The sequence below is a fragment of the Echeneis naucrates genome, chromosome 24 (genome assembly GCF_900963305.1).
Source record: "Echeneis naucrates chromosome 24, fEcheNa1.1, whole genome shotgun sequence".
In the NCBI taxonomy this organism is placed as follows: Eukaryota; Metazoa; Chordata; class Actinopteri; order Carangiformes; family Echeneidae; genus Echeneis; species Echeneis naucrates.
In genome coordinates, this window is record NC_042534.1 from 13,355,848 (window position 1) to 13,872,528 (window position 516,681).

At 41.8% G+C, this 516,681-nt stretch overlaps 5 protein-coding genes across 9 annotated transcripts in view; 2 read left to right on the top strand and 3 right to left on the bottom strand.

Annotated features, from left to right (window-relative positions):
• Positions 1-116,821: 116,821 nt before the first annotated feature.
• nrxn3b (neurexin 3b) lies at positions 116,822-381,651 on the top strand. Its single transcript, XM_029495823.1, has 20 exons — positions 116,822-116,929; positions 120,596-121,754; positions 179,399-179,700; positions 181,187-181,231; positions 182,831-182,992; positions 195,503-195,941; positions 198,777-199,160; positions 219,428-219,631; positions 222,962-223,081; positions 223,622-223,734; positions 224,034-224,302; positions 224,630-224,820; positions 225,733-225,906; positions 228,716-228,835; positions 311,878-312,059; positions 339,245-339,416; positions 349,761-349,850; positions 351,635-351,945; positions 369,788-369,866; positions 380,125-381,651. The coding sequence occupies exons 2-20, from the start codon at positions 121,058-121,060 to the stop codon at positions 381,105-381,107; spliced, it is 5,037 nt and encodes a 1,678-aa protein (XP_029351683.1). The 5' UTR covers positions 116,822-116,929; positions 120,596-121,057; the 3' UTR covers positions 381,108-381,651.
• A 13,859-nt stretch (positions 381,652-395,510) lies between these two features.
• Positions 395,511-429,661, bottom strand: cep128 (centrosomal protein 128). 5 transcript variants are annotated; one of them, XM_029496879.1, is made up of 27 exons: positions 429,352-429,661; positions 428,949-429,142; positions 428,700-428,786; positions 428,050-428,182; positions 427,668-427,786; positions 427,253-427,344; positions 426,084-426,156; positions 425,530-425,652; positions 422,323-422,409; positions 421,747-421,821; positions 421,418-421,565; positions 420,363-420,502; positions 419,025-419,096; positions 418,560-418,745; positions 416,033-416,221; positions 415,079-415,540; positions 412,739-412,903; positions 411,864-412,019; positions 406,498-406,557; positions 405,037-405,229; positions 402,093-402,142; positions 400,838-400,861; positions 398,830-398,907; positions 398,673-398,750; positions 398,309-398,422; positions 396,914-397,022; positions 395,511-396,242 (listed from the first exon to the last, which is right to left on the bottom strand). In XM_029496879.1, exons 2-27 carry the CDS (start codon positions 429,126-429,128, stop codon positions 396,169-396,171), a joined length of 3,267 nt encoding a protein of 1,088 aa, XP_029352739.1. In that variant the 5' UTR covers positions 429,129-429,142; positions 429,352-429,661; the 3' UTR covers positions 395,511-396,168. The 5 variants fall into 5 exon arrangements, 3 of the variants coding, with proteins under 3 accessions (XP_029352739.1, XP_029352740.1, XP_029352741.1); XM_029496880.1 differs by lacking the exon at positions 398,673-398,750; XR_003840486.1 differs by lacking the exons at positions 395,511-396,242; positions 396,914-397,022; positions 398,309-398,422; positions 398,673-398,750; positions 398,830-398,907 and having other exon boundaries at positions 399,088-400,861; positions 402,093-402,156.
• Positions 429,662-430,612: 951 nt separating this feature from the next.
• On the top strand, positions 430,613-446,888 carry tshr (thyroid stimulating hormone receptor). Its single transcript, XM_029495762.1, has 10 exons — positions 430,613-430,782; positions 436,111-436,182; positions 437,228-437,302; positions 439,460-439,534; positions 440,098-440,172; positions 440,804-440,881; positions 441,379-441,447; positions 442,789-442,866; positions 444,561-444,749; positions 445,211-446,888. Exons 1-10 carry the CDS (start codon positions 430,613-430,615, stop codon positions 446,613-446,615), a joined length of 2,286 nt encoding a protein of 761 aa, XP_029351622.1. The 3' UTR covers positions 446,616-446,888.
• Positions 446,889-453,443: 6,555 nt separating this feature from the next.
• On the bottom strand, positions 453,444-460,758 carry gtf2a1 (general transcription factor IIA, 1). The gene is made up of 10 exons (XM_029496409.1): positions 460,545-460,758; positions 458,664-458,765; positions 458,079-458,283; positions 457,764-457,828; positions 456,659-456,734; positions 456,338-456,459; positions 455,667-455,765; positions 455,006-455,308; positions 454,592-454,681; positions 453,444-453,559 (listed from the first exon to the last, which is right to left on the bottom strand). The coding sequence occupies exons 1-10, from the start codon at positions 460,572-460,574 to the stop codon at positions 453,452-453,454; spliced, it is 1,200 nt and encodes a 399-aa protein (XP_029352269.1). The 5' UTR covers positions 460,575-460,758; the 3' UTR covers positions 453,444-453,451.
• A 3,742-nt stretch (positions 460,759-464,500) lies between these two features.
• Positions 464,501-516,681, bottom strand: part of ches1 (checkpoint suppressor 1) — a 54,474-nt gene continuing 2,293 nt past the window's right edge. The window contains exons 2-6 of the mRNA XM_029496993.1: positions 494,939-495,538; positions 483,501-483,652; positions 476,775-476,833; positions 469,507-469,615; positions 464,501-468,413 (exon numbers count right to left, since the gene is read on the bottom strand). Of these exons, the coding sequence (XP_029352853.1) occupies positions 467,858-468,413; positions 469,507-469,615; positions 476,775-476,833; positions 483,501-483,652; positions 494,939-495,520 (1,458 nt within the window). The 5' untranslated portion in view covers positions 495,521-495,538 and the 3' untranslated portion in view covers positions 464,501-467,857. The remainder of the gene's footprint in view (positions 468,414-469,506; positions 469,616-476,774; positions 476,834-483,500; positions 483,653-494,938; positions 495,539-516,681) is intronic.

Genomic DNA, 516,681 nt, shown 5'->3' on the forward strand with positions numbered 1-516,681 from the left:
TGAAAATGATCATCCATCATTGTCCATACCACTCAGGGTAGAGGGGCGTGGGGGCTCAATGAACATGGCAAAACCTTGGACGGGCCTGCACTCTGTTACTAATAACCTAACTAATAATTTGCCAACCATCTAGAGTCGCCAATGAATCTCTATGGACTGTGGAAAGAAGCTGGAGTCCCTGAAGGTAAACTACATAAGCACAGGGAGAACAAGATTTGAACTTAGAACCCATGGCAGTGTTAATAACCGCTCTCCTGTTGTGTCACCCCATTCAAATGTTCAGTGCCTCTGAATGCGTTTTGACTTGATTGTTGCCACTATCTGTGTCTCCCAATCTTCAAAAAAAAAAAAAAGTGACAGATGTGAAAACAAATGTACTGTCTTTTCCCAATACATACAACCGCTCATCCTCTTAGTAAAGACCCTACCCACCAAAGGCATTCAATTTGTTCTACTAAAATCAGTCAAAAGGTAAACATGGAGATATCGGGAGCACATCTAAATTCATCAGTTTCCTGAGCTGTGGGGATCAAAAGAAACTTTCTCTTCCTCTCTCTTGTAGCTGCTGAGCTCTTCCCTGTCAGAAGTGATTCATGTCACAATTATTACCTGGTAAATACTGGGAGCAGAATGGGACGAAGAAGAAGAAGAAGAAAAAAATATATAGAGAGAAGTGAAAGAAAGCTAGAGCCTTGTGGCTGCTCATCGTGAGTGAATGAAAAATGAAAATAACTCAAAGTGGGTCAGCAGCCTGCCAGTTCCCAGTCTGGTGAATACACGACGCACTGAAACACACATCCACACACACTGCTTGTATGCATGCATAATGTGCATGCACGCACACGAGAGGACGTTTACTGCAGGAGGCACAGGACATTTGACAAAATGAAACAATGCTTTAGTGGTATTTTTCTTATTCACTGAGGTCCTACAGATGTGGTCCTACAACAATCCCATATAGCTTGTTTGCCATGCGTCATCTTAGATTATGGATGGCAGGAAGATGGTCTTAGATTAGTTTTAGTCTATTTCCACTCACTCTTTACCTGTCAAATGTGGTTACACAGTGAATTTTGTTGCAGTTACCTTCTGCAGCTGCTCAGATGAAGGGAATCCATTTGAATTACATGGATGTGTGTTCCTAGATATTGAGCCAAATATCATCTGTAAATCCAGGAGACAGGCATGGAGAGCTACTTTATGTGCTGGCTGGTTATCCCTGACTGGACATTAATGTATTGTATTCACACACCGTCTCTCTCAGCTGGCTGTGAATTTCGTGAATATATTGCTGCTGTAATTTTTTTTACATTTGTGGTAAAAAATACATTATACTGTGAAACAAGAGGTAGAACACAGGGCGAGAGCAAAGACAAAGAGACACTACAGAATAAGTAACAGAGGTAGGAGCAGACTGAAAGGAATTGTAAGTTGTTTTAATGGCTGCTTAACCTCTAACACTGACCTTAGCTCAGTGTTGTTGAGGCTATAGGCAATGCTATCTCGCCTTTCCAGATTGCAGTTGCTCCCGCTCAGTGCTCCTCTTTGCTAGCACCAGGATGGAGTCCAGAGAGAGACAGGGCCAAACAAGGTCAGCAGAGGGCTTGCTCAGCTTATGAGGGTTAAACAAACTGCAGGCACTGCCAGTGGAGCCTTTAATCTAAAGGAAAGGGAACAGCTATGGGAGCCCCAAGGAGGAAGAGGATGGGGTTGGCATGACACACAGTTCGGTAAAAATGTATCCACAACATTTTTTTTTCACCCTGAAGTCATTCATTCATTCAGGATATGCCTGCATTTCTTTCATAGAAATAAATAATAAGGTCATGGGAATGAAAGTTTAAATTTAAAGCTGAATGTGATGCACTCAGCATAAAGACATTGAAACATTTTTGTTGCCTGAAAAAAAATTGAACAATGTTATACCAATTTGAACATAATGTAAAAGTAGTCCATGTGCGTTGTAATATAGGAGTAAACCCATAATTACACGATTGTGTGATTAACATATGCCCCTTTTTTCACACATTAAAGAACGAGACCATGATATAGTGATATCTTCATTTTCCCATCAACTTAGTATATGATGAATAGCCCATGCCATATGTATATCATAGGCACTGTGCACCTCAATTCCTATATCCACCACTAGATGGCAGCACCACTTAAAGCTGGCTTGTCAGGCTTACACACACACACAAACACACACTCTTTCACAAGTGACAACAAAGATGCCTGCAGGTGTTTCCACGACGCTGAGCTCTACTACACTGCATCTGTTTTGCATGAGAAAAGATGCAGAGATTGAAATGGAGCGATGATGCCGTATCTTTGCAGGTTCTTTTCTATGCGAGTGTGCTCATGCACAGTTCTGCGTGAGTGCCAGGGAAAGCATTAGCAGAAAACCAGAGTGAGGGAGCCAGCAGCAGCCAGTCAGGGCCTCTTTACATCAGCAAGATACCGTTCCCCCTTCTGTATTTGGACTTCCTCCAACTTGCGCAGTCAACATCCCATTTAGGGTGGTTTGAGGGAAGTGGGTGCCCATCACCACCAGCAGTCCCATCATTGGCCTCCCAATTTGGAGAGGAAGTCATTAATTTCCTAATCGAGGCAGAATTGCTTTGTCATTCAGATAGAGCTTGTTGTTGGGAGGGTGAACGGGAGCTAATTAAAATGCTCTCAGCACACATCGGCAGCTTTTCTACACAATTACTCAGCCTGCTGCGTGTGTTCAAATAAACAAGTAAGCAGAGTTGCTCTCTGATAAACCCCCATTTCATGCTGCATTCATGCCTTCACACACGTGGCGCTCGTGTACGCCGCCAACGATGACCTTGAGAAGGGGAAGGAGAGATACACAGAGCGCTAGCAGGAGCAGCGGCACATGGGGATAATCTCCAGAGCATGTCGCTCGATGAAGGGTGCTGATAGTAACAGCCGCATCTCTCCAGCAGTGGAAGATATGTATCGCTCCAGATTTGAGACAGGATTTGAAAGGCAAGTTTAAGCAGCTGGCAGTTCAGCTTCATTTTCTGCTCCGTTTAATGTTCAGCAAAGGTAACACAATTCAGTTCAAGGGGAAGGAACGGAAAAGTCAGGTGATATTCCATATTGGGTTCATGGAGCAGGAAAGGAACTTGTAATGCATTTGTAGAAAATGCATCACTTGGAACATCCCTGTTACAACATGACAGAAAAAACAGAACGGCGTATCTGCCATCGGTGGTTTGAGAAGAACTAAAGTAAAGACAGAATTTAGTTTCTGACTCTTACTTCATTACGAGGGCCCCCTTCATTTTTAACAACTTCAACTCCCCATGTCTTTTCCTTGGGTGTTCAAGGACATCTTGAGAATCAAGTGAGTGTGCTGGAGTGAATGATTCGTCTATGTATGTCAGTGGGCATAATTGCACACAGATCTGCTCAAAGATACACACACAGCTGTATATGGGACTCATTCCTGTCACAGTTGTGGAACAGCCAGGCCAGCTGCACCCTCTAACCACTGTCTGATTGATTTGTTGGATCAACGTGGGCCCCTGTGCTTTCATCTTTATGCATGGAAATTCCCTGAAGCAGTCTACCTACCCCACCCCCCCGCCAATTTTCTGCACTTGCCTTCCATCTCTGTTTCCTCTGTGGATTCCCTCCACCACGCCCCCTCAACTCTAACCTTAACTACCCCAGCGCAGACTACCAGTGTAGAAACAGACCTTATTATCATAATAAGTGCCCACGAAGTTCACCCAAGGACAGCTGTGTTCTAGTCAGCAACCAGACATGTTTCGGTAGTGCATGTTGCAGTGGGTCCACTCCACCCTAACTGCTTTCGACAGGTGAAATAGACGGGAGGTATGATGTGCAGCTGTGCTCCACACATACCTGGTAACAGATCAGCTGGCATCGCGTCCCAAGGAAGGAGGGACACAGCTGCAGTATTCAGGGTTTGTTCCACCTTGTAAAGCTGGTATTTAACAATATAATGTTGACACATACAGCTTGAACCCTCACGACACCGAAACTGTTAAGCGATTACTTAAAGAAATAAAAACCTAAAGCAAAAAATTCAGCATTTTTGATGTGATTTTTTTTTTCCCATTTCTTTCTTCTCCAAAAAGAAAATGAATTCAAGAAATTGTACAGATTTTTCAATCAAAATGATGAAGTCGTTCACAGGATTAATGGCAAAGCTCAAGCGGCTTATCAGCGTGATTGGGGTGTTATGTCTCTAAGTGCTGAGTTTTTAGACACCATACACACACACCGGTCTTTCTTCATCTCCCTCTGCTTAATGGCACGCTGCATGAAAGCGCATCTGCCAGCTGCTGTAGCGGGTGTGCAATTACACTTTGTTTTGGTGCGGCAATGAAAAAGCTAAGACATTAGCTTCAGCCTGATCCCCAGGGTCACAAGCACCCCCTGTGGCATGTCACTGAGCCCTTACCAAAATGCGCAATATCCACCCACCAGCACTTGTAGAAGTCTAAAAATGAACAGTGGGGCAATAACACATTAATTAGTGGCACTTTACGCTATTTTAATTAAGATATTGCTCCACCAAAGCCAAGACAGCCGAAATGTGTAACATTCCCACAAGCTGTAAACAGCCAAGCACCTTGAGCCTGACACATAATATATGCTGACCTTTCCTATTACTATCATACTGTCTTCCGTAATATGTGCGCTATTTTATTATTGGCAGAAGTTGCAGCTTTTTACTTAGCGTTGTAATCATTGCACTGTTTCCTTTGTCTTTTTTTTGTTGCCTTTTTGCTCACCGAGGATCTAAATTTTGCCGTTTCTTATTCACGTTGAATGCTGTTTTGTCATGTTTCAGCAGAGTTTGATGGGTTAACTGTTACACATTAGTTTTGATGCAAGAGCTGGAGTTAGAGGGAGGAACTTATGCTCCATGACAACAGCAGGACTAACTTAGGTTTATGTATGGTATTAGGTAGAAAAACAAGAGCTGAGTGCTGTGTGAAGTGAACAGGCCTAATATAGCTGCGGGCATCTCTCTAAAATATAAGCAGGATTCTAAAAGGTATTTAGTTTGTCAATCAGTAATGTGTTATGATGATTACAGCTTTCAAGGAAATTGCACAAAACTTGTAATTAACATGTTTTATTTGCTTAAGCTGAGCTAACCGGCTGCTGGCCACACCACATGTTTACAACACAGCCATGACGGCAGTAATTATCTTTTCATCTAACTCCAGGATAGAAATTGAATAAAAGTGTTTCCCAGAAATGTCAAACAAAGAGTTGTTTTTTTTTTAAATAAGCTTTTGTTTTTATAACTTTATTACACAGTTTTTCTTGAACATGTTTTTCTGCCGACAAGTGCATTCTGTCAAAGGTGTTGAATTACAAAGAGTGTAAGGCCAGAGGAGGCACATTGGACAGTGGGGGTGAATAGTCATTTGCATCTCAGAACCAGTCAAGGGTAGCAAACCCAATAGAGCTGCCACTACTGTCTCTCCCTTGGTTTTATCAGGCTCTCTGAATTAGCGCTGTATACAAGTGGAAGGCCTCCCCACATAAAGATAGTTTGGGCTGCATCACTGGAGGCCCAGTGATGGGGGAATGTGGAAGATCACAGGACCTGCATTTCATCGTGCCAGCCTGAACTGTGAATTAGCCGTGCATGACGGAAAAATACAAGGCATGAAATTAGCTACAGCTCCCTTCCTCTGTGAGCTGCCTCCCTAGACATCAGTTGCTCCCTGCCGTATTTTCTGCTATACTTTCCATTACAAATGAACTAGCAGCAAAATGCAGATTAGATTTATTATTAGGGGTCAGCACTGCGGAGTGGTGTGGAAAGTCACATCCGATGCATAATTTGCTACTTGCCTGCAATGAAAAATTGACTAATGCGTTATGCATTTTGAATGATTACACACTGTATTTTGAAACTCTTGTAGCGGAGTGGTGCTTTTGAATTATTTAAAGACAAGGCTGCTTCAACTCTAAAATTGTTTATGTGTGGAGGGAAATGGTGCAATGATACCTTGAAAAACCTTAATTTCAGGGTGCCCATGTGGCTTACCTGATAGGGCCCATCCTACAAATGCTTTGTCCTAGCTGCAACACTGGGTTTTGAATCCAAACCTCCAGCCCTTTGCTGCATGTCATCCTGTTTGTCCAACAACGGAAAGTTTCAAGTCTAAACTGTACCAGTGGACTTCAAAAGAAAGAGGATGAAACAAGAGGACAAAGTCTACATCTTTTGACTCACACTGTGCTGACTTCTTTTGCAGTGTCTCTTAGTTAGTGGGCGAGAGGCTTAAACAGCACAGTACATGCAGCGATCATCTTTATGGACATTTTCAAGGACTTGGACCCTGGGTGATAATTCTCTGGGCATTTCTTTTGTTTGATGTTTTATTCCTTTAGTTGTTTTCTGAGGAGGCAGATAGCTACACCCATGTTCCTATGTAATATACCTATACCTGTCGTTGTAACATTCACTGGCAACGTAGAAAAAAAAAAAAGGAAACATGTCTAATGTGGTGCCTTTGGGAGAAAGGAGTCACTTGACATTGACTCAGTTGACCCTGCGCTCTCCCTGGATTGAAGTGTTTTTGGCTGAGTGAACAGTGTTTCAAGGTTATGGAGAGAGATGCAGTCAAACGTAATGGCAGCCTATAATGAGTGTTTTCCTGTGGGATAGACGATGACTTTGTGGATGGCAGGTGATTCAAGGCCTGAGGGAAAAAGGATTAGGGACTCTCCTTTGACATTATACTCATTTAAACTGATAAAAGATATCACACCTATCATCATTATTATTGGTATCCTTTTTTCTAATTCTCACCCCGTTGCATTTTCAGCCCAATTGCTTTGTTTAGCTAAAATCTCTCTCGTTCATTTTCTTCGTGTTGCCTGTCTGCCACTATTTCAATCGGACTTGTCCAGACTTGTGTCTGATTCCACCTGTCTTCTTGTTTCCTTTCCACTTTCATCCACCATCTTTCATTGAGACACTCATTGAGACACTCAATGCCTCCACAAAAACAACAACCGTGATATCTCTTGTATCCTTTCACTGATTTTACGCTCATTTATAAAGGCGAGCATCCACATGACTACTAATTCAGTGATTTAATGCACGGATGAAGCTCTTTTTGCTGTGTATGAAGGGACTCACTGACATTAAGCTCTGAAGGAAAACCCTGAAGTCACATTAAGTTGGCCAGCAATATGAGAAAATCATAAATAAAGACCAACTCAACTGGACTGTATACACATGCCTATTGCCCACAAGCACATACAGATACACAGGATAGAAATGTGTCTTTGGACTTGAAAGTGCATGTGAATAAGTTTCTTCCCTTGTCAATATATCCCTTATAACCGTGTTATACAATTACATACGTTACTTTTGTTCAACAGAACATTCAAGTGGTTGAGCTTTACAATGTTTCATTCCACACTCACAATGAGTCTGCATTGATAGAAATGACATGCGTGAGCCGTAAGCTACATCTTGGTAGTAAATCGGCCTAAGCATTGTGGCAGAAATAAGTGATAAATCATGGTGTAGTGTGATGCTGACACTTCATCAGGGCTGTGCGTTTGCTGAATACGCCTGCTATAATGCTGAAGCGAACAGTGCCATCATTTGCTCTTCATTGTAATTAATGTCAGGACAGAAAAAGCAGAGTGCGGGAGAACTATAGAAAGGGAAAAGAGAAAAGAATAGGAAGTGCTGGAAATGAGCAGCTACCAGGCCCGAGAGGAAGATGTAATTTAGGGTTGGACCAGGTGCCGTGACTATGCGACGCTGGTGATAGTACAAGGGGCCGTCTGCTTGAGACCTAAAGAGAAAATTCCTGTGATTTTGGGTTGCTTCAGACTGTGAAGATTTGCATCGTGGTTAAAAAAAAAAGAAAAAGAAAAAGAAAAAAGGTTTGGACTGCAGATATGCCAGTTCAGCAACCGTACTCTTCTCTTCCGAAGCCATGCTGTTGCATTAGGTGCGGTATACTGTTTAGCATTGGCTCGCTGAGATATGCAAGGCATTCTTTATGTTGTTCTAAGAGTTGTTTATACCTTTCAGCAGTTATGGAGCCTCTCCGTATATGCGATCTGCCTATGGCATAGGCATGATAGAGCATTAACCTGCATGTGTGGATGTAACGACAAACCAAAATGGATTTCTGGAAGTGTTCCTGAGCCCATGCAGTGATTTTCACTACAGAATTCTTTTTAATGCAGTGCTGCCTGAGGGCCTGAAGATCGCAGGCAGCCAGTATTGATTATTGGCCTTGTACCTGGTGCACAGAGATTTCTTTAGATTCTCAGAATCTTTTGATGATATTATGACTTTTAGATGATGATTTAGATGATTCTAAATCCTAAAGATATTCGATAGTGGAATATTATTCTAAAATTGTTCCACTATTTGAAATGACAGTTTTTCACAGATGGTGGACCTTTGCCCATCTTTACTTCTGAGAGACTCGGCTTCTCTAAGATGTTCATTTTCTATGTCCAATTATTCATCCAATTAAACTCATTAGTTGCAAAATGTTCCTCCAGCCTTTTCTTGGCCCGTCCCAACTTCTTTGAAACATCTTGCTGCCATCAAATTCAAAATGAGCTGATATAGTTCAAGAAATAATAAAATGTCTCAGTTTAAACATGTTTACACTTCATCATGCACACTTCTTCCCAGTGAACTTATTTACCGTTCCCTTTCAGTTCACCCCATTGATGTACTCCCCCTGTTTCCATTGTCTTATGAGATTATCTTTGTTGTACTTTATGTGAACATCATTTTCAAACACCCTTGTGTTAGTTCCTGTGGTTTTGGGGCTTGTATTATTCATTGGATTTTATTTTTGCCTTCTCCCTGCCTGTTGTTATTTTGGATTGACTACCTATGTATGACTTTGAGTTTTTTGAGTCGTGACTGTGCCCTTTTTTAAACTAGTCATTCTTTCTTGACTTCTTCTCAACCTTTGTCAGCCCTAACATTCTTACAGTAAGCCCAGGGTTAGGGTTAGCCCCCAATCGTTCCTTTCATCTGTTCTGTATTGTTGTTTGTATTCCCTACCAAGGAGTTGTGAGCAGCTCCGGCTTCTCCAGCTTCCTGTTGAAGCGTCCGCTTTTACATTTTTCACACGCTTTCACCTATCTGATCGTTTTACTCCATTGGTCCAGATTTCTTGAAAAAAAAAAAAAAAAAAAAAAAAATTATATAATTTTGTCACAATTACATTTTACTAAAGCCCATTTTGAAATCGAAATGACAAAGATAATTCGTCTTAAATGAAAGGTGCGAGACCGTGACAAGGAGAATGGAAAGGCTAATCGGTTAAACAGAGTGTGCATAGTCCAAAGCAGAGCCTTAGTCAGACAGTGAGAACACTATTGTGGCTGTGTGAAGGGCCCTTTGTCAAGTTTTTCTATTGATGCCACTTACTTACAACTTACTTACAATAGGTTTTACATACCGATTATACTGATTATGTTAATGTACATTATTGGATGTACATTATTGGATCTAAAAAGTACTAGTCAAGGTTTATTGATGCTTCAGCAAGGAACTTATTTTATGACCTGTAACATGGTTAAGTATGGTGGGTATATTATACTTTTACTATCTCCTAAATTGTATCACATTGTGTTGGCGGCAATGAAGTTGTACAGCATTAAATGGTAATGAAGTTCTACTCCATAATATTGGACAGAGTAACTTTCTGTGTTGCAATCTGCAAGTAAAATGTACAACTTCATGGTATTTTGCTCTCGTTGCTCTTTCGGAATGTTTGATACGGTCAGCCTTGGAATCGGAGAGGAAGAATAATCTGCTACAGGGCTCCAGAAGAAAGAGGTGGACTAATTGGAAAGAGATGGGAAGCAGTGCAAGACCAAGGTTTAACTCATTTTGGTGCACCACTAAAATCCAGTCACCCTACCCATGCTGCCTCATAACCACACAGTCAACAGATAGCTATTATCACGGATCAGTCTGCTGAGCAGTTATCCACATAGCTACTGGTTTACAGTGGTGGTACATTAACAGTCAATTTTAATATTAATACTCATGCCTTGATACTCTCTCTCCTTTTTTGAGAGATTTTAACCATTGTTTAAAAAATAACTAATGGTTTTCCTTTTATTAGCTGCTAAAATCTTATAACATCTCTGACATCTTGTGTGCTGTTAATGATTCAAATAAAGATTTTATTTCCCCTCTGAACTCCTCATATGGTTTCATTGTAATTAATGATCATAAATGAAAGAAAATCCAAAAGGTGAAAAGAAATTTTAAGACAGATTTATCCCATATGAAACATGCATGTGCATAAAGTAGTTTATATTTTAATAATATCACAGCCAATGGGGCCAAAACTGTACTTTTACTTTAACTCATTGCTTTTCATCTTTGACCCTTTGACCCAAAATGCTTGTGTACCATCCGGTTCGCTTACATTTGAATTCAGTGGAATTTTAAAATTTTTAGTCTTAGATGTCCGATAAGAGGTTACAGGGCTTAAGAAACCTCACTCAGGTCATCTTGTAATTTTCAGGGCTGACCAAATAAAACAATAAACCCAATAAAACATTTTTGGACCTCTCTTTTCAATGGTTGCCTTGAACCAGCTGATTGATTAAGACGGCCATTCAAAGAGATTAAGAGCCAAAGTCGTTGTTTTGAGATAGTATACAGTAGAGTCAAGTCCTTGTGTGTGATTTCGCTCAGCCAAGTTGTTATATGGCCTTTAGAGTAACCCTAACGCTGACAAGTTTAGATGCTACTGTTATTAAATTTATATTAATTATTTTAATCATATTAGGATGATATATATAATGTTGTAATTTTTTAATCTCATGTCTCTCTATGTTTGGCTTTGACCAAATATGGAATAATACCAAATATATACAAAAAACTGTATGATGCTTTTACAAATATATTTTCAAGTTTGAAAAAGCCCTTTGTCTTAAATAATTTCCTGGACTGATAAACTGATATATTTTGGCCCATTTGTTCAAAATTCCCAATGGCTGGTCTTCCATTTACATTCTAATGCTTCGATCTGCTGCTGCAGCCACTGAAGCATCATTATCAGACATTATTGCTTTCATTTCATCCTTCTCTTTGGTCTGTTTTGTCCTTGTTCACCTGAAGGCTTCAATCTTTTCATTATTAAATAATTTGAGCAAATAATAATTGAAGCAGCCCTGGCTGATCCAATTTAGCGTGTGCTGCCAGGCAGTCTTGGGCTGACTGATGCACAAATGCAATACAATCATGTATTTATCTACTCAGATTGAACTTCTAATGAATGTGGAAGTAATGGCTTTGTTATACAAATTACATGTTCTACTTAGGTAACTGATAACTGTTTTCCTGTGTTTTTACTGCATGACATTTCCATTGTAAGAGACGTTGTCTTTGACATCAATGTTCTGTAGCTTGATTTGTCATGTCAGCACAAATGCATCGTTGAATGAGTCAGTTGATTCAGGTTGGAAAGAAATGAAACACGCATGCTCTATTAGGAATGAAATATCAGAAGTGATTATTTAATGATCGCATCTCATCATTGCTAGCGGGCAGAGACATGGGGGGCCCGAAGTGTGCGTCCACAGGTCAAAGCTATCATGTTGATCTGCAGTGCCTGTGCATCTAAATCACCCACAAAGCATAAAAGAAAAACAAGACGCGTGTTGGCGCTCAAACAGGCTTACCGATGCAATATTGTTTTGTTTGAAAAACACCTGGAGCAATTTCTTCACCGAGCGCCCCAAAGCACAGCGGTAGTTAGAATCCAACACACCTTTGATCGACACGCACAATGCATTTTCGCACCTCCTCTAAACCGATAGCAACAATGCATACCTAAAAACCTCGGGGAAAGGGTACAAATTAAAGACTGAGCTGGGGAGAGAAACTCACGTGCCCACACACACATTCAATTCCAGTATTACTGTCATGCCACCCTCCCTCACTGCCTTTCTGAGTTTTTGTTTGTTTTAAACTGCAATTTTCCCCCAGTCCCTCACACAGCTCTGCACTGTAGCAAGGCCTGTTGATCAATGCCACCTTAATTTGAGAGCATGGATTATAATAGAGGCATTAGCGTGCATTGATTACAGCTCAGAGGGCCAGTTGCAGTATAAATGGAGAGTCGATAGAAGCATTGCCTGCAATGACAAAGACCTCCAGAGCCCCTCCAAGCCACATGGGAATTTAAATGTCAAGAACAAGCTTGATGTGAGGGGTATTTGATTGGACTTTATCGTTAATTTGTTTTTGTTAAAAACAATGAAAGACAAAAACCAGAATTGGCATTTGATATTTATATTTCTGGAGATATTTTAGTATGGTCATGCAATATGATTAACACTTGTGTCCAATAAATGAATGAATGAATCTTCAAGACATGCAGCTCTTTACATTAATTTTAAGGGTTCTGTAAATGAGATTTTAAACATTGATTGTAGCATTAGACAACTATTTTCTATTTAAATATATAGTTGAGTAATGACACTGTGAGCAGAGAAGAAGGTTACACCCTGTCTGTGTTTTAATCTGAGACTGCCACAAGCCTTTTTTTTTTTTTTTAGCCACGAGGAGTTCCTAATTGAGTGAAATGACCTGGAAGTATCTATATGGCAGCCTTGATAAGAACTGGTCGAATTCTCCAAATAATGAGGAAATGGGCTTCGATGCTTCCTATCTTATCTCCCTTAGCATAGGATACAGTTTACCTTGCTTCTGCAAAAAGGAATGGAGATAATACTGTCGCACAATTTCCTCCTGCAGAAACATTTAGGGCAATGCACCGTTTGCAGTTTTGCCATGGTAGACCTGTATAAATGTAACAACAGAGCATCTAATTTAAGCTTGAGACATGATTCAACACTTCTGGAAATACTTCCATGATGGCCTCAGCTCCGAATCCATATATATAGATCTTTTCTCCGTCAAACACGAGGAGTCAGGAGTCATTTTGAACAAGACCTTGCTCGTAAAAATGATCTTTTCAACTTAAATACATAAAAAAGTCAATAGTGCGAATGCCATGAAACTCTATGTACTGAAGTCTGATTATAGATTTTTCCTGACTGCTTGCTCAGTTGAAGGTCTGTTGGATTTAAAGGCTCAATTACTCATTCTCTAACATTTGAATGTAATTCTGATCATTTATTGTCAATATGTCCTGTGCCAATAAAATTGGTCATAAAAAAAGCAAATGATCTTTAAGGATGCTCCTTCAAACCAATCCTTGGCCTTATGACATTTTCAAATCAATTTCATGACACGTTGTTAGATAAGAAGATAATTCTTTTTTAGTAAGACTTTTCAGGCCTGCATGTCACTGTTCTTTGTTTTGCTTAATCACTCTTGTTGAAATCTTGACCCTGTCCACCTTTAAATCTCCAGACCGCCTACATTGGAGAGGTCTCACAGCTCAGGACAAATCCACCTACCAGGAGTTCCTCCACTGAAGAAAACTGTTCCCTTTAAAAATGGCCTCCCATGCAGACAGGACATGGGCATGAACTGGTTGACTGACTACAGGCTCAAACCCCTTAGAACAGCCATGAAATTTTTATCCCTTCCATCAGTGTCATTCCGTTTGGCAGGCCCAGCAGATTATCCCGAAGATTAGCCTGAAAAATGTTTCCATCTACCGTCCATTCACACTGCAAGTATCCCTCAGCCGTGACGACAGCTAACAAACTATTAGTGAAAGTGTGGGGCAAACTTATTGTGACCATGCTGTGGATTGTTTTCATCAGCAAAGCAGGATTATTTTTCATTGAGTCGATTGTGTGCGTTGAGTCGCCGCTTTGGGTGTTCAGTGATTGAGAGGTAAAGATGTGAAAATGCGTACAGATGTTTATGGGAAGTAAGAAAATTATATTCACAGACTGGCAGTCATCCAAAATCACATATGGATGATGTTGTTATTATTGTGGGCTCAGTCTAGACAGCTGTCTACTGTTTACTATATCTTGTTTATGGCTAGTCTGAACAAAAATGAACATCTTTTAAAGATTCCCCACTCTTGTTTTGTCCTTGTAATTGTTTTGCTTTTATTTATAAAAATCCTTTTCTTTTTTTGCACACAAATTTCCAACAAACGGATGGGCAGGCGTTGTCCCATCAAGATAGCATGGAACTTTTCCTTGTAATGTGCTTTATCTGAACAGAGATAACTGACTCTTTGGCCAGTAATCAGATTAATGAAACAATCAGCAATCATTAACTCCCTGAGCCTGAAAACACATTTTTAGGGGAAAAAAAGAGTGTGAAAACAACAATAACAAGAGCCAATCGTCTTTATCGGCGAGTACCACATTGCTCATCCACACCCTCAGCAGCAAGTCATCCGAACCCTAATTAACTCTGTGGAAATGGCTGTTTTATTGTTTGTTTCTTTTTTCATTCTTTTTGTTTTTTTTCCCCTCAATGTTCCTCCTCAGTATTCACAGTGCAGGAGATTATCTTTATGGTTTCTGGGCCTGGTCATGATAATCTGGGTGTACTGTAGGGGCTGGGAAAAGCATGCCTGGGGCATTTCTACTCTGCTACTTCTGCTTGCACTTGTATTGACTGTGCTTTGGCTGACAGCACCTGGCTGACAGTCAGAGAGAGCATGCTCTTTTGCTGCTCCCAGGGAAAAAAAAAAGAAAAAAAAGATCAGCTTCTGTCAAATGAAATCTACTTCTTAAATTACTTGGGATAAATTACTGAAGGATGCCCAGGATGCTTTGGAGTTTCTAACGAAGAAAGACATGACTACCGAGAAATGTGCTGCTATTCTCTTCCTATGCCCTTAAGCTCTGTTGATCTACAGCATTGTTGTCGTTTCCATTTCTTTAAAGGCACTAGCTCACTTTTTTTCCCCTCCCTCTTCATTCTCCTCATGTAAAGCCTGGAGTAATGGTTGTGCTGTGAAACTGCTACACTGGCTCTTTCATCCCCCTGTGGAGCATCTGGTCAGTTTGAGCAATGTAGCTGTGAAAACACACAACCCGGGCCCCAGTGTGAAACCTCACCACTAGCGCATGGTGATGGTCTCGTCCAACAGTGAATTTCCATTTTTCCACAGCTTATGCTAAATAGGGCTCTCTCATGCAGCTGGAAGTAGATGCTGGAGATAAAGGAGCGTGAGACAGAGCGATGGGAGCGGAGCATTGCAAAAGGTGATGCAGGGACACGCCGGGCTTATGGGAATAAGGAGAAGATGGGGAGCAGAGGCTCGGACAGGTGAAGAAGTGAACTGTATTGTCATGTACCGGATAAGCTTGAGGGATAAAGTCTAATTTGACGCCCAGAGGGGAAGGGAGGGAGAGGAAATGCGTGACATTAACGTGGAATGAAATGGAGGGGGAGCAAAGTGAATACATTCACTCAGTCAGGTTCACTCATTCAGTTTATTCCCACTGAGGACTAATGTACAAGAGAGTGGGACCGAGCGTGTGGGAAAATAAGGAAGAGTGGAAAGAAGAAGAGAAATAGGGGCTTAGGGCGTGAGTAGGAGTGTTACATTATGGAATTTTAAAAGATGGGCCAGGTGGGAGTTTCTCTCCTCCAGGACTGATTTTAAAGTCCTTACTGCCGTTACAGTCTACAAAAACCTTTGGCTGCTAAGTCAGAGAGCTTATTATCCCACAGTCCCTCACTGGCATCCCTAGGTCAAGGCCTAGGCAACAGCCCGTGCCTCCGAACTGACAGGACAAAGCTCTGCACCACAGGGGATTCTGCTGCTGCTCTCCCCCCCGCTGGCGCAACAAATTATTCACTCAGACAGGGGCCCCACAAACTATAGGCGCTTAAAAAAGAACTCTTAAGCTGTTCTTTTTTAAGCCTGACTTTTGTATGTCTACCAGGATGTTAACTGCCATGTCTTGGCTTTACTAGCTTTTTTTTTTGCTTCACGTGTTTCAAAATGGCAACACAGCAATACAAGTTAGAAACAGAAGTTATTGCAAGTGAAAGCATCCCAAATCCCATTTAAATCTGCGCATGCTGATTTTCGTGGCCACTTGAGGGCAGGAGAAACAACTTCAGAAGCCAAAAATATGGCTAATTTGTTGGAAAGCAGTTGCATGTCTATACACCATAGTTATGGACTAACATTGGCATTCACTTGGAGTTGATGGCTACATGATGAATGGAAACCTGATATTCGCACTCCTAACTTTTCCTTCTGCCAACTCCCAAAGGCTTGGCTTCTTGTTTCTCCGCTATGCTGATCAGCAATTTACCATATTTGTCTGCACACGTGGTGCTGAACGGGAGCAGAGGCAGCATTCAAAAAGCATGCAACAGGAAGAGTCAGCTAAAGCAGTAAACAATGAGCTAAATCTTGATATAACACTGTATTAAGCCGAGGGCAGATACAAATTTGCTCCATCCCGCACTGTCATCCGACTCAAGGTTTAAATGCTGGTATGGAAGCAATGCTCGGAAAACGTACATGAAGCATCAAAGGCACAAGTGCTTAGCCTGCAGTAAAATGTCTGGATTATTAATGCACCATTGTGTAAGCAGCATAGAAAACATCATAGTGCCTGACAGCAAGACGAAGACCCTGTTTATTCATTGTTTGACTGAACAACATGAGAAAGTAATAATAATAATAAAAAAATAAAACGGGGAAAGGGAGTTTAAGGGCAGTTTGGAATGTAGAGAGCACCACTGAGTAACCAAGGGACTAATTTGTCCGACACACAGCCACCTTCTATGACCCAGTCAGTAAGGACTTGCATGAGCAGAGCAGTTTTCCGACCTTTGACTGGATGTGTTGAGCATTCTGGGTGATGGCTCCTTTTGGCGAGGGTCCCTCCTGCTGTAGCAGCAGCTTGTCTCATCAGCTTTTCGTCCATCCACTGTCTTCTGTGCGTTCTTCCCTGTCCCACTTAGGCCGTCATGTCTCCTTCTGTGTTGCCTCCCTTCATCTTTATTTGTAGACCTGATCCCACTTTCCAGCCCCAGCATGGTTTCTCGCAGGTGATTGGTTCAAAACAATATCTGTCCAGTACATGACTTCAGCCAGGTGCTTGCATTTCATTTTAGCATGAGTTGTGTTTGTTTTTGATGTAGCTGATGTTCACTCACTTGACAGTCAGTGTGAGTATAAAACATTTGCTGCCAAGGCTTCCATGTCCTCCGTCCTGTACTGTGAGCTCACTCATAACTATGGCTGAGCGCCACCCTTTGTGTTTCATAGTGCTCTGCAAAGCCTATACACACTTCTCACTCACCCAAACGTGTTGTTCCGAATGTAAAATGTCAGGACTGCTCTAATGTGAATGTTGGTGTCATCTTTGCCTCGTTCACAAAGCTGCGACTGTGACACAGCATCACATTTAGGAATCAAATATATGCTTCTGTCTTTTAGCAGCAGTCTTTCGACACACATAAAATGAATGAAATATCAATAGTAATGAGTTTAGGCGAATAGGGATCGCTAGAACAGCACCTTTAGTGAGATAACAGTTCTTATTTCTCTCTGTTTTGTTGAGGATCATGGACTTGAGAGTACTATCAAAACAAGGGCCTTCATGTTGCCAGGAGAGAGAAAAGAAATTGAAAGGACATAAAATATAACCTACCAGGACATTACATCTTTTACAAGAAAGTCCTGAACTAAACGGTTTTTCCAAGTCTCCTGACGTACTATAGCATTAGCACCCATATGTAAACGATGAGCTGCCAGAAGGAGGTGATTAAATAAATTGTCTCCCCTTTAGGAAACATAACCATAAAAGAGATCTGAGCTTCAAAATAAAAAAAGGCACCACATGTCAGGTGTGTCAGCAAAAACATTAAAAACACAACAACCTTCCAATAATAAGCGGCAGACACAAAGGACAAAATGTAAGGAAACAACTAAATCTGATACTTCTGCCATGTGGCACAATCGCTTCATTAAAACAGGACTGGGGATGTGGGGTACAGTACACACATCATGGCATACATAAGACCCATTACCATAAATGCTATCTAAACACTAAAAACAAGAGCACATCCTGTGAAGACTTGCCACCACTGTAGCTCTGGTAATTACATCATTTGTTTTGACTATATCCACAAACCTCACTTGTCCGAAGTAATTGCTCCAGCTCTGGAGTTCTAATCTCTGCTGTCTACAAACTGTTTTAATTACATGTCTGAACTTGCCACAGCCCATGGATCCTGTTGTTTTGTTGAACTGCAACCTTTACCCTGCTATTGTTGCGAAGCTCATGGGGAACAGTCCAGGGCGGTTGTTTGAGTGTTGTTACACATGTAAGTGCCATTTTAAATTAGATTCTTTCACTTTGCTTCCAATAAAGGCGTCTGTGAAATACATATAGTGGAACTGCGCAAGGAAGAATCACTGTAGATACGATACATTACAAAACTATTTGTTTGCTATAAATTAAAGTACATGTACTTGGTTGTATTGAAACGTTGGGGTTTGTAGGATGTAAATGCTTTATGAATATTATATACATTTTTATTTACTTTTAATGAATGAATGTCACCTGCTTATTGACTGACAATTCAAGATTTTTTTTCTCTTTGACTGTTGGAGGGCCGCTCACATTCTGCCTGGTGCCAGAACCACAAAGTCAAGTAAAATAGTTTATTCACATCAGTGCAGACAAAAGGTCACTGTGATCCTGCCCCCTTCTTTGTCTCTGTTCAGCTTCGTCTCTCGCTCCTTCCCTCCGTCTGTCTTCATCCCCTTTCCCTCCCTTCGTTTGTCTGTCTGTTCCGTTTCTCAGGAGAGCTCATTCTTCCAAGCTTATTTCCCATGAGCCTCTGCTGATTGTGTGATTGCAATCATCCCACGCAGCTGCCATAGTGACAGGTAGAGTGTACTTTTGCTCTGAGCGCAAATTTAACACCACATTTGATGACATAAGCAGAATGTGGTGTGTTGAGATGTTTTTCGCGCACACACGAACACGCTGAGCGCACACAGTGAGTGTCAGTGTGCGAGTGCCTAATTTATCTAACTGACTTTAACTCATCACAAGAGGCCTTTGAATGTCAGAGGCAGAGTGTTATCTCTGCTGTCTGCCTGTGTGTACTGTATGAGGGTTGTTGCGTCAGAAAATGAGAAATACTGACAGATACTGTAAAATTATGTGTCAATTTGTCAACATCCTTTCCATTGGGGCATTGGGATTGTGGGTGAATGGAGGTTTATGAGCGCTGTCTGTCTTTGCGTCTGCACGCCTTCTACTGAACCTCTCTGTGGAGTGGAGGATGCCCTTGCTTGTGTCAAAGCGGTGTGTCAGAGCAATCTGTTTTGACAGGCTCAGAGAGATGTTTGATAGTGAGGTGTCTTTCCCCGTCAAAGGAGGAAATTGGATGGCATTTTTGCTCTCTGTCATACATGCCCGACTAACCGGTAGAGTCATTGTAACCACGCGCACACACAAGAAAACAAACAAAAAAACTAACCAAAAAACAAAACAGATATTCTCAAGTATATTTTGGCATACTCTGCTGAATATTCCCAATTATGAGACTGGCAGCTGGTTTGCAGTGTGTGACAGCCTTTGAGTAAATTATGGTGAATACAGTGGGAAATAACACCTGAAAAACCCAATTTCACACCACATAAAACTGTACATCAAGCGGCTAATTGCTATTCTGAGTATCTTCTCTCGCATTCGTCGTTGGAGGCAGTCAAGCCGAGGCAATATCACTGACACCTTTACACAAGCCTAACCTCTGTTGTCACCCAGTCAATGTCGAGCTGCTCTGCCCAGGCCGAGCCTCTGCTGAGATCTACAGTGAGCAGCTTTTAGTGAACCTGTCCACACACCACTGACTGTGAACTCAAGCTGCTAATGCAGGCCGCCTTGTGTCTCCATTCCACTTTATCTGTCTCTTTCAGTCTTTACACATCTCCCAGCCTGCATCGCTCAGTGATGTTTCCCTCTTTTACATTCACACTCCATCTCCCTTTTGCTTTCACCACACTGTTTTAATTTCCTTCCTTCTTCATCTTCCTCCCCTTTTTCTTGCTTGATGATGCTTTCACTCTTTGGGTTCATACTTCATCTCCTCCTTTCTTTCATTCCATCCTGCTTTAATTTCCTTCTTTTTCTCCTCCCGTCGTCTAACCGACCTTGTTCCTTTTTTTTCTTTTTCTTTCTGTATCTCATACCACTCTAGATCGCATCATGGAGCATAGTTTCAGTCAGCCAGTGCAGTGAAATGTGCAAATATCCTTCATGATGTGAAAAATTTACTCATTCCCAACCAGTTGAAAAACAGGATATCAAACAATTATTCAGAAAATGGCTTTAAATGCTTGATGTGACTGTTTTAATTTCCGATGACAACATGCATTGTTATAAAATGTCCTTACACTTAAAAACTGACTATTCACTGCTAGAGTGACTTCCATCACTCTCTGCACTTTGGAACTAACCAATGTGAAGTGTGCAGGAGAGAAAACCATTAAACTTGGTCGGAGATTAGGCTGACAGGATAAGCAGTGCTAAAATATGCATCCTTCTGGTTCATTTCTCAATTGGATTGCTGCATTGTCATATTGTGAGTGGTGAAAAACAGAGAGTTGTCTGTAAAAAAAAACAAAAAACAGTTGAACTCAGCTGAACTTTTGTTGCACAGCCACACAGCAGTCCTGTAGCGAGGCACCGTCGTGGCCAATCGTGATTGTGTAAAAATAACTAAATTAGTATATGAATGAGTCCAAAGGCCACCTGTGTAAGTAGTTAATTATGATCTGTCATGGCGTTTTATTGTTAGATGACCTCTTGGTAACTCTAATAATGATAGGAGCACCCTGCTAGACCCTAACCAAGAAATTATGTCTATGTCTTACTGAATCATGACTTCCCCACAACCTTAATTGTGGGTTGTTGCGTTACAGTGACAGTGAAGGTCTGGTATCTGCACAGCTGGTTTACTGTATTACTGAATATGTTTGTATGTTTTTAACTTTTTTTCCAGTTTTTGTGCCTTTATTATCTAACAGAACACTGTGGAGTGACAGGAAATGGAGCTAGAGAGGCCAAGCCCAAAGAATCAAGCGTCGGGCTTTGTACCATAGCGACAAATTTTCTTCCTCAGAATCACACATTATCCTGTTATTTATTCCTAAAACAACATACCAGCTGCTTGTGACATTTCAACACTGTAAATGGTTTTCGGTTTGAATCCCTGGCCTTCTCTGATTTAATCCCTGCATTAGACCACTACGCTCTAATCAGTAAAGCAGTGCGTGCATCCAACTAAAAGGTATGACTCTAGATCATTGGACAAAGGCCTGACAGTCACTGATTTTGATGGCTACACCTCTGAATGGAAAGACGGAGTATTTAGCACTGGAAGCATCACTTAGTTTGTAGATTTTGTCTACATCAGTCATCAATGACTCTCCTTGGACAAGACTGTTGTCTTGTGGTTAGCGCTGTTGCCCCACAATAAGATGATCACAGGTTTGGTTCCCAGGTCTGGGGCCTTTCTGTTTAGGTTGATTGGTGAATATAAATTGTCCGTAGGTCTGATTGTGAATGGTTGTCTCTGTGTGTTGGCCAAGCGATGGGCTGGCGACCTGTCCAGGGTAACCCCGCCCTCACCCAATGTGTGGTTCCGATTGGCTCCAGCAGCCCCCGCGGCCTGGAAACAGATAAGAGGTAAAAGATAAACATTTCTGGTCCAGTAAAGTAAAAGAAGAGACACTTTTGGAACTGAAATAAAATAAAGTGCTGCTTGGCAAAAAGTGGCATAGAACAAGCTACTTGTTAGCATTCTGAGATCGATAATTTCATTCAAAAAGTAGAAAACTCTGTGCAATTTGTTCGCTGCCAGTGGAGACTTGCCCAAACTCTAACGAATTTTTTGGATGACCTTACCTAACCTCATCGTCAAGTCCGTAGGAAGTTTACAAAGTTGAAGATAACATCTTTTTTTTTTTTTTTTTCATTTTCAAAGGTTTGGGCCACACAATATTTCCAAAATTGGAAGGAAATCTCTGTGCTAACACAGACAGCAAAGACTGTGAGATAAAGCGGCGGAGTCACCAAAGGAGTGATCTGCGATATGAACTGCTTCACATAAAGTCAAGCTGTGAGGACACTGGACATCCCATTGGCCTTTCTGAGCCACATTTATACCCATAGGCTAAATCCACCAGTCTGCTTTACTTAACTGTTACATTTGGTACACTTCCTGCATGTGCTCCCTCCAGGTCGTAGGTGTAATTTAATAACAGCGTTTTAGTTTTCTCAATCCTTAGTCCTGTGGGAGCAATTTTCTCCTAAGTCAACCAAAACAGGAAGCCCACATCACATATTACACTGAGCAAGAGGTGGTGGCTGGTAATGACCTTTTTAACCATGTTGAAAACTCATAGCACCTGCAGGATCTGGGAACTTTATTTATTAGTGAATACATAGCGATACCACGTTGGTTAATAGCCTGGTGTGTCAAACTCCTCTATTCTGCTACGCCTCATGAAATCTAAACGACTCAATAGAGGCTTTAAATGTCAAATGTGCCATTTTTTTTTTCTTTTGCCATTTGGTCCTTCTCTTCACTCTCAAAAGCCCCTTCTTCTGATTGTTCTCCATCCTTTCCCTCATGTGTTCCCTCTCCTATCCTGCTTTTCTCTCTTTTCTAATTGTGCCCGTAGCTGGGGGCATGGAGGCAGACGGGGACGCAATTATACAGAAGTTGTTGTTATGTAATTCATTATCCCACTTCATCTTGATTGGCTCACTTGGATTGAGTGGGGGGAGGAGAGAGGTGTTTTGGGGCAGAGGAGGAATGAAAAAAAAAAAAAAAACACTTCATGTACGGTACACAGAGTAAAAGGATGGCCACGGAGTGTGGTGAATTGCACTGTACACTTACATGGGTCATTGCTTTCAATATATATGTATAAAAAGAGAGACAAAGATGGGAGGCGGTCGCATCTGTCTTGGCACACTCGAGCCAATGGCCCTCTTTTCCTCATATTTAAAACTTACTAGTCTTTGGTTGTAAAGGTCACATATTTGTCACTGCCTAAATGCAGAAAGTGTTTGCCCAAATTTCCTTGCACTCAGACATGCACACACACGAACCAGAACAGTGTTTATTATGAGTATTATTAGGACTCGAAAAGTTAACACAATATCACATTAAGGCATTCATTAAATAATGCCTACAATTAACTTATCAAGTCAATACAGTTTTTTTTTTTTTAATCTTTTTGAAAGTCCAATGCTCACTGCGGCTGAACACACATAAAGCCAAACCATGGGTCACAGGAGAGGTGGGATGTTGATCACTGTTGGCTTGGGATGGGCAGCTCAAGCAATGGGAGCATATGAGGCGGGCCTAAGACTGATGGAGCGCTCGCGTGAACCTGACAGAAAAGAAGTGGTGGGGACTGAATGATGGAAAAAGGTACCAAACTCTTAGATATTTTCTTCCATTATTGAACTTTGCATATAACAATGCGATTGATTACAGAAGATCATGCGTTTAATGCAACTTAACATTTCAATAGTTACCCAGCAGTACTTCTAATGAATAAGTCTTGTTGACATGCAATTCACATGTGTCTAGTTGTCAGGGGTTCTTCTTCTGGTCCATTACTTTAATCATGCAGGAGACAAATGGAATAAAGGAAAATAATTAATTGCAAGGTTGTCCATTTATTTATTTAATTATTTATTTATTCCAAGTTGTGTTGAATTAAAGGAGTTAGTGGGGGAACGAGTTTTAAATTGGCTGTCTAGCACCCTCAGTACTGCTGATGTGATGCGACACATAATGAAAGTGTGCCTGTTCAAAATTTGGAAAAATTTGCAAAGTTAAACTGGTAGATACCACGTGATGCATTTAAAGAGATGCTATCTGCAGGAAATGGGGGAAGCAGGGCAGGGGAACGGACGGAGAAGAAAGGATGAGGGGAGATGGAGTGTGGGAGGACGAGCATATGAGAAACAGACACAAAGAGGGTTACAAAGAGTTGCAGAGAGAGGCAGCTTATAGCAGGGCCATTGTCCCCAGTCCTGTTTGTCATCATCTCCCTGATTCACCGTGGTGTTTCATAATTCAGGCAGAAAGCAGAAGGCCTCTTTAATATAATAAGCACACGTTGCAGGAAACCCATCTCAGCGTGATTTTGTCTTGTTTTCAGACTTTTGTAGGGTTTGAGACAAAGTCATAATATAATACGGTCATGTGTTAACGTGCAATGCATTGAACACCCGTCTCCACAGCACCGAAACGACAGCGCAGCCATGGTCAGGTTCTGACTGCCAGCCCCATCTGTTGTTGAAGCCTCAGCCGAGGTGCATTGTTGTGCTAAACTCCTTTGTTCCCCAAGTGTGGTCAAGGTGTAACTGCTGCTGCTCCGTGGCCCTCGTTAACTGAAAGTATTTCCTCATACAGGCTTCATTTATGTGTCGTCAGGTTTTAGTTGGATATTCCAGGCTAAATGGGTACCTGCACTGGTTAATGAGATTTTAGCTTCACTATAAGACTCGTGGGACATAAGTGAAAGGTTTCTTTTCCAGGGAAACTGAATGAGAATGAACTAGTGGGCTTTGCCAAATTTAGTCTCCTGACACTGTATGTTTATCTCTTTCAGTGAATAACATCTTGTTACAGAAGATAATCAAATTTTGAATGGGAAGTGGTGATTAGGCAAAGTACATCTACATTATTCATTTTTATGCACAGCAGCACACACAAATGCAAACATTCATTCTTGACCTTCTGAACCGCACTATTATCACAACAGTGGTTCATATCCATCTTGTCCAGTGTTTTCTCTAAACAGCCATATTTAAATCTAATGAGCTTCCCTCAGACTGAGCTCCTGGCTCCACTGAGGTTGCACAAGATGTGTAGAACCTAATCCTCTCTCACACAGATCACTGACTTGCAGCGATCAGCTAATAACTCTGCCAACTCTCTCATTAACCACTCTCAGTTACTCTGGTCTGGCGCCCATGAACTCACAGTGCAGACCTGGAACCTGCACACACACACACACACACACACACACACGCACACACACGGGCACACAAGCAGCAAGTGCTTGTGCTATACGGCTGCAGTGAGTTGTCCTTCAGAAATACAAGCATGCATGCACAAACCAAGCACTCAGATTTTATTGCTACACATGCGAAACCCTCGACAGACAGGATGCATGACCAAACCTCTAATTTTAATCCTCAACATTTTACATTGAGCTAGGGTTAGGGTGAGTGTGACTTCATTCTTAGTTTAAAACTTAAATTTTAACATCATAAATCCAAGTTGATGTTATTGTTTAATAAAATAAAAATATTGATAATGTTTGACATTTAAGGCATTTGTTTTCAGCATTAAGATGTGTTTTGGACTATAAGTTAACATCAGAATGACATCTAACTCCCAATGACAGGATTAAAACGATAATGCTCGAAGGGCTGTGGCCCTTCGTGTGGTCCTCCATAGAGGACTTAAGGTGATAACCTTGACAATACCTAAGATAATGACGCACAATGAATGTTTTGGTAGGTTGGACCACGGTTGATTCACCAGTGAAACCATTTTCACAGGCAAATTATCCTTCAAAATGGAACAGCCTGGTTCCACAAAATTGATTTCTTGTACAAGCTAATGCTGTATATACACACAAATGCAAATCTTGCACATGGAGTCTGAAGATAGCTTGTTGAACTAGAAGACTAACGGCTGAAGAAAGTGTGCTTGAGAGCTTGTGGAAAGAAGCAGATGAGTGGCAGGCATGTCCTTGAGAATCTCTTCCAGGTACTTTTAACCAGTCCTTTACCCAGTTTCTGCTTAATAATGCGCTGAACATCATTGATTTATCACACCTTCTTTAGAAACTGGGAATCTTTTTTTCCGTGGCGGGATATGCAGAACTGCTCGGAGGATTAGTCATTCTTATGGTGTTGATGTCCTGTTGAACCTTTGCAAACCTCTACATTATACAGTGAGTCAGGGTGAAGCAAACAAACAAGCAAACTGCTTGAACTATAAAAATGCAAATGAGTTTTACTCAGATCGGCATGGTGGTGCAGTGGTAAGCACTCACACTTAACTGCAAGGCATTTCTGAACCTTAGTTTTCCTGAGTTCCCTCTGGGTGCTCTGTCCTCCCCCTGCAGCCCAAACACATGTTTGTTAGGTTCATTGGACACTAATAGCAACGGAGTATATGTTCTTACACAATTACTGCACAGTGGATGTCTAATTGGAATGGAAATCATACAAGATTTGACAAATTTGTTTTGTATTTAAATTAGGACAAATCTGAACCTGAACTGGAAGTCAGTGGTACATTCATTTCTGTGGTTGTGAGCCCAGAAAACATGACCTTGTTAATACCCTAATGATATCATATCTGAGCATAACGAACTAATGTGTCAAGCAGATGTCTCTCCTATCTGCCAATCTCCTTTCATCAGCCTAAGTGTTTGGTAGGTGGGCATGTTGGTAATCTTTATAGTAATTTTAATAGCTTCCATTATTCCCCCGTTCCACTGCTTTTCACAGTGATTCAAAACCTGCTGACAGCAGCAGCCGGCTGCCAGGCAGCAACTGGCGTACTCATTATTTCACAATCAGGAGTCTTTTATTTACCTCCATCACCGCTCACAGTCTCTATGGGAGCTAATGGAGACGTTTTTCTTATTCAAATGAGACAAGGGTTGTACGAGCTGAAGTACCTGAGCTCCTCACGGTTTTGTACCCATTGGCGAGCATATGCAGATTATTGTCCTGGAGTGGTTGCATTATAAATGTTGACAGCTATGTCCCACCGTGGTCAAAATTCATATCAGTTAAACGTGCTAAAAAAAAAAAAAAAGGATGAATTTTATCTTTCGCTCACTGGACAGCATTAAAGACAATCTTTAGTGTTTGCATTCTGGGTGAAATTCAAACACAACTCTTTTTATTGTGGTTATTGCCAGCAACTCCATCAAAAGGATCACCTTCTCACAAATAGACACTATTTCGGCAGTATCTGAAGGGTGTTATGCGCTGGTGGGAATACTGGAAACTGAAAGGGTATTGGGAAGGTCTTGGCCGAAGGTCAGTTCTGGTTCTTGGTCCTTGCAGTTTTGCTCTACTCCATGTTCACTTCAGTAATCAGTACGGGAGTTAACAGTTTGAAAATGCAATTGTGTAAAATTCATTATATATTTTTGGCTCATTTTATAGGCAAATTGTGGCAGCTAGTGGCTTCTTGTTTTATCTCTTGTCATCATCAGGACTATTACCTAATCTAAAGTCAGTATTTTAAGTTTTATTCTACGATTAGAGCAAATTTCACATTAGCATGACAGCATTCATTTTTGTTTTTTAAGAAGCCAGATAATCCTGGTGGCAACTGGCACTGGTTTTTAACTTTTAATCTCATTTACTTCCCATTGGCTCACATTTAGTCCTGCATGCCTGTATGCATTAGTCTTAAATAGTAATAGGAATCTATAACTATAATTTATTATTGTATAAATTATAGCTACTATAACAGTTACTTCCTTAACTCTGTAGCGCTGCTCTGGTGAAAATCACACTTCCCAGCATACAAATCTTCAGAGCTGTTTCGACTTGAAAGAAAGTCAATACACAATACACTGGGAAAAAAAAAATCACTATTATCACGCTATCTGCTTGCTAAAGCCATAGAAAATCTATATCCTACAAGGCTAAAGATAGATGAAATATAAATAATACACATTGTACACTGACTTTCACTGAACTAACACTGCATTACATATTAAAATGCTCTCTTTGGTTTCAGAGTGTCCAGATGAAGGATTTGGCGTAGTGGAGCTATGCTACTCCTCACTTTTTTTTGTATATAAAATGCAGTCTCCGTTCCACAAACCAGTCCTCAGAGAATAGAAGATGCTATCTTTGCTAAATTATGCACAGTCTAAAAAAAAAAAAAAAAAATCCATACAATCATGGCAAGAAAAGTGGGTCCTTGAAACACTTAATTATTAGAAATTGTTGAGTAGAAAAGTTTTGCAACAATAGCCCTTCAGAGAAATAAATAAGCATTTATTCTGTGAGGGAGAAGGCCTGTGGTTGTTTGATTAGTAATTAAGGACGCTACATGGCTCTCTCCTCCTCCTCTCTTCCTTTCCTCTTGTCGGCAGCAGTGCTCAGTTTAATCTCTGGCCCTAATAAACACATGCTCACATGCAGATGCATGCGTGCGCATCCTCCCTGACACACACACACATATATATTCTCTGTGAAATCCCTTTAGCTGGAATAGCATGCTGTCTTAGCGTTGCAGGCCTTCACCACGCGCTGCAGCGGCTATATATAGAAGTCATCATAGTCGGCTTTCAGGCCCTCTCATCTATTTTCCCTCTCTTCTTCTTTTCTGTATTAACCGCACCAGTGGTTTTCTTTTCCTAAAGTGCTTTCTAGCCGGACAGCCCATCCTCACTGCTGTCCTTGAAAAGGTTATGCACATGTTTCATTCTTCTCCATTTTCTTCTGACTCCTGCAGAGGGAGAGCGGCAGAGAAATAGTGAAAGACATGGAAGGGAGAGAGGAAGAGAGAGACAGTCCCTCCTGATTGAGAATGATTAAAAGCAGCGGGTTGTCACACCCTGCTGGTACTGATGACACGACAAAATTACAGCGTGTTCAAGACAGTAGGAGGAGGAAAGGAGCAGGAGGGACAAAACACAGGGAAAGAAATTGCAATCCAAACGTGTTTTGACAAATTGATGTTGAGTGGAGCCTGAAATCCCTCGTGTCTGCTGCCCCCCCCCCCCCCACCACCACATCACTTGCCTCATTATACGCCAGATGACCTCATTATTTCCTGCCGAAACAGGCGTTTCCCTGTATGACCCCGAGCCTTGATGTGTAGTGCCCCTAGGATCCCATTAAAACAATGCTCTGCACTAAGACCACTCAGAGACCAACACTGCTCCACTTGATTCATGGTTGTTAATGTACCAACTGGTGTTGTGCCGTTGCTCTTGGGTGCTTGTGGTGGTGGTGTTAAAGTTAATGTTTTATTATGGGGTCTCTGATTTGCCATCTGGACTGTATGGTAGTGCAGAAATTTGTATGGTTTCAGCAGTGCCACTTTCTATGCCTCTCAACGGCTCTGGCAGTAGAAGATAATTTGAAGCTTCTATTTTCTTCTTGTTTCGTCTTAACAGGTGAGAAATGATCTTAGACTATTTAAATCACTTTCCTATTGAGATAACAAGGCAGAACATTATTCACTGCTAAGGTTTTAGAGTTGAAAACACAGAAAGAGGAAACAAATTATAACAGCTTCCGATGTGTTTGAGATGCAAACGAGGAGTTCCTTAAAATAGCTGCTCAAAATGGCTCAGTAAGAGACCCGACTAATGCTTTGTGTCTCATAAAGATAAAGAAATCTACAATAACAATTGTGTTCCATTTAGTTTGTCTAACAAGTCTTTAAAATGAAACCACAAAAATCAACAGTTGTAATTGGCCAGCAGCAGCAGCGGCAGCAGCCTGTTGTATTCACTGATCAAAAGTTTGACTGCTATTTAGCTATCGTAGCAGGAGTTTGGCTGGTACCTGATACCGGCTTTATCTGTCTTCGTCGAAGGTAGAAGTTGATTTAATATATCAAGGTGTCCTCACAGTTATCAGCTCCAGTCTATTTGAACAGGAGTCTGTCTGGCGAACAAAAAAGTGCCACCTGCTTCGGAATAAATCTTCAAACCATTCAAGTCATGTGGCTCCAATCTTATAATTTCCTTAAGAGAAGCGACTCATGCTTCAAAGCCTACTGGATACTTGCAACAAAGAGGAGTTGTGAAGAGGAAGGACCAGTCTAAGGTGGAGCTTCATTTCGTGACGAACAAAAACAACAGTTCAGTCAGGGTAGAAGCACTGGTGACTTTCTGAATAATCTCTGTAAACAACAACAACTTAATTCCGGGGACTTAATGTTTGATAGTCATGAGCACTGCTGCTCCCCAACTGAGAAGCATGTTCATTACCAAGGGTAAATATTCGGTGCCATTATAATATTATTGTCACGCAGGAAGGCTTAGCAGACTTTTTTCTTTGACTAAGCAAAAAAAATGAAAATGAGTTTGGAGCTTTTGCACACCTGAGTAACATGCATGTCTTTGTCCTCCTCTGTTTTCAGTGAGAGAGATTATAGGAACTGTGATGCTGTCTATGTCTACTTACTGACTGACTCATCACAAAGAAAATGAATCCATCCATAAAATATTGTACCAAAAGCAGAATCATTGGTTACACTCGTCGGCCCAGAGTTGACTTTGGGTATCAATAAAATCATAATCGCAATTACATGCTGCATGTTCATATCAAGCTTGGCAGACAGGGCGTACGATAGTTGTGTTTTGCTTTCAACAGTTTGAAAATTGAGTATTTGGGGTGAGAGAGGAAAACCTGAACTGAAATAAATGGCCCACAAAATGTGGAGTGTTTACTTTGAATATGATTACTTGGTTTACAATAGGTTTCAACTTAGAGTCTACCAATTTGGATTTTTTCCAACCAGCACTGATTTATAAGTCATTTAGGAGACCAATAACAAACATTTAGACTGGATGTTTTGCTGGCAAAATACTACAATTTTCTTTATCCGTCTCACATCAGGGTTTAGAGAAAAAGAATTTGATTCATGCACTTTAATGTCGCTATATAAATCACGTGGACCTGTGGACCGTGCTGCTCATCTCTTTATTAAATGCCAATCTGTTTACCATTTATAAGAGCGAAGGCAGGCTAGATATATAACCTCCTAAATGGTCATGCAATTAAATGAACAAACTGTTTTATAACACTCATATAGGAGGTTATCGTATAATATTACATGATAACCTTCATAAAGGGTGATTTATTGTCCTTAGATGTTCTTAAAAAACTGCCCACTGAGTGTATATTTGATATTATTAGTTGGATACACAGGCTGGGGCAAGTGCCTGACTGGAATTAAGTGCTTTGTTACTATGTTGTTCTCATTTAGGAGCCTTTCAATGCATTGAAATGCTGCTGTATAGCTACATAATAGCCTATAGGCGTCCTCTAATAGTTTTAGCAACGTTTTCCCCCTTCCCTCTTTTGAATAGTGTCCATTTAAACCTTTCTCAGGGCACGTTTTAACTGACCTTGGTTCAGTTTTTGCAAACTTTCTTTCTATCTTGGTGAAAACTTCCTCTCAGTTAGTGGAGCTTCTCTTACTGGTAGCATGAATAACTGCTCAGTTTGTAAGAACAATTCCCCATCGTTTCCTCCGTCATAGTCACTTACTGCCTGCTGTACTTTCAAACTTGCACCTGTTCTGCCCAATTCAGTGCTGAATTTTGAGATGATAATCAAGCTACAGGACATAATTTTATTGTGACTGAAAACCTTGACTTATGACTTCACGATTATTCTCAGGATACAAATGAATAATTATCATATTTCTGGTTTTCTCTACTGTGGCTGCTTGTGCTGCTACCTGTGCCCATTTCCTCGCTCTGGTGGTGTACGTTTGATTATAGCAATCCTTGGATCTGTTTGGCCCGGGTCTGGCTGGTCTTCGATCCACGTTTGACCACGGTGTCTCTCTCTTTAGAAAAAAACTAAACAACATAAAATGTGTTCATGTCAGGTTTGGGTTTGCCATGAGTTTGTGGAAGCACATCACTGGGCTTCTGTGTCGGTGCTCTCAGCTGCTTTTCTCTACAGTATACTGGACTGTCTTTTAGCTGCAAGTCATTTCCCAATTCCCCATCCCAGTGTTTCCTCTCTTCACTGTCAAATTCAATATCGGCGCTAAAATGCCCCAAAAAAATTAAAAGGGGAAAAAAAAAAAAAAAAAAAAAAAAAATCTATTTGCAAAAACTTGCCACTATTCAGGTGAAGTAGCAGTTCCTATTTGTTTCTGGAATGTTTTTTGGGAGTTAGGTGGATAATTTTCATTTTAGTGATTAAGTGGTTTTAAAAAATGTGTGAGAAACGCAGCACTATGAAATCAGTTCACTCATGCCTTTATGCCTTCCTTTGAAACGTCTGATGCAATCCGTTCACTAAAATTACAGTTACACCTCCTCAACCTTCAAACTAATCTTATGTTTGAACTTACACGCAGCGGCCAAGCGACATATGCCATATGGTTAGACAATAAAGATGACAGAGGTTCGAGAAAATCCATACACAGAGTTTGGCGGAATACTTGGCCACACAGATTTATTTGATAATGTGAATGGGCAGTATACATATTCCTTCCAGCATTACTCTCCTTTATGACTCTCTATAAGTCTCTTGAGACTTTTAGAGTGGAGAGAAGGTTCAGTAAAAAGAAAAAAAACTTTAAGCTGTCAGACTACAGTCTATATTTTCATGTTATAGGGCATTTATAATATAATAAACAGGGTTACATATATAATACAGCATTGTGGAGCAGAAGTTCACATGATAATGAAATGAGGACTTCCTGTATTTGTTGTTGTAGGAATCATTTCAGGGAGTGTAAAAATCATTCTGTCGTCACTTTAATAATTGTATGGTACATCTGTAGGGTGATATATGGCAGTTTATGTTTTTTAACCTAACCCTAACCATCTGACCAAAAAATTATAATAATCCACAAGTGCACATTTTATGTGTGGGCTATATCTAGTGTAGTTCAGAGTGGAAAGAAAATCTGGAGGTCTGATTTTCTGGGCATGTTCATTTTACAGTCAATAGCACCGAGGAACATCTGTTCACTGAAATTCCATTCAGCTCATTTTTATTCCAGCAAAACCATTTCTCCATCACCAGCACGGAACTGCGCATTAAAGGACTAGTGTATAGTATTTATGTGGGCCTGCTACCATACCACTATGTACCACTATGTTTTCATCACTACAACTGTGTTTATGAGTTTAGTGTCCACATCTAGATAGAGAGCTGCTCCTCTTCTTTTTGCCATGTTACACTGCCATCTTTGTGCAGGAGCCCAGATTGGACGAACCAAATAGTGGCACTAGAGATGGCCTTTTTCCCCTAAAGGAGTGAGAGGCGAGGCATTCAGGTTGTTGCTGTGTACATCCTCACCACCAGAGGTCACTAAATCCCACAAACATCCGTTGCTTCAATTGCAAACTGTGGGGTCTTTTCTGCCAACTGAGTCTGAGTGAAATCTGACTTTGCTGTTTTGAACAATGTGCCATATACTGTCACTTTTAGAACTTGAGACCAGTCAGGAAAAGCTAACACTAACACTTTGCCTCTCAATAACTTTATTTTCAATATATCATTTCAGCATTATAAACTTGAGGCACCACTGGCACATATGTTTCTGTGCCTCTGTGTCAGGGGCAGCCAAATTTGACCTAAAGGTCAATGTAATCACACAAAACCTTTTAAACATATCTCAGACTTTACACAGTAATTATGTACAAAATTTTTATATGATTCTGAATAAATACAGATTTAACCAGGCAAAAAAAAAAAAAAAAAAAAAAGTAGTCCAACATTTCATTGCTCTGAAAATTCTGTCTTTTCAAGTTTGTTTTTCTTGTTTGTTTTTTAAGTTTTTTTTAAAAGCACATTATCATTCTGTTGTTGTTTCAGCTTTCATAGTCATAATCAACAAAAGCACACTCCTTTTCTTGTTCTCAGAACAAGCCTCTGAGCTACACAGGGGGATCTTTTTTTTTTTAAGTCTCTACCCTTTTTCATCGTGACAATAATTTTCCCAGATGGAAAATTCTCCAAATCCAAATCTATATTAGCGGCAATTCCTTTCCCAATACATAGCTGTATCCTTTTATAACCCCCCTTGGAGAGAATGGTTCCTTCTTTGTAAGAGATGACATGTCTACTTTTGCATCCTGTGAGTGCTACCCGTTCCATGTTAACATTTAAATTGCCACCTTGCTGCGGGCCCAGAGATGAGAAGAAATGTCACAGTGTGATGACAAACAAACAATGCCTCTACCCTGTCTTGATTTCTCTCTTTATTGGACAAAAATCGCAAAAGGTCCATTTGCATTTTAGAGAAGTGGGCTAGCAAAACCCTGGGCGCACACAGAGAGCTTGCCGGTGTGATGCTTGGAAATGTGACACTGTGCCACAAATAAAAGTCAATCCCTCAAAGGCTACATGCTTTTGCTGTTGCTCTCTGTGAACAGTCTTCTGCACGCACACACACACACTCAAGCCCAGCGGCCATTCGTTGTTTGAGCAGCATGTACCCATTAAATCCTACCTCCCATCCCATCCCTGCAACCGCTCTCTCAGAGTGTATATAACAGTGCTGACAGACAGCGCTGGGGCCAAATCACTCCCTCAGCTGTGGAGGTCTCCTCCAGTGACTGATACTGATCTGTGTGCCATCAGACATCGTCGGCTTCCCTTTCACGCTGTTCATAGAAAGCAGCTTCAAATGCCGAGAAACAATTTATTCTTCACCATTTGTAACACCAAAGGAAGCACATTATTAAGCCGGCTGACCCAATGGTACGCATCTCTGAAACACTTTCATAGAACACCCCAAGAGTTCTTTTCGGCAAACACCGACGCTGCAGTGGGTCAGTGACTTAGCTTGAATTGCCTTCCTGAAGCCTCTTGGCTATCTGTTGACAAATCAAGCAGACTCACCATTGCAGAGAAGTAATGTAAACAGCGTCTCATATAACTTCATTTGCGGTAACTACCATTTTAAGGCTGTAATACCTGCAAGCCCGTAAATCTGTGATTCGATTTGTTCCACAGAGCAATAGCAATCAGAAGTGTGACTGCAAGGCATATGGAGGAAAGCTAATCCAGGCATGTTTATTAGTTTAGCAATTCTGCCTTTATGAGCTTTCAGCACCACACATAACTAAACTCTTGCAGCCACTGTGTTCCGCCCCGGACTCATCCTAAATAAATGCTGTCTGAATCGCAAGCAATTCATTTGGCGCGTGGGGGAGGAAGATAATGTTTAATCTGTAAAAGAAAAGATGTTAATCTGTTATTTATGTTGATGACTGGCAGTCCCAGCTGGATCTGCTTTGCTATTCATAGAGTTGAGACCCACTCTTCTCGCCTCAGCCTGTTCCACGGGCCGTTAAGGGCGTGATTTACATGCACAAACCGGTGCCGCGCTCAGACATAGTGTGTGCGTTTGTATGTCATCTATAGTTGGCTATTAAATGCAAGAATGATGCAATCTTTTTCATTTGTTACCTAGGAATTGTCTTCCCACTGGGCCATGATGGAAGATTTCCAAACACTTCACTAGTTGCTGAGCCACAATGTTTCCACAATGTCTAACATAGAAATAGCCTTTACAGGGTAAGTTGTACAGAAACTGTGAGATAGGAACTTATGCATCCCTGCAGAGATGTTAACTGGGAATAGATTCCAACCTGATTCTAGCTGATCTTTCAACATGACAAGAAGAACAGTACTGTACGTGTAAGGGAGAAAAAGAATTTTATTTTTTTTATTTATCCCCACAGGCAAGCCCTGGAACAAAACAATCAATGCACACATCATTTTCACGTTTTCACACATTACGACTCAAAAGTTTGTCGGAGTCGCTTGGTATTCATCTTTTTAGAAACAAATCAGCAATCGTTTTCTGAACAGAAAGTCTGTGCAGGCCTAGATCTGTCAAAAATATAAATTGTTAAAAAGAACTAGAAAACCTAAAAGTCTTCCACTCCTTTGGTAATTTAGTGCCTCTTTCACGAGTTCATTTCATTCTTGCATTTTCCCGTTTCTGTAAGTCTTAGAGTGTTCTTCGTTTATCTATTTAAAAGTTCCTATTCTTTGCTGCGTCTCTTTGTGCACATTTGACAATGAAATTTCTGCCAGAAGCATTTGATAAAGACAAGAAACATACAGTACATATAGGATACTATAAGACAATGTTTCAAGACAGAGGCATGTCTAACTTATTAAATACAATAAATATGTATGAAATGATGCGTTAAGAGTTTGCAACAGTTTATGGATTATCACATTAAGTAAAGCATTGCATTCTTATAGAGAAATGTAGCTTCGGCAAGGTGGCTAAAGGCAAGGTACCAGTGATTCAGCTGAGTTAACGAGCCACATGCTGTTCTTGAAATTGAAAGAAAATAAGGTGGTTCAAGGGGAAAATAGAGAAATGACTAATGTGTGCTAAAACAAATGAAAAAAAAAAAAAACATCATAAGATAAAAGTTACAAAAGAAATAATTCAATTTATTACCCTGGAATGGGTTGAAAATTATATAATTCAATACAGGACAGCATGATGGCATAGAGGTTAGTACTCTCCCCTCACAGCAAGAAGGTCATGGGTTTGATTCCCTGGCCTGGAGCCTTTCTGTGCAGTTACTTACTTTATTCATTTTGTAATTAAATCAGTTGTTTGTATAGCGCAGAAATCACAACAGAAATTATCTCAAGGCATTTTTCAAATAGCGTGGAGCTAGACCATGACCTTTATGATACCATTTAGAGAAAATTCAGCTAACACTTCAGCTCTGGGGGGCAGCACAGCAGAATAGTGGTTAGCACCGTTGCCCCACGACAAGAAGGTCGCAGGTTTGGTTGCCGGCCTGGGGCCTTTCTGTTCAGAGTTTGCATGTTCTCCCTGTGCCTGCGTGGGTTTCCTCCCACCGTCCAAAGACATCACGTTTGGGTTGGTGACTCTAAATTGTCCGTAGGTGTGAGTGTGAGTGGTTGTCTGTCTCTGTGTGTTGAAGGGACTGGTGACCTGTCCAGGGTGACTCCGCCCTCATCCAGTGGGAGCTGGGATTGCAACCCGCAAAATGGATAAGAAGTAGAAGAGTTAAGTTTTTGACTTGTTTAACTTTTACTGCATTTATCATTTTTGGGGATCCACATAAATGAAACCAACTCCACTAACTGAAATGAATGTGGCATCTCAGTGCACTTATGTGCAATGTTCTGTCACGTTCTCATTACCTTAACACTTGTGAGAGCACTAATCTGAGCGTGGAAAAAAGTATCCCTCCTTGTTACAGTAAGTTCAATAGACACAGGGTATGTTGATTAACCACCTTAAATTACTGCGCTACAACTGTAAATTGAACCGCACAGTCACAGAGAAGTACACGCACGCACATCCATGAAGCGATGTGTCAGATATCCAGCTGTGAAATCAATTTCTGAATATGAAGTGCTTCTGTTTGGGAGAGGAGGAATCCATTGATCGCCGTCTCCTGACATAAGAGGGTATTGATGCCATACACCACAAGGATTGGTGTTAGACACACAGGCGGAGAGATATTGTGCACTGTGGGGGAATCTGGCCATGCTGACCCCTTCCTCCCACACTGTTTTTCCACCAATCAGAGAGCGCTGATCTCTCTTGTGTCAATCTTCACAGCACAAAGGCCGCTCTGGGAAGCCTGTCACTCACTTCTGTGCTGAAGCCCACGGCTGACAAGGGGTATATGTTACAGTAAATACGTATTCAACACGGATAAAGCTTTCACCATACATCACATTATTTTACCAATATTCCTGACAATCCACATAACCGTCACCACCCCTCCCATCTTTCCCTCTGCTTCCTCAGTCCTCTTGGTCTTTCTCTTTCTGCTGAGACACAACACCAAGAAACATGAACTGAATGAACCAAGTTGGTGATAATGAGCAGTATGACAATAGCCATGCAAGACTCTGACCCTGAGCTCCTCATTCGAACTCAGTGTGAAGACAGGATTGAATTTCTGCTTGCAGCGGTCGCTGGAAATAAATGAATACCTGCAGTCATTAACACAGACTGATCTGTGGAGGACCCATAAGGAAAATGACCTATTTGATTTAGAAGAAATGTTTTTATAGAAACTGGGGTATTGATCTATTATCATCTTGTAAATTCAAAATAATTTGGAAGCTTAGAAGAAGAATCTAAAAATAAATCTTGCCTTAACTGGTGAACCCAAGTCAATACTTAACACACCTGTTAACACGCTGTGAGCCTGTATGAACTGAATTTATGAGTGTGGTGTCAGGAAAAAAAAGACTTGCTAAATATTGTGCCCACAAGCAAAAGGATGTGACTCAGTCTTCATGTTACGCGTCCCTGGTGAGCATTGGCTTATAAAGTGCTCCTACATAAAATGTCTGCTGCTATGCCGTTCTGGCAGCCTCCAGGCAAAAGGTGTAGAGGTAGTCTGATCTCCTCAGACATTTAATTTTTTCCTTGTGTAAGGACAAAAAAAGTCCCTCTAAATGTGCAGTTACATTTGGCCAATCATCATGAATGACCTGTATTATCACTTGTTTGTGTCATAGTGTGCTGGTTTCTTTTTTTTTTTTAAATGGGCCTGCATTAAATCTGCGAGGGATAGTTTGTCTGTCCAGTGTTGAGTTTCCACCAGAGCAGCCTCACACTTTCAAGTAGTTAGTCTGACTGTCATTCCTTCGTCTCCTCATTCATTTGCAACAGTGCACTGTATTCTGACAATTGGCAACATGCAAGCATCTGCAGCAAACAGTTGTGTGTCCCATGAAGTGGGTGTTTGATTGCTGTCTTTCTGTCTGCCTGCTTATGTGAACACACATCAAAGCCCCCTGTCAGAAACTTCTGCTGTGGTTGGAACAATGACATATTTCAGAACTATAATCAGTCAGAATATGACAGAGAAATTACCACCTTCCCTCAAGAGCAATCAGTCAATTCCAGTGCCAATCAGCTCATCTGACGTTAACACAAATAGACATAAAAAAAAAAAAAAAAACTTCCATAATGCTCAAGTTTACTGGTGTTTGGAGGAAAAACTGAGGAAGATTTTAGACTCCTGAGAATTTAGGTCCTTCGACAAAACATCTTGTCTCAGTTCACATGATCACCAGTCGGCTCTTTTCATCTCTCCAACTTGGATCAATACGATTTGCGGCATAACTTTAAATGCACATAGGTGATTGCCGCTCGGTCTTCGACAGTTTATCTCGCTGTGCGCAGCAGGCCAGCTCGTTAAGTCAGTGTTAAATGATCACGTTCCACTCTGATGGTCAAAATTGGTTCTGCCATGCAACCAAGTTGCCTGCAGTGACAAGGCTCCATTTGAGCAGAAAGATAAGACAGCCTCCTACTGGTCTGCCTTCAGTCAGGCAGCGCAGCAGGGATGAGGGAGGTTGAGGTTGGAGGTGTAGAGGATGTGGTGCTGCTGGGGGAGAAGGGGGGGGGGTGTTTTCTGTTGCTTCCTCTGTAATCTGGCCAAAGCAAGAAGAGGGGGTGGAGGGTGAGGTGAGGTGAGCAGCTGTAAAGCGAATGTGCCACAGTGGCAGGCCCCTGGGAAGACCCTGTAAACACTGCTCAGTCACAGCTCTGATTACAGAGGCAGAGGGAGGGGAGGGATGGAAACAAGGGGTCGGGGTGGGGGGGGTCGGGGTGGGGGGGGTAACAATAAGGAGGACGGAGGCAAAGGTGAAAACATGAGGCTAGAAAAGGACACGGAAACGAGAAGAGGGTGAACAAGATGCTAAGTGCACGGGGCATGATGCAGACGTGGCTGTTGTAAGAGCACAGAAAGGATGAGGAAATACACTCACAAACAAGAAGTGGTGTTGGGGGGGGGGGGCAGCTTGATAGAGTGAAAAAAGTGAAACCTGGCTGAGATCTATTTTTGTTTAGCCAAAGAAATTTTCCCCTCACATTGAGGTTGTTGCTTTTATAGAAAATCATCAAGTCAGCAAGCCTTTCACAGCAGTGTTTAACTCAATCAGAGTCAAAATATGGATTTGCCTTCCGGAGTCAATACCGCATTTACACTGAAATCAGTTGCACCGTGTAGCATCAGACCATGAGCTCCCCTCTGTGCTGCTGATCCATGTAGCCATTTTAACATGATTACTATGAATGGCGGAAGAGAAACCTTTTAATTTAATTTCCATTTATGCTTGACACCTAATCATATGGTGTGAGCAGGAACACTGACGGAGAGGAAGGAAATTAGTCCTGCTTCCTGGACTAGTACTAATTATTATGTATGACATTGATTACTAAAGTCACAGCGAAGCACAAATAATCAACCAATAAAGGGGAAAGAGAGAAACTGAACCAATCAGACAGCCAGACACATCCAGCATGTTGGAGTAAAGTCAAAGAGACACAGCGAGAGATGCAGGCTGGGTAATGAGAGTCAGTGTTCGTCTGTCTTTGGGCTCAAGGTTGTTTCTGGTCCTGATAGCCATCTGCATTTGGCGACGTGGGCCAGATGGATTAGTCTAATATTGAATTAGAGTTGTCTTTTTAGAATGCCTCTCCATGCTCACAGTTAGCCGGTATAATGTCTCATGTCATTCATCTGAAGCGGGCTTCTCCCAAAAAAAAAAAAAAAAAATCTAAGGAGAGAGGAAAGGAATGTGGTATCTCTTAATACTGTAATACAATAGATTATGGAAGCCTACTGTAACCAATAGTGAAATGAAATAATTCATTTGCATCAGCGTAAAATGAACTTGCGAAAAAGACTTTAAAATGATTTCTTTCAAGGCTGATGTGGTGGCTGAAACAGAAATGCAGGCTCATGGTGACTCTAAATTGCCCGTAGGCCTGAACGAGCATGCGAGTTGTTTTTTTTTTTTTTTTTTTTGTCCTTATATGTTGGCCCTGTGATGGACTGCCGACCTGTCCGGGGTGAACCCCGCCCTCGCTCAGAATGTCAGCTGGGACTGGCTCCAGCACCCCTGCGACTTTGACGGATAAGCGGATAAGCGACAGATAATGAAAGATGAATGAATGAATAGCGATGTTAACGTGAGACAGCACTTGAATAGAAAAGTAAAATTGGAAATTACACAGAAATTCTAAATGACGTTGCCATTTTAAATATTGCCATTTTATTTTTGCCTGCCCTCTGACAGAAACACGTCTCTGTATTTCTCACATAATTAACACAAGTAACCAGTTGCATAGCTGCATCTACTGTTAACATTGGTCACACATCCGCTTTGGCAATTCACCCCCCTAACCCCCCAAAATGTCATGTCATGGACAGAGTGTGAAAACACTACCAGAATTTCAAATTGGCTGTGGTTTTTCATCAGAAGCAAATTGGCCGCAACACATCTGTCAAACAGAAGAACAAGCGAATAGTATGAAAATAGAGTGTGTAAAAATAAAACTGAGGCTTGATAGAGTGAGAGAAGGCACCAGCGCGGGCATCAACACTGTCCACAACACCCTGCGTAAACACTGTCGCTTAGATTTAACTTCAAACTTTTTTAACCGCCGTGCAGCATTGCCAATGCAAGTGGATATTATGCTCAAAGAATAGCTAAAACCCCATTTAAAAAAAAAAACAAAAAACCTTGTTGAACAGTAGTCACTGCTATTGTAGCCAGGCAGTGACTGAGCTGCGCTGCATATTAAAGTATCTGATCGAGAGGCAGAGCGATCTGGTCTACACATATGAATCAGCCGCTGAAAAAAAAACATTCAGAAGACAGCTGTCTGAGAAGAACACTAAGAAATTTATTACATCAAAATATTGGACTCTTCCCATAGCGTCAGGCATAACCCTTCATACAGTCATCACACTTCAACCCCAACGCCACACACACACACACACACACACACTCACACCTTTTCCATTTCCTGTATTCCCACGGCCTTGAACTTACTCCAGCAGAATGACAGGGTGGATGATTTCTGCTGTCAGGCTGCCTTAAGTGGGCACTGTCACACTGTATCTCTCCTCACTGCAGCATGCCCTCTGTCTGATCTTGTCTTCACCTCCTCTGTGGGCTGTTCTCCCCCCCAAAACTTTTCCTTTGCCTCAACCATCCACCCATCCGTCCATCCTGGAGGCTCATTTGATGCCCAGTCACTGCCTGACTTCTTCCTTACCTGCTTCTCCTCTCCATGTGGGCAGAGAAGATGGAAGTGGGAGAACAGTAATTGGCTTTCAGGGGAAGCTCACGCTCCAGTGGATGATCTTCGGGGATAGCTTTTGAGTATGTGCTGATTTTTCGCAGAGTCAGCAAGTGGCCCGGGTGTATTGGTGGGCCGAAGTTAATCTGACAATCAAAGGGGTTTAATAGTTTAAGCATTAATAATGACTCATAGAGAAACAGCAGTGTAGTGCCTGCCTGACTCACATCTCTATAGAGATGAAATTCATAATTTAGGTTTACGCTCCCCAGATATATCAGAGAGGAGCCTGGGAATAACTGAAACGGACCAATAAATGGTAACTAAGATGGCACCAAAATTTACAAGTGAATTCATTTTTAATATTAGTTGCCTTCAATACAGTCAGTTTTTTTTTTCCTGGGGTTAATCATCTCTTGGGTCCGTAGTGGAACTGTGCTCATTGGTTTAATTCATCATATAACTATTGCTGTAGCCCCTGGTATGTGCTAATGATGTGAGGGCATTTTCAGATATGTGGGATCTCATATCAAGGTTTCATTTTCAGCCTTAAAACTTTTATTTCACTTTTCAAAATGCAGGCATCATCCGAAAACCTGGAAGTAGTATTAACTCTGTATGTAATCTCCAAGTGACATTTTTGCAAATGCGTAGACGTGACAGATTTCTTTAATACCAATACTCTGGTTAGCCTGAAAGAAATCAGGGTTTTTCAGTCTTGACAATCTCTTTTTTTTTCCTTCAAACCCTGTTGCTGTACGTTGAGTTCATGAATAAGGATGAACTCATCTCTGTGATCAGTTCTATCAAAGTGTGACTTTCGATCTCTGGTGTACATCTTATCATTTTATGTATCACTTATCCATACCGGGATGTAGGGAGGCTGGACAGCCCCCCCCCCCCCTCACAGGGCTGACATCGAGAAACATGCTCTCTTTCAATTCTCACTAGGGCCCAGATCTGAGTCCAGAGTGAGAAGGTTTGGCACCGTGATGCTAACTACTGAACTGTTTTACTCTTCATCCTAGACATAGAGGAAGCATATTGTATTTATGCTCTTAACCACAAACTGATTAAAACCTCTAAGCGTTTCACCCTTTTAAGACCAGATGAGAAACGTATGTATGTAATAACATGTAAAGGCTACGCTGACCACTTTACCGTAATTGATTAGATTTATGTTCTCTATTTCTTACTCCACTAATGAAGCATTAGCAATGCAGGACATTTTTCAACACGTATTTTTCCCTGGGACAGAATCGACAACAGTGGCGCAGCACAGCAAACACTTTGAAAACTACTCGTTTAATTGCTCACTTGGAAGCAGGTGAGAAAAGCCGATGTTGTCCAATAAGAGACTGCATGATGGACAGATAAATTAGAACAAGGGAAAAGCCGGAGGAGGAAAAGAGAAAAGAGAGGACAGGGCAAATTGGCTGGTAACAGCAGAGACGCCTGCAATCATAATGGGGAAGACAGACAGTCAGATAGATGTGTGTGGGAAAAACCACAGCGAGCACTCTAACAGGATTCTGATCCCTTACTGGAAATCTTTGTGAAGCGTTAGTGGCAGCCCCGTCCAGGAGTGGTACTGTTTTTTTGTTTTTTTTCTAATCTCCAAAGCTAAGAACACAAATATAGAAACCGACAAAGACTTATGAATCCATAAAGTCAAGAAGAATGATGACCCCCCTGCAGCTCAGTTTTTCACTTGTTTTATGAGAAAGTGGCACCATGAAACTAAACAACTTTTCAGATCTTTTATCTACGATTCAAAGTCGGGCCAGGGTTACAAAGCGTTACAGCACTCTATGGCTTTAATATCCACTTTCAGTTCACTTGTACAGAGAAGAGAAAAAGTAGATCTATGGCTATTCATCCTTATCACTGCTGTTTTTGTCAATTTGTCATATTATCGATCAGACAGGGAACTTGAAGCTCTGCAGCATTTGAGCAGAGGTGAAAGAGGAAGAGACGGCACCACTGGAGTTTGACTGCCACAATTGCTAACTCTAACAGTCAGTGTGTGTGTGTGTGTGCGCACATCTGATATGTATGGATGAGGACTTCTGTGGTTACGCCCCTAATGAACACACTGAATGAGGAGAGCTGGGTGAGGCACAACAGTAGCAATATACCCTCTGACCCCAACGCTAATGGATCAGCCTTCGTTCGCTTGGGATTTGTGCACGTGCACACGTGAATGCATGAGAACACATACGCACGAGTGCAAGTATCAATACAGTTTTAGAAATATAAATGTTTTTCTTATGTGATGTTCAAGTTTATAATGGAAAAGTCATGTGAAGTGGGAGTGTGTGCGTGTGTTCAAATACGCTTGAGTGCCACTCACACGAAAATTTGCTGTCAAGCTGGTTTTCCCTTTGTACTTGAACACCAGAGCCATTTTTCACGTCTTCTCTCTGTTTCACAGCACCTTGAGACGTACGCCATGCTGTTTGCACGACCTAGAGTTGTTGGCTCAGTGCCTGTCTTAGACTCATTTGTGTGTTTGTATTTACAGGAACTCGCAGACTGTGTTTGCCATTATAAAATATTAAAAGTGGGAGTGTTTGCTCTGTTTGATAGACCAGCCACTGCTAATGGCACTGTGCGAGTGCGCTTGCGTGTTAGTCACGAGACGACATGTGTTATGGCAGCAGCAGCTTCTCAACTTCTGTACGGAGGGAACGTATTGCTCAGTGTATTTCAGCGAGGGTGGCTTACCTCTAAATTATCTCCGCCGTGCCTTGGCGTGTGGGCCGTCTCGGCTCCTCAACCATCTGTCTTTTTGCTCAGGTATCTCTTTAGATTCATCGCCTGCACTGAAGAATCTTTGGAGGGATTTCTGAATACATTCCCTGTGGATTTGGGGAGAAGTGATTGAATATGAATTTCACTCTGGACTATGATATTTGTATGCACGGTCCTGCCTTTGCTCATATTCAGCTGTGATTGATGAAGAACAAAATACACAAAAGTGATTTCTCACAGGATGAGTAACCGATAGTTTAAAGTCAGTTTGAACCTTTTTGTTTTTTGTTTTTTTTCACTTGACTGACAGACCTTCCATATATTTAATTCTGCGATAATCAATATTTTTATATTTACACTGGACCAACAGACTGTGTGTAACATGAAGGATATTTCTTGGGTTAGGGTTATTCTCTGATAATCAGCCCGCTCTGCAGTTCCCCAATTGCATTTTAATGGCTTTCAACACATTGTTTTGGTTTCACAACCTTTAATATTTCAGTTGACTCCAACTGCTACATTCATCCACCATGTAGAACAAGAAGCAATCTTCAACAACGGAGCAGAGAGAGGCCCATTGTGTATTAACTATCCCATTCATTGAACTTCACCATGAATAGCTAGAAAGCCAGATATTTCTCACAGTGGTTGGTTGTACAAAACAGAGCTAAAAAGAGAGTTGATTACCTGATGCATTTTCACAGGTTCCACGACACTCTGGATAAAAGCAGCCAAAACCATTCACTTCTTGCTTCTTGTTCTGTTGTCTTGCTCGAAGGTCAAGGAAGATGGCAGGCAGGAAGACTGAGCAGACATAAAATTTTCAGATGTGAACATTATATTGACAGTGCTGTCCATTTCATGTGAAAACTTGTCAAGTGAAAAAAAAAAAAAAAAAAAAATCTAAAAAAGACACACAAAGCCAACTCACAACTCAACAAAACAAACAAATGGCATCTGGTTTTGGTAGCACAGCCTCACCACTACACCTCCACCCCTCAGGGACCCCAAATTTCGACTGCTTATATAGACTGTTCAGTTCACACCTAATTCACTTCAGCCTGAACCACCTTGAGGCAGGTTGCCCTACACAGTAATTTTAGTACAAAGAAATCAACTATCATTCTTGACCCTTGTACAAGCTCATTTACATTTCATACTGGCTCTAAAAAGATGTGAAATCCTAACATCTTTCTTTTGGATATATAAAACCAACAAAAGAAACCTTCCCATTCAACTGAAAAAAACCCCACACTTGGTTTGCCCCAGTGATGTCAGCCATGACATCACTACTACTATAAAAGCCAGGAAATGGTGTGCGGCCCTGACTAATAGAACCCTCTATGGTGGGTCATAACAAAGGACCATGCAATGGTAGGTAGGAACAAACAATTGAGTAACAAACAAACTAATGGCTTTGTTTTACTTTAATCTACTTGTGCACTTTGGAGTAAAGTGTAACATATTGCCACCCCACAAACAGACCTTGGATGATAAATGATGCAATGGTAAATCATGATAAAATGGACATGTCCAAAATAATATGATATATCGTGTAAGTGGGAAGTGGAGGATAGTAAACTTTAAACACTTTTTGTTCAGATTTTGTCAAATATTTCCTCACCTCACTTCATGATTCCAGTGAAATGAAATGTAAGCTGGCTAATTTATCACTTCCACCTGGCCCAGTATAACAAAAGGCACATGGTACAACTACTTTGTTAGTGCTTCCTAATTTTTCAACGTGCAGCTCTCACAGGGGGAGCCCTCCCATCGATCACATCCAGCTTGTGCCTCAGGGTTTAACTATCATGCACTCATCTTCCTTTTATTTAAAAAAAAAAAAAAAAAAAAAAAGAGGTGGTGGGGGGAGACAAAAACTAGGCCTTTATTTTAAAGACATTCCTGGTGGCAGATTAATTCATCCATTCAGCCCTGGATATGATTCTAAAGGACATGCAGGAGACAAATAAGACAAAGTCACAGAGTCCACTTCATCTTAATAAATGTTTTCCCCAGGCTCAGGTGGCCCCGCACACATGTACTCAAAGCTGGGAACAAACGCCAGCCCAGCAGACACCTGCATCCATTCTGTGCTGTGGACATTACTGAAGAGAAAATATATGTGGAACTTTACTGCAAGAGCCACAGCTAAGGAAGACACTACTTGTGCTGTGTGGCGAATTGAGCAGAGTTAAGACTTAGATCATAAAGCCTGATTGGTTTCGATGTGCTCCATAACATTGGAACTTAGTAATGCTCATACAGCGGGCGTCCAAAGTCTGAGACAGTTTTTCCATTCACTTCAATATGTTTACTTCCTTTCCATCTCATGTGCTAATATACTGCTGTATTTTCTTGCTGCCCTTTGTCCTGTTCACAGATGCCTTCCTTTTTCAATCGATGTCCCACTCCATCTGCATCAGTCTGTCTCACACATCACCACCTGGGGTAAGGTAAGAAAGATTTATTTGGAATTAAATCATAATCCTTGCACAGGGGCAAGGCAGTCATCTAAAAATGTAAATAATTGTTTCAATAAGAATGTCTCGTCAGAGGTGGGGGCAGTGAGGAGCTGGTGTGCACATGCAAATATTGATATATACAGACCCCGAGAAGTGCATGATGCTCTGACACAATGTCAGAGCATTGCATTCATCTGGAGGGAGGTTTTTATCAAACAACATGGAGGAGTTCGCAGATAGGACTGCTCATGCTCAACAAGGGACAGACAAGGGGGACAATCCAGTGGTGACATTTAGCTGAGGAGCACTGCCCTTTAACAAAAGTCAATTTAGCAGGAACACACAAAGGTCAGTGTGTTTAGGCAGGCCTTCGCGATGCGCTAAAAATTGCTGCACATTGGTGACGCGCTGACAACATTAAATTGTACATAATTTGCTCTCTCCCCCACATAAGTCACTGAATATAGTTGTCTGCTCCATGTAGGCACAGTATCTGTAAATATTTAGTGCATGATAACTGCTAAAATATTAGCCGTACTATTTTCTACTTGTGGAAATTGGCTTTATTAAAAAAAAAAAAAAAAAAAAAAATTGACTGCACAAATCTTTTCACAGCAGATTTGTGCAACAGCCTCACTTTCCTTTCTTTGTCGTCATTTCTCTGCAGTCAGTCTGTACATTATGCTGTGGCAAAATATCCTGTTCCATAGGGAAATGGTAAAAATTTTAGGACCAAAGCCATCAAAAAGCCATTCCCATTTTAGCCTTCTTTAGCATGGGTGCTCAGACTTGGGGACTCCTATCTCGTTGCAGCTTGTGGCATCTGGTGGATGATGGATCACTATCTTGCCGCAGTAGCTGAAAGACTATGGTTATGGATCACTATCTTGTAGGAAGCCAAAAGCGCCCAGGTTTTTAGTTCAGCCTTTGTTTGGGGTTTGTGCCTGTAGGAGACAATTCCCCAAGTTATCTGAACTTTGACACACAAAAAAGGGAAAAGACAACACGTAAATATGGATGCACACATTAAAAAACATATTCCATGCAAGATTCAATTATTTTCCTTTTCAAAATGTCACTGTTTGACCTGCATTTAAACAATGCTCATTGATAGACCGACAATTTTTTCTGTGCTTGCGTATAAATCTAAGACAATGTTTCATTTTCAACATCTGCAATGTAAAAAAAAAAGAAATGGGGGGAAAAAAAAAGCAAACATCTTCGTCTTCTACCTGAGGAGTGATGGGCAAACTCGAGGCAGTTAAACCACAGTGAATCTGGAGAATAGACTTCAAAGATAAGCTGATTTATACACAACTTTTCACCTCAGGAATGCTGATACGGGGATGTCGGCGTTTGGCGAGACAGGAATGTTGAAGTCGGCCCCGCTGCCTATGATGTACTGCACAGAGGGGCCGTGTATTATTTTGTCTGCCTCCAAGTGCTCCATCTTCTCTCACTATGTTGTTTTCAGAGGATGGATATTACGTTCTATTCAGAGCGTTTTAGAAATGCAGATAAACGTGATTTGCATTAGCATACATCACACAAGAAATAGAGAGAGTAGGAAAATCTTATCTGCTCAGTAATTGACCTTTGCGGCTTTAATTGACAGTGTTATACATTCAGACTGAACACTTTTCATTAATCTTTCTCACAAATTATTCAAGAATTTCTTTTATTTGCAGAATTGTTTGGCAAATATCTGCAATTCATAAACGGTACATAAAGGATTTGTGTCTTAGATATCCACCAGCTCTTTCAATTATCAGACTTTGAAAACAACAATAGGCTATAGCACTATCCTATGGCTGAGCTCGCACAGAAATCAAATTAAAACGGTTCAGCCATATCGGGAAGAGCTAATCACATGTTTCGAGAAATGCTGAATGAAAGTTATCACTTAATGAAAAGTGTTCTTCCACTGAGAGGTCGTGCAACGTTGTACTACAGGAAAACAAAATGTATCAGAAATTATTCAAGGATAGCCGTCTCACCTCTGGAGGGTCAAAGAAGTTTCTGAAATGTGCCGGCAGCAGAAGAGCAGATTACTCTCCCCTTGGGTTTGTGGAAGCAATCCCTGCGCTTTGAGCAGAGCTTTTCGTATTTACTCCTGCAGACCTGGATGCACCATCTCCTCTGCGGATCTCGAAAGTTTGACTCAGTCGTTCTGTTTTCTGAGCCCCTTCTTGCCTCTATTGTCCAACTCTCATTCTGCCTCCTTCCCCTCTGCCCCACCTCTCTCTTGTCTTCCTTTTCTCTCTTCCTCTTCTGCCATTCTTTGCTGGTGATGAGAAGCATTATTTCTCAAAGCTTTTACACCCGGGGGGCTACTGCCTGCCTCTTGGCAGACGTTGATAAGGGATGATGCTGTGGTTGCCAAGCCATACAAATTATTTCAGGAATAAAGAGATCAATAGCATCTTTTAGCAAACCCCCCCCCCACCGTTCACCCTGACTTTATTCTTTATTTTCACTGGAAGAATAAAAGTTTGTGGAAACATCTGACAGCGGCATGTTTTCACATGTGCTGTATATCAGAGGTCTCTGGGAAAAAAATGAAAAGAAAATCTCATCCTCTTTGTTTGCTGCTGTTGACATTCTGAGGGCCAAACCTGCACTTACACTATACAATACAACCACTTGTTATCAGCCTTGACCAGCAGAGCCACCAAGGATGAAAGCGTTACAAATACAAAGCGTTACCGACCTGGTCATCTTTGTTAGCAACTGTTGCGCCGTTAACTTCCGCATTTTAACACTACATAGGTCTTTGCTGTTCCTTACTTGCAGTAGTTTCTGCAACTAATTAGCTGCAGAGTACAGAATCCACTTGCTGTTTATGCGCATGATCAGTGTATGTGGATGGTGCTGTGAGGGGAAATCATTTCTGACATGAAGATGAAACGGCTGTCTGAATGACAATGCATTTTGTGATGCATTAGTGAGTTGCCAGGCTTGGCACCATTATACCTGCACCTATGCACAAAATATATGGCCACGCCCACTGTAGTGTCAATGTCACAAAACTGCTGGGAAGTTGGATGATTCGCTTTTTGATTATTTCTTCACACTGTTGCCAAGCAAGGACGACTGCATCATTCTGAGGTTACATGCAGAGACATTTTCAAATTATCCGATGACAGAGTGCGTGGAGAAAGGAGCTGGTGAAAAAATATGAGGGTGCAATAGAGCTAAGTGAGGAATAGGTGTGGAAGTAGGTGGGGATATTTCCCCTAATTGGACATCCAAAACAGGCGAATAGGTGGATCTGTAAAGAGGAGGGAAGTCCCAGAACATGTGGTAGGCAGGCTGTGTGGTCAATGACAAGAGGGCAATAAATACGGTTGAGACAGAAATCATGAACAGCATCGCTCTTCTCATCTCCCTTGAGGAAAGAATGGAAATAAGAAATTGTCTCGAGAGAGCACTCGTTCAGGCAATCTGCCTTTTTTCACGAGAGACACCGGCTTGTCATAACAGTAAAATCTCAAGTGCAGCTGATGAGCTACATTGCCTCTTCCATCAGTCGTGGGGTTTTTTGAATGTCTCACCACATGAGACACTTCAATGGACCCTAAAGGAGGACTTAATGTTATTAAAGCCACCTTCAGAGCAAAGACAGTAAGAATGTCTTGTATGTGACAGGAATGATACTGGTGTCTGGATACAAACTTTATTGTCATTCATAATATCCATCTTGCCGTGCACATTAGAATGAAATTATATTTCATACACATATTACTGCAAATATACTTTATAACACAAGGTGACTTATTATATTGCGTTAGGCTCACGCACTCTAACTCTTTATGGAAATGTTGTCTGTTGGAAAGAGAAAATTTACAACCACTTACTAATATAATGGGCCTTCGCAACGAGGGAGGCACAAGTACATTTTTCAGGCATTTTGTTGCGAAGACAGATTGATACTGCAGCAGATTTCTGATACAGAGACAACACAAGATGTTTAAAAAGAAGCTTTCATGGTGTTATTGCTGATTTTTCAATTTTTTTTTTTTCATTCATTAGCTAAACCGCTCACCCTTTTCAGATTTTTCAAAGAGAAACTTTTCTCGTTATCACAACGTACTAACTTATTCCATTATAGAACAAAGTGTTTTTGATGCGGGGGGGGGGGGGGTCTGAGCGCAAAAGGAAGACCTTGTGGGTCTCTAGTCAATAGAATATGAGATTTGGATTTGCCCATTCATTTGTTACTATTGATGTTTTTTTTTTTTTTTTTTTTCTCTTTTTCAAAATTCAATCCAATAAGCAAAAAATGTTTTTTGGGGGGCCTTGATGGGAAGCATATTAGAATCTAACTTTATTTGCTTCCATTTCCCTTTAGTGGTTTTCCTGATCCCCATTTTTCTTCTTTCTTTCTGTGTGTCTGTGTATGGATGTAGCTGGCTGTGGCTATCCAGTTCTCTTCACTCAAATGTTCAGTCTACCGGTGCGGTACAAACTGGTGTGGTTCCACGTTGTCTATTAATTTGCCTCATCTGCTCCACCCGCCATCTGCTGCATCCACCTCTGTATTCGTCCCCTGTCCCAGTTTCGACCCAGTTATGGAGTTCCTGATCTGCCTAGCCATTGGTCACCAACACCTGCTCAGCATTTGCTCCCACCCCACCCCAACCAATTTGCAATTCATCTACCTTTCAACTATTACTTTGCTCTCCAGTTTGTTTTGCAATTATTGTCCAAAATGACTTAAAGGATAAAGCACATCAAAGTTAACTGAAAGAAGACGGTTAAACTTTTTTAGATCCAGTTGAGTGGGTTACATAATATGTCCAACAGAGAGATTCCATACAATAATTTCTGTACTGTATAATGGCAGTCTCATTCTGAGCATATACTGGATGCAAAAGTTTCTTATTAAAATGACTTATCTTGTTAGAGCAGGGGAGATGTTTTATAAAAAGCAGAGATAATATCATGAGAAAGGATTTTTGGTTTTGATTTAAAGGGCTGGCATGCCGGTATAACAAATAATAATAATAATAATAATAATAATAATAAAAAAATATATATATATATGAAACCATAATTTTTTTTTTAGAAACCCACACCTGAAGATTAATCTCGATCTTCTGTATGGCTTGTTAGAGGTCACTGTACTGTCATTGTCCCGCGTCTGGCTAGCGGCACCGTCTCTACATATACCCTGCTTATACTCCGTGCATAATGATCTACAGAATGTGTCGGTGATCTTTCTGTGCAAATGAAAGAAATGGCTGGACATAATGGAGTTTCCAGCAGCCTAAACGACACATGGCTATGAATGATGGGGCATTACGATGGTAGTCTTTGTCATTTTCAGCCGCGTTGCAGCTTCCCATCAATGTGCTGAATGGCCCATTACTCATCATTGGAAATCAGTGTGTGCGTATGTGTATGCGTGTTTGGAGATAGAAAGGTGGTGAGACAAAGAAGGATAATGGCCAGTCTTCTGCATCTCTGAGATCTGTGTGAAGGCAACCTTTTGTAAGCAAATACTGTACATGAATTCATCACATCGCCCACACCAGTTTTTTTTTTTTTTTTTTTTTTTACTGTTATTTTGCTTGCTGTCATAATATCATTACAGAAGAAACGTCAGAAAATAGGACAGCTCTTAGATGGAACCCAAGACACAACACAATAGCCAGATGGAAAAGCAAAGGCTCTTTACTTAAAAAAAACCCCAACAAAGCAGGTAGTAAGTAAAGAAGGTCCTGACAGAGTGCTGGACTGCTAAGGCAGGGGGAACACAGACCAACGGAAACAGCTGAGTTTGAAATGTGAATGGGGTTTTATGTGACGCTCAAGGTGTCAGCATTCATGTTAATCCTATGGCAGCTCCATTAGTTCATGTATTTTATTTATTTTTCTTTTAAACTGGTAATACATACTGAACAAATGGAAGAGCCTGACCAGCTCAGGGCTATCTTAATCAGACTAGCACAGGGTGCCGACCAGCTGCATACCTGATGCAGACATCTTCACTGAGAAGACTGACGTAGTGGAATGATATTATCCCAGTCTAAAAAAAAAGAGTCCTTATATTGAGTGTACATTATTCTTGACTGATTACAATTTGTGACTTTCATGAGGCATTTTACAGTTTAAAGTAAAACGTTGTATGTTTAGTTCATTTTATTTTGTCATTTCTCACTCTTGCTTGTTCAAATCCCTTCTCCTTTTCATTTCAATCTTTTGTCACAAAGCGCTTTTATGCACGTCTGCTGGGTAATGTTGCTGATTTCTAAGTGATTAGCATTAGTATGTCAAAATCTGACACCAGTGGAGCCTAAAAGAGCAGCTTTTTGCCACATTGTCCTTGAAAATGGCAATTAACCCCTAACTGCTTCAGTGGAGCTGCTCAGTGGCTGGGGCGGGTGAGACTGCTCGACAGCTGCACAAAGCTGTAGGTGTAAAGTGTTAGTGAAAAAGATTAAGTTGGACCTTGGAAGCCTGGAGGTTGGGGAATGGCCCGCTGACTGAAAGGTGGCCACTTTTGGTTGTGAAATGAAAAGGGCCCGCTGCTCCCTTAGCAACCACACCGGAGCTGCCCTTCTGCTGGGAAGAAACCCCGAACTGCTGGATTTACTCAGCAGCTAATGGCGGGATATTGGTGATTGCGATGGGCAGGTCCCAGATGGCGATGTGTACAACGGTGCATGTGAGGGACAATAAATGTGAGCAGAAATTTCCGCAGCACATTTGGCAGCTTTTGCAGCTTTGCTCATTTTCTAATTAAATCAGTTGTTTGCATAGTGCAGAAGTAACAACAGAAGTTATCTCAAGGCACTTTTCAAATCGAGTGGGGCTACACTGTGACCTTTATGACACAATTTAGAGACCCAACAATTCCGACACAGAGCAAAAAAAGTCATGTAACACTTCAGCTTTCTGTGTGGAGTTTATATGTTCTCCCTGTATGGGTTTCCTCCGGGTACTCCGGTTTCCTCCCACCATGCAAACACATCATGTTTGGGTGAACTGGTGACTCTAAACTGTCCGTAGGTCTGAGTGAGTGTGAGTGGTTGTTGGTCTTAGTCTGTCTCTGTGTGTTGGCCCTGTGATGGACTGGCAAGCTGTCCAGGGTGTACCCCACCCTCACCCAAGCTCCAGCACCCACCGCAACCCAGAAAAGGATACACGGAAGAGGATGAACGAATGAATGAACTTCAGGTCTAGTATGAAAGGGGATTAATATAGCAGCAAGGCTAACTTGCGGCTAGCTGCTGTTTAGAACCACTGGATATTTTTTTCAGGGATGGGAAAGCGCTGTATGAATACATCTGACTGGGTGAGTGAGGCTTCGTAAGATTAGAAAAGAGCCAAAGATGTGCACTCCATTTAAAAATGATAACGAGCACCTGCTTGTTTTGAAAACCATAGAAAATGTTGAATCCTTTATAAAAGAGCAAACTGAAAATAAAACTGAGGTCTTAATGGGATTGTTTTGCATTCCGGATGGGTAAATATAAAAATAAGCTACAGCCTCCAAAAATTTGGGTTAAGATTCTTAATAACTATTTGTGTACTCTATAGAACTGTGTAAACGCCGCTTAATGCTAAGCTGCTGGTCTCGCCTATTGGTTGGATCTTCACCAAATAGGCACATACTGTAGGCCAACATGTTCAAAATTTGAGAAGAGGTCGAATTATAGAAAAATCACAGATTTTTTTTTTTTCTTCCCCCAATAACATCGGGTATGCATACCCAAAGAGGGCGCGTTTCACTGTGTATTGTGAGACTCTGAGACATTGCTCACAGCAGAGCAAAGCAGTTTCTTTTTTGGTTGTTTTTTTTTTTTTTTCTTTTTGTGCCCTTTTCCTGGATTAAACCCAGCATTTGATGTGTAAAGCCTCCATGTCAGAGTAGGCATACCTATGAGTTTTTGTATGATTGAAAGCATCTGCTATATGCTACAACATATTATTTGATGTCCTCGCCTCAATCGGTACAATCAGCCATGCATTAAATGTCTACTTTAAAGCTATTCTGAATGTCATTCAGAAAGGGAGGGTGTTTGGCTTTGAGTGAGCAAAGCTGCCAGACACCCCTCATCTCTGTCACACCAGTTCTGCGCAATGTCTCAGCACAAGCAGAAAGATGAAATCCTTAGACAAAAGCACTTTTTTGCCCACGTTCTTGATTTACTATTCCGTCGAATCATTGCTCCGAGTTTTCACCCAGCGTCATCCAGTGTCTTCATGGAGATGATAAAGTATTTTATATAAGTTGTAAAAGGAGTGGAATCCACTTCAAAGGTTTATTAGATGAAGGTTATCTCTTTTTCACCTATTGTATAGTGTCATTGCCAACATTTTTTTCTTTCTTTTTTTTTTTATTGTCCCACTGTCATACCAAATTAAGTTTCATATAGCCCGTGATCACATTTTTGGTTTTTCCAAGAGGTTCGCCATAGTCACATGAGGAAACAACAAATGAATATGAAAACCTTTTGACCTTAAAATCCAAATGTAGACTGACAAAGAAATCCAAATGCCAGCCTGCCGTACTAAAAATGCATTTAAAACACAGCAATTAAGCCTTCTTCATCAAGGTCATTGCGGGAAAAAGTAATCGTCTCTGCTCACAGCCAAAAAGAACATGATGAATGATGATCATGCCCCGCAGATCAGATCAAAAACAGCCCAGTGGAGACATGTGAACCACTTTATATGTATAGAAAAGCATTTTCAACTCACATTTCATATTCCTAGGAAGGCTGCAAAAAGCAGACAGGATAAGCTTTTTTTCTGCATAGCTCTGACACTCCTCTAATCTGACTCTTTGATGTGAAGTGTGCAGCAGGTATATCGGACACCATGATAGTTTTGGACATGTGGCGCATGCTCAACATTGTTAATTCTAACATAGCCTCAACATGGCTATAATCTATATTGTTGTACTTAAAACGGTTCAAATGACAAAGTGAAATGTGAAAGGTGTAAACCAGCCAAATGCTTTGGGCCACTGAGGGGAAGATGGGCTTCATGATGGCAATTCATATTATGCAACGACAAGTATAAACCTCCCATAAAGACACAACAGCAGTGCACTATAGTGCACTATAGTGCACTGCTGTTGACCAAATCTCCCTTAAGCAAGGCCTCTGTGTGTGGTAGCTAGTGCCTATGGGACAACTGTAGATCCTACCAACAAAGTCAGTGACTAACTCTGACAGGTAATTTTCATTTTCGACTAAAAGAAGTAGAAATTAGAAAACACTTAGTAAAGTTAGAGATTTTTTGTTTTGCGTATATTATGTCAGATTTTCCTGTTGTACAGGCTACATGTGAATACAATCCCAGGTCGAGGTCTGCTGTATTTTATTTATTTATTTATTTTAAAGCACATCTGAAGTCAGTCCTCACCAGAAGAAGCTTATCCTGAAACATTCAACCCCATAAGTGATAAAACTGAGAGACTAGCTCTGTAGCTGCTGCAGACCTGCCCCAAACATTCCTAAATTTCTTTTTAGATTTGGAAAAATATGAATTTACAGTCACGGATTTGTTTTGATTTTTGCCAGTTATCTAAGCTTCTTTTGCCATGATCTCAACATTCTATCAAATATGTGACTCATCCCGGTAATATTTTATGTTGTGAACTTTTCCACTGCAGCTTTTGCAAATCCGAACAAAGAGATCTGCTGTTGGTTCTTCGTTTATTTATACCAACAGACTAACACCTATACTTTGTGTCCATCTGGCACACTACAATAGTTATTATTCTTTCTTCACAGCTAGACAATGTTAAGTAGAATCATCATGTTAAGGACACAGCTGTTGCTGGGCAAAATGAGCTAAATGCCTGTAGTGGTCCAGGATCAAACCTCGTATTAAAACAAATGTGGGCAGAGAGTGGGTGGTTCCACTGATCGCTTCTTCACCCACTGAAACCGTTATTATAACAATGGCTGACACCATTGTTCTCCTTTCAAACTTGGCTTCGTGGCCACAAGTGCTTGCGGCAGTGAATTATGAGGATGATGAGCAATCAGACTCACAGTGACTGACATTTGACACACGAGTTCACACTTACTCCTCTTTAAGTTTTTTTTTTTTTTTTTTCCCTTCAGTGTAGTGACATCTGCGGTGTTCACTTTGCGTCTTTAGAGAGTTTATTGACAGATTTCCAGATGAGGAAATCTGAGAGGGAGTGTATGTACGAGACAGACAGGCAGAAGGAGAAGAAGCTACAGTAAGACACAAAAATGTGAAGAAAGATGAGGAGGAGAATGCAGAGGGGTGTGAAGTCTAATTTAGTTTGAGCAGCAGCAGAGTCTTTCAGCTTCAGTGGTCGGTGTTGATAGAGGAACAGGAACAGCCGGGCTCCCCCACGGAGAAAGGGACCAGCACAGCAAGATGAAATGACTTTTTCAAAACACCCTGATCACGCATTACAGCAAATTACTTCCCATCAGACACACACACACACAAAAAAAAAACAAATAATAAATAAAAGAAATCAGTGTGCATTTTCAGTGAACCGTGGTACTCCACTCTGCGAGGCTTCAGCATGCATGCTCCCAGCATGCATGTTGAATGATGATTTGTGTTATACAAATGAGATACAGGAAATGTGGGTAATTACAAAGTGTAAGTGCATATGGATAAGTTTAAAGATGGAGATTTGAAATAAAAGTTGTATTTAATAGACGCATCCTGTATTTTTGCATCTCGGGATACACTTCATGCATTCATTAGACCATGATCCATATTGCTAATTAAATTCCCCCGTGTGAGTCTTAGCTCAAATTGCCTGTGAATTTCACAGATGTTCAAGAGGCATCTTTAAAAACCCTAGGCCTTGTAACGGAGACCCTGTTAAGAAATATTTCTTGCCTCAGGGAATATATCTTTTTTTCTTTACATCATTCGGTGACTTGAAAGAAAAGTTGGATGTCTCCATATGTGGCAAGTCAGGAGATTTAAAATGGAGGAGGCATATATGTCTCAGCAAGATAAACCATTACTACATATATATATATATATATATATATATACACTCTCCAGATGCTCAAAGCATGATTTGTTATATGAAGCGTTGCGAAAGTTCACACTTATCTCGTTGTTCATGCCACAAGCACCTTCTCCTGTTATCTCTAAGTTCCTCAAGCTCTCCAATCACTTGACACGGTGGCCATCAGCGAGGTGTCCAACTTCAGACGTCCCCTCTCGGTCGTCATACAGCTGCCATTAAATCACAATGAATATTTATCCCACATCCTGTTGGGCTCTAAGCACAAAAGCTCACCTTTACTTTAACTGCCTCATCCACTTAATAGTCTTTCCTGATTTAAATACAGTTCCTTAAGGAGTTTATCTGAATATAGATGTTACCCAGAACTTACGGCCATTTTTGTTTAGTTTTGAAAACCATCATGTACAGCAACTTATAGATCCTCTCAGGATTTTGAGTAGATTGAGTAATAAAAAAATGTATAGTCAGTTAAAAAAAAAAAAAAAAAAAACACAACCCACTGCTGCGTTCATTTTGGCTGCCAAATTCTAGTTTCACTAAAACACTCTTAAAACCAGATGTAATGGATGAAAATGTCATTGAAGCGCCAAAACAAGTTACTTCATTGTTACAAAAAATAGATAACAAGAAAAGAACGTGACAAAACCAACCATAATTTGAGAAATGGAAGACCACAAAAGAAATAGAGCATGGTAATAATATCTCGCATGAAGCCACATCTGGGTTTCCAAATCGAGTCAGCCATGTCATCTGTTTCCACTGTGGATTGGTTCCTGTATTGAAGTAGCATTTTGTCTTTTTCATGTCACCACTGTTTGGAGAGTTTTCATTTCACCAAAGCATACAAAGATACACAAACCTGTGTGCAACCACGCAACACACCCGACTCACATTTGTTATTAATCATTTCCCTTGACAAATCATCTAATTCATCTATTGTAGGCATTTGTTGGTTCATTATCTCATTAGTATGTAACCTGACTCACAATCAACAGAGCCTGGTTCCAGATCACCGGCCATAGCACTGCATTCATAATTAAGACATCAGCAGAGCCAAGCTTGATATTAGTAAGTCCATCAGCCAACAATGACAACTGCCAACCATAACTGCTAAATCTTAAATAAACATCCTGGTAATAATATGAAGACTGATAATTGTGTGTGTGTGTGTATTTATTTTAATCAGTAGTTTAAAACACAACCACACACATGATCACACACAAAATACCTGCATACAAACATACATATGACCTAAAATCAGTGTCAGTGGAGGTTTATCCTTCTGCGCTGTGAGATTAAAAGTACAGTGTTGTGTTGTACTATAACCAGAGGCAAGCTTGGATCTGTGACTGAAGTTGGAAGACCTTGACTTCTGCTCTTTTTATTGCTTTTGCTGCTAGTTTCTCCGATTTCTCTTAAATCTCTTTTCATCCATTACAGATATTTTGAGGAGTGGGGGGGGGGGAAGTTGAAGCCAAGTCGGTGGTGAATCTGGAAGCAATGTGTAACGCACAACCGTCAACTTGCGTGTGGAGATACTGTTGTTTATTTGAGTCTAAACGTCGTCGTTAGGCTGTTATCAGATATCTTTTTCCAACATACAGTCTGAGATTGTGCCAAGAGACAAGAAATAATAATGAAAAAAAAAAAAGAAAGACAAAACACAAGAGGGAAATGGTAGGCAGGGGTGGAATGAAAAAGGGACTGGAACAAAACAACCCGGACAAACTCTGTGTCGAACTTCCCTCCTCTTTCCAAAATCCTGACTTGCACAACTCAACTTCATACCCCTAACTGCCTCTGAGATGGAGCTCTAACATGGACCGACACATACACACACACACACACACACAAACTGCTCTCCAATTATAACTAATTAAGATTAAGTGAACCCAAAGCTGTAATTACACTAATGAAAACTTGACTACGTGTCAGGCTTGTTAAACTCGGCGACTTGTCAGTCTATATCAGAACAACTTTCGAAGGTTTGGGATTGTTCTGCGCTGAATCTATAACTTTTTGTTTGCAAATACGCAATAAACCTAATCAAAAGAACAGGCGATTATAGACAAATCCACTGAGTGGGTCCGACATGTTCAGTAAACCTGGCTTTATGCAAGTCTCTGTGATAAAAGGAGCCTTATTTGAAAGCATTGTGCCTTATGAAATGTCAGCGTTAAGTACAACAAAGAATGATTTTTATTCCAGTGATCCTTGATGCTCTGATAAAAGCACACACTTTGGAGAGTTTCCACTGATGGAGAAATAACTTTAGTGGCAGTGAAGGAGGCATTTTTCTTTTCGGGAACTATATTTTCAGCTTCATACTGTGCCTATTAATTAACACCATAAATAGTCCAAATGTATTAATATGCATGTAGAGATTTTAATACAATGATAATCACTTTCTTTGTCATTTTTCATGCACCACTTTTATATTTGGTCCATATTTCTGCAAATCCGATTTTTATGGGTGAATTATGCTAAAAGGGGAGTCAAAATGACACTCTCATGCTGGTAAATGTAATTTGGTCCCTCTGCAAACAAACAATTGATGTTACAGCATTGACATATGACCTTTTCCCAATGCAAAACATTAATCAAACTTAAATTAGGCCTCACCAAATCATTAATCTGACCGTGACTGGATTGTCATAAGAGTTTAGCTGGACTTTGCTTTGCAAATCTCTTCAGTCAGTGCAAGTTCCACTGCCCCAATGAACTGTGGGAGATTTTACCTCAAGGCTCTGCAAACTTTGATGTAAAAGCATTTCATGGTACAGAGCTTCTTTTAAGGTGTGCGTTCCTGTTGGAATGAGGCTGTTTTAAACAAGCAAGGCGAAACAGATGGCTGCAACAGATTTCAGCCAACAGCTGGGCATCACATGCCATTAGCTTTAAGCTGCCCTCTATTGCCACAGCGCTGATCATATTGTGTCACCCCATCTTGTACATGCAGATGTCTCCCTACTTTACTCCGACGTTCGAGAAACTGGACTCTCACACCCTCTGCATGTGTGTGTATGAGAGCAGTGATTGATGCTATTAACACAGATTGCTCGCCCGTGTGTTTGTCTGTGCGTGTGTGCAACGAGTACCCACTTGGCTTGAAGAAAAATATGCCCAGGCCGCAGTTTAGACTCAACCAGCATGTTTTAGACTCAGTTTTATGCCCACACACTCCTGCCTCCTTGTCCGGCCCCAAAGTATTACCTCTGGAGTGCTCGGTCCCTAAAAGGCAGAGAGAAGTATTACAAAAAGATCTAAAACAAAAGTTTCTCTGATTGAGACCCTGGATACAAAGTGCAAGCACAGAGATAGCCTGTGCCACGTTTTTTTTTTTTTTTTTTTTAACTGCCTATATACTTCAACTCTGACACATCCTGATCTTTAACTGGCAGATGCCTAGCGGCCACACAAGCTAGCATTGGCTAGGATGTTGTCTGTACACACCACATTGTAGACAGTTCTTACACTCTAAACTCCAAATTTTTAGAAAAAAAAACATCAAAAATCCTCCCCCAACAGTCATCAGAAGTTTTTGGCATTCTCCAGGAAAATATGTCTCTTATTCCTCCAATTTACATTTGCACACAGAGCAGTGGGAAAGCTGTCTTTTATGACTCCAGGACCGCTTCACTGTGCTGCATAATAAAAACTTATAAATGCATTATTAGGGAAATTCTACCACTTTTTCCCTAACCCAGCCATTTTTTTTTATTTGCTGGAGAGAAAAAAAATAATTGGGCACATGTATTACGATTTGGGGATGCGAGTTATTCTCGAGGAATAGTGTGTTCTGATGTGGGATTTGGGGTAACATAATTGGAGCTGGGACAAACATTGGCTCTGGAAGAGGTGGAATTCATCAAAAGCAGGACCTCATGGATGGATGACCTGGGAAGATATGGTCCCACCGGCGTGGATACAAATGCATTCTGCCAAATTCAATCTGCTTGTCCGACAATATGTTTTAGAAAGAGAGATGAGAAAGTGGGGGGGGGGGAGATACTTGACAGCATACACATTGAAAAGAATGGTCCTTGTTTTCATCAGGGACTCCGCAGTGACCAAGAGGTAGCAGGTTAACCGTTTCGGAAAAAAGATAACAGAAAAATATTTCAGCAACTTGTGTCAAATTTTCACAGCTTGACTTGAACACAACTCTTTTTTCGTTTTTCTTGCAATGCAGTATGGGAAAGTTATGGAAACCCATTTATGCCAAGAAAAAAAAAAAAAAACATGCAACGTTAAGAATGGAGGGAAAAAAAGTCTACATCAAGTTGAATCCTAAAAATTTAAGATAAAAGTTACTAAATTCCAATTATGAGATAATGAGAGAAGGATGCAGATAGAAGGAAAGGAAAGTCTATGATGAATAACTATAGCTAACTATAGATATTGTAAACCAGGATTGTGACGTGTAAAGTTTTACTCCTAGATCATACCTCCTACAGTACGTATTTGACTGCCATGAGCATTTTTCATATAATTTTTTCTTTTCTATTTTCTATCCTCTGATACCGAAGATGATGAATGCAGTGAATATTTTAGGTTCCTCTGTCTATACGAATCTTCACAGCAGCCGTATCTGCTGAACACCTACATAGGCCAGTGGTGTATGAGCCTATTGTCACTTTATTACTTTAAGTACCCTTGTGATGTTTGTGGGTACTTGAGCTTCAGATGGAAAATTGGTGAAGCTGTTCTCTGCATAACCTGAGTAGAAGTACACTTGATGTGATTCTGATCATTTAGCTCATGTATCTTTGAACAGGGTCTGTTTCCAGGCACTTTTTTCATGCATCGTGCAACAGAGAGTGAATCAATTTGCCCGTCTGGTGTCCTTTGACAGGGCCCCTCTATTTGAAATGTGCCACCTTTGAAATAGATTGGTTATGCTTTGTAGTAATACAGCCTGCAGCCCAAATTTTTTACTTTTGCATATTTAAAAATCCCATCAGTTCTCATTTAACATCCCCTGAATATTTCATTGCATTTTGATGTGTTCTTTGAATGAGATGGAGTCCAATGCAAATGTTTTGCTAGTACTCAATGAGACCTACTTTAAAAGAGGCTTTTGTTAAACTAGTATTAAAACTTCTTTTATTTTCTCTTCCATTGTTGTCAGATATTATATCAATAACAGACAAGCTTACTTTTTATTCAGGGTTTATAAATATGTGAACAAGGAAGTTGTCTTTTTTTGTCAAACTATTATTTAAGCTTCTTTTTTATGTCATAATCATAGTATACCATTTTTACTCATAATTGGTCATGTCGAGATGATTAAAGTGAAGAGTTACACTGGTATTGTCTAGCACTGGACTAGAGCTAGTTTACAGCTGATTACAGTCAAGCCAGGGCTGTGGTGTGAGTGCTTTGTGGCAGCCCGGAGGAAGGAAGTATAGGAGAGAGAGGCAAGGCCTCGCCATCGATTGATCTGTCGGTGTTTGCTATCAGGACCGCTGCAGGGACATGAAGAGTCTCAGATAGTGCAGATCTAGGATCCCAGTAGGACACGCAGTGAGCTCCCCCCACATTTGCTGTTTCAGACCATCAGGACGGGATCAGGCAGGCCCCTCGGCCTTCTCTCTCACCCTCCCCCCTCCCTATGATCCATCAGTAAAGCACCCTGCCTCTGGGTCCCTGCTGGCTCTCTGATGCCTCTGATCAGGTTAGCAATCGCACTCAGACTCCAGGGGTGAAGGCATTTCAAGCCCTCACTGTTTAAAAACTCTTTTTTTCCACATGGCAATTTTGCCCAACAGATTTATTTATTTATTTTTTTTTCATGCATAAAACAATTTAATCTGTAACATATGAACAGAGATGACAACTGCACTCATAGACATAAACCTAATGAGTGGAGCTGAGCATTTCCCCTAACAAGATTTGCAGTCGTTATCTTGTCCAGCAAGAGTAACTGAGGTTACAAGTTGCATAAGAAAAATGTGATAATGTCCCCTGTGTAGCCAACTTGCAATCATTTCAAGGAGATGACTTTTGCCAAACTTTGTCGCAAATAAAAAGGCGGCTTTGACCTTCACGATGGAACAGCAACTGAAAACAAACAAACTGAGCAAGAGTAACTAAGGTGGTCTGAACTCTTCCTCAGACCACCTGAACATTTCCAGCTTAGATTTGGAGTAATTGGCTTCACTTTGTGTGTAGATTACTCTGGAGCTGCAGCAATGAGGTTCAGGAGACAATTAAAGTACAAGAACTCAATGTTCCACTTGACTGAGGACGAACAGACACTGCAACCAAACGCCATGCAAATGAGTCCAATTAACTCCAATATCACTGCACAGGGTCTGCCTCTCAAGCAATCAAGTAAGCAGAGTGGTTAATGGATTTCAGTTGAGCTGCAGAATATACTCAGAGCTCTTATGAAAGTGGTACAAAATACTTGCACAGCAATTTACATGTTTGGAAAAACCCCTTTTGAGTCTTTGGGCAGTGAGTATTTATTTATTTATTTATTGATCATGCCACCACGGTCATGGGAAATGTAGTCCTTTACCTGTAATAGTTCTCAGCATTACTCTTTCTCTGCAGCTCCCTCTCTGCTTTGTTTATCAGCACCAGCCCACTTGACGGCACGAGCTAAGCCTCGAGCTGTATCCCTCTTCTTCGGCAAGAGGGGAGGAGAGGTAGACAATAGGTGAAGCAGAGGGGAGGATTGGAGGGGAAAGGTGGTGAGGTGCAGGGAGGCAAAGACCAAGCTGAGGGAGGTTATGCAAGTGAGAAAGAAAGAAAGGTAAGAGAAGGAACGAATGGAGATAAGAAATGAAGGGAAGCTGGTGAGGTGCAAAAGGAGTTCTTAAAGGGCGAGGGGAGAATGCAGACAGAGCCGTGTATCCCTGTGGCTTTTGAAGTGGGTTATGAAAGCAGGCCTAGAATCATGAGCAGCGTGTTTGTTACACAACCGGGCTGAACAATAAGGGAGCTCAAAACCTCTCCTGCCGGGGAACACACAGTCTGTGGTGCCTCAGAACATCATCAACTACAACATAAACACTTGGTGTGTGTCTGTTTGCCTTTGTCAGTATACACTTGGGTGTGTATTTGACCACTTAAATCAGCGTTTATCACCTCTGCCTTGGACTTGTTTGTATGTATGTGTGTTTTAGTGCGTATTCAAAAGCGTGTGTGTGCTGGAGATTGTGTCTGCTTGCAAGCCCATGTTACAAAAAAAGTAGAGGTAAAACCTTGTACTTATGGAACAGGTTTCTAACTAACTACAACTTTTGGTTTGTATTTTCAGTCCACATGGGAATACGTTTCCATACGTGTCAGCATTTGTAACTGAGTCTCCTGCCAACCAATAGAGATCTGTAATTATCCCAAACCTCAGTTGTGCAAAGTGTCTAAATGTTGTTTGCCAAAAGCCCATTGGATCACACCGCTAGTCTGGCTGAACTACATAATCACACCAAATTAAACTATGTTTAGCTGGGGAGCTTTCCAAGTAACTCTCCTACCACCTCACTGTTCCACACACCTGTTTTCTCTTTTTTTCCTCACTTTTGTTCATTTCCCTTCCCCCCCCCCGCTCTTTTTCTCTTGCCCTTGTCTTTTTTTCCATCTCTCCCATTTATATTCAAATTCCTGATATCTTTCTGCTTCTATTTCAGTTCCGCACTCTCCCCATCCTTTGTGTGCACATGTGTGTGTCTGTGCATGTATCTTGTTCCTTTTTTATTCCTTAATTATACTCCCTTACTTTCTGCTATTCTTTGGTTTCTTCCCACGGGCGGTTAAGATAAAGAATTTTTTATTGTTCACAATTTTTTTTTTATTATGATTATTATTATATTCAAGTTTTATCAGAGAAGAGAAGCTTTAGGAGTCTTTTTGAATGGTGCATGGATTAACTGTTGAACACAAAATAGATTTTTCTCACTTCAACTGCTGTGAAGTTTTGGGTTTGCGTTTCAGTAGCCGGACTCAGTATATTCCTCATCCCACACAGTTTGAAGTACAAATTATTTACTTGCTTTGAATGAAACTGACATTGCAACACATTTAGTTCCTTGTGCATAACTTATTTACAATAACTCAACACGCAGCAGTTCTGTGGCAGTGCCACATGTGGCTTAGCTCATAATCAACACAGTCCTCTGAAGAGTCTTCTTGTGAGACTTTTTCAGTTTGATCACTGAGAACTGGGGCTTTGATTTACGGCATCATCATCATCAAGCTGGCAGCAGAGGCCTCATCAAAACACCAGCGAAAGAGGGTGCCCACCTGACGACAACCCGCCCGTCCCATCCCACTCAATCAGACCTGCCGCCATCACAGCATTGGGACTGATCAACACCACTTCCATCTCAGGTTTCCAAATAAGGTTTTTTTTTTTTTTTTTTTTTCACCTAGTCCTAAAACACAACATTATTATTTGCTCACTATGTCATTGGTTGCAGTGCATGCGGACCAAAAGCAAAACGTTTTACTCAATCCCGACACATTCCTCTGAGGGTTGCCCAGTGGTTCCGTGATTAGCACTGATGCCTCGCAGTTTTCTGTGTGGAGTTTGCATTTTCTCCTTCTGCCTGAGTGCGACCTCCGCTTTCCTCCCACAGTCTGAACACATGACAGTTTAGGTTAAATTAGTGACTATGAATTTCTCATAGACATCAGTGGGGTTGTGAATGGCTGTCTCTCTGTATTGTCAGCCTTGGGATGGACAGGGTGTCCAGGTCGTATCCCGCCCTCATCCAAGGTCAGCTGGGATTACCTCCAGCACCCCTGTGCCTTGAATGTGATAAGCAATTATAGATAATGGATGGATGGAAATTCCTGCGAGTCGCATTACAATGACATTTAAGTCCATTTGAATCAAGAGTTCAATCAACCTAAAACTGTAGCAAGCTTTGATAAAGGATGAAAAAAAAAAAATACCAGTAAATATTACAAGCCTTTATTTCTCACGTTTGTTGTAAGTGAAATATGAGAGCTGAGGAGAAAAATACTGTCTGCTGCTGTTGTGTCCGGATGTGGGAGCTCCTAACCTGACTCTTGAGCAGGCGGCTGCTGGAAGTCAGACCTAAACCCTGCGTTTCTACAATATCCCTGATTTAATGAGAACACAATGCAGTACTTGGCTGGTGAAGACACGCCTGTGGCAGAACACAGTTAGCATCTTAACTTCTCGACTCTTATACAGCGCTGTTGGAGATGTAAATGCACTTGAGTTCGAGCTTTCAGCTGGTACTGTGTGATGTCACAGGGGACTTTTGTTTCATATTTGTTGATGGCAGCGCTGTAGCGACACGTCCGAGAGCTGTTCTAAACCGCTGGTGGAGGTTTCATTTCCTGGCAATAAAACAGATATCCGAGAAAAACAAAGTTTGATCTCGATATTTGTTTGTGAAGATTAGAAGTTTGTAGCAAGCGCTTTACTGTTTCACTGCTCTTTTTATTACAGACTATCAAACATTTAAGTGAGTAACAAATTGTGATTTTAAAATTGTAACCAATCACAATGAGGAAATTGTTGCAGGTCGATAAATCTACAAACCTTTTTTAAATTGTGACAAATGAAATGTGGGATGTTAGTATGCAAAGGACACCGCTTTTTCTTTCCTTTTTTTTTTATTTATTCTTTTTTTTTTTAATAACAGCAGACGTTTCGACTTGTCATAGGAGGAAGGTCACGGGTGTTACTGATAACATTGAGAACGCCCCTTAATGTTGCCGAAGGTGACATTTGCTGCCAAAAATTTCAGAACACACCAGCGGCAGATATCACAGTAATTAGAGTTTATACAAGCCAACAAACCAACGTCTCTTGAGTCTAGAGGCATTGTATTGGACTTTTGTTTCTACCTCACCTTTCGTGGCTGTTTGCTCGCTTGATAGCCGAGCGGAGGGATCATTGACTGTGCACCATCCATGCCAAGAGAACGCAGCAGAAGGCTGACTCAGTTTGTATACAAATGAACCCAGCCCCACTTTCCCAGCCTGTGGCAACGATGGGTGTTTGGAGGGGGGTGGGGGTGGTTGAGAATATAATTATTTACATTTTCTGATGTGTAGCGACAGATTGTTTTCCCTCTCTCAGGAAGATTCAGGGGTAGGGAAAATCATGCTCAGCCATAGGCCCTGGAAGCCTGATGTGGACCACGCATACACTGTACACTCCAGATAGCCTACCAGCAAAAAAAAAAAAAATGGGACGCAAAGAAGTCCAGTTGGAGAAACAGATCTCTCCAACAACCTTTACAACTAATAACATTATTTTAAAACTGTGGGAAGTTATCTCACATCATTTATTACACCTTTTTATTATAACAAATACTTTGTTTCAAATTAGCAAACAGCAATTAGCTGTTGAGTGTAATTGATTGAACTACTTGTGCCTGATGATTATGCCATCTTTTTCTGTGTTGGCACCCCAGCTGCATCTCCCGACTGGCTTCGTTCAGATGGCAGTAAATTTTCATTAAGAGTTATCGCTAATGCCCATCAGTAACACTTCTATTTGCCTGCAAATTGCTTGTGTTATCACAAACAACTAATGCTTACAGCACCCACACATATTTTGAACGAGGCCGGACTATTAACTAAAATTCCCAGTTTCATTCATTTAAATGAAGTACGTGCTACTGTACTGTATACTGTATTGTCATGAAATTTAATCCCATTCTTCACACCGGTCTTCACTGTCTGCTGCCATGTTCATCGCAAAAATCATTATAAAATCGGCTGTTTACCTCTGGTAGTCAATTTTGGAGTGACGAGGTAACAGTTTGTTCAATGTGCCTATTTATCTGTGTCCTCAGCTGCAGAGGTCTCCTTGTTTATCCCTTCCCAGGAGGCCATCTTACACAGCGTAGCTCTGAGGGACTTTCATTTGGGTAGTTGCAAATTGGAAAAAATAATCTAAAATAAAAACCGATAAAATAAAAGCATGCACCCGCATTAAATGATATATTACAGCTCATCCTTAAATCACCTGCTATTACAGCCTCTTTCTTTTGCTCCTTGAGAAGAAATATTCTATAGCATTCTATAGCTGTCCCTTTGTTGTTGTGTGTATATATATATACACATAATGAAACCACTTTACAGGTAATTGCCCCCTAGCTGTACTGATTTGTCCGGTGTAGTAATGATGGTGCTCTGCATGGTGTGGTAAACCAGAGGGACACAGAGAGATTCATATTGTGATTTAGGTTAAGGGGAAAGCAGCTCCCTGGGGTGCATTTCAACAGCTGAGCTCCACCTGAGAGCCGATCACAGCCACTGCAGACAGTTTGTGAAGAAAAGCTCAATCTTACACCCCATCAGCCTATCAACAGTGAAGTCACAGGTAGCATACAGAGTCCCGACAGCTCAAATCAGCAGCTAAGCAAAATATGTTAAACAAAGGAGTCTGCTTTTAAACATCTTTTAGTGCTGTGCAAGAAGAATAATAGCTTTATTCTAGATTTTATCTGATTGTGGTCTGAACCTTATCAAAAGCTTTGATATCCCTGCCACTTGTCATTAACCGACCATTCCTCTAGTCACAGCTCGATGTTTGCTGTCAGCTCCATGTTTGACAGGAGTTTCATTTGACTTTTTTTCTATTGCTAATTTACTGCTGTAATGCGTGCACGCTCACACATTTTATCATATTAATACTGCACACGTATGTCAGCAATGAGCGTAAATAGCTTCGTGAGTCATGTCATCAAGGATAAATCACTGTGGTTGGGTTACATCTGTTGGTGAGGCGAAGCCTTTTTCGCACATTTATTTGTGTGTGTGTGTGGGGATGGGGAGTCGTCGTATGGTGGTGTATTTGCACCACTGTTTTGTTTTACTTGTCTTATCAGTGTCAGTGCAGCCATCCGCCCCCACCCACACTATCCACCACCACCATGGCAACTGAGCTAAATAGTTACCACCGCCCCCCAAAATTGTCGCCACACATCCTCCCCGTCCTCTGTGCTCACATGGCGTTTACCGCCACACTCCCTCACCAAAACCTCCTAAATTAGCTCTGACCTTCTCCACTGAAAAGAGGAAACAGCAATGTGGCTTATTATGGTGGTGGTGCAGTTGTGTGCCTGTGAAATAGCGTGCTTTTATTTACCAGCCCCCCAGTGGCAATTATGGGCCGCACCCTGGAAGGCTTTCCACTGCTACCCCAGCTACCAGGTGGTCCTTTTAGATACAATGGACACAAATGACAATGAAGCAAACAACTGCTATTCAGCTGTTCTTGCAATGATGTAAATGGCACAGGCACAGCACAGAATGATAAAAACAACAACAAAAACACACAAAAAGGTGGGTGGAGACTGGGGAATAATGGGAACAGACATAGGACTCTAAGATTTATATACATCTGAATGTCCACTGAAGCTTTCACTCTATTGAAGAAATGAAATAATCCAATAGTATGAATACTCCAACATGTGAAACAAATAATTTGTATCGTGTTTTTATCCCCCTTCTTATACTCACACGGATATGTGTGGATGGAAACATAAATCTATTCCCATGAAATTTGTTAAAAGTCAAATTTGCACTGGCTCGGGTCCAACGCCGCCTCAACAACTTTTCCGGATCTTCCTTTTCACTCTGTTGTTTGGAAGGCGTAGAACTATTCCCGACCCTCATTGAAATGCTGCTGCATCACCTTTAAAACAGAAAATAATCAGTAATTTTTGTTTTTGTTCGTTTGTTTGCTGTGGGCTTCTTAATCAAAGCTCTGTGTGAATTCAGCCTGAATGAATTTGAGGAACACAAATGCAGACAACTGCCTGTTTATTGTCCTTGTGATAGATTTCATGATTTTTATTGTCTCAGTTAATTAGCGCAGGGTGTTTAAAATCACCTTCCCGTTAACGCGGCCTTGCATTAGCGTGGTTTATTTTCACTCCACTTAAATCTATACAGTAATGGAGCCATTGTTGTGAACTGACTTCTTGCTCTTTCCCAGCCTCGGTGCCCTTTTTCTACTCCAATATACTTAACTGCTCTTCCAGGGAATTCTCAGAGGCCTTTTTGACAAGCACTTCCAATGCTTCTCACGTGCCTCTGGTCAATACTGGGGAGAGTTTTGATCATTTTAATTGCCCTTTTGGCTGCTCTTGATGATAGTCTTCCTTTGAAAAAAGAAACTCAGCCCTTTGAAAACACCCCTCAAGCTCAACTTGTTCAGTAGTCTCTTAGCTCTTATTTTATTTAGGGATTTGGGACGATTTGATTTTGACATGATGTATTGGTGAATGTGATGATTTGAATATTCCGAGAGCGCTAAACTGTTCCTAAGCTGTTCGACTCAACAACAAACAAAGCCAACTTTTTGGATCTCTCTGCAGCTGTCGGCAGCACTGACCTTACATGCCGGACATGAAAGGTCTCTAGTAACTACTGCACATGGCTTACTGCAGACTCCTGAGGCATTGTTGTATTTTTACATTCTCTGGCTCTGACATATTATCCATCAGCGTCGTATTTTTGCCCTATGAAATGTGCAATTCAAAGTTCACCGCTGAATATTGTAGCTTTAGTGGCTCAAGCTAATACCCAGTTTACCTCGGGTTGAATTTCCCATAAATGAAAAAAACTAAGCATAAATTAAAACATCTCCAAGGTTGGCTTTTTTTATTGGCGTAGAAGAAGAAGGAGGATGCTGTACTTCTCCCTTCTATCCTTTTCTTCCTCTATGACTGAATGAGCAGGAGGCACAGTTGATATTTGTTCCCATTATCTACTTGATTGATCCAACAGCAAACGAAATAATGCATCTGACCTGAGTTTGTCATACGGAATTACTCTCTCATTGACTTCCTTCTGCAAAATTATCACAGTCAACCATCTTTTTTTTTTTTTTTTTTTTTCACTTGCCAGAAGCTAAAGTATTTCTTTGAAAACTTGTCACCCACCATGTGAGCTGTCTTTTTCCCCCACTAGTTCCAGTCATCCGGGTCGCATAAATATTTACCTCCATGTCCAAAATATATGCCCATCCATTTCCAGTTAAAGTGCCATAATGCTTCTTTGGTTGCTTTCTTTGATTGGTTACCTGTTATTGACCTCTACCAGCCTCATAGAAAACTTTGTTTATCCATCAGTTATTTGAGTGATGTTTATAAGGTCAGCTCCTTGTTTTTTCTTGTTAGAAAAAAATGTAATACTTCTGTGAGAAATGAAACTCTGGATGACATTTGTCATTGAACTATTTTATCTTTCTTAATGTTTCTCATTCAGTTCATTTGGATTTTCCTGCGGTTTTTGTTTATTGAATGTGTGAAAAGCACAAATTATAATTATAATCTCCCAAAAAACAGCAATGTCATGAAAATTAGTCTGAGCAGTGTTGTGAAACTAAAAGCTTTGTCTCTTAAATTTCATGACAGATTTTATTTAATTTTCCATGAGACAAAAAGTAAAAGGCTTTTCTCCTTTTCGCACTCTTGCACATGGGAAAAAAAAGAAAATGTCAGTGCTTTTTTTTCCACTTTGGAGACTGAAGTACTTTGTTCATGCAGAGGAAATATTAAAGCAGAAATTGTGGAGACAGAAGCTTTTAAATGAATCTCAGTTGACAAATACATCCCTGTAGTATAGATTAAATGTAATTATTGAATTCTTTTTCCCTAATAAGTGGACTCCAGAAGTACCTGCAATGCAAAGCCCGAATAAAGGAAGTCAAGACATTGTCTATTACTGTATCCACTTTGAGCCCATCCCTCCAGCAATATCCATCTCTATCAAAAGCAATAATGTCCATGTGAATTGCTTCCGAACAGTTACACGGGAGTGCATGAGGGAAAGTGTCCTCACTGCTCAACTTTATGGAGGTTATATAGACATTTCAGAGAATGTAATGCCACACCAACACCATGACTATGACCTCTCAACCTGCACCTCAGGGATTTTTTTTTTTTTTTTTAATATTCGTAATGTCCAAGTCCCTCTCCCAGGGTTGGGAGAGAAACCTTCCTGACCCAGCAGATAATGGCTGCCCCTGCAGTGAGTGAGCAAATACGCCCGAGAGAAAACAGAATGAGCCCATTTCACCCAAACCATGTCTCTCTTTTCCGATCGCTCTTATCTCTAATTTAGATCACCTGCTAGCAGAAAATACTGGGGTGTATTCTGACATTTAGGGTCACGCTATAACGCAGTGAGGAACTTCAACAAACTGCTGACATGCCAGGCTGTAGAGTGGTAACATCAATATAAATGGAAAGACTGACCGCACAGGCACAGGAAGTGAAAAGGTTGTGTTGATAAGAATGAGATAAAAAAAAAAAATAAAAAATCTATTGCAAAGCCATATATAATTCCCACCAGACACAGGAAGACTTAAATGATCCTAAAAACAGACTAGAACAGATTCCCCTAAAACATTTACTTGGACCATTTCTTCTGCCAGGTGGCTCTCAGTTAAAGCAACAACAAAAGATGGTGTTTGATGATCTCATGATTAGGATCACGGGAGTTTACAAAATTACGAATTTAGCTCCCAATGTACTGGGAACTGAATTATCTGCAGAGGTCTCCTCTGATCCAAACCAAAAGAGCCAATAAATCACAACTGGTAAAGATGCTGAATAAAGCAGATTAATGTTAAAAGTCAGCGTTAGACTAACACTGTTTGGTAGACGGAGGACTTCAGGGACGGGCTGGGAGCAGAGCTGCTGCTAATGTTTGCTTGGCTTGTTTCTCTGTTGGCCTAAGAGCCAGATGTTTGGGAGGTTCTTTACTAGTAGCCAGTTTATCCCGAGAGGTGCCTTTCTCCACAACAAATGGACCAGGGGAGAAAAGAATCTGTGAAACACTGATTGAAGCAGTTTTGCGTTGAAAATGAATGATTCAGCAAAGCTGCTCAGACGATAAGGACTTCACGCTGGGGCCAGATGCTGAGCTGCCACAAACGTTTGTTTAGCCTGATTCTCCAATGAATGAAAAAATCCGTCCATCGTACATACACAATCCAGCCTGGACTCAAGATTAGCAAGCACATGTTTCTAAAAACTACTGGATTTAACTAGTCTACATAGACCGATAACTTCTTTATTTACTTAACTTGACTTGATCATCTGAAACAGCTGTATGTGTTGCATTCTTCAGTTAAACCTTTTTCCATGTCATCTTTGAGATTTTTTTGTTTGTTTGTTTTTTGGACCGATACATAAGATCCAGAGGTCAAGCATTGAACTATTGACTGAAATATATATACGTGAAAAAACATTTGAAACTGAGCAAATGAATAGGCAGAGGAAAAGACTAAGAAGGAAAAAAGTGGATAGAAGTGTTGATGCTGGCACATTCTGTTTCTGAAAGGATCCCAGGCACTGACACACATGTGTAGACCTGTGGTCTTATCCAGAAACCAGCCCATTAAAATTCATTTGCATTTCTCTCCTTCATTTAGTTCTGATGTAGTGATTGCTTGTAGGATTGCTTACTGTAGTTTGAGCGCTAATCGCTGACATGCAAGCTATTTGGAAATATGCTCATCAGTCAATATCCTCCTCTCTGAACTGTGTTGTAATTACACCACCCGGCATTTTGTTCTCTGAATTGTACACCACCTCATTAAACTGGGGTGGGGGTGGGGCGGCTGGGAAAAAAAAGAAAATGCTGTCATTAATGGGAGAATTCGTTCCACCGTTTTCCATGTCATAACGATCTCAGTAGTAATGGAGGATTAAAAACTGTGGATTTGCAACAAAGCTAATAACCTATGACAGCTTCCTCCATTTTAGATGTCCCCATCCTGGCCTAAGAGGCCAACCAAATGATTGCCTGCTGTGGTCAACAGCACAAATTAGCATTCACCATAGTAGGCAGTTTCACAAACTAGTTTTCACCTAGTTCCACTAAAACCTCTTTTCAAAGCCTGTCATATTAATGCAAAAATCATCAGTGATATTAAAAGTTAAACTATACTCGAAGTTTTGAAGTTGTCTTTGAAAAAAAAAAAAAACATCATTGAAAAATCATTCTGTAAAATATTAAAAGATTCCACAGGCTGCCACTACATTTGCATTTAGATAATAAGTGATAAGGCACATTTCTGACTTTGATCTAAGTCTGACTTGAGGTTAATTAGCGTCCAATAGTGTATGATCACCACAGAGTCATTTATTATTTCCAACTGGTCTACTGGAGCACTTAGCCGGATGCTAGCAGCAACATCCATCTGCCTGTCCGCTTGTTTTTAATCACCTCAGGCAGTGAGAGACAGCCAAAAGAAGTGACAGCTCTCGCAGCATGGCGGTTCAGCCTCAAACACTAGGAGAGAGAGAGTGGAAGGAGCACCCATCAATCCCAGAATCCATCTGCCATGACATCTGCAGTCAATGTCAGAATGCAATTCATGAAAACGGAGGCTGCAGATTGTAATTGTGTGAAAACAACAAAAAATAAAGCTTATCCTTTAATTTGTCAATCATTGATTATAAAATAGAATCTTTAACACTGATAATATTAGTTTCCCTTCTATTTCCCAGAACGTCTGCTTTTCACTAATTTGCACTGCAGCAGCCATAGCATGCCCTGAGTCGGAAATGTGAGTGAAATGTATGCGATGTTACAGCAGCTGCCTATAGCCTGCTGTCCAGCACTCTTGACACATCGCTGCCAAATTGACAGGTGAGCTCTTCTCACAGAATGGGGCTAACAATGATTCGGCAGTAGTACACGGCACACACCAGCGGCCGCTCGGATTTGACTCATGTGGTTGGGGCTAATCTTTCAGTATCTTACTCTCTGTGGAGCCCCTGGCAGTCCTCTTGGTCAGCTGCCTGCATGGAGAATTCTGGTTGACTTCTTTTATTTCATGTCAGACTCGGTACCAAGTTACTCACCCAGGCCAGTTGCTCGGGCTCTCACATTACCCTGAAATTCTAATTGAGTCCCATTTTAAACTGGACCATAAGGCAGGATGACTTGGCCAACAAATAAAATCTTGATCATTTTAAGCTTGAAATTCGGGGATCATTTTAATGCACCTTGCCCACAGTGAGCGGTCATGAGTTAAATAGAGCCGACGCTTCATTTTGATGGCTGGTTTTAGCACCTCCAGAGCAGAAGTGTACACACTCATTTATCTGCTCATGCTATTTATCCTTTATTTATTTATTTATTTAAACAACAGGATATTAGCCTAATACCAGCAGACAGCCAGCATTAACTATCAGGCCAATCGGGATACATTCAGGCTCGGTCGACTCCCATGGCAGTTTTTTTGGCTTGTAATTGGAGATGCTGCATCAAGAAACACAAGTGGAGAGCTCAGATCAGTGTGCACAGTCTTTCATCAGCCTGTTCCTCTTATAGATGCGCCTGTTACATTTGCCAGGACATGGCCCATGGCAGCTGCAGTCATGATTATTCACTAGTCACATCCCAGTTTACAGAACAGTCGTGACTCAAGGCAACTATTTTAACAAGCTGTCGGCTAACTAATTACTTTATGGCTTATTTAATTGTATTGTGTGGATTGTAAGGAAGAACTAATTGTTCACTCTACAGGGATTGAGAGCACCAAACCACGTGGACCTCTGTGAAAACCTTGGGAGCTACTGGCTTTAGCTAACTACTAGTCTGTGGGTTTTGTGCTGTGTGTGTGGAGGATGTGTAAGAAAGTATGTGACTCAGCCATTAAGTGAACTTTATCATCTGAGACCACATTCACACATACCCCACATGCACATGCTTGCATAATGTCGGTGTAGTGCACTCAGCATTCATTTGTTCTAAAGACTATGCAGCAACGCAAAGCCAAATCTATGCAAAATACACTTCAGCCTTATTTTACTGTAATCGCAGTTTATATTTGCACGCAGAAAAACCACAAGTCAAATGTGTGTGACCACACACATTGGCTCAATTATAAAAATGTGCACACACAACTCTAGCAACATAGTCCGCCCCTCTCTAACACGCACGTTTGCACGGACACACACACACACACACAATCACATCTAATTAAAAATATGTACCGCAGTAAAACACTGGGGTTGAGCTAATCAAACGGTAATGATTTTCCCTACCAAAACTAATTATAAATTCTTCAACTCCAGTCATTCAATAACGTATCCATTAAATCATAATAGCACAGGCAGTGAGTCCTATTGATATTTTCCCCACACAAAGAGAAGTATGTTCTCATGTAAGGAGTGAAGCTTTGAAGCCTTTCTTTGAAGATAAACTTCAAAGAAAGGATGGGGGCTAAATGATGGTGTTGGGTGAAGGAGAGCGCTCCAACCGAGATGGAAACACTGAGACACCCAAAGAAACATGCATGCAAACATAAAAATGGTCATGTACCATAAAAAAATTTTGCGCACTCAGAGAGAGACAAAGAATGAACCCCGTATTTTCACTTAGCAGTTAATCATAAGCTTTCATCAGGCTGCTCTGTCAATAACTGTACGTTAGTAATATAAATGAAATCACGGCTGACAGTTCATCTGAACACAAATAAAAATGGACAAATCACCTAAAAACTAATATACCGCTATCTGTAGGTGCTGCCGATACCATTGAAATTCCGCTGTTCCCGAAAACCAAATTTGATGGCTAAGAAAAGAAAAAAAAGAAGAGAGCAGAAGAGGTTGCTGCCGACACAGTGCCAACACACACACACACCTCCATATAGTGCTTAAACAGTAGTTTAAAATGACATTCCATGAAAATATTTTGCTTTGAAAAAAGTAATTGTTACATTTAACAGACGACTGTGGGCCGCTAATGATGTGAGCACCCAGCTTGACTGTATGAGCCGTCACTACCTGAACTGGCTAATGTTAGTCATGGTGGCTGCTGCGTGGGGAGTATTGTGTAAAAAAAAACAAAACAAAAAAAAAAACAAACAAGCCAGCTGTCACAGCTGCCCACAAACAGGAACATTTCAGGACATGAAATGATGACATGTTGTGACGATAACGACTGAAACTCGCTCTCTAACAGATGTTAGGTGTTTCATCCAGTGGCAACATTTCTGTCCTGGGTTTTCACTGTCTATGGATTTTCACCCAATGATCAAAAAAAAAAAAAGAAAACGTCTTCATTCACAAGCCATTCCGTATTTTCTTCCACAAGATTTGTTTCACCTGTTGATGTGCTCATGTGTTGTGTGTTGTGCTTTACTGTGCTTGCCTTCTTCTTGTCTCTGAGTTAGATGTCAGACTAGAAATTTAGATTACGGTCCTGCTCTTGTCAGTCCTGGAAGAATCACGTAATGCTTACAGCACCCACAGATGGGGAGAAAAAAAATCGGGAACATTTTTGGTAACTATTTGGAAATGTCCACTGTCATGACATCCATCGAAAGGCTATATTTTTTAATTCACTTTCACCCACTGAGCTCAAGAAAATGCGGTGATTGTTAATATGTGAAACAATAATCTGCAGGCCAAAGGTCTTTTTTGATTTAGTCCATTCATGGTTTATCTACTGAACCACAGTTGGCGATTTGAAGGCATTTTGCCTTCGTTTCACTCGGTTTTGCTCACTGACGTGTGATCCCGGCCTGGTAAACTTTCCTGATTTATTTCGATAAAAGTTAGGCAGCCATGTGAGCATCACAGCAATCGGGGTAGGAACTCAAGTAAAGTCACATGGAAAGGACTTTCACATACAGTCCTGTATGTGGTTAGATTCTGTGAATATCTGTGTAATAATAAGTAATACTAGTAATTAAAATTTTCCTCTCTGCCATAGCAGACAGAATCAACACTCCTGAGAAGCCTTGTTTCAGATTTTTTTTTTTTTTTTTTTGGCTCTCTGTTTCCTATCTTGACAAATTGCACACCATGTTCCCTGGCGTTGACCTATGCAGTGGACTCTCTTTCACACAAAAGTGTAAATATGATGAAGCGAAACATTATGTTAATGTGACCTTCATTTTCATTTCAGTGAACCCAAGAGTCTAAAATGAACATGAAGAGGACAGAAGTTATTTTCACTGCAGAGTGATAATGAATGTTACCGGGTTCACCTTTTTTCCTTTTTGTGTAAACTTTGTTTTCATATGTTGGCATTAATTGTTGATGCATTAAAGGGAAACCTGGACGGTCATCACAGCTCATGCTGCTTTCCATGTCTCCGCTCTATTGTGCCACGATGGCGTGTGACACATTTTCTGTAATTTCCGTAATTTCCGCACAGGAATATAAACGGCACCCCTAAATTTAAAGAGAAAAACTGTTTTGTAAATATACAGGCCACACTTGTTTATACGCCGCAGGTATCGGAAATGTGGGTGGAAATGGCATATGGCAGGAATTATGGTGCAAAATAAAGGACTGATCTGAAGAATTTAGTGTAGGTTCTTTTAATTCGAACAATTTCATTGGTCCACTGTGACGCTTAATGTATTGGTGGCATGAAGCTCGTTACCCGTAAAGATCCATAAATTAGTCGCATTGTTGTAGTAACGGCTTAAAATCCGGAAATTACGGTAGCTGCTAGTTATAGCTTGCTTGTGAGTGTGACTATAGTTCAAGTTCAAACATCCAAATGACATTGAAGTTCATCTCCAGACAAACTCTATGCTGACATGGTCTTCCCATGTGAAAAATCTGTTTGCTCCTCACGCACCATTGTAGCTGGTGAATGGAGATCCACCTGCACGCCTCAGTCAGACCCAAACATGGATGAAGAGTCTGCTGTGCACAAATATCAGTGACCACAAAATGTATCCAAATGTTTGCACAGTTTGTTTTTTTTTTTTTTTTTTTGTACAACTTATTTGTTAGCTTGCAATTGGCAGTGACTGACACACTGCTTGTGGTTGTGCTAATTTAAACTCTTTCTATTTAAAAGCTTTGTGCACTGACAAGATTTCAAGTTATTTCTCAGGCCTGCGGTAGAAATGCTCAGTCACTGCTTCTTCTCCTCATTGCATGTCTTATTTTAGCTAAAAAAAAAAAAAAAAACAACTCCATACGAGTATGTTCAGAAAGTTGAAAACCTGATCTTCATCAGGGCGAGCCTTTAAACATGATATGGAATTCAGCTTTAATTTAAGGGATGCTGTTAATCTCTTTAGGGGGAATTCATCCTTTTTGTATTTGTATTTGAAATATTTAGAAGCGATGAGAGCAACCGCACTGGAGATATCTGCCAAGCTATTTTGATCATAGTAGGCACAGAGAAGTGAAGAGCTCACTTCCTGTTTTTTAGAAGAAGAGATTAGCCTAGTTAAGAAAAAAACTTGACTTCCTAAAAGCAAGTACGGCAGCTTTTATCAAATGGAATATGTAACAATCATCTCTTTTTATCCATCACCTATTTCCTGCTGTTGTAGGGAGGTTCCAAGCTGTTTTGCCCGCCCCCCCCCCCCCCGTCCCCTGAATGAAGAAATCAATGCAGATACAGGCCTCCATAATGGTCTCAAAACCATTTAAATTGGACTCGAGCAGTTAGAGATGGTAAAACATGTGTTTCTTGGGGGTTTCCATCTGCGTTTTTCCTTTTTTTTTTTTTTCACTTTTATTGGCTTCTGCTACCTTCCTCTCTTCTCACTACCATCCATGTGTTTGTGTGTGTGTGTGTGTGTATGCGCATTTGCACTCACAACTCGCATTAATTTATTATATCCAAGTATTTGCAGTGAATTTTACACATGAAAACTTGATTCCAACTTTATGTATATGGCAGTTATTTGTGATTTCACAGTCGCTGCTCTCCGGGGCCTTGTTTGCACCTAACGCTCTCAAGGCTTCTTGCCACTCACCTATTATTCACACATTTTTGTTTGTGAACCTCTTAATTGTCGGTGTAACTGGTGTGTAATGGTGCCTCTATCAACTGCCAAAAACAGCACAGAAGCGAGAGAAAGCTGGAATAAATACTCTATAGGGTTTTCCTCGGTATCAACATTTTAGCTTTGACATATAGTAGCCAGACTTACAGAGGACTGTTCAATCAATAGCAAAACTATTTAAAAAAAAAAATCTATTTTGTTCTCCACCAGCAGAGTGCTAATTGCAAAAATACACGATTGGAAGTCGAGGCTCCTGAGCCATCTGTACTGCAGCGCACTAAGAAAATAATCTGTTTAATTTCCCTGGTGACCCCAGGTGCTATCATTTATCTCATCCAGAGAGACTTCTTAAGGAGATAAATGCACTTCTTAGAGTGAATAAATCTACCTTACCATATGTGCCCCTCCGTGCTGGCTTATAGGAGAAAAAAGGGGATTCCTTCTCTGTTTTCTTTGTTATTCAATACCCAGATGCCAGTTTGCCCAGTTGAATTTCACTTCACTTATCATTTTCCTCAGGAGACTGTTGCATGCGGGCATTTGATGCAAATTTCAAGGCCTTTTTCTTTACACTGAGCAGCAGTTGAACTGTGGCTTGTTTGAAAGAACATCCCATCCTGTTAAATTTATATGGCTGCCTCTGTTCTCTAGGGGTAATAACTGAATATTTAGTCTATCTACAGGATGCAAATGTAGCACTCTACAGCTAATGCAGTTTGACAACTTCCCCATATCGGTGCCCGCGCATATATGTTTGCATGTCCATGTGTGATTCAGCGGCAGAGAGAGAGCCACGATCAGGCCCTGCGTTGCGTGCACGCCCCCTGATGTTTCTCCTGAACAGAGTTGACATTTTAATTCATGCTTGCGTGACCATACTAAGGACTCTCTGTCTGTTACGTTCCCGTCGTGATTTGGTTTTTTCAGTCTTCATCTCCTCCTATTTTCCCCCACTTTGCTGAGTTGTTCTTCCTCGTTCAGTACTGTCAACAATCCTCTCACAGATATCCTCTTTCCCACTCCTCCCAGAGGAGTCCCATCACGCCAGTGGCGAGCATCTATTGGTATTATCTACCTTGGCTTGAACCTTGGTGACCTCTCACCCCTGGGGACTTGGACATGGTGTACAACCAATCAAGAGCCTCATTGGTCACGGGTTGCCTCAGATGCTCATGACAGTTCCAGCCTATATGCTCGAGCCGAATAAGAGCCAATACATAATTCATTGAGGCAAGTCATCTGGCCTTGAGCGATGCTGCTGAGAAAGTTAAGTGTAGAAAGCAGCCAACCAGGAGGAAGTCTGTGTGCAGCTGCCAGTGCAACAGTTTGCTTGTTGTAAGATTTGATCTCGGCGCTAATTGAACTTGACATGAGGTGAAAGTGCACCATGGTGCACACTGCAAAAGTTGTGGGATCGCAGTTTCACTGCTTTTTAAAAATGGCTGCACTAAGGGATGTTTAATAGGGCTCCAGCTAGTGTGCATAAGTGTCGGAAGGCGCAGCTGTCCCACACATATAAAAGTCTCCCACGTAGTATTCTTTTTTTTTTTAATTCGCTTTGGTATTAGGTTACATTTGTCCTTTAGCTCGTATGACACATTTTCCAACCCACGGTCCAGCACACACCTACAACTGCACTCTATGCAAAATCAACACAGTGTGAAACTAAAAAAAAAAAAAAAAATTAACAGAAGAAAGAAACGCAAGATGTGGAAACGAAGCTCAACGGGGAATCAGAAGTGGACAGAGAGCCCTAGTGAGGCTACCGAGCTTTTGTACGTCTCCCAAACCAACGGGCAGGCAGAATGGGGTGCAAAAGGGATAGAAATTATTAAAATGTGCCACGGCCACAAAGTGCTCTTGGAGTAATTAAGTCGACAGCAGTTTGGCTCCAGCAGCTCCATACTGAGTGTGTAATATATTTCAATAATGACAGTGCACAGCGGCAAACTGGCTTGTTGTCACGCTCTCCCTCCCAGCTAATCCTGTTACTGCTGACCAATCTGATGGGGCATGAGTCCAGCCCTTCTGCCTGCCTGCCACTTTTGTGGGGAGGGAAGGATGAGCAAGAGGAAGGATGCAGAGAGAATGACAGAGGAGAGCCTGTTTGTTTTCCTGTGTAGCTTCTCGCTTGTTTGCTTTTTTTGCTTGCATACCCACTAGCGTACACGCAGTGGTGATTGTCATTTTGTGTACGTGCGCGAGATTTCAAGTGTGTACCTGTCTGGTTATGAGCCATCGTGGGCATTGGTACATATCAACCTCAAATGTTTATTCAGTCCACAGTGAACACACTCCAACGCCACCCTGTTTACAGATGGGGTTTTCAGTATCATCTCGGGCTCTGAGCCCATCCACTCTCATCCAGCCACAATGGCTAATCCTGACACAGACAGCAGCAGTGAGCAATCAGCACTTGCAGCCCAGAACATAATGAAAACCTGCCTGGTGGCCTGTCTGGCTGGATGTCTGTGTGGATGGAGCGGCGGACCTGCTCTTCATCTGGATGTTTGCCTTTTGTGCTTCAGTGGCCGTTTCGATGGCTGGGCAGACAGTGTGTTCGACTGCTTACTTTGACTGTGTGCTCGTCGTCTTTCCGTCTATAAAGTAGTTAATCATACCCAGAAACTGAGGTCAGCTGCTGATCGTGGATACTCAGGGGAAAAAAAAAAAAACGAAAAGGTGATGAATCTGGGTCTTTCTTAAGACGCCTGAAATGTCATCTAACGAGTTTTTTTTTTTTTTTTTAAAGCATGTTTTTCTGTTTGGCTGGCTGCTTACTGTGTCCGCTGGGCTGAAGTGCTTATCCAAGAAAACCGGTCAGTTATTCCTAGTTCAGCATCTCTCAGAGATAATTCATGTTTATATTCCAGTATGGTCAGGTGGAAAAGCCTTGTGGTGACAGATCATTAAAGCACAGCTTGGTTTTATCTCCTTACTGTAGCAGGGGCTTTTTGCTAGTTTTAATGTTTTCATCTACCAGAATGGTCCAGAGTAGTCCAATTTTGTGTCTCCCATGTATTAGCATACATTTGGATATTTCAATTCATATTTGGTGTTCAAAAAATTAGGAAGGATGTTTGACACTCACTGTTGCGTCTTCCAGATTCCCCAAAGACTAGTGTGACCATCTGGATGGAGAAAAAAAAAAAAAAAAACTAAAAATGTTTCACTTGCTGAATGATGAAAAAAACAAACCAAAAAAAATTAAAAATAAACAAAACACAATTTCCAAGCAAATTTGTGCTTCTTTTTCTGAACTGAAGCATAACTGGAAGCCTGCCAGTCACATGGAAAGGAAACACAACTGCATCTGGAAACAGCCTTTTTCTTTTGAAATGTACGTAATAAATTTCCATCTAGAAAAACCAGGAAAATCTTGAAAATCTTGAAAAAATACTTGAGTTAAACATTTTGACAACTGAGTGAACTGCAGCTGGGATTGGCTCCAGCAGCCCCGCGACCCGGATACGGATAAAAGCGGATGAAGATGAGTGAGTGAGTGAACTGCCATGACATTTTGAGCAAGCATTCAATGAACTGTAGCATTTTTAGTTGATGATTATAAATATTTCTCTGTGAGCATTTCAGCACGTGTTGCTGTTAGCACAGCTGTAGCATTCACAGCTTACCTTCTCTGGCAGAAATATTTCAGCATCAAAGCTCACTAACTTTGAGCCATCTCTAGCTAGCTCCAGTTGGCATGCTGGGTCAGTCTGTGTCTTCATATTCTGAGAGAGAGTGACCTTCAGTGTGCACAAAGATGCAGTTCTGCTCAGAGAATGTGTTCTGACTTCTTACCTTGTAAAAAAAAAAGTTGGTGTGAAGTACAATCACCACCAACCTCCTCGCAAGAAACCTTGTTCAGCAAAATAGAAATTTACAAAGAGCCCTTCAAGGCGTGAGCATGCTTCAACTCAAATTTTGTCTCTGCTGGCAGAGCAGTATCTTAAACACTCTTCACCCACATTTTTCTGAGATGAAACTCCATCTATGTGTTTTGCTAACTCTGTGCTGAATCTGAGCTGCACACCTGTTTCATGGAGCAACTGGCCAGGTGTGTGAAGGCGAAAAAGGAAAATGTCTCTTTCCACATAAATGCAAACACCTTGCAGGAAACTCTGCCAATCAGAGTGCAGCACTATCACCCTATATTGCTCGAAGGACCATCTCATCTGGCTCCCGGAGAACATTATATCCCCATTACAATATCTATGTCGCATGTTAAGCTGGACTGCCTCTTATCATGGAAGACACCTTTACGGCATTGGAAAAGTACATGTATAAATAGCAAAGTTAGTGAATTACAATTAGCAGCTTCACTTCTTTGCATTGAGCATGCTGGTTTACTGTCTTGGCTTACAGGGATAGATTATAGAACAACCCCCTAAATGTTTTTAGTAACTTAAGGAGTGAGTCCCAGCTGACAATGGGTGAGGGCAGGATATAACTTGGACAGGTCAACAGTCTGTCTGAGGGCGGACAGAGAAATCATCCTAATTCATACTTAGTCAGGGCGTACAGGAAACTTAGTCTCCGATTCAGAACATGAAAATTCACAGAAGACCTCCTGACTTTCTTGCTGTGAGGCAAAAGTGTTTGCCACTGTTCCACCATGCCACCCTGAACAATGGCCAACTGAGCATGGTCTCTTTGTGGATAACTTCTGAAAAAGACAAAATGTAGGAGGTTTATCAATTGTAATTAAGGACCTGGCTGCTGTTAGAACGACACTTTACTTTTTTTTTTTTTTAAATAGATAGTTCTCTGTCCGAGAGGCACATCCTTCACAGTCAGTTTGTGGCCAAGCAATTTTACCAGTTCAAGAATCTGAATGTGAAATTGAATCAGCCAGAAACAAAACTCATCGTGACTTTCAATGGTGAGACAAAATATTTCCAGGATCACAGAGCTGCCGGGATCATCTTCAATGAGGCAATTAAATGGAAAGAACCAAAGAGATAAATGAAATACAGAAGACCAGTAAGCTGTCAGAAGATGTAAAAATGGAAAATGAACTGAGCTGAATAAGAATAAAGACCTCAAACTGGAAAAGAGGACAGATATGAGAACACGGGTTATCAATAAATACGGAAGAAGTAATTTGGAAATGGAGGGGTTTAAAAAGTTTCAGTTGGAAATACTGAATGATGCTTTTGGAAAGATTATATCTGTCAGCTCATAATCTACTTGCGTGTATAAAATGAATGCTATAATTAGAACTAAATGTCCATTTGTGTATTGCATAAAGGCCAACATGTGTCATATCAAAAGGCATTTATTATAATTAAAAATGATGAAGGACAGGTAGGGCAACATGCAACAGTTTTTTTACTATCGATACTTGAGAAAGAATACACAACTACAAATTTAAGATTTATGCCTGACAACAGCTTCAGAGGCAAGTGGAATAAGATAAGACTAGCTCACTGACGATTTGTTTATGGGCTGGAGGTACAGTATGCATTGAAATGCAGCTGTGAACTGTAATTGTGTTGTTCCAGTTGTTTGTGCAGACACAAATCCCAGACAAATGACACATGAGCTGCTAAAGTCTTAAAGTTGCAGAGTTTATCAGACATTGGACTACTTTGGCTATAAGTTTCTTTGAAGCATCTTAAGCTGATATTAATAGGATATTGTTACAGACCCCTGATTTCACAGCTGCTATTGAGACAAATATAGTGACACGTATCATGGGAGTGGTACAAGACAAAAAAGATTTTCTGGTACTTAAAAATAGATCGGGAATCTTTTCACTTTCAGATGAAAATAAAACTGAACTCCCGAGCAAGTCCTCAGCTCGTAAACTATCACAGGTTATTAATAATGTGCAGTAGCTTCTTGCATTGAGCACATTTTTATAAACACACCAGAGTTTTCACCCAAAAGAAACAAGTTGAAGTTCATTTCTGAATTTCAATAAGGCCAAATGTGCAGAGGAGGTTTTATAAGATGCTGATCGGTCAAAGATGAAAGGAAAAAAAAAATCCAGAAGAAGAAATTTACGTCTGCAATAGATTTTTAAAGAAGACTGATTATGCCACATTATTGATCTTCTACATAGGCTTGATTACCAACCCGGGCAAATCGGGATCCTGCCCCACCAACCCAACAGCCCTTGGGCCACAGTGTGTCTGCTGGTTTGTGGTCTTTTATTAAAGTACAGATTGACTAAATGCACCACTAAAGCCCAAACTACTCCATTATGGTTTTGGTTTGAGTAACTAAAAAGTCTTAGTTTTCCCTGTCATCGTCTGGTTCTTATTTAACTTTTCCGCAAATGAACAGACTTTACCTCTTTTCTACTGAATATTTTGGGTCTGCCTGAGTTCCCCCATTAATAGAAACCATCATCCCTTTTTCCATTGCCAGCCAAATCTTTCTCTATGTTTTTTCCTGATGTTTCTGAGGAAGAGCAAAATGACCTCTGCATGTTTTTTTTTAACCCTAACCCTGACTGCCGACTAAAGCCGTCTCTGTTGGTGACAAAATCACAATGTTGGCGTTTTTTTTTTTTTTTTTAACCACTGTGAGGAAAGAGGCTTTATAAAATTTAATTGGGGATAACATGGTGGCCCTATGATGGAGAAGCCGTGGAGAAGATGGTCACTCTGAAACCTTAGTTTCCTCAGCAGGTAAAAACCTGCTGATTGAATACAAACACACAGTTGACAGCCTTACAACTTAGATCTGCCCACTGGTTCATACAGGTCTCATGCAGCAACTGGTTTCCATTGAAGCCGCTGGTTGGCTGTGGCTCAGTTTGTGGACCAGTTTGTGTGCTGGGAAAGAATTTTTCTTCTTAGTAATATTGTATTTATTGCTTGTTTTTGTTCAGTTGTTTGTTCGTTTTGGTTATGTGAAATGTGCTTCCGGCTGTGAGACGCAGCTCTTTCACTCAGAAAGACTGCGTTCAGCTCAGAGTGCTGTTTGTGCGATATTCCTGTAAATACTCTGTTCATGAAGATTTGGGCACTTGTGTGATGGTGAGAGAAAATGTAGAAAAAAAAATCGCTCTCTTTATGACGAGAGATGGTGTAATCTTATTTTCCCGTTGTTTTACGAGGGACCTCACGCAGCAATAAACATCTGAGTCCACCTCAGAAATTCATTCAGTCCTCGTTTGTAGCTTTTTCTCATTAGATGTGATAACTTTTGCTTTACTTCATTCTGTCATCATCCACCATCGTTCCTGTATCTCTTCCTCCCTGCTTTGCTCATTTCCTCTCATTTTTTTTTTTTTTTTTTTTTCATGCAGCCTAAATCTTGACTCCAATCAACGTATTGAAGTTCCTTCAATACAAGGAGGTAAAATTTCTGGGATTGACTTTCTCAGGCCAGTGACTTTTCCACACTGTATCATTCACTGAGGACGTTCAGGACGGACACTCAAAACGTGCTTTTAGCGTCGTCATCTGTTTTTATTTGACATGTTTAGGTTTGGATTTCTTTGCACATGAATGATTATAAGCCAGTATTTTTACACTTTTGAGAGATGCAGAGCAGATTTGAAATGATTTCAAAGTCTGGAATATAAAATTACTCAGCAGTAAAGATCCAGACAGGAGTCCAATACACTGAAGTGAATCAGAGCCCTGTTCCTGTTTGATGGGTTTTAATGTTCAGACACTATTGCAATATGTTTGACTTATTAATTTTTGTTTGTTTGGATGAGCAGTGATGGACTTCCAGATATAAAGTTATATCAGTTCAAGCAATGTGTACATAGTTTTTTTTATATAGCAGCCTGTGAGGCATTTGAACAAACCTAAGAGGTTAATAAACCTGATGCATTTCTCGACAGAAAATCTGTGTTGATTCAGCTGAGTCTGCAGGAACTTGACTCAGGTGAACTGATGTGAGAAATGTTCCGATGTGGAATCTGTTTATTGTTTCTGTCAGTAAGGAAGCTGCACACATGAACACTTATTTACCTGACTTATCAGCTAAGTAAACATTTTCCTAAGGAGTTTACGGTCTCAAAACTTCAATACAACATGATGTTCATTATTTAAATGATGGAAGAAACAACAAAATCAAAACACAATTGTTTTTTTTTTTGTTGTCGTTGTTGTTGTTGTTGTTTGTTTTCTTATTTTATTTGATATAAAGAGTTATAGGAACCAGAGCACCCAGAGAAAACCCAAACAGCCAGAATGGAAGTCCAAGCGGGATTGTTGTTGTGATGTTGTCTTTAATATTAAGAGTTGGGGAAACCGGAGCACCCGGAGAAAACCCAAAGCCCACACAGCAATGACCCCGGCTGGGCCAGGCCTATTCTCCGTGTGTGTCCGGCCGGCGGAGGCCATCATCCGCTGGGCTTTCTTCATGTAATTGGGCCATCGTCATGCTTTCTTTACTCCAATTTACAGCGATAACATACAGTAAAATATAAAATCAACAGTCTACAAATTGGTCTCATAACACTAGATGCGTATACACATAAGTAAATGTATATTACACGTGTAGAGATTAATTACTACTACAGTGGTGCTCCTATCCGAATTATCCTTAATGTGCGAGTTTCATGGGCTGCATTTGTCTCTGAGTGACATTAAGATTGATTCAGTTTTATTTGTGTTTGTGTAATTTAAATAGTGTAATTTGTTTCTTTGTAGGCTGTTTTTTAATTTAATTTTTTATTTTTTGCTGTGGGGGGTCCTATGCAGTCCATGTATATTTGGTAGTATTAGTTCTCCGTGATGACTACTGCGGATGTGCTCAGTAGTCTTGCCACCATTTAAACTGTGCAGCTGCTGCTCTGCTAAAGCTAATGTGGGTCTTTTCATACAAACAAACCTCTTGAACCCAGATGCATTGTGTGACCCTGTACCCGGCCTCCCATTAGTTGTTTTACTTCAACTTGAAGCGCCAGTAAATGTTCCATTAACGTCTTGTGTTTTAGTCGAAAACTCTGCAGCACATTTTACCAGAAAGTTGAGCTGTATTACAGCAGATTTTTTTTTCCTGCTTTACCTTTCCAATGTTGGATCACAGCAAATAGCCTTTAATGGGAGGGAAACAGGTTTGTTCCTGGTGCTTGTGCTTGTTGTGTGGAGGCACCATCGCAGGCCTCCCTATCTTTCTGTCCTATTCATTCCCTTACTTTCCCCCTCCTCTTTTCTGTCTACCTATTATGATGCTGTTTGATGCTCACACTGCACTACAGTTTGTAAGCATGCACCATTGTGTGCACGAAAGCTTTACCATAATGAGGCCGCAGGTTTTCAGAGGGAGCGAAGAAATGGGAAGATGTGAGATATTGTGGAAGACGTGGATGTTAAGCAAGAGGGGCTGATAAGTTAAGGCAGAAAGAGCTATGTGTGCAGGGAATAGTAGATTTGCTGCATGTCCAAGGTCTGCTGTCATGGCTCCACCTCAGACTAAGGCAGTACCAAATGTGTTAACACAAACTTTCAAAGATCGTGAACGCAGTTTACTTTTTCCAGCCAGAATGGGACATAAGCTGCTAACGTGCACCGCACACACACACTTGTGCATCACGTGCACTCAACATCCACTTCTGCAGGGAACAAAGATGGTGCAATTTCAGATTTAAGGACGCAAAACAAGTCGGCACAGGGACCATTGCAAAATTTTATTTTATTTTATTTTTTTCACCAGAGCCAGAAAGATAACGCCCCGTCAGGCTAAAAATGTCTATTCCTGTCTTTCCCTCACTCAAAGGTGTGTGAAAAGACACTTTGCATAATCCAGCCGCATCCATATGCAGCAAGCTTCAGAGAGATAGAGCAGCAGTAAACAGCACTCCCTTCGGTCGCTGCTTTCACCTGCCCGAGGTGCATTGTGAAACGGAGGCCAGGTTCACATGGCGAAAAGAGCTTTTCATGTGAGGGTCCAGTTTTCAGCTGAGAAATGTACATGGTGATGAATTAAATATGACTTGATGAATACCATATGACTGTTTGTGCTAAGGCTGCAAAATATTCATGAGGGGGAAAATTGCGATCATCACACTTTTTGGTGAATTTTCAAATTTTAAATCAGTTGAACTCAACATAGATATAGCCACTTTTGATTCCTCTCGTGCGAAGCAGTTTTTTGTGAGTATTTTAAATGCAAATGGAGTTTCATGGCTTGCATTTACTGTTTGTTACTTAGTCTTTGTTAGCTTATTATTTTTGAAACTACTTTGTGACCACTTTATCTTTGCTTTAGTTATCAGTACACCTCCGAGCCATGGCTCATCTGTTCTTCCAAATATGTCTAATATATTTATTTGGTTATACATGCGCAGCTATAACAATGACTGATATTTGCTGTTTTTTCTCCAACTTCCTTTTATTTATTTACACAAAGCCAAGCCCTTTTTTTGGCTCCAGATGACCACCTTTCATATACCAGTCTCAGCTAACAGGCTATCAAAAGCACCCGAGGGTTTCAACATGCAATATTGAGGCTTTCCATTAGTGCTGAATTGTTTGGAGGAGCCGTGAGGAGTGTTTGTGCATCAGACATGAACCATCTTTGTCACTGAAAAGACAGATGAGGAGCCAAGAGGAAAAGGTGGGGTTGGGGTAGGAGGGTTAAAGGAAACAAAGAGGAAAGAGATGAAAATTGAATGAAACAGAATTCGATATAATGGTACATGAGAATGTCAGCATGTGCAGCTCTCGCCTCATATTTCCTGTCTTGTCTAAAGTGCGACAACTCCCCTTGAGAATGTCAACTAGGGGAATCTCAGCACAGCAGGAACCTGACTCATCTTCTGTCTGTTTGACGGGCACACAAAGAAACAAGCACTTTTTCTTCTGTCTCTCCCTCCCCCCAGACTCCCTAACAAGGTTGGTGCAGCTAACCGCTTGGTGTATTTTTCTGTTATTGGTTATTATGTTAACTGCTTAATACCACATTTATTTAATCAGCTTTAAATTACAACGGCTTTTAAAGATTTGTTTTTGAACTTTTAGGACTCAGTGCACTTTAACAGTTTCTTTTACAGATCGACAATTTAACTGTTGCGAAGATTCACGCTCATTTGCAGTTTCCTTTATGCCTTCACACATCAGATTACCTACTTTTACAGATTGCTGCACAGATAAAGTTGGAGTTATTTCCCCATAATCTCGCTGCGATAAGACCAACATGCAGAGGCAATCATTGTGATTAGAAGTGGAAGTTAACTACAATTGATCAGTTTGTACAGTAAGACAAATTGTGACCTGTGGGAAGTTTCAGGGTTTCAGAGTTATAGGATTACATGTAAGTTCAACGTCCAAAGTGAATTTTTGTATTGTCATTAGCCACCTCTGATGAAGAGCATAAAGTTGGTTTGGTTCTGGGTCCTAATCTAGACTCCAACTGTACCCATAAAGGAATTCACTGTAAACCAACTTCGACTGTGACACTTCAAAGCCTTTGGACGCAGTTATCTAACAAAATCAGCAATTAACTGCAAAGAAGCAGAGACAATTCAGTGAGCAAGGCAACCTAATTAACTTTCACCATGTGAATGTTTTTCGGGCAAAACACTTCTGATAGTATAACAGACACAGTTGGGCTGTTTGTGCGCGTGTTGTTATGCAGAGGTATGAGTGTGGGTGTGCCATGCTGCATGTTTATTTGTGTGTTTGCTAGTTTTCTGTTTTCATTAGACACATAAGGACTTACTGCTGTCCTCTGCCCAGCTGTGAAAGTAACAGCCTCCAGGTACATCGATGCACTGTTAATTCTGTCTTAATGCTTTTTCTCTGCACGTATACACACATAACCGTAAGTGCAGTGTCTCTATTCAGATGCGAGCCTTATGAGCTCCTGAAAGGGGCTTTCCATCACTTCTGTCTCCGGTGAAGTGGAGCCCTGTGCTGCTGTTCGTGGTTTCACCTCTTGTTTGTCTGTATCCATGTGTCGTCACATATCTTTTTAATTCTGAAAAGTAATCGGGTGATGACATTTAAAAAAAAAAAAAAAATGTTTAGGGTCACATCTGCACTTTTCTTTGAACAGAGCAAGCAACGCTGTCAGGCTCGTTAGTATTCATACTTTTAACTGTGTCCCTGGAAGAGGAGAGCCATGACAGCTATCACTCCAACCTCAGGGTCAATAGCAAGAGAGAAGACAACCCCTTTCATCTTTACCTCTGACTTTGACACAATCTCCGTCTTCTGTGCTCTCTCACGCCTTCCTTCTTTTAACTGCATCTTGTCTGCAGAATTCTCAGGGCACCCACCTCACAAATCTTCCAGCCACCCCCCTGTCTTCTATTGCCTGCCCTTTTTCTGCTCTCACTGCTCATGCACACAGATAGTAATGAACATTCTGTGATGCACTTAAAGCTGAAGGGGGACAGTCAACAGCAGAGCATGGATTTAGGCCCCGGCAAGAACAGGTTTTTGGCACCTAACCCTCTGAAACAAATGTCAAGACAATTCTCCAGTGATGCAAATTCTCTGCCTGCGAATTACTTGTTCAAAGCTTTGGTCGTAGATACAAGCAATCACGCAAATCCACTTTCAGCTGGGGCTCAGGAGGAATCTATTTATGGTTGGCTGAATTGGAGAATAATTCTTACTGTTTACTGTCACAAACTACAACAGCTAAATTAATATTTGGAAACACAAGTTTTTCTAAAAGCCAGAGCTAAACAGAACACGATTTGGGCCTTTTAAAAATATTTATCTAACATAGCTATCGTTTATTTTCAGTATTGGACACAGGTAGATCAGGTTTTTGACCTGGCAAAAGGAACAATTAGCATGCCACCATCTGCATGTCTACGTGATCCCCATCTCTCTCCGGTCCTCTTTCCTTACATCCGGACAGAATCAGCATTGGGAGTATTTTCTTCCTGTCTCCGGGCCCCGGGGGAACATACTCATTTCTGCCTTCCTCCAGATCACCTCATCATCATCCATCTGGGAGGCAGGATAAGTACTGCACGGGACATTAGGCCCATTACCCAATCACAACAGGCTCCCAGCCCCAGCCCACCGACTCTCCCCTTGTTCTCAAACGGCGCTCCAATTTACTGGGAAAGGACATTGTGCTTAACGCAATTTATTAGGGACTGTTGTGGTTACATCTGTATCTGATCTCAAATCTCTGAGTAATGTTGGAAATGTTTCTCCAAGTCAGATGTCCTTCATTTTTTTTTTTTTTTTCAAACCCTGCTCCTCCAAATATGGACAAGTAACTAATAGAAACTGAAACTCGTCTACATAAATGCCTCCAGTATAGACATGCCTTTTAGTGATACTGCATTAGAGCGACACTGAAGTGAGCAGCCAGCTAATGATGGTGTAGGCCTGAATTATTTCTTCACACCTACACACCTATTGGATGTTCCTCTCAGCCCTATATATATTTTTTTTTTTCTTTTTTTTTTTTTTAGCAATGCTTCGGACATTTTATCCTCTACTTAAATAGGACATGGATAGGAAATGGAACATAGATGAAGCTGTGATTCTCGATAGCTGCTCTACCGCTACTGCTATTGTCAGCCATTATTTTATTGTATGTTTTCAAATTGGGTTGCACACTAGAAAGATGGATGGGACACAACTCATCTAGCTTCAATTCTAGTCTTGTAAACTCTAGTCTCCTAGCATTGGCTCTGTGTAGTCACCTAGTTAGCCAGACAGACTAATGTTTGTAGTTCTTGCTATAGCTCCTTAGTCCTTTGTTCCCGTATTTTGGAAAGCAAATCAGTCATTAATGCACCACAGTTTTTTTGTATTTAACATTTATGCAATTTTTCCACTCAACAACTGGGAATTAAATTTCCCAAAAGCATGCTTCATCCCTTACCAAACTCTTCACTGTAGAATAGTTCACATAACATCCGGTTACTCTCTAATGTTGTTTCAGAGTGAACCACTACTTCAAAACTGGTTTCATTACTAAGCACCTGTAATTTGCCCGGCGCAGTTTTTCCACCATTCAAACCACTTTAATGTTTCCCGAAGGCACATACAGTACAGTGCTTATTCAGGGTGATACCAGGACACTCACAGAGGAAAAGCGTCAGGTGAAGAGATGAGGATGAATACTCACCGCAGGTCAGCTTACCTTTAGTGCCTATATGAGGTTAACCAACAGACTGTACAGACGTAGCAGTAAAGACACTGAGGGTAAGAGACCAATATTTGCCTGAGAAATCCCATTTTAATTCCCATTCTAATTTGATTCTTAAATCATGGAAAGCATGTCAGATGAAAAGCTAACAGCTCGTGGTCCCAGCTTGGAGAAAAAAAAAAAAAGAAAAAAAGAAAAGCGTTTTAAAGTGCAGAGGGAACGGGATTGTTTTCTATCCTCAATGGTAACTATGAAAGAAATCAAGTTTTGCCTGTAATAGAAACAGTTGACTCATTCTTCTTTGGAATAATTAGAATTAATAGCTGAGTGTCTGTACAACACAATGCAGTGTGTGTGTTTATGGACGGAGTGTCTGAGAGTGAGTTTGTGTGTGGTGTTGGGGGGCAGAGAGTCTGAGTGTTGCTCTCTGACAGTGCAGCTCGGATCCAGCAGGGATTTAGAGGTTGTGATCGAGTGTGGTAACCATCAGGCACGCAGACAGGACAGAGGGTGTAACCAGCCTCAAACCCCCAACTAATCTACTCATGGAGTTATCTCCTCCTAAAGGAGCTTACAGGGTCCCTGTCCACCCCGGGGGGCTCCCCAGATGCACAGCAAATTCCCTACAACGGCACACTGCTGTCTCTTGTTCTTATGGTTATAGTTTCAGATATCTATGAATTCTCCAAACAAATAAACAGCCTTGCGTGTATGAAATTAAAAACTTCCATAATCACGCAAACAGAGCGAAAAGCCTTTTAGTATTATCAGGAGAAAATCTGATCTTTTTTCTTGCCTCTGGCTAGAACAACACGCAGCAAGGGGTACCAAGGGAAATCTACAGAACTTCAGCTTATCCCCTCATAAATGCATTATCTCATGGTGATGTTGTAAACTTATTCCAACTGTTACAATGCGTACGCCTCCGCTATCCCTACACATGCACGCCTCTCCCCCGTGCTGGATATTTAATATATAGTAGAGTTGTAGACAGATGATCCCCAAATAAATGTACTGTCCCATTTCACATAATGGCAGGGTGGTAATGCAATAAGCCTGTGTAAGCAGAGGGCACACCGACTGACTACTGATCCCCATTCTGCTCGTCCAGTATGGTAACAGGATTGGCTGAAAATCACACACTCCGAAAAGGATTGAAATAAATCTAAGCAGAAGAATTTCAAACTTTTTTTTTTTTATTTATTTTTTTTTTCTCCACGTCACAGATATCAAACCCCCGAATCAGTCAGTGGAACAATTCACTGGTATGGGAAAGGCGCTTATTCGCTGTCTTATGGTGGCCCTGAGAGCTCGACGAAATACACAAAACACAAGCACATTCAGAAAGTCTCCCTCAATTTCAGAGCATGTAAATAAGGCAGCCAAACATAAAAATGCTCTGATTGTTGTCTGTGCTATTTTCAGCAGGTTTCTGGATTTGCATGCCTTTTTTTTTTTTTTCCTGTTTGGATTTTCTGATATTGCAGTGCATTGACTTCTCATATCTGTCTACAAAGAAGCTACATCCAGCAGCCAATTAGCTCAGCTTTCACACACAAAGTGGAATCAAGGGAGACATCAAGCCTGGTTCTCAGAAAAAAGAGAAAAAAGAAAAGAAAAACAGTATGGCTGCCAGCCCCAAACAATTTTCTGGCTGGAAGTGGTGACTTCCAATCCCAGATGGGCAATTCCTCCTGCTTTCTGTCTGTGCGTTGATGTTAAGATAACCAAGCACTGACTAAAGCATCACATTCCATATGCTCATCAAACTTAAGGAAACAAATAAGGATATTTTTCAAACTGTCAGATTTGTTTTTGATGTCTGTGTCTTCTTCAGAAGGTGCAGGATTCAGCCGCTGAACCACCTTTGTTGTTCGAACATTATATGCCCACTAACACTAGTGTGGGCATTCACGGAGGCATCCACTGTTTCAGATTTTGAGCAAAAGCTCACCCATCCTTCTCCCTTTCATCCATCAGTACTTGAGCAAAAAAAAAAAAAAAAAAAAAATCCATCCCAGTCTACACTGGTTTTAAAGCTTACTAACCAAAATGTCTCTACTCTAAACTCTAAAGTCCGAATCACCCTTTCATAAAGTTTCATCAATGTGGATTGCGTGAGGCAAGTCCACTGTGCGTTCAATCTAACGGGCGTTCTCCTCCTCAGGGATCCAACCCATGGGCCTGGGTATTGATGAGCCTGAGCCACATATGGAAACGTGACAAAATGAGAGGAGGCTTCTGGGCTCTTCACGGGTGTTTTCCGACCGTTTTTTGCTGACTCCGCACTCCCACTCTTTGGAAGCGAGAGCCAATGGGCGAGGGAGAGAGCAAGCCGTGCAGGCACGAAGCTCTTACATAACGTCTGCCCTTTTCTGCATGACACATTTGGTCACACTGAGAATCACTGCACGCCAGTCCATCATTTAAAGGTGTGCGAGTAGGCGGGTGTGTGCATAAGATGGAGAGCTGGTGTTGGGAAGGTGGTCTTCAGTCCTGCCCATGTGTTAATGTGGGGATTGTTATTGATTGAGCAGCTGTCGCTTTTAATTATGTCTCTATCAAATCAATGCAAAAGGCAGCAGGAGCCAAAGGGACATTTCTCCACTCTGATTACTTGTGTCTCCTTTGTGGTTCGACTGTCCTTTATTTTCACATGGTGCCATGCCACAACCATCTGCATTCATTCCGTGTCAGATGTTTTACCTTGTGTGAACATATGGTTTCATTCATTTGGGGGGGACGCAAAATGGCACAAGTGACAGAAGCCCAGAGGATGTTCATATACTCCTGCCAATATGTTCAGATTACAAAGGTTAGCCGATAAAAGACGTGCCGTTAGATTCATGTTCTGCAGCGATAGCGTTAGCGGCTGGCTTGTTCGACTGCATTCAAGGCTTAGATTTACGTGAAACGTGGTGAATCATCGGCACTGAAGATGAGTAATTGTGTTAGAAAATATCTTTTTGTTGTCAAAGGTGTCAGAAATTCAACCCAGTGGGTACAATAGAGGGAAGTATCTTGTGCTCTACGGTGAAAAGTCTATTTTTAACCTTGAGAACAGCAGGCGGAAGCTTAAGGTTAGGCAGTGCAGAAACCGAAAATGTATGCTTCCATCAGCCCACGTTCTCTTTCAGGATCAATTTCCTTCTAAATGACTTCCTGTTCGCTATAAACAAAGATTTTGACACTCAATCATAATATTCAGAGACGTTAACCTCACAAAACTGATGGAAAGCCTAAAAAGAGTTGAAGTCATTCAAACTGATGGTGATACATAAAGCTTCAGCATCAGTAAATGGATTGTGGAGACTCGTATCCAGCAAAGCGCATTTGATTTGTTACTGCGATCGAGGAGGAGCTCATTTTATGTTCCAATCAAATCCAAGAGCCTAGGGTTAAATAGATGCATATGAAACGTTTGTGTTTGTAGTGGACGGCACCTCAGTTGTCCTCGCAGTCCTCAGGCCTGTTGCGGTCCCTACCTTTCACTGCCTGCTTTGCAGAGAGCCCACCATGTGTGTTGACATCGATTTGTGCGTGCGTAAACGGCATCAAAGTGATTTCTCCTGAGGAGAAACAGCACTTAGTTTGTGTATGCAGATCCTGTGTACTTTCAGTGGCAAAATGAAACGTACCCCTGCAACCTAAAACAAATTTAACGAAGGAGGTGTCACAGTGGCAGCATCTTTGTAATTGTGACTTTCAGTGTTTACCCTATTAATACCGAACGCTGCGCGGAATCAAATGTTCCTGTGAATAACAAAGCCCAGGAGTGATGAAGTGGGCACTGCTGAATTAAACAGGCTGTAATTGAGGTGGTGGTGGGCCTGAGCTAACATTGGAAACAGTACAATACACTTCAGCCCATCTAGATTAATGGCATCTCCTGATTAATTCCAGGTCAAAGAATAGTATGAGTAATGCTCTGCATGAACAAAGCAAACAAACAAAACAAAATTTTTTTTAATTCATGTTCATCTTTCATCTCTCTCTTTCTATTTCCCTCCACCTCTCCCGTAATCCCTTTTCTTTCCTTCTGTTCTCTGAATGATTGAGGTGTAGCGGCAGCTGAGTCTGAAAGACATAATTGGATCCTTGAATTCCTTATGTTAATATTCCCCTCTGACTTTGTGTTTTCACACTACCTCTGAAGGACGCTAAAAGCTTTTACTGCATGCCCACGCTTTTTTAATTTCCACGATGTTCAAATCACATTACAGTGGTTGACCCCCCCCGCCCAGTTTTTCTTCATTCATGTTTTGACAATATGCATTCGCAGTCAAATTTATCTCCCAAAGTAATGAGCAATTAGCTGAAATAGGCCTCTCTGCCTACCTTTCAAAATGGCATAAACACCTGTCCAGAATGTCCCAGACCCCTGTCCCATCGTGCCAGCTAATGAGCCACCATAATCCAGTTATAGACAATGAAAGGTTGGATGGGGAGGACTGGAAGATAGAAAAATAAAACCGTCAGCCATACAATCTGAGCCCTTCAGTGAAATCAAGTGTGAGTTTCGAAGGCTTCAACTGCTGGGGAAAAAGAAAAACTCCATTCTCTGAGGAGAACGTAATTTCTCGCCTCTCAGCCATTTTGCTGTTTGGGATCACACCAGGACAATCTTGGCTTACTGACCCTCATCTGTTTCCATGGGGATGAAAAAAGCCATTTTCGCCATTACTGAGATTAGAGTCTTATCTACTTTTGTTGCGTTTTGGAATAGCTGATGTAGACTATCGGGAAGCACAGTGGTGCTATTCTAGCTATTATCTCAGCCACAAAATCTACCGCTGATATCATTACCTACAGTACTCCAGTGCAGAACCTTCACATCTCCTCTGCTTCACCTTTTCTGAAAGCATGAAAGCAAGGCCACAACGGTCGAGTTCTAGCTGCAACAGGACACATCCATTAAAACTGCACAGGACAACTTCAGGATATGGGGGGGCATTAAATATAATATACAAAATAATATTTAAATATTAAAATATATATGTATATGCACATACAGTACAGGCCATCTTCTCATTCAAATGAATAGGAAGGTGTGCTGTACTGTATATTATAAAATACCAAATCTAAAAAGCTTTTTGTCAACAGAAAGGTGCTTCTGCTGTTTGGGGAGATTCTGCGTTTAAATTTTTCACTTTTGGTGGGTGGAGAACTGACCAGAAATACATTTCTGTAAATAGTCTGAATCCACACTCCTGCTGAAACCAACACCACAAATCCCTTTTCAACCCAATTTTCCACATCAGTATGTCTGGCCATTGCATTCCTTGACAACAGGCCAGCGTCTATGTTCTTCTAATTTAAAGCCATGACCAATAGAATATGAAATGTCTCAACTTTAGGTCCCATGGCAGTGTTGTGTTTTACATCATGGTGCAAAGATGACTCACCCTTTCTGCCGACGACAGGCAAAAAACAAACTTAATGTACTAAAAAGCAGTGAAATACATCTGTCACCATACAAATGGAGGACTGAGGCTACTATTCCAGAGCAGTCAGCCATTTAGATCGATTAGCTGAACAGCCCTCCCTTATGTATTTCACATAGCTCAGCCGTCAGCAGCGGCAAGCGAGCTCGACTTTGTGGAACTTGAACTTGTGAATGTGATGTGTAAGGCTGTATTTTGAACAGCTTGGCCAAGCCATGGCACAAAGATGCACACTTTCTAAAGCATAAAAACATCCGTGTGGCTACATATGGGTAGAAAATTGATGGAAATAGTATAAACTGCCCTATATTATGTCTTTTTCTGCTGTTTACTGAAAACCCCTCTATTTATATGCATTGCATTCAGGGCCCAGTAGAACATAGAGAAAACATCAAATCTAACTCTGTACAATAATCAATCAAATAGTAAAACCTGACATGAATCTAAATCTAAAGATTCGCACAGAGGGAAAATATACGGCTGAAATGCATTTCTCCTCTGAAACAAAATGTGACACAAAGTTGGTTTATTGCACATCTTACTGCAGTAATATAGCTGTGTGAACCATTAACCCTTCGCACATCCAGCACAGAATCATTTTGGTCGCCAGTCAGGTTTCAGGTTTGCATCAAGTGCTAATCAGACTTTTTTCAGGAGCTAACCAATACATAAGAAACAGCTGTGACTCCTTGTGTGATCCCAACTGTTGCCATTTGGTCCCCGTGTATATGAGCTCCAAGCAGCTGAATTCTGTTGAACACCATTTATTTCTCTTGTAACCGACGACTAAATCAACACTAACCTCTAATAGCAATGACACGGACTGTTTGATTGAGAGTGTGTTGTGGATGGAGTCGATATAAAAGTCTGTGTGAATCTCAGATAAAATATACTTTCTATAAAATCTAAAAATCATCTGTCAATAATCTGATTACTGTGTGCCATTACAGTAACAACATGCAGCCTGGTGTTGGCTTTCACTTCCTCAACAGTAAGTGCGTGGAGGTGGTGCTGAAATGTCTCATCGCTGCCCTCCATTATGTGACGATGGAAGCCAAACTAAATGCTTCAGTCACAGAAAAGGGCATGCTGCTCAAGCCGCTCTGACAGCTTATGATCACCACATCACATCTGGAAATTTGACATATGGGTAAACAGTGCCTGTAATTGTAATTAGAATCCTACGTCGGATGTGGTCGCTGGTTACACAGGCTGCCCTAATCTGAACAGCCTTCCCTTCAAATAAAGCAGTTCCTAATGACCTCCTCTTCACTCCGGCTCCTCTCTCCTTCCCTTGCTGTGAAGACTGAGCTCTCAAAATCGCCCAGGGGACCTCGCAGAGAGCCAGCGTGCTCCATGTGATGATCAGTGAGTCTTAGAAAGATCTTGACAGCCTATCATCTGTCTTGTGGTGGCATCCTGCTTGACTTCACATTTCAGGAGGGTGCCATTTCTTATATTCCTGCCCGGAGAGCTGTTTCACGTTCGGAATGAACTGGTAGTTTTTCTTTGCCCTGACACGCTGTATAAAGTGACTCTTGGATATCTTTGGTGTATTTATTAGGGGAAAATCCGCAGTACTTTGTTTCCAGCCATCTACGTGCACTTAAGTGTATGGAAATTTTCACCTCACTTCAAAAATCAGCATAGATTAGTTGCACAAGAAACATTTTCATTTTCGTGTGCTTTCCCGTCTCCTCTTCCTCCAGCCACAGTGTAAAGAGAAAAGTTTCCCATTAAAAATGTTCCCAGACCCAGCTCTGTTAGAGTGGAGAAAATACATTTGGGGAGTTAATGTGATTTTGGCTGAGCAGATTAGAAATGTCTTTCATGGTCACATTCCAATATTAGTCCAGAGCTAAGCCTCAATATGTGTTTCTTTTGTGCTTAACCTCATAATGTCAAGAGACCCATAGTCACTTCTGGCATGAAGTGCTTCTCCATTCCATTCGTCTAAAGTCATGTGGAAAAGGAGGGGTTGGGGGAATAACATGTGGCAAGGAAGAACATGAGTGCAAAAATGCACATTTGATACATATTTTGAGCTACAACCGCTTGGAACAACAGCAGAAATGTTCCCTGCTCCCACTCAGACACTCTCCAGACTACTCAAACACTTCCTGCAAAAACTGACGCATGGTTGTCGTTAGCAAGCCAGCGTGGGCACAAACAAACAGACCCGAGTGAGTCGATGGCCTCGCTGATGATCTGTCCTAACAGACTGAGAGCCCTAGCTGTCAGTGGGAGCCAAATCCTCCGAGTAAACACGAGCAGTGACTGATCCACATTCAATTTAAATGACCTCCGTGCTGCCACCGAGGCTCACCGTGGGAATTCAAATGCCTCAATCATGCTGCGCTCTCTCCCTAACTCAGTCCAAGAGGGATTAAGCAGCCAAATCAATTAGAAGCTGTAGCTAAGAAGCAGAAGTCTCCAGCTATCACTTTCTCCCTCTCACTTATTTCCTGTTTCTGTGTGCAGCCAAAAAACAAAAGGTGCTTAAGCGCATTACATATAGCGGCAGTTATTCCTGGGTTGTAATTATGATTAATAACACTTGGAGAATTGGAGCCGCATTGCTGCTATACACCGAACCTCTTCCTACATGGTGGTACGGGGCACATGTGGATAAGAAGCAGAGGTTTGTTTAATTCTGTTAAAGGAAACAAATTTCAACCACTACTTAGACATTGTGGCAAAGATTCAACAGTGGCTGTTCAAATCTCTTTTTGTGTGTAATCCCTAACTTTTCTGCCCTTTCTCGAACTCCTCCTGGTCATTGTCTTTGTGACTAAAACCCTACGCGCATGCAGAACCTGTTAATGCCTCTCTTCGCACCTTTCTCTCGTCCTTGCACAACCCCCCCCCCCCTCCCCTCACTGATCGCCTCATCACTCTGCTCCTGGGAAGAATACAGAAGTTTTAAGGGAAACAAGTGTGCGCCGATGGCAGGGTGAGAGGACCACGACTATTGCTGAGCGAATCCTCAATTTCGCTCTAAGATAGTCGCTCCCTCTTTCGTTCTCACTCTGTCTCTCCCTGTCTGTCTCCTCCCAGTCAGAGAATCAAAGAAACTCCCTTAGAGCCCTGTCTTAGAAGGGTTTGACTACAGAGGAAGGAGAATAAGGAAGTTGGATGGAGGGAGGGAGGGGGGGGCATACTGATACATCTGATAGAAGTAACTCAGAGGGCAACACAGAGAAAACTGAATGAATGTGATGGGCATTTATTTTGCCATTTGTAATAATTTAGTTGTATAAAAAAAGTTCAGATTAGAAAAATAACCAAAATCCAACAGTCTTTAGCTCCTCATTAAAACTGATATCTGGATATCTTAAATACAATAACACTAAGTGTCCATATTTTTTGTACTTGTGATCTGCCAAATGGAAATATTCTAAATGTTTCATGCATTCAGGTTGGTTTAGGTGGAATCTTTGAAGCATTGCCATCTCCACTCTTTTTTCTTTGGATTTGAGCAAAGTTTGAGAGCAGAACTGAAGTTTGTGCTCACTGATCTGCTAGTGGGGTGACAGGGATAACACTGCCACTCCTGCACTAAAGTTTCTGAGAGGATGGCATTCATGCTTTGAGCTAACGTGCTAAAATGCCCCCAAAGACAATGCTAACATTTAGTTTTATTGTTTACTATGTTCAATATTTTATTTGGCATATTTATTATTATTTCAAACTAACACTACAACTGCCAGTTTTCATATCCACCAACATTGGCACTGGTGGTTCTGGAAGAAGTGTGGAACAATGAAGGCTGAAAGCATCTTTTTTTTCTTTTCTCCTGTTGGGTTTTATCATAGGGCTGTAAGTAGACCCAGCAACACAATGAAGACACTGAAAAAAGTAACCTTTCGGTCTGGTAAATGGTTGAATGTACTCTACAATACATTGAGGAATGATGAATTATTTTTGCGGTTCAATGTTTAGACTAAAAGAGTCAAACGCTTTTCATGAAATATGGATTGAATCAAAAATGTAGAATTGATTTGGCTTTGTCCATTCCTTTGTGTAATCACAAACACTGACTGTCTGGTGCTGGTCCGTCTGCCTTTGCCTGCAGTTGACGCTGCATTTGTTTGTATTACTCGCTCTGTCACAGCTTCTGTGTCCATCTGTCTGTCCATCTGTCTGAATGAATAATCAATACTCTCTTCATTAGACAAATGGAAGAAGATATGAGGAAGCTACACCAGTAAGCCAATCAGATAGCATAAGTAGGAGGGAAGGACATTTCAGATCCAAATCAGCTGCAATGAATCTCAAGGGCACGGCTGATTCATAGAGCATGGCTTGATTTAGGGCTGGATGGGCGCGATTCAACAGCAAACTGGCTGCACTAAATTGCACCTCAGTTTTAAAATGAGGCATGTTTGTGCTTTTGACATTTAGCAGCGGCTTTAACCTTAAGTGTTATTTATGCATAGATGTTTTATTCCATATAGGCCCACGCATGTGCACGTTTAAAGGGATACTGCGTCGCTGTTGAACTGCTGAAATAGACCAGAAGTTGCTCTTAAAAACGGAACGCTGAACAGTGAATCCAGAATAAATTAAATGCATTATTGCTCCGATTAGTTCTTTTATCATTGGTTCCCCATCCCCAACCTGCTCATTGTTCTCGCTCAGCTCCAGCTATAGGGCACTCCCCAACATTGCAGACTAGGCAAGCTGTTTCTCTTCCTCTCCAGGCATTATGCTATGCTAAGCTAAATGACTGCTAGCTGTAGCTTCATATAGAGATATCATAGAGCAAGAGTGGTACCAGTCTTCTAATACTCAGCACAAAGGTAAAGTACACAGTCCTGTCTATTGACCAATAACTGTAGCATCTGCTATTCCATCCATTCATTTCTGCATTTCTTTTGGTCCTCTTCGCTGTTGCCCAAAACCTTAGCAGATTTAACACTAGGGGCTTTTCTACCTCAGTCATTTCAGTACTTGTTCTGGAATGACCAAGTAGTAATTTTCCTGGAGATAGTTAAACTAGCCAGCATATATTTATCTGTCAGTTTGGAAAGTTTGTTGCAGTCTGGTGTCCTCGCTGTAAAGTAGTTCAGATTTTTTGATTACGACTTATTGGAATACCAATATGCCTTACAAACATGGAAAGTGTTAGCAATCTCCCCTCGCTCCTTGAAGCAGTTCCTTTGTAGATCAGCTACACTGTAGGAAGTTGGGGACAAATCCACTGTCTATGTTCTGCACTAAAGTGCAGTAAAAAGTTGAGCAGAGTGAGTAGATTTGTTAGCCTTGGCAGATGTGTATAAGTTAGATGCTAACGTTGCAGTCGAGGAAGCCATATTGTGCAAACAAAGACTTGGTTCTAACACATCATAAGTAAATATGATGTGGCTGAAGCTCCTGAATCAAGAATGCACTTTTGCAAACATCACAAGCTATATTTCATCTCAGTTTACAATATTGTTGTATTTGGAGGGGGCCACTTTTTGGATAGTGTGTGTGTGTATATATACATACATACAAACAAAATGAATGCCTAGAGTTTGGTTTTTGTCTTTTTTCTTCCCCTACTTTCTGCTTTTTTTTCGCTGTTTCAGGGGGCCCCAGTGACTCAGGTCCATGACTTGCATGATTCATTTGCCCACAGGTTTTACACCCGATGCTCCTCCTGCAGCCACCCTCCCCATTTATCCAGGCTTGGGACCGGCATAAGCCTACTACTGGTTTGCCTTATGGCTGGGGTTTGAACCTGGGGCCTCTGCATGCAAAGCATGCACTCTACCATTGAGCTCATCCCCAGGCAAGCTGAATGCTTATAGCAGTGTCTGATATCTGTGTAATGTATAAAATGAGAGTAGGAAACAAGAATATAAGAATATTCTTGTTCACAGATTGTGGAATGAATTCCACCCTTGGACCCCCTCACTTTCTGTGTCCTCTTCATTTAAATGCTGGGAGGTCAGCAAATGTTACAGAGGAAGAGGGATCACAGCACATAAAATACCAAAGGAGGTGAACCCGAGCCCTGGTTGGGGAATTTATACACGGACTATGAAAAATGGTTGCCTTGCAGCAGACATCACTTGTTCCCACTGCAGTCTCTGTGGCTTACTGAAGCGCTTCATCCCGAACTGTTCCATTTTCAAAGTCCCTCCCTGGTTCCATATTCATAACCATTCCTGTATGAATGTCCAATTCTATTTCAGCCATAGACAAATCACCTGCTTAGACCCAGAATGCTAACCCCGTTCTCTGTGCATTGATTGATCTGTCTCCTATCTCCCCTCAGCAGCTTTATTTCAAATCTGAAAGCAAACATTAGCAGCCTGAACATTACCCTTCTCCCTTTTATTCTATCTCTTTCTCTCTCTACATTATGTCTCCTTCTCCCCCTCTCTCTCTCTGTCTCTCTCTCTCTCTCTCTCTCTCTCTCTCTCTCTCTCTCTCTCTCTCTCTCTCTCTTGCTATCGCATACAGGAATCATCCGTCAAAGCAATGAGGGAATAATAGGAGCTCTCTCTCGCTAGGTCGAAGTGACTGCTGTACCTTCCATTACGATTGAGACATGAGTGATTGCCTTACAGATGGAGGGTAGGGAATATAAATGAACTGATCTTGGTGAGACATCGAGAAGGTGGTGCTGGTGTTACCGGTAACTGCACCTTACCTCAGACTGGGAGTGGTGGGATTTCTTCACTCTGGTGGCTACGCCTGCAACAAACCTGAGAGAGTTGGTGGCGGCAGTTAAAAGATGGCATTCTCTGCACTCTTCTTCACTGTATATTGCCTTTTTCTTTTGTGGAGGGGCAGCGCAACTTCAGCAAGATGTGCTCTCTCCCCCCCTTGGATGTCATCAAAGCTGTTTTCCAAGGGCCCCTTGAAAAACAAATGGCCTCCCTCTTGAAAGCATATAGCAGCAAAACGTTTGTGATCGAAAATATAGAAATGTCCACATGATTTATGTGCCATATGATTTTCAGTACAATTGCGTCAAGAGCAAAAGAAAAGAACGGCTCGCTCTTCAGCATTGTATTGTGTCGTTGCTTTGATAAGCAGCAGTTCTCTTCGCAAATTAAAGAAATGTCATCTTTTTTTGAAATTCTCCAAGCTTTCATAGCTTTGTTTGTCCCCCTGTGCCTGTTGTTTCACCCTCAAGTTGTTTTTAGGGGCAGAGGGCTTGATTGTATCATTCAGTGTATCTTGTTCGCTCTCCTTTTCTCTCTTTGTCATTTTACTTATTCAAAATCCAAAAGCCCAGCTTTTGTCTCCGTGCCTAAGAAAAAGAAAGTTCAAGTAACCAGGCTCAGTTATCTATCCTTTTCTAAGTTTGTTTAGATGTCACAAGGTGGACGACAGAAGCAGTCATGTTAGTTTGGTTCACATGTGCTCCAACTTTTTGTAGGCCTCAACCTTTGCCCAGTACTATCGGTCACATTCAAGACACGCTTTCTCAGAATTTATTTTTTCAGTCATTTTCATTATATACCATAAAGTTCAAGGTGACGCAAAGGCGAATTTGCTAAGCAACATTTGATATCAGAAATGAGAGCCTTTTCGCCTCCCCATGGCTAGAACACACGCTCCAGACCTCAGCAGTGTCCGTTTCATTGCATGTGTTTAAGGCTGCAGATCTGCAGTGCATCTGGCTCACATTAATAATTTGTGTGAGGCAACTGTATTCCAAACTGTATGTGTCTGTGAGTACGCGTATGTCTGTGTGTGTTATCTCACTTCACGCGACCATCTGGCTGGAGTCTGAAACACTTAGATATCACACAGTCGGCCCTGGCAGGTGTCACGGTGTTAGGGCGTACAGGTGGTGGGGGCATCTTGCCAAGACCTTTGCCCGTCTGGAACTGTGGTGTCAAGCTCTTAAAGCGATATTTCACTTTGATAATAAGATTTATATTTTCTTTTGCATTAACCTTGATGTGACTAAATGAACAGCTGACCTTTGGCATGAGCAAGATGTGCAAGTGTTTTCTTTCAAATTAATGAGTTTGCATGTGCAAAATCGCACACGGCACAATGTCCTACTATATACTCCATATTTGATATGAAGGCTTCGCACATCTATATATTACCATCTGTTTTTTGCTTTTTCTTTTTGTCCTACTGAAGCAGCAGATGTATAGCTTTGTCATTGTACCTGCACCTAGAAAGGCTTCAAGACAGCTGATGCCTTTACACAAGCTTGGAGCCTTACAGCACATGGCCCTGTGTCATAACCTTCTCAGTCATCAGCACACCCTGATCCGATCTATCTTTCTTTTATCGGTGCAACTAAAATCCATGGTGGAGATGATGAAATATCAGTCGCCCACAGTGGAAGTCTCAGGAGTCTCTATCTGAATGCAATGATTTCCTGTCAGCAAGCCAGCGGGAATTAATCCTTAAGTTGAGGATCAATTCCACTTTTATGACAGGAAAAAAAAAAAAAAACATGGGATACATAATATTGTTCCATCTGAGTATAAAAGACCATAGGCAGAAAATGCATGTGTATATTACCACATGGACTTGTTGGTGAAGTCGACTGTACTGTCTGTCTGGGTTAAATTTTTCTGCTCCCTTTACAGACAGCGGTTTATTAGATGAAACATGGCACAGAAAGCTCTAGTGGGATTTGGTCAGAGGTTAATGGGGTTGCGTGTGCTTTCACAGATGGGGATCTGAGATGATAGGCCGAGGGAATGGCTGCGACGGAGGAAAGAAACATCCAAAGTGAGAAAGATCTGTGGCGCGCAGTGGGTGGACTCGAACATAACAGTTGCTATTCACAGTCTAATGCGCACTGGGATCATCCATGCTTCAAAAATACTACTGAAAATACTATAAATAAACTCATGTCCTGTTGAAGGGCTTTTGGGAAAACAAACAAACAAACAAAAAAAAAAAAAACACCCACCACAGACGACATAGTGGACGTTATATATGTGTTCTTCAAGTGGCATATTTTAAAACTACAGTCCTGTGAAAGTGGTGGATCTTATCTCAGAGCTGCAGTTTCTCATGGTGAGGCCGGTGACTGATGCAGTATTACAGTGGCAGCACCTCTGTGGCTATTGTCTATTCAAGCTCTGAGGTATGTGGTTAAAAAAATCATGCAGGTATCCTGCAGTGCAGTGAGTGTGCTCTATCTGTTTGTCACTCTCGCTCTCTCTCCCTTAAGATGTATGTAGGTGTTAGGGCTACAGTCCGTGTGTCAAGATAACCAAGACTGACAGGTGCTTCTCCTCATTATTCAAATAGATTTTCACCGGCAGCAATAGAAGCCCAATGCCCCAAGCTTTATATGTTGCTATGTACACACTATATAGCCTTATATAGTGTTTATGCACAGTTCCCCACCCTGGGCATTGATGATTATAGTACACTGACATTTACAATGAAATATCACCCTCTTATTATCAGTATACCATCGCATTTTTCCCTATAAGCCGGACTTATTGATCTAAATATCACATCCATCCTGCTTAGCACCAAAGCTGCGGACCTCACACGCAACAGCTCCCAAACAACAGGAGATAAATGAATGTCCATTAAGGAGGTTAGCTGGGCCTGTTTGAGGACCCAACCTGGTCAAATTGGACTCTAATAGATGTCCTTGATAGTGTAATCACTTTGACCTGCTAACAGCCTCTTTGGTGACTGGCCAGTCACATGTGCAGACATTCAGGCAGCTGGGATCTGAGGTAAAATATGTACAATTAGGATCAATCAGGATCGCAGCCTGTACGCGTACCATCTATTTTGTTTGTGAGAGAGAAAACACATGTGACCTTCAGTCTGGAGGTGGTAAACCATGATACAGCATTATTATTATTAGGTCCACTCATGGATTATTGAAGGCAGCATAGCAGGTGGTGGCCGCTGGCAGCAGGCTTGTTGAAATGTATTGTTCAGGGTTACAGTAGGGAATATGATACAGATCCAGACACGCATCATTCTAATGATATTAGCATCCACACCTTTAGGTGGGAGTTTAGCCTGTAGGAGACATAAAATATTCAAGATTTTTTTTCTTACAGTGGGAATTAAGAGAATTATTTGACATAATTCTTGCTTTCTTGTCGAGACTAAAATTACAATTTCAATATTGATCTAATCGGTCGGGAAACCGTGAAGCTGCATCCAAGACCTGCAGTCCTACATCCACTAATGCTGCTCCACTTGTGACCCGGGCTTATGTGCTGCTGCTTTTTACCCATTTTACTTGGTGTAATTTAGAGCTTTAGTGCCATTTTTAATGGCTGCGTATTTGACTTTCAAGCAATTACAGTCTGTATGGAGAATCGTCAGCTTGTTCACTCCCACAGAGAGATGCTGCTCCACTCCACTGTGCTGGATTCAGGCCTGCCCCAAGCTGTGAACATTCAGTCCGAATGATGCGGAAAAGATTTTGTCGTGGGAGGCTAAGACACTGCCTCAGACAACAGAGAAGCAGACCACCGCTGCCCTCCACAATGCTGTGTAACATGAGGTCACTCTGAAGAAAAACTTAGGGCCTCCGCATCAGCACCACAGCGTGTTTTCCATCTGGTGAATCAAGTGTCATGGTGTTCGCAGGAACCTGGCTCCACACGCACATTCCCGTCTCCACATGCATATTCCCGGCTCCCTGTTTGGGGTTAACGGTTTCTTTTTCATCCGTGCAGACAGAAATTATTTGTTGGCCGAAGGCAGGCGTTGAGGTGTCTATGTGTTTGCCAGTAACAACTTATGCAAAAAAAAAAAAAAAAAAAATACAAATCCACAGTTAGAAGAACTGCCTGTAACCCTGATGTTGAACCTCCTCATCTAAGTGTGAAACAGTTTTACCTCCTGAGGGAGTTTGGGAACATTTTTATCCTTGCTGTCTATGGGCCACAGAGCAGCAATTGCATCCCACATAGTAAATTGTGTGAACTGTGAGCTACAGTGGCCCCCTTGGGTCTCTGTTTTTTTGTTTTGTTTTTTTCTGGGTGACCTTCACCACTGCAAACCCAAAGCTATCCCTCCTTTCTGGTTTTGCTCAAGTTTAAGTTTAAAAAAACAGACAAAAGGATCTTAAACAAATAGTATAGTAATGCCAAAAAATGCTTGTACTGCTAAACCCAAACAGCCTAAAACTCGGGTTGAAAGATGCGATGCCGGCAATAAGGATACTTCATTGCCTGGAATAGTTTTCATGACACAAATGAATGAGGTTGCTGAGTCAGGAGCCAGTTACGTAAGCTTTTGTATGGAAAGAAAAGAGAAGCCCTCAGAAAATGTGACCAGGTGCAGCTGAAAACAGTACAAAGGGAACTCATTATTTGTCAAGGAATGCCAGTCGGCAGTGTGAGGACATGATGGAACAAAATTTCACTGCAAGGAAATTCATAATGGCTGTTGATCTTTGAAAAGTACAAATGTACATGCAGACATTTAAATGATCAGGTGACACAGCTATCTTTAGTTTACTGTATGAACATAACGCAGGCTCCTCTACTGATAGAGAGCTTTATAGTGTTGGGGACAATTGCCTTGTAATTATCCGCACTAATACTCCCATTAATCAGCTTTGGTCCAATAGGTATCCCGGTGTCCATATTGATCATTTGCTTACCTTGGATGTCTGCGTTGACAGCCTATGCTTTATGCTGCAACAGAGACTCTTTGAGGAGGCACAGAGTGTATGTGGTCGACCAAAACCTTCATATTTATCTTCTACCTGGCAGTCTTGGAGAACCTTAATCGGTTATGGGACACAGGTTGGTTAAGGTGACATCGCAGTACAGACAAATCTAGCCTCGTCCATTCTGTCAAGCCAGTCCTGAGAGCTTTATTGAAGAGAAATGTGTGTGTGGTATAGCGAATGCTAATCCATCCACTCAATATAATTGAATGTATGTACATACTTGTGTGTGTTTAACCTCTCAGACCTGCATAGTAGATGCATAGAATGACGTTTGTGAAGTTCAGTGACATTAGCCCAAGGAAATTTCCCTCAGGGGACAATAAAATCTACCCCATCATAGGGTTAGGGCTAATGAATGCAGGAGGAGCTCTCTCCAAATTTGAAACCGCAATAACCTCACAACTTGTCATTTTTAGACTCTGGTGCATAAATCTAACTAAATAAAGAGGTATAATGTGTTAATTAGTAGTCTTTAGAAGTGCTGGAAGGCAGATTTTGTTACCTTTAGACGGAGCCAGGGTAGCTGTTTCCTCCTGCCTACAGACTTGTTGCAAAAATCTCAGTAATCTTCTCCTGGCTGCAACTTCATCATTCAGACGCAACATGATATTCCAAGTATGCTTTTTACACCGAGCATATCTCACTTTGATTTACAGGCATAGCGCTCTCCCATTCACATTACAGTACATTCTGCTATGGGCTCATCATCATTAGCACAAAAGATGTTTTTGTATTTACAAAGCCATATTGGATAAACTCCACTAAGTATTTACAGTAATATCTCTTATCTGATTTGATGGCTGCTCCTGCAAGTACTGGGGATTTTCTTAGAATACCAGCAAACAAACAAACAAACAAACAAGCAACATCTTTTTTCTTATCCTGCAGCCTTGTCATGCAAAATCTTTAAAACAATCTTCAGTTTATTGAACTTCCCTGTGAGAACATGTTCAAAGGATGTTACTGTAAAGAACAGATGCTTCTCCTGATCTGTTGCTTGCATTCTGTTTCTGCTGGGTTTTCTGCTATGATGTGACACACAGATACCCACACATAAAGGGAACACGCATGCACGGCACCTTTCATAGAAGTATGATAGCTCATAAATGCAGTGTCGCTTTGATTTAATGAGTTGTAATGCAATCGGAACAATCAGAGGAGATAATGAATATTTACGCTGTGCATACAGTGAGCATACACACATCATTCAGACTGCGGTGGCAGAGTCACGTGTCTTTGGTTTAAATATAAGCCTTGTTCAAACTCAAGTCTAATAGCCAAGTAGCTGCTTTATCTGCAGCAAGTGGAAGCTAAGGGAGGCAGGGATGCACTTAATATCACGTAGAGCGGAGTCAACTATGGATCAAACTCTTCCCTAAAACGCCCACTATTGGGGCAGATACTGGGGCCAGAAGGCCACCGATATCGAGTGCTTGACAGTGAAGGCCTTGCGTGTGCTCATGCTTGCTTTAGACAGGAGCACAAGCTTGTTTGTGTGTTTGGAGGGTATAAAATAAACCAGAGTGAAAATACAGACAGAGAGGTGGCCCGGTCAACCTGCCACATTGTTGATTTTGCATCCTGCTCGCATGTCACTGCAATGTATCGCCCAGCTTCCTATGAATGATGACTAAGCATAACCACAATGTGTGCTGTAGGAATATGATTCGTCCATGATTAATACATCAGTTGCATCACAGCATTGTAAATATTACAGCAGGTGTTGTGGCAGCTGGAAATTTATTTCATGATTACTGAACAAGTAGCTTAGGTGTTATTAAAGCAAACCAGAAGCTTGTGCTGAATTCAGTTTGAAGGCATTATCAAAGGGTTATAAATCATTTACTATGCCTTTTAGTACCAAGGAAAGGAGGGCAGAAAAATCTTGTGTGAGAAACCCAGTGTGCTTGAGGCAATGTTGTCTTTGATTTTAACAATATATTTGTGGAGGGAACTCTTTTGTTTGTCATTGTGTGCATGTATTTTGTCTAGGTTGTGAAAGTATCGCTTAGTGGCGAATGAATATTTGTGTTTAACGTGCTTTTTTTTTTTTTTTTTTTCTCTTCCTGGAAATCAAGCGCTGTCTTACTCCACCTATTTGCTGTCTGTCTCTCTCTCTCTTCACTCTCATCACTGCTCTATTTTAATTAGCCCCTAAGAGCCAGTTAATATGCCACTGGATTAGCTTTATTATTGAATGCATATATGGTCCAGGTAACGTACTAGCAAATCAGAGTGATTTTTCATGCTGTCACATGTGTGTTTAATATGGAAAATAAAAGTGTGAGCAGCCTTTAAAACATTTCTTAGAATCACTTTATATTTATGCCTTCATGAAATTTTAAGGATTCACTTTCAAGGTTTACTGTCTACAGTCACCATGACACTGGGAGTACTGTGCTGAAATGTTATAAAACAGACATGGTGCTTTATTTTAACCTTATCATTATCAATCACATATTTTTTTGATGAAGTTGTGGGTAAAAGTATTTTACCTCTTCCTGTGTTGGCAGAGGTCATGTCCTTGATGTTTAGCTGTGCTCTGTTGCTGATCTTAGAAGTGAAAATGTGATAAATACTATCAGGGAGACATGAATCTATCATTTCTCTAACCCCTCGTCCATTTACCTTTACGTTTTTTCTTCATTTTATCCAGGTCAGGGTTGCAGCGGCAACAAGGCAACCAGAGCGGCCCAGTTCACGTTTTAGCCTTTCAGCCCTATTCAAAGTAATAAATGGCCTCAATTTTACGGCTGATGCAGGGGATTGTTTTATTTCAGTCCCGTTAGACCAAAGTGACTCATTTAACATGGTGCATCATACAGTTGTAATTCAGTTTCTCCAGCAGTGGGTTAACATCTGTGGATGTTCACTGTCTTGGCTCAGGTCCTCTATTGGAAGAAGAATAGATTTTGTGACTATAACCAACTCCTCACAGTTGTAAACTGACATCACCCTTGGAGTTTTCCATAGCCACCTTTACGACCTAATCCTTCTTTCTGCCTCCATCCTTTCTACTTTTAAAATATGATTAACAAGCACATGCATGTCATTAGATAATGAGTTCATGTAAATGCATGTAATAAAGGTTAAGATAGAACTCCAAGTTGCCCTGCCCGTAGTAAATTTAAATTAACACGTGAGCAAAGGAATAGTATGTTAAGCATGTTCTGATAATAATCATCAGTGAAACCACCCGAGAATACATTTGACAGTATATGGCCTTCAGAAATTCCTTTTTATGAAGCATTTTTTCTGTACAATGTCCAGAATAGGGAAAAGTAATGGTTCTTTTCCTCTCATCTTCTTCTTGTTGTTCCTCAGTTGGAAGTCATTTGTACGCCTGAAGCAGTTTTTCACTCCATTGGCTAGGATTTGACTCTGAATAGAGAGTCTGTGTTAGATTTAGCATTGGTTTGAAATGTTTGGGCTGATGCCATGGTATATGGAGATGTCTTGGGATGCTGTAAATCGAAAATCAGAGCTAACCCTCAGGTATAACAGTAATCACTGACCTCTATATCTAGGCATACTACTAAAGGCCCTTCATCATACTTTCAAGAGCCTTCAATTCAGAATTGTGAAGTTAGTAAACTTGTCTATGGATTTGCATTTGAGAAAGATTTTTTTAATCCAGCCAATTTCCAAATCTTTCCATTTCTGTGCTGTTCTCGTCCTGCCAATTATGTACTTGTACATCACAAATGTGTGGATTTGTTCCTTTCATTATATTTTCTTATCAGTTTAATCTTCTCAGCATGCATTTGCATTTTCTTTTTCTTTTTCTTTTTTAAATTTGCTCCTGTAGCTCTATGTAGACTTTATTTAGATTAGTTTTATAGAACCGCATGACCTTACATCGCATAAACTTACATTGCAGCTGAAGGTTACATAAAGGAAAAGGAAAAAAAAAACAAAAAACAAAAAAAAAAAAAACCAAACAAACAAACCCAAAACTTTGCCACAAAAACGAGGCTGGCTAATGGTTAATCTAAACGGATGTACAATAACAAAGTGTAACAAACTTAATTACTAATACAAACATGAATAGCAGGTATAATGAGTGGCATCAGATTCTTTGTAATAAATGCGCGAGAACATTTTCAGGTGCAGTTCTAAAAAGTCAGTATGTGGTTTTCCCTCTCCTCTCTACGTCACCCACCTGGTCTCTTTTCCGCTTGACAAGAGTTCAGAACCGCGGACATCTCCCTGCATTTCTGCATCCAAGGGGTGCTGTCCAAGGTGCTAAAGTCCTGACGCTGGTGTTAACAAGTCGCACTTTCACCTTGTATCGTCTTCGCAATTAAAACCAGATACAGTACGAGTTCAGCAAAACACACCGATTGTCAGTGATTACCCTTTAGCACCTTTAGGTTGTAGAGCCAGTCTGTCAGGCACCCAGCCATCTTAGGAGACAACCACTCCAAAGACACCTTTCTGGTTGTGTGTGAAGTAAAAAAAAAATAATAATAATAAAATTAAAAAAAAAAAAAATCAATGCCACACAGTGGGTACTCAATGTACACTTGCTGGAGACGCCCTGTGCAAGGTGCCTTGTTATTAATCCCAACACACACATAGACAATTTTACCGCAACCAGCACAAAAAAGCCTATCTAGGAAGAAAGAATAAAGAGATCTTATTATTGTTTTTTTGTCCTGAGGGGCTTTTTTTCCCTATTTTCTCGACAAAATGGAATGATCCCCCCCCCCCTTACACACCCCTCTCCCACATCACCACCACTATACGGAGTACCGTGTAGAAGGCGGGTCAGAGCGTCAGTGTGGGAGAAATCCAGGGGCCCATCATCAGTTGCGCTGAGTGAGCCGAGCTGAGAGATACGCGTTCACTGAGCCGGGGGAAGGAGGACCGCTGCCCTTTCCTCCACCGCTCCTTACTCATAATAATCTCACAGTCACCAGCATCACCATCTCAGCACCCCGGGCAGAATATAATTAAAAATATCCCGGTTTATGGATTGAATTCTGCTTTGGATTATTAGAATTTGCTGTAGCCTAATTATAAATAGGCTTTATCCGCACGGAATCGTCTGCAAGAAAAAGGTAGGAGCAGATTAAAAACCTGACTATTTCTGTTTTTATTTCATCCCGTCCCCCATTGCATTAGGTCAATGTTCTGAAGGTATTAATGTTGTAAGGTCATGATTTCTTTTTTCCGTGACACCGATGTGGAACTGGTGAGTTTGGACTGAGATGGGAATTTAAGCGCAATTGGATGGTTTGGAAGATTAGTTTGAAAGCACTCGTCCACAATTTAAGCATAGGGGGCAGAGTGATGGGTGATGTGGGGGCAAGAAAAGGAAAAACTTCAGTGAAAGCTGAATTTGTGACGGATATGTCTGCGGTGAATGAGTGATGCGCGTCGAGACGGAAAGTTTCAGCAACGCTGACTCGCGTCTCAGTTGTCAGGGAGGCGGATCGGGAGAGATCGGTGGTTTAAAAAAAAAAAAGAAAGAAAGAAACTGCTCACGATTTAAAAATGATTTCTTATTCATAGGCTACAAAGCCCGATTGCAGTTGAAAATCTTACGGTTTATTATCATTATTATGGAAGGACAGTAAACCTTTGAGCAACAGTCAGACTGCCACCGTGCGAGAGGCAGAGGGAGAGCCGGAGCTGGGGCTGAGCGCGCTCCAAACAGGGGAAAAAAAACATGGTGTCCCCTGTTTTATTCAGTGGTGCAGGCTCGGATTTCCAATCAGTTTGAAACGTTTAACTGTCAGCAGAAGATCATCATATCAAGCAGGCTATTCCATTAAACGGATCAAAATTACTGTCGTGATCCACAGGAGCGCTGTTTATTGGGCTCGTTTTGTGGGAGCGTGTCTGTGTTGGACTGATAAATCCAACGGGACTCGCAACAGAGATTCTCACATCACTATAAATATTCCTGTCGGAACTTGTGTCTCTTTGATTTCAGGCGCACCCAGAACAGTTTTTTTTCCCCCTTCAGGAAATGTCGGCCATTATAATAATATTAGATGCAACCCTGCAGACTGTAGATTTAGTCTCACACCATTCTGCTCTTAAACTTCCAGTTGTTTTTCTAATCTTGATCCGTGACTATAGATTTTTAATAATAACATCTGGATTTTAACACACATGGGTGACACACACGGAGATTTAAGGGTGTGTTTGTTCTTCATATGGCACTAAAGACCAGGTTGTGCAGGTAAAAAAAAAATCGTCAATTTTTGGACTCCCTTTCAAAGTGAAAAGATCAAAAATAATATAAAGTTCCAATTGTGCCTAATGCTTCAGACACGAAGTGAAGCGTGTTCGATAGGTCATGTTCTCATTCTGAAATGATCAAGCGTTGGAACTGCGGACCCCTTCTGCTTGTAACTGGACCCCATTTTGTCTCACCAGCGGACTAGCAGGTCCATCCCGGTGTAAGGTCCCCCGGTCTGCTGTGACTGATGTCGGATTGAATCGTTCCTCCGGGCGGAGGGGTTGTGATAGACGGGGAGCACAGGTCTCCGGTGCGTGCGGAGGAGAGGCAGGCCGGATTACAAAACATGTCAATAAATCTGCTGCACCCAAGCTGTACGCATCAATGCATCATTTATGTGCAGTCACTGGCGGTAACCCGTGCAGGTCATCTCATATCCCGAACTCTTTAATAATTCAACCTGTATATATATCCCGGAAAATATGTTCACTGTAGCTCAGTACTAACTCTGTCAAACTGCGGCTAGCTACAGTCGTTTTAGCGCAGGCGGACTCCAGTTAGCTTCACTTTTCTGGACACGGACAACATGAGTCTTATGTTTTTGTTTTAGTTACTATCCAAACTTAAAGCAAACAAACAGCATATTGTGTTATGTCCCCCTCCAATGTAGTCACTGCGAAGTATGCTATGAACAGGGATGGGATTAGCTCGAGGGCATCTTTAATAACAAGCTTGGTGTGAAATTTAACTTGTCGCCATATTAGCCAATTTTAGCTTAGCCTGCGAGCTGACTAGCGGGCGCCCGGCTTTGACGTAAACCAAGTTGTTGGCCTTCTTTTGTTTGTTTGTTTGTACAAATTGCGTATTTCAGCTTTGATATGAGTGACAGTGCAATTAGAGTGGATTTCTCATTGCGGAGTAAATAAAGCTCCATTTGTGCGCTTAGCGAACTAAAGCGAACATGTTAGCATTGTTAGCATTCACTGGTCACAGCGGGCCTAACAGGAACACCTGATGCCTCCGTTAGGCCTCTCACACAACAGGCCGTGTAAACCGAATACAGGCCCAGAGGAGTTTACAGAGGAGACCCGGCTCAGCTTTCATGGGCACATCAAACTTGGCTTATTGAAGGGTCACAACATGTGTGCGTTAGGTGGGGCTGTATAGTACTGACAGTGCTGTGCTCATGGCTTTTTGTTGTTTTTTCTCTCACCACACAGAAGCCTTTAACTCTCTCTGCTGCCTAATTCGGCCATTCCCAAGACAGAGACAAAGTCTGAAGCAGGCAACGCAGTGTTACTAGAAAGACACACACACACACACCTGCTTAACTCCAGCACAGGGGAAAGACATGCGTGCGCGCACATTGCATCAGCAAAGGTATCACTTACTAGAATTCAATAGCTCGCCTGCTGCAGCAAGATTAACTATTCAGAGCAGGTGGTTAAAGGGCCTATTGTGTTGCATGGCTGTGTGCTACTGTCATGATGGGACAATGCGTTTGTCTGGTGGGCAGCCCACTGCCAAAACAATCGCAAGGCCAAAGGGCTGGAAGAGTACACACACGTATAAGGTTTCCCCATGTGAATCATTTCAAGCTCTGCAGAGCAAATTTAAACAGAAGCTGAATAAGTGCAGGTGTAGCAATTGAGGGTTGGCGAGCTGGTTAATATTCCACTGCAGCGTCAGCCGGCTTTGGATGATGGCAATAATTCGAATATAGTCGCTGAAGGAAATGTTGAAGAAGTGGCAAAAGTGGAGGGATTCAAATGTGGAGCAGTATCATTTTGAATAGCTGTTTATGATTGTAATCCTCCAAAGGCATGCAAATGAGCCAAAGAGTGGCGGTGTATAATTAATCATATTTATCAGGATCCCAGCAGACCCCTTAGAGATAGCAGGCTAATGTTTGAGGCAAAACACATGTTCTGGCATACCTCAATGGATTTTTTTTTACCTCATCATTACCTCAAAACATTTGTGTGGTTCTATTGCTGTTGGGGAACTTAATTCTCAAATTAAGGCTTTAAAACTGAATGATTATTTGTGTTGATCTTCAAATAAAATGGGTAATTGGTAGAAATGGAACCCAGCATAAAATGCTCATAAACCTTTAATGGATGTTATTAGTAGTTATTTAGTGTTATTTAATGGCCACATGGTGAGTCAAATCTGCATGGAATACTGCTCCCAATATCCTCTGTCAATTAGAAACAAACATACAGCTATGATTTTGATAATCTGCAAAGCACTTTTGTATATTTTAAGTTGTCAAAAACAGCTTGTTCTTATATTCTGCATGCTCGGAAGAGCATTTTTAATTGGACTCTGAACTTCTTTCCAATAATAAATTGTTATTTGAAAAACAATCATCACAACATTCAGCCCAAAACGACCTCATAGTCAATTAACATTTAACATTTTAACCTTAACAAATGATATTTTCTTGCATAACTATATTTAATCAGAATTATTATATTTCTTTTCCAATTTTATTGCTTAATGAAATATTTTTTTTCCTCTTTTATTTCTGCAGTTCTATCAGAGGTGGAGCAGCTGGAACGGCTGGACCTCAAACCATGGGGCACGCAACTGGACCCGCGATAAAATACATGTGTTTCAATCCAGGAAGTCGCCTCAAAGAAAATAGGCAGGATGCAGCTCTGAATCACTGACCCAACACCATCATTCTAGCACTTTTAAACAGTTCCACTTAGTGTGGAAACTTGATATTTTTTTACATGTATCTCTGCAAAGACTTGGCTGAGAAGATAAGATTCTGTTCATTATCAACATTAGATCTGCCTCAAAAATAAAAAAAATAAAAAAAACAAGGAAAAAAACGGATATTGCATTCTCCACTTGACTGCAAAATTATCTATGTGGAATATAACATTCAGCAGATAAATCCTGGAACACAGCCGTAATCAGATGTTATCACTTTGAGGATCTATCCCCAGTTCTAACCCTCTCCTGGTACACCGTGTTACTCTCTACGATGAATCCCAACAGCCTGCCTGGGCATGTCCTCTTGCTGCTAAGTACTGTTATGGGCCTGAGTGCAGGCTTGGAGTTTACTGGCTCTGAGGGTCAGTGGGCTCGCTACCTGCGCTGGGACGCCAGCTCCCGAAGTGACCTGACATTTCAATTCAAGACTTCAGAATCGGAAGGCTTGATGCTCTACTTTGATGATGGCGGATACTGCGACTTCCTGCTCCTCACAGTATCTGGGGGTAAGCTGCAGCTTCGCGTCAGCATCGACTGCGCCGAGACCACCATCACATCTGATAAAATGGTCAACGACAGCCGCTGGCACTTTGCGGCCATCAACAGGCACAATTTGCGGACTGGCTTGGCTGTGGATGGCCAGACCAAGACGGAAGATGTGCGGCCACAGCGTCAGTTCATGAAGATCGTCAGTGACCTCTTCCTTGGAGGGCTGCCAGGGGATATCCGCGCATCTGCCATCACCTTGCCCTCTGTCCGTGAGCTACCACCATTCAAGGGAATTATTACCGACCTCAGTTATGGGAGTAAGCTGCCCACGCTCATCAATAGTCAGAAAGTGCGCTTGGAGATGATGGGCCTTTGCACAGAGAACCCCTGTGAGAATGGTGGGATCTGCTCTCTGGCAGATGGAGAGACCTACTGTGACTGCTCCAAAACTGGATATGTAGGTCGATACTGCACTGAAGGTAAGAGGACTGGCTCCAAAACTTTCTGTGCCAGGCCCTAAATATTGATTGAAACTTCTGCATAAATTGAAAGCGATTGCTTATAATTTTAGAATTGACCTGACAGCAGCTTTATCGCCTGCCAACAGGTATGGAGCAAAAAGTGGAAAATACTTCATTAGCTCTTCATGTTTATTTTTACATAAGACAGTTACATCAAAGCACGCGTGGCCTAAAACTCAATGTATTTTGCACCATAAATTTCAGTACAGACTCCTGAAATAATATTTCACTCCAGCTACACCTAAAGTGATCTCTGCCACCCCAAACTTCATTTATAAAATGTCTTGAACAATGTGCATTGATTGTAGCATTTTACACAATGGTGTGGTTTATAAGAAGCATGGGGCAGTATGCTCCTATGCGTTTGAAATATTTAAATGCAATTCACACATAGTAGGTTTTTGCTCTTGAATCTTCTTATAGAAAGTCTTCGTATTTCATGTGGGAATTAAATTGAAGGTGATGTGCTCAGCATTTCCTCTGCTGTCACAGTTATTGCTTTTGATGAGAAAGCAGTGGATATGGTATTAGCTGATATGACTAAAATTACAGCACTCAATTCTCTTTTCTCCGTTAAATGTATTCAGCTCTTACAAGGTGGTGCAGGGACCTGAAGGTACACTCAATGTTTGGATGAGAAACAACTTCATCTATTTTCCCTCTGTTTCTATGCCAAGGCCATCTTTTTTTGGGGGGGAGGGTGTAATGAGATGCAACACTTTGACAATATACTACTCTGTTCCATCTCCTAGCCTTTGAAGATAAAGACATACATTGCTTTTTTTCCCTGCTAATATAGTTCTGTATACCCTCAAATGGACCAGTGACAGTGATATAATGCAGGACCCACTGTTAAAACTGGCCCTTTCCTCCCACTCCAGGAAATGATTTAAAAAAAAAAAAAATTCCCTTGTACTGTACACTGTAATTTTTTCTTTACTGCTGCTTGAAGACTTACATCTTTCAAAACACACCACTTCTTGCAGCCTTGAGATCAATACCTGCTGATGCTAATAATAACTTGCTTAATTTCTGTCTTTTTTGGTCCTCAAGAAAATATGTTTCTCACATGTAGCTCAGTAAATACACAATTTCACTATAATCTTACATTTAACTCTGTTCTTCGTGTGTATGGATTGTAAAGGATAACTTTGAATTGACCCATGTCAAATATCCTCCACTGCTGACCCACTTCCTTGCTGCCTAAATCACACTGACAGGGCTGAGGGATGACTCCATTTGGCCAAAAGTCAGGGGAATGCTCACTGAATGTAATGGGACTGATTGCACGCTATCTTAAACTAAACTGTAATGCAGCTAAGATGTGATTATTTGCCAGCATTTCAGCAGGCATCTCAAGTATGCGTTTCCAAATATCCGTGCAGCGGTTATGCTGCATTTGGTTTTTGCGTCTGATCATTTGCTGCTCAAACGAAGCTGTTTGGAGCTTAAATCCCAAGCGCTAGCCTGTGGCATTGTTCAGGACAGCACGCGATGTGCTGGTTGCAGAGCAGTCAAGCGGATGGACTGGACTTGTCCCCTTTTTGCTTCATCCCACTTGCTCATTGGCTGTGTCGAACAGTCGATGGAGGAGAAGGAGAAAGTGTGTGTGGGGGGGCATTTGTCTGAGAGCTGACAGTGGAACTATGACATCCCTGTCTTAAAACAACCAAGGTTTCAGGAGTGCGCCCATGACTCTGCTGGACAGCTCGGACAGTGAAAGATGGTCATATCTCAACTGCAGGGCAGAGCAAGTATGTCGTGTGAATTCACCACAGGCATGTTGTACCCCAATTTGTCCCAGGAGGTCAGCTACTGGACACGAACCACACCATGCTCACTTCCTCTCTGTCTGTCTTCATCCCACATACACACATGCACCTATTCTCCATTTTCCCCCACACTGAGGCAACATGAGAGCAAGGCGGGAAGGGCAGTCATGTTCGCTTCCCAGCTGATCTTCCCACTAACTGATGTGGTTGATTGTTGATTATGCCACTGAGACTCTGAAGCAAAATTAGGAGGATAATGAGAATGTGGATGGCTAATTTGCCTGGAAAATGCTTACACAAACACCACCATCAAATTCAAGGTTGGCAAGCAAAGACAGTATTTTTCTTATTGTTGAGAAGCCCACTTGTCCACATGAGTGGTAACATACTTGAAGCGGTCCTGGGGCAAAGGACTATGGTAGCAGATACTTAGTGATCAAAGCTTCATCAGCTGGCTACAGCTAGATGTGAACAACTGCTTTGCACACCTGCCTTTGTCGGCATACTGTTGATGATGCTGCACATTAATGAGCAATGAAAGCAATCTGTCAAACCTGTGAATATTTATATGTAACATTATCAGCCTGCATGGTCTCAGCCTTGCATGCATGCACTCAGATTCATTTGCATTTGCAATCGTGCACACTGAAACACACACAACTGCAGACAGAGCAGCAAGGCCCCGGAGCTGCTCGTTAAAACGGCAGATGGCTGACTGACTGAGTGGACTGGGCCTTGGAAGCGTTTTGCCAGCCGTATTCCTAATGGTAGCCTGCTAGCCCACTGGCCTAGAAGGGAAACACGAGAAGAGAAGTGGGCAGAATTAGCATGTGAGATGAGAAAGGAGAAGATGGCACGAGTCGGGAAGAGCCTTGCCTGTGCCACGTGTGCACTGAAAAAAAAAACCATCCACTTCCACTACATTTGCATTTGTGGGAGCGCGTTCCTTGCATCGTGGGATAGCCGGGTTAGCACACTGCCAAAGCATTATTATTACATGATCATTATGAGACAGTCCCGTCTCTGCCTGAGCACATGCAGCTCTTCCGAAACTGCACGGCTTGGCGACAAACAGCCGGCCATAAAACACATGTTCCGGCTCTCCTCCCATGTGGATCAGGATGTATCACTGTGACTAACTGTGTCAGGGCAATGAGCTGAAATAAGACACCACTCACAACTCGCTCTGCACATGTGTTGACTTTGGCAGGCGTGTGTGCTGCTGCAGCTTCAGACTTTTGCCTTAACCACGTTGAGAAGCCTTGAACTGCGCCTTCTTCCTGTGGAGTCATCTTTAATACTAACTTGATTCTGCTCTCATTATTAGCTGAGCAAATATCAGAATCTTTTATGGTAATGATCGGGATATTGTCCCTCCATCTGTTCAATTAAATTAATGGGGATGACATTATGAAGTCCCTTGAATACCTCAGGGTTTTTTCAGTTAAAATGAAATGTGCATAAGGTCAAGGTTATTAAGGGCCACACTGAATTGTTAAATGAATGTAAATGTAAAATTATCATTTGTTTGCTCTGTTGGAATCCTACACCGTGCATTTGTAATCAACACTCTAAGGCCCATTTTGCCTAAAAAATATTCACTGGCTTCACGGAAGGCTAGTAATTGAATGCTAGGGCAAGCAAACTGTTAAGCAAGTGCTGAAATGGTGCCTTCAGGCTTAGCTTTGGGGATTAATAAACATACATGGAAAAAATGACAGTTACAATAATCTTACTATAAAAAGTAGGTCAGGGGGAAAAAAAGGGAAAAACGGTTCAGGGACTTGCCTGATTCCAGTGCAGAGGGCATTTGTGTCTAGTGCCCAAGCTGAAAATTATGTTTGGATTTGAGTGGTGAAGCTGCTGGTAAAATAGAGCAGGGGATTATACTCGGACCACATGTCCTCCACAGCACATTGGCTTGTTCTGGATGCTGTAACATCAAGAGAAAGAGTTTTTTTTTTTTTAATCTATATGGGAGACTGAGTATTTAACTCACAAACTCATACGCACTGTATCTGTGCACTTATTGAGCACAAACAGAGAAAACAAAAGTTGTGCCACTCAGTCAGGGAGGTACATTCAGGAGTCCCCCCGTCCCCCCAGTTCTGGAGAGATCGAGCTGCGCCGCTGTCCGTAAACTGGCCATTATCGCCCTTCCCCCCGCTTTGCCCTTCCCTTTCCTCTGCCAATGTCATCCTTTTCTCGTGTGGGAGGAGAAGGAGTAGCCATTTTGGGTTCCCTAAAGGAGAGAGGAGAAGGTTTCACGTCATCCTCACCAAAAAGCTTCTACAGTTTCTCTCCCTGCGCCTCCCTTCGAATTATATTTCTGGCTTTTGTTGAATGAAACGTTTTAGAAGGACTTAATGGTTCCAGGGGTAAAACATGAAATAAGGCATGAAAATTCCAACTTATATTCAGTGGTGGAAATGGACCAGGCCTCCTTGCATCCTGGGCAGAGATCATCGCAGTCAAATCAGCATCTGGTATTTGTGCCTTACACCCAACAATTAATCAGTCCGCAATCCTCTTTGGAGAGGAAGTTTGAGATTTTGAGCCACTCTCCCTAAAAAAAAAAAAAAAAAAAAAAAAAAAAAGACAAAAAACAAAACAAACCACTGGCTCATAGTCCAACATGCAACCACATTTACAACTGAGAGTCTTGGTCTCATGTGCCCTAAATCAGAGTGGCATGCTTGTTAGCCACAAGGTGTCATCCACTGGTGAGGTTGTTCGCTGCAAGGGGTGCAACTTAATGTGTGGCTTCTCTTTTATTCATTTATTTGTCATATCGTGCTGTGAACCACAGCAATCCAGCAGTGAGCATTCCCCTCAGAAAGCACGAGGGGTGTGTTGAAATTGGGTCAGCAGTGAAGAAATGGGTGGGCTACCGGGGCAAAAAGGGGGCAAGTGGAGGAAGAAGATATGGGTCTAAAAATGAGTGTGCTGAGATCCACAAACCTCACAACACCATAAATCCTCAATGTGGGTGTGGATTTATGTCTCCCCTCTATGTGTGTGAGGCATTCTGTGTGATACAAGCTGCAGAATATTATGTTACTGTAACAATATTCGAAATGTGAAAGAGTTGATTGACAAAGGTGTCATGCTAATCTGGTTCCCTGAGAGGATGGGACAGATGAAACTTGTTTTTCTCTCCACAGGGATTTATAGTGAAGTCGTTATTTTGATCAGACATGTCAAGGGGTAGCTCTGTGCTCCTTACATGGTATCACTATGCTTTACAAGTGTGGTATATTTTGCATGTTAGAACCACATGCAAAAGCATTTGTAGTGTGTCACTAATGCAGGACTTCTCTTTGCTTTCTCTCTTCTTACAACTCCAAAGCAGTCCAGAGAAAACCAGGTGAGTCTCCAGAATTGTAAAGATCAACTTTAATAGCAGCTCATTTCATATGTAATCTATTTATTAAGAATTAAGTTTCAAACCTCAAGCAAATAAGTTCCAGTAATCTTGTGATTAGTGACATTTATTTAGTAAACAACCAACAAAGCTGCTGTATATTCACATACTCTGATCTCTTTATTAGTCATTTGTACGTTTCAACAGAAAGCTTCCAAATGCACTTGGGAAAGCTTTGCTTTTAGTGTAATAGGCATGGTTTGCCATCATGCAAAGCATGCATAATGACAATACAAGTGTAGTATTGGTGTGCCGTTGTTCCTCAAATTCTCTCTGTGTTCCTGTCTCTTTCATTTTTCTCTTCAAGGGCTCGCACACCTGAAGGCAGAGCAAGGTACTCTTTTCTTTTTCTTTGTAAATCTCTATTGTTTTTTTTTTTTTTTTTCCCCCCTCTCTCCATTCACCGCCTGGCTTGGTTTTGGGGCACAATTTTTGTGCTGTGTGCCTTCACTGCCTGTCCATGTGCATTTGTGTGTTGCTGTGCTCCCATTGTTGCTGCAGAGAAGTGGGAGGATTTGTGTGCGTTTGTGTGTTGCAGGGGAAGGGTGCATGGCAGTATGGCATGCTCCTCATCTCACCTTGATCTCTCGCTCTCTCTCTATCTCTTTCTCTCGTTCCCTCGCTCTCCTTTTGCCATAGTGTCTTCTCACCCTTGTTTCAATCAGGTTTCTGTGTATTACATAATGGTGGACTGTTTTCATTTCCACAGCTAGCATGCAGTGACACACTCCACTGTTTCTACTCGACCTCTGCAGTGACAGGGTAGTGGAGGCGTGAGGGGGGAGGGAGGATGAAAAGCAGGGGAGCAGGAGGGTGGATAAGGAAATCATTGGAATCCAGTAAGACAGCTCAATGGGAGAAGAGAAAAATTATTTATGGGAGATGAAGAGTGCAATAGAGGAGGAAAAATTGTCATGGCTAGAGTACTAGTTGTGTTGCCTAACCCCAATGATATCATTTTTTTTGCCATAACCATAAAAAAATCATATTTTAATTAGAATAAGCAGAGATTTAAAGTTATTTTAAAGCAAATTTTTGTACAAGGAGATTACTGTAATTTTGAAGCCCCATCTAGGATCAATGCTTTAATCTGTCAGATTTCCTGCTGCGCCTTCCTGTATTGTCCAACTCTGAACTAGCCAACCAATTGCGAGCCATCTTGACAGTGCTGACCTTTAAGGTGACAAGAGTCCAAAACTGAGAAAGTGATTTTATTTGCTCCGCTACAAAGCTTTTCATCATAGTCCTTTCTATCCTCCGCTAAATAACAGGGGTGTCAATAGAACGATCCTCTTCATTCCCATTTTACCACAAACAACTGGCTGCAACGGATGGTAGCCTTAAGTTACAAAGCTTCCAGCACGATTTATTCTCACAAGGCATGTGGATGATTTCTGATCATTGCCTCTTTCTGGTGTGACCTCAATGTAGAGTAATAATTTAGCAGAAGACAAAGAAAAAAAATAAAATAAACGCACACAATGACAAAATTGTCAGTTGTTTGCTGCCCATGTTTACTTCTCATTTCCCCAACATTTGCATGATTGTGAACATTTTGCATGAAATTGTCAGTTGGCAGTGTACAGGCTTATGGTAGACTAACAATCGCTTATCCTCACTTTTTGCTGTCTTCCTCTGGTGCTCTGCGCGGGACGACACTGTTCCCTTTTTTATCTCCACGGACCCTTTCTCCTCTCCAAAAACTGTAGGTAGAAACAAAGGTACAGCTATCCATTTTCCTTACCGTGTTCTTATCTGTGCTGTAATAGCTGTGTGTGTGTCTGTTCATATAAGTGTGCGTGTGTGCTGAATTTTTACTTGGGCTGCCACTGGTTAATCATTCATTATGTGTGTTCATTAAAAGTGTGCACGTGCTCATCTGCGAGTTTGAGGCAAAAGGGGGAAAATCAGAGGAGTCAGTGCGTTCCAGCTAACAAGTCCCAGTATTTACTGTTGCATAAAAGATAAGTGAGTGAGTCGAGATGAAGAGTAATATGGTGTCAGTACTACAGACTGGAGATTGCCACTGTATTATCGCTGTTAAATTAAAAATCTGTCATAGTTTGAATTATTCAGTGTACTTGCAAACAGTTATCACAGACGGTGTCATGTATGAATGTGGTATTCTGTTCTTTTGTTAACGGGAAGTGTATGTACTTTTTTGCTACCAATGAGGTTTGACAGCTGGTAACAAGGTTTTACATCTAATGCCCCATAGGATGAGTGTAATGCACCGAAAAATCTGCTAGTCAACCACTTGAAGGCACCCGAAGAACTGTGATTCAACAGTAGAGTAATTTATTTAGTTAGAATAGCAATAATGAAGTAGTAGTAGTAGATGCTCTACTGCGAAAGAGAAGTTCAGAGCATCTCATAAAAAAAGAAAAGAAACTAACATGTATTTTAAATTTAGATTCATATTTTCAAACCCCCAATCTTGACTTTAACTTGTCTGAGCTGAACTTGTTCTTGTGAGATGTTAACATGCACAACACTTACCAGACGAAGCGAACGAAGGTTTTGTGTGTGTAAGCGGTTAATTGGATGCGACAGTTCTGTGTCTGTTGAAAAGGGGCTGATTGGTCAATTTCATCTGACATTTGGCTTCATTTGAATGAGGTCATGGCAGTGGCCTGTGTGTGCTGCCATCATGCAGAGTCTATCCTCATTATTCATTTATCAAAGACACATGATACACTGTAGTTGTGTTTGGTCATGCATGCTGTGTGTGTACATATGCCTGTGGATTATCGGTTTAAGGAATGCAGTGAATCTCCTGTCTTTTGCCTGAAATGTGGTTAAAATAAGACTGACTGCAATGACAATTCTGAAAGAGTGAATGCGTTCAAAGCCTGTTCCTCTTGGTTACTGCTGCAATGCCTGTCAGGCTTGTTCTTTACAATGTTAAGAGGAGGCCGCTTCATCACTCTAAATTGTTTGTCATTTTTTGAACAATGGATTCAGAATTGCAGACAGGCAGACAAAAGCAGTTTTTTTTGGTTTAACTGCAGGTGTGGATTTTACTTGCAACTGTCCCTGGTAGATTTTACAGCTTGAAGCTGCAAAAAATTGCTTGCAGTTACCAAAAGTTCCCCCAATGTAACTGCCAAAGTGAAATGTTTTTTTTTTTTTTAAAGACTTGTGTAAAAACTTCAATGTCTTCAATAGACATGAGCTGAATAACTACATACATGTCTTGTTAATCGAGCATTAAACTGAGGATTGTCCCTGGCAAAATGTCAGTGTTCTCACAGGCTGATGATGCTATATGCGGGCCGAGTATATTCATATTTTCAAAAAGTCTTTTTTTTTTTTTTTTTTTTTCTCTCACTTTGAACATTTCAAGAGAAAAGGCTTTTGGGTAAGATGAGATAAACCTTTATTGATCCCCCATAGAGGAAAGTGAAGTTTGACACAGCTGAACAAAGGAGAAGCAGTGCAGAGAGAATGTAATAAGACATAAAGCAACGATAGAAACAGAAACTACAATAAATACTGTGTTGCTTGGGTTGTTGAAAAGTAAACTTCCAAAATCCACATATCAAAATGGCATGTAGATTATAAGACCAAAGTTACAGTATGATTATTTATCTTGATTGATTTGAAGTACAAGAAAGTTATTTATGCTCTGCCTGTGGATGGACTAATCCAAAACAGAATCCGCTTACGTACAGCTTCAGCACATCGGAACACAGTGGGCCAATGAATGTGTAGTGAAAGGCCCCATAGTGGTTTAGTTGTTAGTACATTTCAACAAGATGGAGCCAGTGTTGATGAGTAGCTCTGGCCCTTAATATGTGGTGTCTGTCGGCCTTTCCTCTGGGTCTTCCACTTTCCTACAACGTCAGATGTACCGGGGACTTGAAATTACCCATATGTCTAAATGTGAATCAGCGCTGCTATATCTTCATTAACCCAGAAGTGATCCCTGCGTAGGCTCCAGAGTTTTGTGTGGATAGGAATAACTAATCTTAAGAAAAACGAATAATGCGGATGGATGAAGTAAAAAAAAAAAAAAAATTCCAGTGAGATAAAATCTGAGATGATTGTAAAGCAAACAGACAAACAGTCAAACTGGTTTTCATTTAACGTAACTCATTATATGCCTTGAAATACTGAGCTCATGATGTGGAAACTGAGGAAGTGCCTCACAGCAGGTCCCTGTGCTGTTAGATTCATGTCTCTGGAGTTGTGTATATGTACTGTAAGTGGCACAGTGGTCAGAGGGCACAATAAGAGGGAGGCTAGGGAAAACATACTAGAGAATAGATCCGAGGGGAGAATCTAGAGAGACGGGGAAAGGGGCTGAAGGTGAAAGGAGAGAACAAGAGAAGGGAAAAGGATGGGAGCCGTAGATGAAAGGACCAGGGGAAGCATGTCAGCGTTGTGAGGCCACATATTTCCGATGAAAAATATGGAGCACCTTGTCATTGCTGTACCCATATCTGGGGCTGATGCTGCATGCAACTTGATCCATGCATCCAGAAAGTTTTAGTCCCTCATAGTTTGAGAGTCCCCAATTGTTCTTGGCTCAGAGATGCATTTTTTTTTTAAAGTTTTTTTTTTATGCACAGCTATACTTACCATGTAGCAAACTTTTGAGAAGCCATGGCAGTCAACCAGAAACTGTGCTCCAGTTAGCAACACTGCTCTAGTTAGCAATATACCGCATTTAAACCTCCACATATATATATATATATACATGTACCGTTTGCCAGTATGTATATAATATCTACATTTTATGATGCTAGTGGGTGAACTGTGATTTAAATAAAACAGCCTGGCAGAAGAATAAGATTGAAGTCTTTACACTAGCCTGAATATTAATCAAAGACCCAATTTACAGCTGGTGTTCTGAATCTCATCTTGTCTAACTATGTCATGTGGGTAATGATTTGATGACAAGAGCTTGCATTGAAGCTGTTTTACAAATGTTGCCAAAAAGTCTTGGCACCCTTACAAATCATCGGAAGAATGCCCCGTTCCTCTCAGAGCGTGTTCAGTTAGGGTTTAGGGATCAATTAAAATAGTCTTAAAATATTACAAGCAACATATTGTCCTCAGAATTAACAGGTGTCTTCAGTTTTATAATTTGTGAATTGTGCAGTTTTGTAGGGTTAACATGGTCAAGAGAAAGAGATTTGAAATAAGCAAGAAGGTGAATGCCATGTGTGCTCAAAGTAAAGGCTGTAAAGCAGTTAAGTGTTCCTGTGACCACAGTTGTTCATATTATGAAGAAGTTGACTATAGGGCAAGACTCTAACCTCTCTGTGTGTGATTTCAAAGAAAATTGACCCCAGATTGAACAAAAGGATCAGTATGAATGGTGGAAAAGAACTTAGAAATTGATGCACGATGACCTCCAAGAGCAAGGCAAAGCAATATCTGGTTACACAATACTTAATTTTTTGAATTGATAAAGAGAGGAATGAATGCTCAGAAGCCATAAGCTTCTCTGAGAAGCATTAGATGAAATAAAATTAAAGGCCTGAGTAACATCAGCTGGCTTTTCACTCGGGACTGGGACCAGCCCAAATCCAGGCAGACACATGGAGGAAGCTCAGCATGTTTTGGTTTGCTCTGCAGTATCTCGGACAGAATCAAATCCAAATCAAATCAGAAGACAGAAGGCTGCTGTGAAAACATATAACCATACTAGCCAGTATCAGAGTGCTCTCTGTCAGCCTTGGGCCACGGCTTCTACATGATGATAATGATTTAAAACCTACTTTTCAAAGCAGCCATGAATGAAACATTGGACTGCTCTGGAGCAGCCTGCTGTGAATCCTGGTCTCAATCCAGCTACACATCTATAAAAAAAGGCGAAAAGTCACAGTTGGGAGAAGGTACCTATCAAAACTGAGAGAAGTGGAGCAATTTGTTCAGGGGGAGTTGAGCCAAACTGCCAGCTGGAAAGTGTAGATGTCCCATTAAGAGCTACAGAAAGTGTGTGATTGCAGTCATTGCCTCAAAGGATGTCAAAATATGAGCTTTAGGGACACAGTGTGTCTGTTAATGCTATTTTGATGTGTTGGAGTATTCACAATTATACAACTTTACTGTTCGATTACCTAATGAACTGTCTTTTTAAGAAGAACACTACAGGTAGTTTTGGCCACATCTGTATGTTCATTTGTTATTTGGATGCAGCAGTTTATAAGCTTCCCGCTGAATATCACAAACCACTTAGATCCGCTGCTTTCAGCTGCTTTCAGCTGCTTTCACATCGAAAATAACTTCCTTAGTATCATTTGTGCTAACACAGCACATGCAAGAAAAACAAAAAAAAAAAGCTAACAGCTGTCATGTAGTTAAGATCCATTTTGCACTGACTTGTGATAATTAGTTAATTAGTGGATGCAACACACACAATGAAAATCTTGGTTTTATCCAAGCATGAGTGTAATGATTAAATAAGCTAAACCTGATGATGATAATAAGGTGTCGGCCATTATTGCCGGGTAATATCAACAACACCATTGTGCCGGTTGTTTTCTATAACTCTACTTGCTCCCTGTGCTGTAGATGCTACAGGAATGGTGACTATCTCACTCTGTAATGAAACAGTTTGGTCTCCAGGGGTGGCCAGAGAGAGAGCGCTGCAATAGTTGCTTCTGACATAACTTGGCAAATGGGGCGAGTCCACTTTAGAGAGCAGTGAGAGTGCTTGGAGGAAGCGAGGGCGGGAGGGAGGGGAGGAGTGAGGAGTTCAGCTCGAGCCTAATCTCCCTGCATGAAGGCTTAGGACTGAGAACTTATTCTCTACTTCTGGAGTCACTCTCCCTAATTATCCCCTCAAAGTCCTGCCGCAAAGTTCACACAGACAAGATTTTTGCTTTCTGCCTCTGTCACACGCTCTGTTGCTGTCTCTCTTCCTCCCCTCCCTCTTCCTCTGTATTCTCTCCCTGCCTGTCACCTCTCCTCTTACTCTGACTCCATCTTTCTCACTCTCCCTCCCTGCTTTTGTCTCACCCTATTCATCTCTGTCGGCCTCTGTATTCTAGTTAGCCTTTCTCACTTTCTTACTCCTACTTTTTTTTGTGTTTCTCCACTTCAAAATACTGGAGAAACATTCATGAGCCTCACATCACAGCCAGACTCAAGATGTGAGTACCCTGCTGGTGCCTACCGCCTGTCCACAGCCGCTCCCAGGCTTCAGCGGGATTTAAAAAACTGCTCTGCCCATTCGCTTAAAAGCTTCTTTTACTGGTTAGTTCCCTGGACTTTGTCACTTCACAAGCAGAGATATCTATGACTTTTTAGCAGTTTACAATGCCTTCTTTGCTGTCTCACAGTGCACCCAGTACAGTCGTCGAATATACTCTCTAAAATGGTAATCTCATATAGTGAGAAACCAACAGAAAGGTTCTGTTTTGGTGCACAGAGTTACATTAGTTATACATTAGATATGCCGTAATGGGAAGCAAGTTTAATAAGCTGCTGCTGTCTCTTCCCTGTATCCTCGTGTTGCTCCACAGCACTGTGGGAAAATCTACATTTAATGCCACAAATTGTGTTGAGTTCAGTTAGATGTCAGCAGGTGAGCTCTCTGTTCTACTAAGGTGCTGAAAGATGCAAAAGCTATTAGTCCTTAGTATAACAAAAGAAGCACAAACAAATTCCTACTGAATCGGTCTGCTGCTGACTTGGTGCTCAAAAGAATAAAATAAGGGGGAAACATTTGCTTAGCAACCCTCTAACCCCTGGCTGCAGTATTAAACCTACTGACACATGATTGCATGTTGGAAAATTAGGCATTTTTGCTTTCATGTCCTTTGTAATGTATGAAATAGAGATTGGCACTTTGTCACCAGTGGTTTGGTTTGTTTGCATCCCTGCAGTGTCGCAGATGCAATGAAAATGGGTTTTCCTGTAATGGCTCAGACGTTGGGATTCAGAGCACCAGCTGGCACTTATTGGCCCTGGCGCACATCGGCCATGCTGTTGATAAATGGCTATTAATGTCCAGACGCTCACCCTGAAATTGAGAGTAACTTTGCCTCTTCTCATTACTCAGTCTGAAACTACACCAAAATCCTTGAGGTGGATTTGGAAGTTGCTAAAAAATTGAGGGCATTGGTCAAATGGATTTCAGAGCTGACCGGCTGCTTCTCAAGTGGTCAGAAAATATGAGCCGTAAACACCGACCTCCTCCTCTACACGTGTGGGTTCCCTCCTTTCATATAACTGAAATCAGAACTTGAATTGTGCCTGAAAAGTGGAGGCAATATGCGCAATTCTTTTTGTGCCTCACCACAGGATAGAGCAGATTCTGCACTGGTTTCATTATTTTTGTCACTAGAATCTGAGAGAGGTATTGATTGTCTCTGTCTCTTATTCTCTAATTTCCTTAACATGTTTTCTCTTTTCTCTGCATCTATGCTGTTTCTCTGTGCTGTCTCCCCCAACTCTTTTTCCTCTCTGTTATTTGCCTTTTTGTTTTCCATTTATTTTCCATTACTCTCTCCCATGTAATGTTCTGCTTCATCTTGTCCCCTTTGTCTGAGCCATTTCCTGTGTCTCCAGTTCCCTTAAACATTATCAGCCACATTGCACAAGTCTTACCCAGACACCAGCCGATTGGTTGTCTCTCCCTCCTTCTGTTGCACTCTCTTCACTCCTCTCCCCTCTGTTTTCTCTCTCTTTCTCTCTTGCTCTGTCTCTGTTGCTGACCTCTGGGATCAACCGAGCAAAACTGATTCCCGCTTTTTCACGGATCATGAGTGCGTCAGCGGTTACGCAACAGTGAGAGAGAGGGAGCGTGCAAATATATGTAACTGACATTTTTATTCATCTTTATTTTCATTGCTACTTAGCGCCAAAAAGAAATATTACTCTTGTTTAAGTAACATTCCCAACAAAATATTTAATATGACCGCATGAAATATTTGAGACATCATTGTTGACTTTGCTGCTGGGCGAACATAAAATATACACCGATCACACAGAGTGAATAGATAATCTGTTGCCTTGTTACATAAACATATTTCTGCATTGTTAAAGATGCAAGTTATAGCAGTCTTAAGCTTTCAAGGTCAATTCATCGTAATGACTACATAGTGTTGCAATTACAAACATGTTTTAATGACTCACTGGTCAGACATGTGTGCCAAACACAGCCTCGTTACCAGTAAAAAATGGGAAATGAGGCGAGTTTTTCATGATGTAGTAGTAGTACACTGAGTAGATCACATTTGGTGAAAACTCAGAGATGCTGTGTATTGTTTGTGAAGTGCCTGAGAACTTATGAGTAGGATGTATACGGAGAACTGGGTTAAGATGTAGCTTGAAGGTCTGTATTGTGAGAGTCTTATGTATGAGTGCAGAGAGGCCGAGGAATATGTGAAGGCGCGTGTGTTTTGTGTCGAGTGTTTGTGTGATTGTGCAGAGAGGTGACATGTGTAGATGTGATGGCTGCAGCCATGCATAGATGTTCACACCAGGGAGAAAGTAAACAAACATGGCAGCAGAGTGGTAAGAAATGCTGCAGCCACTGTCAGAGCACGTAGTCTCGCTCCCTATGCTTCTTGTTTCTCTCTCTGTTTCATCTTTATTCAATCCATCCAATTACCCACTGTTTGCCACCTTGAAAAAGCATGTGACGATTTCAGTGCTGTTTGCTAGAGTGAAACTAAATAAAGGATTTTTATAACATTTGGTAGAAAGAGCGTTCCTTGGAAATGTTGCCTTTAAGATTCTTTCTTTTTTTTTTTTTTAACCACAAAGCACAGAAACAAATTTCCTCCATGGAGTCATAAATTTGTTTATTTGGTCCATCGTGTCTGTATCTGGGGACAGGCACGGCAGCATAATGGTTAGCACTGTTGCCTCACCACAAGAAGTTTGCGGGTTCCATATCCGGGCCTGGGGCCTTTCTGTGCAGAGTATACATGTTGTATGGTGAATACATTCATATGTTAGACTCTTACGTTAAATATATATAAATGAATTCTAGTCTGCTCACACAAAAGGCCAGTAGGTCCTCACCTGTTTCACAGTGAACTGATTGTTCGATTAAAAAAAAAAAACAAAAAAAAAAAAAAAACACCTGGATCAACTCCACACAGAAAAGTACCCGGTTCGGAAATCAAACCAGTGACCTTCTTGTTGTAGGGCAGCACCGCTTACCACTATGTCGCCACGCCCCCATTGAGCCTTTTATGAAGCAAACTTTCCACCGTTGATTTGTAAAGAGTAGAATGCTTAAATAGAAAATAAAAAAAATTAAATAAAAAAATTACACAATTAATATTAATTGAGCAAACATCCATGCCCACATGTTCAAATTTTCATTTGCAGGAGAAAGGCTTCTATTGGATATATCAACGAGGAAACTCCAGCGATTGTGCACAAAAGAACAAAATTCCCTTTTTTTTTTTCTCAAACCACACCTTCAATTGACTGGACGGTGGAGATTTCTAAGGCAGTCGGGTTGCTTCAAAGAGGCGGAGTATTTGTGTCATTCCAAACCCAAATTGAGGAGAATCTCGACCCGGGTGACCCCATCCACCCCCATCCACCCCCATCAGAACAAGATATAGTAGGAGCCACGTAGCAGGCAAATGCCCTTGCTCTGGCAGTGCCATTATAAAGCTGATATGCTAATGAAGTCATCTGATTTGGTTCTGCTAAGGGTGCGCTGCACTGAGGGAAGATAATCAAGCCCTGATCAGCTCCCAACGCTGCACTTGCACACAGCAAGTGCAGCTTCTGTGCGGGTGTGTGAGTTTTGAGCGGATCCAGCCATGTGTGCAGTCTTGTGCAGGAGATATGCACTGTGTGTGCGCATCTGTAATTAGTTTGGGTTGTTTTTTGTGTGTTTAATACGCAAATTGCCTTCTTTGACCCAGACTGTCTTACTTTGTTTGCTAATAAAACAAATGTAGCTGCTGCAAAGAGCCTGTGTGAAATGATGTGTGCAGGTCTGTGGGCAAGATTTTAGAAATAATGTACCTCACCTACTTTCATATTTTATTTATGGAATTAACTCCTGAATAATATTTACTGTCAATTAGATTTAAAATTCTTTCACAAACTTTTACCAGTGTGCCAGGAGGAACACTTCTAATACATAAATATAAATTTTCAGGACTGCTCTGATGAAAATGCATCTGTAGACGAGCATCAGAATTTTGCTTGGCATTATTCAGTGAGAGTTGCAAGCTTTTTCAACATCCTTTGAATGAAATCCGGAAACTTACTTAAGCCAAGTGAGAGTGCTAATCCGTTCAGGATGATCAGGGGATGTTACCACGGTGCAGATTTATTGTTACTGGTATATAATTGGCAGGTAAAGTGAATTTGGTGTCGTATGAGGGGAATTTGCTGAAATATTATTGCTATACAAATTATCATATAGTCTATCACATGGAGCCATCACCCAAATATCTTTAGAAATCCGTTGCGGTTCAGACTGCAAACAGTAGACCATATTCCATAGAGCATAGATTAATCAAGCTGTTAAATACATATCCGTGTACAGAAAAATGAAGGCTTGGTGAACACTGATACGAGCACTCTAATTGCTGGCATCGTTAAATTAATGTAAATTTACTGCAGTCAGACAGAAAAATACCCACCATTTGTAAGGGTTTTGCCGTAGAAGATAAATATTTTTAACTTCAGACAAACAAAAAGGACATGACCTTAGTGTCCTCAACATCCCTGGTGCTGTCACTACAAATGTACCAGGACTCAGCTACAAGCCTGTGGTATGTATTTATTTATTTATTTTTTAAAGTTAAGTTGCTGGAGATGATTCAGCTACTCCCATCTCGTGTCCTCACCTTGTACCAGCTGGTTTTCTCTCGATTATTTAAGTGTTTTTTTTTTTCTTGTTTGTTTTGTTTTGTTTTTTTTTGTTTTTTTTCACGCTTTCACTCCAGATTTCCCTCTTCTTAGCCTTGGAGCTCCTCTCTCTATTTCAGCATTTCTGTCCTCTCTTTCGTCCCCCTGTCCTTTCTCTCCTCTTCAATCTCTTGTCACCTTTTCCCGCACACCCATTCGTCACATGGCCAGCCTCCGTCATCCCTCTTTTTCGGCTATCAGAGTCATCAGCCCCCCCCCCCATCTGCCCCTCTTTCGCTTTATTTGCTGCTTTGTGAAATGTGAAAGCAGTTGTAGTTCTTCTTTCATGATTAAATCATGTCCCTCCCTTTTTCTGTTCTTTTACGATCGCACGCTTACTTGTAGTTCCATTTTTCCCAGTTCATTTTTAGTTCAGTGCCATTTTGTAACACTCCCTTTACCTGCCCTCCATCCCCTCCTTCACTGCAGTACCTGCTCCCAATCCATTTTAGTCCGAGCTCTGGCCCTCCCTCAAGCTTTAGGTAAACAAAACATTGTTTCACTCTTTTATCTCTTCTTTCCTCCCGCGTTTAAAATTTGATTGTGGCTGAGTACATAGTGATTCAACTGGCATGTTTTTGTAGGCGACTCTCAAAGCACTGCAGCACACCCATTAACCCCTATTGCCTCAGCGCCTGAATGGGTGTCCGTGGAGACTCACAAAGGCATTTGATATAGCGTTTGATCATCTCCTTCCCATTCTGCTACGAGCATGTGTGTATGTGTGTGTTGCTGGGATGAGCACATCCCTATTGATCTCCGCTCCGCTGTGCTTGCGCCGTCAGACAGGTCTGTGAGAGGCAATAATTAGTCTGATAATTGGCTGATCAGCTTTGCAGAAATATGCTGAGCTTACACACTGTGCCGCTGGAGTGTGTTGACCCGACGGTAGATTTTGACAGGTGTGAGTCTTTGTGAGCGTCATTTCCCAGTGAATCATGTTTCACAGCACACTGGGGATTCTTTGTGGCTATAATAACACAATCTAATCACCTATTATTAGATTCATTAAAGCACAGTAAGATGGATTCATTAATATGAATCTCTAATGGTTTCTATCTTTTGAAGAAGGTGACATGCTTCAGATACACGCTATCCAGTTCTTTCTTTTCTGAATGAGAAAGAGATGAATGTGTAGTAGTGCAGAAGGAAGCATAGTTTTATCCCTAAATATCCTTCTTTATGATTAAAAACTGCTGTTCTCAGCGGTTTTACTGGGAAAAAAAAAAAAAAAAAAGAAAAATCCATACACGCCCAGCTGAAAAATTGCGGTGTGAATGTACTGGAAAGGGAAGCTGGACAGGATGGCTATATAGAACATCAACAGCCGCATCTTTTTACAGCGAGAAGCAGCTGTTCACATCTGCAGTATACAGCAGCACTGTGATATTGTTCTCCAACAATGGTAACATTTCTTTCAGTTCTGTTGCTTTATTGCCAACGTCTGTAACAATATAACTCTGTGAGATTGTATTAAAAGATATACAACTCAGATGTCGTAAAGCCAAGCGTCACCATCCAGAAATGGTTCTTTGTTCCAGAAGAAAAGCCTTTGCAACGGCTACTATGTCATAAATGGACAATAACCATTTTAAAATGTAATAGCTTTAATTTAGGGTTACCTTCTTTGGCTTTAGCAAGGGGTTTGTTTCCAAGTGGTCTGCTCTATTTTTTGTGCCCCACTGCATCCATTTTTAGCAAAGTTGGCTGTGTTGAAAGATAAGTTACAATGGTGAGTGACAGGACTTTTGACACTGATCCAAACAATGGCCGAAAGAAATGCACAAATAGCACTTGAGGCTTAATTAATATTAATAGTTTTTTTTTTTTTTTTTTTAACAGCGCCTGAATAGCAACAAAGAAATACATACTCATATTAATCACTTCTTGCTTTACATAACACTTGCTCTGAACACATGCAAGTGTGAGTGCCTGTGCTCTTTTTTTCTGCTATAGTAACATGGGTCTGTGTTACCCAGCTGGATGTTCCTGTGCTCAGACAAACAGCGACTGAAGGCTGTACTTGGCAGTGATTAATATTTCTTTCGGGCATGAAACCCTCACTCTGCGCTCAAGCATCAAATGAGGTGGTCAATGGTGGCCCCTCAGCATGCACTTTTTAAAAGTGTATGCTGTGTATGTTTTTGAGTGCGTGTGTGTGCGTGTTCGTTAAAGGATGAGAGGCAAGAAGTAGGTGATCTCCTCTCTCAGAAACCAACACACCCACTGGGTGAGGGGCCGCGCTGACCTTCTGCTGACCTGCCCTGTGAAATGCCAGCGACCAGCCAGCGATGAGACCTCGTGCGGAGACGTGTTAACCTGTCAAAGTAGGATGATCTGTGCCCCTGAACATATTTGGCTGGTTTGTGTGTCTGCTTGTGTGTGTGACTGAGTGCCTTACTGAATTATAGAGTATGTTTGCTTTTTAACAGATCAGCAGAAGAGGTGATGCCACAGTCAATGTCATAGCCTTCATGCATAATTGCTCCACTTTGTCATTGCCAAAGGCTGGGCAGAGCCACATCTGATTGCTTCCCCCCATTCTCCTTCCCTCTCCGTCTTTTCTTCTCTCCCCTTCAGACTTTATTCTCATTAGACTCATTAACTTGTCCTGCAGAGACAGATAGAGCAAGACAGACGAAGAGCGAGCATATTGAGTTTACTGAAGGCAAATGGAGCGGTCTAAAAAAGATGTGATAGTAAGTTTTTTTTACCTCACAACGCACTTGATAAGCTGCAGACAGAGCAGCATCCCAGTGTAAGCCAAGAACAGCTAAATGAGGCTTCTCGTAAAAGTGTAATGACAGCATGTCTGGTACAACAGACCTGACCCGAGTCTGTGTGCAAGTGAGAGCACGAGCTTAACTACTGGCGTGTTTGTGTGCACGTGGGAGTGAGTGATGGTGGAAAGAAGAAACTGAGCAGTGAAAAGCTCATTCTATATCTGGTCCTGAGAAGTCACTCTCTTAGCCACTAACTCAGTCAGTATATGTACGTATATGCACTTTAGATAATCAGAGTACTGCCTTACTTGATTATGATCGGAACAGAGAGCTGTCCTTACTTCGTGTTTACCTGCCGAATAGTTGGTCAGATTATTGGCTAAAGTTGCGTAACCTCCCCGACGTCAGGTGGTGCTGTTCTCATTTCAGCTTGTGGTTCTTAAGTCACTTCCGCTTGGCCTTTTGCAAAACCCAAAACACAAAGCCTCAGACACAACGAAGACGAGCACGCCTCTGGAGGAGATGGATAGTTGTCCGTAAGAGTGATACTTATGTACAACACTGCCAACGTATTTATCACGTCATATTGTTCGACTTCTGGGTGAAGGCGCAGGGAGGAGAAACTTGAGCATGATTCAATCTCTGATTCAATCGGAGAAGGTTGTTTACATTAATACCAACCAAACTAAGTCCTCCTTCCTTGCTCTAATTTCAACTTTCATCCCCGTTTCAATGTTGTGCACGCTCATGATTTTTGGGTGTATGTGTTTGTGTGCCAGCATGAGCCAGTGCTGAAAAGCCGGCAGTGAGTGAAGTTGGAGTGTCTCATGGTTAAATGATGGGCCCCTTTCGGGCACTCAGAGGCCTTTGAAACACTAAGTAATTGGTTTTGCTGGCAGAATGGGGCCATGGCTGTAGCTTAGGGCCAATGTGAACTCTGCTCTAGCTTAGGTCTTGTCAGGGACACTATCCTGCAAAGCCATGGGTGGAGGACTACCTAGGCATAGAGAATAAAGAAAAACAAATGAAGACAGAAGAAGATGCTGTGCACACAAGAAGTCGGTGTTATTAATATCAAGCTAAGTCAGAACAGAATATATGGGTATCACTCATAAAGAGCAGATGTAGACTGTACTCGTCTGAACCTAGAGAGATAACGAGCTTTGGATACACGCATTCATTTAATTATAAAAGTTTAGGCATAATGGATTTTTTTTTTTTTTTAACTCTGATTACTATTACAAGTCTAGACATTTCAATCTTAAACCTCTGACTTTCTCTGGTAACAAATGATCTCTGCTCAAGGCCAGGATCCAACTGACTGATGTAGATGGCGACCGGTTGGTTTCATCACATTAAATTCTCTTTAAACAGTGTCTTCTGACTATTCAACCAAAATCGCCAAAAGATTTTTGCCTCAAAGCAACAAAGAAGTTTGCAACGAAGCTGCATTCTGAGAAGAACAACTGCGGACACTACTCTGGGCTGAAAGAGACAGCTACCTCCTCCTCTACATCCACAGCTTTTCTCAACTCCTCTGCATGTTTCGCAAGTCAAAAAACATCTGATCAATGTGAATTTATTTAATATTCTCAGAAAAAGATTTTTCAAAAATCTGCGTCAAAGGTAGAAATAATCTACAAGCCAATTTATTATCGGATCACTGATTTAAAAAAAAAAAAAAAAAAAGTAGTGTTAAGTGATTTTCATTGATATAGCCTTCCATGATCATGAGATAATTAACATAAAAACGTCCACTCCCTTTGGGAGAGGCAGGTTTGAGGAAGGTCTGCCAGCTCTGACACTTAGCCCAACCGTTGATGTAAACATGTGGATGATGTGAGTCCTCCAGCGCCCTGTGTGTCTCACCGCTGCACAAGAATTACACTGCAACCTGATAAATGTGTATGTGCTGCACGAATGAATGTCAAGATGATCAGTCAGGCTTCACACATACATGTACACACGCGCGCACACACTCACACACAGAGTTGGTCCACTCAATCCCTCAATGTTTGTCCCTGAAAAGTCTGGTCAGCAATTTCCTCTATATTTCTCTCTGATAAACAGCAGCATGTACTGTACTCGCATCCCCACGGCTTCCAGCTGGTAAATAACCCCATATTTGTGTGTGTGTGTGTGCGCGTGCGTGCATTTGTATGCAGCTACAGAGGAGCTGGCTGGTTGCTGCTTCTTGACCAGCCCCAGTCACAGGAACAGCTTTATATATATTTTGGCCTACATTCAACGTGCTGCCTCTAACCCTTCTGGGAGCCTGTCAAGCGCTAATTTTTTAGACTGATAGTGTGTTGTGGAAAGAGATGTAGCTGCGACTGATAATTGCAGTGTATGACTTTTCTTTCTTAATGCAATCATCTTTGTTCTATTTTTTTTTTTTTTTTTTTTTTGGTTTGTTTTTTTTTCCCGCGCCTCCTCTCACACCAGCACAGCTGCGCGTTTCCATCTTACTGTAATGCATTCCTTATCTTCTGCTTAGGCACGCTGAATAGTTTCATTCTGCAACAGGCCTCAGTCTTTTCCATGCGCGCTGCACTCTTTTCCAAAGATTGAGCAAAGGTTTCTGAGAAAAAGTGGTGTTCTCTTGTTTTTGATTTTTTCATTCTTTGCTCATAAAAGGATTGGTTGTTTATTCAGCATGAAAATGTTATGATATGAATTGGTAACACTCACTGGGCCTGCTATGATAAATTAATCACCTACAGGTGCACATCTACCATAGGCACTTAAAGCTAACATTATGTATTGAAAATATTTCTGCAAAATGAATTTTCTACTCTGACGTTACCAATAGTAAAAATCATTTCAAGCCATTAGCACATGGAAGTTAGCCATAAAGCATCTTAATCTGACGATGTGGCACCGGAGACTCTGCCAGACAATTGCACCAAATTTATCACTCTGGGAAAATGCTCCTCGATAAAGCAGAGTATCCAGTAGTCCACTGTGGAAACGAATTCAACGAAAACAAAAAAGCATCCAGACATTGTGCAAGCAAAACATGAAGCATGGCCAGAAATTTCACTGTAGCCTGTTCCAAACCTATGACAGCACAGGGAGCCGTGAGGAGCAACTCTTGTGACCAGCTCCACTGACAGAGCTTGTTGTGACCACTTTCTTAAGCAAGTGTTGTGTAATCTGCTCTGAGAAGCACGTAAAAAAAAAAAAAAGAAAAAAGTTCTGTCTGTGTAATGACGAGAGTTATGTTGATATCTTTCTTTGAAGTGGAAGAAAGGTCTTTCCTTTTGTATTAGTGAGAGCTCTTGTATGATCCAAAGCGTTTCCAACTACTGGTGCGCAGAATGCCAACGATTCCTTGTGAAGTTTGAACAATGATACATTAACATCTAATTCTGTCTCTTACGCTTCTTTATACCTTTCACATTCAATGTCACACAGTTGAAAGGCTGTTTCTCCACCTTTTTCTGTCTATACATAATGACGAAGGTCAGGGACCAGTCTGTGAGTTCACGATGAGATCTGTTTGACAAAGAACTTGAAATATAAAGTGGTCCAAGGCTGTTTTAGCTTTAAATTCTGCACTGAAGATAAGTAGAGGAACTGGTGCAACCTGACTTCTCATATTTCTCCAGCAGTTAGAGTTCTGAATCAGCCAAAGCCCTCTCCAGAGTGTTTTGGAAGGGCCGTGAATAATGTATTAGCTTTTCTGCATCATTCGAGGTCAAGAAGGGTTGAACTTTGGCAGTGTATCTCAAATGGAAGTAAAACTCAAGGGCTTCCTGATTAACGGTACATACTCAGCTGTATTTTTCCTGCTAAAATGCAAACCCCACACACTCCAAGTAAGTGTGTGTGTGTCTGTATGTGTATGTGTGTGTGTATATATATATATATATATAAAGGGCATTAAAACACGAACTGACTAAAGTCATGAACTGGTTTAACAGTCATAAATATTACTGGTACTTTTATTCTGACTCCTCAGATGATTTTGGCATCTTCTGGAGGTAATGCTCAAGCGGTTGCTCTGAGTTTTCTAAAAAATCTTTGTTCCTCACAGTGGATAAAAATAAGAGGCCACTGGCAATGTTGGGACGATGCTGTCAGTTCAGCTTGACGTCTGTCAGATGTCACCCATTTAGAGCTGGGGGGGGTGCCTACAACAAAATTGGCATTAAAACGATATTGGTAGTAGAATGACTTTTGACAGCATCCACATGTGGAGGGACTTGTGCTAAAGTACAAGTTATTGGTGCACCATTTAATTCGAAATGCAAGGGAAGGGATAAGAATGCTTCATGACGACACTACAGACTGTCAGGACATTCATTCAGTGTTTGCCAGAAAATGGAAGACTCAAATTTGGAAAATCCAGCTGCTACATTGTCACCATTTATTGTCTTCCAAACAGCAGTAAGGACCAAACTAAGCTTGAAAATGTGTCCGAGGTCATGCACATGCATTTAATTTGAAGTGAAATGACAGCAGCTCCTCACAATACGTCTCATAACACCTCTGTCAAAAATTTTATTGTCTTGTGTTCCTTTCTAAGTCAAATGCATTGTGAGTAGTGGTGTATTTTTCACATCACCGAAAATACAATTCTCCTGCACAATATCCCATTTAATTTTACCCTCCTTTAATACCGACTGCTCTTTGTTTTCAGGATTATTGCTTAAATTCGGGTTAAGAACTGAGCTGGAATTTATGAGGCGTTTCAAAATTGGATCCCAAAAACTAAGCACAATCCAGGAATCTGGTTTACAGATTTTTCTCAGCAGCACAGCGTAGCGTGTGTATAATCAATTGTACATAGCTTAACAAAAGCTACTTCTTCGTTTTTTCTTTTTTCCCCCTCTTTGCACGTGTCCCTCCATCCCACGGCCCTTTTGCCCGGCCCTCTGCTGTGTGCCTGGTTGTAATTGAGTCATTTTCTCCTCATTCAAGCACTGTCTCGGGCAGGCAGCTGTATCAAGGTGACCTCCCGCTATTGTTTGGGCCTCTGTGTTTTTGTCTCGCTAGCTCCCCAACATAATCACAGTCTTTCAAGCAATGTAATGGGTCAGCTGTGGCAGTGAGACATCATTTCTGACCCTGGATACCTTGCTTCACAGTTGGAAATGTCAACCAAGAGGCAAGGAGGTACGACAATGAATGTAGTGATGTAATACTGCGGTCCCTTTCTTGTGTGTCCGTCTCCCTGTGAGCACTCATTGTGGGCTCAGCTTCTCCCCCGTGAACAGCCAAGGGGGAAATTAGGATCTGCTGGGAGTTGGATCTCTTCCCCTCCTCTCCGCTTGGAGTGTAGTTACTCAGAAGAATAATCTCTCGGTCTATTTAAAGCACTAATCCATCTGTCAATTCACATCTATTAATTGTAGCGTTAGTGTCTCGTCGGCAGGCTGGACAGGCTGCGTAATTGCATTGATTTCAATGCTATTTAACCTTTATTTAGCCACATTATATATAACAAAAAAGTTTCAATGACAAAACTTCACATCTAAAACAGACAAACAGAATTATGAGGCTTTTAAAATGTCATGCGCTCGACGCTATTTGACATATTTCGCCTTTTTGTGTTTAGTTGGGACAGGGTGCCAAAAAAGCACAGATCAAGTCACATTTTCCATGTCAATTCATTGTCTGGGAGAAAATATTATCAGCAAAAAAATGAAGTTGAATTTATGGTAAGATTGTAGTTTGGGTTGGGGCTCCAAACTAGGTCTTTGCCTTCAAATCCTGTAAGATCTTCTTGATTGAGTGTCGATCTGCATGATCTTAAGGAGCTTTGAAATCAAGCTGTGAAAACAGCTGACATGCCAATCCAAGGCAGAGGGCAGAAAATACATTTTGGCAAGATGTGCACTGATACACTCATCGATGAAATGCTATGTAATGGTCTTCTTTGGATCTGTATGGTGACATAAAAATTACAATCCTCATCCTAATCCCTCCCCATTAAATCTAGATTATATAAAACCATATTTTTGTACAGTTCGTTAGCTGTGTGAGTTTAGCTTAATTCCTTTACGTACCAAGAGCTGCCTCCTGCTGTCTCGCCAATTTCCAATCGTGGCTCACTGTAGCCTTCATTCTGACCTGAAGATGTAGAGCAGCTCAGAGAACACGATGGCTGAGGCTCCTGTCAAGCCACCAAGAAATTTCATTTGGCAGCTGAGAAAACAAATGGCCGTTTTAAATATTTTTGCTGTCATGAATTATTTCTGTACGTTCAGAAGTACTTTGCTGCTTTGTTCATGTAGGATTCCACCATTCCAGCGTTGGATTTAAATGGGGTGCAAAGATCGATCCCAAGCACTTTGGAGAGGAAACACATTTAGATTAGTATGGCTACAAGTATCTTATGTTGTCTTTCTGGGTTCTGCCTACACTGGTGAAAAAATGGCATTTTCAAATGAATTCAGGGTATTAATACAATGTTCTTGTTTTGTGAGCGAGAGATGCATCGGTGCCAAACCTTTTCTATTACGGCATTATTCAAAATTTAAGTTTCACAGCCAATTTAATAAGATTCTCCTCTGTGTTTTTCTGCTAAAGTCCCAATAAATTGACCCCATTTCTGCTTAAGTGCTAGATGTGCCTGAATTATACAGGGTAATCATTTTACACAATTGTGGCTTGTTTAAAGCTTGGCCTTCATGATTAACTGGCTCGTACATCATTTGTATGCATGCACAGAATTGCACTTTGTGTTAAATCTGCACATCAGCGGAACTGTCTCGGCGGACTTGACCTGCAGTCGCTGTTGTTCTCTGATCAGAAATGAAACAGCCTCTTTTACTGACTATAAGCTGTCGGCTACATCAAATTAGCTTCAGTAAAACAATCTGGTTTGAGCCACAGAGAGACCACGCCGCCCCTGGCTCTATAAGCTTGGTTTTGGCCTGGAAAGTCATTCATGACTTCTGGCTTGGAAAATAGCTGGTTGTTTAATGGCAGGACACAAGAATGTGGCCTTCTCGCTCTCTTTCTCTCTCTCCATATATATATATATATATATATATATAGGATGAGTCACATAGCAGAGAAGAGATATCTGATGTTCAGAATGCAGAGGATGGAAAACTGAAACATGGGTTGCTTTGATGAATTTCTGGTGAGATGGCAAATAACAAATAACAAAAAAACACATACATACTAATTTCCATGACATGGGCCATTATCATTAAGAGCAGTAAGCAATGATGCAACAAAAGGTGATTTCATTGCATGAAAACACAGATAGCAAGAGGCTAAAGCTCAAAAGTGCATGAGTTCACGCAAGTAGAAAAGAATGATGTAGTTTTTAGTCATTGACATCCTATTGTTGGTTTTTAAAAGCTCCAGTCGAAGGAGTTAACTCATCACCTGGAAGTCAGCCGGAGGTTGAGCCTGTGAGTCCCGCAAGCAAGAGAAAAATATTCCGCCGTTTGAAATTATCTGCATGGTGTCATCATTCAGACTTCAGAGAGTTAAATCTGATCACCAGTTGAGTACAAGTAAACTGGTGGTTGAAAGAGAGCAAGGAATGCCTTGTGAGCAAGGCTGAACGGCGGGTGGCTGTCACAGCTGCATTTTACGAGCATTAAGGATGAGAGGCACTTGTCTTGTTCCTTCATTCCTGCGTTTCTTTTTCTTCTCTTCAGACTCTCTCTCTTTTTCTGGCTTGTGACTGATTTGCCTCATTAAGATTGGTAGAGGGAGAATTACTTATTGTCATTAAATGAAGCATGCTGCTCCCCCTCTCTCACTCAAGTGGCAAGGCAGTGGAGTGTGGACAGTGGTGAGGCAATGAAATGCAAAATGGGGATGGTGGTTGTGGTTTGGGGAGGGGGGGTGTATGTGAAAGATGTTGCAGGTCTAAAGAAAACAAAGACTGCCAAAGAAGGCAAAAAGGAAGCGAGAACTCAGAGAATTTAAGACAAAAAACAGGGAGAGGATTAAGATAAATGGCGACCTTGTGGGAGAAGAGAAAGCACTGGAAATGGAGAGTGACCAGAAAACAGACATGGGAGTCACAGAGTGTAAGATGGAGGGCTGAGACCACAGGGAGGAGGAGGAGAGGGGCAGACACAGAGAGCAGGGGGACTGAGCAGGATTTCAGTTTTTTGGCCTGGCTGCATGCTAATACGTCAGAGCGTATTGTTCAGCTCAGGGAGCTGAAAAAAAAAAAAGCATAATCCAGGTCAGAGGGATGGAGAGAAGGGGGGGAGGAAGAGAGCCAGAGAAAGGGATGAAGTCAGAGCATGCACACAAACACACACACACACACAAAAAAAAGGAGAGGTCAGAGATTGAGGCATTAAGAAGAATGCAGGGACCGGTCAGAAAAAGCACGAAAGAGAATTTTATCATCCGCACAATGATTAACATCACCATGAGTACAGCTCCTGCTTCACTGTGCGTGCATTAAAATACTCTGCGAAAAACAAAAGGAACAAAAAAAACAGATTTAGCTGGTGCTGCTTTCTTGTCACCTGCACATGGATTTTTACACAACTAGCCTGCAGTGGCAAACGCAATGCCTGCATGCATGTGCGTTTGTGTGTGTGTTAGAGCTAATATTATCGACTCTTGAGGAGGAAGCTTGAATGCACAAGGCCCGAGGGCAAAGCCACTCAAGAACATCCCCTGCAATTCAAGTGACCTGCTTTCCTGACGCCGGCTCTTTCCCATTACCCAGAGTGGCATTTCATTTAGCTTCCATCATTCATCTTTGCTTTTCCAGATGGGATACAGACTCCTGTGTTGCTGACATGTCAGGCTGTCTAACTTTATTTTATTTTATTTTTTTATAAAATTTGCTATTATTTTTTTTCCCCTGCACTTCTTGTTGCTGTCCTGTCTTTGCGATGCCTTCGTTTTCACCTTTTACCCTAAATAAAGGGCTTTTCGGTTGTTCCACCGGAAATATAGAAACGTGCGTCTATTGGCGCGCATATGTGGTCATAATCTTTCAGCCAGACTGCATCGTAGAAAGAATGATATGTGAGGTCAGGTTCTATTGAATGCCACATTAAGCATGACTCAGCTGACAAATATCCCAAAGCGATAAGCTCTGCTTTCCTTAAAAGTGTTTGTGCTTCGAGAGCAAGTGAAGTTGACAGCCTCACATTCAGACTGAGTTTATTTGCTTTAAAACACTTGCTGCAACAGAATGTTGAGTACTTATTTTCTGAGAACTCAGCCCAAGCCTGGCACAAGAGAGTTAATGAATGGACTGGTTTTAAATTAGACCACTACAAATGTGTTGTTGTGAATGTAATGACTGGGGGCCTAGCTGATACCCACTTGGTTGAAGAGAAAGCAAGGAGAAACTGCCAGCAATTCCAGACGCCAATGACGCAGCTAAACCAGGTATTCATGATTGTGCAATCGGATTTGAGTTGAGCGCGTGCCACCTACAGGCGAGGAAAATAAGAGTCTGCAATTTTGACAGTGGTGCCACCTGCAGATGACGTGTCGCATTGTGTTTAGTGGTTTGGTAAATTGTTCAGTGCAGGCAACATCCAATTTGATCTTGAACACTAAAGCTCGATTGTTTGTCAGCCCAGAGTTTACTGTTGATTTGCCCCTTGAAGTGGAGTTCTTGAAGAGTTTTCTGGTAATCCAAAGCAAACAAGGGAATCATTAATTTTTTCCCTAAATCCATCTGTAAATGTTTCAATGGCAGAGTTATAAGAATAGAATAGAATAACATTGAGCTATACTTTTAGTAAATGTTAGCATGCTATTACAGTCGACAAATGTGATGGTCACTGTAAATCTTCCCACTTTGTGTTGCTTTTGTAAGCGTGCTGAAATACAGCGTAGCATGCAGGTGTTTAGAAGTCAGAACAGCGACTGCAGATATTAGTTCCTCTGTAGTTGCAACATTAACAGGTTTCATGTTTTATGTGCATCTTGAACTGCTTGTTTTGCAATTAGCTTCCATTCCTACATGTAGGGCTGGAATGTTAATGATGTAAAAGATCCCATCATTCATCAGCTGTAGTAGTTGGATTTAGTAACTCTTTTCGAAGCAGATTTATTGCTTTACATAAACGTCATCTGCACCGGTTTTTAAATTTATAAGATAAGGCTTGATTGAGGGACACTTCAACAACATTATCCAGCATCTTAGAGAGATTCTGCTGTGGATTTATATTAAATCTTTTGTTTGTTGAGTTTCCTATTTAACATTGCCAGTGAAAGCAAGACACCTGTTCACGCAGAGCTATAAGCCTGCAGACAGAGAAACACTAACAGGAGGGGGAGGTATTCACGTCTTTAACCAACGCTGCATCACAAACAAAAGCCATTCTTTGTCGAGAAAAATGAAAAGCTCTGAACTTCTGAGAGGATTTCACTTCACACTTTCTAAGATTTAGGTTTTTCAGCAGCTGAATAAACTTTGGCCAGTTTGTCAAAGTTTTCTGTTTTTTTTTTTTTTTTTTTCTCTTTACGCTGTTTAACACACAAATCGACCAGAGTTGAGGCAGCATGTAGTGCTTGGAAGGTACATGAGTAGACGAGTAGTTACAAAAACATTGCTTCTAATTCTATTTATACCTGTAGAGGTCCAATATCGCCATTGTGTAGAAGAAATATCAAAACTTTCCAGACCATTACACAGAAGTAAATGGTAAACCATTAAGATCATCTTCTGGCGGTGGCAAGACATTAACATATTAAATTTTGTGAATCCATCTGAAATATTAGACACTCAAAGAAGTAGTTCATCTTGTCCTTTTCTCATCCTTCATTTGTAGTCTTCTCAGCCATTATCTTCGGCACCCAATACCACTGAACATCTAAGCTTTCAGGCAAAACTTCCTTCAAACTTTAAACATTGACTCAGCATTGAACAGTTAGTCAATATTTTCTTTTCTCACCTTCAAATCCCCCCTCCCTGGGCTTTCTTTCCTGCCTGTCTGTCAGTCGCTCTGTCTTTAGTTTAGAAAAGGCACTTTCACTCTGTGGCTCCACTTTTAAAAAAAATAAAATAAAATAAAAAAATCTTATCTCTTAGAGCGTAGTTGGGCATACACTCACCACAGATGTCTGTTGAACCAACATAAGATATAGACAGTGGTGTGGATGAAGGAAGAGAGAGCAAAAGAGACAAAGTGAAAGAGAGGGAAAGAAACGTTGAGACGCGAAGAGCAAAATTTAAATGAACGTGTGGATGAAAAAAAATAATAATAATAGGAAGCAGAATGGGAGGGGAGTGAGAAACAAACAGTGACTGTAAAGATCAAGAGGAAACAGAGATGGCAGGGAAGCAGAGATATGAGTTGCATATTTGCAGCTCAGGGGCTTTGTTTGCTATGTAGATGCTCATATATGCCAAAGGTGCACTCAAAGTCATGCTCATAGGTGGAATGTATTCCAAGATGAAAGTGAGAGAACAAACAGTCACTGCTTTAGATTGTTCTGTGCCAACCCCTGGGAGAAAGTTGAAGACTTGGCTATGAATGCAAATCATTGCCACTGTCCTCCCTGGCAGTCTCCCTGTGCAGACGATGCTGATGTGGAGTTGGACTGTCTGGTGTGTCACGATATTCTGTTCATTTTGTTTCTAAAGCAGCTGTGATGTGTGTGCATGTGTGTGCTATATATATATATATATATATTTTTTTTTTTTTTTTTTGGGTTGAGGCCAAATAGAAAAGGAGAAAATGTATTAATCACACCAAAGAATAGGACTTTCTCCTGCCCAGTTTTCACAAGTCGTCCTCTGAAACACGCTTCATACACCCACCATCCTTCACATATACACAAACGCATACAATTACTGTTTCCCCTCACACACAGAGACACGCACTCACACTCCAGGGTGGAACTTAATGGAGTGTGATCTGGTTTGACGTCTCAGCGTCAGGGCCCTCATCTGCATGCAGGCAGTATTCACCAGTATTCCACAGCCCATAATAATAATAAATCCAGACTGAGGAATTGGCACACCTAATCTGACAGGCCTTTATGGATACCCTCATTCATGTAGGACTGGCGCCACACTGTATTATATGCCTTAACTCTCTTATACCCCCTGAATGTCGCTGATTGTTAAAAACCAAAGATTAATGATTTGAAGGGACATTATTTCTCTCCAAGATTGTATAAATCATCTTGGACATATATAGATCACATCGAGAGATCGGGGGCAGAAAGGGGAGAAATGGAGTCGATGGAGAACAAATGGGACTGAGGGACCAAATGAAACAGAGGATCTGATGAAAACGTACAATATCAGACCAAACAGAATCCTTAGAAAATGTGGCATCGTACGGAACGTCACATAAAAGAGCTTGATGTTGAACTTGGAGGGAGTTTGCAGTCTGATGAAAATCTGTCTGGACTAAAACATGAGACACACACGCTGAATTAATGAACGTCTTAATTGTAGCTGCAGCGGCAGAATATCAAGTTCTTCGAGATATCTAAATGATAAGTATCATTCTTGCCAGTGTTTTAATATTTGTTAATGACACTGATGCGGCATACCTATAGTCTTTACCTGGGTAATATATCCTTGATAAAATATACAAATATTGATAAGGATGATGATCATAAACTTCAATAATATGTATATATTTTAAATAACACAGATTTCCATTCATTTCAAGTCATTAAGCTCATGGTCTAACAAACATTACTCTGCAGTAAAAGCAGCTGGATACATGAATTCATTAAAGTTATAGGGCTGCTCCTTTAGTTTGTTATTTCGCCTCCATCAGAGAGCTGACAGGACACAGATTAAAAAAAGAATGATGGTCAAAATTACTGCCCCAGAGGCTGTGATGTCACAACCTTTAGCTTTTATTGTTTGACAGACCTCACATTTCCCACAATGCGACTGTGACCATTCCGACATGCAGGGCACACATCAAGGAAACTTTTTTTGTGTGTGTGTGTGTGTGTGTGTGTGTGACAGTGTAAATAAAATGTGTTGTCTGTCACTCCAAACAGAGATTACTGAACCAGCAGTGGTTTTGATGAGCAAAGTGATCCCCTTTTAAGTTAGTGTGAAGAATAAGAATTCTAGACTATAAATGCTAGGGAGGGGAAAGAGGAGGGCTAATGTTTGTTTTGTTGAAACAATGGTGTTTCTCTTATACCAAGTTTAGACATATTTCTTGTGCTAAATGTGTTTGCAGGAAGTGTAACCGCGCCTAGGCTCAGAGTGTGTTGTTTTTTTTTTTTTTTTGCTTGTTTTTTTTTTCTGCACACACGTTGACAGGATTTTGTCTCACACATTGACTTAGATATGAAGAAACATTACGGTTTTGTTTTCATGCTAATAAAACAAAACTTCATCTTGTGTTTAAAGTCAGTGTTGACCAGGATGGCAATCTTTCCGTAATCATTTTGTGACTTGGCAGATAAACCCCCAGTTCACACAGATGGATTCAAGCAATTGTTTCATGTAACAATACACTGTGATTAAAACAGTCACAGATAACATCTTGTTGCTGCAACCTGCAATTTAAAACTCACAAGTTGCCTTGTGTGGCAACATTAATAAGTGGAGAAGGGTTCACTTTTATTTATTGTATAGGTGTGAGAATGACAACTTGGTGGCAAGCTAACTGGGCTTGTTTTTATCAGAATGGAAGTGGGGGTAAAAAAAACCCCTCAAAGAAATGTACGAAAAGCAAATGGTTGTAGTCATTGGCTTCCAAACTACCAGTACTTTAAAGCAGAATAGTACGAAAGCCCACAGTTTGGGAAATGGACTACTTTGTCGTGTGCCAGTTTTAGTGGTAAAGTGGGAGGCGGCAACTTTTAATCATAATGTGTGAACAGGGTTTAAAGTTTTGGATTTTGAGAGAAGAAAAAAAAAAAAAAACTTCATGTGGGATTACGATTTGCTCTTTGCTGCAAATTAGTGGCACAGAAAGATAATATTTGGCAGTCGTGTTTGTTCACAAAGATGCCTGCTTATTCGCCTTCATCTGTCTCACTGAATATGAGATGAATGCAGTAACATTTAATGTCACACCTGGGTGCTGTGTCACATAGCAGTGTGTGTGGGTAATGAGATATGAAACATCTTTCTATATATGCACCTTGTCGCGGTGAACACTTGATTTTCATTTTTGTTACTGGTCATTGACTTGGTGTGTTGGTGTCTGCGTTCTCTCTCAGTGCAGAGCAGAAAAGGAATATAGCTCTGCATCATCTATCACCATTGTCATCATCGGCTCTGCCATTATCACTTCCTATCGCCTTCTTTAAAGTCGCCGACCCCTGGGGACAGAGCTGTGACCTTGGAGCGACAGCAGCAGTCGTCTCCATTCACTCTGGGTCTGCTTCGTATTGAGTCCCTCCACAACAGACCCGCTGCTTAATGAACTTCACCCAGATGCTAAGGGGCGCCACAGCCTCCCAGTAGCCCTTAGTCCCTTTCCAATCTCAACCTCACCTCCCAGTTTACCCCTTTCGAGCTGTCTTCCAGCTTTTCTCTCCCTCTATCTCAACTGGAGCTGGCTATCATTTTGATTATAAATGAGTTCCATTGCTCCTCTCTCTTTTTCCCCTTTTCACATTTTTTCCCATGAAAAGTGCTCGGCCCTCTTGTCAATAGAGGATATAAGAATGTGAGCAAAGCAGCTTTTTCTATCGACCCGTGTGTGTGTTGTCATGACATACATGCTGCAGATGAAGAAGGTTGCCCTTGTATTTTCGGAGATTGTTAAATATTACAGAGATTTTGTACGGCTGCAAGTGTGTAAAGAACAGAGTGATTTATCCTTTCACATCTCCACCAGCAGCCAAACGTTGAGTTTGCCTTTTCACTTGTCTCACCTTGCCTCATCTCACCCACAACAAAAAATAGCTGAACTCCTCTTAGCTCCCGTGAAGGAAGTAGAAGTGGTGGTGGTTGGGCGGGGGGGCGCTGTAAAACGTTTGTTGTTGGAATTTTTCCCACACACTAAAACACAAAATGGATTCATCTCCTTTTAGCACAAGGGAGCAAAAAAAAAAAGAAGAAGAGAGAAGGAAACAAACAGACACGGCAGAGTAGGCAAACTAAAGAGCATAGGGGAAAAAAAAGTGATGACAAATGGTTCTTCTGAAAGCTGCATAATTTTCCCGTTGTTCAAGTTTTCTAGAGCTACTATGTCATTCATATGAAATGTCTCTCCAGCACCTTGACCCATGTGCCTAAAGGACTCTAAAGCTTTGTGGTGACATGAATGATGGAGAGGGAATGGCCTGGGGTGAAGGAGACGGTTTAACTACATTTCATCAGGATATATTACTTGTGTTTCCTTTCCAAGATGACATACATGATGGTCATTAGTCAGACACAAAATGTGCATCTTAAACACATCGTGTTCAAATGGTCACATAAGGTTGTATAATTGTGACTCAAATCAGCTGAATGAGTCACAATTGCAAAACCCCATAATGACATTTAAAAAGAAACTCTTTGACATATTAACTGTGACATGTACTCCAGCGCTTCTTGTGTTCTTTTTCTGCTCTGGTGAAGTGATTTTTTTTTTTTTTTTTCTGAGGCTGTGCAACGTGTTTATTTTCAGTGACCTGATGACAACTCATCAAACAATGTGCAAATCAGTCCCTCTTTAAATGGATGCGGAGGACCTTGCACTGGGCTAATTAATAACCTCCTGCTCTCTTGCTGTTTTTGATTTGTGTGTGTGCGTGTGTGCGTGCGTGTGTGCGTGTGTGTGCTGGGAAGTACTGCCAGGGACAGGAAGTTGGTTTCCCGACAAAAGCCAAGTCCAAGCCATCTTTGGCATCAATGGGGGTTGAAGCGGTGTGCGTTCCCCCATCCTCCTTCTTCCGGACCCTCCCGGTGTTATTTTTGTGTTTTGCTATGTGCGTGTTGCAGCTCATTTGCAGCTTTGTCTTTGTGTGCACACATACAGTGCATGAGAGTACGGAGGCATGTCCAGTCTCCTCCCCCATGTGCATATCTGGACGTACAGACACAGATGGACCTGGAATTGCACTATCCATTCTGTTACAGGGTGTAAACATGGCACCCGCCCACCGCAGATGCCGTTAATCACCAGCCATTTTGGGCGTGACGTAGCACTGAGAGTGTAGGGACGTGGGAAATCTGTGAGCGAGCGGAGGGTGGACACATGGGACAGCACCAATGACGGGAAATACAGTTGCACATGATTCGACTTAAGGAGATCATAAGGAAAATGATTAATCCTCCCTGGCTCTGCTGAGAGAGGTGTCATCGACCATCAACGGCAGCCGGGAGGTTGGGTGGTGGGATGGAGGAGAGTGTTTACATAACTGACCAGAGAACCTTCCTTGTTGGCAAACCTTCAAAGACAAGATAAGACCGTCTCTCTGGGCCAGTCCACCCCCACTCAACTGAGGCCAGACTGGCTGCCAGCGCAAGCCTTAGTCTGTGCTTTATAATGTGCAGAAGACAAGAAGCATGCATACACAAATACAGCGCATGTGTTTGTGTTTCCACGTTATGTGCTCAGGTTTCATGCTCCAAGCTAATAATATTTACAGGCTTGCAGCAGAGTCTACATGTCTTCGCTTGGCAGGCTGTGTGTTCTCCAGGATATATGCTGCTACTCTTCTGCACGAGTCATACAAGACAACAGCTTTTATGACAAAAAAAAAAAAAAAAAAGCACAACGTTATAGTTACATATATGTAAGCAATTGGGATTATGACCAAATAACTAATATCATTAGCATGTAGCACGCTTCATGTCTGCTTTGCATCGGAATGTCAGCAGTGTGATCATGACCACAGCAGCGTTAATATTGAGCACACAATTAGATGGTGCTTAAGTACTGCTGTGGGTCCACACTTTTAGTTTCATTAACACATGACCTAAACCACCAGTCTTGTCTAGCCCTTACCAAGTGTGTTAGTGGCCTGAGGTTGAACATGGAATGTGAACTCAGCTCTTTGGTGTCAAAGTTTACTACTCCTGCTTACTTTACTTTTTTTTTTTTTTTTTTTTTAACTTGGACAGTCTCTCTATGAAATTTGTTTTAGATGTTTCACAATTCACATGAAACATCTACAACTGTACTTGCTGTAAATAGTTTTATTTATTTTACACGATACATCCAGCCATGAGCAATTATAAAACATAAAACAAATGTTTCATTTCAGCTTCAGATTGATTTCAGGGCTGCAACTGTGCCATTCATGAGACGCTGCAGCGAGCCTTGCCTTGTCCATGGTGCTGAAATGTTCAATGCTAGTTACAAAGCCTCATCCTACACACTGGCAAGCACCTGTGGCTCTGACCATGGTGCTGAAATAAAACATTCAGGCCGCTGTGATGATTCCGTACGGGAGACACCAGAGATTTCAGTCCAGGGCCAAAATATAATTATCTTGTCTGATTTGAGGTTTATTTGACAGAAAAATAGACAACAATTCAAAGAAAACAAGAATAAAGCTTGATGTTTTGTGAATTTCCGCATAGGATATTGCTTTCATCAACAAAGTAGACCAGCAAAAAGAAAGAAATCCAAATTGAAATGTTGCCCAGCAGGAGGCTCATATCAGAATTCTTCAATAGTCTATGTTTATTGAATAGTGCAACTGTGTGAGCAAGTTTTGCCAGAGGCTTTTTCTGTTTCCCTTAGCAGAGAAGATATGTCAGCAGCCCTGTTCTGTAAACATTTTGTGTCGGCCATGTTGCTCATGGACTCTCTGCTAGATTACTGTTACTGCTGAGACCATGCATCGATTTTGTTTATTTTTATTCTTTTTTTCAGAGGTGGCCTGTTTACCTAATTTTTCTGTTACTGTTCAAAGCAGCCGACAGGATATGCTGGCTTGCATGTTTGCTCTGGAGGAAGCTAAGGCCAGGAAATTTTGTGATTGGAAAAATTGCCCGAATCAGCAACATGGAAGGTACGGATTATATAAACTGAGAAGTAGCCTTGATTCCTTTGATGTGTGCGCGTGATGTTACTTTAGGAACATCACGCGCACTTGTCATCATTTCACTTGGGGCGAATAATCATGCTGCAGCTCTCGGTGTGAATCAAATGTCAGGCCGGCGCTAAAAGCGCTCTTTAAGTCTCTGTTTTACATTTAATGCAACATTTCGACCACATGCAGCCCTGAATTCCCTCCTCCACACGCAGACAACGCATTTCTGACTTTCAAGTCATGGTTTTTTCACAATTTAGCAATACATACACACACAGCCTTTGCCCTATTGCTTAGAAATCCCTTCTCAGCTTTCCTACACAACCACCCTTTACAATTTATATCGACGTACTCTCAATCACCCTTTCTTGTAGAATCCCCTGCACTTAAATTAAACTGTCTCTTCTGTCCTTTCCATCAGCAGTATTTTACTATCTGGAGTAAGAAAGAGAGATAGATTGTGGGCCTTAAATTATCCCTGCTCTACATTGGCTCTGAAGCCTCTGAAGCAGTGTGGGTGGACTGATTTTATGAGTGCGATGATGGTTTGACGTGGCGTAATCCTCTTTCACTGATCTCCCCTCGTCCATCTGCTCCATCTCCATCCCTCTTTCCTCCCCTCTCTTTCTCTCACCCCTTCCTTCCCTCCATCCACACACACACACACACACACACACACGCACGCATGTCAGCGCACTTCCGGATACATATCCACAAAAGTATGAGCGCACAGAAATTCGCGCATCCCGTACATATGCACGGCCTTCATCAGATTACATTTAGATGCCCTCTGGTGTCCTGCGGTGTCTCTGCGAAGTAATCGCGGGTCAACAGGGCATATTTCCATCCTTCTACCTCTCTTTGAGCACCGCTGTATTCTCTGATGTCTCCCCCCATCTCCTCCACTGCAGCAACATTTGTTAAATGACAAAGAGCTGGTATCAATTGCACCCCCCCCCCCCCCCTTTTTTTTTTTTTTTTTTTTTTTTTTTTTTTTTTTTTTTTTTTAAAGCACATCTTCATAGAGATTGTATCACTTTGCCTTTTTGGGGGGATAATCCTATCCACTGCTCACCAACACAAGCAGTCTTAAAAGAAGACCACAACACAGAGAACATCTAATTTGTTTGACAAGTGGAACACTTATTTTTCTTTTTCTTTTTAAAAGACAGTCAACGATATCTCCCCTCACCCTGTTTAAATTGAGACTGAGGGTGCGTTGTTATCATTTTATGTGTTAAACCAAAGGCCATGGTTTTCTTTTTGTTTTTTTTTTTTTTTTTTTTTTTCAGAATACCACGAGTGAATACCAGTTTTAGTTGAAACTTGGTTTTTACGTGTAATTTCCTTTGAAATTTTAATTATGCTGCAAGTCAGGAAATTGATTTTACCTTTTACTTTCATGATCACTAATAACTCAGACCTGGATATGAAATGACAAGAAACATTAATGTGTTGGCAGAGACATTTGTGATTTGTCTTACATGCTGGAGTTTGCATTGCCTTTCCCTCTCAATTTCACACTCTGCATCCACTTGCTCACCTTTGATGATTCCTTTGACAATTGTTCCCTTTGTCTCTCCTCTCCTCCCTTCTCTTCTCTTTTCTCCAAGCTTTTATCTTTCCTCTTTTTCTTTTCATCTTTCTTTCTCTTAGCCTTCCCTCTAACTCTGCACTCAACCTTCGCTCGGCTCCCTCTCTCTTGCTCCCTCCTTCTCTCTTGCATTGCCATAGCAGTGGGTGTACTAAGCAGGGATTAGGCGTGATTGAAGTGCTGACGTGAGAGTTCTTCCGCCGGGGCCTCTTATCCTCTGCAGTCCCCCAGAGAGACCTCTCATTGCTGGGCTTCACTGGCAGGCTGGGCCTAGCCTCTTGAAGGACTCCCCATGGAAATAGCCTCTCTTCATGCCTCTATGCTTTATCCCCAATAGCCTTAGTGCCTTTCCCTTATAGATGTGTGGCTTGGCCTTGATAGAGCTCTCTGCCTGCCAGACTCAAGCCTGGCTCTTTTATTTATTTACTTATTTTTATTTATTTATTTATTTTTTTTTTTCCAAAAAGATTGCAGTCTTTCCTTCTACTGTACCAAAACTTGGGCTCTTGTGGATAGGATCCCTGCCTTCTTGCCTCTGACTTCCATGGGAGACTTTTTAGGCTACACAGGCTGTCCTACCTGCTGTGCCTCATTGCTGAGATGGTGCCACATCTGTGAGGTTGAATGAACTCATCGAGCTACTCCCTCTCAGATTTTGGAAAGAGCCACCAGTCGACATCACATTTTACAATCAAGCTTGAAAGGTCAAAATGTTTTCCCTTCTCATGAGGCATGCTCCCCCTAACCCTCAGTTGTGGTAACAGATGTGAATGTAAATCATGGAGCAAAGCAAATGGCAGTCTTGGCGGGATTTGGGGTTGGGCAGTGGGGAGGGGGTCTTCGCTGTGGCAGTCACTTCCCACGACCTAAATCTTCATTACATTCTCATTCGTCTTCCATCCACTACTGCGCTGATGGTGATTAACACATAAAAGAGTGGGAGATGTGTAATATGGCGGGCATTCAACATATTGTGCTTTACCCCCCCCCCCACCACCACCTGACTTGGATTCTACAAGAAAGTTAGCCTTTGAAGTCAAGCTGCAGAACAGAGAATGAGGGGAACAAGAGAAAAAGAATACTATATGCAGAATGTAGCGTTGCCCTCAGGACATTCGGGAATATTCATGGCGCCGCTTGTTTCAAGTTTGTTGATTTAGCCACTATTTGATTTTTTTCCCCCCTCTTTGCTTTTCTTTTCTTGGCAGTATTTTTACATTGCTTGTGTTTGCTCAAGAAAGAGCTGTGATTACCTCTTTAGCCTCGGATACGACCCTCATCTTCATTTCCACACTGTGCAGGATTTTGTGCAATTACAACACAGACTTTTGGCTTTTTCAGCAGCAGCCAGAACCCCTCTCTTGCCAGGTAATAGTTCACTGAGAGGCGGTGTTAAGAATTTGGCAATATTTTTCAAAGAAAGGGAAGCGACGTTGTGACCATCTTCTCTGAGACATACCACCAAGAAGAAATGGCAGAGACTCAGTAAACAGTAATCCTCTACTCCAATTGCACCCATATGCTCCAGATGCATGATTATCCTGGCAATACCCTCCACTCAATCTACTATATTTCCATATCTGAAATATTCCACTTTAACAAAGAAGATTCTGATGCTCCGTAAATATTAATGGGCACAAGGATTTCAGCTTGGAGTACATTTATTACAGGTTCTCTGCTTGGCTTTGGTTTGCAGCTCTCAAATCTATTACATGCGCAGAAAATCATAAAGAATGGAACATCACGGAGAATATTTTCGCCTCCCTTTTTGCGCCACAAACTATGTTCAGGTTGCAATTCACACAGACTTTGCCCCCAACAGTTTTCTTTTAGCCCAGCAGCCCATTACCTCAGCAGCTTGACTTCTGTGGGCATATACCCAGCTAGTCAGTATACGATTCAAACCCATGAGAGACATTTGACCTGCTGCTCTTTAATGTCTCTGCCTGTCTTAACACATTAACCCTTTCCACATGGTTGGTCCATTCCTTCTACTCTAAAGCAAAAAGATGGTTTTGAGCACCAAGACATGCTGTTAGACAGTCAGTTCTAGGTTACTTCAGATCTTTCCCCATTATAATTACAATTGGATTTTTTTTTTTTCCCCAATATCCGCCAATGTCGTTGATAGCAGCTTATAGCAACTTATCACAATGAAAATCTGTCCTATATGTGTCAACGTGTTATCAAGAGAATCAAGAAAGGTCATGTCTGACAGAATCCATTATAATTTCTATTATTCATTTGGGTTACAATATCAATATACTGTTGCACATGACTGAGGTTCATAATGTCGTGTTTTAATTGTGTGATGTCATCCGTGTGGTTCTTATATTGACCGAACTGAGAAAATCTCCTCTGGAAATACACATCATCATATTTGATCCATGTGGAGCCAGAGGGAGGTTTAGTCCAGACCGTTCCTAGAGGACAGATCCTTTGTTCACCACATTGATGAGCAGGGAGGGACACTGCAGCGACAGCTTTGTCCAGAATCCCAGAACTAAGGTTACTAACAAGTGGAGAGGCACTACAGACTCAGTGAAATATGTGAAGGTTGTCGCACCTGCCTTTTTCTTCGTAAAAAGATTGAATAGCCTTCAATTGGTTGAATATATTCTTGCACCCAAAAGGAAGGGAGGCTTTCTTGTTTTTCAGATGAAGATCAAGGCCTTAGCATGACTCCAGCATGATGTGACTGCTGGATGAACCTCTCTTATATGTGGGCGTCTGTGAAATGCCACTTCAGAGACTGGAACCGAGCTAATCGCTGCATTGTGTATCTGTGTGGTCGACTTCTAAACGCCCTTTCCCTTCTCCATCTCACTCCCCTCGCGGTTGATTCTCAGGGCAGGAGGGAACGTATGGCACTTATTACAAGTTAATGGATCATAAATTGAAACTGAAAGTTCTATAAAAGAGCTCTATTCAAATTCACATGCACTTGCAAAAACACGCACACACAAGGCTCACGCAGCGATTTCCTCCGAAGCCTCCAACCTCAGTATTCTTCATTCGATGTGCCAGCCTTCGCCTACTTTGAGGTCATCTTTTATGAATTACTGGTCAAAATTTATGGTCTAATAAGTTTTTGTGCATTTATGGTGTTCTGCCCTGCATGTCCTCCACCATGAAGTGCAAAAATAGGAGTCAACCTCTGGAGTTTTTACTTAATGGACTGCTGCTATCTCCAAGTTACACTCTGGTGAGGTCATTTTTGCTGTGGTTTGTGAGAGCTTGCTTTTGTGTGTGTGTGTGTGTGTGTGTGTGTGATGTATATGGTCTCTGTGTATCCAAACCTCCAGGGTTAGTTGAGAGCAAGCAGTCTAAACACATACTGCTGGGTTCCGTCAGTTTTTTTCTATCTTCTATGGTGTGGATTTGATTATTTCATCGTGGCACAGGCTAAAAGATTTGATATACAGTATTTCAGCCCTTTGAGTTTGCAGATTGTTTATCTCGCTGCAGTTCGGTGGGAAAATTTAAGCTGAAGCTGAAATGGCCGGCCTGACTTGGCTAACAGTAGCTTCCCCTGTGGAACCACAGCCTGCTGATTCCTCTAACCACTTGTGATTAAATGTGTCACTATGAATAATTACAAATCAAGCGTGCTCGTCATGGCAATTCAGCAAATTTCTCCCTTCTCATCTCACCACTGCTCATTAATGTTTGAGATGTAGCCTGCTGTGGACAAATGTTAGACTAAATCCTAAAGAACACACAGATACGCAGATGTGTAATAAACATGCATCACTTGGCTCGGCGTTCCTCTAATGGCAGCCTTATGAGCTCGCTGTAATTCTCTAAATGCCCCCTTCTGAGGTTTAGCAGCAGCATTTTGTGGTTTTGCCTCTTTGGTCCTCCTTTGTTTTGTGTAATTTATTTATTTATTTTTTTTCTCCTCCTCCTTGGCCACTATGCTTAAATTAGGCCCTCCTCGTTGGCTCCCTCACGCCCTTCCACACAGACACTTAAATAAACCACCATGAAGATCATCATCGCTATTGCCGCCATCATCATCATCGCCATCGTTATCCAGTCACCCAGATAATGAAACGATGAATGTGTGTGTGTGTGTGTGTGCGCACGCGTCTGTGGTTCACCATTCTCTTTCTCTGCATGGCCTTGGCGGTACGTCAGCCAATTAAACTAATCATTGTTTTGGTGGGTGGGGGTTGGTCAGCAGTCACGCAGCAAAGCTAAAAACCATTTTTAAACTCAGTGTTCAAGTCTTTTCAGCCAACACACACACACACACACACACACACACACACACACACACACACACACACACAAACTCTTGTACTCACACCCACCTGGGCTTCAGCCCCTCGTCCATCTGGAGAAGCCTCTGGTGTAGAGCAGCAGTCGCTCTCCTCACCAGCTATAACTGGTCAAACACATATGCACAGAAACACACACACACACACACACACACAATTCTTGTAGATGCTCCAGAAATAGACATTGGGAGTGATAGCCTGCAGTGGTGGAGCTGACCACTCTACCATACAGCCAGCTGTCCCACAGGGATTGGCATTTACTTAGATTGGTCCCCCTACGCGCACGCACGCACGCACGCACACACACACACACAAACACACGTGACTACTGCATGAGTTTTACTTTTTACATCTCTTTGACTTTGAGACGACTGGCACAAGAGGAGAGACTTGTATGTAGATCTGGGTGATTGAGTCCTACTCACACTCTGAACGGAGATATATACGGTAATAGCACTGCAGTTATTCTGCAGTGAAGATAATAAAAAAAAAAAAAAAGTTTTTCCATGATGCTTTTATGGAAACAGCAACTCAGCTGCAAGCCTCTTGTTGGCCACTGACTTTAGCACATAGACTGCACAGCCTAATTCAGCCAAGCTAGTTATCAGTGGTTGGCAATTGAAGATGTCAGGCCCTCCAGTGTTCAACATGTAGGAGGCCTCTCTGTGCTGTTAAGTTTGTATTCCAATTGGAAAGGTGGAAGCCTAAACTAGCTTCTACTAGGAATATAGAATATATTGTATTTATATATATTTTTTTTGTTTTATTTTTTATTATTTCAACACCTGCTTCAACATTGGCAGCTTCTACACAGTCAGGGATGTATTCGTGCTGCAAAACAGAGAGAAAACCTGTGTCACTACAAAGCCGTCTGCCCATCCAGTGCTGTAGAGTACTGGGTTTCATCAGCACCAGTCTTGCTGCATTTGGGAGTTTTAATAAATTCTCAGCTGAATACAATTTTAGTTCATTCTTCTTGTCCAGATAAAAGGCTGAAAGTGTGGAGCTGTTTCATTTTTCAAAAGTTATTTGGCAAATGTCATAGTTTCAGTTAAACCAAGACCAGTTTGCTTAACCATAAGGTACATTTTAAATATAGAGTGAGAGTCTAAATTACTGCCCTGCATCTTGGGGCTTTTTATACCTTTATTTCAGACAGTAATTGGCATAGCGGCTGACAGGAAACAGAGAGTGAGAAGGGAATGACCTGCAGCATAGGTCTCTTGGCTGGATTTCAACCCGGGGCGCTGTGGCCTCCAGTGCTGCCAGGGCCCCCTTTTTTTAATCCACTGTCTCCATAAACCTTTGAATTCAGAACTAATTCTGAATCAAATTGTGGCTCTTTTATTTAATTACACAGTTACACAAATAAAAACAAACACAAGAGATTTTTCTTCTTTTAGCAATGTTACAGCAATTGAAGAATCATTAAAAAATAATTCAAATGATAAAAATAGTAATTGGTTTTATATGCTTTTTGAGATTCATTTTGAAACAGAGCAATACAGTGACTCATCAGTTGCATGCATTTCTGGAGCCAGCTGAAATTTGTTGATGCAACGTCCTTAACACAAAGAAAATAGGGCACACAAGTCCATGAGGTGTTCACTTGTGTGTTATCCAACCAGCAGTGCGCCTCCTGGCATTTGTTCCGCTCTCCTTGTATTTTGAAGAGTCCTGGGGGAAGAGGGAGCAGGGTGAAATGGAGAGAAGGGTTGGTGGAGGGTGGTGTTGGTGGGGTGGGTGGGGTGACAAAAGGGATGCTTTTAAAGTACCAGACCTAATAAAGCACCTTTTTCTCTGTTTGATAAAGCAAAAGGAAGGAGGATGGAGAGTGAGTGTGACAGTGGGACAGAGAAGGGAGAGGAGTGGGGTGGGGGCGCAGCGCTCAGAGGGAGGCAGATTTGTAAAACTGACCATCATTGTGTGTGCTCAGACCCATCTCCGCAACATCTGTACTTTAAAAGCAATATAAAGTCATATCACCTTCACTCAATCACCTTCACATCTGAATCTGAGCCGGAGAGTATTCTTCTTTCTTCTGCTTTGTTTGCTATTCTTACTCTCACACCTATTCTGTCACTTCTCTCTGCACGCACTCATCCTTTCGGAGTGCTCATTTATCCCTTCATCTCCAGAGTGTCATTGAAGAGAACCATTTGGATCTACAGACTAATAACTGTCACAGAGATGGAGAGGGGATAATGTTATTGACTTCCAAGCTAGACAGCAACTCATCCGTGTGTGTGTGTGTTATCTCACACAGACGTACAGTCATCCTCTGCCGAATATACATGTGTGCCGTCCTGATTTCTGATGTGCATTTTTGTTCTTTTTGCACAATTATCCCCCAATTTGAGCATCTATGCTTTGCTTTTTCACCTCCTCCTGTCAGCGAGGGAGCGGACGACCTCCTTTCTGTGGCATGTAGTCATTTAGTTCTTGTTTTGTCCAGAATTGTCCTGCATCATCTTACATGTTGTGTATCAGTGTGTGAACACGGCAGTGTGCAAGGAAAAATAAGTAGTAAAAAAAAAAAAAAGAAATCCTTGCATTGCTGTTAGTCAGCGGTGCTGCTCTAACAGGCTTGGATTAATATAGTTATAGAAACTGGGGGCAGGCCTTGCTCCACAAATAGTAAATACCACTTTCCTCAATGATAGTAATTCAGTACTTACCTCTGCATGTCGGGATCAGTGGATTTGATTGCAGAAAACAGGATTTGGAAAGCAGCTGGCATTTGGTTTTCATAAAACACACCCACACATATTCACTTATTTCAATGTTTTTAAACATGCATGATCCTGGCATGCACACACTCGCTCAGTGTGTGCAGGGGTAAAAAACAAAACCCGACAACAAACACAAAAGCTTAAACAGATAACGACTGCACGGCAGATCTGACTTCACAGGAGGGGAATATGTGGGTTCAGACGATTCCATGAGGCCTCATACAAGTGAGTCAATGCCTGCTAATCCCTGAGGACGCAGCTGACCCTTTCTGGTCATTTTAGAAAGCCGTGAGGTGGCTGTTGGAGTTTGGTTTGACCAAACCAAGCTTTTGAAGTGAGGTTTAAACCCCACCCCTCCTCGTCCTCCGATGACTGAACTGAAGCTCCGTGCTCATTTTCCAAAAAGATAGTACCGAGGGAAATGGGACAGAGTAAAAGAGAGAGGTGAAGAGAGCATAATCCAGAGTTAAAAAGTAAAATAAATAAATAAATAAGTAAACGCAGCAGCGCGACCTCTAAAATCCCTGCCTGCCACGTGACGGAGGACGTGCGTGCGAGTGCGCGCTTGTTTAAACTGTGTGATTAGTGTCGCCGGCATATGCCAAGATTACCATTCGCCCAGTGGTGTTTGCGTTTGTGTGCATCCGCTTACTTAAGTGTTTGTGTACCGAGGCGTCGACTGCGTAGATACCCCTTTATGATCCCGGCATCACACCTTGTTTATTTGCACGTGAAAAAGTTTGCAATCAGCCCTGCAGTTAAATCTTGAAAGGAGAAAGCAAGAGAAAAGGTGAGAGTAATCCATCGTTACTCTTATCTTTTAGAGGAGCGCATCGTTGCAAATGCCTGCGCACACCCTTAACACGCGCGCGCGCGCAATCTCGCACGCACAGACTGAGCATCACATATTGTTTTGGCTACAGGCTACAACTGGTTCTAGCTGGATTTAAAGCTACAGTGTGTTTTTTTCTTTTTTCTTTTTTTTTTTCCTCCTTCATTTTGCAAAGCTTAGTGTGAAATATGTTTCCCTGAGTCCTTTGCAGCATTATCCCTGACGCTATCCAGGAAATAATTATGGTACTCACTTCCTCCGCTGGTGTCCTGAAGTCTGAGACTAGGCCCCCACCCCCATCAAGGTAATATCAGCATGTACACCTCATCCCATGCCTATCTTTGCATCCGAAACTGATTTGCACGGTTTTTATATAGATGATAATGTAACCAAACCGCTGTTCACCTCCAGCTTAAAACGGTGCTTAATGCCATTGGCTGTAGAGAAGAGGTCATAGTTCAACCCAGAGGGAGTAGGTGGGGGTACACTTTTCGTTAACAGCCTTTGGCATCCGGTTCCCCCTCCCCCAACCGCCGCACTATCCAGATTATATTGGCTCTTTCACGGTGAGTCATGTTTATTTCATTGTCCCTTTTATGGCACCGCTGTTCCCCTTTTAACCCCTTGCCTCCCTGCACACCGCTAAATGTTCTGCCAGTGCACAGGAGAGTAAGTTATAGAGGCAATAAATATTAGATGGTCTCAGCTTCGACTAGGAGTGCGTGCTAATCTGTTTCAAGTGGAGAACAGGGACTCCCTCTCCCTCTCTCATTAGTTGATGATTTCTGCTTGGAATTGCGTTGCATTATTTTAAATAAAGTAAAAAAAAAAAAAAGTATTTAAAAAGAGTTCTGCCATCTGGTACGCACCTTAGAACAGCTGTACTCTGATTCCAGAAGATGAAACCTTTTAAGTGTCATTTTGAAAAGAGAGTAAGATAAATGTGTTGCGTATAAATGTACGTCACATCACATAATGTCAGAGTCTTTGTCTTCCACAACATACATTATAATTATTATTGTGTCTAGCCCTTAGAGAGTAACATCCACAAAATCTCCACGGGATTATTGTCTAAAGATATGTTATCCTAAAACATGATTTTCCACTGGAATGTGAATATGGATATGTCATGACAAAATAAAAAAAACTAGAAAAACTAAAAGTGTGCCTTCAGTATAGAATAAAGAAGGGTCAGTTAATTATGTTGCTTTACACTGCATGTGTTCCTGCATTTTGAGCAGTTTGGCAGAGTGCAGCAACATCAAGATCAACACTTAGCAGGTGGTAAAGTGACTTGGAAAACATATGAAATATCCTTCACTGGTTGTGGTACCCTCATTAAATAAATTACATTTATTTGTACAATATTTTTATTTTTATTTATTAAATTTAATTTTTTTTTCCCCAGCCATGTGTTTATTGAGAAATTGGGCTGAAACAGCATATGTCCCATAAAATAATAAGAGTAACATGCAGTTTCATGGTCCATGTCTCTATCCACAGGCAGTGTGCGAACTGACAAAGACTGATGTGGTGGGGTGGAGGCCTGGCCGGGCTACTGACAGGAGAGATAATAGCCAATAAGGCAACGCCACTCTGGATGACTGACAGGCTCAAGGGAAGGCCTTGCCTTTCCACAGTCTTGGAGTGGATCACACATCCACTCAAATACTACAGCAATCACACACACACACACACACACACACACACACACACACACATGCATACATGCCCATACGTGCATGCAAACGATTCACAGAACTGGCGGGTTGTTTGCTAGTCAGTGAATGCTCACAATAAATTAGATGAGCCGTCCAATGCAATATACAAACCGATACATTCCCTGTAGCTTAAGGTGATTAAACGATTTGGATCGCAAACAGAAAAACAGATTTTTATGGTAAAACATATAATGTGCCAGACTGACGAAAACAAATGGCGTACACAGATGCGAGTGATGCGAGGCTTTCGAGGCGCTGCGCTGCAGAAAGGTGGGGAATTCGAAACTGATACAATGCTCACTGCTGTCACTTCCCATTTCAGCTCAGGATGGCAGCTGTCAGGTTGACGCAATAGCCAGAGTTCAGGAGACACACTGTCAAAGATCTTTTGATTGTTGACGGAAATAAAACAGCCTGTGCATGACTCCATAATATCCTAATCTATATTTAGAGCCATTTAAAGGAAAGCACTGAAGGTTTTGTGAATACTGCGGCTGCAATGGACAGTATGTCAGTCAATATGTGACACGCACTGGAAGATAAAAACCACGCTTCTGATCTTCCTGCAGCCATAATGGATTCAGTGTTTTTCATTACTATTCTACTGCTTATCCATTTGCGTGTTGCAGGGACTGCTAGAGCCAATTCCAGCTCACACTGGGTGAGGGCGGGGTCACCCTGGACAGGTCACCAGTCCCTCACAGGGCCTCACAGGGCCAACACACAGAGACAGACAGAGACCAACAATCACAATCAGACCTAATTAACCCAAAAATTATGTGGGAGGAAACACGTAAACTCCTCACAGAAAGTCCTCAGGCCTGGGAACCAAACCCACAACCTTCCTGTTGTGAGGCTACAGCGCTAACCACTGTTCCACAGTGCTGCCTGTTTTTGTTTATGAAACTGATCTTCTCCTTTCCTGCCTTCTCCTGCACCTCAGACAGCTGCACCGGCAGTTGGACTGTAAGTGGAGCAGATGTTGCAGACTGTTGCATGTTCTGCTGGTTTTTACACAGGTTACCACAAGTCAGCTATCATGGGTCAGTTTTGTGTTCTCCTCCTTCTCCGAAAAAAAAAAACAAAAGAGACAAAGCTGCTACATTTGTTTTTGTTTTAAATGAAATGAAGAAGCAGGAGCGGATTGAAGTAGCTTTACAAAACAATCTAGCAAACACAACAATGAGTCATGTTTTAGACTCAAACAGCAGCAGTTATATTGAGTGCATTATGGAAATTGCATTCATTCATTCATTCATTCAGTCTTTTACATTTGAATTTCTCTATTTTTATGGCCAATAATACAGTTAAATAATATCTTCTTTATTCTCTAGAGTCCCTTAAAAGAGCCGGTTTTCAAATACTCCAAGAAAACATGAGGTCGGACATTGATAAATAAATTTCCTCTCACCTTTCTTATGCCTCCTACACCCTCTATACTTTCATGCCCTTTACCCTCTGCATCCCCACCCCGCTTTCACTGGTGCAGTTGGCGAGAGGTCAGAGTAGTTGACGGTAATGCTGCGTGAGATAGTTGGTGAGTCTTTGTGTGAGGGCCGGTGATGGCTGGCATTAAGGGGGTGACTCTGGGACACCAGTGATCACTGTACTGTTGTGCGCCTAACTAGACAAAACACCGGTGAAAGGCGGTTCCCACCTGATGACCCCAAAGACATGTTAGCTTTCACTGCTCACTGGCCTAGTTAGATATTATCTGTAGGGCACATAGGGCAGGGTGAAAGTTTGTTGTTAGCGAGTAAGTCAATGAGTCTGGTCAATTTTTTGTCGCACAAGTTTCTTGTGTTTACTCTAGAAGCGTTCTCCTGTGCTGCTGATTGGTGTTAAGTTACCGTCATTGACAGGGTACTGTTTCACATTAAAGGCCCGTGAATAAAGGGAAGGCTGTGAGCCTTTTATTGAGAAGTTTCATTTTTGTGAGTTTCCAACTATCTTCCAACCATCCATCTTGCAGGTACTCCATTTAGTATTCTTCATTGCCCTCCAGCCTCTTTGCACAGTGTCAAAAGTATGCCAGGGTGGATTTCACTGCATGCACTGAATAAGAATGTGACAAGTAAACCAGTGAATCTTTGAAATCTTAATGACTCTTGTGACTGCAGCTTGACTGGATGTTTTCAAACGTCTTAAGCATTTCTATTTCAACATGACTATATTTTAACTTCTTCTTGTTGCTAAGTGATTATTCACAATTCCCATTACTCAGCCTTTTGAGCCCTCTTTCACTCAGAATAAATGTGAAGGAGGGTCCCACTACTGATTGCGTAATTGGCTGCTGCTTTCATTCAAATTTCATCAGCCAGAAAGTTTTTCATGGACAAAATTTGGCCTTAAATACACACAGTGATGAATGATGCATTGTATTTCAAGCAACTTATAGGTTTCAGAATGGTTCCCCTAACTTTCACTCGTACCTCGAGCTTTGAGGGGATCAACCAAAGACTCATCTGAAACGTCCTGCTTCAGTCCACCTATCGTTTCACACATCACTTTTACTTCCACTTAATTGCTACTATTAGTAAGAGGAGTGCAGTCACCACATCTCTGCCTTACCCTGTCTCTCTCTCATCCTCTACCCCTACCTCCTCACTCCAGTATTTGCTCCGCACAATTGCCTCAGTTGATGGGATTGGTCCTCAGGCACCTGCCCCCATTCGTCAGACACCCTCCATCCTTCTATCGTTCACTGCCGCCACCCCCAACCTCCCCATGCTGTCAGTCCAACCTCATCACTCACTCCATGGAGACTCCACCTTAAGCAACCAATAAGGAGCTTCAGCAACGGACGCAGACACACACACATAGGCATGCTAGAAAACGCACTGAAGGTGACTGGGGCTAGCTTGTCACAGCCAGTAGCCGTGTCCATATTAGTGCTAATACATATTGAAATACCTTTCCTAAATATTACAGATCACGATTAGAACATTTTCTTAAACCAAAAGCCAAAAATCAAGTTCTTGCTCCAGCTGCAAACAGATTAATTAGGGACTGAACCAAAACACTAAAGCTTTGGGCTGTAAAACCAAAACAATTAAATACATTATCCTAAAATTCTCCGTAGAGTTGAAGGAAACTGCAGAGTTGGCAAAAATGTAACAATCAGTGGCTGATCCATTTGTGAGCATGAAAACGTTAGAGGCTATTTTGGCCTGGAATTACGGCTGAGGGAGATGTGCTCAAAGGACTCCTTTATCTAAAAACATATTGCCGTCGACCCTGTTTATTTTAGACACCTTTTGTCAAATGTTTGATCAGAACGCGCTGCTCAGGATAAAAAGAGACAGAAATTGCAGCTCCATTAGACTTTCTTTTTCCTGACGATGAAATTGACACATATGCCAACCAATAGTTGCGGACAAAAAACAGACAGTCTGACACAATGACAAGATTTTTTGTAAACTGTAAGTTGTTGGTCCTGTTTAACAAAATGCCATCTAACAACTGAGAACAAAGAACAAAGAAAAACCTATTTGTTTAGATTTGTAAAATGCACACTAAACCAACAGCCTCAGGGTCGCCGTTCTCGCTTTGGTCCGCAGGTAATTTGGCACTCCACTAACTGCCTGTTTGTCATAATGGTTTTTAAGATGCACTCGACTTCCTGACCGCTTTCTAGCCACTTTGATTTGGCCACTCAGCCTGTTGGACGAAGCGAAATACGTTAATCTTTCTGGAGCTGCTATAAGCAGGTCTCACGGTTTAGTCCTTGCATATCAGCAGCCAATAAGACGTCAGACAGCAACTAACAGGTTAACAACCTGTTAACCCTCCCCCTGTGTCGGTCTGTTAAGAAAATGAATGGCCCATTTACAATAATCCAAATTTCGACTAACTGTCTCATATATTGTAAAGCTAACCACTGTATTACTTCATGTTCTTTAGGAGGAGCTTAGGGCATGTATGTAATTCATGAATATTACAATAGAAAGGCTGGGACTTGTACTCAGTAATGGGGGAATATGAACATGTCAGTGCATCATGTCTTTCAGCAGGCGCTCTCACAAGAATTTCTGAAATCACAATTCTGAGTTATTAAATGGGATTTTGAACGACTACGCTTTGAGGGAGGTTAAGAACGAGAAACAGAGAGTGGGATTTGTTGGGCGCACTGTGCTATTAGGTGTAGTAATAAGCTATACTGATGCCCCAAGCCACCGGGACTGCTCTTCACTTCTAGTCTTAACACACAGTGTCACTTTGTTTCTCTGGAGAGCCATTGGAAGTGCCTCTGTCTCTCTTTCCCTCCATCTGCCACTCTCACTCTTCTGCTCCGTCTCTCTTTCTCTCTCTCCCCCTCGCGGTCCTTGCTTCCATCTACGGCTTCCTTTTGTGCAAGACTCTTTTGCTTCCCTGGTGTCACTTCTGTTTATGCTCATCTCTGTCTCTTTGTCTCTGTCTTTCTGTGTCTCCCCTCCTTGGCCTGTGTGTGTGCGCGCGCGCGCGCAGACATCCAAGGCAGTCTCAGACAGGTCGCCTGTCGTGGCTTCACAAGGTTACGTGAAACAGGAGATAAGAAAAGAAGTGTCAAGGGTGACAATTCGCTTCAACCTCTTAGATATGTCATACGACATCTTGAAAGTTGTCATGAAGAGGGCAAATTCAGCATGGTTTGTGTATATTTTTTGACAGAAAAATAAATCCCAAAGAAACCCTGCGTATGCAACTTTCTCACTTCTTTTTTGCATCATGGATTGATTGTTATTGTTGCTCCAGTACATTGGTAGCAATTGGCCTGTTAGGATTTACCCTGCAGCACATTCTACCAAATCTTCCTTCAGCTTGAGCCTGTCTCTGCCGCCTTGCCTTTGAAGTCAGCCATCACCCATAATGCTCCAGATTCACTTGGCACATGAGGGCTCGCCATTGGGCTTTAAGCCAGACAGTAGCATGTTTAGCATTAGCCTCCTGTCAGGTTCCAGTGGAGCACGTTGTTCACGTTTGGCTGTGTCATGTTAACCAGATTGCTCTAAAATTATGCTGATTTCTCACATGGGGAAAAAGGTGAGAATGGAAAGGGGAAGAGGGCAGCGCGGCATAGTGGTTAGTGCTGTTGACCCACAATTAGAAGGTTGTGGGTTTGGCTCCCAGGCCTTTCTGTTTGTTCTCCCCGTGCCTGCACGGGTCTCCTCCCACCGTCCAAAGACATCATATTTGGGTTAATTGGTGACTCTAAATTCTCTGTAGGTCTGTGAGTGTGAGTGGTTGTTGGTCTCTCTCTGCCTCTGTTTGTGTACCCCACCCTCACCCAGTGTGAGCTGGGATTGGCTCTAGCACTCTGTGCCATCCAGAAACAGATAAGTGGTAGAAGATGAATGAAGGGAAGGTGAGGTCTGGAGGTCTGGCATTGGAACATTGAAGCGTGGATTTTGTTTAATGCAATGTGGTGACAACCTTAAATGTCTTCAGCTCCTGAGGGTGTCGCACAAACAGCAATCGTGAAAAGCTTGGCTTTCTGTGTTGAGGTCCAGAACTTCAAGCTTGTGCATTTGCAAACATGCATTTGATACGTTAAATGTCAGCACAGATTGAGTACACTTCAACAGAGACAAGTCTTCCTGGGCCCAGAACTAGTGCCCAGCTAGCCTCGGTGTGCAGTGAGGCTTATGGGCTCGGCAGCCGTGCAGCGAAAGCATCTCAGGCTAAAGTCAGTATTTTGCCTTGATGATCACTATGCCTCCTATCTCTAATCCTATCATTAAACTCATCTGATCTCCCCTTATGTCTATTAAGACTTTTGCCTCCCAGAGTGATTATTATCCTGCCACGATCTTAAGGAGGTGAAAGGTTGTGGACTGCAGCTCTGGAAGGTGACATTGCTCTCTGCTCCAAGGCCCCCGTGGGGTCAGACTGAAGAGCCAGCTCAGGCAGCGTGTGTGTGTGTGTGTGTGTGTGTGTGTGTGTGTGGTGGAGAGGTGAGGGGGTGGAAGAGAATGGGAGATGGTAATGAAGGAGCTAATTGCTTCCAGTGGATTTTGAAATCGAACTCCAGCCCCCAGTGCATGGGCCAGGCAGCACGCAAATGGAATATTGATGACTAAGGCGAAAATAAGGGAAAATGACCCTGTGATATGATCGATATGAAAACCACAGGTCTGTGCAGGACATGTCTCAACAGGCAATACATTTCCCCTGGTTTTTATGGATCCGTATACACTTACCTAGGGTTTTATATTGCTGAGGCGCAATATTGCATAATATCAATTTGCTCTCTCTATTATTCATAGAAGCAATGTTACCACATGTCATTACCACAGAAACTTTTTAATTACATGATAATATAGATTTAGTAGAAGGACATTCAAACATAGCATAGTCGGGCAACATTTTCTGAGTTAAATGTCACATATGTTAAATTACTAGATACGATTTAGCCAGGTTAGGAACGAAAGGGTTAGGGAAATTCTTATCCTCTACTGCACTGGTCAACAGGTGACTCCTCTTTTACTCCTGGCTCTCTTTGATAATAGATAGATCAACTTTATTGCCTGTCACAAGTGACAGAGACTCGTCTTTGAAAGGCTCATAAAGGGTTAAGGTTAATGTTTCGAGCTGATTGCTCCTAAGATAGACAAATTTATTCTCTTATGCCGGTTTCATGAAGCACTTGCCTTGACAATAACCTTACAACTTTGGCGCATGTGAGAGCAGACAAGATCAGGCAAGCCAATAAAAATAAGGACCAAAGGCTGTTTCCTTTGTGATGTTTTTAAAGTCTGTTTTTAATTGATGCTGGTTTGGTCCAGATAGTCGTAATAAGAAGTAGATGAAGATGTCATGTGGATAATTTATAAAAAGAACTTGATGAGAAAGAATAAGTCTTGCAGACCATCAGCTTTCTACACACATTAGCCTGTCATCTGCCATCAGGCACAGCAAGGGGCCTCCAGGCAGAGACAGTTCAGGCCCCATCTGCATCTTTTAACATTTACAGTTTCTACAGGACATGGGTCAGTGCCAACTATTTCAAGATTCCTCTCATGCTTGAGGTTCCCTGTGGTTTCTTGGCCTGTATTAGTCCAGATGTACAATGAGGCCAACTGGAGAAACCCATATTGTTATAGGCACCAGTGTGACCACACGTTGACATTCTATTAGTCATCCATTGGTGTGTTTCTGTGGAAAAAGTGATGCCTTCAGTATTGATGGAATTGCCTCACCGTTTATTGTTGTTCTTTATAGCTTACACAACCGTCATTTTGAATTTGATGTCTGAGACAAGTCTATGTGGATATACAATCAACAGGCTCCTCTACACAGAGGATGGCGGTGTAATTTCTTAGATCAGATCCATGAAATCAAAAGAGATGGAGAGGTTTTTTATTCTTGAATGTATATTCTACTGCCTCTCTGTGTTGCCATGTCTCAGCGGTTATAATGGGTTTCTATTCCTCTGGCACATGGATGAGGGCTTTCACGGTGCCTTTGTTGCCTCTTGTACTATTTCCTCTTGTCTCTGTGTTGCGCAAAGACATGAGTTTGATGCTGAAGGGAGAATTTCCTCATGACCGGAATCAGCAAGCCATCATTCTGCACCCTCACTCCATTTTCTTTTTTCTTTCTCTCTCATTATTCTCTGTTTTTTTTTGTTGTTTTTTTTTTTTCCCTCCCACTGCAGCTTTCTGCCAGCTCCACAACACTGCTCCCTCATGTTTACATATAGCCTGATCCAAAACAACAGTCTGAAGCTTTACAGCCTGCAGCCTTTGTGCTCTCTCTTTCATTTTCCTCATCTGTCTCTTCCGTCCTCTGCTTGTGCTTTTTCTCCTTTCACTCATGGCTGTCATGTTTTCTCTGTGACTGCACATAAGAAAATGCAGAATGCGGAAGAAGTGGAGAAAAAATGGCATTGTTGGCCAGTGATGATGAAGTCACTGTTACCAAGTGGCACCGAGGTTCGCTGGTTTGGTGTGACGCTGGGACGGTTTCTGAAGATAGCAGCTTCTCAAATGTGCTACTTCAAACCAATAAAATCTTTCAATATTTACTTTTACTTGTTGTGTCCAACTTTACAGTTTACGCTGAACATGACCTTGTCTGTAATAGTCACCCAGACTTGTGCTGACCAAACTGCCTTAAAAGAGGAAGCTAGTGACGGGTCAATTATTTCATCACAGACTGTAAGGAAACACAACACCAGCGATCTACTCCTTTCTTGTGGAGGTTTCATTTTCTCTTGGCACAGCACTCGCTTTCTGTCTCCCGCTGTCTCACCTTACTCTACGTGTTGATCTAAAAAATGGGCTCAGGAAGTCGCTTTGCTACGGCAGAGTGATATAAAACTGTAGAATCAGGCTAAGTTTGATTTATGCGCACCATTAGTGGGGAATAGTGTTCCATCATAAGTAGTCTGTCTGTCTAGAGGCTGTATGCGAAACCTAAACCCACGGTCGTACAGATAGGATTTTATGATCTGAACTGAATGATGGGATTATCATAGCTGTAATTATGGTGAGCAGTGCATTGTGTGTGTGTGTGTGTGTGTGTGAGAGAGAGTGTGTTTGCTTGACGTAACCTCTGCAGCATGCAGAGGTTCTCATATTTACCGGGCTGGCCTCGTGATTGATGCAGACACTAACATGGATGCTGGGCTTGTCTGATGCATAAAATATTCTTTAATAAAAATGTTAGAATGAATGTCATCATGATGCATAATAGTCCCTACTTTGAAGAAGACATTCTGAATCATTAGCATAGCGCAGAAGAAGCAAGCTGACTTGCTAAATGCTGGATGTAAATGTTCCCCATACCGTTAAATAACACTTTGGGGTTTTCTCTTGTTTCATTTCAGCGAGGGAAGAGAACGTGGCCACCTTCCGCGGCTCAGAGTACTTCTGCTACGACCTGTCGCAGAACCCCATCCAGAGCAGCAGCGATGAGATCACGCTGTCCTTCAAAACCTGGCAGCGCAACGGCCTCCTCCTGCACACGGGGAAATCCGCCGACTATGTCAACCTGGCCCTAAAGGATGGGGCCGTATCCCTCGTCATCAATCTGGGCTCTGGGGCCTTTGAGGCCATCGTGGAGCCAGTCAATGGAAAATTCAATGACAACGCCTGGCACGACATTAAAGTGACACGCAACCTGAGACAGGTAATCGGGGGTAGAGCAGTGATGGACCAAGTTTGGAAACAGGTGGATGGTTTTTTTTTTTTTTTTTTTTTTTTTTTGTTTTGTTTTTTTTTTGTTTTTTTTTTTTACGCTGTAGATTAGCTGCTTCCAAGAGCTTTTGAGAGAGAGCTGGTGTTAAGAATGTCACCTTGTTCTGATTGGTTGTCATTCCATCGCCACAGTTCAGAAACATGATTGAAATAGGTCTCATAATTTTTCTGTTGTCTTTATACTTACATGAAATTATTTCTCATTTAATTTCATTGTTAAATTTTGTTTTCTTCAAAATGTGTAGGTTGGAATAAAAAAAGCTACTCTTCAGCATGAGATTGATAGCTTAGTAACGGCACCATGTCGCTGGGTGTTTTCTTCTGTTTATCAGCACACTGAACTAAGTGGACACTTCTATCAGTCTCTGTTGCTATCTCCTTGCTTTCACAAACTTCTGTTGTGCTTTATATTAAATTCAGACTTCCGCTTTAAAGCCAGGCAGCGTTTGCCTTTGAACCATTCATTAATGCAGAAGTAATAGCTCAGATGACTGTGATGTTTGTTTTTTTTTTAAAGACAGAGATGCATCCCCGTCAAAGATGTGCATTGGTTGTTTGACAGGTACCATTTTCTTCATGTTATTTTAAATGGAGCTTGTATTGCTGTTGGGTGGAGCCAATTTGTATCAGTGTTTAAGCCTCAGAAAAGAGAGTAACACCATAAGAAACCCAGTGATGTGTGAAAGTAGCATCAGCGCCAAAGTGTGGAGTTGTTCGTTGTCTTGGTCGACCTTTAGTTTATCTCCAAGGTGAGACAGCACTTAGTCTTGCTTTCAGAGCAGCAAAACAAGTAAGTGCTGATTTCCTGACCCTCCTTGACAGTAAGTGTTTGCCCCACAGGTTAGTAAATAGTTCTAGCCGAAAATCCCAACAGGATAACACACACAGTTTAGGGAGTTAGGAGGTAAGAGCCAAGAGCTTGTTGTGCTCGCTCCTTTCTTTCTGCAGATCTGTCTTTCTTTCACTCTCATTTTCTCTCCTCTTTGAAAGGCTCAGTTTGTTAGACTGAGGGTGAAAAAAACAACAACAACAAAAAAAAAACAAACACTACAGGATTGTTGGGAGTGAATCCATCCTACACAAATTTTCATCTGGAAGTCCACCACCTTATGTAGTGTTTATCTGTCTTTGTTCTTCTTGCAGGGCTGTGATGTAGAAAATTTGGCTAGGATGGCACCAAGGCGCGTTTTTACTGCAGCGAATCTCTGACAAATCATGTAGTGTTTATTCACCACGACACTAACTCATCCATGATAATGAGTCATTTTTTTTATTACTAACCAATATCTAACCAACTAATGTACTAACATCCTAATTCTTCATCGTTGCTTTTGGTTTTTGTTTTCTGTCCATTCTTATTAACAACCTTTTTTGTTCACTATTCTTTTGATTTCCTTTCTTCCCCTTTTTCTGGAAAGCAATCAGGCATTGGACACGCTATGGTAAACAAACTACATTGTCTGGTAGATATCATTCTTATTGTCTTTTTTTTGGGTTTGCCGTGTGTCCCCTCCCCCTTTCTTCTTTTATTCGTTCTCTTTGAGTTCCATCCTAGACACTCTTATCAAAAAATGAGGAGATGGGTTTGTATTACCAGGCAATTCTTTCTTCGCTTCTTCTCAATTTCCTCCCTGACCTGCCAACAACCTCCTTCTTTACCCCACAATCCCCATCTTGTTTTTTTTTTCACTTTGGCTTTTACTTTTTTTCTCTTTGTTTCTTCCACATTATTGCAGATTTCCAACAAGTAAAAAAAAAAAAAAAAAATTGACTTCTTTGCCTTTGTCAGGGCAACTTACTTTTTCCTTTTCTTTTTTTTCCACACAAAAAGTCCCCATTTTTTGTGAGGACTGTCGTCCAGAACTGACAGAAGCTTACCACAATCCCAAAGATGGTGACCTCGCCACCGAGCCCTAAAAGAGAAACTACCAAAAAATGGCAACCCTTAACTTTCATTGCGGGAGCTCTGACAGTTGTTTCCAACTCACTATGGCGCATGGCATGCTCACGTCCCATTGACTCTCACCTCCAAAACTCATCTAACCTCAAAACTACCACCCAAAATAACCACTAACACTTTAATCCATTCACTCATCCTCCACTTATCACTTTGCCACTCACTCTGCCCTCCCTGTGTGTTTTCCCGTAGCATGCTGGTGAAAGTGGTGTCTGTGTGTTTTGGCTAACCTCGATCACCCTCACACCTGGGCCCATATTCATAACGCGTCTAAGAATAAGCATACTGATCTAGGATTCTTGGTCTGGTCCAGTGACATTGAAATTATAACCGTGACAGCTGAGCTAAACCTGATCAGAGATCAGCATCAGCTATTCTGTGAGCCTGTTTGAATATGGGCTTTGGTCTTGATTATGCATGAGCCTCTGCACCCTGTGTGGCCTGTTCTAGCTTTGTATGGCACCATCGATTCACTTACTCCCTTACATGTCCAAATAAGTGTGTTTTAATTTGCCTTCTAACAGTGATGACCTTGGTTTGCACATTGATGTGGTGTGAAAAGCCTCCCTTTGTTTTGCATGCATGTGGATATATAGATGTAGATGTGTGAAAGAGAGGGGCGAATGTGAGACTGATGGTGTGAAAACAAATGCGTGAGCGAATGCCGACGTGCGTGTGCGCACACGTCCGTGTGCTTGTGTGTGTGTTCACCTTCGTGTGTACTGTATATGTGTATGTCTGCAGTTACCAGATAAATCCCGAAACCTAAGACAAGTGAAATCAATTTGTCCTTGGTTTGAGCATTGTACTAACCCTTCCCCCAACCTGAAGTTTCAGAACCAAACCTATGATCCATTCTCTTACTCCCATCAAAGATAAAGAAAATATGCCTGTGCCATATTTTCTTTACCTGTCCTGTGAATCCTATGGCAAAAATTCCATTAACAAAATCCAAACACTGTCTAGTCAAAAATAATCGCTTCAAGGTACCTAAAGAAAATAGCTCATTTTGAATGCAGACCAAGGAAGAAGGTGTGATTTATACAAAGCATGGATCGAGTAGAATGTAATGGCTCGGCTTTGGCTATGTGTTACCCCTCGACAGGTGACTATCTCCGTTGATGGGATCCTCACCACCACTGGCTACACTCAGGAAGACTACACCATGCTGGGCTCTGACGATTTCTTCTACGTGGGTGGGAGCCCCAGCACCGCAGACCTGCCCGGATCGCCAGTTAGCAACAATTTCATGGGCTGCCTCAGAGAGGTAGGAGGGACTGGAATGAAAACAGACAAGAGGGCAGATGCACACCTACGTGGCCTCTTCATTTGCAACACCATATAAACATTTATGTCAAATTCACCTTCAGTGCTCTTGTCGTATATACAGGTTCGTTCTTAATATTTTGTCAGCCATAGCAGCTGTTTTAAAAGTTGGAATAAAACAATAATGAGCACACTTTACCATGGAAGGAAAGGAAAGGGGAGGAAAACACAATTAAAGCTGCTGAGCTGGCAGAGGAAGTATCAGACTTTCAATATTCCCTTGCTTCGTGTAATTCATAATATTTACTGTTGTGTAGTTTAAATATCCTAAAATTGCTTCTGTCACATATAATTTGCAGCATCGGCTTAAGAGTGCCACTAAAACACCTCCCAATGGACAACAATCTGAGGGAAATATTTGCGCATAATGAAATACGGAAAAGTGTTGTTGTTTTGGGACATTTATAATGCATTTGCTTTGAGCAAAAAAATATATAAATATTAAGTGACCTGTTATTTACGTTTTTCTCACCATTACTTATTCTGTAGCAAGTAATGATAATAAAGGGAGGAATGGGGACACTTCAGAACTGTAAAAAAAAAAAGGCCTGCATTGATTTCTTCCATTTAGCAGCAGCCTCAGGAAAAGCATTGTGCTTCTTTTTTTACTGTGCCCTTGTGCAGGGACAACAGTATTGAGCTTGACATAAAATTGTATTTTATATTCCTATTTTGAGTTGTTTTATCTGAGCACTGGCAGCACGGCACAACAAGAAGGTTGCGGGGTTGATTCCCAGGATTGGGGACTTTCTGTGCAGAGTGCGCATGTTCCCCCCCGAGCCTGCGGAAATGGACAAGGGGTAGAAGGTGAATGAATGAATGAATGAATGAATACCTGAGCACTCGTGATCCTCTGCGCTTTGCAGGTTCTAAACCTGAACTGGTATTTCAGTGTGAGAACATTAAAAGTCACGGTTGAAAGAGGAAACACTCGTCCATGTCTAAACAACTTACTGAAACTCATCTCATGCTGGGGCAGGTTAAACCGCCTCGGCAACCACAGCCAGCAGGCACGGGCAATCTGCCCTGGCAGTGGCTGCTACGGCTTTGCAAACTAAAAATGAGGATTGTACTTAACAGCAGCAGTTATGTGTGGTTGTAGCAGGAAAGGGAATACATCTAAAATTTCTTCTCGTCGTCGTTTCACTTTTTCTTTTACTCAACAGACACATCGTATGAAACAAGTCTCAAGCTTGTATCAGATGCCAACCAATGAAAAGCAGCAGCACTTGAGCATAGACTCGAGTTTGTTCCATTCATTCATTCGTCAGGAACCGAACTCGCGACTTTCTTGTTCAGGGCTAACCACAATGTGGCTGTGCTGCCCGAGCTTTAGCTTTATTTGAAACACCTTACTGCTGCATTGTTTCGATGCTATTTTAATTCCAAAAGCTTGTAAAGAGAAAAACTAATTTGGCACGCTGATGTGTGAACAGGGACAACTGGTTCACCAACAAAAACACAGTAAAGCATTGCAGTTCATTTTAGACAGTCTTTGAAAAAGCAGTAGACAAAAGGCAAAACGCAAGTTGTGAATTACACTTTAATTAAAAGTGTAAAAGCTACAGGGAAAAAAAAAAAATAAAAAGTGACAACTGTTGCTAAGAGCCAGTTGCTAAGCCATTTGCCCAGAAGACTGATTGTTGCATTGACCTTACTGCTGTGCCGAATGACACAACATTATCAACCGTGATGTGTTCACTTACTGATCTTTGCACCACGAACATTAAAATAGTGACTCAGTGGCTCATCTAAGAAAGAAATATACCAACCCACCATCTTTGTGGTGAGTCAACCTAAACAATAAAAAGAACAACACTGCTTTGTCATTTCTTACTCAAACATAGTTTCAAAACAATGACTGTTAATATGTTTAAGCCACATCTTGATCTATGCGAATATTAAATCCACGAAGGCTGTCAGATGGTTTGTGTAAAGCTTGAACAGTCAAACAACATTGTGCGGCCAGAAGGTTCACTTTAACCTTGTATTTGTAAACAAAAATAAAATTTGACTTTTTTTTTATGGCATTAAAAAAAAAAAAACCCTTCATAATGTTTTTGAATTTACTATAGGGACATCAAAATGCCACTTTGTCTCGGGCTGGCCATTCTCCACCCTCTTATCACGGCTTTTTTTTTTTTTTTTTTTTTTTTTACTTCCATCACAGCCCATTCAATTTTGATAAGAGCCAGTAAAATCTAGTGAAATGCTGCCAACCTCGGTCTAGCACCTTCCAACCTCACACTGATTCAGGCAATCTAACTTCCATCAAACAACACACTCTTACTTTATCCTGTTTTAAGGGCGCATGGGTACACGTGCAAGCGCGTTTGGGTGATGGCGTAGAGAAAGTCACCTTGTCTGCATTGTTTTATGTTTCAACCGAGTGGCTCGGGCTCCTGTTCCTCCAGTCATTACCACATTGGCTAATGCATCGCCTCATCCATCCTCAAGCTGCCATGACATTTTTCCCTCTTGTACCACACCCCTTCCCCCCTCACACACACACACACACGCGCACTGTATAAGCCCAGATGCATTTTTTTTTTTTAGCAACAAACCAGCCTTGCCTGCACTTTTACCTGAGGCTCTGTGAATAAATACTTGTCATATTGCGAGATTAGACTTCACTCTGATGTGCGAGTGGTTATCATTTACACCCAGCCCGTGTTCTCTTTTAGTAAATTTGCTCATTGGATTGTTTGCTTCAAGCCTGTTCTTCCCAGTTTACGCTTTTTTTTTTTTTGCAAACGGTGTGTGAGTGACGTTCCACAGAAAGAAAGGGCCCCTTTTAAGACAAGGATAAAAACGGGTCTCGCACTCCTTCTTTTTTTATCATCAAACTGTCATAAATGAAAAAATATATAAAAAGCCACCTGGTGTGCAGTAAGTAAGACTATTGGAAATCACAGCACATGCTCTGTGACAGAAATACTCCTCCTCTTTGTAATATATTTCATGTCTTTTGTGTATTTACGATTGTGCTTTTGCAACATGGGAGGATTTGTTGATTTGCAGCTCTTGACAGCCATGGTAGCCAGTCCACCACAAAGCATGAAACATAAATGAGCAGTTGGGCCAGTGCTGCAAGCACCCCTGCCAAATGAATATAGTTTTATTTACACTCCAAACACTGCTGACACATCTGTAGCATCAAAGGAAGGAAAAGTTTTTTTTTTTTTTTTTTTATTGTTCATTGTTACTTCAGCTGTAACGGGATTATTTCTGAATCCACCGTTTTTTAAGAGAGACATTTCCATGGCTGCAGCTTCTTTACTACGTTTACGTCAGTGCAGTACATGTCCATACGCAATGGCCCAACAAATCCATGCTGGAGCCTCATGCCCTCAACTATATGTCATAAAATCTCAAATAAACTTTTGTCCACTCAGCCAGGTTAGACATTAGCTGTGTAATGCCATATAATGTTGAGGTTCAACATTCAATCCCCCACCAAAAAAAGTTATAAATCTTCTTAAGGCTTCAGTTAAGCTACTCCATTTGCACAGCACTAAAAAGAATCAAACAACAAAAAAAAACTAAGTCAAACGTTACACTATGCCAGCCATAGTGTAACGTTTGACTTTCTGTGTTTTCTCTGTAGTGTTTGTATTCTGCCTGGTTTTAGAGTTTTAGCTGTTTAATCTTTTTCTCCAACATCCTCCAACAGTGGCACAATTGTGAAATAATGAATTAAAATGCAGTTCATGAAGACGACATGATGTATGCTAATTTTATTTCCAGCTTTGAAATGATCACTGAAGGAGGAAGGAAGAAGCTCATTTATTTGAGCTGCAAAGTTGTCAGCATACAGTTGGAAAACATCTTGAACTTGTGGACCAGAACAAATGACTCCTCTACAGGAAATAGCTAAGTTTCGTCCATAAAGATGCTTGAATTGTTTTCTGGTGCTTTTAGTACGTGCTGAATGTTTGCATTAAACCAAAGACCTATGGCTGTTTAGTGCCAAGGAGTGAGATATTTCACTGAACGCAGATTTGATTCATTGTTAATATAAACAAAAACAAATCTTGATTGCTGCAGCTTTAAACAGGCCAATGCATTATTGCATAGAGTGCATATGTCATTGTGGGACGTGATGCTGTGGTAGTCGTGTCTTCCATGTGTTTCCCATATTATCTGAACGAGTGTGACTCAGCATGAGTTGGCCCTTTTGAGAGAACGCTGTGTGGACAGAATCACAGAGGTGATTCACTGTGTGGTTGGTAATGATACCATTGTGCGGTCCTCAACTGTTCATCATGCTTTGCTCCATTAAGCAGGCATGATGCCATCTGCTACCCAGGTCCATGTGATCTCCCTTCATTCACAACATCTCTTTGATCATACCATTAAGGCCAAGTTCCATTTTTCTACAAATAGTATGTGTATGTGTGCACACTCTCACCTACAAGCACTCTCTCTGCTTCATCGCTTTGTCTCTCTCGCCATATTTATACCTCTCCAGCCCCATCCTCCCCCTTGCTTCGGATTTAATATTTCCATGTAATGAAGGAGCGATTCAGTTCAGTGTGTCCCTTTGCATGGATCGGACTGCTTCAGTATGGGTTTGTAAATGCTGGCTAGAGCGCAAACTTGACAGCAGCAGGAATGTTGTAGCATGTTGGCCTCTGTTACCTCTGTTAGGAAAAAAAAACAGAGCACATAAAGCTGATGGAAAAAGATGATGGAGGCATGTGTTGCTACAGTGAGAGAATACATCCCTTTCTCTTCTGTCTGACAACAAAAGATATGCTGAGTGCTGCCATCACAACCCCTCCCTCTCTGTCTACACTCCATCCATCCAACCCCTCAGGCTAAATGGGATGTCATCCAAACACAGCACACACAAACGCGCTCCACCCATGCTCGTGTTTTGCCATGTGGAGTGCATTGTGTCACAGGACCGAGAGACCAGTGGGCAGCCACTCAGTCTTCAGACAGCTTGATTTTTTTTTTATTATTATTTTTTTTTTTGCACCACCACACAGTCAGTGCCTTCTGTGACGCCCACATCATCTCTCACGCCACGCAGCTCCTCCCTCTGGCGTCACAGGGCACCCGTGGCCGCACCGGAGTTGTGTTGTGGCAACTTGTATCAGAGCGTGGGGGCGTTCGGGGGCATGTGCTGTCATCTCTGCTGAGAAGGGAGGAATGGCAGGCAGGAGGTGAAAGAATGGGGGGATGATGATGAGTAACAAGCACGGAAGCCAGTATGGGAGGATTGAAAGTGTGAGTGTTTCAGGGGGGGAAAAAAAAGTGATGGAGACGCGTGACAGAACAGAGAAAACAGGTGCAGGTGAGATCAATGTCAGCAGGTGAGGAACTGATACAAAAAAAAAAAACACTAATATGGACGGAGATCAAGAAAATTATGAGTAAGAAGTGAGAGGAAGCAGAGAGAGGGCAAGAGACCAATATTTGGCATTTGAGAGGAACGTCTGTCGTCATCTGTTTTGTTAGTCACTACACTATATTCAGGCAATGCTTGTTTTCCCCTCCAATACAAATGCAAATGTCACCCTGTCCTTTTAATTATTTTAGGGTGTTTTTTTTTTTTTTTATTATTTTCTTTTCTGTCCCTTCAGAAGGCCGAACAGTGATGGATGACTTTAAACCTCAGGCTTTAATGAAATGCCTTCACCTTTCACCCTCATCCCCTCTATAGGCTAAATTGTGACACTGGTAAACATCACGTCTTCTCACGGCGTTTGGCTGGAGGTGATAATTTATGCAAAAATTGGGATGCAAAGTTCTGGCTAAACTTTGCGTGTAGTACAATAATACATTTGCTGAAGGATATTTTTGAACCACGGAATCACAGTCCCAAGGAGTACAGTTGCATCCGTGATAACTGATTTGAGAGGAAGGATGCTTTTACTGTTACGATGTTTTTAAGTCATGCTCTTCTTAAAGAGCACAGTTAAAAACAGTGCCAGTTTATTTGAATAGCTCATGATCTTCCCTTTTTCAGTCTGTACTTCTGACTGCTGCCTCTCTGCCATAAACACTGCACAGGAAATTTAATGCACAATTGGTGAGGCAGTTTCTTCCAGTTTCGCTGTCCCTAGCATCATGACTAGAAATACTGTGAAACCACTAGGCAGGCTCTGTTCATAGAAGAAATACCGACATATTATGATTATTATTATTATTAAAGATATATTATGCGACTTTATATGTCTAATTTTGGTTGGAATATGCTTTTGAGTTCAGTGAGCATTGTTTTTGGGAAATCCAAGCTCTTCTAAGAAGTCGAAAATCAAATCAGGGTTTTGAGCTCAATGCATGAGTATACTCCGTCTACTGCCTCATCTCACAACAAAGCAGCAAATTAATATGAGCAGGGGCAAGATGCTGCAAGGGCTGAATTGTAGTCTATGTTGCGTGAGTAATCGACTTCCGCAAACATGAAACCATGTTGTTTTAAGTTTGTTCTGATTTATATTGCAGTGATGTTCCTATTTCATATTTGAACTGGTGTCAGAACAATAAGGTATATGGTTTCTTTGTAGTTTATACACCAAAGGCAATAAACGTAATACACAAAAAGGCTACATTGCCCTTAACAACCTGAAGTATTTTCACTCTGGAATATGTCCCAGAAACTTCTTTTAAACAATCAAGTGTCTGAGATCAAAGGAACGAGCTTCTTTTCTGATACTTTAGTCTTGAGAAAGATGAAAAAGTACATAACTTACGAACAGGAGCGTGATGGACAAGATTAATCTCTGGCGGACAGCGGAAGACAAAGCAATTTAAGATAACCCTGCCGGCACACACACCAGACATCCACAGATGCAGCAGAGGTTTATTTTCCTGTAACAGAAGACCTTCCATTTCTGTCTGTCAACACAGAAGCATTCTGAGGTCTGCTAATGGCCCGCAGGACCAAAATCAGATTAAAATAAATTGCTTTGATTCAAACTTTGACATCTATTTCAGTGTTTTGGATTTCATATTTGAGCATTTTTCGCCAGAGTGGAAGCTGGGCCTGAGCCAGTCGAGGTCCAGAGTGACAGACTCGGAGGACAAGGGGAGCGTTGTGTTTAGAGGCTGGAGTAACTGGTAAAAGCGTGATAATGTGTGTGAAACTATGACAGGGATGATTGGTTCATGGCCTCTGAAAAGAAGGGAAATGAGCAAATTTCTTCAGAATAAACACATCTGTCGTCTTGATGAGTCACGAGTGAACTGCAGCACCTACGTCTGCGTGCAGCTGTTAGTCACAGCTTAGGTGCATGTGGTGCCGTGTTTGACTGCTCTATTTCAGTCTAAGAGCACAAGAGACTGATTTATGGAGAAACAAATGACAACGGGAGGCAGGAAGTGACAGAGGCGAAAACCTAGAACTTAGACGGTGCACACGTCTGGTAGGCTACTTTGGAGGTGGGGATGTAGCTGCAGAGTCGATGCTGTTGGGCGGTGTATGAGCAAGTTCATTGGGAGCTTGAATGGAGCACCTTGCTGTGCATGTGCATTTCTGTATTTCAGAGAGACGGCCTTTGTATCGCGAAGAACAGCGACTAGTTAGGCAGCACAGCTGCTGCCGCCTGCCTCAGCATGCATCAACCTTTGTTCTTCATAGCCAGAGGTTCCAATTATCCACCGCTGTAATTTCTCTGCGATATTGTTGAGGTTGATGGAATTAAATTCCGGGCACTCACACCATTGTTTCCTGAAAAAAAAAAAAAAAAAACTTGAGAAAGCAAAATCAAATTTCGTTCACGACCGTTACACTGGATATCCCAAAAACCTTGGCGCGCGCACACACGCACACACACACAAAACTATGTGGGAAAAAACATCTCACTCTCATCCTCCACAGGCCGCTGCACTGTTATATCCCAGCTATTATTATATGGTAATTGCTTTATATTGATCCAGAGTAGTGATTACTGAATATTCTCACCAAAGATTCATCAGCTCTCTCGCTCATCCAGTTACAATATTTGCTTTACATTGATCTGCTCTAAGGAGACTGTACGTGTTGTATGTGTTTCTTTCTGTGCAACTAGTCTATTTGCAGATGCAATTGAATTTATTCGCAAGTCATTTTTTCACCATCAGGATCACAGTGCGTGCGTGTTTGTGCGGGTTTGTATCGTTTCCAGTTCAGAGGAATTACCCTGCTTCTTCATTAACACCGGGGCTAAATCAGCAGCTGACAGCAGCTGTGGCCAGGGCCAAGAGGACATGAGCACTGATCTGAAGTAGATTAGGGAGGAGACTGTGCCTGTGGACGCTCAGACACACACATACACTGCTATTCCACCCACCTGCCCTTCCCTCGCCCTGCTCCATGTGGCCTTACCAGGGCCTCGATCAATAAGCCATCCGGGAGCAGCGATGGAGGATCTAAGCTTTATGGAGTCGTTACTGTGCCCTGTGCGTGCATTATGAATGGGGCCCATAAGGCTGTTGATAGACTGAAGGATAGCGTAGCAAAGCACAGCCATAACAAAGAAGAAGATGAGGCACACATAGCCGCAGTAGTCAGTCCTTCTTTTATAACGTCATTTCGATTACCTTATTGATCAGCCTGCAGCAGAACAGACAAAATCATAATCCCCTAACAGATCGGAGATAGTTGATTGTAAGATTAGTATGTCCCAGAATAACACTGCAGTGCCGGGGAGCGTTTGCACAGACTTTCAGCTGTCAAGTAGACTAAGATAGAGAGCAAGGATTTCATGAGTCTGGCAGTGAAATTGTGGGTTTCAGACTTAAAGAAGGGCCTTACGTGGCTCTAAAGGAGACTTTGTGTTGTGGGGGAATCACTGAGCTTAATTATTCTGTCCATGTCTAGAAAGTGTATTTAGTACGTGTCAAAGACAGAGACAGAGTGCCTTGAAACTTAGGCGAGTTTGAGCGATTTACGTCTTCAGAACCGTACAGTGGCCATCACAGTGCTTAAAAAAAAAAAAAATCTCCTTTGCAAATGAGCAGCATTAAAGCATCTTTTTCTTCTCTCTGTCTCTTTTCATGTAATATTCAGTTTGTTCTCTTGTGCAAGCCTGCTGACAGTGGAATGCAAGGTATTTGGTTTCAGGAGAGAACATCATCGTTTCAGACAGTCAGTAATGTAGGTTAAAGCCAGAAGAACTTTCAGCTTCGGGGCAGCTGGAACACTTTTGTGAAATATCATTTTCAAAACCATCACTGCTTTTTATTTTAATGTATATCACATTTTCAGAGGGTGCATTGAATGTCACAGTTGTTTGGGGGAAACTCGCTCTCTGAGTCATAACAGTCAGGGAGCCGTGCCTTGCCGAACGTCAAGCTGATAACACAAGAGCAAATCCAAAGAATGGAAAGGAATTAGACCTGGAGCCATGGGTTGTGTTAGCATAGCCTTAGCACAGCCATACACTGCAGCACCGCTGTGGCAGCTGTGGTTTGATGTATTGCTAGACATGTCTTTGTCGAGATGAGGCAATTCATCAGTGAACTAACTACAGGCAATTCATCTGCAATAAATTTGATGATTGATTCATTGTTTAAATCATTTATTTTAACTCGTACCCAAAAACATTTTAATTGTCGCTACCCAGATGTATTGGTTTTCTGTGAAATAAAACAGAAATCTTATGTAGATCTTATGTAAATTAAGAGTAACTTAACTTATGATTGACATTTGTATGACATTTTTCCTTGTTTTGACATTTTACAGACAGATCCGGTTTGTAAGAAGACGTAAACAAGCCCCTCTTAGCTTTTCTGAAGGATTTCCCTTTTTCCATACCTTTTTATAAGAAATTCTGTAGAGCCGCCCAAATGTGTCAAAAACAGCTATCAAATCCCATTAAAAGAAAGGTTACAGTCTACAAAGCTTCACAATTCACTTCAATTTTAATTACATCTTAGCAGAGGGTTATACATCTTCTCTGCTCTGTGCTGTTCTTCGTAAACTTTAACAGAGGAAGAAAACCAGAAAATAAAAACCTTCAGCCCCTGCTGCATGAAATCAATTTTACTTTTATAAATCCCCATTAATTCCTCTCTTTCTGCCTGGCTTGCAGACAAACGAGTGACCATGAACCGTTAAAATAACTAATAAACTGAGCTGCCCATACTGGGCAGACTCCGCGTACTTCTTGCTAGCAGGTTACTTGCTTTTGTTTCTGGGAGAAACTTTAACATTGTGGTGTGTTTCCAGCCTTTTACTAAATGGAGCATTTCTTCTGATTGCACCGCAAGAAATTATAGCGTTAATGATTTTAATGGCAACCTTACTCCATTAGGTGTAATTAAAAATTCATTTCTGGGTAAATGGGGTACGTTGTGATTTTTTTTTTTTTTTCTCCCCCCAATGGCTCTGTCTTAATCAATATTATAATACAAGTGAAATTGAAACTGAGTGGTATTCACATTCACACAGACTACCTTTATTTGTCAGAGTGGGCAATTAGTGGAGAAAGTATGCAGTATCCCTGCAGTTTGAGACTTCTTTTTACCTGCATTTGTAGTCATAGTTTAACACCTCAAAGTGTGTCAATTTTTTATGAGATTGATGCACTTTTAGTCTTGCAGTTAAATATTTTACTATTTCACTTTTTGTGTGTTACCATCACCAGCCCTACCTGGAGGCTAGTTTGTTGATTTTTATTAAGTGAAATGACATTTGCGTGGCAGGGAGAGCAGTGCTACACCTCAGGGAATGCAGGTGGGAGCCAAGGACAGACAAAATGCAGAAGGATGGACGGGAGAAGGGAAGCAGGTGTTGCTGGAAGGAGCTGGTGGAGTGAAGGATGCTGTGCTTTTCCTGTAACCTCACTCAGGATTAAGAGAGTCCAGAGGGTTTCTGTGTAGATCTCTGGAGAGATGTGAGTCCAGACAGGTGAAGGTGTCCCAACAGAGGAGCCGAGTCAAAGATATGATACAGTTTGATAAATTGAAAGACTAGCTCAGCCCATATTTGGCAGGATTTATCAGCGACCCAACCGGAGCTGGCTGGTGAAATCACATATGCATGTGAGGCCATCATCAGGGCCCAGAGAGCCACCGCAGCTCCCGGTGTTCCAGGCGGGTAACGGCAAGGACCGCTGAACCGCCCAAGCAAGCGCATGTGGGAGCCCCCACCCCCCACCCACCGGGCGAGCCGGAGGCACCCTCTCGGCAGAAGAGGTGTAGGCAATGCCCCCGCAGGCAGCTCGATACATTTGTAATGTGGCTTACTGTCACTGTCTGTTCTGGGGATGGCTGAGCTTTTCTGTATTCAAGATAGAAGAAAATGGACTTCATTAGTATGGCATGGTGCATTACCAGTAGATTAAGTGCTTGACAAAGTGTGTGAGTGTAAGTATTTTGTTGTGTGACATGTTGAGGAGATTAAGTGTGGTCGTTAGCCGCATTGACAGCTGCATTTCTGTGTTTACACTGAACATACATACACACTAACTTACACCGAGGTCTGCTTTGGAAGCCACTGGCACTTTTAATCTATGAGATCACTCCCTCTTTTTCTCTCCACTTGCCTCCTGACATATTTTGTCATTCTCCTGTGGTTTTCCTTCCCTTATTCCCAGCAGCCAACCCCCCCACACTTCTTCTTCTCGTTCTTCTCTTCTCCTCTGTCTCGTCAGTCCTCCTTGGCGCTCAGGTCACCTGTGTTGATTTACTGTCAAATCTTCTAGGATAATCAGTAATCCCACAGCAGTAAAATCTGTTTGCTGACAGCTGTGCTGCGTCTAACAGCATTGCTGTTTCCTGTGCACACACTGCCCTCTACACCAGAAGAGGCCCGTCTTCCTCCCCGGAAAGAAGAAATTAAATAAAGAAAGGAAAAACACTAATTTTCCATCTGAGTGGATTCCATTTGACAATATTCTTCCCAACCCTTCTTTGTGGCATTTTGTTGTATTTGACTGTACAATTTCTGCTTTTATGGATTAGGGGGCTGAGTTGAATTTATTGTGGACAAATAGGTGTGATATTGGGTATATTCTCACAGGGTTACAGATGCCCCTGTGGGGCGCACCTAATACATTAAGTCAACATTACAGGGGATAACTCACTGATAATTTAGCCACTGCTTCTCACATGTCATCCAGCTCTCTGAAATCGAATAAAGTTACTGTCATGGATTTGGCTACAATCTCCTTTTTGCTGTGGATAAATTGAATTTGAAATAGAAAATGATTGAGAAACTAAATTGGCCACACACACCTTAAATCAGTATGTATTAGTATTGATCCTCCTCTCCTCCAACCAGTAATAAGTAATATTAAGTGTGATGCTGTAACATTACAGTTTTGCAGTAGAGTCCGTTCAGTCTCATTGAAATAAAGATTGCTCCGGCAATGTATCCCCGACAGTGGCAAATCTTGAACAACTGAAAAAACAAAAGCACAATTCACGCTGTGATATGATCATCATCATCATCACTCGCAGGTCATGTATGTGTTGCATATACGAGAGGCTTCCAACCGCTGTGTTTCTTACTCAGGTGGTGTACAAGAACAATGATATCCGCTTGGAGCTGTCCCGCCTTGCTCGGATCGTGGACCCCAAGATGAAGCTCCAGGGTGACATCGTCTTCAAGTGCGAAAATGTTCCCACGCTCGACCCCATCAACTTTGAGACCCCGTACTCCTACTTGGCTTTGCCAAAATGGAACACCAAACGGGTCGGCTCCATCTCCTTTGACTTTCGCACCTCAGAACCAAATGGGCTGATTCTCTTCACCCACGGTAAGCCCCAGAATCGGCGGGACGCAAAGGGCCAGAAGAACAACAAGGTTGACTTCTTTGCAGTGGAGCTGCTTGATGGGGGGCTGTACCTGCTGCTGGATATGGGTTCTGGGACCATCAAGGTCAAGGCGACGCAGGCCAAGGTCAATGATGGCGCCTGGCACCATGTGGACATCCAGAGAGATGGTCGCTCAGGTAAGCACGGAGGGAAGTTAGAGTACATTTTCTTTTTTTGAAGTAGTTGTAAATACAGCTTCAGACTTCTGCTCCAGTGTACCAATGTCATAAACTTGGTTTCTTTTTAAAATCACTGTCGCAGTTTGTTAAAGTCCTATGATCAGCTTGGTGCTTTGGAAAAGGCACCAAGGACTCGTTATGTCATTTTTGTCTCTCTTTCAACCACAAGAACAAACACGTAATCAAAAACAGCTTCAATCAGGAAAGAAAACCCCTGGCTCAATTAGAAAACATGTTGCCTTTGGCCATGCGCTTCATAAATTTACGGCCAGAGAAGTGACAAGGCAAATAATCTGAGTAATCAAATCTTGAGAAGTAGAAGTACACAACTGTACAATATATCCTAAAATAATGGATGGAGAGTAACTAATATTCTCCACAGTATTCCTAGTGGGACTAAGCTTTTTGGTCTTCTGTAGTCTTTGTGTTGTCATTCATCTTTTTTTAAATAGAAACACAGCACTTTAATAAATGACCCTAATTTCCCATTGTTGTCATCATTACAGCATCACTAACAATTAAACAACTGATTATGTCTCTCAGCTAAGTGGTCTCAGCTTCTCCCAAGAAGGATAAATGTCTATCCTCACAAATGGTGCCTAAAGGACTGTTTTCAAATGACAGTATTAATTCAGCCCAAGCTCAATATATTTCATTTGCAGCATAATTAAAGTAAAAAATAAAAAATAAAGAGAGACATATTTGAGAGGTTGCAACCAATGTCATGACACTGCATGCTAGTACATGCAGAGCAAATGATCAACAACAATCACACTGGCACTTTTCCTCTATCGAGATTCTACAGTAATGATAATAATGGTGCCGCTGGTTTAGATTTAATGAATTAGCTTATCTGCCACAGTGGAAATGCACCAGCAGAAACAACCAAAGCTGGATTCCAGTTTCTGCTTATTTGAACATCGTATCCAGAGAATGATGTAAATCTCCACAACATATTAATTCCAGCTTTGATTTATTGCCAGGACAGAGTCATACCTCTCTCTAGATAGCGCCTGTTTCTGTTTCCCCTCATTTCCTTCGCTCCGCATGTCCTTTGACCTCAAAACATGGACAAATATACAGAAAGTATTAGAAGAAGATTGTATAGAACACAGGGTTACAAAACTTAGGTTGCCTTGAGCTCCAAGCCCAACACAATCTCTGCATTAGGAGGGATCCTCTCGAGGACTTGGATGTGTTAGTCGGCACCACAGCCTGTGTTATATATCAGGTTAGAGCAGCCAATTTAGCTGTGTGTCAGAGCTCGCTGCTTTGATTAATCACCGGCACAGCCCCCAGTGCGATAGCAGAGGAGAAAGTAGGATTTTCACAGGCAAAAAGCGGAATGAGACAGATATATGGATACCAGATTGAGGGATGGTTAAGAAGGCATAATCACACTTGTGGCTTGAGTGAAATGTTAATAGAAGTTGCAAGTGAATTACATTTCTTGTCCAAAAAGAGCTCAAGCCAAGACCTCTCTGTGAGACTGGGAAGTGAACGTGAACACGCGCAAAATGTGAGAACTGATATTGCACATTTTACAGACCAACTGAATTCATTCACACTTTATTTATAAAGTGGAAAGTAAGCAAAGGTTTTCGTCCTTGACCTCGGGGCCACCTGATAAAGAGGTGCAGATAGAGGTAATGTATGACAAGAAGGTATAATCTCAAATTAAAGGCTATTTTTCATTTTTTTAGTCATTTATGTAGCTTACTGCGATGATGAAAGAAAATATGATAATGATTTCAAATTGATTTAATTATTTCAACTCAAACTAGTGATTTAAAAAGGCCTAAAAGTTTTTGTGGGATTCATATGCACAGCAGTTTCAAGCCTAGTGGATTTAATTTTGGTGGTCTAATTGGTGCAATTTTGATGATGGATTCAAACTGGGATCACACTTTATGTCTCTTATGATTTTGGCTGTGGTGTAATTATATTTTATTAGAATACAAATGAGGGAATCGGGTTTCTCGGCCCCTTTGCTTTAGAAATGCATTTATGGATCCGGACTTTCACTACTCTGTCTGCTGATAATGCAACTGCTCAGTAAGAGTGAGTATGTTTCATTAGTTTGCTAATTATCTGTGTTATAAATTTGTGTGAGTGAACACAAAAAAATACTGTAGAAACACTGGGTTCTTAATGCCGTTGTAGGATATACACAGTGAGCCCTTTTGTTGGATGCAAGCTCCCCCCTCTCTCCTCCCCTTATTCTGTTATAGAGTTCTATAAGAAAGTGTTACAAACTCAGTGATCGGTGCAATTTAGGCTGCCAAACTTAGGTTTGCACCTCCTCCCACTCACACCTCCTCTTTGCATGGGTGTGGGAGGGGTACACTATTTTTGTTGGCCTTTTTTTTTTTTTTTTTTTTTTTTTTTTAACAACCATGCCTGTGAGAGGTTTGGGAACGCTTGTGATAGTCAATTACTCTTTGGATCCATCTATACGTAGCTGAATAGGAATGGTGTCTCAGATCTCAAATTTAGTTGAAAAATATAATTTTTAGTCTGCTTTAAAATGTCAGTTTTGAAGAGGTAACAAAGACTATAAACTGAGGACAGAGATGCCACTTGTTTTGTCAGCAAAACGTGACAAATCATTCAACTAGTAAAAACAAAAACTAGTAATTTCTAAAAATCCAGTCGTAAGGCACTGACAATATCTAACCCTTCTTTCTGATTCTCAAACATATATCACAGGAGTACATCACATGGCATATTGACACTGCATTTTTGTAGGGTTGTATCTTGCTCGTATTTAGTAATGTGTTCATCTTCCCTTAGGCATCATTTCAGTAAACAGCCGTCGGACCCCTTTCACTGCCAGCGGGGAAAATGAGATCTTGGACCTAGAGGGAGACCTTTATCTGGGCGGTCTCCCTGACAACCGGGTGGGCTTGGTGCTCCCTACCGAGCTTTGGACAGCTATGCTCAACTACGGCTATGTTGGCTGCGTCCGGGATCTGTTTATCGACGGGCGAAGCAAGGACATCCGGCAGATAGCCCAGGCCCAGAATGTGACTGGCATCAAGTCTTCCTGCAATAAGGTGACTGGGAAACAGTGCGACAGCAACCCCTGCAAGAACAACGGGGCCTGTCAGGAAGGGTGGAACCGCTTCATCTGTGACTGCACCGGGACCGGCTTCTGGGACAGTACCTGTGAACGAGGTGAGGCCTCTTTACGTTTATCTTCCTCTGCTTGCTGAGTGTGTTCTCCCACAGTGACTAGTTTTAAGTCTTATTGAGCATGTCAGAGGGTTTATTGATTTTGTGCAAAAGGACTTTTTAGCAAGGCAACAGCACCTGGACTATTTATGTATTTAGAAATCTGTTTGCCGTTGTGCTTATGGAAAACTGCTGTGTAACTTTGTGTTGATTCCAACACTCAGACAACAAGTAGCCATACAAAGCTGAATTATCTTTTGTGCTTTCCCAAATATGGCCGTAAAGCGGCAGCGATGTAGCCGCTCTTCACTAACAATAGCTTTTCTGAGCAAGCGGACAATGTTCTGTTTCAACAGACGGGCACAAGCGTGACTTGGGACACTTCCCTCCCAATATTTGTGGAAGTTTTACTGAAAGATTTAATAAGATATCACTTTTCTGCCAAGCAACTTTGGAAAAGAAACATTTTTTTTTCTCTTGCTGGGAAACGTTAGACAGTGAAATTTAACTTCTCTCTGGTGGTGAAATGACCGCTTCTTGTCTCAGTTTTAAGAGCTTGGACGCATTAAGTTTTTATGAGACAGCGGAGATAGGGACACGCCTTGCTGTTGGAGAATATGTCATCTGACTATTGTTCAGATTGTTCTTGGCACTTTTCTTTTACTATTTTGCAGAGCTTTTCAGGGTCAGTAGAGGGCTTTAAGCACTTTCTTTAGAACTTGAGATGTGTAAAGAAAATGTACTTGTCGGAGGAATAATGAGTATCTGGAGAGACAGGTGCTACAACCTGCTCAAAGTGGGGGGTTGACTGTACCTTACATGGTGTCGAGACTGAAACACGTTGCTGACGATTAAATGAAAGAAGGAAAATTTGAACAAGTAAGATATCGGGAAGGAATAATAAAGGAAGTCCTCCTAGAAGCAGATGGAATTTAATGTCACATAGAAACAGGCTCAAACTATACAGCCATGAATAACAGAAATAGCAGTTATTCTTGTATTTTTTCAATACCCATGTTTGCTGCTGTAACCTTGAATTTCCCATATGTAGAATAAATAAAATACTCTTCATCTTAATCTTAATGTTACGTGGCGATAATGTGGAGTACATGACATGAGCTAAACTTCCACAGGGAGCTGAGTTTGGGAGCCAGGGCTGTCCAGTGGAGTTAACCTCAGCTTGGCCTGACTCTTGTGTCTTGTGTATTTTTGTAGCCATGCCATGATGTTTTATCTGCACCAAAAGTGGGGAAAAAAAGGCAGCTGTAAAGACAGCGGTGTACTGACGAGGAAATACTCAAAACAGAGTCAATGTGGCTCACTGAACTTCCACCCATGGGAAGAAAACATGGAGTCACATGTCCCTGACAGTCCATGCAGCAACCCTCCCCACTAAGTTCTTTTCCTTGTGTCCTGTTCTGTTCCAGCCCACACGTTGATCTCTGAATTCTGCATTCAGTGCAGAGGTATGTCACTGTTGCGTGCTGTTGCTGCCGGGTGATAACCCACCAGACCGTTTGTTGACTCTCCAGTTCAGCAGTTGTTTTTTTTTTTTTTGTTAGTTTTTTTTGTCATATTGCACAATGAGACTCGAGACGTGGTGAAACGTGCTGATGGTCCTTTCACGGCTAAATCCATGCCTCTGGAATTTAGTTTCTTGTTGGAATTCCCCCAGGGCAGTTGTTTGGAGGTGTGTTTCCACAAGTGGAGTTTGTGTTAAAATTGTTCCAATACTCCCAACATGCAGTGTAGTCAGAGCTGATAAGCAGGTTTGGAGGTGGGCAGCATGGCGGCGTAGTGGTTAGCGCTGTCGCCCCACAGTAAGGAGGTTGCGGGTTCCATTCTCAGGTCCTTTCTTTGTGGAGTTTGCATGTTCTCCCCGTGTCTGCGTGGGTTTCCTCCCACTGGAGACTATAAATTGACTGTAGGTGTGAATGCGAGCGTGAGTGCTTGTTTGTCTCTGTGTGTTGGCTCTGCGATGGACTGGTGACCTGTCCAGGGTTTACCCCGCCCCTCCCCCGATGTGAGCTGGGATTGGCTCCAGCAGCCCCGCGACCCGGATGTGGATGAAGGAGAGTGAGTGGTTTGGAGGCTCCGTTTTTTGTTTTTTTTTTAACAGAAAGCCTGTGTAGCACACTACAGCTGTGAAGAATAGAGTTTGGAAGATGTGATGTCCTGCAAGTTTAATGAAAAGATATAAATTATTTTCACCTTCCTCAAACTAAATCTCCGGATATCTCAACCCCTGCCATTTCAGATTTGGCGACTCCTTTCACTTTGCTCTTCACTGTTGTGAAACCTTTTGCTAAAACAATAAATCTTTGGAATAAATTTTTATGTGTTCACTCAACAACCACTGACAAACATTTGCACAGTTCAAATAGAATTTGGCAGCTACAATGTGGTTGTGCCCGCAGTAAAAAGTTATGCTGGTCTCCATAGCTCAAGATGGGCAATAACTCTGAAACTGCAGATTCCACGGCATACTGTAGTCAAAACAGCAGTGTGGGATCACAGCGGGGGTTGTGCTCCCTTGGGGGCATCGTAGGTCTGCTCTGCGGTCAGCCCTGAGCAGGCTGAACTTGGTCAGCCTTAGTTCCTGTTCACTGCAAATATGCAGTAGCTTTTGAACCACTCACTTTGTCACACACACACACAAGGGCCAGGCCACCCCGTGGAGGAATCTCATCTCAGGCTGCTTGTGTCAGCGATCTTATTTTTTCAGTTAGTTCCCAAAGTCTGTGACCGCAAGTATAGGGCTGAAAAGACGACTGAGCTGTAAATTGATTTGTATCTTCCTTTTCTGCACCAGAGTGAAGACAGTTCTCTGTACAATTTCAATAAAAGACAGTTTCTTTTTCATCAGTGTATTCGCCATTTCTTTTTATTCTGTGCTCACTTATGCCTCGCAATCCACTTTTTTTCTTCTGCTGTCAGACTTAGGTGTGGCGTTTTATCATAACCGTTTGACACCAAGCTGAAATCAGCACATGAGGTGTCTGATAAGACAGGGACGAAAACATCATCTGCAAATAGCACTAAGTCTGGATGTTGACAAACCAAATGTACACGTGAATCTGATCTGATCAGTGTCTCTAATCCTTAACCATTCCTTCCAATACAGCTCCCAGTAGAATATTTCTAAAGGTAACTTTAGAAATCAATCTGATTTCAAATGTCAGGCTTAAAATGACACGGTATTTTCTTTATTCCAAAATAAGTGGGCAATAGTTTGGAACAAATGGAATTGTATTAATATTGCTGGTAAGAATGGTTTATTTTCCTCTTCCTCAGAGGTTTGAAACAGGCTGCTGAGCTCCCTGGTGACAATATCAAAGAACCACCGAGATGTATTCACACATGACACTGGCTATTGATCTTAAGCACACTATATGGCACAGCTGAGAGTTGTGCATGTATGATGAGACAAGTTGTGAAATGATCGAGATCAACACTCTCGAGAGACCAGCACAGTGCAACAAAGGTCAGACATTTACATTACAATGATTGGCCTTTGCTCGTGACTTTGTTCTGGAATGTAAATAAGCTCTTTTGTCTGCGTTCAGATCAGTCTGCACTTTTTGGTGATGTCATTTAATTCAAATGGATTTCCATGGCAGTCACTGGAAGTATGTGTCACATTATATTAGTATTTCCATCTATACACTTATGAAGTCAAAGACCTCTCATATCAGCACAACCAAAGTCAATTTATGCAAGCTCCTCTGACTATTCTTGTATGCATCAATACTGCTGCTACAAGCTACTAATACTAAGTAATGCGGCTACAGCAAAAACAGGATGAAAGAGTTTTGATATAAAACATGAAATGGAAATCATGCAATCTTAATCAGAGCTACATTTCAACTTGAATGAACAAATTCTTTTGGCATCATGTTTAACTATCATTTATGCTCAGAACAACAACAAGGAGCCAATGTTCCAATTTGCTCTGAGGATTTAGTTTGGTTTGTTCTTCCTCTATGTTAAAGAAACGTCCCAGAAAAGCATATAGAAAAATAGAAAATGTGTTACATGTAAATTGTTCATGGAAGAGCATCAGAAGGTTTGATTTGAATGCCACAGTGAATAATTCAGACAGCTACCACTGAGGACACTAAGATCATTTCTGAGAGTGAGTGACTTCCAGCAACCTGAGGGCAGATTGATTTTTCAGCTAGAAAGTACACAAGTAGTTGGCTCATCAGTAAAAATACCTTAAATTAAATTTGACTTCTTATGAGCAAAGACCACAAATAAATTAAGGATTGACTGTTTCCTTGTCAAAATTTCTTCTTGGTCTCAAAAAAGCTCAAGTTAGAACTGCTGGAAAATAAGATTTGCAGAAGATATAATTATATGGTTGGACAAATTAAATTAGAAAAATTAAAGGATAGGGACTATACTTCATCATTGGGAGGACTTGCGGTTCTTTATCTGTGTAGGTACTTTTCTCCTCTACCTCTCTCTTCATCTTTTAGCAGCAGCTAACCTCATAGCGGTGCTTCAGTCGGTGTGCTCACATGAAGTGCACTGTGTACTCAGTATCCAAAGGACAACATTGCCCTATGTCAAACACTGTCACTGGAAATGACAATTGCAACATGCGACCGTGATCGTGTCCTCAAATCATCGCAAGCTGCTTTGACTGGATGTAGGTTTTACTTCACCCCGTGCAAACAAACAGTCAACAGTCAAAGTTTAAAATCATGTTTGTGGCCCGCCCCCTTTTTACTGCCAAGTGTGAAAACTTAAGTACTAGTGAGCTACGTGCCATATGTATCAATATGAGTGCACAAAATTTTTAGTTTAACTTTGGAAGTGTGTGAATGAACACACAAAATGGATTTATTTATTAAAGCTACTGTTTCCCACCTTTTTCTCTTCACCGTTGTACCACATTTGTCTTATATCCTTTTAGCCAAACATGACTTCTGGGGTAATAATACCCACATAATTTTTATCTAATTTTATTTGTTGGACCAAAACTGTCTTTGGCAGTTTTAATACTCATCATTTATAATGTGGCAGCATTGAATGTGTTACACTAAATTCTTGTTCCTTTGATGTTAAATGTCCTACATTCATCATACTTGAGTTTGGAGTATATTAATAAAATATTTAACAACCTATAAATTTGGTACTTGGTGCTTCTGCATATTTTACTACTACTTCATAAAATCTACTTGCCAAAACTCCTCCCTGTACACTATTGTTGATTCTTTTTTCTTTTTTTTTTTTTCCTTCTAACGCTAGAAAACCCAGAATGAATAGAAATCGTTTCGCTACATTTTACACTGATGGTATTTTTGGAGCTCAAATAATGGAACTATCAGAAATGAAAGTCTCAAGATAATTTCATCTTATTTGTATTGAACAGCGCACACTGCTTTGTGTAATCTCTTCTCTTCCACTGGCAGCTAAAACGCTAGAAATCGTCTTATTCTGTTTATCAGAGCGAAATGCACGTAGACACATATTTTAGCCTGTTTGAGAAGATCAAAGATCTTACCAGACAATAACTAAGAGACAACAGCGCTCATGTCTCCTCTCTGTTTTCTTCCACGTATTCCTGCCAGGTTTAGTTTGAAGATGATTTATCTCTCATCTCATGTGCCTCTTGTTTCTCTTTTGCTGTGTCACTTCATTCTCTTCCTTCATATCCTCCCTTTCTTTGACTTTTTGGATCTTAATGTCTGTGCCTCCACTCCTCCTTCACATGCGTACACGCGCACACACACACACACACACACACACTCTCTCACTCCCTCTGTTTGGCATGTCTTCTTTAACCCAGCGCATGAGACACGACAGCACCTGTGATCAGAGTTCTACCACGGTATCACAGAAACAGATGTAGTGTCAGCATGGGAGCCAGTCAGTTTGTGTGTGTGTGTGTTTGTTGGGGTGTCCACACACTGAATATGATGTATAAAAAGCAATGAATATCATCGTTTGCTGTTTCTGTGTGGCCATATGCTTCTGTGTCTGTGCACTGTATACGTCTTCATTCACATGGGAAGGAAGGCCTTTTCTATGGCTGCCAATGCGTGTGTGTGTGTGTGTGGGTGCGCGCTTGCCAGGCAGTGTCAAAGCCCTGTGCAGGAGTGTGATCCCGGGGCCCTGGCCCTGATAGACCCCTCTCGTCTGGGTTGTGACTGGAAGGATAGCCCTGCCAAAAATCCATCTGTTTGTGATCTGAATTCAAATAGGGCAACTTGGCTCAATGCAGATGCATCAGACACACATAACGAAGAAAAAAAAGAAGGGCTGCTTACTTAAAATGCAACCCAGTGCCCATGTGTTAACATAGTTTAAAGAGTAAGTTATTGTCCTGACACGGCAGAAGCTGATGAGGCCATTAGGATTGATGTGATGCGTTCATTATTTATTTTCGTGCCCTGTTTTTATTGTTCTCTGACGTTCTTATTAAGTGTGAACGTTTGTTTTTGTAACCCAGCACTTCATCTGCAATATGTCTAATTGGGCTGATTCAGGCGCACGGGTGTAGTTCAGAGTAGTACTTCTACAAACTGATGCTGGAGAATGATTTTTGTCTCAAATAGCCCACAGTCAGATCCCCAGAAAGCAAAAAGAAAGAAAATCATTACACTCCTGTAATGATAATGTTTCAAGGTGGACTTTGTCTTCTCTCTCATCTTTGGTAGGGTGCTCTAGGCTCTGTTCCTTCTTGATTGTTACATACCATTACATGAAAAGGTTACCTAAATGTTATTCCCCATAAGGAAAACTCAAGTCCAACAGATTATTCAGGTCACATTTGAGTCTAACTGGTAAAAGGTGACATTAATTCAAGTCTACGGGGAACAGGCACAGACTCCGACAGGGGAAGGGAATCATGTGCACTGCCTTGTTTCAGCATGCTACTCAGCCATTCAAACAGTCGGCCAGGAAGTTGTGCGTCGTGTTTGGAAATCATGTGTGGGCGTGGGAGCTTTTAGGAAGCCGGGGGTGTTGCTGACAGTCGTTGGTTTGTGAGTGCTGTGCTGCTGATAAAGTAGCCCAGTTAATCAGGTAAATAGGCCTGTAATGAAGTGTGTTTGTCTGACGGTGTGCCAGCCCAGCGCCAAGCGATCCCACCGAGACTCTCTTATTTCTGCTTTTCCACTACACACACACACACACACACAGGCGCATGAATGCACACATACCCGGACACCATCAGGCTCAGATATACACTCAGGAACGTACACACACACACACACACACACACACCAATCCACGGGAGACAGATTGGTTTGTGTCTAATGCATATTGCATTTTCTCTGACAAGATGCCACCGCCCACATACAGTAAGTGCCCGTGTTTTCCCTCCTGTCAGTGGAGAGCAGTCATGATGGCTCTCGGCCTGAGCTGATGGCTGGGAGTTTGTCCACCGTGGCTCGGCGGTGACATAACTCATCATAGCCCTGGCTTCTCCTTTCTTTATGTTTGTCCTGAAGGCTGCCGGAACTACCATCCGCTGACACATTGGTTCTTTCATTTAATTCTGGTCAATTGAATTTCAACTCATATTTACTTGCGGTGGATTGATCAATTGCGGGGTGAAATTGGTTGACCTCTCCTTGCTAACATTGCTAGCCTAGGCGTTTAGCTTTTCTGCGTGTTATTGCATTTGCGCTTAAGTTTGCGTATGTCTTAATTGCATAAATCACCATTGGTTCTGATAAAACGACAGAAATACTAGAAGACACACGGTGTGCTATTACCTGCTGATTTTGCTGGATGTTTATATATAGCAGCAGTGAAATAATAGGTTGTCACATGGCTTTTACAGTTTAATCATAGGTAGTAATTGCAGTACAGAGATGAATGACATTGATGCTTGTAACCTTGGCTCATGGAACTATCGTAACCCTGGCTTTAACATGATACCGCTATACCTTTAGGTTGCTTCTGAATAGTGAGAAAGGGTTGACTTCTGCCAAAAAAAAAAAAATATTTTGCAGATGATATGCTTAATGTATTTTGTGGCTGATAAAATAGTCCTCCTGCAAAATTTAATCATAATATCCAGTTTGGTGTTTCTGTGCACTAACTCCAAAAGTTCAACACTTGACATGGGTCACAATTATAGGCCAATGTGTCATTAACAATGCTTTTGGCACCCTCAGCATAATAGGGGGCATTAGGGGGCTATCTTTGAGTCATTTTCTCCGACTGCACCATCACTGCATCCATGTTGATAACCTAATAATCATTTTAAAAAATCTTTTCCAAACTCATTTGTATTTGGATGGGGTCAGCTCTTCAGATATGCTAAAAGCCAGTTCCAACAGTGTTAGAGTAGCATAATTGAAATGCCTGTCTCAAAGCATTCCCCACTCTCTGAGGGACGATAAAACAAAAAGGAAAATGTTATCTTTTTGAATGTCTCACTTTATCTTCAAGCCCTATAATAACCCTTGTGGCATTGTTGTTGTTTTTTACGGTCAAGGCCAATTCTTTATGCCACATGTTGGCCTTTGTTCATGTATATATATGTCCCATTATGTGATTTATATAGCATTGTATTTTAATGGCATATTTTTTGATTCACTACCATGCTGTACATGATTCAGATTGAAAGGAAAATGTAAGAATGTCAATTTAATTCAGTATAATTCAGTATGAGTTCCTGAACATAGATTCCACTGTTTTGGTTGTTCAGTCTTGGAAAGCTCCTCCAGTCCACAAATGGCACTCCTGTATATATGTAGTAAAAGTAGCAGCAAACTCTGACAACCAAACTAAAGCTGAATGAGTAAAGTCAATGAAATGGAGATATCTTTTTAATGAAGGCGGGTGATTAGTTTTTGCAGTTTTGGTGTCAACCTCTGATGGTTTTGTCTGTAGTTTACCTTTGAATACAAGTTTTGGTTTTGTCTTGGAGGCTTTTGTGTCTCCTGTTAAATGTCCAACATTGAAAAATGTATGAATCATCATAACAAAGAGCTTGAGAGCCAATGGTGCTTTTATAATTTAAAGAAAGGGAAGAATTCGGGGGGTGGGGGGTGGCGTTGTAGCACAATCTCCAAGGCCATATTTCTAAGCAGATTTTTACAGTGAAAGTCCAATAAAACAGTTGAAAAGTTGTTTTTAATAGAAGAACAACACTTCAAGGTTGATAACAGTGCAGCTGACTGAGTACATGCTGTACAGTCACTCACCTTTTTGCAGTTTTTCTTTTTTCCAGGTTGGCTGTTGGCATTTGGGGAAAGCCATTATCAGAGTGTGATAAAATGAGATGTACAACTGGAGCCTTCTAGATACTTTTCCCCTGTTATCATAAAGTAGATATCCACACAGAGAGGGAGTGAGGAATCATTTGACGCTGCCTGTAGGTTTGTCATTTCCAGTGAAAACTATTTCATCCCCCTCCTCTGTCAACACCAGACAGCAGAATATGTAAAAAAAAAAAAAAAAAAGATTTCAAGTCGTTCTCCTTCCTGAAGAAATGATCATATTTAAAGAAACACACTACACTTCTATGACCTTCCCCCTCCATCTCGCTGCCCGCTGTACTGTAACTCCCTTTTCACCTTTGCCTTTCTGTTGCCTCTCCTCTTTTCCCAGCCCCATTCCTCAGCGTAAACGGGTGATAAGCACCTGTGCTGGCACATTTATCTCACCAGACAGAGAAAATGACACTTCAAGGTCTGCCCTGACTACCAGGCCAGAGCTTAGATACATACACAGGACAAAACGGGGGGGAAAGACAGTAAAATGGAGGACGGCAAAGACATGGAAAATGGAGAAGGAAGAATGACATGAGAAACACAAAAGAAGGACTGTTATACAAATTAGGAAGAGAGGAGAAAGAGTTAGCCAGAGAAAAATGGTGGCGCATCATACAATATGCAGATTTTCGCTCCAGTATTATCTTTCCAATCTGGATTTATTCATGGCTTTAAACACATCAGAATCACAAGAACAGGATCTGTTCAATCATACTGACTTTATCCGTTGATTTTTATTGCTTAAAATTTTAAATGGGACAGCCAGCGGCATAGTGGTTAGCACTGTTGCCCCGCAATAAGAAGATTGCGGGTTGGTATCCTGGCCTGGGGCCCTTTCTGCGCGGAGTTTACATGTTCTCCCCGTGCCTGTGTGGGTTTCCTCTCACTGTCCGAAGACCTCATGTTTGGGTTAACTAGTGTCTCTAAATTGTCCGCAGGTCTGATTGTGAATGTGAGTGGTTGTTTGTCTGTCTGTCTCTGTGTGTTGGCCCTGAGATGGACTGGCGACCTTGCTAGAGTGTACCCTGTAGGACCCTCTGCGACCCTGAAACAGATAAGCAGTAGAAAATGAATGAATGAATGAATGAATGAGAATTTTGAATGTGTGATTTCGAGGCTGGTAAACGCTGACGGTGAAGGCTCACTTGCCCTGGATGGGGTAAGTGGTTTGCATCATTTAACACATGATGCCTTCGTGCTGCACTGCAGGTGGTAGATTTGAAACATCAGCAGCAGCAGCAGCTGCATCTGCACATCCTCATTACACTTAAAGTTACTCTATCACACTCATTTTAACATGCTAATAATGTGTCTGGTAACCGCGAGTGACCGCTCTGTGCTTCATATTTTATCTATTCCGCCTGTCTGTGTGCCACAAGACAAATGAGCTGTCATATTTTCTCATCACTGGAGCGATTTTTTTTTTTTTTTTCTCTCTCTGCTGAGATTCAAACTAACAAGCATGCAGTATGATTGACAGGCATATATACCTACAGAAAAAAAAATAGTATTCAAGAATATGCCACCATACATCTGGGTGAATGATGAAAATAGTGCATTTCCTCAAGCAAGCGGAAAAGAGATCTATTTTCAGGAATTGTTTGAAGAAGTTTAAATAAATATGTCAGAGATTCTGACATACAGCTTGAAATCTTTAGTGCACACTGAGCCAAGCTACATGTCAAAACATACACATCTCATCCTTCCTTTGTCCTCTTATGTTTGCGTGAAAAATTGCTCATTCCTCTGAAGTCAAAATGAAGCCACAAACATATCATAGAGCTCTCTGTTTGGGCATGTAATGTAAATGAATGTGTGGCGCTGCTAATGCTTTTTGTTGTTCTCTCCATTTTACAATACGTAGCTCAAGACGTATGCATTGAAGCCTCAATGTTGAGATTTAACGTGTGTGAGTTTGGATGTTGGAGCTGTTCTGCAGTCTTGCAGCCTTCAGAAGCATGCTAAATTAATCCTATTTCATTTGAAGCTGGAATGTGCCTATGTTGTGCTGGGTGTAAAAATTGCTCACACACACACACACACACACACACACACACACGCACAAAATTTAGGGAGTCATTTATATATTTATATATATATTCACCCCATTCCAATCTATGAAAGAACAGGACCCTCTATTCATTTCTCATTTCAGTTTTGTTCCACTTGTCTTTTAACACTTATCTGCTTCCTGCTGTTGAATAATCGTGGAATTGAGCAGAATGAGTTTTGTATCTCCTGCATTATCAAGTGTTTATCAAAAGTTTATTATTTTTTTTATGTTGGAGCTGAACTCTGTGGTTGAGCTATGGGCACAATACTGTGCTGTGACTGGAAATCCTTTTTCTCTCTCTCTCTCTCTCTCTGAAATGGATTCATACACATTTCACTGTCCTCTTATGCCCCTCACTATTTTTTTTTTTTTTGAAATGATGGTTTTGGAGAGAGATGCTCCTGAGTGATTGGAGGTCAAGTCGATTGAATTTTAATTCTCATGAACGCAGGCTTTGGCCATTTTCGCCGAACACGTTGAAAAGAAGTGCTGAGTGAAATACCCTCTCTTCTCCGCTCCTGCTGAGGAGATTCGAGTTGCCTGCCATTAAAGATGGTGTTTCCAGCCTGCGGCGCCAAAAGACAGACTCATGGCGAGCTGACAGTCATCCTCCTTTGCTGGAGCAGTATGCCAGTAGTGCCCGACGCGATTCAGCTCCACCGATTTGTACAGTGCGTGGAAATGAAAAGTGAACAAGGGGACGGCTGAGGTAGTAGTGGATGGATGGAAAGGGAGAGTGAAGTACAAACAGTAGACTGAATTGTTGAAAATGCCAAAGAGGCAGCGAGAGAGAGACAGAAGCTTGTTTGACAATGTTTTACCCGGGTGACAGATCCTCCTGCACTCTAAAAAACGATCTGTTCATTTCCGTTTTTTTGCTGCTTGGAACATTATGCTGTTGCTCCCTAATCCCCATTTGTAATTAAATGTGTGCTTAGGAGCTGTTCTGGGTTATGTAAACCCTGACTCTTATTGTGGAACACTATGCTGAATAGGGAGGATAGGAATGTGCTGCATCCATCTCCCCCCTGCTCTCTGTGTCTTGCGTCTCATTTAGTTGTCTTCTTCCATGCGCGCGCTCGCACGCATGAACTCGGCCTTGTCCTTCTGCGTGGTTTTCTCACTCACTCATTCTCTCACACACACACACACACACACACAGAGTAAAATAGATATAGAAAGAGAGCGAGAACGCACGGAGGAAACCAAGCTTTCAGTGTTCGGCCATCTGAAAAATTGACAAGACCCCAAAGCTCTCATGGTGGCGGAAGGAAGGTCTCTCAGACAGCAACTGATCTTTACAAAAACACGGGGAAATACACAAAAACTTTGCAGTCGTTTTTGTGTTTGTATGATTTCTAAAATAACATGCTTGCTTTTTGTTTGTTTTGTGACATGATATTGAAGGTTTACAATGGTCCATAGCATGTCAGAAGGCTTGATTCTGACACTGCGCTTACTCTTCCGACTGCACCTCCTTTCCTCATTGCTCTTTTGCTGTTTTGTTGTTTCATTTTGCCACCTCTCTTGCTCTTTTGCAAACACTTGCCCATGATACCGCCTTTCTCATCTCCACCCTGCACGTCTCCCAGCAGCTCAGATGAGAATCTGCCATTAACAGCAGCTGGCAGTCTTGGGCTTTGCTGCCCTCCACTGGAGCTCTGGTTCACTGGGTGTGTGCACTCATAGCATTTGTTTCCCTGTCTGCTGAAATATTGAAATTATCTTTGTCAACAATGCATTTGTTGCAAGTAAGTGGGATAAAGCTTGTTAGAGCTAAACACACACTGGTGCCTGCCCACTGTGCGAGGTGGAAGCATCTCCTCTGGGGTCCTGTAATGGTAGCTGCTGTGCATTACATTTTCGTTGTCAGTGGTTTAAACGCAACATAGGAGGCACAGCTCGGTATAGCAGCTGTGGAGGAGTAACAAAATAAGCCATTTGTCGAACATGTCGCTGCAAATGACTCAGTTCAAAGTTCTCCTCATAGAGGAGAGTTCAAGTTGGGTTTCCTGAAATTTAATGAAACTGGGAAAAAGAACTGTCTGCACGTCCTCCAAATTTTCCTGTTAACATACTTCGAATCTTCCACTTTACAAGCATAATGTAAGAACACGTTGTGAATGTACTGGTCTCATGCACACACTCACAATCTGCTCTCCAGATGATCTCTGTAATCTCAAGTACCTTTTTCTTTTTCCTTTTTTTTTTTTTGCAATACACATTGGCAAAACCGCATGAAATAAATTTACTGATTTATCTTTACCAAGCCTTCCAGACACAGAATGCACAGTGAAGGTGGGCAAATGCAGTAAAAGAGCAAAACCATAAATCAAACATACTTTATCAACAAATTCTCTCAGCAGAGAATTCCAGTAGCCCATAAAAGTTGGAGAAAATATTTTTTTATTTTCACAAACTTTGTAGTCACCAGGTCTAATTTTTTAATTTGTTCATGGGCAGAGTTGGTTTGGCTTCTATTGCACCATTTTTAATGCATATCCAAAAACAGCCTTTCTGTTTGGCCCAAGTGACCTTCTGCCTTTTAAAGAGTCTGTTCACTGGCTAAAGTTAATACACATGCATTTAGAGTTTGTTGTACATGTGTTTTGCACGCAGTGACTTTTGAGTGTCTGTATTTAGTGATCCAGTAAGCAGGAATTTTACACCCATTAATCATCACAAACTGTTATTAATCATAAGGTCAATGGCCTTCAATGGCCAGAGCGGCTGTTAGAGAATGTCGCTCCAGCAGCGGGGTTAAGCCAACAACACCGTGGGAACGATTAAGTCACTGTGATGTTACTGCCCTTGAAATATAGCAAGAGTAAATAGTCCAGTTTCATGTCCATGACAAAATCATATTTGAAATTTTATGTGTAGAGTCGTGTTTTAGACAACGATTGTATCTGTCACATGTTAATAAATCCTTACGGATTTACCTTATCCCTGCATTAAGCCTGTTCAATATGTCTGATGCCCAAAACCGCTTACTGCTTCATATTGACGCTGCACCAGCCCTTGTGATTTTTGATATCCTGATAAAATTCATCTCAGCCTGCTTAGGTTGTGCAAAGCAGAATATTTCGTAATCCCTGTGGGTAAATTGACCTCCTCCTGAGGTTTTACTGTCTGAAAAGGATGCCATTCTTCAAAGTTATTTGCATGTTCTATTTCCTAAATCTAGGTTGAGTTAGAATAAAGGAAATATGGCAAGTCAGGGAGATTAAAATGAAATTTGGTTTGACCTCGATAGAATACCACATGCAGGCTAAGACTACAGCCTACATTTTTTGCTTGTCTTAGCACATCCTGTCAGCACATCAGGTAACTTGATTGGAGATGAACCGAGAGAATCATCCAACTCTGCAGCTTCCCAGCTAAACAGAGCTTTTTAGCATCTTTTGATCACAGTCATTGGTCTTAACGTTCAAGAATCTACAGCAAAATAAAACTTAAACAGCAGCACACCAAGTAACACGTTAATATTAAATATTAATATCTCAAGAAAGTGATACAGAGCTTTATCTCAGATGTCGGTAGATACCAAAACAGAGCTAAGAGTAAAATGAGCTCCAGATTATTCAATCCAGATTTATGTTGCTGTGCCTGTTGGATATCTAAACTCATTGGCCAGCGTTTCAGCATGAATGAGGCAAGAAGGTTTTATTTTTAGCTCTTTAGCTTTTTTCACATAAGACAGTGCCACAAAAAAAAAAACAAAAAACTAATTGACATTGAAAATGACCTGAAAGATTAATTAACATCAGCACTGCATTAATTGATCGTTGACTCAGCGGTCAGTTTGTTTGTGTGTATCCTTGTGCATGTGTGAGTTTGTGTGCACATATGCGTCTGGGTCTCCAGAGTGAATCACGTGGTGCAGCTTACAGTGGATAACGTCCACTGCCAACAGTTTCCTCTGCTGAGTGCAGGCATTTCCTACTGACTTAGTGTGCATAAGGACTGCACAAAAATACTGTACAGACACACACACACACACTGTTACATACACACAAAAAGGAGACAAAGACACACTTAGTGCCTGTAAGATCCTTTATCGCTGTCCTTATCCTTGCTGTCAGGATGAGGATGTGATTTTTGATCTTTAAAGGTTGTTGACAGCCGACTCTAAAATGTGTGTGTGTGGGAGAATGGTTGACAGGCATTCACATTAAAACACCACAATGACAGTCAAGGCCCTTGTTGGTTTGTTCATTTAAAACAAAGGCTTGTCACTCTGTTAGGGTGGAAAAAAAAAAAAAAAAAGATGAGATAATCCTACACAGTTACAGCCAAGGCAAGTAAACAATAGGAACACTGAGAGGGGGAGAATGAAGAGAAAGAAAACAGATTTCAGAGTTCGAACAGTGCTAAAGTGTGTGTGTGTTTGTGTGTCTGCAACTGAAGAGATTTGACTGGTGCACTCCCCCCTCTATACCCTGAATATTTGCGAAGCTTCTCATTTAATAGCTTTCCTCCTCCTTCTCCATCTTCTGCTTCAATTGGACTGCTAATTATGTAAAGTGTGTGTGGCTGGCTGGAAAACACACGTCCACACATGCACTTACATTCACATACTGACAAGGAGCAGCTTAATTAGCATCTGAAATGACATCCTCATCTCTCCGAAGACACACCGAGTTACAGAGCAGCACACGCCCGAGCTTCAACTGGGCCGTCGTGTTCTGTATGCGTCTACGCTTTCATAGATGCTGTGTTGTGCAACCAAACAACTCAAAATGAACACACACTAAACGCACGCACACGGTGGTTACATAAAGTGCAATCACCTGCAGCATCTTTCCAAGGCCCATTATTAGCTTTGCAATGGCTATGAATGACTATAATCACAGCGGCGTTCTTGACTTTGTGCAGAGATTGATGTTCCCTACATTCTCGACAAATGTAAAGTGAGGTTTGGTTCAACAGCTCAGCTGCTTCCACTTCTTACAGCTCTGATATTTATTTGCACGAAGCTGTGCATGAGTCTATAACTTGCTCCGAGACACTTTGATGCACAATAAGCTAAAAGGGAACTAATGCCTTCATACAAACTTTATACATCTTTTTAGCTTAAGTAATTACATTACTTACCAAGTTCATTACTGAAATCTGGGAACATGGCAACAGTGCAAAAAGATGGCCGATGGGGCAAAAGATAGGAGCACTCTGACAGTCTTGGGAAATAGGGGTTATTTGCTTTTTATGCGCAATGATTGGGGAAAAAAAACAAAACAAAACATAGCTACAAAAAAATAGTTAATGAGCTTAGCATAGCATGAAGGCTGAAAACGTTTGCTTCTGTATTAAGTGTTAAAATTGCAGTTTGAGTTTTAAGGTTTAAGAATATGCCTTGGCTGGACATACTGGCTTCCTTATGCTTTGTTGGTCCGTTTATGTCACCAGGGGTCCGGTGCAGTCTGTGGCTCAGAGAGTCTTGCTCATTAACACACACACACACCCCCACAGCAGGTTATTTTTGGCAGCCCTGTTCACCGCTGTGGTTAAGCTAAGCTAACCTGTGAAGGTCAACCACAGGGGTCAGACCTGGACGTGGTCGTGTCCAGTTAGGTGTTGTTCTTGTAATCTAGTTTGCACTCCAAATGAAGGGTTTCACTGACTCTGGCTGAACTGCTTGTGGACAATATGCCTGTGTTCTTTATTTTATTGAACTCTGCTGTTGTTGTGATGTCGTGTTCCTGCACATCAGCAATTACTTTGGAGTAATTCTATCGTAACTGGTGGCCAAAAACAGCCAATTAAGATCCAAGCATTCTTTTAAAACAGACATACCTTAAGAAGCTGTTTACTGCCATGGAGGAATATTTCTAGTGAGTACAAGAAGGTGTGCTCAGCACTGCAGGGGTATGAGCACGGCCCACCAATGTGAACATTGAAAAGGAGGACACTGCTGAGGGGAATTAACAATCTATGCCCGACACAGTCACAGTTACAGCTGCTGTGTTTATACCACAGCCCTCTTAACGCTGACTCTTATTCCTGAGGGATTTTTTTTTTTTTTTTTTTTTTTTTTTTTTTTAAATTTGAGTAATCACTTTGCATCATTTTTGATGCTCCAACAACTAGCAAGAAAGCGTGTCGTCATCTTTTGCTCAACGCCAATATCAGGTGGCGCAAAATAAATGTTGTCCTTTCAGTCGCTCCCTGCCAAAGTTCAAAGTTAGAATTCAAAGATTTCTCACTGACCCTCCTCTTAAACTTTCCTTTGTAGCGAGTAAAAGTGAGAGCACGTCTTTGACAATAAACTCAAAATGTGCAGTGGAAATAAAATGCATGGAACTGCTGTCAGGCAAAGACATCCCCATTCCTTTCTAAGACAATAAAAAGCCATTGCACTACAACACAGTTGTAGGGAGATTGAGAATAATCAATGACAGTCAAACATGATACGGAGTGCTTTGCAGAAAAAAAGGATGCTGTGTGTCAAAACAGACCTCTAAAACTGACTGCTATTGTGTTTTGCTCAGCTTAAAAGCTTGTTGACTGAGGAGCACCAAAGCGTATTGTTTATCTGGTAGGGACTGATTCTTGGCTGAGTTTTAGAATGGAGTAGACTAGACTTAATTGTCCCAGAGGGATATTTGTCCTCCTCAAGTACATAATGCACATAAAGACAATACAATAAACACAACATAAAGTGCACAGAAACTCCAAGTTGGGGAAAAAAAAAAAACTCCTATTAAAGGGAACTTCTGTATCGTCGGCCCGATGGCAGAAGTAGTGATGGAGGGGGTGATCAGTGTCATTTATTACTGAGAGCGCACGACATGTGATGGCTTTGGCATTCATGTCAGATAGTTGAGGAGTAGGAATAAAAATAACCTTGAAGGAATATGTGTAGTACTGAAGAGTTTTTTATTTTTTTTTTGTTAACTAGTCAATAGTGAATAGTTTGCACAAGCTCGGTAAGCATTCGAACACAATAGGTTGCAAAATACTTTTTCCCTATTTAGGCATTTCCAGTATTCTGTAGGATATAACTAAATATGGTCAATATGTTAAATACATTTATGGTGTTCCATTGGCATCACTTGTATTTTGTGTTAATTGATGATTAACAAATAGCATTGAGTTAGGACTGTTCATCTATCTATCCTTCAGGGTCCTACTTGTGGCTCAAGAAAGATATCAGAAATGCCATTGAGATCCAACTAAGTTCTGTCCTAGACTTTGCAATTTAAAACGGGAGTTATGTATTTTATAGCCAGTTGACAATTGTATTCTTCAAAAAACAAAAAACATGGCATCCATTTTCAAGAATGTTCCAATATCGAATTCTTCGTAGCTACAATTTTCAGAATTGGTTTTACATGTGTCGTAAAATCCAGAGCGGGCGTCACAGTTTGTTTTATAGGGTCGTCATTGTCTCTTAGAGTTTTACTGAAATGCTGATTGAGTTTCGCCACATTGCTTTTTCCCCCCTAGTGTTAGTCTAGGGCGTGACCTGGCTCGCAAATCAATATCTGACTCAGTCAGTTAGGAGATCTGTCTGTAATCTGCCTGGGGGGGCGTGTGTGTGTGGATATTTGAGTCCTTTTTTTAAATCTCTGTGTCTGTGTATGTGTGAGGGCGAGAAAGCAGTGGTGACATGGAAAGGGTGGGGACCTGAACAGTTTAAAACTGAGCAGAACAATGGTGAGCCAAGGTTTCATTATCCCGCACGATACTGTACCCGCACAGTCGGCCCTGAAAGCAACGCAGACAAATGTATCATTTTTATGGCAGAGCACTCTTGCTGAGATGAATGGTTTAGAGCTCGCACTCTGCTTAAGTATGAATTTTGCAACATCTGACATGAATTCTGACAATTAAATGAAGCAAAATAGTCCTTATAATGAATTACCTTTTGCATAAGTTCACATTTCTCTCTACATATTGAACTAGAAATAGCACTTTACCAAATACCTGCTATGTTTAAAAAAATTATAAATAAATAAATAAATAAATAAATAAATAAATAAATAAATAAAACACAGTGTGTGACACGTGACACTGCAATGCTTACAGGTGCAACCTCTCTCTCGTGTGATGTTCACCTCCAGCCTCAGCAGTTCCCTGGATGCAGCCAAATGGTGGTGCATTTCAGAGGCCACAGGGCTATTTTTTTCCTTTAAAAGCTGAGGTGTCAAAACAGGTATTTCATGGTTGGATACTCTTTTTAATCTGTCTCGCTCCAGTCTGCTGACAGACCACCTCCTTTTTTCTTTTTCTTTTTTTTTTTGCCTTTGCAACACTCACTCCAGCCCTCTCCTCTTCCCTCCGTCCATAACAAGGGAGCACAATCCAGTTCAGCCCAGCAGACTTCCAACCCGGGCGATCTGTTTATTCTTATCGTTTCTGCGTACAAGGCGGTTTGCATGGCGCGTTTGAGAACAGAGGCTCTCGCGTGATCCGCGGTGATTTTACATTTCAGAGATTTTACAATTAGGGTAAAGATGCCAACCCACAGCTATAGATTGGACCTGCCAGGGAGAGGAGGAAGCAGCATGATGATTTAATTTTCTGCACACTGAGCAGTGTGTGTGCAGCCTTCAGCAGCGTGAGCTCCCAGACACTCACCTGTCATTTGATGGATGATGAATGCAGTTGCAACTGGGCATGTGAGACACGTGTGTGTCTGTGCATATTTCCTGTTGAAAAATTATAAAGGGGCCCACATGCAAGCAGGTTCCAACTTCAGATTAGGTGCACTACCCATCACAAAGGGTGTGTGTATGTGTGTTTGCTGTCATTGCACACATTCTCTTTTATCTTATCAGAAGCTTTGGTAGCATAAACAAAGCTGTCAGAAGGAGATGAAGTGTATGAAATGTATTGCTGTATGTTATGCTCTTGCGATGGCATCTGTTGTTTTTATACACAAAGAGAAACGTACACAGCCTTTCACACACATGAAAGATACTGGCGCTTAAATCACCATCAATATTACAACAGTTTGTCTCTTCCTGTTGCAGAGTCTTCAATCCTGTCGTACGATGGCAGCATGTACATGAAGGTTGTGATGCCGAACGTCATGCACACCGAGGCTGAAGACGTCTCCCTCCGTTTCATGTCCCAGCGGGCGTTTGGTCTGCTAATGGCCGCTACATCCCGCGAGTCGGCCGACACGCTGCGGCTCGAGCTGGACAGTGGCAGAGTCAAACTGACTGTCAACCTAGGTATCGTATAAACCGCCCCTGTTGGTTAGCCTCCCCTCGAGTTCAGGAGGAGGCCTTACTGTTTTTTTACGTTTTCATTCTTTTGTATATTTTCTTTATGGTCCAGACTTGATATCAGGCCTAACACATACTAAAACCAGTTTTTCTAGTTTGTCTTTGTAGTTGCATGTACTGTTTTTGCCTGAGTTGTAACATTCTCTGCCTTGACGCTGGGTTGTCTTTGTAGATTTTTTTATATCCATCAAGCTAACACTTAACAAACTTACCCATGCTCTGCAGAACATCTTTTGAACAGATCATAGATCATTGTAGTCATGCTCATTATTGTGGACAAACAGAATCTCCCAAAGGCACAGCATTTTGCTTTTTAAATTACTTTAATAGATGGCACTGTCCTGAGACGTGCATTAATTCAGATAGCGACAATTCAGATAATATTCTGCCATCTATTCAGAGGTGCAGGTAAGCATCGGCGCATTTTAGTGCTGCACTGATAGTATGCATTCTTGTTCCTGTGGTCTTTTTTTGTTTTTGTTTTTGTTTTCCTCATGAAAGCAGGTTCATGTTTCTCTCTTTCCATCAGTAACTCTTGGTCTAGCTGGCATCTCCCATGCCTTGTTCAAAGATGGCACTCACCCCTTCAAAGGCCCCCGAGCCTGCGGCCCATCTGGCAAACAGCCCGATGCCACAGCACCCAGTGCGCCTGCAGATGGTGGCATGAGTGGTACATTTAAGTAGAGTGCAGGCCTTTATACCAGTGAGCCCAGAATAGATCATCTTAACATAAAACCTGTGTGTATTTACAAAACACCTGGCTGTAACAAATTTTTACTGAATCCAATACACCTGGTTACCACGGCCACTAAAAATATCGTCTGTATTCATCTTTTCAATGGGCAAAGTGGTCTTCTTCCAAACAGTTTACCTTTTGAAATGGGAATAAATTCCAAATTTGAACCTACCCTGTTTAATTCATAGAGGAGTAGGTTCTTAAGCTTCCTTCGGGTCCTCTGAGAGGAGTCTTCAGCCCTCTGTGTGGTGTTGGTGCTGTGTGGCTCGAGGCTGTTTGCTTCCACTTTTCTGTTGCGGTTGACGGCACATGACCAGCCTTGTCACATGGATTTCAACCTGCACCTGCCAAACACAGGTTCAATGCACTCCTTTAGAGGGACATTTCTAAAAAGATCCCCAGTTTTTAATGACATATAATCTAAATCACTTCATTTTATAATCTGTAGATACAACATTTTAGCTACAACTTGCTGGGTTGCAAAATTGATGTGGCAGTTGAATTGCAAGTGGCCATTTTGAAATTGAACAATCCAAAGTGAAGCCAAATCCCATTTAAAGACCTCTAATGATGAAATGCAAGTTGCAATTCAAGCAAACTAAAGCAAACAAGTTAGTTTAATCATTAAAGTGCCATCCTCTTGAAAGAACTGGAGTGAGATTAAATTGGATTTCCACTATCAGTGTGGTAATATTGACCATCAGTAGCCAACCAGGCTAAAATGGCTGCCAGCGTCATGTGACCGTCCCCGGAAGGTGGCTTTTCTTACTCTTGGATGTCTGCAGCCATAACCTTGAAGGATGCGATTTCATCTGTCACTTATTCTCCCCTCCCCATCTAGACTGTGTCAGGATAAACTGTAACACCAGTAAGTCAACATTCTTCTTCTGCAGCCTTCTTCCTTCAGTCAATGTTTGATTATAGCCTGTGTGCTAGATGTAAGGGCAGGAATGTGTGAATGTAGGGGACTGATAAGAGGATTTCTCAGATAAGAGGGGGAAAAGTCATAGCGGGAGATCAAAGTTATGCAAATCACACTAATGTACTATATATTTTAAATGGCCCATTTTTCAAATTATTTCAGGCAACTAGCTGGTAATCTTCCCCTGTGTGCCTATAGTTACTCACTGAACATTTCAGCTTTCTCTATGGGCTATAGTGTTTTTCCAATTATACTGTAATATATGGCGATGTGTCTCACTTACTTTGTTTTCTTGCTTTCCATATTCTACCACATACTGCAGTATATAGGTCCCTAATATAATAAACAGAAAGCGTTTGCAGTTATGCTCTTACTCATGGGGAGGACTCTTGTTATACGGTATTGTAAAAAGTGAAAAATAAAAAGAGGTGTCAAGTCGAATCAGAGTTCCTTTACTGAGGTGGTAAATTTGCATTCATATCGATTGTGTTAGTGTAGTAATGATCCAATACACATACGCACACGCATGCACATACACAGGCTGCAAATTAAAGTTTCTAAGCAATGCCATTTAAATCAATTTTGCCAGTAAGGGTTAATTAAGCTATACCAGTTTTATAGTGAATAATAATTAATACGTAGTGGACGCACTGATGTTCACTGTGTCTTAGATAAAAGTCACAGTGTGGCAACAATCTGATAAAATAGGTACTTGGAAAAGTTTGCTTTATGTTCTCAGATGTTATGTTTTCCTCAACTTGTAAACCAGTGTGTCCTGATGTGATGTATTGGTCAACTCCAAAACCACCAAAAATATTCAAATTTTCTAGCACCCGTAAAGGGAAACGCTTTTTTCCAGACATTCAAACTGTGCACGTCTTCTACAGGGCTTGGCTCGGCAGTGGACGGCTCAGGCTTAGTCACGAAATTAAATACCCAATTCTGTTCACGAAATGAATAAGTGACAAAACAATACTGCTTCTCTAAATTTAAAACCTGAGTTCAGTTACTATGCTGCAGCTTCCGGACTCTCAATTAGCTGCGCTGGCCTTGAATGTGAACGTGATGGGGCTAGATTGCCCTCCAGTGGTTGGTTATATGAATTACTTACCAAACGCTCAACCTACTGCATCCCAAGCTGCAATAACAATACAATTCTTGTATCTGCTGTAATTAAAGAGGATTTAATTATGTCTGAAAGAGGGTTAAAACTTGGCGGGAGCGTTGTTATCTATCAGATTTGAGATTTTGAGTATGGGAGAGAGGCTTAGATTAAGCTCTTACCTGAGTTCACTGGATTGAGTCACAGATTCTGAGTCCTTGTATGAGTAACAGCAAATGTTTTACTTTTTCATGAGCTGTGATTTGTATTGTTTTCCTCTGTTGTCTGATCCAGACCAAATTTTTGTTTGCTAAATGTCCCAACTAGTTTGAAATAGGAAAAAATTAAAATAAGATATCGTTTCAGTCAGAATTTTATTCATTTTTATTATTTTGCGACGCTAACTATATTAGAGTCTTTCTTATTTTTTCCAGTATTTCAGTATGGCCTGAAAACAAAAATTTGGTTTGTGTTTTTGCCTCCCCCGTCCCTTCACTAACTAACCTTCCTCTTCAGGCAAGGGCCCCGAGGTTCTTTATGCCGGACAAAAGCTCAACGACAATGAGTGGCACTCAGTACGAGTTGTCCGCCGCGGTAAAATCTTCAAACTCACTGTGGATGACGACATGGCCGAAGGTATTTCTCTTGGGTTTATCAGCTTCTTTGCAGTGTCATGGTATATATGGATATATTCATATATCTGTATATTTTTTTTTTATATTTATATCTATATATTTGTTGGCAATGAGGATGGGACAGAATTTTTTTTATGTCAAATTCTCTCCTAATAATGTTATTAAATAGATGGACACTTGTCGAGGACCATGAAGATATCTAAAACTTATTTGGAACTTATTTGGAACAAGTGTGTGATTATTATTTTTAAACTAAATCTACAATCTTGGAAAGTGATATTACGACTGCCTTGTGTCTGATAGATGGAATAGAAATACTCGATTAATATAAAAAATTTATCATCAGTTAATGCATAGTTAATGTTATCTTTAATACATCAGTTTTTCTTTGATTTGACTCTAAGCTTTGGTGTTTTTTTCACGAAGATAAAGTGAAACCATGCTAATGTTTTGCTGAGCTTAGGCTGTCTTATCCCGCTTTCTTCTTTTTCGCCCGTCATCCCCTTGCTTCTTGTCCTTTCTCTTCCCTTTCCCGCTGTAGGCCAGATGGCGGGAGACCACACCCGTCTGGAGTTCAATAACGTGGAGACAGGCATCCTGACAGAGAAGCGCTTTGTCTCTTCTGCACCCTCCTCCTTCATCGGGCATCTGCAGGTATAAGTGCAATATGTTTACTACGCAAGAAATACATAATTGCAGCACATGTTGATCATCGATAAACTCAGATCATGAAGTGAAGGGTTTGTTTATTATTATTCATCACCTAAGTCAAAGACCATCATATTTAACTGTCCTTTGACTGGACACAGCGAAAACGTGAATTTGTTTTTTGGTTTTTTTGTATATTCTTTTCGTGGCATCATTGCACACTCTGTTACCATGGGAATCTGGATCCAATGACCTTGGTTCCCATTTCATTTCTAACAACATATCTCATCTCGCTCTCCCCACAGAGCCTGAAGTTCAATGGCATGCAGTACATCGACATGTGCAAGAACGGGGACATCGACTTCTGCGAGCTCAACGCTCGTTTCGGCATGCGCTTCATCATAGCGGACCCCGTCACCTTCAAGACCAAAGGCAGTTACCTGGGCTTGGCCACGCTGCAAGCTTACACCACAATGCACCTCTTCTTCCAGTTCAAAACCACCTCACCCGATGGTTTCATTATCTTCAACAGCGGCGATGGAAATGACTTTATTGCTGTAGAACTGGTCAAAGGGTGAGTGGGACAATGACGCTGACATGATTTTTATTTTTTCATGTCGTGATAATTAAAACAGCAGCTCAAGTGGCTTTATAAGGCATGGGTCACGCACCAGTGCTGCTATCATTCCCAACTCAGTCATGTCAAAGCATACAAGTCACTGAGGTGCTCTGGAAATTGTTATCAATTTAATTGCTGTAAGTATGTTCTTCTACTGAAATCAATCACACGGGGAAGATTTAAAAAAAAAAAAAAAAAAGACATACAGTGCACACTCACAGATGCAAACACACAGACAAAACCTTGAACTATCAAACGCTGACCTGTTCATTTTCCTGCCAGGTTTATCCACTATGTGTTTGACCTGGGGAATGGGCCAAGTCTGTTGAAGGGGAACAGTGACAACCCACTGAATGACAACCAGTGGCATAACGTGGTCATCACACGGGACGTTTCCAACATACACACACTCAAGGTGGACTCAAAGTCAGTTACCCAGAATGTCAACGGAGCCAAGAACCTTGACTTGAAAGGTACCACATTGTAGCTTTTGGGCGAAATTTCATTTATGGCCAAAGCATGTCCTGCAACTACATCAGCACCCCCCACAGCCCCACCAGTATACCAGCACATGACCTGGATTCTATTCAGATATGAAGCCGTCAGACTTGACATGACACACGATGAAGATGTTGACAATATTCCTTGCGAGTCGTTACATTTGAAAATTTTGCCTTGAGGTGATTTCACATCCCCAAAGAGGAGAAATTATGTTGTAAAAACTGTTACAGTGAATCAACTTTTAATTTTCCTCACAGCGGATACACTTCAAGTCAGAAGTACTTGGACAATTTAATTCATCATCCACAGTCAAGTTTTACATGAGGTCACAGATCTGGAACAAAGCAATCAAAATGCAAATACAATTGTTTCAAATCCCCCAGCACCACTTCTGACGCTGCTAGCACTCTTTTGCCTGTTTCTAACAGCAGGTCTACAATGTGAACTTTTTTTTAGTCTGTATTGGCATTTTCGGGCCTGGACAGTGCCATAAATTGTCCTATTGATCACATTAGCTTCGTCTTGTCATGAAAAGGAACTATTTTTCAGGCTAAAATGAGCGTTTTGTAACAAGTGGCAAAAAACCTTTTTGAGTTCTCATTTTCAGTAGCATGTAATGGGCTTGCCTTTCAATCTCCAATCAGTGTGTGCATCTACTTAGAATTAATGGATGGCTCGATAATGCTTTTTTTTTTCATTGTCATTAAGAAGAAAGAGGCTATGATTAAAAGTGATTTTAAGTAAATAGTTTCCGGTAGAAATCATTTAATCATTCAATTTCCCAGTTCTGCGTCACATATCCGTGATATTTGTTGATTCCGATGGGTTACATGTGTTCTTTCCCCCTCTCACGTTCTTCTTCCTCTCCTCCTGCCTCACTCCAGGGGACCTCTTCATTGGAGGTCTGGGACCCAACATGTACCAGAACCTCCCAAAGCTGGTGGTTTCTCGGGAAGGCTTCCAGGGCTGCTTGGCCTCAGTTGACCTCAATGGTCGCCTGCCAGACCTCATCAATGATGCCCTTTTCCGCAGCGGGCAGATTGAGCGCGGCTGCGAAGGTACAGATGGCCTGTAGCGTATAAGAAACATGACCTGCCATGTGAGATTTATCAGTCTAATTAGACGCCTCTTTAGTAGCCCTTAAAGCCATTTGCTGGCATTGTTAATCCTACTTATTTTCTTTTCTCTTGTCCAGGTGTTTGTCACATTAGAAGATAAAATTTGTCAATCAGTTTCTCTAATAATGGCATGTTAACCTTTTATGTTGTATCACCTTCTTGTAGGAAAACTGGAAGTCTTAAAACCTAAATAACAAAAGTAACCCAACTGGAAAAAGATAAAAACAAACAAACAAACAGGTCCATGTTTCAATTAAATGAGGGCTGGATTTTTAACCCCCTGAATGACACTTGTGCTTAACCATCATCATGGCTTTTTCCCCTCTCCAGCTCCTGAAATTACCATCCTGTAGTTATTTCCATCCACATTCGCTGCTCTTCTGTGCTCCCTTGCCGAAACCATTCCGCCCCACATTAAGTGTTATGTAGATTATTTTTATTTCCCATTCAGAACTCGGTTGCATTAAGAAAATTGCATCCCTCGTGTACAGCAAAGACCTGAGCACACTTCCTCTAGAGGGCAGCAGAAGATTTAGATCAGCCCAAGCAAACACAGCGACCCCTGCCAAGAGAACCCATATTTCAAGCCACTCAGATCATGACACAGCATGACACTGTAGACGAACTCCACTAACGAATCAGCAGCCCGTGTTTCAGTCTGGCAAACTTGTACAAGTTTTGAGAACTCTTAATAATGCTGGTCCCTCACTAACCTTTACTCTTGTTTCCGCTCTGCTCTGTTCTGTTTGTTATTTTCTTTCTGCGCTAACAAAGTTGGTTTCACCAAAGCCGACCTGCAAGGTAGAGGGTTAAACTCCGCCTCCCGGAGGCCTGCTCGACTGAAAGTCTGCTGTGTGCAATGCATCGTGGGTGTCACCGTGGCAATAATGTCCCCCCTGGTGCCGCAGAGGTGACTTGCTCTCTGAAAAATGAATCTGAGGAGAGAAATGGAGAGAGAACTGACTGACAAAACAAGTGATAATTGTATGGTTCATACTAAAGGACTGCTGCAATGTGGCTGTGGACATATGACACATGTGTTAGACTGTTCCGGTTCTTCCTTGCTATAAGCCAGGCTAACTGGAAAGAGGCAAGCAGAGCGAACAGATGAGGTCAGATAGGTGCTGTAATAGACACGTGGCAGTCACGTAGATCATTTAGTTCATCCAAAAGCAAAAGCAGGCAGTTAAGTGTTGTGTTCCTGTACGAAAAGGCGAGTCAGAAGAAAGAGGCCGTCACTGTACAACCAAACACTGTCAGCGTGCTGCTGATGTATCAGGTCTCTGTTGTATTTTTTTTGTTTTGTTAGTTTTTTTTCTGCCAAAAACCAATCATGTTTGCTGCTTTACTCAGACGAATGTTTTTCAGAGAGCAAGCGGCCTCCTGCTGCAACAATCAGACGCAGAGAAATTCTCCACTGCTCACACTAACAAACGAGTGCCTTTGTGTGCAGACCTGAATTTGAACTGACCCGATATGGAAGTATGTGTATGCTCACCGAACGGGGCAGCCTGGTGGATTACCATCACTGTACATTACACAGTAAATGCACTTTCAGCCGGCAAATTTCAAGTGTCTCCTTCTCTTCACGTTTTCTTGCACAAGACATTTGCTCTTAAACACTGTTTAGGTGCATTTGTCTGCCATTTATTTTTGACTTTTAATTTAATTTGACTTCACTTACTTTTGTTTGTCTCCTCTGTGGTTATCAGAAGGGGTTTCTGTCAAGGTTTTCCCCCCGTGTCTGTCTAGACTCAGACGGGGATTGTTTATCTTGTTATCTCTGGTGTGCGCTTGCCCTTATCTGCATTCTCTCTCAGTAAAAGTATTCAAAACTATGAGCTATGTGTGGTTTAGAGGAATAACAAGCACACATCCAGTTTGACTTTGAATACCCTCCTCAACTCCTGTCTGCCTGAAGTGCATACGTGAGGATATGCACTGTGTGTTCTCAAGTGCTCTTTAAGTTTCTTTTCTCCTCTGCTCCTCATGAATTCTGTCTCGTGTGTCAAATGTTCATCGTCTTCAGAGTAAAAGATGTTTAGAGAGGAAATTATCATCAGGGCCACTTTGATGCCATGTTTAAAAAAAACGCGGTATTGTTTAACTTTGTTTTATTGTTTTAGTCTTTTGCTGAAAGGTTATTTTTTATGTCTTGTCTTGCTTGTTCATAAAGGGAATGCAGTATTGTAAGTTTTACTCTGTTAAAACTTTCTTTGGAAACATGTTGGAATGATGAAAAATCTGCATGCAAATCCACCTGTAGACACGCTTGGAAAGAAGGAATTGAAAGGATGTCGACAGTGTCATCACATCAGCCAAGCTGGGATCTAATTCATCTGCAGTTTCTGGTCTTAAATGCCTATTAAAAGTAAACCAGCATCCTGTATAGCTGGTTTTCAGTAATTAATTCTATGCTGATGCGCTCACCACTTGAGAATCGTGCTCTTGATTCTGTGAAAACCTGGCACCTCCTCCCTGACACTTATAATTGATAATGCCATGCTTTTACCCAGCATGAAACAGAATTCTTCAGTTTTTAAGCGTGTTGCACTCCAGCTCAGGCTTCCTGTGGTGGCACTGTGCTCCGTGTTCTTTCTTCTAGGCCCACATGCTGTATATCTACGTCTCTAGAGTGCATTTCTTCTGCATGGGTCCTGCATTGTTAAAGCTCAGCTCTTAGTTCTTTTGCTGCTTCTTGACTGTGCACCTGTTGTCTCTCTCTCTCTTCCTACTTCCTTTATCCCAGGCCCGAGTACCACTTGCCAGGAGGACTCGTGCGCCAACATGGGCGTGTGCATCCAGCAGTGGGAGAACTTCACTTGTGACTGTTCTATGACATCTTACACAGGGACTCACTGCAACGACCGTGAGTACTGCTTGGCTTCCCTTTCACATGCATTAGATTGCAAATTGAGTATTTTTTCTTGCCAACGTTGATTTGTTAGTCACAGTGAGTGTGTAATTTCAGCTGGTGCTCCGCAGAGAGCTTGTGAGGTAATAATTTCTGTGTCTTGACTTGTTATTATACAAGTCAGGACTGCTAACACAAGAGCAATATCATGCAACACATTACATAACACGTCATGAATGCATAAGTACATATGAGGACACAGTGTGTGCAGTAAACGCTTCCTGACGCTTTTACAATAAAGTTTACGCCCACCTGAACTGGAAGCACCCACATTAGTGTGAACCATATCCTCTTCTCAAGGAATCTGAGGGTGGCTTTACTCAGGCTTTGTCAAATATGTCGCGTAGAAGTGGTGCTGAAAGCTTCATATGATCTTTAAATGAAGCAACTGAGAAAAGCTGACGTTTATTTTGTTTTTTTCCTTTTTTTGCTCTCTTTTTTTTACTGCAATGCAGGCAATTTGTCGTAACAGGTTTGCTTGATGTCCCGCACTTTCACATTCTGGGCTTGGGAGTAAACGGCCGTGACTGATGATGTGTAAAATATCCACTTCTGCCTCAACTGTTCTTTCATAAACGCCCTTCAAATAGCTATCACAGAAGTTGAAGTGGGAGTTCGTGTGCATGCCTGTGTGCAGGGATTTCTCATCCCCATGACGACAAGGGACTTCCCTTCAGTAATCATGGTTGGCGGTCTTTCATTTAGCGGTTAATAGTGGGGGCATACTGCTGCTGGGCCAGACTAATGAGGTGGTGAAGGCTGTTAGGAGAACTGCTCTCTGTGAGCCCTGGCATCCCTTAATCACGCAGACCTTTCTGATGTTAGACCAGGCCACTGTGCATGACTTCATATCCTCAAATCCCAATTTTCTCTCTTTCTTGTTTTTGCTGTTCCTTCTCACCCTCCACTTTTTCTTCTTCCTCTGTGAAAGACCTTCTAGTGCAATCATTTCCATGCAGGGCAAATAATCGACTCCTATTCCCACTTGGTGATGGAGGCTCTGTGTTTATGTGTTAATTAGTGATGAGAGGCCCTCATTAATTCACCTCCTGCTGCTTCCCTGGATGACTTAGTGCGGTTTCATTGATTTCATACTGACACACATATTTCTTTTCGAAACACACACGAGCTTAGATATATATTCCACAGCTTCATGACATTGCAGGTTTAAGTCTTAGTTATTCTGTTGCTGGTGTTTGGAGACAGATTTGCACCAATATTGACTGGACAGTCCAAGCGTATAATAGCATTCTTAACTGAGTGGTATTACCCCTAATAGGAATTTTGTAGCTGATTTTCCCTTTCTTTTGTTACTCGTTCAAGCAGTTTCTTCTTCTAATTTCCTGTGCTAGGAGCAGGGAAATGAATAATGAAAGAAAAGTGAAAAGTATAAATAAAGCAAGTCAGTCAGCAAACTGGCAGTTTGGTTTGGGAACTTCATTGGAGTTTACATTTCAGGAGCAGGCCAGTCATCATGACACTGTGTGCCAGGTATTAGGGGCTGATGTTTCTCCTCTTCTGCTGACCTAATCTTGTGATGTTGACTCTGTCCTTACCCCCTCTGAGATTTCCTGAGCTCAGTAGTGCAGTCTTGCACCACCAGGTGGCAGTAAATCCACAAGCTGGACCGCATGCTGTCCCTCTGCGCTAGCAGAAAATGAGATGCAATCCCTTGAGCATAAAATGAGCTTTCCTGTTATTTTCCTCCACTGCTCTGCCTCCTCTACTCTCTCGCTTTATCTGTACCCCCCCCCCCCAACAAACCCCTACTCATCAAACCCACAGCCTATCCAATTTCTATACTTATGGATCACAGAGAGAATATTGCGCGATCTCTCAACCATTACAAAACCAAGTGTAGTGTGATACAATCATATTACCAACAGTTTTATTGTTCGACTGAGGTGGCTTGATGAAGATGAAATCAGTGAACACAGTCTTTGCCTTGTACTTGCGTGTGCGTTCTATGACTGTCTTATTCAGAAAGCACAGCACTGAGAGAGAAATTCTAATTAGCACTGTGGGAGTGGAGCTTGTCCTTCTCTTTCTCTGGGTATCTCCCCCTGATGGCTCACAGCAAATATCCGTAATTGTCTTCCTCTCCGACTCCATCTTTACCCAAAGTCCAAATAAAGAAACTTGAACAAAGTAAAGTGAACATTTCTCCCAGTAAAGCCCCTCGCAGTTTCATCTGCGACAGTTGTTAGTGTCAAGCCTCAATGCCCTCTCTGCACTTCTCCTATTGTAGCCAACAGGGCTCTAGGTGGCAGACAAGATGAATGAAAAAAAAAAAAAAGAACCTCAGCAGGCAAGAACTATCTGTGCTCCTTCCATTTCTTCTTGTGTACCCCTGCAGCCTGCATTTTTAGACTGCTCACCTTTACTTATGGGAACAAGACACAGAGAAGAAATTAGCAGGGCTCCTTGCACTGTACAGGCCATTCTCAGAGCTATTTGGACAATCTGGAAGTGCATGTCATGCTCAGCACTGTCTTTAAAAAAAAAAAGAAAAAGGCACGGGCAGGTCGGACGGACGGACTATTTTTATAGACTTCTCATCCTGCTTGGTTCTGGCTCACTGCCTTTGTCATGCTCATCTCCATCTCCCCGTCGTCTCATATCTATCCCTCCTTATTTCCTCTTTGTCTTTTTATTCCTGTCCTCTGTACCCCCTGTCCTCCTCCTCGCTTCCCCTCAATTTCTGAGCGGACCTCTCTCTGTCAGGTTATATGAATACCGCAGAGTTTCATTTAAATCCAAGGACATGAGGGCCACACAAGAAGAGAAACAGACACTCCTCTTCCACATCCAGAGCAATTACTCAACTTGCGTAATAAAATTATATTTGCAAAGGTCGCTGCATTGTCCCACAATCTGGAACATGGTAAACAAACAGGGAGCGGGAGTCTGGAGACAGAAAAGTGTTTATCAGTTTGAAGCCTGAAATCAGTCATTGCTCAGATAGATTTAGTGATGAATTTCTCGGCCAACGCAACAATCCCAACAACTCTCTGTTTCAACTTAACCCATAGTCCTTAGTTTACTTTTCAAACCATGTTCACAAGGCTGCAACCATATCTAGCTAACTGCTAACACAGCAGAGGATTGACTTTGTTATCTATTTAAAAGAAAATAATCCTTGTAGTAATTTCTCTCCGGCTCGCTGGAGAGAGGAGGGAAAAAAAAAGAAGAAAAGGACTAAAGAGGTGGGAGTTGAGGAACAAGCCTGTGTTTCCTTTGGTCCGCAATGTTCTATTGAGTAGAAATCCATCAATAATAGCAGCATTTTCTCCACATTGACTTATGTGTCTGTTCAACGGTACTAAACCTGAAGGGTAAAAAAAACAAAAAAAGGTCAGCGACACAATGGTGCCATTTGTGCTGACACAATGTCAATGACAAAGTGAGAGTTTTGGAATAAACAAACCAATGAGAAACACACACATACACGCTAACTCATGCTGCAATTCAAATGGATGGCATCTATAGACCTTACCGTGCATACTGGAGGAGTTTTTATTTTAGCACTAAATAAGTGAACCTGCTGGCTATGTAAATGTGAACAAGAAGCTTGATGTTGCTGGGACAGGGAGTGTGGGACAGGCGTGGGGCAAGGGTTAGTTGACTATAAAACACAACCTGGGGGCAGTATGGAGCTTGGCATGAGTTCAGCAGGGCACAGGTGGGGCAACTTTAAACTACAATAGATGGATGTCTGTTTCATATACTCAATATTAAGATTTCTCTAGGAGCAGAGAAGACGAGCTACCTTTTCAAAAGCCTGTAGAAAGTTTTCATGTAATGTGCGAAAGTAGATTTTGGCTAAAGGGGGCTTACAAGTGGAGCATAGAAATATGAGAACATTTGCCTATAAATACCGCAGGTAGACCAGAAATGGGCCAAAGGAGTCCCTGAGAGAATGATTTGTCTTCAGGGTGCTATCCATCCCAAAAGCACACTTTGAAATGGTCTCACTCTTGTTTGTTATAGTAGCTGAGGCAATCCATGTTCGCTCAAAAGTCCCGCAAGACCGAGTGATCACATGATCAGGTGGCTTGAACATTTCACTAACCATTTCAAGATTTAACAGCTGCCTGCAGTATCATCACACACAAACATGTCCTGGATGATGGAGGTTTTGCTGCTTTGAGGGAGTGCTCCTGTTGTTGTGGAAGTGTGGCTTGGGGAAACATGTAATTGCCCGCCATCAAGCGCCCGAAACAGATACATACACACAAGAGCGTGCAAACATAGCGTTGTCCCTTCAAGGTTTATAATCTCTCTTCCTTTCACCATCACTTTATCACTCCTCTTCCGTGTCTTATGATATCTGTATTAGAGGCAGAGCTGCATGTCCAGCCTTCGAGGGGTCTAACGAGCTGTCCCGCTATTGGCTGATCAGGCTAATGATGCTTGCCCAGCACTGCATCATGTCACTGTGATAAGGCTGGATGTCGCTTGTGTCAATCGATGTGTCACTGCCGTGCTCAGAGCCGTGGTATAATTGGATATATGCAGTGCTGTGGAGCCTAAATGCCCCAGGGCTAGAAGAAAAAGAGAGCGAAGCGGGTAAGAAGATGGAGGAGAAGAGTGGGAGATGTGGGAGTCAATACAGTGGTGTGTTGAAGAAATGAGCAGTTTTGAAGAGATTCTGCTGCATTTCTGCACCATTACTCTCATTGCGATGAGCACTAGTAGTTGACTACTCAATATGTTTATATGAGCAATGACTAAATGTAATGTGAAAGTCATCACTTGTAATGACAGACCCGGGGAGTATGAACACCTGACTCTGCACTTTCACTCACTTCTATTGAGCCTTTCAGCTGTTTCAGCTCATTGCTTTGGTTTCTGGCCTGGGCCCTCTGTTCTTATTAACAATCCCCCGTGGAGTGAACTTGTAAACACCTCGCGTTACTCACCAATTCTCACAGTCCAATATTCCTCTAACTAACATATTATGTTCATTTCCTTGACTGTAAAAACTGATTGCAAAGCCATTTTTAACTCCACCAAGGAGATTATGGTTTAATGTCTGTTTGTTTCTTAGCAGTATTAGAACAGACCAAACTGATCTGCATCTAACTTAAGGATGTGGTGGGGTATGGGCAAGAGAAGAGAAACTGTGCTTTTGTTGATCGATTTCTTGTTGTATTTCTGCCCCTGAAAGCAATTGCAGAATTGTGAATCGTACCACCTGGACACTCAGATATTCTCATTAGAAGATAAACCAAAACCTAAAAGGCAGCAAATCAGTCTTGTCTGACAGTGTTTGCAAACATGTCATCGCGTCTTCACAAGGTGATGCAAATGTACTGTTGTTGTTTTCAGCTTTTCTTGGTGCTCCCAATTGAAAGCGATAAGAAGACATGTTATTTATATGTGTATTTTAAGTGCAAGGTTGTTTAGCGGAGCTCAGTAAAAGCACTGTTACCTGGGGACACCATCTCCAGTTTATGACTCCATATTAAAGAGCATATTGCCACTTTCCACTTCATTTGTGTCATAGAGATAAGCAAGATGCAGTGTGTCAATTGGCATGGCACTCAATAGAGTGTATATCTCTGCAAGGCCAAACATGGTGATTCAAAGATCCAGAATATTTTCTAGAGCTGCACTAAACTATAAAGCAAGCTTCTACCAAGCTTCTCTCCTTCAGTTCGTTCACTGTCTTTATGCTAAGCTAAGATAGGCGCCTAACTTGGTGCACAGATGTCAGGCGGATCTTCTCATTTCATTCTTAGAGGAAAATAAAATTCTGTTATTTTCTGAAAATATTGAGCAGCGTTTGTAAGACACAGTTAAAGGCCAAGAACATAATTGTTCGTAACCTTATTTTGTAGTTGTTGCACCCAGGAGGAGATGTGGAATTGTGATGAATAAAATCATATTTCGACCTCCGTCTCTGGGAACATACAGTACAACTCTTGTCTGACTTCCAGCAAACTGCCTCCGTTTGCAAAGCACAGAAATGTATCGGAAGAGAGAGAGAGAGAGAGAGAGGTGGGGGGGGGGGGGTGATTGAGTTGAACACATTACAGACAGTTACGATGAGGAGTATCCATCTGTTTTGCTGCCAGGCGGGTAACCTTGAGGCTGTCAGAACATTCCCAGCAACCACCGTGGCCTCACAGGCTGAGAGCCCAGGCACAGACACATCCATCAACACATGTTCCTAGACACATTTCATGAGCGTCAGCAGCTCATACAAATCACCCAATCAATACCCCGAACACCTCACCTGAACTTTGGGCAGGAACAGGTCTTGAGTAGGTGCAACCCACATGCATGTCTTCCTTTCTAGCTGAGATGTTTCTTTGGGTATATAAGATGAAGTTATTTCCCCTTCAGCAGCAACAAGCATGTGTAAAACAATTAGTTCTTGTTTAAATTCTCTCTCTCTCTCTCTCTCTCTCTCTCTCCATATGTATATGTGTGTGTGTGTGTGTGTGTGTGTAAAAGCACAATATTCAACAAATGCCTTCTTTACTAATGGTAACTTTGACATTTGCTTAATTGGTTTCACTTGTTAGGCTTGTATGTATGTGTTTGACCTTGTTGTAAAGAATAGGTGTCTGATTATTTTGTCTCTTTGCCGTACTTCTCTCGTGCGCACTGGTGTTAGAAAAAAAAAAAAAAAAAAAAAATGGACACGCACACAAAGACTTTGTGTGTCACATTTCATGTTGTATTTGTTCCCCTGGTCGGAGCACTGGGTAGAATCAATAGTCACCATCTCCTCAGGGTCTCTCGCCGCTACTCCGAATTGCTGTACTTGTGCAGTGTGGTGGTTGGTTTTTCAAAGGCCACACAAATGCGAGCCATTTGTCACATGTAGACAACATTCCCCTCTGCTTTTAATTGTACCATCGAGTACACACAATAACCTCCTTCCCTGCAGCTTTGCACCGCCAATTTAGATGCGAATGGATCAAAAAGAAAGGTGAGTTGGTCTGATTCTATTGTTCTTGTTGTACCCCTCTCTATCTTTTGTCTCTCGGCAGTGAGGCTGATAGGTAGTGATCACCGGTAGGGAGCTAAACCACTCAAAGCAGACTACAAAGGATAAAGCTCACCTCTGCTTGACGTTACAGGAGGGCACTTCAACAGAAGCATAGAGCCTGGCTCAACCGGCCCCTGTTTACGTTACTGTCGTGGCAGAAGTTAGGTTAACTACATCTCTGAACACAGCCGCATGATAAAAGGTCATACACTATTTTGTACGTCCATTGATTTACACTTTTTAACAGTCTTTACCTACCTACGGTAACAGAAGACTTTTTTATGTGTCACACTGACCAATCTCAGGAAATTACCAGCATCAGGGTCACAATTAGAGCGGGTGGGTTTACCCACAATGGTAGCCATGTCATTCTTTGCACCCAGTTGCCATAGTGACTTAAATCATTTCAAATTTGTGGGATGAAGGCCTTGGAGATATATATAAAAGAAATAAAAATTGTGCCGTGTGATTCCTTAAAGCCATTAATTTTAACCATTAGCAGTACCTCAGCAGAACCCCACGGCGTGTCTGAAGGGCACTCATAAGGGGGAATATATAAGACGTTCAGTCTCCATCAGCTAACACAGATGCTTTTCTTCAGGTGAAGCCATTTAAAGCCGATTACCTTTGACATTTCTGTCTCCCAAAAGGGCAGCTCCCCCCGTCTCACTTATCATACTACCAAAGACACCTGAGTTCACCCACTGGGGACAGCTGCCCATCTCACAATTTAAAGGTCTTGCTGTCCTCCGTTTTCTGACCCCTAAAATACAAGACTGTGGCATGTGCTGGCTGCTCTGACAGCAGCTTTCTTGCATGTGAAGTATCATTGACATTGGGAATAGCTAATTTTTTTTTTTTTTTGAGCTCTTGAAGGGGCTGTCATCCCTGTTGGCTAACATTGAAGACACTTTTTTTCCTCCCAAGCAGCAATACATTTTCTTTTTCGCTGCTCTGAATCATAAACATCTTGTGAAGACTTGAAAATGCTCTGGCTAACATCATTAACTCTAGCATTCTTGTGATAGTGTTATTTTTATAGACAGCCCATGTGTCGTCTATTCAAAGTTTGGTAGTATTGACATAAAATTCACTTACTAACTGTTGATACTGGAAATGTCTGTCACAAGCGTCTGACTTTACAAACTGCCTGATTGGGCAGCTTCAGTAAAAGCAGGTTGTCACTTATTTCGTTCACAGAGACTAGCTGACTTCCATTTGAAAATAATGCAGCAATGTGCCTTTTTAACATTTCACATTTTACATTTAAATCTGTCTGCAGTAAAGAACCCTTGAGTATGCCAAAAAAGTCTGAAGTTCTTAGTTGGGAAGTACACCCATCACTTTGACATGACTGCTATCTCATTGCATGATTTTATGTAACTGTCTTCACTGAGGGTGAGTTTCTTGTCTTGGTGTCTCTAACACTTAAAAAAGCTGGGAATGACGAGTGTCCCGACGCTGACTCCCAACCGAATGTTGTGTTAGTACAGTTTTAAGAGCTGAGAAAGCCCACATACTCAGTGCTTCATGTTCACCTCCTGATAATTATCAACCTCTGACTCAGTCTCTCTCTCTCTCTCTCTCTCGCTCTCTGTCCATCCTGTATTGCCAGTTCTTTGCTTCACACTCCTTTTTTTAATTCCCTTTTTTTTTCTCAGCCTCATTGCTAGATGCCTGCAATTATTTTGTCAGCAGCCTCCTAGCTCATCACTTAGCCCCCACAGATGGTGCTCGCAAACTTTCATGGTAGATTGTACAAACTTGCTCACAGAGTTTAAAGCTGTAGCCTACAGACTCCCCACCTGCCTCAACACAGAGCCATCAAGGCAAGAATCCTGATCAGCTTCCTGCTCTCAGAAGTACAGGCAGGCGCGACGCATCATAAACAACCCAGATCACTTGATCTGTACTGCGGCTGCTTCACAGATGGATGAACCTCCATGTGTTGCCAGGATCTTACATTAAATAACAGTTCTACTCTCCTGTATCGGGGATAATTTAAACGTGAATAGATGACACGTTTAAATATTTGACTATACTATCATTGAATCAGCCATATTTGTTAGAATATCAGTCACCATAATTTTAACCCTTTACGTAGCAGTGTTTGCACTTAGCTGTCATCACGATATTAGCCTCTCTGTTGTCTTAAAGTTAAGTCTTTTTTTTCTTTTCTCCGCTGTCTCTGAGATGCATTTTAATCTTCATTTTAATGTAAATGAACATTACCTTTTTAAAAATAAAATTCACTGTTTCATATTTCAGTAGCATTTCTACCAAAGAGGCTCATCCTTGGCCTACTTGAGGAAGAAGGGCATAGGAAAAAAAAAAAAAAAAAAACAGCTCTCAAAAGGTCATTTATATTCATAATACTATGGCCTGGATGAATATGTAATTCTGGTTTGCTAAAGGGATGTTGATTAATTTCCCATTACTGCACTGTGACAAAGTGAGTCTGTATTTCTCTTATTCTTCTTTGATAAAAATGTAGGGACCTTGTTGAAACACAGGCACAGTTGGGAAGAGTCATGGGCGAACAGAAGCAGGGGGTGAATCTGACCTGCTCTGCGCTCAATCCTAATTATCGGACAAGTCACTGTGTTTAGTACAGACTGTCAATCACGCAGCAGCCACGCCCCGATGGATACCCTGCTTTATGGTCTGTTTTCCTCTAAATGGGACCGTCATTTATCATGTTGGGATTGAAGAAGACTTGAAGCAGACTCAGAGCAAAACGTCTCAGTGTGAAATGTTTATTGAGGTAATAAATCAAATGAGTTGTCGGGTCATTTTCACATAAACAGAAATCTGACTTTTTTTTACAACAAGAGGAGTTGGGCCCTGATGTTCATTAGATAAAAGAGAGGTTTAACATGCTTTATAGACAGTGTATGATGTGATGGGCTGGCGACCTGTCCAGGGTGCACCCTGCCCTCGCCCAGTGTTAGCTTGGATTGGCTCCAGCACCCTCCACAACCTAGAAATGGATAAAGCTGTTGAAGATGAATAAATGAATAGACAGTGTATGACCTGACCACACAGAGATCTGGGTGCATTTTAACCTGTGTCACTACTTCTCCTTGGCAGCTCCACAGGTTATATTAAATTGTTTGTACCCATTGATTTGTATGGTTGCTTTTTTTTTTTTTTGGTTTGTTCAGCTTTTTTATGTTGCCTGTTTTACTTTTTGGCTGTATAGCCTCTTTAAAAACTTTGATTGATTTCAAGTTTCAAATGTTGCAGCTTTTAAGCTGTGTGAGGTCAATAGAAAAAATCAATTTCCAGGAAATAGTTTGTTGATGTCCAGACTATTGATACTCCCCTGTATTTACTTGTGAGAAACGAACTGAACCGGGCTCCATTTTCAGTTTTTGCGATTGGAGTTTGAACACAATTCTGTAGCAGTGTAGCCCACTGACAAGCCTGCACATAATTTAAAAGCAGCCTTTCACTTTGCCTCTCAAAGTTACCACAGTCTTTTTCTTCTTGTTGTTGTTGGTTTTTTTTTTGGCATTTCATACCCATCTCTTGCACACACTCGTACCCATTAAGTAGGACACTGATGCCATTTAGATTAGTGTCCCATGTGACCAATGCTGACATGAATTTGCTGGGTGACAAGGGACCCAATTACAGCAGAGGGCTGATCGTCCATGGACCCACCATTACAAATTGTCTCCCAAGCATCAAGCAGGGAACAGAAAAGTGTGTAGTCCTGAGTATGACGGTGTGTTTTTGTATAGAGTGTGTGTGTTGGATGTGAGTTTTGTATGGGGCTGTAATTGTGTCACTGTCTGTTCTCATCTGCAGGATAGGGGCTAGTTTAAACACTGGGGTCAAATGCATTATGCATGTAAATGTAAAAGTAATGCAAAGTGACAGCTGTCAGTCTTGAGATGCCCGGTACAAGTTAGAGACTGACACATGCACACGCCTACATGCACACACAAATGCAAAGACTTTAGGTGGTACTTCGGAGTCAGCGTGCCCCCTCAGCATTGGTTAGTGTCTTGGCAACTTTTAAAGAAAGAAATAAAAACAATAAAAGGACTGAAAACTTTCCTCCAGTTTATCTTTGTCTTGAGCACTGTTTACCTCTACAAAGAGAAGCACAACACCACCTTAAGGAGCATCAGTGGGTGCAATTATAGCATCTGGATCTCATAAACTACAAATGTGGTCTCAGCCTCAGTATAATGAACCATTTCCAAAGGCCACATTGATGACGATGCAGGGCGGTGAGCAAGTAATGCCCCACATCAGGCGTGACATGACACTGCAGAGGTCATCTGTGTGCAGTGTTTTATTTACCATCTCCCCTGTAGTAGGTCTATCCTCAGCCTGACAGCTGCCTTACCCAAATCAAACTCTGTGGATTGATATCTGGGCTTTAAAATGGGAGACAGATAAAGACTTAGCACTTCCTGTGGTGATATAATCGATTGTAATCTATCTTTCTTGGCCGAGAGTATCCAGCATGCTGCTGACTTGGGCTCTAGATTACATTCTGTTTGGGCAAGCGAGTGTGTGTGTGGAGCATATATTTATTTATCTATTTTTGTTAACGCATGTTTTTTTCTTCTTCTTCTTCTTCTTCTCACTGTCATTGTGCGCCTTCTATTCTGCGCGAATGTGTGCGTGCCAACATTATCAGCTGTGCTGTTTCTGTTTTATCCCAGGCTATTTTCAAACCTTGTTGGCTTCAGCGTGCACGCTCTCCTCTGTCCCACTTCTTGAAATGTCTCTGCAGCAACGTGAACCCCACACTCTGCTAGTACCGTTTGTTTTCCCTCCTCCTTCCCCGCCTCCCATCCCTGCTTTGGTGAATCAAACCTTCCCTCTCGCTGAAACGTCCACCGTGATAACAGTGTCTCCCATCGGTAGGGTAATTCTTTTGAAAGGCTTTGCGTGCGTATTAGAGGCAGGCTAGGGGAACATACTGGGATGTCATATGTGCCATCCTGGCATGAAACAGAACGGCTGCAAGTGCCAGAAATTCCCCCGCCATTTGTTTACTGTAGCTGCATACTGAGTTGATTCACCTGAGCCAGACTTGGTGTTTGTTTGCGCTAAATTAATATTTTTACAAAAATGATGCAGGTTATATTCTTTTTGGGTGGTTTTATTCTGCTCAGTGAGAGGTCAGTATGGTGTGTGTATATGTATCAGTCAGTGAGACTAGCCCCAGGGCGTTTGCCAGCCCATTACTCCCTTGCTGTTTGGCATGTGTGTATGTGAGTGGGCTGTGTGTTCAGGCCTTACTGATTGTTTCTCCGTCACAGGGACCCTCATTACTGCCCCCACACTGTCACAAGCATCTGCTTCCCTCGCTTCCTTTTTTTTTTTTTTCCCCTCCTCCTGGCATGCACTGCAGTTGGCTCAGAGCGTGCCCTGCGCTGGTCCAATGTGGACATGGGACGGAAGGAAAGAATGGACAGAAACACATCAGACATCAAGTAGGTGGGAGAGAACACAAATTAGCATAGAAGTGTTTCTGAGCTGTCAGTATCAGCAAGCTCCTGCTGGGCACGCAGACCACACAGATCAGGCCCAGAGATGGCTAGCTTTGGACAGAAATTGGTCTCTGGGCCTGGTTTGACCTCTGTCCAGCAGGGGCCTTCACGTCAAGAGGGGCAGCTTCTACAGTGATGTATTGCACCGCCCAGTATGCAGCGTCTAGGGAGAGAGGACAGTCAGTGCTTTAAAAGAGAAAGTCTGTGAGGGAGAAGAAATGGAGAGAGAGAGACACAGAAGGCTTAATGAGTGCGTCAAAATTAGCCTGGCTCACCCAGAGAAAAACAGCAGTATGTGTAACTAATGATTTGTTCCAGTAAAGCCTAGTGAGAGAGAAAAACCGGAAAAGGGCACAGAAGGCAAAAAATGAAGGCGGGAAGATGGAAGCGAACACTTCTTTTTTCCTCACAGCACAAATTGGAAACATGGCTCTGTATTTTGCGCCTCTCTTCATCGGAATTCTCTGTTTTGTTGGCTGGTGGGGCTGCAGACCCAAAACGTAGATGAGATGCACCCCTATTGGAGCTAATATTAATATAGACATTTAGAAAATATCTATCTACATATAAGCCTAATAGCTTCATAATGAATGTCCCTATAATTCTTTTCCCAAGATATAAATGCTGCAAGTTTACCCCACTTTCCAATTTGCAGACACAAGCAAAGCTGTAAATAATAAATTTAGCAAGGCATAGAATTTGTTCACACATACAGATCCCACACGGGACATATTGTAAGAGTATAATTCTTTTATAGTTCTGGTCATATCAACAGCTCTAGAGTAACACATTGCTTTATATTAATCACAAGCTCATAAACCTACGGCAAGCTAATTAGTTAGTGATTTTGATGATCTCTTTCAGCTGGCTTTAGTTGTGGAGTTGCTTAATTTAACTTGGTCCAATTCTTCAGAGGTGTTAAATGAAACTGATCAGCCCCCCCTTCATCTGAAAACTACCAACACTTAGAGCTTATTACTATTATTATTTTTTTTTTAATCTTTGTCCTCTCATACACTTGCAAATCTGAAAAGGAATAAATGAGAAGATGGCGAGGAGGGGGCTGTTACATTAAAGGTTATTATAGCCCTCTCTACAGTAGCCAATTAGCGGGCTGTTGGTAAAGGTCAGAGGGGGAAGCTGAGATCAGACATGACGGCTAGTCGTGACAATGTTACATCACCGTAGCTGTGTGAGTAACCTTGAAATGCATCAAAAACTGAACATTAATGATTGAATAAGTCACCTGAATTGTAGTTTTGTATTCGATTTAACTATTGTGTTAATCGAAAAATGACAGATTTATGTATTCAGCCTAAAGTTTTAGTGTCTGTCTCTTTTAAATCATTTTTATGTGCTTAATATTTTTCTGATCTTTAAGTTTAAGCATACTCCAATAAAAGCCAGGAGACAGATTTATGTGGCAGGAAATGATAATTCCCCTTCGTGTATGCTAGTTGGTGTTCACAGTGATGTTTTTTTTTTTTTTTTGGCAACAAGGGAACCTGAGATTGCCTGTCCACACTTCTCCTTCATGGTTATTAAACGCTGCATTTAAAGCAGTGAGATATTTGCCATCAAGTTTCAGTTAAATCTTGAAAATTGGCATCAAAATTACACAGCTTTGCAATCATGTAAAAATCTCCTCCTCTACTGAGGTGTTTTAGCCTTCCTCCGTGTAATCTTATGGATTCCTCATCTCCTCGCTGCCTCGCCTTCATCTCATCTGACACGTTCTCAGCATGTTGGTGTAATTCAGCGATAAGTGGCTGACTGAAAATATCTGTCAGATTTCTGGGTTGTGTCATTCAACATTACCCATTTTTCATGCCCGCGAGTTTGATTCCAACTGAGGAAGCTAGTGCTAAAACTATATTCCTGCTTAGCATCGCAAGTCACTTTGAATGAAACCCCCCCTGGTGAAGCGTACAAAGTGACAATTTGCTATCTCCACTGGCAGCGCTGCCTCTAGAATCACGGAGGACATCCCTGGTTGTTGGAGCATTCCAGCGACTCCTTAATCTCCATCTCTGTGATCCTGTGGTTTGAGCGAAGCCACCTGGCTCCTCCAGGCAAATGCTCCTCAAAAAACACCATCAAGTTTCCTCCAAGGCTGCCAAGTCGAGTCTTTTGTGGAGGAAACTTTCCCTCCATACACATCCTTTATTTTTTTTTACTTTGGTTCTGCTTCTTCATTTTCACTTCACAGGGCACAGACACCAGAGTCTGTCACCTCAAGGTGTCACATAAAGTGGATGATTCTCATTTTCTTCTGCTTGTGAACGCACGTGAAATCTCTGCGTATTAAGAAGGATGTGGTGAAGCCTGAATTTGTGCTTTATTGTTTCATACATAACCGAACGGATTATTAAAAGACTCAGCTTTGCAGTATGCAGTGTGAGCATTTGCGGTTCGAGATGGATTCCCAGGGATAGATATTCAAAAGCAGTTTTAACAGATGTTTGCTGATGCTGATAAGCTAATTGAATAGCAGAATGCAAACACTTGTATTCTTTGTTGGTGTCACAGTTCTGACCTCCAGAGCTTACATCACCATGCTGACCTACTGCTAACTGCCCCACTGTACGTCTGGGGACATAATTCATTGGACACTCAGCAGAGTCAATATGCTCTTTTTCTGCTCCATTTCTGCTCGCCTCCTCTGTGAATCATCGGCATCGTTATATAAATGACTTTAAAACACGTTGAGACACCATCAAGAGAAATTACGCACGATTCCTGAGTCACGCCTCATTTAGTGGGCCAGCTAATTTTGTTTGGGCTCAGCAGTGTTGCTTTCCTTCAGATGTTCTTCACCCTCAGGAAACGTTAGCCCGGCATGTGACGGCTCTGCGCGAGTGTGTGTGCATTCTTCATGCTTTTTATTCTAGGGAGAAAGGCTTGATATGTGTCTGCATGAACATCCAAGTGGGAAATGTCTTGTGTGTGTGAGGATTAAATGGCTGAGGGGGCTGCTCTGAATTACTGCTAAATTTCGGGACGTAAAGGTTAAGTCTATCCTATTACTTCAGAATTCCTCAATTTATATAAGTGAATGGTCTTGGCCTCTCTGCCCAGAAATAAATAGTGATGTGCAGCTTGGTTCAGAGGAAAATTTTAAGTGAAAAGATGCAACACTTTAAAGGATCCAGTGAAACCGCTGGAGTATAAAAGTTCAACTCCTCTTTCTTGGCTATAAAGCTAGAGGATCATTTTTATTGTATTATATAAAATGTTGAGTGGGCCATTATTAGTTATTCACATCATAATAGAAATTTCCTCTTGAAATCCCAGACTGTACCACTCCAGTTTGTTCTGCTCTAAAAATGCTTTAAAAATAACAAGCTTTACTTGCAACTTAAAACAGTGTCTCCCCCCTCCCCAAAAAAAAAAGAAGATGTTAAGTTATATCACAGTGCGCAGACACATCCAGGGGTTTATTGACTGTGAAGAAGAAGCCAGGGGACAAATATTGCTGCAGAAGAGATCGTTTGCACGTCACATGAAGCGAGGCTGTTTATATGATCATAATAAGACATGCAGTACAAGGTGCAGTCATACTGGGAACGTTAACATTTGGTGATGGAATAGACATGATAGAATAAAGTGTTTACCAACACGTGGTGTGACAGTTTTACAAGGTATATGGCTGGCACCATACCTGAATGCTGAAACTGATCTTGAAGTGCTACAAAATCCATGTTTACTCTGCGAGTGCTAATGGCTTCTGCCCTGGAAAAGTCTGTCGTTGTTGGTGCGCTTGAACAGCACCCAGGAGCCTCCTTTATTTTCCAAGCTTAATTTTCCCACACCAGGTTGTTCTACAGGAGGCAGCAGTTGCGGTAAATACAAATCCAGGTTTCAAATCCTCCCCCCACACCATCATAGGTGGTGTCACAGATCTTAAATGTAACCTTTTTCAAGCCAGGCAAGAGGTAGAGAAAATGGTTGGTGGCGGAGTTTGGTCGACATGGCAATGGGCTCACACCTTCATGCTCCAAAGTGAAATATTTGAACTTCACATGTAGCAGCAGGAGTATTCAAACTGTGTGTGTGTGTGTGTGTGTGTGTGTGTGTGTGTGTCTGCTTGGTGGAATAGAACAGAAAATCCCTGTGTTTAGCTCCAAGCACCCCCATGCCAAGGTTGATGGCATATGAAGACAGAATGCCTATAGACTGTTTTATACATAGAACGGCCAAAGTCTGATTTGAATGCTGAGAAATTTCACTGAATATTACTTTTTGGAAAAAAGTCTTTATCTAATGTATTTTGAAACATGATGACAATCCACACATGTTAAACTAGGTCCTGAATTTTATTTCTTTTTCATTTCCGGCGCAAACTCTGAAGTTACTTTTGAGATGTCAATAAGGATCCAGCCGAGAGAAACTCAATGAAGCCTTTCAAACGGCAGCCTTGCTATTAATTTTAGCTACACCATGTTCCTGTCCTATCTTTTCAGCCTTCCCACCACAGCACAATCCTCCTCGCTGGGATCTGTTGTGATATCAGATGAAAGAAACGATTCTCTCTCTCCTTTATTTAATTTTTTTTTTTCCCCCCTCTCATGTCCGCTGCTGCTCAGGAAGCTTCTTATCATCATGTAGTTTTCTGGTGAAACTATATCTGCTTCATTTATATGTGTGTGTGTCTCTCTGCGTGGATACTTGTGTATGCAATGCGTTCTGTATTCCAACAACGTTACATGCTCACATAAACTCCAGTGGTGAAGATTGACAGCTGAGATAGATAATCGCACAGGGATGCAAGTAGGAGTGAGGCCATAAGGAGGGGAATGATATGTTTAATACATGGAGATATGACAGATTGAAAGTGCGGAGACACATTATTTGCCATCTCTATTTCCCTCAATAATGATGCTGGCAGAATACATTGGTGATCTCATACCATATAACTGCAGCTTTCTTTTGCATAGTTCATATGGTATATTCTGACATCAACACATAACACCAGCCTACTGGTTGGAATACGTTTGTCTTAGAATGGTTTAGAATAAACTACAAAACTAAAGCATTGGGGACGCTTTTGCAAATTACATTTTCTGATGTGCAAAAATGTATTTCTAGATCTCCCCGTTGTCATCTTCTGGGCATTGAGTGAGACGCCGTTAAGACTCGTCCAAAAAAAAAAAAAAAAAACAACCTCCCACCGCCAAAAATTATGTTGAATGTGAATTTTCACAATGTTACTATCAACTTTAGTTTCATAACATTTGGGCTTCAGTACAGCAAACATTTTGCCAAACAGAAATTTGTATCACGTCGGATGAAGTGGATGAGATATTCCAGGTTTCTAGTCAATGCAGAGAGCAAGATGAGTCCCTTTTTTCCCCCCAAGTATATATTTCCCTCTAAGGACATAGTGCACCCAGCTATGATCCTTGTCAAAGGCCAGAATTGCACTGATTGGGGCCTGAACATGGTGTAATGAGTCTGTGCATACCTGTACGGAGCTGAAAGAGCCTGTGCACACCGAGGTGTCTGCAATCAGGAAGGAGCAAAACGTGTAATTGTAACTTCTGACTTTTTTCGTTGTTCGTTTGTGTACAACGGTGTGTTTGTGCAAGGGCACGTAAGTGGTGGTTAGTACACGCTGTGCCCCCCCCCCCCCCCCCCTCCTACACACACACACACACACACACACACCACCACACCTACTATTCACTGTTCGGGCAGGAGGGGCGTCTACTGCCTCATTTTGGTCAGCACCCCAATCAGACCGCTCAGGCCATCTCCTGCAGGGTGAGCTATCTGAGAGGCACGTCTATGCATGGGTGTGTGCTCTCAGTGTTTGTTTGCGTGTGCATGTCTGTGTGTGCGCGCTGTCTGCCCTCTAGCTCAACCTCCCTCACTATCACACACCTCTAGGTACCACATTACCAATCTGGACGACCATTCATCACTTTCATATTGTGGCCTTGATGAGAAGGGGTTCAATAATACATGTGCGAGGAGATAAAATCAGGAGAGAGAAAATTAATATTCTCTGAGCTTGTCAGGCTCATTTAAGCAAGCCCTGTATTTCGTTGTGTGGCCTCTGACACAGATGATTGCGTGGGCAGCAATGCAGTTTTTCCTCATAATTACTTTCCGCTATGCTGCTCTTGTCCATTGTCAGCCTCAATAAGGCAGAGGTCTGAGGAAGAAAGGAAGAGAAAGCGAGACCAGAGAGTCATGGGAGATATGCCGTGCTGCTATTTTTATTAATTTTTTTGTTTGTTTGGTTTGTTTTCAGCCTCTGAACGTTCAAACCTTCCTTTTAAACCCCCCCCCCCAAAAAAAAAACAAAAAAAACAAAAACAGGAAAAAACATCTCACTGTGCGTTTTGCTGTTTCGCATTTACAAATACTTGTGCCACATTGCTATATAGTGATATATCCAGTGGCTCCTCTAAGACCTGATCCAGTGAGAGATTTGCGCAACTAATTAAACCTGCTCACATTTCCTGAACTAATTAAGCGACTGCAGTCAAAACATCAAGATTAGGATGTTCTGAGAAGTCCACTGTAAAGTAACTCATCAGAAATTTTACTTGATTTTTGGGTTTCTAGCAAATTTCTGCTGGGGAAAAAAAAAAAACCCACTTTCCTCATGCATACTGATGGATCGGGTTTTCCACTGGTGCCAGAAGCATTTTAATGCAGATGGTCCCATAGTGATCATACGTAGGAGCGCACACACAGATACTGCCACAAGAATAAATCAATGCATAAGTAATACTCTCAGGAGTATAGTACACATAAGAGCACACACACCTATAGATAAATGAATATATATATGGAGCAACCACATGCCTGGCTGCAACAGCACATCCACAATCTGTGGGCATTTAGCTCATGCTCAAAAAAAAAAAACAACAATAATTTACTTACTTCCATGGCAAATGGAATAAATCAAATAAATAAATCTGATCATATATAAATATAAAGAAGACATACATTTTACTTTATGTAAGGCCTTTGCTACTGAACCCCCAACAACTGACTAACAGCACCAAAAAATAAATAAATAAAAATATTGGCGTGAGAGCATATCTGTGCAAAAGGCATTTTAATTGAGTGTGCTGAGCGATGAGCTTGCTTTGAGGTGCTTTAATTTCCAGGGATGGCTAAACAGATGTAGCATCATAAAGTAAAGTAATGGAATTCCCCCACACCCCCCTCTGGCATGATGGCACGCCATAAAGGCTGACTAAGTGATGGCAAACTGGGAGAGCGAATGGGGAAAAACGATTTTTACACTAAAAACGCTTAAGTAATTCAAGTAAGCCCAAAAAGTGATGATTGGCAGCCTGCATTGTGGTCACAAAATATAAAATGTATTTCTAGTTGTGTGTCTGTGTGTGATTTTCCTCTGTGCATAGATGTCGCATGCATACATAACACATCTCTACTTACCACAGAGGGGTTATTCTCTGGAGATGTATTTGCATGCATTGTTTCTCTGCCATGATGTAAAATCCCACATTGAGGTTTTCAAGTGCCTGTTCGTGTAGTGCAGTGTTTGTATGTGCATTTCTGAGCTTGTGAGCTAGGGAGTGGGTTAGATAAATCCAAGGTTAACTGTTGTCAAACCAGCCTTCAGGCCATGGCAGAGTAGTCGACGCAAGAGTCATGAAATGCTCCCATAAGAGAGCCTGCAGAGCCGTGCTCCAGCTGTCGGGCTGCAACGACACACACCCACCTCACATTCCTGATAGCACAGACATATGTCACAATTCCTGTCTGAGCCACGATGGGGAACTGTGGGACGGAGGCAGCGGCACACTTTCCTTTGGCCAAAAACACCCAGCCGGCCGAGTGCAAGAGGCCATGTTGCACAGTAGTGTTATTACAGGGATTTCACAGCATGCAGGAAAAAAAAGGCACACAGGCACACACGGGGTAAGGTCGAACGTGATCCCCTCTCAGTCAGCAAACCAGGGCTGGCAAGGTGAATACCGCATGGCTCTGCACAGGCTTGCCAATGACAGATGGAGCCCAGGTGCCATTAGGCAGACAAACGACGGCTTCATTAGGACGTGCCACTGGCAAGTGATGAATGCTGCCCTCTCCAAGCCATATTTGGAACAAGATAAAAACTGGAAAAGAGGTGGGAGATGCTATGTAGGTTGTTCAGAAGGCTTGCTATCCGTTTCAAGTCTGTGCTTTAAGGCCGTGTTCAAAACTAGTGACAAGGTCAAGCTGAGAGCGTATCAAATGCAATAAATTGCATCAAACAGTTGAGCAGAAGTCAAAGACATTCAAACTCAATGAGTGTTTTTTTTTTTTTTTTTGCAATTGCGAGAACTGTTCTGAAAAACTACAACCAGCATATTTTACAGCACGTTTGTTGCTCATGTGAATCCCAGTTTACTGCGTCACTATAAAATGCCAGTCACCCACATTAATAATGTTGTTGGGACAGTAAACCATATGGGGAACAAGTGCAGCGTAGTGAGCGTAGTTCTTTGCCTGTGCAAGTTCGTTGTTGCCTGAAATATTTCCCATCAACAGCACCTCAACATCGGGGCATGTCCAGCTTGGCTCATAGGAGGAGGCAGGAGGGGAGACAGAGGTTGGGGAAGGGAGGGATTGGGTTAAAGGGGATGGGAGGACAGGAAGCGAGCTTGAGAGAGATCATGTGAGACAGAAGCGGAGGGAGAGACTGGGAGAGAGGGAGGGAGCTCGCCACGGGCCACAACGGCTCTCCCTCCCCGCTCACATCCATGTGTCACCTCACCGTGTTGCAAATTAGGCTACGCACGCTCTCCGGAGATGTCAGAACATATATCGTGACAGCCGGTTTGAATTTGCATAGGTGCGCTGTGGTCATTTGTTTCAACAAGATTATCCCCCATCAAAGTCAGCAATCTGTGTGTTTTAAAAGTCCTGAAATACGTAAAGGTAGAAAGTCCGCTCCGCTTTTACTGTTACTATTACTATATGCCGTGAAAATATCAAAGTGCTCAGTCCACAGAGAAACACAAACTGCCTGTAGCCCAAAGTTGATTCTTAAAACAAGCCCTCAGGACCTCTTTAACTTTGTGAAGTCGCAACAAAGAAGTCACTGCCCTCCTCCGTCTGGACTCACCAGGCGGCTGAGTTGGGTTCTCAGGGTGTTCACCTGAAACCTGCTATACTTTGTTTGAAATATTTCACGAGGAATAACCGCTTGAGATGCACCATCTCGTTTTCAAGGGGATCCTAAACACAAAAGCAATTAACAATTACAGTCACAATAACACAACATAACAAACAAAAAAAAAAAAAAAAAAAAAGCAATAGGCATTGAGTAGTGGTAATAGTAGGACATCTGAAATTAAGAAAACATGCTCTGAATAGAGACAAATAGTTTCAGTGATTCTGTAGTCAGTATTGGCGGTGGCAGTTTATAAAGTGAACACACTTTTAATGTGGAAGAAGAAACAGGTACAGTGAGTGCGAATGTAAGAAGACAGCACATTTTTGAATAAACCAAAAGATCACAATGATTGGATGTCTTTCACTCAAACATTCAGGAATCGGTCAGTTAACTCTTGGTGAACTGATTGGTTCACCGGCCTGTTGTTGCAAAAGCTCCAGAGCGATACCTGAGTGCATGTATATCGGGATGGTCTTTAGTTTAAGCCACAAATAATTAAATAACAAGTGAAGTAAAATAAAACTATGGAGATCACAAGAGACAGAGGCGGAAGTACAATTTTTAATTGTGTGCTTAAAAAAAAAAAAAAAAAATCTACTTACTATTAGAATTGGAAATGCATAAAAAGGTAAAGCTACCTTAAAAGAGTACAGGTGGGTGATAAATGAGATAACATCCTGTTCATTGGAAACATGTCGCTGCAGCCAGCAGCCATTAATCTTAACTGAGCATAAAGACCTGAAATAGGAGAAACAGCCTGTCAGAAAAACAATTCAAAAACTGGCCAGGAGCAATAACGTCTCTATTTTTGCCTCACGGTTGATTTAGGAGAACAAGTCTGGGACAAGCAACAAACACCCTGACCACACAGAAATCCGCTGGACGCTACTTAGCAACAGATGCAGCGAAAGTGTAGATGGAAATGTGCCCTGCGTTTGTGCGAAAGCTCGGCTGAAATCTCCAGAAACTTCAGTTCCTTATGTTACTTCCCCATCGTGAGTCGCTCATGCGCTCCATCACGTCTGTGTTTTTATGACGTTGAGCCATGAAGCTCTGGGATGCCAAATGTCAAGCTAGAACACCACCTGATGTGTGTTTGCGTCACTCGCATGTCTCATCACAACTTTATGCTGGCATTTCGGGCTGCCTCACGTTTTATCTAAAGTTAATGATTTTGCTATTTCCTCCTGTTCCTAGCCTTTGTGGGAAGCTAACCAGCTGCTGGGTAAAATGCAGACATGACATGCCAAATATTTCCTATGTTGAACTCCTTTAAATTTAGCTGTAACTGACGCAAAATTCAGACAGCTAATATTCCTGACTGTACAATTAGTTAAAAGTGGTGCTTTCTTCTTCTTATTTTTGGCACAACAGTTTTGTAATATGACATTTAGAAATTTTCGATTCCTTTGCAAATAACTGTGATTAATGATAAACATCTCGTTCGGTCCCGCAATCGAAAAATCCTGTTATTTCAGTAATAAGCGATGTTTGAGTTTTGGTCTTCCCTTGGAAACCTGCTGTAATTTGACTTCATTAAATCTGTAATGTGAGGGGAGGACTCATGAAAGGGACCCAGAGAGCTGAGTTTGTCTTGTGATTTCGCCCCCTGCTGCTCCTTTGATGTGCCTGAAAAAGGAAGGATTCCACATTTAAATTCCTTCTTTTTTTATGTATCTCACTTGAACAATTTGAAGCCGGAGTCACCTCAAGCTGTAGCTGGGGAATGTCGAGCACATGTTTCATGATTTATAATTGTTTGTTTTCCTTCTCGCTCTCCTCACTTGTCTACCTCTCTCAGCCCTACTCCCTGTGCACACAGCTCCGTCCCGGGAACCAGGTGCTTAGGTTATAGTTAGCGTTCTGCATTGTGGGTTTTGATGGGACCGGCGATGCATTATGTTCTGCATCAGATATTCCCATCCCATCCCATCCCATCCCATCCCATCTCATCCCTTGGCTCAGGTTGGATGCGCGAGTGGATACAAGCTGTCCAACCTTCTTGGGGACAAACAGGGAGACGAACCCACAAAGTAAAAGATCAGCCATTATACTATGATGGCGCCTGACACTTAACCCCTGAAACCAACCAGTTTTCCACAAATTCTGTGTAAAACACACAATAATCATTATTATCATCATCATCATTATCATCATCACGCCAGATGAGACTGAGTGAATGTGAAAGGAAAGACATCAGCAGCCAACCAGCTGGAAAATTACACAAAATCACACTCGTCCTAATACTCAAAAGACTTGTTTGCTCATCTCATTCTGCAGTGACTGCAGTCATTTAATATGCTTTTTGACAAAGGCGGCCCCTAAGACCGGCTCAGAGTGTGGATACTGATGTTCATCAGTGGCATTTGTTTCCATTACAAAGAGCAATCACAGCAAGGTGGCATGCTGTTTGGATGGCAGGTCTGCCCTCGCTGGCACAAATAATTTCATTTGGATGGACAAAATCCAGCAAGTCAGGCAGCATCCCAACACAACCTAACACCTCATGCATATTTAGGTCACACTCACACAAAGAAACATGCAGTCAAGCCACCTGAGCAAAGACATTTTCTCAGTTGAGAGAGAAAATGAGAGGACAGTGGCAGTCAGGGTCACAAAAATGAAGCCAAGTCCTGCAGTCTATGTATTTATTTATTGTCTTTATCTTTCTGTTATTCCAATACTGAATATGAAAATATCATGCATAATGGGGCAGATGGTAGCAGAAATGAAGGTAATAGAGTTGTACAGTGTGTACTACATTTAGGGAGAAATGCCAGGAGTTCAGAAAATAGTATTTACTGGAAATCCATGCCAAAAACTGCTCCCTTTCCTGGAGGGAAAAGAATAAATACCTGCAGGGACGTGTGAGCTTTAACATGTGTTTTTATTTGACCTTGAAATGCTGTTGAAAATATAAATGCGCAAGCATTTAAGCCACAATGGTACTGTCCCAAAAATCACAGCTTGTAACTTAGAAGTGTTAACAAAGTGCTAAAAAGGGAAAGACAGACGGTTTTAGGTGCACACCTAAAAAAACAAACAGCCCTGGTTTGAATCCCAGCTAGTGGGACCATTAACTGATCGTCCCTACAAGTCCCTGTCCTCTCTCCCCACATTCCCTCCCTTTTTCCTATCAAATGAAGACATATGACTGCCTGAAGATGTTCTAAACATCTCATCAAAACGTGCTGCTGAATCATTGTTCCACTAATAACTACCATATTATGAGCTGTTATAGGCTTATGCCCCGAAACTACCAAAATAGCAGCCCCGGGACTCAGAAGGTAGTGAAGACAATACTTCAATGGCAACGGAAACAGGACCAAACTCAGGGAGGTGGATGGCAGATTGGAGACCCGTCGGGTACTTGGGAAGTCAGTCAGGCAGGTAACAGGCTGGCAGGCAGACAGACAGACACATGGACTGGTAGGCAATGGAGGAAGGCGCGCAGATAGAACAAGCCAGTTGTGGTTTCAGGCGAGAGCTGAAGCAGGGGGTTCACATGAGCAGGCGGAACGAACTGGCGGCGAGTGGAGAGCTGACCCGGGCTTAAATACAGCGCAGGTTGGCTAGTGGCAATCAAGGAGACGACTGGCAGGTGTGTGAACAGGAGGCAGAGGCCCGGGGAACATGCCCAGCAGGAAGACAGACACACACAAACGGGGGAAAACACAGGGAAAGGGAGAGAAAAGGTGGAGTCCTAACATTTCACCAAAATGACAGCAAAGCCGTAATGTTGGGTTGATTGTTTACTGGGCTGTCCCTAAAATGAGAGTTAATATTGGGAAGCCGCAGCTTTCCAGGGATAGAGACAGATTTGCAGCAAGTCATATTTTAAAAGCTCTCCATAATTGCCTCCCTCTTGTTGCTGCAGTCCCAGAACTCCACTGTTGCTGTGAATAAAAGGGTTCACCACTCACACAGCGTATAAAATGAGGATTATAAATTCTTTAAGGTGTTACATTGCCCTCCTTCTCCCCAGGTAGCAATAATACATCCGCATTCTGTTGCAGGAAACAGCAAGGCAAAACGTTCAACATGAGATTTAACATGCTGATCTCTGTGACTTATATCTGTCCTACGTTCTGGTACAGTTCAACAGGATGTAACCACACTGGCTGTCGTCGATTTTCAGCTTGTGTTTCTAGCAGTTCTCAAGCAATTACAGCAACAGCGAGAAACCTGCTTTGGTCGGCTTTGTCCCGTCTGTGACAATCACAGAGTCTTTCACCACCATCATTGCCATTGAGATTACAAAGGCAAAGGTTGCCCTCGCTGGCTCACGCCTCTGTGTGTGTGAGGGAACTCTCAGGTTTGTGCACACGCGGCTTTCCAAAGGAAGCGCCCATGCAATGTCTGGGGCAGCCAGGTGTTGTGGGGTGACGGTGGGCCTATTTTCCAGCTCGCTGCTCTTGTTAGAAGTCTGCCAGGAACACAAATCGCAGGGATTGATTTTGCTCAGCCACAGTTAAAATGAGAGCTCTGATTACAATGCACGCTTCAGCCAAACTTTAAGAACTTTTGAGTATCTCCTCTGCTCTGATTTTCTTTCCTCTCTCTTCCTCATTCTTTCTCCCCAGCACAAGTAAACAGTGTAATTTGTGGCGAAAAAACGATTCCCACAAAGCTCAGGTTATTTTCACCTTATCTGGCTATTTTGTCTTGGCCAATAGTTAGATGTTGACATATAGAGATTTAGGACTCTAGAAGGTGTTTGCTGTATCTAAGTAGCTTTGCTATCTTTGGAACTCCAGATGATCATTTTCTATGAAGATACTGTACATCTGTGACAAACTGAGCTTGTCAAACTTTGAATTGCAGAAGAAAAACAAAAATCTGCTGTTGTTGGACTAGCTAGCTCCTTTGGGCTGTAAGCACAATCAAAACACAAACAAATGAAATTTGGTGTCATCTCAAAGACTGTCGAAGTGCTGTCTAATATGGCTTCGTGAGAAAATGCCATTGGAGGTCTGTTCATTTTGTGATATCCACACCAGATAGAGCTTGTGAGCTGCAGTTGGAGGCGATGACAACTCCCCGGAGAAACACACACAACTCTTCTCATGTTCCCTCTTCAATCGGAAAAGTCAAGTGACGTGCCCCCCCGCTACAAGGAAATGATTCTGGCATGATGGGGACATCTTGTCACATGTGGCCTAGATGGCTGGTATTGAGGGGGACATAAAGAAAAAAAAAAAAAAAAAACACATCCCTTGACTTGATATATTTAACCAGTTTTTGCAGGTTAAGTGGGATTTGTAAGCAAAGGATTTGACACAGTCAAGGCCAAATGTTTGACTTTTCTTCCCTTCGTTTTATCTGGGTGATCATTTCTCATTTTATTTTAACCTTCCAGCTCAGCTTCCTGCAAGTTATCATTTCTTTGCTTTCCGCTACAAAACCTCCTGTTCGCTTTCAGGCCAGCTGTAACGCCAGACACTGTGGCACAGTGCACAGAAAGGCTGCATCCTTTCTGGCAGCTTTTATCGAGTTTTTTTTTTTTATTTATTTTATTTTTTTACCCCCCTTTATGACAACTGAGCATGTGGACATGTCTCCACAAATGCAGCTTCATCATGCTGAAGCTACGGAATGACTGGACAAAATATTCCTGAAGTTATATGCTCATGATTTCCATATCGATGGGGGGGCAACTGTCTCTTGATACTCAGGCGTTTTCACATTTCTGGAACCACTGCGGCTTCTCATTTCCACTTGCAGTGCCGCTATAAAAGGCAGTCCCTGCTCAACCCCCAATAACATGTATCTCCTCGGCCTTCTGCCAGAGCCCTGTTATTTAGTCTTCAAGGCAAGCCGGCGTTGGTGTTGAAATAACTGTTATCAATATGCCAGAGACATCTGTTTCTGCATTTAAACATTTTTCTTGTGTGTGTGTGTTTGTGTTCATGTTCTTTTACCTTTCACTTGCGTCCCTAGACTGCCACAGTGTTGCAACAAAGAAATATCTCATAAATAATCCAGCAAATAAAACTGCCTTTCAGTCCATCTGGGCGCCCTTCTGATGCCGCGATTCTCCTGCATCCAGATGTGCCTATTTCATCACCGCCTAATAAGCAACCTGATGATGATTACTGTGTAAGTGACAACACTGGAGGCTAACCAGAAGAAGAGGTTAAATCCACACAGACTGCTAAATGGTTGATTGGATAGGAAGTGCCAGAAACATTAGAAGTGATTTTCTTTTCAGTTGAAATGTCAAGAGGTTGTTTTGACTTGTTGCTATGTGAATCTGTTCCGCACTTGTCCATTTAAACGTATACTCGCTTTCTAAACCTTTGACTCCAGTAAACTGTGAACCGTGACCAACATGCCTCTCGCCTCTTAGTACTTTCAATAACCGCAAGGTGAGGAGCGGGCCACAGAGGCTAAACAGAGCACAAGTGGGAAAAAGGGAGCGAGGGAGCCAGACAAGGATGTGAAGATGTAGAGGTTCGAGGTTCACTCAGGGTAGCACTTTATCAGCCGAGAGCAGCCTCCCTCATATCACTATGGCCTTGTGTGTTTATGTGCAGAAAAAAAGGGCCTATCTTAGGGCTACAGCCCAAGCTCAGGAGGGCTACGCCTGCCCGCCCTGCTCACATGTTCGCTCAGCAAAGAGCTGAAGAGTTCACCCAACGGGCTGAGAGTTGCCTCTGGTTCACCCAGGGCTCGAACAGTGCTGAGCATAGCTCCATGTGCAACCCCCCCCCCCCCCCCCCCCCCACCTTTCCCTGTCACACCATCCACATTCTGCCACACAAACACAAACATCTTTAAAAAAAGATTTTATGCACTCTGTTTACTCTCTTTTAGCCTGTGCTTGCAATGTGAAGAAAGTCAAGCCATGAAATCTGTGGAGAGGAGCGCAGGTTGGATGTAGAGACGAGGGTTAATTATTTATACGCGCTCAGACAGGGGAAGTGTAATGCAATATGTGCTTATATACTCTCAGGTTTATTCACTGACAGATTAGCTAAACTCCATCCTTCTAGACGTCAGCCTATTAACATCAAGACAGCAGCATAAAAGTCAACATGTTAATGAGAAAGCTAAGTATATACATTTTTCTCTGCTCTCTGTCTTAGTAATTTTTATAAAAACCGAGAGAGGTTTGCTGAAATGGAAAAGAAGATGATTCTTATTCTCTCTTTGGTCATCTCTGGCAGTGTGTGGGCATCGCTGTGCCTAGAGCCTGTTGTAAGTGAGAAGGAACAAGCAGAGATCTGACTCTTTGGAAAACTGTGGCAACGCTGATCGAAAAATAATGTACCGAATAAAATGGAATGGCAGAGAGGATGTGTAGGAAGGATGAGCGGTAACACAATACAACTACAGCGTGCCACTTGCATGTCTGAATGTTTGCACAGATGCAGCATTTGCGCTGATTTTGATTGCAGAGAAAACATGTCTGTGGCTACAACAAACAAACACTGTACTAGCCTCTCATGCCCGTTCCGCTCTATCAATGTTTCATGTAAAGTGTCTTTTGTCTTCCTGCTGCTCTTTGTGTGTATGTGTGTCCTCACTGCCATTAGTATCTGCTGAGGATGGGGAGGGTGCTTCTCACCCATACTCTTTTTTGCTGCTTGTCTCACGATGGGTTCACCCCCCTGCCCAGTCTTTTCGTTTGTACTGGACCTGGCCTCATCAATGATTGAGGGAGGGCTTTACACAGAAAGACGAGTGGTGAGCTGACAGGCGGTGGAGCTCGACAGGAAGGCCGATTTTATTCTCAGCAACGCGGTGTGCATGTGTGGGTTTATGGGTGGAACAGAAGCCATTTTCCAGCTGAGGAAGCACTGGCTCTCAGTTTGACTGGAGAGACTGGAGAGAAAAAGGTGGCTACAGTGGGTAAACAGAAATTGAGGTGTGTGTGCACGCGCTCCTCTGCTGAGACCGGCTGTTATCCAGGGATAACCTCCCCAGAACCCCGAAGGTGTATATCTACCTCCATCAGCCTGTGCGTCATGCAATGTTTTCATGCTATTGCTATCTTTATGACCTCATCAAGGCGAGACGGGCTATATTGGCGGACTCTGACAGTGAAGTGGGGCTGTCGGCTCAGATTCTGATGGGTCCAGCGTGGCCTTTCCAGGGGGGATGCATGTGCCGATGGATGCAAATGGCCATATAACGAGAGACAGGGGAGGATGGATACAGTCATTGGTCTTAATGGAGCCTTGGCTTTATTTATGAGACAAGACGCTGTGGTTTCCTAACAAAAGAGGGCTAGGGATAATGTCATCACTGTCAGTATGATACCCTCCCCCATGCACGGTGCAATGACTCCTCCTGTCAACTGTTCAAGGATATATACTGTGCACAGAGGCAGGGCTTTGTGCTGACGGAAGCTCAAGTGTTTGTGAAGGGTTTTTTAGTATGCAGCCAAAAGAGTTGTTTGTGTGTGTGTGTGTGTGCACGTGTGAGCATCCATTCAACAGAAGCCACTTTATAGGCCTTGGTGGCCTTTTTTCATTTCACAGACAGGAAATCTTTAATTTGAGTCTTGCTTGCTGTCAACTGGTGTCCCCATCACCATCGCTCTGTTGTGCAAAGCTTCACCCCCCCCCCCCCAAGTGAAAATCAATAGTCGATGGTCTACTCAGAGTAGCAACCTCTACAAGTGCATGTTTTGTTTTAATATTGCGTGGCTGTTGTCCAGTGTTTTGAATCAACACCCATAGGAGTGGAATAACTGCGGTCTGTCAGAATGTAGCGTTCTGCAGTCCCAGCCTCTGAATTAGTTGCAGAAAGATCAACCTTCGCAGCCCAACATGCCATAAAGCTCCTTTTGAACTTTTGAAAGACATATTCTTTTATGCACCCATTGAACATTATTGTCTCAATGTTGGCCGTTTAATTTTCTGGCATGCAGTGACTTGCTTTAAGCACCCTGAGTGCTATTTTAAACAGTAATCAAACCAGTTTCCTGCCCAGCTGTGCTTGGTGGTCATTGATATACTCCACATTTCATGGAAACCAAAGAGCTTTTAATATATCACTGTGCAGTGGCCAGTGTGTATTTACTTTGACACACCTCTGGTGTAGTCTTTGCTTGACTTGCTGTCAGCCCCTTTCATTTTTAGTATTTCTGCGGTGAGATTAAAAGCATATATGAGCGAAGGAGGTGCACAGAGAGAGACACAGTGAGTGAGCAGAGCAGAGAGCGGGGGTTCAAGGAGGCTGACCTCACTCGATACGCTATTGATTCGCTCGTTTGGGTTCACAGCAAGAGTCTGACATTGGAACGTAACAGCTGAAGGCTCCATCTTGAGTAGCAGATGTGAATAAGATCACCTCCTATCACCTTATATTCTGTCATGTCTCATAAAAAAAAAAAAAAAAAAAAAAAGCTGCAGCTGTTAGTATGTGGGAGTACAACATATTACTCTCATATTACTGTGCTGTGATGTTCGTTTGTAGTGTGCATATTATGTGTTTACTGTGCATGTTTTCTATCTCTGGACATGGATGCCTGAAGTGCATTTGGGCATGAATTGTAGCTTTTACTTATGTTTCTCTCTAACACATTTGCGGCGGCACACACACCGTTTCACCCCGCTGACACGTTATTGTAATCGGCGTGTTGCTCAGCCAATGTTCTTTGTCTTCGCCCTCTCTCTCCTCTCTCTTTCACTCTTATTTTCCATATTTTCTGTATGTCATTTCTTGTGCGCAAACTGGATATTCAACATTTATGGTTTACAGAAGCTGTCATGTATAATTCAGGCGTGATAACTTCACTGATGAATTGACCTTGAGGCGGACCCAGGCTTTTGATTACACTTCAGTAGTCTGATTCTACAGCTGCTGGAAGGTATTGCGTGGGTTGATTTGGAGCTCTTGGTCTCTCTTTCTGGCGATGTGCACTCTCTTCCCTTGCTGTCGAAGATGCTGCGCGTGTTTGTGTATGAATAGGCGAATGCGTGAATTCACTTACTGTAACTAAAATCTCTCGGACTGAAAGTGAGCTGCAAATATCTGAGACTGATATACATGCTTGGTTTGACTAGACAAAGCTGTCTACAGCAGGCAGTCGGTCAGATTAGCGAAGGCCATTTATGATCGAGAAGAAAATCATAGCCAAACCAAGGCTTTACCTTCTCATTGACTTTGTGAGAGGGAACAGTGGCATGAGATTTAGTGAGGAGCAGGGAGTGGTGATGAGCCAGCTAACTCCTGTTGACAGTGCGCTGTTCCCCACAGTTTTGCAGCCCCACTCTGAAGACAGATTACTGTGAATGCAGCCAGCTGACATAAAGTCTACAATTGTGGCCTTTGGAAAAAAGCACACTTGAGGTAAAGTGAGTATATGTCATATCTCGTTGATTAAACTGCAATTTTAATTTTTAAAGTCATAATTCAAATGGAGACAAAGTATCCGGAATGAAAGAATTGCGTTAAGAAGCATCTGAAATGTTTGGACTAAGTGAATTTCAGATATCAGTGTGAGCAGCAATGAAGCTGTCTCATTGATGTTGTTTTCCACAGCAAAGAGTGTATATACAGTATGCACCCTAGGACCAAATCACTCCTGTTACCATTTTGTTACAGAGCCAACATATAGAGATAAAAAAAAAACTTTCACACTCACGTCAACTATGGGCAATTTCAAGCGTCCTAGTTTTTCACATTTTCTCTTGGGCCTGAGATGTATTTCGTTTTCCTCATATGCTATAAATGTAACTGGCTGTGTTTTGTACGAATTTGGCAAGAGGTAAAAATCTGTTGACAATAGTCTGCATGGGGATCATTGCACACAGATGGCTTGAACGCTCTGTGGACTGGTGAAAGTTGCCATGCTAAGTGATAACTTCCGCTGCTTCATTTCCGCCTCTGCATCTCGCTTGTCATACTGACGTCTGTGGGACGTCTGAACTAATTTCCTCTCAATTTCCTCACCGACGAGAACCACGTGTTTCCGAGCTGATGCATTCCCATCAAGATGTACTGCTGCTCGTCACTCTCGATTCTCCAGTAACTGCCTCCCCTCCCCAATACGGTGGATTTCTGTAGATGAAGAAGGATAACACAGCCAACCATGGCATTCCTCTGGCAGCAACTGATGAGATAAGTGCTGACAAAAAATACATTCTTCAAAAATAAACCTCTTCAAAAGTAAGAAAAGTTTACTCTTTTGAAAGATGAGTTGTTTTGACTCTTATTTTCTCAAGGCTCACTATGACTGGAGGACAAAAAGGCTCATTTGTCTCACTGAATGGGCAAGTGACAGTTGATGGACATTGAACTGTGTGATATTTTTTTCGCTTCAGTGAAACTGTTGTGTGATTCTTCTTAAAAAAAAACAAACAAACCTGTAGTTGTTATCAAGTTGATGACTAAAAGCATGACCTATAGGTTAATACCTAACGTGTGCTTGAAGCATTTGTGCTATTATGCCCACTCACCCCCCCCTCGGCTGAATTTTAGCATATCTTCTCTGGCAGCTGTTCTTGAAAGTTGGCACCATGAAGCGTTCTGAGGCTGAACTCTCTGGGTATTGGCCCTCTTCTTTCCCACATTGATAAATTATTTACAGATTTCAGATAATCGCTCAATAACACACACATCGGCATCAGTTTAAATGCTTGTGATCACTCCTTGGGGCTCTTATAGTGCAGAGAAGATTTCGACAAGAGACTTTTACAGCATATCAAGTGCCGTGTGGTCGTTCGTTACGGCTGCTGCACATGTGCAAACATCTGCATATCATCACCGTAGCTCCATTTATCCTCGCAACATTAAATCCATTTACCTCTTGCATGCCATGAGTCTAAATCTGAGGCCAAGTAATTAAATGCCATTCTCTTCCTTCATTAGAGAGATAATTAAGTAGGAAACCAGCACTCGTCTCATTGCTCTTTCATACGGAAGTAAATGGGGGCTGGAATGGGGGTAAAATAGATGCTACCTTGATTGAAAATCCCCTGATTAGTTGAGCCACCTGTAAGTTTCATCATTTAGTGCCTTTACCGGCCTCACTGTGCTTGCCCTCGTTTCTCTTTGCTTTTCTATGAATAAAACAGCTTATTGTTGTGTCTGCAGGTTTTGTAGCACCATTGTATCTTTAAGTTCCCACTGAAACTACAGTACAGGCCAAAAGTTTGGACACCCTTTCCCATTTGAATGAGAATTGGCCTGTACTGTATAACGCAGCCTTTTCCATGAGAGAGCAATTCACAGTTTCTAACCGTGCTTTTTTGTATTTAAATGGGTGACACGGTTTCCTTTTTCAGAGGTAGTTGCAAACCAATGCTGGAAAGTGAGAAAAAAAAAAAAAAAGCAGCAAGTAAAAATTAGAAAACCGTCAAAATTGGTGTGAAATCCAAAAAAAAACTCTTTTTTTAGCACAAGGGTGCTATTCCATTGGGGATAATTGGAGATTGGAAAGCCAGCGAATATGGAGGCTAAACATGCAGTAGAATCCTGTTAGCTATCGAAAGAAGCATGAAGCTAGTGTTAGATGAGATGAGATCAAGTGATACCAGTTTCCAAGATAAATATTCTTTGAACATTCATCCAGCCCAACTTGTGTGTGTGTGTGTGTGTGTGCGGGGGGGGGGGCGGATGGGTAGTTTTAATCTTTTTCAAAGATAACTTCAGAATTTAGGTTAATGAAAGAAAATCTGTGATGTGACACTCCTTTTCTAATACAGGGTCTTTATTGTTTACTTATTTAGTTTGATGATTCATTCATATTATATCTATACTTCAGGAACTCCCTTTGATAAATACATCTTATGCTCGTCACCAGTCACAAATGACAATATCAGCTGAAAATTAAAAGGAAGAGAGGCCCCTTTTTCAAACTTTCTGTTTCTCAGATCTAGCGTAGAGAATGTCTTGTTCCCCTCGCAGTTATTTTTTTTCCGAAGCGGATTAGCATTTACATAAAGGCAGGCGGCTTTCCTTTCTCCTCTGAAAGGCGAAAAGAGAATGGTGAGACGCACCATAACCTAGGCGTGAGACACAGTAACATGCAAGTATGTGGAAGCCAGTGTCTTTTTAAAAGCCTAAAGCTGTTGTCAGCATGCACAATGTTCAGAGACATTCAGGCAGATGTTCCTGCTCAGGCTTGATTGCCTTCGCCAAGGCCCGTCAGGGATTGCACTTAGCTTAGCTAGAGCTGGCAAAAAAAGACACAGAGTCCTGAGTTATTTTAGATATGCTCAGTCCCTCCATTAGGGACAGCTGAAATATTGACGCTGCATGCTTTCTCCACGTATCTTGCAAACCTGAGGTTGTGAATTAGTTGGACTGGATTTCTTTGTTGGTGGGTTTTTGTCGTGGCTCTTGTCTTTATGTTGACAGGCCTGTGATTTTGTCCCCTGTCCATTGAATCTTTTAGCTGTCTCCTCTGAGGTATGCACTTCGGTTAACCTCTTAAATGTCATATTTTAGCTCCATCACTCTGAGCTGTTGTATTACAGAACTTTAAAACCCGAAGATTTCTTTAGACATCAGATTTTCCTCGGCTATATGCTTGAATATTAGTGATAAACAGTAGCTCTGGTCAAATGCAGCACAGTGAACTGTGGAAGATCGTGCATATTCAGACTTTAATCACTACAACTGTATTTATTTTGTGCTACTTGTTTTTTTTTGTTTTTTTTTGCTGCTGTTTTTGTCAAGATACTCAAAATGTCTTTTGTTTGTTTTTCCTTTTTAAAGACATTTAATGATTATGTGCAAGCTGCTTTTACAAAAGATAATCTGTTCTCAGACAAGAATTAGCAGAGAAAACAACAGAAAGCATATGTTTTATGAATAGCAGCATATGGGAAGAGCTTGACCTGATAATTAGAGCTTTTTCTAATCATCTGATCTTTGTGCAAACTTTAACTCCTGTGAGGGAGAGACAAGTAGTCTGAACTTCATTAGTGTTGTTCCTTTGCCGTAGATGATTCTGCCTTAGGTGAGTTTGTGCAACGTGTGGCTTGTGCATGCATGCGTGTGTGTGTGTCTGTGTTCGTATCTTGTTTATCTGCCTATCAACAAAGGAGAGTGAACGCATGTTCGTATCTGCTTGTATCTCACAGGCACCTTCCTTCTGGGAAGCTAACTCGCTGCCTTCCTTAAAGGTGAAGACTGGGAAAAGGACGTCCTTATCTTGATATTTCGGATGTAAAACATGATGATAAATGTCAACATTTTTCAGGTGTACACAATGGTGTGAGAAGTAGGTCACACTATTTTGGTACTACATGATAGCAACACAAGCCGAAGCTGTGTTCTTTCTTAATCATCCTGCCTTTTACCTTTGTGTCTAATACTGTTATTATTAGATTCAGTGAGAGCCAAACCTTTGTATCAAACCGACTTGGACCATTTTTTTGTCTATTCTTTATTGTGTTACGGTAAAATTACCGTGGATTTAGTGCCTGATCTGCTCTGCGGTCAGCTGTTCTCTGAATCAGGGCAAGATAATGTCCAGTCCATCAAAATGAGCAGCCACATTTGTCATACCTTTTCTCCCAGCCCCATGACATGGCCATGTCTCCTGAAACATCTAAGTTGTCATTGTTACACTGATATTCCGTCTAGACATTAAAACTACTTGGTTCAAGATTAGGAATGGATTGTGGTTTCATTCAAAGTATGTACAGTAAAGCAGTGAACAACATGGTTAACTTTGTTGGATGATGGAAAATAGAAACAGCATAAACCACGCAGGCTTTGGACACTGCCCGCCTGCTGTATGTCAACGTCCTCCTGATTGGGACTCTGAACTAAACCATTGCTCCTTCTTTGCTCCTGCCATAACTACTACAGCACAGCCGGTACAATTTGGCCAAAAACTTAACAATGGGTCGTGATAACCTGCTACACAAACTACTTACTACTACTACGACTTATGCTGATTTTGGGATGTTGTAAATAAGCATATGACAGAATCAAGTCATACTCACCGTTCGATTTTACCATGTTCCTCACTCACTGATCAGTCAACTCTGTTGATTTCGCTGTATTTATAAACGCTATACTTTCTGGAAGATGTTTCACTTTGAAAGCATCAGAATAGATTGAGCTGTATAACACTTACGTATCCTAACAGGTTTTCATTAGTTTACTTGTTTCCATGTAGCTAATCATATATTCATTTGCTATTGCTGACCTGTATGCAATTAGAAGTCGCTTCCAGTCTACCGCCACATCATCCACCTCTCCTGAAAGTGACCTAAAATCTGTACGTCTCCACGAGGGGAAAGGAGAGACTGCTTCACAGACATAATTACTCTGCTCCATATTCATGAGAGGCTGGCCAGTGTGAAATGTCAGTGTTTCCCACTATTCTTTGTACTATCCTCAGCCAACGCTAATTGGATGAGTACAGGTAGCCTAAGCAAAGGGGAAGATAGTAGCCAGCTTGGATTGTGGTCAAAGGGGCCTTTGGTTATATTTTATCGCCCCACAACAGTATTAGCACAGAGTCTCACCAAGGCAGGACGGCCAATATTCAGCTACCCTGGGGTAATTAAAAATGTCTTCCGTTTAATTTACACCCGGCTGGTGAGGCATGATATCATTATTGGAATCCATTATAATTCAAGGTTATTATTGGTTTGCCGCCTTTCAGAACAGACACACTTGAAATGCTCAAAATGCATTACAGTGCTCTGCTGCTAAGCATTGGCTTATTTTGGCCAAAATAAATAAAAAGCTGCAATCGGCCTCTGTGCATTATATCTTCTTCTTCGACCCCGCCCCCCCTCCCCCAGGGATGTGAACTAAAATATCTCGACACATCATGTGCTCTTCCGGGGTGCTGACAATTTTGCAGTGACAGCAGTGCTGTGGCGGCACACCTGGCTGAGAGGACTGCGTACCTGCTCTGCACTAGCATCTGTTATACGGGCCCGATTAAATGTGTTTTGATGCAGAAGTGCTCGTGCCGGTATCCGCATACACACTAACAGAACGGGGAGACACCTCTGCAGCTGAGCCTCATCGCCCCTGTTAGGTTTGTGAGTGAAGTGAGGCAGGAGGTGGGAGATGGCTGATGTGTGTGTTCGTTTATATATGTGTAGGAGTGAAGGGGAGCAGGTGATTGTCTATTGTTTTACAAATTAGCTGCCAGTCAACCTCCAGCTGGTCCGTGGGTGACACATGTGGGCTGAGTGGCAAGTGCGAGTGATTCAAGAGCTCTGTAGATGCTCTGTGTGGCTATTGTCTAAAACAAGCAAAACAGAGGTTTTGAGAAACAGCAGAGGCGTGGGGGTACCTTTTGAATAGTCACTCTGTGCCTCACTTGAATGCACAATAATGCTGTTTTCAAACTGGACTCGCGTGTCCTCGCACAAGTGGAGCTGAGCATGTGGAATCTCGGACAACATCATGATGGCTTTAGAGGAGCTGTCGAATGGAATTTCTGACTCTTCTTGGTTGAGTGTTTTGTAGCCATTCGATCTCTCTATTCCCTTCTCCTTGTAAAGGACATTTCGGGCGCACAGTCCACTTTGAGATTCGGTGAAACCAACAACAGCTGTGCGCTGAAATACTGAGGCTGCATTCTGCTGCGCAGCATGGAGCGCTGACAGAGACATGTCCGACATGAAAGGGATGTCCACGGACAAGAAGAAAGTTGATGACAACTCAAAGATTGTTACAGCGCAGTTCATGGCCATGTGGCAATATGCTACACCTGCCAGCCACTTACCGTACAGTACCACGGATAACAGCAGGCTGGATGTTGGTCGGTGCTCGTTCTACTGCAACAAAAAGAAGGAAGAAACGAAAAGCTGAAACGCATTGCTGCCGTTAAGAGCTTCAGAGAGCTTTAAAACTCTCCTATGGGGGAGATTAACTGTTGAACAGTGTCTTGGCATGTGATAAGTCTATTAAGTACACTTTGTGGTTGGTGTTTCATCCTCTCACAGTTTCCACTTAATTCAACCTGTCTTGACGCCCTCCTGACAAGGAACTTGTTAGGGTCGTAAAAATCTCCACTGTCCTCGCGGACTAAAGATACAACATGTTAGGCTACGTTTCACTCAGACCATAATCTTTCCCTAATGTTCACCAACGTGATTTGGTTAACCATCGGCAGCCGTTTCCCCCAATCGCTTCCTTGTGGCTCCGCCGCTCTCCATAAATGTTGTGCATCATTTATTTATTTAAGAGGGGAAAGCAGTTGCTCTGGGATGAAACTGAGATGGATAGTGAAGTCAACATGTTTTGACACAGGAGACGGAAGTTCATGCCCGATCTCATTCCCACTGTCAACATCAGTTTCTTTGAACCGTGATCTTTCCCCGAGCATCACCAATAAGTTATTTTTCATCATTGTTTACGCCTTTATTTTTGACAGGGGAAGCGGAGAGAGCTGGGAAATTTGGGAGGGACATGCATTAAAGCATCTGAGCAGCCATTAGTCAACTCTGGGCTCGGTATACGATACACGGTAACCAGTTAGGTATTGGTTTGGTTTTCCATCCATGACTTTTCCATGCAGACATAGAGGTTGCAAAGAAAAGCTCATCTTTTTATCTTTTTAATGGTTATACCAATTATTCCGAACATCAATTCTGTCACTTGAATGAGGATGTTTATTTTCAGTGATTATTATTTTTTTTTTTATTTTTTTTTTTTTTTCCAGCCTGAACAAAGTCAACATGGAGGAGAGCATGCATTTGTATTGCTATGTGTGCGTTGTTGATGCTCAGGCCTGTGTGTGTGCAGATGAGCACAGGCCAACGTGGCAAACGCAGACAAATTACAGTTTTGATGGTTGCTCATTCCTATACCATCCCATAAGCAATCATCTCTGTCTCACACCCACTCAGCCATCACATGTATCAAACACACACAGCACAAATCCCGAGGCACTTTCTCCCTCAATGAGGTATGATCCATATATCATATATTGCCTGTAAATCGCTTGGCCAGAACTGTTTTGACGAAACCTAGGAAGTGGCGGGGGCTCCCCGCCTGACTGTACCAAGAATACAAACAAGCCTTCCATATGAACTGTAAAATGCTGTATATAGGTATTTTTAGTGTCACTTTTCAAGGTTGAAATGCTCTCTATTACCATTTCTAAGCAATCTAGTGTGTTGTACCAGTTTATCATCATATAGGAAAACCAGTGTGTATTCATTGGAACCAATTTGCCAGAGTGCATTAAGACAGGGATTAAATGTTGAGAAATGGGAAAAGACATCATCAGGCTTTGTGAAATAGAGCAATCAAACTCCCATTTTGCAGTAAAGGGGTGCCAATTCCACATGCCCTCTCCTCCCCCTGTCTTACATCATCTTTACTGTAAGCATATGAAGAGGGACTAACACAGAATTTGTCAAGTATGTCTGCACAGTGTTCTGGGTCTTTAAAATACACAGCGAATTCGTCAACTCGTCTGAGTCATCCAAGCTCCCTGAATGTTTTAGGTCGCTCCTTTGGTGTCAAAGTTTATCACTGCTTCTCCTTTGATGGAAACAGTCAGCCCTGTGTGTGTGAGAGTGTACGCAAGCCGGCGTGTTTATACACGCTGATCTTTTCTTCCTAGATCAACTCGAGGACAGCGACTTAGGGTATGCCATGTGGGACAAAAAATGTATTTTGGTGTGTACTAACACCTGCAATGTTTTCAGAAAGTTGACGTCCTGGGAAGATCATTTGGTCAGAGCTTTTGTGTGTGTGTCTTGACACATCCGATTAGGGGGGGGAAAAAAATATAATATTTTCCTCCTGGAGGGTTTTTTTTTTTTTCCTCTCTCTGTCTTTTTGACTCTGTGGTTATGACACACACAGTTGAAAGACATTTCAATTCTTTTTGGAGATGCATCCTTTTGCTTTTTTGCAAAGACTCAAATCATCTCTTCTCATCATATCTGTTCATTCAATATGAGGTTAAAGTGAGAAGCCAGTTATCTTGGCCAAAAGAGAGGAAGCAGGGGAAAATAGCAAGCCTTGAGCTGTCTGGATAAATTTTTTTGTACTGTGTTTATGGAAATGATTTGTGCTACCTGATGCACTTAAGGGTTCTGGGAGGTAAAACATTTGTTACTTTCGTTCTGGCCTGGACTTTATGCTGAGAGTTCATGTTTACATACAGTATATAGATATATATATAATTATACTTGCATCATACTGCGTTTGTTTTTTCTTTTATGTTTTATCGTGACACTACCAGAATTAAAAATGTACTCAAGTCAAAATGCAAAAAAAAAAAAAAAAAAGACCACTAATTGGTATTAAAAGTTGTGTAACGAATAGCAAACTGCAACGATGACTCTCGGTGAAGTCCGGAGGCAGCGGTAACCAGGAGTCTGGAAAATATCCAAAGGCTAACAAGCACTGACTCTACTGTCTGGCTCTGCTACATGACCAAATCCGCTGAGCCCTGAAGCACTCAAGGAGTCTCTTCGGTGTTATTCAGCATATGGGCTGCAGTTTGAGCACATAAAGCTACAGTAAGCCCCGAGAAGAAAATGTGTATCTGTCAGTCACTGCCTTCACTGCTTAAAGCTAAACTTTGTGAAACAGTTCCCAAGTTATCAAGTATTTTAATGACATGATACCAATTAGGGTCTTAACGTTTTAATTCATGATGCTGGCACTTAGTTTGGTAACGCAATGAAAGCTAGTTAGGCAGAAGGAGGTGAGAGATTTAGTCTGTGCCAGACTTTAGACTGTGAGCTTGGCTATTTCCTGGAGGCAGTATGCAGCAGCATAAAGTCATACTGTGCTGTAGAAAATAGCAGTGAAAAATATTTCCCCGTTCGGTTGTGGCCCTGGACATGAGTGGTATCGACCTTCTCATCTAACTCCCAACAAGAAAGTCCATGAGTGTAGTACTCTCAATTGTCCACTTAAGACAAGACATTATTGATTTCTAGAAGGCAAAAACATGTTACAGTAGTGCGAGAACCAGCCGGAAAAATTCAGTAAATAACACCCAAAGGTTAGGTACATTATGTACATTACATCAAACACATAATCAAAATATCCCCTATGCTCTGTAAGTCAGTCCATCTTAATAATTATGCAATAAATACAAACTGTGTGCAGGTTTAGTGTTAAACATATTCGGGAATGCCCTGCTGACTGAACTCATTGCAATAGTTTAGCGCTGTTGCTAGTATACAGCCTCTTTTATCTTGATATAGTGTTCGATTGCATTACAGTGTTGACAGTGTTATGTGTTAAAACCATATTGAACTGCAAATAAATACTGGCTTGTGCTTTTTCAGTTTTTCCAGATGGTATATTTATATCTGGAACCCTTCATATGAAGCATTCGGAGACATTTCATCATAATATTGCCATGTCTTTTACCTCTGTGTTGGTTAAATGCATGATGGGGGGGGGGGGTTGCTAGGCAAGAAACTATATCAGCACGTCTATTTTGCTAGTTAAATAACAGAGCTGGCAATACATTTGTAGGTTTTACTCAAGAAATACCGCCTTTAAATTCTTGCAGATGATAATTCGAAAACAGTGTTTGGTTGACCGTTAAAGGAGTGGATCAGAGAAATGCAAATACAGACTCCTGAATGAGAGATTTTGCTGCAGCAAGGGGGGGCCTGGGCCAAATTATTGCAACCCCATAGAGAGCAGTTATCTGCTCTTTGGGGGAGCCTTTATTTCCACAAGGGTACACTTAGCACTCTGTTCGATAGCTTTGATGCACTAAAACAGAGATATGCTTCCTCTTGCTGTAATTTATTCCATTTTTTTTTTTTTTGGCACGGCAGGCCAATCAATTTAGATTTGCTTTTTTTCAAAGTAATGTCTACAGGCAAAGGAAAGCCATGTGCTGAGTCTAGGTTGGTACCAGCTTTCTTGTGCGGTCAATCTGATTGCGTGGAAAGTTGGATCCAAAAGCAGCCATTATCAAAGCTACAAGAAAAAGAACTTTAGATTAAATTCTATTTTAGGGCTTCTCTCAGCCCCCTACATGGCGGTGAGGCTCTCGGTGCTGGATTGCTGTGTTGCTAGTAGATGTCAGCTGGTGTTGACCCCGTTGGTTGCAGTTGTTTTACACTAAGGAAGGGTTTTTGTTTTTTTTGTTGTTGTTCTTCTTCCCATTGGGGAAATTTTCCTTTCACTGTCTCATCAAGTAAGCATGCTGAAAGACACTTCAGCAGTGATAGATGTTTGCTAGCAAAAGTTGACTTTAGGTTATCCACTTGAATGATTTGTCTAAACACAAGGCAGCCATATTTTCTTGATAATTGTTTGTTTGGCTTTTGTTCTGCCTCTTTTATACAGCAGGCTGTATAAATAGCAGTATAAATAGCTCTCATTTAGTCGTGCTGTCGCGTCTGATGGATCCAGTTTACATAGACCGGTGAGAAAGCTGGAATCAGGCTGTTACACCATCACATTGCTCCTTTTTATTCTGGGGTGTGCAAACCCGCCTACTTTGGATGCCATTTATTTTGGTCACTATTTTATCATTTCTTCTATTTCTTTTTAAAGACCGCAGGTGGCATTGTAAACTAACTGAAACTCCACACAAAGCGCGCGCTAAAAGTGTAAGCTGGAACTTCAATATCTGATGACTTGTCCTTCGTAGAATCTCACTTGCAATAAAAGTCTAATCCCTTAGACGGATCTTTATTTGTGACAAATAAAAGGTGAGACAGAATTCTGTATGTGCGCGATAATCATCTGTTCGGCAGAAAATAGATCTTCAGGGATTGTATTGTTCTCAGTGCAGCACCCAAGGGAACACTCTGTAATGTGGGTCTTATCTTGATTTCCACTTAATACGAAAACAAAAATAAATGTGTGGAGTTTCATTATTCCTTTTTTAATAGATTCAGCCAACACTTGTGAATTATCCTCGCTGCTTGTTCACAGTGGGCAAGTACTTAAAAGTTGGAAGATGATGACTTGATAAGTTAATTAAACATTCATTCATATTATACCTTTATCTGTTTTCGGGGTCAACAGTGGTGCTGGAGCCAATCCCAGCTCACACTGGGTGAGGGCGGGGTCACCCTGGATAGGTCACCAGTCAATCACAGGGCCAACACACAGAGACAGACAGAGACCAACAACCACTCACACTCACTGTCAGACCTACAGACAATTTAGAGTCAACAATGAACCCAAACATAATATCTTTGGGCGGTAGGAGGAAACCCACACAGGCACGGGGAGAACATGCAAACTCCACACAGAAACCAAACCCACGACCTTCTTGTTCTATTTTAATTTCTAGTTTAAAAGTTAAAATCATGTCTATGTCTAATATTATGATAGTATATTATTACTTTTATAAATTCTGTCCTTTGCATGGTCAAGCTCACTGAAGTTCCTCTTGCCTGGAGCTGTTGTCCTCCAATTGAGGCTTTGGGCTTCATTCATAAGTCATATGGGTGTTACTACATTTTTAATCTTTCAAACAAATGGCCGTGTTTCAATTGCTGCTTGTCAGTTTTGATTTTATGAGTCATTCATAATTAAATGTGTTAGCCTGCAGTGCAGCGCAGTGGATGGATTACTGCACTTTAGCCATGGGCGGGGTGTGAGTCCAACATATGTGTCTCTGTTAGTGGAAGACAAAACAAGGGCTTCCGCATGTGCGTGTCTGCATCTGATCATGGGTAGCTTTCAATTTTGTCTTAGTCATGCCACAGCAGATGTGAACTGAACCAGTCAAAGTAAGTGACACATCTACGATGTTGCAACCGAATCGCTGATTTGAAAATATTTCCTTCAGTTGTTAAAGGTCCCAGCTTGTCTTAATTAGAAAGCAGGTTTGGGTTCTTTTTCACATTGTGTGTAACATCAAGAGCTCAGTCCGCAGAGAAGAGACTGCCTAAAAACAATTGGTAGTGTCATTTGTAATTTTGTCATGTCACTACAGAACTGCTGCCGTCCTTAGCCGTGCTTCAGGCCCAATCCCACACTGAAAGTTACACACTCTTTGTGCTGTTCTTGGTAACCGCAGTGTATCACCACCATCATGTAAAAATCAAAAGAGATGATAGATAGGACATCATGACATTTATTTGGCATGTTAATTTTTCCCAGAAGATCAAACGTCCAGTATCTAATTTTGTCACTTCATTTAAGCTGTTACGGCAAACTCGTATGCAAACAGTTCCTTATTTACACATCCGATAGTAAAAGGAACATTAGCATTCATCTTGAGCTGTGTTGCAGGCCACATGCCAAATACAAAGCCAATATTCATTTTCTGTTGTTTGTGGCTTCTACCAACTCCTGATGGATAAATTACCATGAAAGCTCAATGAGGTGTTTTCTATCACTGAATTGGAGCAATGAGGACCAACTTGACACCAAAATACCTAATATAATTAGGATTTTACCTTAGAAATGATATTTATAAAATCCAAAGGGACACTAATGATCCTAATTTGGGGTCCCATCCTCACGACAAATTTCAAGTTTCTGTCCTACTTCTTCAAGAATTGGGAAAGCATAATTCTTCCTCCCTCCCATCCCTCCCACACACAAATATAACAGCCTCTAGGGGCTGCTAGTGGGGTCTTAGATTTTTTTTTTTAGATGCTATTCCTTCTCTTATTTCCCTTTTTTCCCCCAAATATGGTTGTGTGCCAGGCATATTTTGAAAAAAAAAAAAAAAAAAAAGCAACAACAACAAAGGTTTGACGCCTGTGCAAGATATGAAGCAGCTCAATTCTTCTGACTTGGAAGTACAAAGCATTAACAGCGGCAGCCCATGTGACCTGCCTAGTGGCAGATAAAACAATTGAGCTCCAGACAAACACACACGTTCGGAGGTTTGGTGAGGAGAAGCTGACTTGAAAAACAGCTTAAAATGCTGTTTACTGTATTGCTGTCACTGTATTTTTGTTGCCGTTCAACATGGGAGTGCGTCATGTGTCTCGTGTGTGGGGCTGTGACGCTCCAAATTCCCAGCAAAGCTGTTTGTCCTCCAATCTTCCTTCAAAGCCAGTAACTTCAAACCAGCAGAAGTTTGTATTAGAGCCCAGAGAACTTTGAATTAACCTTGAAAGCAGCCCAATGGATTTGCCTTCCTCCTGACAATCATCATTCAGGTGGGACCCAAAAAAAACAACAACCAAACCTTTTATAAACATACGCACTCTCGTTGTCCAATGAAGTTTCCTTTTTATTTAAATGCAAATAATCATTTGTTTTTGTTTTTTTTTTCTCCTCAACTCTCTGTCAAATTGTCAGCAGACAGATAATCAAACACAGCTCCTGAACAGTTTTTCCTCTGTATTATGTCATTGCAAATTGAATATTATTTCATCCGGATCGTCGGACCGACATCCCCATGGGGTTCTGGTAATGTGAGGATTTCTTTACTTTCACATTCTCAGTATGTCCGGTATTATACTGATTAGGAGATGAATGTATTAAAGAAACCAGAAGCCTCCATAATGAAAATGATTATTAGTTGCAGACATACTAAAAAAAAAAACAACGCGTTTCCAGTCCATTTGAATCTCCTGTCCTGGACTGACGCATATTTTTTTGTGTCAACGAGGAGTTTAGATTAATAGAGTTAAGTGTCCCCACTCCTTTGTGACATTAAGATGTTTTGTGCTCCATTTGCCTGTGTGTAGGGCAAGCAGAACAGACTTCATCTGCCACAGACAGACACCACAGAGAAATCAGAATGTAAAACACTAATTAGCCCTGATCCTGACGAGGGTTCATTACCAAGCCAGCATGAGACTCCACACTCCCCAGATTCTTACTGGTTGACTAGTTTGCAATGGTAGACACAGCATTTCAGGCGCTTAGCGTTGGGTGTGGCAGAGGAATAAAATATCAGCTGTTGCGTGGCTATTTGTGTGTGTTTGTACTGTACAGGTGGCTTGTTTTGCTTGGGACTGAGTGTTTGCATGCAATGGAGCCCAGTTGCAGAGCGGCTGTTTATGGCTAACGTGGAGGAATGCGAAAGAACTCAAATTCCAGCGTAAATGCCCAGCGCCCTGATGGGCCGTTTGAATAAGATTGCGGCTCAGCTGCCCGTGCTCATGTTCTTCACTACAAAGAGAACAGCCACTCTCTGGATGGTCCACTTTAGCTGCAGAGGAGGGCTGTCAATAATCAAGATGGCATATAGCTTATAACACATCATAGTGCAGTGAGAAAATTAACATCTGTAAAGTCAGGTCAGCTCCAGTCACGATTCAACACTGTGAATTGATAATAATGGCCATTTATATTTATCTGTGCCACAAATCTGCGGGCCTTGAACTTTTGATGTCTGTGGTTTCATTAAAGTGAAACAGAAATAAGACTGTCATAAACACAAGTGGTGCAGCTTATTGTGCAGCATTAAACCTTCAGGGTGTTTCTCAAAAGCGTCGGAGAGCATATACTTCAGTCACAGAACCTAACGGAACCTAATTTAAGCAGTTTGGTTTTCTGTCACTGTAAGTTTGCAATGCTATCGCTTTATTTTATAGGTATCCAGTGCAAAACTAAAAGGATGCTGTGTTTATGATTTCACAAGATCTCAGCTTTTAAATGAGTAGTGTAAGTGTAAGCATGTAAAAATAATCACTGCAGCTGGCAAGGTAGAACATTTATTTTAAAATTAAAAGTTGATGAAATATTTTTGCATCTTTTGTTCACACGCCCCCCCCCCAAAAAAAAAACAACAACAACACACTAAGCAGGTGAGCAGGCAAGCAGATAAATCAAGCAGATAATTTGGATAAATTATCCAGGATCATTTGCGTTTTTTTTTTTTTTGGGTCGACTTTTTCAACTTTCGTTATGCTCTCTTCATAGGAGATCAGACTCACAGCATGAGAATGACAGTCAGCCTAGCCTGAGAGCAAGACATGCAAACAGAGCTTCAGCAGAGCGCCAACTCAAGCTGCGTCCTCAGAGTAAAAATAAAAAAGAATCTGCTCGCCAAAAAGTGGTTAGATGATGAATCTCAGTGAAATTGCATGCAAATTCAATTTTCGCTGTGATGATATATTTAGACCCAGACAGCAATCTAATGGTGATATACAGTATTAACGACCACGGTTTTGTTGAATCTCAATCTTTTCTGCACTGGTTGTTCACATTTTAGCTGGCGAATGTTCTACCAAGGCCACTTATTATTTCACATGGAGAAGTACAACAAAGCCAGCAACCAGATAAAATGTAGCTGAAGATATGACGGGAAAAAGACTAGATCATTTTTTGGAAAACACTATTATGTTGGCTTACTGCAGATCTGCAATGATAAATGGAAAGGTAAAGGCCCTCAATCACCTTCTTATTATAAGTTATTGTGTACTGGAGTGCATGAACACAATATTCTTTTGACTCAGTTGTTTCATGGGAGAGATTCTTTTTGTTTGTTTTTGTCTGGGTAGTTCGATGTCAGCAACGCTGGTATCAACATCGTCTTATTTAGACATGAATTTTTCAAGGCAAGGGCAAGCGATGTAAACATTAAATGTGTATTTTCTTTCTTGTGTATCTAAATATTATGAATGGATTAGAAAAGATCAAAATAAAGTGGGAGGTAGTGAAATACTATCCAAGTTTAAAGCATCAAAGGATCAAAAATGTTATTTTCACATTACGCTGGTAGCTAACTTTGCTTGTAGTTTGCAGATACTGGAACTACTTTCTACCAAAGAAATAGTCCCTTTCAAAACTGTTGACAACAAGATCTGTGGAATATCCAGAGGGAAGGTGGCCTAGGTTCTGGAAGGAGGGGGAGAGTTACTGCTGCGTTTTTGAAATGTAATTTTTCAATACTCCAAGCACCTCCGACAAAATTTTACATTTTATTGAGGCGCAGGAAAAAAAACACATCTCAGATCCTGGTTTAACTATTTGGGTGTTAATGGGATGAGTATCAATATTACAATTAAAATGCAACATAAGCAGTGGTTGGGCTGCTACTCACAAATGCATACATTTGATCTTTCACTGTGCAATATATACGCACTTCGTATTTGCACCAGCTTTCCTGTTCAAAGGCAAAGATATTCATCCTGTGGTATAAATATTCTCTGATCCCAACTGCTGCCTCCTTCTTACATGGATCAATGGATGTCAGAATGTCCTCTCTTCTGTCGTTCATTTGCCCATGAAACATTATCTCCGTGTTCTGTGCTCACAACAAGCACAGTGCAATAATTGCGCCCCCGGGTGTCTCAGATAAGGACTCCTCCTTAAATGAAAAAAAAAAAAAATGAAGGGACATCTTGACAAATGCAAAGAAACGCAGTAAAGCTGGAGCTGTGCAGGGACTGTGCACAGCTCCTCTTCAAAGCTAACAATGAGTCATACATATGGAAAGTTTCGCCTCACTTGCAGCACGTCGGTGGCATTGGCATCTTCGTGGACACGCATTTCTCTTGTCATTTTGGAATATCGCGGTGTAATTTAGAAGGTCAGAAGCAAAACACTGAAGTCATGTGTCAAATCAAATTATGTTTTGAAATGCCACATGATTAAAATGCGATTTGACTTTGAGTGTTTATTCCTCTGAAGGCATAGACAGTAACTGCCCCCCCTTCAGAAAAAGACAAAGATTGATAGGACAAGGACTGGACCCCTTCCTTCTCTGTCTTCTCTATTTGACTGTGGAGAGATTTCACCCTTTTGAAATTCACAAAATCTGTTGCTGTGTGCATAATGCATGGATCTTTTTTTTTTTTTTTGGTAGTTCAGTGATTTGGCTTTAATAGGCTTTTAGAACCATCAAAACACAGACCGAGAGGTCACGTGCTGTTGCAGGGAAAAGGGACGCCACGCTACCAGAGCTGGGCTGGAAATACTGTGCTGAACGTGCTGGTAGCATGTCCATGATACATCACTTTCAATTTTTCCCTCACTCTCTCATTTCCATCTCTCAGACTGTTCATTCCCTCAATTTCTCCTCTTTCCCCTTCCTCACCTCTCCTCTCCCTGTTACTAAATGGAAGCCCACTCCTCTGCAGTGGCTGCCTGCCTCCCTGATTTGCTCGCTGCTCAGGGAGGTTTTGCATAGACTGGCCCACTTTCCACTTCTCCCCTCCCCCTTCCCTACCCTCCTCTCCTCTCCTCTCCTCTCCTCTCCTCTCCCTCCCTGCCTCTGGCCCATCATCTTCGCTTAGTTTCACCTGAGCCCTCATCCTCTCTTCCTAACTCTCTCTCTCTCACTCCTCCATTCTCTTTTTTCCCACTCTTTCCCCTCCACTCTCTCACTCACCCTCTCCCCTCCCCACCCTCTCCGTTTTGCTCGCTCCCAGCAGTTTCTCATTTTCCTGTCCAATTCTTTCTCCCTGGCTTTTTTCGTCCTTTATCTGTCTGCAAATCTGTCCCTTTCTTCTGCGGAGTAAAACAAGGAGCTATCAGTCTGGGTCTACCTGGGTTAACAAACCAGACCACTTCACTTCTTTAGGGACGTAAAAAAAAAGAAAAGAAAAGAAGAAAGAGCCGGAGAAAGAGAGGGGGGGAAAAAAAGTCAGACAAATATTGGATCTGAATTCAAAGACGGAGATAAAGCACAAGTGGGGATGTTCACCTTGGCTTGAGATCCTGTATCCGAACTGTGAGGAAGCAGGGAGTGTGTTGCTGTCGAGACGATAGAGAAACAGAAAGCTGACAGTTTGTCTGTGCCGGAGTGTGCAGACCTACTCGTCTCTCTGTTGTTCCCTCCCTTCGACTCTCCCTCCTCCTCGGTCTCATAGCCAAGGCTGTGTATTATCTGTCGTTTGACAGAGCGGAGCCGTGCAGAGCAGAACGAAGAGGAGCGAGCGGACAGAGCGCTGCAGCGCAGGTTTTTTCCCCCCTTCTGTCACTCACGCTGAGCCTGCAGGTGAAGAAGTGCGCACGGGGACACATTCCAGGTGTTGACTGCGAGAGCGTGCATGCACAATCTCCCTGGTCGCCTGCCCAAATACACAAGCAGGCTGCATGGTCATCAAAGGAAAAGCCACTGGGTGATCCTGTCGAGAACAGAAAGTAAAACAATATTGGATTTTGGTTCAAAGAGCCGGCAAGCAAACGAAGACCAGCGGGAGAGCTGCTGCCTTCCTCCGAGTGGAGTCCAGGAGACAAGCTTGAGCTGCGTTTTGTTTGGAGGGAACTGCCGGAACTTACATTTAAAAAGGAGCTTGTGTTGATTTCTCTCTGTTATGGAGTTTGCTGCCGTATCCTGGCTACAGGAAGGTCACTTTTTCTGAGATCATTGCACATCTTTTTTTACTGTCTTTAAATATCCAGTCGGGGGGTGGGTGGGTGGGCGTGAAGCATGCTCCCCAAAGGAACGCCCCAAGAGGGCCAGCTGTTCTGGATGTTGCCTCTAGCAGTGGGATGGATGGTGCTGGGCTCTGCCTGGGGCTCTCCCTCCTCGTCATCAGACCTCCATCTCTTGTCCCCTACCCCCGGAGTCCCCCTGCCCCCTGCCTTGCCCCGAGCTGATCACTCGCAGGGCCCTCAGGGGCCCAGACACCACCTGCCACCTGTGTCCATATACCGCTCCCCAGCCTCACTACGAGCCGGCCACGGTGAGTCCCATCACCACCTATGCGTCTTTCTCTCCCTCCTCTCTCTTTCTGGCCATTTATCATCATGACTGACCAGAGTCAAAAGGAGCCATCTGTAGCAGCCTCTCAATCACTTACTTCTCTCTGTAACTGACTGACTCACTTCTTCCCTCCTGTCCCTCTGTCTTTGTCTGTCTTCCTCACTCTCCCTTTCACTCTTCCATCCACCACAGCACCACGAGCTAACGACAGTTGACAGCAGCTCTGCATCATGGAGCTGTGTATCGTTTATGAGATTATAGGTTTAATTGTCAGTGAAAGGCACTGACAAGCAAAACACCCACAGTGACTCTATCAACAGAGGAGCAAGCAGCTCCTCTGAATTACCATGAACCCACCTTGTAACTGATGATTGATGGCTGGAAGAAATGGACAATGGGTTTCCTCATCCTTAATAAGAGAGTGCTGCTGTTCCCCAGTTTTGTCAGGGGGCTTGTCCTCTTACACATTAGGTCTTTGTTCGACAAAATGCACTATGACATCTGGCTTTTTGAAGTTGACTTAAAATTTAATAACCCTGTTTAAAAATGTCCATGCAGGATTTCATGCATCTGTTATCTCTTCGAACAGCAGCACCAGCTTTTCTCCTCTGCAAATGAATGTGCACACCCAGGAGGGAAGATTAGCGCTGGCGATCAAATGCCTTTTCAATATTGACTTTTGTTTTATAGGTACTTAATGTGATCTATTTGCACCATTAGCTGCTACACAGATATCACTTCAAGGATCTCCGGGCAATGCAAAGTCCATGCATTTTTAACAGCTCTTCTGTATTATCATGGCGCCATTAGGTGGCTGTTATTTCAAAAATGTATCTCACCTCTTTTTATGATCTTGGTCTTGCACAGCTGTGTTGCAATTACCTGTGAAGTCAGAGGATGGCTAAACTGTAAATGCAGAGTGCCCGGCTACTTAACGTGTAGAAGCATGCCTGGTAATTACACACTATGTTGCCCTCAATAACAAACATCAACATCTATATTTAAAAATGGAGTAGATTGCCCTCATTCACCAAATTGATATGGCCCCCACCACTCAAAAGTGAGTTGGCATTTCAAACACATTCATTTGAAATCGTATTTGTATGTGTAGGTTGTCTTTGTAATTCAAAGCGACAGCAAAATTACATAAAAAAAATAAATAAATAAAACAAATGAACTCCTCAACACCACGTATAAACCAAGAGTCACCCTATCCATATTTCAAGACACTGTCTTATCATACAGCTGCAACACTGATGGGTTGAAATATCAAAACAAAATGTCATTAAGGATTCTATTAACATAATGCAAAAAATGACTGAAACAGAAAAATAAAAGGCCAAATTCAAGAGGCAAAATTCTGCGTTTATAGCATCTGGTACAATCTACTGTGGGCCTTTGTACCACACCAGATCAATCAGTCCCTGCGGGGGGATGGAATCTGTTTGAAAAATAAATTTGAACCAGGTCTGTGCTTGACTCCTTTTAACACACTGAGGGCTCATTTTTAGCAGTCTGAGGGCGATTGGAGCAGATGAGCTTGACAGGCAGAGGGGAAGAGCATCTGCATTACTAATGTGGAATGTGCAAACCATACAAAGTACGACAGTCTGAGGTGGCAGCCATTAAGTAAACCATAGGTATGGTGCTTGTTGCTGTAAATCAGAAAGCAGCACACTGATGTCTGCTGTCCTCGATTTTCTTCCTCTCTGTGTGGAGTTTGCTTGTTCTTTCTGTTCCTGTGTGGGTTTCCTCCCATCCTCCAAAGACATCATGTTTGGGTTAACTGGTGACTCTAAACTGTCTGTAGGTCTGAGTGTGAGTGGTTGTTGGTCTCTTTCTGTCTCTGTGTGTTGGCCCTGTGAGGGACTGGTGACCTGTCCAGGGTGACCCCGCCCTTTCTTGGCCCCAGCTCTCCTTCACGACCTGGAAACAGATGAGCGGTAGAAGATGAATGAATGAGTCTGGTTTGGATATAGAACTTTCTTTTAAACCAGAGCTCTATTTTTTTCCATCCGCAGGCTTTAAGCAGGAGGAGTTCTTATTATCAGCCACATTACCGCGCGCATCATATATCACAAAGCCTCACTGTATCAGGTGGTCGAGATTGGTTCTGGTTGACTCTTGTGTAAATTTGCATGCAGAATGTGGTGAGTCAGTACAGATTGTGATAAGAGAGGATAAAATCAGAAGATTAGGAGGCTCGTTACTGTGCGTGAATGTCTGTGCGCTGCCTATTTACAATTCAGCTGCGACAGACGGACCCAGGTTTTGGCGTGACTGTAATTACAGATTTGGAGGAGACCTTGAAAGGAAACATAGACATAACACATACACGCAGTGCAGTGGGAACACACATACTGTGCAGTATTTGCACACACACACACACCTCAACACAAGGAGGCACAATGATGGATGTATAGTCACACACCTTGACAACAATAACACACATAGAGCCAGCTACTAGGGGTGATCCTCTCAGTTAGGGCAAAGCATAGCAGAGGTATTCATAAATAAAGTAATGTGTTTAAAGTGCCATTGGCATGAATATCCAATAACAATTTATTTTTGCTTTATTTTTTTGGTTATGTATCACCCATATATATAATAGCAATTTCAATTCAATTTTCAATTCAATCTCAATTGGCCGTGATTCAATAATTGTATTCAGGATGGTGAAGTAAATAAAAGAATAATGTGTTCTATATGCCTTTAGGTGCTATTTGCTTGATATTGAATCTTTTGATTTGACTAAACACACAAGTAATTCTCCAGTGATTTCTACATTGTATCAAAAATGTCAGTGCGAGTGTATGTGCTCAGGGGCGTGTATTTATGGTTGTGTGTTTATGAATAGAACTGAAATAAACACTTTCAGTATATTTTTCACATTCCCTGTGGCTGCAAGTCAACGTTAAGATGCTGACAACTGACCTACTGTATCAATTATTCAGTATTGAAGTTAGACAAAAATATCTCTGCTGTAACATGGAGTAATTCCATCCACTTCAAGTAACACCACGCCTTGAACGTATGGACAAGGAAAATAGTACAAGTGATAGTAAAAGCATCGTTGCTCTGCTGTAAATTGAGCAGACATTGTTTAAAAGTGAATGAGTCAACTACATTGCAACTGTGAGAGTGGTTTGCTTTGAAGCTTTGCCCTCAGCACTTAAGGAGACTAAAAGAGAGAGAGGGAAAGTGTTTGCGCGCGTGTGTGCGAAGCAGCCGTTTGATGCTGGATCACCTTGCTGAGAGTGGCTTTAGAAAGACCATCCCCCCCTTAGTGGACCTGTGCTGCAAAAAATCTTAAGGTTGAAACAGAGGGAGGAAGAAAGGCTGTGTTGTGTTTTTCTCTGAGGTGAGCTTTGGCTGCATCAAACCCTTCTTTCCATTCACAAATTATCACAGTATTGACATTTTTAGTTTGAGTGTGTTGTTTCTCCTCCCCAGGCCCGTTGTCACAGTGAGGGAAAAGTGGCAATATTGGCACTTAATCTAACTAAAGATCAGGTTCTTCTCGCTGTAATTTAGAATAAGATGAACAAATTCCAATGCAAAACAATTCTTTTGAAACTTTGGCTGACAGTGTATGTGAGACTGTGGAAGGATAAACATATTTTAATATGTCATGGGCTCCTTTCAGGTATCCTGTGTAGAATGAGAGGACTACTTCACAAGAGATTTGGAAAATTTGGTCATGTCCTCCTCGAGGATGAAGTATAATAATGTGACGGCGATGGTAGTGAGGCCTTTAATCTCTTTGGCAGCTTCGGCTTGAGCGTGTTCATATCCTGACATTAGCATCTAACTCAAAGCCCCAATTGCATCGATGCAGAATCACTACCATGACTGTAACCTTCCAGACTTGGTATCACTGGAAGAAATTTCATCTATTCGTTATCTTCCCCTCCATCTATCTTTCTACTAATTGGACCCCTGTGGACGCACTTGCATTGAAACCATTCGGTCGGGGCAGATTCTATTTGTATAGCAGCCATGAAACCCTACAGTTTCTACATTTGGCAATAGTGGCAATGAGAAAGTTCCCTTTAAGAGGCGAGAACCATTGGCCACAAGTGACTGCATCAAATCTCTGGCTGCCAGTGTAATATGCTTCCAGTAAAAAATGCTAACTGTGACATGGTCACTATTACCCCAGAGTATACGAAGGGCAATAGTTGAAATAATTTTTCACATTGTGACAGGGGCAAATGAAATAATTGCAAATTCATATGGTAAAAGTGTCTGTTTTCCTTCTCAGTTGGTTGGAGTAGCTGGTGGAGACATGTCAACATACTGGAGCGGTTTGTGTTGTCTCAGCTCGTGTTACAAAAAATGCATTTGACCTCTCAGTCGCCTGTAAAATATATTGGGCTGCTGCATAATAACTTTTCCCACATGTAGCATGTATATAAATTACTCCAATGAAGCAGGAGCGCTGTATGCTTTGTGTTGCTGTGTACATTGATAAGGTGCATAAGTGTGCGCAGCACATTGACTTAAATGACATTGCCCCGTGGCCATTCATGATGGGAGCTGAATTAGATGGAGGGGTTGGGGGGGGGGGGTTGGTGAGAGATTGAGAGATTCCTGTGGATGGTCTTGGTCTTGTGCACATGACACAGCAAGCTGAATTCTCATTTGCAAAAACATTTCCTCACCTGCCTTCTTTCCCTCTTTTTGCTGCTCGTCTTGACTTCTTGCCCTCTTTTATCTTTATTGTTTTTTTGTTTCTAGCTACTCCTTGTTTATACTTGGGACAGCAAATCAATAAGAAGAGCTCTTTACGGGACTTAATAATGTGGTTATTTTTGGTTTTTTTTTTTGCAATCTCTGCCCCTCTTTTTTTGTCCTCACAAGCTCTGGTGTTCTATCTTACCAACAGACAAGCATTTTTTCTCTGGCTGCCAGAGTGAGGAAAGAGGAAAGGAGAAGAGAAGCAGAGGAGCGTATGAAATAAAACAAAAACAATGTTGAAAACGTTAATGAGGTGACGGTGACATCGCGGTGGCTCCTCTCTGCATTTCCCTCTCACCCTGACCTTTATCTCGCTTTTATGCCTGCTCAGCTCCAGCCTCACTTTTTACCTTCACTCCTTTCTCTCGCTGACTTTCCCCCTTTTCTAATAGTTCTTCTCTTTCTCATCGTATAGATAAACATCTTTTGTTTCCTCCAAAACTCTTTGCTTCACCATTCATCTTTCTAAATCAGCTTGCTCTGCAAATACAACCAGGAAACTGTCTTCACAAACGCCTCCATCCTCCAGGAGCTCAGTGCCTGCTTTTATACGCCCTCCTTGGTCACTCCAGCCTTAGGTTATTAATTATATTTATGCTCTCTAGCTGATCTAATTATGTCTGTGGCTCCAACAGAAAGTAGTTGAACACATTTCATAATTATCCATCAAATGATTATTCATTTGAACAAACCCCCACTGATTGTAGCTCTATCCTTGATGCAAATGTATAATCGGATGTGCATGAACTGAACCAAGATGATGCATATCTGATACTTAATATTTCATTCCTTTCATATTTTTCAGAATAATTCTTAAATTAAATAATTTCTACTTTCTTTTTTTTTTTTCTTTTCTTCATTTTCAGCCATTCCACTAATGTGGGCATAGTAGAATAGTTACACTTTCTACTGTTGACCCCAGAGCCAATTAGTCTAAATGGCTGTTCCCCTTGTGTCACATCTGTCTCTATGGAGACGGCAGCAGCATCTCCACAGACTTAACAGGCAGAGGTCATGAACCATGTTGGATGCAACCTACAGTGACATCACACGGTTAACTAATAGGTAGCTCACTGGTCCTCACAGCCATTAGTGACTTCTCACACAGATCATTATTTAGAAAAAGTAGTACGGACACATATCGAATGTTTGATCTTATTCATGTCCGGGGAAGTCACTGGGACATTACTTCCATTGAGGACTGTGACCTTGAAGGGGTCACAGAGAGGGGATTAATGATTCATATAATGCATAGAAAGGTAACACCCCCCCACCACCACCATCCTGTCACCGTCTCATCGTGTCACACTCACACCGCTCTCCTGGAGGTGTCTCTCTGCAGTAATTTGCACTTAGGTGATTGATTTTTGATTCCCTGAGAAAGGCTCTTTGAAAAATAAGGAAATAATGTGAAATTAACAGTAAAATGGGGCACTTCCATCAATAATGATTAATGTGAGTTATTTTTATTTTAAGAGTTAATGGGGTGTCTTAATAGTGTAATGGTATAGTGTAAAAATTAAGTAGGAATTATAATAAATATTTCAAAGAGAAACTAAATTAATGGTTTTCATAATGAGGTCACCGAAGTACCAATTAGTCTGTATATGATCTGTACTTTGGTCAGTAAAGCATCGAATAACTACATCTGTGAAGTGTATTTGGCAATTTAGATGGTGGCATCATGTCAAAAGTGGTGTTATAACTCAGTGTTCCAGAGATGGGACAGAGAAACAACACACACACAAAAAAATAAAAACTCAAACTGTTTTCAAGGAGACATGCACAACCACTGGATAATTCACCCCCCCATAAATATTTTTACAGCCAAGTAAATATAATATTTGCAATCCCTTCCATCTTGCCCTGTAAGGACTGAATAAATATCTTTTGCTCTGCCATGTTTCCAATGCAGATATCTTTTTCATTGTTGTTTATCACAGTGGAAGGGAGAGGGGAAAATTGCAGTGGTTAAAGAAGAGTGGCAAAGTAAAGTGAAAGAACAACAGAGAGGGAGAGACAACTATGTGGAGGGAGAGAGAGATAGTCGAGCAGAGCCAGATGAAAATGTGAGGAAGATGGACAGAGAGTATAGGTAAAAGAAAAAAGGGGTACAGCAAAGAGGTAGACAGAAAGAAAGATTGGGATATCCTCTCTGACCCACTCTAGTCCAGGCTAAAGTAGCTAATGGGCTTGCCCAGATGCACCGAGTGGATATTGCGTTGGGACTTCCTGCAGTCCCTCAGCAAACAGACGGTCAGAGTTGGCTAAGAGGCTTGCTGGCCAGGCAGAAACATGATATCATCTTGCTAGCGCCACTAATATGGACACGCTACCATCCAGAAAGACAGAGAGAGACACGCAGGGCCAGGGCAAGTCGGCATGAACCCAATTTTGTCAGAGGCGATGAAGGAACACCTGTGGGGAGAATTGATTGGGGAGGCTGATGGGTCAATGAATGTGCTCTGACATGCACAGCCTGCAAAATATCGCCTAGTAGGATGCGTCTGAAGAATGGCAGAATTCACATTCATGTGTCATGGCATCGCAGAGTAAAATCACGAGGAGAAAATGTTCTTTCCCACATTGTTATCCCGCCCTCCTGTTTTATAATGAGTGTTACAGCTTGTGCTGCTGTGGAGGGCAGCAGATTCGTGGATACGGGCACAGCATAGCCATTCAAAATCCTCAGCAAATCGTCAAAACCTAAACTTTTTTTTTTTTTTGTGCAAAGCAGTTGAGCAAGCAAAGCCGTCATTGTAGGCCAAACTTTTTTTGGATTGTGTGAACTCTTTCTGAACTGCATTATAATTTTACATACATACAACAAGGACGGACACACCTGTCATGCTGCCAAACTGTTACCTCCGCTTCAACGGTGAAAACAACTAAAGTGTCTTGGTTGGGGGGGGGGGGGGGGGGGGTGAACAACACCCTCACCTCCCTGTTTTTGGTCCAGATGGAGACCCCCTGTTGCATGTCACACCTCTTTAATCAGCCATGCGGGCTGATTAAAGGCACCAGTTACTGATGCTCGATGAATTATGCAAGCTTGTCACAACTTCCTAATAGTTTTCACATGAAAAAAAAAATAAATAAATAAATACATAGTTGAGCTGATTTATATTTAATGTTGCATTCTTTTTTCTTTTACTTCAGACATTTGCTTTATACTTGCACATTTGCACATAAATAAGTGTTAAAGTCACACAGCAAGATACAGTACAAATCTCTGCCACCCAGCCACAACCCCTGAGTGCACAGCACCCCAGACTATACACACACACACACACACACACCCACTCCCATACACACCACCAGCACTCCCTCGGAAATCATTAGCACTCTCTGATGGGCAATATTGTGTCATGGTCGGTCAGAAGTTTAAGAGAAGGTCAGAGGGCGTGAATGTTTTTCTTCCCCCACTCCTTGACCTCTTGTTTATTGTGCACAGAGCTGCCTTGGTGTAACTGCCTCTCTCTGCTGTGCTGTGTACATTCGCAGTAAGCCGTGTATGTTTTTTTTGTTGTTCATTTTGGTGCAATCCTGAGTGTAAAATAAATGGATGAAATTAACATAAAACGATGTGAGAGAGAAGGGAGGCACACCTCTCCTTTCCCCGAGTCTTGCATAACAGGTTGAGCCTCAGCGAGCCTTAACCTGTGATTCAGCCTGTTTTACAGGGCACTTAGTGGATATGGATAATTCATATGGATCCCAAAAGCCCCCTTGTGCACTGTAGATGTAAACAATATATGGTCCATATTTGTCAGAATGAAGAGTGCGAGGAGCAATTCAGCCTCGCTAGCAGGATGAAACTGCACCCTCCCCGCTTGAGTAAGATTGATTAGACGCTCATTACTCTGTACATGCCTGCGTCAGTGTGTGTGTCTGTGTGGGTGGGAGTGGGTGTTTCCTTGCTTTCATTTGTCAACTGCTCAAAAACAGACCAAAGGATTAATCACAGCAGTGATAACATGCCAAGCTATTATCTACATTGCTTCACATGAGGATGCTGACTCTGGCTTGATATTGACCATGTGGATGGGCGTGTGTGTGTTAGGGTTAGGTGAGAGAGCGAGACAGTGCCGCCTCTGCATGTACGTAAGAGCTCGGCCAAATTCAAGACCGTTGTGCCTCATGTGTCGTGTTGCCCCATGTGTGTGTTTGTCTATCCTCCTGTCCTTTTGTCTGCAATGTGCCGCCGCCACTTTTGTGTGAGGAGCAGATTGAATTGTAGACACAGGCGACGGCTTGTGATTGTAGTCTTCTTGTAGGATGCAGCTCGAAGAGTGAACGCAATGAAGAGAGGTCTTTTTGTGATTTATACATTATGGATGTAAACAAACACGCTGCAGCTGGTGCTACTGTATCTACGCCTGGAGATGAGTCACCCCTCACCTACCTCTTCTCGTTCGTCAGTCATCACCCAAAATCATCATCTCTACTCTGTGATCTGAACTTGATGATATTACCACTCGCTCACTCACACACACACACACACACACACACACACACAAACCCCTCCTTCCTCCCTCCCTCTAATTGATTTTCTCCTCTCTATGGCTGTCCTCTAGCCACCACATTTGATCTTTATTCCCCTCTTACCTCTGCCTGCCCTTATCTGTGCTGACTGTAAACTAAGCAGATTTATCCAACAAAAGGCTTTCCATTCCATTCATTCAACAGTGCAAAATCAATCTGTTTTGCCAGCACTCTCTACCTATGTGTCTTACTGCCAAATATTCTTAGTTAATAAAAGTCAATAAAGGGCAGCTAAAAATATGAACAAATTAAAAGAAAAAGCATGCGGTATATTTGTTATGATTTAAAATGTATTTAATCAAACTGTATTTAATCAAACTGTGTTACACCTCCCTTGGATATTTCATATGGATTGAAATAAGTCTTTTAATGTAAGACATCCTTGGAGGAAATAAGTATCTTAACAGTAGTTGTGTGGGGGGGGGGGGGGATGTCAAAGAGAATGTGATTAAAAATTGAAAGTGAATGAAAACATGAATGTACGTAGTACCAGTTAACACTATAACAAGCAAGCAAGCAAATCAGAAAAGAGCTCCATTTTAAGATATATATACTACCTAACATGAAAATACAGACCTGACTAATACGAGCAACGGTCAAATACATTAAACCCTAGTTATCATGAGTTATTTGCTCATTTATGAAATTTATGCAAATCCATTCTAAATACATAAATGCTAAGTGATGATAACAAATAAGTTGGGAAATGAATGATCTAACTCTTTGTATAACTGCACCGCAATGATGGTGTAGATTTATATAACTCACTACCAAGAGATTAAACCGTGCTGTGTTTCAGTCTTTCAAGTACACTTGGTTTTACTTGAAAGACCTGGCCTTAGAAAAAGAATCATACAGTACAGATTACATCTCTGAATGTGACAGAGAGAGAAGGCTTATCCTGATACAGTATCACTATCCCAGATCCATAGGCGTTAGCATGCGGCCATGTGTCGCCTGAATGGAATTCAATACTGATGCCCACGCGTGATTTGTCACCAGCGTTAATTCCACAAACCAACATCCCAAGCCATTCATTCTCATAAATAGCGTGTGTTCTGTTTATATCTATATCCCTTGTCTTTCCATCCTTTTGTCTTTTCATCGTTATCTCTTGGTTAATTCTTTTGTTTTATCTCTGCTTTTCTTTGAATCCAGCCCTCTGTCCAATCTGCTCTCCCCCTCTATCTCTCTCCCTTTCTCTTCTCTCTTGCTCTCTCTCCCTCCATTTTGCCCTCGTGCCAAATTGCAGGCTCGGGCTACGTTGAGCTGCATTTGTGACAGCGTCTGAGCGAATTAACGCAGTGCTGTCACTGTGTGCAGACATCTAGGACACCCAGCAGAGGAAAAAAAAAAAAAAGGAGAAGAAGTAGAAAAAAAAAAAAAACGCAGCCCCCGTTCTGTCTATCTGGCCAAGCCGGAGCAGAGCTTATCAGGCTCTGCTAGAGGAGAGGAAAGAGAGGCGGATATTCACCCCACTGCAATGCCAGAGTGCACATATCAGTGCCAGTCCAGGCAACGCCATCGAAGTTTTCAAATGTCAAATTTGTATGTGTGTGTGTGTGTGTGAGAGCGTGCGTTTTGGGCTCAAATAACAGTTGTACAGTTGACTAAATTAATGGTTCAGTTGACCTTAATATCCTCAGTGTAGAACGCCTCTCCGCATCTCAGCTTCACTCACTTCCAGAAACAGAAATACGTCCTCGTCAACGGCAGTACGCAAGGTATGGAAACTTTTTCGCCTCCACAATTCCTAAGTGTGATTCATGGTTCTCTGAAGGAGTATTTCACATTGACAAAATATTTTTGAAACTTTTTTCACATGTACCCTTCAACAAACATATTAATCATCACCAGTTGTGATTTTGTTCGAGAAGCCCAATCAAGGGTCTGCAGACAGAGGGCGCATGTTCTAACTTTATTATCCTTGTCCTTAGGATTAATTTCCTTATTGTTACTGGTTCTGGGCAGTGATCCTTAGTGAAAAAACAACATCTAATCTAACCTTTAGCAGAGGAACTGGCGTAATTGATGAGCAAACGGAGGTGATTATTGGAGCTGGCATTGACTACAGAATACTGAAGTGCCGTATCGATCCTAATGGTGGTTGCTGATGAAGTGAAGAGGCTCACTGGGAGATGTGTCCTGGATGAGGATTCAATGAGCAGATGGGCTTTCATTGAAGGCTTAAAAGCGCTGTCCAGTGGGTTTGGCTCAGACCTCTGGTGTTGACTTGGCTTAACATTTTGGCTAATTGGGCCTTTTCTGTCAATATTGTACATATTAGAATGTATGGACAATATTGACAGTAAAGAGCCTCTCATGTCATTTGAGAACAGGAGTTATGCTCCATTATTAAAGAGAGGTGGCATCTCCTGTAGCAGACAGCAACAAAGTTTCCAACAGTTTGCCCTTTTAACCCTGTTAGTGTTGGTGTGTATACTGAAGGGAGACAGCTAAAATGAGAACTAGCATTTCTGGCACAGTGCAGGATTCACAAATTGCAGCATTCTCGGAGACACCAGGATTTCAGCGTTTTTAGTTTTGCTGTTGGCAGCGTGACATCTTCAGAAATGCTGGGATAAGATAAGAGCCGGAAAAAACAGAAACTAGCAGAGTGGACAGGCGATTTTCCAGCCAAAACTATCAGACTCGAATCTAAAAGGAAGCCATTTTCCTCTCTCGGTGCTCTTCTTCCATGTGCGCACACATCAGTGTACATGCTTGTTGCCACATACCAATCAACCATTGTAAGGGTGTTCTAAATCACCTGGTATTTATTTTGTCTGGAGTTTGATGCAGAACAGTGACCATTAAAGTATCTCCAGTTGTCTAGTTAGGCCACTGTGAACAGGAAGCAAAGAGCCTATCACTTTGCCCATTTATCTTCCTGCAGCTCTCAAATGGAGTGGAGACATTCAATTTAAAGTGTAAGGTCTGGTAGGAGCTCGGGACTTCCATTAACTCAGTCCCTGTGAAGTAGTTGGAGAGGTAGAGCATCAAAGAACTTTAATTATCCTGCCCCGAAATGAGAGTGACAAAGTGATAGAAGTAAGGCAGAAAAAAAAAAAAAAAAAGTACAGCAAGAGAGATGGAGAAAGAGAGAAAAGGAGCCAGGGAAATAAGAGGTGCGAGGTGTATGGATTATCTGCCATAACATTGGCTGATCGGCTTTATTCTCTGCCTCTTTGCTTTTGAAGGACCCTCAAGGTTTTAAATTGCTTCCTTGCTTTCATTATCTGCCGTTTGATTGGATTGCGGAGCCCTGCTGAGGTATGCCATCAGGAAGTAATGGGCAGATCTAGTTGCATTATTATTTTATTTTCATTTGGTCTTCACCCTAGATAGCAATTCACCTCCAAAAACTGGAATATATTCGCAGCTATTAATAGCTTTGATCACAGCGAGAAAGACGGGAGGCTGCAGCGCGGGCGAAGCATGTAAGAACGAAGACCATATAGAAGCAAGGAATCTTTGGGAAGTGCAGGAAAGGAGAGGATTTCAGGATTGTGTGTTTTCATGTGAAATTATGAATGCAGAAAGCAACATCGCTCCTCGCTTTTTCGTTTTCCTTTTTTTTTTTTTTGAGTGAGCCGGCAAAGAGCAATAGTGGCACAGACATTCGGACAAAGTGGAGCAGAGGGCGGTCTGTGGGAGCTGGGCGGTAAAGGTCAGGGACGGGAAGATGGCTCGAGCACAAGGACATAATTGGCTAGGCAGCGAGCCCATTCAGCACACGCACACGCACAAAGTCACACAGAAAGGTTGGTGATGGTGGTCTATTGTAGCTGGAGGGACAATTGGAGCCAAATGAGGGAATCAGAGCCACTGGAGAAAAATGTAGAAGTCTTGAAAAGGATTGCTTGGTTCTTTGTATTATGCCCTTCATCATCTTCTCTTTTTTTTTTTTCTTTTATTCCTCAACAAATCTTAAAGATCCTTACTGCACGTATTTCGGTCCTGCTCCCTTCTTGTGTCTCAGGTCCTACAAAATCCCCACTCACACTCGCCATTTTTTTTTTCATATCCAAATCAATTTTTGAGGTTTCACTCTCAGCAATATTTCACTTTCGTCATCAAAACTTTAATGCAGTTCCCTCTCTTTTTTTTTCTTTCTTTTTTTGTCTTTGCTCTTGCTCTTTCTCTTGCTCCTCCTCTACCCAGACATCGGGAAGAGGAGGGGGGGATTCATCACTTTTAGACTTACGCTTTTTTTCTAAAGTTACACAATTGTTTTATCGGGGACTTGCAGGAATCTGTTGGCACCTGCTGTCCCTTCTGGCGCTGCCGAGATGGCATTGATAGCTTTAGCAGTTCTCATTTGCATCAGCAATGAGCAATAATAAAATCCTGGATGGGTAGTTAGGCAACAGAAGCCATGACATTCCTTCATCGCAGGCCCACTCTTGTCTCACGTGCATTGCCAAAATCATGGCTTTCGCAGCTTCTGGGACATGCGGCTATTTCCACATCTCATATATGAAAGCACACGCACATGCATGGAGAAGCTCACGTGGGCAGACACTCGACTATGACTAAGTCTTGCATCGTAATGAACACTCTGATGCCACAGCAAAAGCGGTAAAAATGACGTTGGGAATCTGAGAGATTAGGGTTACAGGCACTGAGTCAGATGCCTATCAAAAGAATTAAACTCTTGTAATAAAAAATCATCCTTGGGCGGCGTGGAAGTGGTTGGGTGGCAGCGTGTTGCGTATATATCGCCGGAGACAGGCTTTACTTTGGGGTGGGTGAGGCGGTTGGCCCAATCAAACTATCCACGGCACTGATTCAATGTGACTGCTGAAAGTGGTGGTAAGTGAGAAAATAGTCAAACTCTCATTGGCCACGACTCTGTGATAGCTCTCTCAGGCTTTCTCAAGGACACGGTGCTGGGCCCTTCCCTTCTTTTTTTCATATTGCTGTCTGGGTTACAGTGACAGAAGAGTGCAGTAATCTTTTCCTATATATATATATGTATATATATATATATATATATATATATATATATACATTTTTATTTATTTATTTTTTTTCCCCTTCAAGACGTTCTCTGCTCATTGCGCGGCTTTCAATCAACTACTGAGAGTTTTAATTGGTCCGTGGGATGATCCAGTGAGCTGAGTTTAACAAATGATTTTATGTTTTAGTTGAGAATGAAATTGTCCAGCACATAGATGAATGATGAAATTGAAAACGCCTCTCCACCTTTCATGTCTTTATCCCGTCCTCCATCAAGGCACTTCTCCTCCTGGCGAGAGTGAGAGAGATGAAATAGACAAATAGGCAAAGCATTCGCAGTCATTCCCTGCCTGTCACCTTTTCTCGCGGGAACTCTTTTTGCATCAGTGTAATGTTTTATTGATTTATCGGCAGCATGAGAATGATCCATTTATCCCCATCTCAGACAGAAATATGAGTGCCGTTTGATGCGTTCTGGCTGAATAATCCTGGTATTAATCGAAGCCAAGACGTGTCAAGAGGAGGCGATTGGGTTTTTGGAGGTATGCAGCAAAAGTGGGGTCCGAATAAGGCCATTTGGTGCTTAGAAGGCAACAAGGGCTTAGCAGAGAAGCCCTGAGCCCTGATGCTACACATTGGCCCCAGCACAAAGTAAAATCAACTTTGAACCTTCTCAAATGGATTACAAAGAATTTGTTTATGTCATTTATAAACACTGAGCAATACAAAATAATTATTTATGAGTTTGTAGGGGTGGGTGTTTCACAGGTTACATCACTGCCCTGTAGCATTGTGGTTTCCGATGAGTTAAATGTGGCATTTCAAGGAGCTCTAAGTGAAATTTAAAATGGCGTTTGTTTAATTAAAATCCCAGGCGGTGTTTTGGGGGCATCAGATCAGTGTTTGAAAGATCCAATTAAAGTGTTTGGTGAGAGAGGAGCCCTGTTGGGTTTCTTCTCTGATAAGCGAAATACCTTGCAGCCAAACCTGATAGTGGTGATAGCACATAATGAGAAAGGACCCTCAGTGCTACACAGGGCTGCAGCCAGACAGCAACTCTGGCTCCGGCTCCTGACACTCCTGTGGTTCCTACGCCGCGTTCCAACTTCTGAAGCCCAGACACTCCTACTTGTTGTGATTATCTGACGGCATAATCAGCATGTCTCTGGGAGAGAGCGAAATATTTCGAAGCACTGTAGCATCCTTCATTTTCAATGAAACCCGGTTATCATCAAATTCTGTGCAGATATGCTGGAAAACAAACTGAGATAAAGGGAGACAAGAGATTTCTTTGGAGTTTGTTTGTTAGTCTAATCTCTCCCGCTTCGTTTTTCAAGCTCAGATAACTGTCTAAATCTTTTATTAGATTCTGAGGAGGCTAAGAGAACCACAATCTTGATGGGATAAAGAATATTTAGCAATCAACAGTTTTTTTTTTTTTTTGGTTGTTCCAGTAATGCTGGCATAAATGACTGCTCATGAGTAATTGTTCTTCCTCACTTGTTTTTACATACAAACGCAGCTGGCCAGAACGAGCAGGACAGTTAGTCATGGGAGGCCAGCGTAGTGGACGTTTGTGTGTGAAAATATATTTCAGGGTAATGGGATGTGAGGCTTCATATATTCCCATTTCTCCGTGTTTGTTTCCCTGTCAGCCAGCCACATTAAGAGTTTGTTTCCCCTCACTATGCCTCGCTCTCCTGCCACCCTTAGTTACCATGTTAGAACCCCGTATTTCGCCTCACTGGCCCCTTCATCTCATCACAATAGAGCACTCTTCAATGGCCATTAGTGAAGCAACGACCATAGTGTAATGTAAATATTTGCCTGGGGCTGTTTTATATGGAAACCACAGCCAACTGAATAAGTATGAGTCTCTGATGAAATTTATACTTGCAGGCTGCTTATGCAAAACATGCACCTGTGCACGTGCTGGCAGATGCACCTGTGTATTCATGCACGGACAATGCACCCATAATTTGGAGGCACTGGCGCTCACCCACACAAGCTCTTTTTTTCCTCTATCTCAACAACAGTTCCTTCCCTCGCAACAGTGAATGCTGCTCTGCTGCATTGAAATGCCATCAGTCTGAAGAACTCCTATTGTGCTCGCTGGCAGGGTGCTTGTGGTGCACTTGATGGAACAAAATAAAAGTTTAAATTGATCAAGGTAATATGAGATTTGACAGAGCAAAACGTTCTCCCCGAGACAGCTTTGATGTTTTCACTTTGTTTCAATGTTTGATGTCAGGGTTTGTCTGTTGAGTGGATGTATACATGCTCTATTATGGCAGAGAGATGCCTTCCAGTCCCATCTTTCATCCCAGCTCACTTCCCCGAGTTGCCTTTCATTTAATATTCCATTACTGTCATATCCTGGTTTTTCAAGCCGAGTATTTAATCCCATGTTTCAAAATAAAACAGAAGAACTTTTAAGTGTGGCCCGTTGTGCAGTGCGTAGTCCTGCCTCAGTTGCCCCGGTGACCTCTCTCTGCACGGCGAGATGTGACCACAGTGCTTTACCTGAACCACGCATCCCACGCGTTGGAGCTTGTCTCTGCTATTGATCTGCCTTTCCTTGACAACTTCCCTGATGAAGCTTAGGGTCAAGTGCACGGATGGGACTGGGAGGCCAGCCAGGTTGAGCACAAGAAGCGCTTTGATGAAGTAGTGATTTTGAAATGCAGGTGGCAGAAGGAGGTTTTGAAGAAGAGAGGATTTGTTTTCCATATCATATTGTGTTGGTGCACGGTGCTCAGGAATCTGGTGGGTACAAATGATGGACTTGAAAGAGCTGCAGTGTGGATTTCTTACCACTTTTATGGATTTTTCTCAGTGCATTATTATTCCACTCCTGCAGCCTCCTGTGTTACTGCAAGGTGAAAAGCCCAACTACTGTATGTGATACAAAGCATATGTCCATAACACCAGACAGGAAACTATTACTGTAATATTGAACCTGCCGTTCATAGACCACAGCCACATGTATACAAAGCAATACAAATAATGCTGTATGTGTATCTGTGCCCATAAATAAGGTTAGAGCATATCAAAGATATTTATTGCTCCTCTTTTAAAGTCTGTGCTGCTATTTATGCCCGCCATGACACAGACACACACATCCTTATCAGTATTCACTTCCAGCGTCGCAGTAGGACGGAGACAGTCCTGATAGGCTGGGTGTGACTGTGGCACCTGTTGCCCTATTGGCTGAGCCAATGGGGCGACACTGAAGTTTTCCCTTTGATGAAACAAGGGCTCATGTCTTGACTCTGCAATAGGCCCTGTTGCCTTGCATTTCCAGTGCAACATATTTGAATGTCACTGGGCATCTACAGTTTTTGGGGTGTTTTTTTTTTTTTTTTCCCCTCCCCCCTCTTAACAGAAATTGATTGTGTGCCTATAGGTGGGTCCCCAATGTGACAGGTGTAGTAATATGTTTTAATGAGCTTGACTCCCCTGGGTGGTGGAATAAATTTTTCAATTTGGCATCAGGCTGAGGGGAAAATTTTCAGGAGCCTGAGCGTGTGCCAATGTATTGTCCCTCAGCAAGGAGGGGAGGTGGGGGGGCTGCTTGAATGAAGACATGCCAAAATATACTTGATGCATGATGCATTTTTTTCGTTTCTGTTTTTAGAGGTAGCTCAGGGCTTCTGCTAGCTGGAGCGCTCTCTGTCTTTTCCTGTGTGTTTGCTCATTTTCATGCGCGCGAAACTGTATGACCCAAGATGAGTGCGAGCCTGGGCTGCTGGATTGAAGTAAGCTTTGTACAGATGTTTTGCCTATAGTCTCCATCCCCGCTGCCCATGCCACTACAACAATTCCCCCATCCATTTGACTCACACAGAGTGGCAGATTTCTTCTGCCTTTCATGAGCTGTTGAAAGCCGCCGTCACTCACTTTAAATTTCTCGTCAGTTAGGCTAAGCACATCTTCAAAGGCAGCAACTGGGTGCCGAGTGGTATGGGTGGGGTTGAGGTATGTGATTGAAAGGCAGAGAGGAGAAGCAGAGGAGGAAGAAAGCAGCTATAGAAGAAGGGAGGGAAACATTTTGTAGCTTAGCTTCCAGGTATACAGCTACTCACAGAAACCAAAGTCTGCACCCCCCCCCCCCCAAAAAAAAAAAAAAAGAAAAGAAAAAAAAAAAGTTAACGCACACTAAAATCCACACAGTTTCTCAGCTCTGGGGTTAGGAACCCAAGCAGGATGGCTTAGTCAGCATAAATGGTCACTAGTTGTTCTTGGAATAGTTGTTAGAGATATGACATTTCACTTAACATGCTGACACTTCAGAGAGAAAACATCCTCACTACACTTCATTATGTTGATGCGCGCCTCTTCCTCAGAGATCAATTTTTATTTTTTATTCTGTTCATGAAAGGCAGCATAGTGGTTAGCGCTGTTGCCCCACAATAAGATCGTGGATTTGGTTCCTGGCCTGGGGCCCTTTCTGTTTGCATGTTCTCCCTGTGTCTGCGTGGGCTGGTGACCTGTTTAGGGTGTGCCCCGCTCAGACCTACAGACAGTTCAGAGTCACCAGTTTACCTGAACATGATGTCTTTGGACGGTGGGAGGAAACCCATGCAGGCACAGGGAGAACATGCAAACTCTGAACAGGAAGGCTCCAGGCCTCCTAACCGAATCCACAAACTTCTTATTGTGGGGCAACAGCGCTAACCACTATGTCACCATGCTGCCTGAGAGAAAATTACAAACGCACAAACATATAAGTGCAGGTTTCCAAACCCCTGACCATCCATAGACACACTTTTCAATAACAAGCACATCCACATTCTCTCACACAGAGAACAACAACATGGAGAGCTTTTTTGGCCTAGCCTTTCATTACGCCGACACTAAGACACACTGAGAGGGCAGCATTTTCCATCCCGCTGCCCTCCAAACTCCCCTAGGCCCACTCAACCTCACCCCTGGCAAATTCAGCTCAGCCTCTGCCGCTGATCAGCATACACATCCGTGGACATTTCCACATAGGCTCGTTTCATATTCATGGAGTCACATGGTCATGCAGATGTGCGCACACTCCTTGAACACATGCTCACTTGGTGTCTTTGTCTTGTCCTCAGTGAGACTGGCATAAAGCCTCCTGCCTATTGCCAATCCATAACTCCCTCTCAAGGATCCCGTTAATTACAGCTTTCAAGAAGGGCCCTTTACCCAGCGTCTCTCCCTTCCTCCCCCTTCTCTCATCGATTGCAACTCTTCTTGTTTATTTTCCAGATAGGCTGTGGCAGTGGCCTTTTAAGCATATATCTCCTTTACTCCCCTCCCTCCCTCCCCTCTCCTCCTCCTAAACCCCTTTCTGTCTTTTGATAAAGGCTTGGAAACAGATAACAGAGGAGGTGTTGGTGCAGGACTGACCTCCATGGCCTAAGTCGCTGATGTGTTTTGTCTGAGGTTCAATGTCCTTGGAGCAGGGGCAGCACTAATGGCAAGACTTGGTCAAGGTAGCTGGTCACTGGCAGAGGATTAAGAGTCAAGAGGAGAAGAATGGAGAGGAGAGACTGGAGGTGAATTGGAGAGATGGAGGGAGGGCATTAATTATAAAGTTGACACTTTCAATAGAGGGCTGAAGTCAAACCACCTGCCAGAGGGAATTGGAAAAAGGCAACTACAGAGCACCATTCCAATATTGGAACCCAATTGCAGTGATAAAGACTGTCTAAGTCGGAGAGTGTCATCTATCTGCAGTGTGTCCTTTTTTGCGTATGTGTATTTGTGCGATTTTGAGGCTAAGAGAATGAGTAAAAGAAGATTATGGTGCTTAAATGGTATTTATATATTATTGGGTATGCAGAGGAATGTCTAACGCTGCATGTACGATGGACCTTTTTTTTTTGACATCACCTTCACCTGAAAAAGTGGGTCTCATGTTTGATGATCTTGGGATGGAAATGCCAAAATATATGGAGGAAATTCCAGTCTTTATTGAATCTCTGTGCCTTGACCTTAAGGATTCAACAGCATTCATCTTCTACCGCTGACCTGTTTCCGTGTCGGGGGGTGGGGGGGGCAATCACAGCTCAAACTGGACGAGGCACACCCTGGACAATTCTCCAGTCTATCGCAGGGCCAATACACAGAGACAGACTGAGACCAACAACCAGTCACACTCACATTCAGACCTAAAGACAGTCAGTTTGGACGTGGGAGGAAACCGGAGTACCCAGAGGAAACCCACGCAGGCACAGGGAGAACATGCAAACTCCACACAGAAAGGCCCCAGGCCGGCAACTAAATCTGCAACTTTCTTGTTGTGGGGATACAGTGCTAACCACTATGCTGCTGTGCTGCCCCAGCACATTAATGAAAGTTAATTTGACCAAAATGTGAAGTTGCTCAGGGTGATCTGGCTATCAAAATCAGTAGGTCATTGGTGAATGTGAATATTTATGGCATCACGGCCTCCAAGTAATGATCCAGACATACGCATGATCCCACAGCTGACATATTCAGTGGTTGTAAGGGGACAGTAGCCTGGTATTGTCTGGCATTCACCCTGTGATAAAACGGATGATATTCATCTCCATTAATGTGACAATGTGCAAAGATGTGCAGCATTATCTTAACAAGATCTTAATGCTCGTCGACACTGACTTGATAAGTCTCTAAGAGATGGGCGTCATTCCTAACAAAGGTGCATTTGGGACTCTGAAGTCAGCGGTGGAGAACTCCATCAAACACCTTTGTTCAAACTCTCCCATAGTTGGTAATTATGGAAGTAAGATATGACATGTCTCTGCTCATAAAACTTTCAATGGTGTCTTCAAGCCCTGTTTGGACGCATCTATTCCACTCATTACTCCTATTGCATACCCCCTTTTGTCCTGTAGCTTGTCACTAGGGCTGCACAACTATTAAAAATTTATAATGGCTAAGTGCATTACCTAAGTTCAGACTTGAACAAACTCTGATAAGTGCTCAGCAATTGTTTTTTTTTTTTTTTTCCCAACATCCATCAAAGGCCTTTAAATGGAAAAACTCACCTCCTGCTGCATGAAATAATACAGCATCAAGGTCCATGTGATGCTCGGCAGTGCACACGAGTGCAACCCCGCAGAGAGATGGATTGTGGTTCATGTTGTGGGTGGCCATTTGTCAGGGTCCATCAAGTTAAATAGTGTGCTGTTTAGTTAGTTTAAATCTTTTGTGTTGGGAACTTCCTCTGTCTTGTCTGGTGTCATTCCCCCTGTCCTGTCGAGGGTGTGTGATTACTGCGCCCCACCTGACTTGTTCTCACTGTGTTTTCCCTCCCTTACATGTGAGCGCATCAGCCTTCATCCTTGTGTACCTTTCTTGCGTTTTTGGGTTTGCCTGTCTCTTGACCAGTGAGTTTAGACTGGGGATTTTTGATGCTGTTGTTAACTCCTCAACCTCCTGCCTATCCTTAGACTGAATTAGAGAACATGTAACTTCTCACTGGTGTTGAGTCCAATTTGTCTGCAAGTCTGGCGTTATTATCAAGCAGCCTACTGATTGCTTCAAGGAAAGGATGGTAAAGTGGGGCACTTGGCGGTGAGCCATGTATGTACCTTACACGGTGCAATGCCTGTCGCTCAGAAATAAGAGCTACCTGTCAAAACCAATCACTTCATCAAGGTTGCAATCAATGGCATGCTTCAGCCTGAATTGAAAACTCATAGCAGGTGCTGCCTTATATATTTCTGAGCTAAGAACTTCAATTCCTTAGCTCAGAGGGAGGTGGCTGAGGAAACTTCAGAAGAGTGCAAACATGAATTGTTTTTTTTTTTCCCCCTGACAGTTACTGCAGCCTGCATCCTGTATGTGTATTTTTTATTTTATTTTTCTGTAAATGGCTGATTGAGAGAACACAGGTTGTGTGGAAGGTCTGTTGAAATGCAAATTATTATTCATCATTACTGAAGAGGAACTGCTTGTGGGATAATCAGCAAGATGTAAAGGTGTTTGATGTAAGTAAGGTCGGAGATGCTATCGAGTTTGTCACACACACTGATGGCTAGGATGTGGAGTTGCTATGCCAACCACAGGCACAGCTGGTCTGGCTTTAGAGAAGACAATGAAACAGTGGACAGTGATCAAATTCAGACAAAAGACACAGAGAAAACAAAAAAGGGTCATCAGGCATGTCTATTCACAATTTCATCTCAAAAACACTCTGTATTGCCCTGTTTGATTATATTGTTTGTTTTCCCCTGCCAGCAAGAGCCATCGCTGTCTCTAACAATCTAGGTTCAAGTGCTTTTCTATTTGATGTTGTTGATATGAAAGGACAGATTAGGCTTACATTATAAAAGATGCTGATTCCTTTTAGCATCTGTCTGTTTATCTCTCTAATCCATATTCTTCAAAGGCAGATGGATATCTCGTACACGGACTCTCAAGTTATTTTGTAAATGCACAGATCATTTAGATACACAGACAAAAAAAATATTTTTGCTATGATTGGCAATGGAAAAGGAAGCACTGCCCTCACTTAAGTATGTGAAATTGTATTTGTAGCTGCAGACCACGATTCCTGTATGTGTGGGAACACTGTATGCATAAGAGCCACCTTAATTATCACCGCTCACATTTTCAGGCTTTCCATTGAAGCCAGCTGAGGAGAAGAGAGGTGAGGAAGTTGGGTAGCTCTCTTTATCAACAGTGCTTAAAATTAACACCATGCTGCCTACCATCCAGCAAATACTGGAGCTGGCTGCTTGCCCTGTGTAGACGGGGCAGCCAATTTGACAGATAGTCAGTCAGTCTTGACTGAATGCGTTCTGTACTCAACTAGTCTGAGGCAAACAAAAAGAACCAGCAAAATCCATTTGCTGCAGTGGTTTCTGGACATCATGCGAAAAATACCACTGCAACACTATCCGCCTTCCTGAAAGAGTCTGCTCTCTATTCAGCCACCATGTTTTATCACAATGCTTTCATCACATACATTGCCTTCAAGTATAGATATCTGCAGATTGCAAGACTTAGATTAAAATGACTGTTTTTTGTCATGAAAATGCAGCTTTACAATCACAATCAGAGAAATTAGGGTAGTACTTGTTAAACTTAAAAAAAAAAAAAAAAAATATATATATATATATATATATATATGTGTATATATGAAAGCTGCCCTGTTGTTGTGGAAATGTATACTTTTGTATTGCTATTGCATTTTCTTCCAAATGTGGTTGCAAAGTGCCAAAGTTCAATCTCGATGTCCACATTCGGATGCACGTCATTTTCAATTTGTTAAAATCTTTCCCACTCCAGAGATGAAAAGAAAAAGAAAAACAGTTGAGTTTGTAAACAGAATGAGTAAATGTGTGCAACTGGGGTTCGACTCCTAAAAGCCCTGGGATAAGATCAGTAGTAGCTGAGGTGGTATTGGTGTATGAGTGCCTTTCAGTTATTGCACAGAGACAGACTGAAGGGAGTGCTGGGCTCTCCGTGAAGCCCTGGCAAAGGCAGACGGGCTGCACTATCCCCTGGGGAAGATTCAATTATAAATGATGCTTCCACTCGGAGCCATCTTGGAATCCCTTTTTCTTTAGGAGATCTTCTTCACCTAATCCTCAGCAGGGTTCGGTGTGGCCTGCGTCTGAAGTGATATGCCTCGCACATATTGTGTGTCATGCATTATGAATGATGGGAAAGAGACACTCATGTCCTAATTTTCCTGAGAGCAGTGCGAACATTAACACTTGAGCCGACAGAATGCTAATTTTTGCCATAGAGAGGAGCGGGATTCAGGCAGGTTTTACAGAGCTTTGGTTTGGATGTGTCGCAGCTATTTATTCACAGTCTCTGTGTGTTTATGCCATGTCACACTGACTTTGCTCCACCTTTGCTGCCCATCTTTGCCTGTCTGTCTCCTCTTCTTTTACCCAGCATCCTTCTGGGACTCCCCTATCTCATACCTCCTTTTCTTTCGTCTCACAGCAACGTCTCTCGACCCTCTCTAAAAAATTCTACTGGTGGCAGCGTGCAGCACTGAAGTCAGCAGACAGGTCTTCTTTGTAGCCTTGAGTGCTGTGTGGATCTCAGCTGCAGCCCCCACCCCCATCCCGTTCTTGCCCTAGTCTCTGAAATCCTCCTCAGGCCCCCTTCCTTCTCCCTCACCATCTTCCTTTTCCAACCAGAGAGAATACGAGCTGACATCTCCAGGGAACCAAGAAAAAAATTATTTAAAGCTCTTCCTCTCTGTCCACTCGTCGCTACAACAGAGAGAGTGCCAATGATGCAGCGGGAGGAGACAGAGAGGCGGGAGAGTGAGAGAAGAGGGCGTGTGGGTGAGACTGGCTGTTTGACTTTTGCGGTAATGAGGGAGGGAGTTGTTATGGATCACCTTCCGCTGGATGTGTGGGTATTTTCATGTCCATGTACTCCCATTTGCACCTCTGCAGTGTTACATGGAGCTGAGGTGAAGTTCGTCGTTAATAGGTGTCTGTGAGTTGGCCATTCTGTTCTTGTGTCGCGTTCTGAAGAAGATCTGGCATGCCTGAGCAAGGAGCCAATGTTACAAAACCTCTTCCTGTTGCTCTGAGATTCCAAGAGGATGGAGGGGGCCACATTTCTGCCACCCACTTGACTCCCATCTTTTCCCTCGCTACTCCTGTAAAAGGAGCAACATTTTCACTACTCTCCCCTGTTCTCCCCTCTCCACACCTCCCCACATCTGCTTCAGCACCACGATACAGATGGCAAAACAAGCTGTTCATCATGGAAATATGTCAAGTGTGTCCCCCGTTGATGAGAGGTGGCAAAATAGATAAGACATTTTTTTGATTGAGAAATCTCATCGTTTGCTGTGTTGCTGAGAGTCAATGCACCTCAAGTGTTTTTGAGCCCAGACCAATTAGATATATTACACAATAATTTCAAGCTGCAGGGAGGAATGAGCCATTGCGAAAGAATCACGGTATAATAATCCTTTAACAGCCAGCTAATTCACCAAGTTGGCTAGGTTAGTCACAGAGCTGATGTCCAAGCAAAGCAGAGAAGGGTGGTGAATAGCATCCTGTTGTGAAATCTGCCCTCCCATCGAGTGCATTGTGTCCCAGCATGACCTGCCCATCTTCAACCTGAGCCAGTCTCTAAGGGATCAGACTGAATTTATAAACCTGTGTGCGGGTGTGAAGGGTCACACTATGTCACACTATGTACGGTGCCACCCTATGGTCATTTAACATCATGAAAGGAGGATTTATTCCACCATAATGAAGTTTTATCTGGCTGTACCTCATGAACGGGACACAATAGTGCAGGACGTTTACGAAACTGGGAAAAAAAAATTAACTGAAAACATTCAATAACTGATTCATCACATCAGCAAGAAAAAGTTGCTGCTGAATAGTTCCTTTTCTTCTTTGGCGCATTCCTCCTCAAAAAGTAACCTTTCATCTGAGCCATGTACAGGAACGCATCATGTTCCCAGGCCCCCCGTTGTCTTTGGATCTTTTCCATCACACACGTGCACTTCCCCTGCGCTGGCACAAGCGACTCCAACAAAACTGTCAACAATGAAACTCACTGCAGCAGTAAAAGCTTTGCTTTTTTTTTTGGACATTGTTGGGCAGCTGTAACACAAATACATCCTGCGTAGCGTTGTCAACCTGACGTTATCATCCTGGCTAGGAGCGCTGCCTGACGCTTCCTGAGCCTCTACCTCACTTTGCTGCATTATAAAGTATAGTTTATGAAGTTTGACTACGACTCGGCCAGAATGGGGAATAACTTCAGAAGCCATCATTTTTGATTGGTTTGTGTTGTCACCCAACTTTTAATATTCCTTTCACTTTTCTGGAAGTTCACACATGAAATTTCCCACCAGGAGCAACATATGACACAAAATAATTACATATAGCTTAACTTAAATTCGGCCGAGGAAATGTGCATTGTTAATAGAAGTCAGGCTAAGGGCAAATCTTTGTGAGAAACAATTAATGGATATGTGTCTTAATCCCAGGTTTGTGTGTATTTTACAGTCCGTTATCTGCACTTCCATCTCACTGTAGTTCTGGCTGTCTGACAACAACATTTCACTTTTCACAGCATACACCCTCTCCATTTTCTCCCTCTTCACTCCTTTTTCCCATTTCTATTACCCCTGTTTTTTGGCGCATGAATCTATATAGTGTGGTAATGGCAGTGCTTATTATAGCAAGGAAACAGACAGTGTAAATCATTCAAGGCAGGCTGTTTTCTTTACTCAGCCATTCCTCACAGCACACCGTCCATCTATCTTAGTCGGTGCATTCTCTAGTGTGGGTGATGAAGGGCAGGACACGTGACCACGACGTGTGGTGGCGCTGGATTGTAAGTGTATTTGTCACTGAAATAGTTTAAAAGTCCACCTGCACACATGCACAAGAATGAACTTATAGTGTTTTAAACCTTTAGTGGTAAACCTGCTTCTGGCAGCTGATTGAGGACGTGTGTGAGGGAAGTGGGGAGAGAGAGAGAGAGAGAGAGAGAAAAGAGTATTCAATCATCTGTGTTGTCCCTTTTTCTATCCCAGGGGGGAGAGGCAACAGTTGGAAACATGAATTATGAAATGATAAGGGGTTGTAAAATGGAGATAAATCCCGGTGATTACACAGCTCAGTTTCTCACAATTCGATTCTTCTGTCAATGATTCTTTATTGTAGTTATGTGAAGGACAGCAAGCCTAATAATTCCCCGTGTATGAAGAGCGGCAGGGAAACGCATTGTGATGATAGACTTCTTTCTGAATGTGATTGAGGAAGCAATTACATTTTGCATCTCACTTTCAGGATTTTTTTTTTTATGCCCCCCTTTCTCTTCCTCATTCTCCGATGGCAGAAAATTCGACCACATCAAACCGTGTTTGTCTTCCTTTTCTATCCCCTGGGGTGTCAACGCTGCAGAAAGCCCCAGAGATAACAAGGGGAAAGACATAAAAGCACATAAACAACACAGGCGCACGCAGCAAAGAGGGAGGAAAGGATGTGTGCGCGCTCGTGTCCGTGTTTTCAAAAGTTGAGACTCATTTGTGTCAATGCGGGTGACTTTAAGTGTGCATGTGTGCATACCTCAACAGAGTTAAAGTTTCAAGAGTTGGCACTCGCACACACAGGTAGACGCACCACCCCGTCCAACTTCCCTGTTTAAAAAAAAAAAAAAAAAAATTGTCTTGGCTTCTGCCTCCTAGCTGCCTTTGCAGTTGGACAGGGAGAGGCAGTCTTTTAGTGTAGGTCTTCTACCAGCTTCTTTTAAACAGAAGATTTTTTTTTATCACAGCATGGTGTGAAGCCTGAATACAACCAATTACCCAGTTATAACAGATGTGCGCCACAGCAGCTGCTCTGCTCTTTTGGCACGTTTATAGATAGTATTGTTGCCTGGTACAGTTAAATTTGCGTGAAAGATAGAGACCAAGGAGCGCGCGCACACATATGTCTGTAAATAAAGCTTTTTCATTAGGCCTTTTTTCGTATTGCCAAATGCCAGCTGAAGTTGAGCAGTGGCAAAAAATGTTTATCCACCCAGAGTTTCCCTGCCTGTTAAGTGGATTGATACCAGTGACCTTCGGCCATTTCTGCCTCTGCGTGAAAATGCTCTGTCCCGCTCTTTTATTCTCTTTTCGCTAGGCAGGCAACGTGACGTAGGGGCCTGAAGGACAGGACATAGTTCTGTTCTGCAGACAGGTGTCCTGACCTTCTGTCTGTTCACCCACACCTCGCGGGACCTCTGTGAAATAGAGGCCAAGGCTTTGACCTAGTCTCAGATCTCCAGTTTGTCTCTAAATTGAGGCACACTGCAGATGTAATGAATCAAAATATTGGAGAAAAATGCATCAGCACAGGACTTTTTTTTTTTTTTTGTTTGTTTGTTTGTTTGTTTTTTTCTTTCAAAATTGAATCATAGATTTTAAAAGGCTCATTTGGAGGTATTTTAACTATCAAAGAAAATCAGTGTTGGCTATTATTTCCCTTGGGGGGCTGCCTTTCTATCAGCCTATCACTCACAAATCAATTGAGCACCCATATGCCACAATTAGATTTCTTCCCCCAATACCCACTGGCCATGGCAAGATTACATTATTCAAAGATGGAGATGAAAGTCCCTTCTGATCCACCAAAATAACATCTTGTGCAGTAATCTGTTTGTAGATTTGATTCCTTTGATGATATTTTCCCTGCAGTTGGCTTTTCACCAGGTCGTTGTAGCTGTGAAAGCAAGTATGTGTGTGTATGTGTGTGTGGGTCTGCAGAACACTTTGTTTCTGTCATTTACTGGCAAAACGCTTGCTTACCTTGTATGCAGTAAGCTGTCAGCACTCATCTCTTGAAGAACGCCAGGACTGACCATCGTACCGTAGCAGATGGAAATTCAGAAATAAATACAAGAGAGAAAAAATGAAACAGAAACATGAATAGGTCCACTTTTTCGACTTTTGGCCACTGTTTTCCAGGAAGATAAGAACGAGTGGGGGGCCGTGTTTACCCAGCTGCTTTAATGTGTTTCAATGGATCAAAGTCCAAATTGCAAAGTTACCAAACAAGCAAAGGAAGCATGTATAAGCCCATCACTTTGGCACACCTTGTTACAGAGATCCCTTTTAATGGGTTGCTCTATTAATTATCCAGATGAATCTCCAGTTGATAGATGACGGTGTCCTTTGATGCACGGTTGCACTTAGATATACATTTTGATAGGTTTTTGCAAAGTAATAATGTGTCAACTACACAATGTTACAAAACACTAAAAGGAATATGCACATGTGGATTTATTCAATTTCAAGTAAAGCAACAGACTTTTTTATTTATTTATTTATTTATTTTTTTTGTTTGGACCATTTTGACATTCTGCATTTCATTGTAGCAAATTTTTCATACTGGGTGCAGAAAAGATAAAAACCTTGAAAAGACTATTTATTAACAATTTTTGGGCCAGGTTAATGCCCAAGGTGGTGTTATCAAAAGTAATTGGGAGTGTGCATGCTAAAATATGCTAGAAATGCTAAAATATGCCATTGCTTATCCTCGCTTTCATGTAATTACTCTCCTTGCAAAAGTTTAGTTATATTGTTGTGCTCCTTGCAGCATCACCTCAGTCAACTTGAGAAGACCGCTTGCTCTGTTCTGAAGTTACTCAAATGAAATTCCTGACCTTGAGAGTTTGGCCTGGCTGCTACAGTTACAGTACTCTCCCTCTGTTGAAATCTCAATGAGTATGAGCGATGATACCACACTCCAGTTTTGCACAATGTCTGAATTGGTATGCAGTCAACTTGCTCTCCGTGTGGAAAATATGGCCGATGCAGCCTGGGCCCAGCAGGTTGTTAGGGAAATGTGTTACATTTTGGCGATCTTGGTTTCACTGTACTTGCGCAGATAATCACCCACTTGTGTGATTGCATGTGAGAAACCATCGTGTTTCAAGTGCTTGTGTGCGCGCAGATATGTTTGCACACTTCCCTATAGTGCAGCATTACAATGTGCATTTGTGTCTCCGTCAATCTGCCTATGTATGTGTGTGCATCAGCCAGTGTGTGTGTGGCTTCCTGTGTGTGTTTCATTGCGAACATTGTCTTCTTGAAACACTAAGCAAACCTCCTCAATGTGATAATTGGCTCCCTGGGGTGCTTGTATCTTTGCTGCTCATCATCGTCATCCCCTCCAGAAAAAGAAAAAAAAAAAAAAAAATGAGAGAGAGGGAGATTATATGCGTGTTAGATGAGATAGGCAAAGTTTTCTCATTTGCTGCAGAAACTGATCCCAAGTCTGCCTGAACTCTTTTGGCAAATGAAACTTTGGCATGCCGAGACAGCAGAGCCACATCCAGTACAACCTGGCTCCAGGCTGCTCTCTGCTGCTGTGGCATCAGAGCCTTGATTTCAGACAGACACGCTGCCATGGCAAAAATTAGCTATTTGGAGCAAGAGACTCATGACATCAGCTTCAGCTGTTGTCATTGAGAGATTTTACTGTTCCTTCACAGAAGGAAATGAGCGAATACTCAAAGGGGGGCATCTGTGTTAAACTAGCCATGTATGGGTGTTAGTTACAAAAAGTGAAACAGTTGTTTGAGGCTTGGCTTGGGATGCTTCACTTGTTATATTTTTTTATGCCACAGACAATCCTACCTGGTTGTTTGCAATTCTGACACCTGAGGAGTGTGAAATACAGACCTGTTTGTGTGCCTGAAGGCAAACTAAGAGACTCATCTGGTCTCTACCAATCTCTTACTCTCTCATATCCATATGTTCTTGCAGCCCCGGGGGTTTTATGGACCACAGAGCAGATTGTTGGCCGCTACATAGGGGGGAAACAGCAAGACAGCTGGGCAACCATCACAAGGCCAAACAGATGTTCAGGTGACTCGGCGAGGAAGTGCGTGGAAACAAGATGAACGGGCAGGGAGTGTAGACAGAGGGAAAGACATTATGTGGAAGAGAGGGATGATTTAGGTAGAGCAAAAAATGAATTAAGATCTCAGAGACTTCATTAGCACCCCCCCACCCCCACCCCCCCATCAGCGTCTGTGGTGAGCCAAATGCTCCCCACTCTACTTTTGGCCACAGGAGTCTTTTTTGTCTCCCTTATTGATTCACCCACTCGTCGATCTGCTGTAGGTCTAATGCCTTTGATCTCTTGATTATCTTTTCCTAAATGTTGGCGAAATGGCTAAGCAGCTCAAGGATTCAGTGCTTTAATGCTGACGCGCCGTAGGGAACATTCGGAAGTCGGAATAGAATCTGACCCTGCAACCAAATAATGAAACAATTTCTCTTCTTTAATTTTGCTCCGTGTGATGGTACAAAAAAGGGAAACCCATTTTCTGTGGCTCTGGGCCAGGAGTGATCCAGTCACAGCCTCTAATCTGACACAAATCAGCGAAGAGGATCATATGATACTAAAAATCCCCCCCACAAATATATACTCTGTATATACGCTGTCCAAGATGGCGGCCGGAAGTACAGTCCAAGGCTGAGCATTGGTATGCAGGACTGTTTTTTTGCCCCCACTAAAAGAAACGGAATTAATAATCAATGAATATTTATCATGATTAATCTAAATTAATCCACAGTGGCCATGAGATTATTTTGATTAAAATTTGTAATCGTTTGACAGCCCTAATGTCTATGTGTGTGTGTGTGTGTGTGTGTGTGTGTGTGTGTGTGTGTGCGCGCGCGCGCGCGCGTGTGTATACATATCCTCTTTTATTCTCTCTTCTTCCAGCCCTTGTTCTTTGATGCAGGTCTCATATATAATACATGAGGATTGGGAGACTTATCCAGTTCTGGCCTTATGGCTGTTATTCCCCGGAAAGGGGCTCTATCTAAGAGTTGGATAAGTCAAAGATGGTGCTGGGGGAGTCACCGCATTCTACCCAAAAGTATTGGTGGCTGAATAACAAAAAAAAAAATAAAATATAGAGCGCAACATAATTTCATTAGCACTGTGGCAAGGTAGCTGTAAAGCAAGTACAGCTGATTTTGCCCCTCCTATATGTAGTTTGGATCTAGTTTTATCAGAACGGTGTTCTGTGGTGACACTACACTCGCTGGTGTCTAGTTAGACTGATGATTATACATCACAGAATCAAATTTAACCTCGCCTCTTTTATCAGCTTCTATTTCTCCTACAGCAGATCTAATTTCTCCTTTAACTTCTTGTGTTTCCGCAGCGGGTACCACCTACATCTTCGGTAAAGGAGGGGGTCTGATCACCTACACGTGGCCCAACAACGAGCGGCCGAGCACAAGGACGGACCGGCTGGCCGTGGGCTTCAGCACGACCATCAAGGATGGCATCCTTGTCCGCATCGACAGCGCCCCACGTCTGGGTGACTACATCATGCTCCACATCGTAAGTGGCCCCTTCAATATTATGCAATCCTACGAAGTCATTCGTGTAATTAATTTGAAGATAACATCTGGCTGAAGCGCTTCATGAACTGTACCTTATACGTCCCATTAATCCAAGCTTGCTTCTTGCTGCCATTAAGCACTCATACATTTTCTAGCTTGACACCAGCAAGCATGCAGAGAAATTCCTCGAAGCTTACTTTTTGCAGTCAAATCTAGCTTATTGTGCACAATCTGAATTATACAAATGGTGCAGATCTATAACGGGAAAAGAAAATAGAAAGTAGAAACAACACACTTCCCTACTCCAACCTTCCATGTCTCTGCTCACTGTCCTCTTCCTGAATAGCCCTGCTTTTCCATCACATTCAAACCGACCCCCAGCATGAAAAATGAATGCAGCTCACATACAGATGCAGTGTGTTCGCACATGTTGGAGAAACATGATAGAAACTGGAGGGTGTGAGTTTGAATTCTTGGCCAGTCAACTGTACATCCGCTCTGCATCTCAATAATCTATCTTTGTGACCTTGCCTTTGAGTCGTTTGCATAAGCATTAATTATTTGCACGATCATCGACAGCAGCTGGATGAATGCAGGGCCTTCAAACCAGGTGGTGTGTAGAGGTGGAGGTGGTGGTGGTGATTGGGAGAGTTCCTGCTGATGCCATGCAATAAAAAAGAAAAAAAGAAAAAAGAAAAAATGTAGAAGATGCAACGGTGAGGAGGGGGAGGTACAGTTGCCGAAGCAGATTGAAAGTCTTTTTCTCCTTAAAGAGCTCCCCTCATCTCCTGAGTGTTGGCCATGTGGTGCAAAAATGCAGCCATCTGGTCTGCAAAGATGAGGGCCAACAACAAGCAGTGTTGGGCTGCCTTTACGCTATAAAGAGATCAAGCAACTGTGTGTGTGTGTGTGTGTGTGTGTGTGTCAGCTAAAGAGAGGTAGTAGAGGGGCATTGATGGAGAGGAATGATAAAGAAGGGAGTAAAATGTGAGGCAGCGACATGGAAACGCCTCCCCGTTTGTTTCTAGCTGAGTGAGTAATTGCAGGAAGGAAACAGAATGTAGTTTTAATTCTGCTTTTAGGATATCACAGCTCTGCTAACTAAGCAAAGCACTCTAATCACTTGGCTGTAAGTCTTGCGGTGGCAAATGGCTTCATTCCTCCCTTCTCGTGGTGCTAATTAATTTATTTATATAGAAAAGCAACTGGAGATTTCACCGTTGAGAGAAGAAGCATGTTTTCAGCCAAGTGTGAGGTTTCATTCCTTTTATTTTTGCTACACAGGTGAGGTTGTATAAGCGAAGTGGGTTTCGTTCAATATTAACAATAACAACAATAACTATACCCATAAGCTATGAAATAACTGTTAAAAACTCTTGGCACTGCCAGGCTCCTTTTTTCTTTTTTTTTTGCCGAGATACCAGATGCGAAAGCCAGCCGTGTTTGCCACAGGTGAAGGCTAAATAATTAATTAGGCCTGGAGTGAATATTTAGACATGAAACTGTTGGATTTGGTTGCAGCTTGAGGAAAATAAACCCCTCCCTTACGTCACCATCATGATATCACCTCATCACTTGCCTCACACTGGACCTTTGCTGCTCTGGTTATGCAGATTGTTGGTTACAACAGCAACACTATTTTCCAATTTTCAGGTAAAATGGCTTTGCGGCGTCTACATGCAATCAACACAACGCGGATCCCAGACATCATAGAAATGTCATTAGATAATAACTCCCAATGACAGATGCCAAGTCTTGGTCGTCAGCATTTTGCGTGATGAATCTGATGGGAAAGGTTAAAAGGCGTTACGCCTGCCAATTCTGGATATATGTCGAATCAAAGGTTTTATCAGTCCCAGGGCCATTACCTTAGCCTTTGCAATTATTAGGCCACTACTTGAGAATCAGCACACTAAAAGTCTAGATAAGGCACACCATAATGTATGAAACAGCCGAATATATGAGGTGGCAGAGTCAACAAAAAGGGAAATAACCTCTGCAGCACTGCGCTCACATTTTCATTGCGTGCAGAAGACAGAGAAAGAAGAAAACAAAAAAACAAAAACCAAACTGTAATTTCCATGCAAGACCTAATCACTAACGCCCTCCTTAGCTCTCCCTCTTTTGCTTTCTTCATTATCTGCTCCCCCTCCTCTCTGTGATTAGCTTACGGCTTGTTTGGCAATCATGAATTAAAATGCTGATTGTAGTGTTTACATTTTAACAGCTAAGAACAACTGCATGCCTGGTTTGAAAACTGAGGGGCAATTTGCAGAGGTGAGCACAACAGTATTTCAGTGTAATGTTCATTTGATTTCTGAATGCATGTCGGAAAATGTAATGATGAGCCCTTCTCGTGTGACGTGTTGCGTTTCATGTTTCACAGAAAAGGGAAAAAAAAAAAAAAAAAAAATCTAATGCTCGGATACGAACCCAAAGCAGCTTGGTAAACAAATATCGAAGCCGTTTTTTATCGCAGGTGACTTTTTGCAGAACGATGAGTCAAAAGAGGGGAGCTTGTGGCAGTGCCGCAGTGATTAGTGGTAATGTCTGTCTGTGTGTGTGTGTGTGTTTAAGTGTGTCTGTGTAAGCTTAAATCCATGACAGAGAAACTCTAAGCCGTGGGCTAGATTTGCCTTTGGTGACTCACACCATCTCTTTCCAGGGACCGCACTTGACTGCACGTGAAGATTACCCAGGATGTAACACACACAACACACAAAGCAAGAGAAAAATCCTTTTGAGCCTCACCTCTGCGACATCATTTAGTCAGAACATTTTTCTTGTAATTACATGAGCAGTTGCCACAAACAGTCATCTTTTTGTGGTTACGCCCTTGTGACTGGGTGTCTAATAAATGGTAATCATTAGACGCTGGAGATTCTTGTGGTAGATAAGACAGAGATTATGGATGCAGCATACACTCTGTATAGATCCTCTAAATATGAGGTGGTGTAAATGAGATGATTAGGGCCTGAGGAGGTGGCCTAAGGGCAACCGGACCACAGATCCTCTAACTGAAGTGCACATTAAAACACAGGAGTCCAAGAGCCAGTTAACCAGTTATTGATCGATGGAACAGTTTAATGAATGGCTGCTTTTTCTCTACAGTAAACAGCATAAATCCATGTAGTGCCATACCATTACATAAGTGAGCTAATGCATCCATTAAAGAGACTGACTTTTTGGAGCTTTCACCAGGATCCTATTTATAGAAACATAAATTAACACAGGATAACGTAGTGTAAGGCCACTTTCTCCTCGAAAATTTAAACGCATACAGGCTTCAAGTGCATGTAACTATAAAAATGATTTGTTAAGACTCAGGTACACATAATGAATTGGGATGCACAGCGGAATAAAAAGAGTTATTTTAAACCGAGGTCCTCAAAGTGGGGTGCAGCTCGCCCAGGAACATCTGTAAGTCTGAGGGCGAATAGGGCGAATATTTTATGTCCATTTATACTCACTATATAGATATTTCAGGAGCACAATGGAAGAATGTATGACTGTAGGTGGTAATGGCTTGCAAGTATATTCTGTAAATAAATAATGGAATAGCACTGATCCTGCCAACTCGCTGGTGAAGCACCAAGTTTTCTGTTTTGAACAGAACACACCCAGCACTCCCCTTCTCTAAACTCATCCGCGCCATCCACTTACAGGAATATCGCTCCACCCACTTGCAGTCTCCCAGAGCCAAGATGCTCTTTAAGGTTATTTAGCGTCTGCCAAAATGTCGTCAACACTTACACAAGTTGTGGTTTACAGAGAAAAGAAATTCACGAGTGAGACAAGAGGACGAAGACAAAAGTCCCGCGGACTTTGTGTGTCTGTGTTTGATCACATTACATCACTGCAACACTCTGCTTGCCTCAGCCACCAGGCCCCTGCCTTTTGTTGTCGCTTGAACACACAGAAGTACAGGGTGTGCGCAAGTGTGATGAGGTGGAGCTCAGTTCATCACGGCTCCAGCGAGCCCTGACGAACTGACTTTTGAGGAGGTGGAATAGGTGACAGGTTGGAGTCAGGCAGAGGAGCAAATGAGAATGCTCCATCAAGTCTCTCAGCTCTTATGGTTTGCAATTAGCGTGGAAAATCACAGCAGGATACCCGACAAGATAAAGACTCTGTATTACAACACAACCAATTTTAAGGTAACTTAGACGTGAGCTCCTCTGCATACAGATTCCTAACAATGAAAGCTGCACATTTAACACAAATTTAAGTCATAAATAGTGCATATTCTCTTAGCTCTTAAATAAATGGAACAGCTTTTTTTGAGATATGAAACTTTTTTGGCAAAATATCTTTTTTTGATCCTTTTTTTTTTTTTGCTTTTAACATTTCAAGTGTAGCAGGTATTATTTCACTTGAATTTGAAATTATGTTAGGAAAACTTCAAGTTTCACTCCTGAGCCATGTAATACATGGAAATATAAGCACAATTTTGTGGTGATAATATTAAGGGCCCTCATAAAATGTCTCTCAGCTGACTGGACAGACGCTCCAGATGTCTTAACATGCGCATATTTCTCATCTGCTCTCACACAGTACATGTACAACAAACGTTTCAACTGTTTTATGACAGATGTAAAATCTTAATCCGGTCTCAGCGAAATAAAAAACACTAACAAAAAAAAAAAAAAAAAACCCCAACCAAAAACGACATACTTTAACAACCAATCAAGCTCACGGAGAGACGGCACAGATACACGCTTCCATTACCAACTTCGTTGTCACACTCCTCATGACCCCCCAACTCTCCCCGTGCTAATTCAGGGAGAAAAAAGGTGCGGCTGCTAGATAATTGAAAACTCTCGTCCAGCCACTCAGATGTGGAACGAGATGAGTGGCGGATAGTAAACGCTGCTCTACGCGGGTCGCGCTATATCCATTTTTCCCCATCTCCCTTACATACATTACACTTATACATACACAAATGCATGTATATTTTAATACATTAATGTAGGTGCACTGATGCATTATTCATCAGACACCCCACTGTCGGACTGTTTCCTCCCTCCCTCCCTCCCTCCATCTGTCCGTCCGTCCAGCCGTCGATCCATCCACACATCCAGTTCCTTTTCCATCTCAGTTTATGTGTTTATGTCTAACAGTGTCTGTTTCCCCATTTACCCTCCTGCTCTTGTTCCCTCTCCCTCTGACAGACGTAATATAAGATGTTTGATGTGTACCTGTGTGCATCGGCGCGTATATGGCCAGCAATGTATTGCCTCTATCAAGTTACCCCACCTCGGCTGGGAAAGACACATATTATCGCGGTTCTGGCTCATGGCCTCTGATAACATTACGGCTCCTTATTTGACTCTGTATTTCCTTTACCTCCCACATTTGATTCTCCCCATGGAAATAAAGAGCAGGTAAAATATACCCGCAGCTGTTTTCACAACTAGTTGCATGCAGTACATGTGGTCAGCATTATGCTAACTTTGTTGATAAATAAGTGTTTCTCCGAAGCTGAATGGCAGGGGCATTTTTATCTCCACTTCTTTACTATTCAAATTTTCCGTTCGGCAAAACACAACAGCGCAGGTTGCTTCCTGTGAGGTCAGTGTGTAATACCATATTATTGGTGCTATATCATCCCTTGGGCTGGCTTTTCACAGCAGGCTGAGCTTCACAAGAGCACCAGATGGTGTGTGGACATGTGTGCAAGGTAAATCTTTACATGCTACAATAGCTTGCATGAAAACCTGAGAAACACCATACAGTCTTATGTTTATTTTATTGGCTTATTTTAAGGTTCGGTTTATTTTGGAGCGGTTTGAAGAATCACAAGACATGACAGACAATCAGCTTTAGAGAATTCAGCTGTTTTTTCTCATTTAGAAACATGTAAAACTAGATTACTTGCTCTTAATTAGTGACTGCAATTATTATGTTGTTGTGTAGTTATGGCTGAGTTAATGTGTGTGATGGGCCTCGGGGCTATTGGAACCACAACTCTACATCTTGTTTGTGTACCCTGTTTGCTTCCTTTTCCATTATCTAAAGTTCTCATTGCAGACAATACTTCATTTCTCTCCTGATAACCAGTGTTGTACTATAAGAGGGCTGAAATTCAACTTTTTCTTGCCCAATACAAATTGTATTATCTAATCTCTGAGTTACAGCTAGTGCACTCTTACAGCAAATTTATTACAGCTGATGTATTTTTTGCTAAATGTAAAATCAATGCAGCTCGTTTCGACAGGACTTTTCCACAGAATACACCTCGAAGGGCCACTAAAGGACTTTATCACATGAAATGTAAGCAAAAAGACATTTTGAGATTCTTGCCAATCTGGCTGATGTTGTCATACTTCGGAGGACAGTCTCAAAAGAGGTCTATTGGTGTCTTTTCTATCTATAAGGTAATGAGTCCTGGGATTGCTATGGCACTAAAAACCAAACACTAATTAGTAATTAGATGAGTATTTTTCGGATCGGTGCATCCGAATATTGGTACTTGGCTGCATCTTCTCTGCGTGTTAGTTAGTTCGTGGCAATTTTATGAAACACTTCTTTTTCTCTCTTTTTTTTTTTTGCACTATTGCACTATTGTATGCACTATGAACACGCAGGATTAAAAGAAGTATGAGAGGTGAAACCAAAATAAAAGCCTAAGTAAAAAGCTGATAATGGACGACACACCTCGGTTGATTTTAAAGTTTAGTGGTGCAAAATCACTAAACAGATTTACGACGAAGTGGTCCAGGGGCAGGTATACTATTTTTACTTCGAACAACAACTTCCCCTCATTCTTTTAGAAAAAGTCAAGCTCCTCCAGCACATTAAGTATCCAGTAAAGTGTTGATGTAAAATGAACAATATCTCAGCCAGCCAAAATCTTAATTATTAATATAAAGAAAACATGTGTCTTTGAGTGTCGATTTGAACTTATTTGTTCCTCTGGCAAAGTGATGTCAGTGATATTCATGAGATGAATAATGTGTGCCTGTGGTTATTAATAATTAAAAACTTCAGCAGGCACCTTCGCTTTGACTGAAAACACACACAAACATGCACAGAATCACTTCAATGCACATTACACCAAAAACCTTTTTTCCTGCCTTGTATTTTCTCAAACAGCCCATGCATGGATACACCCAAACATATGTAACACAAGCTCTCACGTTCTTTATTTCTCCCTCTCTGGATCTCACACACACACACACACACACACACACACACACACACACACACACACACACACACACACACTCACACCGAGTTATTCTCTCTCACCTTCTGCTGTAGCACATGTGAATGTGGCAGCACACGCACACACACGCACACACACGCACACACACACACACACAAGCACATACGCACGCAGATCTTCCAACAAATTCTCGCCATGGTGTATTGTCACTGACACTTCACTACACATGATACAAGAGCTCTTCTGGGACATCTGCCTGTCACTCATTTCACGTCAACCAAAGGTACTTCAGAGGGGAAACAGTTTATACAGCAGACCCTCTGGCACACATACTGACATGCTGTCACACACACCACATCACACTCCCGCCCCTATAGCAGCAGAGCAACAGCAAGTAATATCTGCTCAAGCTGGACAAACAGAGTAACATTATTACAATGCGCCCATGTGGTCCCTGGCCTTAGTCCTGGCCTCGGCGATGTATATTTCATGGATTAAGATGAAAAATTCAATGAGAAACACTGCGCCTCATTCTCCCAACTTTGCTCTCTGACAGCCACTCCCCTGGGGGATGCTTGTGTTTTCACAGCTTCATGATAGGACACGAATCCCATTCTCGAAGTGATGAAGAGACAGAAGTAGAAGATGAAAGACAGCAGAGCGTCGTGTACATCCAAAAGTAGAATAAATACAAGAGGCTGAGTGAAAGAACGGGGGGGGGGGGGGGGATAAGAAGAGGAGGTGGGAGGAAAGGAGTTGAGAAGGGAGATAGAGTTATGTGGGCATTTTAAAATTCAGAGCAGGATCAGAGACCAACTTGGCTGAGATAGGTCTCAGCACACAAGCACATTGGCTGTGAATTCCAAATTGTGTTGCCTTTCTGTCTCACTCTGACGCCACCCACCACCCGCTTTTTCCCTCTTATCTCTTGCTCCTTTTTATCTCACACTTCTTTCTTTTTCTTCTAGAGTACCACAGCACTATTGTTTTCAAACCAAAGGCTAGATTGGTAGCCGGTTGGTCAGAGGGTCTGAATTCAGCTGCAGTGCGAAAAAATGACTCTACCAAAGCTTGTGGTTATGACTGAGGTTAACCCCACAGGGGTGTGGACAAATTGTGGGCAATTCCATGGTGACAGTTTTATTTTGAATACTTTTTGCTGCTCCTAAACCATGTATTCAACAGCGTGATCCCCTCCTTATTCCGTCGTAATTATGTAGAAGGAAATTGCAATCACCCATTATTTTTAAAGTTGAAATCCGCATCAGTGGATTGGTGAATATCTTCAGTATCAAATGAATCTGGATTTTTATGGGAACAGTGGCTGATAACATTTGCAATGGATCAAGTTGCTTCGGAGAGGATGTGCACAGACAATCAGCAGGCTCTCTGGCCACGTCCTTCGTCGCTTTGTTGTACGTTTGAACTTCATTATCATTTCCTTTAATTGTGTTTCTCTTTGAGATTCTATGTGTGATTGTTTCTCCATCTCTAGTTGTTTTCCATCTCTTTTCAAGCACTTTACGTTTCAAGCAAAAAATAATTTCACTGTACAGGGAAACGGGTTTCATATGACAATAAACACTTTGAATCTTTGAATTGAATTCCCAGCCCCTTCACCCAGATGCTCTTGACCTCTCGGGCCCACTGACCTGTGCCTCTTTAGCCCATTCCGCAGTCCATTTATAAGTGATGTGTCATACGCAGAAGATGCGGCTCTGAGAGCCGATGCTTTGTAGTAAATCAGAAGAGCCGAGTCTCATCGACTGAGAGCCGGCCCCCAGTTTTTCCCTTTCGCTGCTTCGCTCTCACAGTGGCTCACCCCTAGTACTGCTCAACGCAGAACTTTGTTTTGATAGGCTAGCATGGCGGCAAATCATGGAGTAAGTATGAGTGACAGTTGCAAAGTTAAGATAAAATATGAGGCTACAAAAGATCCTAAATTAAGAGCTGTTTGGGAGATGAAAAGGCCGGCTCTCTTAAAAGAGCCAAACTTCCTGTCACTACCATTTATGTGAAAGATGTTGCTCATAGTGACGAACTGAGGGAAAATAATCACCTGATAAAAAGAGAAACATTTCAGCACCTTTCAGCTCGCTGCTTTGGTTTTATAGACGTCTTTATCCTTTGATTTCATCACTGTGGGCAGTGCTATAAAAAACTGCTCAGCACCAAACAGCACAGTAAGCAGCCAGGCAGTGACCACAGTGCACCATTTAGCAGCAGAAAAAAGCCAGATACTTCCCTCTGGAGTTGCTAGAGACCAAAAACACAGCTAAAGAACAATCACTTTTGCGCTGATGGCCAACCATCTGTAAGATGTCGCACTGCAGGAGATGGAGACAGATGCTCTGCAAGATCAAAGCGCCCCACATCAGTTTGCAGTAACATCATTTTAAAATTTCCTATATTTACCCCACTCCAGTCACTGTGCTGTGGGTGTTTGAGTGATGAGCAGGACAGCTTGTGACGAGCAGCTAATGAAAGATCAGAGGGATTTGGAATCGATTGAGGTGTATCTCACACAGAAGGCTAGGTGGCACCTCGGCTCCAAAGACACTCCTAAATCCTTCCGCAAGGCTCTGCGTTTCGCTGTTACAGCCGCTCTCTGCTGCTCTGTCATCTCTCACCTGAGCTGCCACAAAGGAGGCAGAGAGGAAGGCAAAAGCAAATAAAAAAGAAGAAAGATTCACATTATAGCAAATTGACTCCCTTTTGGATTATCGGCAAAAAAAAAAAAGAAGTGATGGTGGTGGGGGGGTTGATGAATTGCAGGCCTGCTGAAGTGATAAACGTCAACATTAGAAAATAAATCTAGCGGAAAGAAGCCAAGAAAAAAAATCTTCTGCCTTCAATATCAGCGACGGTGCGGCAGATTGGCTCAGTCACAAACACACACGTACATACACATATGTACACACTGCAAATGTATTCATGGAGGATTAAGCTCCCGCTGGTTAAAAAAAAAAAAAAAGAAGCAGCAAGAAGTTGTTTCTTCTCGCTTTCTCTCTGTCTCTCTCTTTCCCTCTCTACCTCTTGCTGATAAAAAAGAGAGAGGATCAAATTTGACTGTGAGGCTCCTTCACAGATGGAGGGAAAATGTGAAAGTATGTGCGCTTTTTACCGAGTGCATTTTGTATTTATTTAATCCTCCCATTATTGACTCTCACCATGACAAAGCTCTATTGACAAGGAGACAAAAAAAGACTATATAACTTTTTTATGAAGCTGGGATCATCAGAAAACCAATCTGTAGGGATAAAAGATATTTCCTACAAGATGGCTCTTATATGGAATCATTATGAGCACTGAATCAGCGAGGGTTATAGAGTGTATCTGGGCGTTTTATTGATCCTCGAACATTCAGGGCAGGCAGTGGGGCAGATGGCCAAGGACGTGACAGCTAATTCTCCCATGTCCACATCTCTTGTTCTGCTCTTCCACTGCCCTCAGCCGTTTCCTCTGTCTCTCTATGGTTGAAAAAAAAAACAAAAAAAAAAAACAACCCTATATTTCCTATTTTTAGTTTGAGCTCCAGTTCTGAAAAGCACTCCTTCTATGCCACATGAGCACACACACACAAACCACATTTCCTGTCAGGTCTAAGCTGGCTCTGAAGAGGCCACAGACCCCAAAGGAATTCGTTTTGATTTGGCGCCTGAGTCGACCAATAATGTTATGACCTTTTTTTCATCCTGAAGGCATATTTTGCCTGCCTCTGAGCTGTGTATGTTTATGTGACGATCGGTTCGAGCTCACAGTTCTTGCAAGAAGCCTTTTTAAGGTCACAGATCAGGGGTTAAATATGAAGGGTCAGAATGGAAAAAAAAAAAAAAAAATGCACTCCAAATCAAATTTATTTATATAGCGCCAAATCGTAAGAAGGTCGAGACCAAAAATCTTTATGGAGAAATTTCTGCAATGCATTATAATGTAGATGCTGGTGTTTGTTTCAGTTTTAAATACTCTGCTGTGTACTGCTTGGTACCTGAATGTAGTTCATTTGCAGGAGAACATAACGGGAGAGATAATGTCTCTTCCAGGTTCCATAATCTCTTTCTAATCAGAAAGAAAATGATTTGAAACCGTCATTTCTTTGGCAGATTCTTGGAAAGAGCAATTACAAAGAGAATAGAAACATTGTTCAACTTTTGCAAAGTAAATTAAATCTTATGAGTGCAGTACATGGCATCAGTGCTCATCTCAGCTGAACATCTGTTTGGTTTGAAATTTCTCTCTCTGAAATGCGCTTTCAAATCAGCAGTCATTTCAAACTGACAGCGTAAATCTCCTCTTCCCACACATAAAGGGAGTGTTTACTACATGATTAAGTCGAGTAGGATTCCAGGAGGACGCAGCACGGCGGCATAGTGGTTAGAAGAAGGTTGTGGGTTTGGTTCTCATCCTGGGGCCCTTCTGTTCAGAGTTTGCATGTTCTCCCTGTGCCTGCATGGGTTTCCTCCCACCATCCAAACACATCATGTTTGGGTTAACTGGTGACTCTAAATTGTCTTTAGGTCTGAGTGTGAGTGGTTGTTGGTCTCTGTCTGTCTTTGTGTGTTGGCCCCGTGATGGACTGGTGACCTGTCCAGGGTGTACCCCGCCCTCACCTAATGTGAGCTGGGATTGGCTCCAGCAGAAATACAAGGCAACAGCATTTACGATCAGGCTTTCCTTTTAGATTCTGATGCTTTATGATGTTGTATGCAGAATATGCAAATATAGTGCAAATTACGAGACTCCCTATGCTGAAATAGTGGACGATCTATGCCTGTGGCTATGACAGTGTGAGTCAGCACAACAATGTCATGATGAGACGATGGACACGGGTGAAAGCACAGCTCTCCTGAGCCACTGCAACCTCTCCTCCCCTACCCCCTCTGAATTTCATATGGCCCCTTTGATTAAGTAAGTTTGAAGGCTGAAGAGCACATGATTAATTCATTCTTCCCACGTTATCTTTAATTCATTCACATCTTGCTGGAACATGCCAGACCGGCCAAAGAATGCCAAAGAAAGAAAAGGCATCCCTACCTTGACTCCTTTCATGGTTTACCCAGCTCATGCGGCCAAAAATACATAATTCATAATACTTTTGTCCTCTGGATTATAAGCTTGTTATAGACATACACATAAAGCAATTGCAGCTATGTTTAAAAAGAAAAAACAAAGACGATCTAGCTGCTGTGCAGTGTCCGGGGTGTTGAGTTGCCCTAACCTGCGCAAGCGTTGGCAGTTTACCAGCAGGCCTCTGCCTGGACAGCATTTAATGTCATTTTGAGCGAAGAGGGGCCCACATGACTCATTACATATGCCTTTTGCTCGGAAAAGCCTCCAAGGGGCATTCTCCTCGTGTGCCAATGCTGCCACTCGGGGGTTGGCACAAGTTGGATAACACTCTAATTATAAAATCCACTATGAAAAATGTCTTCTGCAGTGCTGGCAGGGATGAGATTAAACCTTGTTTTTGCTTCAGTTTATTTGAGCTGCTTGTGGCCCGGACTCTACAGCTACTGTATGGATGCTGGGAGCTTTTGGCATTTGTGCAGTCATTGTCTAACTTCTGCAGTGTAAGCTTTTTTTTTTTTTAATTCCTTTATAAATGGTAAAGATTTTTGCTAATGTTTAGTAAAAAGCTCTCTCACTGGCATCTGAAGAGGAAAGATGGGCATTTTAGACATGATGCAAAGGATTACAGGATGACATTGCTGCACTAGTTTAGCTGTCTCAACTCCAGCGGAAGGTAGAAATTGAAATAAATCACGTGCATTTTTATGCTGTTACATGTATCAGCGGCCCTGCTGAATGGACAAGAAGGCCCATCTGTGCCAGGCATGGCTGATCCTGGTGGACCTCCCCTCTCGACTATTGTAACCTGTTCACAGTCCTAGCTCAGTGGAGTGCACACTGACAAATAGCAGGAGGGAGGAGGTTGAGAGAGTGAGATAGAGGACAGAAACGGTGATGGTGAGAGAGAGAGGGAATGTTGATGGGGAGGGAGAGAGACAGACAGGGGCTAGAGATATGGAGAGAGAGGGAAAACAGATAGCAGAGGATGGAGCCAGTGCAGTGTGTCTAATCTCCCTTCAGGGGCGACGATGTAAGGACGCCTTCTATGACAGATAAACTCGCCCGACAGCAAGCCCGAAATGACAGACACCCACTGCGCCCAACTTGCCCCAGAGTCTCCGCAGCATCTGGCGGTGGGAAAAAATGGCACCACCTACTTTCCATACAGCTTCAGCAGAAAAAGAAGAAGAACACTGTGGCGGGGGTGGGTGGGCGGTTTTGTTATTGGGGCAGGGGAGCGGGGAGATGAAAAAAGGCCAGTGAGTAGAGTAATGTTTGCTCTACTGTGGCAAACACAGATGGGAAGGGAGCAGCAGGAAGTGATGTTTTCAGCCCCGTCCTCTCTCTCTCTTCCATCTTTCACTGTGTGTTGAAGTTTGTTTAGGTCTTAAGGGTGGGCTTGTCTTGCCATATGAACTGTCCCTCACCTGGTTGTTTTCTGGCTTTTGATTGAGATAATGCACATCAGAGTCCATGCCTGAGCAAGCTTTGTATCTATCCTAATTCCTTTGGGGTACTGCACACTCCACTCCACAGTAACGAAGGGAAAATTGCCTGTGAAAGCTTCTGCAGCCATGTGTGTTTTGTCAGGCTGCTCTGCTCTTTCTCTCCTTTTCTGCAGCTTAGTCTTCACAAAAAAGGCAAGACCAAAAAACCAAACAAACAAAGAAAAAAAAAAAACAAAACTATATAAGCAAGCATTGGCCAAACTATGAAAGGAGCTCAGTGGAAGGCCTGAGGAAAATCTGACTTATTTAATGAGGATGGTCTTTTTGTATTTGAGTTTACCCTCTCTCTCACGTATGAAGTCAATACTTCTGGATACTTTTGAGCCTTGTAGGTAGCAGAGCCTGGTTTGTTTGGGCTTGCTTGCGCCTGTTTTCTTCTGTGTGTGACGCAGCAATGAGTCTTCTGCAGTCCTCTTCAGGAGCAGTGACACAAGTCAACCCGCGACAGACCTCAAGAGTCACTGTGACATTTAAAAACAACCTCCCACCGTCTCACAAGATAGACAATATATTTGTGCCTTTCACAGGCTTACTATTCCATGCCCTCTGCGAACCTTTTTGTAGCTATCTCGATATATATATTTATATATAATGCCAACGTACCTGTCCATGTTTGTATGCCTCTGCCTGACACATTCATGCTGTCAGTGCGTTGACAAATGCACGTGGCGCACACAGCATTCGCTCACACGCTGCTGTCGGATTTATCAGCAATTTTTCCCACCCATGCAATTAAAATCCTAAAAAGCCAGATAAAACTACAGTGATAAAGGCATTCATTTCTTTGATCGCGCGCTCTGACCTGCGCATCGGCATGCATGCACAGCTCCCAACATGCAAGGAGGCAGCAGTGTAATCAATCATTTGAAGCCCCTGATTAACGTTAATGGCATTTCTCAGTATTACACTGGCATCTCCATGCATTCCAATCACCTAGATTTCATGCCACCTCTCTGCAGGCAGCGCTGTTAATTGTGAGAGAGAAGAGCAGCAATGAGTACTATCTGCTGCGCCTTTGATACGTACTTATCTTTAAGCAGTTTAATATTATGGAAAAGAAAATTGCCTTTAAAAATGACTGGTGCCTTATTACTTTTGGGCCAATTAATTTCAAGAAAATAATGCCTTTTCGAAATAGCATGGAAAAAATAATTATAAAGAATAATTGACAAGGAAGGACAAGTACGCAGGGAGGATGTAAGACGACGTGAATGCAAATTCACTATTCTTTTCAGGCAGGGCTCATCGCTTGATTATATCCAGTATAGGGGAGACTCGGCTCGACGACAGCTTTGCCCCGAAAGTGTCCAAAGCATTCAAGAAGTAGGGCACTTGCTTCAGTGTTCCTTGAAGTAGGAGAGACAGACCGACCTAGATTTTCTCCTGTTTATTCAGCCATTTTAGGTGCTGGATATTCATGTCTCCATTTCACTGCTCCCCTTTCTCTGTCTCTGCATTATCTATCAGTGAATACGGCCATCTCTGTTTGCGGTGCTCTCACTTTGTGTGTGTTGGTATCGTAATGGCAAAATGTGAATCCAGAGACATCTGCTGTAGATGGAACTACCACAGGGAAGGTCCTGACTGCTCTCTGCAGAAAAATAGCATCATCACTCTGAAAGATAGTCATGAAATTTTACAGTTGTGTAGATGAGCTGAAAACGCAGGCTGGGGATAAAGACTTATATGTACTGATCTCTTGTGCGATAGTAAAATAATGACTTCTGAGCACTCGTGGGTTAGAACTTCTACAAGTCGACAAGTGTCTCCAGTTAGTTGGCTCATTCTTCCTATTTTTCTCTCTCCGCTGCACCCCCTGTCCATCACAGCTCTGTTGCAAAACATGTATGAAAAAAAAAAAAGAAAAACGACAACAATCCCAGTGACATGTTTAGACAGATGCTGAACTACCCCATGCTGTTCAACAGCAGGGGTTTGGGAGTTTGACTTTACTCAAAACCCAAGAGTAACCGACTTCCAAATGTTACTTTTTGCAGAAAACAGCCATCTTATCTCATTTATGCCCCACTGCATACACAGTATCACTCCATAATGTTGCTTACAGAATAAAAAGTGGTCAAACAGTTGCTTCAAAAGCATCTTTAATCAATCATCAGAGCTCATCATCTAGTTATGCATTCCACAGAGTTTGGTTCTGGTCTGGTTGATTTAACACAGCTCTAATGCACTGGATGTGGTCATGAATTAGAAATGAATAAATGCAAAATGAGACTTGGACTGTTGACCGGTGTCAAGCTGACATGACAGCTATGCACACAGAGATGGCATATGTTGCCCAGTGTGGCCTCTGAGCCGCCACCACATGAGAGTCTGGACTCCGCTGCAGCATTATCTCCATTCAGGTATTCATTCATACGTTAGATCATCTGAGGTGGCAGTGCAGTTTACTGCAAGAGACCGCCAGATAAAGACACACGGACAGAACTCTTAGATGCCTTTGCTTGAATTAGCCCCAGTATGTTAGTTTACATTTTACTATGAAATTTGTCTTAATTGTTAAAATAAAAGGTGCTGATTCTGTTAAAATAAATAAAATAAATAAAAATAAAATAATTGTCCATAGCATTGTTAGAATGGAATCATTTCACAAGAAACATCTTGCGTATGTATAACAAGAACCCGCTGTCACATCTTTACATTAAATTTGAATATAAGTAATACAAACTTTTAGCTTGGAAAAAACCTCTTGCACATGGTAATTGGTCAGTAAGTGCTGAAATGAACCAGATGAAGAAACTGTAAAATTCTTTTTCTGAAAAAATGTACTGCAGCCAGTTGTCTCTAACGCTGCTATCCTTGGGAAGGTTATGCAATGATGTATGAGCTTCCTGACGTTCTCTGATTCACAATTTCTTCTCTTGTACCTTCCTGGCTCAGTGACAGAATAACTGCTTGATGTTTTGTTGTTCATAAATTTTAAGCAACAACACAAAATAATAGATTCAAGCCGGCCATTCAGGGGGCATTTCTGAAGGTGGTGACGGTGAGTTGTGACATCAAACAACAATGGAAGTTTTAACAGCTCCTTTTAATGCATAGCTTCTCAGTGCGGGCTGATCTCATTCCTCTGCAGGCGAAGCATTTAAAAAAAAAAAAAAACAACAATGTGGAAATCTCACGCATTATCCGAGACCTTTAATTTTATAGGTTCTTCTCTCATTTTTTGAGAAACATTGGATAATTGTACCCCTATGTGCTCTAATAAGATACTTAAATGAAAGAATCTGAGAAGTTTTTTGTATCTCGTCTCTCAGGTAAAACTGCTACAAACACATCTGAGCAATAAAAGGCCCCTAACTAGACGCACACACGGAAAAGTCTTTTAGCAAATGGTTTAAACTTTAATAATATGCTTTATTTGCCTTATTGTGCATTTTTGTGATGAAATCTCAAGTGTTATTTGTCAGTTGTCAAATAAATGTAGTGGATTCAGAAGTAAAGGAATCAAATTTATATGGTTCGGTTTACTTTGCAGTTTCGTTTTGCACAAATCACAAATGCCACAAAGACATCCCCATTAAATCAGTGTTTATAGCGACCGGAGATACATTATCTTCTTACCAAATCATAATATCTCCAAGTTGAAGCAATTACACTGCAAATGGTGTGAATTTAAACAGCAGCAATCAATGTCTCCAGTGCTTAGTGGGAAGGAGCGACTCGCGAATTGATATTATCATAGCGACGCAAAGTGAAATGAATCTTCTCCTCAGTAGACTATCAGACACAGAAAAATGGAAAGAGAAAAAAAGGGAGTTTGGGTGGGAGCATCTAATGAATTTTATTCTCAGTTAATAATTTTTCTGCAGCCCTCTCTCCCCCCTTATCTCATCGCCTGTCTGTGCTTGTGTATTCAATTTCTTCTCTTACGATACATCCACTTTCATCCTGTGAGTCTTGTTTCTTGTCTCTCCCTTTTCCTTCCTTTCCCTTTGCCTTCATCCCTGACACCTCAGCAAGCAAGGTGGAGGGTAGAGTCGTACCTTTTGGCAACAGACCACCCACCCCCTCTGCTGCCAGCATGTTTCAGAGTGATCCAATTCGCTTGCGTGCCAAAATCAGACCTGTTCCCTCCCAGCAGCAAAGAGAAGAGGCCCTTTTTCCTTCCCTGCCTCGTCATCTTTTTCTGTGAATCGGGAACAAGCATCCCTCCCCTCTGTGCCTTCCCTTCATGCTCCCAAATCTAGACCTGACGTTGCCGGCGAGGGATCAGAACAGCACCTACTGTAGATGCCAGCCATTAGCATTAGCATTTTAACACCTGTTCCCAGGCAAGGCTGTTAGCGCATCTAATTTTAATGCGGCATTCAGAGACAGCTAAACAAGGACTGTGACAAAAAAATAAATAAAGAAAAAAATAACCTCTTTCTATTCTCATGCATTCACATGCACGTCATGTGTTTGCATTCATCAGTCCGTCTGTTTACGCCTGTTTGCCTGGAAGACTATGTTTATTTAACAGATGGGTGAGAAGATGCACATTTCACTGTCTTTTCCGTGGCTTTGCTTGTCCCTTTCTTCGTCATTTTAGTGAACTATGATCCAAAGTGCTGCTTTCATGGCCACCACACACAACCAGGGAGCAACTCTGTCCGTCTCATTTCAGCCAAAAGAGCTTCGAAAAAACTTTTTCCAGTAGCTGAAAATGTTTTTGTTTCTCGGGAATCAAAACTTCCTGCTGCGAGGCGACGGCCCAAACTATCATATCATGCGTCACGCTGAAATAATTATTCTCCATTTAGTTAATTGTTGTGATGTGCAGGTATCTGAAAGTGCTTACTAGTTTTTCCACTGGACTAACCCCCTACCAATCTACCCACACCCTCTCTCCCGGTAGACACGCAGAAAGAGAGCGTCTCCCAGTGTGGCTTCTGCTTTGCATATTAACCCAGACATGGTAAGGAGAGCATGCAAAATACAGAGGTCTGCTCTTCAAACAAGCTGAAATCTTTTCTGTCTATTCAAATAATTTCACCCCGTGACTCTTTACCAAGCAGCTGCAGCGAAGCATATGATTGTGACTGAAGGTGTTCTCTGTGGGGAAACACACTGAAAGGTCAAAGAGAAAGTCTCTTTCTCGTTTTTTTTTTTTTTTTTTTTTTTTTTTAATCCTCACTTTGCTAGTCTGTTTTGTTTCAGACAACGCATCAGATAAGGGAGGCATTTCATAAATATAGACATTGTTGTTGGGGAGGAGAGATTGTAGGATGAACTGTGTCCCTGCTTGATTTATTGTGTGCTGGTTTCATTCTGGGGCTACCAAATAGAAAGTGCTTAAATTCAGCAGCACATTAAATTAAATATCTGCCGAACAGATTCTAATTTGATCACCAAGCTGTTTCAATTTCATTAGCCTAGTCCCTAATGGACTTTCACAGCATATTATTCTATCTAGTGCAAATCCCATTCATTGGCTCTTTTATTTATTTCTTTTTAGAATGAGCCCCCTGGTGTGCGAAGACCATGTGGCCCAACATAGTGTGAGGTCACACAAAATCGACTTTTCTTTTCCTTTTTTTTTTTTTTTTTTTTTTTTTGTAATAGACGCTGGGGCAGAGCTAGAATGAAATGGAAGCAAGACCGATGCCACAGCGAGACCTAAAATTTATACCCAGCCTCGTCCCACCGGCTGTTGCCAAACATCAGTCCAAGCAGAGCATGAACATGCAGGCGACCGAGGCCTGCTGCTTTTGCATATAGCCTTAATCCGTGTTGTTGGCGGCCTGCGGTATAATAGTCCAAATGAAGTAGTGTGATAAAAGATTCATGGTTAAAGTGTTGCTATATTTGTGGCACTGGTAATCATGCAGTATGTATTATAATTACTTCAGCCATGTAGTTTTCTGTCCATGTACCTTTCGAATGGACCAGCTCTCTATGAATAGCTTTTTAGTGGTTGCAATATATAATCACCTTTTTCAAACCAAGTAAGGGGCATAATTAGATAGAAGGTGAAAAGCAGCAGTTTGCTGCTGCTATGCTGTTCAATCAGTCAAATTTGTGGCAAAACTTAGAATAATGTAAATGAAAATGGATAAACCTCTGGACTTCAAATTCATTGTTCTTTTCCCCCATAATCAAACCTAATTTATTATTGCAATATCATATATATATATAACCAATCTACAATTCTCAAGTGATAGTAAAGTGCAGGTGACTAATGAAACTGTGATTAAAAGGTTAGGGTGAAATGAATAAAAATAATGAGATTAAAAATGAGTACTGGGAGAAATGTAAATGAGAAAGAATCAAAGCATGCCATGAATGAATATGTAGTTTTACAATTTAAATGATTAAGTGCATGTTTTCCTCAAGTGTGGGCAGTTCTTGCAGTTTTTCAATAGAGGAACATGAAAATAACGAACACAAAAGCAAAACTGTGGTTATTTTATTTATTTATTTTCTCTTCACTGTTTATTGCGATTGCTGCGAAGAGGAGGACAGGGGTCTCCGCCTTATTGGCCGGACAGAAGCAGCTTTTTTTAGAAGGTCGGTGCTTAAAATTAGACACTCTTGATGGCAGGGGCAGGATGCAGCAACCAAAAGTTCTTTCAGGGACAGTGACTTTACTGAGACAATGCAGTTGGGACACATGCAGTAAAGTATCTAAAGTACCAAAGCAGCGATGATTAGGATCAGTGCAGTGTCAGTACTCTAAGTTCCAAAAGGTTGAAAGTGATAGTATAGAGCTGGAGAGGACTCTGCGGTAACATTGATAAATGTTTTCACTAGGCCGTCCGCCATTAGTGTCAGGGCAAGTTACAGCCACAAGAGCGGACAAACAGGAAATAGAGAAAGAGTGGCTGTAAATAATTGATAAGGCTGACCCTGCGCAATTCATATTCTGCAGCACAGGATCAAAGAGCGGGGCTCAGAGTTTGACATTGAGCCTGAGTGCAGGAGTCAAAGCCATTACCTTCCTCAGCAACGCTTCTGCTTCTTGTGTTTATATTAAAAATGCAATGACGCTTCCTATTCAGCTTGGGCTAACGCTTGCTGGCACTCTTGGGTATTAACCAACTGGCTAATGGACTCACTGGTATTACCACAGCAATTACCTATAGTTGCACTAAGTGCGACGTGGAAGCCATTTTGTTCTTGTCCATTCGATGAAGCTGTTCCTGGCTCTCTCAGGTGTGAAATACAGCCTGCGTTAGACCTCTGGGTTCTTTTAGGTGTGATCAATATTTCAGGGGCACCAGGCCTCTGTGCCTTGTATCCTCCCACATCGCCTCTCACAACAGCTCTGCAGCTGATTATGAATGTCTGAATGAACATTTCAACCAATTAATGATTAATGAAATTTCACAGTTTTCAGAGGAATATTTATATTAATAGTGCAGTCTCCATAAAAAGCCAGGAACCCATCAAAGTAAAACCGTGTCTGCTGTGTTTTATTCATCGCCACTTTGGAATATATCTCCTTTTATATATATATATATATATATATATAGAGAGAGAGAGAGAGAGAGAGATATTCTACAGTGGCTATAGTCTCCAAATTAGTAGCCTTCATGGTGCTTGTCTGTCAGCACACTACACGTACATCACAGCTATGAGCAGCTGCAGCCTGAATTTGTTCATGAGATTCTATACAGACGTGGACAAAAACACACAATGGTCACTGAAATAACTTGAATCTGACAAAAGTAATAATGAATAAAAATGTACTGAAAATTAGCTGATGAAAATCAACAGCAGTCTTATTAAAAACGGTCTTGGACAAATTGATGCTACCCTTTACTTAATATTTTGTTGAGCAACCTTTTGAGGCAATCACTGCAATCAAGCCATTTCTGTAACTCTCCATAAGACTTCTGCACCTGTCAACAGGTATTTTGGCCTTCTCCTCATGAACAAACTGCCCCAGCTGTCTCAGGTTTGAAGGCTCCCTTCTCCAGACTGCATGCTAAAGCTCTTTCCACAGACGTTCAGTAGGATTTCACTCAGGGCTCATAGAAGGCTGGGTCATTATCCTGTTGGAAGACTCGTGACCCGCGACTGAGACCGAACTTTCTGAAAGTTGGCAGCATATTTTGCTCCAGAATGCCTTAATAGTCTTGAGATTTCATTGTACAGTGCGCAGATTCAAGACACCCTGTGCCAGACGCAGCAAAGCAACCCCAGCATAACCAACATAACCAACATAACCGAGCCCCCTCCGTGTTTCACAGTCGCTACAGTGTTCTTTTCTTTGAATGCTTCATTTTTGTGTCTGAACATAGAGCTGATGTGACTCCACAAAAAGCTCCAGTTTTGTCTCCCTCTTCTATGATTTCAACAGTGTCACTTTGAAGTTATCTCAGTGATTTTTGTTGGTTTTTCTTTCTTTAACGGAAGGGTACCAACAATGTTGTCCACGTCTGTATTTCACCCCCCTCTTTCTTTTTTTAGACTTAGTCCATTTCACAGTTTCCAATAAATATTTGCGATATCAATCCTGTCTACAGTTCAGTGCCACCAAATAACTCATTGACCTTAGAGTATACCTATACCAGTATACCTACTCTAAAATCTACAGAACTCCCTCTTTATAATTTCCGATGAAAGGAATAGCCAGAGGACATTATTTTAAGAACATTACTCAAATTTTCGTGTTTTTGTTTTTGATCTTTTTTTTTTTTTTTTACATTTTTTAACAAACATTGCTCAAGGTTTTGTGGGGACCCATGGAGCACTAATGTAGATTTTATAGCTTATTTAGTATTTATTCCAACAGCTCTTTGTATCGTCTTGCCATAAATGGAGGATTGAGTCAAAATGAACTGCAATACTCACTTTCATTGTAATAGTATGGCTCATTTATGTGTTTTGAATAGTCTAATAAACTATATCAGGGTTTGGATCCAGCGAAAACACTTCCCAGCAGGAGCAATCTACTGTTAGTTTTGGTCAATTAATCAGATGTATCACCAGACTTAAACGTTAAAGTCTTCTTACCGCTGTGGTTTCTCTTTTTGTAAAGTGTGAATTCTTTTACACTGAAGTTGTACATATTTTTTATTTGCTTTGGTTGGACTGATAAAATTATTTCGTAAAGTGACATTTCTCTAATGTTTTTATTTTCTGCGTCATGCTTTCGATTTCACCAGTGGTACTTACAGTTTCTAGACCACAAAGCCTGACGCTCGCCCATCCTGGGGCCTGTCAACTTGTCAGTACGTTCAGTACATGAAGAAATTACTTGTACTAAAGACCAGCACACACAAAGAGACCTCTCCTCAGCAGCCTTTAACATCCCACCCATTGGCAAATTTCTGACTCTCTGGGCTGATACGCACAAGCACAGACAGCTACAAATCACTTCACCGTCTATGAGTTATCTCTGTCAATTACTGACGATAAATGGCTTTGGCGCAGTGAAGGCCGGGTGCATCAATCCAGAATGTCTCACATTGTCCTAGCTTCTCCACTCTATTGATTCTACTTCTGCTGCTTCCATGATCCAGTTTTGATGGCCCCTGACCGCAGAAGCTAACTTGATCACTGATGTCAGATGAAAGGGTGGATATGTAACCCAAACTCCCACCCTGGGACATGTCCACATTCTTGATATCAGATCTGCCTCCCAACCCAACCGAGACTTAATATAGATCCACCGGAGTTGTCCCACTACAACTACTCCATACCAGATTTCAACCAAGGTTTGAATGCAATGTAATACCTTTTGTATGGGGGGAGGCTCCCACTTTACTAACATCCTTTGACCTTAAAGTGCTTTCAATGCACATCTTCACATGGAAGATATCTGTCGACATGACTCCATACATATAATCATTTCTTTCTTGCTCTCCATACCTTTTTGTCAGCTTTTTCCTCCCCAGCACAGCTAAATATGCTAATTCTACCCAGCTCACCTCCATAAAATGGCCTCCAAATGTATGTATCTCTCTGCCTGTGGCTTAACAGAATGACCATTCAGCAAGCTGGGGATGGAGTCTGTTGTGAGTCTGTTGTGAGTAGTTCGTGCCCGGAACAGCAGCTGTCTGTGTGATGGCTGTCTGCTGGATCGCCCACCACTGCTTTGAGTGATTCTCTCTCTTTCACTTTGCCTGGGGCACTCCATGTGTTGGAGGCATTGATCGGCCCTGAATTGGATTGCGGCGGGCCTGATTACTGATGTCAGAGTGTGCCGGGTCACGTGGGACCGTCGAATCTCCTCGTGCCAAGCCTCAGCCAGCTCGCGGCAGAAAAAGGGGATGGAGTCTGTGAGCTCGCCAGAGTTACATTCATCAGTATTAGTTACACGGAGCGTTAACGCAGCATGCCCACACATACTGTACACTTAACTGACACACAAACAAACTGCCAGAATGATCTCATTCTATTCTTGTAGCCATAAAGCAGTTGGTGTTCATGATTGGCATTAAATAGAGTGTGGGACCATGTCGGACTACGGAGGGGTTTCAGAACATAGTACCAGCAAATTGCCACTTTACATACTGTAGTTTTATATTTAGAGTGTCCCCCGTGCTAGAGAGTTAATGACTGATGGAATATTTCGACCCTTCTTTGTGTTATTTCACCATGTGATGCTACTGACACAAAGATTCTTCAATGCAAGGGTGCACGCCATGACTTTGTGTGCGTGATGTTTGGTGTTTGTTTGCACTCAGCTGTGTATGTGAGTTTGGAAGTGATTCTCCGTGCATCATTTGTTTACGCCTGGAATAGTGACCATCATCTTTTCTCCTAAGAGAACAATAGCTATTTTTCCCCTTTGCTCGGGAGACAATGAAGTGCCTTCCCGCCTCGCGAGCGACAGGCCAATAAGAAACGTAATTGGATCTGTCAATCAAACATTGCTGCAGCATGGGGAAAGGGGGGGTCGTGCAGGCAGGTGGGTGGCAGTGTGGGAGGCGGGAGGGAAGCTGGACAACAGGAGTCGTGCAGAGGAAAGGAGGAAAGAGAGATGGAGGTTTGCTGCTGCAAAGCATTACCACACACAGCTCCCCCTCTGCACACTGCCCGGAGGCGCTCAGCAACGGTTACAGAGGTGTACAATTGCTGTGTTTTGTTGTTTGTTTGTACCAGGGCCAGGGGTGTGACGATCTGTCTTTGTTTGTAGGTATTAGTGGGTCGGAGATGTGGCTTTGATGCGACTACGCAGGAGAGCCAGGGCTGCCAGAGCCTCTGAAGGTCACAGTGGATGTACTAGAGCTGATGTATCCTGTCTGTGCTTTGTATGCGCTCAGGCCATCAGACATGTTGTTTTTTCATACCAGGGGAAGGTTCTGTCATTAGTCAGGGGGGCCCAGGATGCTTTAGTAGTATTTTTTTACGGTACAACACACACACTGAACATCACCTTGTCACATTAAATCATCAGCATATTCATGTGGGTGCTTACTTTAGCCTGTACATGTGATTGGATTATGTGTATCTGCTGCTAGATGAGCAGCGTGCACATCAGTACGCTTGTACACACGCGCTTTGATTGTATGCATTTGTCTGTTGCTCTAAGTTCTAATGACAACTACTTAAATTAAGAGCCCATTTGCAGCTTCCCTGACAGACACGTTAAGTGCACATTCAGATATTGTGCTTTTCTGGCTCCGTCTGTGAGCCCTACCTGGGCTTTTAGGAGATGGCTTTTTCGTGTCTTTGGTGACACTCTTTTTCCATTATTAGCCGAGTTTGAGCTTGTTACAAAGGAGAGGCACTCTGTCGTTCCTCACATTGTGGTGCACACAGTGTAGTGCTGTGCAGTATGTCTCTTTCTTGAACAGACAAAGGATGTTTGAACTGTGTGTACGGATAAGCTATTGAATGAAGTGCAAGTCCTCCTGATTTGCCTTGGCACTGAAAGAGACTTGTGGAGAAAACTGCAGTATACATGGTCATTGCTGGGTCTCACACAAAGTCATTGTGCTGCATACTTTGCGGGGAACTTTCTTCTTCCTTAAAAACTTGAAGAAATATAACCTAGGGTGGACAAGCTGCGCTGTAAATCCAGAAAAGAATACAGTCTTACCACATTGCAAAAAGAAGAAACCAAATACATGATTATGATTTAGAGGAGTGAAAAGAGACCTGTCAGGTCTCTTCCAAGGTTTTCTCCGTGCTCTACTTAAAGGGTGGAAATAGGAACAAACCTGATTTAAAAGCTAATATTTGTTCCTTCTCATAAATAGGGCAGAAACGCAAGACTAAACTAACTCAGCAGAATGTGTTGCTGGAGAACAAAACCAAAAGTCTGTCATCATGCTGGCTGCAATAAAATGACATATTTCATTTACTACTATGCACTGCAGATTGCTATAAAAACCGATGGCAAGATCGTAATATAGTCTTCAACTTGGAATATATTTGAAGATGATGTAAAAGCATGAGAGACTGTTAAGTGTAGCTTGACCTTATTAAGTGCTCTTCTTCAGTATTAAGAGCCTGTAACATTAAATAGAGGTCAGCAGGTTTAAGTGTTGTGTCATTTAAGTTGCAGCAATCTTGCTTTTGTGCTGACAAGCCCTCTTAAATTCAGCTTGACATTATCCAGACCTGTGCTGTTACAGTCAGCCATGCAGGGCCAGCGTCTCTGCCGATCAATTAAGAATATGTGTGCCCCTTCTGCGAGCCTTCCTAATTTTGGTTTTGTTATGAGAAACAGTCCCTCTTATCCAGGCTTCTAAAGTAGGTAATTACACTGAGAGACTCCCTGTGGGGGAATAAAACAAATGACACAGAAAATACAGGCATTCTTCATCGCCACTCACTCAAGCCCTTCCTCTGCTCCGCTTCTAATACTGACATGCCCCCGGATACAAAAGAAGTCACAATAGAACACACTGGTGTGCTCATGAAAATGAGTGGGGTCGGCTGGAGAGGAGTCTGAAAACGACGGGGTGGTGTCACAACTTATGGTCATGGTGTAAGTGGTTAAACATTCAGAGCTAAACAAAACATATGGTATTTGCATAGTTTATAAGGACCATGACAGAAAAGGCATCTGTCCTGCCAGTTTGCAGTGACAGGCTGCAGGGAGCATTACTCATCATTACAATCTTTGCTGGCAGCCTATTTTCATCACATTACAGTGGTATAATGAAGCGTAACGTGCTCGCGTCCTCAGGTTCTCTGAGTAGTTCACCATTAGCACCAGCCGAGGGCATTCATCCAAGTAGCTTTATTGAACTTTCCACAGTTAGTTTGTTGTATAATTAATTCATTACTGCACAACATTGCATGTAGGTGGAATTTGGTACAGTAGCAGCTGAAAGTTTTTAAAATTTCTCTAGTTTTGACTGTTGTGACAGCTTTGAGGTGACTTACACTTATTGGAAGACACGTTCACTGCATTTAATTGCCAATTAAAAAAAACAAAAAACAAACATGTGCTGTATTGAAACAGTTTTATTCATTCAATTCCGAAATCAGACCACCAACTCTCTCTGCTCTTCTTCTTTGTTTCCTTTACAGGAGCAAGGCAAAGTAGGTGTGACTTTCAACATTGGAACAGTGGACATCAGCGTTAAAGAGACGACCACGGCGGTAAACGATGGCAAATACCATTTGGTCCGTTTCACCAGGAATGGGGGCAATGCCACCTTGCAGGTGGACAACTGGCCGGTCAATGAGCACTTCCCCTCAGGTACTGTCCCTCTCAATGCCTTTGCTTGATGAAAATCAAAAAATATTATAATTATTATGATATAAAATTGATATTAAACCCGCTGGACACCACCTATTAATGCTTGGGGCACCACCAAGGAAAAAAATACAGATACAGAAAGTTTTACTTTGTTGTGTTATTTATAAATAAAAAAGTCTCTGCAGAGGAGGCAGCACCGAGTCACTTTGGTAGTACGCACATTTCTTATGTGGCAAAAAAAAAGCATAACCCTGACTCCACAGGAATGGCACACACCAAGCTCAAATCTTTTGTTTGCAAGAGGCATTAACTTTGCAACATCTGGTCAATTCAGGATAGGGATTGGAGAGGACTGAGAGGTATTTGGTCGGTGGGCAAGCAAGGAGTGGCTACAGGCAGAACCAAGGGTGGGCTGCTGGCCAGATAAAGCTGCTGTCTGCCTGTATCTCTCATTCCCAGGTCAGCAGAAGCAGCACAGCAGCAGAATACAAATAGGGTCATCAAATGGAGCCTGCTCCATTTGGGAGCTCAGGCACTCCCTTTGTTTGGAACCAAGACGTGCCACTCAGCTTGCTAGGTGAGAGATAGAGAAAAGAGGAAAAAAAATTCTCTCTCTGCTTCTATTTAACAGTCCGTTAAATTGAAATGCCTCTTCTGGTCTTTGATATCTGTGTCTCCTTGTTAGCGAGTCAGGAGAGGCCACCGTTGTTTCCTTGTTCGGTATTACCCATCCTTCAATTTCACATAGTCAAACACAGCAGATGCACAGGGAAGCAACACAGGCTCAAAGTGGCAGTTGAGGCAAAGAGACATTGGGTTGACAAAAGATGATATGAAAGCACATTGATCTCCCAGGTACAATTGAACCACGGCAGCATGGCACAATTGGACAGTAACAGCTGTAGAATAAATAGATAATACTGAAGGAATAAATAGCATTGCACAGATGTGCAGCTAATGTTAGCAGGGCAGGGAAATGACTGTGAATCACTAGCTAAAATAAAATACCTAATAAGGAACAGAAAAAAAAAAAGTTTTCACAAACGCTGATTCTACTCAGTGGTGGGAGGCGAACAAATAGGAGTTGATCCCTTTCACTTCTCAGCCTTATGTCTCAGCAGCCCTACAGCTCCTCGTATGCCTTCATCGAGGATAGGGCAGCATCTTCTCCTGGCGTGACCTGGCAGGCTCTTTTGGTTTGGTTCAGCGCCAGTGCAGGTGATGTTAATCGCTTCTGTCTCTGCCTTTCTTTTGCCGTTGGCTGTCTTTCGTTTTTATTTGACCAGATAAAGTCGGACGGGTTTCATAACTGCGGTACAGCTGCAGCGATGCTGGAAAATACTGAGAAACTCCATAGCGTGTGGCACGCACATGTACACAGCCGACGTCTCCGTCACCTACACCCGCAGCTCCGGAGCCGCTTGTGGCTCTTCCATCTCTTTGCCATGGCTCCCTGTGGCTTTGAGAAAGTAATACGAATAAATAACAACTACTCAAATTCAATACATTTTATTTTATGTAGTTTTATTTCTTTTATGCAATAATTATGATTCCTGGAGATTTTGTTGATCTTGTAATATTTTCTCAAAGAGAGTATGCATCACGCCCTCTATGCATCAACTGTTGCCGTCAGGTTGGTGACTTATTGTGAACTCTCAACCCCTGGTAAGGTAACCATGGATACAGCCCCCCGCCATACATAGCTTAAGTGTAATGAAATTAGATATGCAGTGTTGCCTTCATTATCGCTATAAAATAGGTTTTGCTGCTCCAGATGGGTTTTATTTGGTGGGAATCGCACCCAAATGGCTATTTTAAAGCTGAAGGTTGCCGACCTCTGGCCTACACAAATGTGGAGTTTCCCATGTTCCCTCAGATCTCTGCTCCCATAGCACACAAGCATCAAACTACTCTCAATCTTTAACAGTCAGTCCTTTCAGATTGCAATTGAACAATTGAACTGCCTTCATAATTATCTTGAAGTGCCCCCTGCGTCAGCACTGAATGGTTTCGCTTTGTTTTCTCAACCTTTCATCAATAATAATTATCCGTCAATATCTCTAACCCAAAGTCAGCGTCTATTCAGAAATCACTGTGGCTACTTAGTTTAATGCCATGCACAGCTGCTTTGGATTCCTTCAAAGCAATCCCGTTGAGGTTTGCTCCCTTTTCTGTCCGTCTGCCTGCCATTGTCTCAGAGAGGAGTTGAGGTCAGGGGAATCGAATGCGTGGTAATTTCTTTTTCACTCCTGCTCAGGTAATTTGCGGGACACAGTGATAGTAATTCAACAGTGATTGATTTTATTATTATTTTTTTAATTTATTTATTTATTTTTCCAAATCCTCCTCCTTTTGTAAAGGCATTGTCATCTCATGAGTAATTGCATGTCAGAGTGCAGACTCATCGACTGCTTTCTCACACTCTCAACACTTAACTTGAAGGCAGCCGCCACCACAAGCATCTCAGGTCGTTCAATAAACAGTTACCGGATCTGGGCATGCCCTCGCTCCCTTGTCGGGAATAGGTAGGGACAAAGGTGCTGGTTGATTGCTTGTCATTCAGAGCTGTTTACAAAATAGGCCAAGCCTGTGGTGTGTAAACTGGACATCTTAACAGTAGTGTTTGTAAAGCTAGCCCGCAAAAGTACAGGAGGAGTTTTTTTGCACCATGACCTCATTTTCATTATTACTCCTCCACGAATTACTTCTTAAAGGCTAGTTCCAATTAATAGCTTCCCATTAGCCCTAATAAAGTTGCCAGGTGGATTTCTGACATCAAGGAATGTTCAGGCGTAATCAACATCAGCCTCTGGGGCTAGTGGAATGATTGCTTGAGTCTAGCTCCAAAAGGGAGCCAATCCATATCTGAACTCTGAAGCGAGTGCCACGTCTTTGCCAGGTATTGCATATGCAGTCAGGCACTGCCAAGATGAGGTCAGCAGAGCAGCAACTTCCAGACCGTTATGTGTTATGTGTTTCCTCAGAAACATATTTAAATGAATAGAAGCGATTTTATATTGGCGTAACTAGGGAAGCCGCACAGGCGGTCCAATGATCATACACATATCACACAAATCCCCAACTGTTAATAAGATCATCTATTTACAAGGTTATAGTTTGCTGAAGAACTACTGAGTTCTTATTTAACTTTTCATTCATTCATTCATTCATCTTCTATCGCTTATCCGTTTTGTGGGGGAAGCTGGAGCCAATTCCAGCTCACCCTGGACAGGGCCGACATACAGAGAGAGACAGAGATGAACAACCGCTCACACTCAGGCCTACAGACAATTTAGTGTCACCAAATAAACCAAACATGATTGACTTGCAGCACGGCATAGTGGTTAGCGCTGTTGCCGCACAATAAGAAGGTTGCGGGTTTGGTTCCCGGCCTGGGGCCTTTCTGTGTGGAGTTTGCACAGCCTCCCTGTAGGTTTCCTCCCACCGTCCAAAGACATCAGATTTTGGTTGACTGCTGACTCTAAACTGTTCATAGGTGTGAATGTGCGTGAGTGGTTGTTTGTCTCTGTTTGTCTTTGTGTGTTGTACCCCACCCCCTCGCCTGATGTGAGCTGGGATTGACTCCAGCAGCTCCATGAAACGGAAAAAGCGGTAGAAGATGGATGATGTCTTTGGACGGTGGAGGAAACCAGATTACCTGGAGGAAACCCACTTAATTGAGTACACAAAATTGAGGTTATCGAAGTTATCAAATAAAAGAGCTTTTGTGCCAGACAATTAAAAAAGACATTACTAAGTTGACATTTAAAAATATTATTGCAATACGGACAGTACATCCAAAGACCAAGGGCGAGTGACGCGGACAAAAATATACTTCCTATTTTCTCTCAAATCTTTTGTTTTTCTTGGCATCGAGTAGACCTGGTCTTTCAGTTTGCACGGTGAGTAACACATCCTTGAGCTAATGTTCTATGCAGCAGTGGGCAATATCAAGGTCAAAAGAATATATTTCTTCGCAGCAAAGGCAATCTTCACACATATGAAAATAACATTCTGGCTCATAGTAAGAGAGGATGTCTACAGAGCAGGCCGCTCAGAGCCTTTTATAAGAAAAATTAAGAGGGTTCAATGAACTTGCTATATACTGCACTACATGTGTCTTTAACTTTTACCTGAATCCAGTCAGGATAGATACATCTGTAAAATCCAAAGAACAGTTCAGTCACAAATTCAGTCTTTAATAGCACAAGAATGAATATCTTGCTATGATATTATTGTTAGGATTATTAATTTAACTTCATGTTCATTACTAAGGCTGGAATGTTGAATTGACTGGCAGTATAGTGAGAGGGGTCTCTAATATTTTATGCTGCCTCTTCCTAAAGATAAGTGGAGGAGGAGTACCTCATTTTAATAAAATGTTAATGTCCAACTCTACCAACCTTGACCTCAGTAAAAAAAAAAAAAAAAAAACACACCCCCCCCCCACACACACACACACAAAAAACAGTCACAGGAAACAGACGTATCTTATTTTCACCACTGAAACATTCAATTTGTAGATTAAATTTATCAAATAATTGAATGATATAAGCTGTTGCTGTTGGCTTTTTTTGCTAGCAGATCATGAACTGGACTACTTTTATTAGCCTGTTGCAAGAGTGTCAATGTGTCCCCAGATCTCAGCAATTATGCAGTTCACTGCCATCAAAACGGAAAGATTAATGCTTTAAAGGTAACATTGTGATGAACCATAACAATTATTTTCTTTACATCACTTTTTGCCTTTATTGAATATTCAGGTGGGCACATGATTAAGATCCTAAAACCAAGGATGTAATTCCCCCTAAACCCACAAGACAATTTGCTTAAAAGCTTTTTTTAAATAGTAATATTTAATCAATACACAATTTGCCCAGTGCAATTTCGCACAAAATAGGTTTTCTGAGGAAAAACTGTGTATTTTAAATCTGGAAATACTGAGAAATAAGACCAAAAAAAGGAGTTATCTGCCTCACAGTCCTATTCTTCCCTATAACAATATACCCATACTGATCCCATAAAGCAGCATCTCCATCAGCTTACATGTGCTCAGTGTGTGTTTGCGTGTGGGCATTGAGTGTATGTGCGTGTTCACTGCTTTGTCGCTTCCTTTTTCTAATTATTCTCCCTCTCTAACGGCGCCTTGTCAGATCTCCATTCTTGTTTTGTCCCCAAATTCCTTTTTGGTGCACGTTTCTCTTCCCTTTGGAGTCGGTGTTCATCAGGCCTGTGCATCTCTCCTACAATCCTCTGTACTTTTGTGGCAACCCACATTACTGCAAGGGGTTTGTCTTTGTTTAGTGAGAGGGTTCCAGTTTCCTTATATAACACGCAGAATGCATGTGCTCTTTGATTTTGGATTACATGATCTTTTTTCCGTGAGTTTGAATTTTTGAATCAAACAATTACTTGACCGAACTGGGTGGAAATTGTGCATTACACTTTGCCAGAGCTGGCTGAGGTTCAGGCATTGTTTCAGATGAATGACCATTGGGCTAACTGCTCTGTTTATGCCTTGGGGAAAGTGTGTTTCTGCGTGTGTGTGTGTGTATGTGTGTCTCTTCCGTCCTTTGTGGGTACAAGAGGGTTGGTCATAATGATAATGGCCTCGTGTTCATTTTCAGACTTGAATATGCAGTCAAACATACAAAGACCTTCATCCCCGCTCGCATGCACATAACGTTCCAATTTCCACAACCTGAAACAAACACTCTGAAAACATCTGCCAATCGTTGTCTTGAAATACAGACAAAACAATTCCTCTGGAGCAAGATAAATCCCCACGCCTCCCCGGGGCCAAACACGATTAGCCCTATCTAAGACACAATCTCTGTCGTTCTCAAAACTCAGACTAAGCTGAAAGTAGAAGCCGCTAGTCTAATTCATCCTTTCAGCACCATACATTTCAGAGCAACCTGATAAATGATGAATTTACTCACTGGCTTTGTCTGATGTCTGGGAGAGAATGGAAGGAGGATAGAGGGAACGCAAGCATGAGGAACAGAGAAACATGGGTGAATAGGAAAAAAAAAAAACAGAGCCACGGAGGGGATGCAGAAGCATTTAATGGAGTAGATGACAGGAATAAGTTGACAAAAGGGAGAAACAGCTGACATATAGACAGGCAGGCAGAGGAGAAAAGGGAGAGAAAGAGGATAGAGAGTGAGTGGAGAGTAGATAAATGACACCAGAATTGCGTCTGCAGCTGAAGAAGCCCGATTCAGCCAAGAAGAGCAAAAAGGGCTGATTGCACCACAGAGAGACGGGGTGAAAGAGAATAGCGGGGAGCAGATGAAGGAGCGGAGGATAGCTGTGTGGATGGTGGGCCAAAGAAAAAGAGAGAATAGAGTGAAACCTGAGAAGACGGGCGAATAGCCAGGCAGAGAGACGAGGGGAGACAAAGATGAAAGTCAGGTGTAGATTGGAGAGAAGGTGGGTGGTGCAGGATATTCATAACCAGGGGCTGCAAAAAGCTAGCGATGGTGTTGAGCTGCAGAATGATGATTTTTGGACAGGGACACAGTGTATCAAATGTACTTATCATCCCCAAATGGAGAAAATGCCAGGAGTATGTCACAGTAGCCATTTTCACAGTTTTGATGCACTCTCAGCACCGGCCCTGTGATGGAACCCCAGTGAGATTAGTCTGGCAGGCAAACTGAATAAAATGAAGAAACAAACCAGCAGACGACTGTCGCTGTGCCAGTATTTGTGTTGACTGAATAGCTGCCACCAAACATTTAGACATTGTTTTGGCCAAGGAAGAAAAATAGGAAAGGCATGCATTAGGGCTAAAAGATACACAAGAAAACAACAAAACACTGTCAAAAAAATTTGTAACATCAATCAGTAATGTGCAGGCCTTCTTTGCAGCATTAAAACACTTGACTGTGATTATAAGCATCAAAAAGTACAATACACCTTCAAAGATATTCTGAAAGGATTATTAATTTAACTTTAACAATTTTGAAAAATGTGTACCAGGAAATAATGAGCATGCCAGACTGTTTCATTACCTACCATTAATAATCCTTAATTTGTGTTCAGGTAGGTCCCCAGTGTTGATGATGAAAAACCGGGTGAGAAGATATACTGTGAGTCTTTTAACATGGTTAAATTAAACCCAGCTAACCAAGAGAGACCCATATTTCTGCCACAACAAACACATTTTACTCTTAAAATCATTTCAACAGCAGCATATTTGACAGTAGGTGAAAATTATGGGATAATTGTGTATAATTCATTTTGGTGTTAGAGCAATTTAACAACAAAAGTCGTAAAGTTGGCAGAATGTATTTATATGTCTATATATTTTTTTCTTTTATTTGATGGGGACAATATTGATCAATGTTGAGCACAAAACCAGCTCCAAATGAGCCAAGTAGATTAGTCTGTCTTTATGATGACAATCAATACAAATGGAAAAAAAGAGAAAACAGCATTTTCTTTATAAAGGGATGCACACAATACACAGTTCAATAGTACATCACATAACAGTTATCCACAACCACACTACAAAAAAACGGTTGCTAAGCTAACATCAGCCATCATGGTTTATACCAGGCCTGTCAGGCCATGCCCGCCAAAATCCCGGGTGTATTAAAATGATTAAAGGTTGGTGTTATTGGAATATTTTATTTGTGCAAAGAAAATGTGTTGCATCTTATGTGACACATGGACAAAGGCTGGCATTTGGATTGGTACCTCATCGTCAAATGTCCTTCCTGAGCATGTTGCACTGAAGGATTTGGTGCAAGAAATTTTTATGGTAATCATATAGTTGAAGGTATACTAACCCTAACCCTTAAAATATGATCATTTTGACTCATATTCATTGATTGAGCAAACAGAAATAAGCATACATTTACATATGAAATGTCAAAATTACTCCAGTGTACAAAGAAATCTGCGCTGGAGAAAGTTGAGATTCATAGTGGCACAAAATTGGTATTTTCTCTTTGCTTCAGTAAGAAGTTGATGAAAAATCTGTGGGGAATTATGCGTCCACTCTGTTTTGGCAAAATACTTGAGGGTAGAATGATTTTTCTAATAAAAGATTGTGCTTTTATTGGCAAGGTCATCCGTTCTGAAGTCACCTTTAGAAATTAAATATCAAATTGACAAACTAGACAGATTTTTCTCATTAGTTGGACAATTAGCTTGTGGTGTATTCATTACAGAGGGGACTGTCACCTCATTAATCACCCAGAACAATGTAAGAGTTATACCTGAGACCATGCCATTAGCAATGCACGGCAAGCTTAAAGCCCCCTCCCTCTTGTCTGAAGATGTGATTTCACTCCAGCTAAATAACAGTGTGAGACTGCGGTTGGGCCAAAGAAAAGAGACACACACACAAAAGAGACACACACACACACCATTCTCAACCCACTCTCCCAAATTCCAAACCTCTCTGACTGTCCCCTTGGTTTGACATACAACCGCTGTGCTTTCCTCTATGGTCCTGGTCCAGAGCAGAGTGTATTTGGTTGCCACCCAAAACCTGCTTGAGATTAAAGGAATGGGGAGGAAGTCCTGCTAGTCGCTGATTAACCTGCTGGCATGCTGTACATACAGTCCTTTAGAGCCTTGAACTCCCTTGCAGCCATATCCACGCTCGCTCCCTGCTGGAGAAAAACGTGTGCTTGGCTGGTTTCTCCTCGAAAAATTTAAAAGATGATAGAAATAACTGGCAGAGTGAGAGGAAATGGAGACGAGCTTATGATTTACATAACTACTTTAAAACTCGAGTGACTTCAAATTCAGCTGATGAAATTTAGTCATTCCATAAAATTACGGTGCATTCACTCTATAATTTCAATCAGCAGTTTTGGCTGTATCAATTCAATCCTTTAAAATATTTTCCGGCTATAGAGATTCACATGATGTCAAAACTTAGTCAGGTGCTTTTTGGTTTTTTTTTTGGGAGAAGGGGCAGTCCAACAGTTTTGTGAGGTTGAAATGGCCAAAGGCTTAGTTTTAGGGCTCCAGTTACAATTACATTTCTGGTCACATGGTTAATCAGTGAAGTAATGGGCTGTAGAATGCATGAGGTCAGAGACAGTTCCCTTCCAAATATAATAAAACAGTGTGTTTCCGCGTGCATCCTTGCGTGAATTGCATTGTAAACAGTTCAATCACCTGAGAGAATTCTGCCAGCCGAACTGGGAGGATTCAAGGTCTTTTCTCAGTTATGAAGCGTCTGCCCTTTCGGTTGTTTTATAAGCGATGGCATGGTACCTTTTTCCTGGTTCTTCTTTTTTTTTTTTTGTTGTTGTTGTTTTTGTTTCTTCAAAATCCTTCCAACCTGCATAACGAGCGACATCAAGGTGTCGTTCATAATTCTATACCGCCCTCATACTGTTTTGTCACATCTCACCGTGTTTGAAGATGGAGCTGTACGTCTCAAGTCGTCAGTGTTGACAGAACTGTCGTGGCTCTTAGAAGGTATGCTCCTGTGATTGTCAGACAAAATGTAGCATCATGGCACGCACACAACAAGAAATCCTATCATACCAGAAATAACATTTGCAGTAAAAGGGTGCCAATTATAATTTGCTCACATATACATGAAATACATAAGCTCATGGTCCTCAGAATAGGAAATGTGCCAGCAGCTGGGGTGGTGCACTTCTCTTCCTTTCTTTTTTGTTTTTTTGTTTTTTACCTAGAGGACCTCCCACCATGTCAGTAATGATCTCATTTGTATGCATTGTCCTCTTCAAATCTGTGTCACGTTGGGACTTCCCTCCCAATAGGCCCATAGTACTCCCAATTACCACTTCCTCTTCTGACATTGCCCCCGTTTTTCGCTGCAAATCTGCTTCACAGCTCCTTCACTCTAAATAGGCTACTAAACCAAATTCATTGGCCCTTGAAATGTAAAAGCAGGTGGTGTCCAGTGGGAAGAATTAGTGCACATAAATTACCTCAATTTTGCTTCAGAGAAGGGCAGTTAATACATGTTTACCTTTTTGATAACCTTTATTTTGTCTTTACAATGAAATATGATGAATGTGTTGTAGGACTGTGATGCATTTCCTGTGTCTTTAATGATTGTTGCAGATTATTGATGTGTGTTTTTCTTGACTGCTTTTGGATATGTGCCTTGCTTTTAATCCATAGACGTTTTCTCAAATATTGTTGTGGAGTGCTTTATAAATATGAATCATAAAAATCTAAACTAAAGCAAACTTCTTGAGAAAAAAAAAATCTTGATAAAGCCGCTATAAATATTTCTAAACAAAGATAAAACTCATTATAAAACACTGTATAAATGTGTGATGTCTGTTGCTGTTGCCAACTCTTTCAAGCTGTTTGTTAAACTTTCAAATTTTAAAGGCAACAGCGACATTGAGCGCTATCAAACGGCAAGTAAGAAAATCCCGTTCAAATATACCCGGCCAGTAGAAGATTGGCTTCAGGAGAAAGGTAAATCTTTATCGAACTTCAAGAATGTTTTACGTTTGATTTTCTGTCATTTCATTGGCTTGTTCCCCTCCAACCTCTGAGAATGAATAACCATCCCTTAAACCATTTAAAAAAAAAAAAAAAGCAGGTAAAACAGTAAACCGTACTATTTGTACTTTCCTATCCTTTTTATTTATTCATTCAAATTTCTTTCCCCTTTTTGTCATTGTTATCTTTTTAAATTCTGTTAACTCATGTTGTCCAGTTAAAGGGACTGGAAAGAGATTTTCTAAATGGTGCAGCAATAACAGTTTAAGGATCAAGTACTCCTAATCTTTTGTGCAAAATTGACTTGGAGAAGGTATTGAATATGCTGCAACAGTAGGCCGATTGTTTTGAGAGGAGAATTAGCTCCCTTGGCTCAAATCCTCTGCAATGTTTGAGAACAAACTAATCAGTGGGCATATCCCCCTGAAAACTCTCCAAACAGCAGGTACTTTCCCCTGCTGTAATTGATCTGATTATTGTTGCACACATCACACGCTGTAAAATCCTCACTTGTTTGGTGATGGAGCGCTAATTGGAGCCTTTTTGACGCAAAGCGGCACATTGAGCCAGCCACTGGTGCACTGTGCCCTGATAGAGTTGTGCTTTTTAGTCAGTGAGATTATCAAGTCAGCACCCCATCTGCGGGGATTTAAAAAAACTTGCTCCTCGATCCGTTTTTGTCCCCCCCCCCCCCCCCCCCCCCCTTGTCTTTTGGTACCTTCTAAAATTTCCTCTTTATAATATCATTATAAACTGCTTTTAAAGTTCATTGCACATAAAAATCTTAACCTTATTATAAAGTCCCTTTAACAAATGCTAAAACAAAGACAGTTCTGAAGAATCCCATTACTGTTGCATGCATGACTCCACACGTTATTTCATTTTCGCCTCTCTGATATGAATGTCCTGTCCCTGTCATTCCATGCCCAATGTATTATGTATTATAATTGTGCAGATGCTGCGCATGTAACAAGCTTGCAATTCTATGTGTCTGTAAATTATACAATACGATTTTTAATTATGATTCTTGTATTGTGAAAGTTGTGCATTTTCATCCCATAATTAATGCATGAGCAGTGTGGTTTGACAATGATATTTAGGCTTCTCCTAATGAAATTCACCAAGACGTGTGTGTGTGTGCGTGTGTGTGTGTGTGTGTGTGTGTGTGTGTGTGTGTGTGTATTGCTCACACTTTATCATAATATGCCAAAACCTGTATACATATTTATTAATCATTTTGCCGCATGAGTTCACAGTTTGGTCCACAGAATATCAAGGGTTTCCAGAGTACATGTTTCAGTATATTTGCATGTTTACTCTTACGATAATGCAGTTGAAGCTGCATAGAATCTGTTGTTTTCAGCTTTGGGAGCCTCTGTCAGTGGTGCTTTTTCTTGTCTATATAAAGAAAAAGCCTCCCTATTGTTCACATCTAGCTGCAGCCTTTTAAAAAGAACAAACAGGTGGGGTTGTTGTGAACTTATGCCTATTTCTTCTCAGTGTAGAAGCATGTTTCATCACCATTATAGTTTTAATTTCAACTGCTGTCATTTCACTGAGCAGTAAATCAGTATTTAAAATTTTATAATACGTGTTGGACCTTTTATTGCTGCTTCTATTTGCAGTGAAACTATAGTCCCTTGTAAAAGTGCATGTCGAACTGCAGTGTTTTTGTGCTTTACTTGTTTTTCACATAACATTATTACTTCAAGCTGCCTTCGACACGTAATAGAAGTCTTTCCTCCCTCCTGTATCAGGCCGGCAGCTGACAATCTTCAACACCCAGGCCACTATCTCCATTGGCGGAAACGACCGGAAGCGGCCCTACCAGGGTCAGCTCTCTGGCCTCTACTATAACGGCCTCAAAGTCCTCAACATGGCTGCCGAGGGCCATGCCAACATCAAGGTGAACGGCAGCGTGCGGCTGGTGGGCGACGTGCCTACCAGCCGGGGCGCTGCGCGCACCACCACCTCAGTACCGCCGGAGATGTCCACCACCTTTATTGAGACCACCACCACGCTGTCGACCACGACCACCAGGAAACAGCGCTCACCACCCACTATTCAGGTAGAGCAGCGGCTGATGAAAGAGAAAAAGTATGACAGTGTGAGTTTTTGTGTTTCTTTGTGGCTGCTGTTTAACCTGTAGTAGTACGCCATCTGATTTAATTCAGGGTCGGACATATATAAGAGCATGCCAGCCTCTGGCCTGACTTGTGCTCTGGTGCAACACAGATGGTGTTTATGGTGTTTGATTTATGCAAATAGCAGTATGCATACTAACGGCGCTACATTTCAGCAAAAACCACATTTCATTTTCTTTCTCATGTGTGTCAGTATGAACCTAAAGCTAGCAGTTTGGTTAGCTTAGCTCCGCATTTAGGGGACCCAGGGGAAAAGACATGCTGCCCTGTAGCACCTTTAATAATCAAAAAACAAACAAACTCAGGAACCAAAGTGTAATAAGGACAATATGCCATTTGACGAGTGATTATGCACTGAATAAGCCAACTAATGAGATAAGTGACTGCTGGCAACATATTTAGCATGCAGAGATGACATTGCCATTAGTCCTTTCATATAAGTCTCTGCAGGAGAGCAAATGATTGTATTTCCCAAAATGTCCAACCCTTCCTTTAATATCTTAGAATGATCTTAAATCCACAGTTTTATGACTCACTCTGTGGTGCAGTGTGGTGTTCAGTTTTTCAGGATTTTGTCTGGCAGGAGATTTGGACTCTTCAGAGACCAGGTTTCTGAATTGCATGGACCACAGTTATCTGTGAGCTAAATGTTTTGTTGATTTTTTTTTTTTTTTTTTTTTAAACAATGTGACAAAATAACAACAACAACAACAGCAACAAAATTCTGTTTTTCTGTGGCTGACTGTGGTTAGATGCTGCACTGCTTTTTTGTTTTTTTTTTTCCTTTTTCTTCCACCTATAAATCACTCATGGTCAGGATACTGTATTTCTCATTCTATCGAGGCCAGAAGTGCTGCTGTTCATTGAGGTGTGCAAATCCGGTATCATCACCGTTCTCTTTCTCTAGATTTCTCTCTGTCTCTCTCTGTCAATCACCCAATCCAGCCTAACAGAGGCTTTTCACCAATACGGCCCAAACCCAAGCCAATGAACACGCCTGCTGTGCCTAGAAAGTAATCACACAGAGCGGTTCTTTGACACCCGGGGGACAAACTGAACCATTTGTTGCTCATATTAAAGCAATAACTCCCACTCACAGGTGAGACGGGATTTTGGGGGAGAGGATTGTTGGTGGACAGCAAACACGGGACAACTGTTATCAGACTCTTCACCTCAACTGCAGATTGACTGGTGTGCGGCTGTGCAGGCTTTTCTTGTCAGTGTTGACTGAGACTCGCATGTCTCCATCAGTGCAGTTGTGGGGGGGGGGCCGGAGTCGGAGCCTCTCCTGCGATTTGGAGAAAAGTCACGTGCTGTCATCCATACAGTTTGAAGGTCCGGAGCAAGTCAAGCATATTCTGTCTAGGCGGCATCAGTGACAATAATGATGGCTGAGCCGAGGATACATCTCAACCACTGTCTCCAGCACCATCAAGAAGGTCACATCATATAAGGGGGGGAAAAAAAATAGCTTTTAATGTCAAAGGCAATTAATATGAAAGGAAGTCAATAACGTTCTGTGTGCTATGAAATGCTTTTATATAACTTACTGCCCTTCTCAAGGTGAAATGTTGAAATGAAACCTCCATTGTCAATACCCAGGATGCGGCTGTTGGATGATGATGCTGGATGATGATGGATGATGCACTTATGAAACTTAGCAGTAATAATTTCGATTTTTGCACATGCTAACTTTTCACTTCACTGTTGAGGCGAGTCTGGAGTCCGGCGCATTGTTCATTCTTCTTCCACCAGTTCCCCTTGCAATGGCTGCCTTTATTCACACTACAGTGTCACAGAATTTCATTTGCCAAGGCCTTTAATTTTACAGTTCCCCAGTTGGCTGTCAAATACCGTGGTGTGAGAGGTAAAGAGGGGACCTGTACCAGTCTGGCAGATTTCTCCACCCCGCGGGGTAGGGGAGTAGAGGGAGTTGAGCTATCATTAGTGATGTATTGCAGTGCTGAAATAGAGCTATAGGCATCTGACACAGTATTTAAGGAGTAGAGTGTGTGTGTGTGTGTGTGTGTGTGTGTGTGTGTGCGTGTGTGCGTGTTTGTGTGCGCGCGCTCACTGCTGGAATAAAATGTGTGCGTTTTGGTATCTCTTCGCACATTTATTTTTGGTCCATTTCGCACCAGTTTCTTTTTTGGAGGCGAGTATTGGTGAATCCCTCGACATCTCATGATCAACAGAATGAAAGGCAGGGTTTGAAAGTGGAGAGAACCAATCTCACACTTAATTAATGATAGCTCTGCGGGGATGCACCGACATGACACACGTTTCGTTTTCTTTCGCACTCTCTCTCCCTCTCTCTTCATCTCTGTGTTACTTAGCCACTCCGCAGGGTCAAGCTGTCGACCTGGGGACTAAAGATTAGCCAGGAAAAAGGTTGGAATTCAGCTCAAGTCAAAGACTGGCTTGCACAAAGACCATTGTGAAATGTGATTTTCAACCCATGTAACAGACAGCAACTTGGATTTGAGGTTAAAAGTAATCAAACTGAGCATCAACAGTCAATTTTTTTTTTTTTTAAACGTTGTATCTGTGCTTGTCAAAAGTCCAGACGTGAGCTTTTAAAAACATTAAGTAAATAAGAGCTGTTGCTATACAGCTATTATCATAAACATAGCATAGTGTACCACTTATTCTCCTGAAAACCTTTTTTTTTTTTTCACTCAGCAGTGTGACCATAGATGAACACAAAGACAGAATAGTTACTTTGTTTTTTGTTTTTTTACATAGTAGGATTTGTCTGTATTTGTCTGAGATGGACTGGCTTCTACTAGAAAAGTGTGTTGTGGTTTGTGTGTGATGACCATCGATCAGAAGTAATCAAACCGCTCCCTCACAGACATGATGAAGTCAATTAGTCTCACTAAAGATGTGTTTGGTGTGTTTTTTTTATTCTGTCCGGAATTTTAATGTTACACAAGTTTACTTTTGGGGATTTCAAATCAGCTCAGTCATAATCATCCAAATGTGTTGCCCTTTAAGTAGTTTAAAGTTTTTCAGTCGTATATCAGCTTTTGCAATCAGTTTTTCCATTAATTGAGGTCTGCTGCTGTCTGAGAGTCACGGTCATGGCCTTATTTTCAAGACCACTGCACCAGCATTCGTACGGAGTTGCCGCATAACATCCGAATGTTAGAAATGTTCTGAGAACAGCCGTTAGAGATGTCGACCAGCTGCCTCCTCTGGAAGATCATGCCTGTTGCCTGACTCCATTCCCACTGTCAAAGCCCGCACAGCTTCTGAAGACCCGACCTGAGTCATCATTCTGTGTTTCATCCACTTAACAGCTAGAACATTTCTCTGATCATGTGCCTCACAGGCGAGTGACTAATGGTAACCACGTTAGCTTCAGCCGCCTGCCCCCAACTCCTTTTCGTATTCTTTGCACAGATGAAATAATTCATGCACACAGAAATGCTAACATAAGAAGAAAGTAACATGACTTGTTGCAGTGCTATTAGATTTGCACAGTGAATGTTTGCTCTTTAACATGCATACACAAAGCTGAGGAGTTCACCGTAAATAAATCTCACACTTCAGAAATCCCTTTACTTTTCCCTCTTCCACCGTCATAAATATTATTCGTTTTTTATTCTGCAAGATGAGTAAACAAGGTCTGGAGGAGCAGTGGTGCCACGGTCAACATATATTAATAAGAATGACTGAATAAATATTTTTCCGTTGTAAATCTGTTGACTTTATTATACAACCACTGATTGATTCAAAATTCGAGACTTTATTAATGTTGTGCAATATTCAACAGATTACTGTTGCAGTAAGATGTTTTTTTATAGTTTCCAGCTGTGCCAGAAAGCACAAATATTCAACTGGAACAAAATGTGCAGCCAAGATTGTGCAAACAAAAAACAAAAATACTTTATCTAAGCACTTGCAGTAAATAAATTAAATTTAAATAAACAAATGGCTGTCTGTGAGAGAAATAGCCCTCGGAGTATTGTTATGGGTAAAAGGAGTAGGAGAGGAACATTGAACACCAGCAGTGCATTCTGTTTTAAGTCTGATTGTGTGCAGAGCTGTTTCATAGCCTTTCGGTTAGAGCTTTCATGCTGCAGAATCGTCTGTCTGACTTTGGCAGCTTGAACAGTTTATTACTGGGGTGACTGGAGTCCCCGGAGACCTTGTGAGCCCTGACCAGACACCGCCTGGTGTAGATGTCTTGAAGGGCGGGGGGGTGTAGTTCCAGTGGTGTGCTCAGCTGAGCACATAACCCCTCTGCACTGATTTCTGCTCCTGGACAGCAGCTCTCCATACCAGGCCGCCATGCACCGAGTGAGGACAGTCTCAGTAGCTCCAGAGTAAAAGCTCTTCAGTATGCAAGGGGGAGGGGTAGGGAGGGGAGTCTGGACTGCCTGAGCTGCCTGAGGTGGTAAAATCGGGCTTCACTGGGTGCTGTGTTCATGTGTGTGGTCCATGGCAAGTAGCTGAAGCTGTTCACCCACTCAACAGGGGTCCTGGTTAAGCCTGAGGGGGGGTGCCAATCCTCTGTTGAGCCATTCTCAAATCCACAAGTATTTCTAATGTTCAGAGCCCAGCTAGACCGCATTGTGTGCTCCACAGCTGTCTTCCCTGGAGAGACACCCCGCTACCACTGTGTCATCCGCAAACTTAGCAATGAATTTGGGGCTGTGCGGTTTCCTCTTGGGCTCCCCCCCAGGCTATACACACACACACACACACACACACACACACATATATATATATATAGAAACAGTCTCACATTAACTCTGTTAGCTGTCTGAGTTCCAGTGGTGGGTTGTGTTGAAATTTAAGTGGCTTGACAATTATCTTGAATGTTATGCAACACAGTTAAAATTCTGCTAGTAGCTCGCAGCATGAAAGGCCACTAAGGAGGCCGATAAAGAAGAATTCCACCAATTTTGCACATCAAAGTCTATCAGTCTTGTGGAGCGTTGCTACAAATGAGGAAAATCATTACATAAAGCCTCTCGTGGCTCCAAAAGCAGCTGCATAAAATTGGATAAACTCCCAAAAGTGATCACTTGAGTCAGCATCGATTCAGGACCACAAGACCCGAGAAAAAAATCCAAGGGTGTGGAGACTGACCAGATATTGAAGCACTGGTTGCATTTTGGGTAATATTAGTGCCTGGTTTTCATGAAGACGAAGAATGTGTGGTATGAAAAGGATGATATAGCTGGTTGTGATACATCAGTTGCGATCCATTTTTCAATTTTTGGTCGTGAGTTTGGTTATCTGGGAGGAGACCTTGAGGCAGAACCAGAACCAGATTGACCAATCAGAGGAGATGTGGAAGTGGCTGGTGAGCAGAGTGTCCTCGTGACCTGGAACTCGATAAACGAACGAGGACGAGATGAGATTAGTTTTGCTATGCTAAGAAAGTGTGATGCTTACTTAGTGAATATGTTAAATATTATTTAACAACTGTTTGCATCCAGTATTAATCATCAAAGTTCCTCAACGCCAATTCATTCACTCCTGTTGATTGTCAGGTCAAGTGACAGGTGACAGAAAGGTCTGAATTTCATTTACTCTTACTGATGAGTAATTACTATTACACAGAAGACCTTCAGGGATGAGGGAAAATCTGAATAAACTAAAACAGGTATTGCTTGTTAAGCCGCTCCCTTCGGTTTCAGCTCTACAGAATTCTGGATGAACCAAAGGATGGATTTTATGCTTATTGGTTTGATGTGGATAGTCATTTTGGGAATGCTCATTTTTGCCGGGGCCTCGTGGGAGATCAGCATTGCTCGTTCTCAATTAACTTGCGCTGCTGGCCTGAGATGTTTGGGAACAATTAGGATGTGGAGGCTGCAATCTAGAATACCATGGGGGAAAGCAGCTGAAGCAGATACAGTGAAAGTGATTTGCATGGCTGCTGTTTTAAAGAAACCGCTCGCGTCCATCATCTTCAACTGGCCTGGTGCTCAGGAGACAGGAAAATGAGAGGTAAATTGTTTATAGTTTAATTGGGCTTTTTTTTTTTTCCTCTCTGCTGGGAAGCGCAAAATAATGTCATCACTACACGCTTGAATACACTTTCCACGATGACAATAATATTACATTGAAAATCGAGCTGGATTGGTTTTTGTTGTTGTTGTTTTTTTTTTGCCACGGTTTGATTTCTGTATTTACAGATAATTTTCAAGCTGATTCTAATAGGTCGTCTGAGGTGGAGACTTAAAAGAATGTTAAGAGGGACAGGGGAAGATGCAGCGAAGGCCAAGGACCAGAATCTATTCAGACTCTAAGATAAGGTTTTGCACACCAACTATTCGCAGTGCCAACTCTCACACTTTTTTTCTCCACACTGTTTTCCTCAACCTGCCTAATTTACACTGTCTATCTAAAGTACATCAGGGATGTTGCTTAACGCCTGGGGATATATGATAATTACTGATTTACTCTCTCTTCAAGCGGCAGTGGGGAAGGCGCTACGCAGCATGCTGTGTGTCTCCATGTGGTAGTCTGCCAGATGATGTTTGATGAGTGTGTTCATTTGTGTGTTCATCTGCTCACATCGTGAAAGCACACAGGTGTGCATGCATGTGAGCTTGTATAGGCAGACGCACGCCACTTCTCCACCTGCTTTCAGTCGTCTCTTCTCAGTTATTTAGTCTGAGGATAGTCTCACCTATCCTCGCAACCAGTGTCCAGAGCCCAGCTGTAATTGTGTGAAGGCAACACCAGTGGACAGGTATTCCACCAGATGTTTCCAGTATTCGTTCCTCCCTTTACCTGTGAATGTTCAGGCTCCCCCTGCTAGATATCCTGGCTCCCGGAGAACTGTGGCAAAGGAATGCTTGAGGTCTGCTAGTTGCTCAGCAGGTCCCAATTAGCAGACAGCAGACTGATGGGGACTCTGCTAGAGTGTGGGGCCCATTAGAAAGACAGAAAAAGGGATTCTATGCAAAATGTGTCCATGGATATGCGTGTGTGGCTGTCGTACCTGCAAACATGCACAGCTAATTTAAAATGCCAAAACTTGCATACATTTACACACACGCACGTGCATGCACACGCACGCACGCACACACACACACACACACACACCCTGAAAAATCACTCAGCTTTGTTGGTACCACCGTGTCAGAACAGAAGCACGGTATCAGAGTGTTCAGTGTGTGCTGCCAAAAACTTCTCTCTTACCATCAACGTGACAAACTCATTCCGGCACTGTCAAGGATTTTCTCTCGTCTGTGTGTGTGTTTGTGTGTGCGTGTGTGCAACATTGTGATTCCCTTTATGAATATTTCATGTCACTTGGTGAGCAAGAGAACATGTACATACAGCTATTTCCATTAGAGCGCTCTGTGTGAACGGGTTTGTAGATGTTTGCAATTTCATGTCTGTAGATTATGTGTTCCGTTGTGTGTGAGTGTGTATTTGTGTGTGTGTGTTCAGGGGCAGTTTGTCTCTCTTTGTGTGAGAACCAGCAGCTAGCTACAGGGGTTTTTGAACCACGGGTGTTTTTGTAATGGATGTCCCCCATGCCTCACAACACAGCTTATATGGATCCTGCGGGAATATGTGTGTGTCTGTGTGGGTGTGTGTGTGTAAACCTGCTGTCATGTCATCCGCCACTGCCACGGCGGGGCACTCAATCTCAAAGGGGCACGCAAACAGCACACATCGGTTACGCGCACACACAGTGCAGTCTGTTTCCAAGCTGACCAGCGGGACATCAGAACATGCTCTGGGTGGTATACACACTCGCCTCATGCTGCGCAACCTCCAGAAATGACTGACTGGTTTTAACACAAAAAACATGCTCAACTAAAATCTCCAGCTTTACAACTGAAGCTATGGAGGGATACCACCAGCAACACTGATAGTGTTTATGAAAGCCAATTCCAACTATGCAGTGCAATTAACTTTAACCGATCGCTGCAGTCAAGAGAGTTTAAATGCCTTCTAATTATACAGCCTATCTGTCCTTGAGTTTAACAGAACAACTGCAGATTAAAAATCATCCCAAATGTTATTCAGGGTCTTACACATCAAATCCAGATTCCCTTTCCTTTCGGTGAAGATGTCATCTGTCCTTGAGCACATGCCAGTAGACTTACAGGGATTATCAAAGCGGAACACTCAGTATAAAAACCCTGTGCCAAACCGTTTAAAGAAATAATAATAGTAAAGTTGTGAAATTGCCGTGAGATGCCACAGCCTCGATGGTGTTTAATTAACTTTTTTCCCCCAGCACAACAATTCTGTTATCGAAGCTAAATTTCTATTGCCAGTGAGTTGTATGATAAGATCAATATTAATGTCATCTCTGTGTTCAACACAGAGGTACCTCAGTGCTATTATTATTATTATCATTGCCATATTTTACATATTTAACACATAGAAATATCAGCCTGGATAGGCCAACAACCACTCACAATTTAGAGTCACCAATTAACCCAAAAGTAAATCCACGACCACAAGGCTGCTGTGCTGAATTTTTGGAGATTTTGAAGAACATATTTCCGTTCCTATTCTATTTTTGTTGCGTCTGACACATTGAAGCCGCTTTACGCTGTCAAGTTCCGCTAAACTTGTCACGGAGACGTCTTAAATATTGAACACAACGCAGACATGCAAACACTAACTTCAGGTGTGTTTGAGGGCTCGCTGTGGGGGCGGGGGGAGGCAATGGATCTCTGCTGTCTGCTGTATTATGAATGTATTTTTCTGCCAGCCTATGATAGGCGCTCTGACGGTGTGAATTTATGTCTGTATAGGGGAGAGAAAGGCAGACTTTGCGAGGGGTCTATACATACTGTATCTGTGTGTACAGAATACACCATGTGTCCTCTAGTGTCAATAGGGCGTAATTAAATATTTATCACACAGACACAGCCTTTGATGTTTCACAGCAATAATGTCTACCGTTTCATTGCTCTGCTGAGCTGTTAGCAAGGCCCAGTAATGTTTCTTCTTTGTGTCCCCAGAGAGTTGGTGCAAACTACCAAGGAACCTGTTGCTCTTAATAACAATGAGTGAAGCCTAATTGCGAAGATTTGTGTGTCTGTGTGCATCCATGGGAAGACATCCCTGCATGTGTAAGCATGTGGAGATACTGTTGGAGGGCTCCGACGTGTAATATTTTTTAAATCATTTCTCTGTTGGTTAGTGATTACGCTTCAACTTTCATCTTCTAAAAAGAGAGTAAATCGAATGCTTAATTTGGTTTGTGCTCATTAGGAAGTGAACCCAAATGGGACCTCTGGCTAATTTAGGAAACGTAAAGCTGCTAGCATCAGCCATTACATAACGCCTACATTGATTTGGTATTACAGCCTTGAAGTCATAATAGTCTTTGACTGTGAGAAATATAGCAATATTGAAATGGGTTGAAAAGGGAGCTCAGGATGTGGCCCACAAGGAGAAGGTGCAGGGTCCGATTGCAGCTCCTTCTTTCAGACTTCACACATTCTCAATAGAAAGCCAATAACGCTCCCAATTGAAAATATCGTCTTACTTATTGATTGCATTGTTGCAATTAGTCAGGTCACCTAAGGTCTATTTCTAAAGCCTTTGTCTCAGAAGCACGTCCCATGCCACAGTGCAAACACAAACTCTCCTAGATTTGACCAATTAGCAACCATTTACACTAAGTCATTGCTATAACAAGATGCCATTAGTGCAAAATAGTTATAGATTCATCTGGTGTCATTGGTGTATTGAATTATCAGACAAAGAAAAATTTAAATTATTTTGAAATGCAACGTCGCACAATGTGATCCAGCCTTAAATTGTTTTACAAATATAGCTCACAACCGGAGACTCATTCATACCTCGGTAAAATACTACAGTGCTGAACGAGCAAAGACTGCACTTGGCAATAAATATTTATTTTAGATGGTGTTCATTACAAAGTAATAAAAAAAAAAAAAATCCATCATTACATTAAGAATGTTTGGCAAATTTTCGAACATTCAAAGGTTAAGGCCCAGTGTTTGAGTTCAGGCTTGTCATTCTTCCTGCTGCTCTGTTAAATTAACTTTTTATTTTTAATCATTTCATCTTGAATTATAGCCCAGTTTGGGTGAAACCCAGAAAATAAATTGGCTACAAATGAATTTGATTGCATAAAAAAAAATAATAATAATAATAAAATAACACCAATATCAAATTAAGCATTCCCTCTCTGTGTGACCACAGTGTACACCCCCTCAATTTTATTTATTTATTCTTTCTTTCTTTGTGTGTGTGTGTGTGTGTGTTTGTCATGGTGTGGTGATGAAGGGCCAAAGACCTTTTTCTTTTCCATGGGAAGAATACAGAGCCTAAGTGCGCAATTTCCCAAAGATGATACATTTAAATATGTTTGGGAAACTTTGAAGTCAAATTTTCTCTATTACCCTGTATTTTCCAGAGAAAAGGTTTTTGTCTCAAATCGCATCTTTCAGTCAGCACATGGGCAGCTAGTACTCTGTGTACACACAACACTCCATGGCACAGTGAACAAATTCTGACAGGGGAGTGTTGTTCAGATAATATATGACGGAATATCTCCTGACAGATAGCAGGTTAACCTTAAGTGTGAAACAACATCTTGTGACAACAGGCTTGATTTGCAACTGCTAATCCTGGATCAGCTTTTACACCCCCCCCCCGCTGGTTTTCAAACAGGAATACTGTCACTTCTTTTTTTATTGAGAGGACCACTCTCCGACACTGTCTTGTGATCGTCAGTAAAATGGGTTCTTTTCCATTTCCCTTTCCTCCCCGGTGCTCTCATTTTCTCGCCGTGACTTCTTTGGTCACGGCTTTTGGGGCTGCTCACCACTGCGTCCACATGAATTCCTCACCTCCTCTTTGAAGAGAGAAGCACGGTAACACAGGTCATAAACTCAGAGCTGTAATCACTGCTCCAATTTCACCTGAGGACACCATGGGCTTGCACAGGAAGAAAAAAAGAAATTCCTCCCATCTCTTGTCTGCTTTTCCTACATGTCACTCTCTTCTTGTTTCTGTGCATGTGACCAGAGCGTGCCCCACCGCCACCACCACACACCGTCAGTTTTCCTGTTATTCTGTCTTTGTGTGTGTGTGTTTCTCATGGGGTTTTCCCTGATGACCTTGTACACTGCAGCAGGGGGGTGATTAAGGATCAGGGCCAAAGACCATTTCCTTTTCCATGGGAAGATGAATGACCCTGTTTGAAAGTGGCTGCCTATTACCTCAGGGCAATTAGAGTTTGCTGTGAGCCAGCAACCTTCACTGCTCTGTGTGCAAAGGCAGGTCCTTGAGAAAAAGAGAAATACTGGTACCTACCCAGTTCTGCTGAAGCCACTACACCACGGCAATAGTGAACAAATTAAATGCATTTTTTTTTTTTCCCCCTCCCCTTCTAACAGTTGTTTTCCTCCTGCTCGCAATCCCCCAATTCACCCTCCCTCTTTCCATTCCTCCACAAACTCGGAAAGAAAAAAATGTGCTGACTACAGGAGGCCTCTACGAAAGGCCCACCAACGGTGTTTATTCGCAATATCAATATTTGATCTTGGAAATCATTTAGCATGTGGCTTACAAGGTCCTACATGTTGAGCCTGCTGCTCATTCTGTTGTAATTTATCCGTTATTTTGACAGAGAAGGTTAGCAGCAGGACTTCTAGCCTGTTCTCGCGCTGCCTGTATCTTTCAGTGTTATTGTTATTAATGAGGATTAAACATCATGACGAAATATTTCATTAGGCTCACCTCCGCGTGTTATTTTTAACACAGTTCTCCGCTGCCACCTCCATCCCCCACCTTTTCATCCTCAGTTTTTGTTTTTTTTTTTTTCCTTTTTTCTTTTTTCTGATAAAGCATCTTATCTGTCACAGAGCAGGGAGCATGAGCAAAAAGAGTTGTGGCAGCTTATTGATAGGGATATGGCCTAGTGCCATTGATTCCCCTTGTAATACAAGCTTCTCCCTTGTCGGCCTGTCAAAGCCCAGATCAGACATGATAACGCGCACATCAGACAGCCGTCAATAGAAAGGCAAAGCTTCCGCCATGGAGATGACTATCTTATTTTTGTGTGAGTGCCAGCGTTGTGGCAGAATGGGAACTCGTGAGATAGTGAGAAACAGAAGACGTGGACTGGGAGTTAGTTCGACCTCTGATTTTTGCCATTTTCTGGGGCATTTCTCTGTCTGCTCTGTGGTACCCCCTTATAATTTGTGACAAATACTTCCAAGGTGACCAAGGAGCACCTTGGGCAAGAAAAAGTTACTTTGAATTCAGAACGTTTTATTTGCCCTTGCCTCTGCATCGTCACTTTGATCTCTGAACATGGAGCCATATTGGATATCCATGGCAACTGACTGCCGGGATAAGGCTTGAAAAAAATTTATTTGTTTGGGGTTTAGTCCCATCAGTTTAAAAAAAAAAACAGTTTTAGCCATTGGCATGATAAATAAACCAAATTAGGTTTGATAGGGCTGTAATGAGAATCTATAGTTTTTGTTTTCCTTTTTCTCAAAAGGCTTTGTTTTTCAGTGTTCCCTTCACCCCCTGGGCACAAAAGCATGTGAAGGTCATTAGTTACGATCGGACCAAGGTCTGTTCAGGAGCAACCTCCCATGCCCTCGCTCATAATACGACTCAGTGTACTGCACTTAAGCATGATTCCCCCCTTCACCTCTGCGAGACACAGCACTGTTCACACTCATATTTCATGTCGTGTTTGTAACCCAGAGGTCCATGGCAGCGTTTTAGCCTTTATGCTGTTTTCACTGACCCGAGGGAAAATTATAGACAGTGGTCGAGTGCATTATGTCTTTCTTCCCCTCGCCAAGCACAAGCTGTTGCTTTGATGTGACCGACCAAATCAACGTCATGCTCAGGAGAATATTCAGCTGCAGCCCACGGTCACGGATGAAGCAGCTGCTCTCGTTATGGTCCGCGTTGTTGAAGAGTTTCACCACAAGTTGAAACGCTTGCTGCTAAATTCGTCTCATCCTGAGACAATCTGCTGTCAGCACATGATTAAATTATGGTCTGTTAAAGAAAAGCTCTGAAAATGGCTTGACAGTTGTTAGAATTAACACACGTCTTGGAACAACTGTACCAAGAACCAATGAACAACTGTACAAAACGCACAGATAGGATTGCTAATTAAAATGCACATTATAACTCGTACAGTTTTGTGCTTTCTGACTCTGTAGTTTATAGTCTACTTTTAAATTGAACAGTGAAGCAGTGTATCTTTTTATGCAGTAATCGAGAAGTACTGATGATTTTGTGATTTGTTCAGGTCTTCCTTTTTTTTTTTAGCCATGGTTCATTTCGTACAGTTTTCTTTTTGTTGTTGTTGTTGTTGTTGTAGTAACCCATTAAATTTTCTTCCTTAATCCTGTATCACAATATGAGATAATGAGCGTTTGTGTTGCAGTTTTGCTCTGTTTCAATACCCTCTCCCATTTATTTAGCATGCAAATCTGTTCAGGTTTATTATTGATGAAGAGAGGTTGCAAACGCCTCAATAGCATTTAAATAGTCAGAAGTCTCTTCTCGGTTTTTTTGGCCCCTGTTTGAACCAGGTAGAGTGCACCGTGGTGAAAAACGTTAAGAGTGTGAAAAGCAGAGCTCAGCTGAATTGAATAATGGATTTGGTTTTACTGTGGAAGAAATCTGTCAGACACTCGTTGCGTTTATCTGCTTAATATAGCAGAGTGCTGCTGCTCAGGGCATTAATGCTGCTATACTGACAGACTAATAGACAGACATTGTCCAATAAGGATCTATATTTGACCGAGGGATCTCATCAGGGCCAGCGCGGCGTGAACGAACAGTACGTTGACTTTAGATAAGCTTTCAAAAAAGGTGTCCATATCTCTGACAAACGGAACAAAGCATACACTAAGATTCATTGGCTAAGCCTCTCTTTACGCACTGCTCCATCAGTTTGCAAATGGTAGTCAAATGTCTTTTGATAATGAATTATAAATCTCTTCTGGCATTTGTTCCTTCTTCCTGTGGTGAAAAAGCTTTGGTGTTGGTTCCCAATCTTCAAGTTTATTGTTAATCAATCTTGCAGCTTCTTTGTTCACTTTGAGGTAAGGCCTGACCGGTGATGTAGCAGACACTCCATTCACTGAGGTAATTGTGGCTTCACCTGTTAATGGTCTTTGCATTGCTGCCAGTTGAATCACAGTAGTCAGTCCAGAATTTCTGATGAAACCCCAGAGAGGCTTTGTAGAGGCCCAAGACTGCCCATCATCATCCATGCAAGTTCTCCATTTTGTTTGTGCCGGTGCCATCAGCTGTGAAACTAAAAGCTGCATATTTTGAGAGCTGTCTCCCAAAGAGGCTGTCTATCTTTATTGATCACCAGTGTGATCCTTTCAGTTGATTTTCTGAAGTGGTCAGAGGTAAATGCTGTTTTAATGAAGTCTGACTATTGATCTGACTCTGGTGTTGGTCTTTGGAATTTGAGTATCTCTCAAAAGCAGAGTAATCAGGATAATCAGGCATGATGCACGTCGCCTGTGAGTTTTTATGTCCTGAAATCAAATCGCAGATGATATGCCTTCCTCACACGCAGGAAGTAGAAGGCATATGCGCACACATTAAAGCTTCCCACACGCACGCACAAAAACCGGCCCGTAAATCCCACCACCCAGCCTCTCTTCAAACGACGATGAGTGTTTGTTGAGAATAATTACACCAAAAAGAAATCACTTTGCTGCCAAAATATATCCCACTCTATGTTATGGAGATTTAGACAGAGAATTGGATTTCCCCAGCTGTGAAATCAGTTTTTGTAGTCCCGCTGGCCAACCACATCATAATGCTTTACCCCGCTGTAGGCTCCCATCACTGCACAAATGCAGCCGATGCCTTTTCCACTCCATGAGCTCCCTTTGCATTTACAGCATCTCGCTTCATGACATATATTATTATTGACATCTCTGGTCAACTGAGGGAAGACTGTGAGCTCTGTGTCAATTCATTTTTTCTGCATTAGCCCAAATGCAGAAAAATGGCACGCCTAAGCCCCTGATGAAAAATACGCCAATCTAAACCATTGTGACGGCCAAAGATACATCACGTGTTTATGAATATGAATAAGTGGTACATCTAGTGAATCCACAAATGTCATACATCACACTTCAAAAGTCCCCTTCAATTTTTCTGAGAGGAATCGAAGTTGCTCAGATGAGAGGGTCTCTTACTCCGAGTCTGTAGATGATTCTCAACGAAATGGAAAGCGAACACATTGGAGTGTTTCCATCTGCCATTTAAATGCAACCTTTACAATGCATGAGCTGAGGATGTCAGTCCTCGGCCTCAGTGTTGAGAGCCTCAAAGATGGAGTGCTTAATGATTTTTTCTTTTCAGCAGCTTTACAATGCTGTGCAGGGCTTTGGCCTTAGTGAAACCAACAAGTCAAGAGAGTGTATAAGCATTTCTTACATAGCTTACGTCAGGGTCAAAAGCCATGCTACCTGACTCAGTTACATTGATTAGCCCAACACACCGACTCTTATGTCAGTCCGTCTGTTACTACAGTTTTTCAGATATTAAGATTTGGCAATATTCATCACTGCATTAATAAATAAAACAACAAGAGGTCTCTTAATTAAACCATGGCTGCGATGTCCAAAAATAAAATCCCAAATCAGGGAGGCGCCTACACGATGCATGCTTTTTTTTTTTTTTTTTTTATATACGGTACGTTTATCTTAATGTGAGATTTAGAATATCATCTTGAAAATGGCAGGTGTTGATAAATATCAGGAAAGGTATTTTAAATAATTTTCACCGATTCAGAAATTCAGAAAAAGGTTTGCATCATAAAAAGCCAAAAAAAGTCCAAAGCAAAGAAATTACACAATATAGAGCAATATAATGGGCTATTGGTGGACTTTTGATGAGGCTGTGGGGGCACGTCAGACAGAGCAGCTCAACGACTGCTGCCCTAATAGCTGCTGCACTCTGCCTGTTTTTATCTGACAGCACCAAGAAACACGTGAGGCAAAGTGTTAGCTTGTGACTGGGATGAGAATGGTCTCTCATAATTTGTCACGTTTGTCATGTCTCCATTGATACTTAAAGCTCCTAAAATTGGAATGAGCCATTCACCCCAGGGGAGTTTCTTGTAAAACAAATGAAAGGTTGTTTGACTTGAGAATCTCCTCTACAATAAATCCCATTACATCAATTCCTTGAATGAACGAACAGCATTATGTATTTATTACACTATTACTCTGTGGATGGCCAACAAAGATGCCCTTTAATATCGCCTTCTTCCTGTTCAATGTAACTGTGCACCTTTCTGTGCAATTCAGTGCGCTCAGGGCAAACGTTTTTTAGACAAACTAGGTTAATCATACAAGACAGAATGTGTGAGGCTACGTGAAGCTGCGGCATCCCGTGCAACAAAAATATTCGCTCTTGGCTGAGGCGCCATCTGCCTCAGCTGCAGCGAAAATCAGCGTGATTGGACAAGAGAGGGGAAGCCAGTGTTTTCACTTGATCCTGGGTTATGATGCGATGGTCTCGGGCTGGAATTGCTGGAACAGACTTTGAAGTGGCATTAGGTTTTCATCTCTTTCTCTCTCTCTCTGTCGCTGCCCCCCCACATCTGCTGCTATCATAATAACAGGCAATAACCCTCTTTCAACAATAACCAAGACTTTTATGCCCATAATGTGGCTTCAATAAATAATGTCATGTTTACCAAGGGGCCGTATTTTACAGCAATTTAGTTTACAGCTTTTTTTAAATGTATTTATTTATTTATTTGCCTCCTCATGCTGGAGTACAGTACATAATGTGGTACATTATGTACACTAGCACCAACACATTAGCACATTATCAAATGTTTGGATACAGCGAATAGCACTTCCCATTATGCATAATCATTGCATGTATTAGTAATATGCTTTAAAAAATCACTGCTGTGAGCTTTGGCAGACATGAATGTCTGCATATAAATGTGCGTGTGTGTGTGTGTGTGTGTGCGTGTGCGTGCGCGTGTGGGCTCATGGTAGTGGTGGGCAGCTTTCACTGGGCCCTGTTGAAAGCAGCAGCACAAGCATGGGGGCGCGTTTCATTAGTCTGTCAAACTCAATGATATTTAGAGCTCCATACCCTCAGCCAGCACTGGAAAACTCAATCAGCACTCTGATTTCATAACCCTGCTTGGTGACGGGGCTTATTTTATCGCCCCGCTGATTCATTCTAATAAACGCCGGCTGCCCAGCGCACCGCAGCTGAAATACAACCTGCCCCCCTCTGTCCTCCATGGGTCGACCCGAAAAAGAGGAAGGGAGGGGAAGGTACCAGAGGATAAATCAGAATTGTGGGAACTGGAGGGTGGAGATAATCCATCGTTGGTCCGGCTGTAGCTAGCAAGTCTGCCACCCCATCCTTCCCTCCCACCACATCCTTTAACACAAATCAGAAGCTGAGACGGTGTTGATCTGTGAGGGCTTGGTGGGGCCATTGATTGTGGACAACAGAGGAGGAGAGGGGCAATAAATAATCAGCGGCAGAGTGCGGTGGGTGAAGGAAAACAATTATCTGCGGAGGTGGAAAGCACATAAAGTGAAGAATGATAAACACTTTGAAATATGATTGACTCCAAGTGATATATGGAAGCCGAAGGACAGGCGGAGAGGTCTGTGTGCGCAGAGATATCCTTGAATGGAATGGCTTTGTGCAATGTGAGCACTCACTGAACTGCCTTGGGTCTAACCACAATTTCCTTTGTGTGTGTGTGTGTGTCTGTGTGTCTGTGTGTGAATGTCTCATTCTCCACAGACGACAGATGACATTGTTTCATCAGCAGAGTGCTCCAGCGATGACGAGGACCTGGAAGAGTGCGACTCCGGACATGCAGGTGGGATGGGTGTGTCGAGTTGTGCTTGCTCTGAACCTGGTCTATTTCTCCTTATCTTTCTTTGATTTGCTACCGAGGAGCCTCTCCTCTTAGCATCATGTCCCATGGGAGCTTCAAGTGTAACTTTAAAAAGCCCTCCGCAAATGTAGCCACTGTGAGTAATACACACTATTGTGAAGGGTTCTCAGCGTATATCTAAAGTTTAAAGAACTCTTTGGAGATGGATGAAAGCAGTAAGACTTAAGTGTCCATATCCTTAGCATGTTGTCTGCGGGAAGTCACAACTCGAGCCGTAAATATGTAAATGCATACATCATATGGTCAGCCACTGTAGTCAAAGCTCACGCCTTTCATCTGTAAAACAAGTTACACTTAGCTATGGGGCCACTGGTTGCAGACATGACCAAGCATTGATACTAATTTTGTTCTCTCAGCATTCGGTCGAGAGCAAAACTTTACTCAACAAAGTACGAAATTAGTATCAAGCTCCATGTCGCCCGCACTGATGCTTCAAAATGTATCTGTCCTGTACATGGTTGATTTCCTCTTGCTGTGCGTGTGTGTGCGTCTCTCTTGACAGAGGATACATTTTGAGATTCTTTCGAGAACAAAGATGCTTTCAGCATAGATACTGTGATATGTAGCAGACTAACTGCAACAGAGCCTCTTCCTCCCTTCTCCTTCTTCTTCTCTTGTTTGTACCTCTGTTTCCTTCGTCGGAGGCTTGCCTTACCTGAAACATTCTAATAGAGAACAGATATCCTCGAATTTCTGTGCGCATCGTCTCTCTCCCCTCCTCCCTCTAAACATACACGCCACACACAAACACAAAACACACACAACACCTTGTGATTAGATCAAAGTGATAAGACATTCACACAGTGGAGTCAGAAAATAACCACAAAGTGTGAAATAAAATCCCAGATTTAAAAGAAGTAGTTATTTTTGAGGCAACTTGGGTTTGGATGACTTTTTTGAACAAAAAGCGGTAAATCACAGTCGGGCCCAGGAGCAGTTGGAGTACAACCGGGGAGCTCGAGCTATGCTGAAACTGGCTTAGTTCGTGAACAGAATCTCCCCATCGGCACTCTGGAAATCATTAATGGCCCGGGTTGGCCCCCCGTTTGATTGCTTCGTTGTCCTTCAAAACACCATCACCGCAGATTAATCGATGCTGTGGTAATCTGGCTAAATATGGCATAACACCAAGCATATGTCCACTTTTCACAGCTAATAATAAGCCCAAATTGGAACAATGCATTGCCCTATCACTTTATTATTTGAGCTGAGGGAACATAGCACATTAGCGTTTATTTATTCATCTCCCTGGGAACTGGGAGGTTTTTCTGGGTAATTCAGTTGACATTCCACTCGTAATTTTACCATTTTCCTCCAATCTGTGGAAGGAACTCGTTTACTTTGAAGCCTTATCACTCCGTAATAGCATTTGTTTCCTGGAAATTATGACCACACTTAGGTCCTCGTGCTTATGGCTTTTTGATGTGAAGAGAGAGCCATTTTCCCAGTGCCTTCTCGCAGTATTTAGGTGCTTTATCGAGAAGCATGAGTTGCTTTCTTAAATCAGAGATTATTGAAATTGAATGGGAACGCTTTTTTTATTTATTTATTTTTTTTAACAGCTCGTGCTTCATTTTATCTGTCCCGACTGTTAAAAAAAAACCTCAAACCCAAGTATTCTCAAAAGTGGAAGCGCACTAAAGTGTAGTGTAGGGTTTTACCCAAAGGATATGGTACCCTCCCCTCATATAGTGGCAGCATATGTAGTCATACACACTCATACTGTACATTTCACCATGTTGACACAGAAATTCATATCCTCATTCCTTGCCCCGCTTCCAGTCGTATGAACAGTTGCATGACATGAACTTGATTTCTTTTCTGTTGCATTTGGTTTGTTTGGTTTTTTTTTCCCTCCTGTGATGCACATATGAACATCTCTCTTCTGTATCGATTTGGACCCAGCTGCTGGGTTGCTTAAGATTTGAGCTTTTTTTTTTTTTTTTTTTTTTTTGGGTTTGTTTGTTTTTGCTTTATTTTGGGGCTAGGGCGAGTTGACTGGGGTGATTTGATTTTCTTGTTTTTGTTTGTGGTTGTTTTTATTTTTTTGTTTTTTACTCTTTGGTGTCCTCCTCATCATCCGTCGTCCATCCTCCAAGCAAGGATAGAGCCGCTCCTCCCGTTTTTGCCTCATCTTGTGCCGCATGAACTTTTGGTGGTTGGAAAATTTCAAAGTTCTCCTCCTCATCAAGTTTTGTGTTTATATTTTTGTGCCATATGGCTTCGAAAGAAACATCCTCCCCCCATTTTCGATACAACATAGGGAAATGAACGGCAACAAAATCTTTTCTTGCCATCATCCTTTTTTTGGCCTTGTGCAGGCAACCCCATTCTGTCTCAAGAAAGTTGTGTGTGAAAGAATGATCCCCTGCCCCCCCAGCCCCGCCCCCTCCCCCCACGGGTGTTAACCCCACCCTTCCCACTTTCATCCTGACTCACCCACCTTTTTTTTTTTAGCCTTTCTGCATATACATGTCTGTTTGAATGCAGATGGCATAAAAAGACTTTTATTGCCACAAAGTATATCTGTTTTTCTATTCTATCTGTTGCTCCAAGTAGAAGGCATTTGTGGCATGCACACTGTACTGGACTGTACTGCAGCTCTATAGACTAACTAATAATCCTCTCCCCCAACTCCTTTGCTTTTGCATGGATATGATTGGCATCCATTTTGTGCGCTGCTTCTTCTCCACCCATAAGTCTCAGGCTAACCCCCAGCTGGCTTCTACTACATGTCAGTGTATGTTCAGGGCTACAGTGGTGGGCCTGCACCGCCGCTGTTCTCTCCGGCAGCTTCCTCCCTCAGAGGCGTCTTGTGTTTGTGCTTGTGCCTGCTGTCTTTGTCTGCGCTCCGTCTGTGTCTGCCAAACAGACTGTCTTGTCTGCTGTATGTAGTCGTCTCGTGGTTGTGTTGTCTGTGTGTTTAATAAAAGTGTTAAACCTTACCTTTTTCCCTTGATCCCCTGATGCGAGTTCCACAAGAGAGCAAATAGAGTGTGCGCAGTGATTCCTGACAATGAGAGCGAACTGACAATACGCAGAAATGCACCAGCATGGTAAAATTACTACCTGCAAATGAGTGATGGAACAGAAGAGATGTTCCGTTTAGAGAACGGCAATACCAAGTCAATTTCTGATTTAATTTCACAGTGATTAGCAGTGCTGCAGCTTCTCATTACCGTGTAATCGGAGCAATTTTGTGATTAATATGTAATTATATTGTAGTAATTGATGCAATTGATTTTCATAAATCCATAAGTACAAATCAGAACATGTCATTCGTACATACAGTACCGACAACTTACTAAAAATCTTATAAGACATTAACACCTAAACCCAACGCAATTCATTTGTTTCAATTTAGTAATTGTAAAAACCTTTAGTAGGGGAATGAGCGTTGAAAAGGCAGACAGATAGATCTTTATCCCAGCAGACAGCTTGACCTGGAAAAACAAATGTTGCCAATAACATTCATACTGGCTTTTGTTCCATTTCTGCTTGTGGTGCCAGTAAACTTTCTCAGAGACTGTAGTCAGAGTCTCTGGGAGTGAAAACACACAAATGCAAAGGAGCCGTCATCACTGTTCTTACTTAAGCCGGTATTATCTCCCGTACAGCAGTTCAATATGTCCACCCCGATAAAGTTGTGGTGTAGCGGTGCCACTGCAAACTTAAATAAACTAAAAGAACAATTTCAAACGGACATTTGTGTAAGGCATGGATAACTCAAAACTCAATTAGTTAAAGCAGCTTTCACTGGCATTTTTCTATTAACAAAACCTGAAGGGACTCATTGTGGCAGTATTTCTCATGGAACGAACCGAGAGACAATAATCATCCGACTTTGCCTCAGCTGTACATTTACCACAAATGGACACAACTGTCCCTTGATCCCCTTTCACACCACTGTTGCCATCACACAACCAGAAACTTGAATCTTTGGGTTCATCCTGACAGTCTGAGCAGCAGCAACCAACCAACAGGCAAAGAAAGCCAATAACTGGAGTACATATTCAATGTGTAGGGAAGTCCTTTTCCTCAAAAGCTGGTGGAGACCACAGCAGAACTAAAAGGAGAACGCTATGCTTTTGGGATTAAATGAGTTGGGCCATAAAAATGAAAACATCGCTCCATTGGAAGTGGGAACAGACAGCAGTTAAGATACTCGCCATGTCAACCGTGTAACATGGTAATAAGTCAGTGTTGTGTTTACAGCTTTGATGAACCCGAAGAGGCCAAGAAAGCAGATTAAGAGATAGGGAGGAGGGTTGCCATCATTGGTAAAGGGAAAACAAACGCGGACTGTTTGTAGGCGGTAGGACAAAAGCCTTTCTGGATGAATGTGCGTCATGCACCCATCTATCACCCCAACTTCCACACCTTACGCTATAATAACTTCAGATTACTACTCAGCATAAACACACAGGTAGGTTGTTGTCGGAGAGGACAAGCCTTCTGCACCTCTCCTCAAACAGAGCAACTGTTTCACCGTGTGTGACAGTGGAACAGATTGTAAAATGATTGTGTATTTAATGCAAAGGTCATAGATAGTTAGTGTCACCCTTTGATGAGGCCGAACACAGATCAAACAGACGTAGTGTACTTGTAAGTGTATCTTCATCCTTCGGCATTGGTTGGGTGAAGTGGACGGTCAGTGTTGTATGTGAAGAGCCACATGTAGGGTACATAATGAAGAGAGATGGCAATGGATCACTGAGTTTACTTGTGACTTCAGCTGTGGCTTCCGTCAAGCCCCATCGGGCCGGCTGTCACTTCAGCACAGGCCTGAGATCAGTTTAAAGGTTATTTAGCTGACACATGTCTGCTGAATGCAGAGGTGCAGCATAATGGCCGTACAGCAAATCGACCGGCTGACAGGGGCGAGTCGCCACGCTTCTGGAAATGCCAATTTAATACGCCAGACTGCCCACAGTCACATGATGATATATTAAGAGCTATCTGCCATGCGCCCTGACGCCAGGAGAGGAGGTGGCTTGTTCCATGCTCACAGGACAGTCCTCTTTCCTCCCTGCAGCTGTAAATGGGCCACCGTTCAGGCTTCTCTTGGCAGTGGTGTGCATAGGCTAGATAGGATAATCTAATGAGAGGTATTCAGGCATTCAGTTTTCGAACGTAGATGTTTCTAGAATGCGCAACTATTGCACAGTGCACCAATAAAATCCTTGGCATGCCCCTTTAAGTGTGTCCACGCTGGGTATCTGTGTGTTGCTGGTTCTCTGATAATCAGCTCCCTACCTGTCGTGGGTAGAGCTGAATGAACCTGCTACACCAACATCTCCGGCTACAATATGTGCATCTACAATAGGATTTCAGGGCCCCAAACCACTGACTCACCTGCAATTTTCAGCATCAAAAATCCCATTGACTCAGTTCATCCACGGCAGGTGCTGGTGCACCGGCTTTCCGCTTTTATGGTGTAGCGTTGTGAAATCCCTGACACACTGTTGGGTTTCATCTCCATTCGGAAGCCTCAGCAAATGCTGGATGGACACGGGGATCAGGCCAGGAGATAGACGAGAGGGAAAAGGGAGAGCGAGCAGAGGAAAGTGAAGAGAAAGTGCTGCCCAGAGATTTCTGCATCGCTTCTGCTGAGGTAGTCAGTCAATCAGCCATTTGGTGGTAACTATATTTACTTTAATTCCCCTTCAAAGGCGAGCACAGGCATGCAGCGGATAGTGTTTTTTCTTACATAGTGAAATGAAAAGGAGAAAAGACATTCAGTCTCTTTCATGGTCTCATTTTAGCAGATCACTTTTTTTTTTTTTTTTTTGAATTGAAGCAAAGGCTAGACGGTAGACACAAAGACACTTATTAATTTGAAGTCCTGACTCTCGTTCGCCTGTAGAGAGAAGAAAACGGTGTGACTGGCTGTAGGCCTATCAGAGTGGAGAATTATTTTCTAGGGAGGTAGAGGCTTAGAACGAAATCCCCATCCATCTTGACGATGGCGGAAAACTAATGCAATCTGGTTAAGCAAACCCATTAAAAAAACGTTGTGTTTATCTGCTTCAGAAATGTAGCAAGTTGTGTAACGCTTGTGCAAGAGCTTACATAGGATTAAAGTGTTTACCAAAACATCAAGGTCCTCTGCACTGGCTTTACTGGAGACCCTTGACTGCAGCATTGCCCTCCTATCTAAGTGTGCTGTTGATATAGCTCAAAGCTAACAGTCGCTGAAAGCTGCTAAAGTGAACGGATGCAAACAAGGCCATAACAGTGAAGGCAGAGTTGGATAAATAAATCACTTATTCTGTGCTGCTGCTGTTTGATTAACAAATTAAGGAGTTTTTCTCCATTATTAGAACACTATCGCAGCCTTGTAGCTCGGCATTAGATGTTTGTAAAGAAGACGATCACGCGCCATGTGCACGCAGTAAAGCAAGTCAAGATTTTGCTACATGTCAGTGAATTCACATTTTAGACATCAGGGCAAATGCAGTCAGTGCAGCGTGCCGCCTTACCGTGATAACACACAACTCGTAGTCCTGGTTTCCCTAAATGCATGCGCTTTCTGTGACCATCCCGCAAAGGAGGAACCAAAACCTGATACCTGAATACAGCTGTGCCTCTCACAAGTCAAACTCAGCGGCGGCACAAACACACGCGCCGCCCGGTGCCCTCTTGTGGAACTCCTTCCCCAACACGGTGTTTATCTGTCAAACGAAGGCTGTTGGTTATGTGCATAACAAAAAGCAGCTAAACCTTTGATAAAAAGGCAGCTCGTTAATTATCAGTCTACTCACCCTCTTGATTAATTAGCGTATGCGGTGGGGCTAAACGCCACATAATGTTATTACTATATCACCCACGGTGCACCTTTCCCCCCTGTTAACAGCTGATGAATGGTTTGCCTGAGAGAATATCCTACAGCACTTTGGTGGCAGTGACCTTTACTGACCTTTGAACCCTTCTCTTAAGCCCTTTCCCCCTACCTGATCCCTGGCTTGCTGTTTTGTTATTGTATATTACTCTCCCTAAATGCAACTTACTTAAGCATGCATTAACCCAACTTCTAATAGTGGAACTAAAATCCAAAATAAAACCATGTCTGATTGACCTCTCTTTCTCTGACGTACATCCAGATCGCACGCCCTGTCCCGTGTTTTAAAAATACTAACAAGAGAAATGTATTAGAGTAACTAATAATAAAGGTTTTATTATTAGTTAAGTGAAGGTGGTGACACTTTGCCTATAAACTGTCCCCTTCTCTTTGTCTGCCTCAGTGTGTGCTTTCTGGTTGTTCATCTTTTATAGTGTGAGAAATTTAATGCCTTACTTTCTTGCTTGCTAATCTGTTTTATTTTTTGTCTTTTTGTACATATATGTTAATACACATATATGTGTATCTCTCTGTTTCTTTTTCTGGAAATGTTCAAATTTTAACTACCTGTTAATTTGCCGAGAGTCACTATTGCCAATGTTTTGATGATTTTTTTTTTTTTTTTTCCCCCCCTAATTAGAATGAAACTTCCTCTTTTCTCTATGTATTAATTAGTAGTAAATTAACAACAGAAGGTTTTTAAAGATTGGGTATCAAAACAACTCAAGCGGTATTGGAATTTCAAATTCATATCTTCATAGAGAAAAATGAGAAGCCACCTCCAAAGTAGACCCTCACCACAATCTGTGTAAAATTGTTCCAAACTGTTTCTATGCTGATTTCTACTATTATCCTGTCATTTAATAGCTATTTTCTGATTGAAATTTGGATTTAAACAATGAATGAGTCGGTTAATTTTTGTGCATGGCAAAGAAGTTGCAGCTTAGGGTTTGTAAAACTGTCAGTGTTGAGAGTGCTGTTCTCTTTTGTAGATGGGCATGTATATGCTCATTGTTTGTATATCCCCATCCCTTCCTTACAGCCAAAAGCTCTAATGCCGCCCGACCGCTTCGTGCCGCCTTTACATGGACATGGCAACTGATGTACACGTTCACCCCCATCTATGTCATTTCCTTCCTAGTATGTTCATAGGTCCCACCCCGTCTCACATTCCCTGCTCCTAAACCCTTTACATAGAGATTCTAAGATATGTACAGTCATCCATTTGTTCATTACTGATGAACATGTTAAAGTCAAGCAAAAAAAAAAAAAGAGTCATCTAATCAGGCTGTAGATATTTATGAAGAAACTTATCTATCAAAGCAAGAATTATAGATATACAGTTTTTCTTTTTATACAAAACGAAATGATTATGAAAAGATTAAAAAAAAAAAAAAAAAAAAAAAAGATATCCTGAACAGAATGGTGAAGATTATTTTTCATGTCATGATGTGTGGATGTATGTGTTGTTGCCTCCCTGTACCATCCTGTCTAAAAAGAGAAATATATACTAATTAATCAGAAATTGTTAAAATACGGAACTAACCTAACTTGTCCAAAGGCATTCTTACACAACTTTCTTTTGTAAATTTTTTTTCTTCCTGCCAAAATCATGCGGGCAATTTGTTGATGTAAGTTGACAAAACTGATGGTATGCTTTCTTCCTTTGAAAACTGTTTTTTGTAGGCTTTTATGATTTTCCAAGCTGACTTTGTTTTTACCTGTTTTTTCTACTTACTTCTTACTAATCCCTTTCTGGATAGCTCTATCTGTGGCTTTACTTTGTGAATGTTTTTACAATGTTTGCTCTAACTCTGAACTCTTTTTGCAATGCCTTAATTATTATTTTTGGTTTCCTTTGTTTCCGTTGTGTTGTTTTTCTTTATTGTTCCAAAAGGTTTGCATCTCTTTATAGTGCCCTGTTTGTGAGACTTTGCAATGTACGAAACAGCCACTTTGGCAAGAGGATAAGCAGCTTCAGAAGACATCTGAATGTTCTTTGTGTCAAACGGCAGGTTTAGCCAATTAAAACATGTAACAGGTATCAAGTGGGTTTATTAACAATGTTGAAATGGCTTTAGGTCCTCAAGTCCATCCATCATTTTGACCTATTGGACTGTTTCCAAAATGAAGAACATGTGTAACAAGATTAACAAATGAGATTCTGCCATCAGATGGTCCGAATCAGCAAACATTCAGGTGCCACTGAACTGCCCGGTGACTTTGTGCCATTGTGGTAACTGTAGGGGTCAAAAGGCAAGAGGCTAGGGCAAATAGGGGAGCCTACCACAGCTGAGAAAGGACAGTTCCCTCAGTTTCTCCAGGACAACCTATGAGTGGAGACAGTTTTCCTTTGTAGATCAGTGTGTGACCCTCCATTAGACCTAAAGTACCAGACAGGTTTTTAAGAGGCTCAAAATAAAGTTTTTTTATTATTATTTTTGGGGGCTGGGGGGGGGCTTTGGACCACCTCCAGGCCATAATCAGCCCCTTTCCCTTATTACTTTTCTGCAGTCTCGAAGCTTCACAATGCTAGACTTTGTTTGTATCTGTCCGTTTATGTAGGTCAGCAGGTTTAAAACGTGCCTCTCTCTCTCTGAGCAGCCATATAAAACACCTTCCAAACAAGTTTCTCATTTCAGATGTGGTTGGCTCACTTTCTGGCCCACTGGCTTGCACTTGAATTGCAAACAAACGCTAATACCCTCTTTTTCTGTTTATCCACAGAGTGAATGTTTTTTTTTTTTGTTTGTTTTTTTTTTACTTAAGAGTTTTGGAATAGACTGACTAAAGAAGGACTTAGACTTTATATGATGAATGTAACAAGCCTCTTAAAAGCCTCAGTTTATGTGGAAAAATATGCAGCACTGACAGATAGAGCTAAACAAACTGTGTGGCATATGGACACACATTAATTCACACTGATGAATTCTGTTTTAACATGCAGCACATAGAACACATCACAGCCAAGGGTACCTCAGTGCAGGAGAGACGTAGCTCTGATAAAACGTGCTGCCATCGGAGGACATCTAGGATATGTTCGAGTGGTCAGGTTATTGTGGCTCACCCTTGTGCATCCCTCAAAGCCTTTTGATGTATACTTTATGGCTGTTGTTTTGTTCTGTTTTTTGAGTTTGATTCTGAGTTTCGTTGTTTTTGCACTGGTAGGGTATTTACCGTTCTTTCTTGCGTTCTTTATTTTCAGTTCATTTCCTCCCTATGTTGAGCTTTGCTTTTTACGTTTTTCTGTTACTTTTTGGTGTGTGCTTCTTGCTTGGCGGACAAAAGAGTTTCTGCCGTCTCACTGGCGTTTGTTTCTCTCTTTCGCTCTTCCAGGAGGGGAGCTAGTCATCCCCGTGCTAGTTGAGGACCCCATAGACATCCCTTCTGTATCCACCCGTTCTCCCTTCATCCCCCTCCCCCCAACCCTCCGTCCTGTCCTCACCATTATTGAGACCACCAAAGAATCCTTGGCCATGGCCACTGAGGCGGGGGTACCTTGCTTGTCGGACCGAGGCAGCGATGATTGTGATGATGGTGATGGTGGTGATGATGGTGATGATGATGATGATGATGGCATGGTGATTTCGGGGTTTGGCTCTGGCGAAGCTTTCGACTCTAGCCTGCCCCCGACTGACGATGAAGATTTTTACACGACCTTTTCCCTGGTAACAGATAAGATCTTGACCACATCGGCCTATGAAGGTGGCTACAAAGCCCTCACACCCAAGTGGGAGGCCAAGGACTTGAGGCCTAGCAAAGCCTCTGAGGCAGGTAGGACTGCACCCACCTCGCCTCTACCCGACCTCCGGGGCACGCCTCCGGCGGCAGTCCCCTCAGACACACCACCCAAGCTGCCCGCCGGGAAAATGAACAACCGCGAGGTAAAACCCCCGCAGCCGGACATAGTCCTGCTTCCCCTGCCCACGTCCTTCGATCCTGATGGCACCAAGCCAAGGGGCCCCTTCATCACCTCACCTATGCTGCGCACGGTGCCTGCGGCCTTGCCCACAGTGCCCGGGGTGGTGCGGCGGGTGCCCCCAGGGGCTTCGGAGGTGATCCGAGAATCCAGCAGTACAACGGGCATGGTGGTGGGCATTGTCTCAGCTGCTGCCCTCTGCATCCTCATCCTGCTCTACGCCATGTACAAGTACAGGAACAGGGACGAGGGTTCCTACCAGGTGGACGAGACGCGCAACTACATCAGCAACTCTGCGCAAACCAATGGCGCTGTGGTGAAAGATAAAACACCTAGCAGCAGCGCCAAAGGTAGCGCCAGTAGCAAGAGACCGAAAGACAAGGACAAGGAATATTATGTATAGAAATCAAGTCATTTCCCAACGCATAAAAAAATAAACAGTTTGGAACAAAGTTATAAACATTTTGACAGTACCATATTGGCAACTGTGATTTAAAAAGGATAAAACCTCCTGAGAACTCAAGACTTATTGAGTCAGTGAGACATTTACAAAACAAACTTTGGCTTATGGAAGCACACTTACTATTGTAAGCATTACAGAGAGACAATGCAGTACAACTTAACTGGGACTCAGTGTGGACCTTTTCAAGGAGTCCCTGCTGGAGACATTTGGCAGTGTGAACATCCACACGGCCCCAAGTGACTGTCAAGAGGTGTGTGACCCTTGGAATTCTAGCGACCTTGTCCATTGTAACCCTGTAAAATACGATCACTGTCATTTCAGCCATTCTGAGCATGCATGTGAGGTGTATGTGACGTGGTGCTGGCATCTGTGTAAGTGAGGGACCTCAAGAAACAATGATTGTCGGGAAAGTTGGAAGTCAAAACCTGATTTTGCATTACAGTTTGCATATCGGTTTCATTAAATGTAGCTTTCATGGATGCGATGTGAGGTAAAGTATATGTATTCTTAAAGCTCTCTTTTTATTTCTTTTTTTTTTATTATTATTTTTTTTAATTCATTTATTCATTTATTGAATTTGGGTTGTTCTTTTGTGTGTGCGTTTTGTTTTGAAGGATGATGTCCTAGGGTTGACACGGCAGCATTCAGTGACCGCTCAGCAGGACGCAGTACAGTAATGTATCTCAATATTTCTCTCCTGCTCCCCACACGCCTCGGCTCAGGCTCGGACTGCTATGCGTGGCATCCAAATTTTAGAAGTTGCGTGCAAATCTGGATCCACCAGGCGAATTGCATAACATTTATTTCTCTGAATTTCAAAATCTTCTATAGTATTTTTTGATTCACCTCTTTTTTTCTTTTTCTTTTTTTTGTTGTTGTTGTTGTTGTTGTTGTTTTTTTTGTCCAGCTTCCTTTAGAATTCCTGAGATGCTGTGCAAAATGCATTTCCGTAATTTGAGTCTGGCTGAGATTTAATTGTTGCAGTCTTATAAAAGAAAAAAAATTCCAGGCTAAAGACTTACTCCAGTGTGAACAAGTGTGATTCTATCTGTTGTCACAGACGACTGTGTCAAAAACAGCCAATATGTTTACATATTTTATTACATCATAGCCGTTGTGCTTTGCAGGTCAATATTGTACAGAAAATTCCAGTTTCCGTTCTTTTGGGGCTTTTTTTTTTTCTAATTCTCTTCTTGTATAGACAGACCATTTGATTTGATTTTTCTGCTGTAGCAACATGACAAAAACATCATTTTTATTCTTTTGCCAGGAACGCCTGGAGATAAAAAATTATGTGCACAGGAACATTTGTTTAGGCAGGAGCAAATGTTGTTAGATTAGAAGTCTAGACTCTCTGGATGGTGTTTCTCTTCAGTCGCATGAATATTTGACCATCGGAAGCTGTCAAGTCGAATAGAAAACACCTCCTTCAGATCTTGTATTAGGGACTCCTCCCTCTTCTGAAATTACTTTCATCATGTTATTTATTTTTTTATTGGAAATTTAAAAAAAGAGAACAACAGAATAAAGACCGAATATGATGGATTTGGAGATCTACTGCTAGCACCTTACTGACTTACAGGTGTGGGGAGTTTTTTTTTTTTGTTTTTTTTTTGGTGTTGTTTTGTTTCTTTCGTTTGTTTCTTTTTTTTTTCTTAACTGTGACATCAGTGTTCTCGTCTGCTCAGCTCGTCTTTTTGCATTTTTTTTTTCTGTTATTGTGTAGCTTAATTTTATGTCTCATTTTTACCTTACCTTCTGGCAATGTTTTTTTTTTATGTCATTATTTATTACTGAAGTTATTTGTTCTCATTCATTTTCATGAAAAAAATCAGTCAGTGTGTCTGTTCACTTTGATTTCTCTGTGTTGGTACTTGGCTTTTTTCGACCAGTTAGTTATTATAATTGTCTTATGCTCCTATGACTCCAAACAAGTCCCAGAAATAAAAAGAAAAAAAATGTTCGATGTTCGACTGCGGGTGGCTGTCACTCATCGTGTTGTGGCGTGAGAGCGGTAGAAGACACTGGGAGAAGATGGAGATGCAGAAGCACTCTACAAAGAAGATTATTCACCAAAAACCTGAATTTCACATCCATCTACCATCACTTCAGTGATTTCCTTTTATACCAAAAAGTGGTATCATTTCCATTCAAAGTGCGTTCAGAGCGGAGCAGCTCAGCACTATCATTTACCTTTAGATGATTATGCAAATTCATACGCTGTTCATTGATGCAACAAGAGAAAACAGAAATGAGGGGAGAAAAGGGCTATTTGAAGGTCCGCAGTCCTCACAACAACTGAGGAATGGCTTTAGGTTTCTTTAGAGTCAGGCCTTTCACAGAGCGCACAGTCAAATGAGACTCTCCGCAACCATATGGCTGGGTTATGAGCTGCTCGATGGCAGCAGCACCTGCTTTCCAAGCTCGTTTTTACGCTGTCCATATTTCGTGCAAATGGGCCTTCACAGGGCTGGTCATTTACTCGCAATAGCCCATTGATGTAGCGTGTGTGAGTATATCCAGCTCGCGCAACGATTACATATTAAGTCATTCATCCTGCCACAGGCAACGGGAAAAAAGGAGGCCAGCAGGGATTTGTTCCACTCCGGGAGAATTTTCTCCCTTTTTTTTTTATTTCCCCCCCTATCTTTTTCACAAACTGGTTTTAGCTGCACATGTAGATACGTGAACCTTTTCATTTTTCATGATAACCTGGACAAAAATCAGAAAGCCATTCGAGCCTAAGCTTTAACTAAGACTGAGCGTGGTTGTCCCACCAGTTTGGCGTGATGTTCAGCTCTGCTTTGGCAATACAGCAACTTTAATAAGCTGTCATATTTGCACTTGTATATTTTCAGTGGGAAATCCACACAAGTGTTGTTTTTTGGTGTTCTGTTAAAATAGATGTATGTCAAAGAGTCAGACTCAGGACTTCACTCAGTTTTGACTAACTGGTGTACGTTGCACTCGGCTAAATGTCATATACTCTCACTTCAAGGTGTTTGGAAGCTTGAGGAATGTGAAGCTGTGAGGCTGTTTGCTATCTCTGATTAGTTCTTTTCTAAGCTGACTGCCCTTTTTGAAATCACTCAATGTTTATCTGGTCTTCTGTAAATTGAGCCTCGAGCCGCAGCACACTGTGCACCAGGCTAGAACTCCTCCGCCTTTATCTCGCAACTGTCAGAGCTGATTTGCGATCAGGGGGATCTGTCGGCGACACTTAGCTTCATTCACAACATTACACTGGAATATGAATTTCTGTCTAATTGTATATAAGAGAGGCAGCTTTTCATGGCATCCTGGTTGGAAAAAAAAAAAAAAAAAAAGTAATTGGACTTCTCTACGGTGCAGAGGGCAGAGATTAAAATAAGAGGCAAATTCCATGAGGCACTTTACCACAGCAATCACATCAAGGGAGCAGGGAGACAAAAACAGAACCAGGGAAGGTAACAGCAGTGTAAAGCAAGACAAAAGAAATCACAAAAAGCATTATGATTTTACCAGATATTTCTGCAAATGTGTATATTCGGGCAATTAATATTGGGATCATGATTAATTCAAGAGCTGTGTTAATAATGAAAAAGGGAATGCAGGTCCACAGTCAGCGCCTACCAGGCTTCCAAACCCAAACCCTGAAACTAGCTACTGGTGCTTTTACAACAATTAGTCACTCAAATTTACACCAGCAGGGTGCCAGCGTAGGAAACGTATCCATTTGATATTCACAACCCATTTGCTTACACAGTTGTTGCCTGACAAAGTTTATTGATTAGATTTTATGTGTAGCAACTACTTTTCCTTTTAGTCAAATTAGTACAAGTAGATTACATCAATCCCGCTGATGTTGGCTGGATAATTCATATCTTAATTGACAGAAAAACAATTTACATTCGCTAATGGCTTTTCCAAATGGATTTCTGTGTGCATTTGACTGCATTAGCTCTGCCTTCGCCCTGTATAAGGTCTCTGGAACGCGAACAAGGGAGCAGCTCGCCTCCCTTTCACACATTTTAAAGGCTGACAGTTGACCTGTCATGAAATTTTACTTCAACTAATGAAGTGGTTAATTCCACCTAAACGATTTATAGCATGTTTTCCCCCTTCAAATAAACAGCGGCTTTATAAGAGCGATATATCAGCTCTGTCACAGATTACACATGAAATCTGTTGTTGTTGTTGTTGTTGTTGCTTTCTACATTGTGGCAGGCTTCTGTAAAACACTGGGCAAAGGGAGTGTCTGCTGCTGGAGCTTTTTTATGGCTCTTCTGTATAGAGTGTAGGTTTCTTTTCTTTTTCGTTTTTTTCTTTTTTTTATCCAGTAAAGATTCAGGGGAGATTCTGCGTCCTCCAGGGAGCGTAGCAAAGCAGCTGTGAAGGCGATGGTGATTCTTCCTGACAGGTAAGATATGAGCCCACTGACCTTAACTCTGGCATTATGAAGGGCACACACATAAGCATGTGTGCAAACATGAAAAGGAAAAGTGGGTGTGCTTCTCTTGTCTGTGTGTGTGTGTGTGTGTGTGTAAGTGTGCGAGTGCATCAGGGATGCCACATCAAAGTTCACAGGTGGGGAAAAGAGAGCTTGCACTTGTAAGTTGTTTAAAGCATTCCCAGTCATACATATGAGTGTGTGTGCATAGTGATGCATTAGCAGAATAGTCAGGTGCACACACACATACACACACATGTATGTATATATATATATATATATATGTGTGTGTGTGTGTGTGTGTGTGTGTGTGTGTGTGCTCAATACACTTTTGTGTCTCTGCGAAAAGCACACGTCCTCTTATTCTTCCGCTCTATCACTCAGCAGCCAAAGCTTTCAGTTAGCTCCTCAGTCCTAATTAACTGCCAAGATATGAATGCGCTAATCTGGGCTCTAAATCTTCAGTTCCACTGACAAAAGCTTTTACAGGCTGTCACAGCTGCATGATAAACAGCAGAGCTGCTCGCTCCTCCAGAAGACACAGTGCCATCTAGGGACCAGGTCTGGCAGCTCAGCAACGTCAGACTGGAGAGCGTATTTTCATCCATAATGCACGTCATGACCGTATGCACTAAAAGTGGTATATTATAAGAACACCACAAACTCCTGTCGTTTTGAGCGATTTTCCAAAGTGACTGTACAAGTTGTTTTAATTTTACTAACATGAGAGTAATATCTCCATATCCTCGAATGGATTATCACTGAAACGAAAAAAAAAAAAAAAAAAAATCATGTTCTTTATCCCAGATTAGCCTGGGCTGCAAAATGCAGGAGTGAACCTGAGCTGCACACTAAAACACTGCTCCACTGTTGTTCTGCAGTCAAGAGCAGAGCTGGCCTGTGAGTATAGAGACGGCTTGTATGATGCCGGTGAAGAGTGCATGAGTACGTGGGTGTGCATTTATGCTGTATCTGTCTGTCTTCAATTTGTATGTGTCAGCTCTGAGTGAGTATGGGTTTGTGCATGTGTGTTGTATCCCCCACCAGACAGACGGGCCTCCTGTCCGAGCTCGACGGCCTGATGATATGATCGGGTGAGAATCCCAACAAAGCAATGAGTATCTCAGCAGCGGCTCGATTCCCCCCAGAGGACAGCAAACAGCCCAGTGGTCGGCCCCAACCCTGCCTGTTAATGCCAGATGGGGAGTTGAGGCGAGATGAGACCTGGGAAGGGGGATTAAAAACAAAACCCAAAACAACAACAACAACAAAAAAAGGCAAGTGAATTTCAAACCGCTTCCACTGCTGTGAAGGTGACTGCAGCAAAAACAGAGGTAAATATGATCTGATGGTAAGTGACGGTGGCAGATAATTGTTGGGGCTTCTGTGCGCAGCTCAAATCAGGTGTGCTGTGTTTGTATTCACGTTATCTCATCATGGATTTTAGAATGCTTAGGACATAATGATTGACGAAAGCAGAAAACTCAAGCGATGAGATGTGAGCAGGGAGGCATGAGTGTGGCGGGGAAAGGTGCCTTTCCTGTTCTCGCTGAATGAATCAGGCCTTTTGCCTCTTGCCAGTCTTCGCAATAACAACCTGTTTTTAATTGAGTTGAGTTGAGGTCATAGAAAACTTTGAAAACCTCCATCTGGTTGACTTGGATTGCTTTTAGCTGGTGCTGGCAGGTGAAACAGGATTTATTTTAGGTGTACACAAACACACGACCACGATTAGGCCTCAGCAGCCATTCATAAATCTTTTACTTTGGGTCTGTGCTTTCATGCCTTCCTGGGCTCAGAGGAGGAATTTCGATTGTGTCACACCGTGAAAACTTGGTGACCTCCTCCCGATGACCCTGTTCTTAACCTTGTTCGCATGTCTACGTCCACGCTAAATCATGACTGAAATAACAACCCCAGGTCTGACTATTTCTACCTTGGTCTGCAGTGAAGCAATGAAGGACTCATAAAAACAGATTCAGACAGCCAGGGATGCAGACGTCATATAAAATCAATCTGTCAACTTGCGGGGCATGAGTGCAGGCTAAATAAACCCGGAAACACTGTGTCACTGCTGCAAGTTCATAAACAACATGAACGGACGTTCTGATAGCTCTTTTATATTCAGATTTCAGTGAACAACAGGTTCCTTGTCAGGAGTCCGGACTCTGCCTGAAGCTCAAACGTGGCTCTGTTGTTTCTTCAAACTAGCCATCTAAGCAAAGATGGAGGTTTCTGTAGGTTGATACTGAGGCTCGGCAAGATGCGCTGTTGTTGCCATCGTGAAAATATCTCATCTAAAATTAACATAACTTTAAGCCTTAAGGTCTATACAAAAATTCACCCTGACGCAGTTGCAGTTAAACCAATCATGGGGTGTCGTCATTCTCAGTGCAGTTCTGGACTTCTTAGCACAGGTAGCATAAACATGCAGCATATGTGCGCTTCCAGCTCCGCTTTCCGTTTTATTCCCCACTTGTCATGTTGTGAAATCATCTTATGCAGAATATTTTTCATAGCACAATGTGCTGTTTTTGTTCTTTTTAAATCTCTGTATTTTATATCCTGTTTGGAGAGGAACTGCAAAAACGCTTTACTCACAAACAACTGTGAATCAGTTGTTAACATTGTTAGAACCATCGCATTGAAAACAAGTCTCTCTTCCTCCCCCTCCGCCACATACGTTCCAAAAATGGGACTTTTAAGTGCTAAAACATGCAGTGACCTCCCTCTCGTGTTAGCTTTCTGTTACTCTCGCTTATGTTTTAACGGATCAGTCTTAAATCAGCAGTAAAATACCCTAAAAATAATTATTTCTCATCCAGTTTGCTTCTTACCTTGTCGGGCTTCCTTGTCCACAAAAAGATGGGTTTCAATATTTTTGTTGTGACATCCTGGGCCTTTCTTTTGACAGCATACCCCTTAATATGATTAACTGTAGCAACATCTAAGGTGGTACGGGTCAATTTTGGCCCATATATATTTAAAAACAAGTCTTTTTTTTTTTTTTTAAATAGAACTTTAATAAAAATATAAAATGAAAGGCAGAACCAGTAATAAAAGAGTTGCAAAGTGAAAACAAACCACAACCAATCAAGCAAATCAAACAGGCAGAAATCAGGTTCTAGTGCCATAAAAAGTCTCTGCGTGTGTGTCAGATACATGTATGGCAGGTGGAGCATAATGTGTTGGTCTTTCTGTCCTTATTGCTCAGGCAGAGATGACACCTCTTTCTTTGTGAATCAGGTGGTGTGACTGTGGTTGTGGCTGCTGCTGGCGCTGATGCTCGGTGAACTCTGCAGCTGTCTGACTGAGGCTGCAGCGGCCGGGTCTCAGGGCAGTCTGTTTTTTTTCTGCTGTTGTTGTTTTTTTTTTTGTTTTTTTTTTTTGGTTGTGTTCTACCCTTGGTGAATGTGTGTCCACAACACAAATGCATTGCATGCAGACACACCCGGGATGTTGTAAAACACAACCGCTGGCCATCTAAGTGGCCGTCTGTAAGTGGCAGTCAGCTTGTCCAGGTTGTCCGCTGCTCCTGTGTTTTTGTTATAGTCAAGGATGATTATGGGCTTTTTGTCACTTCCTGCTGACCAGCTGCATCTTTGTGAAGAGTGGACATCAGTGTCACATTCTGGCGTTTTTCTGGACAGTATGAAACAGGAGTGGTGTCTGTAAAAACAAACTTTGAGGAAAGTGGAGCCCTGTCCTTCACATGCAGCATGCCAGCAGGCAGCTCAGATTTTTTTTTTTTTTTTTACTGTGCCCACCACGATGAGTTTCCCCAGAGAAGTTCTTGTCCAAGATCATAGCTGGTAAAAAAAAAAAAAAATGTCACAAGTGATGTTGTGACCCTGCAGTCCCGTAGTCATATCGAGGACTACACATTTTCCACATTGTCTTCCTCCTCAGAAACCTGCTCATCCGCATCGCCATGGTGCTGTGTGTCCTCTTGCCTCATTGTCAGCAAAGATATGATCCAGAGCTTGGCTTGCAGTGAATCTTCTTCTCATTGTTGCATGCTGCAAACTGCAGATGTGAACTCCAAACCGAATTGGCCTTACATGCCTGGACATCTCCGTCTTTGTTTTGTCGAGAAGGCAATGAGGGAAGCCCCTAACTGAAGCTGAAGTGGTTGGAAGAGTAGCTGGCTGTGGGCTGTTGGCTGATAGTGTGTTTATGATTTCAGCTTTGGCATTTATTCTTGTTTTATAATCTTATAACTGGGTCAAAACTGACCCGAAGACCAAATAAGTCATAATTTTTGCCAGAGCGTTTTATAACTTAGTAAAGTATTATTATTATTCTTTTTTTTAACATCAGTAGCACAATCTCATTGAAAACAAGTCTCTCTTTCTCCCTTTTGGCCACATACGTTCCGAAAATGAGACTTTTAAGTGCCAAAACATGCATTCAACTGAACTGCCAATCATTTATAAATGTAGGTATTATCCTTTTTCATTGAAAATGCAGGCGCAATTAATGAGCTTGCAATGAATTATAGGAATTATAGACTGACCCCGTTCTCTCGCATGGCCCTGATCCCATACCGTCATTAATTCATCTAAACATTTGCATGTAGCATCAATTTAAATCTGCATCCAACATTAACCTTCCCATCAATTAACGCCCCGCTCTAATTGAAATTTGGCATTTCTCTGTATACTGTCACGATGTTGAACTCCACACCACACCTGTTTTTACCATCGTTCTCCCCACAGCTGTTCAAATCTGTCTCGGCCAGCCAAATTTTTCTCCCGGGTTCCAGTTGGTCACAGACAATGCAGCAGCTGCACAGAGCAGGTTTCATTTCATTTGTTTTGCAGATTTCATCCAAACCTAGTTCCAAAATCAGAACAGTATGAAATAATAATAATAAAAAAAAAGTATAATAAGCTGATTATAAATTTACACAGGAGGATTACAAAGAGATGTTTGAGGCCTGAGTCAGTATCCCTGTCTCCCTCTGAGGGCTAATCACAAATTCATATGACGCAGTGACTGATAAGTGATAAACTAATGACGCTGAAATCTGTGACAGTTTCAACCACATCACTCAAGTCTGTTCACACCTGGGTTTAAACCGTCACCATCTGGTCGCCGCGAGGCTAGGTAGAGCTGCTCCATGTGATTTAGTGCGGCTCCCTGTAAGTGATGACACTCGAGTGTGGCATAAAGGGTGTGAAGAGGCTCCCTCTCACAGTGCCAGGAGAGGTCATTCTGGCAGCGCGACTGGCTGCCTGAATGGCTGCTCCGCCACACCTGCCTGCCATCAAACATGGAAATCACCCCACTCACCCGTGACTGTTGCATATTCCATGAGAAAGCGCAGCGTGCGGCACTTTATCTTATTTCAAAGTGGGATATAAATACAAATTGTTTCGCAACAATTGCACCAAAACATGTTTTTCTTTTTTTTTCTTTTTTTTATATATATATATATTCCAAGCCCAGAGGAAAATGAGGTTGATATGGAGACTCAGCTGCAATAACCCATTCACTTATTGAACCACGGTGGCTGGATACACACTCAGCCTACAGGCTTAAACGAAAAAAGCAGAGCACGGTTGCTTGATTGAATGGGTTTGTAATGCAAGCCAAATAGGTTTGTTCTAATGGGAATCAGCCTCGGTGACGGCTACAGAAGCTTATGCCAGCACTATAACAGCAGTACGCAGCAATGGCAAACACCCCATCGCGGTTTGATTGGCTATGAGAGGCAGAAGCAACGCTAAGGGGTTGCTGTGTTTACTAATGGCCATTTTAGTGGGGTAATAGTCAATGAGCCTTAACTTTAGGAATCACTGGCTTTTTGGAGGAAGGGTTTAACTACATGTTTGCCTGCACATTGTGTGACAGGCTGTGCTTTCTCAGGCACTTTTACTGTGACAGGGCTTTTAAAATTAGACATCCCGCCATAGTGCCCTTGAGCTACTCACTGACCCGATCGTGAACGCGGTAGCTGCTGGGACCGTAACGTAGCTGACCTAATATTCTGAACTCACCATAGGAGGATAACAAAGCAAAGTTCAATGATCTTTATTAATGTATGCATATATCTATTTTCAGGGGCAGCACGGCGGTGTAGTGGTTAGCGTTGCCACGGGTTCGGCTCCTGGCCTGGGTCCTTTCTGTGCGAAGTTTGCGTGTTCTCCCCCACGTCTGCATGGTTTCCTCCCACCAGTAAGTCAAAAATGATTTTCAATGATTTTTTTTTTAGAAAAGACATACTACACTCAAGGTCAACTTTCTTGATCTTCATCCAAATTTCACGGCTTTTGTCGGCCAACTGAGTAGCTCTGTTGTCATGGCGATGGTCAAAGCACTGACTAGGAAGGGGTCAAACTTATCGACCAGGAGTCAGTGGACAGTCAGTAGAAGATCAAGGAGGCCATTCGCATTCAGCGCCAAAGGCTGGGGTTACAGCCTCCCCCCCAGAGATGACGAGCTGTTATCTCGTGACCAAAATTTCAAGCATCGGTTATTGGCTAACGACTAGACCACGTCCATGACACCTGAACAACGCTACCTGCTGAAGAGAGACATGAGATACAGCCCGAGGCTGCAGCAACCTCTAGGAAACGTTGAGTGTTAACCTTGGAAACATTTATATTGCCAGGGCTAACACTGACCTTTCAAACTCAATGTGAAGCTGAATAATCCACAGAGCAGAGTCCAAACTTTTCACTTGACACACTTCTACTGCAGTAACAGCCTGTTCTGCTTGATTACATGGGTGCACATTTATCTGCTGCCTCGATTTAAATGCATTTTGTCTGAACTGTGAGCAGCAGCACCAACTAAATCCTGTTAGTTTCCCATTGTATTAAGAAACAAACTGAGCTGTAATCAGCCACTGACGTGACACACCTGAAGGGCACTGGCGATGCAAAGGTTGAGCTGAGAAAGGCTGAGGGGCACAGCTGAGCTGACGTGAAGGCAATACATGCAAATCTTCTCATGTTAGTCCCATAACAATGTGCGCATTTGGGCTCTGAGAAAGAATGTTTGTGTTCTCTGAATGGGTTTGGGCACATCAGCTCTGAACGTGCATCACCCTGCTAATGATCTGATCCCTCAGCCTCTGTGCATTCACACAGAGAGGGAAGAATCACTCCAAGTCCTTCTGTATGGATCTGAATACTACTGGCACATTTTAAATAAGTTTGACTGTCACGCCGCAATTTATTTTGACAAGCTCAGACAGATGTGTGTTGAGTTTCTCATGCTTGTGCAAATGCAGATTACAGGCATTTTTTTTTTTCTCTCCTCGTGTCTGTGTGTGTGTGTGTGTGTGTGTGTAAGAGCTGCATTTTGCTCCTCAGGAAAATATAAACACGACCTAGTGGAAAGCTCTGAATTTATTCATTACCATCTCTCAACCTGACAAAGTGGAGTAAAGCTGGACTAATGATGGGGCAGAATGTAAATGGCGAAACCAGTCTGCAGGGAACAGCGGGGCTGATCTGTGAGTTTGCATGTGTTTTGCAACCTAATATAGCTTAGATAAGCAGACATTTTCCAAGGGACGTCGTTGCAGTATAACGGACATTAGGGAGACAGTGTTATCAGTGAGGGGGTGTGTGCATGTCAGTGACAGTGCCTGCCAAATGTGATTTATTCAAGCAAATTTGAATATGTGAAAACGATGGATGAAGTAAAACCGACTTCTCATGATCCCCAAATTTGAATTTGACTTTAACTCTGATGCCTCGAGGGAACAAACACTATCAGTGAAACTCTTCCCTCATCTGACAGCTGAAGTAGGAGTTTGCAAAAACAATCCTGAATTTTCACATTTATCTGCAAGACTTTCTGGAGTGGCTGGCATTTCAATTCTTTGGTTAGTGAAAAATGAGTCAATAGATAAATGTGGAAGCTTAGGTTTTAAAGTTTAAGGCAAATGCGTGCAGCCTGTCAGTGTTGTGATACAGTATGTTTTTTCCGCTGGACCTAAGCTTTCTGAATGTACTTAAAGGGGAGACAGGGATTGAGCGAAGGCTTAGCGCAGCTTCACAGCTCAATTTTGATCTAAGCTTGATTGAGCTTTGATTTCCTCCGGATGCTGCTTCATAAAACACTTTTTTGTCAGATTGGATCTGTAATTGCGTGGACTGTGTGCAACCACTTTTTTTTTTTTTTTGCTGGCTTCATTAACCCCCAACAAAGCCTTGTTTTAAAAAATGAGCTGTTTTGAAAAATGATGTTAAATGGATAACAGTTCTTTCTTTAGACAGAGATGCTACATTAGTAATGAGGTGTGCTCAAATATGCCAAAACTCTCTTAAGCTTTCAATTTCACGAGGGAGGAAGACTACTCAGCTGTTGATTTAGGTTTCATCTCCCCGCTCTTCTTTGAATATTATGGGCTGCTGTACAAAAGACACCTGCGTAAGCTTTTAAAGAAAAGGATTTGTGTTGTACAGCTGGCACACACAAAGCTCCAAAAAGCCACAAGCTTGGATTTGGGAAAGAGTGTGTGAAGCCCCCCGGGAAGTTTAGCTGGATGCATTTCTATGTTTATTTTCAGATTCAAAATCTACATTGCTACTCAAGAGAAAGATGATTGCACTTAGCAATGGGGAAGCAAACAGAAGTGTAACTGATGTTTTCGGGAAGGTCATCATCCACCATAGCTCAGACAACATAGACGCTGTTAAAAGACAGTTTGTGTTGTAAGCACTAAAATTTTCTTGAAGTTATTATTGTAATAAGTCTTTTTTTTAGAAGTTTAGTCAGTCAATTCTGTCTGACTGACTTAAAACAATGATAAAATCTGACAGAAGCATTTCCAGCTAGCTACTCAACTTAACACATTAACCTGTAACACCCAGTGGATTTATTAATCGCAAATATCCAGGACCAAACTTTTTACAGACATTTTTTGAATTATGTTAAAAAATACTTTAATCTTCAAAGTAACCCTGACTAACTAGTTGGTGTAAGCTTATTTGCTGAAATTTTGTAACTACAGTAGAGTATTAATGCAGTAATATTTAAGTATATGGATGTTTCACATTACATGCGCCGGCTCGTAGAATTTAATGAGAAACATTAGTTGAGTTAGTGTTTTGTAAAGCTACCCATGGAGTCACCTTCATTGCTCCACTGGTTTTAGAAACATTACAAAGATATTACTTCCTAGAGGCCCTAATTGAATCTATCCTCACTAAATTAAAATGTACTTTTTTCCCATTAGAGGGCATGTCTCACTTTGATCAAGCCAGACCCAATTAACTGGTCTGAAATTTGTATTTGTAATAGCATCCACTGACAGACAACACAACCAACTCTGAGCATGCATGGTTACACATCTGATTATAATTTAATTTTTAGGAAATTGTGAAGGAGGTGGTGAGGGATTGATGAGTTCAAGTTGGAAAAAACGTGTGCCAAAACAAACAAAAAAAAACAAGGGAATTATAATTCATTTAATTTTTATGAATGTTTTTTTTTTAAATAATTAACTTATATTCTAATATATTTTATCGATCGATTTGCCACAAAGGGGAAAAATATACCAAGTGACAGTTCTATTCACTCATTTTCTTTATGCTTTTAGTTGTATTTTTTTAGTGTAGCCTGCGCCTGAAGTTTATAGGCTCTGTGTACTGCCTTTCCTTTCTGAAGTACTGCAGTCTCCGCACACGGCTCAAACAAGATTATGTACAACTTTAAGACATGTTTACACAGCAGGTCCTGTGTTTACAGCTTTGAAGTAGAGCAGTAAATTAAAAGGAGACTTTTTTCCTTTTGTGTATTTTTAGGTTGTTCTCTGCGTTGAGGGATTTTAACAAAATGCGAGGTATGCAAGTGGGAATGTCTGGGCTCTCTCTGCTGCTAGAAACAAATTCTTCAAGAATGAAGGAGACATCAAGTGTGCTGATAAAAACAGACATTTAGCCGCATGGGGATTTATTACTTTGTGCATATATATCTGCCTTTGTAAAAAATAGACATCCATTTCTGCTTATTGTCTCTATTTACAAATATATGTACTGCATGAAATTAAAAAAAAAAAAAGTGGTAACAGTGGTCTTTACATTAACAAAGGTGGTAAAAGATTTGTCACATTTTCATGATGAACACAGTTCAGTTTGCTAGCAAAACAAACTGCTTATTGTTCAACAGGCACCATAGTGTGTATGTATTGAGTCATTTTAGCACAGTTACATTAACATGATAAACATACAGACTGGCCTTAAGGTAAACAGAACAAAAGGTTGGAATAATATAAAAACATCTAAAAGTGAATGCATTTTGCTTTAAATACATATAATTCAGGGTGTATTAAATAACATTTAAACCATTGACAGTATATTCAGCTTTACAGTGAACCAACAGATCTATCCTTGGAAGTATTTCTCTGAAATCTCACAGTCTTAGCCCTCTGCTGTCGAAGACCTTCAGTGATTGCCTGCTTGAGGTAGTGGAGGAGGATTAGTGTTGAGTGCAAGGCTTCCTAGGATAGTCAAGTTGTTTTTTGTTCTGGATGCGCTACAGACAGGTGGAATCAGCCATAAACACTGTGTGTTTGGGTTTGTAGATACAGATAAAGGTTCGCCTGAGGGCGAGTTAATCTGTGAGGGGCCGGGCCCCGTAGACAGTGGAGTCATCCAAGTCTGAACTGGTCAGGTGTTTGCGGGGAGCTACAGTGGAGAGAGGTGAAGGGAGGGTGGAAGGAAGACTTAAGAGAGGAAAATATTTCTACACAAATCCAAACATGAAAACATGAAAGCAAAAATATTGTTAAATTAATGTGTTCCTAAGGAAAACTAGAACCTGAATGATCCCCCACCTATTACTGCCAAAGCAGTAATGAATGTATTGTGTGTAAAACACTGGTTTTAAATTGCCAAAAATATGTTTCTGACACCAGAATTCCTCGAGGTAAAACAGACACATAGGCACAGTAAAGTATGCTCCACTTGCATGGTGCCAAATATCTGTAAGCAGCTTAGAAAAGTGCTACAATTGATTCTGGCTGTGAGTCACTGGCACTGATACAGACACACATCCACCAGAAGTTGAGTCGAGTTGAACTGGTTGTCATGGTGAAACTGATCAGGTATTATGTAACCTTTACAGTGGTGATATAGAGTAAGGTCAAGCTGCATGAAACACTATCTCTAAAATACCAGCTTTGATTGAAAATGATTTGAAAGTTAACATATCTTCAAACTTGTCAAGGTGTCATACAAAATTGTGAAAAATATTTGAAACATTTTGGAATTATTTAGAGAGGCAGCAACTACCATCATCATCAAACCATCCAACAGATGAGCTGTGAAAAGAGAGGCTTCAGTATGGAAATACTCACAAAGTGTGTCAGACCTCAGAGAGCTGCTGAGGAATGTACTTGGATTTTTGATAGAGGAAGATAGAGCAGCCAGTCTCAGGCTTGTCGAAGTGGTGTCCTTCTTCTCATCCTGTAAGAAGTCATGGTGACAAAAAATCTCGCACAGCAGTGAGGCTATAATGTTACACACAATGAGCTGAATATGTGAGAAAAGGACAACTAACTGAATCTTTACCAGGAGTGGGTCTAGCCTGAGGATGGCATCAGCATACATGCTGGGAACTGCCATCTCGAGTTGTCTCATGACATTCAGCTCATGATGTGATGGTGGAAAGACTCAACAAACTGAATGAACAGACATTTGTGACAGATGGACCAAACTCGTGCCAAAGTCTAATGTAAATCGATCCAACTGGTGAGTTAGTGACAAGCTTCTGACAATGACATCTTTTGCATGGCTTAATATGAGAATTTGAGAAAAATTTCCACCGTGCTCTACATCCATAAGTGTAAATTTGATGCTCCATAAAAATCAGAGCAGTGAGCTAAATTTGGTTGCCCCCCAAAATTACTGGACATCCCAAAGTGTTCCACAGAAAAACTTTATGCAGTTTTTATGCAGGCAAAAGTGTCTCAGCCAGAACAGGTGCCTCCAAATATCTTATACTTCTTCTGCAAGACCTGTTAAGTCACTGCAGTCACTACCACATACGACAGACGTCCTATAGTGTGCAGGATAATAAGAGAATGATGGTATATGTGGTGGACAGACTGCTTGCTGTTGATGTTGCTGATTGTGATCAAGATGCAGTTCAGGTTAAGACATTCAGCCCATTCCCTTTTCTTAAACAAACCCCAAGTGAGCAGCAGCTATTAAAATAATGCAATCACCACTTATCACTCAACATGGGAGGCATTTGGCAGACCAAAGGGGGTGATCTGGCGGATTAAAACCATTTAAACAGAGACTATATGGCTGTTTTGGGGAGGCTGCATACTGCTAATGGCAATCAGCTGTCAGCAATGATGTCTTGATGGCTCCCTTGCCTGCTTCTATAGCTCAGAAGATGAGTAGCAATTAACAGTGACTGGTAAAATTCATTTTTTACTGAGTGTATACTTCTGCCACTGCTCTATTCACCATGCATTAACATGTGGAAATTTTCATTTATACATACAAGTTGCAAATTATGTGCAGTTCACACACTGACATTAGTGTGGGCGAGCTAGACTGATAAATGGCTCTCAAAGTCAGGCTATCCTTATCCAAACGGCGGCTGTTTCAACAAAGCAGTGCAATTAGTGACTGAAATAGAAAATGGTGTGGGTTGTTGTTTGGGAGAACAGGCTCTTGTAAGGCATTATAAAGCTAATTTTTGAGTTGAAACTGTGTGTGTGTGTGTGTGTGCAACATACTCTGTATTCCTGGATTTTGCGTTTGGAATCGTCCAGCTGATGCTGCAGATTCCACACAATCTCTTTGTATTTGGTGTAACGCTGCTCTACAGTCTCCCTCTGCCGCTGTGATTCCTGAAGCACAGAATGTCACCAATACAAAAGAGCATTCCTTTATAATTGATTAATATTGAGAAATAAGTGAAGTGTGATGATGCATGGCTCTAACACTGACCAATGCCATACAAATGCTAATCCTCTCTGTGTGTCTATTAGCTGTGTTTTATTGGTTTCATGATTTACTGTAGCTGAGGTTGGCAATTTGATGTAAATCAAATGATATATATATATATATATATATATATATATATATAAGTGAACCCACCTCCAAATCTTTGAAGTTCTCCATCAGACATTGTTTTTCAGGGATCATCTCCAGGTGATCAAGTGCCACTCTCGTGTTCTGCAAATGTCACAAAGACACACGCATATATATATATATATATATATATATATATATATATATATATAAGTGAACCCACCTCCAAATCTTTGAAGTTCTCCATCAGACATTGTTTTTCAGGGATCATCTCCAGGTGATCAAGTGCCACTCTCGTGTTCTGCAAATGTCACAAAGACACACGCAGCCCAAAAAAAAAATAAATCTAACAAACAAACAAACAACCACCAAAAAAAAAAAAAAAAAAAGAACTCAAGTAACTGGCAGTAGTAATAGTAGCTCTTGGTTTCTTGGAATTAAAAAAAAAAAAAAAACAAAACAAAAACTAAAGACAGGAGATTGTAGGTTTGGCAGATGTCTTTGGATTTGAGCAGGTAATGGGCTTTACTGTTCAGTCCAAACAACTGATACTGTTAGCACCTATTGGAAATACAATTCTGTGGGCTTTTGGTTGGTATAGAAAATGACATGCACATTAAAATAAATTGTATGTAAATTAATCGAGATCCACAATAAACCCACAAACACACCATGTACAGGAATCAGTTTTGCTTTCGGTTTGTTATGGTATAAGCTTTACTTGGACTATGCTCAAGTCATAACAGCCTCCCACCAAACAATGGCTCAACATTTAGCTTCTCAAAAGGCTACCAGATGGAGCCAACTTTAGTTCTATGAGCTCTATAGAGAACTGCCAAAACGCAGTACACAAGTTTAATATTCTATTATTCTAATATTAATTTAACAGGAACAGGTGACAATAGGAAGGACTGAGGGATCACTGGAGACTTCAAACTTGCAAACTCCGACTATAGTTTTGGCTTATTTTGGAGAGCTTTAGAAGAGTATGGAATATATATAATTGTTGTGGCACTCCCCAGAATCCCTTGCAGATCCTATTTTTTCAGGCGGCTCGCACAATTCCAACCACAGGTGAAAAATTACATGAAAAGCCAACATAAACATAGCATGTGGTTGAGGAGATTTTAGTTTGAAGAATTTGTGTTTTGGTTTTGCAACTAATTTAAATCTAAGCAAAATAGATCTGTAATCTTAATCAGAGCCGGAAGAGTGTAAAATGTAAAGCTGTGTTTCTCAAATGATCCATTTGTATTTTTCTGCCGTTCCTGGAAGGTTACAGTGTAAAAGACAGAAAACAGAGGGGACGATATTGCAATTAAAACATATTTTATGGATTCTATTACACACTCTGTTCTGGGATGAATGTGCTCAAACCTACGTAGTAAGAGACATTGATTTTCATATTGTCTAGCCATTTAAAAGGCTAATGAGGACTTTTGTTATCACGTTCTTTGATTAAGTAACTACTTTATGCCATTCTATTCAGGCTACCACTGCATGTATCAATAGTCTTCCCGTTCCCATTCAGGTGGAGTGTTTGAGCATCAAAGGCACTGCTTGTCACAAGCTGTCATGCTGATTGCTACACTGAATGGCACAGTGGCATACAAGGAGAACTCACTGGATGATCCCCACCACCCGGGCAGAGAGGAGGATGGCTCGATGTATCCTGCTGCTGTTTTGTTGTTGTAAGCCAAAATTATTCAATTCGACGGTGGTAGGAAGTATTTCCTCTTTTTTTTTCACAATAGCTAATTAAAGGTCAAAGTGGTCAAGCATGCAATATAATAGTGATAGATGGGCAGCGTGTGATAGACATCTTCATTTATTTATTTGTTTTCTTCAATAGAGTAAAAAGAGCTTGGGTCAATATAACCTTTCAATAATGCTAAGTAATTCTGGCATGTCTAATAGCTGATTAAGGATGTTAGTGTTGGACATTTCAATGCCGAGGTCGATGTTGTATTATAATTACAGCTCCTATCTTAACCCTGTCAGCAAAACATACTATGATTAACACCTGTCTGAGTCTTGACTAAAGCTGTAATTTCCAACCCTGTGTTAGCTGTTGGGTGAGCCTCACTACACAACTGAAATCGCACTGAAATGCTACGGCAATTTAAATGTAACTATTTCAGGACACTTCAGAATTAGCAGTTTTGTAAGCCACAGCTTATATAACCATGTACTTTGAATTATATTCATAACTTGGTACAATCAAACCTCACCGTTTCTAGATCCAAAACACGGTCCTGTGAACACACAAAAACACAGCAGCATTAGTTTATAAGCGTATACGAGTAAATAACAAAAGCTACAGTCACATTTAATCAAGCTAATGTTGTAAAACATGTGCATAAGACAGTGACTCCAGCTAACTGTTCAAAATGCTGGAATAGCAGAGAGAAACTTAGTACATGTGAGTGAGAGAAAAGTGACAGAAGAGAGGAAGAGTGTTCCAGCAAATGGGCAACAGGGGAAAGAAATGCAGAGACGAGGGAGAGTCTGCAACACACACCAGGCTTCTTATCACACGCACTGACACACAAAGACAAACTGCTCTTGCCGCTCATCCAGCCCCTGACTGATGTTCCCTCTCTAACGATGCATAAGTGATGCTATGCCTCTTATCTGCCACTCAAACGCACACCTGCTCTCCCCCCCCCCCCAACTGGCTGGCTGCTTCTGCTTTTCTGCCTGTAATGTGTTGATGGTTTGTAAAAAGGGTACTTTCTTTTCATCAGCCCAACCCGCAACTACTTTTTTTTTTTTTTTTTAAAGCTTGTCTACATCCCTCAGTCTATCCGTCTTTCCTCACTAAATCTTTCTCTCCTCATCCTTCATAATTAAAAGCTCGACTGGGTCTGAGAGGGCTGATTAATTGCGCATGAGTTCTGGCAGGTGCCATCATGCAGCCACAGATGGGACCCCGCTATCCAAAACAGACACATGTGCGTGCCTTCACACAGGTGCACACACACATTTGGAAATGATTGCTTAGCAGATTTTCCAGTGTGTGTGTATATGTGTGACGCTGTTTAATGGTGAGTAAAGGGCCAGTGAGGCACTGGGGGCCAGTCCACTACAGACTAGGTGAGTTGGTGGCCTGCCAAATGTAGACGCTGCAGTACTGAAAGACAGAGACAAGGCCTCTGGTGGCTTTTAAACTCCAAGGCCCTGTGTCTGCAGTAATTAGCTACTTGTTCAAGCAAGGCTGCAAGAAGTCTGCCAGGCCCATGGCTCTGTGCTAATGTTTGTAGCACTGCATCACAGGACTCAAATCACTGAAGCCCAGCAGTTAATCAAAACTACTCCGACTGATTTGCAAAAAGGAAAAATAATTTGCAGCCAAAATGGTTTATAAACAAAAACAGTTCAATCGGTCTCTTTTCGGCATCATACAGTTGACATCAGGCCAGCTAGTTAATAAAAATCTGCTATCTGGAGTGAAGATTAACAGATTAGTAAAGACATGATTCTGACCTGAAGGCTCCTCATTTCTTCCTCTTTCCTTCGACTTTTCTCCAGTAGCTCTGAAATCACAAAACTGTAGAATAGAGTCAAGAAGCACTAGAGATACCCGGTCCAATTCAGATGTAGTGATATCTGTGTATAGCAATTAAATAATGATTGGATTTAAAAAGCCAGATTAATGTTGACCTATAATATATTTTATGATGTTTATGATGCCATATGCATGTGTAATACGTGGGTTAGAGTGGTGCAGTGGTTAGCACTGTCATCTCACTGTAAGAAGATTCTGAGTTTGAGGCCTGGGGCATTCCCCAAATTTGCATGTTATGTATGCTGTACCTACATGGGTTAACTCCTTTGGCTTCCTCCTACAGTTCAGAAAATCCAACATCAGGTTAAGAGGACACCCTAAAAAATTGCCTCTAAATGTGAATGGGACAACAACAAGTTGTCCCTAAGTTTGACTGTTTGGCAGAGTTTGCAGACAAGACAGGTGGAGGAAAGAGATTTTACTTGTCTGTTGTTGAAGGCAGCAACACATTGTTTTCAATTACAATCAATGCTTGTTTGTTTAATGAGATGTTGTTTTAAAAGAATAATTCTGAAATCATCGGCAATAATGTTTTATTAAGCAAATGCCAGCTAGCTTAATGCCAAGCTGTGTAAAATTGGGTAAAGGAAACTGTTTTGTGTGCATCTGTTTTGCAACGCACTATTAGAATAATAAAAAAGAAAGACAATATTAATTTAATTTCCCATTTGCCACATATAATGATGATGAATAAATTTTTCTTCCAATAATAAATAACTAATTATGCAAACCATGTGTTAAGGATTTGGATTCATCCATTGTTTTAAAAAACTGTAGCAACATTAATAATGGCTTCAGCCAGACTCAGCCAAGAAGAGTTGAACATTAAATGTACCTTCATTCTAATGTGAAAAACTGTCCACGGAGACAGATCTCTACACAGTAACATGATCTCAGTTTTCTGAGACCTCTAAGAACCTGCAAATACATCTGCAGATGTAGGAACTGAGGCTTTCTTTTGTTTGCCTCAGCTTCTGTTTCATTATATTTCCCTAAGTTCAATATCCAGTTACCTGCACATAACTGAATTTCCTCCTCCTCCAGAACATGTGCATGTAAACAAATTTCTTACTCACTACACAGGCTAACCCCACTTGATATGAAAACTGAAAAAGTCAAACAGTAATTCTGGCAGTGAAACAAACCTGTATCTCAAATCTCTGCTTTTAGCTTGCCACATAAAATGAACTTTGAAGTCAGTGAAAAAGAGTGCGAGTGTTTGTGTGCTGTTACTGCCGATGTGCTGTTCTGACTCACCCATTCACATCATGCCCACTGTAAAACCTGTGATAGGTCCTATAATACTAGAAATTGTCATCCATATAAGCAGAATAGACCTTTTTCAGAGGGAAAGGCCTACCAAGAGAATCAAAGGCACAGACTGCAACCTTAATCTGACACTAACAATTCACTGAGAGACAATTACATTAGGACACACTGGGTTCTTCCGACTTCAGGCAAACAGCAAATCTGCTAAGATAAGCAGACAAGAAAAATACATCTCATAAGGATACAATTCCCAACTTGATAATACAGCACAGCAGAACCAGGAATAAACAGTTACGATGTAGGATGACTAAACTTGTTTCCCACACTGCATTGTTGTGTGTACTCATGCAGGTCCATCATATCATCACTGTTCAGCAAACTTGCATTCATGCATGGTAAGGATTTATAAGTAATGTGTTGCTCTGCAATAACAAAAAATCAGAATTACTGAGCAGCCACATTACTGAGAACCCACAATTTAAAAATACAGGTGATAAAATGTTAATTCCTGCACCTTCAATACAAAGAACCAGATTTTGTAGCTCTTATGGTACACAGATTATTCTTGGGTCTAATTACTAAGGAGACCATATCAGCACTACTGCCTGCAAAAAAAGATAGACAAGGTTGTCAAATGGCTGACTGGGTCCAAAGACGAAGTGAACTGCGTTTCATAAAAGGAAGTGGAAATGGCACAATATCTTACATTCTCACCCTGGCCGAAAATATACAGTACAATAATAGACAAGTGTTTGTCTCTCTGTAGAGCCCCCCCAACTATGACTTTCTCTACATTCTAAGTGTGTCTTTTAACTCCCTTTTTCTCTCTTAATGGAACACAAATTAGGCCCATTTCCCTGTTTTGTTCAGACAAGGTGATAAAAAAAACAACAGGTTGTTCTTCCTCTGGCTTACAGCTCATTAAAAGAAATTCAGTCAGAAATGCGACTCTGGCCAAGAAAAACAAGCCCAATTTACGTAAAAGTCTCAAAGTTCACACATATTAAGAAGCTTTCTCAAACATTTGTAATCATAAACAGAATGGTCCTTATGCACGGACTAAAATGCCATGCATGTGCACAGAGTTATTTTCATAAGCATCCTTCAATGTTGCAGAACACAAAAACCACTGAGAAAGAAAAACACTTCTCTTTTAAGAAGATATTGAGTTAGTTATTACTCTTAATGAAAGTGCGATAAAATGTAAATGGGAGAGGAAGAAAACATGAAGCCAGCATATGACTAGGCACTCATGGTATGACTGCATTTATATGGGGAACTAACTATAATAAATATTCAGACGTAGACAGCCAAAGGATTTATTGCCACGTACTTCTCTAGTAAGGTATTCACTGCCTAATAAAGAACAGAGGATGATTAGTCTGGCATGATGCTGTTTTGTAACTAATTTTATTCAGCATTGCTATGTGACTCACTGGGACGCTTTGATGATGCTGGTAAGACAGTTTGAGCAATTTCAGTTTGATAAAAACAAAATAACCCAGTTAATGTAGCTTATATACCACTTTCTCATATGCTTGCTAATTACATCAAAATCAATGTGAAGTTATGTTTCTAATTGGTGTTGCGTACCTTTCTTTTCAGTATTGAGTGAGTACAACAGCTTCTCCTGCTTGTCCAGGCGCTGTAGGAGAGCAGCTTGTTCTGAGTCCCGGCTCTGCCTGAGGGCCTTCATCTGATCCCTGGTTTGCTGATGCTGCTTCCTCAGGCGCTGTTCTCTTGTGTCGCGTTCCCGCACCTCCTCACACAGCCAGCGTAACTTTGTCTGGTTAGTTTAATAAATATATTATCATCACAGAATGTATTTAATATCGGTGCAGTGTTTGGATGGGTTCTTATATTCAAAGCCTTTACTGAAGACGTTAAAAGAGTTAGCACATTGGGAAGGGCAAGTCCCTGATTGAGGTCCACCTTGAGAGCCTGCATTCCAGCCCCATCTGATAATAAAAATGATTTTCCTCACATTTAGTGCTCCCATTGGTTTCCTCATGTATAAGTCTGCACACTAATCAATGCAAAACACCTTGCATTGGAACTTAATTAAGTCCCCTGTCAGCTATAAGAATATCACAAGGGAATTTTGTTTCGCCTTTAAAGTAAAATCTTCTCATATAAAATTCCTCTTAATCCTGCATTTAAAGGTTCCAGTAGTGTCCAACAACAACTTCATGATTCTCTCTTTCAGCTTATATATGCATGCATCGTGAAGTTTGTGAGCATTTAGTCATCTTGACTAAAACCATAGGCTCAGAAAAGAGTTCAGACAAAATTACCTATAAGAAAATACTATGAACTTACTACTATGAAACACTGTCAGTATAAGAGGGAATATAAATCAGCTTGAAATGTTACTTGTTAATTGTTTCAGCAAAAGAAAATTATTGGTTAAATGGTTATTCTAACTGTGCTCCATAAGCCTGTAAATCATGCCTACATTTTACTAACAGAAAAAGTCCCAACAAAGAGCTCTCTCTTGTTGTCCAGTGTTTTATATTTGTAAATACACCCTATTCTGAAAGCATTTCTGACAGGAGATATACATTATAGTGAAAAACACCATGAATTGTGCAAACACATTTTAACAAAGTATCATGCATCACTGCCAAAGCCATAATTACATGTTTCTTTCTCTACCGTGCATTGCTGCAATACCAAATGGGCACTGATTTCTCTTCAAGTATGTCGGCATACTCTTCTGATTAACTTGGGAAGGCATTCTGTCAAAAACTGCAAAACATCACAGTTTCACTGTAATCACTGCTGACTCTCACCACACATCAAAACTCAGATGCATTAATTTGTTTTCTCAACAAAGTATCACCTTTTTTCTGAGGTAACACAACAACATGAAGGTTTGCAAAGACCAAAAAGGTGATGGTATATTTAATGCTGCTGTATTTAATTAATCTTTTGTATCAAGTAAATGAGCAAATTGTGTTTATGACAAAAGTATTACATAATTCATGATACTGATGATTATTTAGAGGCATCCCTTGAACGGAGGGCAGTACTTCCTTCATGTAATGATCATACCTTTGTTTCAGCTAGCCAACGATGAGGGTCTTTGACTAATCCAGGTTTCTGTGAGATTGCCTTAAAAAAAAAAAGCAGAGAGAAAAATGTATGCAAATGCAATCTTTTTTCAGCATACTATATACATTTCTGCCTTAAAAAAAGTCTACCATTCAAAACAGAGCAACTAAGAGACTTCGTCATCGGGGTTTTATGCAAGTTCAAAGAAAACAGAAACAGAAACTGAAATGTGGATGGACAAAATATAGGATAACAATCATAAGAGCCGGCTCCTGTTAAACCCTGAACTTTTGTGAAGAACAACTGCTGCCAATTTAAATTGGAATGTGTATGCGATAAACAGCCTAAGACACAATACACACTGCTACACACAGACACACACCTGCACACAGAGGTTGTACGTGTCATAAAATGAGCTCAGAAAGTCAGTTCCAGTCTTCCTAGACAAGCTTGTCAGCATCGACAATACAAACTGACTGTCTTCCAACTCTTAATGACTGCTGACACACACAGACAAATACACTCGAGACAAAAAGAAGCTCACAGATTCACCGATAAACAGTCTCATACCAAGATCATGCTCAGCTAAAAGCACACCTCTGTCAAAGCTTTGCAGCTGTTGAGTGCCAGGTCCATATGTGGATTTATTCACCTACAGTTAACAGTCTCTTTTACGCTTCATTACTTGCTTGTTTGAAATGAGATGAACACAACACGCATGCCAGTACCCAAAATAAAACCTTACCTAACCACTTTCAACTACCTTAGGATAGTTTCATGCAGCTGATCTGGTCTTTGTCTAATTTGTGGCTGTTAGGGTTCCACTTTAAACACTGAACCACATTAGGGAATAAATGGATCCAGGTTATGTAATTTCTAATTAGAGGGCTCACAGAAACCATAAACACAGAAAAAGATTAAAAACAAAGGATACTGTGGACATGCATTATGCACCTTAACCTTGACAACACCAAAAAGGGACTACTTTAAAAGAAGGGCCAACAACAAGGCCACGTTAAACATTCATCATTCAAGTGAGGGCAATCTGACAAAAATTTGCGCTTCCACAAATTCGATTGACAACTTCAGTGTTTTACAACATGGTGAGATACCAAGCCATTACCAAAAGTAAAAGGCCCAATTTCTAAGAAATGTTTTTTGTAGCACAGCTAAAATCATGCAAAACATAGCTTGGCTAAGCTATCAAGACGTTTCAATTTAAGTTACCAGTGTCAACCTTATAATGGTAACAAAGGAAAAGTTAAGAGATGGACGTTGTATGTTGATACAAAATTTTGTACCACTCCATGTTGAAATCACCAATCTGTGTGGCACTGAGGATGGCTTAAGATCACTTTTGCAGTAGGATGGGTTGTCCAAGCATAATCAATTTAAACCTAGCAAATCTATTTCAGTCAGGAGAAATTAAAATGGCCAGCATAGCAAAAATTAACCTTTTTGATGTGGTGTGCTCATTATGCCTATATATAATATGAAAAGTAGATAAGTGCTTCTTTGTGCCATGATTAACTTTACCAAATACATTCTTACAGAATCCTCATTCCTTGCTGCTGATGTACTAACAGAGAACAACTCATGGGTAAAAGGGCATAACAGATACAGGTACAAAGACAACAAAAAAGTACAACTGATTTTTCAACTAGATACTTGAGCAAGGTTTTTCCACACATAGTCAACCACCATGGAAATTTGCCCTGAAGAATTTTCTTTTGGCCCTTTCCTGTCCCGTGCCATGGCAGACAACATCATCACTGCACACTTCACTTCTTCAACCCATCACTCAAACCCACATACAAGAAAAACAAATTTCCCAAGTTGTTGTCACGGCAGCTCAAACTACAACAATGGAGTACCGCTGTGCAGAGGTCCCCCATCTCGGTGAGTGTACAACCACATGGCAGAGTGTGTGACTGTGTGGGAGGATAAAACCTGCCTGTGTGCCTCTCGCTCTTCTCTCTTTTTACTCCTTCCTGAACCAACAAAGGCAGCTTGGTGCTGTGACAAAAAGGAGGTGAAACTGTTGAAAAACTGAACAAGTAGGATGGGAGTTGAAAGAACTGTCTGTGAGGATGAAGTGAAAGAAATGCCACTATTTTGTCAGGAGCACTGATGTGGAATCCAAGGGTCTGCCACTGCTAATTTAAATGTGTGTCTTCATGGTTACATATCTCTCTCAGACCACGAGCAAATCTGTGCCTGTGCATCTTTGGATACAGTTTGTCTCTTTCTCCTCCTGTTGTGCAAATGGTAAAGATAGCAAAGTGTGATCTTATTACACAGGTGGGAATCTCTGGTACTGCTCTAAACTGGTTTACTACCTATCTGGAGGACAGGGCGTACTTTGGTAAAATTGGCAACTGTGTCTTAGACGAAATGCCTATGACCTGTGGGGTTGCCCAGAGGTCAATTCTGGGACCTCTATTATTTAATCTGTGCTTCCATTAGGCCAGCTAATACACAATTATAACGTGTCCTACCACAACTATCCAGATGTCACTCAGATCTATGTGTCACTGACGGCAGGTGAACATGGGCCTATAGATACACTCATCGAACAGATGAGTGTGTGGATGCAAAACTATTTTCTCCAGGTAAACTCAGACAAAATTGAACTCATAGTCTGTGGCACATACAAACAAAGGAAAACAATTATCAGTCACCTCGAGACTGTCTCTCTAAAACCTAACAATCAGATTAGAAATCTAGGGGTAGTTTTAGATTCAGACCTAAACTTTAACAGCCACATTAAATCAATAACATCCGCAGCTTTTATCATCCAAAAAACATTGCCAGAATCAAAGGAATAGCGTCTAAACCAGACTTGGAGAGACTAATCCATGTGCACTACTGTACAGCCTGCTCACTGGACTCTCTAAACGAGCTGTAAGACAGCTGCAGTACATCCAGAATGCTGCTACTCGAGTCCTGACTAGAACCAGTAAATACTACCATATTAGTCCAGTGCTCAGGTCTCTGCACTGGCTTCCTGTTGCTCAGAGAATAGACTTTAAAACAGCTCTACTTGTGTACAAGTCTCTTCATGGTCTAGCACCAAAGTACATCTCTGACATGTTAGAGCCATATGAACCCTCTCGGGCTCTGAGAACCTCAGGGAGTGGTCTCCTGGTGGTGCCCAGAGTCAGGACTAAACATGGTGAGGCTGCATTCCACTGTTATGCTGCTAATGTCTGGAACAGTCTTTCAGAAGATGTGAGACAGGCCTCAACTCTGACGTTTAAATCCAGGCTGAAAACAGTTCCATTTAGGTGTGTATATGACAACTGAAAGTCATTTATGTGCGCTTTTTAGCTTTTAATTCATTCAATTACTATTACTATACTTTTTTATGATTTATGAAATGATTCTTTCTACCTTCTTGTAATTTTTTCTGATCTGTAAAGCACGTTGAATTACCCTGGATATGAATTGCGCTCTATAAATACCTTGCCAAAGTTTAGAGAGTAACAAAAAGCAGAGATGTTAAAACTAATAGCAAGTGTAACAGTCATAGGAGGATGTTTTTATAGATATTTTCAGAGGGGTATTTCTTTTCATCAAACAGTTTGAGGAGTGTCCCAAGGCCAGGCACGTATGACACAACACATAACTCAGGTGTTAGATTGTGTGCACTCACATGAGCCAGCTGTACTCTGAAGATAAAAGTTGTGTTCAGAAAGTAGGTAACAGGTGGGTCGATTTGGATCAATGATGTGAGGTAAGGGGTTAAGTTTACTGAAACTTACCCTTTTTATTTTGCCACTGAAAGGGCAGTTTCAACAATTCTAACACCCGGTAAATTCCCAGTGGTTGTATCATGTATAACAGTGCACTGCTTCTAGTAAATCTTAACTTTCAACAACCACTATACTGTCCTACAACCTCTTGAATTAATGTCTCTAAAGAGAAATAAGGAAGGAGAGTATCACAAGGCAACTGAAACCTAATACATCCCTTAACTGTTAATTATTTCCCTCGTTAGGCCAATCACTATTGAGTTTGACTTCTTTTCAACATGACAGATTACAGATGAGGAGAGGTGTTGGCTTGCAGGTCTGGCTGTTACACTGCTGGAGCTGAGTGGGAAATCTATAAGAGCAGATAAGAGCTGCCTGGGTTCATTAGCCTGGAGCAGCAGAGGAAAAGTAGCTCCAAGAATTTTGGGGTGAGAGTGTGTGTACAATGTGTTTATTATTATATGAAGATGTGGAGTTTTCCAAGAGGCAAGTCTGCAAAAAACTTTACTGGGTATAACAGACATTTTAGTATAAACCTAATTTAATCAGCTAGCCTTGTTGAGATTAAGATCTCTTTTTCATAACTAGACAACCATACAATCAGCACACAAATACACCAGAAATAGAAATAGTCCTACATAGTGACACTGATGATGATGATGATGTGACAATTAGCTACAGATTAGGAAGAACAATGTTATTTAAATTTAAAATTAGAAAATAATCATGCCAAAGGCTGATACAGAGATGGGAAAAGAACAAGAAGCTGAGTAACATCTTTGATTTTTCAATGAAATAGACTTTAAAACCTGCGCAAAGAAGCAGTCAGTACCCAAATTAATGTAAGGCTTGCAGCCATTACCAGTTGCAAAATGTTCACAAAACCTTTCACACTACTGGATTTAGATTCACTAAGAGGTCTAGATATTGGACCTGCTTTATCTTTCAGGTGTCATCACTATCTAAGACATCACTATCTAACTATCTAACACTTAGATAGTTAGATAGTGATCTAGCACCGATATGAAAGAACTATCTCCAATCATTACAATCATGTCCAACAGATTCTTTCTTTCTTCAGAAATTAAATTTTTACCCTTTGAGAAGAGGAGACCATTTCACCCACTAACATTAAAATATTTCAATCATCAGTACAAGCAAACGTCAATGCAACCCATCCCATCCCAAACGAGAACATGTATGCGAGGATGCATGCATGCATTTGTTTATATGGAAGCTGTGTCACAGAAACTCATGTTCTTTGGCCAGGACTGGCTAGGTAAACCCAGAATGAGCCAACAAAGAACAGAAGAGAACAAGGGTATGCTTTTGAAAGTTGACCATCTAGGAAACTTTTAGATATTTCTAGTTAGTTGGTGAAGCACTAGAGCTAAACAACTAGTCAATATGAGACCAGGATCACCAACCATACAATAATGTTCATGTTTTCCTGTGTACTGGATATGAAGATGTGTTACTTGCCGACATATTCATTAACGAGCTGGTAGAACATGAACATTGTTATTTGGGATCCTGTTTTTTAGCCTCTCTGACTGTCAAAAAAAACCCAAAATAAATTAGAAGAAACTATAATGGAATGATATTAAATACCTGCAGTTTGTCTTCACCGTTCCTGGCAAGGCTGCGGCAGGCAGCATCTAACTCCTCACCCATAGAAGTAAGGATTGCCTCTTTCTCTGCCTCCATCTGCAACACCTTTTCTTCCAGCTCTGACTCAAAAACATGTCTCTGATCACCTGACCTGACCTGTGGGGGACAACAGACTAAGAACTAGTGGATGCAAATTCAAAAGCCGCCATTTTGAAGTATTTTAGACATCCCATTAGGATTTTAAAAGACAGAATAAAACATCAATTTACAGCAGATTTTCTGAAAGAGAAATGTAAACACAAAAAAGTGTTGCATTTTAAGATAATTTGCGAGGAGTTATTAAAGTTTACTCACTAACACATACTCAGAAAGAACAAGTTGGTGCATCTGAGTGTCAAATTAGTTTCTTCTCACATATATAGATAGAGCTAGTAGAGTGGCTCTCTCTGGTCATAGGCCTCAATAGTTTTACAATTTCTACAAGGACAGAGCCAATCAATGTGTGCAAGACATAGGAACCAACTGATCAGTGCTGCCCAGGGACCATGAATCGTTATCCCGTCCCTGGGATAATAAACCTCCCAAGTTACATTAACATGGGAGGTTAATGTAACATGGGAGGCCTGTCAGTGAGGTGAACAGGAATTCAATGCTTCATCTTGGGTTGTATTTATAAAGGCCTCTTAAAAATAGTGCTGATTTGGCATCACTTAACCTTTTGAACCATGCTTAGGGCTTTGTGGTCATATGGCCTTATCATAGATATCCTAGATCTTAAAGCTAATGGGGAAGGGAAGTGATGGCATAATTAATGCAATTTGATATTTTTCATGTTGCTCATGTTTGAAAAACATAGCGAAGGAGACAATTCTTACTTTGTCATCCAGTTCCTGTTTGAGTAGATGGTACTTTCTGTGGAGAAGTGCATGTGCTTCGTCTTTTGTGTTCAGTTGCGTTGCCAGCTTATCACACTCATCTTTCATCCTGTCCAACTTGACTCGCAGCACCCCACACAGCTCTTTCTCTGACACTGCATCTGCCTAATAGAGAGTGGATATGTTAAAAGCCATAATACATAGCAAATAAGGTAATCAAGTCTTGTGGTTTTTCTACTCCAAAAATATCATATCACATCAGGTAGTAGTTTGGTTTTCTGTGATCACATTTACTCGAAATATTAGCAAATAGTACATTTAAGTTTTCAAAGCCAATGGTAAAAGAGCATTGTTTTGTATGAGCTTCTTTAGTCTTTTGGTTGCAAACGTTTTGAAATGCATCTTTAGAACAAACAAACAAAATTAAAAAGATGAAAATATATAGTCAAATGTAATACCTGCAGTTTATCTTTACCTAAGTCTCAATTTCATTCACAAATTGCTGCTTTGTGGACTGTACATACAGCACATTTTCCAGTCAATTTGTAAATGTCATTATGCATGTCATTAAACAGGGTAAATTCCCAGTAAGATCTGATGCAACATTCTTTTCTACACAAACAGAAAACATTATGGATTGGGTCAAAAGGATGGATAAATGCCATAGCCCTGTCCCTGAAGTCATTGTCTAAATCTCGGATCTGTGTCTCAGGCTTACAAAGGCAAAATAAGCTCAGATATTAGCAGTTTCTATCTACAGAGATCATTAGATCAGATTATTATACAGCAAGTACAGTAAAGTGGAAGGAACAACAATGACTGAGTACTTGAAGACTCAGGACTGACACAAACAAAGAAGGAAATGGAAAGAGGGGACTGCTTGGAGTGAGGAGAGAGAAAAACAGATGGAAAATGCTAAATTAGAACTGGAGGGAGGCAGTAAAAGAGGGATTAAGCGAGAGAGATGGTGGGAGGGGAGAGGAAAGAGGAAAGAGAAAGAGAGGACAAGGACAAGAAAATAAGAATATTTTAAGCTTTTTCTGACACTTGACTGTATCAAAATTGTAATATAGGCTTCTGGCCATGCTCTGTGAATATTGGGTGGGATTCTTAGGGACATCTGCAGTACCCCTAGGCTAGTACTTAAAAACACTCATGCAAACGCCCTTGTCCTTACTGCACTCCGAAATGACACCATTACAATGAGCTATGTCAGATATTAATACCATTCAGCGCAGCTAATGGGCTAAACTCAGCCATATCAGAGAAGACCATGCCCCTTAAGAAACAATGTACCTACGAGGACTCATCAAGGAGGTTGGGTGATGCGGGAGTAAATCAAGAGGAGTCCCCTATCTCTAACACTGCCTTGATGAGACTTCTGAGGTCTGATATCAGGGTTTTTAAATATTCACACTTGGAGCTGTGGAATGGCCGTGAGGATCCACGGGGCACCACACACCATTAAGAGCTCAGCTATCCTTGATTCACCCGCACTCAGAGGACAGAGTCCTGGCCAAGAAGGAAAATTACTCTAAATGAGAATTTTGTCTGTCTCTCGCTGAGTCGGAAATATGCCAGATGTTTAGTGGCTGAGGCATGTTACCCCGTGCTGAATTTGAGGTGTGTGCCAATGATATTCTAAATGTCAATTAGACTGTGGCACTCTGTGATCCATGCCTAAGTGTAAAGAGAAGAAATCTCTCTGGTTGGTTTATAACCTTGACATCTCAAAAGACAAATTAAGAGTGTGTGGCACAGACATTAGATTTGTTTTCCACAGAACTGCACTGCTTTTTATAGGGCCCTGAGGTGAGTTTAAAATATACTGAGAAATGCATTTATTCACATTCTTGTCAAGATGTAAAGGCTGATACCAGCATCATGTTTGTATGCTTAATAGGTCGCTAGCAGCAGCAGGTAGGCAAGGTTAATGTAAATACTGAGAACAGCTACCCTGGCTAGCTTGGCTCTGGTCCAAAAATAACCATAGCCACTAGCAACTCAAAAGCTTGCTAATTAAAAAGTTATGTTGTGTTTGTTTAATCCCTACAAATGAAAAAGTGATCATATACCACAATATTACTTGGCTGTGTTTCGAAGTAAACAGTAAAGACTCCAGGATTAAGTGAGCTCAGGACAGACATAGTCAAGCTGTTTCCTGTCTTTATGCTATTTTAAGGTCCAATAACACATTACTTTACAACTATGAGAGTGGTATCAGCTAACAGCTAAAAAAAGAAAATAAGTCTATTACCATTATGTCAAACTGTTCCATTAGATGTATTTTCCCTTTGAGGAAAAAAATATTTGTGAAATATGTTCATGAAGAGGACCTACTTTAACTTCCTTTAGCAGGGCCTGCATTTCATCTCGCTCCTGACGGTAAAGTTGAAGTGTGTCCTGCACTTCCCGATCCTTCTTTATCCTGTTGTCTTCTATCATTGCCTTCATATTGTCAAGCTCCTTTTGATGCACTTCTCTCTCAAGATGCAGCTGTTTCCCCAGTGCAGCCCGCTCCTCCTGTGCCATAGTCAGCTTCGCCTGCAATTCTGAGACACCCTTCTGTAGCTCTTTCTTAGAGTTCTCCTCCTCAGCCAACTGCTGAGCTAGCTGGGCACGGGCTGAGGTTGTCTGCTTCAGGGCAGCCTGGAGCTCAGCCTGTGTGTCTTGGTCCCTTCGACAACGGTGGGCGTGGGCATCAGTCTGTTCTTCCAGCCGCTGGTTGTCTTCTCTTAGTCTTACTTGGATGGCCACCAGCCGCCGAGTCTCTTCCTCCAGGGCAGCTGAGGCCTCCCTTACCTATGGACAGGGGTGCTATTAAGATCTTATCAAAGCTCTTTAATGACTACACATAAATTTTTCCACTTTAACAACACCTTTATCTGAACAAGACAAATTATTCTACAAATTTAAGCAATAGGCTTTAATTCAGGATTTATGAGAATGTTGTAACCAACTAACAATTATTTTGAAAAGGGTACTTGATAAAGGTGACAAAAAGCATTACATGAATATATGCTGATACTTTCAAAAATGTGTCATTACATAGCACTTAAATATCTGAGGATTTTCTTTTTTTCTTGAAAGGCTGAAATAAACTATTATTGAATTAATGTATTGGTCTTGCAAGGTGTGTCGCTTAATTAATGAAAAATAAAAATCACCAGAAAGACATTGTTCAATGAAAACCTGACCCACTGTCCTGTTATCGGGAGAAAAAAAATGTGTCGCTTTCATGCATCCCTAATGGTCTAAAAGAGAAGTTCTATTTCTGGACGTTCAATCCCACACCTCCCGGATTTCCTGCTCCAGTGACAACTGGCGCTGGCGGGTCTCGGACAATTCCATGTCCTTGCGGTGGAGTTCTTCCTCGCGCTGGGCTAAACGACCTAGGATTTCAGCAAGCTCCCTGCGGGCTGCCTCAGTCTGCTGGCTCAGCGCCTTCAGCTGGGCCTGAGAGCTCTCCTTTTCCCTGGCTGCCTGAAGGGAGAAACAGAGAGCATGAGAGTGGGGGAGAAGAGGTGGGAGAGGCGGAGGAGAAGAGGAATGAAGAATGACAAATGAAGAGGAGGAAGATGGTGTACAAAGAGGAGCTCTAACAATAATGATGAGCGCAAGAGAAAGAGTGACAGAGAAACAGTGGGAAAGAAACATATGCAGTACCAGCTCTTGCACTGATAGGAAAATGCTTGCACTCAGCTCCGCGATAAGGGACAATGGTCAGGTCTGTTCACGGCAGATTGCTTCTAATACTCTGGCTTTGACTGGAATTTGCAAAGTCTTTGCAGTAGCTCAGAACCTAATCATTTAATTGAGCGCTTGATTCTCTCCCCTAATTCATTAAGAGGGCAGAAATGATTTTGTAATTAATTCTCGTCACGTCGAGTATGCCAGGTGGGAGTCTGTCTGTCTGTCTCTGTGAGGCGCAAGGCTGCTGACTGTGAGTTTGGAGGTGACTCATTCAGTTCAAATGGAATGGAAATCACTGGGAGGTGACTTTGAAGCTAACATTTGTAGTCAGCCGTTAATTATTCAACTAGGCTCAACTGCTGTTACATACAATATGAAGGTACTCAGACTACTTGACTTCATGTTCGGTTATATCATTATGAAGTTCAAAATACATTATTCAACAGTTTCAATATAACTTTGATACTAAGCACTCTGTCTTGCTATAAAGACTAAACAAAGTATGAATTAAAATGAAGAGAGCAAGAAACAGGTATCCTCCAACTTACTTACTGTGTGAGTTGAGTTTGTTTGGTTGAGTGGCAACACTGATTAAAACCTTGATGATTTTTCTCTTATGTGTTTCTTACACTGATGTGTGGTAATTTTCTACATACTATTTTGTTCCTAGCCGAGATCTGTTTCCTTCTCATCATGACAAAAAATATACAATGTAAAGGACATGTATTTATATCACCTCCTCACGATTCTTATGCTTAAAAGGTACAGAAGGTGCTTATTTCCTGATTTTCCAGTCTATTTCAGCAATGAAAGGTAATGGTGGCCTCAGACCTGAAAAATATTTCAGTTTCTGCATTTCCCTGGTTATCCAAAGCTGTTATCTTATTTCTCTGAAAAAATAGAATGAATGAAAAGGGATACAAATTTGTGTGGTTTGAAAATACATTTCCATATCGTAAATTAAAGGAGTTTGACATATTACATCAAATAAACATATACAACTTTTTTTTGGTGTCAATCATATTAATATCTGTGTTGTGCCCTTAGTTAGATAAGTTGTACCAACCTCCCACCATCCACTAACACACTGTTCTACCTTATACAATGATCAGTGAGTTGCACAACTGTAGGGAGACCTGAGAGAGGTTTTGTTTTCTCCTTACTGCTTGTAGCAGAACCAGAGATAATTCGACTGTACTCAAAAAAAAAAAAAAAAAAAAAAAATTAAATAGACATTACTGATCTCTTTTTAGATCATACTGTAAAAGCCAACAGTTAAGCATGATCCCGAGTCCACTGCTACCTAAATGAAATAGAATCAGATGCTCAGTTGTTGCTAATATTGAAGCCACCTGGTTGCAGCAGCAATGCTTATTTATTTACTCACATTTGTGCTGCAGTTGTTCAACAGCACCAACCAAAATGTGGTCAATAACTTTTGCTGGATTCTGTATAAAACTGAAAGCTTATGCAAGTAACCACCAAGATCAATATGTGATAACAACTCCTTCTAGTTGCTTGTTATCAAACGGTGAAGTTTGTTTATTGTGTATTGTTCAATGAAGGTGCAATACATTATGAGTTCTGCAGGACATTGAGAGGCTTTACCAACAAGTACCTCATACACAATGCATATTGATACTTTCGAAACAGGAGAATGGCATTTTTGGTCAATATCACTGGTGCCAAAGTGGTTTTAGTTTTAATAGCTTACACCAACCATAAATATAGGCTGGACGTTCATATACGTCAATGCAAAAATGTTGCTTTAATGAGGCGATTACTGATTTAGTACTGCACTTTTGTAAATCAATAACCTCCGAAGCAAGAGAGACAGAGACATCCTGGCTATTAGTCTCTTGCAAGGGTCAAGCTCCAAAGAAGAATATATTCTTCATTTTTCAAGTCTGTATACAGAATCTTATAGAAAAAAGTCTTAGATTTAAGATGAGGTAAATCCATTGACCTCATTAGGATTGTACACTGAGTTGAGTTGGCAGATTTTTTTTTCCCATTTGGAAAGATAACCAAAACTAAAATAAAATCAGCAGTTAGTTGCTCACGGCAGCTATTTGTAGGTTGATTGTGCTGCTATAACTGTGTAATAAATGCATCTGTCTTAACTGACCTGCAATTCCTTGTCTGTGTGGAATTGAGCCTCGGCCCTGGTCTTCTCCAGCTCCTTTTGCAGTCTCTTGCACTTTGCCCTCCACTGGCACACAGCCTCCTGGGCCCTGTTCTTCAATTCATCTCTGCTCCTTGTGCTTTCCTGGAGTAATGTCTCCATCTCTCTCTTCTCAGCCTGCCCTCTGCTCTGAAATGATGTGAGGATTTATGAATAAGTGTATATTCATTTTTTATAATCTGAATTTAAAAGGCATCTTTTCTAACCTGGTGGATCCTAAAATGTTTTATAGGCCTTACTCTCTTTTTCAGTTTTTTGCCGAGTCATTTTGTTAAGTCGTGGCTCAGACAAGTCACTTAACACAGCACATTCCTAATTTTATTTGCCACAAAAAACAGCAGTCCTTATTTAGAGCCCATTATTAAAATGACACGAATTGGAGGGGCACACAGTAACCAGTCAAAATACCTGTATCTCCTTCAACTGTTCCAACATTCGCTGCTGCTGTTGCTCTGACTGCGCCAGGTCTGATGACAATTCCTGGTATATACAAAAGGGAAAAGGTCAACGATGAGTTTCTCTTGTGAGCTCTACTGCTAATAAGACAGAAAACCAAAAGGGACACACAAGGGTATGGAGGAACACTTTCAGGGTAATAGAAACTGGGGAAAACTGGAGAATAGACAGGTGATGTTTATGAAGGGAAGCATGGAAAAAAGGGTATGATAAATGCTAAGAAAAGATAAGTGGTAAAGGGCAGCCATGGTGAGCAAAGAGGACAGCACACAAGACAGAAAGGTCAAAGAACACTCGGGCTATGCTTTCATGATGCTTACAATAGGATTATCTGCTATGTTGGTCTGAGAAGTGGTCCGAGAGTAGAGCTGCATTGGATTAACTTCATATCCACAAGAAAATCACTTTGAAGTTTGATTAAAATCTAAAGTGAGGGCAGGTAAGGTTAACCAGGTATCGTTTAGGTATTTATACTGAATAAAACTATGAGTGAGGAGTAATTAGTCGTAGCCTGATTAGTCATAGACCTATTAGACTGTTTATAAATTCAGCAACTGAAAAATTTAATCTTTCACACCATTCTCCTCATCACACTTCATTTTGGCTCATTTACCATTAAAATGAAACATTTCTGATGTCTATTTTGATCTAGACATAAAAACCATAAGAGACGCCCCAGGTGATACAAGCAAACACCCACTTCATCTTTTAACGCCTACTCAGCAATAGGAGCGTGGCAGTTTAAACACATTTTCAGTAAAAGAAACATCAGAGATTAGAGGAATGTAGCAGAGCTTAAAGTGCAGCTATTCTTACTAACATTTATTGATAGCCAGCATAGCCTTGAATGGCCCCGCATAGCATGGAGATGCGTTTTTCTAGATCTTCTTTTCATGTGTTGTTACAGTGATGGAAGTGGCATGTCGTACCAGCCTGAGAAGGATAAATGACTGCTGGTTGACTTCTGATCTCCTATTCTAACTGTCACTTCATCTGACAATCTTAAGAGGATCAAGTGGCATGGAGTTGGCAAAGGATGTGACCATGGATGAGAGGCATCTCACAAAACTGAAATAACCCTGCTCAGGGTGGAGACACCAAAAGTGGCAAAGTCAATGTCAGGATTGTGTTGTGATCATTTGCATTCAAGCTGAGAGCTCTGCGGTGCTTCCATTTATTCCTTAGAACATACTGCAAAGACACCTAAATGGATGACTAAAGAAAGACAAGAAGCACAGAGCCAATTCTCTTCTTTGCTCATGTGACAATTTCTCTGATGCAGACACAAACCTCCACCTGTAAGTTGAGTCGAACCCTCTCCCTCTCCTTACGTTCCAAAGCCCTCTTCAATTCTTCAACCTCACCAAGGATGGACACCTTACACAGCTGGGCTCGGAGCTCTGCCACTTCTTTTTCTAGGTCTGAACGATCTAAAACATGTATACATGCACACATGCCCACGGACACATAGTCAGATTGCAGTCAAGTGGAGAGGAAAAGTTAGCACATAGTGACTGAGAAGTGATGGATTAGGTTACAAGATAAATGGCCTGGCAACTTTTAGGATAAATATTTCAGCAGATTTCAAGTTAGAACTGTTTTCTAACCTTACCCTGAATTTGTTTTCACCTTTTTACCAATTTTGCATGGTTCACTGTCAATCACTTCAGTCACTTGTGGCAGAAGAAGAGCCAACAGATATAAACAGAATACAAAGGAAGTGCAATAATAGAAGTGAATGATGCAAGACTATATCAATATCAAAACAATCTATAAACAAATTGGGTCATTATGAAATAACAAACAATAACTGTCCCTTATACAGTCTTTTGAAAATATGATACATTTTGGCATGTCCTTAAGATAATCTGTAACTTTTAAGCTTCCACAACCTTTTAAACCCTTCTAATGCCCTAAAACCAATACCCCTACTAAAATAAAGTAAGGCACAGAAAGGTAAGATTTTCGATTCTTTTCACTAATCTCCTCTTTTTGTGCAACAGTACAATCAATTTTCTGTCCTCTGACCAACGCTCCACATTAACCCTTTGCTTTCCTCTGATCTTACATGGCTCCCTTCCGAGTGTCCTGCATTCACCCATTCTCTGAGTTTTTTTAAAGGGCATTTTATTATAACCCAACCACTGGCAATGTATATGTACTGCATGAAGATGTTCTTCAAGGAGAAACTGACAAAAATAACACAATGTATTGCCAGCAATGTCTATGGTTACAGGGTTGGCATAACAATCTTGTAACCCATCCTTCTCACCTACATCCCAATCCTTTCCGTCCTGTTTATACTCCTATCCCTCATCTCCAGAGTCCAGACCTAAATTCAGTACCTGGCCATCGCAGTCCACCACTTCCCTCCTCCCTGTCAGTGTGGCTCCCTTGCAGCTGAGCTGTGGGCTGAGAAGTCTCTAGCCGGGCCCTCTGAAGCTCAGTGTTCTCCTTCCTCGTCCTCAGCAGCTCACTACGCATGTCCTCCACCTGAGTATCATCAGCCACATGAGCAGACACAGAGAGAAAAAAAAAAAAGACATCTGACAGTAAAAAATAAACTGCTTGAAAAAAAGACCACAGAAGGCTTCAAGAAAATCTCTCCACAACAATTTTTTCTGCATCACTGGGGTTTACCTCAACATCGTCATATACAAATCCACAAACAAACCTGATGAAAAAGTGACTCTCTACTATCCTCTGACTGCGCTAGTAGTCTTCTAGCTCTCTCCAAATCCTGTTCCACCTTAGAAGAACATAACAACAGCACTGTCAGTGCAATGCAAATTAATCAAGTGTTAAATTAATGTAGTCAACAAGAGGTGAGATTCTCTTAAAAAAAAAATATAAATAAATAAATAAAGCTGGTCACCTACAGCAGTGGTTCTCAAATGGAGGTACTGTATGTGTGCCCCTGGGGGTACTTGAGGGCACTCCAAGAGGTACATGAGATTTTTAAGAAGTGTATGTTAAAAATAGCAATCAATTAAAAAGCCCTTATAAATGATTTAGGGTTTTTTAGGGTGTACTCAATATTTACAGTGGGTACTTCACTGAAAAAAGGTTGGGAACCACTGATCTACAGTGTATCATTAGGTATCAAAATGTATAGAATTTGAGTAAGGCACAAGTATGAAATAATTGAACTTTGAACTTTCATTTAATTTTCAGCATAAAAGTGTTTAGATACTAATGTTTTGCTTTAAAATCTTGAATGATAACAATTTTTTACTTTAATACAAATCACCTTGGACTTCTCCCTCTCAGTTTTTAGCAGCCTGCATGTTATGGCCTCATCTTTTTCTTGGGATGAAACTTGCCGTTTCCCTAAAGCCTGCAAAAAAAAAAATAAAATAAAAATAAAATAAAATAAAATTACAAAAAAAAAAAAAAAAAATCACAGAAGACACAACATGCATTATAATAGGTGTACCCATATTTACTGTATCAATGCAACACGAAATGTACTATTGCATCACAGTATACCACCATCTCATCTTTTTAGAGCAAGCTACTGACATCATGGTGGATTTGTACAAGAGCTTAGATCCCACTCAATCCCACTCATTCTGAGCAGGCTGTGGTGATGAATTACCGGCTGCTAGCAATAACAGCTAACCAAGTGACTCATCATCTATTTGATTCACATCACAGTGGGCCCATCAGTGGGGAATAAACGTGCTCTCTGCTCTCCCTCTTCTCCTGCTCTTTAGTAGTAAAAGAGATTATTTTCCTCTTCATTTCCTCAAGCTTGTTTATTTACCCTTAATTTTTGGACAAATGCATTATTTCCCATCGCCTCGGGCCCTGCTGGTGTCCCATTAGGGCACTACAGAAGAGAGGGATGCAAATGAATTGGTAGCTGCTATCATTACACAGTATGTTGCAAAATCTAACCTCTAGGTTATCAGTCTGGATACAGCTACACAGTGACCCTTTGTGGTCTAATAATAAACTGCAGCAGGTATGAGCAATTAAAACGCATGGATGCCAAGACACTGATTACCTTACAGAAAACACTGTCCTCCACATCAGTAGCCAAGAAGTAAATGGGGCAGTTATTTCAAATATGAACTAGCAGTATTCCAAGGTGCAATATGAATGATTTTGTATGGCTAAATACAAGGTAGCAATGTAAGAGAATAATAACACAAGATAATGTGTTCTTTACTGAGACTGTGGTCAGATACTGAATGCATCCCCCTGAGAGTCTGCAACACTAAAGTGCACCTAATGACGGAGCTCTCTTGCTTTTAGACAAATATGTGTCCAAAAAAAAACAAAAAAAAAAAAAAGGACTGGGTTGAAATATAAAAACAGTTGTGATAGCTTGCTTAGTGAACATTTGCAGTGCATCAAAGTAATTGCCTATGTGTTGGCCGCACTTGCAGCCACACAGCTACATTGAAATTGGTATCGAAGTGGGCACTCACACTTTGGTTTCTTTTACATTTGTAGTCTCCCCCCCCCCCATTTAGTTAATCTTAATTACATTTCACTTTACAAACAAATAAATGACAACACACTGGATTTTGTAGCGCACATTTGGTTAACTTTTGTGCAGTTTCTTTAATTAGTTCTAATGTATATTTTTTTCAGTTACCGGTGTGGAGGTGCTGCTCCTGAAGGACATCTGGCCAGGCCCAGTTAAATACAGAAAGTGGCCAATTGGGACATACCAATTTCTGCCACCTCATATGGAGGATCTGTTCATTTATTATTTACTGTTTATTATATTGTTTGTTTCTTTTTGAATACTTAGTTTTGGTATTTTTGGGTTTGGTTAATTTAGTTGAGTTCATCTTTTTTTTTGGGGTGGGGGGCAGGGGTTCATATGTTTGTTAATTATTGCTTGGTTGGTAGTGTTTGTCTGTTATCTTTCTTGTGTCTTTATGGTCTGATCAGCCAGTATATATGTTTCCCATTATGTTCACTTTGGCAGGTCTGTTTGTAGGGTTACGTTCTCATTAGTTGAGTTCTGTTTCTTTGACCTCTTTTATGGGCCCAGAACTTTAGTTATATATTTTGTATTTGAATTTCTTTTCGCAATTTTGGGTATAATAAAAACCCTCTTTTTGAAAACCACCTGAGAATCCTTTTGTCTGTCAGCGCGATCCCTTACAGCCTAGGTGTGCTTTATAGTCACATAAAGCAGAGCAAGAGGGCTAGGTGAGACAGTGAGCGCCCTGCTTTTACAAACAATAGAAGAACATAATGCATTAGAGAAAAAAACCTATGAGTAAAACACAGTGACCCAGCAGGTAAAGAAAAAATTAGGATTCCTTTTTAATCTGCGTTATGTGACTATAATTTAAGAACATTAGTCACCACAGTAACAGTATCAATGTTATCTAATTGCATGGAAGATTACAAATCACGCCATTTATAATGATAGGCTTTGGCTGACATCTTCTCTGACTTCTTTTAAGAAGGTGAAGAATGATAACCCAAAGCTTGAAAAACATTTTGTCAGTCATTTTTAACATTGCCATGTTTTTTAATCTTTTTTGACCAAAGTTGGCTGAACCATTCATGACTGAAAAAACTAGGTTTAATATACTGTGTAAATGTCAGTGGTCTTCATTATTACTCAAGGATAATCAATGGGCAATTATTTCCCCTGCTTGCCCCTCAATTTTATTTCCCCTTTACTGTTACTTTCAAGTTTCTCCTCTTGTGATACATAGTCTGCATTTAGGCATTAAACCTAATACTGACAACAACAATAATGCTAACATGCTCATGTTTAGCAGACAATGTCTACTAAATTCACCAACCTAAATTAGCATGTAAATGCCCCATTGTATTTATTCTACACTTAACATTATTTATGAAAGACTTTCCACCAAGAGGCAAGATTTGACCACTCTGCCTCAGATCAAAAAGGAGCACACAATGGTCTCTGTACTCCCATTCTTACTGAACTTTTGAAAAAAACTAGGATCGCATGACCTACACACCTTTAGTACTTTTGCCAGGAAGTTAAAGAAAATGGATGATGATGATATATTAGAAATGTTTTCAATCTTCTCTCTGAATCAATGCCTTCCTAGTGTATTTGAAGACTACAGGACTTATGCAATGTCTGCCACTGGCTAACATGCGATGGTTTTACTTTTTATGAGCGTACTGTACATGTATGCTTCATTCATCCTTGGTGCTTGCCTCTGAAACTATAGAGTTGCACTGCTCCTTTGTGATGTTTTGATGTTAAATTCTAACTGTCCTCATGGATTCTGTCCATATGTTAATTTGTGTTGCCCTAATAAATGAGTAATTGTAAATATAGTTATGTTCTTGCCTCGCTAACAATTCATGTATTTATGTGCATCCTCATTTCCTACTTATTTGATTTTCTTTTTCCTTTCTTTTTGAATGAGAAAGTACACTGTAAACACGGAAGGTGTAGAACAGCGGGGCTGCAGCAGATGAGAGTGGAGGTGATGAGTGTTACCTCCTGTGGCTTGTCAGACATGGCTGCCCACAGCTCAGGCCTTCTCTCTCTCTCCATGCTCCTCTCATCAGCGTGCATCTCTCGCTCCAGCTCTACCAGACGCCTCTCCACACGGGATGACACCTTCCGACAGTGGGAGGAGAACACTTCAGGTCACGTAAACATTCCCAGTAAGGGAGCAGCAGTAGAACGCGATAAATGAGACCACAGGAAATTAAAAGGGTGGATGACAAAAAAAAACAATTTAGGCCCGATATTTATATCAAATTTGTGATGAAAGAAATCCCTGTCTAATCAGGAAGCAACATATCCACCTGTATGAGAAACATAATACATTTATCTTGTCCCATAAAGAGACATGACAAGACAAAAAAAAATTATTAAATAGGCAGGTTATCATTTGAGGCAGCAAATTTTGTCACAGAAGTGATGGTGCAGTGAGGATCCCTGTGCTTGGAAATTATACCAACATACTATTTGAAGTTAGAGTTCTGATGCATCCAGTAGAAAACATACTTGAAGTATTAACAAGGAAACACACAGCCAGAACTTACTGAATTTTGTAGCTCAGACGTTGTCACGTGCCCTGTGAGGCTCTCCATTGCCCGCCTGGTATCAATTTCAGACCTATGAAAAAGAAAGAAACAAACAAACAAACATAAAAAGCAGACAACTCCCAACAGGTGGGCAATATTTACACAGCAAAGTTGTTGCCTGCTCTGAAATCTCCTGTTTCAGGGCATCATTGATCAAAATGTGAATGCATAATGCCATGTCACTAGAATTATTCAGGCAGCTTCAGATGTTGAAATAGTGTGATGGATCAATTGGATTTGGTCAGCCTGCCAGAAAGGAAATATTTTTTAATAACTTCAAAATGTCAAATTTTTAATGTATGTCGAGAAGATGATTTGCTGCCTTTTTACTTAAGCTTCCCATGACACTTTCATCACCTTCTCATCAAGGAGATTTCAAAGACTTAAAATCCATGCATTTATTTTCAAATAATAATGAATTTTATTTGTTACATGCTTTTACAGATGCTCAAAGACGCTAGAAAAATCAAGATAAAATACAAGCAAAAGCCAAAGCTCAAGCTAGAACTTTTTTTAAGTAGTGGAAAATAAGTATAAGATCAACATCCTGCTCTGGTTCAGACAGAGACAAGCCCCAAGTTAGTTTGTAATATACTTGTAAATGTCATGCATAATGGCCCTGCAATGGACTTGCAAGCTCTCAGATAAGCGATAGAAGATGAATGGATGAATGTCATGTATAATGTATGTAACAAATGTATAATGTTGAAGTCTGTAGGCTGACTAAAAATGAGAACTAAATGAGGAAAGCCCTATCCAAATAACTAATGCTGAAACAGGAAATTCATCTAAATTCTATTCAAAGGCATGAAGACTTAGGTCATTTAGTGCTTCACTTAAATTATTACAAAAGATGTGTAGCCTTCAAATCCTTATGAACTGTTTTCTTAACAAAAAATCTTTTAATGAAATAGTTTAATGAAATTAACGAATATGCAAGTATGTAAATAAATTAATGAATATTAAAAATGAATATTTCCCAGTAAACATCGATTACAACATCACAGATTTCTGTGTTGAACCTTTTCAAATCTTGCTCTGACAAGTATTTGCATCACATGGCTCTAATGTGAGAAACAAGGAGCTTGGTATACTGATGTGCAGACTTTGTTCCTCCAATAGATTACCTATTCCTCCTAAGGATTTCTCTATCCAGGTCATCAGAAAGTCGCTGCTGGTCACAACGCAGATCCCTCAAGGACTGGTGTAAAGAATGAATCTAAGTGAGACAGACACAAACACATACTAAATACAAAACAAAGCAGAGCAGAGCTAGCCATGATCATGAGGGGCACAATTACAGAAACTGAGTCAGCACACTTCAAAAATACACTTAAGTCCTAAATACACTGTGTGTATTGTGTCTATAGTCATAAAAGAAAATATATATCAGATCTTCAAACCTATATTTACTTGGCAGCAAGATTAGCATAACTCATTTTCTATATTTTTGACTCACTTTACCCCCTTGTGGCTACTTTTTCAAACTACATGAAATAACAAGTGGCACTGATTTATAGATGGGCTGCCAGCAGCGCTTACATCTTCTCCCCTCAGGCCAGAGTCCTTGAAGCGAACGCCAGCAGACTGAGACCTCCTCCTCCTTGCTGGAGTGCTTGTATAGTCCTTCAGTGGAGAGGTAGGATAGAAACGTTGGCCTTCTGAAATCACAGGTGTTAGAAATAGTTTGTTTTTGAAAACAAAATCACAAGGACCAAGTCACAAAAATCCACAAACATGCTAATGGTGTCGCAAAAGTAAGATATTATCTGGTTTTGATGTTTATCACATCAAATTTGCCAATACAAATATGTACAATTAAGGACATCCTGTTTCCACTTCTATATTTTACACCTGTGTTACAACCACAAATAACCCAAATCAGAATACATCTATCAGCTAAAGCCTTTCTCTTTATCCATACCTGACCCCGAGCAGGCCTCCAGGTCACTGGTATGCAACGTAGAGGCAGAAGCGGAAGCATTCCGTGCCCCATTAGATCTGCTGAGTCTCTGTGTCTGCAGCTGACTGATTGACTCCTCCAGGTTTTCCCTGAGCTGCAGCAGAAAATAGAGCACTCAGAATTGACTAGGAAAACAGAAAATCCATGTTCCAAAGTAAAAAATTACACATCTGAGAATGTGAACTGATAGTGGAGAAATTGAAGAGCAGAAGTCAACAAAATTAAAAAGTGACAAAAACTGAATAAATACTGACTACTGAATAGTAAACAAAGCAAAGTACTGTACAATAACTTCAATAATAATAAGAGACATTCGTATTGGCTTGTTGCAGTGCTTTAAATGTTACAGTAGTGAACTACAGAGGTGGATTTATAAACTGCCAAACCCCAGCACTTCAGTTTACTTCCAGTAAAGCTGTCAGAGCCCTGCAGTGAAGGCTGGAGAACAATAGACATTTTGTCTAGAGTTCTCTTCAGAATAGCTTCAAGAAGTATAGGTTTAGCCCTTCCACAATACACATTTAAAGCAAACCAAACATCTAAATGTGGCCATTGGTTTAACCATCTACATTATTAGTGTGTAAATGTGTAGATGAAAACAGGTGTCCCACCAGTGCCATGGCTTCAGCCTGATCATCTGTATGCTCCCTGTAATGACCCAGCATCCGGTCTACTTTGTTCAAGTTCCTACTGGTGTCCTAGCAGAGAAAGAAAGTCTCAGTTAGCAATTCAAATGAAATTGGGGATAAACTTTTAGAAGACAAATTAGTTGTGGCGCAGCCAGAAGGGTTAATATTTGCATCTGGATGGAATCAGTGTCCACAGGTGGGACTGTGTCATGAAGCAGGGTTAGCAGGGACCTGTAGTGTGTTTGCCAGGGTGGTCATCTTCTTGGAGATGTCTGCTGCTCCACCGTCACCTCCATTCCCACTGGCTCTGGCCCTGTCCCTGGCCCTGCTGGGCCTGTGGTTGACTTCACGTCCCCGAGCCCTGGGTCCCAAGAAGCTGTTGTATGAATCCGACTCACTGGATGTGTCCATAGTCTTTTGCAGGTCTGTGGGAGTGGTAACGGAAAAACTGCTGACTGGGCGAATGTGAAGATTAGCGATCAGCTCTGGCTTCGACAAACAAACAACAACAAAAAAAAACCGCTAAATGATAACTGCAACATTAATCAGATTAACGAACAAAGCGGGGAGGCAATTACCTAACAATATATATTTTTGTTATTGCAAACGGAAATGGAATCTTTGTCATCGTTACCTTAACAACCAGTGGAGACAATTTATCTGGCCAGCAAAACGCTGGAGTTCACTCTGTGTCCTTCCCAATAAATCACAGTCCTGGACATTGTTGTGGGCGATTCTCCCGTCGGCTAACGACAAGTGGCAACTACTGTGAACGTTAGCTAGCTACCACAACGTTAGCCAAGTAATTTAGCTCTGAGAAAATACCGTGAAACTATAAAACACAAAGTAAGTCCGGTGGAAACAGCGAAAGTGCGTGCGGTCTTTGTTGAAACACCACAAACGAACCGTTAGTTTGTCGCTTTGGGAGTGGTAGCTAACAGAAGAACAACCCTCATTTGCAGCCTGCTATGGCAACTTGAACTAGCCGCGTCTGAGCAGGAAAACGACAGTCTAAGGCTGCCCCCCCAAAGGATGCCGGGAAGTGTAGGATATCCACGGTTAGGGTTGTATTGGAATTCATTAATTAGGAACTACATTGTCCAAACTTGTATGAGTTTGTGCCGACTGTGCCGCACTTTAGTTCGAAAATGAAAAAGAAAATAAATGAAAAGGTCAATTATTTCTTAACCTTCACAAGTAAGCAAATATTAATATATTTTTCAGTATGGTCCCAGATTTCTTGTTAGCCGAATGTGTATAATAATGGACTATAATGAAATATATAAAAAAGAATACAGAGGGAAAAAAGCTGTATTTGGGATGTTAGCGTGCAGAAGTACACTGAAATGTGTAGTAGTTTTTTTCAGAAAAAAAATGATGTAGAATAAAACAAATGTTTGAAAAAAAATGTTAACAGTTAAAATTGTGTTAACAATTGTGTAGAGCAATATATAGTTTTCTTAAAAGCATATAACAGAGCTCTCAGCTCCAAGAATGTAAGGGGAATACTATTCTCAAGTCTGACACAAGAGTGCCTCAGAAGTCCACCCTCCCCTCATGTTGAAGCCCACCTCCAAACCCACCACCGAGCTGCAGCTGTCCGTCCTACAGCATCTCCACCTTCACAGCCTCACACAAACTCCCGGGGCCCCTGTACAGAAACCTGGAGCATCACAGCCCAGTGCAGCTCCACTGTCTCTACCAATGGATTACAGCCTAAACAACACAAACAAACAAACATCAGACTCCACAACAGTCAGCTTGAATTAAACTGGTGCAGGTTGCACATCTGTTGTGGTGGTTGGACAACAAGAGGACTATCAAGTGGAGAGCCTGTGCGGATATTTTGCACCGACACTGAGAGCGGGGGGCGGGAGGGGGGCAGCTCTTCCAGCATGCAGGTGATCAGATGCGCCTTGTTTGTGCTCGTCACTGTCCCAGTCAGCTCCGGGTCGGAGGCTGACTCCTGCCCTGCTGTCTGCGAGTGCTCTGAATGGAGGACTCACACCATCTCCTGCTTTGACATTGATATTCTCCCCAGGTTTCCCGCAAGCACGGAGACATTGTAAGTAGGCGTCAAAACGCATCTGTAAAAGTGATCCTGCTGTCTTTTTTCTTTTCCCCCTTTTCGTTTTGAAAGTGCTCTTAACCCCGAGGAAAAATCATTAAATGTCATGAATATTCTTTCTAAGTGCTCCCATCGGGATTTCGAGGTTGCCTGTGATGTCAAACACTTATTCCGTTTAAAGGTATTATTTTTGGCTCTATTATAAGATTGATAACAAGCTATGCTGCAAAGTTACCAATGAGCCTTTTATTCTTGATTTAGCGTGAAACACAGACATCCTCAAAACGCATTTAAAGAATACTGAACTTATCGAAAGTCTTTTCGTGAAGATTAACTTTCAAGTACTTGATATTGGAATAATGTGGCTGCAAAGAAGGCAATAAATAATTCATTCAGGCATGTTATTAAAAAGATCCATTGCAGCCCATCTGTAAAACTGGATGTCATAAATCGGTAAAGCCCCCATGTAAGGACGCAGATGAGTATATCATTGATATTTTTTAACACAGGTCAGTTGCCTTAAATTGGTCGCAGTTGTGTTGTGATTAGTGTTTAATCGTCTATAATTTTTCCCATAGAAGTGTACACTATAACAGCATCTCCTCGAACCTCAAACATGTTTTATCAACACGACTCTCTGTGCTGATATTCATGTAGTGTCTGTGAATCTGAGATGGGTGGAGGAAGAGGCAAAGGGAAACAGAAAAGGAAGAGGAGCCGGAGATAAGATGTCAAGTTCACTGGGTTTGTTCTACAGGGCACTGAATCCTTGTGGAAAAAACATCTATCCTGCAGAAATATATTTGGAGAGCGGGGACGTGCTTCCCTACTAAATTTAGTCACCACACCCTTCTACCCCTGCATTTAATAAGAAAAAAAAAAAAAAAACTAAACCCACACATACCACAACTGTAATCAATCATACCAATCTGCTTCTGCTATCTCCAACTATCTTGTTTTTGGAGACCCCAAAGAATCTTACAGGGATCCAAGGAGCCAACTCGATGTAATACGTATGATAAGTACAGGCAAAAAAAAAAAAACACAAAAAAAACAAGAGAATAGAGAATGACCAGATTTCAGTGGCTTTGAGTGATGGAAACACATGCCCTTCAGATGGACTCCATGGCAGATGTGGAAACGAAGAGTAGGAAGAGTGAGAGGGTGTATTTCCACGGAAATCAGGCATCTTGAATGATAAATCAGATAGTAACTATTACACTGTGATGACTTTAGATGACCTTTTGGAAATTTTCAAATTTCCCATTTCAAACACTATTTTAAATACACACGATGAAGTGAAGTGTTTTCGGCCAAATACCTGAAAACGCCTTCCCATCAGCGTCAGGTGCGTTTTGTGTGAACACGGAAAATATAATACCTGCAACACACAACAGTCTATTAGCATTATGGTTATCAGTCTGTTAAACACTTGCCACTCTTTCTCAGAATTCCTCTAAAGCGCCGATGTAGGGCCCACAAAGCTAAGGAGAGGGTTCTGTGCTGTGTTTTGATAATCCTCATTCCTATCTGGACCATCCATCCATCCTTCAATCCCAAACACCACTCTGCATCGCCTCCAATAGCACCCATCACATGAAATTATCTCCCAATCACTGCCCCAATTCACTTGTGCACATCCCTTTATGTCCCCTACGATTTCCTCACATTCCTGCCCTAAGTTTACCCAGAGCCCTCCAGAAGTGAAAAACATGAAAGCATGCCACCAAGCACTGCCCTGTAGCCAGCATGATAAAAAAAAAAGTTATCCCAAAGCATTAATTTAGAGGGGATGTTCCAGCAGATGAGCTGTGAGGAGGTTTGTCTTTGTTGTGCGCACACTGATGAATGAATGACCCCGCTGCCCAGGACATGCCGGTGGGGTCCAATTCTACTGATTCTGGCTGGTAGTTCATTTGTGCTATTGGCCCCCTTTTGTCTTATGGCTCGTTATGCAAGCCAAGGAGTTTGGATTTCTTCTGTTGCTTTATCTGTCAGCAAACAGTCTGGAAACCTTTCTGACAAGTTCCATGAATTGGACCGATGAGAAATCACATTACATTTTTATAGTTTCCAGCACTTGGTATTTTAGGCCCATATTGAGCATTCAAAGACGCTTGATATGATTTTGACAGGCTCTGAAATCAAGCTGTCTTTGAGTCAAATCACATGTGAAAGTTTCAACATTTTTTTTTATATCTTCTTTCGGATGACGAGCTATCATCTAATTATCTAAGATTAGCACTGACTGGAAACAGGGTTGCACATTACAGGACATTTCTCCTGGATTAAAGAAAAACAAATACTGCAGTGAGCTTTAGAGGAACAAGGAGAACAAAATTATTACACTACAGTCAGTTTAGCAGTTTTCTCCTATTTGCAGTCTTCGTGCTAAAACTAAGCTTAATGGAATAGATTGCTGCTTTCACCATGAGCCATATTTAGCATACAGGTAATAGTATGGCTTTAATCTTTTCCTCCAACCATCTGTTAAAAAGGAAATAAGTATATTTCCCAGACTCAGTTCCTTTAAAACTTTTTAACATCGATTGCAGTTTTTACTCCTGGATTTCTTTTAAATTTCTCCATTATGGACAACAACCCCCCTCTATTTGAATGCAAATCAGAGGTCTGTACATGCTGCTCTTTGTGTGTGTACTTGTACAGGTTACTCTATGCACCACTGGGAGTCAGGGAGGTGGAAAAGAAAGCACAGACATGCTTAAAAGCCTGGGTAGCGTGACTCCTGGCAGCGTCTGGATGATGCATTCAAATAGAATATTTACTTTTTACAGCTCATTTCTTAAACACCCAGAGAGCTGCATTTGAGAATAATTAAGAGGGGGGGAAAAAGACTTCAAGGGAAAAGGAGAAAAGATACAGCAGTTCGAGTCTTTCAAAAGTATAAATGAGATAACGTGTGATATCCGTTGTCCTTCGACCTCTCATCTAAGAAAACTGACTGAGGAGATAAATTCTCATGCTGTTTCCTGAATGGTAACAGATGAGCACAGTGATTAATTGTAAAATAAGAAGTAGGAATCAGCTGAGATTACTGGAAATACTGACAGTTACCCAGCTATTAATTTGTACCGATGGATCACGTAATGGAAATTGTTACTGTCTCCTCACATTTTACTATAAATTCTTTGTGTGTTTATGAGAAAACCAGTAGGAATGCAATCTTTTTAAGGCATTTGAATAAAATAAAATAAAAAATAATAATAAAAAAAAAATTTATCCTCTGAGAGACCATTGTTTTGTCTGTGGACTCATATTGCACGTTTAAGCATCTGGACTCATAAGACAAAGGGTTTTTATAGCCACCCTTATGAACAGAAGAGGAGATTTACACTAAATCAGAGTGCAGGTTGAACATGTAACTGACCCTCTCTGCCAGCCACAGCAGGCCATTACACATCAAAACAAGACTATAGTAAACACTGCTATGTTGTCAATCCAATGTTGACACTATTTTGAATTATGTGGCTTCTCCCCACTTCAAACTCAATTCCCAACCTGTTTGTTTTCTTGGGTTTCTATCCAAAATGACAAAGTGAGGGAGTAATTTTCCCCTTAAGCCTGTGAGATCCGCTCATTGGTCTTCTCTCTTCCCGCTCCTGTAGTAAAGCGCCTGCTGGTTTCTTTGGTTTGAGCATGGCGGCGAAACAGCGCGGTTCTGACGGGGGTGTTTGGTGTCGGGGGGCCTGCTCTGTATCCATCTGTTTGTTTGAGTTTGTCAAAGTGTGTGCAGGGTGCTGTCTGCTTTGTGACTCAAACCACCCCCCTCATCACAGCGTGATGCAGACTCCTGGGCCAGATCTGCAACCTCTGAATTAAACTATTGTTCCTCTGATGAAGCAAGGGTGCATGAAGATGGCGGTTTTGGCACAGTCAGTCTTTATACCTGTTTCCAAATGGACACTCATACTGTTGCTAGTTGAGACAGGACGTGGCGAAACAAAGTCTGACTGAGCATCCTGGACATGTGGATACCATCTTCATGTCTTTCTTCTATTACGATGTTGTGATTCCCAAATCCAACACAATAAAGTCTTCAGCACAATCACAGGAAAGAAGCAAGACATTTTCATTAGCGATGTAGAGGTAAAATATACCACAATGTGCTATTTGGAAAATGATCAGGAAGATATGCTATTTTTTGCCAAGAAAAGGTTTTGGCACATTATTTTTCATAAAACTCCAACATGTTGTATTTACCCCTTGTTACAGTTGTTTTGTTTTAGTCTTTGGATGGATTCAACGAAGAGATACATGTAAATTTGTGAACTTTCAGATCAAGGTCAGGATTTTTCACTGGTCAGGAAAGGGCCAGCTGTGTCCCATTCCTTTCAGCCTTTTTGCGATGTTGAGCTAATGTTGGCTAAATGTTAGCATATTAAGAAATCAGCGTGGTATTAATCTTATCATCTAACGAACCAAAAAGCTAAATTTCCCAACATTTTCAGGAAATTTCTTTCCTTTTGTCCCCTTGTAAGAAATGGCAGCGTTTTGCTAGCTACATGATTTTATTTGCGGGTGAAATATAGAAATCTAGAAATTATTTTTTTGTCTCTTAAACGTTAAACGTAGAACCGTATTGTAGAGATGTGTACTGTATCACATACTTAGGTCTTAACCTTACTTTCTGAGTCATTGTCCTAAACAGACCCAGACATTGTTTGATTTGGCTTCCAGATCAGTCCATTCTGTTCCAAGTCTTTGTTTTTTCCCTAGGTTTCTAGTACAAGATCTGTTTTGCCATAAACTCAAAAGAACCCTTTCCTTCAATGCTGAATTGATCAGCATTGAGCCTTTATTTGTCTTTATTTCTCTGTTTTTTCCTGCCTGCACACTTTGTCCTCGCATTTCATCCCAGTTTGTTCTCCTTTTCATCTGAATTTATTTCACAGAATATAAAAACTAAATTTCCATATATTGAATTTACCTAGTGGTTACTCAATCATTTTCCTCGCAAAGAAAATCTAAAGCGTTTCTGCAATTCCTTATAATTATTTATCTTGCAGCTGTGTGTATCCAGGATACAATTTTAAAGAATGGAATGCAAGCCCAGCTCAGTCCAAAGCCAAACATCTAATATGCCTCTAGACCACTATCTGAAAAGCCTTTAATTTATTTATGTTTTACATTAAACAGGCTAACGGCTCCCCGCTGACTACAGCCTTGATGCTGTGCTAAGATAAACTTACAGTCTGCTGGCTCTAGCTATGTACAGATGTAACAATCATCTAATGATAAAACGAAATCTCATCTAACAAGCAGTCGACACCAAGAGTAAAATGTGCTTGTTTGATTTTTAACTAGGTGGCTTTTTGAGACCTGTCTGTTGACTGTACCTGCAGATGTGTTTGCCAACATGGTCAACATCTCAAGGATGTGAGTATTAAGTTCTACATGTTTGCAATTCACAGACCCCGCTCTCAACCACCTGTTGTGTTTCAACTCCTTTCCTTAAAAACTGGGAATCTATCCCAGGCCCAATCTGCTCGCCCCTTTCCTTTCTGTATCCCACACAAGCAGATGATATGTTCTCTGCTTAGTATCACTGCTAGCTCCTAATCACAGCTGGAAGCACGAATGCGTTCCTTCATCAGGAATGCTGGTCGTTCGACCGCAGTGGGGCTTGGACATTGGCAGGTTAATGCAGCAGAGCCTTTTGGATGTGTGGCGATAGCAGACTCCATGCAGAGGTGGAGTCTCCTCTGTGTAGACGTAAAATATACACTTGAGCCTTGATCCTAAGACGTTGACTCTGACGTTTGCGTCCAAGTCATGCACGAAATGAGACGGAGATGGATGAGAGGTTTTGTTTTCGCCTCAAACAGCCATAAGTGCTTACAGACACTGTTTCTGTTAACTTGCTAAGCTTGCTATTCAGAATGACGAGGTACGTGATAGAAAACCAATAAAATGTCAGCCAGACAAGTGTTTTTTAGTTTGTGAACATCAAGGTGTGTTTCATGTGTAGTGACCTAGAAAAATCAGTAAGTAAACAGAAGTTAGGCGTTTGGTTTTGTTTTGTTTTTTCAATTAAGCTATTTTTAAACTTAATCCAGTGCTAAATTCAGGGTTTATTTTAAAAGTATACTTTTTACAAGTAATAACAAATGAGAGCTGGGTGACTGATGACTGGGTAATGTATATGTGAGGTGCATACCTTTAAAATTGCCCATGACTTGGGGGACTTGGGAGATAATTTAGGCTGATAAATTCAGGAAAGAGCTGCTGGTTTTTCGGATAATTTTTAGAGCTGCAAAACTTACAGTCATTTATGAAAACAGGTCTTCTGTTTCACTTTCATGCCTTCACAGTACTTTTATTCTCAAACATCAGACGAACGGTTAAGAAAACTCATTTCTTTGGATAGTACAAAGATGATTTGTGCATTAGATTTGGTGTAAGTTTGTTCATTTCTTCTTAGATATATGTCAGTGGACACGAAGCTGCAGAGGCTGGAGAGGCACTCTTTCTACAACCTGAAGAAAATCACCCACATGTGAGTATCTAAAAGAAAAGGGTGCAGTATTTATTGATCGTTATTGATTAAGCTCTTTCATTTGCTCTCCGGAAAGAACAATGCTTAATTTTAAACCTGGCTGGCCGCAAATGGAAGCGTGGAAGTAACACATCAGCAGCTTCTTTTACTCCTTCTCATCACGTACTGCTCTTAAACAGAGAGCTGCAGAGCAGATTTGCCAATTCATGAGGTTGATAAAAATCACCCTGTTGTGGGATTACTAAATGCAGATTAGATAAGAAGCTATTCAATTCAGTAAAGTAACTCATTATCTGGATGTATATGGTGCATCATAAAGGCGTCTGATCTAATAACAACGTTTGAGCAGAGGCTTTCCAGCAGCCAGCGTTTGGCTTCTCTCTGCGTCTTCTTCCTCCAGGTCTTGTTGAAGCAGCAAAGGGAGAAAAGTCTAGTGAGGTGAACTCTATTCTCAATTACGGGATAGAGATTTATGGCTCCGTGTCCGAATGGACCACACACTTTCCAGCAGAACACCTCCAAGCACTTCATATATTACGGCGGGACTTCCTGCCTATGTGAATGATTTGTTCCAAGTTAAAGCATTTTGTAAGACAGCAGTTTGTGTGTATGCAATTTGTTTCCACACTTCAATTACTGCAGAAAATGTGGGCATGCGCAGCGTTTTGAGGCAGTAACTCTGACTTACAGCCACAAACATTAATTTGACATGACCTGACACATATGTGTATATCATTTTTACCTTAATTATTCTTCCCTTTAGTCTTTCTTTATTTGCTTCCTGTTTCCAGATATCAAAACACAGACATAAACCATAATTTAAACTGTTAGCTGCGGGTTCTATCTGTGTTCAGGAGGTGTATTTTGGATCTCCCGGGCCTATTTGCCACTGATTGGTGTGGTGTAGCGTCATACATCAGAAAATGGCATCTCTCAGGTTTCCTTCAGGGTCAGACGCAAATTAATGCTCTGCTTCCTGTTGGCTGCTTGAAGCCAACAGCAGCTGTGGAGAAGTGCAGTTGGAGGTGAAAATTCAGAGGAGGTGGCTAAGTTTGTATTGGGCCACCATCGATTAAACCTCCAATTTCAAAAGATTTATACAGAAGTAAAAATATACTGAAACACTGTTGTGTAGATAAGTTGCACAGTTTTGTTGCTACATTGGTAAAGGGTCCATTGCAATATTTGTCCAACCTATGCACACAGTTCATAAAAAGCCACAAAGGAAAATTACGTCTTATCAGTAGACATTTGTTTGCGTCAAGTATATGCAATAAAATAGGTGGAAGCTGCAGTAACTCTGGGTCAAATATCTCAGAGTGATGTGTGATGTGTTACAAATCCACTGAGAAACTTGGCTCTGTAATTTCCAACAACTCCCTAGAGAGTTTTTGTATCTTTTCGATTATCGTTTTTGGGTTTTAACTTTACTGTTGTGGTTCAATCCTCTTATCAACCCAATTTCAAGGTATTTACGGCAGCCCTGATGAACAAAGTGTACACAACCTGCCCAGCGCCAAACAGATGCGCAGTGGCTGGTAAATATAGTGGCACATTTAGCACCGAGGAGGTGGTAAAGACCAAACCAGGGTTAAAGGAAAAGTAACTGGCTGCCAGGAGAAAGTTCAAGATCTGTTTATGTTTGAACAGTGATGGTGTTTAACATCATTGTTGCCTGTAAACCTGAAAGAAACGATGCATTCAAGAGTGTGAATCGACCGGCCAGCATCACCATAACTTAAAAACACAAAACCGACAACACAGGGAAGACAAACCTCTGTCACTGACCTGACAACGTCTGTCTGCTGGGCTCAGCGTGGTGCCGTCTGGTGTGTGAAGAAGGGCCAGAACACACGTTCAAGAACGCCGCATGGCTTCAGAAAGCAGAGAAAGGTGTTCAGTCCAGCACAGGGACGGACCAGAGTAAACACACTAACGAAACACTAATTGGGCTCCACTTCCAGCTTCGGCTGTCTGCACTGAGTTTCCCTTCTCTTGCAGATTGGCACGCACCTCGCTATGTTCTGTCAGCCGGTCTTAAAACATTGCACTGCATGTTTCACCTAATAATTGTATAGTTGCCACAGAATTTCTGTCCTGTAATTCTTTTATGTTTTAAATTCAGTGTGTCCTTTTCTCATCTGTTCGTCCTTTCAGAGAAATACGTAATGCAAAGAGTTTGACCTACATTGACCCTGAAGCATTTAAGAACCTCCCAAACCTGAAATACCTGTGAGTATTATTCATTTTTAAATCACACCAGTTTCAACATTAAATTCCACATTGCTCCATTTTGACATATTAGAGCTCTACCTCGAGGGTGTAGATTTGAAAAGCTTATGCCTGGTAATAATTTGGACATTGTGATCTATTGCTTCATTTGAATTTAATGCAGTGGTGAGGGCTAAGAAAGCCACAGCGCATTGTACACAGATTAAATCAAGATCGCTTGGCGTAATAAAGAAAGATGCAAATCTCATGTGATTTCTTGGCTATAAGCTTTTGTTTTCTTCCAGAAGGCTGAAGTTCATTACTTTAGAATGATGCCAACGTTACTTATGTTCTTTTTCAGAAAGCCGACATATAGGAAGCTAGAAATTAGACAAAGTGGGTTAGCTAATTCTGAAATGACACAGAAACAATCATTTATTTATGTTTGAAGCCCACATAAGATCTGTATTGACTGTTTTCATGGCAGTTATGGTCTTTTTTCATTAATACAGATGCTCCATAATGAATCAACAATATGCATTCTCCTGCGTAACCTGACTTTTTTCTGTCTCTCTGCCGCTCAGTGGGATTTTCAACACTGGTCTTACTTTCTTCCCTGACTTGAGCAACATCCACTCTAATGACATGAACTTCATATTGTAAGTTAGTGCAATCTTACCAATCCTACATCACTAATCAACATTTGTGCCACTACTTGTAGCATCTTAACATCTGCTGTAATTTATACAACAAACTGCAATGCACTTTATGCAGGAGCAGGGAGATGGATGGTTTCCTCCACTTTAAAGGGGGTGTTCAATATTTCATGGCTTTGACGCTGTGTAATAAAGGGATACTTATTTTTAAGGAACTAAAAAAACATGTTGTCCTCCATGTTTAGTCTCCTTGTATTCCAAGTAAGAAGGATGGGCAAAGTAGCACAGCAGGGGTCACGCAAATTTTGTTCTCAGTTTTAAGAAATGGTACCCTTAACAACACTACTAACATAAATTTGACTGTGTGTACTGCATAAGCAGTCTGTGCTCCGTGTGTGTGTGTGTGAACCTCATCTGCTTCTCCATATCCCTATGAAATTAACTAAATCTCCAATGGCATCTCTGTCATCAACATCTTAGACAGCTGCTCTATCTAATTTCATTTTGCTCCCCGGCCATAATATTTGAGCATACAGTCATCAGCACCACATTGCCTTCTATGCCATTTTCCAGTGATCGTTATTTATGCACCACGCCACTTCATTTGCTTTCTGTTGTCCGCTTTCATTTGCAGGGAAATTGTCGATCATCCCTACATGACTGAGATCCCGGCCAACTCTTTCCGTGGCATCACCAGCGATGTGTTGACACTGTAAGATATTGCATGTGGCACACTTCATGTACAAAGTACATGCAGACCATAGACAGTATATGATGCAGACTGCAGTGAAGTGAGCACTGAAACACTGATACTGTCCTTTATCCCTAAATCCAACCCAAACCTTAAAATAGCCACTAGAAGGAGCAGGGATCAGCCAAAATGACCTCAGTTTGAAAACATGTCCTCATTCTGAACTTCGGTCTCCCTGAGATAGCAAAAAAAAAAAAAAAGAAGAAGAAAAACAAGTACACAGACAGACAGAACAGGCAATGTGGTGAGGCCTTGGGGTGAAATAACAGGTTTTGCAATGCATGCTGGACTAAAAACGGTATAACCTCACAAGATAATAAGATCCCAATTGCGGCTGTCGCTGCAACATGGAAATGAAGGCGACATCTACATATGTTGAATATTACATTATAGATTATTATGCATTCGATGTACCATGAAAACCAAATAATCTGTGATATGATTATGTTTCCTTCCAGGATGCTCTATGGAAATGGCTTCAGAGAAATCCAGCATCATGCCTTCAATGGGACGAGGCTGGACCAGGTGTAGGTTGATCCAGCTCATCTGACCGATCAGCGAACTGTTAACTATCCTAGTTTACAAACTGATCTTGGCTCTGAAAGCCACCAAACAGCATATCTAAAGCTCACGAACACACCACACCTCGTTTGTTTAATCTATAGAAATAGTTCAGTGTTACAAGAACTGGTGGTTGTTTTATAAAGGGATTGGGAGGGACTATTTCTTAATCGCTTCCACCTGTTTCCCGTCTGGCTAGGCTAGGCTAACTGGCTGCTGTCTGGTTGCATTTACTCTACACACATAAGAGTGGTATCAATCAGGTAATTCTCAACAGGATAGCATTTCCCCCAAAAAACTTACATCTATTCCTTTAAAAGTTTTCTTCAGCTGTGTTTACCACTTAAACATATTTTTGCATATTAAATCTAATTCTGGGGACACAGTTTTATTTTATCTTGTGTGGTATCTGCCCATAGGAGCTTTATCCTTCTGAAATAATTTGGTTGCCCTCTGTTTTGCCAGGATTAAACCATTTCTGACATCTGGCATGTGTATTTCCTCACTCAAAATTACACTACAAAAGCAGCAGGATCACAGCTGGGTCTCAATGGGCCTTCTCATATGGCCTGAAAAAGGGCTTAAGCCCAGCTCTTGATTAGCAAGCTTGAGTTCTCATGGGAAAATATGTTTCCAGAAGTGGGTATCAGGAAGTCTGAACTAAGAGTCCTCCTCTTCCAGACTTTTGTCAGACTAGAAAACAATTTCACAGTCAATATTCAATAGGCTTACCAGTATAAATCATATATCAGTAAGAATTTGTCTTCTGTTCGAGTCACTGCCTGGTCCTGCATATTCAGGATATGAGGTATTAATGATGTCAATTTAAAGCCCCTCTCCTCTTTTACAACACCTACACACAGCCTGGGTTCTTATAAGAGCCTAATTAAGCCATTGGTCTGTGACTAGTGAGTCTTACCACATGGATGTTTGTGTTGGCACCCCATCTGCTCTGAGGGGAGAACTGATCCCAGCACAGCCTGACCAAGACAAACACATCCCCACGCAAGTCTATTATCCTTATTAGATTTATGGGATTCACGGAGATGTGTAGTGAGGGTGCAGTGTGTTTAAGGGGTATGCCGTTGTATCTTATACTATCTAATTTGAATGAACAACTTGGTTTTGAATTTTAGACCTTATTTCTGTCATGTTTCACCCCTGAAATCAGAGAAAAATAAACACTGAAATGTGGGGTGATGAAGCTTGGGAAAATATTATGCCATGCCTCGCCTCTGTCAGTCTGATTGAAACATGATAGGTAATGTTTCTCCGACTAAACTCAAATGTGTGCTTTCCTGTCCCAGCGACCTTCACAGGAATAAGTATTTGACCAAGATGGATGAGAGGGCTTTTGCAGGCACCATCAGTGGCCCCATGCTTCTGTAAGTACCCGAGCATTTTGAGCTTCCCTTATCAACTCCTAATAGTTACACAGGATCCAAAAAGGTGATTCTGATCCATTCTTGGGATGTTTAGACACATAATGAAGGATTGATCTCATCTAGCGCTCTGCACATTTCTTTCAGTGGTACATTTTCCAACTGACGTACAGCAAACCAGTGAAATTGTAATAAATTGTATATATTAATAAATAATGGGCCCACTTTGGTTATTACATTACTGACATCATGTCAAGTTCGATGCTGACAATTTCCTCATTTATAATGTGCAGACTGGATGAGACATGTCTGTGACATTGGATAGCAAAGTGTAAAAATCCACTGTTCCACAGCTGGAGCAGGAAACTTGACACGCACTGAGTGAGAGTTTGTCTGATACCGTTGTCTTTTTGCTGTTCACAAGGTTCTTAAAGCCGAGCCGCTCGTTGTTTAAGGTGTTTAATGCCAAAACCCTTTACCACGGCTATCTAGTTGCTGTTGTGGCTCCGGTATCGGAGCTTAGGTAAATGGGGTTCGTGTGTAGGTCTTCTTCTTCTGTTTCACCGAGTTACATGTCCTGAGTGAGGTCACCTCCTTGAGGTCATGAGCAAAACATCTGGGAATGACAAAATCAGGCTGACACTCAGCGATTCGGTGCTGTTCTCTTTTTCTGGTGCAGCCTTACACAATGTGCCCCAGGAGAGGAAAAGAGGAGAGGACAGAGAAGTGGGGAGAGCAAATTGGACTAAAAAAGAACAACTGAGCTCTTAGCAAATATGGAATTATTTGCCTTTTGTTTATTTTATTTAATGAAATTAATCATTGACTTGGAGGTGCAATGGGTTAGGAAACTAAAGAAAGCACAAGAGAACTTGGCCTCTCCTTGGCCCCTGGTGTCCGGTGCTGCACAGCTGAATGTCCCGATAAGAGGAATGTCCTGATAATGGGATCACGCAGGATGTTGGTAAGATTGACAATCCTCTATACGTCTTTGTCCCGATGAGCTTGAGCTGGCTTTGGCATGACAGCTGAGCGCAAGAAATACCACATGTAATTGCTTAAAGATGATGAAACAGCGAGGAGCTCACTCAAGGAAACAGATGGAGGATGTTGTTTAATCCATCTGTGAGCTCTTGGGTCTCATCAGATCTCTGTAGGTCTGCTAAAACTACGGCGAAAAGGTGCTGGGTGGTGGTGACGTGCCGTTATTCTTTTCAGATGAAAGTGCAGTTATTTATCAGGATACTGTGTGTAATGTAATGGGATGGGTTTAGCCAGAAAATTGCACGTTATCAACCAGATGCAGCACTGATAGATTTTTTTTCATAATGGTTATTTAAAAAAAAAATATATATATATATATATTTATATATATAATGTGATACTCCAGGTGTTATTTTTTGTTATCGTGCAGCAGATTGTATGGTCATTAATCTTGTCCTCTATCTTGGCCATATATTTTTCTGAGGCAAAAAAAAAAAAAAAAAAAGTCATAATCTATGATTTCACAGACTGCAGGTGTAAGGCATTGAGCAGTGAAGAAGAGCAGTGCGAAAGTATTGATAAAAACATTATGTCTTCATGGTGTTTATCCTTTGTGACACTCAGGGAGCAAAAAAATCAATAGCTAGGATAAACAATTAATAGTCACCCCATCATTTTCCTCTCATTACCGCTCTTCTCTTTCTGTCTCAAAGAGACGTGTCCGTGACAGCGATCAGCTCTCTGCCGACCACAGGGATGGATTCTCTCCGAGAGCTGAAGGCACGCAACACCTGGGCCCTCAAGAAACTGCCGCCCATCAAAACCTTCAAGCACCTCACCGTCGCCAACCTCACCTATCCAAGCCACTGCTGCGGCTTTAAAAACCTCAAAAAGAAAAAAGGGTGAGTCTTTTGCCTCAGATCTTCATTTTTGTCAAGGACACTCGAAAAGTGAAGCTGAGCTGGCGGCATCATGGGAAGTGTGTCCCGAGTGTGTAAGAACCAGGTAGTCTGTGTGTGTGTAATGCATTTGGATGATCTACCACAGTGAGTGGGGCAGCTGCACTTGTATGGTGTGCTTCTTGGCAGAGATTGAATCAACTCTCTGATGTGTTTACCTATAAGTTCATACAGCGCCGCCACAATTAATGTCACTCATCCTTGTTATTGCAGGACGAAGGCTGAGTCAGACCCATAATAACTCTCAAAACAGGAATCCCTCGTCTCCAATTGGACATATAAATGATTTTATAGTACTCATAGTGCTAGTGAGGACTGCAGCCAGCTCTGTTATTCCCTGGACTCACCCCCCCACCACACACACACACACACACACACACACTCTATTTGCATTTGTCTTTCAGCTTTTTGGAGTACTTCTTCTGTAACCTGACTGCTTCCACTGACCAGCATCACAAACGCTCTGTGGGGCCCCTCCGCATGCCTTCCCTCCATGGGGACAGTGTGGTGGAGACAGTCCCAGACCAGGAGGCAAATGACGGAGGTCACATAGAGTCCAGCTGGAGGAGAGGTGACTTCCACGGCAGCATCCACTACCACGCTTATTTTGGGGGCCAGCCAGATGAGGACGTGGGTTTTGGAGAGACCCTCAAGAACCCTCAAGAGGACACCAGCCAGGATTTTGACAGTCGTTATGACTATGTAGTGTGTGAGGAGGGAGAGGAGGTGGCGTGTGCTCCCGTTCCCGATGAGTTCAATCCTTGCGAGGACATAATGGGTTTTGGTTTCCTGCGAGTGTCCGTGTGGTTTGTGAGTCTGCTGGCCATTCTGGGAAATGTGGTGGTGCTCCTGGTGCTGCTCACCAGCCACTACAAGCTCTCAGTCTCTCGCTTCCTCATGTGCCACTTGGCCTTCGCGGATCTCTGCATGGGTATTTATCTGCTGCTCATCGCCTCCGTCGACCTCCACACGCGGGCCGAGTACTTCAACCATGCCATAGACTGGCAGACGGGTCCCGGTTGCGGACTTGCAGGCTTTTTTACGGTCTTTGCCAGCGAACTGTCTGTCTACACCCTGACCGTGATCACTCTGGAGAGGTGGTACGCCATCACCTTTGCCATGAGGCTGGATCGCAAGCTGAGGCTGCACCATGCGGCAGCTGTGATGCTGGGAGGCTGGATCTTCTGCCTGGTCCTGGCGCTGCTTCCACTGGTTGGAGTGAGCAGTTACCAGAAGGTCAGCATCTGCCTCCCAATGGACACCCAGTCCACGGTGGCTCAGGTCTACATTTTATCCGTGCTGGTCCTCAACATCCTGGCTTTTCTTGTTATCTGTGCGTGCTACTTCAAGATCTACTGTGCAGTGCACAACCCTCACTACCACTCCGGGTCCAAAGATACCAACATCGCCAAGCGCATGGCCGTCCTCATTTTCACTGACTTCCTGTGCATGGCGCCCATCTCCTTCTACGCCATGTCAGCCGTGCTGGACCGGCCTCTCATCACTGTCTCCAACTCCAAGATTTTATTGGTGCTCTTCTATCCCCTCAACTCCTGTGCCAACCCGTTCCTGTACGCCATCTTCACTAAAGCGTTCCGGGGGGATGTGTTCATCCTCCTCAGTAAGGTGGGACTATGTCAGCAGCAGGCACAGCTGTTCAGAGGCCAGACGGTCTCGTCAAAAGGAAGCAGCGGAACATCTCAGGTGCGTCGAGACAAGGATAAGGTGAGGAAGGGAGGAAGCGGAGGCCAGGAAGAAATGCTCCGGACATGCCTGCCATCAAACCGCCAGCCAGCAGACAAGCCCTGAGGAGAGCCAGAGCTTGAACACGTGAGTCCAACACCAGCCTGAAATAGTGAAGGAAAAAAAAAAAAAAGGAAGTCAAGTTCAGGTTGGAGAGAAGAGGCCTTGAAGTGTTTGTGGACAGATCTGTTTGGATATTTAACAGAAAGCTCCAGTATTCTGTATCTGTTTCAGTTTTCAGGCCAACTTCAGCTGTTTTCACAATTTGGGCTGTGATGATTTTATGGTTCCCGTTGTTGGAGAATATCAAGTGTCACTGAAATACGAGCTGGACTTCATTTCACTCATAGCCCTTTTTTTTTTTTTTTTTTTTTTTTTTTTTAACTCTGATGGACTGGCTAGAATAGAACAGAGATTACCGCGAGGAAATCATTAAGATAATATTCAAACATACACACCTATCTAAATCCATTTTCAGTATCATTATTTACACATTGAGGTGAATTCAAATGATCTGTCTGGCATTGAGATACAAGGAAATATATCAAATTGTGTCAAGCACTTCATTTACGTGGAAACTATTTATACTCGGCTATTATGTTCAAGGACAGCCTGCTGACTCAGTGCCATTCAGACAGCTTATATGCACATAGATCGTCTCATCAGCACCTCTGTATATAATGGAAGAACATGCTAGCGTTTGGTGATTTACTGATGGAAGCAGGCCACGTTGTCTTTGATTTTTTTGAATTTTTACATTACCCGAAGCTGAACTATAGAGATTGACTGATGTTGAACAGCAGACAGCAACGGCACTTGTATGTAAATGCATCTTATATCACTGCCAAATCAATATATCACTTCCTGGATTCCAAAAATGTGTGTCTACCTTCTGTCTTTATGTTGTTACTTTCACTTATTGCTCATTGATCCTCTCTATCTCCCAGGAGCGTGTGATCCAATTCTAAAAGTAAACACAAAGCATATTTGGAATATTAGTCATTCTCTACAAATTACAGACAGGTAGGATCAGCACAAATACATACTGTTAAGGCCGTGACTCTCCTCTGGAATGCCATGGTTGTTTTTATAGCATGACCGTGATATTTTTCCATCCTCTTGCGGAAACAAGTGACTTATACAATCAACGGAGAAAGTGTTGCCTTTGCCGGGAGAGCTTAAAGCAAATACAGCTGAGACGTGTGTGAGCCGCAGAGCCGTAGCTTGTGCGATACTGGGTTATTATGAGCTAAAGGACACCTTCTGCCAATGGCAGCTTAACATCTGGTTAGCATTTCAACTGCTGGGTGACATATTTTTTTTAAAGGAAATACACAGATGAATGGGGTTTTGGGGTTGGGGCGGGGGGGGGGGGGGGGGGGGGGGGTTAATTTTCCAGGAAAAGGGGATCATTTCAGACTTTATTATTTTATTTTTCAAAGTTGTTTGGAAGATATTTGGCCGCACTGCTGGACAGTGTGTTTCTGTATGGAAAATATAGTACAACGATCCCAAATTTTTAAAACTCTGGAAGGATTTTGACTGTTTGAGTTGAAAAAAAATGAAGAATGGCTTCTGCCTCCAGGCTGCACACACTGTAAATTCCTCCACAGGCTAACAGGACATCATTTTCAGGTGAATGCTGAAAATGTCCATCTCTTCCAGTCACCCATTAACAGCAATCCAGTGTGGAACCTTCAGATGCTCGTAGCTGGAGCACGATGTGCCAGGCTGTGTTCGAAAGGGCTCCCTCCCTTCCCCTGCCAGTTAATGTTAACTCACAGTTCATACTTGTTTCACGGGTGTGTGTCTGTGTGTGCGCATCAAGGTTAATAAAAATCAAAGTCGTGGCATAAACTGTGTGGGTGTCTGGATGAACGGGAGGAGATGTGGGGATGGGGGGGTGGCTGTAACCGCTGAACCCTCTGAATCTGCACCTCCATTCTCAAACGGTCAAAGTTTTTCTCAAAGCAGGCATCTTCTTGCTTTGTGTGTAGGTCCACGGCCCAACCGAGAGATGGGAAAGGTCGAATGAAGCGACTTGAAGTGGATTTATTTTGACATTCTTCTGCTAGCTGGTTCTCCGGGTCGGCTCGATAATTCCTCTCCCAGTATTTCAAATAAACCCAACTCCCCCCTGAGCAGGGCAGGGCGCAGCGATGCACCTCTCTCGCACCAGATTAAGTTGCTAAACTCAAATACAGTGGGAACAGAAGCATGAGAGGGAGTGAGTGAAGAAGATGAAGCTGAGTCTGGAGATTTAGAGTAGCTGTGTAGCTGTGGAAGTCAGAGTCTTCGAGTATCTGTCCTGGAAACATGAAATCGCCACGTCATTGTCGTCATTCCTCATGTTATTCCAGATAAGGACGATCATCTCCAAGATTCAAGTTCCCCTCTCTCAGAAAACACTTGAATGACTGCTAGAGTGAACCATGGTTTCGCAAGCAGTTTCACTCACCGCACACACACACACACAAAACCAGATAAAAGTTGGATAAAAACATTATATATATTTTACTTTTGTTTGAGTTCTAATATTTCTCAGTGCCAGAGAGTTGACCCATAAGAATCTCATCTATTTTAGCCATTGATTCTTTTGGTGGGTGTAAGGAATATTTTTTTCCACTGAAATGTCAGCAGAGATGTGGACTGAAAACATACTGCTTGGTCTCAAGCCTCAAGTCAGACGAGCTTTAGGCTGTGGCATGCACCAAAAAAAAGTATTTTGTCCGGTGTGTCTTCAGTTTTTGTTTAAGGGCTATAAACACCACTCTTTCTCTTCAGAAATTTCTTAACATTGTTTTCCCCCAATGCCAAGGTGGGAGAGGAGCGAGCAAAGGCTTCTGCCATCCCATAAAGTTTGTCCGTTTGTCAAAGTACACTGACAGACTTTAGGGTTTGACAAAATCAAGAAAGATAAAACATAAAAACAGATAAAAATGTACTTCTTAAATCCATTGCATAGAGTTAAGATTTTTTTTCCTGACGTGAGACTTTGACACACCTCTGTCTATTGGACACACTGGATCCATTGTGGGACACATTAAAAGCCATGAGACAATGGAGAAAACCCAGCGAAGGAGGAATGTCCATTAAAAATGGATAGAGGCTCTTTGTCCAGAGCAGCTTCATATTTTCTGAGAATGTGGTAAACTCAACTCGCCACAGCCAACAGGTCTGGCTACTAAGCTGCGCAGGAGCCAACAAACTTTTTTTTTTTTTTTGCCACGCAGCTGATTGGCAGTCATCAGTTAGCTGGTGAGCAGAGAAAGCTATAGAGCCTAAGCTCGACATCTCCAGGGCCCCATTATATGTCTCATTTGCCAGCAGCTCAGACTCTTATGTCTGAGTGTCCGGGAGTAGCAAGAGGGCCCACTTCATCAGGAGCAGCCAGGGGTACATTCTTCCTCCGCTAGGTCTGCTCAGGGCTGAATACGTGTCTTTGTGAAGGGTGATATATTGTAGAAGTGACAGCCCGCCTCAAATCCATTTACAATCAAGGGCAAAAAATCTCCATGTAGTTTCTGATTCAGCTGTAATCCCAGACAGCCCCACACCTTTATCTTATAATTACCCAAAAGGAAATACACAGCGATTCTATCAGTTTGGGTAGGAATTAAAGGGGAAGGCAGGGAGAACGCCCATGATGTGTAAACCTTGACAGCCATCCAGACGCCTGATTATAAAGATGGAAAAGGGGAATTTAAGACAGACTGGGGCAGATCCAGGGTCTCACGCATGTGAGATCAGACAAAGCGAGGAAGCGATACTATTCAGGGGTCAGTGTACTTCAGGAGGGTAATGATGAAATTATCACAGGATAGGTGGAAACCTATTTGAAGAAAACAAAAAATTTTGATGTGAATTTTAAAAATAATACTCACAGCAGCATAGTGGTTAGCGTTTTTGCCCCACAACAAAAAGATTGTGGGTTCTGTTCCTGGCCTGGAGCCTTTCTGTGCAGAGTCTGCATGTTCCCCTTGTGTGGGTTTCCTCCCATCGTCCAAACACATCATGTTTGGGTTAACTGGTGACTCTAAATTGTCCGTAGGTCTGAGTGTGAGTGTGAGCGGTTGTTGGTCTCTGTCTGTCGGCCCTGTGACGGACTGGTGACCTTTCCAGGGTGCCCCCACTCTCACCCAGTGTGAGCTGGGACTGGCTGCACCCCCCTGCCGACCCGGATAAGCAGCGTAGATAATGAATGGACGTTCATACTGAAACCTGTAACACAAAGATGTTGCAGTTATGTTAAAAGAAAATTAGTCAGCAACTGAACCATTCTTCCAAGTTAGAGAATATGATGGATTCAGAGATTAAATATATTGCTAAAAAGTTTGAATAGATTCTATGGCGTAGCCACAGTTGTTAGGCAAATGTACAGAAACACCCGAAAAGGCTCGAGCTAAAAGGGTAAAGGCAGAGACAAAAGATTTTGGCGAAAACCTGTAACATTTGGGTAATAATTGTGACGGGCGCATAGTTGAAGTGACTGAAACAATTGAGTGGTTTATAAAGAACACAGAAACTGCACAGATCAACAGTGTTGATCGAAAAAGGGCCAGACAGCTGTCGTATTAGGGTGACTGAGCGAGCACTCAAAGACCTTTGGACTTGAACAAAAACATCTGACACAGATTCATCCACCTGAATAAAATTAAGAGTTGAGGGGCAGGGGGGAAGAGACAGTTTCCTTGTTTTACCAAAAACAACTTCATGCATTCAAAGCACAACCTCATGGAGTTTTATTCCAAACTTGATTTAATTAAAAAAACAAACAAAAAAAAAAAAAAAACATGAATACATTTTCTTAATTGTGTTAGAACATACAACAAAACTATTAGTATGCGGCCAATACATTTTTAATAGACTTTCATCAACCCATCTCTCATTTGTGAACACCAGAGCTGAACTATGAAGTTCAATGGACAGACACAACATTCAAAACATGGAGTTTAACATAAAATTTGCCTTTTTTTTCCTTTTTTGCACCAATTGGATGCTGCACGCAGAAAGCTCAGAATCTCTCCGGTTGAGATATTTCCCCCCAGAGTGTTCTACTTCAGTGTGCCGGATATGTCTCCCTAAGCACAGTTATAGTAGGAGATGGTAATGGGCCATTCACAGCGTCTATTCAAAAAGTCTTTTATAGACACCTAATTTTCACTATCCATAAAACAGGTGCAATTATTTTTAGCCAGCGGGGAAAATGATAAATTCATTTGTGTTAAAAGTGGAAGGAAATGTTTCATTTTTCACTTCTCAGTTCTACATCAATGACCTTATCTGTGTTTCCCTGGTGCTCATGTATAAAACCTTTCTACTCTACAGGGCTGGCCAACAACCAAATCAACACAACAGTCAAAAAACACATACTTTATTTCAAATTGCTGCAACAGGGGCACTAAAAACAAACTGCAGAGAAACACTCAGCCGCCCCGCTCCCTCCCCGACCCCTCCCAGGTTAAACTCAGTTTGATAGAAAATATTCGCATTTTAAAAATCATGAATAAAATGAAAGCACAGGAGGACATATGGTGGACGAAAGGATTTGGAACACAGCCTAATGTAGCTTTGTCCAGCCAACAGAAAAACAAAGGAGCACTTATTAGATTATAAGAGCACAGTTTGGTGCGGCCTTCCAAAAATAGAACATTTCTTGAACTTTCAGGAATAAATATTAAGGAAGGAAAAAAAAATAAGAAAAAGAAAAAAGGACACCATCTTGCCCCACCAAAAAGAACTAATTTAAATTTGTGATATTTGGAGATTATGTGGTGTGCATGAAACTAACAAATTTCCAGAGAAAAGCTGTGACAACACACGAATCAACACACACATCCCCACTCACTCACTCACTCACTCTCACACACACACAGACAGGACAGAACAGAGCACACTGTGGTTATTGATTAACTTGACTGATTTCACTACACATTGATAAATTGACAGTGCAAATCTTCAGACGGCAGCAGAGAACTAAAATAAGAGCAAAGAAGAAAACAACAACAGGACAAACATTTTGTACACTTCTTAGAGAACTTGTGTTGGATCTGTTCCTTTTTTTCTTTGTTTTGTTTTTTTTGTGATCAAAATGGAATGAAGCTCCAGAGAAGCAGATGAAGAAAATTAATTATTATTCTTGTTTGGATTTAGCACTCCCTATAAGATTTAAAAAAATGCATTTATGCAACTATTAGTTATTTCAATTTAATGTAATTTTACTTTCTTTGTCTTAACCCTTCATTGAACATATTTTAAAAAATGTTTAAAATAATAACACATTATTAACTACATAAAACACTCTGGAGCACCATTTTCATAAACATCAATTGAGACAGAATTATTACCAAAGAACAAAAATTAGAAGCCAAAAGAGTTGATTCTGGCCATCCTAAAGGCAGCAATCTCGACTGGTGGCACTAAGTTTGGACTTAAATGTAGATGCAAGTCAATCCAGTCAACCGACTACAGTGCATTATGATGGTATATATCATCTACGGGGGTTATAATGAATGACCTTTGACCTCCTGCGACAGGGCAGGTCGTGTCACCCTGGTCCACTGCACCTGTATGAAATGAAAAGCTTACTTTTAAAGCATGTGAATTCTCTCAGGAAAGGGGTAGAGAAGCCTGGAAGAGGAAGGAAAAAAGAGAAACAATGCTCCATTAACACAGGCTTTACCTTCACCTGTAAGTTTCTCATCTCGCTAGGCTAGTCGAGTATTTTTGACGACACCCAGATTTTTACAGTACCCTCACAGTCATTTGGGTTTGTCAGAGTTCTCAAAGACTCAGATTTCCTGAAATGAATCCAGTCACAGGATATGGAAGGAGATTGAAGTGTCCGTTAACTGGATAGAAGGAGTTACAGAGTTCCTGCTCCTGTTTTTTTTCCCCCTACTTCACCATTCAGCATCCCCAATGGCTTTGGAGAAGACATAGTCTCTCCCGTTCAGATTCATGATCCCGTCCTTCAGGTGGAATTTCCATTTGTTCTTACTTCTGTGAATCTGAAGAGCAGAGGGAAAGAAATGAAGGTTGTGGGCGTCAGGGACAGATGGACACTGTTTCAGCTTACAGTGGACAAGGGCTCTAATGTCTTTAGCCTATGCACCCAGAGCACTCAGTGGGCCACGTACACTGATATTCACTAGGGATAGCTTGTAGCACCACTAAATCTGCAGCAAATGGTGTTGTACTAAACTTGATACTAGAGATCAAAGTAAAAAGGTGCGTCAACCACAAACTGTAACGCAATATAGGATTAGGAAAATCTCCATTTTCTTCATGGCCGTAAAAACAGAGGACAATTTATGAGGCAGTTAGCACTAGCTTATCCCTTCGTGCATGACGGCCTTTACACAGGATGTGAAAAATATGTGAAAATCTCATTATCACTGGCAGTTTTGTTAAGATGGAAAAACATTCGTTTTAATCACGTCTGTTTTTTTTCTCCTTAAACTACTGAATTGCTTTGCAACAAGCCCCATTTGGTCTGACATGGACATTTACTTCTGTTGATATACCTTTGGACAAACTTTTAAAACCCAAAGTCAATGGGATCAATCCTGTATTCTTCTGATTTTATTGTGAATCTATAGTTTAGTCTAGACTTGGATAGTAAAATATTTAGAGCGTTAGTAAAAAGAAAAGGATGCCCACAATTACCTTTCAAAAGAATGAGCATAAGTCTTGATCAGATTAGGATAAAATTTTCACCTCTACCCAACTGTCTGTGTTTAAATTTTATTTAGTATTATGGTTTACAATGCTGTTTTATTTATGTGCTTCTTTGTTTTCCAATTTTGTGAGCTACTAATCCCTATTGCAAAGAACAGTAGTCTTCACTGAGTGTTATATGATTTGCTGAGGTTGTGTTGATTCTCAATATGAGGAGCACAGGGTAGCATTGTCAAAAAGAATATAGAATAACACAAAGGCATTAAAAAAAACTGCATCTGTATCACAAAGCAATTCAATATAAGGCACCTCTGTATTTAAACACCAGGCTGACTGTAATGTCTCAGAGATGAATTTCTTACCTTGTCATATTGGCACACCACTACATTCTCTGTATCAAATAGCTCCTGATCTTCTTCATCGCTGACATCATCCCCACTGTTCAGTGGCTCCTGGCAAAGGAAAAAAGAGGTTGAACAATGCTTTTTGTGTATGGGTTTTTCCAGTTGCAGGGAATCATGCTAATGAATGCAATGAATGGCCTGATGATAAAGAATATATCATTTTCATATCAGCACTTTTGACCACTTTAAGTTCCACCTGTCAAACTGTCACAGTAAAAGAAATGCGTGTGACAAAAACTTGACATTCATGTGAGCTGCCTTTTCAACAAATCGTCACCCAAGTGCTGCCTGAAACTAAGAATTTCTAACTCTGAAACGACAACATTCATCACTGATGATAGAGGGTGTTCTATATAGCTCTCTTGTACTCACCTCCTCCACCTGCCCATCCTCTCCTCCATCCTTGTCCTTCTCCTCCTCGTCATCCTCATCATACTCCTCCTCTTCATCCTCGTCCTCCTCTGAGGAGGTGTCTCCGGCTCCGTCCACCTGCAGCATCATCGGAGGCTGCTGTGCCTGAGGCTGGGGTTGACCCTGGGGTTGGTCTTGTTGCTGGGCCTGAGGCTGTTGAGGAGCCTGTGGTGCAGCTGCACCCTGGGCCTGCTGGATCTGCCGCACCAAAGCAGCTGTTTGTGCCTGACCAGGCTGCGGTGCCATGGTTGCTGCCTGCATCACCTAATGGGAAAAGGCATCCATCAAAAAAAAAAAAAAACACACTATGATGCTGGTTCAGCTTTGACATGTGATGGTCATTAATTTCATTAACTATCAGAGAGAAACTTTAGACACAGATTTGTATATTAAAAAAAGAGACACTAATTTATGCCAAACTTGCTTTAGGATTAAATCCAGCCTTCATCTGCATGAAATTTCGACACACTTCCATATATCCCTTTGATAATTTGACAAGTTTAATAAGGCAGGGAAATATGGCAAGAAATCAGCTTGGGTCATTAGAGAAAATGCAAGTGCATTAAAAACCTTCAGATACCATCAATATAATCTGTAATGAAGTAACTGGAGAAGTGCTGACCTGTGTGTTGCCTTGGACTTTGTTTGAAGCTAAAACAATCTGCTGTGGCTGGATTATGACTCCTGTTTGCTGGGGGCCTCCCTGCAGGGGAGCCAGGACCTGAACACAGAGTAAACAGTCCACATTTTATAGAAGCCTTCAAATTAACATTTGTTAAAGTAGTATTTTCTATGGGAATGATATCAAAAGTATGGTTAAGTCCCTAAAACTGCCTTAGTTTTTAAGCAGTTTTAAGGTGAGAGCTGAAAAGCAGAGCAGTCACTGAAGTCTTAAACTTAATTAAACCGTTTCTGCTTCATTTGAAGTAAAGGGTAGTCAGGTCATGGATGATTTTTTGAAAAGAGGTGCAGAGACAGCCCTTATAATTTCCCAGAATCATTTCATGTTTTTCATGGCATTTCATCTTTCATATTTCCAAACGTTGGTTCTTCCACTGCTTCAATGCCAGAGGACCCACAGCTATGCAGCTAAACTGCTTCTTTTAACCAAACGTGTCAGGGGCAGATTTATGGACTAATTGGACACTGTTACATAATGTAAGATGTTGATTGTCGCTCTGAAGATCAAAGTAAAAACACAGTACCTACAGCTGCGTGGCACTTACAGTCTGCATATTTTTTCTTGCTTTTTAACCAAAGATGCATGCCCCTACTTATGTGATTGGGGTGTACCTGTTGTATGACTGGTGCCTGCACGCCACCAGGCTGCATCTGCTGCTGCAGGAGGATCTGCTGCTGAGGCTGGATGATGTACTGAGCCCCATTGGGAGCACGGACCACCTGCAGGATCTGACCTGAGAGAACCACAGAGCCGGAAACAGATGAGTGTGTCTCAGCAGACATGGGCATTTAGAGCAGTTGGCGTTTTACATTACTAAGAGGTTTAAGTAATTGCAATCTGTGATTAAATTCAATATGACTATCCAGAAACATTTTGCCATGAGAAAATTAAACACAACATTATGAGCAGGGATGCTTGTCTGAGTGTTTTACCTTGGCTGGTGATGAGCTGTTGGTAAGGTGTGACCCCGGTGGGCAAAGCAAGTGTTGCTGCAGTGGCTGCTGCACTCTAGAGGAGAAAAGGAGAACACATAAAAAGGGTGACTGAAGTGAGGCTGTAATGAATCGCACACGTACACACAAACATTGGTCTGGAGGCGAAATAACATATCTAGCTGTGGCCTAAAGGATTAGATTTCTCAATGTGGATATAGGTGGTTGTTGAGGTGTACATACACTATGGACTTACCAAAATACACCCCAGGTACTTACATAGGCATTTATGCATGAATTCAATTTCTCGAGAGAATTTTTAATATTTATGAAACACTGCACTGCCTCTTCACAATCAAAGTACTAATATTCATATTCCCTTGGCTAATGTGATGAAAACAGCATTTACATGTGTTTTATCTCCCAGTTTTGATAGCGAAAGGTTGTGGTAAAAAAAAAAAAAAAAAAACTGGTTTACTACAGCAGCACAGATACAAGCGCTGACATTAACAGATGGCTTGTGGAACAAAAGTGTTGTTTCAGAAGAGTCAGTACAGAAGGGAAGAGGAGTGTTGATGCTTCATTGTGTGCAACCATCCACAGACGAACACAAAAGTACACACAAGTATCCACAAATGAGGCTCACTGGTCCTAGTTAGACAAAATTGAGTGTAATGGCAAAGAAAACCCAAAGTGTAATGGTCTCATATGAGGATTCAGGGTCTTTGGAGGTTAAATCCAGGTTATGAAACCAACATTACAAACATATTCCAATTTTGAACACTTATGTGTCTCTCCATATATAAATGAAAAGGTACTTGTAAGATTTACAGTTAAGTTCCCGGAATAGTGTGAAATTTGGCTTAATTTTATTGGCAAAATAGGAACTTTTATGAGCAAAACAACTAGGGTATGCAGCCATTTCAAATGAACTTCAAAGTTCTGCAGGCTTACTGCCACCTGCAATTCATCAACAGGTCCATTTATAAGCTCCAGTCACTGGGTTACATGCAGTGGTATAGTTTATAGTGTTAGTTATTTTTATATGTTCATACACCTAATCTATTATTTCCCATTCAACTTAAAAACACATATATATACTTACCATCCCCGTTGCACTTATAGGCTGAAGAAACTTGGAATCCTGAACAATGACTTGCTGCTGGGGAGCTGGGTTGAGAAAAATGTCATACATAAATAATATGAACATAAAAAAGAAATAACCTTCAAAGAGCAAAAGGTATGTACAATATCTGGAAACTGGGTGAGTCATTTAACAAGAATCATCCAATGAATGATTTATAAGAGTTTGCTTAAATGGAGGAAAATCCTTGCACAAGTTGGACAAATAATTGTGTTTTTGCAATGTGTAAAAAACATATTTTTGGCTGGTTATTTTAATAAGCTCGTGTCCACCAACCTTGCTGTTGCTGCGGGGGCAGAATGACTTGCTGGGCCTGTGCTGGCTGGGTCACTGGCTGGACTTGTTGGACCTGCTGAACCTGCTGCTGCTGCTGTTGCTGCTGCTGTTGTTGCTGCTGCTGCTGAGCAGCCTGCAGGGCTGCCTGCTCTTCAGTATGGAAACCATCTACTGCCTTGGACTGCAGCAGTTTGTTCTCCCACAGCTGAAGCATGGGGCAGAAGAAATAACAGCAGAAGCACATCATTTGTCAGGCTGTCTCCAAGAGTGCATTGCAAAAGCAAGGTTATAAATTTCTCAACAATCAGTTGTTAATTTAGTTGGCTGTGGAATTGGTTTAATATCATTGTTCAATCACAGGGCTTTAACAACTTTGTGGAGGAACACTTCCGCAATAAAAATAAATCCATCCAGGGTACTCTTCAACAGAAACGCACTAACTACAGTCAGTCTTCAGAGCAAACTGAAACTACTTTCTCTATCAATCTATAGCAGAAGATGAAGCACATCTCACAACACATGTGCACTAGTAATATATCTTCTGTAGTGGCTGTACACAGAAACAATAATGCTGAGGACAATTACCGTTTTCAGCTCCAGAAGCACTTGCTCATCCACTCCCTCGTCCAGGAACAGCTCTCGCACCTCGTTGATCACATCCTCAATCACAGACTTGTATAGTTTAGGCTATTAGGAACAGAAGAGATGACACATTAAAAAAAAAAGAAAGAAAAAAAGAAGCTAACCCCTAAACTTTGTATTTAAAGAAACAAAACAAAACAAAAAACACCCCACATCTGGTGTGATGCTTTTACCCACTGGGAACAACTTTTTACATAAAAATGATCATGCCTGCTGAATTACTAGAGATACAACAAAACAGTGGCATGTATGTTTAACAACCCGTAACAGGTGTTGCGCTGCGTTCCATTTTGACATGCCAAATAAGAATGAATGTGTACACTATGGCATCATCTGACATATAGGTTAACTCTCAAACTGATTCCCTGCTAATCCCTTGGATTACACTATAAGGTGTACTTATCTTTACATTTCAGCGTGCTGTTCTTATGGATTAGTATATGAACCCATTCTGAGGTGCAATGCAGAGCAGCAGGTATATTTGTGTCTATGTATACGACGTGTACAGTAATCCCCCACACAACAACAACAACAGCAGCAGCAGCAGCAGCAGCATCACAGCGCTCACTTGCACCATGACAAAGAGGCAGCTGCGGAGGAAAATCTAAAGGCGACATCAAGTCCGGAGGCCATCGCACCGCATTGTCCCGTCCCCCCCCTCCTCCTCCCCCGTGTCCGCAGCACGGCCTCGGTCTGTCCTTCCCTCCCCCTCGGCCTGTGCGCTCTCCACTATTTAAAGCACAGTCTGGTGTTTATATGTAGAGCCGGTGACGTAGCGTCGAGTAGCACCTTCCCATCCCGGGCAGTCTATATTAGAGAGCCAATATGGCTGTATAAAACCCAGGCAGCGGAAAGGAGGAGGGCCAGAACCGGAGAGAGCGGAGACGTGGAAGCCATTTTACGGAGCGGCGAACTCGCACGCTCGACAACCCCGCGCGTTGAGCAACAATGTGGCGGAATGTGAAGGAGTTTTTTCTTTTTACGGTGTGCTGTCTTATGAAGGCTCGGCTTAAAGTAAAAGCAGTATGGCCGTGTCGGCAGGGAGCAGGACAAAATCTGACATGAGATGGGTAAAGTGGTGGTTTGGGACGCTAACCTGCCGTCTGGGCGTGGAATGGTGGACAATGATGAGGCATTTGACTCAAACGTTGACGACTTTCGACTAAGGACACTTTAATTTTTCAGAACAAAAGCTCAAATCATGATGATGACGATGTGCTTTGCGTACATTTGTATTTTTCTCATAGAAATTACTACAAATAAACTATTTAGCTCAAATTCGCCATTGGTCCCTTTCTCGTCCATTCAAAAAGACACAAGTAATGCTTTGACCCTTGACTACCAGCACAGACATAAAAATACCGATGATCCATTTTTAACTCTGGACTTTACAGCTGAGACAAAATCATGAGCCCGCTGACGGCTAACTCCTGATACCTTCGTCCCTGACAAACAGTCCATGACTCAACTTCAGATTGCATATTCTCTCCACTAAAGATGGTCTTCTACACCATCGTACCTCCTAAAAAAACCCCCAAAAGGATACGTTACAGCTGCCTGTCTTCCATTAGCTACTGCTCCTACAAGGTGGCTTGATCTGAGAAGAACTCATTTCCAAAAAAAACTGATTAAAATGGCCGATTGACTCAACTTAAATCTCCCAGTTTTATTTGACCAGACTCTGAGGTGTTTGTAAAAAAAATAAATAAATAAAAATAAACAAGATTCATTTTTACTGCAACAAATAAAACCAGCTCGTCGACAGCTTTCCATTAACTTTACCCCCATTTCTCCCGCTGACAATCCTTAGAGATTGATCCTTACCACTGGGTTCGAGTTTGCCGAGCTCGCCATTATACGCGTAGTGTAAAAACCACACGGAAATAGGCGAGGAACAGAGCCAAAAATTACGAAAAACGAATTAAAACAACTGGGAACGGTATCTTAAAACAGCCGGCATTACTTTTGTAAATAAAACACAGTTTTGACGGTCTTATTTACAATCCCGGGCTGCGACTCCCCAGCCGTCCTCCTTCCGTCGTTGTCCTGCTTTATATACTGAGCGATGGAGCTGCGAGTGCGCGAGACATAGGGCAGGGTCAAGCTGCACACAACGCGAGATTTCGTGCGGAGCGTGACGACCGATGAATGCAGCTGGTGCTGGGAAATGTAGTCGACACGCAGTAAGCGGTAAATAATAATAATAATAATAATAAAAAAAAAAAAGTCCAGCTCAGCTTTCTAGCCATCGGCTGAATGATTGAGTTTTAAATTGAATTTGCTGATTGGGGTTCTCATCGAAATCATCATGTAACTACTAGAAACATTAATAGTAAAATAATATAGGTTAATATGGCATAGATAAAATTAATTTCTTTAACGCTTAAATAATGATATAGCCTACATATCAGCATACGTTTGGGCATTATTTTAGATATTTTGTTCAAAATATAACCCGTCCAATTTATTTGTATATTACTGGTAGTTTACACATCAATTCAGTACGGAATCCCTGAGGGCTAAGGTAAAGTAATCCAATTTTACATGTTCTTAGCCTTCTCAAATATTTTTTTCCTACTGTGGTTTTAGTAGTGTATCCAGTGTCTCACATCTTAATAACAGGTACAAACCATGTAAAGGATGAAGAGAAATTTGAAATAAAACAAAACTGTTATAATTTGAAATAGATGCAAAATATTTATTTATTTATGTATGTATGTATTTGTTTGTTTGTTGTAATACTCATTAAACCCATTTAGCATTTTGTAACACTGAGACTGCTGCCCCCGCAACCCAGAACATAAAAATAAATAAACAAATAAATAAATAAATAACAACAACAACAAAAGTCTTTTATGCAAAGGAGAGGATTCTAACTCAAACTGCGTTCCCCTCATACTCACAGTACTGTATTTAACCACCAGAGTAATTTTGCTTTCAGGAACTGAAAATATTTCAAATAGGATATTTTATTTATTGAAGTGTTATAAAAAATAAATCTAAAATAATTATTGAAATTAATTGAAAACATGCAATACATTTTTATGGATTGAACTTCCGTATAAGGGTATATAAAGGATTTAAAATGAACCCAACCTTGACCAATTACAACGTGTAAATGCAACAGTTTAAGGATAAATGTTATTCGTACTAGGAGGGAAATGGCTCCTTATACACTATCAAAGCATTTTATTAAGAACACCTGTACACCTGCTTATTTACACATTATCCATTCACACAATCATATAGCAGCAATGCAATGCATTTTTGCAAAGCTCCGCAGATACACAATACTCAGTGATCAAGCGATAGAAACGCCTGCCAATGTGAGAAGTCAAAGGAGAATAGTCATTCTGGTTTGAGCTAATGGGCTATGGCGAATCACTTAACCACAGAAACCTGAAACTGCACCGCGGGAAGTCTCACTAAAACTGGACAACTGAAGAGTGGAAAAATGTAGCCTGGTCTAATGAATCAGGATTTCTGCTGAGGCAGCAGATGGTTTCGGTCAGAATTTAGCATCAACAGCGTGAATCCACAGATGCAACTGGCCTCCATCAACAGTCAAGGCTGGTGGTGTTGGTGGTGTAATGGGGCAGGGATATTTTCTTGGCATTGGCTGCTTTGAGCCCTTTGGTATCCATGAATCACAGTTTTCATGCCACTGCCTCTCTGAATGTCATTCCTGACCGTGTTTATTGCTTCATAGCCACGGTTTACCATCTTCTCATATCTACTTCCAGCAGGATAATGATCCATGTCACAAAGCAAAAGTTGGTTGTGATCAAAATACTTCAGTGGCTTCCCCAGCCACCAGATATGAATCCAATCGAGCAGCAAATTGGCAGCATAAATTTGAAGCTGATGAATCAGCAGGGATTAATATGTTGAAAACATGTCAACATGGATCAGAATCTCAAAGGAAAGTTTCCAACATCTTGTGGCACGAAGAACTGAAGCCATTTAACAGCCAAGAGAGGAACTACCCACCTTAGTGACAGTATTTCATGTTTGTATGTCTAGATATCAACACTATAATTGCTTTAAAATGTGTAAAAGGGACAGCAGTCCCTGTTGTTGACTTTTCTAGAACCTGGATGACGCTCTGATTTGTTTTGCATTAGTTAAACAGTCTGTACAGAGAGCCTGTACAAAGTAGAATAAAATGAAATACCACCACTAATAGCCAGGATGGACAAAGTAGACCCATTGTGTAGGTGCCTGCTTTGGGAGTTGTCATGGCAACATGTGGCATTTTGATGGCAAAAATTTCAGTCCTGTTCATGAAAACTTTGTACAGTCTAACAGGTGCCCTTATGTGTGACTGGAGAGCACCTTTTCTGTAGTACCATCAGGCTACCACTAAAGGGTGACAACACTACATCTCCAGAACTCCCCCAAACAAGTCTCTCCCTCTCTCTCTCTGTCTCCTCCATGACGCACGCATGGACGCGCACAAACACACACCACGAACCATTCACTTTGTGCAGCACACAACTATTTTACATGTAATTCAATAAAGGGGGATTTAAGTACGTTGTTGGATGAGACATGTCTGTAGGTCTTGCCTGCTTAATCAAAAACACACCTTGAGTACCGGGGGAAAATTTCCAAAAACAATAAAGCTTTGCAATAAATGAAAACTGACAAGAGAACGTTACCTCCACTTCTGTCTCCATGGAAACTTGCCTCGCTGGTCATTCTGTGGATATGGAGGATATAGACCGGGGAACACACAGCTCTCTGTGCATCAATCCACTTAGCACTTCAGTGTGCCTCCTTTACGCCGGAATTGCTTTCATTACATTTATTTCCTTGAGGTGGAATTAAAGGCCTACCTGTCACTGGTGGGGATGTATTTTTGTCTCTGTGTGTAATCTATTTCTTTACAAAATAAACAAATAAAAGAAAGTGTTGTGAAAAAGATGATTGGAGTCTCCCGTTTGGTAGATGATTCTGTGAGATATGATCAGATATAAAACAGTGTTATCGACCGAATGTTGTCTCTACCTTTGAGCCAGTCTCTCGGTGTCTGGGTAGTATGATGCCCTCTAAAGATCTGGAGAAGGCACACTTTTTTCTCCCCCCACCCTCACCCCCTCTTCCTTTGCTGTAGTTGCATAGCAACAGAGGAGCTGCTATAGCTCCAGTTGTGTTGGTGGTGGGAGCGTGCTGCACAGGGAGGCACTGGCTCAAGATTAAGCCTGTCTCAGCTTCAATTATGAATGGGCTTCCACTGCCACACGGCTCCAAAATGGCACCACTCAAATTGATAAGACATTGAGGAATTCTTTGGTTCACTTAACTCTTTTACTTCTCCCCCTGAAGGCTGGGAGACGAGTTTGACTTTAATCAGAAGTATTGAACTTAAATGATTAGAGGAAGCAAATGAATAATTAACTGGCGGAAGAGGCACGGTTATGATAAGACCCTTGTTGATAGGAATATGTGAGGTTAATTATCGGGGTCAGTCTTGAGAGCAAATCAAAAAAAAAACCCAAAAAACTCTCCACTCCCACAACCAGCAAATGGAAGTCTGCGTGTGTTGTGTGATGAGGTAGTGAAAAGGAGGGGGGTGAGGAGGGGTGAAGGGCTTTCTGGTAAAGCTTTGCTGTACTCAACTTGGGAATTTTACAGAAAAAGGATTAAATTTGAAGTAACCATACACACTTTTTGATGGTCATTTAAACTTCCATCTATCAGCCAGTAAGGCTGTTATGAATACAAACTTTACTTTCTACAGTAGAGTCCAGCCCATCAGAACAGAACAGTCCAACTAATCTTCTGCAACTTGTATTTTTTATTATTGCAACCAACTGGAAGACAATACATCACATAAACATCATTGTAGTTTTTCAGAAAATGGAAAACAAAATAAAACAACATTTATATATTTTTGCCACGGTATTGGACAACGTTGATATTTACATGTAGTAATGAAATAGGACTTGAAATCATTCTTTGGCAATATGATTGCACAATAAGAAGAGAATTGAACATTTACTGAAAAAACCAACACCTGGGCGTACTCTGCATCACATCTCACAGATCAATAACAGTTTTGCATTTTGACATCTCTAACCTATGGCTTTCCAATATTCAGCTCAGACAGTCACCGAAAAAATAATGGCAGTATTGTAGATAATTTTGTCAGAGAGAAAACAAAACAGAAAATGAAAATGTGCATAAAACGTCAACAGATAAAAAATGGCAACTATATCTTTTGGAGCATTTCACTGAATGTTTGGCAGGTTTGAAAGAAACACTTGTCTTAGGGGCTTTTCAGGCAGTGAAGTATATTTACCTTGTTTTAAATTGTCCCAGGTATGTTTTTATGGGTTGCTCTGTTTTTACAGGACACGTGGGTCAGGAGTTCATCTTTCCTGTCGGTGTCGCTGAGTGAGTCAGAGGAAAAAACGGTGGTTGCTAGAGCAACACATACTCCCCTCGACATGCCTCTTGCCAACCGAACACGTTATTAGTCACCACAACAGTGGATTGTTACTGCAAATACAGCAGAGTACTTGACCTGGGCTGCGGGAGCACTCAGACAGATATCAGACAAGAGACGGATGGCACACAACAAGAACACTGACAGTGTCTCCTTTTCGCCTTTTCTATATGCCGGCATGGATACCATACAAAATGCAAAGCCAGTGATGCATGCTACAGGTGGCAAAAGACTGTACCAGTGGATGGGGCATGCATTTGTTTTCCAGCTTGGCTCGCTGACAGTGTTACTCAGTGTCTATTCAGCTTAAACAAAAGCTGTGTGACTCTGCTGCTTACAACCGAATGCAGCCAATGTTTCCTCCTACAAAGCTGCTTTTTATATACGCTGCATCTCTGCAGGTGAGGGGAAACAATAATACTTAAATGCATTGTTGTTTACTAGCAGCAGAGTATCTAGATCACTTCTGATGGGAAGGATGTCAGCTCATTGCTGCCGTGCCAATTTCAATCAAGTCAACGTCAATGATAAGTTGTAGAGTGGCAAAAAAAAAAAAAAAAAAAATTGCTGTAAGCAAGCTTAACATCCACAATGGCAAGTAGTACCTTTATTCAAGGGGTTAACAATACTGTATGTAGGTTAGAAAACAAACTTTTTTGTGTCTACATTCCTCTTTAATTTCGATTCGTCTCCCAAGTAGCCTTTGTGGAGATATGAGGTTCTTTCAGGAGACCTACAAAGTTTCCCATGCCCATCGGATCCAAACATTTACACTGAACAATGCTGATGGAAAATAAGGACACATGTACATATACACACGGGAGAGAAATAAAAACAACACTGTTATAAATAAAGACAGGTAACGTTCTGTCAAAACGTGTCAGAGACATGACAACAGAGGTACTGAGGGCAGGCAGGCAGGCAGGCACAATGTTAAAGGGTGTGTGTTCCCGGGCACACAAACTCACACACTCTACAGACGTGTTCTGAAATAACACTGGGGTTAACACTGAACACCTAAAAATCACTGTACAGGCAGAAGAAGACGGAAGCCTACCCCTAAGAGGTGATACAGCTGGCCTACATAGCCTGAACCTGAAGCCCAGAGGTGGCACCCTTGGGCCTCTAATTGCAGAGTGATCTCCCACGGTCCTCCCTGAAGACGTGTCTTTGAAAGCCCGCTCAAAACAGAAACCAAAAGATTCAAATGATAAAAAAAAAAACTAAAAATTAATTAAAAAACAACAAAAAAAACAAAAAAACAAAAAACAAAACAACCCCACCGCCCAAAAATAATAATAAAAAAAAAGAACTCCAATATAATCACGGGTATAAGAATTGGCGGCAAAACTTTTTTTCTTTCCTCTAGGATCAAGATTTATATGAAAATAAGTCATGCTTCATGCTAAATACATTGTTTATCTTACATGATCTTTGAATAAAAAAGATTTGCTTTTTATCTTATTTACAAGCACCCATGCAATATAACTGAGAAAGTCCTGCAGGTCAAATTGCTTCAATTAAGAAAGGAAAAAAATAAAATATTTTCTAACCTTTTTACAGAGTTGTCCACACGGGACAAATTGCTTATATCTTTATGAGGGTAGAGTGAGGGTAAACAGACAAACAGAAATCTAAACCCACAGTTTATGTATATAGTTTCTTTGACATTGTCAAATGAATAGGAAGGTGTGGTAGCTACTGGTAGCTACGATATCTATACCAGGTGTCTACGTCTATGGACAGAAGTACTGGGGAAGTTTAAGGGACGTTTACATTATGCAACAACAACAACAAAATGAAGGAGATATTGCCTCAGACCCGGCACGCTATCCATCTCTATGGTGATAAACATGACCATTTTTTTTAAATTTTAATATATCTATTCTTAAATACTATGAGTGCTCTTGAAATAAACCATGTCTTTACCCATGATGCTTTTATTATAAGTGGCGTAAAATAATCTGAAGTGCATGAATATATATCACATTGGGTTTTACAATTATTTTGACGCTTAAGGTCATTCTCTCTAGCTCTTCTTTAGTACTATGCCTTCTTTTTTTTCTCTTTTTTTTTGTCAGCTGTCATATCGGCTACATGAAGCAACCTGGTCGCTTATCTTTGGCACAGTCTCACATTTGTGCTCGTGGATGTAGGAGAGTGATGCCAGCGAGCGGCTGAGAGAGGCTCTAAGTTTTGTTAAATAGGCTGGTCTCGTCGGCTCTGTTTTTGCTGGCATCACTGTAAGATTGCTACAGATTCACATAGAAACAAACAGGTAAGACAAACAGCCATCTTCTACTCCTGTACTGTACGCTCCTCCAATGTGATTCAGTTTAGTCGTGTTCAACTTGTCCTAATTAGTGACAAAACATGCTTTTTTTATGGCTTTCATCCCCTTTTAAACAACAAAAACAACAAAGACACATGAGAAATACCCATTGATGTTAGTGTTGCTGAACATGTAGGAAAACATAGATTTTTGATATTGCCACAAATAAGTAGGATTCACCTAATGCCCTGCAGATAGATAGAGGGAGATGAGAATTGTCCGTTGAGACTAATGCTGTTGCAACATTACCTGTTGACCTATTTGTGTATTGTATATGTGTCTGTGTGTTAATGTGTGTGTGCGTGCTTTGAGCTGTGTGTGTTTGCATGACTATGTAGTTGTTCTATGTTTGTCTTAGTTTCTCAGGGCCTCTTTCTGCTCCTTCTGGCCCTTGGCGGTGCGGTTTGTGATGTTGTTGAGGCAGGCTCTGACCCCTGCCAGGTGGAGCAGCGACCCCGCCGCCTCCTTCATCTCCTCATCATCGCTCTCCGGCGGCTTCTCCACCGCTGCCGCACGCCGCTTCTTCAACGGCAGTGTGTCGCTAACGCCCCTCGCTCGGTTTTTGGTCCAGGGCAAACTGCTTCCTGCCAGAGTCCCAGCTCCCACCCCCAAACTACGTCTTTGTCCGCGTAGGGGCTGCTGGGTAATGAAGGTAGCAGCGGCAGTGGTGACATGAGAATCCAGGGGGATCTCCCGGGGCTCAGGTTTGACGTCTGATTGGATCTCCACGGCGATGATGTCGTCGTCATCCAGGGGGGAAGAAGGGGCCGCGACCTGGGAGGAGCACAGCCTGCTGGGGGACTTGGCTGTGCTGTAAGTGTGGTCATCCTGGAGGTCCTCACTGCAGGGTGGAGGAGAGTAGCGGGATGGGCTCTCCTGTCCTCGGCTTAGATAATCTCCTAGGGATGATCTGTATGAAGTAAGGACACAGGACGGGTAGAGAATATTGTTACTCCTGCTGTCACACAGCCAGCCAGGTGGCCCGCCTGGCTGCACACTCTACTACCCTGAAGCTGCTCCAGTTTGCTCTGCATTTGGCTAGAAAGCAAAAAAAAAAAAGTTCATCTAATAATCAACCACCCACAAATAGCCCCCTTGTGTGAAATATTTCCCAGGTCACATTAAAACCTGATATTTCCACAAAAGAGCCGACCTTTCCTTTATAAGCGAAATTTTAGATTGCCACCAATGCACTTTTCAAATGGTAGTGTATACTGAGCAGCTCTCGCACTCCCTACGGTTGTGGAACTTGCTCAGCACGTAAAGGACCTTGGCTATGCTGAAGTCAGATTCACACAGTGATGATTCTGCGGCGAAGCCGTTTGACCACTGTCCACGTATACGTTATTTTGCTCCACATATTTACTCTATTTGACACATTTCTCTGTGAGGCATTAAAGGACAGGTGTGTATTCAGCCAACCAATAAATCAAAAGGAGCAGTGTGCCCTGTCCCCTGGACATTTCCTCCCTTCAGGATGAGAGGGTTGGCGTATTAATATCTTATAAGAAAAACATGCACCGTTGCAATGATCAAAAATTCACTGCATACCTTTACTGAGCATTTGGAAATGTTTAATTCATTATGCAGAGGAGACCATCATACTCTTATGCTCCTGTGATGGATGTGCATGTCCATGCATGCTCCGAAACCTTTTTGAATCACATGGGCCTCTCCCACTAATAAACCTGTTTGTGTGTGTGTGCATGTGTGTGCATGTGCAAAACCGTTATATAAACACAGCTGGATAAAATGTTCTGCACGGCAGGGAGGGTATGACTTTTGAACACAATAAAGATATAATTATGTAAACTATCAGTGGAAAATTTCAGTGAAAGGTTTGAATTGTGTTGGCATGCTTTCTTTTGTGTTTGTTTGGAGGCTACTGGTTGTGTGTACGTAGGTAAGGGTGTGTCTGTCTATGTCTGTGCGGGAATGCTTTTGAACAGGGAAAAGCCCTGGCTGACATTAATTATATAGTTGAGGGTAAAAAGTTTACCAACCTGATGGCCGAGGTTCTGCTCCCCACAGGGCTTACAGGTAGGGGTCTGATCACAGGAAAGAGGGCCTGGCTCCTGACACGGGCGCCATTTTGGATAACACCGCGAGGAACTAAAAGAGAATGCAGGAGATACAAGGGGTTACATTCGATAAAAGCACAGATCCATTCCACATGTATCAAAGTTATTCCTGAAGACTGAAGGAAAACAACGCAGGGAGCTTCTACCAAAATGCATTTGAACCCCAATAAGACTCGGGAGCAGCTCAATGAGCATTCACTGTCCGTCTGAGGAGGTCAACAGGGCAATATTGATGAGCAAGGCAAGGTTAAATTGAGCGGGAAAGCGTCATAAATGAGTTAAGGTGCTGCAAGTCATTCAATTACCAACGACCGCTGGGCTAGGCTAAATCCAGCCTGTCTGATGCTGTGGGCTGAACAGCAGGCGGCTGGAACTTCAAGAAAGATAACACAAATTGCCATATTTGCTGTTTGACCAAGAACCTGTCATTCAAAATTGTTTTGTTTATTAACAGACAAAAAAAATCAACAAATATTCAGGAAGTGGGACACTTTTGGCACGTTGCTCAAATAACTACTCTGTTAATTAATCAAATAGGAAACAATTGTTTTAGCTTTAGGTTGATGCATCACTTCAGCATAAACTGTCTTCATCATGTCCCACAGGTGAGTGAGCCGAGTTGACCTCCAGGAGAGGAGGTGTTGTAGATCCAGAAAGAAAAGGTCAAATAGTCAGAGTTTCAACACAAGGCGGTTGTCAGCAGTAGCCAGACAGGAAGGGCCCTGGTCAGGGAGGAGTCCATGGCTCAGCAGGTTTCATATAAACTGGAGTACCTGCCAGAAGGACAACTGTCTCACCAGCAATCCATTGAAGTACCATTTTTCTCCTTTGAATGAACAGACATCTGGCAAACCCACCTGGAGTTTACAAAAAGCTGTTTCTCTGATCTAATGAGACAAAAATTGAATCCTCAGGGCTGAAAGCCACATGCATTTCAACAGGCAAAAACCAGATGCCGTTGTTCACCTGGAGTCACCACACTGCAGCGCCATGCTGGCACCGTTGTTCGAATGGGGCCAAATGAAGAAAAGACAATAGTGTGGACTAAAGAGTCACCTTCCGGCAACACAACACCCCGAGCCACACTTCCAGGATAATAGACAGGCTTTGGTGGAAATCCCTGAATGTCCTCGAGTGGCCCACCCAAAGCCCACACTTGAAGCCATTTGAAAATCTATGGGGAGAGCTGAAAATCACAGGTTACTAACGCTGCTGATCCAGTCTGACAGCTGGTAGTCACAAGGCTTAAAGCCGCCATTGCTGTCAGTGCAAGTTCTGCATATTGCAGTGATACCCAATTTTGGATTTTTAATACTTCTGCTGTGAAGTAATATTACACAGTTTGGGAAATACGCTTCTGAGCATGATGGCGAATGAGTACGCTGAAATCACCCTGTGCATACGCTAAAAAATGAAACAGAGTTAGAAGCCTGTTAGCGTAGCTTAGCGTAAAGACTTGAAACAGGGGTACCACAAGTTGTTTTATACTTTATATATATATGGAATAAATAAACCATATGTAAAAGTTTTTTGATTAACTTTAAACGTCCTGATTGATTCTGTTTATGTTGGCTGTTTTCCATTTCCAGCCTTTAAGCTAAGCTAACAGGCTATATGCTACAGTGTTATATATGTATATTTCATTTACACAATAAGAGAGGTATCAATCTTCTTGTCTATCTCTCAGCAAAGAAATGAATAAGTGCATTTTCCAAAATATCATCTATTACCTCAGAAAATGTCCTTCTCTTGCCATTATGATACAGAGAAAACAGTGAATGAGAAACCTGTATTAAAACCTGAGACTCTATAAAGACATAAAATTAACCTACTTTACCCAGAAACTGCTTAAAATATTACAGTTTGGTTTCCAGTGTGTCCACTGAGACATGGGAACATTTTTCTGGTTCAAACCCAACAGTGTCTCATGATAAAAACACTTTAGAATAAAACAAACATTAAGATCCTCCACTGTAAAAAATTAAAAAATTAAAAAATTAAAATATTTCTTTCTTCGCTTCAGACTTTCCATCAAGGTCAAACTCATGCTTCTGGTTTCCTAGTTGTGAAAATGCCTGTCCTGAAAAGACCATTTTCACAAATGTACATACTTTTAACATTGGAAGGGCAAGAACAGAAGAAAAAAGAAAAAGGAACAGAAGAGAACAAAAGAGAGGAAGAGAAAGAGAAGAGAAGAGAAGTGTGCGTACATGTCAGCCAACAGCTCTTATTACTCAGGGCTGGCTGCTCACCACAGCCATCCCTGTTCACTAAAACAGCTGTCATTTTCATCTCTGGGGTCAGTTTGCATTTCACAAATGATGGCCTGCTGTTTGCTTTGTTTGCTGCAGAAGCATTTGTTAAGGTGTAAATGCTTAAAACATTTTCTCACAGCATCAATCTGCTGCAGCTGAATCTTTTTCTTTTTTTGCCTCTAAATCTTATGCCGATACAGTAAATTTATAATCGATGGTATGAGGGAAGATATAATTTGCCCTGGGCACCATGAGCTCAGTATTATTATAGTATTAGTATTAGTATACAGTATTATTCTGTATTAAAATACAAATAGAAGATGTAATGACAAAGCCCCGAACAAAATAATCCCACATTGTATATTTGATTCATGCTGTGATACACAAAGATGAATTATGATAGATCTGTTTGTCATTTGTCGTTGTTAGTGTGTTTCTGTAGCCTTTCCCCGACCGGCTGTGTCCACAGTAATCTTATTGACTCCAGTTAGTGTGGCTCTGCCCCTGATATCTCCAGCTCTGCTCTCCATAACCTTATAAGTAAGTCCCTGCACAGAGTCTCTTTTGTAATCTTGATCACTTGCTGCATGGTTGTGCGTGTGCGTGTGTGCATGTGTGTGTGTGTATGTCTGTGTGGGCAGTGAATTAGGTCTCCCCGGGTTGACATGCGCCCACCCCTCCTTCCCCACCTCTTCCACAAGTCAGGCTTTGGGTTGCCATAGCAACGACTCCACTTCCACATGCCACAGAGTGGTAGATCATGCACCAGCAGAGAAAGTGATAGGGAGAAGGAGAGAGAAATATAGATAGAGAAAGAGAGACAGAGTGACAGAGAGAGAAAAGGGGGAAAGGAAATACCAGGCTCTGTTTGACATGGCCTCTCATAGCTCAACCACACACTGCTGACCACCAGTGTTTACCCTAGATACACACACACACACACACACACACACACACACACACACACTTCCCATGCGCGAGCGAAAGACAACTCTTCTCTTGTGCTCTGTATCTTTACCTCCTGACTTTGCTGTTTGAATTTCTCAGCAAACGCTTCTCTTTGTCTTTCTAATTCAGGACTCTCTAGTTGATTTCTTTCTCTCTCTATCAGTCTCGCTGTCATTCTATGTATAGTGGTGACTCATATCTCCAACCGAGCATGCACGCTGTCTCTGCAGGTAAAAAGCCTGGGACATATGCTGAGGAGGTGAGGTGACAAACTAAGCAGGGAAAGATCAGGCAGCGCTCCCAAAAGCCCGTACTCACTCACTGAGATTGAGATGGAGCAATACATTTTACAAGCTCAGAGCAATAAACAAAAAACACTCGGCTTGATAGCAGAGAGCAGGATGTGCCGAGGGAAAAAAAATGTAAATACAGAAGAGGAGAGGTGTTTGTCTGCATCTCTGCCTTTTTCTTCAAAAGAAAATATCCTTTAGCCTGTCTTGTTTCCTACGTCTGGTCAGCTGCTCTGCCTTTTCTGTCTCCTTCCTACGTCTTTGCCTGCCGCTCGTCTCCCTCCCTCCCTCGCTGCCTGCCTGCCTGCCTGCCTGTTTTCCAGGGCAAGCGGAGCTCTCAGCTTCCCTCCCATCTCTGCTCTCGTGTGCCATATACACACTGAGCCTTCTCTGCTCTCCTGTTAAATGAGTTCCACATGGCTCTGCAGGCTGCAGTCTCCACGGCCGGCAGAGGAGCCGAGCAGACAGCACATGCAAACACATGTGATGTGAACTCACACACACACACACACGGCCCAAAGGTTCAAAGGTCACCTCCAGCAGACCTTGAGAACACACCCATTTAAAAGTGGCCCCTTGCTCAGTCAGTCAAAACACCCTGACACACCCCTCCCCTCCTGTCCGTTGGCCTGCTTGGCTGCCGCGCGTTAAACTGAGTACACTCTGAGGGCAGGGTATATACTACAGTGTCTGACTGGCTGGCTGGCTGGATCACTGACTGACTGGATTGCTGGTGGGCTGATGTTGCTGGCAGTTTAACTAGATGGCTAACTGGCTTCTGTATCTGGCACTCCAGCTGAGTGTTTAAGTGGTTGGCTGAGTGACATGTGCTATGACTTCAAGGGGTGAGGCAAAATAAAAGCACATTTATTTACTGAAACTGAATGAGCATCTGATACGTTGCTACAAACATTCATTCATTTTCCACCGCTTATCTGTTTCCAGGTCACGGGTGGTGCTGGAGCCAATCCCAGCTCACACTGGGGGAGGGGCAGGGTACACCGTGGACAGGTCGCCAGTCCGTCACAGGGCCAACATACAGAGACAGACACACAACCACTCACACTCAGACCGACAGACAATTTACAACCACCAGTTAACCCAAACATGATGTTTTGGATGGATGGTGGGAGGAAGCCCACATAGAGATGTTGGAGAACATAGAAATTCCACACAGAAAGGCTCCAGGCCTGGGAACTGAACCTACGACCTTCTTGTTGTAACCACAACACCACCAGCCTGCCCTGCTACAAACATGGGTATCACAAATATCAGGTATGATGCTCAGCAGCCAATTTATTCTCATATAAATCACATCCCTGCTGTTTGGATTGAACTTTTCCAATTGCTTTTCTTTGATGCAGTTTGCACATTTTCTATGACCTTTTTGATCATATCAAAGGAAATCAAACCTTTTGTTCTGCTATTTGGGCAAAGATGATTTGGGATAGTGGCTGTTTAAAAAACGTAAAGGGGTCTCCCAATTGATTTTACCCATGAAGTTCAGTTTATTCTTCGTGGAGGAGTGGAAATTCAGCCAGTGAAAATAGTTCAGTGTAAGCTGAATGTCACATGTGGCTCTGGAGTAAGCCAAAAAATAACCTAGAAGGTCTCACATATGCATGCATTAGAAAACTGGGAGTGTGAGAGGTTTGACAGACACACACTTCAAAGTCTAATGATATACAGTTGAGTTGCAACATGGAATATCATAGCATTGAGGAGCAATGGGGGTTAAAGTGCTGATTGTCAGGCTTTTTTGATTAATGTCAAATGCCTCCAATCACTCTGTAATGAATGACTCTGAAGTGTTTACATTTGGTAAAAGTTTTAATTATTGTGTTCTCCTTTTGGCGGAATGTCAAGTATAAGTATCCTTTACATCAGCAAGGGACATTTTGGTAAGTGGATACATTTACTTGACTGCATTAATTATACAACTATTAGTTACTGTTGGTTTTTAAGAAAAGTTACATTATTATAATATCTGAACATCTTTTATTGTGGACACATTAACAAATATGCTGAATTTTCATAGCTGGTTTAAAGGGGAGTTAATATTAGTATTTTTATAAACTTTTGGGTACTTGCACTTACTGTGTAACAATGCATTGTATTTTATTAGCTGATTACAAATTAAACTGAAGCCTGTAGTGCAACTTATGAAATGTGTGAGAATCAGTACAAATACTTAGTAGAATAAAATGAAACACTGAGTTCAATCTGCCTCTTTCCTGCTTTCTGTAGCTGTAACAAAAAAACATCCTCCAAAACAAATATACTGCTTAAACATTTAAGAGCTGGCCAATATTTCTATTGGCCTGGATACAGACCTTGCTTGCAGCTGACAGGTTAATAAAGCTTTAGAGCCGGCTCCGAATGAAACCAACTGAAATTAGGCTCCTTCTTAAATAATAGCAGGTAATCAGAGAACTTCACAAAAAAAGGAACACCTCGGCTGAAGCTGTCCTCTCGAAGTTAGAGTCATAGAATGATGAACTTTGGGGATTTTGGTGGTGGGGTGGGGGGCTTGGGTCAAGGACGTGGCTGCCAGGCATTGTCCTTGTGTTCGTCCTGAGCTGGTGCTGGGCCACAGGGAGAGGCAGAATCCCTCCACATCAGCTCAGAACGGCGCAGCTCTGAAAGCTCCGGGAATGGGAGATGGAAGTAATAACAAAGGGCACTAACAGCCCTAAACTCACTCTCTCTAGAACCCCCCCCACAGTCCATGACTCTTTTTCCTTGTCTTTGCCTCTGGCTGTCTGCCACAACTTTCTTCTCCCTGCTGCCTCCAAATATCTCGCCTGGCTATTCGGCACCCTCTCAAAAATACATTACACATTTAAAAAGTTTCTCTTTTCCTGTCTCGCCCTGTCACATGTGCACCAGCTGTCTCCCCCACTGTCTATCAATCTATCTTTCTGTCTATCTATGTGTCCGGCTACTCAGACACATCACTCTCAGACTGTGTGTGTCTAGGGGGAGACCAGGTTTTCAGCCGCCCTCCTCAACCTCGGCTCCTTGACCATTACTACTCCATTATCAGCAGCAATGGAGGGCGCGCCGCAGACGCCTAATGTATCCATTTCCCCCTCCATTTAGGACTCGGCAGCCCAGCGAGCTCCCGGAGTGCTCCCTGATTGGGATTGAATGTCCATTTAAACTGCTGTCCAGCCACCAGGGAGGAGGTCGGGGAGGGGGGGGGGAATAATGGGAAATACGGGGAAAAGGTGCATGAGTAAAAGAGTGAGACTTTATGCTGTGTTGAAAGAGGAAGGGAAGTGAGGTTGGGGGGGGCTGCTCCCCTGCTCCTGATTTAAAGATGGGATTTTCTCTCCCCCTTTCTTTCTCTCTTTACCTCTCTCACTTACTTTGTCTCCATCACTCCTGTTTTTTCAACCTTCAAATAAGCCTCCATAGAACAAAAAAAAAAAAACCTTCCTCCTTTGGCGTCGAGCCAGGTGTCAGAACTGAGCGCGCAGTATTCTCAAGGTGCACTTGTAAAAAGAGGGATTTGGTATTGAGATGATTGGAGTAGGCACATCCATAGACAGTAGACGGTTGAAGCAGGGAGAGGGTGGTTTGGGGTTCTGGGATTGCAAGGAAGAGGGTGAGAAAGAAAGAGAAAGAGAGAGAAAGAGAAAGAAAGAGGAGATCACAGACATACAGTACAAGACTTGCAGAGGTTAAACGGTACCTTGCAGGAGAACTCCTCCATTCTTTCTGAAGAGGGGACTCCCCGACCACAATGGAGGACTACAGGGGAAAGAGGAAGGAGGGATGGAGGGGTGAGAGAGAGAAAGAGAAAAACTGGTCAATCATTTGATCATGTTGCAGCAGCCAACCAGCCCAGCAGGCTTCATCACGAGGCAGATAGCAAAGCAGGAATTTGAGCCCATAAGCCAGTGGTTCTGATTATAGTGATTAGATTCCCGGGTGTCCCACTGTTGCCATTATTCCCTGTGATTACCTCAGAGAATTACAGCCTCGCTGCTGTAGTCCATGGGGGTAATTTCTCATGACAACCCCCCACTGCACACTACTGGTCCATTCACACACATTTTGAATTAAAAAAAAAAAAAAAAAAAAAAAAAGTCAATCAGCGCACACACATTTGACACGTGCTCATATCACACAGGCATGTTTAAGACAGTCTGACACATTAAAACACACACTTGCACTCATGCTGCAAAGGCACACACACACACACACATACAGAAGAAGAACACACAACGCCGGGGATTCAGTTTACGTGATCATTGCACCACTAATGAGGGAGGTAATGACGGCATTTCTCACATAGACAGAGACATCTTCACTCACTTACACTTACACACACACACACACACACACACACACACAAGGAGAACAGATACAGTTCTGCTGGTGAATCCATAATTTTGAGACAGAAGGATGAATACGGAGGGATGAGAATGCAGAGAGAGAGAGAAAGGATGTAGGAGCTCTCCCAGGTTGAGTGGTCTTTATTTCCCCATTAGGCAACACATCTGACTGCTCCTTTCTATTTCTCTCTGTGGTTAGACAGGCTGCTCTCAAACACAGTCAATGTGTGGCTGACAACATACATCTAGATCATATGGACACACACACACAAACACAAATGTGTGCTCACACAAACAGGAGAGAAAACACCTGGGGACGCTGTGAACTCTGAAAAAGGAACCCACTCGTTTCCACTCATCCGGAGAGTTTCCTTTGTAATATGAGTCCTGTTTTATGTTCTGCTAAGCTGCTGAATGAGAGGATTTGGACGTCTGCACGTGTGATGCGGCTCTCACCTCACCAGATGCAGGGAAAAGATGGACTCGCGCATGCAGACGCACATACACTGCACATTTACACACACATACACACACACACACACACAGACACAGAGTAACACGAAATAGCAAAAGCAGAACGCAAATTTCAGCCCTGAGCCACCTGCTGTTGCCATGGAGAGTTGCCACATTGCGTTGCCACGGCGATAACATATTTTTCCTGCGCTAACAGCCTGTCTGTTTTCCCTACCACTCCACCCCCCGCCCATCTCATTCTCCCCCCTCTTGCTCAACCCCACTCCCTCTCCCTTCTCTCACTCTTTCTTTCTGTCTCTCTTCCCATCCCTGCGCTGTCTCTCTCTCAACAAATGGCTTCACAGTGCGACAGCACCTGCCTTATACTACATGTGTTGCCATGGCGGCGTTCCCGTTGCCAAGGCAACCCTGTACATTTAATGTAGTAGGCGAGGGACTAAACTCGTGGCAGACACCCCCACCCCACCTCCCCACAACATCTCCCCTCATCTTTTCTGTTTAATGGAGGGAGGTTGGCAGGAAAGAAAGAAAGAGAGGAATGGAGTGAGAGAAAGAGAAATAGGGAGTGAGTGCTTCCCCAACCCCATTGAGACAACCTTCTCTCCTTCCATCCATTTTTCCCTCCCCTCCTCCTCCCCTCCAGATGCTGATGGGGTGTGAAGGAATGCACCATGGAGCTGACCTCCTACCCAGCATGATCTCTCTCTCTCCCTTCAACACATGCACACACACACTTTCATATGTCAGACGCATCCCATTTTCAAAATACATGCCAGGCATAGCACACATATATCCCCACACATTGAGTTGGACTGAGCCACGTAACTGCACCGGCTCGTGCGCACATGCAGATATAAGACGCACACACAGACACACACAGTGGAGCAAACTGCAGGTGGGGGTCGACTGGTGCGGCGTGAGTTATTATGGTCCATGAAAAACCAAGAGGTGTAAAGCTACAAAGAGTAGAGGACAAAGAAGCGACATTGCTCTCCCTCTATCCCCCTCCTCCCATCTCAACCTCTTTCTCCCCTCTGTTCTCCATCTCTTCATTCTTCCACTTCCTCCCTCACTAGCTTCTCATTCTCTGCGTTCATCGTCCACTTGTGTAGAACTGCTTGAGACAGTCCTTGACCTTAACATAATAGACACACTGTGCAACCATTCACAGTCATTACACTTCATAACATAATATTCTTGAGAGCAAGTGCTCTTGAAAGAAATATTGTGTTATATTGATTTGGATCTACTGAGTCCAGGATACATATAAAAGAAACTGTTAATATCTCATTCTATAATTTTAGCAAAGACTGTAAATTTGTCTTAGGTCGCTTGTTTTAATACTGACCTTTCTCTGGTAAAATTTATTCCCTATCCTGTAATATACACTTTAAATGTCCCATATTCGATAAAGCAAGATTTCTACATCTTCTTTGAGCATAAATCAAGCTTTTTTATAATATGTGAAGTATAAAATCTGTAAGTCTTTTGGGGTGGAATTTGGCTTCACTGGATTGATGTATTTTAATGAACAGATAAAAAAACAAACAAACAACAACAAAAACCCTACAAAATGTATCATGTAGTCTTCATTTGCTGGAATTCTTTAATCATCCAAAAAAATTTGAATAACATTTGCAAAATAATAGATCAATTTCCATCACAAATACAACCTGCAATGAAAACTTTAAAGTTTCCAAAAATCGAAAAAGAGCTAACAAATGCAGGAATTTTTCTTTTTCTTTTCTAATGACTTTGACAAAAGTGACCCGTTGTGTCATCCACAAGTGCTTTTTGAGCCATCATGATTTGAGCCCTCACAGCAGGATGCTTGTTTATTTTCTAATATAATAAAAAGTAAAGTATAAAACTGCAGTTGCACGTTCTGACCTTGAGTCTACAGTGGCCCTATTGAGCCAGCTTTTAAAGGGTAATATTAATTACAGTGTGAAGCCAATTTTCTTCTCAAACTCACCGCTGAGTAGCTTCAGAGTTGGAGAATTCATTCCTTCCACACTGTGGGAAACTATCATACATCTAATATGTATCTGCTTGTTCCACCAAAAATCAATTTTTTATTGCAGCAGGATTGAGTCAAATGGAAAGAGAAGTGATATCTTGCAGATTATCGTATACAAGCTTTGCTTATTTGAACTGACACGTTTGACATATTTGGAAACTTTGGGAGCAGCTCCACTTTTATACTGGAGCTGCAGCACAATGTCACTAAAGAGGTTAAAGGACCACACAAGTGGTTTTCATGTTGTAGCCCATTAGCTGTAAATTGTGCCTACTGTACATGTTACGCGTGTACTTTACATTGCTGCTGGCCAGTTTGTAAAACACAACATAAATTCTTTGATTGATTTTCTACCTTCCTTGCATCTGTTGGTTTCCATTGATTATAAAGGGATAAAAAAAAAGGAAAACATGGACTTGAAAGATGCTCAATGTTTAAGCATTGCTAACATTTGGAAGCCTTTATTTAACCCTCACCCTAACCCTTTATCTGTCTCATGGTAGCAGTAGTAAAGCAGTGACATTTTATGAACACTGTCTTTGAATGATTCAGAGATGCTCTGATATGTGAGAATCAGTAGGAGGTGCTTTCACCTGGACAAAAAGACATGGAGGCTATGAAAAGTTGATACGAACACTGATAATAAGAGATAGTTGGTGCATTTCAGTTTGTTGTTCACCTGCTCATTCCCAAGCTTTTGACACTGAAGGACACTTAAATCTACCCAATCCTTGCTCATGACTGAAAACACTGTCATGCGTTATTGACGAGAAAGGATATGAAAACTGACGCTTCACCAATTAGTTAATAGACATTTGAAGATGTCACCTTGGAGTATTGGAAAACCCCTGACTGTTCTATCCCTTTTTATAGACAAAAAGGAATCAAGAAAGGAACAATTGGATTAGGTGCCGATAAAAACAGTTGCATTTATAATAGAGACTGATAGCTGTTGGCATGCTCCTTGTGGAGACCTGTCAATTACATAACACGTTCTTTAATCCATTTCCCTAACCTCAACCAACACAACAAAATGCTCAACCCAACCCTTACTCTAACCCCAATTTAAAGTTAAATCTAAGCCTGATCCTAAATCAACTCTTTCTAGTTGTGGGGTCCAGCATTTTGGTCCACTCAGAACAACATGGACCCTACAAACATAGTAACATAATACATAATACACACACTTATGCACACACTCACACTGCATATTCCTCAGGTGCTGAACCCCGAGGGACCCCAGCTCTGCTCAAACCAAGAAATGGACTCTCATTTCCCACTGTGTGTCACAATGCAAATGAACAACCTCCCTCCTATCCTAACCCCCCCCCCCATCTCACTACCTCACTACACCCTGTCTCCTTTCTCCCCTATATCCCCCAATTTGTTCCACTTCCCCATACCTCATTGTTCAAAATGACACTTTTACATTTTATGGTGAACCAATTATTCTGACTTACACAGTCCGCTGGCTCTGCAAGCCAACCTGCCTAGATCAACTGGGGAGCGGGGTGGAGTGGTTGGTGGTGGTGGTGGCGGGGTGTTCATTGAGGGAGCAAGAGAAAGAGGGAGAGAGGGGGAGAAAACATAGACAGAAAGAGAGAGAGGAGCAAAGAGAGGAAAAAGGACGACTAATGGGAGCTCTCACTGACATATCCAGAGGGATGGACAGAAGAGGAAGACACCAAGAAGTTGACGATAAGGGGTGGAGGAAACAGTGCAGGTGGATGCTGCTGTGATGTGGAGCAGAGGAGTGTGTGCGCATGGGGGGTGGTGGGTGTGTGGGGCCTAAGAATGAAGTGAATGTAGACAAAAGAGGAATTAATTTAATGACAAAGTGGTAAAGAGAGAGTGAGAAGAGTGGAGAGAGAGGGAGTGGAAATGAATCACAGCATCGATAAATAAAGAAGACAAAGCACTCAGATCCCCCGTAATGTATGCCCGAGGAGGAGCAGGGAGTGTGCATGAGATATTAAAAGAGGAAACAAGTGGCGTGAGGGGAGCAGAGCAGAGGAGTGTGAGGAGCGGCGAAACAGGGGGATGGACAGGATTGACTGGGGAGAAGGTGAAGGAATGAACAAGTGAACATGAGGAAGGAAGAAAAGGCAACCGAAGCGTTTACCTGTGATGTGCCTGGGGGGAGAAAGATAGGAGGAGGGATGGGAGCGTTGTTGCATGGAATAGAAAAGAAAAGGGAAAAGAAAGGATGGGGCGGGTCAGCTATATAATGCCGGGGGCAGGTGGGTGGAGAGCGTAAGAAAGGTGGAGGAGGGTGCGTGTTTCACACTCTATCTGCCTCTGGCTGACAACTAACACATGTTTTTATTTGTGATCAATTGCTCAAAAACTGTATAATATCTTAAGATGGAATAGTGACAAAGATTTCCCTATTTTATCATATCTTGAATAGGAAAGACCAGATTTTAAAATATGATTATTTAAGATTCACTAATACATCAATACAAATTTGTTTCCTATAATTAATCCTGAAAATTTGAGTTTCTATTTCTACAACTTGTGAACATGAGCCCTGAATTCACTTCCCTGGTACAAATATTGTTCCGAAATTGCACAGTTAAGTACATAAAAGGCAAAGAGTCTTCATTTTGAGACTCTGCATCTAAATTGTTGTTTTATTTTTCTAAAAGAGAATAGTTGAAAATTCTCACATTTAAAAAGCTGGAGCTGGAGACTTTTTCTGCATGATAATTGACTTCATGATAAATTATCCAAATAGTTGCCTATTCATTTTAACCAAGTAATCGATTAAACAAATAAATGGGCCTTTCCTTTCTTCCGTGCAGTGTTCAGAGTGGGACTCAGACACACTTGTTGGAAATCCCACATCAATCTTTCCACCTGTTCATCAGTCGGTGAGTGTTTGAGAGGTTTGTTCATTAGCATAATTGTCTAAGCTGCCATAAGAAAAATACAGAGCAAAGCGACATGTCAGATGGACACGTGAACAGTGCATCTGCAGCAGTGACAATCACCAATCATGTTCCACTTTTCATACAGGCGAGTGCAGCGCAAATTAGTTCAAAGATGACTGAGGAGCCAAGGAAAAAAAAAAAAAAGGAAAAAGGATGAGTCAAACAAAAAAGATGACATTGAGACATAATAGAATTGGGAGATAAGTTACAATAGCTAAGTAATAAGAAAAGGATATATAAAACAAGATGTAAAGAGCGGTAGATCTTAAAAGCTATAATAACCATTAACAAATAGAAATGACACATTCAAAACCATAAAACAAATAAAATGAAGGGAGCAAGAGAAATAGAATGACGTGACTAATGACTAAAAACAAATCAGGAGGAGGGCAGTGAGATGGGACAGTACTGGACACTGGCAGTAGTTCACTTTACAGAGAATGATCCTGGCCATAAACACCCTGAGGCAGCTGTCGCAGTGAGAGACAGTTCCCAAAAACCATTCTAAGGTAGAAAGTGGCTGTGCTTAACTATACCAATAAAATCATTCATTTTCAACATGGTGTGGCAAAAAGGGCATTGGTGGAAGCTCTTGAATGCGAGTGAGTTGGAGATATGTCATATAAACTGACCAGAAAATCAAACTTCCTTACCTGTGGTGAAATGTCTGAGGCAGGGTGGGTGGAGAGGTGGAAGGGGTGGCCAGGCCGGGCGAGTAGGGATGGTACGGTGTCTTTTTCAGCGCTTGGATCAGGTTGTGCCTATACTCAGGATCTATGGACCACAGGGAGCCTTTGCCTATGCTCTGAAAGACAGAAAGAAGGACAGCGGAGGAGAGGGGACAGCGAGAGAGAAGAGAGAGGCGTTATTGGAAATGCTATTGGGCCCCTCAGCCCACATCACAAACACATCACAGCACACTGACTTCAGCCAACAAGACCAAAACCCAAACACAAGCTCAAAGTCCAGACCTTGTGCTGGATTTTTATTTACCAAACCACCTGTACACACAGAATTGCTGCATTCCCGCTGAGATAAAGACCTTGAGAAAAACAACAGCATCTACTGACACAAACACTGATAGTTTACTACCGCCCCACCACCTTCAAAAAACAAAGCAAAACAAAACAAAAACACACACACACACACAGACGCTTCAGCCACACAAACATTCGCATATTCCCAAGGAAGATAACACTTGAAGGAATGAGAATTAATGCATCCTTAATGCCACCTCGCTCAATATTTTCCAATCCTCGCCCTCGCCCCGAATAAAAAAAATCATCTTTTTTCTGATTAAGACACAGGGAAACTCTTTAACTTTTCCCACTCCAGAGGCGATGATGATGTGTATATTTAGATCAAAGCAGCTTCCCCCTCACCTAATGAAGCTGTCGGCTTCCAATCTGACTGAAAAACCAGCCTATAGATTATAAAAAGGTGTGTGTTGTATGTGTGTGCGTGTGTGTGTGTGTGTGTGTGTGTGTGTGTGGTAGTGGTGGTGAGGGGGGGGGGGGGGTCTCGAAGGGCTGCCATGAAAATACACTTCCTGTCTATAGCTGTCTCAGCCTTCCCTGAGCTTTCATCTGCCTTGTCATCTGAAAGTGGCAAAATTTGGAGTTTGTGTACAGCAGAGACTGAGAATGGCAGAGGAAGAAGGAGCACGAGGGAGAGGTAAATATAAAATTAAAGCCAACCTGCCTCGTGCTCGGCTCACTTTGTAGTGCTCTGTGATATGTTACAGGTACAGGCTACAGGGCGGGGAGATGTCATGACTGCAGGCTTCTGATTTCTGCAAATACTGCAAGGAATCTATTAAGAGGGAAATGTCAGATGTGCCAGAGATGTGCATGTGAGAGCTTAAGACAAATTCTAAAACCTGAAGAGCATTTTGTGCTGAAGTGGATGAGAAAAACACATTTAAATGTTTTCACTACATCAGTGGCTCTCAGTATTAGGCTTGTGGCCACTTTCACAGTCAGTTCACCCATCCAGTTATAATTTTCATTTGACTTATTCATTCTTTGAGACATCATAAACTTCTGGAATACAATCAAGAACAATGATGGATATTCGTGATATATATTGATGTGGATCTACTGAGTTCCTTGACCCGGATTCATTCATATATCAAGACAGAAGAGTTAAAAAGTTTATTCCTAAAACATGCCTATCCAATGATTGCACGATTGATTATGTGCATTCTGAGGAACCAGACTAGCATGAGCCCCTCCCTCTGGAGAATGACATTTCTAGGCCAGGACATCAACATGACAAGGCTGCATGAATAATGGTATTTTGTTGCGACATAATTTCAGCTTCATCAAAACTGCAGCTCCCGTGATTAGGTGTTGGCTTGACTTGGCCATGCTTTTATTTTGATCACATTTTGTTGGACTGGTCAGCCTTTATGGTCAACTTAATTCGGGGAACACTATTCCACTTTGAACCATTTAAGTCACAAAGAGATCGCAAAATGGGCACACTGCCCATTTAAATGTGAATGTTCCAACCGATCAGTACTTATTAGTCACTCGTAAAAGGAGTACTACATTATAAAAAGCTGTGAGTGGATGGCTGGAGTTATTTTCACCTTGTGTGTCTGTATCATTGTGGCTATATGTGGTCCCAGACACACCTACTGTATAGAGGTGATTTTGGGGGTTGTGGCAGGTGTTTCACTCTCCTCTGTCAGCAGACAGTGTTTGTCAGCAACACTGTCACAATGGCGCCAGCAACAGTCACAAAACTTTACAGGTGTTAAGTCCCACCTCTGAGTGCGTAGTCATGCAAAAATGTAATAATAACTACTGAGCACTCAAAGGTCATGTGGCCATTTTGATCTCATCTAAACTTATTTTCATCTTTCATTTTAATCCAAAACCAGATTTACAGCAGATCAGAACCCCTAAACTACACTGATTTATGCTGCTATAAGGTCTGTTCTGAATACATAGCAAAAGTAATTGCAAAGAATACATTGAACAACCAAAGTTTCAAGTGAAATCACCTAAACTATAATTTTATAAGAGTTAGTCCCAGTTTAAAGAGAGAATATTAAAAATCTTTGGCATCTTATCTGTTGCAGTACATATCCTGCTGCAGGCCACCAAAAACGTGCTTTACCTCCACATTGATGTCTGACACCTGACTTTTGCTGTAGAACTGATTTCTTGGTAAAAATAAATGACAATTCAACTTGAATAATTTCTCATGAAAGTTTGCCATCCAGAACTTGTGTAAGTACTGCTCTCTCAGTATGTGCCCTGATCCCACGATGTCCAGTGAAGGAGTCAAAAACTGAGCTGCCGCTCGCTGCATCATCTGACCTTGTAATAATGTGAGTAGCTAATAGCATATGTGCGTCTTGTGTCCCCCTGTTTGGATCTTTGCATTAGTATGTCATTCATGTTGAATGCAGGCCATATGTGCTGTGTTTTGTTCTGTGTGTGTGTGTGTGTATGGCAGGTTCCCTAGGGAGTGTGATATTACCCAGCGTGGTCTGCTCCTGGGAGTGCTTCTATTACTGCCAGCAACGCCTCTCCTGGAGAGCATGATATTACACACACATACAACTGCTCCCACAGAGGTGACCCCCACTGGGCCGAATTTCCCCTTGCACCTCCAGCCCGCCAGCCGTTTGGATAAGTGTGCGCGTGCATGTGCACATGCGCGCGCACCTACAGTCTGCCCGCTTGCCAGCTGATTAAATCAATGCTCCCTACAGAATCTGTCTGCCGGGGCCCCTGCCTCTGCCAAGCAGACAGCCAATCAAGAGGCTCAATCCGCAGACACCCCTCCTGCCCCCCCCACCCAGGTCGACAGGCCAATCACAGGGCGCAGCTCACAGGAAGGGTCTGTCACCTGGGTTATAGCAGTCGCCTTGGCAACAGGCATCATCTGTGCTCGGAAGCAAGAAGAGGTGAAATGGACTTTTCATTTCCTGATGAAGTTGAGAGAGAAGGCAGCATGTCTCAAAAGCGAGTTATCGCAAAAAGTATTGGAGGTCAGAGATGGGTGTGATACCGCATGATACAAATTTCAAAAATAGATTCATCCACATTGGTGGTTCTTGCAGCAGCGAAGCAGGTGATGGAGGATATTCACCTGAGACTGTTTGGGACCTCCATTTTTCCTCTCCCTACTCCGTGTTCCCATCTGTGCTTACTCTTCTGGGATGAGCACAGTTTTCTGGATGATATGTGTATCTGTGTTGAACCTATATGATATAAAACTGTCACATTGCATCACTGAGTTGCTTGCAGCTAAAGAGACTGATTACACAACAAATAATCCACAACTCGAAACAGTAACCCCTCCTTTCAGAACCATCTCACACAGCGTGTAACTAAAAGTGACTTGGCACTGTGTCACACTTTAAAACTGCAAGTTTAAGCAATATTAAAGGAAATGGATTTAATTATATGTGTCTGTGTCACCGTACAAATTTGTAGTGGTTTTTGATTACTGAGGCAGCCTCCATTTTTTTTTATGATTGGGATAATGAACAATGTGCAGGTATTTGGCGGAGGCATGGTGGAGAAAACATGCATACCTGGGACATGTCATCATTTCAGTAAAGCACGAAAGGCAAAGAAAGATGACACAAAGGAAGAGTAACAGAGAGGTGTAGAGGGGGAGACATGATTGTGTGTTGCCAACATCTGTTTCCTGTGTTATATAAGCCGTGGGGGCTGGTCTCCCTTGGAAATGAGAGATATTAAAAAGTGTTGTTGCCGCTGACCCCGCTAGTAGTACTACATTTCTGCTACTGCACTTCTAACTGCAACATTATCTTTTCATGAACACATGCAGCATCAATATTGAGAGGACAGAAAACGCCATAGCTACTGTTAAAATATGCACAGAAACACAGAAACATGTCAAAGGCGACATGAAGAGTTTGCATTAATTCGAGAAAGCCCTTTTTTCTATTTTTATAATTCTGTATAAATAGCCTCACTCATGAGGCTGGAAACATTCTATTCTTTACTACGTTACTAACAGAGCACATGGAAAGCATAAATGTCTGCCCAACATGTCATATGTGAGTGTGTTTCATGTTGAGCTAGAGGAAAAGTCAAAGGATCCCAAAAGTGAGTAGGATTTATCCTCTGAGACTCATGAGTGACTTTACCACATTTAATGCCAATTCATTTGACAATATGACACATTTCGGTCTGGAAAAATCCCCCTTTGTATTTTTTAAAAGTTGGTACACTATTTTATATATATTGCCCGCGTCCACCTGTGAATCTACAGCTTTAAAGCATTTAATTATCTTTAACAATGGCATATACTGTAGAGACGTACTGTCTATTATGAGGGGAGAAAGCACCCCTTTTTTTTGTACTCAGTAATCGGATGAGATTAAAGAAGACGCATGATGCAGAAAGAGCACAGAGCTGCCTCTCCCTGCACCGACTCATGTGAAGCATCAGTGTAAGGGGCTTTGTTGTCCACTACATTTTCATGTGCAGTGCGACTTAACCTATATTACCAATGTAAAGTAATTATTTGCAATTTAATCTACAAGAGAAGAAAGGCAGAATGAGAGGAAAAAGATAAAGTTCCTTATTGCTTGCCAATTCTGTACTTGTTGAAGGCCATTTGGCAAATGTTTCCTCTACAGGTGTTTTAAATGGATTTTTCTTCCACAAACCTGATTTCCATGTGGATTAAATGCCCGAGTTTCTGCTTCTCATTTTTACATTTCAATAGTTTTTTGTTTCATTGCAATATGCAAACAAGTCACAGATAAGGCTGGGTTTTTTCAAAGCAAACTTGTTAAAACTTGGCAGAATATTTGCCAAACCTTCATACTAATAAATAATAAATAAGTAAATTTTTAAACAAATTCAAAATGTGCATGCATATTCCTCAAATTAACAGTAGCTTCTATCTGCGACTCTATCTTTGGATGCTGATTACAAGAGAGGCACAAACTGGACCTCGTCCAAAGTAAGTAACTCCCAAAGCACCTATGATACGCCGTCACTCTGCATTTAATTTCACTGAGCTCATTGGGGTTTGGGTTCATCTTTGTTTTTTTGCAGTGGCATTATTTCTATATCCTTGAAATTTCTTCAAAGACTACACCAACTACCAGTCTTACAAACGTTTGAAGGATTATACATAGCAACATTATGTCATTACAAGGCCTTTCCTTCTCCTCATGACTTACTGAGACAGAACATGTCACACCAGAGTTTCAGAGGCACTACTTGTCATTTTTCTCTGCTGCCTATGATGGTTTCTTGCCAATAGGAGCTGGCGTAAATTTTCGCTTGACAGGATCTTCATCCATTGTAGCATTTACAGAACAAGAGGTTCTAGTACAGCCTCCTAGCAGCGCTACATCCTCATTACGGAGACTACAGTGAGTCGATGTCCGAAAATGACAAGACGGGTCAGCCCTGCTGATAAGTGATTAGTGTAGGAAAAAAAAGATGTGATAGAGACATGAATGAACATTGGTGTCGTTTCAATGGCTGGTGACAGCTCTTGGTTAGTAGAGGAATTAAGTTTGATGAGAAGAATTAACATTTAACATTTCTTCTGGACATTTCTTCTGGAGGTAAAAAGCTGATAATGCGAATGTGAGCAACTGCAAACTTTAAATGTAGCTACTTTCAACAAGATAAGAAAATTGATTATAAAAAGCAAACAATGTCATCATTTTGGCAGCTTCCCTGACCTCGTGTTAGGGAGCAACTGGTGGTTGATGCATTTTGCAGACATGAAGCAACATGAGCTTTTATTTGGAGTTGTTTTCCCCATCTACTTAGATGTGTTTTGGTTTCCATCAGTTCCTCAGGGTTATATCTGGCCTGTTAGCTTTTCAATTCTCCACTGCTGTATGTTATCCAGCAAGTTGATACTAATAGTTAGAAGGGTAGTATAATGTCGGTTTATCCGAGACTTTTCTGTCGATAAAACTTCCTATCGTGACTGAAAGGATGATAACAATGGTGGAAATCTTTTGAACTGGATGACCAGAGTTTTCAGGAAAGATTGCATGTTTGAAGTCAAAGTCTCTGTTGCCGCTCGATAAATCGAGGAGTCATAGGCAGTTGATAATCCATCCTAAATGTGAAGTCAGAGAGATGTTTCTAAACCCAGAGCGTCTCACGATCCTCAGATACACGCCTTGTCAACTCTGTTCCTAAATAAATATCTTGCAAATACATGTGTGAAAGCTTTATTAACCACCTAAAAGTGATTAACATCAAATTTAACACACATGGAGGATCTCCCCTGGCTTTTGTCTTAATGGGGACAATGCAATGTCCATGGATTAGATAGTGCATGAGTTCCTTCACATATTTACACCTCCTTGAACTTGTTATTGATAAAGGGGCCCTGCTGTAACCTTGGTTGCTATGGTTACTGCTGATGGGAGTAGTACAGCTGTGCAGTCACTATGTTGGAGATAAACAACGCATGATGGTGACCTGGGACTGCCCTTGTCTGTAGACCCTGAATGAAACACTAAATACAAACTGAGGGCGAATGCAAAGGGAGGACGAAATTCATTCACAGTGACAGCTGTCACCTCACCAAAACAGGCAAGTATTGGACCGTAAGACAATTAGCTTCAAGAAGCTGCGACGCATCCCTAAAACAGAGCGGATCGCTAACACCTACATTACAGCAGCTTAAAAAAAACCAAACAAACAAAACAAAACAAACAAAAAAAAAAAACATTAAAGTTGACCTTGTCACTGATTTCTCTGTACATTCATCTGCTCGAGTGAGAAGTGATATAATAGGCATTTAATTTAGCAGGGTTAGGCAGATCTGCAGTTTTACTTTACAGGCAACAGCAAATACTTCACTTGCAATTTTTTTGTATTTCCTAGCTGAAAAACATTTTTCCATTTCTCCTCATTTTAGAACCTTTCTCACATACGTAACTATTAAAAACTAAACAAATCAATATCCAGTGGCACACAATAAGCAGTTAATGGACATAACATCAAGCAAACACAGACGTGCTGCTCACCAAGTGTTGAGTTCCCCTCTGCAAGCTTGTGGATGTTGGGCCAATCAGATGAAAGTGGACTCTTTAGGAAGTCTCTTAAGGAAGCTTGAGCTAATATTGCCTGTTTCAGTCAAAGGCTCAACAGTGGGGCTGCAAAACAGGCAGTTTGTGGTAAGTAAGGACTTTATTAGAGCTATGAATCATGTAAAGCTACTGTAGGGAAGTGCCAGAGTAAAAATGTAGAACTCAAAATGAGCACAGCAGTTTCAATGGGATCTTTCTGTAGAATGGTGTTAGTTGCACCTGCATATTCATACTATGCAACAACGAAACACTATAAACGTCAAAAATGAAAGTCGTTATCTGGTTTTTTTGCAGACTGCAGCTGCAATTTTTAACTGCAATAACTTTCTAATGAATGAAAGTCAACCAACCAACATCTGCAGACAACCTTAGTTCACACCTGATACTACAGCTCAAAATAGTCCAAATCTACGAGGTAAAATACACGTCTCCCCTATGAACAGGTACAAGGTTAGGCTAGAGGTGACACACTTAAGTGCAACGCGGAGAGACTTCACAGGGAGTCTTGGTTAACAAAACTGCCTGTTCTCTGCTGTGATTTCATAAGAGGCTTTGAGAGATATATCGCTCAGAGTTTGTGTGTTCATGTGTGTTGTGCTGCTACTGATCTTGTGTGCTGATCCAGAAGTCTGAGGGCAACAACACTTGTCATTAACGCATGTCATTCAGCACAGTCAAGAATCCTGTTTGTAAACAAAGCCATGGCAACCGTGGGACTCACACACTCTCTCTCACGCTCTCTCTCACAAGTTTGCGCTCCCACACGCAGGACTGACACACATATAGAAACACACACACACACACACACACACACACACACACACACACACACACACACACACATACACACACAGAGAGCAGCAAGCTTATTCTAAACTAATCTCCCATCTTGTCATCTGCCTGGATATGACCCAGAAATACAGTCACTGGAACAAATAGGCCACTGTCATATTAATCTCCACCTCTGTAAATTGATGGAAATATGATTTGGTGTGTTCACAGTAAGCCGTGTACCTCTGCTTCCCCTTATTTCTCTCTCTGTGTGTCCCGATGAAACGATAACTTGACCTCCCCTTAACCAAATCCGCCGTCTCATCTTTTCCCCAGCAAACAATGAGTGAAATATAATGCGACGTAAAGAAAAATATCTCCTACTCCGTAATTGCACGCTCAATTCAAAATGACACAAACAGGTGAGGAAAAGCAAAGCAGTGGAACGAGGAGTATTCACATTGAAATATTCTCAGTAAAAAAGCGCTGAATGGCAGTGTCTGACTAAAATTACAGAGATTCTGTAATTGCAGCTTCAGATAAAGCGCTGCACTTGGCAGGTAGAGTAGGAGTCTGCAGAGATGTGCCCTCATTTCTACACCGACAAGGCACTCGTGTATGTGTGTCTGTGTGTGTGTAAGTCCTTTAAAGCAGTCATGCGTGCTTGGGAGTGTGTGTATACGTGTGCCCTTGTTTGTTTGTGTGTCAGACATGCCCTGCGTGTGTTTGAAAGTGTGCGCGTGCGTGTGTGCAAGCGAGAGAGGGGAATAGGTTTGAAGGGTTAATTAGCGAGCTGTCTTAAATGGTGTGCAGTGACAGGAAGACAAGACAGACTGTCCTTGCCAAAATCACCTTTACACATGCTGCTCCATGTGTGCAGAACACACACATGCACACAAACAGCAGCACACACACACAGACCAGCACATATGCGCATAAAACACAATATAAGGACATGGACTCATTCTCCCCCGCTCAGCACCTCAGAGCACATCTGAAGCTCACACACACACAAGCACACACTCAAACACACACACCTAAGTCTGTAAGGCCAAATCAGTTTTCCCGTTGCTACAGCAACAGCATACTTTTATGTCAACTGCAACCTTGTTACTATGGAGATATGTATACAAGAGAAACTCTGTGCCGCTGTAGTCATGGGCCAGATGACAGCATAGCGTGAGTGTGTGCACAGACACACACACATACTGTGATTGTGCAAATACACACACACACACGCAACCATGTCTTGTTCATCCTTCATCCATTTTGTTCTTATACACACACACACACACCGCTCACTCAAAAGGAAGAGTTCAAGTTCACACGCTGGTCAAGGCGAGCATAAAGAGCTGCCATATCCTCTAGCACAATCTCAATCAGGCAAACACGCAAAGCTAGCATTGCTCCTCACTGTTTGTCCCCCACCCCCAACACCCTCAGGCAAGATGAAATCTTAAGTCTGCTGGCATCTGTGTTATTAAATCCTCCAGTATTAATTTAGCACTAATTGAGTGAGGGATTCATTCCCCGTTTACCCCGAGTCTTTAATGGAGTAAAATCTGGATGTGAAAGCCGGTATAGAAGACTGTATCAGGACTTAAATCAAAAGCGAAATGCTCTTCCCACTGGGGAAGCACAGAACGTCAGCGTGAAAGAGAACTATGAAAGAAGAGATCATCAACTATTGATAAGGCCGAATCTGGTACAGCTGTAGACAAAATACAGAATATATTTGACTTCAAGTTGGATATGCCTGCAAACTCCTGATAACTGTTTGGCTGTGAAATAAGCTATAACCACACATGATAGAGTGAATAATGGACCGGTATTTACCACTGGATGCAGAATTAATTTACCTATGGGAATTTGAAAAAAGATTAATGAAGACTGATTTAAAAAATAATCTCTGCATTAGTTTAAATTATTGGAATCGTTTAGAATTTAATTTAAAAAGGAATTGCCGGTTATCTAATGTTATTTCGCATACTGCTTCGTAATCTCCACTAAATTAAAGTTGGCTAATGTTGATTCGTTTCACATACTGATAGAACGAGTTGCTCGGGTTCCTTGACATGTTGTGAGATGTGTTAAAAAGTATAACTCAGAGATTTTAATCATAGTTTCCTCATAGTCTCAGATTGCTAACCTGTGAGTATGGATTGCAAAACTGACAGGCCAGATCATGAATTCAAGTGCACAGTTTAAGATCTGCGGATTTGTAAACCACATACATATGGCTTTTTTCTCAGCTGACCTAGGGGGACTCAGTATGAGAGTGGTATGCACACTTAGCTAAAGACGGATATTTTTCTCACAACTCTAGTCTTTTGGTTTTGATGGCAAAAGAGACAGAGAGACAGAAAGAGTATCTTCTCACTGTCACACAGTCCATCTTTCAGCATGTGGCCTCGATTTCACACGCACAACTGGGCAAAGTCACACTGCAGTAACAGGACAATTCATGTTTTAAGCTTGTCACTGGCAACCTCAGGCTTGAACCCTGCTGATGCTTTTTTAATAGCTTATTTCATCTATAATCTTCATTTATCACTGACCAAAATGAGCCAGCATTGCAAATCCACATGTTAAATGTTATCTTATCAGGAGCTCTCATTCAAGATGTGGAACAGCCGTTTGTTTGACACTGCCAGTCAAAAATTTTACACATTTTCCCAGTGCCCAGTTTTCCAGGTCACCAAACACTTACATTCATTTATTCATGTATTAACAAATACATGATACAATAGAAACAATTCCTACAAGCGTCCCAGTTTCTGATGATGACTTACAAACTCTCTGTCTGTAAAAAGGCAGTGGTGGAACAAGCTTTTATTATTGGAACAATGCTGTAGTGCAGGAAGTAGTGGAGTATATCACTGTCAGGGAGGCAGTTACCGAATGAAGGCGGACTGGTTGATCAGATGTTCATCCTGAACCAAGATAATGACCCAAAACATTGGAAGAGAATACGCTTAAGGTGGCTTATCACATGATGAGGGACAGCAGAGTCTCCAGATTGCGTACAGAAGTGGTACTTTCAGAATAAGTGAGTTTGGCTGTTAAATGAGTTCTCGAATAAGTCTGCATCAGGACATGTCTGGTCGTGTAGGCTAAAAATACAAGATCAAAGTGGTGAACTAAGTAAACAGGCCATTTCAAATGTCTAATTTTTATTCTCTGGAGGGACACACGGCCCTTAGCTACATGAAAAATCAAAGAGATCCTTTACACAACTGTTGATGTCTTTACCTGGCTCCGGTCTTTGTCGACCTTCTTGAAGCACTTGTTGAGCGACAGATTGTGGCGCACTGAGTTCTTCCAACCTGTGGGGGCGTTTGCAAAGTATGGGAAGTGCTCCAGGATCCAGCCGTAGATATCCTTAACAGGCAGCCGTTTGTTTGGCGCATCCTCAATGGCCATGAAGATCAAGCAGCTGAAGGAATACGGCGGTTTCCGGTTGGCACCCGCTGCCAAGTCGTACGCCGAGTGTGCATCACCAAGGAGGGGGTCGTCTGGGGAGGGAGACGAAGAGGAGGGCGAACGGGGGTGCTGGCCGTCAGGGTCCTGTAGAGGGGAGACGCTACGCAGCCCCGAGTGGCTGAAGCTGTTGAGGAGGTCTGTGCTCTCATGGAGCCAGGAGAGGCTGGTGAGCTCCTCGTCATCAGCCTTGGAGAAGGAGGCAGACAGGGATAAGGAGAGGTCAGCCGCCTCAGCCTCAGATGCTGCCGTGGCGGCGTCCCCCTGCCGGTACGGCGGGCTCATGCCCTGCGAGGCACTGGCTCCACTACTGGGGCTCTGGGCCTTCTTACTGGGGGGCATGGTGGGTCCCATCCAGCCCAGGGCTCACTCCTAAAGAGGCAGGCAGCAGAGGAGGGTAGGGAGGAAAAGGGAAAGAGAGAAAAAGAAAGAAGGTCAGCTTGTGAAATTCACTGGGCCTCTCACATAAAGCCTTCATTTTTGTTAAAGGCAAAAGGGAGGCTCCACTTTCCAAATTAGTCTGTGTTAGATCTGAGGGGAAAAGTATACATCATCACTTTTCTCTGGGGCTTTCTGTCCAGAACAGACTGGGATGGCAAATTTAGTGCTTCATTGGTAAAGGAAATCTTGCCTTGTACAACTAACCTCTAATTACTAGGGTATTGACATTACATGGGGTTGCTGTCATAACATATGAATGCTGTTAAAGGTTTAATAGTCGCAGGGTCACAGATGCTGGTGCTTTAACAACCAAAGGCAGGAGAGAATATAATTGTCAAGGTTGGAGCTGTGAATGAGTTCAAAATAAACTGCTGGGCTTAGTCGCACAATAGGATATCTGTGACCAGAGATGATCACGATCAGGAGACTCATGAAAGGAAAGCAACAAATGAGTGTGAGTTCAAATCCATCCCTAGTCTAATCAGACCATTATTCTCCTAACATAAGAGCAATGCTGTGCTCGTTAGATGCAGGCAGAGTGTGGTAATTGAAGGGGAGCAGCCCTGAGTATCACACCACAATCAGAAGGCTCACTACCAGCCCTTTGATTGTCCTCTAGCACAGACAGCTGTGGGAAGGACCCAGGCAGCAGCTACAGCAAAATGTAATCTGCTCCACTCCCCCCCGCGAACATGTTTCAAAGTCTGGACACACATACATACCCTCCCTCCGTGGGCTGCACACGTGCTTACACACACACACACACACACACACACACGCAGACAACACACAGACGCAGGCGCATGCAAATGAAGGTGCAAACATACATTTGCATGCACTCACAAAGTCTGGCAAAAAAGCAAAGATTCAAAAACCCAAACAGACAGCGGCACGAAAGGTTGAAAAATTAAAAGCAACCACTCGTTACTATATTGGTGAACACACACACACACACACACCAGAAGATAGCACCATTAGGACATGATTTAAGTCCAGATATGTTCTGTCTGGCCCCCATGTGGAGGATCGCTCTCTAATCCAAGGTGATCATCTGCCGATCTGTCCCCTCACTCTGCGTGATTGACTGACAGCTGTCACCCATAGCAGCCTGCTGTGCCGTGACAACTGTCACTTTGCTACAGCTCTGGCCGCCCTGTCACCATGGCAACAGAGCGAAACAACTCCGCTCCTCTTTAGTCCTGATGCCTTTTTTTTTTTTTTCCCCTCCTCTTTTCCTGTCGCTCTTCCACCTATCTCCTCTTTTTTTTTTCACTTTTCTACCAGCACAGATAAACTCTACGGAACCGCGTTGATAATCTGTAGTGGAAGGACTGAGCTAAATATAGCACTGGGATGTATAGCTGCCGCGCTGTTGCCCCCAGCCTACAGTCACCCTACTGCTCCATCCGACTCTTGCCCCAGCACGGGGAGATGCTGCATGTCTTTGATCTCCGCTCCACTTCTCCTCTCCCTTCACTCCTCACACTTTCTGACAGCATGCACACTCATTCAACAAGCTGTACCTGTCTGAGGTACGACGATGTTGCACCAATATTGACATTGAGCATAATGAATTCAAATTGCCCCAGCGACGATAACGCCAGAGCTGAAAATAGTCAACGTACAATCAAAGAGATGGGCGAGGTGGAAAGGGTGTTTGACAGGCTTTTCAAGGTGTCTGTGCGTGTGTGCGTGTCTTTTTGGGAGTATTTATGCATGTGTTTGACAGGCTTGTCACGGTGCAAGTGTGTGCGTGTGTGTGTTTGTCTTGGGAAGGAAGTGAGGGCATCGTGGTGACATTGTTCCTAGCAGGAGTCTACAGGAATGCAGAGATGGCTCTGATGCTCTCTTTCTCTCAATCTCCTCTTCCTCCTCCTTGTTATGTTGCCATAGCGGCAAGGGGGCCATGAAACATTACGGCTGACAGTAAAGTCATCTCATTTTACTGTTGCTATGACAACAAACTCCTCACTGTTGGTTGGGGCCAGTGTGAGCTGCCGCCCAAGCCTCGTGCCTGAGTGTGTGTATGAGAGGATGAATGTTTGTGTGTACTTGTACATGTGTATGAGAGTGTGTGTGTGTGTGTGTGTGTGTGTGTGCCACCATTTCTCCCATGGGCTCTCATAAAGCTTAACACACTCACTCAGCTCTCAACAAACTTTCATGCAACTTCTACAGCGGCCCCTCAGGATCAACTGCTAAGGACAAAGGCAGATATCGCTCAAGTTCAGACTAAATGATGCCTGCTGTGTGTGTGTGTGTGTGTGTGTGAGAAGCATCCTCGCATTTGTTTGACAGATGGGACTGTGCTATCCTCCCTGTCTTCTTCATACTCTGGATCTCGTTTGTGTTTGCATGCTTTGTTTTCATTTGTGTTTGTCTCTGTTTGGCATGTCCACATTTGGCTTAGCATGCGCATGTGTTTTTTTTTTTTTTTTTTCTCCCCCCTTGCGTTTGTGTATGTGTGTGCATTGAACTAACAGTACACAATGTCTGTCTGTCTATAAGTACACTCTCCATCTAAGTGTGTGTGCCATACCAGCGCGATTTAAAGCGTCTGTAATCTGTACGGTGAGTCTGTTCTCAGTGTAACACTGGCACCACACTGCTTCTGTTTGCACCCGGCAACCTGATAACATGGATTTTAAAAGACAGCGTTCAATTAGAATAAATGACTTTCCTCAATTCAAAACACATTTCTTTAACGGAGGGTGATTGTTGGTACACTTAAGTCAGACTGTTCCTATTATTATGCTGCCGTTAATTCACTTTCCACAAGAATCTGACAGGAAACAAGGGCTAAAAATGACTGTGTGAAGATGTGTTGAACACTCAAGACTTCTTCAGACTCTACAGGTGAAAATGTCTGTGTGAAGTTATTGTGAATGAGGCAGATCTTAAATGAATTGCTGACAAAAGAAGCTAAGCAGCAAATTTACATTCTGGAGTTGTCTACACGGGCCACTTACCAAAGTATATTAACATCATATCAGGTTTTGACTTCACCACATCATTTTTATCAGCCTTTGGAGTTGAAATGGAGAAAGATCTGGTGACTCTTATAGTTAAAGTTCTGTGGCTGACTTGGCAAAGCTTGTACTGCTGGAGCATGTTCCAAAATTCATTATGCATTGGTAATTATATCACGCGGCAGGGAAGAATTCTCCAGAATTACAACTATATAAAATACACCCTCACCCCAACACATGCACACAAAAATAAATAAATACATAAATAAAAGATCCTATTCAACTGGAGCAGAACTGCTGGTGACAGAAAGCTGAAATTCTATTGGTGCAACCGAAGTTTGCTAACCAACTAAGCTAAGCCAGCTGCTGGTAGCTTCTTATTTAGCACACAGACATAAATGTGATATCTATCCCTCAACAAGAAAACAAGTGAGCATATTATAAGTCCAGAACTTGAAACAGTGACTTTCAGTCAACAAGGTTATTTTAACAACTTAAATTAATTCACCAACTGGAGAGAATTTCCTTTGGTGATAAGGATAAAGTTGAAAGCGCTGAAAAAAACCAATTGAAGAGACCTTGAGGTGATGTTGTTTTGTTAAACTGACTATCCAAGGTCAGAAGTAAACTCTCAACTTCATAGACAATACATTAATATTAATATTAATATTAAGACATATTAAATATTGGATTAAGAGGAAGATCTTATCACTAAATCAATTAATCAAAATCAAAAATGAAAATAAATAAATCAATACATAAATAATAGCAGAAAAAGAGTCTGGTCACAGTGCCAACAACCATTACAACATACCATCAACCAATTTAAAAAGTATCATTTTGAATGTTGTCTACCTACATAAAATGGCCAATCCAGTTTCACACAAATCATCTAAGAGCAATCAAGAAGGAAATCTGAGCTTTGTTTTTCAGGCACTTATGGTTTAGCTGGGGCTTGGTTGTCACGGTCCTCTGACCAGATATTGACAAAACCTAAAGGTCCTTGTCCTCTGTCTTTTGCTTGGTGCCAGCCATATTGAACCTCAGCTAACAATGGTGTGCCATTAAAAGCAAAGCATTTTCCCAGTCAATACATTCAATACATTCAGTTGTTGTCACGTCTGCAAAAAAAAAATACAGACAGGCCAGTGTAGCAGGCCATTTTAGGTTCAAGAGCAATTAATATGATGCAGAGATAGACCTTTCCAAAGAGCTGTGGCAATCAGCCCCTCCATTTCAATGCACTGAGATGAGGAATTTGATGTTTTAAGGTTTTAAATTTGACCAAAAAAAGAAAAATACGTGACAAGGAAGAATGTCATTGACCTTTGGTGTAACCCTGCTGACCCCTGCCCTGCTCCAACCCGCTGAAGCTTTTGTAAGTGGAGGCCGAGGCCTCCAATGTTTACATGGTGAGAAGAAAGGTTAACAAACTCCTCTGAGAGTGCTGAGGGGCCTCAGCTAATTCATATGCATTAATTGACAGCGTAATCATCTTACACTGCACTCGTGCTCTCGCAGATACTTGTCTAAATCACATGCCACATTTACGTAATCCTCAGAAGATCTCCATTCCCTGTTGGCAGCTTTTCTGTCTGACTTGCAAGTGTTTTGTGCGCCGACGCCAGAAGAAATATTTCAATAATGTACGTTATTTAACTGTCTTCGGCTGCAATATTAGCCAAACTGACTTTCAACAAAATCCCCAACACATCAAGTTACAGAACCCCCAAAACCCACATCTGTGCAGAAATATTAAAATAAAACCAAGATAAGCTCGTGACATGCTGTCAGCAGTGCGTCATGCTCTGCTCTGGGCCTCGGTGGACTGAAGCCACAATTACAACTTTGTCAGTTTCATTGCTGCTTGCGACATATGTTGCATGTCACATTGTCCTGCTCCTTGCTTTCCTGTCACTCCTCACTATGCAGCCCAATAAAGCCAATGCCATGAAAATAATCCTCCCTACCCCAGAATGAAGTAGTAATAGTAGTGTAGGAGATAGTAGCAAAGAATGGAATAGTAGCTGGTAGGAGTTATTACTTTGCAGAGGGGTGAGCTGAACCTTGTGGCTCCTCTGGCCAAGTGATAAAGCAGAGTCAGATGCACCGAGGCAAAACTAATCTGGAGTTTTGATGACAAAAGGACGACCTTTATCCCTCCTACACATACGCTGGATGGATGGAAGGGAAGAGCAAGACCAACAGAGAGAAGGAGAAAATGAGAACTCTCTCACAGGCTGGGAAATAATAACTTGTGCTACATATATGTCAACACTGCTTGCAAGAAGCCTTGTGATGTTCTCCGCTTTTGGCCCATGAAATTGTTCTCCCCCACCTACTGTATTTCCTGCTTTCCCCTGACGACAAATCAGGGTTCCAGGGGGCTTTAAGGAAGCAGAGCAAGACCAATCACATCCTATAAGGTCTGAGTGTGTCTTCCTTTTATGTCATCTAGTGCAGCAAAGAGTTATGGAATCAAGTTCAAGGGTCGGAGCGTCCCAGAGGACTGCTCCTGACCCTTTGGTCCAGGCTGCTGCTCCCAGCTGCCTGGCAACTCACACAGGCGCGCACACACACACACACACACACACACACACATGTGCACTTGCAGATTAAAAGATGCCTGCTTTCAAGCATACACAACTAGACCAGTCTCACCTCCAAGAAATTCTATTCAAATACAACTAACTGACAACAAACATGCTTACAAGCGAGTACATTTTGTAGGATGTTACTAATTTATGTATTTTATGTATTATATCATTTTTGTGTTGGTTGTTCCAATTAAATTAATACTGAACACCTCAGTGAAACGTTCACAGGTACAAGTATGGTCTTCATATGGCCGCTTTTTGTTTTACACAATGAAAAATGCTTCTTGAACAGCTGACCAGAAACAACTTGGCTGAATTTAGTCTGAATAATTAATTGGTTTAGTTAAATGAAAATAATAAATAGATTAAATCATTTTGTTAGTTATTAGTTGCTGTTGTAATCTACAATGTCAAGCACCATTCTAGCACAGCCATAATCTATGTAGTGTAATATAGTTAATAATTTGGGCCTTTGGTGAAAGAGGTCAAGGCTTTTCCTTTGCACACTCATTATTTGTAACTTTGAGTTGAGAGCCTCCTCTGCCAGAGGAGTAAACATTATCCCCCCTTTCTATTGGCAAACCAACTAAGCAGATAATAAGCACATAATATACAGTATATTTAGAGCAACCAAGCCCCAGAACTTTCAAATTGAAAAATTATAGCACATAAGGCATCAATGGGGCCAGAGCTTATACTGCAAAAACACAACACTGCTTCACTGAAAAACACAAACAGTAACTAAGAGGGAGAAGCTCAGGCAGGAGACGTGACGTATGAGTACAAGAAAATCAAATGTTGGCTGTGAATAATTCAAGACGACACACAGGCAGACACACACACACACACGGCCTCTGTCCTCCAAAGTAGGCTAACCAACAAAAGCAAACAGGCATTTGCATCCAGCAAACACAAAGTAAGTTTGGTATGATTCATCAGCAGCCAGTGATCATGAAGTCATGCTCACCCTCGCTCACTGAGGATGGTGAACAATCAGACAGGCACACGCACACACATACACATACATACACACACACACACACACATGCAAACCAAAGTTGGGAATGAATGTGGACGCTTGAGGTGACTTGTGTGTCTGTGCAGCCTGGAGGTCCCTCGGTGGAGAGCAGGGGTGCAGTGTGTATATGGGTGTGCATGTGTGTGGTGGACTGACTGTGACAGTCAGGTCAAGCTTAAAAAAAGCCCAGGCCCAGGGCTCTACACTTCCATGGTAATGGTCCTGACACACCATGAGCCAGGATTGCAATCACACCTCCGTCCACACTCACTTATTTATTGTTCGTTCACTCTGCCCGTTCTGCTCTCACTCATTCCCTTCAAGTCCCTGTGTTGTCATGGTGTAGAATCTGGTTTCCATTAAAGTATTTGACCACTCTGACCCTGGTTTGTGTCTGCTATGGATTAGGGGACCATAAGCTCAGAAGGCCCATATTTAATAAGCTAAAAGGCTAACAAATCAATTATTGTATCTTGTGCTTAAAGCAAAGATCAATTAAAGAGCAAATAATGGACAAAACATGCTGGACTGTATGTGCAGTTCAACTACACCAACAAAACAGTAATTCTCCTCTTGTGATTTCATCAATTGACTGCATCACTTCAGTATCAATGCTCAGAGTTTCAATTCACCTTTCATCCCGATTAATAAATATCAATTAAGCTCATGAACTTAAAGAGACAGCTCAACATTTTGCTTAAAAATTGTCTTTCTCTGCAGAGCTGAAACCAAGAAGCTATTAGATTTGTGTAGCATTATCAAACAGTTTCATTCATATACATAAAGAAACAAAAACATGTCTATTTGTGCGTGCAAAAAATCCATGGAGTATTCAGCTCTTGGTGTAAGTGAGAGGCTCACAGAAGTGAGAGTGATACTAATCTTTTCATCTATCTTTTAGAAAGAAGGCCATGAAGCATATTTCCCAAAGTACCTCCGATTAAAAAATTCCTCTATATTATAAAAGTTGAGCTCAAATTGAATCATCTTATTTGTGAATCGGGACCACCAACCATGCAAGATGAAGTGTAAAATAGGAAGAAAATGACTGTTATCTTTCTTATTTTTTCATGTGTTTTTTCTTACCTTTAAAATTGTTGAAAGGTGAATCATGAAAAAAAAAAATCAATAAAGACTTTCACACACTGGATTTGGATTTGATAAACAGCTACTAAAATCTGAAATGCCTACTGTTACAGTAATACTGATAAAAGATAATGTTCACCTAACTTTAGCCACCTTTTCCTCCTCTCCTCCCTCCAATCCTCCCCCTTCCCTCTCTCAGTCCCCTCCCTCACTCCCCCTAAGGCCTCCCTGTCTTCTCTCTTTGACAGTGAGCAGGTCCCTGTTGGCACTCTTTGCTCTTTTACAATATTGTGAGAAAGGAGAAAGAGACAGAGAGAGGGGGAGAGGGAGAGTGAGAAAAAGAAAGAGAGAGGGAGACTGCCTGAAACACTATACAATATCAAAACAGCCAGTGCACAGCCAACAGAGCAGGTGGGGAGGAGTGCGGGTCAGAAAGAAACCATGAGGAGAGAGACTCAGTGAACTGCTTAAGGAGGGGAGCATGATCTATTGGGATCCCTACATCGCGGGGGAAGAGTGGGGTGGATGGGGCTTTGAGGTAGAGAGTGTTTTTCAGCTGGATGTCCTGCAGTCAAAAAATTAAGCAGGGCTCCCTCTCTGATTCTCTGTCTCCCTCTTCCTCTTTTGCCTCTGGCTTTTCCACTTATCTTTAACAAACAGCAGCTCAGGCTCTCAGCCACTGGCCGACAGTTTGTCCCGACAACAAAAAACCATGGCAACAACCGCTGGAAGAGCCCGTCCGGTTCCAATGGTCCGCCCACTTTGGCTTGCCCTGAACTCCCTCTGCTCTTTGAGCCTTTTGCAAATTTGGCTGATGTCGATAGATTTTGATCAATAGGCAAACGACCTAAAACTTGGTTGCGATCAAGAAACCTCACAGTCTCATGTTTGGTTAAGAAAGCAGACAGAGGCCAAAGGGTTTATAGGATCACCTTTGGCTGAGAGCAGCGGTTGGAGCACCAAAAATCTGTTCTGGATGAGAAAAAAGTGGGATTTAAAAAAAAAAAAAAGGACAAGGAGAAGGACAAGGCAGTGAGGCAGCAGTTTGTCAGAAGCCTGTCCTGTCCTCTCCAGCCTGCCTTTGCTGACGATACGTACACCGCTTCTGCTGATGATACAACTCTTGCTTACATCCTTCACTCCTCCCTCCCACTCCTACAAGCTGTTTTTAACACCGCACAAGATGTCAACTGAAACGTGTTCTGAATGCTGACAAAACAAAATTCAGGCTGTTTACAAACTCAAAAACGGGCCAAAAAATGAAAAATGATACGAGGGATCACACAAGTATGAGACCTTCAAATGCCTTTTTCTGCTCACGAGGGCACGTTTCAGCTGATTCATATCCGGTCAAATAACACTTCACATGAGGACTTTCTGAACATTTTTATGGGAGCTATTCCACTTTTTCCCTTACTTTTCAAAATCCGAAGAAATAAACAGTGGATCAACTTAACCCATTAACAAATATGTATTTTATGTAGTATTTCTGGAATAAAAGCTCATTACTTTTTTTTGGTAGGTGACATAAATATGTCTATAGATTCAAGTAGGTTTGAAGGTTAGGCCAGTGCCTATTTGATATCAGAACCATAATTGCCATATCGGCAGTATAAATATTAAACAGGTGCCAGGTTTATACAGTATCTGACTTCTTGGATTTAAAATGTCTTTCTGGTATTTTAACAGGAAACACAGAAGCAGTCAGATCTAACAAACTTGGTGATTTGGTAGTTTGACAAAGTAATGCAACTTTTTTAAAGTTAGATCAAAATTCTAAAAGAAAAGTGTTCAATTGAGGGATGAGTCAGGTTTGACAAAAATGGATGGGAGACTTTTTTTAAAGAACTTCGATTCGATTTTTTGCAGTTTAAGCTGAGTAGAAAGATGGCTGCCTTGAAACACATGTGCAGTGGAGTAAAGCAGCTACAACGCATGAATGATTTGGCCCTTTGAAGCTGAAATCAGATTTTATTTCACTCATAAACATATTCACATTTTATTGTTTTATTTTAACATGAAATTTGTCCCTGCAGCACTGAGGCACATCTGTCTGTGATCAGAGCCACCTTCGTTGTTCGCTGTGACAGCTTTTTCGTTACCTGCTCCACTTATTCACTTATATGAATGTACAGTGTAGGCCCATTGAGCTCCTATTAACTCGCTGTTGCCTTGCATCTCCGGAAGAACAGGAAAAAACCCTTTGAAATCCCATGACTTCTTTAAGTTAACTGTCCCTGAGGTCAGAGATGACTTAGACAAATGTCCACTTTTTGTGCTTTATTCCCAATTCATGGAGTTGGCAAAATGATTTAAAGCTGAAAGCTCTCTTGGTGAGTTTACACGGTTAATGAAGGTTCTTGTGGCAGACTCAATAAGGAGCTGTCTTTGCTTTGTTTAGTCAAGATTTAAATAGGGTTGGCAATGAGCCTGCTGGTTTGACGCTGAAGTGTTGCCTATTGAAGAGCTTATAAAGTAGTCTCTCGGCTGCATGGCTTTGATTGTATTTTGCTTTTTTGTGTTTTTCTGTTTGCCTGCCGCGCCTTTACTGGCCTCCCTTGACAGAGGGGTTTTAATCTGTGTGGCTGCCCAGTTTAAACAAAGGTTAACTAACATTTGTGCAGAAGTTTGTCTTTTGTTTAGCCCTCCACAACTTTGCCTCAGAGTGGAGCAAAATCTAGGATTCCTTGCTTTCTTTCACACCCCATCCTTTGCATTTACTAATCAGTAGATCCGTCGAACAGCAGGGTAAGAGGGTGACCGGGAGTGCAACTGACAAGAAAGGAGTGGACAACAAAGAAAGAGTGAGGGGGAGTATAAGAAAGAGGGTAGTTATATCCTAGGGTCATTAGCAGCATTTCAAAGTCACCCGGTATTTCAGCGTATGCTGTTTGACAGGCCCTGCCAACAGAATTAGGGATGAGGGATGATGGTGCCGTGATTAGATGTGTAACTCAGGGGAAAGACAGGACCTGATCCATGGTTACAGTACAGTCACATACTCCAATATGCACGACGCAGTAGAAAAGGACCATGAAGAAAAGAGTGAGGGGATGAGAGATATGACAACTCTAGTCTCAAGATGTTGTCGAGCATTGATTAGATAGCCCCCAGCTCTCTATTCTAATGCTCAGGCCTGTTGCAAGTCGGCCTAATAAACAGCATGACTCCCCTGCCTCCTCTTATGAGTGAATTGAATTCCCAAATTACCAGGCTTAAGATAACATACCTGGCTAAATTGCCACGCTTTATAAACCTCAAATCTCTTTGTAGATATTCATCAAAGGCGGTTTCGCTCCTGATACAGAGAACGCACGAGATGGGAAACAGCAGAACAACACACAATGTGGTTCATATTAAGGCCTCTGATCTTCTATCTCGGGTCCCTCGTTTTCCGCTACATTCCTTTCGCCAGGGGTGATGTGTGGTAGAAAAAAGGGGGGCTGGCATCATCTCTGCCAGAGCAAAATATGTAGTGAAGCATCCTTGTTAGCTTGAGGTTCCTAGAGGAAAGCAGGGGGCGAAAAGATCCTTTATCTGCTTTTGTTTCTTTAGCCTTTTATTACAGTACTACACAGTCTATAGCTTTGTTTGAGCTCCAATGCAACAATGGTCTATCCCTGACTCTTTCTCAGCATTACTTTGGGCGGTTACTACAAAATCGTCTGCTGTATACTCTCAGTTCGTCTTGCAGCTTCCTGTCTCAGTCCTCCCCGACATCAACTAAGGAGCAAAGTCTGAAGTTTCCATCTGCCCGGTGCCAAATGAATGCCAGTAATAGTAGCATTTGTTGGATAAACTGAGAAGGGTCCATCTGTTGCAGACTCACTTAAAGGCACACTCAGGCAAACATTAACCCTAAACAACAGCCAACATGGCCACTAAAAGACAGATTAACCATCGATGAGGCCTTCAAAATGGCACAAGGGTCTGAGTGGTGGGGAGTGTGATGCCAAAGGGAACACTGTGATGAGAGACACGTCCAGGAGTAGAAGGTCAGTGAAGGTGACAGCTTGGGAATCCGCAATACTATGATTACTACTATGAATTTATACTATGATACTATGAATTTAGGTCGCTAAAAACGGATTAGTCATTAGATGATGCCATATTGTGCTGATGTGCAAGATGTGCAAGGTTCTACTGAGCACGCTTTGGTTTGACCTAAGATTTGCTTGTTTGCCCGGTTTTCCTCGCTGCATCAACACAGTCTGTGCATTAAAATAAGGGAAGATGCTGTATTGTTTCACGCAGTGTTATTGTAGATATAAACAAATTCCGTGTACGTGATGGTGAACGGAATGGCTCCTTTTTCTTCTCTCAACTATTATTAGAATTTCAACCCCGGCGGTTGCTGACCTGTGTATGATGTACAGTATGATTACGTATGATTGACACAGCCTAAAGAAGTACTTTTGTTTCAAGGTAGTACCTCAAGGAAGTAGTGCGATGTACTGAATCAGGCACCTGTGAGAATTACTATGTAGGAAGTGAAGTTTAAGTTTGCTAAGAGAAAGCAATGACTTAAAAGTCACAGCAAGCGTCATGGGACTGCACAGAGGTTTACAAGGTTCTAAGAAACAACAAACATTATTGCATAAAATGTGGTCTGATTGTGACCAACTTACGGTAACAAGGTAGCTATGTTTTGGCTTTTCTCATCCAGTTCTGGAATGCATAGCATTTACGATGAATCAGCTCTAAGCTGAGCTGAGCTGGGATTCAGTACTGAGTGTGTGCTGAGTGCAGCTCAGGCCACTGATCATGTGCAGAAAGCCTTAGGTTTGCCCTATTCATAGCCGTCTCTAACCAGTCGTGTTCTGTAATCTGTAAACTGCAAATAAAAACTATTCATTAAGGGTCACTAGCTGATAACATTAATGCTTCAGCTATACAGTACACACTGTCCCTCTTCCACTGTCTTAGCAAGAAAGGTTCTCTTTTTCATGCTCCTTCATGTTTCATTCTGTACACGAAGGAGCATATTTCTAGATTCATACTTTTTTAGTTTAACAGCTGTTGGCAGATGAGGCACAAAGTTAATTTCAGTCACTGCTCCTGAGAAATACCACAGCATGAAGAAAATCCATCACTAGATGGGAGGGAAAAAACACAAAAAACTAACTTTGTTCTCTCGTGTTTCCCCATAATCTTATTCGTGTAAGGCTGGAAAGACCTGTGAAACAGTATCAGACACGACAACTCTCCCGTGGAACACATACTAATGAAATATTTTTGAGGTTCCTGAAAGGAAACTCAGATGACAAATATACACTTTAACAGCTGGAAAGAAATCTGGTGAAATGTTTAGTGTTTAGCGATTTTTTTTTTTTTTAAACCATGCACAACATGAACATGCAAGTTCCAATCAGCAGTGGCAACACAGGAGATAAAAAGTCAAATGATCAGCTCCTGTGACAAATGCACAGTAGACCATGATGCAGTTCAAGTCACGAGATGTGATGCATTTCATGTGGTGCAACTCGCTTTTCCTCGACTGGAAAAGAAATTCCATTTTTATAACTGCCATAACTTGCTCCACAGATGTGTTACAGCAGCAGCTGAAAATCACATCCTCAGGTAAGTGAAGAGCGAAGAGCTGGAGTGTCAAAAGCATTCAGGGAAGCGTAGGAAAACATTAAGATGACGAGAGAGGCAGAGGGACTCTGGATACAACAAAAATAAAAAAAGGCAAATGACAACTGCTTATTCACAAAATAACAGAATTCGTTGTGCATCCCAGCCTAATGATTTACAACAGCGTAGGAGCAGCTCAGGCTGGAATTTTCCTTTGAGGCAGGGCGTTACACTCTTTTACCAAACAGTAAGGCAAACTCCAGTGTTCACACTTGTACACATACAAAAAAGCCTGGACTTCTGCAGATACCACTGACTAAAGGCGAATGAGGGAAGATGAAACCGTAAGCATTGGTACACATTCACACATGCTGCTCTTCCCCTTTCGCTCTTTTACAGCAGTTTCCTGTGCAGTCTCTGAACATCTCATGGTACATTCAAAGCATGAACACCAGTGTCAGCAAATCTGGACACAGCTGCTGAATATTCAGCCCCTTTCTCGCTCTTTCTCTCGCCAGTCTCTCCACCTTAAACTCTCCTTATTTCTCCCTTCACTCGCTCCGTTCTTACTCTACTTCTTGCTCAATCCGCCGCCACCGCTGCCTCTGCTCTCTGTGCTCCACTTTCATTAAGGGGCTCTCCTCTGATAGCCCTTCATATAACACTTAATCATCATAACAATAAGAGCTCTCTCTCTCTCTCTCTCTCTCTCTCCCTCTCCCACGAATCACCTCAAGGGGCCGCCCCTAAAGAGCCTCCGCTAACTGATGTCATTAACTTCCCGTGCTCGCGATTGGATGGATGAGCGCAGGAGAGCCCGCCCCAGGTGTTTGACGGCGGGCTCAGTGGGAGCATGCAGGTCGGACAGGCCAAGGACATTCCTCTTAAGGACAGGAGCAGAGAAAACCCAACGCACAAGCAGCTGCTCGCATGCGCGCAGACACAAAGGCTCCTGCCAGGAAGCAGAAGACAAGACGTGTTTGGTTTTGCAGTGAAGAGAAAGATGAATAAGACTATTGAATAGGGGGTAGAGAGGTTTGAATAACAATATTTTACATGAATGAATCTTCAGGGAAATGACTGCTTCGTCGTTCCCTCTGCTCCATATTTTCGGCTGTGTTTTTAGAACACACTTCTTGAGTGTGTGTGTGTGTGGTTGGAGGTTTGGGAGGGGGGCACATTTTGGCTGATTGAGTCTATGCTGCTATCACACTGTGGAAGTGACAGTGTGCCATATTATGTTGTTGTGGGTGCTTGCATAGATGAACAGTGATGGCAGGTTCACGCGCACAACAACATACGCAAGCACACAAGCGCACACACACACACACACACACACACACCAAGCTTGTCCAAACTGCTGTGAAATCACAGCTGTTGTCCGTTGCTATGCAGCCATCGCACCATCATCTCAGATAACACACACACACACGCACACATGCAGAAGTGCGAGACGGGGACAGTAACACCAGACTTGGCAGGGTCGGAAGGTCACAGGGGTATTGTGACAAAGTTGCCTAGCAACAAATACATGGCACACATAATTTCCAGTATGATGTGCTGTGGTCCCCTGAGCAGATCTGAATGTATGTATGATGAAGAATGACAGTAGATGATTGTTTTGCACCTGTTTGCGAAGAAAAGTGTCAAACGTGCTGTTGCTTCATTAAAGGCCTGAATTAATCTTGTACCGTTTTTAGCACCCCGTCGTAAAGCCAAATGGTACAGCAGCAACTGCTGGGATGAAGCAGAATACATATAGGTGTAGTGTTAAGTTATCTTTGTGTAAATGTCCAACATGCTAACTCAAGCACACACAAAATGGACAGGTGGACTCTTGTCGGTTGAAGCCAGCATTAGAAACACATTTAACACTAAAAGCAAACTCCTGTCACGTCAGGTTTCCTTCCTGCTTTGCGAGACTCATATTTGGGCCTTACTTCTCATTCTATATTTGCCAGTTTTGTCACTTGAGGCTTGCCATACTGCTATACAGCAGACCCCTGCAGACAGCATTACCTAACACAGAGTAGAAGAACAGGAAAGTGACATTGACTCCAACCTAGAAAAGTGTGTTTCATCAGGACTGCAGGTAGCTCAGCCCATCTGTGTACTGAATCCTTTATAGGTTATCACAACAACAAGGCTGCTGTCCTCTCTACCTCCATCCCTTTCTGCACAGTGGTGTTTCACAGTGAGCAGAGGAGGAAACTTGGGAATCTGCAGGAGCTGAATAATGGACTACTTTCCCATGTCTTACCAGCTAAAACGGTAAACACCACCCACAACAGATTTGCGACATTCAGTGGAAGGAAATGGTAGCATTGGGACTTTGGATACGGTATGTGATAAAACAGAAACACTTACATTAGAAGGGAGAGTCAGAAGAAGAGACCCTGTTGAGCTGCATTTTAGGAAGTGCAGGAGTTTTTGAAGCTTGATCCGTACCAAAGACTGAAAGTCAGCCTCTTGTCTCCTGCTGGTCTGTTTTTATTACCGCTTGTGTTTTTAATCTGTCTCAAACTTCATGGAAGTGCCTCTTTAAGTAAACATCTGCAACCATCAATATGCGACATGAACTGATTTAATAATACAAACATTAAACTTGCGAACTGTGTAATGTTATAAGCATGTTGTCATTTTCTCATATGTGCTCAAACAGTCACACGCAAACACATGTAACACGTCATTCATGTACCATGTAAAACCATAATAAATAATGAAGTTCACTTGTTTGGCATTACTCAAAATAAACTGCTGCACGCACTAGAACCATCATAAAATCGATAAAAGAGATTTTTCAAAAGCGAGTTAAAAGGAGTGGCCTCTCTTTTTACCTTGCTGCCTTTTTTTTTTTTTTTTTAGTCGGTGATGTCACATGTCAGCCCCTCCGTCTTCTCTTTCCACTGTGTGCAGTGGAACAAAGCAGAGAAACTTATCTTTAAAAAGAAACTGCACAGTGTTGTGGAATAATTTGGAAAACTGTCACAGAGAGCGAACCCTATCTCAGAGAACGCCAGTCACACACGCGCACACACAACACACACACATACACACAAGGACTTTGGTGTTTACATCATATGGGAAGGTATTTTTTCCCCTTACACTGCCAGGGAACAGGCCCACGCATGGACACACAGACGCTGACTAAGGCCCTAAGACTTCTGGGGTGGGGTGGGGGGACTCAGCGTGTGCATGTGTACAAGTGTGTGTCCGTCTGTATATAATTACTGTTGTGTATCTATGTCAAACTTGCTAAGTGACATCGCAACATCATTTGGACAGCTGATGTGATTTATTTGTGCTGCTCTGGAATAATGTGTGTGCGTGTGTGGGTTTCATGTTTATGCGTATTTAAGGATGTGTGTGTGTGTTCATGCAGTGTTATCAAATCACCCTGGCTGGTGTTAAACTCTTATGTGGTTAGTGGAATGTACAGTCGACTGTTTGTGGCTTTAGCTGGGCGGAGCTAATGCTAATCAGTTTACTCAGAAAATCTGCATATTTTTTGCGCTGATGCGTGTGTATGTATTTAAACCGTTTGTGTGTGCTGCCACTCGGTTCATAAACTTTTAAGTTGCTGTGTGGTGTGATTTCCCTTCGGTTTGAGGTTTGAGGTTTGAGGTTAGAGAAAAGAAAAGTGTGAGAGGACGACAGGAAAGACAAAGTGTGTTTGTGCGAATTTGTCTGCACCTTTATGTCTGTTAAAAGCCCCTAGTTCTCTAGTCCAAAGCTGGCTGATGGCTGTTGTTCAGAGTCTCAACCACAACGGTTGAGAACACAACAGGCGGCCTATTCAACCCAAGACACAAATAGAGCTCTTTTCCTCTATGCTTAAAATCCGGTAGCTCAAACGGCGTGCTAAAAACAGATATTTTTGTCAGGAGCTGAGGAAGGCCAACCACCAAAAATCACTCTGCTTTCTCCATGATGTTTTCTTTTTGCTAAAATAAGAATTGGCACGTATGGTATCTTCAGAGACAACCCAGCATCATCTCTTTATCCTTTCATTCACTGCCAGTGAGTGTTGCAGCTTCTCGGGATGTGAATCAACAGAGGTCAGACAGTCACAAATGGAGGGCCACAAGGAGATGCAGTTACCCGCTGCGAGACACCGGGGTATCCATTTCAAATAGAAGGCACTCTCCAGAGGCTGCAACAAGCTAAAACTGTGTGTTTGTGTTGCAGCAGCATCTTTAAGTGTCTCGTGTTGTTAAGAATAACATACAGACCAATAAAGTATCTATTAGCTTTAAACTCTTTCTACTTTGAGGGAAAGGACGAGGAGGAAGAAGCGCATTATATAAATCAGATGGTTCCTGAGGTCATTTTTATCTCCACACATGATTATGCATGCCAACACACACCGCCCCGCGTAAGGCTGCATCCACTTATGACATCACTGTAGCTAGCCAGAAAGACAGGAGAGTCAGAGAGCCAAGCTGACGTCATCCCATTCACTCAATGTCAATTACGTAATCATGAGGTCCAACGCCTGCAGGACAGACATGCTGTGTTGGTGTGTGTGTGTGTGTGTGTGTGTTTTTGTTTTTGTGATTGGGCAAGAACACATAATTGCAATCTCATGTGTGAAAGGAGACATAAAATGAGGCATGCTTATGACATCATTTGTAGGAGGCCTGGCGTGAGTGTGGCAGCTTGGCGTTGGTGTGACATGGCTGAGAGTGTTGGGGTAGAAGAGGAGGAGACAGAGCGCTGTGAACAGACCCGACTGGAGTTATGCAACACAAATCCAACTCCACAGACACAGACACAGAAAGGGCCTTTTTTTGTCTTTTCTCTCTGTGTGTACAGTGCATACACAATCTGTGTGTGTATATTTGTCTTAAGTAACTTTTTCTCTAGCACTTTTACTTGAGGCAAAGAACACATTAAAAACACACAAGCACTCAAGCATACTCTTGGCATGCGCACAAACATGCATAGACATACACACTCACTCTGCCCCCACTTATAAACAAAGCTTCCTAAGGACAGGAAATCCTTCCACCCACGTTCCTGTGTTGCTTGGCAACCAGAGCAGCGTCACCGTGTGCATGCCTCCACCACTGCAAACAGCTCATACACAAAATAATGAAGAGAGATTCGAACACATACAAACTGCAATTTAAACCCTGCGCCCTTGAAAGCACCAAAGAAAAAAAAAAAAAGGAGAAACACCAGATAACTGAGCCAAAGTTGAGCAGGCTGATGTTGACCACAACTGCCCTCCAGTTCGTCAGCTATGGATCTACACCAAACATGACATCAGCCCTTGTAAACATAAAACACTTTTTCCCCCCATTTATAACTTCTATTTTTACCCCTGCTGACGTCTTTCAATGCGCACGCACATGTGTCTGTGAGACAGCTCACTGTTATGTGTCAGTGTGTATTTATGTGCAAGCACTTGTGTGCCACTGTGCGAGGATGCGCAGGCAATAGCTCAGCACGACTAAGTAGACGGAGGCTAATTGAGCTGAGGTGCCCAGCACTGTGGACAATGAGTCCATTTCAAATCAGCAGGAGGCCTATTGAAGACAATTATAACCTGGGGGATACAGAGGAGCATTATTCTTCTCAGCCATCTTGGCCACTTAGGCCGGCTGTGTCTCCACTGCAATTTTAAAACCTGCTTTTAACTCTCCAGCTGTTTTAACACGTTGAGCACTACATGAAAGGCACAGTCCATCTACCAAAACATGGAGAAATTAAGCCACTGACAGCAAATTAAATCATGACCTGACCATTGTTATGTCAGAAGGAAAGTGTATGACAGCAAAACACATTACTGTCCTCTTCTGAGCTCTAACTTTGATGGCAGCATCCGTCCGTCCAACCATCTGTCCTTTTGTCACATTCTCGTGTGCATGATATCTCAGTAACAGCTCCAGAGAATGTCCTCAAGTTCACTTCGACTACAGGAAGAACTGATTAGATTTCGGTGGATTTTGGTCAAGGTCACCGCAACCTCAGGCTTGTCCAATTCTTGTGAACGTGATTTTTTAGGAACACTTGCAGGGTACATTTTTCATGCGACACACGATGAGCTAAATAGATTCTGCTGGCCAAAAAAATCAGAGGTCAGGTTACTGCAACTTCTCATTACACATACCTACAAACTCATACACTTAACACTAATATTAAGCTTAAGGATAAGTGAGAAGTAACAATACAAGCTGCATTTGTCATTGTGCATAATCTTAAAATTTCCTGTCTGCTCACTGTCAGTGTTTTGAAATTCAAAACTCAACAACATCAACGACATCATATGGTCAACAACAGTTGGTGTTGTTGGGTCTCAAAAAAAAAAGTGGCTCATTAAATATAAGCGATAAAACACTTGATAATAATTAAAATGGTTAAGAAATTAGATAGCTCACGAGTGACCACTACAATCCTACAAGGTGAAGGTTACATGAAGTTGCCTCACACTTTTTCTATCATACTAATCTGGCCGTATGCATATATTCCCACTATATTAATGATACTTAACGGCAATGGCAATGGTGACAAGTGATTACAGTGTCACTGCAGAACAGGTTGGTGTGAGTTTCTTAGAGAACCACAATTCTTTTTTTACCTCAACAGTAGCTAGTTTAACTTTAGCGTTAATAGTAAATATCGCCCGGACAGATAGAGCACTCATAACCTATTGTTTTTTAGTTAAATTCATTTAATTGTTTAGAATGCATGCTATTTGAAACACAATAACAGCTTACACTAATGGCTGAATTGATCACACTGACTGTGGGTTTCACAAAGTTTTCTGGCTTAACAGGTGACAACATGATTTATTATTGAGGGAGGTGATTATAGAAAATGACACTTTTTTTCTGTACAATTACTAATTGAGCCTCTTAATCTAATATTTCTCCAGCCAGTCACTCTTGATAAAGTTGGTGGGAGTTTCTGTGGAAGGTGAGTGACTCCTATAAATGCATTTACACCACATATGTGTGTGTTGTGCTGTTTTTTTGGGGAGAGTACTTTTTTCTTTGGCGCTGATTACCTTCCTACAGCACAACAGACAAATTAGCACAGAGAACTACAGGAGAGACAGAACAGTAACCCAATAACGCCTTAGTGTTAGGTTTTGGCCATAGTATAAAAAATATTTGTGTGTGGGTAAGAAGATTTTTGTGGTAATGATAGTTTAGAAAATCGCAGAGATGGAAGAACAAAATTATTTCCTGTGTGTTTATTTTTGTGCAATCCCAAGTCAAGTTTTCACAGAGCCAGAGATGAACGGTTAATGACTAAGGTTGCTTTAATCTTCTTTTTTTTTTTTTTTTTTGAGGGGGGGGGGGGGGGGTGCTTTTAATTAGTTTAACTATTTTTAGTCTTCTCGGATCCAATGGGAATCAAACCCCTTCCAATGGAAGTTGTGGTGCCATGAGTTACTGTGCAGAATGATCTCACGCTTGCTGTGAACACCCAGCAGCTGTCTTTGCATTCCTGCATCTCTTCAACCTACGGTGCTGTATCAGTGCAAAATAAAAGGTCATTAAGATTTTAGTAGACATGCCATCACAGCATTAACAGCAATGCACTGGATCGCCTACTTTTAGCTGAGTAAACGCACTGTGAAGTCCATCAAACCTCCAAAACTTAACAAGTCAGGGTATTATCACGTTTACTGATAAGCTTAATTTCAATAGTGTTTACCTTTTGGGGCCAAATGTTCTGTGCCACCACTGCAGTACACTCTTTTTCTGACTGTGCATTTTAGACACGCTGCCATATGGTTCATGGGCCACAGCTGACCAGATCACAGCAGTAGGTCATAGTGTAGCTCCAGGCGCAGCTAATACAATCAGAAATATT

Coding starts and splice junctions, on each gene's coding strand:
- nrxn3b (XM_029495823.1), top strand. CDS start 121,058: ATGAATCCCAACAGCCTGCCTGGGCATGTCCTCTTGCTGCTAAGTACT. Junction 219,632..222,961: donor CAAACTGACTGTCAACCTAG/GTATCGTATAAA, acceptor CTTCCTCTTCAG/GCAAGGGCCCCGAGGTTCTT. Junction 224,821..225,732: donor CAAGAACCTTGACTTGAAAG/GTACCACATTGT, acceptor GCCTCACTCCAG/GGGACCTCTTCATTGGAGGT.
- tshr (XM_029495762.1), top strand. CDS start 430,613: ATGCAGGTGATCAGATGCGCCTTGTTTGTGCTCGTCACTGTCCCAGTC. Junction 437,303..439,459: donor CTGAAGAAAATCACCCACAT/GTGAGTATCTAA, acceptor TCGTCCTTTCAG/AGAAATACGTAATGCAAAGA. Junction 441,448..442,788: donor GGGACGAGGCTGGACCAGGT/GTAGGTTGATCC, acceptor TTCCTGTCCCAG/CGACCTTCACAGGAATAAGT.
- gtf2a1 (XM_029496409.1), bottom strand. CDS start 460,574: ATGGCGAGCTCGGCAAACTCGAACCCAGTG. Junction 455,766..456,337: donor AGGCACCAGTCATACAACAG/GTACACCCCAAT, acceptor CTCTGTGTTCAG/GTCCTGGCTCCCCTGCAGGG. Junction 455,309..455,666: donor AAGTCCAAGGCAACACACAG/GTCAGCACTTCT, acceptor TTTTCCCATTAG/GTGATGCAGGCAGCAACCAT.
- cep128 (XM_029496879.1), bottom strand. CDS start 429,128: ATGGACACATCCAGTGAGTCGGATTCATACAACAGCTTCTTGGGACCC. Junction 412,020..412,738: donor AACAGGAACTGGATGACAAA/GTAAGAATTGTC, acceptor TGTCCCCCACAG/GTCAGGTCAGGTGATCAGAG. Junction 398,751..398,829: donor AGAACTTCAAAGATTTGGAG/GTGGGTTCACTT, acceptor TGACATTTGCAG/AACACGAGAGTGGCACTTGA.